The sequence below is a fragment of the Schistocerca serialis genome, chromosome 12 (assembly GCF_023864345.2).
Source record: "Schistocerca serialis cubense isolate TAMUIC-IGC-003099 chromosome 12, iqSchSeri2.2, whole genome shotgun sequence".
Taxonomy (NCBI): domain Eukaryota; kingdom Metazoa; phylum Arthropoda; class Insecta; order Orthoptera; family Acrididae; genus Schistocerca; species Schistocerca serialis.
This window is the reverse complement of record NC_064649.1, coordinates 129,914,380-130,491,095: the sequence shown is the minus strand read 5'-3', so window position 1 is coordinate 130,491,095 and position 576,716 is coordinate 129,914,380. Positions and strand designations below refer to the sequence as shown.

Below are 576,716 nucleotides of genomic sequence, written 5' to 3'. Positions count from 1 at the left end.
ACAATGGCAGGTTATCAAGATAGAAGTGAGTTGGAACGAGGTGGTGTTGTCGGCGCACGAGCGATGGGATACAGCATCTCCGAGGTAGCGATGAAATAGGGATTTTCCCATCCGATCATTTCTCGAGTGTACTGTGAATATCAAGAATGCGGCAATACTTCAAATCTCCGACATTTCTGCGACCGGAAAAAGTTCCTGCAAGAATGGGACCAACGACGACTGAAGAGAATCGTTCAACGTGACAGAAGTGCAACCCTTCCGCGAATTGAAGCGCATTTCAATGCTAGCTCATTAACTAGTGTCAGTGTGCGAACCATTCAACGAAATATCATTTGTATGGGTTTTAGAAGCCAAAGGCCCACTCGTGTACCCTTGATGACTGCACGACACAAAGCTTTACGCCTCCTCTGGGTCCGTCAAGACCGACATTGGACTGTTGATGACTGGAAACTTGTTACCTGGTCGGACTCGTTTCGTTTCAAATTGTATCGAGCGGATGGACGTGTACGGGTATGGAGACAATTCCAGGAATCCATCGACCCTGCATATCAGCAGAGGACTGTTCAAGCTGGTGAAGGCTCTGTAATGGTGTGGAGCGTGTGCAGTTGGTGTGCTATGCGGACCCCTGATACGTCTAAATACGACTCTGACAGGTGACACGTGCGTATGCATCCTGTCTGACCACCTGCATCCATTCACGTCCATTGTGAATTCCGACGGACTTAGGCAATTCCAGCAGGACAATGCGACACTCCATACGTCTAGAATAGCTACATAGTGTCTCCAAGAACACTCTTCTGGGTTTAAACACTTCCACTGACCACCGAACTCCCCAGACATGAACATTGTGGAGCATATCTGGGATGCCTTGCGACGTGCTGTTCACAAGAAATCTCCACCCACTCGTACTGTTACGGATTTATTGACAGTCATGCAAGATTCGTTATGTCAACTCTCTCCAGACCACTTCAGAGATTAGTCGAGTCCATACCACGGTGGCGCTGCGGGACTTCTGTGTGCTCGCTGGGATCCTACACGATATTGGGCAGGTGTACCAGTTTCTTTGGATCTTGTAGCAGCCCTTTTTCTCTTTTCGCTTTTTCATCTAATAGGTGAAAGTTTGATTTTATTTTTTTACACGTCGACTGTCATTGAAGGGTTTCACTTTTATTTAATATTGTCCGGCTAAGTATCAGTTTGATTACTTTTAAAACCCAATGTTAAACGTGGGTCACTACACATACAGTCTTCCTAACTCTGAGAGAAAAAAATATTTAGTAGCTTTACTACCAATGTTTACAGACGACGATACTTTAACCTTTCGTTCAATTGTTTTAGTTACGAATCGCTAGTTTGTTCTTGGCATAGATCACGTAACCTTAACGTTTATTAATCTAAGTTAAATTAATGTTCAAGACTTGTGTTATGTTTCAAATTAACAACGTCAGTTTATTGACAAGAATTATTATTAAATAGGTTCACTCATACGCTCTCATTCAAAGAAGTTCTTTAATTAGATGTCTCAGTAGGATTGCCGCTAGCATCAGAGATGTTAGATAATATCCTGTCACTTTCGGCAAATAAGTTATTTCTATTTAATATCCGCAAACTGTCATTAACTATGATCACTAGTCGCGTGAAGTTAAAGTTTCCCACTATCACAATTCAAAGTCCGAACCCGGTTAAAATTCTCAATTCAGTAAAGCGTTTTAATATTCACACGAATTGACGTTAAAGCCAACGAGATTACTATTCACCTTCCCATTTATCTAATCTGATAAATGTCCAAATTAAAGTCTTGAATTGACAATCCTCAAAAACAATCTCGTCACGATCTATTCTTGATCCCCGTTTAATAAAGCCCCAATTGTTGTTCTCTAAAGCTGTACGTCCTAAATAACTTCTGAACTAGTGCAGAATAGAGACTGGAGTATCGTAATTACAACGTATGGCTATTTATACTTTAATAAACGCTATCTTTGATGTCCCAGACCTATGTTCTATGACTATAATATTGATTTTATTACGTATTGGATTAACTAATATTTTGATATTTTCTACTGTTTTTCCCCCTTCCCATGTTTCTAAAATTTTTAATTAAATTTTCCTTTTCTTTTGCTTTCTATACTAGATATTTCCCTCTATTTATTTTTCGTAATTACTACTTGTGGAGGGACTTGGGTCGTTTTGCGAATTCATATTTTAAGGACATGGGAGCTAATTTGGAAACTATTTGTGTTTTTTCAACACCGAGAGGCGCTGTAGGTGTTACACTCTCCAGCGTATAAGACAAGTCACATTGTTGAAACATCGATACTGTAAAAAACATTACTCTATGTGTAAGTGAGTTAACAAGAATAACATAAATACACTTACCTTTCATCAGAAGACTGAAAACCAGGAAACTTTTTGCTAAAAAATAACACAACAATCTTTCTGTGTCAGAGTCAGTGACAACAATGATGGAGTACATTTAACCTGGTGGGATGACTTCCCGGTAGGCAGCAGCACTTTTGTGGGCAGAAAAATGCGATGGCCACTTCTGCGACTCGCCGGCCGCTGTGGCCGAGCGGTTCTAGGCCCTTCAGTCCGGAACCGCGGTGCTGATGCGGTCGCAGGTTCGAATCCTGCCTCAGGCATGGATGTGTGTGATGTCCTTAGGTTAGTTAGGTTTAAGTAGTTCTAAGTTCTAGGGGACTGATGACCTCAGATGTTAAGTGCCATAGTGCTCAGAGCCATTTGAACCATTTTTTCTGCGCCTCTGGGCTATTCACCCCCGCCTTTCTTTATATTAAATGAAAGCATGCAACAAGTAGCAGCTCCATTATTAACAAATCTCCATAAAGTGGCTTACCCTCGTCATAATCTTCGACGGTTTTTCGGTAAGCGGGAAATTCAAATCTCTGTAGGAATGCTCCGCAACCTGAGGCAAATTACCTTTAAGTAGTGCAATGGAATTTTTTTACAATTAGGAACCAAAAGCGTTCGACTGTGAATGTTATAATGAGTAAATTATTTTTAAAGGATCACATTAATATCACAATTTATAAGACTCTTACTAATGACTGTCTCAGTTATCAAAAATTACTTTTTCCTTAATTATTACCACTAACACGTGACACTGTGTGCTAGAGACTACACATTCTTCACATAGTCCATTCGCTATGCGTAGTTCTATACGTCGTTCTTTGTACCTTACATCGATGACTGTGAAACTGAGGCATACAAGTTACAAATGCTAAATATCTCACGACAATGTGTTCTACAAGTTGCTGATATGTTCTGCAATAGACAAGAAATTGCTTCATTCCTCACTTCAAAACAGACAAACCAACTGACAACACGTCACAACAGTATCTATAGTGCCGCGCACAGTATTGTTATCATTGTTTCACTGCTGGTTGGTATCATGAATGGCAGCTTGCTATTAATGTAGAAACATGTTAGTTATTGCCGATGAGCAAGAAATATAATCGCGTGATGTTCGAATCCAGCATTAGTAGTGTTCCGCTTGACACAGTGGCATCAATTAAATACACTACTGGCTATTAATATTGCTACACCACGAAGATGGCGTGCTCCAGACGCGAAATTTAACCGACAGGAAGAAGATACTGCGATATGCAAATGATTAGCTTTTCAGAGCATTCACACAAGGTTGGCGCCGGTGGCGACACCTACAACGTTCTGACATGACGAAAGTTTCCAACCGATTTCTCATACACAAACAGCAGTTGACCGGCGTTGCCTGGTGAAACGTTGTTGTGATGCCTCGTGTGAACGTCGGATTGTAGCCTATCCCGATTGCGGTTTATCGTATCGTGACATTGCTGCTCGCGTTGGTCGAGATCCAATGGCTGTTAGCAGAATATGGAATCGGTGGGTTCAGGAGGGTAATACGGAACGCCGTGCTGGATCCCAACGGCCTCGTATCACTAGCAGTCGAGATGACAGGAATCTTATCCGCATGGCTATAGCGGATCGTGCAGCCACGTCTCGATCCCTGAGTCAACAGATGGGGACGTTTGCAAGACAACAACCATCTGCAGGAACAGTTCGACGACGTTTGCAGCAGCATGGAATATCAGCTCCGAGACCGTGGCTGCGGTTAGCCTTGACGCTGCATCACAGACAGGAGCGCCGGCGATGGTGTACTCGACGACTAACCTGGGTGCATGAATGGCAAAACGTCATTTGTTCGATTGAATCCAGGTTCTGTTTACAGCATCATGATCGTCGCATCCGTGTTTGGCGGCATCGCGGTGAACGCACATTGGAAGCGTGTTTGTGAACGCACATTGGAAGCGTGTATTCGTCATCGCCATACTGGCGTATCACCCGGCGTGATGGTATGGGCTTCCATTGGTTACACTTCTCGGTCACCTCTTGTTCGCATTGACGGCACTTTGAACAGTGGGCGTTCCATTTCAGATGTGTTACGGCTCGTGACTCTACCCTTCATTCGATCCCTGCGAAACCCTACATTTCAGCAGGATAATGCACGACCACATGCTGCAGGCCCTGTAAGGGCTTTTCTGGATACAGAAAATGTTCGACTGGTGCCCTGGCCAGCACATCCTCCAGATCTCTCACCAATTGAGAACGTCTGGTCAATGGTGGCCGAGCAACTAGCTCGCCACAATACGCCAGTCACTACTCTTGATGAACTGTGGTATCGTGTTGAAGCTGCATGGGCAGCTGTACCTGTGCACGCCATCCAAGCTCTGTTTGACTCAATGCCCAGGCGTATCAAGGCCGTTATTACGACCAGAGGTGGTTGTTCTGGGTACTGATTTCTCAGGATCTATGCATCCAAATTGTGCGAAAATGTAATCACATATCAGTTCTAGTATAATATATTTGTCCAATGAATACTCGTTTATCATCTGCAATTCTTCTTGATGTAGCAATTTTAATGGCCAGTAGTGTAATATTGGTACTATTATAAGGTTTGATCGAAGAGTTTCCGTTCCAAGGCTGTACAGCCGACAGTCGGCACGTCAGGCAGAGAAAATCGCCGTGACGATTGAGACAATCATCCCATAGACGCATCGGATTGAATATACTGGTTTGGTAGAACATCGTATCCTGCTGCATGAAGAAATTCGTAATTGCCTGCTGAATACCTTCGACCGACAGAAATCGTTGACTATTCGAGGCCTTCTTTAAGCGACCGTAGGCGTGATAATCGCATGGGGAAAGATCAACAGGACTATAGGGCGGTTTCAGGTGTCTCCCGCTTCAGTTGTCTTAACTTCTGCTTTACATTTGCGATATGGGAACGTGCGTTATCATGAAGCAGCGGCAACCCTTGTTGTGCACCATTCCACAGCTGGGGCTTTCGACTCCATAAACATCCTTCAGTCTAGCTCGTGGTCTAGTGGCTAGCGTTACTGCCCCTGGATTACTGGGTCTCGGATTCGATTACCGGCCGGGTTGGGGATTTTCTCTGCCTGGGGACAGGGTGTTTGTGTTGTCCTTGTCATTTTATGATCATCATCATCATTCGTGACGTTGGATAGATCGGATTGTGTAAAACAATTGGGACTTTTTATGGGCGCTGATGACCGCTCAGTTGAGCGACCTACAAACCAAAATTCATCGTCATTCTCCAATGGATGTCTACCGGTGTTTGTCTTTTGGCAGCCAGGAAAAGAGTAACAGCACGTTGGTTCTGTTTGGATGCATTTTGTATACGTTCCAACTTATAATTGCAGCTATGACATCCTATTTTTCTTCAGGGTAAAACCGCATACCATTTACATATGGTTCACTTCGAAGAGCCAGTTCACGTCTCCACATTTACCTCACGCGCGTCGGAAATACACGAATGCATCGCTTTCCCCTTGCAGGCATGTCGGTGCTTATATACCTGCAGCGTTGTCGCACTACGTTTCGTATACGCTGCAGCATCACCGTCAGACGGGAACTGTTTCATCGTCCGTTGTATTAGAGTAGTCGAACACAAACGATTGGCAGAGTGAAATCTACAGCTACTCTTATCTGCATGCCTACTCTGCAAATGACAGTTAAGTGCCTGGCAGAGCGTTCATCGAAAAACCTTCACAATAGTTCTGTTATTCCACGGTCGAACAGCGCGTGGAAAAAACGAACACCTATCTCTTTCCGTGCGAGGTCTGATTTCGCTTATTTTATTGCCCCGCGGTCTTAGACGTCTTGCCAAGGTTCGTGCGGCTCTCCCGCCATCGGAAGTTCGAGTCCTCCCTCGGGCATGGGTGTGTATGTTGTCCTTAGCGCATTTCTTGCATTTGTTGACTGGGCACGGATCTTATCCCACGCACTTGAACCGAGTGAGTCTGAGAGACACATCTACACGTACATGCGTAGGTATGGAAATCCCCGAACACACAGTCCTGTTCTGCGGGAAATACAGACAACACAGGTACACTCCAGGAATAAAACACTTACAAACTGAACGACACATATACGATGCAATCAGAACACCAGAATTATGGGACGAACTAAACGTACTGACAGAAAAAATCTCAGATGAATGCCATAAAGAGTACAGGCGCGAGAGACCGTACAGACGACAAATCTAGTTGCAGCACCTACATAGACGCCATAGTGTGGAGGATGAAAACCGAGACAGAAAGAAGACCGACAGAAAGGCATTAGTCTAAACGTAATGTACAGATATCAAAAGTGGTTCAAATGGCTCTGAGCACTATGGGACTTAACATCTATGGTCATCAGTCCCCTAGAACTTAGAACTACTTAAACTTAAGTAACCTAAGGACAGCACACAACACCCAGTCATCACGAGGCAGAGAAAATCCCTGACCCCGCCGGGAATCGAACCCGGGAACCAGGGCGCGGGAAGCGAGAAAATGTACAGATATCACAATAGATTACACATAACTAAAGCTCAACATGAATGGATATAAACAGTGTTGGGGCACCGTCGCAATTGCCACAGGCAAACACGGCAATTTAAACCTGTCTATAGCGTAATTATCTTAGTAACAGCTTTAGTAATCAGCATAGTAATTATAGATTAGCATAGATCAACTTAGTGAAAGGTAAGCATTTAGAGACCGAGGATCAATGGCTTGACGACTAATTCCAAGGCTTTCATCCTAAGTTCCCCAGGGTGGAGGGACTATAACATTCTTCCTTTCCTATCTCCTCTCCTCTTCTCCATTCTAAACTATATTTTCGTATTTATTTTTCAAAATTCAAATTTCGCGTAAATTTTTGTTAAACGGTTTGGGAAAGCTGCCATAAAGAAAAGAAAAGAAATACAAATAGCAAACAAAGGTAACCAAGTAAAAGAAAACAAAATAAAATAGACAAAAACAAAACACGATCAACTATGATTCGCCTCCACGTGGCGGGACACGGGCAACGGTGTGATCGGATGCGGGAACTGGTGTGTGGAGGTTCAGCCATATCAGCGCCCATATACCGATCCGGCCCAGTGGTCAATAAAGACCAATCTTGAGCAATCAGGTGGTGGGTCGTAAAATCAGGGCGGCATGTGGAAAAAAAGTGTCCTTAGCGTAAGTTAGTTTAAGTTCGGTTAAGTAGTGTGTAAGACTAGGGCCCCGATGGCCTTAGCAATTTGGTCCCATAGGAACTTACCACAAATTTCGAATTTTTTTTTCCTTGTTTTATTAAGGTGATGATTGTTTCTCCTTATGTAGGTACGCGTCAACAAAATATTTTCGCATTCGGAGAAGAAAGTTGATGATAAAATTCCGTGAGGAGATCCCGCCACAACGAACGAACGCCTTTCTTTCGATGATACATACTATACTACTCCGTCTTCAGGCCACGAGTGGCCTACCGGGACCATCCGACCGCCATGTCATCCTCAGATGAGGATGCGAATAGGAGGGGCGTGGGGTCAGCACACCGCTCTCCCGGTCGTTATGATGGTTTTCTTTGACCGAAGCCGCTGCTATTCGGTCGAGTAGCTCCTCAATTGGCATCACGAGGCTGAGTGCACCCCGACAAATGGCAACAACGCGTGACGGCCTGGATGGTCACCCATCCAAGTGCCGGACACGCCCGACAGCGCTCAACTTCGGTGATCTCACGGGAACCGGTGTTCTCACTGCGGCAAGGCCGTTGCCTTCTTTCGATGATGCCCACCCCAAAATCCTGTATCAACTCAGCGACGCTCTCTCCCCTATTTCTCGATAATACACAACGTGCTGAAGCATACAGGGTATGTTCCGATGGAATACTACTTCTGCTTTTATGGATGTGATACAAAAGGAGTGTGATGAGCATGATATGAAATACAGGACATAGCAGATGAGCTTGGTAATGATTCACAGCCGAAATTAGCTGACAGCACAATTTTAATGAAGCACAAACAGCCTACAACGGTCAATGTATTCTTTTATCAAGCACTTAGAGGCTGTGGATCCCCACGGAAACAAAATCTTCATTCGATTATGTAACCAAACTCATAGCCAGATACATTTGGCATAAAAGTCGCCTTATACGCTCAACACGTAAAAAGAAAACCGCTCAGCTAATCGAAAACGAACATCATGACTACAAAGTAACACATGGAATTGTATCACCATTTCAGTCTTACACGCTTGTCGAAAACGTAGCAATAAAGGTATTACATACAATATGGAATCGCGATTCCATAACACATCTATGTCCGCAGCTCCTGGTCTAGTGGCTAGCGATGCTGCCTCTGGATCACGGGGACTGGGCGTTTGTGTGGTCCTCATCATTTCATCATCATCATTATTCGTGACAGTGGCTGGATTGGACTGTGTACAAAAATTGGGCTGTGTAAAAACTCGGAGTTTTTACGGGCGCTGATGACTGCGCAGTTGAGCGCACCACAAACCAAACACCATCATCATCATCATCATCATCATAACACATCTATAAAACTCCTGATAACCTTTTTCATTTTTTCTTCTAACCTCTGTCCATCTTCTTAGGTTTTTAATTAATCACCCTAGAATCTCATGCAAGTAGGGATGAATTTAATTACATTACGTGGTTAAGAATGGGCCCGGAAATCATTATTTTTCCACGGACACATTTTTCCCACGTCTTACTCAAACACAGTGAGACTCTGTCAAGTCCGTTTTTCGTTTAGTCCGAGGACTGGTTTGATGCAGGTCTCAGCGCTAATCTATGCTGCGAAAATCTCTTCTGTCCATGAGTGCTCCAACAGATATACGCTGGAATCTGCGCTTACTGTAGCAAAGACTTCGTTTCGTCTCCCTCTACAATCCCACCGTACACACACACACACACACACACACACACTCACTCACTCTTCCCTTCATTACCAAATCGAACGTGTCTATAGAGGGGTCGGGACATTAAGCATTCCTTACGGAGCCTTCACGTCGCGATCAAAGCAGAAGACTCGGTGTAAGGTCGTTAACAGGGAATATACTTACTTTTGGCACTGTGTATCGCTTTGTGGGTACTAACGAACGAGAAATTTCATTGCTATGTTTACAAATTAATTACGGCCATCATACCAAGCCGATTTTGTAATTTAGTTAGAGAAAAATCGCAAACCTCCTCAGTTCACGTAAAAAATTGCTCGACAAAATCCACACCATCAAAATGTGAGTGTCGTGTTTGCTAAATAGTACACCACCGGGATAACTGGTTGTAAGTACGGTTACGGCTGGTCGGGGTTTAATTTCTCGCGTGTCTTCGTCGTCATCACTGTGCAGGCTGCAAATTAAAATTCACCTACCTCAGAACGGCGTCTGCTCAATGTCCCTTCACTCGGCAACGTAGATACTTACAAGATGATGTAAAAGCAGCGTTGATGAAAAACACCACCTAATATCTACAAGTACAGAGGCCGCGCAACTCTAGTTATGGAAGAAAGTTCTGTAGATATACTGTCATCCAGTTTCATCGGGAAGTAATAAAATGGATTGGCTTCTGGAAAATAATGTCCGAAATTTCCACAGAATGTTTATATACTCCTTGATAACCGAAGAAAAGGTACTATTCAGTCCACATTCAAACTATAAGCTATTTCTTTCCAGTTCTCGATTCATACACACATTTCACACGCACAACAGCCAGAAATCTGTCCAAACCCGACTCAAATTATACAACGTTTTCCCTAGGAGTTATTACTTTCGGTCCTTCTTGTGAATTTCTAAAAATGAAACTGCTCGCCGAAAATGCTCAGTAGTTAAATACTGAAACATGCCACGCGGATACTGTGGAGGCCAATATTTCACACGCGAATATCTGTCCAACAGATTTACTCAAAACCTCTGAAATTTCGCCAAGCAGTCCTCACCAACAACTGCTATCGACTTAACTCACCAATAACTCAAACACTAAGTAATTCTTCATCTTACACATTATTTTTACTGCCAATAGTAACATGACCGTCTGCGTTCAAAGCTAGCGAGCGACTCTCTCAATGCTGCTGGTCACAGTGCATATACTACTTGATTGAGCACTGGGAGATGAAGCAGCTTGCACAAGATAGAGTAGCATGGAGAGCTGCATCAAACCAGCCTCAGGACTGAAGGCAACAACAACAACAACAACAGAGCGCGGGAAAGACTTCACTCTGATTGGTTGATCAAATGAACAGCCAATCAGAACAATCTTTCAAGATCATATTCGCGCCTAAACGGTTCTGAGCCACTCACTACATCAGGTTCATTGGTGTCACTTCGACAAGCAAATTATTACTATAATGTTTATTAATTGAAACTAAACGAAAATTAGTCTTGAGATAACTTCAGGAAAACGTTACTCTAAAAATAACTATTCTGTCTGCCTTCTTACAAGAACAAGTACGCTTGGACATACGTCATCAGCAACGTGGGTACAAACATGTTTCCCACGCTATGGTTGCGTAATGCATTACATAAAATTAATCCTGAAATTTAACGCATGTCCCACATACACACTCTCACTCACTCTCATTTACTCCCACAACGACATAAGACACAACTAATAACTTTGTCTGAATTTTATATTACGAATATGAAAATTAACGTTTCAATATGAAAATCTCAGTTAATTAATTCTGCACACTGAGAGTTCTCTTTATGTTTTCAAATAATACCAAAAGATAAACTATTATAGTTCCTAACTGAATTTAATTCCCTAAGTGTCGGTTTTTGGTATTTTAGGTAATTATCTCTAATTTTTACTGGCGTCAGTCAGAAAGCTGAGATTTTGCGACCAGTTTCTTTTTAATAACAAAAGGCTACATATTAAGTTTTATCAAATTTGAATAATATTTAGTTTCGTTTATTTCAAATCTTACAAGGGAACCTCCCCATCTCATCCCCCTCAGATTTAGTTATAAGTTGGCACAGTGGATAGGCCTTGAAAAACTGAACGCAGATCAATCGAGAAAACACGAAGAAGTTGAAACTTCCTGGCAGATTAAAACTGTGTGCCCGACCGAGACTCGAACTCGGGACCTTTGCCTTTCGCGGGCAAGTGCTCTACCAACTGAGCTACCGAAGCACTACTCACGCCCGGTACCCACAGCTTTACTTCTGCCAGTACCTCGTCTCCTACCTTCCAAACTTTACAGAAGCTCTCCTGCGAACCTTGGTTGGTAGAGCACTTGCCCGCGAAAGGCAAAGGTCCCGAGTTCGAGTCTCGGTCGGGCACACAGTTTTAATCTGACAGGAAGTTTCATATCAGCGCACACTCCGCTGCAGAGTGAAAATCTCATTCTGGAAACATCCCCCAGGCTGTGGCTAAGCCATGTCTCCGCTATATCCTTTCTTTCAGGAGTGCTAGTTCTGCAAGGTTCGCAGGAGAGCTTCTGTAAAGTTTGGAAGGTAGGAGACGAGGTACTGGCAGAAGTAAAGCTGTGGGTACCGGGCGTGAGTCGTGCTTCGGTAGCTCAGTTGGTAGAGCACTTGCCCGCGAAAGGCAAAGGTCCCGAGTTCGAGTCTCGGTCGGGCACACAGTTTTAATCTGCCAGGAAGTTTCATATCAGCGCACACTCCGCTGCAGAGTGAAAATCTCATTCTGGAAACGAAGAAGTTGTATGGAACTATGAAAAAAATAAGCAAAATATACAAACTGAGTAGTCCATGCGCAAGATAGGCAACATCAAGGATAATCTAAAGCCAGGATGGTGCGATGGGGAGGTTCCCTTGTTAGGGGCTGAAATACGAGGGCAGTTCAATAAGTAATGCAACACATTTTTTTTCTCGGCCAATTTTGGTTGAAAAAACCGGAAATTTCTTGTGGAATATTTTCAAACATTCCCGCTTCGTCTCGTATAGTTTCATTGACTTCCGACAGGTGGGAGCGCTGTACGGAGCTGTTCAAATGGCGTCTGTAACGGATGTGCGTTGCAAACAACGGGCAGTGATCGAGTTTCTTTTGGCGGAAAACCAGGGCCTCTCAGATATTCATAGGCGCTTGCAGAATGTCTACGGTGATCTGGCAGTGGACAAAAGCACGGTGAGTCGTTGGGCAAAGCGTGTGTCATCATCGCCGCAAGGTCAAGCAAGACTGTCTGATCTCCCGCGTGCGGGCCGGCCGTGCACAGCTGTGACTCCTGCAATGGCGGAGCGTGCGAACACACTCGTTCGAGATGATCGACGGATCACCATCAAACAACTCAGTGCTCAACTTGACATCTCTGTTGGTAGTGCTGTCACAATTGTTCACCAGTTGGGATATTCAAAGGTTTGTTCCCGCTGGGTCCCTCGTTGTCTAACCGAACACCATAAAGAGCAAAGGAGAACCATCTGTGCGGAATTGCTTGCTCGTCATGTGGCTGAGGGTGACAACACCCACTCCCCTACCAAGAAAAAGTTTAAAGCCATACCCTCAGCCAGTAAAGTCATGGATACAGTCTTCTGGGACGCTGAAGGGGTTATTCTGTTCGATGTCTTTCCCCATGGTCAAACGATCAACTCTGAAGTGTATCGTGCTACTCTTCAGAAATTGAAGAAACGACTTCAGCGTTTTCGTAGGCACAAAAATCTGAACGAACTTCTCCTTCTTCATGACAACGCAAGACCTCACACAAGTCTTCGCACCCGAGAGGAGCTCACAAAACTTCAGTGGACTGTTCTTCCTCATGCACCCTACAGCCCCGATCTCGCACCGTCGGATTTCCATATGTTTGGCCCAATGAAGGACGCAATCCGTGGGAGGCACTACGCGGATGATGAAGAAGTTATTGATGCAGTACGACGTTGGCTCCGACATCGACCAGTGGAATGGTACCGTGCAGGCATACAGGCCATCATTTCAAGGTGGCGTAAGGCCGTAGCATTGAATGGAGATTACGTTGAAAAATAGTTTTGTGTAGCTAAAAGATTGGGGAATAACCTGGTGTATTTCAATGCTGAATAAAACAACTCCTGTTTCAGAAAAAAAATGTGTTGCATTACTTATTGAACTGCCCTCGTATTCTGACGCACAAGTAACACTTCCCACGGCCGTTCTAGCGACAGGTGCGAGAGGGTCACGCCGAGGTACAAGAGGCTGTCACCGCCACCGGCTCCAAAGCTACCGGCCCTTACTGCATTAAAACATCATTGTGGATTGACTCGCGACGTTACACGGTCACATCGCTAGTGCAGCTTTTATGATGACAAATTTGTGTTCACGTTTATGAATACGGAATGTTTAAATGCATTAGTCAGAGATATTAATTAAAAATGAACTTCGAGTGTAACTTAAGACTCTTACGACATTTGTACCTTTGTAATCATGAGAGTGAGCAGTGTGTATTTCACAGTCGTATGCGAGCTTCGTCTTATAAAAATCTTGGAAGTCAGTAGGAACGTAACAAATCTTACTGATTCCTTTTCACAAATATGTGCACCTCTAATGGGAAGAGTGGAAACATGCTGGTCACAATAATAGCTCTCTAACACGTTTTATAACTCACACGACTGTGACTGAATGACCGGAAGACGGAGGAGGATAGCGTACAAAATTGAAGCTCAACATAAAGGCTTTTAGGGAAAGCAGAACAAAGAATAGTGCCAATGCAATGACCTAAGGATTTTGTTTTGCGTAAAGGTACCATTCACTGGATATAGTATTAACCAGAAACTGTCAACAGTCTGCTGTTCCCAGTTATTATTAGTACCCTCCATTAATTCCAGATTGTGCTTCAAACTGTTTCACTTTATACTGTGTTTCAAATAATGAGGGATAGGAAATACTAGTGCAAATTTTTATTGAACTGCATTCCATTTTAACAGCTTCCTTCCGTCGGGTCTATTCATCTCGAACTTCGGGTCTTCGAAGTGATGCTTATGCAAATCGTATGCGGTTTTACCCCGGAGAAAAACGCGTCACTGCTGTAATTATGAATTAATAACTTAGCTCGCGGAAGTTGAAGTATATAGTTGGTTTCGCTTGTCTCTTCTACTGTTTTGGAACCAGTTTCCTTTCCGATTGTTTTCTGTGGGAATTCTGAGTAGCCTTATTCCTTTTGCCGATCTGACGGTACATTTCCATGGAGCATATCGTATCATTTCGAAGTTTTTGTCACCATAAATTTACTGTCTTGACGAGAACTATAAGCAAACACTGTCTGCTATAGTCATATAAAGAACCAAATGCTTACCATCGCAAAGCACCATGGGAGCTTGACCTGGGCTCTCCTGTTTAGACAATAACCAAATCGATTATTCCTTGGTGCCCTCGGTTGTGTCCTGTCAACTGATCTCGTCTTTTAGTCGAATTGTGCCATGAAGTTCTTTTCCGCCTAAATCGATGCAGTACCTCTCTATTAATTATCTGATGTACCCATCTGACATTCACTATTCTCCTGTAGCGTCACATTTCAAAAGCTTCTACCATTTTCTTGTCTAAACTGGATAGTGTCCAAATTTCATTTATGTACAAAACTGCACTCCTGACAGATATCCACAAGAGAAAGACTTCATAATACCAGAATTGGTATTCACTTTTAAAACATTTCTATTTTTGAAAACGCTTTCTTTTTTTTTGGCATTGCTAGTCAGCACTTTATCGTGTCCACTTCAAACATAGTCAGTTATTCTGCTGTCAGAATAGCGTAACTCATATATTACTTTTTGTCTCTCGCTTCCTACTCTAATTCCCTCGCCGGCCGGTGTGGCCGAGCGGTTCTAGGCGCTACAGTCTGGAACTACGCGACCGCTACGATCGCAGGTTCGAATCCTGCCTCAGGCATGGATATATGTGATGTCCTTAGGTTAGTTAGGTTTAAGTAGTTCTAAGTTCTAGGGGACTGATGACCTCAGAAGTTAAGTCCTATAGTGCTCAGAGCCATTTGAACAATCTAATTCCCTCAGCAACTCACATTTAATTGCAGTACATTCTAATAACCATGCTTACTAATGCTTTTGAAAAGTTGTTTTATTTCTGTACCCCTCAAATTTACGTCAATCCCTCCGTAGTTACTGGTCTGATGCTTGTGAAAAATTCTTCTTCTCCTTTCACTAACGTCATTCAGTACTTTCATGACCATAATAAGCTTTTGAAAAATTTGCCTGTTTTTCGTGTAACTCATTGCACTCCTCGTTGTTCATTTTTTGAATCAATTTTTCTGTCCCCTTTACTTACGTGGGCTTATTACTTAGTTATCCAGCTTATGATTCTCAAACGTTTTGTTTTCAACTCCTTTGACTAATTTTTCTCATTTCTCCGCTGTCCATCTGTAACTTTTCAGAAATTCACCCACGTTTCTATCCTGTTCATTATATCAGTCTATTAATTACTCGTTAGTCTCATGAGTTTGAAACCCAGTTTTCCACTATTTTGACAAATACTTTCACTATCCTTCTCATACTTCTGAAAAATTCTCCCACTCTTTCCTACCACATTAATTTAACTGATCCAATTTTTTCATTATCCAAATTACGCTTTCGAAAACCTATCTCACACTTTCGCATACTTTATTCACTTCACAGTTCTCAAAAGTTCTGCCACTCTTCCACATCTTTAACGTATCTCAGCCAATTTCTTAGTTATCGATCTCATACTTTTGCAAAGTTCTCCCAATTTTCTACCTCTTTCATTTAACTCATCGCTTTTCTTCATTGCCCTTCTTTGGATTCCAATAAGTTCACTCACTTTCCTACACATTCCAATAATGTCATACCATTCCTTCATTGTCTGTTTTATACTTTTGAAAAGTTTTCCCTTTTTTCTAACCTGTTCTCTTAAATCACCCCATTCCTCAGCTGCCCTTCTCTCGATTCTGAAAAGTTTCCCAAGTTTTCCACTCCTTTCCCTTATGCCACCCAATTTTTTCGTCATCCATCTCATATATTTCAAAAATTTTCCCAATTTTCTACCCATTTTATTTGACTCACTCTTTTCCTTCACAGGCCATGTTTGGTTTTCCGAAATGTTCTCAACCTTTTCTACCTCTTTCCATCTCACTGCTGTACTTTGTGTCCATATTATGCTTGTGGGAAAAAAATTCCCATTTTTCTGATCCTTTCTCGCAGTTACTATAAAACATAAGTGTGGCGCCGCTGAAGGTGACAGTCTCGTGTCGAAACGTCGCGCGGCGTCTGTCGAAACCGGTGAGCCTGCGGGGGCCGCGTGCCGACATCTGGCCGTCGCAGCCCGTTAATCTCGAGGAGGCGCGTAAATACCGCGCGAGGCGCGGCTCGCCGCCCACGCCGACGCGGCCACAAATCTCTCGCTCGGCGCCCAATCTGTTGCCGCGACCGTCTCGCTTCATTCGATCCTATTCATCTCCCGGCCGCGCCTCTATTATTTCCAGGGCGCCGAGTCGCCTCATTCCACCGCGGCTAAGAATAAACGCGGGAACGCCGGACCCGCCGCGCGGAGAACCTGCCGCAGCGCTGCGTCCCGTGTCGCTATTTCCAGAGGCAACTAACAGGAACAACAAAATAGCAGAACAAAAAAAAAAAAAAAATATTGTTTCCATGTTCCATCTCGGCGCGCCCGTGAAGACGGTGCGGCGACGAGCGTTCGCGCCCTCGTGTGTTTGTTTGTATTGTCCGACCGCACGACAAACACGCGGCAGAGACGTACGCCGCCGTGATGGATACCGGCGACAACGCGCCAGCATCCGCGCCCTGACACGGCCGCTACAAATTACTCCGGCAGTTTCGGCAGCGGTGCGTGCCAGAGACAGGATGAGAGTTTCTCCACAGTTTTCGTAGCGGGACGGTATCTGTCTTCATTTCGTTTTTATCCTCGCACTGACTAACGCGAATCGCGTATCAACGCGTTACGGGAACTGATTCACGTTTTCAGGTGATGCGGGAACTTCCGTTAGTATTGTCTGTGTGCGGTGTTCTCTTTCTTTCGCCCTATAGTCGTCATTTTATGGTAATTCTGCAGGTAGGAAAGAGACACAGGCTAGCGAACCTGGCAGTACTGCGCAATTGCTACATATGGACTGGAATTGGATATATGTCCTAATCTGCTTATACTCCTCTCTCTGTGCATCTACTCCTTCCCCCTCTCCCTGTGCATCTACTCCTTCCCGCTTTCCCTGTCTATCTACTCCTTCCCCTCTCCATATCCATCTCCTCCTTCCCCCTTTTCCTGTCCATCTACTGTTCCTCCTCTCTCTGTCAATCTGATCCCTCCCCTCTCTCTGTCCATCTACTCCTCCCTACTCTCCATGTGCATCTTCTCCGTCCCCCTCTCCATGTACATCTTCTCCTTCCCCCTCTCCCTGTGCATCTTCTCCTTCCCCATCTCCCTGTGCATCTACTCCTTCCCCTCTTCCTGTCTATTTACTCCTTCCCCCTCTCCCTATCTATCTACTCCTTCCCCCTCTCCCTGTCTATCTACTCCTTCCCCCTCTCCCTGTCTATCTACTCCTTCCCCCTCTCCCTGTCTATCTACTCCATCCCCCTCTCCCTGTCTATTTACTCCTTCCCCCTCTTCCTGTCTATCTACTCCTTCCCCCTCTCCCTGTCTATCTACTCCTTCCCCCTCTCCCTGTCTATCTACTCCTTCCCCCTCTCCCTGTATATCTACTACTTCCCCCTTTCCCTGTCTATCTAGTCCTTTCCCTGTCTATCTACTCCTTTCCCCTTTCTCGGTCTATCTACTCCTTCCCCCTCTCCCTGTCTATCTACTACTTCCCCCTTTCCCTGTCTATCTACTCCTTTCCCTGTCTATCTACTCCTTTCCCCTTTCTCGGTCTATCTACTCCTTCCCCCTCTCCCTACCTATCTACTCCTTCCACCTCTCCCTATCTATCTACTCTTTCCCCCTCTCCCTGTCTATCTACTCCTTTCCCCTCTCCCTGTCTATCTACTCTTTTCCCCTCTCCCTGTCTATCTACTTCTTTCCCCTCTCCCTGTCTATCTACTCCTTCCCCATTTCCCTGTCTATCTACTCGTTCCCCCTCTCCCTGTGCATCTACTCCTTCCCCCTGCCCTTGTCCATCTACTTGTTCCCCCTCTCTTTGTTCATGTCCTCTTCCCCTTTCTCTGTGCATCTCCTCCCTCCCCCTCTTCCCGCGGATCTCCTCCTCTCCTCTCTTCTCCTCTCTCTGTGCATCTCCTCCCTCCCCCTCTTTCTGCAGATCTCCTCCTCTCCTCTCTCTATCCATCTACTCCTCCCCTCATTGTCCATTTTCTCCAACCCGCTGTCTGTGCTGTTCTTCTTTTCTCTGACCTTGGGCAGTGTTTATTGCTGTTACAAACGAAACCTCATTTGGGAACTGAAGTCACCTAAAATGAATGGATAAACTGGTTGGTATCATTGGTATATGGGGTATGGGGCAGGCCTCTCCAGCTGCTGGATCTGTGAGGGATGTAACCTTCAATGACAGCATTTTGCACTGTCAGGCCCAAATGGAAACGGCACGATAAGATAAATTCGATGTGGAGATCTGACCGGATGTCAGAACGGTGCTACTCTGTTCTGACGCGCCCATTACTTCACAGTGACTGAAGTTCCTCGGTTTATTTGTCATTGCCAAAACTTGAGCGTTGCGATTCAATGCTTCGTTGTTGAACCCCCTCTATAAAACACTTTGACTCCTGAAGCAGTCACTGTGTACGAACTATTCGGACGGTTTCTGACCTGCCTCTGTTCTAAAAATAGAAGGTGACGAATTTTAAAACTGTAATGCTGTCAGACCTTAACAGCGCCATTTAGTGGTCCCCGGTAAAAACATAAAACGTTCAGCCTCGCATACACTATCTGATGAAAAATATTTGGACATTGATTAGTGGACGTTAATAAGGGGCGTGTCCACCCTTCGCTTTTATGACTGCTTAAGTTCTTGCTGGGGACACTGTCAATGAGGTGTCCGAATGGCAGCCCATTCTTCCTTAAGAACCCAAACCAGAGAAGGCACTGATATTGGACGCTGGGGTCTGGAGACGAGTCGACGTTCTAACTCATCCCAAAGATGTTCCATTGGGCTCACGTTGGAACACTGAACAGGCCAGTCCATTTGAAGAATTGTATTCTGCGTAAAGCATTGCTCAGAGATGATGCTTTATGACAGAGTGCATTGCTGTGCCAATTCACACAATCATCTTGTTCGAACTGTTCCTCTACTCTACACAATGTGAGTACATGATACCATAAAATGTGTTCATCTACCTTTTTCTGAAGTTCAATAAGAGGACCATATCGTAAACAAGTAGAATGCTCTCGTACTGTAACACTACTTCTTCAGAATTGGGTGGAGATATCTGTCACCAGTGAAGAGAAAACTGATCTGACATGGCACACTCGTTTTCGATCGCTCTGCGCCAGCCTTGAAGCCAGAGTGAAATATCCACAACATTCCTCATATTTCATAAACGGTTTGTGATATGGAAACGACATTTTGGCACATGATAGCACGAAAGGAGGAGAATGTTTTGCGATATGGTTATGCAAAACGACATCATCCGCCGTCTTATTCCGCTAATTACAAACTTCCTCAATGAAAAAAATGAAATTTTTAGGGACCATCGATAGCTGATGAAACGAGATATGTTTGGGTTTAGGAACAATGTAACTGAAGACATTACATGTTTAATTTGTCCCAAGGATGTGCTTTCTCATAAACTGCTGACCTTACTTTTCCTCTATTCCTCGCTTAATAAACTTAGTAAACGACAGGTTCAGAATTGTCTAGCAATTGCGTCTGGACAACATGTTAGTGAGGTGATATTGTGTAAACTCCATTGTGTTTTGGCAAAAGTAGCAAATTTTAAGATGGCAACAAGAGAAATGCAGGTTTAAGTGAAAATTCACCAATCACGACACTTCTCTGAAAGTTATAAATTGTTAAGGGGGGTTGGACGTCAAACGGGCCGACTTGGAGCAGGAGAGGCACCACAGGACATTTTAATTTCCACTGTCTATACTTTTACAAGTAAATTCAAAAACCTTTGTCAGCATGACCAGAAAGGATTCAGGATTCACACTCGTAGCAGCGGAAGTTCAAAAACATAACAAAATAGTTTTTTTTACATGTGAAATTTCATCATTTTTTCACTTAGTATTGGCTGCATTTGTTGCTGTAGGTACACTTTTCTTCATAAGTTAGAGACACTGTCTGATGAATTTTGCACAGCATACAAACCATACTTACAGGTGTCTGAAACTCTAGAATCTATTTAATTTATGAAAAAATGAATGAGCTGTTACGTTTTAAACTTTATGTTTAGAAAAAAATCAAATTTTGTAGTTAATTATCTAAATTTTTACCACAGTTTTTAATAGATTTGGAAAATTCTAGAGTTTCATACACCTGTAAGTATGGTTTGTATGCTGTGCAAAATTCATCAAAGAATCTCCTACTTGTGAAGAAAAATGTACCTATAGCAACAAATGCAGCCAACAGTAAGTGAAAATATGATGAAATTTCATATGTAAAAAAAAAAAAAAATTATTTTATGAGTGTGAATCCTGAATCCTTCCTGGTAATGCTGACAAAGTTTTATGAATTTATTTGTAAAAGTATAGACAGTAGGAAATAAAATGTCCTGTGATGCCTCTCTTGCTCCAAGTCGGCCCATTTGACGTCCTGCTCCCCTTAAAAAGTGAGGCGACAATAAATCGCTGCTTTTGTTGCATTTTCGGTGTAATTCTTTTTAGATGCCAACCAAGGCAGATGTGATAGTAGATCTTTTTGAATGGTCACCACGCAAGTGTGGGTGGGAAGGGGCTCCACTTAACATTTATAAAGAATGTCAGTGCAGACTTCAGTTTAGGGCGGCTCTTGGCACTTCCCCTCCAGCACTCGGCATTTCCCCTACAGTGCCTACCCACAGCCCCCACCACTGCCGCTTTCCCCACGCAAGCCCTGACAACTCCGCATCTACCGGTTACACTATTCTGCACGGATTCTAACGTCTAGACGTCAATTCCGCAATACGCAAGGTGTCTGGACACTTGGGACCGGACAGTGCTTTTTTTCCACAGCAGGCGGAATTTCGAACCTCAATAAATAAAGTAGGGTAGACCGGGGACAAAAGTATCATTTTACATATTGCATCTTTTTTTTACCTCCCTATAAACGTTTGAAACAAAAGGAACTAATGTGTGTGTTCTCTGAAGCTTTCCTAACACAAATGAATTTAGTTTCCACAAAATTACATATGTTTGGCATTTGTAAAACTAATTTTAAGGCTTCAGTGTACCTGTTACTTTTGTCCCCATTACTGGGGACGAAAGTAATACGGGTAGCTTACGAAAGTAACGCTCGAGCGTTTGGGATCCCTATCAGGTCAGATTGAGGGAGGACGTAGAAGCAATTCAGAGGCGAGCTGCTAGATTTGTTACTGATAAGTTTGATCATCACGCGAGTGTTACAGAAATGCTTCAGGAACTCGGGTGGGAGTCTCCGCAGAAAAGGAGGCGTTCTTTTCGTGAATCGCTACTGAGGAAATTTAGAGAACCAGCATTTGAGGCTGACTGCAGTACAATTTTACTGCCGCCAGCTTATATTTCGCGGAAAGTCCACAAAGATAAGAGAGATTAGGGCTCGTACAGAGGCACATAGGCAGTCATTTTTCCCTCGTTCTGTTTTGGAGTGGAACAGGGAGAGAAGATGCTAGTTGTCGTACGAGGTACCCTCCGCCACGCACCGTATGGTGGATTCCGGAGTATGTTTGTAGATGTAGATGTAGATATGTTAAGGCACATTTTATTACCTAACGGACATATACAGTAACTTAAAGTACATTACCATTTACAAAACATTAATTAAACATCAATAAACTTCAATTCCCATTCGTTTAAAACTATTATACCAATTGAAATAGCAAATAGCACTGAACGAATTCAGGCTTTATGAGTAAATGTTCATTGAGTCAATAAAAAAGAAAAGTAATGCGTGTCGTACTCCTATTCAGATTCACAATTGTGGCACAAGTAAATACCCCCCCCCCCACCCCTCCCCCACTTGTTATAATAACATGAGACCAACCCTTACATTCCCAACAGTGAATCCACTTCTTTTTGGGATGACTAGCGGAAAGGCTCGACACATACAAGGCAGTAGCTATCATTCTCTTCTGATGATGATTCTTCAGGTTTTTTCTGCTTTCGCACTTTTGGCCAGCTGCTTTTTAAATCTAGTTTTTTCCGCTTCTTTCGCCTGGGGACGGGCCTTCAGCTCTTCTTCTATAGCCAGTTTCTCTGGAGTGTCGGTCAAAATTGCAGACTTTCTCCTTTTTCTTCCTTTTCTTGTTTCTTGCCCCGGACTTGCTTTTGCTAACGGACGAACTCCTTCGGGTGAAAAGGCTGCGCGAACTGAAGATGATTGTATACCACTAGGTCCTGCATCACAGGCTGTGACATTCGAAAAGTGTTTTCTCGCATATTCGCTACTGGACCAGGATTAGATGTCCTCCCAATTTCAGATGGGCCACTAGAAATCGCTGATGATTCTGCTAAGGACAAAGTTTGCTTTTCACAATTGGAAGCTTGTGCTGGGCGATCAGTGACAGAAGATGGTGCAAAATCGATTTCACTGAACACATTCCTATTAAATGGTGCTACGCCTGTGCAGTGAAACCCTGCTGCGATATTTTTGCGAGTTACAGCAAGTGGAAGTGCTTCCCTTACAATTGAAGGGATGTCATAAATTGACATGGTCTTTCCCAGATGGTTCAAAAATGGTTCAAATGGCTCTGAGCACTATGGGACTCAACTGCTGAGGTCATTAGTCCCCTAGAACTTAGAACTAGTTAAACCTAACTAGCCTAAGGACATCACGAACATCCATGCCCGAGGCAGGATTCGAACCTGCGACCGTAGCGGTTTTGCGGTTCCAGACTGCAGCGCCTTTAACCGCACGGCCACTTCGGCCTGCCTTTCCCAGATGATTCTTGATCCAGTTGTCAGCAAAAGCATTCACGATCTTTTTAAATGGACCATAAACTGAACGTTCTAGAGGCTGCATCCTGTGTATACAGTGCGTTGGGAATGCCAGCATAACAATCTCCTTGCTTTTGCAAAAATTCAGGCTTCTGATGGATATATGAGATTAGTGATTCTCGAGACGCAGTAAACATTTGTGCTCAGGAGTTGATTTAGCAAATTTTACGAAATGGTGCAAGAATAACAAAAATCCTTCGTCTTGCATCCAGCCACTCGCATTTCCTGCTCCAGTGCAACCAATAGGACCGTCTCTAATAAAATTGTCGTGACACCTCAAGCGAGGGAATACAAAGAGAGGTAGTGTACTGTTTCCCTGAGCGTTGATGGCAATAGCGACAGTGACAAAAGGGCCTCGTTCAGCCGACGTGATGACATGAGTTACATACCATTTAGAGACGTGCCTGAAGCAGGAACTGAAAATGTAAACAGTGGCGTCTGCTGGTGGACAAACATACACTACTGACCATTGAAATTGCTACACCACGAAGGTGACGTGCTACAGACGGGAAATTTAACCGACAGGAAGAAGATGCTGTGACAGGCAAATGATTAGCTTTTCAGAGCATTTACACAAGGTCGGCGCCGGTGGCGACACCTACAACGTGCTGACATGAGGAAAGTTTCCAACCGATTTCTCGTACACAAACGGCAGTTGACCGGCGTTGCCTGCTGAAACGTTGTTGTGATGCCTCGTGTAAGGAGGAGAAAATGGTTCAAATGGCTCTGAGCACTATGGGACTTAACATCTGAGGTCATCAGTCCCCTAGAACTTAGAACTACTTAAACCTAACTAACCTAAGGACAGCACACACATCCATGCCCGAGGCAGGGTTCGAACCTGCGACCGTAGCGGTCGCTCGGTTCCAGTCTGTAGCGCCTAGAACCGCACGGCCACTCCTGCCGGCTAAGGAGGAGAAATGCGTACCAACACGTTTCAGACTTTGATAAAGGTCGGATTGTAGCCTATCGCGATTGCGATTTATCGTATCGCGACATTGCTGCTCGCGTTGGTCGAGGTCCAATGACTGTTAGCAGAATATGGAATCGGTGAGTTCAGGAGGTAATACGGAACGCCATGCAGGATCCCAACGGCCTCGTATTACTAGCAGTCGAAATGACAGGCATCTTATCCGCATTGCGGTAACGGATCGTGCAGCTACGTCTCGATCCCTGAGTCAACAGATGGGGACGTTTGCAAAACAACAACCATCTGCACTAACAGTTCGACGTCGACTATCAGCTCGGAGACCGTGGCTGCGGTTACCCTTGAAGCTGCATCACAGACAGGAGCGCCTGCTACGGTCAACGCCGAACCTGGGTGCACGAATGGCAAAACGTCATTTTTTCGGATGAATCCAGGTTCTGTTTACAGCATCATGATGTTCGCATCCATGTTTGGCGACATCGCGGTGAACGCACATTGGAAACGTGTATTTGTCATCGCCATACTGGCGTATCACCCGGCGTGATGGTATGGGGTGCCATTAGTTACCCGTCTCGGTCACCTCTTGTTCGCATTGACGGCACTTTGAACAGTGGACGTTACATTTCACATGTGTTACGACCCGTGGCTCTACCCTTCGTTCGATCCCTGCGAAACCCTACATTTCAGCAGGATAATGCACGACCGCATGTTGCAGGTCCTGTACGGGCCTTTCTGGATACAGAAAATGTTCGACTGCTGCCCTGGCCAGCATATTCTCCAGGTCTCTCACCAATTGAAAACGTCTGGGCAATGGTGGCCGAGAGACTGGCGCGTCATAATACGCCAGTCACTACTCTTGATGAACTGTGGTATCGTGTTGATGCTGCATGGGCAGCTGCACCTGTACACGCCATCCAAGCTCTGTTTGACTCAATACCCAGGCGTATCAAGGCCGTTATTACGGCCAGAGGTGGTTGTTCTGGGTACTGATTTCTCAGGATCTATGCACCCAAATTGCGTGAAAATGTAATCACATGTCAATTCTAGTGTAATATATTTGTCGAATGAATACCCGTTTATCATCTGTATTTCTTGTTGGTGTAGCAATTTTAATGGCCAGTAGTGTAGTAGGATTTAGTCCTCTTGTAGTCGTCCTAACCCGTGTTCGTGGCATAATTCCCTGTAACGAAATAACTAAGTAAATAACGTGTCTGTCCAGTAATAACGAGTTTGTTCAGCAAGACACTACTGCTCCTAACAGTATTATACCTAATTCATTTTTCGCTAACAACAAAACGGGGGACCTGCAGCTAATAATACTTCTTCAGGAATGAAAGAAACACTGTTACTTTCGTCCCCAGGAGTAGTGTTTCTTTTGTCCCCGGCCATGCTTTTCTGTTTGATATTTTAGACACAATCTATACAAGCCATGAAAAAGTTGATATTGGTGGCATAAAACTGAAAGTTTCACGTGGTTGAATTGTTACAGTAGACTTACATTTACAGCGTTACTAAGAAAACTGAGAAAACTTACGTGAGACAATGAAAAAACGTTTTACTACGCCACACCCAACAGAGACTCTCCAATAGACTTGGCCACGGTTTCTATGTTTCGATACAGTGTATCGATACGTGGAACCGTTTCAGTGTTTCGGAACGGCTGTGGTTCACTGTTTCGAAACAGTGGTGTTTCATTCCGCCACTGTCTCGGATAACCGGACCAGATTCCATCTCGAGCCAGACACGGAAACTGTATGGTTGTTTCAAAATAAGGCTGTTTCAGTCCACCTGTGCTTGGAACGGACTAATTGTATCGAAACAGTGATGTTTCATTACGCTGTTGTGTCGGACGAGATTCGGGCTCGGCACAGGTACTGAAACAAAACGTACCACTTCATGAAACTCTTTCAAGAGTGCCGAAATCTTTTTGACAAGCAATAGCATGAAACTTAAGATATCCGAAAATAAAGCTTCGTTTCTAGCTGACTGTCCTATTACGAAATGGCGTAACATCTGCTTTATAAACACTAACCAAACAATAAAACAACGCATATTATTAACATTCAAAATAATAAATATGTGAAAATCATTACACTTTTTTATAACATACCCTTCTCTGTCCATGTACAGTAATCACATTAAGAAACGCAAGTAAGCCTACAACATTCTGAATAAAAAAAGGCGTAAAGTGACAGTTATTAGACATATACATAAATTTGATGTAGGGATAATTGCAAGCAATCTGACGTATCACTGAAAGACAATGCCCATGGGCAGTGTCCCGCAAGACATCCACTTTCTTATAAAAGACAAAAATTTTTTCTGTTATATTTTGTTATTTATTGGAATTACTTGGCGTTATTTGTGAGTATATAGTCACTGTGCCTGTTATCCACAAAGATTCCCTTTGTGTGCATGGAAATTAGCAGGATGGGTATATTACCCATAGTAACGGAATGTGGGAATCCCAGTAGCATCTCCGTTGTTTCTGCAGTTTGCTCCCACCTCCAGTTCCGTTCGTGGTGGTTCTTCTGTCTTCAGCTGTGGCTGTCCTCAGCCGATTGAAAAGTATGAAAGTCACACGACACGAAAGCAGCGCATTCACTGCAGAAAATACGAAACTGCCAAGACGCCTAAGTGATAGTTTTATGCTTTCTGCGATATGATCAGCGCTCTCGCACCTCTTTTGTGTTTATATGGACATACTTATAGAGTAGACATTCAAGATGATAAAATGTGTAGGTTTATTAGATTACAAAACACGAACTGTTTCACTGTTTCGAAACAGCGTATCGAAACATTACATTGTACTGTTTCATTTGTTTCGAAACAGTTACGTGTTTCAGTTTGCCCATCTCTAATCTAGGATGGTTGGGGGAGCGGGGTGTCCATGCCAGCGGCATCCACTGGGAGAGCGGGGTGTCCATGCCAGCGGCGTGGTCCCAGCGTGGCGTAGCCCATGGGCAGTGTCCCGCAAGACATCCACTTTCTTATAAAACAGCCGCGCGTTGGGGCGCAGTATTTTTTTTTTTTGTGATATGTTACAGTACAGCATCACCGGTCTATTGCGGTCTAACTGTGTTGGTGAGGCAGTAAATTTCGACAGGGCAGTGATTGCGTCACTGCAATTCAGTTTGGAGGTGTGGCGGTGGGACTTGTCGTCCCGTACCACCCTCTGACGGTGACAGTATTACATGAGTCAGGCACAAAAATTTAGCCTAACATGGGCACTTGGGCAGGTATGATTGGAAAGTATTGGACGTAGAATGGGGGCTGGTCCCGCCAAGGGATGCGTCCGTGGTGGGCGTGCCAGGCCTATCGTTAGCCATGGTCGGAATCCGTTTCCTCTAGGATGGTTGGGGGAACCGGATGTCGATGCCAGCGGCGTGGAAGTGTGGTCCCAGCGTGGCGTAACCCATGGACAGTGTCCCGCAAGGCATCCACTTTACACTGACGTGAAAAATCCAAGAGAAGTCTTAACGACAAACTTTGCACCGTTTGCGAATTGAGTGCGGGTGAAGTATGCGGAATAAGGGTGAAACGCCAATGAAACACGATAGCCACAGCTGGCACCACACGTAAGATGCCCATCTCTACTCTGCAATACTGGCCAACAATTGGTAGGCAGTTGGGAAGCATGAAGGGAATACATTGTTTGAATCACGTGAGTTTCGGAACTGCATGCGAAGGTATGGGAGGGACATTACTTTCGTACCCTGTTACTTTTCTCCCCGGCCTCCCCCACCCTCCTTTGCACCCTCTCCGCGTCTCCGTGTATCTCACCTGGCCAGAATGCTGCCGCTCTCGGAGCGCCCTTGGCAGTGAACGGGTCGGCCGCATCGCCTGTGACGTCACACCCCCTCCCAACGCCCTCGGACGCTGGAATGAGCCATTTTCCCGGTCGTCGCCGCCGCAAACCGTGCGGCGCGTGGCGTCGCGACGCCTCCCACGCTTGCGTTCTGTTTCCATCTCTCCTCTCCTCTCCTCTTTGGAGATGCGCCGCGCCTCACTTACCCACAATTTCTTGCGCCGTTAAGCCCGTGTCCTGCACCGTATAATCACAGAATCACGCAGTGACGCTCGACTCCCAGACGAGTTTTCTCTGCTGTGGAAAGGGAAAAAACCCACACTTTGTGTTACGGTATCACTACGACACATGTGTTTGTAGCGCTTAGGTTCAGTGGTGCATCGAACTTGGTTAGCTTTCGTCGCTCCAAAACTGAAATAGGTGCGCCATATCAGATCGCGTCCGAGTTTATTTCGAGTCTGCGGGTTCTTTCTAATTCCACTAAATGTGGTCAAAATTCTTCTATTTCTCATACAATGTAGGCTTTCACGGCCGGTGTTGTCTTCAGTTGAAACTTGCGGGATGAGAGGCCGTAGTCGATATATAAAATTTCCACCTAACGTTTCGTCTCCATCTGCGGGAGACATCCTCTGACGTCGTCCGTCTACTGCCACCGGGCCACCAGGTACTCTCGCATTTATAGAGCGCATAGAGGGCACCACCATTCGTCACGTGGTGCCGACGGTATGTCTATCTTTGGAAGGCGTCATCATTCTCGATTAAGAGCAATCGATTGTCATTCTGCTGGCACAACGTCGACATTCATATTTTGTCTAACTTTAAAACTTCCTCTTTTTTATTAAAATTGTTATGGTGTTTGTGAATCTCTATTGCTTCTTTATACATGCGCGCATGATAATGGGATGCTACGGTCGCAGGTTCGAATCCTGCCTCGGGCATGGATGTGTGTGATGTCCTTAGGTTAGTTAGGTTTAAGTAGTTCTAAGTTCTAGGGGATTGATGACCACAGTAGTTAAGTCCCATAGCGCTCAGAGCCATTTGAACCATTTTTTTTTTTTTTTTTTGATAATGGGATGTTCGTGCTAGAACACTTCTCTCATTAAATTTAATTTCGTGGTTCCCATCTGGAAAAACCTGCTCAGCTACGGCCGATTTTTCGATGTGTCCTAAGCGACAGATTCTTTTATGTTCGGCTAAGCGGGTGTTGTTCCAATATATACGTGTCCACAACTGCATGGAATTTTGTATACCCCAGGTGTTGCTAGGGGGTGTCGGGCGTCTTTTGCAGTTCTTAAGTATTCCTTAATCTTCTTGGTGGGTCTGAAGATTGCTTCGATCCCATACTTGGCCAGAACTTTCCCGATACGGTCCGTGACTTTATTAATGAACGGTAGAAAAACTTTTCCAGTAGGTGACCGTTGTTGCTCTGGACTTCAGGCTTCTTTTCTTCTTTGACGGAGGGCTCGATCAATTTCCTTACTGGTATATCCGTTTTTCACGAAGGCTGACCGTACGTGATTTAGTTCGTGTTGTAAGTAAGCCGTCTTGCAGATTTTGTTGGCTCTGTCCACCAAGGTTTTCATGACACCTCTGTTTTGCCTGGGATGATGGTTAGATTCCTTGTGGTGGTATCGATCCGTGTGAGTCTCTTCCTATATACCTTGTGGCCCAGCGTCTCATCCACCCGTTTAATTACCGACACAGCCAGGAAATTGAGTTGACCGTTACTCTCTTTCTCCATCGTAAACTGTATCTTCGGGTTAATGCTGTTCAGATGCACCAAGAAGACATCCAACTCTTCTTCACCATGACCAAGAGTCCACACTACAAATGTATCATCAACATAGTGGTACCATTTAGCTGGCTTTTTACTAGCAGTTTGCAGCGCTCGCTGTTCGAAGATCTCCATAAATAAATTGGCAACAGCTGGGATGAGAGGGCTTCCCATCGCCACCCCGTCGATCTGTTCGTAAAACTCGATGTTATACTGGAAATAAGTCGTCGTCAGGCGGTGCTTAAATAAAGCCACTATGTTAGTCGTAAAAATATCTGCTTCTATTTCTTATCAACCAAAAATTACAGTTGAAATGCTTCATGTTGTTCGCGAAAATGATTTCCCATACTGAAGGCATCACAAATGATATGATATTACTGCAGATGAGTCCAAGATAATGAGTCCCGAAACTGCCAAAACTTTACTGCAACGTCGCTACTGCAGCTTCACCAACTGCCTGGCATGTACAGACTCACTGCTAAACGATTGTGTTTCTGTGTAAAAGGATTAGGAAAGCAGATTAAAAGTAAAAATGTTGTGCTTCGGAGTTTATTGTGCCGCTACACTCTGATCTAAACTCCTCGCGAACGGGCCATGAAGGCACAACGATACCGACCGGCCGCCGTGTCATCCTCAGCCCGGAGGCGTCACTGGATGCGGATATGGAGGGGCCTGTGGTCAGCACACCGCTCTCCCGGCCGAGTGTCAGTTTACGAGGCCGGAGCCGCTACTTCTCAGTCAAGTCGCTCCTCAGTTTGCCTCACAAGGGCTGAGTGCACCCCGCTTGCCAACAGCGCTCGGCAGACCGGATGGTCACCCATCCAAGTGCTAGCCCAGCCCGACAGTGCTTATCTTCGGTAATCTGTCGGGAACCGATGTTACCACTGCGGAAAGGCCGTTCGCCTATACACTGATCAGCCAGAACATTATGACCACCGATCTACTGTCGATATGGACCGGCCCAGGCGATAGCAGCATCACCTACCCAGGAATGACTGCTACTCAGACACACGCACGGTACATGCAGTATCAGCGACTGTACTGTCCGCAAGTAGATCGGGGAAGGCGTGCGATCTGTCTCTGTTTGACCAGGGGCAGATTGTCATGACCTGGAGGCTCGGCACGAGCATTTTGGAAACTCCTCGACTTCTGAGGTGTTCGAGGAGCTATAATGAGCCTAGTGTTTTTAAAACACCTTCCGAACGTAGAAAGTATCCGTGGATGACTGTCAAATTTTTACTACTGTTATAAATTTTTAAATCTATGGAATAGTCACCCACACTATCAGCTCATTTTTTTAACATTTTATTATTATTTTAAATAAACAGTTGATGGGGTAAATTAGATTGAACAGAAGCAAAGTAAGTTTAAACACTGATATTTATTTTAAAATTCATCAGTGTTCAATAAAACGTATAACACATGCTAAGTTTGTCTCAAAGCTGGTGCCTTATTCACTGTTGCGAATTAATTCAGAAAAGTGTTAATCAGAGTGGTTCAATTGGCAAAAATGTGATTTTCAAAGAATAGGAAATAGAAAGAATAGGATACTGCATGCAAACAAGCACAAAAAGATAGTTCAAGGGTAGACAAGTAAGGAAATGAACCATCACCAATCCATTCTATTTAAGGCAAGGAAATTCCGCTCCTAGCGTAGTCGTGTTCCCAATGGATAACCACAGACTGGTACTGGAAGTTTAGACAAAGATCACGTGGTTCGACATGTCCACAATCTTAGCAAATGCCCTATAAAAATATTTCTAGAAATTCTGAAACAGGAAAACTGCTGGCGATAGCGATTAATTAAGTTTGAATACGCGAAATATTATGCAAAAGAGTAGCTGAGGGCTAGTTTTGTTGCTACAGCACATGTTCCCCGTGAACAACTACATTTACAGAAAATGTGTAATTCCACAACGATTTTAATGACGAAATCAAATCCAAACGTATTAGGCGTTAATAATGGCATGGACTAAGCAGATTCAGAAGGATGTAGGTTGCAGTAGGTATTGGGAGATGAAGAAGCTTGCACAGGATAGAGTAGCATGGAGAGCTGCATCATACCAGTCTCAGGACTGAAGACCACCACAACAACAACAACAACAACAACAATGGCATAGTATTGACCTGATGGCTCAAACAATTTTACGAGCACGTGCGTTGAAATTATTAATTTGAAGAATTTCAGCGAGAGAAAACCTTTTTATCACACGCGCATTCACACTAAAGTGCGATGATCTTAATTAGAAATACACGTCATGACAACTTGCTTCCACTTTCCTTTATTGAAGTGGAAACAAAGCAACTACTGCAATACACTCCTAAACCAACACTGAAATCGCACTGCATCCCGATTTAAAATAATCTATAAAATATTTTCGATGTAGGTCTGTAAGAAAAGTAATTAATATTTCAGTTAGGCTGAAAACTTAAGACTTAATTGTGATTCGGAATCACCAAACGCGCGCTTACCCGGAGATGTTACCATTTGAGAAACGGCTGCGCGGGATTAGCCGAGCGGTCAAGGACGCTGCAGTGATGGACTGTGCGGCTTGTCCCGGCGGAGGTTCGAGTCCTCCGTCGGGCATGGGTCTCGTGGTCGTGCGGTAGCGTTCTCGCTTCCCACGCCCGGGTTCCCGGGTTCGATTCCCGGCGGGGTCAGGGATTTTCTCTGCCTCTTGATGGCTGGGTGTTGTGTGATGTCCTTAGGTTAGTTAGGTTTAAGTAGTTCTAAGTTCTAGGGGACTGATGACCATGGATGTTAAGTCCCATAGTGCTCAGAGCCATCGGGCATGGGTGTGTGTGTGTTTGTCCTTAGAATAATTTAGGTTAAGTAGCGTGTAAGCTTAGGGACTGATGACCTTAGCAGTTAAGTCCCCTAAGATTTCACACACATTTGAACATTGTTTTGAACTTGGGAAACTGCCCTCAGACTGACTAGCGTGGGCCCCGTACAAGGGTGACCCACAGGTACAATAGCAAGTGACCAGAGAGGCAGCTTCCTTTACCAACCTGACAAGGGACGGACAGAACCACACCAAGGAGACAAACCTCTTTGCCTTAGAAATCGTATCTGCCTACTCAGACGTTGGTCCTACAGACAGAACTTTTTCTGCTACCGCGGAGCAAGCAGCTACAAATACTCTCACTCATTCATCCTTTCATACCAGAAGGGAAGGAGATGACAATATCTTAAAATACCATATACACTACGTAAAGGAGGTGGATGTGGGTTTCATAGGAAACTCTGTATCATAAGATTTACATAGAAAAATTTGTTTGAAAGTGTTGTATGACACGTTGTTCTTGTTTATATCTGAATATGACATATTCCACTGCTCAGGCTCCTCCCAGATAATTTAGAAATACCACAGTAAATTTAGAGGTGCAAATGTATGACATAAACAACAATACATCGCCGGCCGGAGTGGCCGTGCGGTTCTAGGCGCTACAGTCTGGAGCCGCGTGACCGCTACGGTCGCAGGTTCGAATCCTGCCTCGGGCATGGATGAGTGTGATGTTCTTAGGTTAGTTAGGTTTAGGTAGTTCTAACAAGAGAACCTCCCCATCGCACCCCCCTCAGATTTAGTTATAAGTTGGCACAGTGGATAGGCCTTGAAAAACTGAACACAGATCAATCGAGAAAACAGGAAGTTGTGTGGAACTATGAAAAAAATAAGCAAAATATACAAACTGAGTAGTTCATGTGCAAGATATGTAACCTCAATGATAATGTGACCTCAGGAGCGCCGTGGTCTCGTGGTTTGCGTGAGCAACTGTGGAACTGGAGGTCCTTGGTTCAAGTCTTCCCTCGAGCGAAAATTTTAATTTTTTATTTTCAGACGATTATTATCTGACAAACTCTTAAGTTTTCATCGCTTTTTGCGAGTGCTTATCACATCCACAAGAAAACCTAAATCGGGCAAGGTAGAAGAATCTTTTTACCCATTCGCCAAGTGTACAAGTTAGGTGGGTCCACAACATATTCCTGTCATGTGACGCACATGCCGTCACCAGTGTCGTATAGAATATATCAGACGTGTTTTCCTGTGAAGGAACCGGTTGACCTATGACCTTGCGATCAAATGTTTTCGGTTCCCATTGGAAAGGCACGTCCTTTCGTCTACAAATCGCACGGTTTTGCGGTGCGGTCGCAAAACAGAGACACTAAACTTATTACAGTGAACAGAGACGTCAATGAACGAACGGACAGATCATAACTTTGCGAAAATAAAGAAAGTAAAATTTTCACCCGAAGGAAGATTAGAACCAAGGACCTCTCAGGCGGCAGCTGCTCACGCTAACCACAGGACCACGGCGCTCCTGAGCTCACTTCATCCTAGATGTTGCCTATCTTGCTTATGGATTACCCAGTCCGTATATTTTACTAATTTTTTTCATAGTTCCACACAACTTCTTCCTGTTTTCTCGATTGATCTGTGTTCAGTTTTTCAATGCCTATCCACTGTGCCAACTTATAACTAAATCTGAGAGGGGTGCGATAGGGAGGTTCCCTTGTAAGTGCTAGGGGACTGATGACCTCAGAGTTTAAGTCCCATAGTGCTCAGAGCCATTTGAACCAACAATACATCGAGGAAAATAGCAAGAAAGGAATCTAACAGAGACCTTTCAGAGTGCTGTGATGAGCGTCTTCAACAAGTGGAGAAACCAAGGAGAAACCATGTCTCGACGTGGTGCAGCTGGGCGGCCACCCGTCGTTACAGATGTAACTGTGGCGGAGCTGGCATCAGACTTTCATGCTTTGCACAGTACAGGTGTGTCTGAACAAACCGCGCACCAAACATTCCTTACGGTGGACTTCCGCTGCCGACAACCCATGTACGTGCCAATGTTAACACCACGGGAACTACGACTGAGATTAGCACGTGACCTTCGGCACTGGACGTTGGCACAGTGGCAGAGCGTTGCACGGTCTGATGGATCTCGATACCTTCTTCACCGTGCCGATGGGAGGGCGTGAATCCATGTTCTTGCAGGTGTAATGCATCCGTGCATTTCCTTCACGTGGTTATGCTAATTATTATACACATTTATGCGATCCGCAATGCTCAGTAGCAGCCAGGCTACATGCCCATCTGACAGTTGTGCGTCAGCAAGGGGCATTAACGAGGACATCATAAGAGGCAATGTTGTGCAATCTTAGTAGGGACAAGATCCGACTATTCGGGAGTAGGATCTTACAATCTGAGACAGTGTTCCGACACAAACTTCCGTCACAGTGTCCGCAAACGTGACTTAGGCAACAGCGATCTAAAAGCCCATTGGCTAAAAGTTTTGATATATATATATATATGCGTTAGGAGACGAGTGAAGTGTCACTGCCGGCAGGTGTGGCCGTGCGGTTCTAGGCGCTTCAGTCTGGAACCGCGTGACCGCTACGGTCCCAGGTTCGAATCCTGCGTCGGGCATGGATGTTTGTGATGTTGCAATGTCTCTTGCAACGGTCTAGCCGCGATATTTTCAGAAATTTTATAAATTATATAACTCAGTACATAACTCGAAATATCTCTTCTTATCTTACCGATTCTGTGGTGTCACCGCCAGACACCACACTTGCTAGGTGGTAGCTTAAATCGGCCGCGGTCCATGTAGTACATGTCGGACCCGCGTGTCGCCACTGTGATCGCAGACCTAGCGCCACCACCAAGGCAGGTCTCGTGATACGAGAGAGCACTCGGCCCCAGTTGTACGAGAACCTAGCTACCGCCCAGTTGTACGAAGCCTTTCTCTCTCATTAGCCGAGAGACAGAATAGCCATTAGCTAAGTTAATGGCTACGAACTAGCAAGGCGCCATTTGTATCAGTGCCTATAGCTTGCGAGTATTCAAGAGAGATGTATTCCAAGGACTAATTAAAAGATAAGTAATAAGCATCTACATACTTTTCTTCTTATTCATTTATAAGTTCTCATGTTCCAGACTTCACGCCCGTCGGCGTTAGCCTTGCGTGCCCTATCGGCTACAGCGTTAGTCTAGCGTTCATTTTCAGCCATATCAACATCACGGTGTCGGCCCAGCTACCGACACAACAGATTCCTAAACTTTAATATACGATGATTATCAATGCAAAGTAGTTTCAAGCCCTATTATTCCTTGGAGCGTCCATTTACTCCATGGAATAGCTTCTCTGCTATCTATGTTTTCTCTTATGAAAAGAGGGATTGAGATCTTGCGGTCTAGCCGTAAAAGAACGAAGATGTATATGTATGTATTGTTGGGCTAGTCGCCATCTTGATGAGATTCTGTATGAGAAGGAATCTAGTACATGAACTAAACTAAAGTAAGTGTGGTAGCGTATTATTTAACTGATTATTATTGACAGTGTCTGCTTACTACGCTGTGTTGCACGGGATCAGTGGGGAACGTCTGATTTACACTGGACGAACCTGCCGTTTTGTATGCTCAAGATGCGTAATCAAATAAATAGGCTAACACGGTCTTACCAGCAGATCTCCGGTCTTCGCCACGTGATCACCGAAAGTTAATAATTATTACAAATGTTTCCAGGAGATAGACTGACCATTTTTCGTCGCACCGAGACTTCGAAATTGCTTCACTGCCTTATGGAATTTAAGTTAAGCCAAATTTAATCAGGATAGAACATTACTGAACTGTGTGAATGTGATAAGCCTGCTTTGTGAATGAAAATTCCCTTAACATACGTATATTTTTACTATCCTGATCAGTGAAGCTAAATCAGGCCGGTGTGAGAGAGGTTTTCAAATTTTTTGAATACCACAAAAAAATATTAAAATGTCCTTAGGTTAGTTAGGTTTAAGTAGTTCTAAGTTCTAGGAGACTGATGACCACAGATGTTAAGTTCCATTGTGCTCAGAACCATTTGAATTTGAAGTGTCCCTATTGGCTAAGGAGGAAAGGTGGGGTCCTCTCTTGTTCTTTGGGAAGACAGGGCGAGTTAGTAGCGAGGCGCCACTCAAAACGCACGGTACAGTAACCGGGCCTGGTCTAAAAGAACGGTCGCGAGTAAATATTTCAGCTGTCCCCCCTGCGGGTCCGGGGTAAGAATAGGCCCGAGGTATTCCTGCCTGTCGTAAGAGGCGACTAAAAGGAGTTTCAACCGTTTCGGCCTTCCATGTGATGGTCCCCCTTGGGGTTTGACCTCCATTTTTCAAAATTCTACAGAAGTACGAGCCTTTTGGGGAAGGACGCCTTACGTGGTGTACCACTGGTCCTCCGTGCACTAAGACCTTGGCACTCAGCATTGTACCGGCGTTGTAACCATACCCACTATTCCTCAAATTGGGCCTAAACGCCTGATGGGTTGTACAAGTTACTCCCATAGTGCGTCCCCATCTGCACCTACGATCATGATGGACTTTCCATGGCACCAGAAATCCAGCACGGTAGCCAGCCCGTTGTGGTGGGGTCGTCATGTACCCTCTACATTGTAGCCCCCTGACAACACAGGGATCGTACTGCCGATACCTGAGCTGCACCCTCCCCACGTCGGCCAAGGAGTAGATGCCCGTCTCCTTGGGGCATCAGGACTCCTGGCAACGGTAATCCTGCCAGGTGGCCCTTGCTGAGGCTGGGTGGCGCCCGCGGGGAGAGCCCCTGGTCGGAGTGGGTGGTATCGGGGCGGACGTTTCGCAGATGAAACGTCAACACGTATCAGGTCGCTCTGCGGCCGAGTCTTTCAAAAGGAAAGGTACTGTCTCTGGTTCTGGTTCTCCTGCCCTTTCCCCCTTGCCCACTTCCTGGGAGGAGGGACAGGCCCGCCGGCTTGGGGCGAAGTACTTCCCCCACTATTTGGTCTGTTCTCGAACCGATGGGGGGACGTTCGCCACCTCCAAGCCCATGTTCTTTGTTCAGCACATTGAGGACATCTTCGGGGAAATGGAGGCTCTCAGTAAGATGCGTTCGGGGTCCGTTCTTATAAAGGCCACCTCCGCCACACAGTCGGCGGCGCTCCAGGCGTGCGACCGCCTAGGGGACATCCCAGTGTCCATTGTCCCGCATCTGGCACTAAATAGGACGCAGGGGGTTATTTTTCATCCGGACCTCCTGCTGCAATCTGATGAGGAGCTCAGGGCCAACCTGGAGCGCCGAGGCGTGCATTTCGTCCGGCGAGTCCAGCGCAGCCCCAAAGACCGTCGCATCGACACCGGGGCCTTTATCCTCGCCTTCGAGGGGGACGTTCTCCCGGTGAAGGTAAAGGTGATGTGCTACCGGTGCGACATGCAACCTTACGTCCCGCCTCCTATCCGCTGTTTTCGGTGTTTGCGCTTTGGGGCAGTGTGAGGCTGAGCCCCTTTGTGGCGATTCTGGACGTCCTCTTCGTGAGGAACACACAAGCACCCCACCACCTCGGTGCATTAATTGTCCTGGCATCCACTCGCCTAGATCCTCAGACTGCCCCGCATATCAGAAGGAGAAGAAGATACAAGAACTCAAAACTTTGGATCGTCTCTCGTATTCTGAGGCCAGGAAGAAGTATGACCGCCTCCATCCCGTGCCGTTGACCACTTCGTTTGCCTCAGTTGTGTCCACTCCTTCTGTGGTATCCTCACCCCCATCCTGTCCCTCCTCCACCTCCTCCCCTCATCCGGGATCTCTGCCTCCGCCTCCCGAATCCTTCCCTTCCAAATCCTCCTCCCCCGTGGCCCCCACCCCCTCTGCCCCAGGGGCCACCCTTCCTCCTCCTCCTTCCCCCCGCCGCCTGAGAAGCGATCCTCTTCTCAGGTGTCCATTGGGGAAACGTTCCGGACCCCAGCTTCCGAGGTCCGGCGTTCCAAAACGGACCCCGCGCGTGAGGACCTTCTTCGGGTCCAGCCCACCATCCCCGTGCCTCCTCGGACTTCCAAGAAGAAGTCTCTATCCCCCTCTCCACCCCGGCGCGTTTCGTCTGACGCTCCATCCGCGAGTCGCTGCTCCCGGCCGTCCTCAGTTTCGCCGGGACGCTGTGCTGCCAGGCGCTCAGCTGGCCTCTCGTCGGCAAATGATGCTGCCCCTCCTACACAACCAGGGACAGCGGCCGCAGCTGACGACGACTCGATGGAACAGGATCCGCCTCCCGCTGGTTGTAGCGTTGTTCCCTCGAAACCTGGCCCTCCGTGGCCGTCGAGGTGACCAGCTCTTCCCTCGTCTCGTTCCCCCTCGTTTTTGACTAGCGATGGCCTTGTTACATTGGAACATAAGAGGTATTCGATCTAATCGGGAGGAATTACAACTGCTCCTCCGCCTGCACTGTCCGCTTGTCCTTGGTTTCCAGGAAACCAAGTTGTGCCCGACTGACCGTATTGCCTTTCCCCAATATACCTCGGAGCGGTATGACCTCACCCCTGTGGACGGTATCCCAGCTCATGGAGGGGTCATGTTGCTCGTTCGGGACGATGTCTATTACCATCCCATCCCTTTGACCACCCCACTCCAAGCAATAGCAGTCCGTATTACTCTTTCTGCTTTTACTTTTTCAGTTTGTACCATCTACACTCCATCGTCATCCGCTGTTAGTCGGGCTGACATGATGCACCTGCTTGTTCAGCTTCCCCCGCTGTTTTTATTGTTTGGCGACTTCAATGCCCATCATCCCCTTTGGGGCTCTCCTGCATCCTGTCAAAGAGGCTCACTCTTGGCGAATGTCTTCAACCATCTCAATCTTGTCTGCCTCAATACTGGCGCCCCGACTTTCCTCTTGGACTCTACTCATACCTACTCCCACTTGGACCTCTCGATCTGTTCTACCACTCTTGCCCATCGGTTCGAGTGGTATGTCCTTTCTGACACCTGCACCACACCCCATCCCCACGTCCTTCGAGCTGGAACATACCGAAAGCTGACTGGGGACTTTACTCCTCCGTGGCGACCTTTCCGGACCACAATTTTCTCAGTTGTGACAGTCAGGTCGAATACCTCACGGCTGTTATCATCAATGCTGCCGAACGTTCCATTCCTCGTACTACCTCTTCTTCATGTCGCGTTTCCGTCCCCTGGTGGAACGAGGCTTGTAGAGACGCTATCCGTGCTCGACGACGTGATTTACGCACCTTTCGCTGCCATCCTACGTTGACGAATTGTATTGGATACAAACGACTCCGAGCGCAATGCCGTAGAGTCATCAAAGACAGCAAAAAAGCTTGTTGGGCCTCTTTCACCAGCTCCTTTAACAGTTTTACTCCCTCTTCTGTCGTATGGGGTGGCCTGCGCCGGCTGTCGGGCATTAAGGCCCACTCCTCGGTACCTGGCCTGACCTCAGGTAATGAGGTCCTCGTTGATCCTGTGGCTGTCTGCAACGCCTTTGGCCGCTTTTTCGCGGAGGTTTCAAGCTCCGCCCATTACCACCCTGCCTTCCTTCCCAGGAAAGAGGCAGAAGAGGCTCGGCGACCTTCCTTCCACTCGCTGAATCTGGAAACTTATAATGCCCCCTTTACTATGCGGGAACTCGAACGTGCGCTTGCACTGTCCCGGTCCTCTGCTCCGGGGCCAGATGCCATTCACGTTCAGATGCTGGCACACCTTTCTCCGGCGGGCAAAAGCTTCCTTCTTCGTACCTACAATCGCGTCTGGACCGAAGGTCAGGTCCCCATGCGTTGGCGTGACGCCGTCGTTGTTCCTATACCCAAACCCGGGAAGAATAGACACCTTCCTTCTAGTTACCGCCCCATTTCCCTTACAAGCTGTGTCTGTAAGGTGATGGAGCGCATGGTTCATGCTCGGTTAGTTTGGATTCTTGAATCTCGACGGCAACTTACCAATGTCCAATGCGGCTTTCGTCGCCGCCACTCCGCTGTTGACCAGCTTGTGACCTTGTCAACATTCATCATGAACAACTTTTTGCGAAGGCGCCAAACGGTAGCCGTGTTCTTCGATTTGGAGAAGGCTTATGATACCTGTTGGAGAGGAGGTATCCTCCGCACTTTGCACAGGTGGGGCCTACGCGGTCACCTCCCCTTTTTATTGATTCCTTTTTAATGGATCGAAAGTTTAGGGTACGTGTGGGTTCGGTATTGTCCGACGTCTTCCTCCAGGAGAACGGAGTGCCTCAGGGCTCCGTCTTGAGCGTAGCCCTTTTTGCCATCGCGATCAATCCAATTATGGATTGCATTCCACCTAATGTCTCAGGCTCTCTCTTTGTCGATGACTTCGCGATCTACTGCAGTGCCCAGAGAACATGCCTCCTGGAGCGCTGCCTTCAGCGCTGTCTAGACAGCCTCTACTCATGGAGCGTGGCAAATGGCTTCCGGTTTGTATCAACTTTTGGCGATATAAAGCGTTCCTTCCGCCATCCTTACATCTCAGTCCCGTTGTTCTCCCATTCGTGGAAACAACTAAGTTTCTAGGGCTCACGGACAGGAAACTGTGTTGGTCTCCGCATGTCTCTTATTTGGCGGCCCGTTGTACACGTTCCCTTAATGTCCTCAGAGTTCTTAGTGGTTCATCTTGGGGAGCGGATCGCACTGTCCTGCTTCGCTTGTATCGGTCCATAGTCCGATCGAAGCAGGATTATGGGAGCTTCGTCTACTCGTCTGCTCGGCTATCCCTCTTACGCCGTCTCAACTCCATCCACCATCGGGGGTAACGTCTTGCGACCGGAGCCTTCTACACTAGTCCTGTTGAGAGTCTTTATGCTGAAGCTGCCGAATTACCATTGACCTACCGGCGCGACGTACTGCTGTGTCGGTATGCCTGCCGGCTGTTGTCTATGCCCGACCACCCCTCTTACCAGTCATTCTTCGCCGATTCTCTCGACCGTCAGTACGGGTTGTATGTGTCTGCCCTGCTGCCCCCCGGAGTCCGCTTCCGTCGCCTGCTTCGACAATTGGATTTTGCCCTCCCTACCACCTTCAGAGAGGGTGAGAGCCCGACACCACCTTGGCTCCAGGCTCCGGTTCATATTTATCTCGACCTCAGCTCATTCCTGAAGGAGGGTACTCCGGCTGCAGTGTATTGCTCACGGTTTGTCGAACTTCGTGCTCGACTTGCCGGTCACACCTTTATTTACACCGATGGCTCCAAAACTGACGATGGTGTCGGCTGTGCCTTTGTCGTCGGGGCCGCCACCTTTAAATACCGACTCCTCGACCGATGTTCCAGCTTTACGGCCGAGCTTTTTGCTCTCCATCAGGCCGTTCAGTATGCCCGCCGCCACCGCCATTCATCGTATGTACTCTGCTCTGACTCACTCAGTGCTCTTCAGAGCCTTCGAGCTCCCTATCCGGTCCATCCCTTGGTTCAACGGATATAGCAGTCCCTCCATTCTTTCGCTGATAATGGTTCTCCTGTCAGCTTTCTGTGGGTTCCCGGACATGTAGGAGTGCCTGGGAATGAGGCTGCGGATGCTGCAGCCAAGGCTGCAGTCCTCCTGCCTCGGCCAGCCTCCCATTGTGTCCCGTCATCTGACGTTCGTGGGGATGTTTGTAAGAGGCTTGTGTCGTTGTGGTGGGATGCTTGGTTCAAATGGCTCTGAGCGCTATGGGACTCAACTGCTGAGGTTATTAGTCCCCTAGAACTTAGAACTAGTTAAACCTAACTAACCTAAGGACATCACAAACATCCATGCCCGAGGCAGGATTCGAACCTGCGACCGTAGCGGTCTTGCGGTTCCAGACTGCAGCGCCTTTAACCGAACGGCCACTTCGGCCGGCTGATAGGTCCACTTTCCTCAAAAGTACAAAATTCTGCCCTACATTTTTAATTCATTTATCACATTATCATAATAATGGACATCGGAATGGAGTATAGCCTCTGGCTTTTCCTCGCAACACACGGTCGTCCCACAAGTGAAGATTTCATTTGACGACGAAAAACGCTTCATGCAGGTTGAAGGACAACCATCTGATCCCATACCATTTCTTTGCCGTTCATGCTACAAATACCAATTTTATAAAAATTATACATCATTTGCTATAAATGGGTTTAAATTTGTACATACATAATAGTCAGAACTGAAAGTAGTTATTGAGACATATTAGCTGTCGTTGGCTGTATGATCGTGGAACCAAAGGCCAATGTATATAACTGTAAATGTTCGTTTGCCAAAATAATATATCACCCAAAGCTCTTTACTGATAGCTTCGAAGTTTTCAAGCAACTTTGCATTTGAATGGCCACATGTTCTTATACTGCCTATTTGTTACGTAGATGTAATATGTGAATAAAAGTGTAACTTGCAGGTGGTAATTGGTATAAGTGCAGATATTTTTATATGTGGTACATTAATATGTACTCACATCAGTGCATCGGTCCTCTCACAAAGACATCACAGACCTTACGACCTAATGTTTCTGCACGACCATAAATGCTGCAAGAAGTGAACTACAGCTGCCACTATAGACTACCCGTTTTGTGTCCACGTATCCAAACTTCAACACCTGATGTGCTGCCCACGAGAAAAAAAAAAAGAGCATTAATAGCTTGCTCTTGCCACATGTACTTGGAGGTACTAACCAACCTAAAAACATAAGACTTATCATGGCTAAAATTATTTGTCTGCAGTTGAAGAAAATACTGATATAATGCTGTTCAGTACACAGTCCTCAATCAGCGATAGAAATATCAGCACTTATGTTAGCGACAACACGTATAAACGTCATTACCTAACAGTAAAGTTGTATTATGGCTTATCGGTTTATGGTTAGACTAATACACTACTGGCCATTAAAATTGCTACACTAAGAAGAAATGCAGATGATAAACGGGTATTCATTGGACAAATTTATTCTAGTAGAACTGACACGTGATTACATTTTCACGAAATTTCGGTGCATAGATCCTGAGAAATCAGTACCCAGAAGAACCACCTCTGGCCGTAATAGCGGCCTTAATACGCCTGGGCATTGAGTCAAACAGAGCTTGGATGGCGTGTACAGGTACAGCTGCCCATGCAGCTTCAACATGATACCACAGTTCATCAAGAGTAGTGACTGGCGTATTGTGACGAGGCACTTGCTCGGCCACCATTGGCAAGACGTTTTCAATTGGTGAGAGATCTGGAGAATGTGCTGGCCAGGGTAGCAGTCGAACATTTTCTGTATCCAGAAAGGCCCGCACAGGACCTGCAACATGCGGTCGTGCATTATCCTGCTGAAATGTAGGGTTTCGCAGGGATCGAATGAAGGGTAGAGCCACGGATCGTAACACATCTGAAATGTAACGTCCACTATTCAAAGTGCCGTCAATGCGAACAAGAGGTGACCGAGGACGTGTAACCAATGGCACCCCATACCATTACACCGGGTGATACGCCAGTATGGCGATGACGAATACACGCTTCCAATGTGCGTTCACCGCGATGTCGCCAAACACGGATGCGGCCATCGTGATGCTGTAAACAGAACCTGGATTCATCCGAGAAAATGACGCTTTGCCATTCGTGCACCCAGGTTCGTCGTCGAGTACACCATCGCAGGCGCTCCTGTCTGTGATGCAGCGTCAAGGGTAACCGCAGCCATAGTCTCCGAGCTGATAGTGCATGCTGCTGCAAACGTCGTCGAACTGTTCGTGCAGATGGTTGTTGTCTTGCAAACGTCCCCATCTGTTGACTCAGGCATCGAGACGTGGCTGCACGATCTGTTACAGCTATGCGGATAAGATGCCTGTCATCTCGACTGCTAGTGATACGAGGCCGTTGGTATCCAGCACGACGTTCCGTATTACCCTCGTGAACCCAACGATTCCATATGCTGATAACAGTCATTGGATCTCGACCAACGCGAGCAGCAATGTCACGATACGATAAACCGCAATCGCGAAAGGCTATAATACGACCTTTATCAATGTCGGAAACGTGATGGTACGCATTTCTCCTCCTTACACGAGACATCACAACAACGTTTCACCAGGCAACGCCGGTCAACTGCTGTTTATGTATGCGAAATCGGTTGGAAACTTCCCTCATGTCAGCACGTTGTAGGTGTCGCCACCAGCGCCAACCTTGTGTGAATGGTCTGAAAAGCTAATCATTTGCATAATACAGGATCTTCTTCCTGTCGGTTAAATTTCGCGTCTGTAGCACGTTATCTTCGTGGTGTAGCAATTTTAGTGGCCAGTAGTGTACCACGGAATATGAATTTACAGTAACAATAAAGTAAGTCAGAGAGATGAAATGGACGGGAGGATTGGAGGAAATGGACATGAAAAATGGAAAGGAGGAAATGGGAGAGGAGGAAGAGAAGATGATCGTAGGAATGATGGAGGATCAAAATGGTTCAAATGGCTCTGAGCAGTATGGGACTTAACGTCTGAGGTCATGAGTCCACTAGAACTTAGAACTACTCAAACCTAACTAACCTAAGGACATCAGACACCTCCATGCCTGAGGCAGGATTCTAACCTGCAACCGTAGCGGTCGCGCGGTTCCAGGCTGTAGCGGCTAGAACCGCTCGGCCACACCGGCCGGCCAGGGTGGAGGAGGTGATGTATAGAGAGAGGGGGGGGGGGGGGGGGCGGGAGAGGGCAGGAAGCGATGGAGAGAGAAGGGAGGAAGAGAAGATGCACAGAGAAAGGGGGCAGGAGGTGATGGACTGGAACATGATGGAGAAGGAGATCAGGACGTTATTGAATTCTCCTACATATTAAAAACATATGTTTTGTCTTTCCTTTCTTTTCCATTTAGCCATACTGAGTCACAGCGACAGGTGGGTGGAAACAGGTGATAAATAAATAAATTTCGGCGCATCAGGGCGGAGTTACTCCAGAGAACTACCGCCTGCTGTCCACATACGATGTGTGAGGGGTGTCGGAAGGGTTGCCTGTCACGCAGGCGCCTAATCAGTGACAATCCGTCAGTGTGCAGTTACGTTTAATGGGGTCAACATAGGTGTGCGGGTGACACCGAGGGTGCTGTCGAAGGGGGGGGGGGGGGTTAGAGGGTATTTTCGCCGTTTTACTCACGTATGCGTCAATGTCGCACTCACCCGTGGTCAAGCAACAGAAAGGAGCGAAACAGGAGCGCCAAAAAAAAAGTATTAGCACCGTTTGCTGCTTACTTCCACGTTAAACTTTCGTCGAAACGTTTTGAACAGTCTCTGTTGGTTCCATCCTGTATACCAGAGCAAAAACTGTTGTCACGTTACACTCCAAAGGGATTCAGTCGTGTTCAGTGCTGTCGCAGGCCCTCGATGTCCTTAGAGAAGGCCTGAATCGTTGGGTTGTCAGCAGTGATTTGGCGGATGGGATGGGCAGCAATCTGCTGATGATGCTGTCGTGAACGGTAAGGCGAGGAAGTAGAGTGACTGTAGGGAGACAGGAGAATGACTTGGACAAAAATTTTTTTGGTGTGATGAATAGCAACTAGCTCTAAATGTGGAAAAATGTAAGTTAATGCGGGTGGGTGGGAAAAACAAACCTGTAATATTCGGGTGCAGCATTACTAGTGTCCCGCTCGACACAGTCATGTCGTTCAAATATCTGGACGTAACGCTGCAAATCGATATGAGGTGGAACAATCATGTGAGGACCGTGGTAGGAAAGGCGAACGGTCGATTTCGGTTTTTTTGGGACAATTTTGGAAAAATGTGGTTCACCTGTGAAGCAGACCGCATATAGGATGCTAGTGCTACCTATTCCTGAGCACCGCTCGAGTGTTTGGGATCTGTACCAGGTCGGACTGAAGGAGGACCTCGAAACAATTCAGAGGCAGTTTGCTAGATGTGTTACTGGCAGGTTCGAACACAACCTAAGGGTTACCGAGATGCTTTGGGAACTCAAATGGGAATCCCTGGAAGGAAGGCGACTTTCGATTCGAGGAACACTACTGAGGAAATTTAGAGTTACGCATTTGAAGCAGACCGCCGAGTGAGTCTACTGCCGCCAGCACACATTTCACGTAAGGACCACGAAGATAAGATGGGAGAAATTAGAACTCACATGGAGGCTTATAGGTAGTCGTTCTTCCCTCGCTCTACTTGCGAGTGCAACAGGAACAAAAATGGATATTAAAAAAATATAAATGTCGTGTGACTAGGGCCTCCCGTCGGGTAGACCGTTCACTGGGTGCAAGTCTTTCGATTTGACGCCACTTGGGCGACTTGCGCGTCGATGGGGATAAAATGATGATGATTAGACAACACAAAACCCAGTCCCTGAGCGGAGAGAATGTCCGACCCAGCCGGGAATCGAACCCGAGCCCTTAGGACTGACATTCTGTCGCGCCGACCACTCAGTCACCGGGGGCGGACAATGGATAGTACTGGTACAGGGTACCCTCCGCCATCGACCGTACGGTGGTCTGCAGAGTATCTATCTAGATGTAGATGTAGTAAGGTTGTCAAAAACCTCAAACTGTTGCTTATCGCACTGGGACTGTTGTTTCTGACTACGGAATACGTGGAACTCAACGCGCCAAGGGAACGGGTCGGTTCACTGACGACCTTTACGCCAGTTCCCGAGGGCTTTCCGTGCCGAGTCTGGGTGGTGATATGTCCTAAACGTTTTCCTCGGCCACCTATAAGAAAATCGCGTGATATCAATGTTGGAAGTCGCGGTTCTGACCTCCATCGCAGACTCCTGCGTATGAAGACCCAACCATCACGTGACACGCCCACGATGTCGTTGGGCACAACAGTGGTGAAATTTTGTGCCACTGTGACGTCATTAATCCACCTCAGACTTCACACGTACGTATCTGCTCTGACCTTTTGTTTTGTAGTGTCGCGGAAGAGTAAAGAGTTGGAAAAGTGGAATATTGTCAAAGTTTCGTTGCCTATGCCGAGAGCCAGAGGCAGTAGATTAACCAAGAGGTAAGAGGGTTGCGCATGTATCGGAATGTGTCGTCACGCAGGGGCAATGGCCTGGTTACACACAACAGGCGAGATAGAATTGCTTAGCACTCGGATTTGTGCTAGACGGAGACTTTCGTAGAGTGTAAGACAGAGGTATAGCGTCAGCTGTACTGCATTTCACAACTTCGCGTAAGTCTGCCATAACAACACGTAATTCTGTCACAAGAACACCTAAGGGGCGAGTACGACAGATGAGTCAGCAGTATAAGTGGAACGAATGCGTTCATTACAAACGAGCATGACGTCAGGACGTCGCTCGTGCTTCCTTTAAATACGCCAGCTTCGACAGCAACAAGACACTCGCAGTCAGACTTGCAGTTAGGTGTGTACTGGGCCGCTGCATAGCGCTCAGCTCGGTGATCGACATGTTAATCTTTATTAAGGAGATGCTGCAGTAAGGGCGGCCCATCCAGCAGCAGACGTGAGGGGACAGAACCAGCTCTGGTCCTCTCTGCTGCGGCTGTCAATCATCAACCCAGGATTAGCAGACATCGCGGCAGACTCTCTCGCCGCCAATGCTGACCACACCGGTGAGCCGTCGTCGAGATCGTGCGGGGCCTAGGCCCTGTGCATCCGGCGTCACAACCGGGTGAGCCGACGACGCTGGGGGACTGCAGCCCGTTCCGGCCGTCCACTTCGGACAAGCCACCAGGAGGAGCAGGGAAGAAGACGGGGTGGGATGGAGTACACTCCGCACTACGAGAACGGCTCTCGTGCCGACAGCGCCGGGACTCCAACCCGGAGCCTCCTACGCGCAGCGGCCTGCTGTCCACAGCCGAGCCAAGCGCCGCCAGCCACGCGCGGCCGAAGTACGAAGTAAGGACATTCCTCCGCTACGTCACGGCACGCGGCGCTGCGCTAGCAAGACTGTGCGGCCCGGAGCTGGTGTCATCGCTACGAGTCAGCGAGGACTGGGGGAAGGTCGTTGATATCACCAAGCTCAGCCAGCCTGTGTCATGCTGGCCACATTCTACTCGGCAGGAATAAAGGTGTCATGAATTAATAATGTTTCTTTGCCGTTTCTGACGCGTCCACAGTCATTTCCTGGCATCCTGACAACTGGAGAGGTCGCCGCTCGGGCTCCAGTCCACTGTAGGCGACTAGGACCACCGGGGCGCCTACAGTTTCGCACGGGTCCACAATTTGCTGTTTGAAATGTCGCTGAGGCCGAAGGTGACGTCACCCTATTGAACTACTACAGAGGGAAGTTGTAGACACCTTCGAGGCAAATTTCGAATTTCTCCATCGCTATGGAAGACAATTATGACGTTTCGCAAAAGCGTCCCTTAAACTGTGTTGCTTAGTGTATTTGTAGCGAAACTAAAGTTAAGAGAGACAGCTAGCTGCGTCCGTGAAAACAGTAATGTAATCCAATGATGTGCCTGAAGATGAGGTCTGAAAGCCCTCGAAACTCATAGCAGAAAACAGCAATTGTGACTAACACAGTGTAACGTATTACTATTTTTACGACGTTTCTCATCGAGCCATATAAGTTATCTTGCATTTCTAGCTGCTTCTCTCACACAAATAATGATTAAAAATTCAGAAATTCAGGGTCGCCCCCAGCCCAAGCCCTATCTAACCATTTAGAAACAAAAATCGGAGCTGTAAAATTATTAGTTTAATTACTTTAATAATCTAATTACAAGTATGCAAATTGCCGGCCGGAGTTGCCGAGCGGTCCTAGGCGCTACAGTCTGGAACCGCGCGACCGCTACGGTCGCAGGTTCGAATCCTGCCTCGGGCATGGATGTGTGTCATGTCCTTAGGTTAGTTAGGTTTAAGTAGTTCTAAGTTCTAGGGACTGATGACCTCAGAAGTTAAGTCCCATAGTGCTCACAGCTATTTGAACCGTTTTTTGAAAGTATGCAAATTTTATTTGAGTAGCCAGATAAATAGCTCTCCATCTCGTCCATGAAGCAACTTGATTAATTCAGGACTGGAAATCGGAGTAGGTGGGTAAGATCAACACCACAGAATTTATCTTTCACGTAGATTATTTATTGTATCTAAGTATTTGGTTGCACATCCTAACTACACATAATTGGCGCCAGACTAAAAATATTTAAGTAAGAATTACGTGAGAATGTAAGAAAGCACAATTTAACTACAGCAAGAAGAAACACAGAAAATGGGGGTGGGAGACAATGAGACTATCATCTCCTTTGCATTAATACCATAAAAAATATCTCAGTGAGATTCGCATTATGATTCTACGCATGCACTATTGTGGACAGAGGTTTAACCAATGCACGAAGCTGTGCGATAATTTTTCAACATGCTTGCAAACGGCCGAACTACAGCACGTGGTGCATTCCGAATCAAACTGTTGTGCTGCTTTGTAAAAAGCGCACGAAAGAACGGATATTCTTGCAGAAACTGTAGCTCATTAAACGAGCAAACTGTTAAAATAAAGCCCATTGCAGTGCCGTGGTGGACCATAACGGTCATTGATTACTAAACATGTGGCACAAAATCGACACACAAAGAGAAAAGCAACTTCCACTAAATATAAGATTAAAAATCATTAAAAATCATACTCACTTCGACACACTATTACACTCACGTATGGTTGAAGTGATCCTAACCAGCTCTTCCTAATCCGATTTACCGTTTGACATTCTACTTCATCTTTGTTCAAAATGAACAAAGTAACTTCCATGCTTTTAACTCGAACACCCAAAAATCGCCTATTTAAAGCAATATAATTATGGCACATTCTGAAAAATAGCTCGCTTCACACGTTTCAGTTAAGCTGAAGTTCTTAAGTATTTCACCAGTTAAACATAACGAAGTCCTAACTCAACCTGCTTCCTATTACCTGAAACCCCCCTTAAGAGCTACGATCCGTACTCACCAAGCGTTCACCGAAGAGTGCCGCTTTCTCTTTCGAGATTACCTAGCTCCCCGTACAGCGGAAGCTACCAGAGGGGTAGCCCTCCGGCACCAACCTCACACACAAAAACAGCCTTCGACTAAGATGGGTAAACCTCTCTGTTCAGGTATTGAAACCTAAGTTGGTCTTCCTGTGCTCATCTTCGAACGAGAAGCAGCATCGTCTGCTTCCAGCAGATAGAGGATGACCAACTCAGCGTTTCCCACAAAACAAAACCGAAACCCCACATTAAAACACACGTATTGTATTAAATAGGCCTTATTTGAGTGCTCAGTCTTTCTGGAAGAGTTCATTGAGGTGTCAGGTCAGAGGGGTGTTCTGAACACAATTTCGACACAAAGCAGCTTAATAGGCTGTGGAGTGGAAGGGATAGGCTAGCAATAGAAGAGTGCATCACTATTGACTAGACACTCATTTATTGAACACACAAGTCAGGTATTACCCAAAAGCAACAATCATTACAAAATTACAAAATAATATTCTTTTCCTTTAAGTCACTGAAACATTTAAACAGGCAAATAGCAATCATTTAACTGAAAGCATTTTAAGAAAGCAAGACTAGAAATATTGAATGATAAGTTAAAATCATATTTAAATAGGCTCTGACCGAGCACATATTTTAAAACGAAATACTTCCTTTAAGAAACCAGCGATCAAAATTAACTGCATAATCCTCAACAACCATATTACATCCAAGACATTTAAGATTAAACAGTAATATATAACATCAGAGAGCTGCAGTCCCAAGTTTTAAGCGGCACGTTTCAGATGGACTGCACTGCAACAGTACAATACGAGTCCCTCAGAGGATCTCCCCACACAGGAAGTTGTTGCCGCAATCGACAAAATATCAACATCATTCCATGTACAAACCAATTCTCTTCTCCAAAAGCAGCCACCACAACTCTCGGGAACCACTGGGACATCCAATGCAAAAATCGTTACTCCTTCACACAAATTACAGGACGCCCGCCGCTTGCTACGGCGCCTTCCGTTCAGAGCCAACTTGTATATCTCCATGCGGTAGGTCCAGCCCCACACTCGCTGCGTCAACCCGACAACCGTCTTCCACCATGTCCCGGAGCACCCTCCCCCCCCCCCCCCCCACAGGACCACCCCTCGTTACTCCTCGCGTAGGCCCCAGAGGGAGCTGCTTACCTCCCTGTCCGTGGCAGGGAAGATAAACCACCAGAGTGGCACCATCGATATGAGCCGCCACGGCTCATTCATGAGTTGAGCTAAAATCAGGTAGTAAAGTGAATAAGTTGTACCGAATTCGACAAGCGTCTCATGAAACAAATTCACAGAGACGTTTCAACAGGTAGCTGTTTTAATTGTTCTCTTAGGCGGTCACATTTTAATAGTCGATACTCTGCGTGGACATACGCAAGTTCCTCTGCACCGTATTAGCTGCGAATCGCCCGCCATAGAGATCTGCGCGCTCTGCTATAATCCTAGTTTCCCCCCCAACCCCCGCACCTCGCACGCAGGACACGAAATCACCCCTCCCTGCACCGCCGCTGGTCTCCCACCGTGTCCAGATACGCCCACCGACGGGACACGCGAACAAGTTCATCCGGTGTGAAGAATCACTAAAAATAAACGTTAGCGCCGCGCCAGGGTACGGAGCAGGTATAAGCCCCGCACTGCTGAGCCGGCCGCGACACGGGACGTCGCAACCGCCCTCCGCCACGCGCCGCGGCGCTCGTCACGGCAAGCGGCGCGTGCAAATCCGCCGATAAAAAGGGCGCACGCCCCCGCGGCGCGGTTAGCGGGGCTCATTACTACCCCCGTCCACCGCTGTCCGGTGTGGGGGTGGTACAGGCTGCGCGACCCACCCGCCGCTGACAACCGCCCCTAAACAACCCTCCGGCCGCAGGTAGCCGCGCTAGATTGCGATTTAGGACACCCACGCCCCCTCCCCCTCCCCCCCACCCCCCACCAGCGAGCAGTTGGGACGGGAGGGTGCGCGCGGGCACCCCACCCAGGGGTGCGATCGATAAATCAGCCGCAAACGCGGCAGTAGCGCCGTAATCCCTTTTCTGCGCCGCTGATCGCCAATAAAGCGACTGCTTTGCCGTCCCCAGCATACGGTAGGACAGGACAGGACAGGGTAGGGTTGGCTAGGATGAGCGGACGCAACGCGTGCGGAAGGCGACAGTGATTAACGACCTGCTGTACGCGGGCCGTATTATTTATTTACTGCTTGCGACTTTCAAAAGAGTTGCGTTCCCCAGTTCGGTCTAAAACGCGAGCAACACGTATTAGAAATACTAGTGAAGCTTTTCCATGACGTGAAAGCAACTGCGTATGCACTGCCTGGGTGTGTATTTATTCCAGTCTTCTAGTACTACATCTCCTCCTTTCCTCCTCTCTATCCATCTCGTCCAACACCACTATTCCATTTCCTCCTCTCCCACTGTCAATGTATTCCTCTCTGTCCATCTGCTCCTCCCCTTCTCTCCGTCAATCTTCTCTGCCCCTCTGTCCATCTCCTTGTTCCCACTCATTCCATCTATCCATTGCCCCTGTAAGTCCATCCATTCCTGCCCTCCCTCTTTGTCCAACTCCTCTTGCCCCTCTTTCTGTCCATTTCCTCTTCCCTTACTTACTCCCTTTCCACCTTCCCCTCTCCCTTCTGTCTCCTCCTATCTCCTCCCACTCTTCATCTCATTCTCCCTCCTCTCTCTCTCTCTCTCTCTCTCTCTCTCTCTCTCTCTCTCACTCTCTCACTCTCTCTCTCTCTCACTCCTCTTCACCCCTCTCTCTCTGTCCATCTTCTCCGCTTTTTCTGTCCATTTCCTCCACCTCCTCTCACTGTCAATCTTCTCTTTCCCCTCAGTCCATCTCATGCTAACCCTCTGTCCATGCACTCCTCCCCTCTCTCTTTGTTCATTATCTATTCCCCCTCTCTCTGTCTCCTCCTCCCACCCCCCTCGCTGTCCATCTTTGCTGCGCCTATCTCCCTATCCATGTAATTCTACGCCTCCTTGCTGTTTATCTCCTCTTTCCTTCTCTCTCTGCCCATCTCTTCATCTCCCAGTCTCTGTCCATTTCTTCTCTTCCCTTTCTGTTCATCTCCTCCACTTCCCTTCGTCTGTCCGTTTCCCCTTTGGTCTGTCTGACCTCTCCCCCTCTCTCTATCAATATCCTCCTTCCCCCTCTTTCTTTGTTCATGTACTCCTCCCCTTCTCTCTCCAAATTATCACCATTGCACCAATAAGACATCGCTGGTTCTTAATTCTGCAGTATTTCCCCTCAGATAGTGAGTAATATGTGTAGTAAATTTGGTTTAAATCGATCCAGGAACTCTGGAGGAGCTTTTTACCTGACCATTTGCCTGGTAAGCCACATTTTCTGCTTAACACATTTGTTGTTGTTGTTGTTGTGGTCTTCAGTCCTGAGACTGGTTCGATGCAGCTCTCCATGCTACTTTACCCCGTGCAAGCTTCTTCATCTCCCAGTACCTACCGCAACCTACATCCTTCTGAATCTGCTTAGTGTATTCATCTCTTGCTCTCCCTCTACGATTTTTACCCTCCACGCTGCCCTCCAGTACTAAATTGATGATTCCTTGATGCAGCAGAACATGTCCTACCAACCGATCCCTTCTTCCAGCCAAGTTGTGCCACAAACTTCTCTTCTCCCCAATCCTATTCAATACTTCCTCATTAGTTATGTCATCTACCCATCTAATCTTTTCAGATCTATTCTGTAGCACCACATTTCAAAAGCTTCTATTCTCTTCTTGTCCAAATTATTTATTGTCCATGTTTCACTTCCATACAAGGCTACACTTCATACAAATACTTTCAGAAACGACTTCCTGACACTTAAATCTATACTCGATGTTAACAAATTTCTCTTCTTCAGAAACGCTTTCCTTCCATTGCCAGTCTACATTTTATATCCTCTCTACTTCGACCATAATCAGTTATTTTGCACCCCAAATAGAAATACTCCTTTACTACTTTAAGTGTCTCATCTCCTAATCTAATTTCCGCAGCATCACCCGACTTAATTCGACTACATTCCATTATCCTTGTTTTGCGTTTGTTGATGTTCATCTTATATCCTCCTTTCAAGACACTATCCATTCCGTTCAACTGCTCTTCGAAGACCCTTGCTGTCTCTGACAGAATTACAATGTCATCAGCGAACCTCAAAGTTTTTATTTCTTCTCCCTGGATTTTAATACCTACTCCGAATTTTTCTTTTGTTTCCTTTACTGCTTGCTCAATATACAGATGGAACAACATCGGGGAGAGGCTACAACCCTATCTTACCCCCTTCCCAACCACTGCTTCCCTTTCATGTCCCTCGACTCTTATAACTGACATCTGGTTTCTGTACAAATTGTAAATAGCCGTTGGCTCCCTGTATTTTACCCCTGCCACCTTCAGAATTTGAAAGAGAGTATTCCAGTCAACATTGTCAAAAGGTTTCTCTAAGTCAACAAATGCCAGAACCGTAGGTTTGCCCTTCCTTAATCTAGCTTCTAAGATAAGTCGTAGGGTCAGTATTGCCTCACGTGTTCCAACATTTCTACGGAATCCAAACTGATCTTCCCCGAGGTAGGCTTCTACTAGTTTTTCCATTCGCCTGTAAAGAATTCGCGTTAGTATTTTCCAGCTGTGACTTATTAAACTGATAGTTCGGTAATTTTCACATCTGTCAACACCTGCTTTCTTTGGGATTGGAATTTCTTCTTGAGGTCTGAGGGAATTTCGCCTGTCTCATACATCTTGTTCACCAGATGGTATAGTTTTGTCAGGACTGGCTCTCCCAAAGCCGTCAGTAGTTCTAATGGAATGTTGTCTACTCCGGGGGCCTTGTTTCGCCTCAGGTCTTTCAGTGCTCTGTCAAAGTCTTCACGCAGTATCGTATCTCCCATTTCATCTTCGTCTACGTCCTCTTCCATTTCCACAATATTGTCCTCAAGTACATCACCCTTGTATAGACCCTCTATATACTCCTTCAACCTTTCTGCTTTCCCTTCTTTGCTTAGAACTGGGTTTCCATCTGAGCTCTTGATGTTCATGCAAGTGGTTCTCTTACCTCCAAAGGTCTCTCTAATTTTTCTGTAGGCAGTATCTATCTTACCCCTAGTGATACTCGCTTCTACATCCTTACATTTGTGCTCTAGCAATCCCTGCTTATAAATTTTGCACTTCCTGTCGATCTCATTTTTGAGACGTTTGTATTCCTTTTTGCCTGCTTCATTTACTGCATTTTTATATTTTCTCCTTTCATCAGTTAAATTCAATATTTCTTCTGTTACCCAAGGATTTCTACTAGCCCTCGTCTTTTTACCTACTTGATCCTCTGCTGCCTTCGCTACCTCATCCCTCAAAGCTACCCATTCTTCTTCTACTGTATTTATTTCCCCCATTCCTGTCAATTGTTCCCTTATGCTCTCCCTGAAACTCTGTACTACCTCTGGTTTAGTCAGTTTATCCAGGTCCCATCTCCTTAAATTCCCACCTTTTTGCAGTTTCTTCAGTTTTAATCTACAGATCATAACCAATAGATTGTGGTCAGAGTCACATCTGCTCCTGGAAATGTCTTACAATTTAAAACCTGGTTCCTAAATCTCTGTCTTACCATTATATAATCTATCTGATACCTTTTAGTATCTCCAGGATTCTTCCATGTATACAACCTCCTTTTATGATTCTTGAACCAAGTGTTAGCTATGAGCCGGCCGGTGTGGCCGTGCGGGTCTAGGCGCTTCAGTCTGGAACCGCGTGACCGCTACGGTCGCAGGTTCGAATCCTGCCTCGGGCATGGATGTGTGTGATGTCCTTAGGTTAGTTAGGTTTAAGTAGTTCTAAGTTCTAGGGGACTGATGACCACAGATGTTAAGTCCCATAGTGCTCAGAGCCATTTGCACCATTTTTTTGTTAGCTATGATTAACTTATGCTCTGTGCAAAATTCTGCCAGGCGGCTTCCTCTTTCATTTCTTAGCCTCAATCCATATTCACCTACAACATTTCCTTCTCTCCCTTTTTCTACTACCGAATTCCAGTCACCCATGACTATTAAATTTTTGTCACCCTTCACTGTCTGAATAAAATTTCATCATACATTTCTTCAATTTCTTCGTCTTTTGCAGAGCTAATTGGCATATAAACTTGTACTACTGTAGTACGCGTGGGCTTCGTCTCTATCTTTGCCACAATAATGCGTTCACTATGCTGTTTGTAGTAGCTTACCCGCATTCCTATTTTCCCATTCATTATTAAACCTACTCCTGCATTACCCCTATTTGATTTTGTGTTTATAGCCCTGTCGTCACCTGACCAGAAGTCTTGTTCCTCCTGCCACCGAACTTCACTAATTCCCACTATATCTAACTTTAACCTATCCATTTCCCTTTATAAATTTTATAATCTACCTGCCCGATTAAGGGATCTGACATTCCACGCTCCGATCCGTAGAACGCCAGTTTTCTTTTTCCTGACAACGACGTCCTCTTGAGTAGTCCCCGCCCGGAGATCCGAATGGGGGGCTATTTTACCTCCGGAATATTTTACCCAAGAGGACGCCATCATCATTTAACCATACAGTAAAGCTGCATGCCCTCGGGAAAAATTAAGGCCGTAGTTTCCCCTTGCTTTCAGCCGTTCGCAGTACCAGCACAGCAAGGCCGTTTTGGTTAGTGTTACAAGGCCAGATCAGTCAATCATCCAGACTGTTGCTCCTGCAACTTCTGAAAAGGCTGCTGCCCCTCTTCAGTAACCACACGTTTATCTGGCCTCTCAACAGATATCGCACCGTTGTGGTTGCACCTACGGTACGGCTATCTGTATCGTTGAGGCACGCAAGCCTCCCCACCAACGGCAAGGTCCATGGTTCATAGGGGGGAGGCTTAACACATTTATCACATATTAATATCTATATTTCACCTGCATCTATATCGAAATTGGTTTTCATGTAGCTTAATATTCATGACGCCATACATCCTGTACTATGAATCGTACAATGATATAATTTTGCAGGTATATTCAGTCGTATATGTGAATGCTGATTGTGATTTGCGTTGCAGATAAAGTTAGTAGCAAAGAAGTAATAAATTTAAACATCAAACATGACGCGCCAGTTGTCCACGCATCCCAGTATTTATAAGATCATACCTCCTAAACTATGTGTGGTATCATAATATTCGAGGGTGAGTCAAATGAAAAACTTAAATTTGTAATAAGAAATCGAAATTTCGCGCCGTTATCCATTCAGTTGGTAAGCATACCACAGACAGCGTGCGGAATGGCCTGTAGGTGGCAGCATAGTGCAGATGCACACATACCGTCGCAGTATCAGTATAAAGATGGCCGCCCCACTTGCGACTTTCACCAGGGAAGAACAGCGTTCTGTTATTCGGTTTTTGCGTAGTGAAGGTGTGAAACCTATTGAAATTCATCGACGAATGAAGATTAAATACGGTGATACATATTTGTCACAGCAGCAAGTCTACGAATGGAGTAGGAAGTTTGCAAATGGTGTGACGTCAGTGGAAGATGCTCCTCGTCCAGGTCAGGCACAACGAGTTGTGACTCCACAGAACTTTGCAGCAGTTGAAGCCATAGTGAAGGAAAACCGCTGAGTGACACTGAATGACATTGCAGCATGTTTACAGATTAGTCATGGACCAGCGCACCACATGGTGTGCTCCAGTTTCACAAAGTGTCTGCAAGATGGATGCCACGGCAGCTGACTCCTGAAATGAGAGAATGCCGCGTTGATGCTTGTGAAGAACTTCCTCGGCACTTTGAACGAGAAGGTGATGGCTTCCTTGCAAGAATCGTTAATGGGGACGAAACCTGGGTTCACTTCCACCAACCGGAAACGAAGAGAGCGAGCAAGGAATGGCGCCATTCCTCATCACGAAAACCAAAGAAGTTTCGAAAAGAACCATCAGCAGGGAAGGTTATGCTGACTCTCTTTTGGGACGAAAAATGCGCCATTTGGGAGCATTAGATGCCTAGAGGGACCACAGTCACCAGTGCATCTCACACAGATCTCCTAAAAATCATCTGCGGCCTGCAATCAAATCAAAGCGACGTGGATTGCTGTCAGCAGGTGTCCTTTTGCAACATGTCAATGCAAGGCTCCTCGCTGCAACAATCACAGACCTGCATTTTGAGTGTCTTCCTCGTCCATTATACTCACCAGAACTTGCCGAAAGTGATTTCCATACATTTGGACCACTCAGAGACGTAATGGGAGGAAAGAAGTTCCGTTCTGATGAAGAGCTACGCCACGGGGTGCATGAGTGGTTGCGCGGACTACCAAAGGAATTCTTTTCTAAAGGAATTTATGCACTTTGTAATTGCTGGAGGACTTGCATCGAGCGTGGGGGGAGATTATGTTGAAAAGTAATACAGCTTTGTACCACTTCTGCAGAATAAATAATAATATTTAAAAAATACACTCCTGGAAATGGAAAAAAGAACACATTGACACCGGTGTGTCAGACCCACCATACTTGCTCCGGACACTGCGAGAGGGCTGTACAAGCAATGATCACACGCACGGCACAGCGGACACACCAGGAACCGCGGTGTTGGCCGTCGAATGGCGCTAGCTGCGCAGCATTTGTGCACCGCCGCCGTCAGTGTCAGTCAGTTTGCCGTGGCATACGGAGCTCCATCGCAGTCTTTAACACCGGTAGCATGCCGCGACAGCGTGGACGTGAACCGTATGTGCAGTTGCCGGACTTTGAGCGAGGGCGTATAGTGGGTATGCGGGAGGCCGGGTGGACGTACCGCCGAATTGCTCAACACGTGGGGCTTGAGGTCTCCACAGTACATCGATGTTGTCGCCAGTGGTCGGCGGAAGGTTCACGTGCCCGTCGACCTGGGACCGGACCGCAGCGACGCACGGATGCACGCCAAGACCGTAGGATCCTACGCAGTGCCGTAGGGGACCGCACCGCCACTTCCCAGCAAATTAGGGACACTGTTGCTCCTGGGGTATCGGCGAGGACCATTCGCAACCGTCTCCATGAAGCTGGGCTATGGTCGCGCACACCGTTAGGCCGTCTTCCGCTCACGCCCCAACATCGTGTAGCCCGCCTCCAGTGGTGTCGCGACAGGCGTGAATGGAGGGACGAATGGAGACGTGTCGTCTTCAGCGATGAGAGTCGCTTCTGCCTTGGTGCCAATGATGGTCGTATGCGTGTTTGGCGCCGTGCAGGTGAGCGCCACAATCAGGACTGCATACGACCGAGGCACACAGGGCCAACACCCGGCATCATGGTGTGGGGAGCGATCTCCTACACTGGCCGTACACCACTGGTGATCGTCGAGGGGACACTGAATAGTGCACGGTACATCCAAACCGTCATCGAACCCATCGTTCTACCATTCCTAGACCGGCAAGGGAACTTGCTGTTCCAACAGGACAATGCACGTCCGCATGTATCCCGTGCCACCTAACGTGCTCTAGAAGGTGTACGTCAACTACCCTGGCCAGCAAGATCTCCGGACCTGTCCCCCATTGAGCATGTTTGGGACTGGATGAAGCGTCGTCTCACGCGGTCTGCACGTCCAGCACGAACGCTGGTCCAACTGAGGCGCCAGGTGGAAATGGCATGGCAAGCCGTTCCACAGGACTACATCCAGCATCTCTACGATCGTCTCCATGGGAGAATAGCAGCCTGCATTGCTGCGAAAGGTGGATATACACTGTACTAGTGCCGACATTGTGCATGCTCTGTTGCCTATGTCTATGTGCCTGTGGTTCTGTCAGTGTGATCATGTGATGTATCTGACCCCAGGAATGTGTCAATAAACTTTCCCCTTCCTGGGACAATGAATTCACGGTGTTCTTATTTCAATTTCCAGGAGTGTATTTAAGGTTTTCATTTGACTCCCCCTCGTACTTTCGTAGGTGCATTTAACGAAATACGTGGATGCTGCCTGAGAAATTTATTGCGAATGTCGATAGTAGGACAGAAGTAATACATTTAAAGGTCGTGCATGATGAGACAGTTTTTCACACATCGCAATGTTTGTGCCATCATATCTCTTGAACTATGATTGATAGACGGTTCTTATCGCAACAGTTATTCTTGCATGACAGTAAGGTATAAACTGATCAGCCGACTTCGCTCGGCAGAACAGGGGATGAACCTGGACTCAGTGGGAACTCCCAGGTACGTCTGACTGAGGAAATGCCCGCAACACAACCTGTCGGTGACTCAGGGGGTTTCTTCAGTGGCGGTACAACAGTGAGCCGTCGAATACACAGGGAGAGGGTACCGTCTTTACCTGATTACGAAAATTTACACTACTGGCCTTTAAATCTCCTCCACCAAGAAGAAATGCAGATGATAAACGGGTTTTCATTGGACAAATATACTAGAACTGACATATGATTACATTTTCACGCAATTTGGGTGCATAGATCCTGAGAAATCAGTACCCAGAACAACTACCTCTGGCCATAATAACAGCCTTGATACGCCTGGGCATTGAGTCAAACACAGCTCGGATGGCGTGTACAGGTACAGCTGCCCATGCAGCTTCAACACGATACCACAGTTCAGCAATAGTAGTGACTGGGGTATTGTGACGAACCAGTTGCTCAGCCACCATTGACCAGACGTTTTCAGTTGGTGAGAGATCTGGAGAATGTGCTGGCTAGGGCAGCAGTCTATTTTCTGTATCCAGAAAGGCCCGTACAGAACCTGCAACATGCGGTCGTGCATTATCCTGCAGAAATGTAGGGCTTCGCAGGGATCGAATGTAGGGTGGAGCCACGGGTCGTAACACATCTGAAATGTAAAGTCCACTGTTCAAAGTGCCGTCAATGGGAACAAGAGGTGACCGAGACGTGTAACCAATGGCACCCCATACCATCACGCTAGGTGATACGCCAGTATGGCGATGACGAATACACGCTTCCAATGTGCGTTCACCGCGATGTCGCCAAAAACGGATGCGACCATCACGATGCTGTAAACAGAACCTGGATTCATCCGAAAAAATTGTTTTGCCATTCGTGCACCCAGGTTCGTCGTCGAGTAGACCATCGCAGGCACTCCTGTCTGTGATGCAGCGTCAAGGGTAACCGCAGCCGTGGTCTCCGAGCTGATAGCCCATGCTGCTGCAAACGTCGTCGAACTGTTGGCACAGATGGTTGTTGTCTTGCAAACGTCCCCATCTGTTGACTCAGGGATCGAGACGTGGCTGCACGATCCGTTACAGCCGTGAGGATAAGATGCCTGTCATCTTGACTGCTAGTGATACGAGGCCGTTGGGATCCAGCACAGCGTTCCGTAGTACCCTCCAGTACCCACTGATTCCATATTCTGCTAACAGTCATTGGATCTCGACCAACGCGAACGGCAATGTCGCGATACGATAAACGGCAATCCGACCTTTATCAAAGACGGAAATGTGATGCTACGCATTTCTGCTCGCTACACGAGGCATCACAACAAGGTTTCACCAGGTAACGCCGGTCAAGTACTGTTTGTGTATGAGAAATCGGTTGGAAACTTACATCATGTCAGCGCGTTGTAGGTGTCGCCACCGGCGCCAACCTTGTGTGAATGCTCTGAAGAGCGAATTATTTGCATATCACAGCATCTTCTTTCTGTCGGTTAAATTTCGCGTCTGTAGCACGTCATCTTCGTGGTGTAGCAATTTTAATGGCCTGTAGTGTATTTCTATTTCACTGCTCTAGATAAAGACATGCACTTTGTTGCGAAGAGTAGCTTTACTCTTAAAGCTTTTTATGTACACACATAAAGCTAAATGCAGCGACGTTTTTATGTGAGAACTCTTTTTAGATAACATAAACGTTATTAACATTCTACCTCTCTATTCTTCATGCCCGCATCTCGTGGTCGTGCGGTAGCGTTCTCGCTTCCCACGCCAGGGTTCCCTGGATCGATTCCCGGCGGGGTCAGGGATTTTCTCTGCCTCGTGATGGCTGGGTGTTGTGTGATGTTCTTAGGTTAGTTAGGTTTAAGTAGTTCTAAGTTCTATTGGAATGATGACCACAGATGTTAAGTGCCATAGTGCTCAGAGCCATTTGAACCATTTTTTTTATTCTTCATGTCTACATGCACTGGTAAGCCAAAGCATTATGACCGCTACCCGCCACGACGCTGGATGCCGCCACGTGGCGCGTTGTGGGCAGGTGACGCGGTTAACAGCAGCATGTAAGCGGAACAGACCGCGGGGGGGGGGGGGGGGGGAGGTGATCACCCTAGCGGAGATATATGCGGTGCAAATGGAGAAAGCCACTGAGATAAGCGACTTGGACAAAGGGCAAATTATTTTTACGCAGAGGCTGTGAACGAGTATCTCGAAAACCGCGAAGCTGGTCGAATGTTCACGTGCTACTGTCGTGAGCGTCTCTGGAAAGAGATAGGACAGTGAAACTACCACGCTAAATAGTTGGACGTCCACGTCTTTTCACAGGAAGTGGGGTTTGGAGGCTTGTCTGCTCTGTAAAATAGGTTAGAAGGTGATGTGTGGCATTTCTGACGAAAGAGCACAATGCTAGTGCACGCACAATTGTTTCGGAGTACGCCGGTCTACATCTACATCTACATTTATACTCCGCAAGCCACCGAACGTTGTGTGGCGGCGGGCACTTTACGTGCCATTGTCATTACCTCCCTTTCCTGTTCCAGTCGCGTATGGTTGGCGGGAAGAACGACTGCCGGAAAGCCTCCGTGCGCGCTCGAATCTCTCTAATTTTACATTCGTGATCTCCTCGGGAGGTATAAGTAGGGGGAAGCAATATATTCGATACCTCATCCAGAAACGCACCCTCTCGAAACCTGGGCAGCAAGCTACACCGCGATGCAGAGAGCCTCTCTTGCAGAGTCTGCCACTTGAGTTTGCTAAACATCTCCGTAACGCTATCACGGTTACCAAATAACCCTGTGACGAAACGGACCGCTCTTCTTTGGATCTTCTCTATCTCCTCTGCCAACCCGATCTGGTACGGATCCCATACTGATGAGCAAATCTCAAGTATAGGGCTAACGAGTATTTTGTAAGCCACCTCCTTTGTTGATGGACTACATTTCTTAAGGATTCTCCCAATGAATCTCAACCTGGTACCCGCCTTACCGACAATTAATTTTATATGATCATTCCACTTCAAATCGTTCCGCACGCATACTCCCAGATATTTTACAGAAGTAACTGCTACCAGTGTTTGTTCTGCTATTATATAATCATACAATAAAGCATCCTTCTTTCTATGTATTCGCAATACATTACATTTCTCTATGTTAAGGGTCAGTTGCCACTCACTGCACCAAGTGCCTATCCGCTGCAGATCTTCCTGTATTTCGCTACAGTTTTCTAATGCTGCAACTTCTCTGTGTACTACAGTATCGTCCGCGAAAAGCCGCATGGAACTTCCGAGACATCGTACATTGTTGAACATGGAGCTCCGCAGCAGACCAGCCGTCCGTGTTCACATGTTGACCCAACGACATCCTCGGTTACGATTGCTGTGGACTCGGGCCCATCGGGATTCGACCGTCGATCAATGGAAACGTGTCGGCTGTTCAGGCGAATCAAGTTTTTGGTGCACCAGGTCGATGCTCGTCTCGACAAACGGCGTCATCGAGGTGAGCCGCGGCTGGAAACGTGCAGCGCCCCACGGACGCTGGCTGGTGGGAGCGATATTACACTATAGGAGACATTCTCCTGCGCTTGAATGGGACCTGTGGTAGTAATCGAAGACACGCTAACAGCTACGAACTACTTGCATCCCTTCATGCTTGATGTCTTCCCCGACGGCGATGTCATTTTTCAGCAGTATAGTAGCCCGTGTCTCGGAGCCAGAGCCGTGCTACAGTGGTTTGAGGAGCATTATAGTGCGAAATCTCACGACCAAATTCGCCTGATGTACATTTCCTATGGGAAAGGGAAGCAGTGGTTTGGAAGGGAGTGAGACGGGGTTGTAGCCTCTCCCCGATGTTATTCAATCTGTATATTGAGCAGGAAAGGAAACAAAATGGAAGTTCGGAGTAGGTATTAAAATCCATGGAGGAGAAATAAAAATTCTGAGGTTCGCCGATGACATTGTAATTCTGTCAGAGACAGCAAAGGACTTGGAAGAGCAGTTGAACGGAATGGACAGTGTCTTGAAACGAGGATATAAGATGAACATCAACAAAACCAAAACGAGGATAATGGAATGTAGTCGAATTGAGTCGCGTGATGCTGAGGGAATTAGATTTGGAAATGCGACACTTAAAGTAGTAAAGGAGTTTTGCTATTCGGGGAGCAAATTAACTGATGATGGTCGAAGTAGAGAGGATATAAAAAGTATACTGGCAATGGCAAGGAAAGCATTTCTGAAGAAGAGAAATTTGTTAACATCGAGTATAGATTTAAGTGTCAGGAAGTCGTTTCTGAAAGGATTTGTATGGAGTGTAGCCATGTATGGAAGTGAAACGTGGACAATAAATAGTTTGGACAAGAAGAGAATAGAAGCTTTCGAAATGTGGTGCTACAGAAGAATGCTGAAGATTAGATGGGTAGACCACATAACTAATGAGGAGGTACTGAACAGAATTGGGGAGAAGATGAGTTGGTGGCACAACTTGACAAGAAGAAGGGACCGGTTGGTAGGACATGTTCTGAGGCATCAGGGGATCACAAATTTAGCATTGGAGGGCAACGTAGAGGGTAAAAATCGTAGAGGGACACCAAGAGATGAATACACTAAGCAGATTCAGAACGATGTAGGTTGCAGTAAGTACTGGGAGATGAAGAATCTTGCACAGGATAGAGTAGCATGGAGTGCTGCATCAAACCAGTCTCAGGACTCAAGACCACAACAACAATAACACATCCTATGGAAATCATCTTGGTCGCTATCGTGTGCCATAAGCGCGTACGCGAACCAGCGAATTAGATGACCTGTGCGTTGACATCTAATGCCACGTGCCTGGAGAAACCTACCAACGAACTCGTGGATCCCTGATAACGCTGAATCAGTGATGTATTTCGTTGCAAAGACGGAGAAACAAGCTGTTAAGCAGATTGTTATAATCCTCGAAGAGTCCACGGGTGTACTGCCGGTCCATAGTGTCCAAAGTGCACAATATTTCGGCGATGAGACATGTCGCCATCGTCAGGTGTGCTGACGAACTGAGCCCCTGAGGGCGGGCGGCCGTTTTAAATCCCCTCCCCACGCGAGGTGTTCTCTCCGCGGTCCGCGCCGGCGCGTCAGCTGTCGGTGAGACGCTGGCGTCGGCGTCTGTGGTGGCGTCGGTGTAACTGCCTCGTCCGCCCTGGTCGCCCGTTCTTTTCCTTTTGCCGAGCGTCTTTTTAGTTAGACTCAGTGCTGGTTCCCGAGCCCTGCTGATGTAGCCGCAGCCTCGGTTGATGAATCCGTCCCTGGTACGAATTTCGATAGCCTCTCTAACGACACTGTCGCAGTATTTAGATGTCTGTGCCAGGACCCTGGTATGTTGGCAGTCCATTTCGTGATTTTTGGACAAACAGTGCTCTGAGACCGCCGACTTGTTGGGGTACCCAAGTGGAGTGTGCCTCTGATGTTCTCTGCACAGGACCTGTATTTGCAAGCGGATAGCTACCATCACCCGGCGCAGAGGAATGGGGTGCTAAAAACACTGGTGCACAGGGCGCGCACCATCTTTGACGCAGAGAGTCTGCCCCAAGAATTGGAACACCCCAAAACTGTAGTCCGGAAAAACGGGTACTCGGAATGGCAGATCAGACGCGCTCGCCGCCCCACGTCTACTGTACAGCGTGTGGACCGAGCGAGGTGGCGCCGTGGCTAGAACACTGGACTCGTATTCGGAAGAACGACGGTTCAATCCCGTGTCCGGCCGTCCTGATTTAGGTTTCCCGTGATTTCCCTAAACCGCTTCAGGCAAATGTGAGTATAGTTTCGTCGAAGGGGCACGGCCGACTTCCTTTCCTAATTCGATGAGACCGATGACCTTGCTGTCTGGTCTCCTTCCCAAAAACAACCCAACCCAACAACGTGTGGTGACGGAAGAAGTCACGGGGAAAGAGATTGCCACTGCCTATATACTGTATACTGGGGCACTATCGGGGAAAATAGGACGAATATTGAGGAAACACCGAGTTGGAACTGTCTTTTGCCCACCAAATGAAACGCAAGCATTATTGGGAAGTGTCAAAGACTATCTCGGTTTGCGGAAGGCCGGCATATACCAGATTCCGCGTCAGTGTGAGAAGACTTATATTGGACAGATAGTCCGCACCATCGAAGATAGTGGCACACTCGACTTGGGTACTCCAACTTGTCGGTGGTCGAAGAGCACTGTTGGTCCGAAAATCACGAAATGGACTACCAATATGGCACAGTCTTGGCACAGACATCTAAATACTGGGACAGCGTCGTTAGAGAGGCTATCGAAATTCGGACTCATCAACCGAGATTCCGGCTACAACCTCAGCAGGGCATGGGAACCAGCATTGCGTCTATGTAAAAAGACGGCCAGCAAAGGAAACGAACGGGCGACCAGAGCGGACGAGGCAATTACACCGATCTCGCACAATAGCCCAAAACACAGCCAAAAGATTCCCTGACCTCATCCCAATCCTGCAACACAACAACAAAATGGTTCAAATGGCTCTGAGCACTATGGGACTCAACTGCTGAGGTTATTAGTCCCCTAGAACTTAGAACTAGTTAAACCTAACTAACCTACGGACATCACAAACATCCATGCCCGAGGCAGGATTCGAACCTGCGACCGTAGCGGTCTTGCGGTTCCAGACTGCAGCGCCTTTAACCGCACGGCCACTTCGGCCGGCACAACAACACCAACTCACCTTGAATAAAGAGTAAATGATTAACCACAAACACACCCACATCTGCCACACACAAACCACCACGAGAAACACAAACAATCTAAACAACACTAAACTCCGCACGCCCTCTCTCAGGATAAATCAACAACCAAAAACGTACCAAAATGGAAACACATAAGGAAGAAACACATCACCACCTATAAATGTATACTGTAATATATATATTTATTTACATATAATTACAAAAAAATGTAAAACCAGCTACGCTCCAACTTCTCACACACCACACTATCAACCAAATACATATACATATATACGTTACATATATTTAACTTAATTACCCAATTAGTTCCTGTAATGTTAACATGTTTTTGTATTCTATATGTCTTTTCTCTTTTATCGTTACGTACATTGTGTATTTCATACCTTTTCTTCTTTTTTGTACTTAAAATCTGTTATGTTATTATATTTGTTTTTGTTTTTTGCAAAAAAAAAAAACCTGCTGTAACGAAATTGTCACCCATATATAACAACGCAGTTGCAGGAAACATAAATTGTGTCAAATAAAAATAAATATGTAAAAACTCTACGGCTGAACAGGGACGCCAGCATGCCCTCAAACAGGCCGCCCTCCTTCAGAGGCGGGAATGAGAAGTGCCAAAAAAAATAAAAACAACAAACCTCAGGAGCTCAGTTCGTCAGCGCACCTGACGATGGCGACATGTCTGATCGCCGAAATATTGCGCCCGTTGGACTCTTTGAACCAGCAGTATAGCCGTGGACCGTTCGAGCAAGAAATACGCCGGGAGAAACTGAAGAATCACAGATTCTAATAATGTTTTGGCTCATCAATGTTTGTGTACCGAGTCTGGTTGAAACCGATCCAGTGGTTAGGAGGAGATGGGGAAAACACACACGCACTCACATACATTTGTTTTTATAATATGTGTGGATTTAAAAGATTCGGTCTATATTTGGAGTGGTCTGTATTAGGTGCCTGACCCCGTATACAGCTTATACAGGGTGAAAAGTATTTAAGGGGCTCTGGAACGCCTTATACTTGCAATGTTAAAATAACGCTTATAAATTACATCTTTCCTCACAAAGTATTTGAGGTAGGAAGTTGAACTTTTTACAGATTATTTATTGCAATATGGGCTACAACTTAACACAGGGATTTTATAAAATTTTAGTTCAGTTATTAAAGATGATTTTTTTTCAATTGTAATGAAAATTCACAACATTTTTTTGCAATTTTTTATTTATATATTCAAAAATATACAGTTTTTTGGAAAAAGGCTGTGTTAAATTATGCAGAAGGTACTGTGTAACATTTACTGAAAGTTTGAAACAAATATGTTTGGAAGATCCTTAGAAAACATGTAATTAGTATGAGAAAATAAAAGTTTTGGGAATCGAGCGACAAAGATTGGATTAACTTTTTAGTGCATTCCAGGTCCATAGGATGGATTATCTTCATCCTCTGCTAACTCCTCCTCCAGCTTCCTCTTGTTCCTCCTCCTATTTACTCTTGCTAGTATTTCTAGACTCTTTACAGCTCTGTCTGCAGCCCGAAGGCGTTCCTTGTCTAAAGCAAGCATCGCTCGTTGTTGTGTTCGTAGATTTTGCTACCATTTTCTTCAGTTGCAGTTACTGCAACACTGTTCCAAAAGGTGGTCATGTATGAACACTTATCACATTTCAGTTGTATTTCACTAGCAAGTCCTACGTGCTTTATTATGGAGAGTTCCAGACCAACTTTACTACAATGAATACATCTTACACAGTTTGAAAAAATTCCGTTGAGAACCGCCATATCAAATATTTCATTCACATCCGATTAGCCCGTAAAACATTCATAGTTTTCACTCATTGAACCAAGCTTCTTCTGTGAAGTATTTTCTTTCCCACTTTGACTGCTACGGGCAGGTGTACTTGAGAGGTTAGGTTGACTCACTTGGTTATCGTCTTTATTGTTTACAGTAATAACACATACCTTTGGCTTTCCAACATTTCTCCTTTTCTTAGAAGCCTTCAGAGGATTTCTAATAACTTTACTTTTACTCATTATTATACTTCAACAAAACAGAGACTCAAGAAACAGAATTAATTACGAATATTTTCGAGATAACGACAGAGTAAATAAACATGAAACAATCGACAATCACACCAGCGATATATATTGAACCATCACAGGTTAGCCACAACACATACTTTATCTCACATCACTAAAATGTACCTGATGAACACGGACGTTAATAATAACACCATTTGACAGCAGTTTAACAGCGCCACAGTGGGTCACGCCCATGTAGAACACATTTCAAAAAAATTTAAAAATAGTTGTAGTCTTCGGAATTGAATAAATTATATATCTATTAAAAGGTAATAGTCTGCAGATTCAGAAAACGCAAAAAAGTAAAAATTTAACTTTTCATGATTTTGAGCGTTTCCGGAGCCCCTTAAACCGACAAACTCTGGGAGGTTGTAGGGGACATCAAAACAAATATTTTTCCCTAATGTCATTTTTCCCTATGAGGAGTATTTAAACCGGTAGAGGAAGATTTCTCTGGCGGCAAATTAATTAAACCAACAAACACTTTTCCTTTTTTTATGACCAAGAGACAACAGCTAGGTAGCAGATACGGCCCAATTAAACAGTCTCCAACAACACCGACCCACACATTAACGAAGAACCGCACTTGATGAGCGCTAGTAACTGTGGGGTGTGGGTTATCCTCACTCCAAACATGCGAATTGTGCATGTTGAAGACTCCATCACCCTGGAACGTTGCTTCATCGGTAAACAACACAGAGGATGGAAAATGCAGGAAGCATTTCACACTATTCCAGATACCACTGCGAAAACTGTGCTCTGGGTGGATAATCAACTGGTTCCAGGTTGTGGACACGCTGTAAGTGAAATGGACGTAACAATTGCTCTCGAAGGACTGTTCTTACATTCGTCAGATTCGTCCCCATGTCACGTGCAATTGCTCGAGCGCTGATTTAATGATCCCGCTCCACATGCTGCAAGAGAGCTTCCTCTAATTGCAGCGTTCTTACCGTGCGACGGCGTCCCTGTCCAGGTAATCTGCTAAATGACCCGGCCTCACGCAGACGTCGGTACACAGCAGCACAGGTCGCATGATGCGGGATACGGCGATTAGGATATTGTTGTTGATAAACCCGCTGTGAAGCTCGTCCGTAGTGGTGCGCTACGTAGTACGCACCAACCATATCAGTGTACTCACTCCAGGTGTATCGATCCATTAGTAAACAGAGACAATGCACTACTACACTGGTGGACAGCAGTTGCCTACAACTGAAAAGCGTAATACGCCCTCTAACTACGGAAGATCGTAATACGGCCTCTATCAACTGAAGAGCGTAATACGGCCTCCAACGGTTTAAATAATCCTCGTAGGAAAAAATGACGTTAGGGAAAAATATTTATTTTGATGTCCCCTACAACCTCCACCGAGCGAGGTGGCGCATTCGGGAGGACGACGGTTCAATCCCGCGTCCGGCCATCCTGATTTAGGTTTTCCGCGATTTCCCTAAATCACTCCAGGCAAATGCCGGGATGGTTCCTCTGAAAGGGCACGGCCGTCTTCCTTCCCCATCCTTCCCTCATCCGATGAGACCGATGACCTCGCTGTCTGGTCTCCTTCCCCAAAACAACCCAACCCTACAACCTCCCAGAGTTTCTCGGTTTAAATACTTTTCACCCTGTATACCAGTGAAGAGTGAAAGTAGTCACAGGGGAGGTAGTGATGAGTGAGGATTTTTTTCTGCGGGTACACGTGGGGACCTTTCGGCACCTGCCGACGCTTCGCGCAGCGCTGGTCCTGCTGGTTCGCCGGTCTGTGTCTGCAGCAGGCAGTGGCAGGGTGCCGCGCCGCCTACAGACACGGCTGCGGCGCCGCTCGGTGAAAAATGGTCGCATTCTGCCGCCTTCCTGCCACCACTTGCCGAAACTCGAAACCGCGCCTCGCTTACCCCTCCAATTTCCCTTTCGCAGCGTCGTCATCTGGAGTAGGAGATTGTAAGAGGTAGGGGGGGGGGGGGGGGCAACCTGTGTGGATATGGAATGAAGAGAGAGAGAGAGTTAGAGGGGCAGAGATAAAAAATAATATTATACAAGTTTTGCGAGGCGTTTGCAAGATTCTCTCCGCTCGCTCGCGGAACTCGCGTGCGATCCTCTTCGGCCGCCAACGGCGGGAAATGAAGGCGGTTATATATGGGGGCAGGAAATGCAGGTAAGTTTTGCGCCGCGGTGTAGCCGTGTATGAAGGTAGATATAGGAGGGGTGGGTTGAGAAACGCGGGACGGGGGATATCGGTAGAGGTAAGGACTGAAGGGCCGGAGGGACGGCCGAGAGGCGTAAATCACACGCCAGGACTCGGCTAAGGTGCGCAGGCTGGTGGGAGCGGCGTGCTCAAGACAATGTGTAGTTATCCATGAGAATTTACACTTGCAGACGGCGATGACGTAACGAGGTGTGACATCTATATCCGTTCTCCGAAAAGCGCATTACAGTCTGTGGCGGATTATACTAGGACTGCTCATAATAATAATAATTTTTGCGGTTCCCCAATTCAGGCAGTAAAAAAAGAACCGTTGTAGTATTACACTTCTGGACATTAAAATTGCTACACCAAGAAATACAGATGATAAAAGGATATTGGACAAATATATTATACTAGAACTGACATGTGATTATATTTTCACGCAATTTGGGTGCATAGATCCTAAGAAACCAGTACCCAGAACAACCACCTCTGGCCGTAATAACAGCCTTGATACGCCTGGGCATTGAGTCAGACACAGCTTGGATGGCGTGTACAGGTACAGCTGCCCATGCAGCAACACGATACCACAGTTCATCAAGAGTAGTGACTGTCGTATTGTCACGAGCCAGTTGCTCGGCCACCATTCACCAGACGGTTCCAATTGGTGAGAGATCTGGAGAATAAGCTGGCCAGGGTAACAGTCGAACATTTTCTGTATCCAGAAAAGCCCGTACAGGAGCTGCAACATGCGGTCGTGCATTATCCAGCTGAAATGTAGGGTTTCGCAGGGATCGAATGAAGGGTAGAGCCACGGGTCGTAAAACATCTGAAATGTAACGTCCACTGTTCAAAGTGCCGTCAATGCGAACAAGAGGTGACCGAGACGTGTAACCAATGGCACCCCATACCATCACGCCGGGTGATACGCCAGTATGGCGATGACGAATACACGCTTCCAATGTGCGTTCACGGCAATGTCGCCAAACACGGATGCGACCATCATGATGCTGTAAACAGGACCTGGATTGATCCGAAAAAATGACGTTTTGCCATTCATGCACCCAGGTTCGTCGCTCCTGTCTGTGATGCAGCGTCAAGGGTAACCGCAGCCATGGTCTCTGAGCTGATAGTCCATGCTGCTGCAAACGTCGTCGAACTGTTCGTGCAGGTGGTTGCCGTATTGCAAACGTCCCCATCTGTTGACTCAGGGATCGAGACGTGGCTGCACGATCCGTTACAGCCGTGCGGATAAGATGCCTGTCATCTCGACTGCTAGTGATACGAGGCCATTGGGATCCAGCACGGCGTTCCGTATTACCCTCCTGCACCCACCGATTCTATATTCTGCTAACAGTCATTGGATCTCGACCAACGCGAGCAGTAATGTTGCAATACGATAAACCGCAATCGCGATAGGCTACAATCTGATCTTTATCAAAGTCAGAAACCTGATGGTACGCATTTCTCCTCCTTACACGAGGCATCACAACAACGTTTCACCAGGCAATGCCGGTCAACTGCTGTTTGCGTATGAGAAATTGGTTGGAAACTTTCCTCATGTCAGCACGCTGTAGGTGTCGCCACCGGCGCCAACCTTGCGTGAACGGTCTGAAAAGCTAATGATTTGCATATCACAGCATCGTCTTCCTGTCGGTTAAATTTCGGGTCTGTAGCACGTCATCTTCGTGGTGTTGTATTTTAATGGCCAGTAGTGTACTTTTTTGTCCGTCTGCCTGTCTATCAGCGTTTCCATAGTTCAGGCCGTAAAAATGGGTCCTTTATATTATCACTTTTTTGCCCGTCTGCCTTCCTATCTGTCTAGCTCCAACTGTTCGAAACCGTTTTCCTCGGGAGCCGGTAGACATATGAAGGTGAAATTTATTTCATGTATTAGGACCTATAGTATCTTGACAGAGTAAAAATTATAGCTTCTAAGTCAATGCAATCAAAAGAAACGGCCATTTATGTCACATATTTTGATATTCGTAAACTCACTTATCAAACTTATGGTATATTGATATTTTTACTTTTGGACCGTCTGACTGAAAGTGAACGCCATACGCGATTCGGCTTTATTCTCTCCAAGGCATCTTCAGTGGCCTGAAATATGTACATATTTTTACTGTTTAGTTTACATTTTGGGCAATGTACCTATAGGTTATAAACAGTTCTGCTGGCTGGTTTTTGCTATTATGTTGTAATATATTAAATTCTACTTCGAGGTTCCGTGGACGATTTTCTACATATTACGTTCCTGTTCCATTTTCGGTGCCGTTCCTCTTCTTATAATTCCCACATGGGTTTTTCCACATTTCACAGCACTAGGAACTGAATAGAGAAATTTTGAAGTATCTGTGAACTATATATATATATATTATATATATATATATATATATATATATATATATATATATATATAATGTGTGTGTGTGTGTGTGTGTGTGTGTGCGTGTGAAACAATATTTATTTTGGTGAGCTTTTTGTGGCTGCTTGTGTGAAACGGACAATTTTTTATCTTATCATTTCTTTAAGTGTAGTAGGGAGCCTGTACTGATATGTGTTTGCTCATTTATCACATGTTTGTTTTCAGCGATGGCTTTCTGAATCTGGAATTTTTCTTGCATTTGTATAAGGTATTTGTCATGGTTGTTTACTCTAATTATTTTCTTTTCCTGTTCCTTGTTTGTAGGGTGGTGGTTATGGTGTTTTAAATATTGTGCACATGTGGAATGGTTTGTACCGTGTTTTAAAATTCCTGCATGTCATGCCTTTGTATACTGCATCACAACTTTGATATTTAAGTTTGTATATTCCTGATCCCTGGAATTTATCCCTCTTGGTAGTTGGTTGACTTAGGCGTGATTGGAGGGTTTGCTCAGTCTTATATGCTATGTGAAAATCCTATCTCTTTAGTATGTTGACAACTCTGTGTGGTAATTTATGTGTATAAGTCATAGTGTACTATCTGGTTCTTTTCTGTGTGATGTTTCCATTGCGTGTGTTGGTTGAGTGTGTTTGTAAGTACGCAGCTTCTGAGTTATCTTGAATTCTGGAATTCTTGTGTTTGTTTTGTATTTGTATTTTTTTGTTTTGATTGAGCCTGTGTATTACATGTGCGTCATACTCGTTGTTGTATGATTGTACTCATTTCTTTTTCATAGCTTCTCTTGTTGAGTGGGATCCTGTTTAATCTATGTAATATACCGCAATATTACACGGAACAGAGGAAGACAGGATTACAAAAGATAAAGATGTTACTCAGCAAAACCTACAGGGTATTTCCTGTTGACCCAGAACCATGAAAGATGGCAAGAAGCATGGTGTAACAGCACAACCAACGGAAAAAATCCGAGAAATGTTAATCAGTAATTATATAACACGAAAAAAAGTCTTTGTAATTTGTTATCAGACTGTATGTCTGTCCGTCCGTCTGTTAAGATCCCCTTTTCTTCGGAACAGGTAAACGGATCAAGCTGAAGTGTATGTTAGATACTAAAGTCTATGGTCTCTGGGTAAATTAACGTTTGCTTCTAAGTCAATGCTATCAAAGGACACGTTCATTTACGCTACATACTGTGATACTCGCAAACTCACTCATCAAAACACCATAGGGTAATTAATGTTAATACAGGATCGCGAAATTTGACAGGAAGTAAGGTTTCACGCTATAAACAAAGGAAAAGATCTGAAACTGTTAATTTGTAATTACACCACAAAACATTATCGTTTGTTTGTTATCAGACTCTCAGTCTGAATTCTCGAACTTGAGTCAGAGGATAACAGCACTCCTTCATCCGCCGCAGGCAACACAAAACCACACTGGTAACAAATCGGCCCCCATGCTATATGTGGGTAGAATTTCACTCGTTCTTGTCAGTAAACTAAAACCCAGGAAATACAGTCCACCTTTTCACACTAGGAATGCTGTTGCCCACTTTCTGTTCATCAGTAAAGATAAGATTCCATCTTCAGAACAGAGCGGAATTTATAGGATTTCCTGCAATTTGTGTGGCAAATTATGTGTAGGTCAATCAGATAGGGCTTGTAATGGTTCTTTATTTACGTGACCATTACGGCACTCCAACTCCAGTTCTCGATACCAGTAATATTTTTCTGCGAAGTAACAGACATATTTTTGTGACAATATCCACATTTGGTTTTATTAATGTATAGGTACTCCGATGTATCGATATATTACAGTGACATGGTTCTTGTGTGTGTTCATTTTTGTGAGACTGTCATAATTTTGACTTACTTGTAACCGTTTTGGCGCGAATGCGCACAGAGCAGTCTTTGTTTCACTTTGCAGAAGTTAAGTTGTTATTTCGCTTTCTAAAAGAACAGTCAAGTCTTGTGTTTGGTTGAAGTGGAAATTAAATATATGAAGATTGATACAAAACTGTTTTTTTGATGATGTGACAATTAAGAAGTATATGTGAATTTACGAGAAGTTTAATAAAAATGTGGATCGTGAACACCAAGTCAAAAATTATTTCTACCATACCATTGTTCTGATCTGCGATTGTTTAATCATTAAGAATTTCCTGAAAAACGCATTTGTTAGGCCTTCAAATATTGCTAAAATACAGATCTGGACCTTCTAGCAGTCAAAGTGGAATCACCCTAGAATCAACAAGATGAGCCATAACAACTTCGACGAAATCTACATGGGAATCTATTCAAGATAAGTGCCAAAATTAAGACTTTCTTACAGTGACTTCGATATTTCCATTCTGACGATACCATCCACAGTCAATAACTTTGTTGTTGTCCGATAAAGCGAACATATGCTCCGTGAGCAACATTATTAATCTGATTTCTAACCTACTTTGCAAGTGGTGGTACTGTTAGAGGCTGTAACTACTAGACTGAGCATCAAAGGAGGTGGAGGCTGAAAACAAAGATTCCATTTTCGCTGACCATACTCTGAATGAATATCATTCATATAATGTGAAATGTGATGTTTCCCATATAGGAACTAAGACAGAAAGCTAAAATTACTCGAATTGCTGGCCATTAATAAACACCAGTCAAACAGTTCTCACCTGGTCCTTAGTGAGCAAATACATTTCCACTACTCACCCTTAAAGTAAGTATGATTAAATGATAATGGCGTCCTCTTGGCTAAAGTATTCCGGAGGTAAAATAGTCCCCCATTCGGATCTCCGGGCGGGGACTACTCAGGAGGACGTCGTTATCAGGAGAAAGAAAACTGGCGTTCTACGAATCGGAGCGTGGAATGTCAGATCCCTTAATCGGGCAGGTAGGTTAGAAAATTTAAAAAGGGAAATGGATAGGTTAAAGTTAGATATAGTGGGAATTAGTGAAGTTCGGTGGCAGGAGGAACAAGACTTTCGGTCAGGTGAATATAGAGTTATAAATACAAAATCAAATAGGGGTAATGCAGGAGTCGGTTTAATAATGAATAAAAAATAGGAGTGCGGATAGGCTAATACAAAAGCATAGTTAACGCATAATTGTGTCGAAGATAGACACGAAGGCCACGCCTACTACAGTAGTACAAGTTTATTTGCCAACTAGCTCTGCAGATGATAGAGAAATTGATGAAATGTATGATGAGATAAAAGAAATTATTCAGGTAGTTAAGGGAGGCGAAAATTTAATAGCCATGGGTGACTGGAATTCGACAGTAGGTAAAGGAAGAGAAGGAAAAGTAGTAGGTGAATATGGATTGGGGCTAAGAAATGAAAGAGGTAGAATTTTTGCACAGAGCATAAATCAATCACACTTGGTTCAAGAATCATGAAAGAAGGTTGTATATATGGACGAACCCTGGAGATACTAAAAGGTTTCAGATAGATTATATAATGGTAAGACAGAGATTTAGGAACCAGGTTTTAAATTGTAAGACATTTCCAAGGGCAGATGTGGACTCTGACCACAATCTATTGGTTATGAACTGTAGATTAAAACTGAAGAAACTGCAAAAAGGTGGGAATTTAAGGAGATGGGACCTGGATGAACTGACTAAACCAGAGGTAGTACAGAGTTTCAGGGAGAGCATAAGGGAACAATTGACAGGAATGGGGGAAAGAAATTCAGTAGAAGAGGAATGGGTAGACTTGAGGAATGAAATAGTGAAGGCAGCAGAGGATCAAGTAGGTAAAAAGACGACGGCTAGTAGAAATCCTTGGGTAACAGAAGAAATACTGAATTTAATTGATGAAAGGAGAAAATACAAAAATGCAGGTAGTGAAGCAGGCAAAAAGGAATACGTCTCAAAAATGAGATCGACAGGAAGAGCAAAATGGCTAAGCAGAGATGGCTAGAGGACAAATGTAAAGATGTAGAGGCTTATCTCATGAGGGGTAAGATAGATACTGCCTACAGGAAAATTAGGGACCTTTGGAGAAAACAGGACCACTTGTATGAATATCAAGAGCTCAGATAGAAACCCAGTTCAAAGCAAGGAAGGGAAAGCAGAAAGGTGGAAGGAGTATATAGAGGGTCTATAAAGGGGCGATATTACGGAAATGGAAGAGGATGCAGATGAAGGTGAAATGGGAGATATGATACTGCGTGAAGAGTTTGACAGAGCACTGAAAGACCTAAGTCGAAACAAGGCCCCGGGAGTAGACAACATTCCATTAGAACTACTGACAGCCTTGGGAGAGCCAGTCCTGACAAAACTCTACCATCTGGTGAGCAAGATGTATGAGACAGGCGAAATACCCTCAGACTTCAAGAAGAATATAATAATTCCAATCCCAAAGAAAGCAGGTGTTGACAGAAGTGAAAATTACCGAACTATCAGTTTAATAAGTCACAGCTGCAAAATACTAACGCAAATTCTTTACAGACGAATGGAAAAAGTGGTAGAAGACGACCTCGGGGAAGATCAGTTTGGATTCCGTAGAAATGTTGGAACACATGAGGCAATACTGAGGCTACGACTTATCTTAGAAGAAAGATTAAGGAAAGGCAAACCTACGTTTCTAGCATTTGTAGACTTAGAGAAAGCTTTTGACAATATTGATTGGAATACTCTCTTTCAAATTCTGAAGGTGGCAGTGGTAAAATACAGGGAGCGAAAGGCTATTTACAATTTGTACAGAAACCAGATGGCAGTTATAAGAGTCGAGGGGCATGAAAGGGAAGCAGTGGTTGGGAAGGGAGTAAGACAGGGTTGTAGCATCTCCCCGATGTTGTTCCATCCGTATATTGAGCAAGCAGTAAAGGAAACAAAAGAAAAGTTTGGAGTAGGTATTAAAATCCATGGAGAAGAATTAAAAATTTTGAGGTTCGCCGATGACATTTTAATTCTGTCAGAGACAGGAAAGGACTTGGAAGAGCAGTTGAACGGAATGGATAGTGTCTTGAAAGGAGGGTATAAGATGAACATCAACAAAAACAAAACGAGGATAATGGAATGTAGTCGGATTAACTCGGGTGATGCTGAGGGAATTAGATTAGGAAATGAGACGCTTAAAGTAGTAAAGGAGTTTTGCTATTGGGGGAGCATAATAACTGATGAAGGTCGAAGTAGAGAGGATATAAAATGTAGACTGACAATGGCAAGGAAAGCGTTTCTGAAGAAGATGTGTTAACATCGAGTGTAAATTTAAATGTCAGGAAGTCGTTTCTGGAAGTATTTGTATGGAGTGTAGCCATGTATGGAAGTGAAACATGGACGATAAATAGTTTGGACAGGAAGAGAATAGAAGCTTTCGAAATGTGGTGCTACAGTAGAATGCTGAAGATAAGGTGGGTAGATCACATAACTAATGAGGAGGTATTGAATAGAATTTGGGAGAAGAGGAGTTTGTGGCACAACTTGACTAGAAGGAGGGATCGGTTCTTAGGACAAGTTCTGAGGCATCAAGGGATCATCAATTTAGTACTGGAGGGCAGCGTGGAGGGTAAAAATCGTAGAGGGAGACCAAGAGATGAATACACTAAGCAGATTCAGAAGGATGTAGGTTGCAGTAGGTACTGGGAGACGAAGAAGCTTGCACAGGATAGAGTAGCATGGAGAGCTGCATCAAACCAGTCTCAGGACTGAAGACCAAAACAACAACAACAACAACAAGCTATAAAATAACGAAGTATGTTTGTCACGTGACTACCACCACAGTGATTATTGCAAAGTGTCAAGAATACGAAATTCATCCTAACTCAAAGCACGCTGACTACAAAAACCGTACTTAGCGGCTGGAATCGTACGAAGAAACAGCTCCAGCATTTAGCTGCATTCGAAAATGCTGCACTGTGGATGACGTGAAGCTTACACGTAAAAAAGAAAGGGTGTGGAAGGAGACGGAAGTGTGAAAAGCCGAGTGTGTTCACTGTATACATAAGAGAAATAATTGTATTTTTTTGCACTCTAGATAACCGTACTTAATCTTCATAATTTCGTCATTAGGTGATTTATATATTGGTTCACGTGTTACTGGAACAATGCATAAAATAGTACATGGGATTCGAACACTATATTGGAAGTTGAAATAGCTTTCGCCTGTTGCTATAAATCTTAATTTAGCCATCAGAGGACCTTTCGCAGAAAAAGAGATCATGACTTAAATAGTTGTGTATTTATGCAAGATGGCTTGAAAGAATTTATTCTCAATTTGAAGTACAAGTATTTTCATAGATATTTTATGTGCTGTTTCGGAAAACGGGACAAAAGAAATCTGTCAGATTGCAGTAAACCATAAAACATAACTATAAGGCAAGGAAGGCGAAAGAACAGACATACAAACACCACAAAAAATGCCGATGTGAATATTTCCTTTTCATGATGAGAAATTCTCGAAAAGTATCATACTAAGCACAAAAATACTCAATTAGTGCAGTGTTTCATTATTTAAGTCATGAATGACACAGCTGTAGACTTTCCAAAAACATCGATTATGAAGAGCGAAATTAAGAACTGGCATATCTTAAATGAGCATCGTGAAAGCAAATATGAGGGTCCACTTTCATGAAGGCGAACTGCAACCTTTGTTCGCCCATTCTCAAATAATTTTTGTTCTTCTTTACGTCCTCGCGCAGTAGTTTTCGCAGCTAATTCTGCTGAACACTTCGAGCTTCTCCCCTCACTATCCACGGTTTCAACCACTATCGTTTCCATTTCTCTTTCTTTTCAAGCAGCGCACTCGCCGCCAACACATGCTGTTGTTAACTGTTCGGCATTCTTTCCCGAACGACTGTGACGAAAAAATTCACGGTCGTGTAATAGCTCCAGCAAAGCTGTTTGGTCAAAGAAGTTTGACGAAATCTTCGAAAAAAATATGCGACTATGCCTGCCGACCGTTAACACTACATCGCTGACGTCACACAGACGTGAACGTAGACGTGTATTTATTGTTTTCACGCCCCAGGTCTACCGTTTCTTGCCTTGTCGTCAATACTGCCAGTCTCTTTGGAGGTTCCACACCATCGTTTTATGTTCTTCACATACGGCAAATTTAGACCATAGGCGCTTCAGGACTGCCAGTTAACTTTTGCAGGCGACCGTGTTTCATGAAAGTACAAAACACATCGCGCTTTCTCCTAAATAGACGCCATTGTGGCAGCAGGACTCCTAAATTACTACAGCTGTAACGAGAGAGAGAGAGAGAGAGAGAGAGAAAGAGAGAGAGAGAGAGAGAAGTAATCCGACGCTGTAGATGTACATACGTACGAGGACATGCTGATAGGTAATGTCTTCGACATTTTATGCGAAAACTGTTAAGGCTTTTTAAATAAAACAAACGTTATCAACATTCTACGTCTTTATTCTTCAAGCGTACATTCTCGTATTTGCGGTCCTTTGTCGGTAGAACACTCCGAATTGTAGCATGTTGTTGTTGTTTGTTGTTGTGATCTTCAGTCCTGAGACTGGTTTGATGCAGCTCTCCATGCTACTCTATACTGTGTAAGCTTCATCTCCCAGTACTTACTGCAACCTACATCCTTCTGAATCTGCTTAGTGTATTCATCTCTTGGTCTCCCTCCACGATTTTTACCCTCCACGGTTCCTTCCAATACTAAACTGGTGATCCCTTGATGCCTCAGAACATGTCCTACCAACCGGTCCCTTCTTCTTGTTAAGCTACATCGAACTGCGACATGAATATACTTACTCTGTTTTAGTATACTCTATTAGCTGCTGATGGGCTTTCATAAGAAGTGGCTGTATTTATTACCAAAGCTGACGTTATTCTTTAATAGCAAAGCTGACGTTATTCTTTAATTAATATGACTGAAGTTACGTAATTGATAGTTAAACTTTCACTTGACAACAACAAAATTTTGCAAAGTTTTACGTTGATGGTTTTTGGGATGGATTATAATTAGAAATGCAATATTGCTGGTAAAAGTTAATTATATTCTGAATGAAATGATTTTACAAACGTTCAAATGGGACTTGCTTTTTACAATAATCTTACAACTAGCATTGCGCAAACATACCTTCAGTAGTCTTGAGTGTCTCAAATAAAATAATTCAATAATATTAGTTCCTCTTATGATAGTAGTTAGCTGATGTCTCTGTACATCCGTTTATAATCTCTTGTAAGTCATAGCTGGTGGCTGGCAGACACACCGCTCCTCTCAACCTCTCGCTTCAGACCTGCCACCGACTCGCTTCACATCTCGCTTACTACTGACTTCCTACAAACGTTAAAGTCCAGTCTCTCCTGCCAACAATGCTTTCTGGTGCAGACAATCCCTGCTACCATTACAAAATGTATCAATGCGCGGTCTTTCCCGCTCTTTTCTTAAAATGTATCCGTACGCTGTCTCTCCTGCCCTTTTTAAAATTATATCAATTTGCGCTCTGTCTTGTCAACAATACTTTGGTGCAGACATTCCCTGCTACCGCAATTATTTCCGACGTGACAAATATTAATTATTACTACTCAATCCTATTAATAAAATATAAACATCTTTCATAAATTGTGATTTGACAATAGACAATAGAAATATACACGTCTTACAATGTAGACGTGAATAATAAAGAGGTAGAATATTAATGACGATTGTTTTGTTAGAAAGGAGATTTCATATAAAGAAATCGGACCATTTCTCTTCACCCCACCACCGTAGAAGTGTATACATAAAAAGCTTTAAGAGTTAAGCTACTATTTGCAACAAACTGATTGGCTGTATGTAGCGTAGATCTATAGAATTAAATTTTCGTGGTCAGGGAAAGACGGCGTCCTCAACCCTTTTATTCGACGGCTCACTGTTGCACCGTCATTGAAGAAACCCGTTGACTCACGGACTGGATATGTTGCCGGAATTTCCTCAATGAGACGTACCTGGGAGGTACCACTGAGTCCAGCTTCATCCCCTGTTCTCCGCTCCGAGAGAATTCGCCCCGGGTGACGCTGCAGAACTTCCAGGCAACAGACGGGTCATCATCCCCGGCCGCCGACCACCCTTCCACTGCGACCCGTCTGTCGTCCCAGTTCGTCACGACCCGGCTGACTCACATGTGTTCGCAGTCCACTGTGTGTCCTTGGCGTATCAAGCTAGTAATGTAAATAAACATGAGCGTGTAATCATTGACAGATTAAGCGAATAAAACGTTATAGGTCGTTTAGATGCCTTTTTTGTTTAACATGGCGTATAGACTTTCCTCGCCAGCGGATCAGAATGTAGAAGGTGTTAAACAAAGTTCGGCGTGCAGTGTAGCACAGGATCTAATAAAAAATGTAATTAGTTATAAAAAATAAGTAGTAAAGTGATGTTATTTAATTATATAAATGAGAGTATACGACTATATTTAAATGAGTTGATCTGGAAATTGTCGTACCTGTGGATACAATCCTACAGTACCATAATTTAGTTCCCAATTGCAGCGTAATTAAATGTGCTTCCTACAGAATTTTTTTAATACAGAACTGTTCTCTATTGTTATAAGTTTTGCTGATCAGGTATGACAGTACCTTGTACCTCTTATTTTGGCTAAGAGGCGATGACGTAAGAATTCTTTTTCCGTCTTTTGGAAATACGAAATAATTTCTGATACGCATTTTTCTCTTCTGTAACTAATTATTTCACTTCATGGAGGTACACACTTTTAACATCAACCTGAGAACAGGACGCACAACTGCAGTTACTCATAATACAAGGCGACAATGCCTCCCGTCTCCATACTGCCCCGCTATCTGACAACTCTCGACTGCCTGGCCTCAACAACAACAACCACTGCAAGAAGAGCTTAGCTCAGAGATATACCCATCTTATTCGAAGACTACTCGTATACCCACTTCTTTCGCTTAAGAAAATTCTAAATGTTGAACGATATGAACACTCTGACACCATTGTGTACTGCGTACAGTAGAGGAATGAGTTTGGAGACGATGACTGCATGAATCATCGTGTCACCACATAGCGTCAGTGAGAAAATTGTTTGTGGGAAATAACATTCCTGAAATGGACTGGCGTGCCTAAAGTCTCGATCTTAGCCTAGCGAAACATCTTTTGCGATCTGTTTGCTCAGCTCAACATCCCATCGTTCAACACGACTGCCTGCCGTCTTTTCGGCTGTTGAGGAACAATGAGCTGCCATTCCCACACAGACATTGAAACACCTCACTGGAAGTGTCACCAGCATGGTTCAAGCCATCTTAGAAGATACATTCGATAATGTAATTTTGTTTTATGGCTTTTAAGTTTTTACCTGATGGTGGCAGTAGTCGGAACGTTGTAATATACACTCCTGGAAATTGAAATAAGAACACCGTGAATTCATTGTCCCAGGAAGGGGAAACTTTATTGACACATTCCTGGGGTCAGATACATCACATGATCACACTGACAGAACCACAGGCACATAGACACAGGCAACAGAACATGAACAATGTCGGCACTAGTACAGTGTATATCCACCTTTCGCAGCAATGCAGGCTGCTATTCTCCCATGGAGACGATCGTAGAGATGCTGGATGTAGTCCTGTGGAACGGCTTGCCATGCCATTTCCACCTGGCGCCTCAGTTGGACCAGCGTTCGTGCTGGACGTGCAGACCGCGTGAGACGACGCTTCATCCAGTCCCAAACATGCTCAATGGGGGACAGATCCGGAGATCTTGCTGGCCAGGGTAGTTGACTTACACCTTCTAGAGCACGTTGGGTGGCACGGGATACATGCGGACGTGCATTGTCCTGTTGGAACAGCAAGTTCCCTTGCCGGTCTAGGAATGGTAGAACGATGGGTTCGATGACGGTTTGGATGTACCGTGCACTATTCAGTGTCCCCTCGACGATCACCAGTGGTGTACGGCCAGTGTAGGAGATCGCTCCCCACACCATGATGCCGGGTGTTGGCCCTGTGTGCCTCGGTCGTATGCAGTCCTGATTGTGGCGCTCACCTGCACGGCACCAAACACGCATACGACCATCATTGGCACCAAGGCAGAAGCGACTCTCATCGCTGAAGACGACACGTCTCCATTCGTCCCTCCATTCACGCCTGTCGCGACACCACTGGAGGCGGGCTGCACGATGTTGGGGCGTGAGCGGAAGACGGCCTAACGGTGTGCGGGACCGTAGCCCAGCTTCATGGAGACGGTTGCGAATGGTCCTCGCCGATACCCCAGGAGCAACAGTGTCCCTAATTTGCTGGGAAGTGGCGGTGCGGTCCCCTACGGCACTGCGTAGGATCCTACGGTCTTGGCGTGCATCCGTGCGTCGCTGCGGTCCGGTCCCAGGTCGACGGGCACGTGCACCTTCCGCCGACCACTGGCGACAACATCGATGTACTGTGGAGACCTCACGCCCCACGTGTTGAGCAATTCGGCGGTACGTCCACCCGGCCTCCCACATGCCCACTATACGCCCTCGCTCAAAGTCCGTCAACTGCACATACGGTTCACGTCCACGCTGTCGCGGCATGCTACCAGTGTTAAAGACTGCGATGGAGCTCCGTATGCCACGGCAAACTGGCTGACACTGACGGCGGCGGTGCACAAATGCTGCGCAGCTAGCGCCATTCGACGGCCAACACCGCGGTTCCTGGTGTGTCCGCTGTGCCGTGCGTGTGATCATTGCTTGTACAGCCCTCTCGCAGTGTCCGGAGCAAGTATGGTGGGTCTGACACACCGGTGTCAATGTGTTCTTTTTTCCATTTCCAGGAGTGTATAATGAAATATATTAAGCTCTCTGGACGTATTTATTCGTAAAGAGATGCGTTACCACCGTGTCAGTTATGCCAGCGGCATGAGTACTTGAGGCAGAATATTTCAACTCCGAACAGTAATGTACACAGTTCACTATATCGTAAATGTGGTTTAATCACTTTGTTCGTTTACATACTTCTGCACTGGTTGTCGACTATAGGGCGACTGAGCCAACTGGATCTACACCTGGCCCAAGTATGGAAATGTGTATACACCGCCGAAGTCAGTTTTCGGTGTGTCGCAGAGGGTACTTGTGGTACTGCTATCATTTTTCCGTTAATTTCCTAAACGCTGCGCTGGAAGGAGGACTCTCAGCTAGTCTCCATATGAGATAGTGTGTCAAATTTTTCTTTTTGTTGTCATTTTGCCAGACGTATGATGGACGAAGTAAAATGTTGCGTGACCCTTGTCGGAATGTACGATGTCGGTATGTGTAACATATCAGCTCATTTGTAAAACAGGCAGAAATTTGAAAAAGTTTTATACAGGGTGGAAAAAATAAAAGTGGTTCAGACGAGTTGATGATGTAACGTCCTTTAAAACAGTTTAACGTTCTTTAATAAAGTTTTGTGTTTTTGTTTGCAAATGAATAGGAAATGCGTAATGGTCGTGTCATGCAAATTTATTGTGTGAAGTTTTGTTGAGCAAATGACTTAATCTGCAAAACCAATGCGCAGATTTCATAATCAGATCAATCCCTCTGAAATTCACCCACTCTCGTGAGCACCGATTTCTATGACCCTGTGCAATAAACTGATAAAATTCCTTTTGCAAATAAACAATGAAATAAATGTTCCTTAACTCTAGGGTCGCAACGGATGTAATCTTGGTATTCTGTTCTCTCCACAGTAGGCATACAAAATATTAAACCTTGGCACAGTGAAGTGCAATTTCGGCCGTAAAATAGCTTCATACAAATAATATCTACATCTACATACATACATAGTCCGCAATCCACCATACGGTGCGTGGCGGAGGGTACCTCGTACCATAACTAGCATCTTCTCTCCCTGTTCCACTCCCAAACAGAACGAGGGAAAAATGACTGCCTATATGCCTCTGTGCGAGCCCCAATCTCTCTTATCTTATCTTTGTGGTCTTTCCGCGAAATATAAGTTGGCGGCAGTAAAATTGTACTGCAGTCAGCCTCCAATGCTGGTTCTCTAAATTTCCTCAGTAGCGATTCACGAAAAGAACGCCTCCTTTCCTCCAGAGACTCCCACCCGAGTTCCTGAAGCATTTCCGCAACACTCGCGTGATGATCAAATCTACCAGTAACAAATCTAGCAGCCCGCCTCTGAATTGATTCTATGTCCTCCCTCAATCCGACCTGATAGGGATCCCAAACGCTCGAGCAGTACTCAATAATAGGTCGTATTAGTGTTTCATAAGCGGTCTCCTTTACAGATGAACCACATCTTCCCAAAATTCTACCAATGAACCGAAGACGACTATCCGCCTTCCCCACAATTGCCATTACATGCTTGTCCCACTTATATCGCTCTGCACTTGACTTGGGTGAATTTCAGAGGGACTGATTTTATTATGAAAATTACACTTGACTGCTTGATAAATGAATAACTTCGCAAATGTTCAGTGAAAATACTGGATATTGGTTCTGCACTGTGCAATGCTGCCCGCGTTGAAGCTGTTACCACATTAATACCTTTCTGATTCTCGCACATTAATATTTTTCTTACTCTGACTGAAAAATGATTTCTTAAAAAATATTCATTGGGTTCAAATAAACACGACGTGGAAGAGGATGAGGTACTCGTAAGGGGATATCGTAAGACCAAATGCTTCAGTTTGAAAATTGTATTCAAAATAAAGTTTCTGCTTCACAAAATCTGATATAAGCATTTAACGTTTACTTCAAAATCAGTGAACTTCTCAACTGTTCTACAGTTCTCACTTACTGCCGTAATTAAAAACACTTGGAATGTTACATGAGAAAAAGTCTGACATCGTTTGACAAAATAGATTCCAAAATTTAACTTCTCTGTATCAGGATTACAAAACACACAAAATATTACAAATCAGGTATACCTAATCGACCTGATGGAAAATACTTGGTTCCTACATTCAAGGATCAGCACTGTCAAATTAGCAAAATCCACATTGCGTTGCTGCATACTGAACTCTAAATGTACAAAATTTCATTACCTTGCCAATTTGTTCCGGTTGCTTTACCTTTCAGTTACAGTATAAATTCATTACTCTTCTGTAAATGCCATGGGCAATGCTCAGTATTTTTTAACCATCAGTATCAATTCAGTTCAGCCGGCCGGTGTGGCCGAGCGGTTCTACGCGCTTCAGTCCGAAACCGCGTTGCTGCTACGGTCGCAGGTTCGAATCCTGCCTCGGGCATGGATGTGTGTGATGTCCTAGAGTTAGTTAGGTTTAAGTAGTTCTAAGTTATAGGGGACCCATCACCTCAGATGTTAAGTCCCATAGTGCTCAGAGCCATTATAACCATTTTTCAACTTCAGTTCCTGACAATCTTACAGCCTCACAAATTAATAAAACATTTTACATTTTTATAGAAATAACTACGACCTAACATTTACTCGGTCCGTGTGAGTACAAATGATATAATTCATCACTTGATTTTATAAAAAGCTGTATTATGCTGCGTCCATAGTCTGATATCTAAATTCTCATAGCTAGTCACTAGCTTTAAGCCTTACATCCTACCTACTGTATAACAGAGTGCAGCGGCGACTGCTACTGCACTCCGCGCGCCCTTACTTACAATCTATTCTGTCACTCGGACAACATTTTTGGTTAAGTGGTGTCAAAGAAATAATCTCCCGTACATATGACAATCGTTTCAGGTAGACATCATGTCATTGTAGACATCATGGGTGTAAGGGTGGAGGACAAAAGGGAAATAAGGAAAAGAGGGGAGGAACTTTGGCAGGAGTCTTGGGAGGTGGAAGAAACTGGGCCGGCCGTGGTGGCCAAGCGGTTAAAGGCGCTACAGTCTGGAACCGCGCGACCGCTACGGTCGCAGGTTCGAATCCTGCCTCGGGCATGGATGTGTGTGATATCCTTAGGTTAGTTAGGTTTAAGTAGTTCTAAGTTCTAGGGGACTAATGACCTGAGAAGTTAAGTCCAATAGTGCTCAGAGCCATTTGAACCATTTTTGAAGAAACTGGACGTAGAACTTTCCAGTTCATACCAGATGTGAGGGAGCGCTTGGACATGAAATATTTTGAGCCAACACGAGGACTGATCCATTTTCTCACTGGCCATGGACCCTACCCGACATACTTACGTCGGTTTGGGAAGAGGGCTACGCCCGCGTGTGACTGTGGCGCGTCAGACGGTACTCCCGACCATGTGGTTTACGAGTGCCCCCTCGTCAATGATGTTGCGACTACACTTCGAGACAGATTTCCGAACCATGACACATACCAATTGCTCGGACGTTAAGACACCTTCTAACTGCTAAACACATTGGCTAACGAGGTATCACGACAAGTTTTAACAGAATACCTGAGGGACACGAACTAAATAACAACTGAGACAACCAACACCGATTGCGTCCGGAGCCCTATTCCCACACCGCCTGTGCGTGGACTGCCCGACTTTCCATCATAGTTGGAATCCGCCACGTGCAGGATTAGGGGTAGTGGGGTTCAATGCTACCGATAAGGACATGCACCGGATATGACGTAGGATAAGTCAGTTTGTAGGACTTAGTTTAGGAAAATTATGCTAGGGAACTGCAGCCAATCATCATCTTGGCCTGCCCATTGCCAGGGGCATGCTCTTCGGGTTTAGCTCCATGAGCAAGGCAGATTAAAAGTAGCTTTATATCTTACTGGCACACAGGTGACGCTGCAGGCGATAGGAACTAGTTATAAGTAATAGATATAAGTCGTAGGTATTTGATATTAAATGCCCATTGTTTGTAATTCCAACTGTAGTTCACTTGAAAATTCTAATTAGCAGCAACTTAATTATATCAGTTGTATAATTATTATCACCCACTAATCAGATAAGGAAGTGGGTGAACATTGTATAATTATTATGGTTTGAAGTAAAGATTTTGTTTAAAAAAATCGTTTCAGGTCATTTTTCATGAATTATATTACAAAATCGGGCTCCACGTGCAAGTGGACCCCTCACAATACTAGTGGGCGTGAATTTGTGGCAGCATTAACGGAGGAGGAAAAGCCCGACAGTTCTTTTTCCAACAGTACGTAACAGTTGTCCATAAAGCTGGCCGAACCTTGGAGCACATTTACACAATCTTCACGCCTTACAGAGCTGGCAGCAGAGGTCAGTTTCGTCGCGTCCCTAGCTGGCCACCCAGCATGTGCAGAGTGAATTAGGCTCTGTGGAATATACAGGGTGATTCAAAAAGAATACCACAACTTTAGGAATTTAAAACTCTGCAACGACAAAAGGCAGAGCTAAGCACTATCTGTCGGCGAATTAAGGGAGCTATAAAGTTTCATTTAGTTGTACATTTGTTCGCTTGAGGCGCTGTTGACTAGGCGTCAGCGTCAGTTGATGCTAAGATGGCGACCGCTCAACAGAAAGCTTTTTGTGTTATTGAGCACGGCAGAAGTGAATCGACGACAGTTGTTCAGCGTACACTTCGAACGACGTATGGTGTTAAACCTCCTGATAGGTGGTGTATTAAACGTTGGTATAAACAGTTTACAGAGAATGGGTGTTTGTGCAAAGGGAAAAGTTCTGGACGGCCGAGAACGAGTGATGAAAATGTAGCACGCATCCAGCAAGCACTTGTTCGCAGCCCAGGAAAATCGACTCGCAGAGCTAGCAGAGAGCTGCAAATTCCACAATCAACTGTATGGAGAGTCCTACGAAAAAGGTTAGTTATGAAACCTTATCGTCTGAAATTGGTTCAAGCACTGTCTGCAGCTGATAAGATTAAAGAATCGATTTCTGTGATTTTATCCTTGCTCAAATGGAAACAGATGAATCTTTCGTTTCAAAGATTGTGTTTAGTGATGAAGCAACTTTCCACACTAACGGGAAAGTCAACCGTCACAATGTCTGTATATGGGGCACTGAGAATCCGCGGGAAACAGCTCAGTATGAACGTGACTCGCCTAAGGTGAACGTTTTCTGTGCCATTTCAGCCAATAAAGTTTTTGGTCCCTTTTTCTTCGAAGGTGCTACTGTAACTGGACTACAGTATCTGGAGATGTTAGAGAATTGGCTGTTTCCTCAGGTCGAACCAGAAGCACAACAATTCATATTTCAGCAGGATGGAGCGCCACCACATTGGCACTTATCTGTCCGTAACTACCTGAACGTCAACTACCCGAGGCGATGGATCGGCCGCCAGGCAGCCCGTGACAGAGCACTTCATCACTGGCCTCCAAGAAGCCCTGATCTTACCCCCTGCGATTTTTTCTTATGGGGGTATGTTAAGGATATGGTGTTTCGGCCACCTCTCCCAGCCACCATTGATGATTTGAAACGAGAAATAACAGCAGCTATCCAAACTGTTACGCCTGATATGCTACAGAGAGTGTGGAACGAGTTGGAGTATCGGGTTGATATTGCTCGTGTGTCTGGAGGGGGCCATATTGAACATCTCTGAACTTGTTTTTGAGTGAAAAAAAACCTTTTTAAATACTCTTTGTAAGGATGTATAACAGAAGGTTATATTATGTTTCTTTCATTAAATACACATTTTTAAAGGTGTGGTATTCTTTTTGAATCACCCTGTACATGTTTCGTGTTTGATGATGGGCAACGTAATATATTTGCGTAGCCAAATGTATTAATATGTGTTGTACGAATAAAGCAAAAGTTTATTTTGTCCCTTAAATAGTTGTTACTTGTCATTTAGCTGCGTTAATCTGCATAAACCACAACACGATTATCCTGTGGGGTGAGCCCATAAGTCTAATATATATCGCAACAACCCTTGTAGTCTTCAAGGACTGCAGCAGAAAATTTCGAATGAAACTGCAGCAGCCCAGCCTCGATCCGCCTTTAGCAAGTTGCTGACCAAGGCCCGAAAGGGCCAACATATGAGTGGTGGTCACTTTCAATAATTGCTATAGTCAGGTTAGTACTGTATTCCCTTTCCTCTGTTTTGTTTCTTTGTACCCTGAAACTCTGTTCTCCGGGTCACTTTCATTTGCGCTATCCTGTGTATGGGAGTTAGTTTCGTTACAGAAGCGGATGCATGTTGTAATAGGGGAGATCTTCCGCCAGACTCCCCTTGGCCTACCGTCTGGTACTGCGTGATAGCGGAGAGAGCCTCTACACAAAGCAGTTGCACGCCTACGTATTTACGCCAGCGCCCGCGTTTGTCAGACTGCTTGATTGTTGTCTCGTCCGTGGAGGCACGTTGCCGGGCAACAGTCTTCGTCTGAATCAGCTCCCTGCGCGACGCGCTTTGCGCAGCGGGGGCCAACCAGCGGCGATTTCAGAGAAAGCAGAAGAGGAGCTTAGGAGACTGCGACAGTGGCGGTTCAGAGGTGAGTTCTCACTACAGCAAACGATACACACTTCTGTAGAGGACAGAGATCAGAGCTCATTGTCCCCGCCGTGTGCGTATCGTGAACCAGGAGACTTGGAAGTGATCCGATCGTAACACTTATTATAGATGCAACTGCAGCTGCGACGAATTTTTTGAATGATTTCGTGACGCCTTCAGCTGTCATTCTCTTTATTTCATTCACGATTGTACAATTTCGGCCTTAGGCCATTTTCACGTATCTAAAACGGAAGTATTATGCACTCGATACAATAGTGGCACTTGTGACTTTGATTTAGGAACAAGTCATATCTGCAGATATACTAGAAGCATTTAACTTACTTTATGGATGATTTTTATTAGGAAATTATGCCATGCATGTCGTTTCTCCTATGAGTCGATGTTATGCTCATATTTTAGGAGCACGTTACTTTCCAGCAGTTTTTGCAAAGCTCTTGTATATAAGGTCCATGTTTCAACGTATTTAACACTAGGAAGATTATAATTATTCACCTTCAGAGGTGGTGGTCCAGACTGCTGTACGCACCGGTACCACTAATACCCAGTAGCACGTCCTCTTGAATAGATGCATGCCTGTATTGGTCGGTCCAGATTGTTCCACTCCTCAACTGCGATTCGGCGTAGATCTATCAGAGTGGTCGTCCACGAACATCTATCTCAGGCATGTTCGATAGGGTTCATGTCTGGAGAACATGCCGGCCACTCTAGTCGAGCGATGTCGTTATCCTGAAGGAAGTCATTCCCAAGATGTCCTCGATGGGGGCGCTATGTTCCCTGAACGAACGCTTGAAGCCTGTAATAGGAACAGTAAAACACCCTATATGAAGCGTGTGTGTGTGTGTGTGTGTGTGTGTGTGTGTGTGTGTGGAGGGGAGGGGGGGGGGGTTCAACAGGGCTCTGGAACAACCAGAGTAATTTAAACCAGTCTATCTACACCTATGACATAGTTCCAATAGAAAATTACATTGTCAGTCAGATCCCCTAGCACTTCCATTCTTTCCACGATTGGGAAAGTAGCGATTTCTAAGCAGTACTCTGAACAGCCTAGAGAAAAATGGTTCAAATGGCTCTGAGCGCTATGGGACTTAACATCTGAGGTCATCAGTCCCCTGGAACGTAGAACTACTTAAACCTAACTAACCTAAGGACATCACACACATCCATGCCCGAGGCAGGATTCGAACCTGCGACCGTAGCAGCAGCGCGGTTCCAGGCTGTAGCGCCTAGAACCGCTCGGCCACGCCGGCCGCGTCCGATTAATTCGCGGAGGTGTGTAACTTAGAGCAGCTAAGGGAACTGCGGAAAACAGATAAAAATTACGATCACAAATAATTGATCACAACGCCAGCCACCACAGTCGCGTGATCGATTTAGAATCGCACGTTCGATATCTATCGTTTGGACAATGCGGCTTCGATGGCAAACATTGTTGGAAATTACCTAAGAAGACTTTTCATGTAACGGTTACACGTGCTGCTTCTGTGTATTTCCCATGATTAATCGCCGGCCGCTGTGGTCTAGCGGTTCTAGGCGCTCAGTCAGGAACCGCGCGACTGCTACGGGCGCAGGTTCGAATCCTGCCTCGGCCATGGATGTGTGTGATGTCCTTAGGTTTCTTAGGTTTAAGTAGTTCCGAGTTCTAGGGGACTGATGACCACAGATGTTAAGTCCGATAGTGCTCAGAGCCATTTGAACCATTTTGAACCATGATTAATCTGATAGTGAACAGAAGTAGAAAATGAGTTCTGACGTGGAAATGAAACCTTTCTGGGGCTCTTTTCCTTCCTCCGTGTGAGGAATGTTTCTCGAAACTTTGGCCAGACCTTTTTGCTACGTACTTTACGTGAGTAAGGGCACGTCATGGTAGGTGTCTAGCAGCAGACAGCTTTCAAGTTGGATCGCTAGGTACTGTATTGGACACTTGTAGGTGCTGTAAGCAGTTTTAGTTGGCTGCTCGGTAGTCGGTGCGTGGTGGGGGGTGCTGTTAGCACGCCGGGCACGGTTAGGCCGCCGCGTCTGATCTCGCCGGAGTTGGGGCGGCGCAGCGCGTTTAACGCGCCATTAACCCCGTTGTGGGGGCGGCTCCGGGGTGGAGGGAGGCGTGGGGTGGGGGCGGCAGAGCGCCTCTCCCCGTAATGACGGGAGGGGGTGAGGTGTGTCCCAGCAGGCGCCGCCGAACGCAAACTGGAGGAGCGGCCGGCCATTAGCACCGGGCACTTACTGCACAGTAGCTGCTTCTGCGCGTAACAACAGCGTCTCAGCCGTACAGCGGGCAGCGTTCGACTCCTCCAGGCAGAATAAATCAGACGTCACCGGTACACACGGGCAACATCGGAAGTGTACAAAATAACTCCTACATTTCCAGAACGTTTCTGTTGTCGTTCCTCACGAGCGACTTCTGGTCAGATTGCGTGACAATGGAGTACCATGTGCAGGGGGACCGATCCGAGACATACCTGTGTGAGGTCAGGATGGCTACTGGGAGCCTGTGAAGCGTCTTTGACGCTATAGTCCGTCTTAAATTACTTGATAACTGACACCTCACGCGTTGGAACTGGTTTCCTCCAATCAGAGCGCTCAACGTCAAGCCCGAAACGTTCGCCGTTGCCAAACTGACACAATTGGGCGGTTCACTTCCAATTCCTTGCCTGGCTTTCTTTCTTGACGTATATGGATTCCGAATCACATCGTATTTCATCATATATCATAACCACATCTAAAACATCGAGCGCCCGCGCGTTCGCACACACACACACACACACACACACACACACACGCACACACACAACAATGCTAATGCTAATGCAATACATACATTTCATACACAGCAGTAACCAAACACTATTGGATATCTCTGCACTCGACGCGATCATTACTATATACAGGGTGCCCCAAAAAATTGACACGATTTTAAATAGAATTATTTATTAGGAAGAAGGGCTTAACACCGACACACCGAGCGAAGTGGCGCAGTGGTTAGACACTGGACTCGAATTCGGGAGGACGACGGTTCAATCCCGCGTCCGGCCATCCTGATTTAGGTTTTCCGTGATTTCCCTAAATCGCTCCAGGCAAATGCCGGGATGGTTCCTTTCAAAGGGCACGGCCGACTTCCTTCCCTAATCCGATGAGACCGATGACCTCGCTGTCTGGTCTCCTTCCCCAAAACCACCACCAGCTTAACACCAACAAATTGCATACTAAATTACTCAGAAAAGACAGAAGTTTATAAAAATCCATCATAAATGTTCAGTATGTCCTCCATTGGCTGCACGGACGGCATATAGCCGATGGCCGAATTCATCCCAAACTGAGCGTAAGGTGTCTTCTGTCACTGAAGCTACAGCAGCTGATATTCTGGGTTTCAGCCCATCAATGTCCCGAGGTAAGGGAGAAACGTAGACACATTGTTTAACGTATCCCCACAAGAAGAAATCACATGGTGTTAAGTCAGGGGACCTAGGAGGCCAAGAGTGTAAAGCCTGGTCTCGCGGTCCTGTACGCCCTATCCAACGTGAGGCACGTTGGCATTGAGGAAATAGCGCACGTTGTTGTGCCAGTGTGGTGGTGCTCCATCTTCCTGGTAGAAGAAATTGTCAGAGTCAAGTTGTGGGAATAACCAGTTCCGTAGCATTGCAAGATACGATTGTCCTGTTACGGTTTCTCCCTCAAAAAAGTAGGGGCCTTAAACCTTGCTTTGCGAAACAGCGCGAAAAAGATTCACTTTTGGTGGATAACGTTAGTGTTCAATTGTTTCACGAGTAGTTTCGATCCCCCTTATACGCACATTATGACGGTGAACCTTACCACTAATATGGGAAGCTCCCTAATAACTGAATATCAACCGTGACACAAAAGTGCCATCTTCCACGTCCTCTCGAATAACATTGCTAAAGTCCACTCGTTTCACTTTGTCAGTATCTCGAAGAGCTTATACCAGTTGTAATCGGTGCGGTTTGAGGACTGAACGACGCCTTAACAGACGCCTTGCTGTCCATGCGCGGTAACGCTTTTTTTTTTTTCTTTATTGTATTTCAATTCCCCATCGGGGCGGGCTGGCAGCAGCATATGCGCTGCTCTTCAGCCGAAAGACATAGAGCAAAACAATAGAAGACACTTAAAAACAGCAAAGGAGAGAAGAAGGCGAACATAGATATAAAAAAAGGGAGAACATCATGGAAGGCAATAGACAAAAAAACGGGGTGACTGTAAAATGGAGATAAAAAACTGTTTAAAAGTAGCACACACAAAAAGCCTCACACTGCGACGATTAAAAGAACACAAGGCACAGTATGACTGGAGCATAAAGGTGTTGACGGATGGCATAGCACACAACGTAACACTGACGGCGAACCTCAAGGCAGTACACAATTAAAATCACACCTCTTGACGCACACGAGAAACAGCACTAAACACAACACTGATGTGGCACGATGATCAATACAAAGGATCTGCCAGGTTCTAGGAGAGGAGGGAGACCTGAAGAAGGGAGGGAGGGGAAGAGATGGGGGAGGGGAATGGGGGGCGCGCGGAAGAGGGCCAGGTAGGGGGGGATGTGGGAAGGAGAGAGGCAAGTATGGGGTGCAGGGTCTCAGGGGAGGGGGGGGATGGAGGAAAATCCGCTCTGGGAGAAGGAGGAAAGAGGAGAAGGGGGCCCTGGGGAGGGGGGGGGGAACAAGGCCAGGTTATAGTTGGAGGGAAGGGTGGATGTCACGGCGAAGTTCGTCATCCGGGAGGGGGAGGCGTTGGAAATTGCCCTGATGAAGGAGATGGAGGGTGTGGAGGTGGAGAGAGGGAGGGATACAGCGATAGAGGCGCGGCAACGGGCGGGGGGTGGAGAGGAAGGAGGAAACCAGAGGGTGGGGGGGATCAACCCTGCGAACAATGTAAAGGATGCGGAGATGTTGGAGGAACAAGAGGAGGTGGGGGAAGGGGATCAGTTCATACAGGAGCTGTGTCGGGGAAGGAAGGCGGATACGGAAGGCAAGGCGGAGCGCATGGCGTTCAAGGATTTGGAGAGCCTTGTAAAAGCGGGTGGGGGCGGAGATCCAGGCGACGCTGGCATAACAGAGGATAGGACGGATGAGGGATTTGTAAGTGTGGAGGATGGTAGAAGGATGCAATCCCCATGTCCGGCTGGACAGGAGTTTCAGCAGGCGGAGGTGGGAACGGGCTTTCTGCTGGATGGTCAGGAGATGAGGGGTCCAGGTGAGGTGTCGGTCAAGGGTGAGGCCAAGGTATTTCAGGGTGGGGGTGACGCGGTAACGCAAGTTCTCGGCTAGCACGACGTGTGCTCCGCTTAAATGCTCGTCGGATTTGTTCTACTGTTTGTTCAGGAACGTGAGGCCGGCCAGGACTTTTGCTTTTACAGAGGCACCCTGTTTCTTCAAACTGTTTATACAACCGTCGAATGTTCTTTGGTGATGGTGGTTTAGCACGAAATGGAATATGAAACGCCCGCTGCACTGCGACTAAATTCAATAACATAATACGCCTTCTGTTGCGCCATATTGCGCGAGACTGGCTGCACGCTCCAGGTCAGCGCTCGTAGCGACACCTAGCGGATTTTTTTATGAAGCCCTAGACCGTGCCGATTACATCTAGCGCTGTTTCAGTTACCTAGTGACATTTGTCTCAATGTTATTACAAGTTAAAATCGGGTCATTCTTTTTGGGACACCCTGTATACAATTATCATAATCACAGAGATCGGCTTACTTTAGATATGCTCCACGTGACATTGTGTGAAGTCAAGTTTTTGTAGACTACAGTTCATCGTTGCGACCGGGTGAATACAGATTAAATATAACATCTGAGAACAGTGTTTTGAAATAGCACAATGGTTAGCGTATAGGTATGACGCGTAATAGAGCGTAGATTCGATTCCCGTCAGACTAAGCGATTTTTTTTAAATTTCTATATGTAATTAAAGGACTTCAATTGTTATTTTTATGCAACTAATTGGTCTAAATGTTATTTTTTGTTGTTTCTGTTACTTCGTCGTGCAATTTTCATCATCGCACTTACTCTTTTATTTGCTCTTATATTTCTTCCTGTCATTCGTTTTTCGGTTGGAACTGCCTGTCTTCCCTATATTCTGCAAACCAGGTGCCATCCAGGACTGATTATCAGTTGGAAACGCGATAGCTCATGTAGGCAGTATGGGGTAATGTCGGGTAGTCAGTGACATCGAGAAATTACAGTTTGTTTTTAGCGCTTAAAGTGAATTTTTCTGTCTTGGGTTTGCTCTTAGAGGTAAACTTTAACCACCGAAGACAAAGCGAACGCCGGCCGCTGTGGCCGAGCAGTTCTAGTCGCCTCCGTCTGGACCGTGCTGCTGCTACGGCCACACCTTCTAATCCTGCTTTGCGCATGGATGTGTGTGATGTCCTTAGGTTAGTTAGGTTTAAGTAGTTCTAAGTTCTAGGGGACTGATGACCACAGACGTTAAGTCCCATAGTGCTCAGAGCCATTTGAACCATTTTTTGAAGGTTGCATTAATCAGATCTTTGAACAAATCGACCTTCATTTTAATTCCGCCGCAGGTAGCTGATCGCCGTTTTCTTGAATACATTGCAAAAAATGGTTCAAATGGCTCTGAGCACTATGGGACTCAACTTCTGAGGTCATTAGTCCCCCAGAACTTAGAACTACTTAAACCTAACTAACCTAAGGACATCACACACATCCAAGCCCGAGGCAGGATTCGAACCTGCGACCGTAGCGGTCGCGTGGTTCCAGACTGTAGCGCCTAGAACCGCTCGGCCACTCCTGCCGGCCTACATCGCCTGTCACGAAGTTGTGGTCACCTTAGAATATGAGTTTTACTTCAGGGCTACAAAATACATCGTCTGCTGCAGTTCACTCATTGGTCACGTAAAATAAGCATCTCGTTAAACCTTGCGGCTTCCAATATTGCTCCGCGTTACACGTTAACGGCATTTGTAAAGTGACCCGTCGCGTTTGTGCGTCATCTATAACCGAGCGCTAGTCGGCAGTCGATGTGGCAACACTGTCGTGGCTAGTGGCAGACGCGGCTATCAGTTAAATACCGGCCGACTATACAGGGTGAAGCGAAATTCACGCACTCGGGCTTCGCAGCGCAACTCCTCACATGTCAGCGGTAAAAAAAATGTCTGTCTCAAAATTTCGTCCGACGAGTATATAAAGCAGAAAAAGGACGTTAAAGAGTGGCAATATGGCAACACTGTAACCACATTTACGGTAACTACCTCTCCTAGCACACTGATCTTGTGCTGTACAGTTGGTGCAGTGGCTACAGGTTAGGGTTACCATGCAACAGGTCGACGGTTCGATTTTGGGTTGAGACCTATGTTTTTTATTTGGTAAATGTGGTCCAGGTGGTATGGTATCTGGCATCTTAATCGTCAACAGCGATTGCAGTGGGGCCGGCCGCGTTGGTCTAGCGGTTCTAGGCGCTCAGTCCGGAACCGCGCGACTGCTACGGTCGCAGGTTCGAATCCTGCCTCGAGCATGGATGTATGTGATGTCCTTAGGTTAGTTAGGTTTAAGTAGTTCTAAGTTCTAGGGGACTGATGACCGCAGATGTTAAGTCCCATAGTGCTCAGAGCCATTTGAACCATTGCAGTGGGTCCTCTAGAAAACTCTTGCACTTACATACTACAATCGTAGAAATGGATTGTGAAATTCCATGACACGAAAAGGGATTCTTTGAAGAATCCCTTTTCGTGTCATGGAATTTCACAATTACCTCATCCACTAGATGCGAAATATGTTTTCTTTGTATCCTCCTCCAATGGTCCCAGAGATTGGTAGCAACTATTATTCTTGCCTCGTTCAGGTCCATACATTTCGTTAGGGCCTTACGTTACCAATAGAACTGCCAATAATTTGCCAATAATGTCCAAACTAGGTTACTATTTGTGTGTGTTATCACCATGCCTTTCATCACTGAGTCTGGCAACCCCACGCTATTTAGTATGTATTTCAATGCATTATTTTTATTATTCTATCGACGGGACTGTGGAAGCATCTGTCAGAGGAGTAGTGCACGTTACATGGAACAGGTGCATCTTTAGCATCTCGAAACTGATATTGTTTTTGTAGTTATTCTGTCCTATGACGGGTCATTTGCTTCAACTGTCTATTTCTTATTTGTCTAACCCCGTATTTGTTACGTTCAGAGTTACAAAATGTTGTAAATTTAGGATACATGTGACTTAAGAAACGACGTATATTATAGTATGAAATGTCAGAATGAAATTAGCAAACAAAAAAAATGCACCCCAACCCAGGATCGAACCCACGACCTCCTGCATGCTAGTCCAAAACTCTATCCTGTGCAGCAATTGTGCAGCACAACTAACATCTGCTGACAAAGCTAGTTACCATACATGTGGTTACAGTGTTGCCAGACTGCCAATCTTTAACGTCCTTTTTCTTCCTGATGCACTCGACAGACGAAATTTTGCGCGAGACATTTTTTTATCGCTGGCATGTGAGGAGTCGCGCTGGGAAGCCCGAGTGCGCGAATTTCGCTTCACCCTGTATAATAGTTCCCAGCTGCTTCAACAAGCCTTTCATTATAGTAATTGGAAGTAGAGAGCTCTGGGAGAACAAATTTCTACACCGTACTGGGGACATAATCTGGCTCACGGACGGTTCAACAACAGACCAAGATGTTGGGGCCAGGGTATACACTGTGCAGCCAAGGCTGGAGAGTGCATTCTCTCTAGGTGAGATGGCCATTGTGTTTCAAGCAGAAATATCTGCTGTCAGGGTGTGTGTGGAGGAGAACTTGCGGAGGTGCTACAGAGGTCATAGCATTTTCGTTTATTCAGCCAGCCAAGCAGCCCAGAAAGCACTGGCAGCCACTGCAACAAGATCAAAGATCGTGGCAGAATGCCACAAAGTCCTTGTGGATCTGGGAGAAAGCAATAGGGTAAACCCATTGTGGGTCCCTGGTCACTCAGCAAGCCGATAGGTTGGCCAGGATGGGGCCGGTGACACCATTTATTGGACCGGGACCTGTCCTGACAATCACGAAGGCGATGATCAAAATGAAACTATGGCACTGGACAAGGAGACAGCATGTAGAATATTGGGCTTCGGTCCAAAAGCAAAAACACGGCAAGGTATCGATGCCGAAACCACGTTCTAAGAGAAGTCTCACAATCCTGGGCGTGAACAGGAGAGAAACAAAACTCATGGTTGGATTATTGAGAGACCATGGGAATTTCAAAAAACGTCTACATACAATGGAGTTAATAGAAGAACACACGAAAGGTTTAATGTGTGGTGTGGGCGAGGAAACCGCATCACATTTGATCTTGGCATGCGCGGCATTGCTGATTAAAAGACACAGAATGTTCGGATGAAGCAGACCTGAAGAAACTGTGTCTAGCAAAGCACTTGTAAAGGATCTCCTTGCACTGTCCAAGGGCATTGGTTGCCTTTGCTAGAGACACAGGGAGCGATACCGCACGATAAGCTCTGTTTCGGTGCCGGCAGCAGCGGGCTTGACCACTGTTGTTCTTGCTTCCTTGATAAAATCAAGTCAGGTAATTTGAGTCGGACTATAGTAAAACATTGCCACGTGAAGACTGGGTGTTGTGTGGTGTCCTTAGGGTAGTTAGGTTTAAGTAGTTCTAAGTTCTACGGGACTGATGACCATAGATGTTAAGTCCCATAGTGCTCAGAGCCATTTGAACCATTTTAAAACATTGCCAACGGCCTTGCGCAGGGGTAACACAGGTTCCCGTCAGATCACCGAAGTTAAGCACTGTCGGTTTTGGCTAGCACTTGGATGGGTGACCGTTCACATCTGCCGAGTGCTGTTGGCAAACTGCGGGCACTCAGCCCTTGTGAGGCAAACTGAGGAGCTCCCTGACTGAGAAGTAGCGGCTCCGGTCTCGTAAACAGACATACGGTCGGGAGAGCGGTTTGCTGACCACATGCCCCTCCATATCCGTATCGAGTGACGCCTATCGGCTGAGGATGACACGGCGGTTGATCGGTACCGTTGGGCTTTTCGAGACCTGCTTGGACGGCGCTTAGTTTAGTTAGTTTTATAGTAAAACATTATTAAATTTCAATTATTTATAGCCTGTGTTCACTATTCGTTACTCTCCCGCACCAGCCTGGGCTGGCGCTTCATTCAGCTGCGTGTTGACGTCTGTTCAGTCAGCTCAGCTTCTGCACGCCCAGGCGACGGTGTTGGAGACCTAGAAGCCGCGGCTGGTTGCCGGTTGGCAGGGGCAGCCACTGCCCAGCGCGGATAATGGTCTCGCTCAGTCCAACTCCGGTTTCTACGCTGACCCTTAATGAACATCGGTGATGTACTTGGTGTCGGTAGCCGTGTGGTTGGTTGATATCTCTGGTTTCAGAACACGGAGGCGAGTGGGTGTCGAACAGGAACGTGGACCCCCAAGAGGCCCGATTGCTGCCTTGATATTGCCTGTGGCAATGCGAATGAGTCTTAACTGAAATTTCCAGTTTACTACTCCTTACTGTTCTGTGTCGTAGGGCACGTCGTCGTTGAGTGACTGTAGGAGGACACAAGATGACTTGGACAGGATTTGTCATTGGTGTAAAGAATGGCAGCTAACTCTAAATATAGATAAATGTAAATTAATGCAGATGAATAGGAAAAAGAATCCCGTAATGTTTGAATACTCCATTAGTAGTGTAGCGCTTGACACAGTCACGTCGATTAAATATTTGGGCGTAACATTCCAGAGCGATATGAAGTGGGACAAGCGTGTAATGGTAGTTGTCGGGAAGGCGGACAGTCGTCTTCGGCTCATTGGTAGAATTTTGGGAAGATGTGTTTCATTTGTAAAGGAGATCACTTATAAAACACTAATACGACCTATTCTTGAGTACTGCTCGAGCGTTTGGGATCCCCATCAGGTGAGATTGAGGGAGGCCATAGAAGCAATTCAGAGGCGGGGTGCTAGATTTGTTACTGGTAGGTCTGGTCATCACACGAGTGTTACGGAAATGCTTCAGGAACTCGGGTGGGAGTCTCTAGAGGAAAGGAGGCGTTCTTTTCGTGAATCGCTACTCAGGAAATTTAGAGAACCAGAATTTGAGGCTGACTGCAGTACAATTTTACTGCCATCAACTTACATTTCGCGGAAAAACCACAAAGATAAGAGAAGAGAGATTAGGGCTCGTACAGAGGCATATAGGCAGTCATTTTTCCCTCGTTCTGTTTGGGAGTAGAACAGGGAGAGAAGATGCTAGTTGTGGTACGAGGTACCCTCCGCCACGCACCGTATGGTGCATTGCGGAGTATGTATGTAGATGTAGATGTAGAGCGACCGGATTCGTGATTTGGTGTCAGAAAGTTCCTAGTAACTGACGGAATAACTGACGGAACGTCATCGAATAAAACAGAAGTGTTATAGGCCCTCTGCTATTCCTAATCTATAAAAACGATTTAGTAGACAATCTGAGAAGCCCTCTTACAGTGTTTGCAGATGAGTTATCATTTAAAGTGTACTAGAATTCTCAGATGATCAAAAACAACTTTCAAGTGATTTAGACAAGAGATCTGCGTGGTTCCAGAAGTGCCAACTGACTTTGGACAATAAAAAGGGTAATGTCATCCACGTGAGTGGTAAAAGAAATCCGTTAAGTTTAGGTTACACAATAAATCACACAAATGTAAAGGCTGTCAATTCAGCTTAACACATAGCGAGGACAGTTACGAATAGCTTAAATTGAGACGATCGCGTAGTTAATTTTGTCGGGTTAGCGTACCAGAAACTGCATTTTACTGGCAGAACACTAGTAGATACAACAAATCGTCTATAAAGACTGCCTACATTCACAAATCAACACGGATTTCGTGGGAAGTTCTGCTTGCCCTAATTTCGCAGAGAACCTGCGAATGATGGATGAAGCGCAACAGACAGGTTCCATATCCCTAGATTTAAGGAAAGCATTTGACACGCTGTCTCAATCAAGACTTTTAACGAAGGTCTGCGGAGACGGATTAGGTTCTCAGATATGTAAAGGGTAGAAGAGTTCTTGAGTAATAGAATACAGCTCGTTGTTCTCGACGGCGAGTGTTCACCAGACGAGGGTACGCTCAAGAGCGTCCCAGGGAAGCGTCATGGGTCCGCTCTTACGTATAAACGATCTGATGGATTTGGTAACAGCAATCTACGACTGTTTGCTGATGACACTGTTGTAAGATATGTATGTAGAACTGTAAACGGATCCTAGCCAAGGCTCGACATACGTCACATACCAGGACTACTGGAGATGTAACCCTTGTGCGTGGTGACGGTCAAGCCACCACACAAGAACAATTATAAATTTAAAAATTACTGGTTCGCCACAAGCCCAAGCCGTTCCTAACATTTAAGAAAAGACCGAACTGGAAATAATCAGTCTAATTAAATTAGCAATTTAATTATAAGAATACAAATTTTTCAAAGAAACTAACAAGATGAACAGCATTGCATGTCGTACATCAATGACCTTGTTTAATTAAATGCGAATTCCTTAATTTTGAGACAGGACACCTCTTCATTTTGATTGTTTTCCCTAGTTTTGTTCATCACAAGCAAGCTGACTAACATTTTAAAAAATCAGGGAATAGAATATTAATTTGAAAAGTGGCACCAATGAGAAAGATAAAGGACACAGAATTTATCTTTTACGTAGCACATTTATTTCATGAATGAATTTGATGCACATCCTATGAGTACACATGACTGGTGCCTGAATAAAAAATTTAACTAAATAAATCGCCAAAAAATGGTAGAATGGCGCAATTAAAAAGGAAAAAACACACAAAAGGTAAGTGGAATACAATAATTCAGTCATTCCATCTACATACCCACGATAGAAATAGTTCAGAGAGATACCTATCACTATTATGCTCATGCACTAGCTATGAAAGAGGTTTATCCGATTCGCAAGGTTTTGTAGAGTAGAGTAGATATACGATGTAGAAACCGTCCCTGCCGCTTACGAACGGCAGCACATGGTAAACGGCAGCACATGGTAAACTTGATTACGAGTTAAATGTTCAGAAATTAGAGATTAAACCAAGCACAAATGTAACAAAGTTTAATGGAGCAATACCAGAATGACTTTGCCACGACGAAATAAAATTAACTCGGCAAGGCAGAGACCCCCGCAACCGTTTCAACTTACATGTGGTCCGTTCAGAAACAAACCGTATGCGCACGAAAAACTCGTATTTTACTGAAATTATAATACACGAAACAATTAAACTGGTAATATGAAAACCTACTGCAGTGTAGTAGTAGACCAGAAGGATCATCGGTCACCAAACACGAGGTACGGGACGAACAAAAGAGACAATAGCATCTTCCACGAAAACATAGAAAAAAGAACAACAGAGATCACACTCGCTCGAAAACACTATTATTCTCACGTTCACCCGAAGTTAGGCTGACTAGCTTTTCCTAAACATACACTCCTGGAAATTGAAATAAGAACACCGTGAATTCATTGTCCCAGGAAGAGGAAACTTTATTGACACATTCCTGGGGTCAGACACATCACATGATCACACTGACAGAACCACAGGCACATAGACACAGGCAACAGAGCATGCACAATGTTGGCACTAGTACAGTGTATATCCACCTTTCGCAGCAATGCAGGCTGCTATTCTCCCATGGAGACGATCGTAGAGATGCTGGATGTAGTCCTGTGGAACGGCTTGCCATGCCATTTCCACCTGGCGCCTCAGTGGGACCAGCGTTCGAGCTGGACGTGCAGACCGCGTGAGACGACGCTTCATCCAGTCCCAAACATGCTCAATGGGGGACAGATCCGGAGATCTTGCTGGCCAGGGTAGTTGACTTACACCTTCTAGAGCACGTTGGGTGGCACGGGATACATGCGGACGAGCATTGTCCTGTTGGAACAGCAAGTTCCCTTGCCGGTCTAGGAATGGTAGAACGATGGGTTCGATGACGGTTTGGATGTACCGTGCACTATTCAGTGTCCCCTCGACGATCACCAATGGTGTACGGCCAGTGTAGGAGATCGCTCCCCACACCATGATGCCGGGTGTTGGCCCTGTGTGCCTCGGTCGTATGCAGTCCTGATTGTGGCGCTCACCTGCACGGCGCCAAACACGCATACGACCATCATTGGCACCAAGGCAGAAGCGACTCTCATCGCTGAAGACGACACGTCTCCATTCGTCCCTCCATTCACGCCTGCCGCGACACCACTGGAGGCGGGCTGCACGATGTTGGGGCGTGAGCGGAAGACGGCCTAACGGTGTGCGGGACCGTAGCCCAGCTTCATGGAGACGGTTGCGAATGGTCCTCGCCGATACCCCAGGAGCAACAGTGTCCCTAATTTGCTGGGAAGTGGCGGTGCGGTCCCCTACGGCACTGCGTAGGATCCTACGGTCTTGGCGTGCATCCGTGCGTCGCTGCGGTCCGGTCCCAGGTCGACGGGCACGTGCACCTTCCGCCGACCACTGGCGACAACATCGGTGTACTGTGGAGACCTCACGCCCCACGTGTTGAGCAATTCGGCGGTACGTCCACCCGGCCTCCCGCATGCCCACTATACGCCCTCGCTCAAAGTCCGTCAACTGCACATACGGTTCACGTCCACGCCGTCGCGGCATGCTACCAGTGTTAAAGACTGCGATGGAGCTCCGTATGCCACGGCAAACTGGCTGACACTGACGGCGGCGGTGCACAAATGCTGCGCAGCTAGCGCCATTCGACGGCCAACACCGCGGTTCCTGATGTGTCCGCTGTGCCGTGCGTGTGATCATTGCTTGTACAGCCCTCTCGCTGTGTCCGGAGCTAGTATGGTGGGTCTGACACACCGGTGTCAATGTGTTCTTTTTTCCATTTCCAGGAGTGTATTCACTGCTAGAAATTCCACACCATGATGTCCGAAAGGAACAAAGCAACTTCCGCACTTTTAATTTCAACCACCGTCTTCCCCGATTTTTTTAACAAAATAATTATGCCACATTCCGAAAGTACATAACTACACACGCTTCAGTTAAGCTGAAGTACTTAAATATTCCATGAGTTTAACATAGCGAAATTCTAATTCGACCTACTTCCTATCAGCAGAAACCGTCTCTAGGAGCTACGAACTGTACTCACCAACCGCTAGCTGCAGTGTCCTTTCTGTACCAGACTTCGCCTAATTATCGGTGCAACCAACCTGACAGACATACCAACCTCAGACTAAAATGGGTAAACCTCTCTGTCCAGGAACTGGGATCCCAAGTCGGTCATCCTGTGCTACCCTCCAATCGAGAAGCAAACATCACCTGCTCCTAGGAGACGACAACCAACTCAGCGTCCCCCACAAAAGAAACCCGAAACCACACGTAAAAACACTCATTCAGTCACATTCACTCACACATAGGATAGGGCGAAGGGAAAGACGTAATAAATACGGATCGTGATTTCCTATGGAACATAAAAAAATCAAACATAATAGCATTTAATACGCTTTAGTTTCATTGCTCAGTCTTAACCGCAATCAGGCGGTGGACAGAATACGATGCACAGAACCCAGTGAGAGAAGCGTCTTTTGAAACGACTCCACAGAGACGTTTCACTGTAGTGTAGTGTAGGGGTTGCGAAACAACTCAAATCGCTTGATACGGGCAAGTCTTCAGGTCCAGATTGCATACCGATTAGGTTCCTTTCAGATTACGCTGATACAATAGCTCCCTAATTAGCACTCATATACAACCGCTCGCTCACCGATAGATCTGTACCTACAGATTGGAAAGTTGCGCAGGTCGCACCAGTGTTTAAGAAGGGTAGTAGGAGTAATCCATCTAACTACAGACCTATTTCATTGACGTCGGTTTGCAGTAGGGTTTTGGAGCATATACTGTATTCAAACATTATGAATCAGCTCGAAGGGAACGATATTGATACGTAATCAGCATGGTTTCAGAAAACATCGTTCTTGTGCAACGCAGCTAGCTCTTTATTCGCACGAAGTAATGGCCGCTTTCGACAGGGGATCTCAAGTTGATTTCGTATTTCTAGATTTCCGGAAAGCTTTTGACACCGTTCCTCACAAGAGACTTCTAATCAAGCTGTGTTGTTGCGACTGGATTCGTGATTTCCTGTCAAGAAGGTGGCAGTTCGTAGTAATAGACGGCAAATCATCGAATAAAGCTGAAGTGATATCAGGTGTTCCCCAGGGAAGCGTCCTGGGACCTCTGCTGTTCCTGATCCATATAAATGACCTGGGTGACAATCTGAGCAGTTCTCTTAGGTTGTTCGCAGATGATGCTGTAATTTACCGTCTAGTAAGGTCATCCGAAGACCAGTATCAGTTGCAAAGCGATTTAGAAAAGATTGCTGTATGGTGTGGCAGGTGGCAGTTGACGCTAAATAACGGAAAGTGTGAGGTGATCCACACGAGTTCCAAACGAAATCCGTTGGAATTCGATTACTCGATAAATAGTACAATTCTCGAGGCTGTCAATTCAACTAAGCACCTGGGTGTTAAAATTACGAACAACTTCAGTTGGAAAGACCACATAGATAATATTGTGGGGAAGGCGAGCCGAAGGTTGCGTTTCATTGGCAGGACACTTGGAAGATGCAACAAGTCCACTAAAGAGACAGCTTACACTACACTAGTTCGTCCTCTGTTAGAATATTGCTGCGCGGTGTGGGATCCTTACCAGGTGGGATTGACGGAGGACATCGAAAGGGTGGAAAAAAGGGCAGCTCGTTTTGTATTATCGCATAATAGGGGAGAGAGTGTGGCAGATATGATACGCGAGTTGTGATGGAAGTCATTAAAGCAAAGAGGTTTTTCGTGGCGGCGAGATCTATTTACGAAATTTCAGTCACCAACTTTCTCTTCCGAATGCGAAAATATTTTGTTGAGCCCAACCTACATAGGTAGGAATGATGATCAAAATAAAATAAGAGAAATCAGAGCTCGAACAGAAAGGTTTAGGTGTTCGTTTTTCCCGCGCGCTGTCGGGAGTGGAATGGTAGAGAGATAGTATGATTGTGGTTCGACGAACCCTCTGCCTAGCACTTAAGTGTGAATTGCAGAGTAGTCATGTAGATGTAGATGTAGATGTAGTGTGCGGAAATGGTGTGGTTGGTTGAATGTAGAATACAGGATGACTTGAACAGAATTTCTACTTGGTGTGATGATTGAAAAAAATGAGTTAATGCAAATGAGTAGGAAAAACAATCCTGTAATGTACAAATGCAATATTACTGGTATGCTGCTTGACACAGCCATGTCGATTAAGTATCCATGCGTAACGACGCAAAGCGATATGAACACCTAAGTTCGGTATCAGTGAGGTCGAATGGTCGCAGCGAGGGCTGATGATCGACTTACTGGGAGAATTCTAAAAAAGTGTAGCTCATCTACTGAGATATGCTGTGGTCGATGGCAGCGATAATTTCCTTACGCGCGAGGTTTGCCTCTCTGATAGGGGACGGGGTGGGGCCGTAGAGAGATTTGCAGAGCGCTCATAGACATTCTCTACGCGGGGTGTGACCGCGCAGCCAAGAGAGCCTGAAGGTGGTTTCTGTGGCAGAGCACTCGTGCATTTCGATACCGGACAACGCCGTGTGGGACGGAATACGTGATTAGCAGTGCGAGTGAAGTTATGTGAAGTTGTTACAGTGTATCTTTTGTAGCGGGAAGCGACCACAGGTGTTGGTTCGGTCCTGACTGGAGTCCCTGCATTTGTGCGGAAGTAAACATGGCGGTCTGCTTAACTGGGGCGACCTGGCCGCTGCGCTGCACAAAACTTGCTATTTCGCAGAGGTTACGGCACTGTGCTGGTTCTACCTTTGCTTCAGGGTGGGTGGCGAGTGCGATTGGTGGAGTCACATCAGTTCCACTCTAAGGTGGCAGATTAAATGACTGTCAATTTCGCACCTTACACGAGAGTTTTTATGCATCGTAATGGGACGGTGAACATGACACCCAACTTACTTCGGAGAAAATGAGCACATTTGCCTATAAGTATGTAATGCAAACGGATGACACTCAACAGACGGTATTAACACACTGATCCTATATACTGCATGTCAATGAGCAAGACGTGAAAGAAGCAGCGGGAGGAAACGTTTTGTTTGGGAGCAGGCACGAACAAGCACGAAGGGCGCACCATGACCAGTACAATGGAAAGCTCTTAGGGGGCGTCCCATGGCGCGAGTCACAGAGAGGGCACTAGGTTACTCGTGCAGGAATGCAAGTAGCGGGCCACTAGAGTAGCATGGAAGGGAGTCTGCGTTTCGGAATTTCCAAATGGATACGAACAAACCGGTGACACAGTTGATCACGTGAACAGCGTGTGGTACCCTCATGCTGGACGGATGTAACTTTTAGGCGTCTGGAGCAGGCACAAAATGTCCGATTGGCGGGAACGAACTAGGAAGGAGTGAAGTGCCGGGATTTCGACCCAATTTAATGGTAGGGCCTTTGTGATTGGCGGAGAGAGAGTTTCCACAAAATAAGAGGAACGCTCCTATTGGTCGGAACAAGCCGTGACGAGGAACACGAAAGGACCCAGGTGAGGGACAGTTTTGCTACGAGAAAGAGAAGACCGAAATTTCAGTGGACACTCTTCTCTGAACTGGCGTCAATGCACAATGGGGTGCATAAAACTCTGGCACAGAAGAGAAATCTGAGTCAACACTACGTTAACTGCGGCAGACACTCAGCTAGATATTAGCGTTGAGCTCCACGAGACGAACCAGCCACTTAGTTAATTGTTCTTGCGAGAGCTGAGAGGACGTTGTACACTACTGGCCATTAAAATTGCGACACCAAGAAGAAATGCAGATGACAAACGCGTATTCATTGGACACATATATTATACTAGAACTGACATGTGCTTACATTTTCACGCAATTTGGGTGCATAGATCCTGAGATATCAGTACCCAGAACAACCACCTCTGGCCGTAATAACGGCCTTGATACGCCTGGGCATTGAGTCAAACAGAGCTTGGATGGCGTGTACAGGTACAGCTGCCCGTGCAGCTTCAACACGATACCACAGTTCATCGAGAGTAGTGACTGGCGTACTGTGACGAGCCAGTTGCTCGGCCACCATTGACCAGACGTTTTCAATTGGTAAGAGATGTGGAGAATGTGCTGGCCAGGGCACCAGTCGAACATTTTCTGTATCCAGAAAGGCCCGTACAGGACCTGCAACATACGGTCGTGCATTATCCTGCTGAAATGTAGGGTTTCGTAGGGATCGAATGAAGGGTAGAGTCACGGGTCATAAAACATCTGCAATGTAAAGTCCACTGTTCAAAGTGCCGTCAATGCGAGCAAGAGGTGACCAAGACGTGTAACCAATGGCACCCCGTACCATCACGCCGGGTAATACGCCAGTATGGCGATGACGAATACACGCTTCCAATGTGCGTTCACCGCGATGTCGCCAAACATGGATGCGACCGTCATGATGCTGTAAACAGAACCTGGCTTCATCCGAAAAAATGACGTTTCGGCATTCGTACACCCAGGTTCGTCGTTGAGTACACCATCGCAGGCGTTCCTGTCTGTGATGCAGCGTCAAGGGTAACCGAAGCCACAGTCTCCGAGCTGATAGTGCACGCTGCTCCAAACGTCGTCAAACTGTTGGTGCAGATGGTTGTTGTCTTGCAAACGTCCCCATCTCTTGACTCAGGGATCGAGACGTGGCTGCACGATCCGTTACAGCCATGCGGATAAGATGCCTGTCATTTCGACTGCTAGTGATACTAGGTCGTTGGGATCCAGCACGGCGTTCCGTATTACCCTCCTGAACCCACTGATTGCATATTCTGCTAACAGTCATTGGATCTCGACCAACGCGAGCAGCAGTGTCGCGATACGATAAACCGCAATCGCGATAGGCTACAATCCGACCTTTATCAAAGTCGGAAACGTGATGGTACGCATTTCTCCTCCTTACACGAGGCATCACAACAACGTTTCACCAGACAACGCGGGTCAACTGCTGTTCGTGTATGAGAAATCGGTTGGAAACTTTCCTCACGTCAGCACGTTGAAGGTGTCGCCACCGGCGCCAACCTTGTGTGAATGCTCTGAAAAGCTAATCATTTGCATATCACAGCATCTACTTGCTGTCTGTTAAATTTCGCGTCTGTAGCACGTCATCTTCATGGTGTAGCAATTTTAATGGCCAGTAGTGTAACATGCTTGCTGCTGCAGCCATGCACGTGCATATCGCCATATTCCAAGATCAAGGATGAGTGCATATTTTCTCACCTGACGAGAAACATAGGAGAGTTTCTGCTGAAAAAAATCAGCAAAGGTTTTGATTAGCTTTTACAGGAATTTAAGGACGAGAGCAGCCATACAAACGACAGTTCATGGCACCTAAGGTAAATACGGCAAGGAGAGGCGTAACTTGTTGGTTCACCAGCTTGTGACCACTGTAAAGCCGAGCAACCTTGGGTAATCTTTCGCTCAGCTTGTCACAAAACTAACCCTCCTCCGTAGGCTTGATTGTCATCCTAAATAGTGCCGAACTTAGAACCGGAATCGGATGATTTATCGTAGTATTGGCCAACTTCATGACGTAGTTGTAAGAATAATGTTGTAAAGCAACTTCTGGTTAAAATTTGCCATTGTTGTGTTAGAGTTATTTCACTTACTCAGTATGAGATGCGTTATCTTGACAACTGTCCTAAATTGTCACGTTGCAAACTGTGTAAATTCGTGTATTTCTGTGAAAAAATTAGCGTTAAAACCTATTTGTTTACATCTTAAAAAATGGTTCAAAAGGCTCTGAGCACTATGGGACTTAACATCTGTGGTCATCAGTCCCCTAGAACTTAGAACTACTTAAACCTAACTAATCTAAGGACATCACAGACATCCATGCCCGAGGCAGGATTCGAACCTGCGATCGTAGCGGTCGCGCGGTTCCACACTGAAGCGCCTAGAACCGCACGGCCACACAGGCCGGCTTACGTCTTAAACACCGTTGTGGTCTGTCATAGAAGAAGGGTCTACTCCTTACCCCAGTCATTTATTCTATACAGTTAACGCACTCAAAGATTGTTTCTGCTGAACTCTGACGAAAGAGAAAAGCAGTGGAGTGTCAGAGTACGTCACAGCACGATTGATGATGGTGAGCACCTGTCACTGCATGCTGATAGAAAGCAAGTATCGGGCTTGTTGGCGCCGAGAACATCTGCGGTCCAGCAGCTATAGAGGAACAAACTGGGCATGAAGCAGACACTTTTTAAGGGACCGATTATTACGACAGTGGTGGTTTATTTCGTAAGCCAACACGAGATCTGCTCCTTGTTTGCTAAACAGACAGCTGAAGGTGAAACCACTGTCAAAAAACGGGGCAAATTCTGTGTTTACGATACGTGTCGCTGCGTAACGCTGTCAGTCTTGCGGCCTGCAACTCTGCCACCAATACCGGAGAGCCGATGGCAAGGGCGAAAATACGGTGGGTGTCAAAGATGCCTCTACAGGCCGGTTGCAGATTAAAACGAGTTAGATTGTATTATCTGCTGTACTGAAAACTATTCAGCGACTAGCCAGATATTATTGATATTGCCTTTGAACAATTTGCATGACAATATGATACTTAGGAATACGATTGGCGCTATGTATACGAGGTGTGACCATAAAGTAATGAGACTGATGTGAAAAAAAATGTTGCTTACCGTTTTAGTCAAGTTTAGTGTTGTCTGCTTCAAAGTAGTTCCCTTCTGATTGCACACACTTTTTCCAGCGCTTCTGCCATTGCTGTAACATTTCTGGAACTCATCTTCTGTAATATACTCCAAGTCCGTCGTCACAGCTTTTTGGACATCTTGTGCTGTTTGACTCTTGGAATTATAAAAAAAGTCGCACGGAGCGATATCTTGTAGATAAGGTAGCTGTGGTAGTACTGAAATTTGTTTTGAGGTTAAAAATTGCTGTACTGACAGAGCAGTATGGGATGGCGCAGAACCAACTATCAGCAATGTTGGCACGGACACGAAGAACCCTTTTACGAAATGTGTCTAAAATTTCTTTGTAGTAATATTTGTTAACTGTTTGTCCAGGCGGTACCCACTCTGTATGAACAATTCCCTTGGAATCAGAGAAGCACACAAGCATGCATTTCACTTTTGACTTTGACACGTGAGTTATTTTTTCTTTTGGTCTGGGTGATCCCTTTGAGCAGCATCGCGGACTTCGGCGTTTTGTCTCTGGATCTTACTGAGAAAACCAACTTTCATCAACAGTGATAACACGGCTCAACAATTCTGGATTTATTTCCATTTTCTCTGACAGATCGGCTGCCACATTTTTCCGTGTTTCTCGCTGTTGTGGTGTGAGATTTTTAGGGACCATTTTTGCACAAATCTGTCTCATAACAAGATCTTCAGTTATTATTACACGAATCGTTTCTCAATTCATGTTCAGTTCTTCTACAATCATTTTCACGGATAATCTTCGATCACATCGTACGAGTTCACGCACCTTCGCCAAGTTGACATCCGTCCATGAGCTTGATGGTCGTCCGCTGCGGTCTACATCTTCAACATTCGTTCTGCCTTTACTAAACATTTTATGCCAACGAAAAACTTGAGCACTTGACATAACCTCCTCTCCAAAAGCCTTCTGAACATTACCGTAAGTTCTCGTCGCGGTTTCACCCAATTTAACGCAAAAAGAAATGGCATACCGTGGCTCAATATTACGCGGTTGCATTTCCGTGACGACAGACACAAACGCGTGTTAACTTATTACAGCACAACTCACGACTGAGCAGCTGCATCGATGTGCCACTTGGACTAGAAGCGACTTATAGACCAAGGTCAAAGATATTGTGCCTACGCAAGCCTGCAGGGTTGCCAGTCTTGCAAAGAAAATCAATCTAATTACTTTATTGTCGCACCTTGTATATTGAGTTGCAGAATGCACATCTGAAGTGACAAAAATCGCCGGCCGGTGTGGCCAAGCGGTTCTAGGCGCTTCAGTCCGGAACTGCGTGAGTGCTACGGTCGCAGGTTCGAATCTTGCCTCGGGCATGGATGTGTGTGATGCCCTTAGGTTGGTTAGGTTTAAGTAGTTCTAAGTTCTAGGGGACTGATGACCTCAGATGTTAAGTCGCATAGTGCTCAGAGCCATTTGAACCATTTTTTTGACCAAAATCATGGGACAGCGATATACACATATTCATATGGCGGTAGTATCGTGTACACGGGGTATAAAAGGTCAGTGCATTGGCACAGCTGACATTTGAACTCAGGTGATTCAAGAGAAAAGGTTTCCGACGCGATTACGGCCCCACTACGGAAATTAACAGACTTAGAAAGTCCAATGGTAGTTGGAGCTAGACGCATGGGACATTCAGTTTCGGAAATCGTTAGGGAATTCAATATTCTGAGATCCGCAGTGACAAGAATGTGCCGCGAACACCAAATATAAGGCGTTACCTGTCGCCAAGGACAAAGGAGTAGCCGACGGCCTTCACTTAACTACCGAGAGTCGTCAGTGCTAACATACAAGTAACACTGCACATACAAGTAACACAACAGTAACAACCGCGGAAATCAATGTGGGACGTAAACCAAATTACCCTTTAGGACAGTGCGGCGAAATCTGGCTTTAATAGGCTATGGCAGCAGACGAGCGAAACAGAGTATCTTTGTTAACTGCACGACGTCGCCTGCAGCGCCTCTTCTGGGCTCTTGACCGCATCGGTTGGACCCTAGACGAGTGGAAAACAGTTGCCTAGCCATATGAGTCCAAGTTTCAGTTTTTAAGGTCTCATGGTGGGGAAATATTGAATTTAATTGATGAAAGGAGAAAATATAAAAATGCAGTAAATGAAGCAGGCAAAAAGGAATACAAACGTCTCAAAAATGAGATCGACAGGAAGTGCAAAATGGCTAAGCAGGGATGGCTAGAGGACAAATGTAAGGATGTAGAGGCTTGTCTCACTAGGGGTAAGATAGATACTGCCTACAGGAAAATTAAAAAGACCTTTGGAGAGAAGAGAACCACTTGTATGAATATCAAGAACTCAGATGGCAACCCAGTTCTGAGCAAAGAAGGGAAGGCAGAAAGGTGGAACGAGTATATAGAGGGTTTATACAAGGGCGATGTACTTGAGGACAATACTATGGAAATGGATGTAGATGAAGATGAAATGGGAGATACGATATTGCGTGAAGAGTTTGACAGAGCACTGAAAGACCTGAGTCGAAACAAGGCCCCGGGAGTAGACAACATTCCATTAGAACTACTGATGGCCTTGGGAGAGCCAGTGCTGACAAAACTCTACCATCTGGTGATCAAGATGTATGAGACAGGCGAAATACCCTCAGACTTAAAGAAGAATACAATAATTCCAATCCCAAAGAAAGCGCGTGTTGACAGATGTGAAAATTACCGAACTATCAGTTTAATAAGTCACAGCTGTAAAATACTAACGCGAATTCTTTACAGACGAATGGAAAAACTGGTAGAAGCGGACCTCGGGGAAGATCAGTTTGGATTCCGTAGAAATGTTGGAACACGTGAGGCAATACTAACCTTACGACTTACCTTAGAAGAAAGATTACGAAAAGGCAAACCTACGTTTCTAGCATTTGTAGACTTAGAGAAAGCTTTTGACAATGTTAACTGGAATACTCTCTTTCAAATTCTGAAGGTGACAGGGGTAAAATACAGGGAGCGAAAGGCTATTCACAATTTGTACAGAAACCAGATGGCAGTTATAAGAGTCGAGGGGCATGAAAGGGAAGCAGTGGTTGGCAAAGGAGTGAGACAGGGTTGTAGCCTATCCCCGATGTTATTCAATCTGTATATTGAGCAAGCAGTAAAGGAAACAAAAGAAAAATTCGGAGTAGGTATTAAAATTCATGGAGAAGAAGTAAAAACTTTGAGGTTCGCCGATGACATTGTAATTCTGTCAGAGACAGCAAAGGACTTGGAAGAGCAGTTGAACGGAATGGACAGTGTCTTGAAAGGAGGATGTAAGATGAACATCAACAAAAGCAAAACGAGGATAATGGAATGTAGTCGGATTAACTCGGGTGATGCTGAAGGAATTAGATTAGGAAATGAGACACTTAAAGTAGTAAAGGAGTTTTGCTATTTAGGGAGTAAAATAATTGATGATGGTCGAAGCAGAGAGGATATAAAATGTAGACTGGCAATGGCAAGGAAATCGTTTCTGAAGAAGAGAAATTTGTTAACATCGAGTATAGATTTAAGTGTCAGGAAGTCGTTTCTGAAAGTATTTGTATGGAGTGTAGCCATGTATGGAAGTGAAACATGGACGATAACCAGTTTGGACAAGAAGAGAATAGAAGCTTTCGAAATGTGGTGCTACACAAGAATGCTGAAGATAAGGTGGGTAGATCACGTAACTAATGAGGAGGTATTGAATAGGATTGGGAAGAAGAGAAGTTTGTGGCACAACTTGACTAGAAGAAGGGATCGGTTGGTAGGACATGTTTTGAGGCATCAAGGGATCACAAATTTAGCATTGGAGAGCAGCGTGGAGGGTAAAAATCGTAGAGGGAGACCAAGAGATGAATACACTTAGCAGATACAGAAGGATGTAGGTTGCAGTAGGTACTGGGAGATGAAGAAGCTTGCACAGTATAGAGTAGCATGGAGAGCTGCATCAAACCAGTCTCAGGACTGAAGACCACAACAACAACAACAATGGTGGGGTTCGAGAGTGGCGCAGATCCCACGAAGCCATGGAACCAAGTTGTCAGCAAGGCACCTTGCAAGCTGGTGCGCTGGTGTGGTGTGTTTAAACGGAATGGACTGGGTCCTCTGGCCCAAATGAAGCGATCAATGACTGGAAATGTTCATGTTCGGCTACATGGAGACCATTTGCAGGCATTCAGGGACTTCAGGTTCTCAAACAAGAATGTCATGTCACAAGGCCACAATTGTCCGCGATTCTGCATAGTTCGAGCGATGGCTGACATCGAAATAAGTGTCCAAGGAATAGAAAAGCAACTGAAATCACTCAACAGAGGAAAGTCCACTGGACCTGACGGGATACCAATTCGATTCTACACAGAGTACGCGAAAGGACTTGCGCCCCCTTCTAACAGCCGTGTACCGTAAGTCTCTAGAGGAACGGAAGGTTCCAAATGATTGGAAAAGAGCACAGGTAGTCCCAGCCTTAAGGAAGGGTTGTCGAGCAGATGCGCAAAACTATAGACCTATATCTCTGACGTCGATCTGTTGTAGAATTTTAGAACATGTTTTTTGCTCGCGTATTATGTCATTTCTGGAAATTCAGAATCTACTCTGTAGGAATCAACATGGATTCCGGAAACAGGGATCGTGTGAGACCCGACTCGCTTTATTTGTTCATGAGACCCAGAAAATATTAGATACAGGCTCGCAGGTAAATGACGTTTTCCTTGACTTCCAGAAGGCATTCGATACAGTTCCGCACTGTCGCCTGATAAACAAAGTAAGAGCCTACGAAATATCAGACCAGCTGTGTGGCTGGATTGAAGAGTTTTTAGCAAACAGAACAAAGCATTTTGTTCTCAATGGAGAGACGTCTACAGACGTTAAAGTAACCTCTGGCATGCCACAGGGGAGTGTTATGGGACCATTGCTTTTCACAATATATATATAAATGACCTAGTAGATAGTGTCGGAAATTTCATGCGGCTTTTCGCGGGTGATACTGTAGTATACAGAGAAGTTGCAGCATTAGAAAATTGCAACGAATTGCAGGAAGATCTGCAGCGGATAGGCACTTGCTGCAGGGAGTGGCAACTGACCCTTAACATAGACAAATGTAATGCATTGCGAATACATAGAAAGAAGGATCCTTTATTGTATGATTATATGATAGCGGAACAAACACTGGTAGCAGTTACTTCTGTAAAATATCTGGAAGTATGCGTGCGGAACGATTTGAAGTGGAATGATCATATAAAATTAATTGTTGGTAAGGCGTGTGCCAGGTTGAGATTCATTGGGAGAGTCCTTAGAAAATGTAGTCCATCAAGAAAGGAGGTGGCTTAGAAAACACTCGTTCGACCTGTACTTGAGTATTGCTCATCAGTGTGGGATCCGTACCAGATCGGGTTGACGGAGGAGATAGAGAAGATCCAAAGAAGAGCGGCGCGTTTCGTTTCAGGGTTATCTGGTAAGCATGATAGCGTTACGGGCATGTTTACGAAACTCAAGTGGCAGACTCTGCAAGAGAAAATTTGCTTCCCCCTGCTTATACGTCCCGAGGAGATCACGAATGTAAAATTAGAGAGATTCGAGCGCGCACGGAGGCTTTCCGGCAGTCGTTCTTCCCGCGAACCATACGCGACAGGATCAGGAAAGGGAGGTAATGACAGTGGCACGTAAAGTGCCCTCCGCCACACACCGTTGGGTGGCTTGCGGGGTATAAATTTAGATGTAGATGTAGATGTAGATTTGGGCACCCGAATCACCTGACGTGAATATAATCTAACATTTATGGGACATAATCGTGAGGTGAGTTCGTGCACGAAACCCTGCACCGGCAACACTTTCGCAATTACGGACAGTTGTAGAGGCAGTGTGGCTCAGAATTTCTGCAGCCGACTTCCAGTGACTTGTGGAGTCCACGCCACGTCGAGTTTCTGCACTACGGCGGGCAAAGGGACGTCCGACACGATATTAGAATACATTCAAGACTTTTTTCAACTCAGTGTGTAGCGTTGTGTTGCAGTTACAATTTGTGTGAGTTGTGATTAGTAGACTCCAGTTAGTGAAGTGACTCTGTTATCATGTAAGTGTTGTGGAAGTTCAAGTTGAGCAGTTCTGTTTTATGTACGATTTGATACCATTACGAAGAAGAGCAGTTCGTTCACTGAATAGCAGGGAGATTACTTTTTAACTTTTCTTAAATTCTGTGTAATGTCAGTTACGACTTTTCTGGCTACTCACTCTGCATTGTTAACGATAATTGGAATCTGCATAATTACCATGACTTTATTTAAACTTCCGTTTTTGTGTGGTTTCGCTCCTGAGTCGGTAACAAAGTCGTGAAGCATTCGGGTTTCCTCAGAACAGTCTGTTGATGAAACACCTGCTCGTGGGGGACATAAAAACCGGAGGATAGGAGATGGTTCAAATGGTTCTGAGCACTATGGGACTCAACTGCTGTGGTCATAAGTCCCCTAGAACTTAGAACTACTTAAACCTAACTAACCTAAGGACATCACACACATCCATGCCCGAGGCAGGATTCGAACCTGTGACCGTAGCGGTCGCGCGGTTCCAGACTGTAGCGCCTTTAACCGCTCGGCCACTCCGGCCGGCGGATAGGAGAAGCATCACAATTTCGCCTGAAGACGGCTAGTAGGTAACTCGTTGAAACGTTGCGACAACACAACGCCACGATTCGGATTATAACCTGAGAAGATTTCATCACTGAAATTCTCCAAGAGAGCCTTCACTTTAGTGTAAGTGTAGGTAGGCATATAAGGTTACCTTCAACAAGGAAAAATCGTACGAACGGTCACCTGGTCGTATCACTGACGAGAAAAAAGAATCAGAGGCCATCTACGCCATTTTCAGCCTGCGGTGTTATATGACCTAAAGCTACATGCAGTTTAGAAAACGGAAGGGTAGTTCACTGCCACGTATTATCGTTTCCCCTATGTCCGGAAATAACAGGCAATAAACCTCTCTGGAAGAACAGTAATATTAGAAATTGAGTCCGCCTTGATGCAAAACACCTTGTTATTCGTTTATTTATTTATTATCCCAAACTAGTTTCGGCGACAAATATCGCCATCATCAGTGGGGTTTTTTAATCTTATTTATTGTATGTCACAGCATTTTTTAAGCAATTATTGGCGCTGTTTGCGACATTTTCTGTTCTCTTTTTTTTTCTCTTGCCGTCTTTTTACTTAGCGAACATCATGTCATCTGCAACCATGTGAGCGGCTTCATTGGATGGTATGTGACTGCTTTTATACACAGAAAAACAAAACTTTTGCACTTTGTTTCTGATGCTGTTCGTTTGTGATTCTGGATCAGAAACAAAGTGCAAAAGTTTTCTATGCAAACACAGACCAAATGGAAGAGTTCCAAGATAATATTAGTGTCTGTCTGGCAGAATATCTCTGCTGCAAGTGGTAGTGAGTGTGTGGAGGAGTGCGAGGGAGCTGGGTATCTGGTTAGAGCCGGAGGCACGGTGAGTCGCCTCCCTCCCTCCCTCCCTCCTTACCCTCCCCCCTCCGCCACCCACCACTACTGTGCGCGGCATTAGCGGGCGACTTTGCGGCCAAAGTAGCGGAGCAAATGTTTGAACTGGGCGCTGCTGCTCGGCGGGCCAGGTTCTTTTCTGTGGCGAAGAGGGCGGCAGCGGCAGTCTGGTAGCCCACATAGCGTGCTGTGCTCAGGGTGGAGGAAAGGTCGAGGAGTCTTGTCTTCAAGGGGGCTTCCGTGGCGACGAGCGCCAAGCTGGAGCAGGGGGCACCTCGCAGTCACCAGTAAAACTCTTCTGTCTGGTTGTGTGACTGCGTCATTATGCTGTTCGAACAACTGAGGTTCCGTCAGCTGTCGCGAATGAGCTTCATCAGCGTGTCCACGTTGAACTGTTGCAAGGAACTGCGACTGTTCATGACAGTAAAAGTTCTGTCATTCACTGTTTTTATTTCTTCTCACGACGCGTTTCGATAGTTTCGACTGTCATCTTCAGGTGGAACATGATATAGTGTTAAATATTTCCTAGCTCGATGCAGCCAGCCGTGTGTTGTTTTCTTCATTTTGCTACAAAAACATGTAACAGGCACTTGTTAGCGTACTACGGCACCAAGACTATAAATTTTAAGCGGTGACAGAGTTACTTTCAAACTGTTCCAGTGCACAGAACCCTGTTGTTGGTCACAAATACTCATTTGTTTACTTAATTTTTCTCTCACAAAACACGAACCAATAACAAAAACTAACAAAAGATCGACACGATCTAAAGATATAGTGCCTTACAACTGCGGCAATTCATTACTCACTTACATTGTCGATCGTAGAAGTAAACAACAATTATAAAATTGTTTCATTCTTTACGAGAAATTTGCAAAAGTATTAATATTGCAAATATACGACAGAAAAGACACACATAAAACTTACTAATAAACAAAATATGTAAAAAGCCTCCAGACTTAACGTCAGTATAATCTACTTCTTATTGTTTCTCCACAGTGCTTTAAGGAATTATCTTTTATTAAGATCACTCAGGAAGTGGAAAGAGGAATAGTTCGTCATTTAGTACATCTGCGAAGCTCTTAAAGGAGCTTATTGTAACTGTCTCAGCTTTTTCATTTGTTATCTTCTGACCGTGTTTTCTATTCTGAATGAAACTTTCCATTTCTTCATCCCCATTTCGTTTCTGGTCATTGCTTCGTTTGTGGAGTATTATTAGATTATCCCTTGTGTTATCGAAGGAATGTCCTGTGTCTTGAATGTCTGTACACGGCCTGACATAAAAAGTGGCCGAGCGAGGTGGCGCAGCGGTTAACACAGTGGACTCGTATTCGGGAGGACGACGGTTCAAACCCGCGTCCGACCATCCCGATTAAGGTTTTCCGTGATTTCCCTAAACCGCTTCAGGCAAATGCCAGGATGGTTCCTTTGAAAGGGCACGGCCGATTTCCTTTCCCAACCTTCCGTAAACCGATGGGACCGATGACCTCGCTGTTTGCTCCCCTTCCCCAAATTAGCCAGTCATAAAAAGTGAAGGACTCAGAAGGGGAAGAAGAAACCAAATGCCACTTTACCGATTGAGAGGCTATTTGATGCTGTTTCAGTGATTGCAAAGTCGAGTCGAATTTACAAAGAAATTGGGAGGATGAGCCCACTTGTCAGTATAACATTGCACACTCTCTGACCTCGTTTGGTTTCGACTGGGAGGGTTGTCACACAGCCGTTGTACCCTCTCCTCAAACAAACTGGTCCACAACTGTTGTTCGTGAGGTCCCAGATACTGGCAATGGGTCGGAACTGACGTCTGAGCTGGGCCCACACATGTTCCATTGGAGACAGACCTGCCGATCTTGCTGACCACGGGAGTGGTGCAACATCACACAGTCAGTTCATACAGAAACGTGCCATGTGCGTACGAGCATTGTCCTGTTGAAAAATGGCACCACGATGCTGTCGCATGAGAGGTAACAGATGAAGCTGCAGGATGTCTGTGACGTACCATCGAGCCGTCAGAGTTCCCTCAGTCACAGCCAGTAGTGGCGTGAAGTCATACCCAATGACTCCCCACACCATGACTCCAACAGTAACACTGCTCTGCCTCTCTGAATCATTGGAACAATGGGACCTGTGGTCCCCAAGTCGCAGCCGTAGTACCCGATAATGGTGACCTACGGTAGTGCCGAACCGCGAATGATTACTGAACTCTTCGTCAGCAGTCCATGCTTCCCATTCACGGCAGCACTCCCAATGCAGCCACCTGTGCTGTGGCGATGGAAACGCCGTGTGGCTAGGGCCTGTTGCAAGCCTTTCGAGCTGACGCGACTTCGGCGACTTGCGTGTCGATGGGGATGAAATAATGATGATAAGGACGACACAACACCCAGTCCGTGAGGGGAGCAAATCTCCGACCCAGCCGGGACTCGAACCCGGGCCGTGAGGTATGACATTCCGTAGCGCTGACCACTCAGCTACCAGGGCGGACTGCTGTGACGATAATGACACCCTACTCATGAGACGGTGATTCCCTGCTCTGACTACTGCTAATCTCGGACAAATGGTGCAGGATGAGACTGAATATTGCCGTGAATGCATTACTTGATCACAGATCGGTGGCGCAGATGTGAAGGGGTCGCGGTCTGCTCGATGGGCGACATGACGCTCCTTCCTCGTGGTGCTCAGACGTGACTGACTGGAACCTTCACGACCAGCATGCCTGCCTCCGCTTTCCCCCCACGTCAGACTTCACCCGATCACTGCTGTCCACACAATGGCGCCGAGCGTAGCACTGCCGTGTCTCTCCCAAACACTGTAGGAATGGCTCAACTCTGCAAGCAGCCGCCATACTCGCCAGAGATGGCCTTCCTGATCGTGGCACGACTCTATGACGTCCCATTCATTTTAACTATGGACTACCGCTTTTAGAGCTCTTCTTTTTATAACTGGACGTGAATAAATGGGCGTGGCTCTAAGGCAGTTACCGTTGTGATATGAGTTTCCAAGATGCTACTCCAGGCGGGAGTAAAAATGAATGTGCGCAATGGAAAATAATAAACGCTAAAATGATGATTTGGGCCTGTCTGAATGCCCCCTGAAGCAGATCTTAGGATCTCTTAATGCTCTTTTTAACATATAAATTACTATCTAAACATAAATGAATGATGAAGGCAACTAATACTACTAAATGAAAAACGTCGTTATTCGATATATATTTATTACAGATTAAAGTCAACCCTTTAGGTACAATCGTCTATATTTGCTAACTAAAATTATCGATCAGTTGGCCAACTCTGCCCCTTATTATAACTGCGCGATCTAATATCAATAACACGAAATGACTGACATCATCTACGTACCAAAAACTAGACGACACTACTTTCAAAGATGATCTACGGTGGCGTGCAACCTCAGTGGAAATTAACTAAGGTGGTCACAGTTGTTTAGCTTTTATAGACCTAATAACCCGAAGCAGTTTGCGATATCACCGTATGTACTGCGTCCGGTGCGTCGAAGTGATGGTTCTCGTACTCGTCTGCGACGATGGAAGAACTCCAGCCACAAATAAACTCTTTCAAACACCAGGATGGCAGAAGGCGGTCCTCTGACTAATATACTCTAATACTGTCTTCTCCTCTCTGTGTTCTACAGACGAGAAACGCCAACTCCCAGCCACAAGGACGGAGTTCAGATAACGTCTCAACATAAGCATAGGCAGAGGAAGTGCTCTCAATTACTGAACGCTGCGTACTCGACGACGACTTTCAACCCGGAGGTGAAGTCCAGAATCGTATAGGTTCGCAACAGTACAGTGCCTAACTGTTCTAAGTATAAACTCTCCTGAGAGCAAAGACAGCAAGTCCGTCTGTACCAACAAAGCTGATATCGAGCGACCGTCACACACGGGCGCTCACAACGGAAGTCCTCGTCTCTCCACCGCTGGCTTCCCAGCAAGGCTCGGCTCCCCACCCTCGAAATTCCCAAAGCGAATCATATTCCTGAAACCACGGAATATTCTCCCTCTCTACAGAGTCTTCCGAAAGCCGACCAACCACATTTTAGTCTTTTGTCGTCCAACGCGGAAAGTTTACGAGGAAAAACCTATATTCGTACAATGGTACACTTCTGAGTAAAATTCCTTGGAAATAACCCAGCTTGCGTGGTTTCCGAGGTGCCGCTTCTTCGTTCCTCTCACCTGCGACCAAGCTTTGCAGAGTTCCAGGTTATCCTTCCAGTCCTGCTACAATAGCAGCTCCAGAGCTCAGGTGCCACGACGTCCGTCTAGCTACTTCCTATTTTTAAGCAGGACCAACATCTGTGCGGGCGTTCCACCCAGAGCTTCAGTTCTGCCTGCCGTTTCATCTCCACTGGAGTTCCAACCTCTACTAGTATAGGCAATCATTGATTAGGCCGTTCTGTTAATAAAGAGAGTCCGTCACCTTTCATGCAATAAGCGTTAACAATTTCCTGGAGGAGGTTCGAGTCCTCCCTCGGGCATGGATGTGTGTGTGTGTCCTTAGGATAATTTAGGTTAAGTAGTGTGTAAGCTTAGGGACTGATGACCTTAGCAGTTAAGTCCCATAAGATTTCACACACATTTGAACTTTTTTTTTCGTTAACAATAATTTACAAGGCGTACATGACAATGTCAGTCTCCTTTAAATATTTATACATACGATGTACAACCTATCAAATGATACCTAATTGTGTTTGTAGTTCACGGCAAAGTACGTGGATGAGTGCTTGTAAGGTGCGAAATTATAGCCACCTTACATGTTCTTAAATAGAAACTCTGTCCCCTGTCTTCACGTGATGCGAAACCGGTCACAATTTGCAACAAACGTTTTTTACGGCCAGAGCGGATCGTTTTATTCAAAATGTGGAAATTTGGCTGCGGGTGCCCGCAGTTTAAAATAACTACACATTTCATTTACCTTGATGCCCTAACCCTTCCTAACTGTCTGCAAACCTCCAAAATTTTTACTTTTTTTCTCTCTAAACACTAGTTATCTTGTCGAACTGGTACCTAATTTCGTATACTCCTTGCTGTAGGTACAGATTGAACAAAGCCTCGCCTGCCCGTTCAGTCTTCTTCGACTATTATAAATGCAGCCTCGTTTCTGTACAAGTTGTAGATAATCTTTCACTCACACTATTTTATCCCTCGTAGATTGAGATATTCAGCGAGTGTCCTCCACTTGAGACGGACACGTATATTTTCAATGAAAAAATTTGCTAATCATTTTTTATTAAATATATTGTTTCTCTTTCTCCAGGGAGACTATGTTGATTCGTTAGAATTAATGCCTTCATTTCTTCTGTTACAGGTAAGGATGCTGCGATGTTGCAACATTTGCTGTAGACATTGGTGAGTGTCGTCTTACTTTCGTAAACTATTCTTTCGTACTGCTTGCTGGTATCGAGGTTCTTAAGCATACTAGAAAGCCCCGTTGAACTAATTTTTGCCACGGTACTAAAAATGTATTTCCCGAGAAAGAGGATCTGTTCAGATTGTAACCTCCCCCTTACTAATCGGCCTATCCTGCTTGCGATATAAAACTGACCGTGGATCGCGTGTATACCTAATGGAATTTTTCTAATTGGATGAGGCTATCTTTCCCGAAGAAGTAATACCGATAAGTAGGGGGAAAGTGTACAACCGATCTTTCTGATAGAACAGTCTACTAAAAGTAAAAATAAAGTAATTAAACCGAACAGGGCTACAATTTGGAAAATTGAAAGTTATTTTGTGCATTCACTCACGAACAACACTGGACGGAAAAGGGGTACCACTGATCAGGAATCCAAAAGTTACACTAATGAACGAAAATGAATTAATTAGTCACTTTTACGTTAATTTTGTCATTAAATTTTGAAAAAGGCAATCGAGTAATGATTTGAAAATATCCACTTCAACTGTATGTTAGTACTGAACTTCGTTACATGAACAGTGACTTTCGAAGACCTCATCATAACGTGAGCAAAGAAATTTAGAGAAAGGCAAGCACTTTTTACTTTGCAGTTACTTAATTTTCAAATTGGATTTCATATTATTGTCTGAACAACACAGCCTTTGTTACTGACAAAATTAAATGCTAGAATACGTACCAAACCAAACAGCCATGTGCTCCAAGCTATATGTAAAATAAATAAAACTTCCGCACTCTTAATTTGTGCATTTTCTTTGGATTTCGATTTTTTCCAGTCATAGATTCTCAAACTTCGGTTAGCATATAAGGGAAAAAGGGAACAAGGACCCTGCTTGGTAACAATGTCTGGGGGCAATGAGGACACAATCGCCCTGAATTTAACTGATTATTATTTAAATAAAGTTCATTAATCAAATCACATTCAATTGTCCTGCTCGGTTAGCCGTTAATACTTTCTGCCAATGAACAGTCTTACTTCATTGCTGTGCATACGGCGAAACTCAGAGACGACGACGAAACTGTGTTGCTGGAACTGCTGCTGTTGTTGAAGACGGTAGCATCTTGTGGAGCCACGGTTAATTACGGGAACGGGCAATCGTAATTAATACAGCCTCTTCCGCCCGTCCACTGTCCTTCCTCCTGCTACTAGACATGTGGCCGGCGCGCGTACATGATGCCGCCGACAATGGTACTCTCTACTGCGAGAGCGTTAACACCACACTTCCGCACACTACAAGCGCCGGAACCCGTCTCCCCCTCTCCGCGTGCTCCGCGCAACAACCCCCTTACCCCCTACCCAAAGATTTTACAACGCACAAGCACTGCTATTATCGTTGCCAGTCGATGCAAATAACAATTCGTTTGGCTTTTCCCCAGAACTTATAAGTTTCACAGTAAGACACAGATAAATACAACGAAATGTCAACAGTCTTCTACCTAAATTTACACATACAGCGAAGAAATGTCCTTACTTATTAAAAGAAAGCATTTAAATTACAAATATTTACATACAATTCAAAACAAATTATAAATCAGTAGCAGGTTCCATGCACCCTGCGTTTTCGGTGTTGGAAGATGACGCACGTTTGTATGAGGGGTAGTAAATGAAAATGATACAGATAGGAAAAAAGTAGGTAAACTTTTCATTATTTCAAAGAGTAGACGCGCAAGCGTTAATATGGGGGCGGGCTGAAAGCAATATCTCCGATCTTTTTTTATTTTTTTATATGGAAAGTCTGAGCATTTAAATGAAACGAACGTTATCATCATTCTACATCTCTATTCCTTACGTCTACATTTTCATTTCTCAATATTGTCAACCTGGCGATGAACACAGTTCTCCAACAAGGGACAAGTTTGTTGATACCGTCACTGTAGGATGTTAGACTTTGTTGACAAGAGTCACAACCTCACGTGTGCTCGCACCGCTTCATCAGTAGCAAACTGAAGTCCTCGGAGGTGTCAGTGCCTTTAATAAAAGATGTTTACGGTTTCCTAAGTAGCCATGATTGAACCGAGGCGTGCACCGGTTCGTCCGAAGCAAACCGACGCCAACAAATGTCTTCCTTTAGGGCTCAAAAAAATTCCGCATAGGATGTGATCCGGACTGTATGGAGGCTGTGGGTAGGCCAACGTGCCACTAATGTTGTTTCCAGTACGCTGCAGAAATTTCGATGGGAAGCCCTTTCACATTCTTTACAGTCCCGATCTATGCCCATGCTATTAACATATTTCTGGAGCCGTGAAGAAGACTTTCGTAGCTGTCGATTTGCTTGGGATGAAGAGGTGCACCCCTGGGTACAACAATGGTTACGTAGGCAACAGTCAACATTTTCCCATGAAGGCGTTGGTCGTCTTGTATCACAATACGATGGCTGTGTTAACAGTCATGGCGATAACTTTTAACAGTTACGGAAGTCACTTTTGAAATAATGAACAGTTCACTTACTATTTTCCGCATGTCTCGTTTTCGTTCGGCTGCCCCTTACATGCGTGCCGAATCGAGTCTGTTTGAAACTTCCTGGCAGTTTAAAACTGTGTACCGGACCGAGACTCGAACTCGGGACCTTTGCCTTTCGCAGGCAAGTGCTCTACCATCTGAGCTGCCCAAGCACGACTCACGCCCCGTCCTCACAGCTTCAGTTCTGCCAGTACTTCGTCTCCTACCTTCCGAGTTCGAGCCGCGGTCCGGCACACAGTTTTAATCTGCCAGGAAGTTTCGTTGAAAATCTCATTCTGGAGTCTGTTTATTATGACAAAGTAGCATGACACAGACAGAAGTTAGAGGTAATACAGCAGTAACCGGCACAACTGCTGGTGCCACTGTTCGTTGACTGCCAGAGGGATGTCTACACAGTTCCTCACTGCCGCCAGGTTCCAATTTGCGGGTATCAGACTTGTTTTATGGTTGTATTGGAGACTTCCTGAAACAAAACCCCCGGACATTTAGTACTACAAAAATATGGATGGTGGGTGATTCTAACCTAAGTTTTTGTATCTTCTATCTATACATACATAAATGAAGACCTTCACAAGTGTTTTTGCCTGTATGTTTGCTGTAGTATCAGGATCTACCGTACAGATTTTGATACATTTTTCACGAATACATAGACAGATGCACGAGAAATTTTGTGTGTATAATTTATAAATGTTTCGTGAAAATTGGCTTAACTGTTATGATTATAACAAAAACGAAGATTTAGAGGTTTCTAAAACAATCGAAACTTACAGTATCAACTTAAGTTTACCGAAATGTGCGATTCCGCCTCGTTTTCGGCAATGTTTATTATGATTTCAATTGTAAACTATGACATTCATGATCTTTAAATAAGTACAGTCTACTCCAAAGTACTTACGAAATTATACTCTTTCTTCCAACTTCGTTTATAATACAATAACACAATTTTCCGAAATGTTATGAGAAAGTGTTATATTACAAAACATGTCTACTGTATAGATCTCATACAAAAAGACATGGTCTAGAGAATTTGTGACTATGAGAACTGTAATTTATTTTCATGTTTTCCAAATCATTTATTACTAATGGCACGTGGACTTCCTTATTTCCCAAATTTAATTTTCGTAATCGCAAGTTAAACTTTGTTGTTCACCAAATTAAGAACCATCACTATGTTTCAGAACCACATTCAGTTTCTTCGAAAACAATTTATTATGCTGCAGACGCTAGATATATACAAACCTTTACATGTGTTATATTTTGATAATGTTGAATTCTATAAAATATATTCTATTAGTATGTATTTCAATCCTCGAATTTTTCTAGGCATAAACGAATAAAGTTTGCCTAAAATTGTTGGCAGTGCACAAATCAGATGTCACTGTTATCTTCAATTCGAACTAATAGCTCGTAGAACATTCTGGAAAAACAATCGTTTCTTATGTTGAACTGAACGCACGCCAAATCACTCAGTCAGTCTCGAATCAGTCTATGGTACCTTGGAGGCGTAAAAATATTAAGTTTGTAAGTCACTTCAATCCAAAGATATGGCCATTTATGTCACATATTTTGACACTCGAAAACTCACTCATCAGAACCCCTAGGTTCCCTTCCGTTGACCTAGAATCATGAAATTTGGCAAGAAGAAAGGTTTCAGAGTACAAGTAAAGTAAAAAATATGAAAATTGTTAATTTATAGTTATATAACACGAAAAAATATTTTTGTCATTTTTACCTGTCTGTCTGTTAAGGCCCTTTTTCTCTGAAACAGACTGACGTTTCAACACGGCCCCTTGGCGGTGTTAAAATTTTAACTTTGTAAGCCAGTGCAGTCAACAGACACACCTCTTTATGTCACTTAGTTTGATAGGATACTTCTCGTTGATCTGGAATCATGAAATTCGCCGACAGGAAGCAAGGTTTCACAGTACAAACGAAGTAAAAAGTCTGAACCTTGTTAAATTGTAGCTATGTCACATGATAAACCACCAGATATTTGTTGTGAAGCAGCTGCCAATGCTCGGAGTCCGTATCAGGATTAATCAGGAAAACCATCCATTATTTGGGCACATTACAGCAGCTGCAAGGTTGAGGTCCAGAAGAAGTTTCGTCAAGACAACTGCACTGTTGAAAATAGCAGCAGCTACAGCAAGGAAAAAACAACTGTGGATTCCTCGGATTGAAACCCTTCCCACCTGGTCACGAACAGAATTCGATCGTGTGGAGGTCGCTCAGCTGTCTTCGATCTGGAGTTGGAAGATCTGGGAATAACTCCAGAGCCGGCCGAAGTGGCCGAGCGGTTCTAGGCGCTACAGTCTGGAACCGCGCGACCGCTACGGTCGCAGGTTCGAATCCTGCCTCGGGCATGGATGTGTGTGTTGTCCTTAGGTTAGTTAGGTTTAAGTAGTTGTAAGTTGTAGGGGACTGATGACCTCAGAAGTTAAGTCCCATAGTGCTCAGAGCCATTTGAACAATTTTTTTGAATAACCTCCAGAAATGGCACTTCCCTGTGGATTTCACCAACTGTGACTGCGCAAAAGAACACATCATGGAACACTACTGGTCTGTGAACTATGCCCTGCATCAAGCATAAAATAAGATATTCTACATGTGACTGAAAACGTGACTGATTTTGCAGCATGTTGTGTAGCTTAAAAGTTCCTTCTCCCTTCTGTTTTTAATCGTAATTACAATGTATTGTATGTATTTGCGCCTGACACGAATAAATAGCTCAACGTGCAGACACACAGTTAGTGCGTTTGGTACGGTAGGGTTGCAGTGCCCATAAAGTCAAACGGATACACAGAAAAAATTCTGCCGGCCGGAGTGGCCGAGCGGTTCTAGGCGCTTCAGTCTGGCACCGCGCGACCGCTACTTTCGCAGGTCGAATCCTGCCTCGGGTATGGATGTGTGTGATGTTCTTAGGTTAGTTAGGTTTAAGAAGTTCTAAGTTCTAGGGGACTAATGACCTCAGAAGTTAAATCCCATAGTGCTTAGAGCCATTTTAATGTAATAAGCATGAGCTCTAAAATGTATACATCATCACCGAAACTGTGAAATAAATGTCTTCTGCTACAATTTCTTTGCTTTCGGTATTTTGGGAGGACGTAGTAAGCACCAAAACAAAACAAAAATGTGTGGTAAACATCGACCATAAAATTAAAATCTTAAGAACTATGAGCACTTAGTCGCGCGGGATTAGCCGAACGGTCTAAGGAGCTGCAGTCATGGACTGTGCAGCTGGTCCCGCGGTGGTTCCTAGTCCTCCCTCGGGCATGGGTGTGTGTGTTTGTCCATAGGATAATTTGGATTAAGCAGTGTGTAAGATTAGGGACTGATACCTTAGCAGTCAAGTCCCATAAGATTTCACACACAACTATGAGCACTTCTTCAGTAGAAGACGTGTGTGTCAAATAAAGGAACATAAACAACCACTTACAGCTCTTCCGGTATGTACTGAAGAGCCCATGTTCAGTGGATATTTTTTTCTTGTTTTGGTCCATACTAGTATCTCTCAGTGTATGGAAAGCAAAGAGCTTGCAATAGAAGGGGTTTGTTTCACAGGATCGAAGATGGAGAACTGCTGATACCTCTTAAGGTACGCACTTCAGATTTCATGTTTGCTAGACTTCTATCCTTCGAACAACAGTTCATGTCCTGTTCCTGAATACTGACCATTCCTCCAGGGGCACCCTGTAGACGATGAGTCCAGAATCGTCTACCTCACTATTACAAATGTAGAGTATTCATCTGAGAAAGCTAATAATCTTCAGGAGGTATATAGCCGCCGGTTAGCAATTCACTTTCCCTTACAATGCCGTCGGCACTAGTTTCAGGAGAAGGTAAGTGCATTACCCCTGTGGCTAGTCGATCGTTTCTCCGACACTCAGTCCAGTTGCCAAGCGCACGTACTTCATCTTCCATCTTAATCACTATTCTGTATTAATGTCCACTGTAATATGTAACTACTGAATATTCATATCAGTTCGTAAATAACTCATTTTGTCGAAGTGAGGGGTAGTAACTGATCTTTGTTCTTCTAGTGTTTTGCAAAATAGGCGCCACTGCAAGCGACAAATGGTTAAGTGCTGTTATTTGAAAGTAAAGATGTGGTTTCCCTCCTTTTTCTCATTATCGTCTTGCACAGTTTCCACTTGCTGGTCGGGTCTGTTGGGAACATGTATCTCTCTCCGTCGTCTTGTGTCTTCACGCAATCTCTGAATCTCCACTTTGTCTTCTCCTGTCTTGTTCACGCAGTCCTTCACTCCTTTCAGCCACCAGTCTCCCTGTATCTTCTTAGTCTTTTTCGCCTCCCTTTCACCTGACGCACCTTTCTGAGTCGGAGAATGTTGGCCCCAGGCACACTATTGTTACTCCTGAAAATGTTACCCCGGTGTCTAAAAGTAATCAGGAAAATCCGAGCAAATACTTCTGAAGAAGTGCAGCAGACTGCTGGTTTGAAGCGTTCCAACACCCAGAAATTACTGAGATAGTACCTCCACATGGTCCCATTCAAACTCGAAAGCTACCGCTACGTGGCTACCTGCAGGAGCTGTGCAGCAGAGGGCTGAGTTTGCGAACCAGATTCTCGCACTTCGAAAGAAGATTATTGTTAATTAAGTAAAAGATCCACGCAGTGGACACCAAATGAAAAAGCTACTCCTTACGTTTCTGATCTAAGCTGCCATAAAATGGCGAAGGAACTGTTAATCAGAACTCAGGGAGAAGTTGTAGTCTAATTCACAATCGATTTATTGATCTTAAACGAGACAAGACAACAAAATTATTAAAGAAACATCATACAAAAAATATTTATTTAACAAAAGACTTACTAAAATGGGATCTATGGTGGACAAAGTGATCTGCTGGGGATCGACACACGACACTATCCAGGACACTAATCGCTCTATCCCACTTCACACACTTGAATCCACGTCATGGCATCAAACCACGCCACTACCAAGCATCTATATTATACCAAACAAAAAAAAGTAAGAATATGGTTTGAAAGAACAGGGTGCTGAGAAATAGATAAGATCGACAGGAAGTGCAAAATGGCTAAGCAGGGATGGCTAGAGGACAAATGTAAGGATGTAGAGGTCTATCTCACTAGGAGTAAGATAGATACTGCCTACAGGAAAATTAAAGAGACCTTTGGAGATGAGAGAACGACTTGTATGAATATCAAGAGCTCAGATGGAAACCCAGTTCTAAGCAAAGAAGAGAAAGCAGAAAGGTCGAAGGAGTATATAGAGGGTCTATACAAGGGCGATGTATTTGAGGACAATATTATGGAAATGGAAGAGGATGTAGATGAAGATGAAATGGGAGATACGATACTGCGTGAAGAGTTTGACAGAGCACTGAAAGACCTGAGTCGAAACAAGGCCCCCGGAGTAGACAACATTCCATTGGAACTACTGACGGCTTTGGGAGAGCCAGTCCTGACAAAACTCTACCATCTGGTGAGCAAGATGTATGAAACAAGCGAAATACCCTCAGACTTCAAGAAGAATATAATAATTCCAATCTCAAGGAAGGCAGGTGTTGACAGATGTGAAAATTACCGAACTATCAGTTTAATAAGTCACAGCTGCAAAATACTAACACGAATTCTTTACAGACGAATGGAAAAACTAGTAGAAGCCAACCTCGGGGAAGATCAGTTTGGATTCCGTAGAAACACTGGAACACGTGAGGCAATACTGACCTTACGACTTATCTTAGAAGAAAGATTAAGGAAAGGCAAGCCTACGTTTCTAGCATTTGTAGACTTAGAGAAAGCTTTTGATAATGTTGACTGGAATACTCTCTTTCAAATTCAAAAGGTGGCAGGGGAAAAATACAGGGAGCGAAAGGCTATTTACAATTTGTACAGAAACCAGATGGCAGTTATAAGAGTCGAGGGACATGAAAGGGAAGCAGTGGTTGGGAAGGGAGTAAGACAGGGTTGTAGCCTCTCCCCGATGTTGTTCAATCTGTATATTGAGCAAGCAGTAAAGGAAACAAAAGAAAAATTCGGAGTAGGTATTAAAATTCATGGAGAAGAAATAAAAGCTTTGAGGTTCGGCGATGACATTGTAATTCTGTCAGAGACAGCAAAGGACTTGGAAGAGGAGTTGAATGGAATGGACAGTGTCTTGAAAGGAGGATATAAGATGAGCATCAACAAAAGCAAAACAAGGATAATGGAATGTAGTGTAATTAAGTCGGGTGATGCTGAGGGAATTAGATTAGGAAATGAGACACTTAAAGTAGTAAAGGAGTTTTGCTATTTGGGGAGCAAAATAACTGATGATGGTCGAAGTAGAGAGGATATAAAATGTAGACTGGCAATGGCAAGGAAAGCGTTTCTCAAGAAGAGAAATTTGTTAACATCCAGTATTGATTTAAGTGTCAGGAAGTCATTTCTGAAAGTATTCGTATGGAGTGTAGCCATGTATGGAAGTGAAACATGGACGATAAATAGTTTGGACAAGAAGAGAATAGAAGCTTTCGAAATGTGGTGCTACAGAAGAATGCTGAAGATTAGATGGGTAGATCACATAACTAATGAGGAAGTATTGAATAGGATTGGGGAGAAGAGAAGTTTGTGGCATAACTTGACCAGATGAAGGGATCGGTTGGTAGGACATGTTCTGAGGCATCAAGGGATCACAAATTTAGCATTGGAGGGCAGCGTGGAGGGTAAAAATCGTAGAGGGAGACCAAGAGATGAATACACTAAGCAGATTCAGAAGGATGTAGGTTGCAGTAGGTAATGGGAGATGAAAAAGCTTGCACAGGATAGAGTAGCATGGAGAGCTGCATCAAACCAGTCTCAAGACTGAAGACCACAACAACAACAACAACAGCCCTACTTTGCAGCAGCGAATACTTTACCATCCTGCTGCTCAAGGCGGCACACTACGATGCATTCGGCGACTGAAGTCATGGACGGCGGCAATCTGCTGTTAAATGCGCGTTCCCGAAAAATCAAGTACGCGGTCTCGCGGTTAATTCCGAACGCAGGTACATCTGTATGAGTCTCTGAAACCCCGACGGATTCCAGTGTGCTGGTGGACCCGTTTGCTGGTCTGCCAAACCAATTTGACTCCGTGCCATGACTGTGCGTGTCGGAATACGTCAAATGTTTAGACGGCCGATTCAAGACACATAAGTACACCCACGACTCACTCATTGTGACCATGATGATGTAAGCAGTACCTCTGACGGTACAGAAGGTGACTACCTCAGGCTCTAAGTCACACCCTAGCAAAGGACACAAGTCTCACCGTTTAGGTAGAGACTTGCAGTTCTTTACTAGTAAAGTGGCAGTACAAGAGACTTGTACTAGAGTGATCTTTCTTCCTTTATCCCCGTTTCCACCTCATCTCGGTCCCAAAAGCACATTTCTCTTTTTTGACTTCCCCCACTTCAACACAAGCCAATCACGAGCTGGAGCCCGGCATTCCAAGCTTGGAGAATGGTCTTTGCACTGCAAACCGATTTGACCAATCAGAGACTTTAAAGTTAATTAGCAGAAAATGGAAAAAAATTCAGCTTTACAGCCTCTTTCCCACACATTTGACGTGTTTTTTGCTGACACAATACAGGGTGGAAGCACAGCCCTCCATAAACAGCTTGTTATCTCCCCTGTTGCGTCCATTTCAAAGTTTGCAAAGAACGGCCATAAACTAGCATTGACAAAATATGTTTTGAAACAGAGTCTGCATGTCTGGGCGCCAGTTTTTCTGTCCCATGGACATCTGCAGAACGTTTATAGTATTTCTTTTGGCAGCTTGCTCAACAAGGCCTACTACAATGCACTGTCGGCGACTTTTCGGTGCTAGACCGTATACCTGGACGTCTGCCCCTGTCCGTGGCGCCAAGCTTAATGTGTTTCTGCACAATATGACCGTGGCACGGGGCCGTCTGGAAATGTCTCTTCATCGTTCTCCAGAAAAAAACGCGCTTTGTCGCCCCACCAACGCCCTCCTTTTACTGCAGTCGTTTAAGTCGGCACCCTGTTCCTTTGATCGCAGGTAAAGCTTATCGTATTTATTACCGTAGAGCATACAAACAAGACCATAAACTGTTGCCCACCATTTCATCACAATGTATGAAGTCAAATCGCGGTAGATCGTATTCTCTACACCAAATCAGAAGTGAGAGTGCCCTGCAGTCTCTCAACTTGTCTTTGTTCAAGTAACTTTTTTAGTGCTCAACAAAGCTGGGTGGATAGCATCGTGGGTGCAATATAACTGGGTAGTCTTAGAGGAAGCATTTTCCATTTTATTCATTGTCGCACCCCTCTGTGATCACGGCGCAGGAATCAGTGAAACAGAAGGGCTGAAAAAAGCATAAGTACCGTTTTCTAATTCGGATCACGTTCAAATTTCTTGTAATGCTTTTGAACGGTTCACAGTGGTTCCACCCTATACACCAGAGAAAAATATGCTGTCGCACTGCTCTCCAAAGAAATTAAATCACGTTGAATGGGGTTGTTGGCCCATGGTGTCCTCACACGAGCGTTGGAGCATCCGGAAGATGTCAGCCATGTCAAAGAATCTCAATAATGCTCCATTAAGTTTCGGGAATGCAGCCGCATGTATTCTCAGAATACATGCGGCTGCATTCCCGAAACTTAATGGGGCAGTCTTTGCGCCGCGAAAACCTGAAGAATCTCAATAATATCGTCCAGTTTCTGATTGCACTGCCAACAGTGGTTTTCGACTGCGAAATCTGTGGGGATCAAAGACCCAAGGGGAGGGGTGTTTCCACGATGCCCTTTATGCCACTCCCCGAGGAGCTGCGGTGTGTTTTCCTCGACTACCCATAAGAAAACAGCATGATTTAAACATTGGGCATCGCCTCCATCGCAGAGGCATCAAAAGAAGGGGTTAAACGTGGGCAAGAGACCTTTCCATCCTCTGATACGTCCATGGCACCATTAGACAGAACTGCATTAAAATTTGGTGCCATGTGACTTCCGTAATCCACGTTATCCCTCACATAACCTTTGGAACGTTAGTTTTTTTCGCATATATTGGCTAGGGCTGTCGATAAAATATCGTTATATCGCTATTTTTTTTTGTAAAAGACATGAGTAGATATCGGCGAATTAATTATCCCGACATATCGATAAATCGAAATTAAAATGGTAATATCGAGTGCCAATATTTTTGAAACTTCCTGGCAGATTAGAACTGTGTGCCGGACCGAGACTCGAACTCGGGACCTTTGCCTTCGCGGGCAAGTGCTCTACCAACTTGTTTTTTTTTTTAACCTTTGCTTTTCGCGGGCAAGTGCTCTACCATCCTTTTTTTTTTTTTTTTTACAGTCTCACCATCTCTAGACGGCATCTGGTCAAGGTTAAAATCTTTGCCTTGATGCGTTGATCTTCTTTTAGACGATCCGGGGATGGAGGTTGATCCATGAGTTCACGTAGAGCGCTATAGTAGAAATCAGTTGTATGGTGATTCCACCTGGCTTTGGCTCTGCCATAGAGTGTCAATGTGCATCGGATGGCCGGTTTGGCGCACAGCAACCACCACTCCAGTGTGGTCTCGTAACGCATAATGCGTTGAACACAGGTGTGCCACGTGTCGGTGACCTGTTGTCGACATTCAGGGTCCCGCAGTAGCGCGACATCGAGTTTCCAAGGTTCTGCACTGCGCCATATAGATTGACGACGTAGGTTCATGGTACAGATGTAGATGTCATGATCCGAAAAGGCAGACGGCCAACGTTCCGCGTCGAGAAGAACTGATTTTAGAGCGTTAGAGATGTATATTCCGTCAAGTCGGCTGGAGGAGTGGCTCGTGATGTGTGTATACCCCGGGCGGTCGCCGTGTACCAATCGCCAAGTGTCGAGGAGACGAAGGCGGCGGACGAGGAAGCGAAGTTCCGGACATGTGGTGAAATGGGGGTATTGGTCTGTGCGCTCGAGAACACAGTTGAAATCTCCACCTACGATGAGATGATCGTATCGGCCGAGGAATAAAGGCGTGATATCTTCTGCGTAGTACTGGGAGCGATCCCTCCGTTTATCAGTGCCCGATGGGGCGTAGAGATTTATGATTTTGAGTCCTTCAACTGTTATGGCCACCCCTCGCGCTGTTGGGAGGTATGCGACATCGGAAACTGCAATCCCTTCTCGGAGGAGGATGGCTGCGCCTGTGTGTTCCATAGCTGCAGGGGCGGCGTACGTCTCATATCCATAACACCCAGTCCAAGTTGCTGTCCTCAGTTCTTGTAACAGGGCGATGTCGATGTCCGCTGCTCTTAGCGTGTCACGGAGCAGTTGGTGTGGGAGCCGATATTATTAGTATTGATAGTAGCTATTCGGTACGCCTGATGGGAGATCCGTGCTGCCGATAGGTTCGTAGCTGGTGAAGATTGTTGTGGTGGATGCTGGAAGTCCATAGAAGTCGCAGGAGTCGCCGTAGAAACTTCCCCCATTTTAGTGTCGGTCTAACGGAGGAACAGATGCCATTTCCGCATCAGATGGAGGTGGGAAATCCGTGTCATCCGCCCATGAAAAATGTCCGACAGGTTTGACATCGGCGAGAGGTGGCAACAGGCGTGCTATGTTCCATGGCTTCTGGGCGCGGGGCTTGCGCACGATCTCTGTTGGACGGTTCACCGTCTTGTGGATGACGCGTCTCCGTGCTAGAGGAGAAAGTGTTATCGTGTTCTTCGTCGGAGTGATGTGGCATCTCTTCGTCCTGCGGAGGGGGCTCAATGGTCGATTCTGATGTCTTGCGGCGTTTTTTTCGTCGTTTGGGCGACTCCTGCTTTCGGCAATGAGTTTCGGTGTCTGAGGAAGGAAGAGATTCACGTCGTTCCGGTACAAAAGCCGCGGGTGCTATGATGCGGTCTTCATTCTCCAGAACACTCTCATTGGTATCCTTGTGATCTTCTAGCGTGGGTGTGTCCGGCTGTTGGACATGTTCACGGGCGGCATCGCCGGTGTCAAGGTGCTGGGACGCCTCCGGGTGTAACGGACCAGAGAGACGCTCGTGAACGGCGCCTTGTGAGGGCTGGACGTGCAGTGTCGCCGCATAGGTGACTGGAAGGCTGGTCGTGGTTCTGTCGGTGTTCGTATCGTCGGGCCTTAGTTGTGTGATGCGGCGTTGCAGGCATTCATTACGGACGTGGCCTTCTTTGCCACAACCGGAACATGTTCGAGGTTGTCCGTCGTAAATGACCACCGCACGGCAGCCGCCGATAGAAATGTACGATGGTACGCGCCGTTTGAGATCGATTCGGAGTTGTCTCACACCATTAAGCACCGGATACGTCGTAAACTGTGCTCATGTCTCGGAAACGTGGCTCTGGACTTTTCCGAACGGGCTTAGCGCCGCGATGACTTCATCTTCATTCACCTCGAAAGGCAGTTCGAATACACGGATCGTCCGAAGGCCAAGTCCTGCATGGTCGACATCCACAGGCCCGACGTTTCCGTCGGAGTGCCGAAATTTTAGTCCATGTCGCGTCCTTTGAATGATCTCGATGCAGGCAGCGTCGGAAGTCATCTTAACATAAACGACGCTGGTAATGATCGATAGGTGTATGCCGATGAGCTCGTCACGCGGGATCTTCACGTCTTCGAGTAGGAAGCGTTCGACGGCCAGTGCTTTGGGTCGTGCGTATTCGTTTGAGAAGGTGAACTTAAGAGTGTTCTTCCTGTAAGAGTTGGCCATTACAGCTTGTGCGACTGAGAAGCGCGGTGACGAGGAAGTAAACAAAACACCCCGTGCGCGCAGCGCCGTGGGCGGCCGAGCGCCGTGCGCACTGCTGCCCTGCCGAACGCAGACTGCCACCAACTGAGCTACCCGAGCACGACTCACGACCCGTCCTCACAGCTTCAATTCTGCCAGTACCTCGTCTCCTACCTTCCAAACTTCACAGAAGCTCTTCTGCAAACCTTTGCAAACTCCTTTCTTCCAGGAGTGCTAGCTCTGCAAGGTTTGCAGTAGAACTTCTGAGAAGTTTGGAAGGTAGGAGACGAGGTACTGGTAGAAGTAAGGCTGTGAGGACGGGCCGTGAGTCGTGCTTGGGTAGCTCAGTTGGTAGAGCACTTGCCCGCAAAAGGCAAAGATCCCGAGTTCGAGTCTCGGTCCGGCACACAGTTTTAATCTGTCAAGAAGTTTCATTTCAGCGCACACTCCGCTGCAGAGCGAAAATTTCATTCTGCCAATATTTTTATTTTATGTTACATTTTTGTCGCAGTTTTCGGTAAATATTTGAAATAGTTCCTTTGTCATTGTAATAGAACATAATGTTTACTTTCACTGTGCGAAAGGAGTCTTACTACTTTTTATTAGATTTCATCACGTCCAGTCTTTCTCCTTGACCGTGTGGAGCAAGTATATGTGGCACGAAGAAGTAGTCAGATTGCAGTGGGGAATGGGGTGTGAATGAATGGAGTAAGAATATGTCTGATATGAAGAAATAGCACACCAGTTACCTTAAAAACAAATTTTCACGCGACTAGTGTGCTATTTCTTCACATCGAAATTCTTCAAAGAACGGTCGCTGAAAACGATTAACAAAAATCTAATTGACAAGACTGGTTTTTGCAGTATACGGAGATGTGTGAAGGGGAACGCTGGCGTAATCGGTGCTACCAACAGAAACTGCAACGGTTAACATCACCACGCGAATTTTGGCGCTGGCGTTTGCAGAAATGAGAAATCAGGGGAAGTCGGTATGAAGCGTTCCAGACAAATCCCATATGTGACGAAACCGAACAATGGACCCATCGGGTGGCTTTTATTGTGCCACCTACATTCAGTTACCATTATTAGTTAAGTGGTTATCGGCATACGTTAACGTGCGCCGTTTTGCTTCCAATTGCTGCTCTAAGGGGGATACGCAGGCTGCCAGCCTATTGATGTACAGAATTAACTTCAAATGCGCACATTTTAGGTTAGGCTTTATCGTGACTGTTACTGACAACAACAAGTTTACTTTTTTTTCTTAAAAGACATCATAGTCGCCGTTGACTGTGTAAAATATTTATTATTACGATTGCAATTAAGGCCTTATGGCCATTTTCAAGTAAGACAGCAAAAGTTACATTCTGTCAGAATATAAAACTATCTGACATGACAGAATGTAACTTTTGCTGTCTTACTTGAAAATGGCCATAAGGCCTTAATTGCAATCGTAACAATAGATATTTTATACAGTCAACGGCGACTGTAATGTCTTTTAAGAAATATTATGAGACTGTGAATCCCAACCATGAGAAGTTAATCAAACAAGTTTACTGTTACCGCTCACTGTTTATTTATCTCCACGACGCGTTTCAAAGGCTTAAACCTCCATCAGGTGGTTTACATCTGTTAGTGTGAAATTTGTGTACGTGTTGTGTTACAATTTTTTGGAGGAACTTGTGGTACTGTGTAGTGGAGAAACAAAACACTATTTCAGAACATGGTTTTGGTTTGGTTCAAATGGCTCTGAACACTATGGGGCTTAACATCTATGGTCATCAGTCCCCTAGAACTTAGAACTACTTAAACCTAACTAACCTAAGGACATCACACAACATCCAGTCATGGTTTTGGGTTTCTTTTGACAAAAAGCTAAGCGTATATCCAACAGTAAAAATAAGATAAATAAAATAGAGTAACTACAGTGGTCGCAGGTTCCTTTCACTTTCTGACGTGCAGAATATCTAATATTAAATCGATACTTCAATATACAACTCTAAAACTGGCAGTATATTTACAGTGTGCAGCCGAATGTTCTTTTTCTTCTTCTTTTGGCTGGTACACTATTTTTTTCCAGCGATGAATCACATTTTTTGCGATATATCGAGGGCGGATAATGATAATTTTTTAAATATCGATATATCGCATTCGCGATATTTTTAAAAATCTCAACAGTCCTACTATGGACCCTTAGCTGTTTGAAGTGTCGCCATGCCTGAGGATGACATCGCGGGGCGCTACGCTTTAGCACCTCGCAGAGGGAGGAAGGTTGTAGAGGAACATGGCCAAATTTTAAATGTGTCACAATGGGACGACTCTTATGGGGCTACGAAAAACTGATGCTTTAACTGTGTTGGCCAATGGAGGAGGTGCGAGAATAAAGTAATGAGACTGATTTGCTTTGCAAGATGTGGCACCCCTGCAGGCTTGCGTAGGCATAATTTCTTTGACCTTGGTCTATAAGCTGCTTCTAGGTCAAGCGGCACATCGATGCAACTGCTCAGTCGTTCAATGTCCTGTAATAAGTTAACACGTGTTTGTGTCTCTCGTCACGGAAATGGAACCGCACAATATTGCGCAACGGAATGCAATTTCTTTTTGCGTTAGAATGGGTGGAAACGCTACGACAACTTACGGTAAGCTTCAGAAGGCTTTTGGAGAGATTATGTCAAGAGGTCAAGTTTTTCTTTGGCATAAAATGTGTATTGAAGGCAGAACGAATGTTGAAAATGAAGACCGCAGTGGACGACTATCAACCTCACGGACGGATGTTCAAATGGTTCAAATGGCTCTGAGCACTATGGGACTCAACTGCTGAGGTCATTAGTCCCCTAGAACTTAGAACTAGTTAAACCTAACTAACCTAAGGACATCACAAACATCCATGCCCGAGGCAGGATTCGAACCTGCGACCGTAGCGGTCTTGCGGTTCCAGACTGCAGCGCCTTTAACCGCACGGCCACTTCGGCCGGCCACGGACGGATGTCAACTTGGCCAGGGTGCGTGAAATCGTACGATCTGATCGAAGTTTATCCGTGAAAATGATTGCAGAAGAACTGAACATCAGTCGATAAACGGTTCGTCTAATAATAATTGAAGATCTTGGTATGAGAGAGATTTGCGCAAAATTCTCACACCACAACAGTGAGAAACACGGAAAAATGTGGCAGCCGATCTGTTAGAGCAAACGGAAATCAATCCAGAATTGTTGAGCTGTGTTATCACTGGTGATGAAAGTTGGTTTTTTCAGTACGATCCAGAGACAAAGCGCCAAAGTTCGCAGTGGTGCTCAAAGGGACCACCCAGACCAAAAAAAGCTCGCATGTCAAAGTCAAAAGTGAAAAGCATGCTTGTGTGCTTCTTTGATTCCAAGGGAATTGTTCATACAGAGTGGGTGCTTCCTGGACAAACAGTTAACCAATATGACCACAAAGAAATTTTAGAAAGACTTCGTAAAAGAGTTCTTCGTGTCCGAGCCAATATTGCTGATAATTGGGTTCTGCATCACGAAAATGCGCCATCCCATACTGCTCTGTCAGTACAGCAATTTTTAACCTCAGAACAAATTTCAGTACTACCATAGCCACCTTATTCACCAGATATCGCTCCGTGCGACTTTTTTCTAATTCCAAGAGTCAAACAACACAAGATGTCCAAAAAGCTGTGACGGGGGTCTTGGAGGATATTACAGAAGATACGTTACCATCAATGGCAGAACCTCTGGAAAAGTGTGTGCAATCAGAAGGGAACTACTTCGAAAGGAGACAACACTAAACTTGACTAAAACGGTAAGCAATATTTTTTTCGCATCAGTCTCATTACTTTATTGTCGCACCTCGTATTTACAGTTATCGATATTGGTATGGTTATTAGTTGTCGCTCGCAAGAGATGCTACCCTTTCCTGCTGGCCATGAGGATATTCCGCTGTTTGTTTTGATGTTGCGTGTTGCACAGTCGACTACCTCACATTTGGCAGCTGCGCGACAGGAGAAGTCAAACAAAAGGCGGAAGCGTTTTTTCTCGAGTTCTATCGCGGTCAGTTTGAGAGCAGCGAGGGAGGTACAGATACAGATCCCCTCCCCCCCCCCCCCCCTCCCGAACGGCGTGCAGACTTCAAACTGCAACTTCAAAGAGTGGCGACCGCTCTCGAGGGCTGCTGCCAACCACTCCATCCAGCTGCAGCAGGTAGCTGTTAGCTGGCAGCTGGTAGGCGGCTTCCGCGATGCCGCGAGGCGGTGGTCGAAGCTCGCGAGCCAGGAGAGTAGAGGAAAACACGAGGCGGTGCGGCAGGGGGTGGAAGTAAGCAGCAGAGGCAGCGAGAGCGCGCGTGCCGCCGCCGCGGCGTGTTTCCGTTTGTTGTGGCAGGGGAGCCGGGATTTTCCTCTTTTCCCGCCCCGTCCCTCCAAACCCATCGGAAAGTTTGGAGGGCGCTCCACGCCGTACAAGTCCTCGAGAGCGCGTGGCGAGGAGCGTGGCTCTCCCACTTGTCGAACTGGTCGCGTTCTCTGCGCAGTTGGGCTGTGCGGAAAAACACATCGCGATCCGCAAACTGCCGCCAACACTCTTGACATAGCTACAGGTTCGAGGGAGGTGAGAAAGGGTTTGGCCGCCTGTCGAACTCGCTTTCGTGATGTACACGTCTTCATCTGAAACTTAATTGCAGATTAAAACTCTGCCGGACCGAGACTCGAACTCGGGGCCTTTGCCTTTCCCGGGCAAGTGCTCTACCAACTGAGCTACCCAAGCACGACTCACGCCCCGTCCTCACAGCCTTACTTCTGCCAGTACCTCGTCTCCTACCTTCCAAACTTCACAGAAGCTCTCCTGCGAACCTTGCAGAACTAGCACTCCTGGAAGAAAGGATATTGCGGAGACATGGCTTAGCCACAGCCTAGGGGATGTTTCCAGAATGAGATTTTCACCCTGCCATATCTCCGCCATAACCTTTCTTCCAGGAGTGCTGGTTCTGCAAGGTTCGCAGGAGTGTTTCTGTAAACTTTGGAAGGTAGGACACGAGGTATTGGCGCAAGTAAAGCTGTGAGGAAGGGGCGTTACTCGTGCTTGGGTGGCTCAGTTGGTAGAGCACTTGCCCGAGAAAGGCAAAGGTCCCGAGTTCGAGTCTCGGTCCGGCACACAGTTTTAATCTGCCAGGAAGTTTCATATCAGCGCACACTCCGCTGCAGAGTGAAAATCTCATTCTCGACGTCTGCATCTGTTCAAACGTCAGAACACCGTACAGTCTATAGAGGAGAGTACCTCGTACATACGGTATCAGATCACACTTATCCGGGAACCTATTAAGGTAAGCTCGGGTGAATCTGGACACTGACTGAACGGGCACCATTTCAGAATACAGGGTGTTTGAAAAAGAACACCCTACATCTACATCTACATCTACATCCATACTCCGCAAGCCACCTGACGGTGTGTGGCGGAGGGCACCTTGAGTACCTCTGTCGGTTCTGCCTTCCATTACAGTCTCGTATTGTACGTGGAAATAAAGATTGTCGGTATGCTTCTGTGTGGGCTCTAATCTCTCTGATTTTATCCTCATGGTCCCTTCGCGAGATATACGTAGGAGGGAACAATATACTGCTTGCCTCCTCGGTGAAGGTATGTTCTCTAAATTTCAACAAAAGCCCGTACCGAGCTACTGAGCGTCTCTCCTGCAGAATCTTCCACTGGAGTTTATCTATCATCTCCGTAACGCTTTCGCTATTCCTAAATGATCCTGTAACGAAGCGCGCTGCTCTCCGTTGGATCTTCTCTATCTCTTCTATCAACCCTATCTGGTATGGATCCCACACTGCTGAGCAGTATTCGAGCAGTGGGCGAACAAGCGTACTGTAACCTACTTCCTTTGTTTTCGGATTGCATTTCCTTAGGATTCTTCCAATGAATCTCAGTCTGACATCTGCTTTACCGACTATTAATTTTATACGGTCACTCCATTTTAAATCCCTCCTAATGACTACTCCCAGGTAATTTATGGAATTAACTGCTTCCAGTTGCTGAACTGCTATATTGTAGCTAAATGATAAGGGATCTTTCTTTCTATGTATTCGCGGCACATTACACTTGTCTACATTGAGATTCAATTGCCATTCCCTGCTCCATGCGTCAATTCGTTGCAGATCCTCCTGCATTTGGGTACAATTTTCCATTGTTACAACCTCTATATACCACAGCATCATCCGCAAAAAACCTCAGTGAACTTCCGATGTCATCCACAAGGTCATTTATATATATTTTGAATAGCAACGGTCCTACGACACTCCCCTGCAGCCCACCTGAAATAGCTTTTACTTCGGAAGACTTCTCTCCATTGAGAACGACATCCTGCATTCTGTTATCTAGCAACTCTTAAATCCAATCTTACAATTGGTCTGATAGTCCATATGCTCTTACTTTCTTCATTAAACGACTGTAGGGAACTGTATCAAATGCTTGTGGAAGTCAAGAAACACGGCATTTACCTGGGAACCCACGTCTATGGCCCTCTGGGTCTTGTGGACGAATAGTGTGAGCTGGGTTTCACACGATCGTCGTTTTCAAAACCCATGCTGATTCCAACAGAGTAGATTTTTAGTCTCCAGAAAAATTATTATACTCGAACATAATACGTGTTTCAAAAGTCTACAACTGATCGACGTTAGAGATATAGGTCTATAGTTCTGCACATCTGTTCGACGTCCCTTCTTGAAAACGGGGATGACCTGTGCCGTTTTCCAATCCTTTGGAACGCTCTTCTAGAGACCTACGGTACACCGCTGCAAGAAGAGGGGCAAGGTCCTTCGCGTACTCTGTGTAAAATCTAACTGGTATCCCATCAGGTCCAGCGGCCTTTCCTCTTTTGAGCGATTTTAATTGTTTTTCTATCTCTCTGCCATCTATTTCGATATCTACCATTCTGTTATCTGTGCGACAATCTAGAGAAGGAACTACAGTGCAGTCTTCCTCTGTGAAACAGCTTTGGAAAAAGACATTCAGTATTTCGGCGTTTAGTCTGTCATCCCTAGCTTTAAGAATAAATAAATCAGTTACTATGAAAAGGTCGTAAGTCCAATTTTTCACAAATTCAGGTTTCAGTACTTCTGCATTCTCCATCTGTAGACGCATGTATCTGTGTTGAGAACGTCATGAGTTTCTGCCTTTAAAGCCAAGAAAATCGTACCCAAAATTTTTAGTTGGTATGAAAATGTCGTGAGTCCAGGACTCAAGAAGTTTTCATACTACAGCTTCACATTAATTTTATGTAATATTTTTTAAATCACCGGAAGTGCCCCACAGTTTATGTCCCTACATTTACAATAATGAAACTTTACCAGTAACGATTTCTTGATCTATTGTTGGCACTACATTGTAAGAAAAATCTTGTGTGGTTGTTGTCTAATCATTCATTAGTAGTGGCAATTTAATAAGAAAAGAGAGCATGGACTGAAATGAATAAGGTAACAGCCATAACCAGACAAAAGGCATGCGACATTATGATAAATACAAACACATCATAATAAATAAGGCTAGATTACGAGGAGAAGCGTACATTAACTACAAAGGACAAAACATTCCTGCAACTGATATGTTTGAAACATTTTTTCAATGCTTTCCTATGCGCCCCCCCCCCCCCCCCTTCCAAGAACCATGGACCTTGCCGTTGGTGGGGAGGCTTGCGTGCCTCAGCGATACAGATGGCCGTACCGTAGGTGCAACCACAACGGAGGGGTATCTGTTGAGAGGCCAGACAAACGTGTGGTTCCTGAAGAGGGGCAGCAGCCTTTTCAGTAGTTGCAGGGGCAACAGTCTGGATGATTGACTGATCTGGCCTTGTAACACTAACCAAAAAGGCCTTTGCTGTGCAGGTACTGCGAACGGCTGAAAGCAAGGGGAAACTACAGCCGTAATTTTTCCCGAGGACATGCAGCTTTACTGTATGGTTGAATGATGATGGCATCATCTTGGGTAAAATATTCCGGAGGTAAAATAGTCCCCCATTCGGATCTCCGGGCGGGGACTACTCAGGAGGACGTCGTTATCAGGAGAAAGAAAACTGGCGTTCTACGGATCGGAGCGTGGAATGTTAGATCCCTTAATCGAGCAGGTAGGTTAGAAAATTTAAAAAGAGAAATGGATAGGTTAAAGTTAGATATAGTGGGAATTAGCGAAGTTCGGTGGCAGAAGGAACAAGACTTCTGGTCAGGTGAATACAGGTTTATAAATACAAAATCAAATAGGCGTAATGCAGGAGTCGGTTTAATAATGAATACGAAAATAGGAATGCAGGTAAACTACTACAAACAGCATAGTGAACGCCTTATTGTGGCCAAGATAGACACGAAGCCCACGCCTACTACAGTAGTACAAGTTTATATGCCAACTAGCTCTGCAGATGATGAAGAAATAGATGAAATGTATGATGAGATAAAAGAAATTACTCAGATAGTGAAGGGAGACGAAAATTTAATAGTCATGGGTGACTGGAATTCGAGTGTAGGAAAAGGGAGAGAAGGAAACATAGTAGGTGAATATGGATTGGGGCTAAGAAATGAAAGAGGAAGCCGTCTGTTAGAATTTTGCACAGAGCATAAGTTAATCGTAGCTAACAGTTGGTTCAAGAATCATAAAAGAAGGTTGTATACATGGAAGAATCCCGGAGATATTAAAAGGTATCAGACAGATTATATAATGGTAAGACAGATATTTAGGAACCAGGTTTAAATTGTAAGACATTTCCAGGGGCAGATGTGGACTCTGACTACAATCTGTTGGTTATGAACTGCAGATTAAAATTGAAGAAACTGCAAAAAGGTGGGAATTTAAGGAGATGGGACCTGGATAAGCTGACAAAACCAGAGGTTGTACAGAGTTTCAGGGAGAGCATAAGGGAACAAATGACAGCAGTGGGGGAAAGAAGTACAGTAGAAGAAGAATGGGTAGCTCTGAGGGATGAAGTAGTGAAGGTAGCAGAGGATCAAGTAGGTAAAAAGACGAGGGCTAGTAGAACTGCTCGGGTAACAGAAGAAATATTGAATTTAATTGATGAAAGGAGAAAATATAAAAATGCAGTAAATGAAGCAGGCAAAAGGGATACAAACGTCTCAAAAATGAGACTGACAGGAAGTGCAAAATGGCTAAGCAGGGATGGCTAGAGGGCGAATGTAAGGGATGTAGAGGCTTCTCTCAGTAGGGGTAAGATAGATACTGCCTACAGGAAAATTAAAGAGACCTTTGTAGAAAAGAGAACCACTTTCATGAATATCAAGAACTCAGATGGGAACCCAGTTCTAAGCAAAGAAGGGAAAGCAGAAAAGTGGAAGGAGTATATAGAGGGTCTATACAAGGGCGATGTACTTGAGGACAATATTATGGAAATGGAATGGATGTAGATGAAGATGAAATGGGAGATACGATACTGCGTGAAGAGTTTGACAAAGCACTGAAGGACCTGAGTCGAATCAAGGCCCCGGGAGTAGACAACATTCTATTAGAACTACTGAAAGCCTCGGGAGAGCCAGTCCTGACAAAACTCTACCATCTGGTGAGCAAGATGTATGGGACAGGCGAAATACCCTCAGACTTCAAGAAGAATATAATAATACCAATCCCAAAGAAAGCAGGTGTTGGCAGATGCGAAAATTACCGAACTATCAGTTTGACAAGTCACGGATGCAAAATACTAACTCGAATTGTTTACAGACGAATGAAAAAACTTGTAGAAATCGACCTCGGAGTAGATCAGTTTGGATTCCGTAGAAATGTTGGAACACGTGAAGCAATACTGACCTTACGACTAATCTTAGAAGAAAGATTAAGAAAAGGCAAACCTAGGTTTCTAGCATTTGTAGACTTAGAGAAAGCTTTTGATAATGTTGACTGTAATACTCTCTTTCAATTCTGAAATTGGCAGGGGTAAAACACAGGGAGCCAAAGGCTATTTACAATTTGTACAGAAACCAGATGGCAGTTATAAGAGTCGAGCGGTATGAAAGGGAAGCAGTCGTTAGGAAGGGAGTGAGACAGGGTTGTAGCCTCTCCCCGATGTTGTTCAATCTGTATACTGAGCAAGCAGTAAAGGAAGCAAAAGAAAAATTCGGAGTAGGTATTAAAATCCATGGAGATGAACTAAAAACTTTGAGGTTCGCCGATGACATTGTAATTCTGTCAGAGACAGCAAAGGACTTGGAAGAGCAGTTGAACGGAATGGATAGTGTCTTGAAAGGAGGATATAAGAGGAACATCAACAAAAGCAAAACGAGGATAATGGAATGTAGTTGAATTAAGTCGGCTGATGCTGAGGGAATTAGATGAGGAAATGAGACACATAAAGTAGTAAAGGAGTTTCGCTATTTGGGGAGCAAAATAACTGATGATGGTCGAAGTAGAGAGGATATAAAATGTAGACTGGCAATGGCAAGGAAAGCGTTTCTGAAGAAGAGAAATTTGTTAACATCGAGTATAGATTTAAGTGTCAGGAAGTCGTTTCTGAAAGTATTTGTGTGGAGTGTAGCCATGTATGAAAGTGAAACGTGGACGATAACTAGTTTGGACAAGAAGAGAATGGAAGCTTTTGAAATTTGGTGCTACAGAAGAATGCTGAAGATTAGATGAGTAGATCACGTAACTAATGAGGAGGTATTGAATAGGATTGGGGAGAAGAGAAGTTTTGTGGCACAACTTGACTATAAGAATGGATCAGTTGGTAGAACATGTTCTGAGGTATCAAGGGATCACCAATTTAGTATTGGAGGGCAGCGTGAAGGGTAAAAATCGTATAGGGAGACCAAGTGATGAATACACGAAACTGATACAGAAGGATGTGGGTTGCAGTACGTACTTGCACAGGATAGAGTAGCTTGGAGAGCTGTAACAAACCAGTCCCAGGACTGAAGACCACAACCAGAACAACAACCTATCTGCGGGCAAACTTTCCTACCTTGTGATAGGGTGTTTTGGGGGTGTAAGAAGAGAGTTACGACAAACTGATAGTTTGCACTGCGACAGAATATATTGAACTTATTCTTCATTCTGCCAATAAAAAGGACTTTGAGGATAACAACATTGTTAAGAACTATAAGGACTGGTGGCCAGATCTTTTTAAATGCAATACCCAGAGTTTAGAAACAAATGGGAGAAGACAGTTCAATGAACGTCAGCGTCAGTGTTTCACAGTACAGTTTATTCGAGTATGAGAGCCACAACCCAAGGGTATTAGTAGCCCAATCATTCATTGATGGACTGACTCACAACTCTTGCAGACTTTTAAAACCCCTAGCAAATATCAGGCTCCCAACAACCTTGGCTTACGGAGTGAAATGTCCTATAAACAAAGTTAAGATAAACGATATAAAAAACTGGAACAACACATGCCAGAGGAGCACAAAATTTTTTATATTGATTTATATTATATGAAAGCGACAGAAAATGTTGCAACAATGCGTATCTGTAATGATGATTAGGTTAAACTACTATTTGTAATTTGGTCTATTAATAAATTCTCAAAATTCTATAGATGTGCTATTATTTATATTAATTTGGTTCAAAAAGGTCATGAGTCCAAGATAAAAAAAATAATTTGAAGAATGCGAAAATAAAAATCGATGATTTGAAGTGTAGATTTAATGGTTTCCTGGTACACCAGAGTATAAAAGTCCAAGCACTTCATGTCTTCTACCATTGAAGCACAAAACAGTTTTCTTTGAATATCTCAAAATCATGTTTTATGGACTTATGACCTTTTCATAATAACCGATTCAAATTTAATGGGGAAATTAACGAAGAATTACGTCATTGAGTACATATCATGAAAGAGGAGTCCTTGAAATTTTCTTTAATGTTACTAGTCGTCAATGTGGGATCCATTTGTTGCCCTGCGCACTTCTCGCCACATATTCGCCAGTATTTCAGGTGTAGCTGTCCCAACCGCCGCGACGATTATTTCTCGTAAATGATTGATATCTCTGATCTTTTCACTGTACACAACATTGTTTTTTGTGGCTCCAAAAGAAAAAGTCCAGTGGGGTTAAGTCTGGGCTTCGTGCTGGCCAAGGTATTGGGCCAGTCCTGCCTATCCACCTAACGTCCTAACTGGAAAGCAAGCGTAAAAACCCGCACGCACGCGGTTACTGTAATGAGTTGGGGCGCCGTCTTGTCGGAAAAACACAAGCCCCTTTTCCACCTTAATATCGTCCATTTGGGGAGAGACGTACTCCGTCAACATGTCACAATAACCGTCACCGCTTATTGCTTTTCCTAGAAAAATGAAAGGACCAATCACACGATCTTCCATCAAACCGCATCCCACATTAACTATGGGTGAGCCACGTTGATGATGAATAACTTCATGTGGGTGCTCTGCCCCCCAAATTCTGCAGTTATGAAGACTAACTTTCCACTGTCGTGAAATGCACCCTCATCAGAAAAGACAATCTCTGCACTGCACTGCACGCATCCCTTGACTGAACTGAGGGAACAGAGGAAAAAAACAGCACTGTTACCGTTTCCAGTTGAAGCAGACCTGCCACCTGCAGGGGAGACAAACTTGGAGAGTTGATGAATAATAACCACAGACTAGAATAGTGTACATATGACGGTAGTATCTGTTCCTGAAAGAACAGTTACTGTGGATGACCATGCAGCTTTGCTAGAAATGAAATGATAATTAAATAGACACCCTAGCTGCAAGCAGGTGTCGATACACTTCATTGGGGACATGCTGAAAATGTGTGCCCCGACCGGGACTCGAACCCGGGATCCCCTGATCCCCTGCTTACATGGCAGATACCATCTTAGTATATATATATATATATATATATATATAGTTCAGGCTCACCGGCCACTTCACCATCTTCTTCTTCTATGCGAATGCACAAACAGTGCCCGAACTCGTACAGGACTCGGTAGATTAATCTGCCACGAGTAATCAGTATGATGGGCAAACATCTATTAGGCGAATGTAGTGTTGTGGACATGTTGGGAATGTGGACCTCACGGGGAGCGTGCAGGGGATAGTCCCCGCAGACGCACTATCCTCTGTGCCCGCGGTGGCTCAGATGGATAGAGCGTCTGCCATGTAAGCAGGAGATCCCGGGTTCGAGTCCCGGTCTCGGCACACGTTTTCAACATGTCCCCAATGAAGTACATCAACGCCTGTTTGCAGCTAGGGTGTCTATTTAATTATCATTTCATAGAATAGTGTATGTCACTTTGTACAGATCCTAGGACGCATTAAAGCTAGGGAGTTCTTTTTCAAACACACTGTATTGATTTCCCAGTAGAAACGAACTGCGCATAAGAAGATGCTGCCATCTTAAGAGTACCGTCTGCGATTGATGCATCAGGCAACAACCTAACAGAGTGCCATTCTAGTGTCGTCTCCTGAATTTCTCACTACACATACCAGTTACTGAAGACAAGAGGAATAGGAAGTATTGATTTCCTATTCACGATCCAGTGACATTAATGTGACGACCGCCCATGTTCGTCGTCAACGTGCAATAACCAATCACAGACGGCACGTGGCAGCACTAGCAGTGGAGGATGTGTAAAGCGTGTCAGAAGCGACGCGGAAAACAGTGGAGTCGTTCTCGTTATGCGGAAACGGAGCGATTTATCTGACGTCCAAATGAGGGCATCAAAACTGGCATCCAGGCCAAAGGTGGACGCATTCCCGAAACGACTAAGCTCGTTAGCTGACCACATTCTGCTGTGGTTAAAGTACACCGTGCATGACAAAAATGACGCTATCCAAAACTGGCGCTGAATCAACTGTGGTGTACCACAGGCCGTAGAGAACAGGAGTAAACCATAGCTGCGGAGATGTGTACACACGGATAGACTTGCATCTGTTGAACTACTGACCTCCCAGGTCAACCAAGAGGCTACCGACTGTGTCCTACCGCATAAGTTACTAAGAGACGAGGCTGATCCACCATGGTACACAAAACACGCCAGAACACTGTTGCAGAAGCAACGAAAAAAGCATGCCAAATTCAGAACAGCGGAAAGTCCCCCAGACTGGCTAAGTTTCAAGGAAGCTCGAAATTTAGTGCGGACTTCAATGCGAAGTGCTTTTAATATTTTTCATAATGAAACATTGTCTTATAATACGGTAGAAAATCCAAAGAGAGTCTGGTCGTGTGTAAAGTACACCAGTGGCAAAAAACTATCAATACGGTTACTGCGCGATAGCGATGGAAATGTTACCGATGATCGTGGCTCTAGAGCGGAGTTACTAAATACTGTTTTCCGTAATTCCTTCACGAAAGAAGACGAAGTAAATATTCCAGAATTCGAAACCAGACCAACTGTTAGCATGAGTGACATAAAAGTAGATACCTTAGGTGTTGCGAAACAACTCAAATCACTTAAGAAAGGCAAGTCTTTCGGTCCAGATGGTATACCAATCAGGTTCCTTTCAGAGTATGCAGACACAATAGCGCCTTTTTTAGCTATCATACACAACTGCTCACTTGACGAAAGGTCTGTTCCTAAAGACTGGAAAGTAGTACAGGTCACACCAATATTCAAGAAAGGAAATAGGAGTAACCCATTGAATTACAGACCCATAACACTGACCTCAATTTACAGTAGGATTTTGGAGCATGTACTGTACTCGAACATTATGAATCACCTTGAAGAAAATGACTTATTGATACATAACCATCACGGATTCAGAAAATATCCTTCTTGTGGAACACAGCTAACTCTTTATTCCCATGAAGTAATGAGTGCTGTCTACAAGGGATCTCAGATCGATTCCATATTCCTAGATTTCCAGAAGGCTTTTGATACCATTCCGCACAAGCGACTATTAATCAAATTGCGTGCATATGGAGTGTCGTCTCAGTTCTGTGGCTGGATTCGTGATTTCCTCTCAGAGAGGTCAAAGTTCGTAGTGATAGACGGTAAATCATCGAATACAACAGAAGTGATACCTGGCGTTCCGCAAGGTAGTGTCATTGGCCCTCTGCTCTTACTGATTTACGTAAATGATCTAGCTGATAATCTGAGCAGGTCCCTTTGATTGTTCGCAGATGACGCTGTAATTTACCGTCTAATAAAATCATCAGACGATCAGTTCGAATTACAAAATGATCTAGAGGGAATTTCTGAATGCCCGCATCTCGTGGTCGTGCGGTCGCGTTCTCGATTCCCACGCCCGGGTTCCCGGGTTCGATTCCCGGCGGGGTCAGGGATTTTCTCTGCCTCGTGATGGTTGGGTGTTGTGTGCTGTCCTTAGGTTAGATAGGTTTAAGTAGTTATAAGTTCTAGGGGACTGATAACCATAGATGTTAAGTCCCATAGTGCTCAGAGCCATTTGATTTTTGAATTTCTGAATGGTGCGAAAAGTGCCAATTGGCACTAAACAAAGAAAAGTGCGAGGTCATCCACATGGGTACTAAAAGTAATCCGATAAATTTTGGGTACCAGTATTCGATAAATCGCACAAATCTAAGGCCTGTCAATTCGACTAAATAGCTAAGAATTACGAGCAACATAATTTGGAAAGACCACATAGATAATATTGTCGGGAAGGCGAAGCAAAGACTGCTCTTTGCTGGAAGTACACTTAGAAGATGCTACAAACCCACTAAAGAGACAGCCTACATTACTCTTGTCCGTCCCCTGCTGGAATATTGCTGTGCGGCGTGGGATCCTTACCAGGTAGGATTGACGGAGGACATCGAAAAAGTGCAAAGAAGGGCAGCTCGTCTCGTGTTACGGTGCAACAGGGGTGGGAGTGTCACTGATTGATACGCGAGTTGGTGTTGCGGTCACTGAAACAAAGGCGGTTTTCTTTGCGGCGATATATATTTACGAAATTTCAATCACAAACTTTCTCTTCCGAATATCAAAATATTTTGTTGATACCCACCTACGTAGGGAGAAATGATCGTCATAGTAAAATAAGAGAAATCAGAGCTCGAACGGAAAGATTTAGGTGTTCTTGTTTCCCACGCGCTATTCGAGAGTGGAATGGTAGAGGAGTAGTATGAAAATGTCTCCTCAACGGCCGTTCAGCGAACGTCGCTGCATGTGGACCCCCACGGCGGACGCCTGGTTCATGCACCCACGCTCACTGCTGTTGATCGACGACGAATTCTGGGATCTGCACGCCAATACCACAAATGGAAGTTCGCTGGCTGGTGACAGATGGCCTTTTCATATGAATGACATTTTGTGCTCCATCACACTGACTCCTATTGGCGTGTACCACGTGAAGTGTCTGACAATTTGGAAATTTGTGATAAGTTCCTATGTGACCAACCTGCTGAGATGATAGGTCCCTAGGCTTAGACACTACTTAATTTAACTTACACACACACACGCACACACACACACACACACACACACACGCACACCCATGCCCGAGGGAGGACTCGAACCTCCGACGAGGAGAGCCGCGCGAACCGCTTCAAGGTCCCCCAGAGCGAAGTGGCCGAGCGGTTCTAGGCGCTACAGTCTGGAACCGCGCGACCGCTACGGTCGCAGGTTCGAATCCTACCTCGGGCATGGATGTGTGTGATGTCCTTAGGTTAGTTAGGTTTAAGTAGTTCTAAGTTCTAGGGGACTGATGACCTGAGCAGTTAAGTCACATAGTGCTCAGAGCCATTTGAACCATTTTTACACCGCGCGACAGTGTCTTTAAACGAACACCCTGCAGCAACGGTTGGAAGCTTCCAGGTCGGAGGAGAGAGCATTATGTCTGGAGAATATTTCGTGGCATTCCTCGGGTGATCTCGTCATTCTTGAAGGGGAAAGTCCATCACACAAGCACGCATCTATCCTTGCGGACCATGTCCACCCCTACATGCAGTTTGCTTTTAGTCATCACGATGGCATCTACCGCCGCGCGGGATTAGCCGAGCGGTCTCAGGCGCTGCAGTCATGGACTGTGTGCGACTGGTCCCGGCGGAGGTTCGAGTCCTCCCTCGGGCATGGGTGTGTGTGTTTGCCCTTAGGGTAACTTAGGTTAAGTAGTGTGTAAGCTTATGGACTGATGACCTTAGCAGTTAAGTCCCATAAGATTTCACAAACACATTTTGATGGCATCTACCAGCAGGACAATGCAACATGTCACACAGTGCGCAGTGTGCGTGCGTGCTTGCAAGAGCACCAAGATGAGTTTGCCGTCCTTCCTTGGCCACCAAACTAACGGAATATAAATCCAACCGAGAATGTGTGGAACAACCTATATGTGGCTGTTCCCGTCAGGGATCCTCAACGGAGAAACCTAGCGCTTGCTGGCCACGGTCCCGGAGTCGGAGTTGTTCCGTAATTTCATCCGAGTTACTGTACGTTATTAGACATCAAATTTCTGGCAACTCTGGCTGTGTGCCGCTATGTCTTGCCTACATACTCAAGAAGGTCCACTGTAGTGGTTGTTGGTATCGTGCTGTTTGTTCATAAGAACTGTTCAGTGCATATTCTTGTTTCTTTTCCACTCCTTGTTAGCAATAGAAGACCGCTCTTCGGCGAGTGATGCTGCGTAATCAAATAATATCTAGTACATCTACATCTACGTGGATACTCTGAAAATCACATTTAAGTGCCTCGCAAAGGGTTCATCGAACCACCTTCACAAGTCTGTTACTCCAATCTCGTAAGGCGCGCGGAAAGAACGAACACATATATCTTTCCGTACGAGCTCTGATTTCCCTTATTTTATCGCGGTGATCGTTCCTCCCAATGTAGGTCGATGTGAACAAAATATTTTCCCATTCAGAGGAGAAAGTTGGTGACTGGAATTTCTTGAGAAGATTCCGTCGCAACGAAAATCTCCTTTCTTTTAATGATGTCCAACCCAAATCCTGTATCATTTCTGTGACACACTCTCCCATATTTCGCGATAATACAAAACGTCCTGCTCTTCTTTGAAATTTTTTGATGTACTCCGTCAGTCCTATCTGGTAACGATCCCACACCGCGCAGCAGTATTCTAAAAGAGGACGGACAAGCGTAGTGTAGGCAGTCTCCTTAGTAGGTCTATTACATTTTCTAAGTGACCTGCCAATAAAACGCAGTCTCTCTTTAGCCTTTCCACATCATTTCCTGTGTGTTCCTTCCAATTTAAGTTGTTCGTAATTGTAATACCTAGGTATTTAGTTGAATTCACGGCTTTTAGATTAGACTGATTTATCGTGTAACCGAAGTTTAACGAGTTCCTTTTGGCACTCATGTGGATGACCTCACACTTTTCGTCATTTGTGGTCAACTGCCACTTTTCGCACCATTCAGATATCATTTCTAAATCGTTTTTCAGTCTGTTTTGAACTTCTGATAACTTCATTAGTCGATAAACGACGGCGTCATCTACAAACAACCAAAGACGGCTGCTCAGATTGTGTCCCAAATCGTTTATTTAGATAAGGAACAGCAAAGGGCCTATAACACTACCTTGGGTAACGCCAGAAATCACTTCCGTTTTACTCGATGACTTTCCGTCAATTACTACGAACTGTGACCTCTCTGACAGGAAATCACAGACCCAGTCACATAACTGAGACGATATTCTATAAGCACCCAATTTCACTACGAGCCGCTTGTGTGGTACACTGTCAAAAGCCTTCCGGAAATCCAGAAATATGGAATCGATCTGAAATTCCTTGTCAATAGCACTCAACACTTCATGTCAATAAAGAGCTAGTTGTGTTTCACAGGAACGATGTTTTCTAAACCTATGTTGATTGTGTGTCAATAGACCATTTTCTTCAAGGTAATTCATAATGATGGAACACAATATATGTTCCAGAATCCGGCTGCATATCGACTTCAACGATATGGGCCTGTAATTTAGTGGATTACTCCTACTACCTTTCTTGAATATTGGTGTGACCTGCGCAACTTTCGAGTATTTGGGTACGGATCTTTCGCCGAGCTAACGGGTGAATACGATTTTTAAGTATGGAGCTAATGCATCAGCATACTCGGAAAGGAACCTAATTGGTATACAGTCTGGACCAGAAGACTTGCTTTTATTGAGTGACGTAAGTTGCTTCACTATTCCGAGGATATTTACTTCTACGTCACTCACGTTGGCAGCTGTTCTGGATTCGAATTCAGGAATATTTACTTCGTCTTCTTTTGTGAAGACATTTCGGTAGGCTGTGTTTAGTAACTCTGCTTTTGCAGCACTGTCTTCGATAGTATCTCCATTGCTAACGTGCAGATAAGGCATTGATTGTTTCTTGCCGCTAACATACTTCACATACGACCAGAATCTCTTTGGATTTTCTGCCAGTTTCCGAGAGAAAGTTTCGTTGTGCAAACTGTTATAAGCATCTCGCACTGAAGTCCGCGCTAAATTTCGAGCTTCTGTAAAAGACCGCCAATAGTGGGGATTATGCGTCTGTTTAAATTTGGCATGTTTGTTAGTGTCTGAGTGGCCTGGTGCAAGTCTTTCTACTGGACCCCTCTTGGCCGTCTCGCCTGTCCCTAACCTGCCCCCGTTACGGAACCGGGAAAAGGTGCAGCCTACAGATAAAGTTAAAATACGTAAGGAGGAGATATAACAATAAAAAGAGGTGATAAAACGGTGACTGTTCAAAACTGGTACATGGTGAAAAAGTTGTGAAGAAAACATAAAAAAATCAAAGGGGTCAATGATGCTTAATAAAACACATAATAAATAGACAGACAAAATTAAAAAACACGGTGACAGTCTGGTTTCTGTTTGCAACACTTTAAAAAGGGGACGCACAACACTGAACACTCACGGAAAACACTGCACCATAGAGTACGAAGGCTAATGGATATGAGGGGGAGGGGGGGAAGCCCAGGTGCATTCACGGTATTTTTGCTGAATCCCGCGCATGCGACAGGTGGTGGCGTTTTTTGGCGCATGCGTCTGGTGATGACATGCGAGGGGCGGCTGAGTTGTGTCTGCTGCCCTTGGTGGTGGAAGTGAGAGATGATCTAATCGCTTAGTAGCTGTGTGGTCAGCGCGACAGAATGTCAATCACAAGGGCCCCGGTTCGATTCCCGGCTGGGGCGTAGATTTTATCCGCTCAGGGACTGGGTGTTGTGTTGTCCTTATTGTGGTGTCACCGCCAGACAGCACACTTGCTAGGTGGTAGCTTAAATCGGCCGCGGTCCATTTAGTACATGTCGGACCCGCGTGTCGCCACTGTGTGATCGCAGACCGAGCGCCACCACAAGGCAGGTCTCGAGATACGGACTAGCACTCGCCCCAGTTGTACGACGACTTTGCTAGCGACTACACTAACGAGGCCTTTCTCTCATTTGCCGAGCAGATAGTTAGAATAGCCCTCTGCTAAGTCCATGGCTACGACCTAGCAAGGCGCCATTAGCCTTACATAGTTTGATAGTTATCATATGAAATGTCTCATCAAGAATGCTGTATTGACATCAAAGAATAAAAGATAAGTATTCGAGGAGCAGCATACTTTTCTTATTAACATTCACTACTTATCCTGTTCCAGAATTCACGCCCGTCTGCATTAGATAGCGTTAGATTTCGGCCTCCTCTATCAACAAGGTGTTGGCACATTTGCCAACACATCACTTATCATCACCATTTCATCCCCATCGACGCGCAAGTCGCCGAAGTGGCGTCAAATCGAAAGATTTGCACCAGGCGAACGGTCTACCCGACGGGAGGCCCTAGTCACACGACATTTATTTACTGAATATCGAATGACCCCGTCGATTCCACTATGACTAGATAATTTCAATTATAGGATTCCAGTTTTTATTCAGTTGTTAAGGCGTTGTCACGATTTATAAGATTATCGGCAAGACGCATTTCCACCGATTCTTTGATGTCTGAATCCCGAAAACTGGAACTAATTTTTTTAAACATAATTTCCAACCTTTATCAAAATTTTTCTCACTGACATTCTCCGCAAAATGATGAAATGAAAAGAAAAAGTTGTCGCTTACTACATTTTTTTCTGTTCTTGCTTAAACTTTCAGCATTTGTCATGATGTTTTAATTTATAATTTATTTACTACTAATTCTATTCGCAACACATTTTACAGGCGGTATCCACATCACCGAAGGTGTATGTTTAATTATATAACATTACGACACCTAGTTCAGGAGATGACATCATGCTGGCCGGAGAGGCCGAGCGGTTCTAGGCGCTACAGTCTGGAATCGCTCGACCGCTACGGTAGCAGGTTCGAATCCTGCCTAGGGAATGGCTGTGTGTGATGTCCTTAGGTTAATTAGGTTTAAGTAGTTCTAAGTTCTAGGGGACTGATGACCTTAGAAGTTAAGTCCCATAGCGCTCAGAGCCATTTGAACCATTTGAATATGACATCATAAGCATTCCAGAGTAATTTATTTTAATTTTAGAAGAACACTTTAACACATAAATAGCGAAAGCCATTATTTGAAAATCGAATACGAAAGTGTATAAAACTCTAACAGGCGAAAGAATGAAAAGCATCTCAGCATACAGCACTCTCTCCTACTGTAGTGCACTACCGCTTGAGGCTGTGGAATGCTCTGAAGATTGCGGGCTGGTATACAGTCGAAATATTTAAAGAAGAAGAAATTGAATTTTAGCTGCTCCACTGCCAAAGTGTAATGGGTTAATGGGTCGATTATAACGCCGCAGAAACGTCGAGATGTGCAACAGTGTTGTTGCTTCTTGTCGTCAGTAGCTTACTGAAGGGGGCGGTAGTTCATAGACGAAAGACGACGGAGTGGGAGAATAGTGAGAAGTGATGCGGGTGAGGCGGGCCGCTGTTGAGTATACCGCGGGCAGCGCAAAGCAAGCGCAGGGCGGCCGCAGAGGGGGAGCGGAGGTTCGGCCATCAGCGCTCATCATCAGGCTCTCGGGGAATCCCCCCTGCCACCGTGCGGCCCCGTGGGACCGCCGCCGCCGCCGCCGCCGCTGCTGCAGCTCAGCTTTACTGCTGGCGCCGGGACGCCTGGCGCCGCACACACACACACACACACACACACACACACACACACATTGCGCGCCGTCCCCTCCCACGTGTGTGCCTACACGCTCACGTGTAGTGCACGCACCGCGTGCCGTACCGTGTCAACCTCACAGCGGCTACAGTATGACAGGGAGTGAGGCAGCTCGCGGCGACTGCGCCTCTCGTTAATTACTTGTAATTTCTTAGTGCTTAGCTTTATTTCACTGTAATTATTAGACAGAAGTCTGCACACTCGAGGAAAGTGTCATTACATTTTCGCCGCGCGGTGAACAGCTGTGTACCTTGGCTACTGTTGATTTTTTACACGTTTCGCATTATCTGCATCTACAGGGGGTGGACAAAAACATGGAACGATGCACTAGCTTGCCTAATTAGGTTGACATTCAGAATGGTTTCCAGTCATCTCGGAATCGTACAACAGAGATTCTGTATGGTTTTCAGGGGAATCTTGTATTATTCTTCCTGCACAATACTGGCAAGTTGGGGTAGCGGCGATCGAGGTGGTTAGCGATTACACACCTTGCTCTAAAAAACAGACCACAAAGACTCAAAAATATTGAGATCTGGCGACTGTGGCGGCCAGGACAGATGCCATAATTCTTCCAGGTGTTCGCAAAACCAGTCCTGATCGATGCCAGCTGTGTGAACAGGGACCCCGTCGTCTTGGAATGCAGCAATGGGCAACGGATACTGTACCATCAAATGGAGCTGATCAGCGAAAATGGTCGCACGACCGATGACAGTAATGTGACCTCGCAGAGACAATGGGAAACCACCATATGATTATCAAAATTCTCACCGAGCCACCGCCACGTTTCACGGTTGGGACGTGAAGAATACCCCAAGATCAGTCATTTGGCACTGGTACTTGACACTTTGTAAGTAGGCTTTTGTGGAATAGTTGTCCATCTTCAAGGGTCTACCAGTTCAAGCTTTCCAACGTTTCCCTGATGCTCTTCTGTTAGTCGGTCAAACCTGTGATCCACCTCTTGAAGTTTTCACAGTGATGATAACATTCCATCATTTGTGGGGAGTGCATCTTAGATGGAATTACTTCTTCTTCCCATGTTTCGGCTGATGACGTTGCAGCTTTCTGCAAGGTTAGTCGCCGTCGAATTTGGATCAGTCGACACAATAACATGGACCAAACGCGCGTGCTTCAGAGACAAAATACACTGGGCAAGTAGAGTGTCAGTCGTAGATAAAAAATCATGCCTGTAAGAGTCGAACTAAGCAAGTGAAGAGTCAGCAAATCAACAGTGCTTGCAAATTATGTGGTTGATTATTAAGATGGGAGCCAGTTCTTGTAATGGTAACCAGTGAAGACTCAGAACGATAATTGCTCTTAGGGTGTAGACGTGACATGAGTAGTCGACACGATTTGTGGACCTGCAAACCCTCGTCGCGTTTCAGCATGTTGTCGGCTAAGCGCCGAAGAAACTGGTATAGGCATGCTTATTCAGAGATAAGTAAATAGGTTGTAAGTAGGCTGTTTAGGTTTTCTTATTGGTAACGCCACGTAGCGCTCTGTACGAAAATCACTGGCTGTGCTGTGTGCAGTCTGTGGCTAGTTTGCATTGTTGTCTGCAATTGTAGTGTTGGGCAGCTGACTGTTAACAGCGCGTAGCGTTGGCAGTTGGAGGTGAGCCGCCAGCAGTGGTGGATGTGGGGAGAGAGATGGCGGAGTTTTGAAATTTGTAAGACTGTTTCTTTTTTCTTTTTCTTTTTTTTTTTTAGAGAACAAACAATGTATTTACCTTAATAGTCATAATATATATAGCAGTTCATGACATCCAGTCTTACAAATTTCAAAACTCCGCCATCTCTCTCCCCACACCCACCAATGCTGGCGGCTCACCTCCAACTGCCAACGCTACGCGCTGTTAACAGCCAGCTGCCCAACACTACAATGGCAGACAACAATGCAAACTAGCCACAGACTGCACAGAGCACAGCCAGTGATTTTCATACAGAGCGCTACGTGGCGTTACCAATAAGAAAACCGAAACAGCCTACTTACAAGGTATCTGGTGCACTTGTTAGATCGGTTATAGCTGCTACAATGGTAGGTTATCAATATTTAAGTGAGTTTGAACGTGGTGTTATAGCCGGCGCACGAGCGATGCGACACAGCATCTCGGACGTAGCGATGAAGTGGAGATTTTCCCGTATAACCATTTCAAGAGTTACTGTGAATATCAGGAATCAGATAAATCATCAAATCTCGGACATCGCTGCGGGCGGAAAAACATCCTGCAAGAACTCTGCCAGCGACGACTCAAGAGAATCGTTCAACGTGACACAAGTGCAATCCTTCCGTAAATTGCTCAAGATTATAATGCTGGGCGACAAAAAGAGTCAGCGTGCGTACAATTCAACGAAACATCACTGCTATGAGTTTTCGGAGCCGAAGGTCCACTCGTGTACCCTTGATTTACACGACGCAAAGCTTTACGCCCCGCCTCGGCACGTCAACATAGATATTGGGCTGTTGATGTCTAGGAACATGTTGCCTGGTCGGATGAGTCTCGTTTCAAATTGTATCGAGTGGATGGACGGGTAGGGGTATGGAAAAAACGACATGAATCTCTGGACCCTGGATGTCAGTAGGGGTGTGATCAGGCTGGTGGACGCTCTTTAATGGTGTGGGGCGTGTGCAGTTGGAGTGATATGGGACCCATGATACGTCTACAAACGACTCTGACAGGTGACACGTACGTAAGCATCATATCTGATCAGCTGCGTCCATACACGTCCATTGTGCATTCCGACGGACTTTGGCAATTCCAGCAGGACAATGCGACACCCCACACCTCTAGAATTCTCACAGAGTGGCTCCAGGAACACTCTTCTTAGTTTAAATACTTCCGATGTGCACCAAACTCCGAAGACATGAACCTTATTGAGCATATCTGGAATGCCTTGCAACGTGTTTTTCAAAACAGATGTCCACGCCCTCGTACTCTTACGGATTTATGGACAGCCCTGCAGGTTTGATGGCGTCAGTTCCCTCCAGCCCTACTTCAGACATCAGTCGAGTCCATGCCACGTCGCGTTACGGCAGTTCTGCATGGTCGCGGGGGCCTTATACGATGTTAGGCAGGTGTAACAGTTCTTTGGCTCTTTAGTGTATTTTCACAGCTTCCTTGGTCATTGTATCCGTAGAGGATGATGACGTAGCCAGTACTTCGACTGTACCGTAATCTATGCAATGGCCAGTGGATATAACAATGTCCAGCCACCACGGATGTGTAGGGATGTAGAAGGCAGGTGCGTCACTGCTGGTAAAATGCACAAACGACTAAGAGTACACACAGTAGAAGTCTGGAACAGCAGCGAAAGAATGCAATGCTGGCGAAAAAACAAGTATTTCAGAGCGCACTCTTCAGAAGACAATCCCCTACATGTTGCGAGATACACTCAACCGCATCCGTCAATTATGGTAGTAGTTGGTGTGGCATCATCTCGACTGGACTATGGATCGATCTAAACGCGTCGCCTGGTCGGATGAAACGCTTTTCTTGTCACTGCAGGTCGATGCTCGGGCCGACGTCCGCAGTCATTCATGCGAACGTATGCTTGAAACGTGCGATGTGTCGTATCAACGTTCGATACCACACTTGTTAGGGGTTGCAGTTATCGACCGCGGTCCGTACCAGTATCGCTGGACTCGCTAGTGGAGACTAGCGCCGCTCCGCGGCTTGCAACAAGTCTCTAGCGAGCTCTCGTCCACTCTTGCTCGGGACGCCAAGTAGTAAAGTAGGATAGGCTTCAGCTGATAGGTAGCAACCTCTAACAAGGCGCTTAGTAACGTATGGCCTAAGTGAGGCGTCAATAGCTATCTATTTATAATAATATGTATGCAGCCAAGAAGAATCCTGTACAACCATCATTGGCCACTAGTCAACACTGCCGACGACTCCTTCGTCGTCGTCATAACACGATGTGTTACATATAAGGCCGGTGGGAGCAGTATTATAGTATGCAGAATATTCACCAGCTGTTCCATAGGAACTGCTGTAGGAATCAAATTCAGCATGACAGACGTGGACTATGTGAACGTTATTGCGAGCCACGTCCAACCTTCTCTGCTTGATATCTCCACCAATGGCGATGTCATTTTCCAGCAGGATAACTGTCTACGACACAAGCCTACAGTCGCGTTTCAAGGGTTTGAGGAGCTCAAGAGTGGTCACAAAATTTACCTGATCTGAACCGGTAGTAATAGATCTGGGACACTCTCGGGCACTACCTCCGCGTCCACAAACCCCCAGCCCGTAATGTACGGGAATTACATTTGGGGCTACATATCTCTGGAAACCTAGCAAGGACTTACCGAAACCATGCCACGCAAAATCGTTGCTGTACTGCGTTTCAAAGATAGGCTAACACGCAGTCAGGCAATTTTTGGTTGATACGTGGACTTTTGACAATGCTGTCAGCCGTGTGATACACGACTGACGGATGCAGTGTTGACAGACGACAAACCCCCCTGTAGCGAAAGCCCTGGTCCGCGCGTCGCCCGGCAGGATTTTCGCAGCGCGGCCCTGCGCTCCGCTTCCGCGCGCGGAAATTGCTGTAGCTGCAACCTGACGACGGCGATGCGAGCCGGGCCGAAACGTAATAAGGAGCGACCGGAACAAGCGCCCGCCTCCCACCCCTCCGCCGCTCTGTTTTTCCCCTGTCTGCTGCGCAACTGTCTACACACACCGCACACAACGGCCAGAAATAACTGTCTGCGAGGAAGTGAGGAGGCAACGGGGGAGGAAAGGTGGAAAATTCGTTAAGCGCCGCCGGCCCAGGTAGAGGGGGAGAGTGGGAGGGGGGGGGGAGGTTTAAGGGAAGTGCCCCACTGGCTACGTGACGGGAATCTGCCGTTGCGAGACCAGAAAACAGACACCGTAGTGGCTCCGTCTGCTGTACAGAGCTAGCGGGTGAAAACAAGCCCAGCGTGGCCAGCTTCACCGTACTGTCTACATCTGCACTAGAATGAAATTTTCACTCTACAGCGGAATGTGCGCTGATATGATACTTCCTGGCAGATTAAAACTGTGTGCCGCACCGAGACTCGAACTTGGGACGTTTGCCTTTCGCGGGCAAGTGCTCTACCAACTGAGCTACCCAAGCACGACCTACGCCTGTAGAGTGAAAATTTCATTCTAGAAACATCCCCCAGGCTGTAGCTAAGCTATGTCTCCACAATATCCTTTCTTTCAGGAGTGCTAGTTCTGCAAGGTTCGCAGGAAAGCTTCTGTAAGGTTTGGAAGGTAGGAGACGAGGTAAAATAAGAGAAATCAGAGCTCGGACAGAAAAGTTTAGGTGTTGGTTTTTCCCGCGCGCTGTTCGGGAGTGGAGTGGTAGAGAGATAGTATGATTGTGGTTCGATGAACCCTCTGCCAAGCACTTAAATGTGAATTGCAGAGTAATCATGTAGATGTAGATGTACTGGCAGAAGTAAAGCTGTGAGGACGGGGCGTGGGTCGTGCTTGGGTAGCTCAGTTGGTAGAGCACTCGCCCGCGAAAGGCAAAGGTCCCGAGTTCGAGTCTCGGTCCGGCACACAGTTTTAATCTGCCAGGAAGTTTTACATCTGCACTGTTTGATCAAATGTGGCCGGACACGTATTAGTGGATATTAATATGGGGTGTGTTCACTCTTCCTCTTTATGATGGGTCTGCAGCTTGTGGTCTACTGGGTAGCGTTTCTGCCTCTGGATTACGGGGTCCTGGGCTCGATTCCGATAGCTGAGTGGTCAGCGCAGTGGTCTGTCACGCCAAGGGGCCAGGGATCGATTCCCGGCTGGGACGGACATTTTCTCCTCTCTGGTGTCGGGTGTTGTGTTGTCCTCATCATTTCATCATCATCAGTGGAAGGCAGAGCTCATGCTTTGAAAGAGTTGGAAGAAACCTGACAACAGCACTTAGAACACTGTCAAGCTACTACAATCGGAACTAACTCAGACCAAACCCTTCGAAGACACAAGCGTGTGCCTTTCATTTAAGGAACAGGGAAGCTAATCGTGAGCTACATATTGCATGGTCAGGCATCCAACTCCAGCATCACCACGCACCTAAATACTTGGGAGTCACTCTCGGTAGAACTCTGTAATTCAAAACTCACTGCAAGAACACCAAAATGAAACTCTCCGCTCGAAAAAACCTAATTCGCAAACTAGCGGGGACACAGTGGGGATCACATCCAGAAACTATTCACTGTTCTGCAATGGCACTGTGCTTTTCTACTGCTGAATATGCTTCTCCAGTCTGGTGCAGGTCATCTCATGCCAGACAAGTAGGCATTGCTCTCAAGGAAATCTGCAAGTTGAGCTTAGGTTGCTTAAGACCTACCCCGAATGATAAGCTCTACTGCCTGGCTGGAATAGCGCCACCATGGGTAAGCAGAACAGTGGCAGCCAACAAGGAGAGACTGAAAGTGGAACAGGACAGTGCCCATCCACAGCAACGGCTGAAATCGCGAAAGAGCTTCCTAAGAACATCCATTTCACCAGAGAAGGCGAGGCTGGAGTTATGGAAGCAGTCGACGCCTCACCTGCAGACGCCAGAAGCTGAAGAACTAACAGCTGGACACAACGAGAGCTGGCTGGTGTGGAAATCTTTAAACAGATTACGATCAGGAGTTGGACGATCCAGAGACAACCTGAAGAGATGGGGCTTCATAGCAGAAGATACGTCCTGTGATTGTGGACAAGAACAAACCATAAGCCACGTGCTCCAGTGCCTTTTGTGCTCTACATCCTGCACGAAGGTTGATCTCCTGCAAACCACTCCAAGCGCCTTGGAGGTTGCAAAGTACTGGGCACATGTAATATAAATACGATTTGTATATATATACGTACATACGTATTGATGTGTATGGCTACTGTAAATTTGTATGTTTCTGACTCGAGAATAATAAAAGTGGAAGGCAACGGGAAACCATCACTGGAAACACTTCCCTAGAGGCTCATTCGGTGGACCTCTCTGGCGAGGCTTCCCCCGTGACAAGACCTGCCGTAAGGCAGAACACAAAGTTTTTAAGGGCTCGATTCCCGGCCGGGTTGGGGATTTTTATCTTCCTGGGGCTGGCTGTTTGCGTTCTCCCCAACATTTCATCATCATCATCATCCGTGACTGTGGCTGGAAATTGGGACTTTTTATGGGCCCTGATGACCGCGCAGTTGAGCGACCCACGTACCAAACATCAGAATTATTATTTTCAGCCATAATGGCTGTGTTTGTAAACCGTGACTGTAAGGGAAAATTATTTATTTCAAGTTTCTGCTACCAGTCACTTTTTATTTTATGCTTATCCTAACGTAATGCAACGCATTTCGAACATGTTTTGTTTATCTTCAAGCGTTTTTACATACATACATACATACATCGAGAAATGTTACTTAAAAATAAACAGTCTTAAACTAGATTAACCTAGAATACTTTTTGTTTTTTACTGTAGCTGCTGGTGTGGCATTTGGGGGGAATGAGGGGAGCAGTGTATATCTAAAAATCGATGTCAGTGATGTCTTCTGCTGGTTTTCTTCTTTGTTGTTCACTATGTATAACATCGGAGCAATTTGTGCAGTGGCAATCAGTGACAAAATATGATGTGCAAGAGTGAAATGTCAATCAACAGCTCCGCCATTACACCAGTGATGCAAGTGAAGCAGCAAGAGGATGTAAGTGCAAGTGATCAACTACCATATAAAAGCCTTTCACACTATTTTCGTAACACACAACTCATGCAAATCTATCTGCATCCGATACAGGCTGTGATATACATAGTCAACAACAAAGGAGAAACCAGCGGAAGACATCACTGACTTCGATTTCTAGATATACACTGCCCCCTCCTTCCCCGGCGGAGGTTCAAGTCCTCCATCGGGCATGGGTGTGTGTGTTTGTCCGTAGGGTAATTTAGGTTAAGTAGTGTGTAAGCTTAGGGACTGATGACCCTAGCTGTTAAGTCAAATAAGATTTGAACATTAGGCCGGAGTGGCCGAGTGGTTCTAGCCGCTACAGTCTGGAACCGCGCGACCGCTACGGTCGCAGGTTCGAATCCTGCCTCGGACATGGATGTGTGTGATGTCCTTAGGTTAGTTAGGTTTAAGTAGTTCTAAGTTCTAGGGGACTGATGACCACAGATGTTAAGTCCCATAGTGCTCAGAGCCATTTGAACCATTTTTTGAGCCTCTTGCCCCCCAAATGCCACACCAGCAGCTACAGTAAAAAAAGAAAGTGTTCTAGATTAATCTCGTTTAAGACTGTTTATTTTTAAGTAACATTTCTCGATGTGTGTATGTATGAACAAACGCTTGAAGATGAACAAAGCATGTTCGAAACGCGTTGCATTATGTTAGATTAAGCATAAAATTAAAAGTGACTGGTAGCAGAAACTTGAAATAAATAATTAAACTTCAGCATCATCTTTATGACGGCTGGAACTCTACTGCAAACACTTTCAGTCCCATGCGTGTATGTGTATCTGCGGAGAAATGGCAGACTATTCTTTCTCAAAAGATGGTACTGATGTTGGACGTTGGTGTTCAGAGCGAAGTCTACGTTCTAAGTGATTCAGGTCGGGACTCTGAGGCAGACCAGTCAATTTCAACAATGCTATTGTCCACAAACCATCGCGTCACAGATGCTGATACACAATACTAATACAGTCACCGTCTCCAAAATGTTCCTCTTCTGCACACAGTGGTGTAGAATGTCTTCATATCATTCCGCATCTAGCGTGCTTTTTTAGTGGAACGAGAAGACGGCGCCATGACCACGAAAAAAACCCCGATACCGTAACATCTCCTCTTCTGTACTCCCTTGTTGGCACTACGTATGAAGCCAGCTAAAGTTCCCCAAGAATTTCCCAAAAAACCAGAATGTTGCCGTCGGATTGCCACGGGGATAGGGTGATTCATCACTACAAATCACTTGTTTCCAGTCATCCACTCGCCAGTGGCGTCGCCCTTTGGACCACCTGGAACGTCCCCTAGCGCTGACTACAGGAATTTGAGGCTTATGAGGATCTGATGGACCACTGTACGCCATTACTTTTAGCTCTCTACGCAGAGTCAATGTGCTAACTGGACTTCTGATAGCGGTCGGACACTTGCGAGTGATTCCTACCGCTTATTTCAAGGGAGTCTTTACAACCAGCCTCCGCAATGCTCTACGGTCCCCGTCCGTCAGTGCATGAGGTCTTCGTTGTCTTCGTTTAGCTGTGCTTCTTCCTTCGTGTTCTCACCTACAGGCAGATCATCAACACTCAAATTGGGCAGCTTTAGAATGGTTGAAATGGCCTGATCTGTTTGTCACTCGGGTGAAAAATGTTCAAATGGCTCTCAGCACTATGGGACTTAACATCTTAGGTCATCAGTCCCCTAGAACTTAGAACTACTTAAACCTAACTAACCTAAGGACATCACACACATCCATGCCCGAGGCAGGATTCGAACCTGCGACCGTAGCAGTCCCGCGGTTCCGGACTGCAGCGCCAGAACCGCATGGCCACCGCGGCCGGCTGTCACTCGGGTGACTCCCAGTGACTAGTCACTACTCAAAGTGAGTCACTGTGCTACTAGAGCTTCTCTTCTGACAATACAGTACTCCCCGCCTCCTTTTATACGGGCAGTTCCATCTCTAATGGCATCTAACCTTAATTTCACGTTAGATATGGGTGTCCAGATAGCTTTCATCAGGCTGTGTACATCTGAATACACATTCTGCAAGCGACTATAGGGCGCAGTGCGGAAGGTACCCTGTAGCAGTCGTAGACGCTTCTCTGCCTATTCCACACGCAAACAGAGCGAGAAAAAAGCGGCTGTCTATTCGCTTCCATACGAGCCTTGATTTACCCTATCTAGACTTCGTCGTCCTTACACGCAATGTATGTTGGTGGCAGGTAGTATCGTTCTGGAGCCAACCGCAGGGACCAGCTCCCCAAGCTTTCTGAATGCTGTTTCGCAAAAGGAACCTCTTCTCCCCTCCAGAGATGCCCATTTAGAGTTCACGCAGCATTTCCGTAACAGTCACTACAGGTCACAAATCTAGCAGGACGCCTCTGCGTCAATATTCCCCCTTTACCTTAATCCTGAAATGACAGAAATTGTATTACTTCAGGCTGTCAATGCTTTGTGTCCAACTACTGTCTGAAGTAACAACAGTAACAGCGCGTAGGTTCTACAGCAGTGCGGTACCTATTGTATGGTTACTGTTGTGTCGAGCAGCCAGTTTGGTTGTTTATTGTTGCGAAGTTAATTATGAAGAAATTTCTGGCCCGTTGCGAGAACCATATACAAATGGCAGAACTCATTTGCATGATAAGTGATACGCACCGTCCGTCCAAAAAGTTTCGAGTGTGATTTTATGCCAGGCGTATGAGCAATGTCAGTCAGTATATGTGGTAACAGCTGAACTGACAATTGTAAACAACAAGTGTGCAGAATGAGATTTTCACTCTGCAGCGGAGTGTGTGCTGATATGAAACTTCGTGGCAGATTAAAACTGTGTGCCGGACCGAGACTCGAACTCGGGACCTTTGCCTTTCGCGGGCAAGTGCTCTAGCATCTGAGCTACCCAAGTACGACTCACGCCCCGTCCTCACAGTTCTGGCGGAAGTAAAGCTGTGAGGACGGGGCGTGGGTCGTGCTTGGGTAGCTCAGATGGTAGAGCACTTGCCCGCGAAAGGCAAAGGTCCCGAGTTCGAGTCTCGGTGCAGCACACTGTTTTAATCTGCCACGAAGTTTCACCAGATGTGCGTTCGACCAGTCATTGTGAGCAGGCAGTGTCTAGTAACGGACGTGCGCCCGTAGTGTGTCAACACTGTCATCACAAATCGCAGTGGATCAACAGGTTTAAATCAAGTTTTCAAAACGTTGTCCACTTAGTTTTGAAGAAGAGAAATGTGTGTGCAAAGTCTGTCCCGCTCACCTTGCCTCCCGAATAATAACAACGAAGTGCGAACGCCTCCCTCGACTTCATTCGAAGGCAAAACGCGCAAAATTCTTTTCTGAAACAAATCATCACGGGTGACGAGACTTGGTTGTTACCGGTCCGGAACTACCACAAAACAATAAAGCGCAGAAATTCAAACGTAACAGACATTCGAGTCAGTGCGAGGCGTGAGTCGAACAGCGTCCCAAAAGGAAGACCTATCTGACAGCTTCGCCCGGTTGTATAAACTTCCCGTGCGTTGTACTCTCAGGTATGAAGGGGCAGACTATGTAGAAGCATTAAAACAACCATGTCAACTTTCCCTATTTTTTCTTAATGCTCTCTCCAAAATTTTTCGATTGATAGATTATATTTCCCATATTTACTGTCGTAGGGGTATGCTAGAAAGTCCATATAATATGTGTAGTTGATCTGCTACGTTCAGGAAAGAAGATCATGTGTTCGTTTCACAGTCTATAACCTCCACAATATTGTCAAATGGCAATGCTAGTATTTGAAAAAAAGGAAAAAATCCTGATTTATGGCATCAGTATTACATTCTTGCAAAATAGTTACAGTAGTGAAGATCTTCACTGTGGTATTCACCAAATGCACTTGGTGTAAAACATAAATAAGTGGCGGGAAGGGAACCCCCGCTCACTGAAAGTAGTGGCTGTTATGAGGTGGCTGGCCTGTACGCAGCGTCTGCACACTCTCATCAACTAACTAAGTTGGCTATCATCTGTGCCAAATATTGGCAACATAGATCAGCAACAGTTTACACTAATCTTAAAAAATATATAACTGTATTTTCAATATGGACTGTGGCACATACACTGAAGCGCCAAAGTAACTGGTATAGGCATGTGATTTTACTTTCAAAGAATATTCTTAGTAATTTATTTTATTTACTAGCGATTCATCAAGAACATTAACACATTTAATTACACTATGTGAGTGTGGAAGTAGTTGCCAGGGGGTAAGTGATGAAATCATAAACAAATGGTAATTTATTCACTTTAATGGTGACTAAATCATTTTTTTTTAAAAAAGAAACAGATTTAAAATTATAATCAGAAAGCACCCTCTAAATATCAAGTTACAATTTATTCAGAGGCAGAAAGAACAAATTTTTGACTGTGTGAGCTTTCGGGCTGAGAACCTTGCCGCTCCCTTCTGACACGGCCGTAGTCACGACCGCTCACAACAACCTCTGAAAGACTACACTGGTGCAAATCTGCAACACACCAGATTACTTTAAACTAAGAGTTTTAACAATTTACACAAGCACACAAACTATGCACCCCCCGTAAGAGGGATGGAAATGGTACAAAACACTAAAACTAAAAAAATTTACTTTGCCACTGAAGGTGCAACTTGATTTTAAATTCTAAGAAAAGTCTTACGGTGGAAGGGTGGCAACTTTATGTACTAAAATGACTATTTAAATAAAAGCCCATGAAATGCAATCTTATATAAAATTATAAAAGGTTGGCCAAACAAGTTAACATGCTCTACAGTATACACAGATACCGCCTCTCAAGATGATAGGCAAGATCAGGAATTAGGCCCTTACACTCCAAGCAATAAATTCGTTAACACACCGAATCCGACAAACACGACAGAAGCAGCTCCGAACGACAGACAGACACTAACTGCCTAACAAATGCGGACGGGAGACAGACGAGAAAGCTGGGGACGAGAGACTGACCAAGAAAACAAGTAGAATTTAACAAGTAAATCAGACAACATATCACGAATCACTTAACTTCTAATAAACTGCGATATCTCGAGAAGACCTGGCGCAGCACCCCCAAATCGCTCTCCCGAACCGTCCGCTGCCAGCCGCTTCAACGGACGCAGGAAGGCGCGCCAATCTCCCGTCTTTCCTGGTCCGCACCAACAGACCGACTGCCCGCTGCTCCGTCCGCGACTGCCGCTCCGTCGCGACTGCACTGCTGGTGCGTCTCCCACTCACTTCCAGACACACGACGGCGGAAATACTGGCTCGGACCCAACCATGCAGAGTAAACACGCCCACTGGCTAAACGACATCCCTGCACCAGGAAAGGACCGACCCAAGTTCCACAGGATGGTAACTGAAGGGCCCCAGAATGACTCCTCGCTATACGCCGCGGCCCACTGGACTCACGTGGCGACCTCGCATGCGCCGACGCTCAAGACGGACAAGTCATCTTGTTGACTCAGTGCGCGACCGACCAACCGATCGATCCAACCGCTAATGACCATTGCCTGAACAAACTCGAGGAGACTGGCGGCCTAACGCGCAGACTCAGATGCAGGAACTAAGCCCCGACCGGGCGACCACTCGCCGACTTCTCTTACTGGTGGAGTGGTAAGACTCTCATACTCCCGGCTTTAAAGGTTGATCCGAACGACAGACATTCTATCACTCCGAACGACAGACAGACAGACAGAAACTAAGTGTCTCACAAATTCGGATGAGGAGAGAGACTAGCAAGCTGGGGACGAGAGACTGACCCAGACTGACCAACTGCCGAGCCCATAGCGCGCCTTAAATGCACGTCAACAGGCAACCTTTCCCATTTCCCGCCAGAGGGAGACACCAAAGCTGCGATTGCCACAGCGGCGCCACCGCCAGAAACGGAGGGCGACTGCTTCACACTACGCGCTGCGGCGCGCTCTTCAAAACAGCAATTTTTGCCACGGCTCAGCATGCGTATTCAAATTCAGAGATACTTAAACAGGTAGAATACGGCGCTGCGGTCGGCAACGCCTATATAAGACAACAAGTGTCTGCCGCAGTTGCTAGATCGGTTACTGCTGCTACAATGGCAGGTTATCAAGATTTAAGTGAGTTTGAACGAGGTGCTATAGTCGGCGCACGAGCGATGGGACACAGCATCACCGAGGTAGCGATGAAGTGGCGATTTTCCCGTACGACCATTTCACGAGCGTACCGTGAATATCAGCAATCCGGTAAAACATCAAATCTCCGACATCACTGCCGCCGGAAAAAGATCCTGCAAGAACCGGACCAACGAGAATCGTTCAACGTAACACAAGTGCAACCCTTCCGCAAATTTCTGCAGATTTCAATGCTGAGCTATCAACAAGTGTCAGCGTGCGAATCATTCAGCGAAACATCATCGATATGGGCTTTCGGAGCCGAAGGCCCACTCGTGTACCCTTGATGACTGCATGAGACAAAGCTTTACGCCTCGCCTGGGTCCGGACATAGGACTGTTGATGACAGGAAACATGTTGCCTGCTCGGACGAGTCTCGTTTCTATTGTATCGAGCGGATGGACGTGCGCGGGTATGGAGACAACCTGATGAATCCATGGAACCTGCATGTCATCAGTGGGCTGTTCAAGCTGGTGGAGGCTCTGTAATGGGTAGGGGCGTGTGCGGTTTATAACACTTCTATCTGCTACTACTATACCATAACCTTAAAGTTGAAGGCAGGTCGTAAAATGGAACTATTCTGTTAAAGTAATTATGGTATAAAGCAACAGAGCAGTGTTACCCTCTGAGAGGAATTCTGTTATATTGACCTTGTTGTACCTAACGGAGGTGGCCTATCGGAAGTGAAAGTTAGAATTACGTAAACATTTAAACAGTAACAAATAATATTTTACCTAGCTACACTGTTTAAAGGGTAAAGAAAACGGTCGCCAGCCTAATTAGGCAAGAGAATGATTAACATTCTTGTTTAAGAAAATAGGTATGAGTAACTTCAACGGGCAAACACAACCTATACCTCGCCACACGCGAGTGGAATGAACTCTGGCACCTGGACACAGTGTGTTCAGGTTAAGGTTGGCGTTAACAGATCAGAACAAACTACTGGCATAAATATAATAGATAACAATACACACTACTACTTTCATGGCTTATTGAAACTGAATGGTCTTTATAACATTACTATTAATATTCACTGTAGAATCATAAATTGGACATAGGTTCAGTATTACTTTTCCCACATTTTCCTAGCAGACATAAAATTGTAAATGTAGTACACTGCAAAATTATGAACTGATCACAAGTTAAGTCTCTCTCAACTAAATATTATTCTATTTAGAATGAAAGTTAATTGGAATTCACTAACAATTTACTTCTCAGTGTCTTTTGAATAAAGAAATTATTGTTTTCATAAATAGTGGTCTTTTTATTAATTGTTATTTATCATGAGCATAAAGGATAAACTGTGGATCCTATTACACTATCAATGCACTTTCAATACCCAAAAGAAACAAGTGCTTAGCAAGCACGAGTATATAACTTTCCACAACTGTAGTTTTCCACTTTTACTACAGTGAGACACAAAATTAACATATTTGTAAAATACCGACTCACCTTCTGCGATTTACAACAGGCAGCAAAGTGATCATTTACTAAGCAAAACTTTATAAGCCTCAGTCTTAAGAACTTTTAATTTTGAAGTTGGAAACATTATATTAATAAGCAGTTTTAATAGGAAAATTATTTTCAGCAGGCATCATTTACTTTAACTCACTTTCTTGCCACATTAACTTTAACTTTCTTTTTACTATGTTCGAGAATCATTAATTAGCAAAACACTGGGCTTTAATGTTCTTTCAGTAAGGACACTCGGTAATCACTTTAGTTCAAACGGAGATGAACCTGAGAGATGTTATGATAAGGAAAAAAAATCAAGGTAGGTACATAAATTCAGTTATAAATTACCTTATATTTGAGCACACTAACACATCCAATAAGCTGATCCTTCACTGTACATTACTGTAGTGTTGCATTACAGTGATTGCGCTATGTTGTGGCGATTGCATGTTGGTAGGTGGATTTGCAGGTAGAACTGCTGGACTCTGTCATTTCTTGGTGGCGATGATAGATACCAATTTAAGAAAAAATTCCAGCTCTTCATCCATCCATCCGAGGCACTGGAAAGCGTCAGGAAAAGACTCTCTCGAAACCAGCACAATATACGACTTTTACATGGGCAGTTCACAGTTTGGTAGCTCGTCCCCGTCTCACTCTCAATTCCACCTTTTCTGCCTAGGCCAACCACAATTTGCGCGCGCTACACAGTTCCGTTCCCGAGAGGAACCACACTACATTTTACATACAACATAACTAAAAATCCTAAGTCAAGGTCAGCAGTTTACATAACAGAGAACAAACATTTTAAATAAAACATTTGCACACATTAACAATTCTGTAAAAAAATTATTTACACAAAATTACAATTATATACAGTAAGTTTTGTCTCCCTCCAACTGGGACAAAGAATTTAAGTGACAGATGCTCTACATTGCATAGAATCAAATCATGACATCAAAGTTTTAACAAAGAAAGGAGTATACAATTTTGTGTTATCGATTTAAACACATTTACAGAAACTCAACGATGTAACATTAAATAAAACAAAAGGCAAAATAAATCCGTAGAGCATTAGAGCTATGGTTTACAAATTGGAGTGATACGGAATCCGTGATACGTCTAGATACGACTATGATAGGTTACACGTTCCTAAGCATCCACTCTGATCACTTGCACCCATTCAGCTCCATTGTGCATTCCGACGGATTTGGGCAATTCCAGCAGGACAGTACGGCTCCCCGCATGTCCAGAATTGCTACAGAGTGGTTCCGGTAACAGTCTTGGGAGTTTAAACACTTCCGCTAGTCACCAAACTCCCCAGAAATGAACATTATTCAGCATACCCAGGGTGCCTTGCAACGTGCTGTTCAGAAGAGATCTCCAACACCTTGTACAGTTACTAATTAATGAACAGCCGTGGAGGATTCATGTTGTCAATTCCCTCCAGCACTGCTTCAGACATTAGTCGAGTCCATGTCACGTCGTGCTCGCGGGGGCCCTACACGATATTAGGCAGGTATACCAGTTTCTTTGGCTCTTCAAAAAAAAATAAAAAAAATAAATAAAAATGTTCAAATGTGTGTGAAATCTTACGGGACTTAACTACTACTATCATCAGTCCCTAAGCTTACACACTACTTAACCTAAATTATCCTAAGGACAAACACAAACACACATACCCATGCTCGAGGGAGGACTCGAACCTCGGCCGGGACCAGCCGCACAGTGCATGACTGCAGCGCCTCAGACCGCTCGGCTAATCCCGCGCGGTTTTGGCTCTTCAGTACATTTGTGTTACGTGAAGCGGATGCATAGTGTAGCACTTACCTATGTGGCGCCTGAGGTATAGGCAACTCGGCACACTTGTTTGTAGGCTGTGTCTTAGAAGACACACGGCTCAGCATCGCAGTTTTCGATGAAACTGCAGTGAGGGGGAGGGGGAGGGAGAGGGAGAGAGACAGAGAGAGAGAGAGAGAGAGAGAGAGAGAGGGAGAGAGAGAGAGTTGGATGCTGGGTGTCTCGGACGCGAGGCAGGCGGCACCTGGGCGTGAGCAGGAGGAGGGAGTGAGGGCAGGGTGCTGACTTGCTGACACAGTGGCAGAGCAGAGCAGACGGAGCCGGCATGTAAGATGCATGAGCGGCCGCGTCCCTGAATTATGTACGCCTGCTGCGTGGACCAGCTGCCGAGGGCGCCGCGCCGCCGGGGGCTGAAGGGCTGTCCCGTCCGGAAGGGCCGAGCAGAAGGGCTGGCTGCCCCTGGCCCTTCCGGGAGCGCCAATCTGCATCCGGGGACCGGCGTCCTATGTGGCAGGACGACACGCCTGTAGTGGTGGAGCTGCTCTCTTCAACTGGCCGACACAGTGTGGGCTCACTTGCCGTGTGCCACTGCTCACTGTCTGCAGATAACTGCAGCATGCTTTTCCTATAGCGCGGGATTGAGATGTTTATATTTTCCCACCTCAGCGTTGCAAATGTTTTGAGTGAAATGCCCAGTCGATGCGCTGTTGTTTTCACGTCAATTCTACCAACATTGAGAGTTGTTTAGTTTTCGGTGTTTTGTAAAATTCCTGGATTCGTGTCTCGTCGCTGTTCAGCCTATGAGAAGGATTGCGGAAGACTCCCAAATAAATTCCAAAGTACAGTGCAGTTTTAATACGAATATATTTCCAGGACTCTGTTGTCCGAGCCTTGTGAACTGTACTGGCTACATCACATGTACCCGAAGTTGGCATCAAACGACACAGAGTTCACATCAATCAACAAACGAGTGATCCTACAATACATTTGCTCGCAACCCTAGCCAGAAACCGAGTGCCCCAAGGCGCCTGCGTGACCTCTACTTATACTTTTGTTAACAATTACAAACAATGAAAATTACAATTTTATGTAAAATCACAATTAAAAGTTAAACCGAATATGAGATACACATTGCTAAAAATTTACAATCTCAGTGCTGAACAAGGTGAACCCATTTTCAACTTAGTTACGAGTTAATATAACATTTTCTGACTAATTATGTTACAGGTAACAATTACATTTCTAAATTTGTGTATAACAAATCGACTAGTGCCTGAATTTTAGTGCTAACATATAACAGAGATTCAATTAACGTGCTTTATTTATATGTTCTACTTAATTTGCTGTATTAATTTTATACTGATAGGTTTACTGGTATATCCTGACCATGTGCTACGTTCCTTTCGATTAGTTACAGTATTAATTTCACATTTATATATTATGTTTCTCACACAAGAACAATGTTAATCAACAAAGCATCGTTTTCGAATTATATGTATACTGAAATAGTGGTTATTTTTGTATGTAATTTGGAAACAGGTCACTTTACAATTGGACAATTAGGACTGGTGTTTATCTTTAATGCTCTCCGAGGGGTTCTGATAGGTAGCAATGAGATACAGTAATATTTCAGGATGTCTGAAAATGTACGGTACAGCTTTGGTATGTTACGGAGGGTGGAGCGCGGTAAACTGCTGATTTGGGGATGAAATAAAAACATAATGAACATTTAGAAACTTAGATTTTTTATTTTTATCATTTGTTATTATGAAGTATTCTGCCTAATGGCAGGTACAGTCGTGGAAAAACGAGCGAGACCCCTCGCCTTTTCGTTGTGCTGATCCCCACAGCTTTAAAGTCTGCTACACAGCATAACAGGCAAGGTGACGAAGTGCTACCAACATACTATGCACAGGCATGAAATTGACAATCTATCCGAATTTTCTCAGACTGTTTTCAATCATGTGTATGGCTATGCTGATTAGTGTGTTAAACACAACATGTAAATATAAGATGTAAATGAAAGAATAAACGCTAATTAGTATGAACTGTACTAATAAATATAAATTTCAGCTTATTGAGATAACATAACTGTTCTGTACATAATTCCGCGTAGCCAGCGCATACACAACTTTTCCACTAGAGCTCGCCCCGCTAAGCACAACAGCGCAGGCGCAGCGCTCGTCCGTCTCCGCACTACGAGATGGCGCTGCCATAGAGACGGACCAAATTCTGCTTCCGCCGATCCGCGTATTAATATGTAACGCAGCCAATGAGATTGCTGCTAACGTAGAACCTTTTCTCCTCGCGGATCACACTCGCGCACTGATACCAGAACGCTCGAGGTATTATAACGAGTGTACAGTCCTCCGATTAGTCAGTCTGCCTTTGTCTACAGCGAAGTTTGAGTCTGCGCCTAATAAGATTATCATATTCCTGTACATAGCCATGAAGATAAATGAATAGACACTTTGTCAAGTATCAGCAATATGTGAGAATAAGATTAACGTACCAAGACCAACGGAACTTCAGATTGTCAATTGTAAATAGCATCCAGAGCCAAGTTAAGTTATTTTTATGCTTGTTATTATTTTAATAAATGTGTGTGAAAATTAATCAAGTTCTGTTTAAAGTTGGTCACCGTCAATCTGCTACTCTAAGCGTGCAAGTGGCATTTCTATCGTCTGACCTAACGGCAGAAGATAAACACGCCACAATAAGACCACGAGACATATTGGTGACACTCGCCTACTTCGCTAGAACGACGAGTCAAATAATCTGATGGTGTGTGTACCGAAGGTCTTACAGTACGCACACCACAATAACTGTTTTAGTAAGACAAAGTACCCCAGATCGTTACGAATTAGCAAAACGGATTTTAAGGGCTGGGTAGACAGATAGACGGTCAAAAAAGTGAGACTAGTACGGTTCCATTTTTACCGATTTAGGTGACGAAATCCTAACAACGAAAATAGCTACGACAGTTACTCAAGACGGGGGCCGCATAAATACCCCCCACCCCTACTCTTCATTGGAAATGTTCTAGCTGCAGTCGATACATCAGCATATTACTCATAGCTATGTTTTCGATCCAAATTACGTTTACAGGAATGCAAATAAAATCCATTTGCCTATACACATGGTAATTCTGATCCCAGTATTAATGCCACCGCGTTTTAGAAGTGCGAGCATTCCCATTGCCAGCTAGATTAAGAAACACTTCGGCTAATGAACGTTTTCTGGCTGTGGCGAGTCTAATGGAGAATTCGAAACATTGTAGAATACGTTTGGCAGCTATGTTGCCGTTTATTTCCTGGGAGGGTGCAGAATTATCCTACTAAATTTACTCGCTGATAACAGTAATTTGTTATTTCGATAAACATCCCGAATGATTGTCACATAAGCGGTGACATAAAGGTAGCATATTCTAGTTTTTGAGTCTAGAAAGCTCTGTGCAACGGAAACTGCAGGTCATTTTGCCATTTTCATTGCGAAATTGCTGGCTTATTCAAGTCTGGGGTAATAATAGAGGACTGTTTGCCTGGGCTGTTTGCTAGCGTAGTTAAAGGTGTTTGCTACTGCAAGGAGATCTGGTTTGTTTTCGGTTCTAATCTCGATGGAGGCAGGTAGACTGGCAGTAAAGCAATTTTAAGAAATTCTCGCGTCCCCAATACGTTTTATTGCTACCTTTATTCTGTACCTGTGTCCTGTGGATGTAAAGATGAAGATCTTGTAGAATTTCATACTCCTATTGATTACTTCTTCCGCTTCTGTCAATAACTGAATTGACTTACTTGTGGCACTGAATGATTTTTAACTGAATTTCCTTATGAATCCTCATGCATTGCTAAATTTGCACATTTTCATGGTAGGTCAGCAACGGTAATCCAGTATGACTGGTCTGAACGTCGACATAGGCCGTTTCGGAGCCGAATACGCATAATATTTTGCTAATTCGTAACGATCTGGGGTACTTCGTCCTACTAAAACAGTTAGGTTGTCTCGATTAACTGAAATTCATTTTTATTAGTACAGTTCATACTAACTATCGTTTCTTCTTTCATTTACATCTTATATTTACGTGTTGTGTTTAACACACTAATCAGCATAGTCATACCCATGATTGAAAACCGTCTGACGAAGTTCGGATAGTCTGTCAATTTCACGCCTGTGCATAATATGTTGGTAGCACTGCCTGTTATGCTGTGTAGCACACTTTAAAGTTGTGGGGATCAGCATAACGAAAAGGCGAGAGGTTTCGCTCGTTTTGTCCACGACTGTACATGTCTTCGTAGGGAGAATTTCTGATTCCACTGTTCCCTGTCTTCAGCTTCTTCCTTCAGTCTGCTGTATCTCCTCCCATCTTTCATGTCGTCCATATGTTGAATTCTTCTTCTTCCTGCGTTTCCTCTGCGTTTCCCTTCGATGACATCATGTATGAGTCCCTCGTGTCTAAGTACATGTCCAATCCAGTTGGCCTTTCTCTGAAGGATTGTACGTAGAATACTTCTCTTCTCTCCTACTCTTCGCAGTAGATCGTCATTTTTTATGCGATCTGTTCACTTGATCTTTTCCATTCTCCTCCAGCACCACATTTCAAAGCTCTCTGAGTATTTTTTCTCCTTCTTTCTCATGGTCCATGTCTCTGCTCCATACAGTGCAATGCTCCAAATGTAGCACTTTATCAGTTTTTTTCCTCAATGCCAAACTCAACTTGCTGGTCAGCAGAGTTCTCTTCCTGTTGAAAGCACCTTTGGCCATGGCGATTCTTGCTCGGATTTCGTTGGTGCAGTGGGCACCCTTTGTAATAAAACTTCCCAGGTACTTGAACTGATGCACATTTTCCTGTTCCCGATTGTCAACAGTTATCTTGAAGTGTTTCTCACGTTTTGATATGCGCATGACTTTTGATTTCCATGCCGTATTTTCTTCCCGTTTCCACCAAATTGTTCATCATGTGTTGCAGCTGTCTCTGATTTTTGGCGAGCACTACCAGGTCGTCTGCATACTTGATGGTGTTGATGAGACGTCCTCCTACTGAAACCTTCCCGTCTCCTCTATACCTCTTTTGTTATTACGAAATAACCGTCTCCTCTATACCTCTTTCGTTATGCAACCTTCCCTTTTACAATAAACTATGTAACCTTCCCTTAGGATTTTTATCTCCTGCTTAATAATAACAAATGAAATCTTCCCTTTGAAATTTATTCTCTTTCTCAATCTTCACATACAAATTTAATTGCTGCTTATTGAAAGTGATTTTCTGATCATTTCGACGAAATATAGAATATGTCGTCGTCGTGGCCCTCAGTCGTTGTCTGCAATAACCCAAAACTGTTCCTTACCTTTTTTACTGTTACTGGATCGCCATCTGACTGCTACATCGAACTGCGACATGAATATACTTACTCTGTTTTACTATACTCTGTTAGCTGCTGGTGGGCTTTCATAATAAGTGACTGTATTTATTACCAAAGCTGACGTTATTCTCTGCCTCGTGATGACTGGGTGTTGTGTGATGTCCTTAGGTTAGTTAGGTTTAAGTAGTTCTAAGTTCTAGGGGACTGATGACCATAGATGTTAAGTCCCACCATAGCGCTCAGAGTCATTTGAACCATTTGACGTTATTCTTTAATAGCAAACCTGACGTTATTCTTTAATTAATTTGACTGAAGTTATGTAATTCATAGTTAAACTTTTTCTTGACAACAATAAAATTTTGCAAAGTTTTACGTTGATGGTTTTTGGGCTGAATTATAATTAGAAATGGAATATTGATGCCAAAAGCTATTTATATTCTGAATGAAATGGTTTTACAAACGTTCAAATGAGACTTACTTTTTAAAATAATCTTACAACTAGCAATGCGCAAACATACCTTCAGTAGTCTTGAGTTCCTCAAAAAAATTAATTTTATAATATTAATTCCTCTTATGATAATAGTTAGCTGATGTCTCTGTACATCCGTTTATAATCTCTTGTAAATCATAGCTGGTGGCTGGCAGGCACACCGCTCCTCTCAGCCTCTCGCTTCAGACCTGATACCGACTCGCTTCACATCTCGCATACTACTGACTTCCTACGAACGCTAACAATGCTTTCTGGTGCAGACAATCCCTGCTACCATTACGAAATGTATCAATGCGCGGTCTTTCCCGCTCTTTTCTTAAAATGTATCCATACGCAGCCCCTCTTGTCAACAATACTTTGGTGCAGACATTCCCTGTTACCACAATTATTTCCAACATGACAAATATTAATTATTCCTGCTTAATCCTATTAATAAAATATAAACATCTTTCATAAATTGTGATTTGACAATAGACTATAGAAATTACACGTCTTACACTACTTCGAAGTTTCCGCATCCTTTCCTCCGTCTTCCAACGTTCAGGAAATATAATAATGTGGTAGTCTTTCCATTTCCTTTCCGCGTCGCAGTATCATGGCCGAAGAACCAGACTATGGTTGGTTTCGCCCATGAGTCTTCGATCTTGATCCATCTTAAGCATCATTTCCTCTGTGCATCAGTTCGATACTGGTGCCAGCTGCTACCCGGTACTAGAGGAAGTATAGGATTGGGAAAAGAAAGACCCCTAGCCCTCGAAACCTAATAGCGTCAAGATCGGTAAAGAACAAGAGCTGACCGAGGGTGGCCAGACAGGAAAGATGAAAGTGAGGAGCCTGGCATAAGTAAGCGGAAGTAATGGCAGGACTCAGCTCGGGGCCCCATGGTTGCCAGCCACGTACTGGACAATAATGTTACTTTCTAATTATATGATTTAAAAAATATATCTGGCAAGCGTCAACCTTCACAGTCCACACGCTGCTGCAGTCGTTTTATAAAATTCTTACGCACTCTTCCAAGCATGTCTTTTGGTATTCTTGCAGGTTCAGCCTCAATATTATTCTGTAGGTCTTCCAGAGTGTTGAGACGCTTGCAATACACCGTTGACTTCAGGTTACCCCGAAGGAAACACATCTTGTGGGGCTAATTCTGGTGATCGTGCGGGCCAGTTGAGATCTCCCATCCGAGAGATAAGCCTTCCAGGAAACGTTTGCCTCAAAAAATTCGTGGTAATGTTCACTCTGTGTGCAGTGGTTTCATTGTCCCGAAAGCCGGCTGGAAAAACTCTTGCAGCATAGTTGAGTAACGATGCGAATTCACAGTTAAAGCACGACGATTTCCCATGATGCCTACTCGCGATATGGCGCAACATACAGTGATGCGCTCTGAGTGCAGGGGCCTCTGGCGAATTTGACTGGGGTTCGTGTCGCTGCAGTAAGTATATTCTGTTTGTTTACACACCTACTGGGATGAAACTGTGCCTCATCAGAAAAGAACACATTTGCGTCACGGGTGTGGTTGCAAGCATGTCTTCACAAGATGTTCTTCGTGAAACATTATTCCGTACTGACAATTGCTGGACCACGCACATTTTATACGGGTGAAAATTCAGTTTGTTATGAAGAATCCGGTGGAGAGAATGTCTTGAAATGCCAAGAGCCAGTTCGTGTCTCCGAGATGAGCGTTTGGGAGATTGCCGTACTGCTGTTGTAACTCGTTCGACATTTAGTGTAGTTGTAACGCTTCTCTCAGGACCTCTTCGTACAGATGACACATCCCCTGCTCTTCTGAATCCATTTACCCAATTTAAAATTGATTGGCGTCCAGGAACACGTCCGCGTTGGGGTACTGCAAATCACACACGAAAAGCAGGCTGCACAGCAATGATCGAGTGGGAATTCAAGAAATACACTTCAACATAAAATGAACGCTCCTCAGGTGTCCACAGCAGCATCGCAACTGAACAACTATCGAATACAAACCTCCCATCGGTCCCTATAAACCACGCCCACTCTCTCCTCTACTCGACCAACAGTACCGCCACAACGTGAATTTCAAAATAAGCAATGTACCGCGCTCCATGCTGTAGCATACAAAATATAGTCCTGTTAAAATTACTTGATAGTTGACGTCTGCCGCTACAGTGTTGCCACACTGGCTGCCGGCTATCGCTCGGTATAGGGGACACAGAAACACGGCGGGTCACTTCACAAATGCTGTTAATGTGTAATGCGGAGCAATGTTGGAGGCAGTCGCCACTAGTTATGTTGGAAATGGTTCAGATGGCTCTGAGCAGTATGGGACTTAACTTCTTTGGTCATCAGTCCCCTAGAACTTAGAACTACTTAAACCTAACTAACCTAAGGACATGACACACATCCACGCCCGAGGCAGGATTCGAACCTGCGACCATAGCGGTCGCGCGGTTCCAGATTGTAGCGCCTAGAACCGCTTGGCCACTCTGGCCGGCTATGTTGGAAATGCGAGATGCTATGTCCACAGCTGATCGTAAGTCATCAATGACCGAAGAGCGGCAGTCGCGTTTTGTGCACCTGAATTTAAACTCGTATAAAAAAATGGTTCAAACGGCTCTGAGGACTATGGGACTTAACGTCTGAGATCATCACTCCCCTAGAACTTAGAACTACTAAAACCTAAGTAGCCTAAGGACACGACGCAGATGCATGCCCGAGGCAGGATTCAAACCTGCGACCGTAGCGGTCGCGCGGTTCCGGACTGAAGCGCCTAGAACCGCACGGCCACACCGGCCGGGAAACTCGTATACTAAACTAACCACTACCTCGTGATGGGCAATTTATCCGAGGAAACGGGGCCAACAGACTGCGGCAGAACAAAAATCACGATCGCTTTGACGCGCCAATTAAGGGGGGAAACCACATTAGAAGGTTCGAAAAATCCGATTTTTTTTATTGCATAAATCGTTAGCTTAACTATCCAAGAATACGCTGTCAAAATTTCAAAACGAAATTCGAATTCTTTTAGATTTTATGAGCAGAGAACCGAGTGTAAATCACGCACGTACTCGAGCGCAGATACGTATGAATTACTGGAGAGATGTCTAGGTGGCCACACACAAAATTCGAATCAAAGTTTTAATTCCACTATTTGGTAATTAGCTCGGGCATGAACAAGGCAAGAATGGTAGTAGGCACGCAAAGCTTCAATTATGCCGAACAAATGAATAACCAGCACGTGAGCCGATGTAATCGACGTAGTTGATTGGAATCAAAGGAAGGTCGGAAAGCTCGGAAAGTACTGCTGGAAGCGCAAAACGAAGCCTGTGAGGAAGAAGAAGGATTACTAAATGGTGCTGGAATCGCAGATTAATCGGTAAGCATCTTACATTATTGTTAATTCCCTTTAATTTCTACTTTACAAGAATTAATTTTTAAAAGCCTTTATCTGAAAATGACTCTTTCTACATTTCCGTGCAGACAGACTCAAAAAGTATGGAACCGATCATTATGAAATTGATAGTATGATTCTTTATAAAAATACGAATTATATGAACCAACTTGTGAGATGATATCATGATTTTAAGGGTATTTTCTTTGCATAATTAGAGAAAATAGTGAAAATCGAAGTAAATTGTTCCAACGCCTGTAAAATTTTTAATTTTCGTTGTTTTCACCTGCATTGAGGTTCACATTCTTAGAAAACAAGTTATTAACGCAAAATCGAAACCTTTTTGATTTCAGATGAAAATCTGAATGGCTACATTGCACGCAATTGGAGAACTATACTCGCAACCTTCAGCGGACAACACAGAGTAACTTTGTTATTATTGGCTGAAATTATTCAAAAAATTCACAGAAACTGTTCTAAATATGAAATAAATGATGTAAAAATTTAATTATAGTCTAATTAATTCCGCACACCCAAAAAAATCTCAAAAAATCATTATCAGTCAGCTTCTTAATGTGGTTGCCCCCCTTTAAAGCTAATCACTACGACAGAAAAAAAAATCAGTTACAGCGCTAAAAGCAATCCGCAATTTCTCGCTATTATTGGTTACCTGAACCTATCCTCACAGTGGATACATGAGCTGCCGCTTTACCAAGTGATGAGTAGTTTCTGATTGGCGCTTGGTTGCAGATTACAGACGTCATAAACACATTCCAGACGAAAAAAGACTGATAGTGAGAAAAAGAACAGCAAATAAAAAAAGTCGGAACGATGAAAATTATGCGGCAAAGCATGAGAAATTATATTTATGTCAATTAACAGAATAAAGATATTAATCTAACTCTTTTGATCAGATTTAGAAAAATTTTCGCACCTTTTCACGAGATTTGAAACTACAACTTCCTGTGCGTCAGAGTTATATGCTGACCATTGTGCTGTGCCACAACACGGGGATAACAGGTTATCTTTATAACTGTGGTGACGCACTCGCAATGGTGAATCGCGGCCGTCAAAAAATTTGCCGTCACGCAATGTCATAAGAAGCTTATCTAATGTAAGCGAATCTCTGTGATTATGATAACTGCATACGTGACGCTGCGTCGCTTCTTATACTGAAGTATCCTATAGTGTCCGCTTAGTGCTGAGTATGAAACGGATCTGTTTCATTAGCGTCGTTGCGTATGCGTGTGTTGTTTTTGGTGTGCACGTCATATTTACTGAAATACTAAAGAAAATTACCGGGCCCATGATTTAGGATACAAACACGTCAACAATCAAAGCCAGACAAGGAACTGGAAATGAACTGGCCAATTGTTGTGGTGAACAGTTCGGGCGTGACGCTGAGCGCTCTGATTGGAAGAATGCGTGTAGTGTCAACCTAAGTAATTTTAATCAGACTATAGTTAAGAGTCACACCATGTTTGGCTTATATCACACACTATCTGACGAAGTTCTTATGCCACTCACTCAGTTTCAACATTTCCGCTCTGTTGCCACACGCAGCATCCAGTCCACATTCAAGCTCTGTCCACACTTTGTGCTACACACCCTCTTCAGCTGTGGCAACGAGTCGTTTCTTTAAATTGCGGGTGTGGATGACAGGCATTTGGTAGACTCTGTCTTTGACATATTCCCATAGAAAGAAGTCCTTCTGTATAATGTCAGGCGACCTAGAAGGCCAGGGAATTTCATCACCCCTGCCAATCCATCGATCTGGAAACACCTGCTCTACAACGTCTCGCAGAGTCTCAGCCTAATGTGACGGTGCAGCATCTTTTTGAAAAACTATCGTATCTTGACCGTCAGCCAGTTGGGATAAGGCAGAAAGCTCCAGCATATCAATGTAACTGTTATTTTTTCCTGAAAAAAATTGTCCCACAAGCGATCAACCATCAAAAAACACCATAAATCCACTTGCCGGCAGTCACGTGTGTGTGTGTGTGTGTGTGTGTGTGTGTGTGTGTGTTGGGGCTTATGGGCGCTCAACATCGAGGTCATCAGCGCCCTGACACACATTAAAAGGAACGAGTGTGGACAGACCTAATAAAACTGAAGCACTCACTCAAAGAAAGCAGGAAAAGAAGGAAAATGCTGCACAAGAAAGGAAAGGGAAAACACAGCAACAAGAATGCCACAGGAAATTGTCATTGGCTGGCCACTTAAATAAAATATGGGCGAGCTTGTCACACAGTGAACAAGTTAAAATCCTCTCCCTAAAATCTTTGTAAAAACATTTGACATGGCACAGAACTTTAAAACTTTAACCACATTGGTCAGAGTGTTGCCTAAAAGAGATGGCAGGTCCGCCGGCAAGTCAGCCGCGGCCCGCTGGTCAGAAAATAAAACGCAATCCAATGAAACGTGGCGCACAGTGACCTGGACGCCGCAAGCACCACACATTGGAGGGTCCTCCCGCCGGAGCAGGAAGCCATGCGTCATAGGACTGTGGCATATCCGAAGCCGCGTGAGGAGAACCTCGTCCCGTCGATGGGGCTGAAAGGAAGTACACCACACACGCGTTGTGGGCTTGACTGTACGGAGCTTATTGTCAGCCACTTCCAGCCACTCACCCTCCCACCGACGCATGACCCGTGAGCTCAACAGCGAGGTGAGTGCGTGCAAGGGGATAGCACACTGAGGTACTAGTGCATCGAGACACGCCTCCTTGGCTGCGAGATCTGCCCTTTCATTCCCAGCAATGCCGACATGCCCCGGAACCCAGCAGAAAGCTACAACCTTCTCCAGTCGCTGTGGTCGGAGGAGGGCATCCTGGATGGTCTGGACTATTTTGTCTGCCGGATACAAACGTTGCAATGAGTGAAGGGCACTGACAAGGGGAGGCCGCCAATTGTGAAATTCAGATTCGATTCATACTGCGCATAATAAAAGCTCATGGCCAGAGGTGTAATGTGGCAAAGCACCAAGATGCACTTCTCAGCCATTGTCGAGAAAATCGACAGTTAAAAGAAACCGTTGCGATGAAATACTCTCTACGATTAATAATTTTCCAGAGCGTCGTGGCGCAGCGGTAAGCGCTCGGGTTCGTAATCCGAAGGTCGCCGGTTCGAATCTCGCGCCATGCAAATTTTTTTTTTAGTATTTGTTTTTTGTAATTCATATATATATATATATATATATATATATATATATATATATATATATATATATATATATATATAATTCTCGGCAATCAGTTGCAACAATTATGCATTGGCGACTTCGAACATCATTATGTTTTCCGCAAACAAAGTTGTATTTCACAAATGTTATTAATTGTCTTCATAATGTTAACCACGTATAGTTAACGGAAGACGTAGAAACGATATTCCGAAACGAATACGTATAGCGTAAGTCAAACGTTCGAATTAGAACAGAAACCCCACGAACACAAATTTGCTGTGGCAGGTATGAAATATAAACTCCGTTACTCGCTCGTTACACTTGAATGACAGATGTTGAATGGGCCGAAACGAGCCGCCGCATAACAGCGTACTTGCCTGCTAACTTCGAAAGAAGGTAGATGCGGTCCCTAGCGCAACTTATAACATCGTCGAAAATCAGTGCGGACGGGAGAGCTTTGGTACACCCTGTTAAACAAACGGAAAAATGGAGGCGGTACAATTGGAGAGCGATCCGCCTTCACCAACATGCATAAGCAATTCATATATATATATATATATATATATATATATATATATATATATATATATTTGAATTACAAAAAACTAATAATAAAAAAAAGTTGCATGGCGCGGGATTCGATCGGGCGACCTTCAGATTACGAACAAGAGCGCTCACCGCTGCGCCGGGACGCTCTGGAAATTTGTTAATCGTAGAGAGTATTTCACCGCAACGGTTTCTTTTAACTGTCGATTTTCTCGACAACGGCTGAGAAGCGCATCTAGGTGCCTTCCCACATTACACCTCTGGCCATGAGCTTTTATTATGCGCAGTATGAATCGAATCTGAATTTCACAATTGGCGGCCTCCCCTTGTGAGTGAATCGGAACAGACAAGAAATTTAGGAGAGGAAGAAAGCCTCATCTGCTCCAGTGCCCGCAAGATCGCAGACAATTCTGCATCAAAGACAGTAAAAGTCTGAGGCAGTCGGACCTTGAGGACACGATCCGGAAAAACAACTGAGCAACCAACGGAATCCCCTTGTTTCGACCCATCCGTAAAAACAGCTACATAGTCGTGGTGCTCAGATGAAATGGCAGAAAATGCTGCATTAAAAACGGTGGCAGGAGTGCAATGTCTTCATCCTCTCTGATCACGCTATAATGAATTCTACTCTGTAAATGATGAAAGTCTATATGAATGCAGCTTGCCGCTAACTTGGTGTAATGTTTTGTCTGTACAGAAGTGTATCTGTCGCCTTTATCGCTCTTTCACCCTCACACATAAATCGGTACAATAAAGTCAGGGCTTCGTGTTTTCTTATTAGGCTGATCCGTGAAAAGACAGACAAACAATTATGCTAATGGAGGATTCTGAGTAATTTCTCGAATTTCATTCGCTCTCTCTCTCTCTCTCTCTCTCTCTCTCTCTCTGTCCTTTATCTGTGTACAGTTTAACTATATTATTTACGTGAAATCAGCCTAGTAGAATCTCTGGTGGAGCCCTTCGTCTTAATGTTCAGCGGCTGGCTTGCTGGAAAAGATCTTTACATTTGTTATTATTATTAAGCGCTGCATTCAGTTGGGAAAATCGATCGTTTGAACAATTCGTTCAGTTTACGACAGATCTAAAATTTCAGATGTGGACGAAGCCTTTTTGGACGATTTATAAAAACTCAGAGATTGCAGGCTCTCTTCGTCACAGCTGAAACTTCCCAATTAATTACAGGGCGCAGACTATCATCAATGGTTCAGACAGAGAACTCATTCGTCATTCACTCTAGAATAAAATGTTCACAAACCTTATTTCTGAGGAAAATTGTATATTGAATCCATTTCCGTACATGTTCCGTTTTCTGTTGGTTCCAAGTCTCATGTAATTTTCTTTTACAGGTTTTTTTTTCTTTTTTATCTAGCGGCACAAACTTTCCTAGCTCGCTTTAGCGCGAAGAAGAGTAAATAAAATCTCCTTTAGCAATCCGACAATCTTCCAACCGATACTTCCGAAGCTGTTCCTTTCCCCCACTATAATAACCATGGAGCATACATATCTGTATCATCTATTGTTCCAAAGAATAAACGTACTAGAAAAATACCTTGGCGTCGACGAGCTGTCGGCGCATATATTACTAGAAAATCTGACCAGATACTTTTCAAACGTAAATAAATGTGGATGATTTGGTTGACCATTATTAATTATTGCGTGGTAGAGGGTAATTTTCCGTGGGGAGATTACAACGCGTCTGCCACCCCGGCCGGAGGAAAAAACGGCAGTCAGGTACCTGTTCCGTCACAGTATGTGTTTGCTCTTGTCCCGGACGCGAACATTGCGCTTGATTGCCGGCCGCTGTGACCGAGCGGTTCTAGGCGCTTCATTCCAGAACCGTGCTGCTGCCACGGTCGCTGCCTCGAGTCCTGCCTCGGGCATGGATGTGTGTGCTGTCCTTAGGTTAGTTAGATTTAAGTAGTTCTAAGTCTAGGGGACTGATGACCTCAGATGTTAAGTCCCATAGTGCTTAGAGCCATTTGGACCAATTTCTGCTTTTTTATCTTACCACACACGTGGAATGTTGCTTCGTCAGAAAATGATAAGCTGTTTACAAAATTTCCATCCTTCCCTAAACGGTGAAAAAAGCCCACGGCGAACTGCATACGGTGTAGCTTGTCGTCCGGTTTCAATGCGTGCAACACTTGCAGTCGGTAAGGATACATCTGTAAGCATTTCCGAAAGACCCCGTGTGGTGTCGACCTCGGGACTTGCAGCTCAGCGGTGAAAGTTGAAAAGCCAACCGCATCGGTTCCGTGTCAGTTTCACTTGTTCCAGGTCGTCCAGTACGATGCTTCGCGTCAACCCTTCGTGTCTGGCATAAAATTCCTGTACCTCCGGCGTTTCGACGACGCCGAGGCTGGGTGCTACCTACACCTTGTTTGGAAGCTCCTTTGAAGCAGATTGTCCGATCTGACCTGAATAAATGATTCCACACACTCAGGCTTTTCTTGAACCGTTGTTGTTATACTTCAAATGGCTCTAAGCACTGTGGGACTTAACATCTGAAGTCATCAGTCCCCTAGACTTAGAACTACTTAAACCTAACTAACCTAAGGACATCAGACACATCCATGCCCGCGGCAGGATTCGAACCTGCGACCGTAGCAGCCGCGTGATTGTCATACTTCCCTTACGACAACGTGGAATACACACAAACAAAACTTGGTGAGTTTGCTACATAATCCGAACACAGTATGAATGTATTAATTAGTTTGTGTGCAACAACACACTGAAATCTAGCGTACCTTTTGAGACACCCCTCTATTATTTCACTGTTAATTAGACTACTGAGGTGTACCTATGTTTACTTTCTGCTATTTAATTTAGTCGCCATAATTGTATATATAGTGGACAGTTTAACGTGGCTCTTCCAAGTGGGAGATGTTTTGTTGTGATGAGACAGCTGAGTGCCTTTCACAAGCGATTGGTCACTCGATTATTGAGAGGTTTCACGTACTGTGTCACAACTGACTGACGCAAGTTTCTGACGATTACGTCAGTTACAACAATATTTTCACCGCTCAGTCACCAGGAAGGAGTGTTTTCACTTTCATACTTGTACAGACTTTACGGATATACACCAAATGTTAATTGTCATGTGACTAGGGCCTCCCGTCGGGTAGACCGTTCTCCGGGTGCAAGTCTTTCGGTCTGACGCCACTTCGGCGACTTGCTCGTCGATGGGGATGAAATGATGATGATTAGAACAATACAACACCGAGTCCCAGAGCGGATAAAATCTCCGACCCAGCTGGGCATCTAACCCCGGCCCTTAGGATTGACATTCTGTCGCGCTGACCACTCAACTACCGCGGACGGACACAAATATACACCGATCCGCCAGAACACTGTAGCCATCGTCCAACTACCGATATAAACCCGCCCTGGTGATACCTGGAGACGAATGACTGCTAGTCAGACACACATACTGTGCATGTAGCATCAGTGAGCGTGCTCTCCGGGTGTAGAATGGGGAAGGCACGCAGTCTATCTGAGTTTGACTAGGGCAGAACTGCGATGGCCTAGAGACTCGACATTTCGAAAACTACGTGACTACTTTTTATTTCGATGAGTGCAGGTCGTGAGTATCTTCAACACGCGGTCGTGCCCAGACATCATGAGATAGACCCCCACCCCTCCCGTCATTATAGATGTCGGACGTCGTAGGTTCGGCAGACTGGTAGAACAGAACAGTCGCCTAACTGTGGGGTAACCAACATCAGACTTTAATGCCGCGCAGAGTACTAGCGTGTCTGAAACACACTGCACCGAACACTCCTAATGTTGGAACTCCACAGCAGACGATCCATGCATATTCCATTGTTAACACCACATCGGCAATTACGACTAATATGGACATGTGATCATCGGCACTGGACGTTGGCGCAGTGGCAGAGTGTTGTACGGCCTGATGAATCCGGATACCTTCTTCATCATGGCGATGGGAGGGCGCGAATCCGTCGTCTTCCAGGGGAACAGCTCGTTGACACCTGTTCTGCGGGACGAAGACATGCTGGCGGCGGCTCCATTATGCTCTGAGGGAACTTTCACATCGACATCCATGGAGCCGGCCGCGGTGCCCGAGCGGCTCTAGGCGCTTCAGTCTGGAACCGCGCATCCGCTACGGTCGCAGGTTCAAATCCTGTCTCGGGCATGGATGTGTGTGATGTCCTTAGGTCAATTAGTTAGGTTTAAGTAGTTCTAAGTTCTAGGGGACTGATGACCTCAGATGTTAAGTCGCATAGTGCTCAGAGCCATTTGAACCATTTGAGCAGATGGTCTTAATGTTTTGGCTGATCACTGTACATGAACCATTACAGGGGTTCCCAGCTTTTTTAGACGTGTAACGTATCCCTATTTCAAGGAGAGGTAAGTAGAAAGTATATTTGCATAAATGAAGTATTTTCAAAATATGGCAAAACTGCTGCAGCATACTCGAATATATATATATATATATATATATATATATATATATATATATATATATATATATGGTGAGTCACCTAACGTTACCGCTGGATATATTTCGTAAACCACATCAAATACTGACGAACCGATTCCACAGACCGAACGTGAGGAGAGGGGCTAGTGTAATTGTTTAATACAAACCATACAAAAATGCACCGAAGTATGTTTTTTAACACAAACCTATGTTTTTTTAAATGGAACCACGTTAGTTTTGTTATCACATCTGAACATATAAACAAATACGTAATCAGTGCCGTTTGTTGCATTGTAAAATGTTAATTACAACCGGAGATATTGTAACCCAAAGTTGGCGCTGGAAACTTCCGACGTTCAGTTGCGTGTTGTAACAAACACGGGCCACGGTCGGCCAGCAGCATCTGCAGGGACATGTTTACGATGACGACCGCGTTTACGAGTGTGGCTGTAGTGCACTGTTGTGGTTTGGTCTAGCTGTCGCAGTGTCCGCATGTAGCGCTTGCTGCTATTGTTATTCTGCATTCGTCTCCGCACGCAGACCAACTGTAGTACACCGTGTTACCAGACGTCTGTGATAGTGTAGTGTTGTAGGAACTGTGACCGTGGTGTATTCGAACTCTGAAAAGGCGGAGATGATACTTATCTATGGCGAGTGTCGACGAAATGCAGCTGAAGCCTGCAGGGTGTATGCGGAACGGTACCCGGACAGAGAGCATCCAACGTGCCGCACACTGCAAAACATCTACCGCCAACTGTATGCAACAGGTATGGTCGTAGCACGCAAACGGGTCCGTAACAGGCCCGTCACAGGAGAAGCGGGTGCAGTTGGTGTGTTAGCTGCTGTTGCCATGAACCCACACATGAGTACACGGGACATTGCGAGAGCCGGTGGACTGAGTCAAAGTAGTGTCATGCGCACACTGCATCGTCACCGCTTTCATCCGTTTCATGTGTCGCTGCATCAGCAATTACATGGTGATGACTTTAACCATTCAATTCTGTCAGTGGGCATTAACAGAGAATGCGTTACAGTTCTACCTGTTTACCGATGAAGCGGGTTTCACTCAGACAGGTAGAGCGACAGCGACCGTGGACTGTAAATGTATGGTGCGGAATCATTGGCGACCACCTCATTGGTCCTCACTTCATTGCAGGGGCCCAAACAGTTGCAATATACATCGCGTTTCTACAGAATGATCTGCCAACGTTGCTCGAAAATGTCCCACTGGAAACGCGTCGACGTATGTGGTATCAGCATGATGGTGCACCTGCACATTCCGCAATTAACACTAGGCTGACCCTTGACAGGATGTTTGACGGGCGTTTCATAGGTCGTGGAGGACGCATAAATTGGTCAGCCCGTTCTCCTGATCTTACACCTCTGGACTTCTTTCTGTGGGGTACGTTAAAGGAGAATGTGTACCGTGATGTGCCTACAACCCCAGAGGATATGAAACAACGTATTGTGGCAGCCTGCGGCGACATTACACCAGATGTACTGCGGCGTGTACGACATTCATTACGCCAGAGATTGCAATTGTGTGCAGCAAATGATGGCCGCCACATTGAACATCTATTGGCCTGACATGTCGGGACACACTCTATTCCACTCCGTAATTGAAAACGGAAACCACGCGTGTACGTGTAACTCACCCCTCATGGTAATGTACATGTACGTCACTGAAAAATTCCAATAAAAAGGTGTTGGCATGTGGACATAATGTGCTGTTCCAATCTCTTTTGTACCTAAGGTCCATCACCGTTCCCTTTGGATCCCTACGTAATTCGGTGCGATCGAACAGCGGAGGAGTGGTACTCAAGCGTCAGCTTTAGGTTACAATATCTCCAGATGTAGTTAACATTTTACAATGCAACAAACGGCACTGATTACGTATTTGTTTATATGTTCAGATGTGCTAACAAAACGGACGGGGTTCCATTTAAAAAAACGTAGGTTTGTGTTAAAAAACATACTTCCGTGCATTTTTTTATGGTTTGTATTAACCAGTTACACTAGCCCCTCTTCTCACGTTCGGTCTGTGGAATCGATTCGTCAGTATTTGATGTGGTTTACGAAATATATCCAGCGGTAATGTTAGGCGACTCACCCTGTATATATGGCTCACCGGCCATTTGACCATCTTCTATCTTCTTCTGTGCGGATACACGAACAGTGCCCGAGCTCTTACGGGAATCGGCAAAAAGCCGTGAGTAATGAGTATAATGGGCAGGGACACTATGAATACAGTCGGGGAAATAAGTTGGGCATGTGGGTCTCACGGGGGGCGTGCCAGAGATAAACCCCTACAGTCGCACTATCCTCTGTGCCTCAGATGGTGCCGGCGCGATAGCTTTAGCGTGTTCGGTCAGAGGGCTGCGTGCTCTCTGTAACAATAATATAAAAAAAAACTGAGTCAAGGAATCAACGATCAACTTGAACGGATGTCTTGTGACGTCCGCCTCGGTAAAAAAGATCGATAGAGCGTCTGACATGTAAGCAGGAGATCCCGGGTTCGACTCCCGGTTGGGGCACACATTTTCAAGTGTCCCTGTTGACTTATATCAACGCCTGTAAGCAGCTAGGGGTATTCATTTCATTCTAAAGACATTCATGCATGTCGATTTGCTTCGGACGAAGCAGCTCACTTTTGTGCACGATCGTGTTTCCGTAGTGAGCCGTAAAAATGTTTCGACGAAGGTATTGGCCGTCTTGTCTCACACTGGAATAAATGTAATAGCAGTTACGGCGATTCCTCTCGAAATAATAAACAGTTTACCTACTTTTTTCCATCTGTCTCGTTTTAATTTGATCGCCGCTCAGAAAGGGTAGACAGCCAGGGACGGTGCCGCGGTTTCCTAAATTCGAAAAAGACAGCGATACAAAAACTGGACGTGGGACGGTGGTAATGATCCGACCTGAGCCAAAGGATGATCGTTAAAACTATATTTGGCGGGCCGCTTGAATATGATCGCGCAACGACCTGAGTGACCAACTTCATTGCTAATTAACTCGGAAATGGTGCAACGTATCCAATCTCTTGCTTAACAATTATTTCTCAGTACAACCTTCTCTGCAACACCCTTCAAGCTTTTCAGACAGTCTCTGACCAACCTGTGTACGCAAATAATGAATATAAAACTTTTTCCCCTCTCGCAACTGGGACCTGGTGATTCCTTTAGCCGTTTAATATGAGAGACCTCGGTAAGTAAAGAGACAAATTGATGTACAAAAAATTGTGTGTTTTTACAAAACGAGATCTTTGCTACTTCTCGCCGTCCCGGGCCGCCGAGCGGTTCTAGACGCTATAGTCTGGAACCGCGCGACCGCTACGGTCGCAGGTTCGAATCCTGCCTCGGGGATGGACATGTGTGTGATATCCTTAGGTTAGTTAGATTTAAGTAGTTCTAAGTCTAGGGGACTGATGACCTCAGATTTTAAGTCCCATAGTGCTCAGAGCCATTTGCTACATCTCAACGTAATTCCCACCGATATTAATAACCCTGTCTCAACCATGAGCTAGTTTCTATATATCTGATGCAAAGAAGTCTTTGTCTTGTTACTTGAGCAATTTTCCCACAGATTCTGTGACGTCCTTGTTGTTGCCGGACTTTGTTCCGCATAATGCCTCTTTGAGTGGACTGAACGAATGAAAATCCGAGGGAGCCAAATCTGGACTGTAAAAGAATTGAGGTAGTGACTCTCAGCTCAATTCTTCTGTGGTTTCTTGTGTCAACTGGGCGGTATGAGGGCGAACGTTGTTGTAAAGCAATATCACGCCTTTTCTTTGAGATTCGCAATTACTAGGCTCAGTTTACTGTACGCTGATCTTCCAAATAATCACAAAAAACGACACCTTGGGCGTCCCGAAAGACAGGATGCTCGCGGTTTGAATTTCCTTCCAACATGTGAGCTGGTGCGCTCCCACTCCATTGTTTCGGACTCTGGTTCAAAACACTGAATCCTAGTTTCATCACACGTTAAAATCTTGTTTAGAAAAGTGTCAGCTTTCCTTTCAAATCTGTACACAGTTTTGGGTCCAGTTTTCTCGAGTTGCTTCGTTAACTACACTCCTGGAAATTGAAATAAGAACACCGTGAATTCATTGTCCCAGGAAGGGGAAACTTTATTGACACATTCCTGGGGTCAGATACATCACATGATCACACTGACAGAACCACAGGCACATAGACACAGGCAACAGAGCATGCACAATGTCGGCACTAGTACAGTGTATATCCACCTTTCGCAGCAATGCAGGCTGCTATTCTCCCATGGAGACGATCGTAGAGATGCTGGATGTAGTCCTGTGGAACGGCTTGCCATGCCATTTCCACCTGGCGCCTCAGTTGGACCAGCGTTCGTGCTGGACGTGCAGACCGCGTGAGACGACGCTTCATCCAGTCCCAAACATGCTCAATGGGGGACAGATCCGGAGATCTTGCTGGCCAGGGTAGTTGACTTACACCTTCTAGAGCACGTTGGGTGGCACGGGATACATGCGGACGTGCATTGTCCTGTTGGAACAGCAAGTTCCCTTGCCGGTCTAGGAATGGTAGAACGATGGGTTCGATGACGGTTTGGATGTACCGTGCACTATTCAGTGTCCCCTCGACGATCACCAGTGGTGTACGGCCAGTGTAGGAGATCGCTCCCCACACCATGATGCCGGGTGTTGGCCCTGTGTGCCTCGGTCGTATGCAGTCCTGATTGTGGCGCTCACCTGCACGGCGCCAAACACGCATACGACCATCATTGGCACCAAGGCAGAAGCGACTCTCATCGCTGAAGACGACACGTCTCCATTCGTCCCTCCATTCACGCCTGTCGCGACACCACTGAAGGCGGGCTGCACGATGTTGGGGCGTGAGCGGAAGACGGCCTAACGGTGTGCGGGACCGTAGCCCAGCTTCATGGAGACGGCTGCGAATGGTCCTCGCCGATACCCCAGGAGCAACAGTGTCCCTAATTTGCTGGGAAGTGGCGGTGCGGTCCCCTACGGCACTGCGTAGGATCCTACGGTCTTGGCGTGCATCCGTGCGTCGCTGCGGTCCGGTCCCAGGTCGACGGGCACGTGCACCTTCCGCCGACCACTGGCGACAACATCGATGTACTGTGGAGACCTCACGCCCCACGTGTTGAGCAATTCGGCGGTACGTCCACCCGGCCTCCCGCATGCCCACTATACGCCCTCGCTCAAAGTCCGTCAACTGCACATACGGTTCACGTCCACGCTGTCGCGGCATGCTACCAGTGTTAAAGACTGCGATGGAGCTCCGTATGCCACGGCAAACTGGCTGACACTGACGGCGGCGGTGCACAAATGCTGCGCAGCTAGCGCCATTCGACGGCCAACACCGCGGTTCCTGGTGTGTCCTCTGTGCTGTGCGTGTGATCATTGCTTGTACAGCCCTCTCGCAGTGTACGGAGCAAGTGTGGTGGGTCTGACACACCGGTGTCAATGTGTTCTTTTTTCCATTTCCTGGAGTGTATTTCAGGGTGCCCCTTGCGTTTGTCTTGCATTTGAGCTTGTTGCTGGTAACGTTGTGAACTGTGTTAACACTTGATCCAACAGTTTTTGTTGTGCGTTCTACTGTAACACGTCAGTATTCACGAGTAATGTCGTCAATGCGCTTTGCAAGCGAAGAGTTGACACTTCAGCTGGCCAGCCAGAACGCTGCTCTTCAGGCACTTTGGTACGGTCGTTTTTGGACTTTGGTACACACTTATGAAAATATCTACGGTTCCTACAACTTTCATCATACCGTAAAATCAGTGATAGAATTTAGCGGAGTTTTCGACTTCAGAAGGAAAAAATCGCTTCTCTGAATGTCGTTCAACTAATATACGAGCTTCAAGCAGACATGCCATCGTTAAATGCAGTATTGAGATTGTAAACAAAACCTTTGAACCGCCACCTGTGTTCAGTTCATCCCAGTGCTGGCAACCCGAAGTCGTGAAAGCAGAATCCGCGCAGGACACGGTGGACAACGCGCAGTGACATGTTTCCGTCCAGAGCGGTGGAGGAGTGCATTTGTTTGTTCAGAAGGGCAGGCCGGGGTGTGGCTGACATCTTCCAGCGACGACAGAATCGAGGCGCTAACTCTGCCATCTTTCTCCAACGATTTCAGAGAAACTATTCGGTAAAAAAAAATTCATTTCTGCTTTACTTGTAGCTTTATATTTCAGATTCACTTCGATGTGCCATCACTTCGTTAAAGGTCATAGTTATTGTGATATTCACGTGGAAGTAACAGTCTGCGCGAAGTTCGAAAAAGTTTGCAATGAAAAATAGCGGTCGCTATGATTACTTAATAAGTTGCTGCGTATAAAATTTAGCTAACATATGGAATTTTTCTTTAGACCTGGTTGGAGGTCTCTATCTGTCGCCAGTCTCGAGAAAATTGATATGATGTAACAAGCTCATTTGTGATTGCGCCGCTCCAGCGATAAAGTCAGGATGAAATATTCACAACATTTCTAATATTTCATAAACGGTTTGAGATATCGAAATGAGAGATTGGAAAATGGTTGCACGCAAAGAGGAGAGTGGTTTGACATACAAAACGTCGTTAGGTACCATGTCATTCAACTAACTGCAGACTTTTCCGATGAAGGACTGTTAGTTTTAGGGCCATCGATAGCTGGTGAAACGAGAAATGCTATGGGTTTTGAAAGAGTACAAGTAAGGACATTACCTGTTTGTTTTGTACTGAGAATATGTTTTTTCATACACTACTGATATTACTTTTTCTCAGTTCATCACTCAATAGACTTAATAAACCACCGTTTCAGGACTCTCCTGCAGATGCGTCTGCACAACATGTTATTGAGGTAAATGGAAATGAGCGTTTGGCGTCATTAGCTGGGAGCCCCTTGCGGGGCAGATCCGGCCTCCTTGGTGCAGGTCTTACTATATTCAGCGCCACATTAGGCGACCTGCGCACTGGATGGGGATGAAATGATGATGAAGACAACACAACACCCAGTCCCTGAGCGGAGAAAATCTCGGACCCAGCCGAGAATCGAACCCAGGCCGGTAGGACGGCAATCTGGCCCGCCAACCACTGAGCTATCGGTGCGGACATGTTAGTGAGGAGAGAGTGTGTAAACTCTGCTATGTTTTGGAAAAGAAGCAAATTTTGACATGCCGTCAACAGAAATGAGCAGGTTTTACTCCAAATTCGCCACTCATGACTCTTCTCTGAAAGTGCAATTCAAGCGAAAATAAACTGCTGCATTTTAAACGAAATTATTTTTGGACACTAACTAAGGCGAAATACCCACAGACTTCTAGAAGAATATAAAAATTCCAATCCCAAAGAAAGCAGGTGTTGACAGATGTGAAAATTACCGAACTATCAGCTTAATAAGTCACAGCTGCAAAATACTAACACGAATTCTTTACAGACGAATGGAAAAACTAGTAGAAGCCAACCTCGGGGAAGATCAGTTTGGATTCCGTAGAAACACTGGAACACGTGAGGCAATACTGACCTTTCGACTTATCTTAGAAGAAAGATTAAGGAAAGGCAAACCTACGTTTCTATCATTTGTAGACATAGAGAAAGCTTTTGACAATGTTGACTGGAATACTCTCTTTCAAATTCTAAAGGTGGCAGGGGAAAATACAGGGAGCGAAAGGCTATTTACAATTTGTACAGAAACCAGATGGCAGTTATAAGAGTCGAGGGACATGAAAGGGAAGCAGTGGTTGGGAAGGGAGTAAGACAGGGTTGTAGCCTCTCCCCGATGTTGTTCAATCTGTATATTGAGCAAGCAGTAAAGGAAACAAAAGAAAAATTCGGAGTAGGTATTAAAATTCATGGAGAAGAAATAAAAACTTTAAGGTTCGCCGATGACATTGTAATTCTGTCAGAGACAGCAAAGGACTTGGAAGAGCAGTTGAACGGAATGGACAGTGTCTTGAAAGGAGGATATAAGATGAACATCAACAAAAGCAAAACAAGGATAATGGAATGTAGTCTAATTAAGTCGGGAGATGCTGACGGAATTAGATTAGGAAATGAGGCACTTAAAGTAGTAAAGGAGTTTTGCTATTTGGGGAGCAAAATAACTGATGATGGTCGAAGTAGAGAGGATATAAAATGTAGGCTGGCAATGGCAAGGAAAGCGTTTCTGAAGAAGAGAAATTTGTTAACATCCAGTATTGATTTAAGTGTCAGGAAGTCATTTCTGAAAGTATTTGTATGGAGTGTAGCCATGTATGTAAGTGAAACATGGACGATAAATAGTTTGGACAAGAAGAGAATAGAAGCTTTCGAAATGTGGTGCTACAGAAGAATGCTGAAGATAAGGTTGGTAGATCACGTAACTAATGAGGAGGTATTGAATAGGATTGGGGAGAAGAGAGGTTTCTGGCACAACTTGACTAGAAGAAGGGATCGGTTGGTAGGACATGTTTTGAGGCATCAAGGGATCACAAATTTAGCATTGTAGGGCAGCGTGGAGGGTAAAAATTGTAGAGGGAGACCAAGAGATGAATACACTAAGCAGATTCAGAAGGATGTAGGTTGCAGTAGGTACTGGGAGATGAAGAAGCTTGCACAGGATAGAGTAGCATGGAGAGCTGCATCAAACCAGTCTCAGGACTGAAGACCACAACAACAACAACAACTAAAGCAGAGGTGACAGATCTTTTTGAATGGTCACCATACAAGTGTGGACATGGAGGGGCGCTACTTAATATTTCCCAAAAACTCCCAGCGTCGGCTTCAGTTTACAACAGCACTTAGCCTCCAACGCTCGGCATTTCCCCTAGAGCGTCTGCCCCCAACCCCCACCGCTGTTGCTCTCCCCAGGCACGCCCTGCTGACTGCACAGCTACTGGCCGTGGTATTCTACCAGAAGCGATTGTTTGGAAGATCTTAAGGAAATGACTGAAGTTGTAACCTTACCGCTTGCAACTGTTACAGGTCTTGCCTCCAGCTGATAAAGTCAGATGCTTTGAATTTTCGGCGCAGTTGCAACAACTCACGGAAGCGGATGGGTTTTGTGAGAAACCCTCTTCAGTGACGAATCAACATTTTTTTTGTGAATGTCAGAGTTAACAGGCGCAATGTTCGAATTTAGGTGACAGAGAATCCCTCACTATCGTGAAGTCCATTCGAGATTCACCAAAGGTTGATGTGTTCTGTGCAGTCTCACAGCTTAAAGGTTACAGTTCTTTTTCTTCCGCAAAAAGACCGTTACAGGAAACGTGTATCTGAACATGCTGGAAAATTGGCTCACGCCACAACTGGAGACCATCAACAAGATGGTGCTCCACCCCACTTCCATCAAAAAGCTTGTGAATTCTCAAACAGACAACTGAGAAACCAATGTCTCGGTCGTCGTAGTATTGATGATCAGCAATTCATGCCATGACCCCCACACTCTCCTGACCTAACCCAATGCGATTTCTTTGTGTGTACGACTCCTCCTCCGACGAACATACCAGAACTGCGACCTCGCATCAACAGTTGTTTTGAAGATATTGATAGGGATAGGCTGCACCGAACGTGGGAAGAACTTGATTGACGACTTGATATCTGCACAATCAGTGGGGATGTGCCTATGGAGCACTTGTAATATAAGAGTATAAAAACAATTTTTTCGAGTTTTCCATGCACATACAAAGCTCTGTGACAGTATGGCACATAATATACAATTTCGGGGAAAAAATCGCAGTACGAAGAAGGAATTGAGCGACATACATGAAAGTTGTTAGGCATCCTTCTACATCTGAAAGATGATGTCTATTGAAATTTCGCGCCAGTCGCTTATGAGGGGTCTTAGTAACGCAACTATTAGAATGAAAATCATGTTTGCTTTAAATACACGTTGCGACGGTCGTGAGCATTAGTTCCCTATGACATTGGAAAAAATGGTTCAAATGGCTCTGAGCGCTATGGGACTTAACATCTATGGTCATCAGTCCCCTAGAACTTAGAACTACTTAAACCTAACTAACCTAAGGACATCACACAACACCCAGTCATTACGAGGCAGAGAAAAGAATTTTAAAAGACAGAAGGCCTAATCTTAAAGCATTTCTCTAAATTAGGCTGAAGGCCGAAACAAACTCACGCCTTAAGAGCAAAACAACTTTAATTTAAAATCAGCTAGAAGCCATACATAAACAAACAACAAGGACAAATAAGAAAAGGCAGCACATCAAACGGCCCTCAGAAGTTTCCAAGGGTCGGCCTGGAATTCAACATTAGTGCTCACTTAGGTGAGACAGGCAGTCGGCCCAAGAAGTCTCAATCCGACGGCAACCCAACCGACAGACAGTCAACGGACCAGGCGACAAGATAGCTTCCACTCCACCCGACCGGCACACAGAAGGGAGTTCAGTGGAACAACGCAGAAGGTATCGGCGCCCACAACGAATTACACTTTCAGCTGTCAAACTACACGCCGTGCTGGACAGACACAACACGACGAGGAAAATACACTGCCTGAATTTACGTCAACGGCCAGCGCAGGTAGATTCCGCTGGTGCACTTTAGTTCAAATCAAATCAAGTGAAGTTAAACTCCACAGGAGGGCGGCTAGAATTTCGCCAACTTGAAAACACACGTTGTTGCTCACGAGAATGTCCCAACAGCCCACAACAAAATTCAAACGACACAATATGAACACTTGGGGCTGACTGGTAGATTAAGTAACGACTAAACTTTCGTGTTAGGGATCGGTGAGCCACGGACCTCGTAGCAATGGGAACAGCACCTCACACTCTGGCCGCGCGTGGATGCTGCCAGCTGCCCCGGCCAGACACGCGCCACGGGGACTTCCTCGCTGCTCCACACCAACCAACCAACTGCCCACACACGGCACAGCCAGAAACTATAAGCACGAGGCCAAAGATAGTACAAGGGTGCGAATATTGATACACGCTGCTGCTGCCGCCACTTGAGGAGAGAGAGGATAACAGCATAATCGCGATAACCGCGGGAGACTAATCACAGAATAGCAACCAAGGTTTAATGCAAAGCATAACAACAGCCAGCCACGGTTCAGGCAGGCTGGAGGTCTGTTGTGTTTTCTGGTGGAAGCTGGTTCTGCCTCGGTGACAGTGACGGCTGTGTGTCGGTAATAAGGAGGCCAGTTGAAGACCTGCAACCAATTGGTCTGCTTGCTAGGCACATTGGATCTATACCTGGAGTTATGGTCTCGGGTGTGAATTCATATCACAGCAAGAGCCCTCTCGAAGTTACCCCGCCCTGCACGCCGACTGCAAATTTGTACATCAGTCTGGTGATACACCCTGTTGTGCTGCCACTCATGAAGAGCATTCCAGAGGATGTTTTCCAACAGGATAACGCTCGCTCACATACTGCTTTTGTAACCCTTCTTGCTCTACAGAGTGTCAACCTGTTGCTCGATCACCAGATCTGTCTCCAATCGAGGACATATGGGACATCATCGGACAACAATTCCAGAGTCATCTTCAAACAGCTTTACCCTCCGCTGTGTTGACTGACCATGTGAAAATGACATGAAACTTAATTCCACAAACTGACATTCCTGCTCCATACAACACCATGCATGCACGTTTGCATACTTGAAATCAATGTTGTCGCTGTTATATCGGTTATTACACTACTGGCCATTAAAATTGCCACAGCAAGAAGAAATGCAGATGACAAACGGGTATTCATTGGACAAATACTAACATCTGATTACATTTTCACGCAGTTTGGGTGCATAGATCCTGAGAAATCAGTACCCAGAACAACCACCTCTGGCCGTAATAATGGCCTTGATACTCCTGGGCATTGAGTCAAACAGAGCTTGGATGGCGTGTACAGCTACAGCTGCCCATGCAGCTTCAACACGATACCACAGTTCATCGAGAGTAGTGACTGGCGTATAGTGGCGAGCCAGTTGCTCGGCCACCACGTTTTCAATAGGTGAGAGATCTGGAGAATGTGCTGGCCAGGGCAGCAGTCGAACAATTTCTGTATCCAGAAAGACCGATACAGGGCCTGGAACAAGCGGTCGTGCATTATCCTGCTGAATTGTAGGGTTTCGCAAGGATCGAATGAACGGTAGAGCTACGGGTCGTAACACATCTGAAATGTAACACCCACTGTTCGAAGTGCCGTCAGTGCGAACAAGAGGTGACAGAGACGTATAACCAATGGCACCCCATACCATCACGCCGGGTGATACGCCAGTATGGCGATGACGAATACACGCTTCTAATGTGTGTCCACCACGATGTCGCCAAACACAAATGCGACCATCACGATGCTGTAAACAGAACCTGGATTCTTCCGAAAAAATGACGTTTTGACATTCGTGCTCCCAGATTCGTCGTTAAGTACACCACAGTAGGCGCTCCTGTATGTGATGCAGCGTCAATGGTAACCGCAGCTCTGGTCGCCGAGCTGATAGTCCCTGCTGCTGCAAACGTCGTCGAACTGTTCGTGCAGATGGTTGTTCTCATCTGTTGACTCAGGGATCGAGACGTGGCTGCACGATCCGTTACAGCCATGCGGTTAAGATGCCTGTCATCTCGACTGCTAGTGATACGAGGCCGTTGGGGTCCAGCACGGCGTTCCGTATTACCCTCCTGAACCCACCGATTCCATATTCTTCTAACAGTCATTGGATCTTGACCAACGCGGGCAGCAATGTCGCGAAACGATAAACCGCAATCGCAATAGGCTACAATCCGACCTTTATCAAAGTCGGAAACGTGATGGTACGCATTTCTCCTCTTTACACGAGGCATCACAACAACGTTTCACCAGGCAACGCAGGTCAACTGGTGTTTGTGTTTGAGAAATCGGTTGGACACTTTCCTCATGTCAGCAAGTTGTAGGTGTCGCCATCGGTGCCAATCTTGTGTGAATGCTCTGACAAGCTAATCATTTGCATATCAGAGCATCTTCTTCCTGTCGGTTAAATTTCGCGTCTGTAGCACTTCATCATCGTGGTGTAGCAATTTTAATGGCCAGTAGTGTAAGATACTAACATTTCACATTTGCTACGGCTTACTCGTGTTTACGTTAACCTGTGGTCTTGCAATGTCAGTCACTTAAATATGTTAGCTAGACAAATGTATTTTCGAAATTTCATTGGTCTACGTTAACTGCTTTTTGGTATTGCTGTTATTTTGCGTCGTGAAATCGCTTCAGTCATTTGGAAGAATTTTGTTGATCAATTTATCTATTTAATTATTGAATCTTCCTCGTGATACAGACTCCACTTCTTCGGTCCACATTCGCATCTACTTTCTTTTCTGTGAAACATTCAGTGTCCATCAGAGCTCGCGAGTCGATGTTCCTGGAGTGTGTGACGTGGCGAGGCCCGCAGTGATGCCGGCGGCCCGGCCCGCGCCGTTTTTGCCGCCCTCCTGGGACGGACAGAGACACATGGCGGGTCTCGAACCCCTGGCCGGCGTCCAGCTAATCCGGCCAGCCAGCGGACCGCGGCCGGGACTTAATTAGCGGCGTCCCCGCGCCGTGCCGCTACAGGTGTAATCAGCGCGGCTACACGGCGCCGCCGCCTCCCCTAGGAGACCGGTCTCATGAGGACGCAACAACCCGGCCCTGCCGAAACGCCACCGCCTCTACACAGCGTCTGTTCTGGACGGGCCACGGGACGGCGTGTTGTACAGGGTGCATAGAGCACAAGTGCCATCTGCCCTTCCTCAAATTCTATTCGCAGCTGCTAACTAGCAAGAACTACTCTCGTTTCTTATAGGGAGATACTGTTGTGTTGTTGTTGTGGTATTCAGTCCTGAGACTGGTTTGATGCATGCTGCTCTCTCCTGTGCAAGCTTCTTCATCTCCCAGTACCTACTGCAACCGACATCCTTCTGAATGTGCTTAGTGTATTCGTCTCCTGGTCTCCCTCTACGATTTTTACCCTCCACGCTGCCTTCCAATGCTAAATTTGTGATCCCTCGATGCCTCAGAATATGTCCTACCAGCCGGTTCTTACTTCTTGTCAAGTTGTGCCACGAACTCCTCTTCTCACCAATTCTATTCAATACCTCCTTATTAGTTATGTGATCTACCTATCTAATCTATAGCATTCTTCTGTAGCACCACGTTTCGAAAGATACTATCTGATTAAAAGTATCCGGACATCTATTAGTGCACGTCAATGTGGCGTGTGTCCACTCTTCGGCTTCATGATGGCTTGAACTCCCGAGAGGAGGCATTCAGTGAGGTGGCTCAATACCTGTGGAGGAATGGCAGCTCATTTTTTATTCAAGAGACGAAACCGAACAAGGTAGTGATGTTGGACACTGGGGTCTGGAGAAATGTCGACTTTCTAATTCTTCCCAAAACTGTTCCATCAGCTTCTGGTCAGGACTGTTATTCTCCACACAGCATAGCCTCACAGATGCTGCTTTACACTGAGGTCGCAGAAGTCTTGAGATTCCTCCTAATACCATGTCGGACCTCCTTTTGCTCGGCGCAGTGTAGAAACTGGACGTGGCATGGACTCAACAAATCGTTGGGAGTCTCCTGCAGAAATACTGAGCCATGCTAACTGTATAGCAGTCCATAATTGCATAACTGTTGCCGGTGCAGGACTTCGTGCACGAAGTGAACTGGCTCAAATGGCTCTGAGCACTACGGGACTTAACTTCTGTGGTCATCAGTCCCCTAGAACTTAGAACTACTTAAACCTAACTAACCTAAGGACAGCACACACATCCATGCCCGAGGCAGGATTCGAACCTGCGACCGCAGCGGTCACGCGTTTCCAGACTGAAGCGCCTAGAACCGCTCGGCCACTCCAGCCGGCTAACTCTCTATTATCTCCCATAAACGTTCGGTGGGATTCTTGGCTGGTGATCTTAGTGCCTAAATCATTCGCTCGAATAGTCCAGAATGTTCTTCAGATCAGGTGCGAATTATTTTGGCCCCGTGACGAAGATGAATTGTCATCCATAAAAATTCTCCTCTCGCCGATGTTATTCAATCTGTATATTGAGCAAGCAGTGAAGGAAACAAAAGAAAAATTCGGAGTAGGTATTAAAATCCATGGAGAAGAAATAAAAACTTTGAGGCTCGCCGATGACATTGTAATTCTGTCAGAGACAGTAAAGGACTTGGAAGAGCAGTTGAACGGAATGGGAAGTGTCTTGAAAGGAGGATATAAGATGAACATCAACAAAAACAAAACGATGGTAATGGAGTGCAGTCGAATTAAATCAGGTCATGCTGAGGGAATTAGATTAGGGAATGAGATACTTAAAGTAATAAAGAAGTTTTGCTATTTGGGGAGCAAAATAACTGATGATGGTCGAAGTAGGGAGGATATAAAATGTAGACTGGCAATGGCAAGGAAAACATTTCTGAAGAAGAGAAAGTTGTTAACATCGAGTATAGATTTAAGTGACAGGAAGTCGTTTCTGAAAGTATTTGAATGGAGTGTAGCCATGTATGGAAGTGAAACATGTACGATAAATAGTTTGAACAAGAAGAGAATAGAAGCTTTAGGAATGTGGTGCTACAGAAGAAAGCTGAAGATTAGATGGGTAGATCACATAACTAATGAGGAGGTATTGAATAGGATTGGGGAGAAAAGTTTGTGGCACAACTTGACAAGAAGAAGGGATCGGTTGGTAGGACATGTTCTGAGGCATCAAGGGATCACTGGAGGGCAGCGTGGAGGGTAAAAATCGTAGAGGGAGACCAAGAGATGAATACATTAAGGAGATTCAGAAGGATGTAGGTTGCAGTAGGTACTGGGAGATGAAGAAGCTTGCACAGGATAGGGTAGCATGGAGAGCTGCATCAAACTAGTCTCTGGACTGAAGACCACAACAACAACAACAAAAATTCCATTCTTGTTTGGTAACATGAAGTCCATACATAGCTGCAGATGGTCTCCAAGTATCCCATAATAACCATTTCCAGTCAATGATCGGTTCAGTTCGACGACAAGATCGAGTCCATTCCATGCGAACAGAGTCCACACCATTATGGAGTCACCACCATTTTGGACAATGCCTTGTTGACAAGTTGGGTCCGTGGCTTCGCGGTGTCTACACCATACTCAAGCTGCACCATCAGCCCATACCTACTGAAACTGGGACTTGTCTCTCGAGAGGAAGATTTTCCAGTAGTCTGGGTTCCAAATGCTGTGGCCACGAGTGCAGGAAATGCGCTGCACGCGATGCCATGCCGTTAAAAAACGCAATCGCGTCGGTCGTTCGCTGGCATAGCCCGTTAACGTCGAACTTCACAACACTGCCCTGAGAGATAGGTTCGTCGTAGAGCCAAAACTGATTTCTGCGGTCGGTTCTTTCACACAGTGTTACTTGTCTGTTAACAGTGACAACTCTAAGTAAACGGCGCTGCACTCGGTCTTCAAGTGAAGGAGGTCAGTCAGTGCGTTGTGAGTGATGAGAGGCAATGCCTGAAATTTGGTATTCTCTGCACTCTCTTGACACTGTGGATTTCGCAATACTGGATTCTCTGACGATTTCCGAAATGAAATATCCCATGCGTCTATCCCCAACTACCTATCCCGCCTACAAAGTCTCATAGTTCCCGATGTGCGGCCACAATCATGTCGGAAACCTTTTTACACGAATCACTCGAGTGCAAATGGCAACTCCGCCAGTGAAGTGCATTTCTATACCTTGTTTCCGCGACTTCATCGCCATCTGTGTATGTGCATATGTCCCATGACGTTTATCACCTCAGTGTGTGACAGGACGCATTGGCATGGCGATACACACACTTGTTGTCCCCATTCTGTTCCTCGCTGATCGGCTGACATGGAACTTGAAGACTTCCCTGATACCTTGCAGACTTCCCCAGAGGTACGTCAGGTGTTCGTAATCAATACTAGGTACAGGTTTGTATTTTCGCTGTAAGCACGTACTAAGCAGTACCCGAAAATAGATAATATTGTGGGTAGAGCAAACCAAAGACTGCGATTCATTAGCTGAACACTTAGAAGGTGCAACAGGTCTACGAAAGAGACTGCTTACACTACTCTTGTCCGCCCTATTCTGGAGTATTGCAGTGCGGTGTGGGATCCGCATCTGGTGGGACTGACGGATGACATCGAAAAAGTTCAAAGAAGGGCAGCTCGTTTTTTACTATCGCGAAATAGGGGAGATAGTGTCAGAGACATGATACGTGAATTGGAGTGGCAATCATTAGAACAAAGGCGTTTTTCGTTGCGACGGGATCTTCTCATGAAATTTCAATCACCAGTTTTCTCCTCCGATTTCGAAAACATTCTGTTGGTACCCACCTACATAGGGAGAAATGATCATCACGATAAAATAAGAGAAATCAGGGCTCGCACAGAAAAATTTAAGTGCTCGTTTTTCCCGCATGCAGTTCGAGAGTGGAACGGTAGAGAGACAGCATGAAGGTGGTTCGCTGAACCCTCTGCCAGGCACGTTATTGTAAATAGCAGAGTAATCACGTAGATGTAGATAATAATTGAAGCTTAAAAATATCAAATTAAATATTGAATGTTACAGTGTAACTGCCAACTTTCAGCGGCATAACATTTTTTGCCGATGAGATATATATCAACGCTCGTCAGCAGCTGAAGGTACTAATATATGATTCTAATTTCATTCAGGATTTTTATCCGTGTTGTAGTTATTCACATCATTCTTCTCAGATTTGTGTAAACCGTCCCTGAAAACCGTTTTCCTGGTACTAACGCCGCAAATCGGGACGTTAACGACGATGGGTTGGTTATAAATTGCTGTCAACCTTTATATCGGAGATGAGAGGGAGAGAATCTCCTTGGTTTGAAGCAAATAAGTTTCCTGAAAATAGGTTACAGAATTGCAATAGGCAGAAAAGATTGGTTAGTTTCTATCAAGTTTTCTCTCACATATAGTTATGTGAGGCGTTGGACCGTAAACCCCTTAGTAAGATTCAGTCTATTTATTCGGACTTGCTACTTCAAAGCTAATTGCCGATACATATAAGAAACAAGTACAAAGCAATCACTTGTTCTTGGCTAGCACTGAAATCTCTCTAAGTAGTTGAGACAAAGACTGACAGCCTCTGTTCAACACTATTCCAATGAAACTCTAAAAATCCTACTTGGCCTGCAGTTCCTGAGTGTCCACCAGAGTCTATCACTGTCTTCTCATAGTCTTTATCAGCTGTATCGGCTGCTATGGGCCTATTCGGCCCCGCTGGCATCTCACTGCGGAATCTCCAAACTGCCACCACTGGCTCTGAGTCTGCATCTGAATCTCTGCCTCTAGCTATTCCGCTGCCTGACCTTTTATTTCGTTTCCCATGTACTTGGGTGCACACGAGTTAATTTGTCTTACACGTCCCTCTCATTTCTAAGTGATCGGATTGCACAAGAATGCCTATGGTTCTACACGACACTTTCGTTTCTAGCTGCACACAACTTAATTTGGTTCCACACGAGTCTTTTGCACACGTGACTGACACTCTCCCTTGCTGTATTATCGTCCTGGCGTTTGCGTCTTCCACTGTGCAAGTTTGATTCATGCTGCTTCCTCTGGCAGGAAGTCAAACACTAAGTTATTTGATCAACAAGCCATTCTTGGCAGCCTCCGCCGCTTATCTTGTCCCTCCGTCGTAGTGGACTATTTCTTAATGTCGGCTGGCTGTTTGCCTATGTAGCCTGGCCTCTTATTATGGTCACAAAAGTAAGAATACAAATTAAAAATTCCTACGGTCACAACAGAAGTAACAGAGGGCAGTTAGTTGTGAGTTATTTCATGTTGAAGTTAAGTCATCAATTTCCCAATGCTTTACCTTTCTGATTGTCTACCAAAGTTAGGTGACAACTGCGCAAAAACATAGTCGATGCCTATTGGTGTTGTGTATTTACTAATACATTTCGTACCCTGTGTAGGTTTTGACTTACTACTTGGTAGAAGAAAAATGGTTCAAATGGCTCTGAGCACTATGGGACTTAACATCTGTGGTCATCAGTCCACTAGAACTTAGAACTACTTATACGTAACTAACCTAAGGACATCACACACATCCATGCCCGAGGCAGGATTCCAACCTGCGACCGTAGCAGTCGCGACTTGGTAGAAGGAAGACAGCATCTTTACCACACGTGAACACTAGGGCCAAACTCCTAGGAATGCACTGTGGCCAGTTTAATCAATTCATCTACCATTGTCTGTGAAATGAAAAAGTTGGATTTGTGGCGTTGAATGGGGACATAAAAATTAATTCTTTATTGATAACTCGTGTATAAAACGCCACTAGGCGATATGTACATCTTGTGTTTGACAGAAAGACTTCAAATACGGTGAGTATGGGGACAAAAAATGTCAGTATTCCCTCTCTGTATTGTATCTACAACACGTTATTCAGAGAGTTTGTTCATACAGATGAATGTCGTGCCTCCACGTTAGTGTCATGCCGTGCAGTAGTTACTCCTACTGACAGGACTTTGTTTTGTGTCGCTGAGTACCACTGGGGTCATAAGGATACTAAGTAATTTACACTGTTTATATCGACAGTACTTTAATGAACTAACATAAAAACATGGATTACAGCTGTTCAAAGTAATAGTCATCAATCATTTTTTTAAATGTGTAATACAGAAGTGGAAATTTCAACACGTAAAGTCGTTAATTATAATTTTGTTATTGATGACGGGTTCCGGCTAACCTAAGTTGCCATTGTTGGATCTTATGTAAACACATCTCAGTGTATTTTCATCATACCTACAATATATCGTGTCATGTCATGACAAATCATTTCAGGAATATTTTTTTTTCTATGTTACATCCAAGAAACAAAAAGGAAATTAGATTGGGGTCAGAACGACCTGAGTGCTCTTCAGTGCAAAAAACACCACGAATAAATTTTAGTGTGCTTTTGTTCCTTGGGAAAAAAGATGGGACAAAAAGATGTAGCCGCGATCGGATATAGCATTGCTGCAACTGATGTTAATATATTCCGTTACAACTTGGAAGAAAATCCTTCGAAACAAGAAACGCAACAAATGAAAAAATCATATGCTACTACAAATACGTAGACGGCAGTTTAATGACTATACGAGGTAATCTTACTGACATAGACGAAATATATAAAGTACTGAATCAGTTCCCCTGCAAAATGAAATTTAACATAGAACACGAAACTAACAAAACAATTAACTTCCTCGACTTAACTATTAAGAACACTAACAACAAACATTGCTTCGAAATTTACAGAAAACCTAGCGCAACAGACTGCAGTATCAATGCACACTCATGTCATGCAAAACCCAAAAACCGGATTCATTTCGCACAATGCTTAACAGATTAATAAGTTTGCCACTAGAAGACGAAGCAATTCGGAAGGAAAAAACCAGAAAGGCCCAGTATGCACAAAGAAATAACACTAAACATAAAAAACGAAAGAGAAGAAAATAACATACGCAACCACAACTTATCTAGCAAACATCTCAAACAAAATTAACAAATTATTCAACAAAACCGACATCACCTTTGCATATCAAAACACAAACAGCCTCAAACACAAAATCCATAAAGGTAGCTAGAAAATTCCCATACACAACAACCCCTGCGTTTACAAAATTTCGTGTAACAATATGCCACACATTTTATATAGGACAAACTGGTAGAAACCTCGACATTAGATATAAAGAGCACACCAGAGAAAGTGAAAACAACCCGCCAACATTTTTTCTACATCTACAAACAGAAAAACACGACGTAAAACCCGAGAACGAAGTACTAGAACTCCTCGATATTACGCTTTCATGAACATTCTTGAGGAAATGGAGGTACATTCGTATGCATACAGCAACCCCACAAATTTACTGGACGAACAAACTGACCTAAAGCACAAAAAAAGTCACAGAAAACTTTATTCGCGTAATAAAGCAAGAAAATGGGTAAAGTAATAAATCAGAGATACTTAATAACACATATCCATAGTAAAAGTGATAACTACATGAAGAGTATGAAACAAAGACATAACACCAAGAAAACATCACTAATCGTAGACAATAATAAAATTATTACGAAAAAATGAGAATATGACATAAATATCTTAAATAAAGCTAATACAAATTCCAGGCAAAACATAATTAGAACCAAACCAATAAAGATAATAAAAAGCAACCGAATTTCCACACACCACTTATTTGTACTGGTAACTATGTAAACGTGTAATATCGCTGATCCACTGTCATCCAAGAACATATAAAAACCGACTAAACTCAGGTATACGTTTCTAGCGTACATCTAAGGAGAAACTGATAATTCTAAAAAACAAAAAAGATAGGAAATGGAAACAACGATATTATATGCAAAGTAAAACACCAAACGGATGCATTTTAAACTTTCGAATCACAGTTACAGACCATTACATTAAGACCGACACTTATGTATGTATTTACAAAGCACCTGAGGTCGGCATTATGCCGAAATGGGCTCAATGTGAGTGGTTTATGAAATAAAATTCGTTTAAACAGCAGTCCAGCTGGCTGATAGTCATAAAAAATTTTAATGTGTTGTAACAATAAAACAGACCGAAATTTCACTGGATACAGTTAACTCAGGAGGAGAAAAGCAAATGTTTGGAAAACAGCAGGTTTAAAAACAAGGGGGATGAATACAGGGTGACGATTACTGAATTATTTGAAATAATATCGTCATAACATCTGAACGGTTTGCGTTAGAACATTCAAACTGCACTGCTGGCCGCGGGGCATCATGGGAATTGGTATGCGCATGCTCACGCACCTTGTTGTCAGCCACTTGATCCTGAAAAAAAAAAAGTGTGTTAATTCTTATGGGACTTAACTGCTAAGGTCATCAGTCCCTAAGCTGACACACTACTTAACCTAAATTATCCTAACGACAAACACCCATGCCCGGGGGAGGACTCGAACCTCCGCCGGAACCAGCCGCACAGTCCATGACTGCAGCGGCTGAAGACCGCTCGGCTAATCACTTGCTCCTGAAAACATCACGGTACAGCGTGCCTGAATGTATAGCGACTGTGAAGGCTGCTATGCGAGCAGTAATAGCGCAACTGCGGCTCAAGGGAAGTTTGCGACGTAGTTACAGCTGGATACAACCGGTCCAAGTATGCTGACAATCAATAATTTGATTCGCAAGTTTGAGAGAACGGGTAATGTTCGTGATCACAGTTTTGGCAACGTCGGTAGTCCAAGAAGACTGAAACCGCCTGAAAACTACGCTGTGTTTCAAACCAGCCCCAGTAAATCGAGCAGACGAGCTGCACAACAGGTGGGTACGCCAGGAGGCGCTGCAACAAATTGTTCCTGAAGACCTGCATCTCTTCCCATACAAAATCCAAACTCGTCAGCCATTAAGCCAGGGAACAACGGTTGTTTCGCCAACACTATTGTCCACAGAACGGACGAAGAGGACTTCGATGTGAATATGGTTTGGTTTAGCGACGAAATCCACTTTCATTTAGAAAGGTTCCTTAATAAGCAAAGTTGGCGCATTTGGGGGAACTTAGAATTCGCGATCGAGAAGTCTTTTCACCTCAACAGGTGACTGTGTGGCGTGCAATCTCCAGTCACGGAATAATCGGTGCGATATTCCTCAATGGGACGGTGACTACCGAACGGTAAGTGAAGATTTTGGAATGTGATTTGATTCTCATTATCTAAAGTGATAAAAGAAATTATTCAGGTAGATAAAAGAAATTATTCAGATAGTGAAGGGGCACATGTGGACTCTCACCACAATCTGTTGGTTATGAACTGTAGATTAAAACTGAAGAAACTGCAAAAAGGTGGGAATAAGGAGATGGGACCTCGATAAACTGACTAAACCAGAGGTAGTACAGAGTTTCAGGGAGAGCAGGGAATAATTGATAGGAATGGGGGGGGGGGGGGGGAGAAATACAGTAGAAGAAGATTGGGTAGCTTTGAGGGGTGAAGCAGTGAAGGCCGCAGAGGATCAAGTAGGTAAAAAGACGAGGGCTAGTAGAAATCCTTGGCTAAAAGAAGAAATATTGAATTTAATTGATGAAAGGAGAAAATATAAAAATGCAGTAAATGAAGCAGGCAAAAAGGAATACAAACGTCTCAAAAATAAGATCGACAGGAAGTGCATAACGGCTAAGCAGGGATGGCTAGAGGACAAATGTAAGGATGTAGAGGCTTGTCTCACTAGGGGTAAGATAGATACTGCCTACAAGAAAATTAAAGAGACCTTTGGAGAGAAGAGAACCGCTTGTATGAATATCAAGAGCTCAGATGGCAACCGAGTTCTAAGCAAAGAGGGGAAAGCAGAAAGGTAGAAGCAGTATATACAGGGTCTATACAAGGGTGATGTACTTGAGGGCAATATAATGGAAATGGAAGAGGATGTAGATGAAGATGAAATGGGAGATACGATACTGCGTGAAAAGTTTGACAGAGCACTGAAAGAAATGAGTCGAAACAAGGCCTCAGGAGTAAACAACATTCCATTAGAAATACTGACGGCCTTGGGAGAACCGGTCCTGACAAAACTCTACCATCTGGTGATCAGGATGTCTGAGACAGGCGAAATACCCTCAAACTTCAAGAAGAATATAATAATTCCAATCCCAAAGAAAGCAGGTGTTGACAGATGTGAAAATTACCGAACTATCAGTTTAATAAGTCACAGCTGCAAAATACTAACACGAATTCTTTACAGACGAATGGAAAAACTAGTAGAAGCCGACCTCGGGGAAGATCAGTTTGGTTTCCGTAGAAATATAGGAACACGTGAGGCAATACTGACCCTACGACTTATCTTAGAAGCTAGATTAAGGAAAGGCAAACCTACGTTTCTAGTATTTGTAGACTTAGAGAAAGCTTTTGAAAATGTTGACTGGAATACTCTGTTTCGAATTCTGAAGGTGGCAGGGGTAAAATACAGGGAGCGAAAGGCTATTTACAATTTGTACAGAAACCAGACGGCAGTTATAAGAGTTGAGGGACATGAAAGTGAAGCCGGGGTTGGGAAGGGAGTGAGACAGGGTTGTAGCCTGTCCCCGATGCTATTCAATCTGTATATTGAGCGATCAGTAAAGGAAACAAAAGAAAAATTGGGAGTAGGTATTAAAATCCATGGAGAAGAAATATAAGTTTGAGGTTCCCGGATGACATTGTAATTCTGTCAGAGACAGCAAAGGACTTGGAAGAGCAGTTAAACGGAATGGACAGTGTCTTGAAAGGAGGATATAACATGAACATCAACAAAAGCAAAACGAGGATAATGGAATGTAGTCGAATTAAGTCGGGTGATGCTGAGGGAATTAGATTAGGAAATGAGACACTTAAAGTAATAGATGAGTTTTGCTATTTGAGGAGCAAAATAACTGATGATGGTCGAAGTAGAGGAGATATAAAATGTAGACTTGGCAAGGAAAGCGTATCTGAAGATAAGAAGTTTGCAACATCGAGTATAGATTTAAGTGTCAGGAAGTCGTTTCTGAAAGTATTTGTATGGAGTGTAGCCATGTATGGAAGTGAAACATGGACGATAACTAGTTTGGACAAGAAGAGAATAGAAGCTTTCGAAATGTGGTGCTACAGAAGAATGCTGAAGATTAGATGGGTAGATCATACAACTAATGAGGAGGTATTGAATAGGATTTGGGAGAAGAGAAGTTTGTGGCACAACTTGACTAGAAGAAGGGATCGGTTGGTAGGAGATGTTCTGAGGCATCAAGGGATCACCAATTTAGTATTGGAGGGCAGCGTGGAGGGTAAAAATTGTAGAGGGAGACCAAGAGATGAATACACTAAGCAGATTCAGAAGGATGTAGGTTGCAGTAGGTACTGGGAGATGGAGAAGCTTGCACAGGATAGAGTAGCATGGAGAGCTGCATAAAACCAGTCTCACGACTGAAGACCACAACAACAACAACATCTAAAGTGACCCAGATTTCGAAAAGATGTGGTTCATGCAAGACTGAGCTCAACCCCATTGAAGCAGGAGAGTGTTTGATGTCGTGGAGGAGCACTTTGGGGACCGCTTTCTGGCTCTGGGGTATCCAGAGGCCACTGGCATGGGCCTCGATTGGCCGCCATACTTTCCGGATCTGAACACATGCGGATCCTTTTTGTGGGGCTGTATTAGAGAGGAGGTGTACAGCAATAACTCCAAAATCACTGCTGAGCTGAAAACAGCCATTCAGGAGGTCATCGACAGCATCAATGTTCTGACACTTCAGAGGGTCATGAAGAATTTCGCTATTCGTCTGCACCAAATCATCGTCAGTGATGGCAGGCATACAGAACTTGCCAGAACCTAAATCCGAATATTAGTAGTGACGTTGAAACCTTCCCGTCTCCTCTATATCTCTTTTGTTACTCAACCTTCCCTTCTACAGTAACCTATGAAACCTTCCCTTAGGATTTGTACTTCTTGCTTAGTAATAAAAAATGAAATCTTCCCTTTGAAATTAATTCTCTTTCTCAGTCTTCGGATACAAATTTAAATGCTGCTTACTAAAAGTGATTTGCTGATTATTTCGACGAAACATAGAATGTGTCGTCGTCATGTGGCCCTCAGTCGTTACCTGCAATAACCCAAAACTGTTCCTTACCTTTTTTACTGTTACTGGATCGCCATCTGACTGCTACATCGAACTGCGACATGAATATACTTACTCTGTTTTACTATACTCTATTAGCTGCTGGTGGGCTTTCATAATAAGTGGCTGTATTTACTACCAAAGCTGACGTTATTCTTTAATAGCAAAGCTGACGTTATTCTTTAATTAATTTGACTGAAGTTACGTAATTCACAGATAAACGTTTTCTTGACAACAATAAAGATTTGCAAAGTTTGATGTTGATGGTTTTTGGGATGGTTTATAATCAGAAATGCAATATTGCTGGCAAACATTAATTATATTCTGAATGAAATGATTTTACAAACGTTCGAATGGGACTTACTTTTTACAATAATCTTACAACTAGCATTGCGCAAACGTACCTTCAGTAGTCTTGAATGTCTCAAATAAAATAATTCAATAATATTAGTTCCTCTTATGATAATAGTTAGCTGATGTCTCTGTACATCCGTTTATAATCTCTTGGAAATCATAGCTGGTGGCTGGTAGGCACACCGCTCCTCTCAACCTCTCGCTTCAGACCTGCTACCGACTCGCTTCACATCTCGCTTACTACTGACTTCCTACGAACGCTAAAGTGCGGTCTCTCCTGCCAACAATGCTTTCTGGTGCAGACAATCCCTGCTACCATTACAAAACGTATCAATGCGCGGTCTTTCCCGCTCTTTTCTTAAAATGTATCCATACGCGGTCTCTCCCGCCCTTTTTAAAATTATATCAATGTGCGGTCTCTCTTGTCAACAATACTTTGGCGCAGACATTGCCTGCTACCACTGTTATTTCCAACGTGACAAATATTCATTATTCCTACTTAATCCTATTGATAAAATATAAACATCTTTCATAAGTTGTGGTTTGACAATAGATAATACAAATAAACACGTCTTAACGTTTACATGTTTAATAATGTGTGGGCACGCTGTAGTTGGTAGCTAATTTACTTTTTTTTCCATATAGTTCAATAATTGTCACCCTGAGTGTCCAGTGTGCTTATGGGGTCATACTGACTCCAGTGGTACTTAGAGGGTTAGGAAAGAGGTGCGTGGCCGGCCGAAGTGGCCGTGCGGTTAAAGGCGCTGCAGTCTGGAACCGCAAGACCCCTACGGTCGCAGGTTCGAATCCTGCCTCGGGCATGGATGTGTGTGATGTCCTTAGGTTAGTTAGGTTTAAGTAGTGCTAAGTTCTAGGGGACTGATGACCTCAGCAGTTGAGTCCCGTAGTGCTCAGAGCCATTTGAACCAAAGAGGTGCGTGCATTCAGCAACAAGTAAGAGCTGTAAGATGCGCTCAAGCCGTGGAATGCGGCGCTAATCGTACTGTCCGAAGTGTTTGCGTAATTGTCAGCTGCGGCTGGTACTAGGGTACGCCTTTCGGCTCTGCTACCGGGATGACATCTATATAGTGTAGGTGTGTGCGTGTTTGTGCGGGGCGTAGCTACTAACAGAACAGTAGGTTTAGCCACCCGGGGCCCTGTAGCGTAATGTGGGGGAGGCGCGGCCAGTGGTTGGGGCCGTGTGGGGTGTGCGGCGGAGAGTTTGTCCGACATCTGGCGCCGGGCAGCGTCCGGCGAGCGCCGACAACGCGCAGACCGCAGCGGAGCAAAGCGTGGGAGGCGGGACCGAATGAAACCACAGCAGTGGCGGAGGCGCCGGCGGACAACTCCCCAACACCGGGAGCACAGGCGAGGCCGGCCAGAGAGAGCTCTCCGTAGGCTACCACACACACACACACACACACACACACACACACACACACACTGTACACAGAGTGGGAGCGGAGAGCGCAATTAGCACAACAACACACGCCGAAATCACTCCAAATTTATTCGCTGACTCCTAATTCCTTGACACCAGATGTATTACGTATAGACCTACTACATACATACAGTGACATGAGAAAACTTGAGCCGCACGAGGACCCGAACCCCGATTTCCCACTTATCGCGACCTCTCTCTTTAACCACTTCACATGTCCGTGTACACTCCCCGAACCGACCCAAAGCTACATACACTATGTGATCAAAAGTGTCCGGACTCCTTGTAACCTCCCCACAAAATATAAAATATATAATATGAATATGATTCTAATTTAGTGTAACCTCAAAACAAAATTCTTTCACAGTGTAACCTCGACACAAAATTCTTTTTACATTTATAACCTCCCTACAAAATTCTTTTCACATTAACCTCCACACAAAATTCTTTCTGATTTAATCTAAGCTCAAAATTCATTCACATTTAGCGTGACCTAATAACAGAAAAATTCCTAGTTCTCTCAACAATAAAAAATTATAATTATGTCGTTCACATTCAGTGTAACGTCCCAATAAAAAAATAAATTCAGTAACCTGGTAATAAAACAATGTAACTAACCTCTAACCGAGTGAGGTGGCGCAGTGGTTAGACACTGGACTCGAATTCGGGAGGACGACGGTTCAATCCCGCGTCCGGCCATCCTGCTTTAGGTTTTCCGTGATTTCCCTAAATCACTCCAGGCAAATGCCGGGATGGTTCCTCTGAAAGGGCACGGCCGACTTCCTTCCCCATCCTTCCCTAATCCGATGAGACCGATGACCACGCTGTCTGGTCTCCTTCCCCAAACCAACCAACCAACCAACCAACTAACCTCTCAATTAAATTGTCAATCACTTATGACTTTTCAATAATTCACTGTGAATTTAACCTAGTAAATTATGGACGACAGCAGTGCTGCGTCATGGCCCTGAAAGATCATTCTGAATAAAAAAAGGAAAAATTCTTGCCTCAATGAAGTCGCCGGATATATCTGCTCTTATAATAAATTTTTCCGGCACAGCTCTGTGCAATGCTGGCCGACCTATCTGTCATTTATAAAAGGAAGCAACTCATTTTTCTATTGCAATAATCGGGATGGTCATGGATGGGAGAAATTAGTAAATTCTTTAAGTTGAAATGAATGGTCGTTAAAAGTTACTTTTTATAAGGAAAATTATTATTACGAGAGTTTTAAAACATTTACATGCGACTTGAGATAACATTACTAGATATGCGCGACGCTGCTTTTTACCTTATACAATAATACTGAGGCTCCGGCATCGCTCCACCGCGACCGGGCCAGCCAACACGATATACCAGACCAGACTCCAGACTAGCAACAACTTACTGCTACAGCTACACAGTTCCTACTGCAGTCAACACTGCTCTCTGGTCAGAGATTCTCTTATACCTTGCATATCGCATGCAGCGCATGAGCAATACATCGAAATTACATCTGCTCGGACCTCTTACAACCTGGCTGAAAATGACTTGCAAGTTCGTGGCGCTCTCATCGGTAATGCTGGACTTGAATATGGGTTCGGCCCACTCTTAGCCTTGATGACAGCTTCCACTGTCGCAGGCATACGTTTAATCAGGTGGTGGAAGGTTTCTTGGGAAATTGCAGACCATTCTTCACGCAGTGCTGCATGAGGAGAGGTATCGATGTCGGTCGATGAGACCTAAAACGAAGTCGCCGTTCCGAAACATCCCAAAGGTGTTATATAGGATTCAGGTCAGGACTCTGTGCAGGCCAGTCCATGTTATTGTCATGTAACCATTCCGCCACAGGCCGTGCATTATGAACAGGTGCTCGATCGTGTTCAAAGATGCAATCGCCATCTCCGAATTGCTCTTCAACAGTGAGAAGCAAGAAGGTGCTTAAAACATCAATGTAGGCCTGTGATGTGATAGTGCCACGCTTAGCAACAACGGATCCAAGACACCTCCATGAGAAACACGACCACAGCAGAACACCATCGGCTCCGTATTTTCTGTTGACATTACACACGATGGCAGATTACGGTCACCGGGCATTCGCCATAAACACACTGCCATCGCATCCCGACATTGTCTACCGTGATTTGTCACTCCACACAACGTTTATTCACTGTTCAATCGTCCAATTTTTACGCTCCTTGCACCAAGCGAGGCGTCGTTTGGCATTTACTGGCATGATGTGTGGCTTATAAGCAGCCACTCGACCATCAAATCCAACTTTTCTCACCTCCTGCCTAACTGTCATAGTAAGTGGATCCTGATGCAGTCTGGAATTCCTGTGTGATGGTCTAGATAGATGTCTGGCTATTACACATTACGACCTCCTTCAACTGTCGGCGGTCTCTGTCAGTCAACATACGAGGTCGGCCAGTATGCTTTTGTGCTGTACGTGTCCCTTCACTTTCCACTTCACTATCACTTCGAAACAGTGGCTCTAGGGACGTTTAGGAGTGTGGAAATCTCAAGTGCAAACGTATGACACATGTGACACCCATTCACCTGACCACGTTCGAAGTCCGTGAGTTCCGCGGAGCGCTCCATTCTGCTCTCTCTAGATGCCTAATGGCTGCTGAGGTCGCTGGTATGGAGTACGTGGCAGTAGGTGGCAGCACAATGCACCTAATATGAAAAACATATGTTTTTTCTGGTGTCCGGATACTTTTGATCACATAGTGTATGTCACACAGAGTCGATGTCAAAGAATTAGGAGCCAGGGAACATACAGTGCTGTCCAAAATTCAAGCAGCCAACCATACTGCACCGTCGCGTGTCTAATTCACGGTATAATAGTAGAAACTGTCAACATATGTCTCTACAACCGTGTTCTGCACGGAAGGTGGCATTTCGGTCAACGGACAACCACGCCAACGATGACGTCAGGGCACCAATCAAACGGGGTAGCGTTTGGCAGGTAGTCCCACATCCACAGTCGATGTATATACAGTCAGAGATGGTGCAGTATGGCACAAAATGGTTCAAATGGCTCTGAGCACTATGGGACTTGAGGTCATCAGTCCCCTAGAACTTAGAACTACTTAAACCTAACTAAACTAAGGACATCACACACATCCATGCCCGACGCAGGATTCGAACCTGCGACCATAGCGGCAGCGCGGTTCCAGACTGTTGCGAGTACGGCACAAAGAAGACGCCTACCAGCCTCTCTGCGGTGAGAAGCATGGGGGCGGGGCACTCGCAAACTGACGTGGCCTGAAGGCTTAACGTGAGTCGTTGTGTTGTTTGTCGAATATAGCGACAGTCTGTATGGACCGCAACTGTATCCCGAAGACCAGGGCAAGGCCGACTACGTGTGATATCAGAAAGAGATGACCGTTATTTGGCTGTAAGGGCACGACGGTACCGCCTTAGTACTACGCAGCAAGTGGCATCTGACGTCGCAGCATCCACTGGACGTGTTGTGGCGAGGCAACCGGTGCACACGAGGCTTCCGCAGATTGGCCTTTATTGTCAGAGACCTTCTGTATGTGTACCTCTGACGCCTCTTCACAATAGGGAACGTGTAGAGTGGAGCCGTCAACATGCTATAACATGGCTATAATTTCGCACCTTACAAGAACTCATCCACATACTTTGACGTGATCTACAAACACAATTCGGCGTCATGTGAGAGGTTGTACATGGTTGTTTTTTTGTCATCAGTCTACTGACTGGTTTGATGCGGCCCGCCACGAATTCCTTTCCTGTGCTAACCTCTTCATCTCAGAGTAGCACTTGCAACCTACGTCCTCAATTATTTGCTTCACGTATTCCAATCTCTGTCTTCCTCTGCAGGTTTTGCCCTCTACAACTCCCTCTAGTACCATGGAAGTCATTCCCTCATGTCTCAGCAGATGTCCTATCATCCTGTCCCTTCTCCTTATCAGTGTTTTCCACATATTCCTTTCCTGTCCGATTCTCCGTAGAACCTCCTCATTCCTTACCTTATCAGTCCACCTAATTTTCAACATTCGTCTACAGCACCACATCTCAAATGCTTCGATTCTCTTCTGTTCCGGTTTTCCCACAGTCCATGTTTCACTACCATACAATGCTGTACTCCAGACGTACATCCTCAGAAATTTCTTCCTCAAATTAAGACCGGTATTTGATATTAGTAGACTTCTCTTGACCAGAAATGCCTTTTTTGCCACAGCGAGTCTGCTTTTGATGTCCTCCTTGCTCCGTCCGTCATTGGTTATTTTACTGCCTAGGTAGCAGAATTCCTTAACTTCATTGACTTCGTGACCATCAATCCTGATGTTAAGTTTCTCGCTGTTCTCATTTCTACTACTTCTCATTACCTTCGTCTTTCTCCGATTTACTCTCAAACCATACTGTGTACTCATTAGACTGTTCATTCCGTTCAGCAGATCATTTAATTCATCTTCACTTTTACTCAGGATAGCAGTGTCATCAGCGAATCGTATCATTGATATCCTTTCACCTTGTATTTTAATTCCACTCCTGAACCTTTCTTTTATTTCCATCATTGCTTCCTCGATGTACAGATTGAAGAGTAGGGCGAAAGGGTGCAGCCTTGTCTTACACCCTTCTTAATACGAGCACTTCGTTCTTGATCGTCCACTCTTATTATTCCCTCTTGGTTGTTGTACATATTGTATATGACCCGTCTCTCCCTATAGCTTACCCCTACTTTTTTCAGAATCTCGAACAGCTTGCACCATTTTATATTGTCGAACGCTTTTTCCAGGTCGACAAAACCTATGAAAGTGTCTTGATTTTTCTTTAGCCTTGCTTCCATTATTAGCCGTAACGTCAGAATTGCCTCTCTCGTCCCTTTACTTTTCCTAAAGCCAAACTGATCTTCACCTAGCGCATTCTCAATTTTCTTTTCCATTCTTCTGTATATTATTCTTGTAAGCAGCTTCGATGCATGAGCTGTTAAGCTGATTGTGCGATAATTCTCGCACTTGTCAGCTCTTGCCGTCTTCGGAATTGTGTGGATGATGCTTTTTCGAAAGTCAGATGGTATATCGCCAAACTCATATATTCTACACACCAACGTGAATAGTCGTTTTGTTGCCACTTCCCCCAATGATTTTAGAAATTCTGATGGAATGTTATCTATCCCTTCTGCCTTATTTAACCGTAAGTCCTCCAAAGCTCTTTTAAATTCCGATTCTAATACTGGATCCCCTATGTCTTCTAAATCGACTCCTGTTTCTTTTTCTATCACATCAGACAAATCTTCACCCTCATAGAGACTTTCAATGTATTCTTTCCACCTATCTGCTCTTTCCTCCGCATTTAACAGTGGAATTCCCGTTGCACTCTTAATGTTACCACGGTTGCTTTTCCTGCACACGTTTTTCCTGCAGCCATTTCGTCTTAGCTTCCCTGCACTTCCTATTTATTTCATTCCTCAGCGACTTGTAGTTCTGTATATCTGATTTTCTCGGACCATGTTTGTACTTCCTCCTTTCACCAATCAACTGAAGTATTTCATCTGTTACCCATGGTTTCTTCGCAGCTACCTTCTTTGTACCTATGTTTTCCTTCCCAACTTCTGTGATGGCCCTTTTTAGAGATGCCCATTCCTCTTCAACTGTACTGCCTACTGCGCTATTCCTTATTGCTGTATCTATAGCGTTAGAGAACTTCAAACGTATCTCGTTATTCCTTAGTACTTCCGTATCCCACTTCTTTGCGTATTGATTCTTCCTGACTAATGTCTTGAACTTCAGCCTACTCTTAATCACTACTATATTGTGATCTGAGTCTATATCTGCTCCTGGGTACGCCTTACAATCCAGTATCTGATTTCGGAATCTCTGTCTGACCATGATGTAATCTAATTGAAATCTTCCCGTATCTCCCGGCCTTTTCCAAGTATACCTCCTCCTCTTGATATTCTTGAACAGGATATTCGCTATTACTAGCTGGAACTTGTTACAGAACTCAATTAGTCTTTCTCCTCTTTCATTCCTTGCCCCAAGCCCATATTCTCCTGTAACCTTTTCTTCTACTCCTTCCCCCACAACTGCATTCCAGTCGCCCATGACTATTAGATTTTCGTCCCCCTTTACATACTGCATTACCCTATATATATAAAGGAGACTGACATTGTCACGTACGTCTTGTAAATAACTGTTAACGCTTATTGCATGAAAGGTGACGGAGTGGCTTTATTATAAAAACGGCGTAATGAATGATTGCCTATACTAGTAGAGGTTGGAACGCCAGTGGAGATGAAACGGCAGGCGGAACTCAAGCTCTGGGTGGAAGGCCCGCACAGATGTTGGTACTGCTTAAACACAGGAAGTAGCTAGACGGACGTCGTGGCGTCTGAGTTCTGGAGTACAACAGGGTGACGGCCGGCCGCTATTGTAGTAGGGGCCGGAAGGATAACCGGGTAATACTTCCGAGGAAGGTGAGAGGAACGAAGAACCGGCATCTCGGAAACCACTCCAGGCTGGGTTATTTCCAAGGATTTTTACTCAGAAGCGTACCACTGTACGAGTATAGGTTTTTCCTCGCAAACTTTCCGCGCTCGACGACAAAAGACAAAGTATGGTTGGTATGGTATGGTATGGTATGGTTGGTCGGCGTACGGAAGAATCTCTAGAGAGGAAGAATATTCTGTGGTTTCGGGAATATGTTTAGTTTTCGGAATTACGGTGGTGGGGAGCCGAGCCTTGCTGGGAAGCCAGCGGTGGAGAGACGAGGTCTTCCGTTGTGAGCGCCCGTGTGTGACGGTCGCTCGGTATCAGCTTTGTTGGTACAGACGGACTTGCTGTCGTTGCTCTCAGGAGAGTTTATAGTCAGAACAGTCAGGCACTGCAGTGTTGCGAAACTATACGATTCTGGACTTCACCTCCGGGTTGGAAGTCGTCGTCGAGTACGCAGCGTTCAGTAATTGAGAGCACTTCCTCTGCCTATGCTTATGTTGAGACGTTATCTGAACTCCGTCCTTGCGGCTGGGAGTTAGAGTTTCTCGTCTGTAGAACACAGAGAGGAGAAGACAGTATTAGAGTGTATTAGTCAGAGGACCGCCTTTTGCTGTCCTAGTGTTTGAAAGAGTTTATTTGTGGCTGGAGTTCTTCCATCGTCGCATACGAGTACGAGAACCATCACTTCGACGCACCGGACGCAGCACATATGGTGACATCGCACATTGCTTCTGCTTATTAGGTCTATAAACGCTTAACAGCTGTGATCACGTTACTTTATTTCCACTGAGGTTCCACGCCACCGTAGATCATCTTTGAAAGTAGTGTCTTCTAGCGTTTGGAACGTAGATGATGTCAGCCATTTCGCGTTATTGATATTAGACCGCACAGTCATAACAAAGGGCAGAGTTGGGCAACTGATCACTAATTTTACTTAGGAAATGTAAACTTTGTAATGTAAAGGTTTTTTTTTAATCGACAATAAATATATAAGCCGGTACAACGTTTATCATTTAGTAGGATTAGTTGCCTTCATCATTCACTTATGTTTAGATCGTAATTTATATGTCAAAGTCCGTTGAGAAATTCTAAGATCTGCTTCAGGGGGTAGTCAGACAGGGCCAAATCTTCATTTAAGCGTTTATTATTTTCCGTTGGGTACATTCATTTTACACCCGACTGGTGTAGCATCCTGGATGCCACCTGGACGGTCGAAAAGTAGGCCGATGTCCTTTTCCCAAATGAGTCCCGATTTGGTCTGGAGAGTGATTATCGACGGATTCGTATCTGAAGGGGACGTGAAACACAATTTCGGCATCCAAACGTTGCGGAAAGAGATCGATATTGAGGAGGATCCCTAATGGTGTGATTAGCTATTATTTTGGCCACTCGAACGCCTATTCATAAAACTGTACGGTTAAATCGGCAAGGTTTAACTGCTGTCAGGTATCGTGAGGGAGATCTTGGGATCTCATGTGCGGTTGTTGCGTGCTGCTGTGGTCCCAGACTTCGTATTGCTGGACGATAATGCTCGACCTCATAGAGCACAGATGGTTGTTGTTTTCTTGACAACGAAAGGTGTGGCACGCAGGGCGTGGCCTGCTCGCTCTCCCGATTTTAAATCTCACAGAGCACGTCTGGGATGCGCTGGGGAGACGCGCTGCATCACGTCAGCATCCACCAGCCGCTCTCCAAAACTTCAGAGCAGCTCAGCAGGAAGAATGGTCGTTATTGCCGAAACATGAGACTGATGGCGCCATTCACAGCATACCCCGTCGTTGTCAGGTCTGTATCGCTGACAGCGGTGGTCACACCCCATACTGAGCGCACTAACTAGTTGCTTGACTGCGTGTGTAAAAAGAAACGAAGAATACACTCCTGGAAATTGAAATAAGAACACCGTGAATTCATTGTCCCAGGAAGGGGAAACTTTATTGACACATTCCTGGGGTCAGATACATCACATGATCACACTGTCAGAACCACAGGCACATAGACACAGGCAACAGAGCATGCACAATGTCGGCACTAGTACAGTGTATATCCACCTTTCGCAGCAATGCAGGCTGCTATTCTCCCATGGAGACGATCGTAGAGATGCTCGATGTAGTCCTGTGGAACGGCTTGCCATGAAATTTCCACCTGGCGCCTCAGTTGGACCAGCGTTCGTGCTGGACGTGCAGACCGCGTGAGACGACGCTTCATCCAGTCCCAAACATGCTCAATGGGGGACAGATCCGGAGATCTTTCTGGCCAGGGTAGTTGACTTACACCTTCTAGAGCACGTTGGGTGGCACGGGATACGTGCGGACGTGCATTGTCCTGTTGGAACAGCAAGTTCCCTTGCCGGTCTAGGAATGGTAGAACGATGGGTTCGATGACGGTTTGGATGTACCGTGCACTATTCAGTGTCCCCTCGACGATCACCAGTGGTGTACGGCCAGTGTAGGAGATCGCTCCCCACACCATGATGCCGGGTGTTGGCCCTGTGTGCCTCGGTCGTATGCAGTCCTGATTGTGGCGCTCACCTGCACGGCGCCAAACACGCATACGACCATCATTGGCACCAAGGCAGAAGCGACTCTCATCGCTGAAGACGACACGTCTCCATTCGTCCCTCCATTCACGCCTGTCGCGACACCACTGGAGGCGGGCTGCACGATGTTGGGGCGTGAGCGGAAGACGGCCTAACGGTGTGCGGGACCGTAGCCCAGCTTCATGGAGACGGTTGCGAATGGTCCTCGCCGATACCCCAGGAGCATCAGTGTCCCTAATTTGCTGGGAAGTGGCGGTGCGGTCCCCTACGGCACTGCGTAGGATCCTACGGTCTTGGCGTGCATCCGTGCGTCGCTGCGGTCCGGTCCCAGGTCGACGGGCACGTGCACCTTCCGCCGACCACTGGCGACAACATCGATGTACTGTGGAGACCTCACGCCCCACGTGTTGAGCAATTCGGCGGTACGTCCACCCGGCCTCCCGCATGCCCACTATACGCCCTCGCTCAAAGTCCGTCAACTGCACATACGGTTCACGTCCACGCTGTCGCGGCATGCTACCAGTGTTAAAGACTGCGATGGAGCTCCGTATGCCACGGCAAACTGGCTGACACTGACGGCGGCGGTGCACAAATGCTGCGCAGCTAGCGCCATTCGACGGCCAACACCGCGGTTCCTGGTGTGTCCGCTGTGCCGTGCGTGTGATCATTGCTTGTACAGCCCTCTCGCAGTGTCCGGAGCAAGTATGGTGGGTCTGACACACCGGTGTCAATGTGTTCTTTTTTCCATTTCCAGGAGTGTATTTTTGTCTACCGTTACGCGTCTTGCAGTTGTTTACGTTCTGTATTCTACTTCACTATCACCTGTTTCTACTGTTTTGTGACAAAATAAACGCAACCTTGTAAAATTTCGGTTTGTTGCTTTAATTTTGGACACCAGTTTATTACGAAAAAATTTAGTACCCCAGTGCAACTGGAATCAGAAGTACTATTGTATTCATCTAAAGTGCCAACTTTGGGCTGCTAATAGAAAGTTTTTCGACTGGCTTCAGCGCAAATCAGCGGAGTGGCCTGACTACTGCGACAAAAGAAGTCACAGTCCGTGGGCGAGAGTGGGTGAGGGAGAGGGGAGATCAAAAACACTGTGCAGACAGCAGCGGCGTGGCGGTAATGAGACAACAGTGGACGGCACGTGGCTGGGTGTTCCTGAAACGATGAGTTGGCGCACCGTATTCTTTCTCGATTACCACCATCTACGCTTTCAGAAACCCATGTGGGAACTTGAATGTACTCGACCATTTTTCAAGTTGATGCTCATTATACTCTGCCTGTCAACAAGCAATGTATTCCAGAATACATGACCGGATGTCAGTGTGACTTCGTACACATATACACCATCAGAGGGTTGTAAATATTTGGAGTTTCAATTGTCTGTGACGAGTAGAAAGGCCACCAAAGTGCAAGAGAGCTGTTTGTGTTTAGCGTTGTTACCTGGGCTGACAGGGTGTATATATGATGCGTCAACAGCGTCAGATGTTGAGCAATCACTGCGAACGATGCGGAGATGCCGCGCACCCGTGTGAGACAGCGTTATAAGCACCTGTCAGAGTTTGGAAGAGGCCTCATTGTGGGTCGCCATTTGGCCGACTGGTAGTCTTGTGACTAGGACCTCCCGTCAGGTAGACCATTCGACGGGTGCAAGTCTTTCGATTTGACGCCACTTCGAAGACTTGCTCGTCGATGGGGATGAAATGAAGATAATGATGATGATGATGATGATGATGATGATGATGATGAGGACAACACAACACCCAATCCCTGAGCGGAGAAAATCTCCGACCCAGCCGGGAACCGAACCCGGGCCCTTAGGATTGACATTCTGTGGCGCTAACCACTCAGCTACCGCGGGCGGAAGGCCGACTGGTCAAACCTCGCAATATCCTGATTTATGGCGCATTCGGATGCGACAGTGGCCCCATGTTGGACTGCACGGGAATGTGAGGGTAAGCATACTTACCTTCAAGCTTCCGATCGACCACATCTAACTATGACAAAGGATGATCATCGTATTGTGCACCAAGCACATCGTAAGCCCTTCATCTCTGTGCTTGCCATTCTAGAACAAGTGATCGACTCCATCCATGCAACATCCTGTGTCATTGGTGGGAAACTAGAAGCAGCTAGTCTAGAGAACTAATTTACCATTCATAGGCTCCGTGAGCAACCCATCACAAATGTCTGTATTTCGAGCGGCGTCGTGACGGGAATCATGGTTTGCTGACGAATGGCCTCGCATTGTGTTCACAGACGAATCGTTGTTGTGGACTACTCTGGATGACCATTGTCAGCGAGTGTGGCAGTAACTCTAGAGGGCTACCATTCATCCAATTTTTGCAGAGACACAACAGTGTCGGGGGGCTGGAGCTATCGGATGTGACTTTGTAACACCTTCGTTTTTATCCCGACCTGATCTGATCGAATAGCAGCCCAATATTTATTATTAACATGACCGTGAACCTAATGGGGCTGATTATCGGAATTGACTGCTACGAAAGTTGTTACTTTCCAGTTCGTTCTGTTCAATACTATAATACTGAATGTATGGTAATAAGGAACACCAACACAGTTTTACTAATTACGAACTTATATTCTTCTCAAAGCACAAAAAGGAGACAGCCACTGCCTTCGTCATACATATCTATTTACGGCTAACCTCAGCACAGGCTATCGTCACACGCTAATCCATCACAGCATCCAACACTGCAATCCAATGTTAGGCCGGCGCGGTAGACGCGAAACCAAATACCGGCACTAGAAATGTCACTGATCACTTTTATAAAGATACTTCATCACTTTCCCGGTATTTATTTATTATTTAGGGGTCTAACCACGGCGATGGTGACACCTTTCTCGGTTAAAAACCCTTCAGTTCAATAATGGCCTCCACACACACCATTCCCGCCAACCACACTGGCGCATCTCGACACTCGCTCTCGTAACACGTCACAATCGATTGTTCTCCCTATCGACCTGTGCCGAGGGCAAAGGTATAGTAAGGGCCTACGTACCGCTTACAACTTCTAGTCATGGATGATAGCGACTGACGGAACTCCGATGGCACAACTGTACATCATAAAGACCTGCGTTGTCACGTGTTGCATTTTGCATGAGGATATTGTGGTGCCATTTTTCAGGAGGACAATGCTCGTCCACTGATGCCACATGCCTCTTTGAACTGTCTGCATGGTGTGCAGGTACTCCTGTGACCAGCAAGAGCCCCATACCTGTTCCCAACACAACGCGTGTAGGACCACTTTGGACGTCATCTCTGTTCCAGTGCTAATACTCAGGTTACAAGGGTCCAGTCACAACAGTTGCAGGCCAGCTTGCCTGGGTAGAGGACAATACAACTTCATGACCCATTCCCAAATGTATCAGTGCATGCCTCCAGCGCGGAAGGGGCGTAACGTCGTACTTCTATATGGCCCTTACTGCAAAGTTCTTCGTAAAGTTGTCTGTTTTCTAATGACTGCAGCAACATTGCGTAGCCTCCCAATTCGTGAAGTTTCAGTTTGTTCTCCGGCCACGGTGGGAGAGCGGTTGGCAGCGCTTCAGTCCGGAACCGCGCGACTGCTACGGTCGCAGGTTCGAATCCTCCCTCGGGCATGGATGTGTGTGATGTCCTTAGGTTTAAGTAGTTCTAAGTTCTAGGGGCCTGATGACCTCGGAAGGTAAGTCCCATAGTGCTCAGAGCCATTTGAACTATTTTTTCCCAGTTTGTTTCTTGCTCTTCCTTTTACTAGTCAGTATATTCCTAATTGTTGGCAGTGTCAAGAAGTCTGAAATCTGGTACCCTGCGAGAGGTCTACGCTCCCTGAGGCGGTCTGTTGTGTGGCGGCAGCGACTGTAGGGCAGAGTGGTGGAGAAGCGAGCAGCAAGCCGCGAGACACTGCGGTGGCCATGCGGGCCGCAGTTTGGCTTCCAGACACAACTTGTGGGGGGCGGAGGGAGGGGAAGAGAGCGGGAGAGGAAGACAGCAGCAGCAGCAACGGGGAGCAAAGAGCGGCCACGGCGGTGTAGCGTCGTAAGAGCGCGCCAGGGCGCCAGGGGGTGGGGGAGCGGCGAGGATTTCAATTAAGAGCGGGCCAGCTAACCGCCCGCGCCCTTACCCTTACCCCGCAGTACTGTGCTCCCGGCTCGCCCTGCTGTGTGATAGGGTGGGGGCGGCGCCGCCCACCGGCGCTATCACGGCCCCGTCTCCCGCAGCAGCCAGCAGGTAGAGCGGAGCAGGGGCCATTCCGGCCTGACAACTTCATATCGGCGCCGCACCAAGTTTCGGCCGCACAGTCGTTTCGCTGCCGCGCGGCGCGGAATCTTCAGCACTGCAGTAGCGGTAAGACACATAGCCACGCAGGGCACGTAGTTGGCGGGCAGGCGCGGCGTCTGAGGCACGCCGCGTGGCCGCTTGCATATTACTGACAAGGGAACCTCCCCATTGCACCCCCCTCAGATTTAGTTATAAGTTGGCACAGTGGATAGGCCTTGAAAAAGCGAGAAAACAGGAAGAAGTTGTGTGGAACTATGAAAAAAATGAGCAAAATATACAAGCTGAGTAGCTCATTTGCAAGATAGGCAAAATCAAGTAGTGTGTGAGCTCACGAGCGCCGTGGTCCCGTGGTTAGCGTGAGGAGCTGCGGAACGTGGGGTCCTTGGTTCAAGTCTTCCCTTGGGTGAAAATTTTACTTTCTTTATTTCCGCAAAGTTATGATCTGTCCGTTCGTTCATTGACGTCTCTGTTCACTGTAAGAAGTTTAGTGTCTGGTTTGCGACCGCACCGCAAATCCGTGCGATTACTAGGCGAAAGGACGTGCCTCTCCAATGGGAACCGAAAACATTTGATCGCAAGGTCATAGGTCAACCGATTCCTCCACAGGAAAACACTTCTGATATATTCTGTACTACACTGGTGACGGCATGTGGGTCACATGACAGGAATATGTTGTCGACCCACCTAACTTGTACACTTGGCGAATGGGTAAAAAGAATCTTCTATCTTGCCTTTCTTGTGGATGTGATAATCACTCCCAAAAAAGTGATGAAAACATAGGACTTTGTCACATAAACTGCAAATAAAAAATTAAACTTTTCACTCGAGGAAAGAAAAGAACCAAGGACCTCTCGCTCCGCAGCTGCTCACGCTAACCGCGAGACCACTGCACTCCTTCGTTCTCACTCTCCTTGATGTTGCCTATGTTACGCATGGACTATTCAGTTTGTATATTTTGCTTATTTTTTTCATAGTTCCACACAACTTCTTCCTGTTTTCTAGATTGATCTGTGTTCAGCTTTTCAAGGCCTATCCATTGTGCCAACTTATAATTAAATCTAAGGGGGGGGGGGGTGCGATGGGGAGATTCCCTTGTGAGGGCTGGCACGCTTGTACTAATGAACTGTACCTGGCGAAAAGATTGACAGCTGCACCTCAACACACAGCCCGACAGAAAAAAATCGCAACACCAAAAAACAGATGCTGTAATGTAATAAAATTTCGGGAATACATTTATCTAGATGATACACCTAAGTGATCATCTATTGCCTCGGTCCGTCCCGATAGCTGAGTGGTCAGCGTGACGAATTTCCGTCCTACGGGCCCGGGTTCGATTGCCGGCTGGGTCGGAGATTTTCTCCGCTCAGGGACTGGGTGTTGTGCTGTCTTCATCATCATTTCATCCCCATCCGGCGCGCAGGTCGCCCAATGTGGCGTCGAATGTAATAAGACCTGCACCAAGGCGGCCGGACCTGCCCCGTAAGGGGCCTCCCGGCCAATGACGCGAAACGCTCATTTCCAATTCCCATTTGCCTAAGTGATCAACGCGAGATAAGTCATTGCAAATGTGAAATGCCGGTGCATTAATAACCAGTGTAACTACCAGACTGTTCACTCTAAGAAACTTCCTGGCAGATTAAATCCTCACAAAAGCTCTCCTGCAGACCTTGCAACACTTTCCAGGAAGTTTCAAACCAGCGCACACTCCGCTGCAGAGTGAAAATTTCATTCTGTAAACATCCCCCAGGCTGTGGCTAAGCCATGTCTCTGCTATATGCTTTCTTTCAGGAGTGCTAGTTCTGAAAGGTCTGCAGGAGAGCTTCTGAGAAGTTTGGAAGGTAGGAGACGAGGTACTGGCGAAATTGAAGCTTTGAGGACCGGGCGTGAGTCGTGCTTGGATAGCTCAGATGGTAGGGCACTTGCCCTCGAAACGCAAAGGTCCCGAGTTCGAATCTCGGTTCTGCACACAGTTTTAAATGGCTCTGAGCACTATGGGAGTTAACTTCTAAGGTCATCAGAACTTACAACTAATTAAACCTAAGGACATCACACACATCCGTGCCCGAGGCAGGATTCGAACCTGCGACCGTAGCGGTCGCTTGGCTCCAGACTGTAGCGCCTAGAACCGCACGGCCATCCCGGCCGGCACACAGTTTTAATCTGATAGGAAGTTTCGTATCAGCGCACACTCCGGTGCAGAGTGAAAATTTCATTCTGTTCAGTGTAAGCTCGCAAACGTGCATGCATTGTGTTGTAAAGGTGCCGGATGGAGTTCCATGCTTGTTGCTCTTGGTCGGTCAATACAGGGAGCGCCGGAGTTGTCCTCCAATGATGTCCCTACATGCTCCATTGGAGGCAGATCCGGTGATCGATCAGGCCGAGACAAGATGTCGGCGCACTGTAGAGTATGTCGATTTACAACAGCGGTACGTGTGCGAGCGTTATCCTGTTGGAAAACACCCCTGGAAATTCTGTTCGTGAATGACAGCACGACAGGTCTAATCACCAGACTAACGTACAACTTTGCAGTAAGGGTGAGTTGGACAACCTGCTGTCATACGAAATCGCACTCAAGACCATACCTCAAGGTATAGGTCCAGTGTGTCTAGGACATAGACAGGTTGTTTGTAAGCCCTCGACTGGCCACTTTGTAACCAACACACGACGATCTCTGCTGCCGAGGCAGAACCAGCTTTCATCAGAAAACACAGCAGACCTCCACCCTGCCCTCCAATGAGCCCCTCTCGCTTGGCACCACTGAAGTCGCAAATGGCGGTGGTTCGGGGTCAGTGGAATGCACACCACAGGGCGTTTGGCTCGGAGCTGGCCTTGAAGTACGAGGGCAGTTCAATAAGTAATGCAACACATTTTTTTTCTCGGACAATTTTGGTTGAAAAAACCGGAAATTTCTTGTGGAATATTTTCAAACATTTCCGCTTCGTCTCGTATAGTTTCATTGACTTCCGACAGGTGGCAGCGCTGTACGGAGCTGTTAAAATGGCGTCTGTAACGGATGTGCGTTGCAAACAACGGGCAGTGATCGAGTTTCTTTTGGCGGAAAACCAGGGCATCTCGGATATTCATAGGCGCTTGCAGAATGTCTACGGTGATCTGGCAGTGGACAAAAGCACGGTGAGTCGTTGGGCAAAGCGTGTGTCATCATCGCCGCAAGGTCAAGCAAGACTGTCTGATCTCCCGCGTGCGGGCCGGCCGTGCACAGCTGTGACTCCTGCAATGGCGGAGCGTGCGAACACACTCGTTCGAGATGATCGACGGATCACCATCAAACAACTCAGTGCTCAACTTGACATCTCTGTTGGTAGTGCTGTCACAATTGTTCACCAGCTGGGATATTCAAAGGTTTGTTCCCGCTGGGTCCCTCGTTGTCTAATCGAACACCATAAAGAGCAAAGGAGAACCATCTGTGCGGAATTGCTTGCTCGTCATGTGGCTGAGGGTGACAATTTCTTGTCAAAGATTGTTACAGGCGATGAAACATGGGTTCATCACTTCGAACCTGAAACAAAACGGCAATCAATGGAGTGGCGCCACACCCACTACCCTACCAAGAAAAAGTTTAAAGCCATACCCTCAGCCGGAAAGTCATGGTTACAGTCTTGTGGGACGCTGAAGGGGTTATTCTGTTCGATGTCCTTCCCCATGGTCAAACGATCAGCTCTGAAGTGTATTGTGCTACTCTTCAGAAATTGAAGAAACGACTTCAGCGTGTTCGTCGGCACAAAAATTTGAACGAACTTCTCCTTCTTCATGGCAACGCAAGACCTCACACAAGTCTTCGCACCCAAGAGGAGCTCACAAAACTTCAGTGGACTGTTCTTCCTCATGCACCCTACAGTCCCGATCTCGCACCGTCGGATTTCCATATGTTTGGCCCAATGAAGGACGCAATCCGTGGGAGGCACTACGCGGATGATGAAGAAGTTATTGATGCAGTACAACGTTGGCTCCGACATCGACCAGTGGAATGGTACCGTGCAGGCATACAGGCCCTCATTTCAAGGTGGCGTAAGGCCGTGGCATTGAATGGAGATTACGTTGAAAAATAGTGTTGTGTAGCTAAAAGACTGGGGAATAACCTGGTGTATTTCAATGCTGAATAAAACAACCCCTGTTTCAGAAAAAAAATGTGTTGCATTACTTATTGAACTGCCCTCGTAACAGACTTGTAACAGTTCGTTGTGTCACCGTGGTGCCACCTGCCGCTCGAATCACTGCTGCATCTGTAGTACGATGCGCTAGAGCCGTACGCCGAACACGATGGCCTTCCCTCTCTGTAGTGCCACGTGGCGGTCCGAAGCGCGGTCTTCTTGCTACCGTACATTCTGGTGAGCACCGCTGCCAGCGGTCATGTACAGTGGCTACATTCCTGCCAAGTCTTTCAGCAATATCCCAGAAGAAACAAAAATGGTTCAAATGGCTCTGAGCACTATGGGACTTAACTTCTGAGGTCGTCAGTCACATAGAACTACTTAAACCTAACTAACCTGAGGACATCACACATGCCCGAGGCAGGATTCGAACCTGCGACCGTAGTGGTCTCTCGGTTCCAGACTGTAGCGCCTAGAACCGCTCGGCCACTCCGGCCGGCCGCAGAAGGAACATCCAGCTTCTCGTAGCCCTGTTATAAGACCTCGTTCAAACTTAGTGAGCTCTTGATAATGGCTTTCTTGACTAACTTAAACTCACCATGTCCAATCTCAAAGGTAACTCACGCTCACAAACGTTACAGCGAATATTTAAAGCAAACCTGTTTTGCATCCTCGTAGTTGCGCTATTGGCACAACTCTTATGCAACTGTTGCAAAATTTGAATGGTAGAAACACATCTATCAACTTCCGTTTATATCTCACAACTCCTTATTGGTGTTGAGGTTTTCTTCCGTCAGTGTAGTTAGTCAGTTAGTTAATTTCATGTCCCAAGCTTACTTGTTGCACGGTTAGTCGTAGTGATGTGGTATGAGTCATTTTACATTCACGTCGCAAATTAATTTGTAAATATGGCTACAGTCTGAACATTTTAATAATATTATTATTATTTTTTTTAAAGATACATATGTGATTTAGTACTTCCTACTCACCACTTTTTAAGCATTACGGTAATAAAACCCCTTCCATGAAACAGAAGGAGCTGCCAAGGAGAAACTTTCTCAGTTTGTTTTCAGATTTTACTTAGCGCTCTATCGGACATTTTATAGCACCTGGCATGTGATGGAAAAATTTTTTGTTGCAGTATTTTGCATCCCTTTTTCTGCTAAAGACAACCTTAATGTGGAGTGTTCAATGTCATTTTTCCCTCTAGTATTGTAATTATGTGCATCATTGTTGCTTTTTAACTGTAGTGGATTATTCCCAACAAACATCATCAGGGAATAGATATACTGTGAAGCAGTGGTCAGAATGCCCAACTCCTTAAACACGTGTCTACAAGATAAACGTAGGTGAGCACCACATATTCTTGCAGCAGGTTTTTGAGCAATGAAGACTTTCTTTCTTAAAGATGAGTTTCCCCAGAACATTATTCGATATGTCCTTACTGAATAAAAATATCCAAAATATGCAAGCTTATTGAATTCTCTCTCCCTAAGATTATCAGTGATTATAAGTGCAAATATGACTGAACTAAACCGTTTCAGGAGTACCAAAACGTGCATTGTACAGTCTCAGTACTCATAAATATGGATGCCTAAGGATATTTGAAGCTTTCACCGTGTTTATTATTTACTCACTATATGCTACAATTAAGATTGGTGTTGTACCTGTAGGTGTTCAGAAGTGAATATGTTGTGTCTTTCTAAAATTGAGGGCAAGACCATTCAAAAACAAAACCAGTCAGTGATACTTTCACGGACATTGTTTTCTGCTGCTGTATGTATGCTGGATTGGCTACAATTCTAGTGCCATCTTCTTAAAAGGACTAATTCTCCTTGTTGTATAGTAGACGGAAGATCGTTAACATATATGCGGCACAAAATCGGACCTAAGACTAAACCTTGAGGAACCACACGCATGATTGCTTCCGAGTAAGAATAATGTCCTCGGAGCACATTGCTAGTACATGTGGCACATGTAATGTAATGCGCGTGAAGAGGCAATAAAAGAAGCTAAATATTCGCTGGATGCTATTACTTCTTTAACTCAACGTACTTAGTTGAAGACACCTTGTATGTAACGAAAATAGGAACGGCCCTATCACTCATCCTTGAGGAACACAATTTGTTACTGACGCTATACTTACACCTCCCAATTAGCGACAAAGTGCTAGGTTATCTTTCCTAGGGACAATTTCTCTCTTTTTTTGTTTTGTTCGGAGGGGGGGAGAGTTGGAGGGATTATGAGTCTTCTGAACGTTTTGACGCACCGTCCCGCGAATTTCTCTCCTGTGCCGATCTTTTCATCTCGGAGTACCGCTTCCACCTTACGTTCAGAATAATTTGCTGGATGTATTTCAGTCTCTGTCTTTCCTTACAGTAGTTGACCTCTATGGCTCCCTCCAGTACCTCAGAAGTTATTCCCTGATATCTTAAGGGAAGGTTTACCGTCTTTTGGTTTTAAAAAATCGATTTTTTTTTAAATTGCATGTTTGGATCCATAAAAGTGTTTAGAATCCATCCTTGAAACGGTTTTTCCGAATACGGAACGGAAATGTTGGTATTCACGACTGAACAAAAAATACACCTGCCTGCAATCGGTCCTTTTCACGCACCATTCTTTTTCTTTCGGAGGACGAGTTATTGTACCGGTGCTTGGCAGGAAACACACAAAATTCAAATGAAGTTAGCCCCATGCATTTGCATTCTGATGCGAAGACTGTGGAGACTGCGACTTTCCTGGCAGTGAGCAGCTTCAACGAAGGGTATTCAGCAATTCTGAAGACCATGACAGCGATGGACGTCACCCTGGGACTCTATTCGACGCAGTTCGCCAAACATTCGGACGACCACCGGATTCAAGCGGCCGAAAACCGCTTGTCACCGGCCGTACGAGCGGCTCTGGAGCAGCGCAGGATGGCCCAGTTCTAGCAGAACGCCCTCTATGAGGGAGAGGAAGGACTAGTTTATGGACTCGGAATAGCAGATTGAACGTACGTTGCATAATATTGCATTTATATGTACTCAAAACTTCAAGCACGTTTCTCTCGAAATGACGTATTTTTTATCGCGCGGTGTGGTAACTTCAAATCTACTGAACCGATTGGCATGATTCTTTGTTTGCGACGAAGCTAACTAAATTGTCTAGGAGTTGTGCCACTTTTATTCCGATCAATCAAATATAAATATTTTTACTTGGCCGACAAAGTCGAAAAATCGATGGAAAAAACCCTGGTTTTTTTTTTTTTTCAAATGGCCGCTATTTTGTTTTCTATGCTCCAAGTAACTTAAGGGAGGTACAACTCGTAAAGAATCTTATATACTTCGCTAACGTCGACTCAATTTTGATTTCAGTCGATCCGGCTGATCTGTGACATACCGCGCGTGGAGGTCTACACCGAAATTTTGTTTCGTTCCGACGGCATTTCAGCCTTTACTCTTCGACATTTCCGGTCGAAACAATTCCAGTTTGTAGAGGAAATACCATTAAAGACTTTGACCAAATTTCACATTGATATTGGAACGTCCCGTTAGAAAAATTTATATTGTACTGTGCTGAAAAACCTGTTACGTTATTTGATTTCCAAACAGCTGAGCAAAACTGAACGTGCACAGACATTTCTCTCTTTACTTACTCTGATCATCACTAAACTGACACACAATATTTTTTTAGCGCAACGCAGTCTGACTTTCAATAATCCCTTCAAAAGAATGGCCCTGACTAACAATAACCTATACCTTTCATGAAGCACTTACCTCACAAAAATCTTCGATACTCGAACTACTGCAATACAGCGACCGCCAAAACTGATAGCTAAGTAAAAGATTCTAACTAGTGAAGTCACTAACTACTGGTAGGTATAGTTAGCAAATGAAAGATTTTGACAGAGAACAAAAAATGTATTTATCTTAATAGTGTTAAAAAGTGACACACACGCACACATGTATATATATAAATCGGTTCATAACATCCAGTCTTACAAAAAAATGGTTCAAATGGCTCTGAGCACTATGGGACTCAACATCTGAGGTCATCAGTCTCCTAGACGTAGAACTACTTAAACCTATCTAACCTAAGGACATCACACACATCCATGCCCGAGGCAGGCGACCGTAGTGGTCACGCGGTTCCAGACTGAAGCGCCTAGAACCGCACGGCCACAACGGCCGGCTCCAGTCTTACAAATTTACTCTTTCTGATGGACACGCGTCCAGATCATCGGCTCTCAAAACTCCGCCATCTCTCTCCCCACATCCACAACTGCCGGCTGCTCACCTCCAACTGCCCAACACTACAATAGCGAATATTCCAACAATGCAAACCAGCCACAAACTGCACACAGCACAGCCAGTGATTTTCATACAGAGCGCTACGTGGCGTTACCATAGTAAAAACCTAAACAGCCTATTTACAATATCTATAACACATCCCGAGAAGAAAATTCTCAAAGAACATGCTTTTTTCGGGCCAAAGACAGTAAACTTCCGCTTAACACGTGTCCTCCCATCCTGTTCTTTATCTTCTCAGTGTTCTACACATGTTTGTTTCTTGGCCGATTATGCGGAGAGCCTCCTGATTCCTTATCTCTTTGTTATACCCTGCAGTGTACTTCACTCTAGTTTGACATTTGTTGCATACCGACTTCATGTTGTTGCAGCTTGAAGCGAGGAACTGTCGGCAGATGTTGAGCTCGAAGCGAAATTCTCCTTTCTACGGTGGAATGAGAACTGCAGGGCAGACAATGTATGAGAAGAAGATCAGAGAGAGAGAGAGAGAGAGAGAGAGAGAGAGAGAGAGAGAGAAAGAAAGAGAGAGAGAGAGCAAACTTGAGAAGAGCTGTCGACGGTCTGTAGCGTCTGGGAGGAGACAATCGCCGGCTGCTGGGCCGTTAAAGTGTCCCTGTACCGTCAAAGTGTTCCGTTCTGTCTCACAGTGTAACACCCGGCATTAGTCGCCTCGCCGCTACGCGCCTGCTTCCTTCCTCTGGTCGCGGGCCATTAGTTAATGGAGTCCTGGCCGCGCCGTTAAGGGGTTGCGCTGATCCCGCCCCGACTGCTGCCCATCAGTCTGTCTGGCAGAAGGAAGGAACGCCCCTCGCTAAACTCCCAGGGAAACTCACCGGCGAACTCTCAGCCCGATGAAAGGCGAGCAGGAGGGAGGTCGATAGGCCAGCCGGAATACGCCGCTCCCGACACTGTGACGTACTGACAAGTGGTGAGCGGTTGTTCTCCACCTTCACAATGTACCCTACAGTGCTCATCTGACCTAGCTGTCATGTGCTCAGACTGATACCCCGTCTTAATCATATCACATCATCCAATCATTAGACAAGACGAGATCACATGGCCGGCCGCATGTTGCAGGTCCTGTACTGGCCTTTCTGGATACAGAAAATGTTCGACTGCTGCCCTGGCCAGGACATTCTCCAGATTTCTCACCAACTGAAAACGTCTGGTCAATGGTGGCCGAGCAACTGGCTCGTCACAATACGCCAGTCACTACTCTTCATGGCCGGCCGGAGTGGCCGAGCGGTTCTAGGCGCTTCAGTCTGGAACCGCGCGTACCGAGGCTTACAGACAGTCGTTCTTCCCGCGAACCATACGCGACTGGAACAGGAAAGGGAGGTAATGACCGTGGCACGTAAAGTGCCCTCCGCAACAGTCCCCCCTCCCCCGCCCCCATGCCAGAGGTCCGGGGCAAGAGACGGGCTCCCAACCTTTTTTCACTCGTCAATCAAAATGGCCGAACAAGAGACGAGTGATTCGAGTGCGACTTCGAGGGCGAGTATGTCTACCGTCCCTACCTCGCAGGAGGAAATGGGACATGACGATGAAAATGTGTACGACAGACACTGTCGTATTAGCCAAATTTTAGATTCAAGTATAAAGAATGGGAAAATAAGCCAGGCTGCGGTCCTGGCAATAAAGAATGAGCTCGCTGCTTGGGCTATTGCAAATGCGAAGCTTGAGAGGCGTCTCAAGGAGCTGCAAATAGAAAATGCCAGACTAAGACAACAGCCAGTCAAGACATGGGCCGGAGTGGGGGCGCAAGCCGCCACGAAGGCTCAAACAACAAAGGAAACAATTGCTAAGATCTCTAAGAAACCAGACGCGGCAGTCTTTTTAAGACCCCTGCCTGGGCAGACTATCAAAATGGTGCAAGAGATCTTCACAACAGCAATCGACCCGGCAAGAGACAAAATCAAAATCAACAAGGTGAAAGCCACAAAAAAAATGTAGTAGTTGTAGATATTGCCACCGAGGAAGACAGGGACAAAATACTCAACAACTCTAAACTAAACAAGGCTATCAAATGTGAACCACCCAAGAAAAGAAATCCTCTGGTGATATTGTATGATGTACCTGTGCCCTTAACAGAAAGTGACATATATGAAACAATGTACAACCAAAACTTTGAAGACATCGAGTGGGAAACGTTTAAAAATGAATTCAAGCTGCGTTTCAAAACGGGACCTCGGGAACGGTATGTTGTCCATCACGTCGCCGAGGTCTCTGGCAAGATGTGGCGTAAACTTACCGCTATGGGGAAAATTTATATAGGATTCCATGCAATCAATGTTAGAGACTACCTAGTAGTCCCCCGATGCCACAACTGTGGCGATCTGGACCATGTCCATAAACAGTGTGATAGGAAGGTGTGGGGCAGAGGACCACACAAGAAAAAATTGCAATAAGAGCGCAACCTGCATTCCATGCACAAAAAGGGGAAGAAAACCCTGTAACACTACTGGTAGGAACTGCCCAACGTACAGGATGCTGGAACAGTGATTAATTTCTCGAATTGACTATGGCTGAGGCCATACCTGAACTCAGGAAGCCAAAAAGGAAATCCCCAAGCAAGAGGCTGAGGGACGCTCTGAGGGCGAATAAATTCAAAGACTTTATTCAAAAAATCACGCAATCACGATCTCCGACGATAAAAATGAAAGACGTTTGCATACAAACTGACCCATGTGAAGAAGACGCTCTCTCTCCTCCCTGCTGGGGACCTAGGTCGAACCAAGAGCATTCTCGACCACGCAGGCATCCTGTACTTGGGAGTTCACAATCTCACTGCAAAGAATTAGTAACCACCGAACATGTCCAATGTAATGAAGTGAGCAGTTCAAATCCATCCTCTGACTCACCATCCCAGAGAGGACTGGGCATTGATCCCCAACGAATATACCACAACCTGGAGTATGCACTGCAACTATCAAGACTAGAGGAGCCGGCAATCCTCACTACCGCACTGAGACATGTGGTACGTGTCGGCCACGAGTATGGCAGAGATGTCACCTTTCCAGTAATGGAGGCTGTGGACAGAATCCAGTTCAAGACAATGAATCTCCCCACCGACTTCGGAGCCCTGTGAGATCTAGTCAAAAAGGTTTTCGAAAGAAGAAATGAAAAATTCGACATAGTTGAATTATACTATCAATCAGTAATAACAAATGGCAGAGTAGCCCACGACTGGTCCAAAAACTGGCCAGAATCACACATTCATACCTACAGGGTGTTTCAAAAATGACCGGTATATTTGAAACGGCAATAAAAACTAAACGAGCAGTGATAGAAATACACTGTTTGTTGCAATATGCTTGGGACAACAGTACATTTTCAGGCAGACAAACTTTTGAAATTACAGTAGTTACAATTTTCAACAACAGATGGCGCTGCAAGTGATGTGAAAGATATAGAAGACAATGCAGTCTGTGGGTGCGCCATTCTGTACGTCGTCTTTCTGCTGTAAGCGTGTGCTGTTCACAGCGTGCAAGTGTGCTGTAGACAACATGGTTTATTCCTTAGAACAGAGGATTTTTCTGGTGTTGGAATTCCACCGCCTAGAACACAGTGTTGTTGCAACAAGACAAAGTTTTCAACGGAGGTTTAATGTAACCAAAGGACCGAAAAGCGATACAATAAAGGATCTGTTTGAAAAATTTCAACGGACTGGGAACGTGACGGATGAACGTGCTGGAAAGGTAGGGCGACCGCATACGGCAACCACAGAGGGCAACGCACAGCTAGTGCAGCAGGTGATCCAACAGCGGCCTCGGGTTTCCGTTCGCCGTGTTGCAGCTGCGGTCCAAATGACGCCAACGTCCACGTATCGTCTCACGCGTCAGAGTTTACACCTCTATCCGTACAAAATTCAAACGCGGCAACCCCTCAGCGCCGCTACCATTGCTGCACGAGAGACATTCGCTAACGATATAGTGCACAGGATTGATGACGGCGATATGCATGTGGGCAGCATTTGGTTTACTGACGAAGCTTATTTTTACCTGGACGGCTTCGTCAATAAACAGAACTGGCACATATGGGGAACCGAAAACCCCCTTGTTGCAGTCCCATCGTCCCTGCATCCTCAAAAAGTACTGGTCTGGGCCGCCATTTCTTCCAAAGGAATCATTGGCCCATTTTTCAGATCCGAAACGATTGCTGCATCACGCTATCTGGACATTCTTCGTGAATTTGTGGCGGTACAAACTGCCTTAGACGACACTGCGAACACCTCGTGGTTTATGCAAGATGGTGCCCGGCCACATCGCACGGCCGACGTCTTTAATTTCCTGAATGAATATTTCGATGATCGTGTGACTGCTTTGGGCTATCCGAAAAATACAGGAGGCGGCGTGGATTGGCCTCCCTATTCGCCAGACATGAACCCCTGTGACTTCTTTCTGTGGGGACACTTGAAAGACCAGGTGTACCGCCAGAATCCAGAAACAATTGAACAGCTGAAGCAGTACATCTCATCTGCATGTGAAGCCATTCCGCCAGACACGTTGTCAAAGGTTTCGGGAAATTTAATTCAGAGACTACGCCATATTATTGCTACGCATGGTGGATATGTGGAAAATATCGTACTATAGAGTTTCCCAGACCGCAGCGCCATCTGTTGTTGACAATTGTAACTACTGTAATTTCGAAAGTTTGTCTGCCTGAAAATGTACTGTTGTCCCAAGCATATTGCAACAAACGGTGTATTTCTATCGCTGCTCGTTTAGTTTGTATTGCCGTTTCAAATATACCGGTCATTTTTGAAACACCCTGTACTTCCCACGTGAGCCAACTAAACGTGGGTCAGATAAACACCCACAATAGTAAACTAGTCTTGCAGGAACTTCGGAAGGTGGTGGAAGAGAAGGGTCTAGATGTACTCCGTTTGCAGGAACCGTACTCCCAAGCGGGGCGGATCCCATTCATGGCTGCCAACTGGCAAGTAATACACTCTGACATAGAGCCAAAAGCTGCAGTGGTAATTATCAACAGATCATTTAGAGGCACAGTCCTTGCGCAGTTTTCTGGCGAACACTGCAATGTCGTGGAACTGCAAACACCTACAGGAGTGTTATACATCTCCAACATATACTTCCAATATGGAAGGGAAATAGACGAGTTCTTGGAGACACTTACACAAGTTGCCACGGTATTGCGGGGACGCACGATGCTAGTGACGGCAGATATAAATGCAAAGTCCCCCCTATGGTTCAGTGGCACACACGACGATCGGGGGCTAATGGCTGAAGAGACAATCATGGCATTGCAACTGGTGGTTGCCAACCAACAAGGAACCCCTCCCCCCCCACCACCTATTCTGGCGGCGGGGGAGAAGGCACAAACATTGATGTTATTCTAGTAACACCAAACCTCATCACAAAAGTCGACAACTGGAAAGTGTGGTACAGAGCAACCACCAGTGATCATAACTTAATCACATTCACTATTGCGGAAAGGGAGTGCCACTGGGACATGGGGTGGGAGCTGCAGCTCAATTACAACAAGACCAACTGGTAGCGTCTCGTGGAAGAGTGCAACATCTCGACATTGCTGGAGGGTGACGAAAACGTGGAAGAGTGCGCCGAAGAACTGGTACAGGCGATCACCAGGGCGGTGCGAGCCGCTGTACCAACCAGGAGGAGAGCCGTTGCGGCCACCTCCACACCATGGTCGGTCGAATTAGGACAGATGCGCCAGGCTGTAAGGAGGGCAAAGAGGTACTACCAGCGGAGTGTCGTCTGGGGAGGAAAACAAAGATGGCTGCAGATCTATAGAGAAAGCAAGGATCAATTTCAGCAGGAGCTTAGGGCAGTAAGGTTCAGAAGCTGGGAAAATTGCGTGGAAAGCCAATTGGCTACAGACCCTTGCGGAGTCCCGTACAAACTGGTACGGGAAAAAATAAGATCACCCATGGTGCTATCCACCGTCAGGGACGGGGACCGGATGACGGGCACATGGCAGGAAACTGCTGAGGCCCTCCTTCGGGTCCTGTTACCTGACGATGTGGAGGAAAATGATAAAGAAGAACAGAAAAGAATAAGGAGAGAAGACCTAAGGGATTATGACAATAATATCAGAACTTACCCCTTCTCTGAGGAGGAGGTTGCTGCCCAGATCAAGGCCCTCAAAAGGGGAAAAGCTCCTGGCCCGGACGGCATTACTGCGGAGGTGGTGCAATTCCTTGCCCCCCAGCTCGTAGCTCCTCTCACTAAGTTATACAACGAGTGCCTGAGACTCCAGAAATTCCCAGCAATATGGAAAAACGCAAATATAATTATCATCAAAAAGGGTCCAGACAAAGATCCTACCGAAATTAAGTCATACAGACCCATCTGCTTGTTAGACATACTGGGCAAACTTTTTGAGAGGCTACTGGCAAACGGACTGACAGCACACCGCATGCTGTGCGGGATGAGTGACAGGCAATTCGGCTTTCGGTCTGGGCGTTCTGCGTCTGACGCAGTCGCCCTGGCCGCCGAGGTCTGTGGCTCCACCCCGCACAAGTATGTCGTCGGCATCATGGTGGACATCAGTGGCGCCTTCGACAACCTGTGGTGGCCCTCACTCTTTTCCTGCTTGCGGGAAAAGAACTGCCCAGGGCTACTATATGGCTGTCTGAGGAGCTATTGTGCAGACAGGGAGGTCTGGTTATCGGCCCCTAGCCGCATAGTCAGGAAGACTGTGACCAAAGGATGTCCTCAAGGCTCTGTCCTAGGACCTCTCTTTTGGGACATCAACATGGAGCCACTACTGGAAGACCTGAAGAACTGTGACGATGTGCTAGAGGTCATAGCATATGCAGACGACCTTCTCTTGCTGGTCGGCGGCCGAAGCCGCGAGGACTTAGAACCCAAAGTGGAGAGAGCCATAACTGTACTTACATCATGGTGTCATAAAACCAAAATGACGATTGCGCCCAGTAAATCAACATGCCTACTTCTCAAAGGCCAACTGGTCAGAAACCCTACTGTAAGAATTAATGGCACGCCAGTTCTTCGGCGCCGCGAGGCCCGATACCTAGGTGTAATCATCGATGAGAGGTGGAACTTTGCATCACACATTGATACCGTAGCTCAAAAATCCTTGGTTTTACTAAACAATCTCATTGGAATTGGTCACAAACGATTTCACCTTCCACCCAACTTGATCAAATTATACCATAATAGTATCTTGACCTCAGTAGTAGGATACGGGTCAGGGGTCTGGACACACAGACTCACGAGGGTCATGCCTGCCATCGCCGTAAGAAGAGTGCAGCGGAACATGCTTCTACTTTCAGCAGGGGCCTACAGGACAACACCTGAGGGAGCGCTTTTAGTGCTAATGGGGATCTGTCCACTGGGCATAAAAATTCGTGAGCAGGCCGCCTGGTACTGGGCGAAGAAGGAGAACAGGGACAAAATTAGGGAGATACATTTTTCACGCCTACGAGTGGAATGCTGCACTTTCTTACTGGACATGGACCATACCCAACATATCTATGTCGGTTTGGGAAGCAGGCTACACCCGTGTGTGACTGTGTGTTGTGCAAGGCACCCCAGAACATGTGGTGTACGAGTGCCACCTCTTCGATGACGTAGCCCGTGACCTAAGACAACAGCTACCAAACAATGACACGTATCACTTACTAAGGCACGACAACACTTTTAACACCTTAAATAGACTCACAGACGAAATATCGAAAAAAGTCCTTAAGAACTTTTTAAGGGACAATCATTAAAGGCAAAAACTTTTCACCGACTTAAACTTCGTGCACCCATCCTGTACCGCCGGGTAGGGACTTGGCCAGCCGCTTCACGGCTGGAATCCGCCTTGCCCTGGACTAGGAGGGAGGGGGGTACATAAACACCGGACTGGAACACGCACCAATTATGACGTATGTAATTTAGATTAGATGTAGAAGATAGGATAACACCTTAGAATAGACTGCAGCGATACCAAGTTGAGGGCCAGCCTAGTGCCTGGGGCATGCCCACTGGGATTAGCTCAGTGGGCCAGGCCAACATCCACCAGGTTTATAGTAGCACTGGCACACCTGTAACGCCGCAGGTAGCATTAAGTTTCCTTGTAGATTAAGTAGCTTAGAACCACATAGCGGTAAGATTAGAGTAATAAGAATAATAATAAAGTCACCTGTAGTGTAGAATAGAAAGCTGCATTTCTTTGTATCACTATTAGGACCCACTAATGTAGTCAGGTAGTGGGTTAATATGTATAAAGCAATGAACTGAATAAAGATTTAAAAAAAAAAGAGTGCCCTCCGCCAGACACCGTTGGGTGGCTTGCGGAGTATAAATGTAGATGTAGATGTAGACCGCTACGGTCGCAGGTTCGAATCCTGCCTCGGGCATGGGTGTTGTGTGCTGTCCTTAGGTTAGTTAGGTTTAAGTAGTTCTACGTTCTAGGAGACTGACGACCACAGATGTTAAGTCCCATAGTGTTCAGAGCCAATTGAACCACTTTTTTTTTTTACCGTCTCAACCAAAGCATGAATAACCAGCTTGTACAGCGCGAAGCGTTGCGAGATGTGCAGGAAGAGGGTCAGTGAGGTTCTGGAAGGTACTGGGAGCGATGTGAAGACATGCTGGCTCCAGCGCCGTGGCCAGCTTCGCTAGGTTTCTCTGTTGAGAATCCATGGCTCGATTCTACATCTACATACATACTCCGCAATCCACCATACGGTGCGTGGCGGAGGGTACGTCGTACCACAACTAGCGTCTTCTCTCCCTGTTCCACTCCCAAACAGAACGAGGGAAAAATGACTGCCTATATGCCTCTGTACGAGCCTTAATCTCTCTCATCTTATTTTTGTGGTCTTTCCGCGAAATTTAAGTTGGCGGCAGTAAAATTGTACTGCAGTCAGCCTTAAATGCTGGTTCTCTAAATTTCCTCAGTAGCGATTCACGAAAAGAACGCCTCCTTTCCTCCAGAGACTCCCACCCGAGTTCCTGAAGCATTTCCGTAACACTCGCGTGATGATCAAACCTACCAGTAACAAATCTAGCAGCCCGCCTCTGAATTGCTGATGACCACAGGACTACGGTAAACTCAGTCCGCCGGCCGGAGTGGCCGTGCGGTTCTAGGCGCTTCAGTCTGGAACCGCGTGACTGCTACGGTCGCAGGTTCGAATCCTGCCTCGGGCATGGAAGTGTGTGATGTCCGTAGGTTAGTTAGGTTTAAGTAGTTCTAAAGTTCAAGGGGACCGATGACCACAGATGTTAAGTCCCATAGTGCTCAGACCAATTTTTTTTTTTTTTTTTTTTTTTTTTAAAACTCAGTCCCCCCGCCCGTCTAGCCAAGCAGTCTAACGCGCTGCTTCCCGAGTGGGAACGCGTGCCGGTCTCCAGCACGAATCCGGCTGGCGGATCAGTGTCAAGGCTCATCATGATCATATTATCATCATCATGATCATCCAATGGGTAGACATGATGAGATCACATCGGACTCATCAATACCGACAGGGCAACAGATACGTGGACAGCACGGTTAGCTGGAGATTTATGACCATCAACTGTGCGAAATGCCGGCTGTAGTCGACAATGGTGCCCAATATGAAACAGGTCACTGTTTTTGCCGCACCCTCCATAAACGAATAGTAAAAGAAATATGAAATACATACGAATTTACATTGTACAGGTCCGCAGCTCGTGGTCTTGCGGCAACGTTCTCGCTTCCCGCCACGGGGTCCCGGGTTCAAACATCTGTCTTGCTCGCAGCCAAAACAGTGTCAAAAGTATGCACAGTAGTACTACCAGTTTTTTTTAATTAACTTTTCTTCCATTATTTGTACTATACTGAATAGGAAACAAGCATTACTTAGTGGAAAGTGCCAACTACTCATTATTATTATTATTATTATTAGATATTTTTTTTAAATGATTTCCTTTACTTTGTGCCTATAAAATTCTATTGATTACTCACACTATCCTTTCTGCTTCTCTTATGTAATATGACAAAATTTTCTCTCTTCTTCAATTTAGGTATATTCTGTAGTATATGTAAAAAAAGTTTCTTCCACTTCTGCTCCACCTATCATGGTGACGGTCCTTCATACTGTCCCACTAAACAGTGTAACTAGAGGAAGAGATCAAACCAGGATACACAATGTGCCTGTGGCATCACAAGTGCATCACATACACAAACATAAACTCAAAATCAATGCATCGATGTCAAATATAAACTGTTATGCCTGTCCTACAATGTCAACCCCCTCAAAAAAAAAAAGACGACAAATGGCCGTGTAAAAGGGTTTAAGGAACAACAATAAGAGAAAAACGAAAAAGGAAAATATAAAAACGAAAACATATAAAATGACAGTAATATTAACCAACACTAGGAATGTAATAGATTAATACACTCCTGGAAATGGAAAAAAGAACACATTGACACCGGTGTGTCAGACCCACCATACTTGCTCCGGACACTGCGAGAGGGCTGTACAAGCAATGATCACACGCACGGCACAGCGGACACACCAGGAACCGCGGTGTTGGCCGTCGAATGGCGCTAGCTGCGCAGCATTTGTGCACCGCCGCCGTCAGTGTCAGCCAGTTTGCCGTGGCATACGGAGCTCCATCGCAGTCTTTAACACTGGTAGCATGCCGCGACAGCGTGGACGTGAACCGTATGTGCAGTTGACGGACTTTGAGCGAGGGCGTATAGTGGGCATGCGGGAGGCCGGGTGGACGTACCGCCGAATTGCTCAACACGTGGGGCGTGAGGTCTCCACAGTACATCGATGTTGTCGCCAGTGGTCGGCGGAAGGTGCACGTGCCCGTCGACCTGGGACCGGACCGCAGCGACGCACGGATGCACGCCAAGACCGTAGGATCCTACGCAGTGCCGTAGGGGACCGCACCGCCACTTCCCAGCAAATTAGGGACACTGTTGCTCCTGGGGTATCGGCGAGGACCATTCGCAACCGTCTCCATGAAGCTGGGCTACGGTCCCGCACACCGTTATGCCGTCTTCCGCTCACGCCCCAACATCGTGCAGCCCGCCTCCAGTGGTGTCGCGACAGGCGTGAATGGAGGGACGAATGGAGACGTGTCGTCTTCAGCGATGAGAGTCGCTTCTGCCTTGGTGCCAATGATGGTCGTATGCGTGTTTGGCGCCGTGCAGGTGAGCGCCACAATCAGGACTGCATACGACCGAGGCACACAGGGCCAACACCCGGCATCATGGTGTGGGGAGCGATCTCCTACACTGGCCGTACACCACTGGTGATCGTCGAGGGGACACTGAATAGTGCGCGGTACATCCAAACCGTCATCGAACCCATCGTTCTACCATTCCTAGACCGGCAAGGGAACGTGCTGTTCCAACAGGACAATGCACGTCCGCATGTATCCCGTGCCACCCAACGTGCTCTAGAAGGTGTAAGTCAACTACCCTGGCCAGCAAGATCTCCGGGTCTGTCCCCCATTGAGCATGTTTGGGACTGGATGTAGCGTCGTCTCACGCGGTCTGCACGTCCAGCACGAACGCTGGTCCAACTGAGGCGCCAGGTGGAAATGGCATGGCAAGCCGTTCCACAGGACTACATCCAGCATCTCTACGATCGTCTCCATGGGAGAATAGCAGCCTGCAGTGCTGCGAAAGGTGGATATACACTGTACTAGTGCCGACAGTGTGCATGCTCTGTTGCCTGTGTCTATGTGCCTGTGGTTCTGTCAGTGTGATCATGTGATGTATCTGACCCCAGGAATGTGTCAATAAAGTTTCCCCTTCCTGGGACAATGAATTCACGGTGTTCTTATTTCAATTTCCAGGAGTGTAGAATAAAATTTCTTTTCTTTTTTAAATGTATCGTTGTTAATATATTTAAATAAATATATATAGTTACAAAAAAAAAAGGTTCGATTGCCGGCGGGGGCAGGAATTTTTCCGGCGTCGAGATGACTGGGTGTTGGGTCGCCATTATCATCATTCATCCCCATTACGGTCGGATGACGGCAATGGCAAACCCTTTCCACTAGGACCTTGACTAGTGCAGTGGCGTGGGTCTCCCACATCGTCCCCTACGCTCTTCGGAGTATGGGACATGATCATCACTGTACAGTCGCATTAATGTGACCGTCTGTCAAAAGCATAAATAACCAGCTTGTGCAGCGCGAACCTTTGCGAGATGTGCAGGAAGAGGGTCAAAAATTTTCAGATGTGTGTGAAATCTTATGGGACTAAATTGCTAAGGTCATCAGTCCCTAAGCTTACACACTACTCGACCTAAATTATCCTAAGGACCAACACACCCACGCATGCCTGAGGGAGGACTCGAACCTCCGCCGGGACCAGCCGCACAGTCCATGACTGCAGCGCCTCAGACCGGTCGGCTAATCCCGAGCGGCAAGAGGGTCAGTGAGCTTCTGCATGGTACTGGGAGCGATGTGAAGACATGCCGGCTCAAGTGCTGTGACCAGCTTCGCTAGGTTTCTCTGTTGAGGATCAATGGCTCCACTGGATTTAAATCTATGGAGTCTGATGAGCACAGGAGTAAGGTAAACTCAGCCCATCCGGCTAGCTGCGCGGTGGAACACGCTGCTTCCCGAGCGGGAAGCGTCCGGTCACCAGCACGAATCCGCCTGGCCGATTGCTGTCGAGGTTCGGTGTGCTGGCCAGCCTGCGGATGGTATTTAAGGCAGTTTTCCATCTGCTTCGCCGAATGCGGGCTGGTTTCCCTTTTTCCGGCCGCGTGAGGTAGCCACGCGGTCTCAGGCCTCTTGTCACGGTATGAAACGTCCCCTTAGAAAAATTATACGTGACTGTGCTTAAACTGACACACTACTTTTTTTTTTTTTTTTTTTTTTTTAGCGCAACGCAATCTGACTTTCAGTAATCCCTACAAGAGAATGGCCCTGACTAAATTAACCTATACGTTTCACAAATCACTTACCTCACAAAAATCTTCGTTACTCGAACTACTGGAATACAGCGAGCGCCACTACTGCCAGCTAAATAAAAGCTTCAAACTACGGAAGGAATTAACTACTGATAGGCATAGTTAGCAAATGAAAGATTTTAATAGAGAACAAACAATGTATTTACCTTAATAGTCATAATATACATAGCAGCTCATGACATCCATTCTTACAAATGTACTGTTTCTGATGGACACACCTCCAGATTATCCATTCTCAAAAATCGGCCAACTCACTTCCCCACATCCACCACTGCTGCCGGCTTACCTCCAACTGTGCATCGCTACGAACTGTTAACAGCCAACTGCCCAACACTACAATGGCGAATATTACAACAATGCTAACCAGCCACAGACTGCACACAGCACAGCCAGTGATTTTCATACAGAGCGCTACATGGCGTTACCAATAAGAAAACCTAAATAGCTCCAATGTCGTCCTGCCAAAATAATATGCTGTAAATGTTCAGGTAATTTGATTAAGCAAATGCGGATGAGTTCTGAGGGGCTGTATGGGTTTGACAGGTACTGATTCTTGTGCAACATGTCTTCAAAATATTTCACAAGACTGGAAAATTCAGATTGTTCGAAATGTTTCATCATTATGATGCTATGTTTTACTCGGTCTTGTGTAGCTTGAGGCCAATATGCTGAGAGGAAGGCATGATAAAATTCTCCTTCACTGTGACAATCGTGAATGACCGATCGCTTTCTTTCAGCTGGTTCCTTCTCTAACTAGCCACACATAAATTCTAATCTGTGCTCTATTGGCCAGTTGGCAGGAAAGCAATAAGAGAATTGATGGAGCCACGCTTGTGGGTGAATGTCGTTGCCAGAATTCTTAAATGTTTTGAATTTACGTGTAGTGAACAGCTTATAGTCAAAATCATCATGTCGGCGAGTAGCATATCTGTCATTGTTACGTCGTGTGGGCGGTTCCATCTCAAAATTCGGTACACCTTGCCAATTTCTTTCATAATTTCCAAAATGCCCTGTGTTATTATTTTGTGACTTTTCCGTATTTCTAAGTCCCTCTTCCCGTGTTGGAGCGCAAGTGTCCTCTGAAATATGTAATTTTTGTATTACTTGTGCCAACTGATCTTGTACTTCCCGGATTTCTCTTTTGTGTTGCGTATTAATTTGATTCTGATTTTGTTTGAATTTCTTAATTTGTTCATACTCTTCTGTGTCAGTGATGATGGCTACAGGTCTTGTGTCATTCAGATCACCATCTACCTTTGTAGATAAGTTAGTGAACTGATCCGAAAGTTCGGCTACTTTCTCCGATAGTGTACTTATTTCCTCAGCGTGTTTTTCTGAACCAAGTTTCAGAGTGTCCATTTGTGTTGAAATCTTATCTACTGTGTCCTTTAAGTTTTTCTGAGTTTTTGCAAGTTGTGTAACCGAATCGGTAAATGCAACTGAGTCAATTTTAGCTTGCAAGGTCTCATGATTTTCATGAACAATAGTTTGCAGTTCTTTTATGGCTGCTTCATGATTCTGTAATGTATTTTCATGCCGCGAAAATATAGGTTGGAAATGCTCACAAATCTGTGTTTTTACGTCATTACAGACTTTTTGACATTTCGATTCGATTTTATGTAACTCAGTAGTTAAATCTTCACGTGTTTGTTCAAGCGTATGTTCCACTGAGTCTAACTTTTGAAGCTTTTGTTCCATTGCGTCTAACTGTTGCTGTGTTTGTCTCTGATTTTGTTTCATTTGTTGCATTAATTGCAATAATAATGTATTAGTGTCTTGAATCTGTTCCTCTATGCTTTTCAGCAGTGCATTTGCACCGGCAACATTCACATTTTGACAAGCAGAAAATGTGCCTTGACTTATTTGAGAAAACAGTGAGGACGCAAAACCCGAATCTACAGTATTTGCAAGATTGTGTCCTGTCATTTCGGATTCCTGAGGCGAGCTGTTGACGACCGGTCGATCGATAATGCTTCCCTGTTCACTAATTGTTTCACTGCCTACACCATTATTTGCAGTCCGCTCCATTTCCCTATGCACAGTTACCAAATTACTACTTTGAACATTTGCTAAGGTCGCAGGTTCGAATCCTGCCTTGGGCATGGATGTGTGTGATGTCCTTAGGTTAGTTAGGTTTAAGTAGTTCTAAGTTCTAGGGGACTGATGGCCACAGATGTTAAGTCCCATAGTGCTCAGAGCCATTTGAACTACTTTGAACATTAGTTAATTCATTACTCGGCGGCGCTAACACACTGCTTTCGTCTTCACTGTCATTTCTCAGTTTACTTTGGAGCCTAGTATTACGTTTTTCACACGCCATTATTGTCACAATATTTCACACAACACAGAAAACCGAAATTTGAAGAGCAAAATAAGAAAACACATTAACACAGCATTGAAAGTAATATCTCGTTAATTGCAAGCACAGCTGCAAAATACTTGGTGCAAATCCACATGCATGCCACAACTGTTTTACTGTACAAGGACGAAAAACTACAACTACAAAGGAAATTCTCTCTACAATTATGTGCTAGCAATAAACAAAGGCTGCACTAATTACACAAACTACAAGAAAAAATCAGAAGATTCCAGTGAGGTATCCTGGCAGGGTCGCCATATGAAACGTCCCCTTACAAAAATTATACATGACTGTGCTTAAACTGACACACAATATTTTTTTAGCGCAACGGAATCTGATTTTCAGTAATCCTTACAAGAGAATAGCCCTGACTAAATTAAGCTACACGCTTCACAAATCAGTTACCTCACAAAAATCTTCGTTACTCGAACTACCGGAATACAGCGAGTGCCACTACTGCCAGCTAAATAAAAGCTTCAAACTACGGAAGGCACTAACTACTGAGGCATAGTTAGCAAATGAAAGATTTTAATAGAGTACAAACAATGTATTTACCCTAATAGTCATAATATATATAGCAGCTCATGACATCCATTCTTACAAATGTACTGTTTCTGATGGACACACCTCCAGATTATCCATTCTCAAAAATCCGCCATCTCACTTGCCCACATCCACCACTGCTGGCGGCTCATCTCCAACTGCGCAACGCTATGCGCTCTTAACAGCCAACTGCCCAACACTACAATGGCAGACAACAATGCACACTAGCCACAGACTGCACACAGCACAGCCAGTGATTTTCATACAGAGCGCTACGTGGCATTACCAATAAGAAAACCTGAATAGCTTACTTACAACGTTAGTTGAAGTTAGATTAAGTAGTGTGCAGGCATAGGGACCGAAGACCTCTCCAGTTTGGTCTCATAAGACCTTATCAGAAACTTTCAAATTTCTCTTATTCCACCTCAGTTACACTATGTCGGCAAGTGCTGCGCAAACACTGTCTCCACGTGCACCATAATTACTCCACCACAGAAACATTTGGGGTTACACTCGTCTGGTATGAGACGTTCCTTGGCAGGAGAGGGAGTGTTCACTGAGGGCCGAACCGCACAATAACCCTGGGTTCGGTGTTGGGCGGCAGTGGGGTGGGTGGACTGCTATGGCCTGTTGTGCAGTTGTCAACCACGGAGTGAGGGATACATCGGAACGAAGCACCTCCATTGTTTCTAGGTCCCCGATTCAGTACACAATGCATGGAAAACTCATCCTGGTCCTCTGAGAACCAGACAGGTACACGATGGGGTGTGTGAAATTTTGCATTGTCCTGTTGGTAGATACCATCGTGCCGAGGAAAAACAAACTGCATGTAGGGGTGGACATGGTCCCCAAGGTTAGATACATACTAATGTCGATCCAGTGTGCCTTCCAGAATGGCCAGATCACCCAAGGAATGCCACAAAATGTTCTCCAGACCATAACACTCCCTCCTGTGGCCTGAACCCGTCCGACGATTGTTGCACGGTGTTTGCCTTCAAACGTTTCACGCCGTACACACCAACGGCCATCTGTCCAGTGGAGCATGACACATGATTGATCTCAAAAGGCCACCTTTCGCCACGCATTGCACGTCCCATTGCGGTACTGGAGTGTAAGTTCCAGCCTTCATCGCCAATGAGCACCAGTCAGCATGGGTGCATGAACCGAGCACCTGCTGCGGAGGTCCATATGCGGTCGCGTTAGCTCAACGAACATTGAGGAGACACTGTTAGCAATCGATCAGTTCGTCTGGGTGGTCAGTTGTTCAATAGCAACAATTCTAATCGCCCGTGCACAACTCCACAGCCGTCGTTCACCCTATCACCTATGGCCTGTGATGCACCATAATTACCTCGGCGCCGGTTTCGAATACCGCCATTTTGCCATTCACGGTATATTTTAACCACGGCGGCACGTGGACATTCTACAGACTTAGACGTTTCGGAAATGCTTCCACCCTTGCTGCGGGAGCCAATGATGGTTGGGTTGATTTGGGGGGAAGAGACCTAACTGCGAGGTCATCGGTCTCATCAGATTAGGGAAGGATGGGGAAGGAAGTCGGCCGTGCCCTTTAGATTTAGGGAAATGACGGGAAACCTAAATCAGGATGGCCGGACGCGGGACTGAACCGTCCTCCTTCCGAATGCGAGTCCAGTGTGCTAAACACTGCGCCACCTCGCTCGGTGGAGCCAATGATCATGCCCTTCTGGAGGTAAGATAAATCGCTCTGTTTTCGCATTACGTCAACGACTGCAGTGTTTCCGCGTCCATCCCCCCCACCCCCCTCTCCTGACACGCTTTATATATCCTCAAATGGTTCAAATGGCTCTGAGCACTATGGGACTTAACATCTATGGTCATCAGTCCCCTAGAACTTAGAACTACTTAATCCTAACTAACCTAAGGATAGCACACAACACCCAGTCATCATGAGGCAGAGAATACACTCCTGGAAATTGAAATAAGAACACCGTGAATTCATTGTCCCAGGAAGGGGAAACTTTATTGACACATTCCTGGGGTCAGATACATCACATGATCACACTGACAGAACCACAGGCACAGAGACACAGGCAACAGAGCATGCATAATGTCGGCACTAGTACAGTGTATATCCACCTTTTGCAGCAATGCAGGCTGCTATTCTCCCATGGAGACGATCGTAGAGACGCTCGATGTAGTCCTGTGGAACGGCTTGCCATGCCATTTCCACCTGGCGCCTCAGTTGGACCAGCGTTCGTGCTGGACGTGCAGACCGCGTGAGACGACGCTTCATCCAGTCCCAAACATGCTCAATGGGGGCAGATCCGGAGATCTTGCTGGCCAGGGTAGTTGACTTACACCTTCTAGAGCACGTTGGGTGGCACGGGATACATGCGGACGTGCATTGTCCTGTTGGAACAGCAAGTTCCCTTGCCGGTCTAGGAATGGTAGAACGATGGGTTCGATGACGGTTTGGATGTACCGTGCACTATTCAGTGTCCCCTCGACGATCACCAGTGGTGTACGGCCAGTGTAGGAGATCGCTCCCAACACCATGATGCCGGGTGTTGGCCCTGTGTGCCACGGTCGTATGCAGTCCTGATTGTGGCGCTCACCTGCGCGGCGCCAAACACGCATACGACCATCATTGGCACCAAGGCAGAAGCGACTCTCATCGCTGAAGACGACACGTCTCCATTCGTCCCTCCATTCACGCCTGTCGCGACACCACTGGAGGCGGGCTGCACGACGTTGGGGCGTGAGCGGAAGACGGCCTAACGGTGTACGGGACCTTAGCCCAGCTTCATGGAGACGGTTGCGAATGGTCCTCGCCGATACCCCAGGAGCAACAGTGTCCCTAATTTGCTGGGAAGTGGCGGTGCGGTCCCCTACGGCACTGCGTAGGATCCTACGGTCTTGGCGTGCATCCGTGCGTCGCTGCGGTCCGGTCCCAGGTCGACGGGCACGTGCACCTTCCGCCGACCACTGGCGACAACATCGATGTACTGTGGAGACCTCACGCCCCACGTGTTGAGCAATTCGGCGGTACGTCCACCCGGCCTCCCGCATGCCCACTATACGCCCTCGCTCAAAGTCCGTCAACTGCACATACGGTTCACGTCCACGCTGTCGCGGCATGCTACCAGTGTTAAAGACTGCGATGGAGCTCCGTATGCCACGGCAAACTGGCTGACACTGACGGCGGCGGTGCACAAATGCTGCGCAGCTAGCGCCATTCGACGGCCAACACCGCGGTTCCTGGTGTGTCCGCTGTGCCGTGCGTGTGATCATTGCTTGTACAGCCCTCTCGCAGTGTCCGGAGCAAGTATGGTGGGTCTGACACACCGGTGTCAATGTGTTCTTTTTTCCATTTCCAGGAGTGTATATATCCTCCACTGCTGGTGCTGCCACCTGGCGTCTGTGAGTGAATGTCGCACTTTGACGGTGAACACAGGCGGTGGTCGCATTACCGTGACTCGACCGTGTAGATTTTGAAGAGTACATAACAGAGCGTTGGTATAACAGGATGTCCGGATACCTTAATCGTTCCTGACAATTTCCTGAGACTGACGTGCATTTTACAAGCGTTCAAATGTGTGCGAAATCCTAAGGGACCAAACTGCTGAGGTCATCGGTCCCTAGTCTTACACACCACTTACACTAACTTACGCTAAGAACAACACACAGACACACACACCCACTCATGCCCGAGGGAGGATTCGAACCTCCGGCGGGAGGGACCACGCAGTCCGTGACAAGGCGTCTCAAACCGCGCGGCCACTCCGCGCGGCTGCACCCTACAGATTACAAGTTATTGTATAAATATGATCTACTATTCGAAGTAGAAGCAGTTTTTTGCAACTGCAGTTTGAAATACTGCTGTTTTTTTAATTCAACAAGCTAAAAATGTGTTATAAAATTTAAAGTAAAAGCAGCTGCAGTCATGACTACATGTGTCTCGTGTAACGAACGGTAGCGTCATACAACATTAATAAAAATTGTAAACAACAAAGGTATGATATTGCATCATTTGTTACAATATTCTCCGCCCCTGGTAGATGAATGGTCAGCGCGACGGAATGTCATATCTAACGGCCCGGGTTCGATTCCCGGCTGGGTCGGAGATTTTCTCCGCTCAGGTACTGGGTGTTGTGTTGTCCTAATCATCATCATTTCATCCCCACCGACACGCAAGTCGCCGAAGTGCCTTCAGCTCGAAAGACTTGCAGCAAGCGAACGGTCTACCCGACGGGAGGCCCTAGCCACACGGCATTCCCATTTTTACCTGTATCAGTTTCTTTGAATGTTTCGTGGAAACTGTAATTACCTTGTACTGTAGGACTTGAAGTGTTCAAGATGTTCGGCAGTAATCTTAGCCGGCCAGGGTGGCCGAGCGGTTTTAGGCGCTACAGTCTGGAACCGCGCGGCCGCTACGGTCGCAGGTTCGAATCCTGCGTCGGGCATGGATGTGTGTGATGTCCTTACGTTAGTTAGGTTTAAGTAGTTCTATGTTCTAGGGGACTGATGACCTCAGAAGTTGAGTCCCATAGTGCTCAGAGCCATTTGAACCAATTTGAGCAGTAATGTTGTAGTCTATATTACCAAAGCGGCTGTTCTGGTTCAGGGTTACAATGGTAGCTGCAGGTTACCTGTGTAAAGACTTGCAGGAGCAAAAAAACACTGATTTTCAGTGTTAAGCATAATTATTGACCGAGTTTAAAAATTCAAAAGGTGTCATGATCTACTCATTAAGAGGCTTGATCTTATATTAAAGATTTTTCGGTGGTTTTCCATCACTCGTTTAAGTGAATGGTGGGCTCGTTAAGTGATGGAACAATATTAAAAAATGATTATAAGTAGCCCTCTAAAGTCAGAAACTGTGCATACGTCTCGAGGCAGCGTTAAGTTGTGGCGCCCAACTTACCCACACTAAAATCATTCAGTATTTGAGAAAGAGAGCACTAGCGATCTACAAGCATCTCTAAACGTAATTTTAACGTTTACGATACGTGCTGACACGTCCTACAAAATGACTGAAGAAAAATAGTTTATCGCTTATTTGCATCTTCACTGTTCATGCATTAAAACTGCCGCGTCATGCATGACGTTGTAATTTAATACCTCTTTACAACTGACCTTATTCACAACAAATTTTGCAGAAACTGCCGCGTCATGCATGACGTTGTAATTTAATACCTCTTTACAACTGACCTTATTCACAACAAATTTTGCACAGTGTCCGCATACACCGCTCAATGCAGCTGCAAAATTATACAAGGTGGCCCATTGATAGTGACCGGACCAAATATCTCACGAAATAAGCATCAAACGAAAAAACTACAAAGAACAAAACTCGTCTAGCTTGAAGCAGGAAATCAAATGGCGCTATGGTTGGCCTACTAGATCGCGCTACCATAGGTCAAACGGATGTAGACTGCGTTTTTTTAAAAATAGGAACCCCCACTTTTTATTACATACTCGTGTGGTGCATAACTAAATATGAATGTTTTACTTGGACCACTTGTTTCGCTTTGTGATAGATGGCGCTCTAATAGTCATACACATTTAAGTACGTGGTATCACGTAACATTCCGCCAGTGCGAACGGTATTTGCTTCGTGATACATTACCCGTGTTGAAATGAACAGTTTACCAATTGCAGAAATGTTCGATATCGTGTTGATGTATGGCTATTGTGATCAAAATGCTCAACGGGCGTGTGCTATGTATGCTGCTCGGTATCCTGGACGACATCATCCAAGTGTCTGGACCGTTCGCCGGATAGTTACGTTATTTAAGGAAACAGGAAGTGTTCAGCCACGTGTGAAACGACAACCACGACCTGCAACAAATGATGATGCCCAAGTAGGTGTTTTAGCTGCTGTCGCGGCTAATCCGCACATCAGTACCAGACAAATTGCGCGAGAATCGGGAATCTTAAAAGCGTCGACGTTGAGAATGCTACCTCAACATCGATTGCACCCGTACCATATTTCTATATGCCAGGAATTGCATGGCGACGATTTTGAACGTCGTGTACAGTTCTGCCACTGGGCACAAGAGAAATTACGGGACGAAGACGGATTTTTTGCAAGCGTTCTATTTAGCGACGAAGCGTCATTCACCAGCAGCGATAACGTAAACCGGCATAATATGCACTATTGGGCAACGGAAAATCCACGATGGCTGCGACAAGTGGAACATCAGCGACCTTGTCGGGTTAATGTATGGTGCGGCATTATGGGAGGAAAGATAATTGCCCCACATTTTATCGATGGCAATCTAAATGGTGCAGTGTATGCTGATTTCCTACGTAATGTTCTACCAATGTTACCACAAGATGTTTCACAGCATGACAGAATGGCGATGTACTTCCAACATGATGGATGTCGGCACATAGCTCGCGTGCGGTTGAAGCTGTATTGAATAGCATATTTCATGACAGGTGGATTGGTCGTCGAAGCACCATACTGTGGCCCGCACGTTTACCGGATCTGACGTCCCCGGCTTTCTTTTTGTGGGGAAAGTTGAAGGATATTTGCTATCGTGATCCACCGACAACGCCTGACAACATGCGTCAGCGCATTGTCAATGCATGTGCGAACATTACGAAAGGCGAACTACTCGCTGTTGAGCGGAATGTCGTTACACGTACTGCCAAATGCATTGAGGATGACGGACATAATTTTGAGCATTTATTGCTTTAATGTGGTATTTACAGGTAATCACGCTGTAACAGCATGAGTTCTCAGAAATGATAAGTTCACGAAGGCACATGTATCACATTGGAACAACCGAAATAAAATGTTCAAACGTACCTGCGTTCTGTATTTTAGTTTAAAAAACCTACGTGTTACCAACTGTTCGGCTAAAATTGTGAGCCATATGTTTGTGACTATTACAGCGCTATATATCAGCAAGCGAAAAAAGTAGGCCAACTAAAACATTCATATTTGTTTACGTACTACACGAATATGTAATAAAAATGGGGGTTCCTATTTTAAAAAAACGTAGTTGATATCCGTTTGACCTATGGCAGCGCCATCTAGCGGGCTAACCATAGCGCCATCTGCTTTCCCCCTTCAAGCTAGAGAAGTTTCGTTCTTCGTAGTTTTTTCGTTTGACGCTTATTGCGTGAGGTATTTGTCCCGGTCACGATCAATGGACCACCCTGTATAGTTGTATGACAGGTATATCAGGAGTTATGGCGTCGTAAACTTTGAGCTGCGTGGAAAACTAGCTTCTGCTTAAATCGAAGGGCAAATTACACAGAGTGTAGTCATCCAGGGTTTCATAATGAGAGCACTTGACGACTTCCAACGAACTTTGAATATCGTTTCAGACCTTTACGAAAATTTTTTTCGCATACTTGCTTAAAGTCAAATATAAGGGGCGATCGAAAAGTTTCCGTTCGAAAGTCGTACAGACCAGAATCGGTATGCCTATCAGACAAAATGGAAGTGAACATTAACGCAATCATCCCACCTTCGCACCAGGTTAGAAATACCAGTATGGTATATCGCTGTGTCCTGGTGCATGAAGTAGTCCATAACTGCCTGTTGCACATGGTCGTCCGACAGAAATCGCCGATCCTTCAAGGCCTTTTTTAAGAGATCGAACGAATGATAACCGCGTGGGGAGAGATCAGCACTATCGGGAAAAGGGGGGGGGGGGGGGAGGGGCTGCCGGCCGCGGTGGTCTCGCGGTTCTAGGCGCGCAGTCCGGAACCGTGCGACTGCTACGGTCGCAGGTTCGAATCCTGCCTCGGGCATGGATGTGTGTGATGTCCTTAGGTTAGTTAGGTTTGAGTAGTTCTAAGTTCTAGGGGACTGATGACCACAGCAGTTGAGTCCCATAGTGCTTAGAGCCATTTGAACCATTTTTTGGGGAGGGGCTGCTCGATTGTATCCCACTTGAGTTGACTTAATTTCTGCCTCCCCCATCGTCCGCCGTCTGTCGATAGCGGCCATTACTTCGCGGGAATAAAGAGCTAGCTGCGTTACCCAAGAACGATTTTTTCTGAAACCATGCTGATTAGGTATCAATAGATCGTTCCCTTCGAGGCGATTCATAATGTTTGAATACAGTATATGCTCCAAAACCCTACTGGAAACCGACGTCAATGATATAGGTCTGTAGTTCGACGGATTACTCCTACTACCTGATGAAGAAAATTGTTCTATTTACAATTATGTATCGATGCCCCCCAATTTTGAGTCGATTGCTCGTCATAACTTTTAGGGGTGATTTACTCAAAAACGCGGGGGTGTTGACCCAAAATGTCTCAGATTCCTTTCGTTTTAGGTTGTACACAAGCGACCTGCCAAATTTGAGCCGAATCGGTTGGCCGTGTCTGAGGCCTTCCCCTTGTCAGAGTCGCGGCAGTGGAGCTGTTACCTGCAGCCCCCAGTGTAGCGGAGCAGCCCAGCCGAGACTGCGCCAACCCTTTTCCTCCAGCGGCTGCCGCGACATCCCCCAGCCACGCCGAGATAAGGGCCCGGAGCTCATTTACCGGGCCTGCACTGGGACCGGGGGGGTTGCGCACCCCTTTCTTTCCGTCACCGCCGCCGACGCTCCTCCTTGTCTTTTTCAATTCTGCTTTATTTAGCGGAAACGAGTTTACAGCGAGGTAAGAGATTAAACCGAATTAGCTCGGCGGACGCGCAGCCGCCTAGACACAGAGAGTACCGTGCTTTCCGCTGCTGTGTGCCGTGGCACGACACGGCGTGCAGGGGTAGGGGTGTGGCTCGGGGGGGGGGGGGGGTAGGAGCGCCTCGCGCCACCCCTGTCCTCTCCCCCTCCTCCTGCTCCTCCTACCTTCCACCCCCGGCAGGTTTCTTGCAGTAATGCGTTACAGGAGGGCTGGCACTGGGTAGGCCGGACTGCCGGCTGAGTTAAGGCGAGCCCCCCGGGATTTGCTGGCTGTTCCCTCGGGGACACTCGCCACCGCCTCACAATGAACCTCCGCGTCCCTCTGTATCCGCCAACTGCACGCCCGTGAAGCTTTGCGGCTCCAGCCTGTGGGATACACCATCGAGCGAAGCCTGTGGCGACTGACCACTTGACGTCACCACGCCACTGGTGCGGGGCCTACATGAGTGAGATCACGTTCCAGTCTTGGCAGTCCTGCAGTCTGACACATACACTACTGGCCATTAACATGGCTGCGCCACGAAGATGACAGGCGCGAAATTTAACCGACAGGAAGAAGATGCTGTGATGTGCAAATGATTAGCTTTTCAGAGCATTCACACAAGGTTGACGCCGGTGGCGACACCTACAACGTGCTGACATGAGGAAAGTTTGCAACCGATTTCTCATACACAAACAGCAGTTGACCGGCGTTGCCTGGTGAAACGTTGTTGTGATGCCTCATGTAAGGAGGAGAAATGCGTACCGTCACGTTTCCGACTTTGATAAAGGTCGGATTGTAGCCTATCGCTACTGCGGTTTATCGTGTCGCGACATTGCTGCTCGCGTTGCTCGAAATCCAATGACTGTTAGCAGAATATGGAATCGGTGGGTTCAGGAGGGTAATACGGAACGCCGTGCTCGATCCCAACGGCCTCGTATCACTAGCAGTCGAGATGACAGGTATCTTAACCGCATGCAGTCACGTCTCTATTCCTGAGTCAACAGATGGGGACGTTTCCAAGACAACAACCATCTGCACGAACAGTTCGACGACGTTTCCAGCAGCACGGACTATCAGCTCGGAGACCGTGGCTGCGGTTACCCTTGACGCTGCATCACAGACAGGAGCGCCTGCGATGGTGTACTCGACGACGAACCTGGGTGCACAAATGGCAAAACGTCATTTTTTCGGATGAATCCAGGTTCTGTTTACAGCATCATGACGGTCGCATACGTGTTCGGCGACATCGCGGTGAACGCACATTGGAAGCGTGTATTCGTCTTCGCCATACTGGCGTATCACTCGGCGTGATGGTATGGAGTGCCATTGGTTACACGTCTCGGTCACCTCTTGTCCGCGTTGACGGCACTTTGAACAGTGGACGTTACATTTCAGATGTGTTACGACTCGTGGCTCTACCTTCATTCGATTCCTGTGAAACATTACATTTCAGCAGTATAATGTACGACCGCATGTTTCAGGTCCTGTACGGGCGTTTCTGGATACAGAAAATGTTCGACTGCTGTCCTGGCCGGTACATTATCCAGATCACCAATTGAAAACGTCTGGTCAATGGTGGCCAAGCAACTGGCTCGTCACAATATGCCAGTCACTAGTCTTCATGAACTGTGGTATCGTGTTGAAGCTGCATGGGCAGCTGCACCTGTACACGCCATCCGAACTCTGTTTGACTCAATGCACAGGCGTATCAAGGCCATTATTACGGCCAGAGGTGGTTGTTCTGGATACTGATTTCTCAGGATCTATGCACCCAAATTGCGTGGAAATGTAATCACATGTCAGTTCTAGTATAATATATTTGTCCAATGAACACCCGTTTATCATCTGCATTTCTTCTTGCTGTAGCAATTTTAATGGCCGGTAGTGTATTTTGAACGTTCTTTTTTCTAAGACAGGGTGTGCCGTCTCCTTTTCTTAAGAAAGGTAGGACGTTAAACGAGCCGACTTGGAGCAGTAGAGACACCACAGGACATTTAATCTCCACAGTCTATACTTTTACAAATAAATTCGTAAAACTTTATCAGCATGACCAGGAAGGATTCAGTATTCACATTCATAGCAGCGTAAGTTCAAAAACATAACAAAATAATTTTTTTACATGTGAAACTTCATCATTTTTTTCACTTACACTATATAATCAAAAGTATCCGGACACCTGGCTGAAAGTGACTTACAAGTTCGTGGCGCCCTCCATCGGTATTGCTGGAATTCAACATGGTGCTGCCCACCCTTAGCCTCGATGACGGCTTCCACTCTCACAGGCATACGTTCAATCAGGTTTCTTGCGGAATGGCAGGCCATTCTTCACGGAGTGCTGCACTAAGGAGAGGTATCGATGTCGGTCGGTGAGGCCTGGCACGAAGTCGGCGTTCCAAAACATCCCAAAGGTGTCCTGCAGGGTTCGGGTCAGGACTCTGTGCAGGCCAGTCCATTATAAGGATGTGACTGTCCTGTAACCACTCCGCCACTGGCCGTCCATTATGAACGGGTGCTCGGTCGTGTTGAAAGATGCAGTCGGCATCCCCTAAATGCTCTTCAACAGTGGCAAGCAGGAAGGTGCTTAAAACATCACTGTAGGCCTGTTGTGTGATAGTGTCACGCAAAACAACAAGCGGTGCAAGGCCCCTCCACGAAAAACACGACCACACTATAACAGCACAGCCTCCGAATTTTACGCACTACACACGCTGGCGGATGACGTTCACCGGGCATCAGCCATACCCTCACTCTGCCTTCGGATCGCCACATTGTGTACCGTCGCTCCACACAACGTTTTTCCACTGTTCAGTCGTCCAATGTTTACACTCCTTACACCAAGCGAGGCGTCGTTTGGAATGTACCGGCGTGTTGAGTGGGTTATGAGCAGCCGCTCTACCATTAAATCAAAGTTTTCTCACTTGCCCCATAACTTTCATAGTACTTGCAGTGGATTCTGATACAGTTCGGAATTCCTGTGTGATGGTCTGGATAGATGTCTGCCTATTACACATTACGACCGTCTTCGCTGTCGGCAGTCTCTGTCAGTCAACAGACGAGGTCGGCCTGTACGCTTTTGTGCTGTGCGTGCCCCATCACGTTTTCACATTACTATCACATCGGAAACAGTGGACTTAAGGATGTTTAGGAGTGTGGAAATCTCGCGTACAGACGTGACACCCAATCACCCGACCTCGTTCAAAGACCGTGAGTTCCGCGGAGCGCCCAATTCTGCTCTCTCACGATCTCTAATGACTACTGAGGTCGCTGATATGGAGTACCTGCCAGTAGGTGGCAGCACAATGCACCTAATATCAAGAACGTATGTTTTTTTGGGCTGTCCGGATACTTTTGATCACATGGTGTACTACTGGCTGGATTTGTTGCTATAGGTACACTTATGTTCATAAGTAACAAAGATTCTTCGAAGAATTTTGCACAGCATACAAACTATAATTGTATGAAACTTCGGAATTTTCCAAATCTACTAAAAACTGTGGTAAAAATTGAGATAATTAGCTATAAAATCTGAGTTTTTTCTAAACATGAAGTTTAAAATGTAACAGCTCATTCATTGTTTCATAAATTAAATAAATTCTACAGTTTCATACAGCTGCAAGTATGTTTTGTATGCTGTGCGACATTCGTCGAAGAATCTCTCTTACTTATGATGAAAAGTGTACCTATATCAACAAATGCAGCCAATAGTAAGTGAAAAAATGAAATTTCATACAAAAAATATTTTGCTATGTTTTTGAACTTCCGCTGCTATGAGTGTGAATGCTGAATCCTCCTTGTCCATGATGACAAAGTTTTATGAATTTACTTGTAAAAGTATAGACAGTGGAAATTAAAATGTCCTGTGGAGCCTCTTCTGCTCCAAGTCGGCCCGTTTGACATCCTACCCCCTCCTTAAGAATGAGACTTAAAGCAAACATGTCACAAAAATGGATCTAAATATTTACATACAGGGTGACTCCGCTGCCCCTACCTGTAGGTTTTATGCAACCCGCAGCACCTTCAAAAACTCACTCAAGAGATTTTTCATTCTCTTGCTCAGTATGTGCAAACTATTAGCCCTACAAAAAAAAAAATGAGCAGCACATTTTTGTAGGAGAGTAATGTACTTAAATTTTGTACAGGAATACGTTTTCACTAGAGGCCACAGCTTTCGAGTTATTCAAGGAAAACACGTTTCAAGATAAAAAAAATTGTTCAAATGGCTCTAAGCACTATGGGACTTAACATCTGAGGTCATCAGTCCCCTAGACTTAGAACTACTTAAACCTAATTAACCTAAGCACAGCAAACACATCCATGCCTGAGACAGGATTCGAACCTGCGACCATAGCAGCCGCATGGTTCCAGACTGAAGCACCTGGCACCGCTTGTCCACTGTGGATGGCCTGCATTTTTCTTTGAGTAATTAGAAAACTACAGGCTCGGGTGAAAACGTATCGCAGTACAAAATTTAACTGCATTACATCTCATACAAAAAGGCCGCGTTCAGTTTTTCTGTAGGGGTAATAGTTTGTACATAGAGAACAATAGAATGTGAAAATCTTGGATGTGATTTCTGATGGCGTTGCAGGTTGGCAAAACTCTCAGGTAAGGACAGTTGAATCACCCTCTACGGGTATCAAGGTATGTTCCACATCTCCTCCTAAACCAATGAACTGATTTCAACCAAAATTGGTACACATGTCCGTTATTGTCTGGAAGTAACCATTGTGGGTATAAGAACCATCTACTTTTCAAAGGGGTTGGGTTGGGGGTGAAAAAGTAAAGTAGCTCACGCCACTGTATACTAATGCAGTGTTTGGGACAAACTTAACAAATAATTTGAAACCTTTCCCAGACCCCTCACAAAATCATGAAAGCTGGAAGTTTATCGCTTACTATATTTTTGCTGTTCATGCAGCAAAACTACAACACCAGAAAAGACTTTTTAATTTATCATTTATTTGCTAATACATCTATTTGCAACACATTCAGCAGACAATATTCACAAACACCACTGGATGTACCGGCAAAATCGAAATTAGCTTACAACTCATAGTTCAGCTTATATGATGTCATGAACATTGAGATGCCTTAGAAACTGTTGCATGATGCCTCAGTAGGTGCTACTAATAGTATTTGCAATACATTATACATACAGTAATCAAATTATCCACTGAATGTACTTAACAAATTATTTCATTGTACGACATATTAATTGAGGAGGTATGACGTCATAAACATTGAACAGCTTCAAAATGAAACTGCAGGGTGAAATTGGCTAGCGATACGGGTATAATGTGTAGAAATGTGTGTGAAATATATTAACTACATGTGTAAAATAAGTGACATGCAAAGCTGTGGGTAAAAAACTACTGCTAAACCCCTGGATGGATTTCAGCCAAAACGGATACGCTTATTATTTACTATATGGAAAGAAATACTGTGAGATTAAGATCCAGCAACCTCCTATTGCGGTGGCGGTGACAGTGCGAAAACAGAAGGGGAGAGGAAGAGGTGGACATACAGAGAGAGGGAGGGAGGAACGGAGGAAGGGAGGGAGGGAGGGAGGGAGGGAGAGAGAGAGAGGGGGGGAATAAGGAGATGGACAGACAGAGAGAGAGCGATGACGAAATGAACAATGAGAGAGTCACAAGGTAACGGAGAGAGACAGGGGGAGGAGATGGAGAGAGTGAAGAGAAGATAGAAGGGGCAGGAGGAGACGGACAGAGAAGGAACGAGCAGAGAGAGGGTAGGGCGAGTTGATGAGCAGAGAGAGTGTGGAGAAAGAGATGGATAGGGAGTGGGACAGAAGGGGATCTACAGATAGTGGGAGATGGAGCAGGTAGATGGAGTTAGGGAAGAGTAGGAGATGGACAAGTAGTAAGGAAGAGGAGATGGACAAAGAGAGAGGGAAAGAGATGGACTATTAGAATTGGAATAAATACATGCCTGGGCAATGCCAGGTACCCAGCTAGTTTAGAGTATCTTAAGTTTTACCTCGTATCTCGTGCGCGAAACTTCGATAAAGGTCTAGTTGTTATTATTTGTCTGGGCGATAACATCGCTGCAATGGGCCTACAATAAAATTCCCTGGAGAAACTAATTTATCGGTATAAAAAATGAAAAACTGGAGCCACAGGCATGTAGATGGTAATATAAATAACATTCACAATCCAGCAGGTTCCTATTTTATTACATTATAATATTTTGCATCATTAAAGATCGTCATTCTCATCATTGCCTACAGACACTGTAAGAAATTTAAAAAAGTATCACATTGCTATAAATATATATCCTTCTCTATTTTTAACTCCTCATAATGAAAAAAATAACCAGTTTTACATTCACCCTTTCATCATCTAAGTGCATATAAATAAAAGAAGGGGAGGGTGTAGTACCTCACAGCACTTTTCAGTCTGTCACCTCAGTGCAGCCCAGTGTTAGCAGTTTAGTATATTTTCTTACTCCATTACGAAATGATAGCAGTCACTTCGTATGTGCTGCAGTCTTTTTCTGAAGTTACAAAAATTACACCGGAAAAATAAGGTTTTTCCAAAAAGGAAAACGTGTTCCAAGTCAGAAAATGGTCATGTACTTCGGAACCAATATTGTATTCAAATTTAAAACTGTTGCAATCTAGAAAAATCTCGTAATTGGTGCATTTACTAGTCCATGTGCTACGTTATTACTCAAGTACACGCCAGTAGTAAGTAAAATCAAATGAAGCAGAAGTATTATAGAAATCAGTAACATGTCAATTATATTTTTAAATAGAAGCTATAGGAAACTAAAACAAATTTCTTTTTCCAAGACAGGTAACACTGTTAAGGCATGAACAAAACTCAGATAATTTTCAATTCTCACATGTGCCATGATAAAACACCTTCTTCAGTTTTAGTGTAGAAGATGATGCACGACCGACCAAGTAGCCTATGGCTCAACTGTGAAACTTCCCCTTTTTAACAATTATACATGACTGTGCTTAAACTGACACACAATATTTTGTTAGCGCAACGCAATCTGACTTTCAAAATTCCCTACAAAAGAATGGCCCTGACTATCATTAAACTATACCTTTCACAAATCACTTACCTCACAAAAATCTTCGCTGCTCAAGCTACTGCAATACAGCGAGCGCCACTACTGCCAGCTAAATAAAAGATTCAAACTATGGAAGGCACTAACTACTGATAGGGACAGTTAGCAAATGAAAGATATTAATAGAGAACAAACAATGTATTTACCTTGATATCATCATATATAAATATAGCAGTTCATGACAAATTTCAAAACTCCGCCATCTCTCTCCCCACATCCACCACTCTATGTAAGTAGGCTGTTTAGGTTTTTTCATTGGTAACGCCACCTCTGTATGAAAATCACTGGCTGTGCTGTGGGCAGTCTGTGTCTGCTTTGCATTGTTGTAATACTCGCCATTGTAGTGTTGGGCAGCGGCAGCTGGCTGTGAACAGCGCGTAGCGTTGCGCAGTTGGAGGTGAGCCGCCAGCAGTGGTGGATGTGGGGAGAGAGATGGTGGAGATTTGTAATTTGTCATGAACTGCTATATTTATACATGATGATATCAAGGTAAATACATTGTTTGTTCTCTATTAATATCTTTCATTTGCTAACTATCCCTATCAGTAGTTAGTGCCTTTAGTAGTTTGAATCTTTTATTTAGCTGGCAGTAGTGGCGCTCGCTGTATTGCAGTAGCTTGAGCAGCGAAGATTTTTGTGAGGTAAGTGATTTCTGAAAGGTATAGTTTAATGTTAGTCAGGGCCATTCTTTTGTAGGGAATTTTGAAAGTCAGATTGCGTTGCGCTAACAAAATATTGTGTGTATATAAATATAGCAGTTCATGACAAATTTCAAAACTCCGCCATCTCTCTCCCCACATCCACCACTCTATGTAAGTAGGCTGTTTAGGTTTTTTTATTGGTAACGCCACCTCTGTATGAAAATCACTGGCTGTGCTGTGGGCAGTCTGTGTCTGCTCTGCATTGTTGTAATACTCGCCATTGTAGTGTTGGGCAGCGGCAGCTGGATGTGAACAGCGCGTAGCGTTGCGCAGTTGGAGGTGAGCCGCCAGCAGTGGTGGATGTGGGGAGAGAGATGGCGGAGTTTTGAAATTTGTCATGAACTGCTATATTTATATATGATGATATCAAGGTAAATACATTGTTTGTTCTCTATTAATATCTTTCATTTGCTAACTATCCCTATCAGTAGTTAGTGCCTTCAGTAGTTTGAATCTTTTATTTAGCTGGCAGTAGTGGCGCTCGCTGTATTGCAATAGCTTGAGCAGCGAAGATTTTTGTGAGGTAAGTGATTTGTGAAAGGTATAGTTTAATGTTAGTCAGGGCCATTCTTTTGTAGGGAATTTTGAAAGTCAGATTGCGTTGCGCTAACAAAATATTGTGTGTCAGTTTAAGCACAGTCATGTATAATTGTTAAAATGGGGAAGTTTCAACTGTCCACACGTTATGCAAATAGTTGTAAAAATACATAACCTTCTACTCACCGTAAAGCATTCTACCTGCAGAATTAATATTATTCTCTAAATGGCTTCAAGCTCCAAACATTTTATATGGAGAACTCGTAATATTTACAAAAGCTGCACAAAACACGACCTCATGTCTCACTTCAACAAAAACGGCAACAAATGCCGGAAACTGCTTATGGTGGTCTATGGTGCATGTTCCTTCATGTGATTAAAAAATCGGTGAGTAGATGGAAACAGCGACCAGGATCCTCCAGCTATGTCACTGCCGATTATATATATATATATATATATATATATATATATATATATATATATATATATATATAAAATGACTTTTCAACAGCGTTAAGATAAAAACATTGTTCTCTATCAAAATCTTTCATTTGCTAACTTTATGCCTATCAGTAGTAGTTAATGCCTTCAGTAGCTAGAATCTTTTATTTGTCGTTGTTGTTGTGGTCTTCAGTCCTGAGACTGGTTTGATGCAGCTCTCCATGCTACTCTATCCTGTGCAAGCTTCTTCATCTCCCAGTACCTACTGCAACCTACGTCCTTCTGAATCTGCTTAGTGTATTCATCTCTTGGTCTCCTTCTACGATTTTTACCGTCCATGCTGCCCTCCAATACTAAACTGGTGATACCTTGATACCTCAGAACATGTCCTACCAACAGATCCCTTCTTCTAGTCAAGTTGTGCGACGAACTCCTCTACTCCCCAATCCTATTCAATACCTCCTCATTAGTTATGTGATCTAACCATCTAATCTTCAGCATTCTTCTGTAGCACCACATTTCGAAAGCTTTTATTCTCTTCTTGTCTAAACTATTTATCGCCCACGTTTCACTTCCATACATAGCTACATTCCATACAAATAATTTCAGAAACGACTTCCTGACACTGAAATCTGTACTCGATGTTAACAAATTCCTCTTCCTCAGAAACGCTTTCCTTGCCATTACCAGTCTACATTTTATATCCTCTCTACGTGGACCATCATCAGTTAATTTGCTCCCCAAATAGCAAAACTCCTTTACTACTTTAAGTGTCGCATTTCCAAATCTAATTCCCTCAGCATCACGCGACTTAATTAGGCTACATTCCATTATCCTCGTTTTGCTTTTGTTGATGTTCACCTTATATCCTCCTCTCAAGACACTGTCCATTCCGTTCAACTGCTTTTCCAAGTCCTTTGCTGTCTCTGACAGAATTACAATGTCATCGGCGAACCTCAAAGTTTTTATTTCTTCTCCATGGATTTTAATACCTACTCCAAATTTTTCTTTTGTTTCCTTTATGCTTGCTCAATATACAGATTGAATAACATCGGGGATAGGCTACAAACCTGTCTCACTCCCTTCCCAACCGCTGCTTCCCTTTCATGTCCCTCGACTCTTATATCTTCCATCTGGTTTCTGTACAAATTATAAATAGCCTTTCGCTCCCTGTATTTTACCCCTGCCACCTTCATAATTTGAAAGAGAATATTCCAGTCAACATTGTCAAAAGCTGTCTTTGAGTCTACAAACGCTAGGAACGTAGGTTTGCCTTTCCTTAATCTTTCTTCTAAGGTGAGTCGTAAGGTCAATATTGCCTCACGTGTTCCAGTGTTTCTACGGAATCCAAACTGATCTTCCCCGAGGTTGGCTTATACTAGTTTTTCCATTCGTCTGTAAAGAATTCGCGTTAGTATTTTGCAGCTGTGACTTATTAAACTGATAGTTCGGTAATTTTCACATCTGTCAACAGCTGCTTTCTTTGGGATTGGAATTATTATATTCTTCTTGAAGTCTGAGGGTATTTCGCCTGTCTCATACATCTTTCTCACCAGATGGTAGAGTTTTGTCATGACTGGCTCTCCCAAGGCTATCAGTAGTTCTAATGGAATGTTGTCTACTCCCGGGGCCTTGTTTCGACTCAGGTCTTTCAGTGTTCTGTCAAACTCTTCACGCAGTATCGTATCTCCCATTTCATCTTCATCTACATCCTCTTCCTTTTCCATAATATTGTTCCCAAGAACATCGCCCTTGTATAAACCCTCTATATACTCCTCACCTTTCTGCTTTCCCTTCTTTGCTTAGAACTGGGTTTCCATCTGAGCTCTTGATATTCATACAAGTGGTTCTCTTTTCTCCAAAGGTGTCTTTAATTTTCCTGTAGGCAGTGTCTATCTTACCCCTAGTGAGATAAGCCTCTACATCCTTACATTTGTCCTCTAGCCATCCCTGCTTAGCTATTTTGCACTTCCTGTCGATCTCATTTTTGAGACGTTTGTATTCGTTTTCGCCTGCTTCATTTATTTCATTTCTTTTATATAGTTGGCAGTATTGGCGCTCGCGGTATTGCAGTAGTTAGAGTAACGAAGATTTTTGTGAGGTAAGTGATTTATAAAAGGTACAGGTTATTGTTAGTCAGGGTTATTCTTTTGTAGGGGTTATTGAAAGTCAGATTGCGTTGCACTAAAGTATCGTGTGTCAGTTTAGAAATGATCAGAAGGGAAAACGGTTTACGGCTCACTGAATGTTCTGTTTTCAGTTTTGGTTTAGACTTCTCTATCAGCTCTTGGCTGAATGATTCGAAACTACCAAAACCAAGATAATTAGGGTTTTGTGGCTTCAACCATAGACGTATTACACGGTTAACATCAAATACAAGGTGCCCAACAAAGGGGTTTAGATCGTTTGAACTTTAATACCGGAGGAAGTATTATCGACAACCCCAACCGATTGTGATTGTATGGAAGTCTCACGAGGGGCGCGTGTAACTATTCATTTCTTTTTCTCTTGTTTAGTTTCAGCTGCCAATAACTACAAGTAAATTACAAAATGGTTCTAAACTTGTCCTTGGAGTAAAGAAAGTAGATTTTAAAGTGTTATCGAATTTGTGAGAACAAGAAAGAAGTGCAGACACGATGGTGAGCAGAGTTCAATATTGCGCCCCCGTCTCGTGCAACAACAACGAAATTACGCTACAAATTTGAGAGGGAAGGAAGGGTGCACGACCTGATGAAGGGTATGGCAGGAGAAAATCAGTGGTGGCTGAAAGAGCGGTGGACGGTGTGGTGCAAGCTTTAAAAAAAAATGGTTCAAATGGCTCTGAGCACTATGGGACTCAACTGCTGAGGTCATTAGTCCCCTAGAACTTAGAACTAGGTAAACCTAACTAACCTAAGGACATCAGAAACATCCATGCCCGAGGCAGGATTCGAACCTGCGGCCGTAGCGGTCTTGCGGTTCCAGACTGCAGCGCCTTTAACCGCACGGCCACTTCGGCCGGGCTGCAAGCTTTCACAAGAACCCTAAAGAAGTACGTACGGCAAGCTGCGAGTGAATCAGATGTAAGCATAACAAATGTTGACAGCATTTTAAAGCAAGAAAAGTGGAAACCTTACATTCCCAGCTTGATTCACGCAGTTCCAAGATGCTACTCCTGTAAAATAACTGTGCGCAACGGAAAATAAGAACACTAAAATGAAGATTTCGCCCTGTCTGACTACCCCCTGAAGCCGATTTTAGGATCTCTTAATGCTTTTTAACATACAAATTCCAACCTAAACAGAAATGAATGATTAAGGGAACTAATTATACTAAATGATAACCGTTGTTGCTGCTTATACATTTATTGCGTATTAAAAACAATCTTTATTACAAATGTAACTAAAATTAGTGATCCATTGAACAACTCTGCCCTTTTATTACGACTGTGCAATCTAATATAAATAACGCGAAGTGACTGACGTCCTCTGTGTACCAAACACAAGAAGACACTACTTTTAAAGATGATCTAAAATGAAGTGCAACATCAGTGGAAATAAATCCTACGTGATCACAGTTATTTAGTCTTAGAGTCCCTAATAAGCCAAAGCAATTAGCAATATCACCGTATGTACTGCGTCTGGTGCGTCGGAGTTATGGTTCTGCGACGATGGAAGAACTCCAGCCACAAAATAAACTCTTTCAAAGAATAGGACGGCTGAATGTGGTCCTCTGACTAATATACTCTAATACTGTCTTCTCCTCTCTGTGTTCTACAGACGAGAAACGCGAACTCCCAGCCACAAGGACGGAGTTCAGATAACGTCTCAACGTAAGTATAGCCAGAAGAAATGCTGTCTATCACTGAACGCTGCATACTCAATGACGACTTTCAACCCGGAGGCGAAGTCCAGAATCGTATAGCTTCGCAACAGTACAGTGCCTAGCCGTTCTAACTATAAAATCTCCTGAGAGCGAAGACAGCAAGTCCGTCTGTACCAACAAAGCTGATACCGAGCGACCGTCACACACGGGCGCTCACAACGGAAGACCTCGTCTCTCCACCGCTGGCCTCCCAGCCAGGCTCGGCTCCCCACCCTCGTAATTCAAAAACGAATCATATTCCCGAAACCAGGGAATATTCTCCCTCTCTACAGATTCTTCCGAACACCGAGCAACCATATTTTAGTCTTTTGTCGCCCAGCGCCGAAAGTTTGCGAGGTACGCTTCTGAGTAAAAATCCTTGGAAATAACCCAGCCTGCGTGGTTTCCGAGGTGTCGCTTCTTCTTTCCTCTCACCTGCGTCCAAGATTTGCAGAGTTTCCGGTTATCCTTCTGGTCCTGCTACAATAGCGGCCGCCCATCACCCTACTGTGCTCCAGAGCTCAGGTGCCACGACGTCCGTCTAGCTACTTCCTGTGTTTAAGCAGGACCAACACACCTGTGCAGGCCTTCCACCCAGAGCTTGAGTTCTGCCTGCCGTTTCATCTTCACTGGCATTCCAACCTCTACTAGTATAGGCAGTCATTCATTACAGCGTTTTTATAATAAAGACACTCATTCACCTTTCATGCAGTAAGCGTTAACAATTCATTACAAAATGTACATGACAATGTCGTCTCGTTTATATATTCATACATCCGATGTACAACCTATCACATGATACCTAATTGTGTTTGTAGATAAAGGCAAAGTATGTGGATGAGTGCTTGTAAGGTGCGAAATTATAGCCACCTTACACAGTGTATGAGGACGGTCTGGATAGGCGCCTCGAATTTTGTGAATGGATTTGCGGTAATGGGCTGTTGACTGCTGTCATTGTTTGGTCTGATGAGGCGAAGTTTAAACTGAATGGAGGAATCACTGGGCATGTGATAATCCCCGTGGTGCGGACAATGAGCCGCTAATCTTCCTGGATTATCAGTGTCTGTTACAGGACTTGCAGGTCCATTTGTTTTGAAGGAAGAGTGGCAGGTGTTAAGTGTCTTACCTTGTTGCAGGAACGAATTGTACTAGCTGTTCACCAACTGTACCCACATGAAGATTTATTTTTTGATCGACAAGATCGTGCACCGTCACATTACCATCCTGATGTGCGGCAATTCCTGGATGGAACATCTGCGGAAGCGTTGAGGATCCACCCAGATCTCCCGATAAAACGCCGTCAGACTTCTCTGTGTGGAGAATCCTGAAGGACACCATCAACGCCGCAAAGTCACCTTCGGTGGGTGACATGGGACGGGCGATTCTGAGTCCCAATCGTAGCACATGTGGGTCGATGTGTTCCGTAACTCTGCAAACGCTGTATTGTTGCTGATGGAGGCCATTTTGAACACCTTCGACAGTGAAACATCATCAGTATTGTCGTGATGATATACGTGACTTAAAAATTCATAGTTTTGTTCCCAGAATGTGATTTTCACTCTGCAATGGAGTGTGCGCTGATATGAAACTTCCTGGCAGATTAATACTGTGTGGCGGACCGAGACTCGAACTAGGGACCTTTGCCTCTCGCAGGCAAGTGCTCTACAATCTAAGCTACCCAAGCACGACTCACGACCCGTCCTCACAGCTTCAATTCTGCCAGTGCCTCGTCTCCTACCTTCCAAACTGCACAGAAGCTCTTCTGCGAAACAGTTTTAATCTGCCAGGAAGTTTCATATCAGCGCACACTCAGCTGTAGAGTGAAAATCTCAATCTGGAAACATCCCTCAGGCTGTGGCTAAGCCATGTCGCCACAATATCCTTTGTTCCGAGAGTGCTAGTTCTGCAAGGTTCGCAGAAGAGCTTCTGTGAAGTTTGGAAGGTAGGAGACAAGGTACTGGCGGAATTAAAGCTGTGAGGACGGGTCATGAGCCCTGCTTGGGTAGCTCAGATGGTAGAGCACTTGCCTGCGAAAGGCAAAGGTCCCGAGTTCAAGTCTCAGTCCACCACACAGCTTTAATCTGCCAGGAAGTTTCATAGTTTTGTTATTTTTGTTCGAATTATAAAAGTGCGAACAGTCTTAAGTCCTTTGTAGGACGCCATGTGTTTAACACATTTATTTATATGTAAAATAATCAGACGTCTGAAGGAATTTTATACTTGGTAGTTGGGTTCATTGAAGAACAGGGAGGGAGGAGGGATTACTGAACTAGTTAAGCATAATCACTTACTGAACAAGCTACAGTTTAATAATAAGACGTTTGGCATATAACAGCGGCCGGAACATAATGTTAGAAAAGTTGTGATAGCGAAGATAAATGTAAATGTCGTGTGACTAGAGCCTCCCGTCGGGTAGACCGTTCGCCTGGTGCAAGTCTTCCGATTTGACGCCACTTCGGCGACTTGCGCGTCGATGGGGAGGATGAAATGATGATGATTTGGACAACACAACACCCAGTTCCTGAGCAGAGAAAATCTCCGACCCAATCGGGAATCGAACCCGGGCCCGTAGGATTGACATTCTGTCGCGCTGACCACTCAGCTACCGGGTGCGGACATAGCGAGCATAAGGAAATAACACGACTGGGGTATCTCTTTCACAACAAAATAAGCAGTTAATAGTGGTTATATGATTCTAGAGCTGTCCTGGCATTTGTCCCCATTCCTCAGTAAGAGCGGCGCGGAAGTCTGCAAGTGTCTTTGAGAGGCTGATAGGATGCAGTTCGCCTTCCTACTGTGTCCCAGGCATGTCCTGTAGGATTCAGACCTGGGGACATCGCTGGTCAGTCCATGCGACGGATGCCACCACCTTCAAGAAATTCGTCCACCAGACCAACGCGATGAGGACGGGCGTTAACGTCCACAAAGAGACTCAAAATGGTTCAAATGGCTCTGAGCACTATGGGACTGAACATCTGAGGTCATCAGTCCCCTAGACGTAGAACTACTTAAACCTAACTAACCTAAGGGCATCACAGATATCCATACCCGAGGCAGGATTCAAACCTGGGACCACAGCAGTCGTGCGGTTACGGACTGAAGCGCCTAGAACCGGTCGGCCACCGCGGCCGACCACAAAGAGGAAGTGTGCACCAACTGCACCTCTGAAAAGGCGAACATTCGGTAGCAGTACCTCATCTGTGTACCTCTGCGCATTTACAGTATACCTCCTACCACCGATGAAGGTGTGTAGCTCCGTACAGCCATTCGACATGATAGCTCACCACTCCATGGTGCCATCAGCATCAGTCCAGTCTCTTTCCACGACGTTACTGGATTTTTATTGGCTACCAGGTTTTCTCCAGAGTAATGTGCGACGAGAATCATTTTACAAACTGAGGTAGGATTCACTTATGAAGGGCACATCCCAACCATCATTCGGGGTTCAAATGTAATGTTGACAACTGCAGAACACACGGGCCCACCTCTGCGTTGGAGTGAGCACACTGCAGGACGCCTAGCAAACAGTCCTGCTATTCTGAGCCTCCGATACACGGTTTGTCAGAAAACAGCAACCAATCACCAAGCAGATGTACTCCGATTTGGTCTGGCAGACATCGGTCCTGCTGATGGGTAATTAGTGGTCGTCCTTCTACTGGTGTACGAAAAACATCTCTTGTGTCTCGAAATCGCCGCCAAAATATGGAAATGTACTCTGTGGTCCCTCCAAGGATACTGAGACTTCATTCTGTGTCTGGCCGACTTCCAGTATTCCACCCTGCAAAAGATTGTCCAAATGACGTCTTTGTGGTACTACGTTACCCACTTACTCAAGATGGCAACGGCCTTGCCGCAGCGGATACACCGGTTCCCGTGCGATCACCGAAGTTAAGCGCTGTCGGGCGTGGTCGGCACTTCGATGGGTGACCATCCAGGCTGCCATGCGCTGTTGCCATTTTTCGGGGTGCACTCAGCCTCATGATGCCAATTGCAGAGCTACTCGACCGAATAATAGCGGCTTCGGTCAAGAATACCATCATAACGACTGGGAGAGTAGTGTGCTGACCCCACGCGCCTCCTATCCTCATCCTCCACTGAGGATGACACGGCGGTCGGATGGTCCCGGTAGGCCACTCGTGGCCTGAAGACGGAGTGCTTCTTTTTTTTTTCTTCATCAAGATGCTGACGATGAATGGCCAACCAAGACTGAGGCACGAGTGGTCTCGTGTAGTGTTCGTGTTTGCCTTCCGGTAATGCCGCTGTTCATAGCATGGAGTGCTCCTTTCGTATACAGAACGAACAAGTACGTTCAAATGGCTCTATGGTACTTAATATATAAGGTCATCAGTCCCGTGGACGTAGAACTACTTAAACCTAAGTAACCTAAGGACATCACACACATCCATACCCGAGGCAGGATTCGAACCTGCGACCGTAGCGGTCGCGCGGTTCCAGACTGAAGCGCCTAGAACCGCTCGGCCACAGCGGCCTGCGAAGAAGTAGGGTTCGTAGATAAATATATACGACGATATTGGATGATTGCTCACATTCTCTCTTTATACTTTCAATCTTCTCTAGATTATGCGTAATTTTTGGACACTAGTGTAGTAATGCCATAAGACCACCGCCATAGCAGACTCTGCTGCCTGCAAGAAATCTCTCGCCCTGGCACGGACCTACCACCAGGCCTGGCAGAGAGAGGATTTCCACCTGGGGAACTGCTGCCCTTGGAACTTACCGGTGGCTACGGAAGGGCAATTTCTCAGGCATTCGCCCAAGAAACGAAGGCAGCGGCAGCAACAGCAACGGCTATAGCTCCGTGAACCGCACCCTCGCCAGCTAAGCTTTTCAAAAGCGGATAGGGTGGTGCGGTAGGTGGGCGGGGCTACCGTATCTCAAACCGCAAGTCAAGGAGCAGCGGCGCTCGCCACATCTTAGACTGAAAAGCGCATTCCGGTCGCTTTGAGGGGCCGCAAAGATATCTGCCGGCAGGGAGAGGTGGGCAGTTAAAGGGCGGCCGAATACTGAACCGTGTTCGGACGGGCGCTCGCTTTAATAGCGTTTCGCCCAACGCCCTCGTCTTTTAGTGTAACTCCAACTTTCTAAGTTTTCGGTACAAACGTTAGTGCCAAGTGTCTGCTTTTATATTTCCGTGCTGTGGGGGTTTAAACATCCGTCTTGGCACTACACAGCAGATACGTAACTCCACAAAACCTCTCAGGGACTTCAATCAGACGCAGTTTCCGGCAAATACTACAAGGTATCGACAAGAAACGTCACTGATTTCCAAACACAAATTAAAAAAAAAAAAAAGAGATTGCGGTTGGCGGCATCATGTAAAGAAATTCAGAACTTTCGAACGTTTTTTTTTTTGTGTTGTTAGGAGGGGCGTTTGAAAAGTCTGTGCAAAAATAGAAACTACTTACGTGTTTGGGGTAAACCTTTTCTATTTTGCGACATAGTCTCCTTTTAGACTTATACACTTCGTCCAACGCCTTTCTAATTTGTTGATCCCTTCCAAATAAAATGAATTGTCCAAGTGTGCAAAATAGCTACTAGTAGTCCGAGGGAGCCAAGTCTGGAGAATGGAGGGGATTTGAAACGAGTTGGAATTATATTTCCATTAATTTCGCTGCCACAACTTCAGAGGTGTGTGGTGGTGCATTGTCGTGATGGAAAAGGACTTTTTTGAGGTCCAATCGCCGGCTTTTTTCTTGCAGCTCGGTTTTCAAACGGTCCAGTAACGATGAATAATATGCACCTGTAATAGTTTTACCTTTTGCCAGATAGTCTATGAGGATTATCCCTTGCAAATCCCAAAAAACGGTCGCCATAACTTTTCGGCCCAAACAATGGTCTTCGCCTTTTTTGGTGCAGATTCTCCCTTGGTAACCCATTGTTTAAATTGTTACTTGGTCTCAAAAAAAAAAAAAGTTCAATGTGTGTGAAATCTTATGGGACTTGACTGCTAAGGTCATCAGTCCCTAAGCTTACACACTACTTAACCTAAATTACCCTAAGGACAAACACACATACCCATGCCCGAAGGAGGACTCGAATCTCCGCCGGGATCAGCCGCACAGTCCATGACTTCAGAGCCTCAAACCGCTCGGCTAATCCCGCTTGTTCACCCTATCAACTATGGCCTGTGGTACACCATAATTACCTCGGGGCCGGTTTCTGATATCGCCATTTTGCCATTCACGGTATATTTTAATCGGGACGGCACGTGGACAGTTTATAGACGTAGACGTTTCGGTAATGTTGTTAATATTGTTCCATCGCTTAACGAGCCCACCAATCACTCACATGAGTGATGGAAAACCACCGAAAAATCTTTAACGTAATATCAAACCTCTTAATGAGTATATCATGACAGCTTTTTGAATGTTTAAATTCAGTTAATAATTATGCTAAACACTGAAATAACAGTGTTTTTTCGCTCCTGCAAGTCTTTACATAGGTGACCTGCAGCTACCATTGTAACCCTGAACCAGAACAGGCGCTTTGGTAATATAGACTACAACATTACTGCTCAAATTGGTTCAAATGCCTCTGAGCACTATGGGAATTAACTTCTGAGGTCATCAGTCCCCTAGAACATAGAACTACTTAAACCTAACTAACCTAAGGACATCACACACATCCATGCCCGACGCAGGATTCGAACCTGCGACCGTAGCGGCCGCGCGGTTCCAGACTGTAGCGTCTAGAACCGCTCGGCCAGGAGTATGGTAATGTATCTATGTTTCATACGCAATGACGACACGACGCTTATAGTCCTGCAGATTTTTCCTGAGTAGCTGCAAACCATCCTTGCAACACTTCACACGATTCCGTTTTTGGCCAAGCGTGAGCAATCGCGGAACCCATCTTGCGGATAGCTTTCTCATGTCCAAATGTTTATGCAAAATATTATGTACCCGTTCATTCGAGATGCCCACAGCACTAGCAATCTCACGTACCTTAACGCTTCTGTCAGCCATCACCATATCATGGATTTTATCAATGATTTCTGGAGTCGCAAGCAGCACAGGGCGACCAGAACGTTTCGCTTCACTTGTGCCCATATGGCCACTCCGAAAATTTTGAAACCACTTACACATTGTTCTAATCGAAGGTGCAGAGTCACCATAGTGTTTATTAAGCTTCTCTTTAATCTCCCTGAGGTGTTTTGCCTTTCATAAAGTAACGTTTAACCACCACACGAAATTCATTTTCGTCCATTTTTTTTAACAACCACTCGACTTACTTGACTCAAATGAATGCCAAACACAAAGAAATAGACTAACATGGCTGAAACTTGGTGTGCATTCTTTCCAAAGAGGCTACTAACTAAACATGACCTCGATACGCGCCGGTGGTGCCATCTCTCGCACTTCGGACGGACTTTTCTAACGCCCCTCGAAAATAATTATCAGAAATGACTACGCATCACCAAGAGATCCCAATGCGTGGTGTGGTATCCGGAGACGATATAACTCATTACTGTCCGAAGAAATTTCCGTAATATTTGATTTGCTTATTGCTCGAAACGGTTCGAGAGCCCTGCCCATTACGGTCCTTACGTTCTCAGTTACTGAGAGGTCCGGCGGTTTTGCTGACCAAGGTGGGATTTGGTAAGACAAGCTGTATGAACTATCGCCGTTTGCGGGCAGGCGTGATCTTGCTGAAATGTAAGCCCCGATCACCAGCAAAAGTGGCTCGGCTCGAAACGGTACTCATCTGTGAAGACATTTCTACTCCAGGCAGAGGAGTATCTGGAGAGGCCCTGGATGGTGGTGGGGTACTAGCCTGTCTGTCGCCCCCCCATATGGCCTGACAACCATTCTTTTCATAGCAGGACCCATTTGAACGTCATCTGCGGCTCTCTTACAGCACAGCAGTACGTCGACGATATTCTAGCCCCGTTTTGTAGGCCTTTATGGCAATCGGCTGAGCTTGGATTTCAGCAAGATAATGCCCTTCCGCACACGGCGAGAGTTCCTACTTCGTGCTTGCCATACACTTTCTTGATCAGCAAAGCCGTCGGATCTGTCCCCAATTTGGGGCATTTTGGACAGAGCCCTCCAACTAGTTTCATATTTTGACCATCTGACTCGTCAACTGGACATAATCTGGCACGATATCCCTCAGGAGGACACCAAAACACTCAATCAATCAATGCCAAGCGGAATAACTGCTTGAATAGGGGCCAGAGGTGGATCAAATGGTTCAAATGGCTCTGAGCACTATGGGACTCAACTGCTGTGGTCATCAGTCCCCTAGAACTTAGAACTACTTAAACCTAACTAACCTAAGGACATCACACACATCCATGCCCCAGGCAGGATTCGAACCTGCGACCGTAGTGGTCGCGCGGTTCCAGACTGTAGCGTCTAGAACCGCTCGGCCACTCCGGCTGGCATTTCATCCCATTCGGTGAATTACTTCGCGCTCCGTCATTCATGTTCATTAGAGTGTATTTCAGTGATACGGTTTATCTGTAGAAACGGACACCGGAAATGTTTATTAACGTTGTGGACGAGACGGGATTTAAATTTTAAAAAAATGCTGAGACATGTTTTTCTTTATTTCTGACTGATACACCAAATATCATTAAGCGTAGTTGTAGCTTCAAAATTGACTTATTATCGACATACACTACTGGCCATTAAAATTGCTACACCACGAAGATGACGTGCTACAGACGCGAAATTTAACCGACAGGAAGTAGATGCTGTGATATGCAAATGACTGGCTTTTCAGAGCAGTCACTCAGGGTTGGCGCCGGTAGCGACACCTACAACGTGCTAACATGAGGAAAGTTTCCAACCGATTTCTCATACACAAACAGCGGTTGACCGGCGTTGCCTGGTGAAACGTTGTTGTGATGCCTCGTGTAAGGAGGACAAATGCGTACCATCACGTTTCCGACTTTGATAAAGGTCGGATTGTAGCCTATCGCGATTGCGGTTTATCGTATCGCGACATTGCTGCTCGCGTTGGTCAAGATCCAGTGACTGTTAGCAGAATATGGAATCGGTGGGTTCAGGAGGGTAATACGGAACGCCGTGCTGGATCCCAACGGCCTCGTATCACTAGCAGTCGAGATGACAGGCATCTTATCCGCATGGCTGTAACGGATCGTGCAGCCACGTCTTGATCCCTGAGTCAACAGATGGGGACGTCTGCAAGACAACAACCATCTGCACGAACAGTTCGACGACGTTTGCAGCAGCACGGACTATCAGCTCGGAGACCGTGGCTGCGGTTACCCTTGACGCTGCATCACAGACAGGAGTGCCTGTGATGGTGTACTCAAGGACGAACCTGGGTGCACGAATGGCAAAACGTAATTTTTTCGGATGAATCCAGGTTCTGTTTACAGCATAATGATGGTCGCGTCCGTGTTTGTCGACATCGCGGTGAACGCACATTGGAAGCGTGTATTCGTCATCGCCATACTGGCGTATCACCCGACGCGACGGTGTGGGGTGCCATTGGTTACACGTCTCGGTCACCTCTTATTCGCATTGACGGCACTTTGAACAGTGGACGTTACATTTCAGATGTGTTACGACCCGTGGCTCTACCCTACATTCGATCCCTGCGAAGCCCTAAATTTCAGCAGGATAATGCACGACCGCATGTTGCAGGTCCTGTACGGGCCTTTCTGGATACAGAAAATGTTCGACTGCTGCCCTGGCCAGCACATTCTCCAGATCTCTCACTAACTGAAAAGGTCTGGTCAATGGTGGCTGAGCAACTGGCTCGTCACAATACGCCAGTCACTACTATTGCTGAACTGTGGTATCGTGTTGAAGCTGCATGGGCAGCTGTACCTGTACACGCCATCGAAGCTCTGTTTGCCTCAATGCCCAGGCGTATCAAGGCCGTTATTACGACCAGAGGTGGTTGTTCTGGGTACTGATTTCTCAGGATCTATGCACCCAAATTGCGTGAAAATGTAAACCCATGTCAGTTCTAGTATAATATATTTGTCCAATGACTACCCGTTTATCATCTGATGTAGCAGTTTTAATGGCCAGTAGTGTATATTCAAAGTAGTGACATATTTTCAAAATTCATTTGTTGCCTACAGTATAAGGTCACCACCTTCTTTAAATCTCAAGTTTGTGTCCGTAACGGTTTGGTCTGGGCGACTGATGGCTCAGCCAGCCAGTGCACGTACTTCCCTCTATATACTGCGCCACGTGGTCTTCTTGTAAGTTAAGCACTGAACTTTAAATTCAATATCGGAACCTAATTTTCTGTGGCTGAATCGGAGCAGCATTCATATGCGCTTCAAATATTTCTCTAATCTACTTTATTTGTTACTTTTAGACAAATAATTTGTACTGACCATTTTTTCTGCAAATTATTTCTGTTTTTAAGATTTTTTTACAGTTAAATATCACTCCAATTCAACTTTTTATGCGCAACATTGCAGGTCCTTGAGGAACTGAATTTTTTGCCACTTTAGTTACTTAGTTAGCATCATCTGTTAGTGAAATATATTAGTTTTCCCACATCATCATCATCATCATCATCAATATCAGTGTCCTGCCCAAAGGCAAGTTTTCGTGTGGTGACTCCCCATCTTCTCCTGTTTTGCGTCATCCTCTTCAGGTCCGCGTAATTTCCGCTTCCCTTGATGTCGTCTACCATCTTGTATCTCTTTCGTCTCTGTTTTCCCGCACAAAGTAGTCACTCCAAAGCAGTACCGTCTCAGCGAGTGTTCCTTTCAGTTCTTCTTCCTTTCTCTTTATAATCTGCATAATCTTCTCCTCTCACCAACCCTTTCTTTCCATCACTCTTTCCGTACTCATTTTTCGCTCTGTAAGTTGCTCTTAAGAACAACGGTTACCTTCAAGCTATTAAACTTTAAACACACCTTCCTTTTTTTTTTTTCAAAACTTAACCTGTCGTCCATTTCTTATACTCCGTTTGGCTGTGAATATTCGGACAAAAATCCATTGCGTGATTTACGGTAGTCCTGTTTTCGCTCCTCTCAAACATCTGACTACTAATAAGTCGTTAGGTAATAAATCTGGCGAATACGGGCGACAACACATTAATCTGGTGCTTTTTTCTCAGTTAAATGATCAATTATTCCCCGTGTTATGTGACAGCTGGTTTGTCGTCAAGAAAAGTGATGCGATGTTCTCGGTTGTTCCTAATGTCATCTATAATTGGTGGCAGACAAATGGCTGCAATTCGACGTCAACTGTTGTCCGCTCTAAAGCGTTGGCCGCGTCATGTTTAATGCGAGCAAAGAAACGGGAGATCATTTTCTTGGAAGTGTTTCGCGAACGAAACATCTTTTTGGTTTCGTTTCATCTGCGAACGGCCAAACATTTAACTGCTTCTAGTTTCTGACTCGTACAAACATATACAAGATTTATCTTACGTTAGAAAGTCGTCTATTTTTTGCGCTTCCTCGGTGAAATTTTGAGCATTCCCAGATCACTCAAAAATGTTTTTTTATTTTTTTTAAATTCAAACAATCTCTATCAAGAATCTTTTATAAGAGATGGATAATTAAGAATTTGTATTTGCTCTAGCTTAGCGCCCGCTGCATCGCTACCAGAATTTTTTGTTTTGTTTTTATTTAATCGTATTTTTATGTTGTTCAAAAATTGCAACACATTCTACACTTTTCACTCCAAATAATGCGATAGAGGCATGCTCTTTTCGGAATTTATTCTGATCAAAATGCGATTCTGGGAGCTGGACTTAAAGATTTTTGTTAATAATAATTACCATAGAAATTTTCATTCCATAACGCATAGTTCTTTACATCTCACCGATAAGGGAAAACCAGTTTTCATAGACTTAGTATTACAAAATTTTTGGTACAACGATATATTTACTTAAAAAATTTTGGAACCCATTTCACCCCCTGAGAGACTGAATGTCCAAAAACAGTGGGAACACATATCCTGTATTTACAACAGGGGTAAAAAATACCAATTTTCATACACGTAGCTTTAAAAATACTTCAGCAATTGTTTAATAATTTACTCTCAAATAAACTTTCACCCACTATCTCATCCCAGTGGGAGTTAAAATTTTCAGAACTGCTGAAACACACATTTCTTTATTTCTGACCGAGAAACCAAATCCCAATTTTCGTAAGTCTAGCTTCAAGATAGCTTTGTTGCCTACATATTTCCAAAAAACCTTCCATCCCCTACTTTCACCTCCTTATGCGTGGAATTCCGAAAAATTCCTTCTTGGTCGACGCCTAGAGTACAGGGTCAACACCCTCTCCAAATTACAAGTTTCTATCCTTAGCAGTTTGGGCTTTTGCATATACTGTCTTTTGCATTTATATGGAAAACTGGATTTCTGAGCTATATGTTATCTGAAATAAGAATACTAGCATTTTACATAAAAATGACATTTATATATGAATTTTATATTTAAATGGCGTAGTTATTTGAACTGAACGGAAAGAATCGAAAAAAAAGTAGTGACGGAAATGAGACTCCAACCAGCGAGTGCCTATTTTTTTTCTTCTTTATGTATTTCATGCTTCACGGGAATAATTTGAGCCTTAAATTTTAAAGCCCCCCATGAACCATGGACCTTGCCGTTGGTGGGGAGGCTTGCGTGCCTCAGCGATACAGATAGCCGTGCCGTAGCTACAACCACGACGGAGGGGTATCTGTTGAGAGGCCAGACAAACATGTGGTTCCTGAAGAGGGGCAGCAGCCTTTTCAGTAGTTGCAAGGGCAACAGTCTGGATGATTGACTGATCTGGCCTTGTAACAATAACCAAAACGGCCTTGCCGTGCTGGTACTGCGAACGGCTGAAAGCAAGGGGAAACTACGGCCGTAATTTTTCCCGAGGGCATGCAGCTTTACTGTATGATTAAATGATGATGGCGTAATCTTGGGTAAAATATTCCGAAGGTAAAATAGTCTCCCATTCGGATCTCCGGGCGGGGACTACTCAAGAGGATGTCGTTATCAGGAGAAAGAAAACTGGCGTTCTACGGATCGGAGCGTGGAATGTCAGGTCCCTTAATCGGGCAGGTAGGTTAGAAAATTTGAAAAGGGAAATGGATAGGTTAAAGTTAGATATAGTGGGAATCAGTGAAGTTCGGTGGCAGGAGGAACAAGACTTCTGGTCAGGTGACTACAGGGTTATAGGGGTAATGCAGGAGTAGGTTTAATAATGAATAGGAAAATAGGAATGCGGGTAAGATACTACAAACAGCATAGTGAACGCATTATTGTGGCCAAGATAGACACAAAGCCCACGCCTACCACAGTAGTACAAGTTTATATGCCAAATAGCTCTGCATATGATGAAGAAATTGAAGAAATGTATGATGAAATAAAAGAAATTATTCAGATAGTGAAGGGAGACGAAAATTTAATAGTTATGAGTGACTGGAATTCGAGTGTAGGAAAAGGGAGAGAAGGAAACGTAGTAGGTGAATATGGATTGGGGCTAAGAAATGAAAGAGGAAGCCGCCTGGTAGAATTTTGCACAGAGCACAACTTAATCATAACTAACACTTGGTTTAAGAATCATGATAGAAGGTTGTATACATGGAAGAACCCTGGAGATACTAAAAGGTATCAGATAGATTATATAATGGTAAGACAGAGATTTAGGAACCAGGTTTTAAATTGTAAGACATTTCCAGGGGCAGATGTGGACTCTGACCACAATCTACTGGTAGATTAAAACTGAAGAAACTGCAAAAAGTGGGAATTTAAGGAGATGGGACCTGGATAAACTGAAAGAACCAGAGGTTGTACAGAGTTTCAGGGAGAGCATAAGGGAACAATTGACAGGAATGGGGGAAAGAAATACAGTAGAAGAAGAATGGATAGCTTTGAGGGATGAAGTAGTGAAGGCAGCAGAGGATCAAGTAGGTAAAAAGACGAGGGCTAGTAGAAATCCTTGGGTAACAGAAGAAATATTCAATTTTATTGATGAAAGGAGAAAATATAAAAATGCAGTAAATGAAGCAGGCAAAAAGGAATACAAACGTCTCAAAAATGAGATCAACAGGAAGTGCAAAATGGCTAAGCAGGGATGGCTTGAGGACAAATGTAAGGATGTAGAGGCTTATCTCACTAGGGGTAAGATAGATACTGCCTACAGGAAAATTAAAGAGACCTTTGGAGATAAGAGAACCACTTGTATGAACATCAAGAGCTCAGATGGAAACCCAGTTCTAAGCAAAGAAGGGAAAGCAGAAAGGTGGAAGGAGTATATAGAGGGTCTATCCAAGGGCGATGTACTTGAGGACAATGTTATGGAAATGGAAGAGGATGTAGATGAAGATGAAATGGGAGATACGATACTGCGTGAAGAGTTTGACAGAGCACTGAAAGACCTGAGTCGAAACAAGGCCCCCGGAGTAGACAACATTCCATTGGAACTACTGACGGCCTTGGGAGAGCGAGTCCTGACAAAACTCTACCATCTGGTGAGCAAGATGTATGAAACAGGCGAAATACCTTCAGACTTCAAGAAGAATATAATAATTCCAATCCCAAAGAAAGCAGGTGTTGACAGATGTGAGAATTACCGAACAATCAGTTTAATAAGCCACAGCTGCAAAATACTAACACGAATTCTTTACAGACGAATGGAAAAACTAGTAGAAGCCGACCTCGGGGAAGATCAGTTTGGATTCCGTAGAAATACTGGAACACGTGAGGCAATACTGACCTTACGACTTATCTTAGAAGAAAGATTAAGGAAAGCAAACCTAGGTTTCTAGCATTTGTAGACTTAGAGAAAGCTTTTGACAATGTTGACTGGAATACTCTCTTTCAAATTCTAAAGGTGTCAGGGGTAAAATACAGGGAGCGAAAGGCTATTTACAATTTGTACAGAAACCAAATGGCAGTTATAATAGTCGAGGGACATGAAAGGGAAGCAGTGGTTGGGAAGGGAGTAACACAAGGTTGTAGCCTCTCCCCGATGTTATTCAATCTGTATATTGAGCAAGCAGTAAAGGAAACAAATGAAAAATTCGGAGTAGGTATTAAAATCCATGGAGAAGAAATAAGAACTTTGAGGTTCGCCGATGACATTGTAATTCTGTCAGAGACAGCAAAGGACTTGGAAGAGCAGTTGAACGGAATGGATGGTGTCTTGAAGGGAGGATATAAGATGAACATCAACAAAAGCAAAACGAGGATAATGGAATGTAGTCGAATTAAGTCGGGTGATGTTGAGGGTATTAGATTAGGAAATGAGACACTTAAAGTAGTAAAGGAGTTTTGCTAATTGGGGAGCAAAATAACTGATGATGGTCGAAGTAGAGAGGATATAAAATGTAGACTGGCAATGGCAAGGAAAGCGTTTCTGAAGAAGAGAAATTTGTTAACATCGAGTATAGATTTCAGTGTCAGGAAGTCATTTCTGAAAGTATTTGTATGGAGTGTAGCCATGTATGGAAGTGAAACATGGACGGTAAATAGTTTGGACAAGAAGAGAATAGAATCTTTCGATATGTGGTGCTACAGAAGAATGCTGAAGATTAGATGGGTAGATCACACAACTAATGAGGCGGTACTGAATAGGATTGGGGAGAAGAGGAGTTTGTGGCACAACTTGACCAGAAGAAGGGATCGGTTGGTAGGACATGTTCTGTGGCATCAAGGGATCACCAATTTAGTATTGGAGGGCAGCGTGGAGGGTAAAAATAGTAGGGGGAGACCAAGAGATGAATACACTAAGCAGATTCAGAAGGATGTAGGCTGCAGTAGGTACTGGGAGATGAAGAAGCTTGCACAGGATAGAGTAGCATGGAGAGCTGTCTCAGGACTGAAGACCACAACAACAACAAATTTTAAAGAGTACTAGAGAACATCTATGTACTGTATCGTGTACACCGTGCCGTATTCTCATGTGTGGCCATGAGATACTATGGCCGTGCGAAGTTAAACATTGAGCTTCAAATTCACGAACGGCATTGCAGTTGCTGTACATACGAGGGCTGTTCAATAAAGAGTGATCATAATTTTTTTATGGTCATAATTTCTCGCGCTAAAATTTAATCTTATGCTGTTCTGTTAGCTTAATGTGGAACAAACACGCCGTAGTAGTTTCATTGTTGGGACTCCTGGTTCCCGCTTGTGAGGGGCAGGCAAGGTCAGACATGTTCAGTATCGCCTACCGCTGCAATAGAGGTAACACGCGAGGAACAATATGCGGCTTTGAAATTCTGCTTTCGTCTCAACAAATCTTCTGCTGAGGCCTATATAGAGTTACAGGAGGCCTATGGAGAGTCTGTACTTCCCTACAGCACAGCTCGAAGGTGGTTTCAAATGTTTAACGAGGGGAGACAATCAGTTTCAAAGGAAAGTGGACCCGGTGCTCCAGTTACTGCTCTTACGGAAGAAAATGCCAACACTGCTGCTGTCATTGTGAGAGAGCATCGAAGAATTGCCTTAAGATCACTTTCTGAAATAGTGAACATTTCATTGGGTGCCACCCACACGTTGGTAATCTATATTATTTCTTACTTTCATACAAATCATTTCAATATTTTGGCTGGTTTTTTTTCTCAAAAAAATTATTGTTCTCTGTTGTCATATAAAAAGAGGTTGCAACATCAAAGTTGTTCTAGAATGGGTTTTAACACACGCGGAATAGTATAAATTTTAAAGGCGAATATTATGAAGAAAAATAAAACGTATTGTAGCAAAAACACTTTTTCTTCAAAAAAATGGTTCAAATGGCACTGAGCACTATGGGATTCAACATCTTAGGTCATAAGTCCCTTAGAACTTAGAACTACTTAAACCTAACTAACCTAAGGACATCACACACACCCAAGCCAGAGGCAGGATTCGAACCTGCGACCGTAGCAGTCCCGCAGTTCCGGACTGCAATGCCAGAACCGCACGGCCACCGCGGCCGGCACTTTTTCTTCCGTTGCTTATGTCAAAACTTCAAAGGCATCTTCTCGCAAAATTATGAACACTCAAGATTTATCGCCATCATCTTTACTTTTTTTTTCGTCAAAAGAAGTGGCGACATACTGCCTGATTAAAATTTACTTTGGTCGTGGTGATTTCTTGTTGCATCAGGCGAGACACTGCTTTCGATTCGCGTTTTCACTCCTGGATGAAACACGCATCGTGAGGCGGGACAGGTGTTTGGTATACAGCCATATCTTTAGATTTAACGCGGTTCTAATTTATCAACGGAGTTTTATGAAGCACCCTCGCGTTACGACACACATCTAGACACGATGGACGCCGCGAGGGAAACTATTGTGACTGTCCGCGAATTTATTCTCGTGGAAATCACAGCTATTGTTTGTCACTCTGCTTTAAAGCTTCGCTGACAATCTTACTGCCGATGGCAATAAATTTGGCACTTTTCTAATTCCAACAGTTGTGACACACATACAGAGGATAGGTAAGATATGAAATACGTTTTCTTTCGTGAGCAGTTAAAGATCTCTAAAATTAATTTCAGCAAATGCTAGTACACAGAGAAATATGTAATGTTCTTGCACGTTTAATCCTTTTAACTCTTGTATTAACAGAGGTACCGTAGAAAGCGTTGGTTGTTTCCGTATAGACTGACTCTTACACAGAAGTTCACAGCAACCAGCCACCAGCCACTTTTTACAATGTTATTCACTTATTTCAGTACCGCCGTTACCGGTTTCGAATCCGCAGGTTCACCTTCAGACGGCTAGTTCACGCTATACATTAGATTTCACCTTTTGTTTCTCCATCTGAGGGAACTTCCTTGGGATGGTGGTGCGCTACAACCAAAACAAGATGTGAGACAACGTCTCTTTAACTGTAAATGTGCCTCACAATGATCTTAAGTGATGTAAACAAATTATTATCATAAAAGGGAAGACATCTAGGTTACTTACGATGAAGAATCCGCGCCATTGTGTTCCACTGCGGGTTGCTCATCGTCTTGCAGTAGCGAAAACTATATAATGCAATTTTTTGGTGCTTATATATAATGCAAAGCACCACTCACACACTAAGAAGTTTCATCACATGGAGGTATGTATACAAGGTGGCGATATTACGACCATAACAATGCCAAAGACTTCCAGTCTCAGAGATATTGCATTATGTACATGTATGTGACAGTAGGAATTTACAAACCGCTAATGTTACGTTACTTACTATTTACATTGACAGAAAACTGAGTAAAATTAAGAGCAACAAAGAAAGAAGTCAGTTATAAAGTTGTATGGCAGTGATATTACGTAATTATTAAGTTATACATTGGAACAAAAGTAAATGACTAGCGCCAAATGTACAAAAATTAATATTAGAACTATGGACAAATAATGGCATACATTGAAAGCACAGTAAATGGGTTAGGATGGATGAATATATATAAATATTACAACAGTGGACTTTTTTTTTTTTTACTTTAAATTGTAAAACAGGGGAATGAAATTTTGATGAAAGGCTGCATTACCTAACTAGGTTTTTCATTGAGGAGATTTTGAAGTGATTTGCTTTTAAAAATCATTGAAGACCATGTACAAGTCTTGCACCACGCTGAGAAAGGTAGCCTTATGAATTTGCTTGAGAAGATTGAAATATATGTAGATACATTGCTGGCCATTAAAATTGCTACACCGAGAAGAAATGCAGCTGATAAACGGGTATTCACTGGACAAATATATTATACTAGAACAGACATGTGTTTACATTTTCACGCAATTTGGGTGCGTAGATCCTGAGAAATCAGTACCCAGAACAACCACCTCTGGCCGTAATAACGCCCTTGATACGCCTGGGCATTGAGTCAAACAGAGTTGGATGGCGTGTACAGGTACAGCTGCCCATGCAGCTTCAACACGATACCACAGTTCATCAAGAGTAGTGACTGGCGTATTGTGACGAGCCAGTTGCTCGGCCACCATTGACCAGACGTTTTCAGTTGGTGAGAGATCTGGAGAATGTGCTGGCCAGGGCAGCAGTCTAACATTTTCTGTATCCAGAAAGGCCCGTACAGGACCTGCAACATGCGGTCGTGCATTATCCTGATGAAATGTAGGGTTTCGCAGGGATCGAATGAAGGGTAGTAACACATCTGAAATGTAACGTCCACTGTTCAAAGTGCCGTCAATGCGAACAAGAGGTGACCGAGACGTGTAACCAATGGCACCCCATACCATCACGCTGGGTGATACGCCAGTACGGCGATGACGAATACACGCTTCAAATGTGCGTTCACCGCGATGTCGCCAAACACGGATGCGACCATCATGACACTGTAAACAGAACCTGGATTCATCCGAAAAAATGACGTTTTGCCATTCGTGCACCCAGGTTCGTGGTCGAGTACACCATCGCAGGCGCTCCTGTCTGTGATGCAGCGTCAAGGGTAACCGCAGCCACGGTCTCCGAGCTGATAGTCCATGCTGGTGAAAACGTCGTCGAACTGTTCGTGCAGATTGTTGTTTTGCAAATGTCCCCATCTGTTGACTCAGGGATCGAAACGTGGCTGCACGATCCGTTACAGCCATGCGGATAAGATGCCTGTCATCTCGACTGCTAGTGATACGAGGCCGTTGGGATCCAGCACGGCGTTCCGTATTACCCTCTTGAACTCACCGATTCCATATTCTGCTAACAGTCATTGGATCTCGACCAACGCGAGCAGAAATGTCGCGATACGATAAACCACAATCGCGATAGCCTACAATCTGACCTTTAATAAAGTCGGAAACGTGATGATACGCATTGCTCCTCCTTACACGAGGCGTCACAACAACGTTTCACCAGGCAACGCCGGCGGTCAACTGCTGTTTGTGTATGAGAAATCGGTTGGAAAATTTCCTTATGTCAGCACGTTGTATGTGTCGCCACCGGCGCCAACCTTGTGTGAATGCCCTGAAAAGCTAATTATTTGCATATCACAGCATCTTCTTCCTGTCTGTTAAATTTCGCGTCTGTAGCACGTAATCTTCGTGGTGTAGCAATTTTAATGGCCAGCAATGTAAAAGCAAATCACCTCACAAGCTTTGGGTGAAATGTTCGCTCTGGGTAGTTGTATACGTGTAGGTAATATCTGTCACTCAGTCAATGTTACCTGTTTGCTAATTCTTGTGAATAATTACAGCCGCCTCTCTAAAAATTCTGGATATCCAGCTGTTTCGTTCCACGAATATGTACGAACCTGATATGGTCGGGCTATTTCTTCCTGTAGGGGGGTGCTGAAATAAAACTCTTCACCACTTAGCAGAGCTGAAATGATCAGTTTACTCCTTCAATGATTTGTCTACACTTGAACAACTAAAGTCAAACGACAGATCCATTTTGCGATAATGATACGAGTAATGACCATTACATAGCTCAATATACATCGAAGGGTTTCAGGCAACGTATACTATCAAAGTAAGTTCAAAGACAGTCTTCATTTGTTCGGGCCCTTGACAATGTCGGCGAGCCTCTCGCTCTCAGGGCTTTACTGCACTTTCCACAGGCATCGCCAAGGCACCACTCACCACTCACCGTCAACAGCCAACAGCCCTTTCCGTGTCTCGTTGCGGGTTTTTGCCAAAGCATTTCCAAACGCTGTCCGCACCATCTGCAGTTACAGATACAAGAGTGGGCACTGTGGATGTTTTTCCAGTCATTTACCTACAACAAGTTAACGTAGAACACTGGCATATTGGCTGCTGTGAGAAACCAAAGTACAACATGATGTTCTAATGAATATCATGTTACACTACAAGCTCTTCAAAAGACGAGTACGTACAGGAATATGACACGTCTTAGTGTTGGCGTCGCCGCTCGGAGTGGCCGCTCGGTTTGAGGCGTCATGTCACGGATTGCGCGGCGCCTCCCGCCGGAGGTTCGAGTCCTCTCTCTGGCATGAGTGTGTGTGTTGTTCTTAGCATAAGATAGTTTAAATCAGTTTAAATCTAGGGATCGATGACCTCAGCAGTTTGGTCCCCTAGGAATTCACACACATTTGAACATTTGACGTGTTGACGTCTAAGTTTTTAATAGGATTGTCCAAAAGAAGGCAATGTGGCCAGTCTTCGTTATTGTAGATTAAACACTGCCAAGTAATGGTCTCGTCCCAGGCGTCGTCGTTATATGCAGTTAATACACTGTCCGAATATAAAAGTGAAGCAAACGGAAGGGAAAGACGAAACCAAATGAAACTCCAGCGGTTGAGTGGATGCGTGGTCATCACAGTGAATGCAATATCGAATACAATTTAGAAAGAACTTCAGAATTTGAGCCCACTGTTCAGTATGACGTTGAATCCACTTGGCCCGGATGCGTGGACTGATTCGGTTGGGAAGAGTGTCGTATGGCCCTTGTGCCCTTTCCTGAGGTAAACTGGACCACAAGTTTCGTAAATGGTTTTTGATGTTCTCGATTCTGGCAATGGGACTGACATGACGTCCAAGTGGGTCCCACCGATGTTCTAATGGGGACAGATCTGGGCACCTTGCTGGCCAGGCGATTAACTCAGCATCATGGAGTTCTTACAGACATCTACCATGTGTGGACCAGCATTGAGCTGTTGATAACTGGCACCACACCGCCACATGAAGGTAGCACACGTGGATGCAATGTATCCGCGACATACTGTTGTGCTGTCAGGGTTCACTAAGTCGTTATCAGCCTTGACCTGAACTCATGCATGATGGCTCCCCACACTGTGTCAACTCAGCATCACGCAGACAGTTCACAGATACATGTACCGTGTATGGACGAGCATTTTCCTGTTAAAAAATGGCACTACAATCTCACACAAAGGTACCACACGTGGATGAGGTGATACTTTGTTTGTGGAACGCTCAACTGCGCAGTCCTCAGCACCTCTACAAAGTTCCAACTTCGACACAGTCCAATTTTTACACAACTGTCACGAATGATGATGATGATGAGGATGAAATGATGAGGACAACACAAACACCTAGTCCCAGGCAGAGAAAATCCCCAGCCCAGCCGGGAATCGAACCCAGGAGCCTGTAATCCAGAGGCATCAACGCTAGACACTAGACCACGAGCAGCGGACAGCACATGTGGATGCAATAGATCCGTGACACACTGTTGTGCTATCAGGGTCCACTCAGTCGTTATCAGCCGTGACCTGAGGTCATGCACGATGGCTCCCCACACCATGTCCACTCAGCATCCTGCAGACACTTCATATAGACACGTACCATGTGTGGATGAACATTGTCCTGTTGAAAAATTGCAGCATAATGCCACATGAAGGTAGCACATGTGGATGGAAGATATCTGTGACATACTGTTGTACTATCAGGGTTCACTCAATCGTTATCAGCCATGCCCTGAAGTCATGCTCGATAGTTCCCCACACCAAGTCACCAGAAGTAAGACTGCTGTGACTCCCCAAAGCACTGGAAGAGTGGGATCTCCTCCCAGGTCGCAATCAGAATCGGCAACAAAAGTCATCCAGGATTGTGTAAAATGAAATGTCGTGTGGCGAGGGCCTCCCGGCAGGTAGACCTGGTCGCCTGGTGCAAGTCTTTTGAGCTGACGCCACTTCGGCGACTTGCGCGTCGATGAGGATGAAATGATGATGATGAAGACGACACAAACACCCAGTCCCTGAGTGGAGAAAATCTCCAACGCAGCCGGGAATCTAACTCGAGCCCCCTGGCATGATAAGCCGGCGCGCTGTCGACTCAGCTATGGTGGCGGACAGGATAGTGTAGAACTGTAATTTATCGCTGAACACAACGTGACGCCATTCATGAGTTTATTCTTCCCGATCGAGGAATCACTCCAAATGCAGCCTTTGTCTTGTTGTCTTGATGGAAGCCTATGCTCTGGATGGTAATTCCATAGTCTGGCTGTTGCTAGTCTCCGACCAGTGGTGTGGCATGCCACAGAAGAACTGCATCATCCACAAGATGATTATGACACAGAATGTTGCGGGGAGTCCATCAGTTGACCTCCCGATACCAGGTGCAGATATAATGTGCTTGGTGCCCAGTAAGGGAGTCCTCCCTTCTGGTGGTCAGACGTGATCGCCTAGAATCTTGAAGTCGAGCATGTCTGCCCCCACGTTCCCATGCAGTCCAACATCAGGCCACTGTCAGATCTGAATGCCCAGCGAATCTGCATGTTTCACGCTTCGACCAGTCGGCCAATTTCACACCCCTTTCGAACGCTGTCAGGTGCTATAACGCTGTCTCACACACGTAGACGGCATGTCCGTGTCCCTCACAGTTGTCACTCAATATCTGACGCTGTTCACGCCGCTTATACGAGGTGTTCCGTAAGAGCGCGCAAAAATTTAATAGGACATAGAGGATGCTCCACTGAACAATATGAGGTAGGGAACCTGGGGATCGTAGAAACCAGCTTAAGGAGATAATAGGAATAATATAGAGGGTCTATACAAGGGCGATGTACTTGAAGACAATATTATGGAAATGGAAGAGGATGTAGGTGAAGATGAAATGGGAGATATGATACTGCGTGAAGAGTTTGACAGAGCACTGGAAGACCTGAGTCGAAACAAGGCCCCGGGAGTAGACAACATTCCATTAGAACTACTGACGGCCATGGGAGAGCCAGTCATGACAAAACTGTACCAGCTGGTGAGCAAGATGTATGAGACAGGCGAAATGCCCTCAGACTTCAAGAAGAATATAATAATTCCAATCCCAAAGAAAGCAGGTGTTGACAGATGTGAAAATTACCGAACTATCAGTTTAATAAGCCACAGCAGCAAAATACTAACACAAATTCCTTACAGACGAATGGAAAAACTAGTAGAAGCCAACCTTGGGAAAGATCAGTTTGGATTCCGTAGAAATACTGGAACACGAGAGGCAATACTGACTCTAAGACTTATTTCAGAAGCTAGATTAAGGAAAGGCAAACCTACGTTCCTAATAGTTGTAGACTTAGAGAAAGCTTTTGACAATGTTGACTGGAATACTCTCTTTCAAATTCTGAAGGTGGCAGGGGTAAAATACAGGGAGCGAAAGGCTATTTACAATTTGTACAGAAACCAGATGGCAGTTACAAGAGTTGAGGGGCATCAAAGGGAAGCAGTGGTTGGGAAGGGAGTGAGACAAGGTCGTAGCCTCTCCCCGATGCTATTCAATCTGTATATTGAGCAAGCAGTAAAGGAAACAAAAGGAAAGTTCGGAGTAGGTATTAAAAATCCATGGAGAAGAAATAAAAACTTTGAGGTTCAACGATGACATTGTAATTCTATCAGATACAGCAAAGGACCTGGAAGAGCAGTTGAATGGAACGAAATGGATAGTGTCTTGAAAGGAAGATATAAGATGATCATCGACAAAAGCAAAATGAGGATAGTGGAATGTAGTTGCATTAAGTCAGGTGATGCTGAGGGAATTAGATTAGGAAATGAGAAACTTAAAGTAGTAAAACAGTTTTGCTACTTGGGGAGCAAAATAACTGATGATGGTCGAAGCAGAGAGGACATAAAATGTAGACTGATAATGGCAAGGAAAGTCTTTCTGAAGAAGAGAAATTTGTTAACATCGAGTATAGATTTAAATGTCAGGAAGTCATTCCTGAAAGTGTTCGCATGGAGTGTAGCCATGTATGGAAGTGAAACGTGGACGATAAATAGTTTGGACAAGAAGAGAATAGAAGCTTTCGATATGTGGTGCTACAGAAGAATGCTGAAGATTAGATGGGTAGATCACATAACTAATGAGGAGGTATTGAATAGAATTGGGGAGAAGACAAGTTTGTGGCACAATTTGACTAGAAGGGGGGATCGGTTGGTGGGACATGTTCTGAGGCATCAAGGGATCACCAATTTAGTATTGGAGGGCAGCGTGGAGGGTAAAAATCGTAGAGGGAGACCAAGAGATAAATACACCAAGCAGATTCAGAAGGATGTAGGTTGCAGTGAGTACTGGGAGATGAAGCAGCTTGCACAGGATAGAGTAGCAAGGAGAGCTGAAGCAAACCAGTCTCAGGACTGAAGACCACAACAACAAGAACAAGGAATAAAAACGGATTACTGTGTACGTTATCTACATTAGTTACAGTCAACTGGAAATACCCTCACTGACACAATGAACGAACCATTTGTACTGTATGTGTTACAATGTGCTGGCCATTAATCTCAATCCAAGCATGACATCGGCGAACAAGATTCTGACACACCTGTTACACATCGCTTGTGTGTTTCGAATCTCATCACAGGCAGCGACAATTCTGGCAACTAATTCCATCTTCGTATCCACTGGAGTCTCACACACAAGTGACTTTAGATATCCCCATCGGAAATTATCAAGGGGACTCAGGTGAGGTGACCTCACAGGCCATGGAATAGGACCACCCCTTCCAATCCAGCATTGATATGGTTGTGACATTCACACTGAAGTGAGGGGGGGCACTGTCATGTTGTGTCCATATCTCCTCAGAGCAGCCAAGGGTACGTTCTCCAATAACTCGGGTATCGCTCTTTGGACGAACCTCAAGTACAGGTGGCCATTCAGTTGGTTAGGTTAGGTTAGTGTTGTTTAACGTCCCGTCGACAACGAGGTCATTAGAGACGGAGCGCAAGCTCGGGTTAGGGAAGGATGAGGAAGGAAATCGGCCGTGCCCTTTCAAAGGAACCATCCCGGCATTTGCCTGAAGCGGTTTAGGGAAATCACGGGAAACCTAAATCAGGATGGCTGGAGACGGGATTGAACCGTCGCCATTCAGTTGGCCAGGTAAAAAATGTGGCCCTATGAGATTGTCGTCTACAATGCTGGCCCAGATATTCACGGCAAAACGTACTTGATGGTGTGATTCTACTACAGCGTGAGTGTTTTCTCATCCCACACCTGGGTATTCCTATTGTTCGAAATACCATCACGATCAAATTAGGCCTCGTGAGGCAGCAACACGATTTGGAGGAAATCTGGTCCATCAATCCATTGTTGGAGCAGCCACTGACGCAATGCGACCTTTGGTGCAAAGGCAGCCACAAGCGCTGCATGGACTCGTTGTGGGTTGTACAGTTGTAATTGTTGTCCGTGCAGTACCCGCCACACGCCAGTGTGTGCAGCGTGCATTTCACGTGCAGTACGGCGAGTCCTAGTAGTGGGGTCCGCTCCAGCACGTTCCAGCACCTCCTCTTCAAAATGGTATGCGCGAGTGGTCCTGATGTTGCCAGGACCTTCCTTTCTTCTTTACAATGAACCGGTCTCCCGTATTCGCCGAGAAAAATAAACACTCGTCGTGACGGATGATGGCTATCAGGAAATCGTTTCCTGTACAGCCTTTCAGCAGCTAGAACACTGCAACGCACATCCCCATACACTGTGTGTGAAATCTTATGGGACTTAACTGCTAAGGTCACCAGTCCCTAAGCTTACACACTACTTAACCTAAATTATCCTAAGGACAAACACACACACACCCATGCCCGAGGGAGGACCAGCCGCACAGTCCATGACTGCAGCGGCTAGACCGCTCGACTAATCCCGCGCGGCTCCCCATACACGAAGTGCAGGTCAGTGAGTTCTGCGAAACTGTACCCGTACTGCCCCATCTTACTGTGCTGTATGTCTCTGAATAGCTCTGACAAGGGAACCTCCCCATCGCTACCCCCTCAGATTTAGTTATAAGTTGGCACAGTGGATAGGCCTTGATAAACTGAACACAGATCAATCGAGAAAACAGGAATAAGTTGTGTGGAACTGTCAAAAAATAAGGAAATATACGAACTGAGTAGTCCATGGGCCACATAGGCAACATCACGGACAATGTGAGCTCGAGAGCGCGGTGGTCTCGTGGTAGCGTGAGCAGCTACAGAACGAGAGGTCCTTGGTTCAAGTGTTCCCTCTAGTGAGAATTTTACTTTCTTTATTTTCGCAAAGTTATGATCTGTCCGTTCGTTTATTGACGTCTCTGTTCACTGTAAAACGTTTAGTGTCTGTGTTTTGCGACCGCATCGCAAAACCGTGCGATTAGTAGACGAAAGGACGTGTCTCTCCAATGGGAACCGAAAACATTTGATCGCAAGGTCATAGGTCAACCGATTCCTCCACAGGAAAACATATCTGATATATTCTATACGACACTGGTGACGGCATGTGCGTCATATGACAGGAATATGTTGTCGACCCACCTAACTTGTACACTTGGCGAATGGGTAAAAAGATTCTTCTACCTTGGCCGATTTAGGTTTTCTTGTGGATGTGATAATCACTCCCAAAAAAGTGATGAAAACACAAAAGTTTCTCACATAAAGTGAAAATAAGAAATTATAACTTTTCACTCGGGGGAAGACTTGAACCAAGGACTTCTAGTTCCGTAGCTGCTCACGTTACCACGAGACCACGGCTCGCCTGCGTTCCCAATAGTCCTTGATGTTGCTTATCTTGCGCATGGACTACTCAGTTTGTATATTTTGCTTATTTTTTCACAGTTCCACACAACTTCTTCCTGTTTTCTCAGTTGATCTGTGTTCAGTTTTTCAAGGCCTATCCACTGTGCCAACTTATAACTAAATGTGAGGGGGGTGCGATGAGGAGGTTCCCTTGTGAGTAATGAATGGGTCTGTCGTTGATTTACAGCACGTTCTGTCACAGGCCAACAGAGCCACCTTACTGACAAGTAAAGTGAACAAAACATGCATCATGACTTCCTAGTAATCGGGCTCCTCCTCTTCGTTTCCTTGCAGGAAATTAAGAAAGTACATGTAGACAAACAGCACAGTACGTGTAAAATTGCACGTATGTGAGTTGTAAATATGCTGGAAAACAGTAATGCTACACAAAGCGGTAGGCAAGTTTACTTCCATATCTGCTTAAGCTGGCTTCTTCGACCCCAGGTTTCCTACTTGATGCTGTTCTGTGTCCTGTTACATTTGTGCACGCTCTTACGGAAACATCCTGTGTACTCTTGATCTAATCTCAGCACAAACGCAGAGTCAGATCATGTGTTATTTTAATATAAACGACAAACGGCAAAAAAAAATTACAAAAAGCGCCGGAAGGTGCCTGTGTTTCTGCGTCGCGTGCATCACACGGCTTAAATAAGACTGACTTTGCATCCTGGAAGGACTGATACTTGCGGATTTCTCCCTTACTTCCTTCATGTGACCTGATCGTTTTCAAATCAAGAAATAGCAAAAACTGCTGATTCTCTAAAGAATGCAACAGCCATGTAGAAAACAACTTCCAGCGTGTGGTTACTTTACATATGAGTGACGTGTTAAATATGCGACGTAAAGCACATGTCAGCGAGCAAAAGTTTGAAAAAGGTTTGAAATTATGAGTGGAGTGTTCCTGGAAGTCGGTAATTGCTCTCGTTCTCAAACAGCGGATGTGTAGTGAGCGTAATTTACACAGCCGTAAGGAATATGTACAGTTTAGGAGGATAATACTTGGCTTATTTTATTAAATATTTAACATAGGAATATTTTTCTTAATAAGTAGATTTTGATAGCATTTTAAATTCTGTCAGTAATTATGTGAGGTACTGAAAAATCAAATTTTCGTTGCTCCTGGAAGCCGTTCTCTGGGCAACCTGCAACTTGAATTCTGGATCATCACGTTGCTTAGTCGGCTGATAATACATATGCTTTATCTCGCTATTCGGGTTAAAGAATTTTAGAAATAAAGGCGACTGAGTAGACATTAGCGGCTCTTACGACATGTGGGAAACAAGAAAATGAACAAAGAATTCAGATTTTCTCGCGATACTCCATTCCATTGTGCTGGGCTGCGTATATGTATAGTTACTACAGGCCGTCAAAAGACACCCCGCAGTTGGCCAACAATCAGAGATGTGTGTCTCAATGAAGACATGGGCAGTAGTTTCGTCGAATGATGCTGAAACCAGGAGCGTATCGAATGGAGTGAGGGGAGGGAAGAGAGGGGGGGAGGGGGGTGGGAGGAATCAAGGAATCCGAAAGAATATCTAACAAATATAAACTGCCAACTTTTCCAGCTGGTATTCGGACAATACGATAACACAAAAACTAAGTCTCGAGAATGGCAAGGATTTCTAGAAATTACAGTCGACGTTTAAACACAGGTTATTTTTCCCTTAGTGGCGTGGAGACCATCCACGTACATGTGTACTCAGTGAAAAGTATGTAACTGTAACTCAGTACTGAAGTATTTTATGAAAGCTACGTAACAGAAGTGAGAAGATTGACTTGAAATGTCCACCAGATAAAATACTCATAAAATAACTGCTTGAGATTACCTACACAACTCACTGTGAATATCTCTGCTTAATAAGCGCGATATCTGAAAATTCTAACTGGGTACTATTTGCTAACAAGAATGCAAAGTAGAGTCTGCCCCGAAATAAAAGCAACTTATCTCAAGCGGTACATGCTCTTTTGAATCTGGTGGACTGTCGTTCTCAAAAGCAAGTAACAATCAGCACATGCAGCAGCTAAAGAGGAAAAAACTATTCACCACAAAATGTGTTTTCTGCTTGTCAGAAGCAATCTGTGGCTTCGAGTAGCGTAAGGTGCAATTCACACGCGAAAAAATATTCAGAAGTTTACTAAGAAACATGGAGGAGTGTTTTATTTTAAAGAAAGTCGTTCTTTAAAAATTAAACTGTGATTACTATCAAAAAAGATTGTACAACATAAGGAGACACTAACAATCACACGTACACGTACTGTGGACAATAATTTTCTTCGTATCGTGCACACGCTGTAACCGCCGTATTTTTAAAATTACATTGTTCCTTTCAAGTTTCTGTAGAGAAACAAATGTCGGTTCCATCCAGAAAAGGTTCTCTCTCGGCGCACAGTTCGGCAACAAACCACGCGTTAAGGCATCATTTCGCCAGATATCGGCAAGGACAGCTGGTCATGTACAGTGTAACGTATTTTGATGCAGTCTCCGCGCTATGTGATTCCTTTTTCTCTCTCGATGACGTAAGAGCAGTTTATGCAGCTTTGATCGAATTCTTTTTCTGACAATGAAAATACATATCGCTGGGCTGCACTAGCTGAGGGGATTTGGGGGTGGGGGGAAGAATCTCTGTAATACCGTACGAAGACAATCATTCGTTATCTTGAAAAATCTCGTCCTATAATTGTTGTTTTGTTTGTCTTCCCCAGGACTCAGTTAACGGAAGAATTTTTTGTGCTGCTCGTAGGGCTTCATCATATCAGTCAAAATGTTTCTGCGTAAGACTGCTGTAAGTTTAGCAGATTTTGATGAAGTATAACGATTACCCGATCGTTTGCGGAGTACCCATCCACCGTTATCTGCATCCTTGATCCAACTGCGATATTATTCAGTTGCGTTGTAGCATAGTGGATTACTTTGTTCATATAGTGTCATTTCACGAGAACTACCTACACCATCGGTAGTCCAGGGTGCGGTTACTTTGGTTGGTACTAGCAACTCAGAAAGAGAGCACACGCATGTGTTTTTTTTTTTATTATTATTATACGTGACATTCAGTTGACGTCGACGAAGGAGAATTCGCCACTTACCTGTTTCACTGGCCACTGCAATTATAGCACTTTCTTGGAAAGTTGTTTGCAGGATCTTCGTAGATAATGTAAACAATATACAGGGCGTTTCAAAAAGAAAGAGCAGATTTCAAACATTTATTTCTCAAAAACTACAAATGATAGAAACACAATTCCAACGGTCCTTCACTCAATATGAGTACCAAATGTTACACAACAAATATCAAAACTGTACCTCAATATGAGCACCATTTGTTACACGACAAATATCAAACCGGTATCTCATTTCTTGCCACACACGACGCAACTGGTCTTTAGTTACCGAATTCACGGCCGCAACAATTCGATGTCGTACCTCTTGAAGAGTAGCGGGCATAGGTGGGACATAAACACAGTCCTTTATGTACCCCCACAAATAAAAATCGCAGGGAGTAAGGTCTGGTGACCTGGGAGGCCACAGACGATGACATTGATCTTGTGCTCCTGCTCTTCCAATCCACCGTCCTGGAATGGTGTTATTTAGGTACCGTCGTACAGGTTCAGAGAAGTGTGGTGGGGCGCCATCTTGCATGAAGATGAAGTGATTTGAATCTTCCTGAAGTTGAGGAAATAGCCAGTTTTCTAACATGTCCAGGTAAATGGTTCCTGTGATAGTTTTCTCCATGAAAAAGAAAGGTCCATAAACTTTGTTTACCGAAATTGCACAAAAGACGTTAACCTTTGGTGAGTCTCTTTCATGTTGAATAACGTCCCTCGGAGTTTCACTCGCCCAAATTCGTACGTTATGCCGATTAACTTTACCAGAAATGTGAAACGTTGATTCATCTGAAAAAATTAATCGTTCGGCAAAATTGTCCTCTTCCATGTCCTGTAGAATTGCAGTTGAAAATTCGAACCTTTTGTTGTGGTCGTCAGGACGCAATGCTTGCAATAACTGCAGTTTGTACGGCTTCATGTGCAGACGCTTACTCAGAACGCGCCATACCGTTGTTTTAGACATGTTTAGTTCGTGACTTGCCCGTGTCGTGGATTTTCTAGGGCTCCTTTCGTAAGCTGCACGGACACGCTCGACATTTTCATCCGATGTGCGTGGACGACCCGTGCTTTTTCGCTTGCAGATGCAACCATCTTCTACGAATCTGTGATGCCACTCATAAATTTGCTTATGACGAGGCGGCTGTTTGTTGAATTGACGGCGGAATGCACGTTGCACACCAACAATGGACTCTAACTTTGCAAATTGCAGCACACAAAATGATCGTTCCTGTGGTGTCGTCGCCATTTTCCTACAAACAAACGCCAGCGCCACTGCGGATTTGCATGGAACTTCTGCGCGGACCATTGAAAAACTTTGAACCTTTCTCTGACAAGAAACGTTTGAATTGTGTTTCTATCATTTGTAGTTTTTGAGAAATAAATGTTTGAAATCTGCTCTTTCTTTTTGAAACGCCCTGTATTTTCTTAGAAATTTATTTGCAATCCCACGTTTATCTCCGAGTTTCCTTTTCATGCCTCCTATGAAAATATTAATACGTACATTACATTGGGCATCATTTCGGTTCGTTTACGAAGTAAGTAAAGTAAAAGCTGAAAATAAACAAAAAACTTCCAGAATAGGGACTTGACCTCACGCTCTTCACATTGTAAGCGTTTTGTTTAATACAGAAAATTGTAATTTTGGTAATATTTTGCATGTCACGCGGAAAAGTAGAGTTTCAATAGCATCTCAGTAATAGTGGGGCAACATCTCTGCCAAAGAGGTTGCGCTACGAGACTCTCTTAGTACAACCTTTGTTTGTGTGTAATGTGTAGTGAGGCAATAATTTCTTTATATTACTTCTAATTTATCCGAAGCCCTTGTACTTCTATACACGGTGGTCCATTGATCCTGACTGGGCCAAATATCTCACGAAATAAGCGTCAAACGAAAAAGCTACAAAGAACGAAACTTGTCTAGCTTGAAGGGGGAAACCAGATGGCGCTATGGTTGGCCCGCTAGATGGCGCTGCCATAGATCAAACGGATATCAACTACGTTTTTAAAAATAGCAACCCCCATTTTTTGTTACATATTCGTGTAGTGCGTAAAGAAATATGAATGTTTTAGTTGAACCACGTTTTTCGCTTTGTGATAGATGGCGCTGTAATAGTCACAAACACATGGCTCACAATTTTAGACGAACAACTGGTAACAGGTAGCTTTTTAAAATTAAAATACAGAACGTAGATACGTTTGAACATATTATTTCGGTTCTTCCAATCTGATACATGTTCCTTTCTGAATTTATCATTTCTGAGAATGCATGCTGTTACAGCGTGATTACCTGTAAATACCACATATAAAGGCACATTTGCATGCCGAGCGTGAGTTTCCTCGGAAACGCGAAATACTAATTAAATAAATGATCAGTGACAAATAAATAAAGCCTATGGCACACAACTGCAGCGCTGTGACGCTGATAAAACAAAAGCACAATTACGTTACTCTTATGTTTGATTAAAAAAGGAGAGCTCGGGTAGAAGTGGTGCGAGAAGCACGTATTTTATTTTATTGTCTGGCACACCGCCATATTTCATGTTATAGAAGAATACTGCGAGTTGCAACCACACTAGGCACTCGATTCTGTAAAGAATTTATATTTATAAAAGTAAGTAGGATTATGAACTGTAGGCTTATTCATTGAATGTATCTGATTTAACTAACTGTGTAACTTTTTTATGTTTAGTAGACAATCACCTCTGTACGACGTATTGGCATGGCTGGCAAATTATTGTAATATTGAGATTTAGATTATGAGTCCGCACCTACCGCAGCAGTCTTTGGAAACGATTTAATTACGAAGTCCGATTATTTCAGTTTTATTTCACGGTCAACTACGAGTAACATTGCCTTTACGAAAAAGCCATTGTCAAGCGTCTGATACCGAATAATTAAACGTCCACGTTCCAGATAAGCAAATACAATTGCAATCACAATCACCATCATACAGATAGAATAATCAATATCTAAATAACAACATATTTTTAATTTATTTATTTCATTTATTTTATACACATTAATGCAATAAATGCTCAAAATGATGTCCGTCAACCTCAACGCATTTGGCAATACATGTAACGACATTCCTATCAACAGCGAGCAGTTCGCCTTCCGTAATGTTCGCACATGCACTGACAATGCGCTGACAGATGTTGTCAGGCGTTGTCGGTGGATCACGATAGCAAATATCCTTCAACTTTCCCCACAGGAAGAAATCCGGGGACGTCAGATCCAGTGAACGTGCGGGCCATGGTATGGTGCTTCGACGACCAATCAACCTGTCATGAAATATGCTATTAAATACCGCTTCAACCGCACGCGAGCTATGTGCCTGACATCCATCATATTGGAAGTACATCGCCATTCTGTCATGCAGTGAAACATCTTGTAATAACATCAGTAGAACATTACGTAGGAAATCAGCATACATATCACCATTTAGATTGCCATCGATAGAATGGGGGCCGATTATCCTTCCTCCCATAATGCCGCACCATACATTAACCCGCGAAGGTCGCTGATGTTCCACTTGTCGCAGCCATCGTGGATTTTCCGCTGACCAGTAGTGCATATTATGCCGGTTTACGTTACCGCTGTTGGTGAATGACGCTGCGTCGTTAAATAGAACGCGTGCAAAAAAATCTGTCATCGTCCCGTAATTTCTCTTGCTCCCAGTCGTCGCCATGCAATTCCTGGTGCATAGAAATATGTTACGGGTGCAATCGATGTTGACGTGTCATTCTTAACACCGACGTTTTTGAGATTCCAGATTCTCGCGCAATTTGTCTGCTACTGATGTGCGGATTAGCCGCGACAGCAGGTAAAACACCTACTTGCGCATTATCATTTGTTGCAGGTCGTGGTTGACGTTTCACATGTGGCTGAACACTTCCTGTTTCCTTAAATAACGTAACTATCCGGCGAACGGTCCGGACACTTGGATGATGTCGTCCAGGATACCGAGCAGCATACATAGCACACGCCCGTTGGGCATTTTGATCACAATAGCCATACATCAACACGACGTCGACCTTTTCCGCAATTGGTAAACGGTCCATTTTAACACGGGTAATGTATCACGAAGCAAATACCGTCCGCACTGACGGAATGTTACGTGATACCACGTACTTATACGTATGTGACTATTACAGTGCCATCTATCACAAAGCGAAAAAAAATGGTCCAAGTAAAACATTCACATTTCGTTATGCACCACACGAATATGTAATAAAAAGTGGGGGCTCCTATTTTAAAAAAACGCAGTCGATTTCCGTTTGACCTATGGCAGCGCCATCTAGCGGGCCAACCATAGTACCACCTGGTTTGCCACTTCAAGCTAGACGAGTTTCGTTCTTTGTAGTTTTTTCGTTTGACGCTTATTTCGTGAGATTTGGCCCGGTCACTGTCAATGGACCACCCAGTATGCAGGCTGATTGAGTTTCCTCCAAGGGCAGCGGTGTTTGCGTAGAGTTGTCAGTGCTAGCAGACAAACAGCACATCGGGGAACTACCGCAGATATCAACGGGGACGTAAGACGAGCGTATTCGCTAGGACAGTGTGACTGTAGAAGTACTTGCCGCGTCCCACATGCTCCAGTGCACACACATCTCCAAACCGACCGATAGTGAAGGCGCTGTACATGGTTCTGAGCACTATGGGACTGAACTTCTGAGGTCATCAGTCCCCTAGAACTTAGAACTACTTAAACCTAACTAACCTAAGAACATCACACACATCCACACCCGAGGCAGGATTCGAACCTGCGAACATAGCAGTCGCGCCGTTCCAGACTGCAGCGAATAGAACCGCTCGGCCACTCAGGCCGGCAGACGCTGTACATAGCAGTGGCGAAGCACGTTGTCATTAAGCTTCCACTCCCCCCCCCCTCTCCTGCGCTTCGATGTCGTTCAAGCCAGTCATTTCCACTACGCGTGCATGTTTTGCTCCGTCCTCATTTCCTTCCACTTGCGCTCATGTGAGAATAAAGAATACTTGGATGTTTTAAGATTACGTTTAACCGCTGAACCGTCATTGCTCATTTTCGTGTAACAAGTGTTGGAAGTGATGTACACGAGGGGAAGTATTTGCCGTCAGCACCGACTCCTGCGCTCGCGACCGTTGTCGCCCACCGCTGGTACCTTAAAGGACTGGCCTGCAAACACCTCCGCTACTCAGCGGCCGTCATTACCATAAATTTCAGTTTTTTCCCCCCTGCGTGTCCACGCCGCCACCAACTGGTGCCTAATTTGCTCGGCCAGGATTTAATGTCGCGCATTAATTCTTCGCAACACGCCAGCTGCTCTGTTGGCGCTTCTTCTTCTTCTTCTTGTGCCGTTTTTCACTGGGCGGACGTTCCTCAAAAACTGGAGGCTGATGCCTTCTGCAGACCCCCATCGCCCAGCAGCAACACACTGTTGCTCCTGGGACAGGTGGGCAAAAATTCTTCAAACAATGCTCTTCGGTGCAGATAACTGCACCATCGTCAAGAAATCTGATACTGCTATCAATATTGTCTACTAAGTCGCTTATATAGCAGAGGAACAGGCAAGATCGAAACACACTTATCTAAGTCACGCCTGTAGTTACTTACACAGAAATCCTCAGTTCAGTCATAAAACTTACACTACTGGCCATTAAAATTGCTACACCACGAAAATGACGTGCTGCACACGCGAAATTTAACCGACAGGAAGAAGATGCTTAGCTTTTCAGAGCATTCACTCAACGTTGGCGCCGGTGGCGACACCTACAACGTGCTGGCTTGAGGAAAGTTTCCAACCGATTTCTCATACACAAATAGCAGTTGACAGGCGTTGCCTGGTGAAACGTTGCTGTGATGCCTCGTGTAAGGAGAAGAAATGCGTACCATCCCGTATCGCGACATTGCTGCTCGCGTTGGTCGACATCCAATGACTGTTAGCAGAATATGGAATCGGTGGGTTGAGGAAGGCAATACGGAACACCGTGCTGGATCCCAACGGCCTCGTAATACTACCAGTCGAGATAACGGGCATAGTATCCGCATGGCTGTATCGGATCGCGCAGCCACGTCTCGATCCCTGAGTCAGCAGATGGGGACGTTTGCAAGACAACAACCGTCGACGACGTTTCAGCAGCATGGACTATCAGCTCGGAGACTACGGCTGCGGTTACCCTTGACGCTGCATCAGATACTGGAGCGCCTGCGATGGTTTACTCGACGACGAACCTGGGTGCACTAATGGCAAAACGTCATTTTTTCGGATGAATCCAGGTTCTGTTTACAGCATCATGATGGTCGCATCCGCGTTTGGCGACATGGGGGTAAACGCACATTGGAAGCGTGTATTCGTCATCGCCATACTGGTGTATCACCAGGCGTGATGGTATGGGGTGTCATTGGTTACACGTCTCGGTCACCTCTTGTTCGCATTGACGGCACTTTGAACAGTGGACGTTACATTTAAGATGTGTTACGACCCGTGGCTCTACCTTTCATTCGATCCCTGTGGAACCCTGCATTTCAGCAGGATAATGCACGACCGCATGTTGCAGGTCCTGTACGGGCCTTTCTGGATACAGAAAATGTTCGACTGCTGCCCTGGCCAGCATATTCTCCAGATCTCTCAGCAATTCGAAACATCTGGTCAATGGTGGCCGAGCAAGTGGCTCGTCACAATACGCCAGTCACTACTGTTGATGAACTGTGGTATCGTGTTGAAGTTGCATGGGCAGCTGTACCTGTACACGCCATCCAAGCTCTGTTTGACTCAATGCCCAAGCGTATAAAGGCCGTTATTGCGGCCACAGGTGGTTGTTCTTGGTACTGATTTCTCATGATCTATGCATCCAAACTGCGTGAAAATGTAATAACATGTCAGTTCCAAAAAATGGTTCAAATGGCTCTGAGCACTATGGGACTTAACATTTGTGGTCATCAGTCCCCTAGAACTTAGAACTACTTAAACCTAACTAACCTAAGGACATCACACACATCCATGCCCGAGGCAGGATTCGAACCTTCGGCCGTAGCAGTCACGCGGCTCCGGACTGAGCGCCTAGAACCGCGAGACCACCGCGGCCGGCTGTCAGTTCCAGTGTAATACATTTGTCCAATGAATACCCGTTTATCACCTGCATTTCTTCTTGGTGTAGCAATTTTAATGGCCAGTAGTGTATTTGGTGCGACATATAATTTGAATCATTAATTTCAATTAAATCAGGTGATGCTGAGGCAATTATATTAGGAAAGAAGACACTCAACATAGTAAATGAGTTTTGCTATTTGGGAAGCAAAATAACTGATGATGGTCGAAGTAGAGAGAACATGAAATGTAGACTGGCAATGGCATGAAAAACTTCCTGAAGAAGAGAAATTTGTTAACATCATTTAAGTGTCAGGACGTCTTTACTGGAATTACGTGCATGGAGCGTAGGCATGTATGGATGGGAAACATGGACGATAAATAGTTAAGACAAGGAGAAAATAGAAGCATTCGAAATGTGGTGCTACAGAAGAATGCTGAAGATTAGCTGGGTAGATCATGTAATAAAATATCCATTAAATAGAATTGGGGAGAACAGAACTTTGTGGCACAACCTGACTAGAAGAATGGATCGGTTGGTAGGACACGTTTGGTAGGACACATTCTGAGGCATCGAGGGATCACCAATTTAATACTGGAGGGAAGCGTGGAGAGTAAAATTCGTAGAGAGAGAGAGAGAGAGAGAGAGAGAGAGGGAGGGAGAGAGAGATGAATACAGTAAGCAGATTTAGAAGGATGTAGGTTGCAGTAGTTACTCAGAGCTGAAGACGCTTGCACAGATAGAGTACTATGGAGACGTGCATCAAACCAGTCTTTGTGCTGAAGACCACAACAACAACAAGAAAAACAACAACAATATAATTTGAGTGGTACTCAGTGGTGACTAGTGCAGTAGCGCCTACTGGAGTTTTCCTTAATGAGGGACGTATGAGAAACTATATGAGGCATCAAAGCTAATGTAACTTTCGCTGTACGAGAGATAGTCGAAACAAATTTTGCACATTTGTTATTAGGTTATGGGTTACTATCTGATGTTTTTTCAATTTTTTTGTCAAATAATTTGATCATAACATTGCTGCATACTTCTAGAAAACATACTAACACATGACCAACATTTTCACAAAGGTTATTTTACTTATCACTTTCAAAATACGGTAGGTTATTGTTAGCAATTAGACACCAAAAATTCTATACCAGTTTCTTAATATCAGTCTTCGATTTCTTGTGACATTCTTTTAAATTTATGTGCATGATACACAGAAATTTTTATTTTACAAAAAAAAATTACGTAGATTTGACAGTCATGTACTCTGAAAAATTTTGTACCACAGGAAATTGTGCTATTGTATATATAAAGTCTGTAGTGGATTTCACCTTCTTATCTGCAATGGTTCAGCAGAAAATGTTCGTTGTATCTGAAAAATGAAAGTTGAGGGAAATTCAGAAAAAAAGATTTTATCAGCATTTATGCCAGAAACAAGTACGTTAATGTTGACCATAGCCATACCATTTGGCCTTCTTGTAGCTGTTTTCTTCTAGTTTGGTGCTTCTGGTGTGCCCTTTGGCGATATTCTTCTGACATTTCGGAACTGGCTATGCATACGTCATCAATCTTTTGCAGTAGACTTTCAGTGAATCTGCTTCGAGTGCTAATCTCATAAGAGTCCTGACTCTTCCAGTGTTGCCATCATTGAACCCCAAACAAGCGTCATATGAGGAAATTTTATCAATAGTGGATGAGCAAAGTGTCTTCTTTCGGCATCTCTTTCAAATGAGGTTATTAAGGCTTGACTGTGGGTTTTGTGTCTCACCATGTCTGTATTTTTTTTAATAAATCGTAATAACCGCATCATAAATTGGCTCGCAGCCGTTGATACTCTACAAATTGTAACACCATAGCTCTAATGCTGTACTGATTTATTTTGCCTTTTGTTTTGTTTAATGTTATAACACTGAGTTTCTGTAAATGTTGTTGGATTCAATCCATACCATGGAAGTTTTTATTCTTTTCTCTGTTATAAACTTGATGTCTTTTGGAATTTGGGAAGTTAGACTTATGTAATACGTACGATATGAGCAAATGATGTGTTTATCTTTCTCACTTAATGTCTTTGGTTATCTTTGAGATTGAATAATTTTGTTTAAACAATTTTTATAGAAATTTTAATGTGTGCAAAGGTTCTGTTTTATTTAAAATGATTGTTTGCTGTTATGTAAACTGCTGACCTTCACTTAGGATTCTTAGTTATGCATATGCAAAAGGTGTAGTGGTTCCCCTCGGGAACGGAACTGTCTAGCGTGCGCAAATTGTGGTTGGCCTAGGTAGAAAAGGTGGAACTAAGAGTCGGTCGGGGACGAGCTACCAAACTGTGCACTGCTCATGTAAAAGTTGTATGTTGCGCTGGTTCCGAGAGAGGCTTTTCCTGACGCTTTCCAGTGCCTCGGATGGATGGATAAAGAGCTGGAACTATTCTGAAATTGGTATCTATCATCGCCACCAAGAAATGACAGAGTCCAGCAATTCTACCTGTAAATCCACCTTCCAACATGCAATCGCCACCACATTGCGCAATCACTGTAATGGAACACTGTAGTAATGTACAATGAAGAATCAGCTTATTGGATGTGTTAGTGCGCTCAAATATAAGGTAATTTATAACTGAATTTATGTACCTACCTCATTTTTTTCCGTATCATAACACCTCTCAGGTTCCTATACGTTTGAACTAAAGTGATTACCGAGTGTCCTTATTGAAAGAACATTAAAGTCTAGTGTTTTAACTAGTTAATGCGTCTTGAACATAGTAAAAAGAAAGTTAAAGTTAAAGTGGCAAGAGAGTGAGTTAAAGTAAATGATGCTTGCTGAAAATAATTTTCCTATTAAAACTGATTATTAATACGTTGTTGCCAACTTCAAAATTAAAAGTTCTTAAAACTGAGGCTTATAAAATTTTGCTTATTAAATGATCACATTGCTGCTTGTTGCAAATTGCAAAAGGCGAGTCAGTTTCTTACAGATATGTCACGTTGTGTTTACTGCAGTATGAAAGTGTGTGTAGTATGCTCTGCTACAGTGGTCAAGATTAAGGGCCCCACTCCACTGAAAGTAGATCAAATGCACAAAGTTACTTAATTACAGCAAATTTCAATAACTCTTGCTGGTTCCTATTGTGTAATAAAAGTGCATATTAATGTTGTAACAGGATCCATAGTTCGCCTATTGTGCTCATACTGCATAACGATTAATAGAAAGACAACTATCTATGAAAACAGTAACTTCTTTATTCAAAAAGACAATGAAAAGTAAGCTGTTACTGGATTCCATTTAACTTTCACTCTAAATAGAAGAGTATTTAGCTGAGAGAGACTTAACCTGTGACCAGTTCATAATTTTCCAGTGAACTACATTTATAATTTTATGTCAACTAGGAAAGTCCAATTTATGATTCTGCAGTGAATATTAATAGTAATGTTATAAAGTTTATTCAGTTTGAATAAGCCCTGAAAGTAATAGTGTGTTCCGTTATCCGTTATATTTTTGCAAATAGTTTGTGCTGCTCTAGCCGTTGGTTACAACCTTAACGTTGACATATGGAGGTGTCAGCGTTCATTGCACTCGCTTGTGGTAAAGTATAGGTTGTGCTTGTCCGTTAAAGTTACTAATAACTATTTTCTTGAACAAGAATGTTAATCATTCTCTTGCCTAACTAGGCTGGCGACCGTTTTCTTTATTCTTTAAACGGTGTAGCTAGGTAAAATATTATTTGTTATTGTTTGAATATTTACATAATTCTTTCACTTCCGGTAAGCCACCTCCAGTAGGTACAACACGGTCAAGATATCAAAATTCCTCTCTGAGGGTAACACTGCTCTGCTTTTTCATACTATAATTACTTGAATAAAAATAATTTCATTATACGAACTGCCTTCAGCTTTAAGGTTATGGTATAGTAGTAACAGGAAATACTAAAATCTCTCAAACAGTGGCAGAGAAGTGTAGTAAAGGTGTCTGGCACTGCACAGTTGTTGATACGAGATGGCTTTTATACCACCTGTATGTCCAATTTTACTCACATCTATATTTAGGTAAGAAGTTACAAAAGAATGAAATGTGTGCTAGTATGAAACTTCCTGGCAGATAAATCTGTGTGGCAGTCCGAGACTCAAACACATGTCTTTTGCCTTTTGTGGACAAGTGCTCTGCCGACTGAACTACCTAAGACGACTCAAGTCCAGCCCACACAACTTTACTTGCACACTGTTTTAATCTACCAGGAAGTTCCATATCAACGCATACTCCGCTGCAAAGCGAAAATTTTATTCTGGAACATCCTCCAGGCTGTGGCTAAGCCATGTTGAAAGGTATGTGCTTAGGTCTGATCTGGGTGGATCCAGAAAATAAAGTCGATAGCTGCCAACCGCAAGGTGGAATGAGTATAATATCTCTGAGTAGGAGGATGTTTGATGGTTAAGAGAGCTGGCCGCGCGCAGTAAATAAAAAACTATGTAGTCGCAGCTAGGTGCCCGGAGGAAGCAGACGTGTGGTGACAGCTTTAAGGTAGGATTCGAGCTACGCATTTTTTTTTTTTTTTGCACACTGAGCAAACTTTAGCACGTTAATGGGAGAAGCTATATGATTCAGAATGGGTTCTGTTAGATAATGTTCAGAGTTAGGATTTGTATGTCGAAGGTTTGACACAGTAAGCGTTTTGTAAAATTTTTTGTGAGAGTGATTCATGCTACAAAAATGTTGGAAATGCTTGTTTTTGTACATGACAAATTTTATATATATATATATATATATATATATATATATATATATATATATAGAGTTAAAAATCTATATATATTGAGATCAACATTGTGTTTAAATCTAACAGCCAGAATCATAATCCACATCCTTTGCTTGTATTGAATATGAAAATGAGTAGTAAAGTAAAGTTACCCACCAATGGAAGAACGTAAAGAGAATGAGGCCTGTATGCAATATATATGTGCAGTTCATGGTTTGAAATCGATTTTGGTATAACTAAAGTTATCAGAGCAAAGTTATTTCAAATAACTAATTTTATGCATTATTCAAGCCAAGATATAATTTCATTAAGTAAACATCAGGGCCGAAAGTTAATTTTTCAGTACCATCTTAATGCCATTGCACAAATGGCATTCCCGGCCGCGGTGGTCTAGCGGTTCTAGGCGCTCAGTCCGGAGCCGCGCGACTGCTACGGCCACAGGTTCGAATCCTGCCTCGGGCATGGATGTATGTGATGTCCTTAGGTTAGTTAGGTTTAAGTAGTTCTAAGTTGTAGGAGACTGATGACCATAGATGTTAAGTCCCATAGTGCTCAGAGCCATTTGAACCATTTGAACAAATGGCATTATTCTCTTAAACTTGATTGCTGAGTCAAATACATTTTTCATTACTGGCAAAATGAGGAGTGCACGAAACAAGTTCGCAGATGCAGGTTTGCTGAATAATTATTTTGGAACAATTTCATCTATGATACTTTCAATGACACCGCAATATTGTTTCTTCCAGGACTGCTAGTGTTCCAACTTCCGCAGGGGAATTTCTGTAAAGTTTGGAAGGTGGAAGACCAAGACAATGGCGAAAGTAAAGCTGTGAGTCGTGCATGGGTAGCTCACACGGTGGAGCACCTTTCTGCGAAAGGGAGAAGTCCTGATTTCGAGTCGCCGTCAGGCGCACAGTTTTAATCTGCGAGGAAGTTTCAGTTACAAGAATCAACTGTCATTTTTAAATATGAAATTACATTTTTAGGGCATTCACTGATCATCAGCTAGTCCTTTCCAACTAATAATAGAGCTAGAATTGCAAGCTCTTTCTGAAAGTGTGAACTATGTACACAGATTTTTTATCTTTGGGCCGTCATTTCTTTACTTCGTCATCTAGAATCCAGGATCTTTGTTGACTTGGAACAAAGGAGCAGGACCATTGGAAGTGAGAGAAAAAATTCTGCATTCTTAAATCTTTGACACGGCTTGCGACAGCGCCGAATTTAGTGGATGAGCAAAACGGTGAATTAACATTCCAAAGAGAAACCTGTTTATCATTCTTTATTGCAGTACATTCAAATGAGCAGCCAACTGCAGGTCTGTCGTATCTCTGAACACTGCAGCACTGCATTGGTAACAATGGTCATCACTTCGAACACCTTCTTTTGTCGCGGTGTTCGTAGCGACAAGCAATTCGCTGTAGAAACGGCTTACGAAGTCACCGCCACACTTTTAATAGCGGGCCGACCGGTCCGCTGGAACAATGAACAGAAAGATGAAAACCCAAACACTCTGATTAAATAAAAGTCGGTACTTATCTTTATTAACGAAGATACAGGAGGAGGAGGATATTAGTGTTTAACGTCCCGTCGACAACAAGGTCATTAGAGACGGAGCGCAAGCCCGGGTGAGGGAAGGATTGCGAAGGAAATCGGCCGTGCCCTTTCAAAGGAACCATCCCGGCATTTGCCTGAAGCGATTTAGGGAAATCACGGAAAACCTAAATCAGGATGGCCGGAGACGGGATTGAACCGTCGTCCTCCCGAATGCGAAAGATACAGAAACACAGTAGTGAAGTGTAGTTCGAGTCGGAGCGGCTAGGTCAGCGTCGGCTGACGACAAACAACAACTCTGCTGCGATGAACACACAACTGACTAGCAAGTACACAATTCGGTGGCGAGTATACAACTGAGCGGCGAATACAGAACTGTCCTAGCGCTCGCGACTCCAGCGCTTAAGAAGCCAGAAGCCAGTGGTGGCGCGCGCAGACTTGCGGCGATTTCCTGTCTCGCTGGCGCTGCTTATGCGGACGGCGTCCGGACTTTGATGCTGCCAATCTTTTGGCAGCGGGCTCGGGTGGCATTACTGGCTAGGATATAACACCTTCTATAAATGGACTATCATGCCACCTTTTTAACCTTCGTTGACCTTCACAGATCTTACTGTTACACATCATTGGATTCGTCTCTATAGCCGCTATCAGAAAATAAGTACCGAACTATAGCATCCCATTTAAAAACACAAAGTTGACCTCATATCTCTGACACGACGCCACCTAGCAACAATAAACCAGCGTCATATTATGGCCCCTGTTGTCCCATGCAACATTTGTTCCACAAACTTTTCAGCTGCTATCATACTTTCAGAGTTATTCTTGGTGGCAATAGTTAGTGACTCACCCTGTATAGTTTGTGCGTCTAAAGATAACAATCTTCGTGACTAACCGAGCAGTCATTATTTTGGTATATAATAATCATCGTGGTCCAATGGTTGTGTATTTAGCAGCTACGCTTAGAGTCCTCGGTTATACTTGCCGGTTATACCCGCGGGCTATACTTGCAATTTCGTGTGCCCACTCCCCTTTCTGAGCTGATGTAGTCCCCTTGTACGTGACAACAGACTGGACTGACGGGATTCCAGTTAAACAGGCAACGGCGGAGGCTAGCGAGTCCAGTCTCTGGGCGTACGGGGACGGCGAGATGGGACAAGACGTCATAAGACCCATTGGCGAGTTGAAAGCGAAGACACGGAGCTCGTTTGTGATTTATAGCGGCTGGGGCGGGGGGTGGGAGGCGGGGTAGAAGGTAGTCATACGTGTCGAGCACCAGTCGTCTATGTACAGACCACACGGAGGACATCAGTCCTTGCCGGCCTCTGTGGCCGAGCGGTTCTAGGCGCTTCAGTCAGGAACCGCGCTGCCGCTACGGTCGCAGGTTCGAATCCTGCCTCGGGCATGGATGTGTGTGACGTCCTTAGGTTAGTTAGGTTTAAGTAGTTCTAAGTTCTAGGGGACTGATGACCTCAGAAGTTAAGTCCCATAGTGCTCAGAGCCATTTTGAACATCAGTTCTTGCCTGCGTGGCCCCTCCCGCCGGAGGTTCGAGTCCTCCCCGGGCATGGGTGTGTGTGTTGTTCTTAGCATAAGTTAGTTTAAGTTAGATTACGTAGTGTGTAAGCCTAGGGACCGATGACCTCAGCAGTGTGGCCCCCTTAGGAATTCTCACACATTTGAACATTTTGAGTCCTTGCCTTAATCGTGACTCATAGTAAGTACGAAATAACGAGTTACGCTGAGGCGCATCAAAAATCGGTAGCGCTACTATAAAAATATTGAGTAACATAACATTTGTCAGCCAGTGTAAGGAATATTCTAAAATTTTAAATGTCGCTGTTAATAGTCCGTGAGACGAGTGATTGGTAGTGACAGTTCCGGCGGGCAGACGGCGCTGTTGCCGAACGTGGCTCACAGCACGCGGCGCCCTGTCTGCTACACGCATTCTCTAGCAGCAGAAATAAAAGCGAGACAAAATACAAGTCGTATTGGTACGCGTGAATTTATTTAAAGTTGATGCTTGAAATATATTAACTCGAAAACTGATAAGAGCTATTTAGTACAAGTATCTAAGATGCTGAAACATAATAAAGTTAGCCGGCCGCGGTGGTCTAGCGGTTCAGGCGCTCAGTCCGGAACCGTGCGACTACTACGGTCGCAGGTTCGAATCCTGCCTCGGGCATGGATGTGTGTGATGTCCTTAGGTTAGTTAGGTTTAAGTAGTTCTAAGTTCTAGGGGACTGATGACCACAGATGTTAAGTCCCATAGTGCTCAGAGCCATTTGAACCATAATAAAGTTATCTGTTAAACTTCACAACTGAAATGAAAACTATTTTCGCGAGTTGTTGAACATTAGCAGTTTTGGTTTCCATTGTTAAGTATCAGCATTATTAATTTGTTCTACTACAAGCTACAGAATAATTGGTCAGTGTATTAAGAGTTATAATCTGAAGAAAGTACTCACAATATGATGATCTGGTTGTAGATCGATAGCAAACTCCCTCCTTACATTCCTGAATACGTTGTAGTTACTGTAATGGAAAAACACCACTCACATCACTGTCAGAATCTGATCTGACATTGTCTTCCTCAGCACTACTCGAACTATCACTGCTCTCTGCCAGATGTATAATTAAATTTTCGATGCATTCTTCCACAACCCCTTCGGTTTTGGCCGCCTGTCTGATGGCACTTGCAGTGCTGTTTACAATTTTAGCCCACGTCTCGCTTATCACTTTATCGATAGCTGCTGGAAGGAGAGTTTCCACTTCAGAGATCGTGAATTTTTTATTGTTTGCAGCAATGTAATTTTTTATCTGCGCCCACACTCCTTCAATTGCATTGAAGTGACAGTGGTATGGAGGAAGCCGAACGATTTCATGCCCGTGCCTTTTAGCAATCTCGTCAATTACATATGTTGGAAATTGGGCTTCTTTTGTGCCATAATTTCGAGCAGTTCCGCCTTCCTTAAATCTTCTCTGAAATCTACTTTTCGCCGTTTCAGCCACTGAAAGATATCGTCTTTTTTTTTGTTGCCAAGGTTGGTGCCTTATCGTGAACAACGGAATGATAAGGCGCATTGTCCATAACAATCACTGATGGACTTGTCAGATCGTCATAAGCGATGTCTCGAACCATTCTTGAAATACTACACTGTTCATTTCTTCATGGTAGTCTCCCGTCTTTTTTGACCGAAACATTTTCAAGCAGTTTGGCACAAAACCTTTCGATGTTCCTGCATGTAAGACAATAATACGCCCTCCTTTGCCAACAGGCACTGCCATTGTCCCCTCGGGCGTTCCATCATTCCAGCCTCTACGTAAAGAATGGCTAGCATTGACCCAAGTTTCATCTAACCACACTATACTTTCGAATTCCACACCCATGATCCTGCGCAGAAGTCTGCACCGCCATGCAACTACATCTGTCCTTTCCATTAATATTTTGCGTCCGTTAAACAGTGAATAGCTGAAGCCTATGTCTTTCAACACTGTACGCAATGAAAATTTGCTCACTTTAAAAAGATCGTCTTTCTGAAGCGACACCTGTAATTTAGATAGAGTGGGATGTTCCCTTCTCTTATAATAGCTGTATATATGACGACGAATAGCGTCTTTCTGAAAATCGTCCAAAGCTGTCACCTGCTTATTTCTCGGTCGCTTCTATCCTGGTGTATGCAGCTTTGTTGTGCCACTCTCGTCACAATCTACACTTTACTGTTCTTTCCCTATCTTTACAACAGTGTTCTTACTTATTTTCAATGCTGCTGCAGTTCTCTTCACAACCTGAACAACAGGAATTACGGGCCCACCTTTGTCCTTTTCTTTCTCAAAGTAATCCCTCACACAGCACACGAATTCACGGGCCTGGGTGTGTAGCACACTTTTCTTCCTCCGTTTCACTTCTTGTGTTGGGCTGGTACTACCCGCCGCACTAGACATTGTTTACAACGAAACATAAACAAAGAAACACTAAAAACATCAAAAACGAAATAAACTGCGAATTCAACTTCAGACAAACTACGAACGACCGCACCGCCTGCACGCGAGACACTGGTAAGTTTCATAAGCGCGCGCGAACGGGTTTCAGAGCGGCATCGTGGCCCTTGCTACCCGCTCAAAGTCAGGCCGTCATTGGCTGCCTGCCTGCGGTCGCTAGGCAACGGAAAGACGCTACCGAGCTGTCAATACCAAAGACTCGTCTCCCAGGCTATAGTTACCGTATTGTTTTCAGTTTATGGTGGATAAGCTATGCTTACCGCTCGCCCATTGAATACACTCCATTGCGCTGTCGTAAAATCCGGAAATGAGACGAAATGAATGCTTGGAGTAGTTCAGTATCTCATCAGAGGCGACCGTCTGGCGGCGCCGAGTGTCTTCGAAACGCCGGCTTGAGCTGATATCCAGTTTTCTCGCCGCGGAGGTCTTATTGGAGGGAGGGAAGTTGGTAATAAGATCAGGAAGGCGTGGCGCAGCAGTACAGGGGCTTATCTGCGAAGCCGGCACTCGAGGACTCGGGTGGGGCTTTGAGCCGTCCCTGGGGGGGCTGGCTGTGAGCCTCTAGTCCGGGAGTGGAAGCGGCCGTTGGTTTTCCGCAGAATGGTCCTGATGATGAAGGCATCGTGACCGAAATCACAGACACTGTCCCTTAGGAGAAGTCAGAATGTCAAATCAAACACCTCTCAGCCGTCAAAATCTCCAAATTGTTATTTTATTGGCCTACCAGCTTCGGCGATGTATTACGCCATCTTCAGGCCCCGTGACCAACGTGTAGGAAGATTCCAACCTCGGTTCTGGTCAAAATAGGGGCCAGCATTCAAAGAGTGGTATCTGTAGGATTTTGATACAGCGAAGATTTCCGTACTGAACAGCCAAGGTCCCGCAACCATCTCTGAAAAGATGGACATACAGACACTAGTAAAATCACGTCTTACAGCATAAAATTACTCTATTATTGTATATGTGGAATCAGACCGTTCACTTACCTTTCCATTTACTTTAAACATCGAATATAATGCTGTTAACAGGGTCATGAAGTTTAGTGACCAAATTGTTCTAATCCTAAACCAATTTTAGTTGCCGTTTTTACGTATCACCTGGACTCTAGTAAAAACTGCAGTCCAAGTTTGTTGTTGTTATTATTGTTACAATTTATACTAAATTATTAAAATGGTTTGTTTCGTTCGCAAATAGTTGACTCTGCATCTTCGAATCCAAACAGCACATTACAGTGATGCACCAAATCATTATGACCTCCTGCTTAGTAGCATGTTACATCTGTATCTCCATACATGCTCTGAAAGCCACCGTACGGTGCATGGCGGCGGGTACTTTGTACCACTACCTACTATTCATTTCCTTTTCTGTTCCAGTCGCAAATAGGCCGAAGGAAAAACGACTGTCAATAAGCTTCTGTACCATCCCTAATTTCTCTCACCTTATCTTCGCGCTCCTTACGCGAAATGTACGTATGTGGCAGCAAAATCGTTTTGCTGTCAGCGTCGAACAAGGGTTCTCTAAATTTCCGCAACAATGCTCCTCGAAAAGGGCGTCCCATTGCCTCCAGAAATCCATTTTTGCATTCACGAATGACCTCCGTAATTATATGACGTGCCGGTAGAACCTGCCGGTAATAAACCTAACAGCACGCCCCTGATTCTCTTCGAGGTCTTCCTCTAACTCGACCGGTGGCGATCCCAGACACTCTAGCTGTACTCACGAATGGCTCGCACTACCCTTCTACACGTCGTCTCCTTCATAGATGAGCTACACTTTCCCAAAATTCTGCCAATGGAACAATGTCGAGCATTCGCCTTCCTGACTACCAGCCTGAAGTGTTCATTCCATTTCACATCTGTCTTTGGTGTGACTTCATAAGCGCCTGACTGCGTGTGAGATCGCTCTCAAAGTTTTTATATATTTTTATGTTTCAGATACATATTTTAACGGTTTTTGTAATAATATTTACTATATTAGTGACTCATTAGTGGTTTCTTCATTCACCTCTGCCTTTCTTGTGTTGTGACCTGATATTGGTGAGTGTTTCGTATCGAGCAACTTAACCTCTTACCTGTGTTTACATTCCGCGCTGACCAGTTGCAGCTGTAGCGGTGCATCGAAAGCTAAGTACTAATTAATTGTTTGTGTATAGTGGTTTATTTAGGAACTTTAGTAGTCTTCAACCGGTGTTCTTGGTATTTTCTGGTGAAATAATTTCAGAAGAAATTTTTGGAAACAGCTTTCAGTTTCGTTACTGTGTCATTAGACGTTTGATTTTCTTTCTGTGTTAATCTTTTGTTATATTCTCATTTGTTGTTGGTTAATACTGGCCGGCTGGAGCGGCCGAGCGCTTCTAGGCGCTACAGTCTGGAACCGCACGACCTCTACGGTCGCAGGTTCGAATCCTGCCTCGTGCATGGATGTGTGTGTTGTCCTTAGGTTAGTTAGGTTTAAGTAGTTCTAGGTTCTAGGGGACTGATGACCACAGAAGTTAAGTCCCATAGTGCTCAGAGGCATTTGAACCATTTTTTAGATGGTGACCTGTAAAAGATAGCCACTCAGACTGGCAACACGAATGTGCATTTCGTGGAACTGTTTCAGCGTTACGATCTGCCTCATCTTAATACGGCCGTCAGGCGTAATAACATGCGACTTGGGGGTGCGCTGATGACAGAGGGCATGAGTCACACTTCAGTGGTGTCGGTGGAGTCTATCAGCAGGACGGGTTTCACTAGACATGGCCTGCACCTCAACAGGCATGGAAAGAGGAGGTTGGCAAAGCTTATAGGTGACAGCATAGGTGGGGGTGGTGGGATCACTCATGGGAAAATTCCTGTAGTAGTGGGTGTTAGAGCTGTACCTTTTTTAGATTGAAGTCAACTGATAGGTATTCCTACTTAAGGGAAGTCTCTCTAACAAAGAAACCACTTTCGACAAAGCTTAGGTATCCGATTAATAAGGGAATTAGTATATTTCATCAAAATATACAAAGTATTAGAGATAAAGTTAGAGAACTGCTTATAGATAGTGACTCTGAAATTATTGGTATACCTGAACACTTCTTAAATAAGGAGATAATTCAGAGGCTTCCTTTACCAGATACAGGTTGGCTGGCAGCTTTTCGAGAAGCTCTTTGCGGTGTGGGGGAGTAGCCATGTATGTGAAAAACGGCATCCCATTTGAGTCAAGTACTGCAGTGAAAAGCTGTTTGAATGTTGTGCAGGTGCGGTTAAATTTAGTGGAGCTAAACTTCTAACTGTTGTTATTTATAGATACCCAGACTCTGATTTCACAACATTTTTGCTAAAGCTAGAGGAGGCTCTTGGTTCACTTTATAGGAAATACAAAAAGTTAGTTATAAGGAAAAGGACGCTGGTAGACCTCCTTAATTCATATAATCTTATGCAAACCGTATTCTTTCCAACGAGAGTGCAAGGGAACATTAGAACAACCATAGACAACATTTTTGTTCATTCCTCATTACTAGAAGGGCATTCTGTTAGCAAAAAGGTGAATGGCCTTTCAGATCATGAAGCACAAATTTTAACTCTAAAAGATTTTTGTGCTGCAACACGTGTTAAATACAGTCATCAACTTTTTAGGAAAGCTGATCCAGTTGCTGTAGAGACCTTTGTAAACCTTATCAAGGAACAAGAGTGGCAAGATGTTTATAGTGCTGATACAGTAGACGATAAATATAATGCTTTCCTCAAGACTTTTCTCGCGCTCAAATGGTTCAAATGGCTCTGAGCACTATGGGACTCAACTGCTGAGGTCATCAGTCCCCTAGAACTTAGAACTAGTTAAATCTAACTAACCTAAGGACATCACAAACATCCATGCCCGAGGCAGGATTCGAACCTGCGACCGTAGCGGTCTTGCGGTTCCAGGCTGCAGCGCTTTTAACCGCACGGCCACTTCGGCCGGCTTTCTCGTGCTCTTTGAATGTTGCTTTCCGTTAGAACGTTCAAAACAGGGTACTAGCACAAACAGGCAGCCTGGGTGGCTGTCTAGAGGGATGAGAATATCCTGTAGAACAAAGTGGCAATTACACTCCTGGAAATTGAAATAAGAACACCGTGAATTCATTGTCCCAGGAAGGGGAAACTTTATTGACACATTCCTGGGGTCAGATACATCACATGATCACACTGACAGAACCACAGGCACATAGACACAGGCAACAGAGCATGCACAATGTCGGCACTAGTACAGTGTATATCCACCTTTCGCAGCAATGCAGGCTGCTATTCTCCCATGGAGACGATCGTAGAGATGCTGGATGTAGTCCTGTGGAACGGCTTGCCATGCCATTTCCACCTGGCGCCTCAGTTGGACCAGCGTTCGTGCTGGACGTGCAGACCGCGTGAGACGACGCTTCATCCAGTCCAAAACATGCTCAATGGGGGACAGATCCGGAGATCTTGCTGGCCAGGGTAGTTGACTTACACCTTCTAGAGCACGTTGGGTGGCACGGGATACATGCGGACGTGCATTGTCCTGTTGGAACAGCAAGTTCCCTTGCCGGTCTAGGAATGGTAGAACGATGGGTTCGATGACGGTTTGGATGTACCGTGCACTATTCAGTGTCCCCTCGACGATCAGCAGTGGTGTACGGCCAGTGTAGGAGATCGCTCCCCACACCATGATGCCGGGTGTTGGCCCTGTGTGCCTCGGTCGTATGCAGTCCTGATTGTGGCGCTCACCTGCACGGCGCCAAACACGCATACGACCATCATTGGCACCAAGGCAGAAGCGACTCTCATCGCTGAAGACGACACGTCTCCATTCGTCCCTCCATTCACGCCTGTCGCGACACCACTGGAGGCGGGCTGCACGATGTTGGGGCGTGAGCGGAGGACGGCCTAACGGTGTGCGGGACCGTAGTCCAGCTTCATGGAGACGGTTGCGAATGGTCCTCGCCGATACCCCAGGAGCAACAGTGTCCCTAATTTGCTGGGAAGTGGCGGTGCGGTCCCCTACGGCACTGCGTAGGATCCTACGGTCTTGGCGTGCATCCGTGCGTCGCTGCGGTCCGGTCCCAGGTCGACGGGCACGTGCACCTTCCGCCGACCACTGGCGACAACATCGATGTACTGTGGAGACCTCACGCCCCACGTGTTGAGCAATTCGGCGGTACGTCCACCCGGCCTCCCGCATGCCCACTATCCGCCCTCGCTCAAAGTCCGTCAACTGCACATACGGTTCACGTCCACGCTGTCGCGGCATGCTACCAATGTTAAAGACTGCGATGGAGCTCCGTATGCCACGGCAAACTGGCTGACACTGACGGCGGCGGTGCACAAATGCTGCGCAGCTAGCGCCATTCGACGGCCAACACCGCGGTTCCTGGTGTGTCCGCTGTGCCGTGCGTGTGATCATTGCTTGTACAGCCCTCTCGCAGTGTCCGGAGCAAGTATGGTGGGTCTGACACACCGGTGTCAATGTGTTCTTTTTTCCATTTCCAGGAGTGTATATCAAAACGTTAGAAATAGTCAAAATCAAAATGCAGCAGCCAATTACAAACAGTATTGTAAGGTGCTTAAAAATGTTATTAGGAAGGCAAAAATTATGTGGTACGCAGATAGAATAGCTAAGTCTCAGGATAAAATTAAAACCATATGGTCAGTCGTAAAGGAAGTGGCTGGTCTGCAGAGACAGGTCGAGGATATAGAATCAGTCCGTAGTGGGAATGTTCGTGTAACTGATAAGTCGCATGTATGTACAGTATTTAATAATCACTTTCTCAATATAGCAGCTCAACTAAATAGAAACCCAGTCCCAACAGGGAATCATATAGCGCTCGTAGAAAAAAGTGTTCAAAAATGGTTCAAATAGCTCTGAGCACTTAGAACTTAGAACTACTTGAACCTAACTAACCTAAGGACATCACACACATCCATGCCCGAAGCAGGATTCGAACATGCGACCGTAGCCGTCACGCGGTTCCAGACAGAAGCGCCTAGAACTGCACGGCCACACCGGCTGGCGTAAAAAGTGTTCCGAGACTGTTACCTGAAATGCTCCTCCATGATACTGGCAAGAGGGAGATTGAGTTAATAATTAAATCACTAAAGACCAAGAACTCTCATGCATATGACGGGGTATCTAGCAGAATACTGAAGTATTGTGCTATGTATGTTAGTCTAGCACTTAACCATATCTGTAACTTTACCTTTAGGAGTGGACGGTTTCCTTACCGATTAAAGTACTCTGTAGTGAAGCCACTTTATAAAAAGGGAGGCAGGGATAATGTTGACAATTATAGACCTATTTCTTTGGCATCGGTGTTTGCTAAAGTTATCGAGAGGGCTGTATATACAAGGTTACTGGTGCATTTAAATTCACATAATTTGCTGTCAAATGTACAGTTTGGTTTTAGAAATGGTTTAACAACTGAAAATACTATATTCTCTTTTCTCTGTGAGGTTTTGGACGGATTAAATAAAAGGTTGCGAAAGCTAGGTGTTTCCTTTGATTTAACGAAGACTTTTGACTGTGTTGACCACAAAATAACACTGCAGAAGTTGGACCATTATGGAGTAAGGAGAGTAGCTTACAATTGGTTCGTCTCTTACTTTAAGAACAGAAAGCAGAAGGTAATTCTCCTCAATATTGAGAGTGGTAGTGATGTTCAGTCCCAATGGGGCACTGTTAAGTGGGGCGTTCCCCAAGGGTCGGTGCTGGGGCCACTGCTCTTTCTTATTTATATAAATGATATGCCTTCTAGTGTTACAGGTGATCCAAAAATATTTCTGTTTGCTAATGACACCAGCTTGGTAGTGAAGGATCTTGTGTTTAATATTGAAACAGTATCAAATAATGTAGTTCATGAAATAATTTCAGGGCTTGTGGAAAATAATTTGATGCTAACTCACAATTCAACAAGAACCGATATTTTGATCAGACAGAATGGGCATATTATAAGCGAGACGGAACAGTTCAAGTTCCTAGGCGTTCAGACAGATAGTAAGCTGTTTTGGAAAGCCCATGTTCCGGATCTTGTTCAGAAACTAAATGCTGCTTTATTCACTATTAGAGCAGTATCTGAAATAAGTGACAGTTCAACACGAAAAGTAGTCTACTTCGCATATTTTCATACGCTTATGTCATATGGCATTATTTATTGGAGTAATTCTTCTGATTCAAAAAGAGTATTTTTGGCTCAAAAACGGGATGTTCGAGCTATATGTGGTGTAAGTTCTAGAACCTCTTGTCGACCCCTATTCAATAGTCTGGTAATTCTGATATTGTCCTCACAGTAAATATTTTCTTTAATGTCGTTTGTTGTTAGCAATATTAGCTTATTCCCAAGAGTTAGCAGTTTTCACTCAGTTAATATTAGGCAGAAATCAAATCTGCATGTGGAATTTACTTCCTTGACTCTTGTGCAGAAAAGAGTGCAGTATTTTGCTGCATCCATTTTAAATAAGCTACCACAAGAACTCAAAAATCTTACCAGTAGCCCAAACACTTTTAAGTCTAATCTGAAGAGTTTCCTCCTTTCATTCTGTCGAGGAGCTCCTGGAAGAGCTGAAAAATTAAGCAAATTCCAGTGTTACCTGGTTCATTTTCTTTATTTAAACTTACGAATTGCCGCCTGAATATGTTACTTATATTTCATTTTATCCGTTTCTACTGTCGTATTATAATTTCATGTATTGACTCGTTCCATGACCATGCAGACTTCTACTTCATTTGGTCCCACGGAACAATAAATAAATAAAAACAACGTTACACCTACACTCATGTTCATAAATTAAGAATAATTGCAGAATGTGGTGTCACACAACGTGGTACTACACAAAACTGACGCTAATAGCATAGGCACATAGGGAACACACACGACACAGGTCTGTACGTCCACGGTATTGGTGACAAGTTGAGAAAACCGTCCCGAATCACATGTGCTACAAAACGCCACTGTACCCCCACATCAGTATGGGATATGATCACCATGCACACGTACACAGGCCGCACAACGGGTTGGCATACTCTGGATCAGGTGGTCGAGCAGCTGCTGGGGTATAGCCTCCCATTCTTGCACCAGTGCCTGTCGGAGCTCCTGGAGTGTCGTAGGGGTTTGAAGACGTGCATCCCAGACGTGCTCGATGAGGTTTAGGTCTGGAGAATAGGCAGACTACTCCATTCGCCTGATCTCTTCTGTTTCAAGGCACTCCTTCACGATGGCAGCTCGGTGGGGCCGCGCTTTATCATCCATCAAGAGGAAGGTGGGACTGCCGGGCGGTGTGGCCGAGCTGTTCCAGGCGCTTCAGTCTGGAACCGCGCGACCGCTACGGTCGCAGGATCCAGTCCTGCCTCAGGCATGCATGTGTGTGATGTCATTAGGTTAGTTAGGTTTAAGTAGTTCTAAGTTCTAGGGAACTGATGACCTCAGATATTAAGTCCCATAGCGCTCAGAGCCATTTCAATCATTTGAAGGTGCGACCCAGTGCACCCCTGAAAAGGCGGACATATTGGTGCAAACTGACGTCCCGATACACATGACCTCTTACAGTTTCTCTGTCAAAGACATGAGGGGTGTACGTGTACCAATCATAATCCCACCCCACACTATCAAAACACTACCTCCATACAGGTCCCTTTCAAGGACATTAAGGGGTTGGTATCCGGTTCCTGGTTCACGCCAGATGAAAACCCGACGAGAATCACTGTTCAGACTATAGCTGGACTCATCCGTGAACATAACCTGGGACCACTGTTCCAATGACCATGTACTGTGTTCTTGACACCAGGCTTTACGGGCTCTCCTGTGACCAGGGATCAGTGGAATGCACCTTGCAGGTCTCCAAGCGAATACACCGCATCTGTTCAGTCGTCTGTAGGCTGTGTGTCTGAAGACAACTGTTCCAGTGGCTGCGGTAAGGTCCCGAGCAAGGCTACCTGCAGTACTCCGTGGCCGTCTGCGGGCACTGATGGTGAGATATCGGTCTCCTTGTGGTGTTGTACACTGTGGACGTCCCGTACTGTAAGGCCTGGACACGTTTCCTGTCTGCTGGAATCGTTGCCATAATGCTGAGATCACACTTTGTGGCACACGGAGGGCCCGTGCTACGCTCTGCTGTGTCTGACCAGCCTCCAGTTGCCCTAGTATTCTACCCCTCATAACGTCATCAGTATGTGTTCTCTGAGTCATTTTCAACACACAGTCACCATTAGCACGTCTGAAAACGTCTGCACAGTTACTCGCTGCACCGTACTCTGACATGCACCAACACACGTCTGCGCATGTGGACTGCTGCCAGCGCCACCGTGCGACGACCCCATGGTCATACCCCGAGGTGATTCAAACCTGCAAACCGCCCACCAGAGCGTTGTTTCACCATGTATCAGCATTATCCTTAACTTATGAGCTTGAGTGTACATATTTAATCGATGTGACTGTGTCACGCAGCACATTACAAGTGCTGTATTGGAACGCTACAAGGCTGTTTTCACGACTCATCCTATTCCTACATTTAGAGTTAAGTGCCATTCATAACGCCAACTACAAATTCTGTTTACGTCATCTTCTATTCCTGTAAAGTCACTCAAGAGCATCGAATTCCCGTACATGACAGAGTTATCAGCAAACAGCCGTAAAGTACCTTTACAGTGGCCGCCAGATCATTTATGTCTACAGAGAATAGCCGGTCGCTGTGACCCAGCAGTTCTAGGTGCTTCAGTCTGGAACCGGGCTGCTGCTGCGGTCGCACGTTCGAGTCCTGCCTTGGGCATGGATGTGTGTGATGTCCTTAGGTTAGTTAGGTTTATGTAGTTCTAAGTCTAGGGGACAGATGACCTCAGATGTTAAGTCCCATAGTGTTTAGAGCCATTTGAACCAACTACAGAGAAATAACTGAGATCTATCTACATCTCCATCATATTCCGTAAGCCTCTTAATGGAGTATGGAAGAGGGTACTTCTGACACCATTAACTATTCCCCCACTTCCCCGTTCCTCTTGGGAATTCGCGTGGGAAGAACGACTGTCGGTAAGCCTCTGTATTGGCTCCATTATCTCGGATTATCTCGTTGTGGTCATTTCGAGAAATGTATGCGGGAGGAAGTAATGTGTTGTCCGACTCTTCCCGGAAAGCACATACTCGATATTTCAGTAGTAAAACTTTCCGTGCAGCATAACCTCTCTCTCGTAGCGCCTGCCAGTAGAGTTTGTTATGCCTCATCGTAAGGCTCTAGCGCCAGCTAAACGATCCCGTAACGAAACTTGCCGCTCTTCTTTGGATCTTCGCTATTTCTTCTATCAGTCCTACCTGGAGAGGATTCCAGGTTTATGACCTGTCGAAGGCGGGAGGCCGCTTCTTTGGAGGATGAGTTACATTTGCTTAAGATTCTTACCATGGATCTCAGTCGGGCATCTGCTTTTTCTACTATTTGTTTTATGTGGTCATTCCACTTAAGGTCGGCGTGTATAGATACTCCTAGATATTTTACGGTACTAATTCCGGCAATTTGTCATCAATAGTGTACTTCTACAGAAGTGGATTTCTTTTCCTATGTACGCGCAATATGTTATATTTATTTACATTCGGGGTCTACCACCAGAGCCTGCACTATTCAACGATCGTCTGTAGCTCAGTCTGCAAATCGATACTTTCTCGTGTTGCTACTTTCTTACAGACATCCGCACCGTCTGCAAACAGTCTTAAACAGCTTTGACGCTTTCTACCAAATCATATTATAATGAAATGAATACCCTTAGCTGCATAAAGTCGTTGATATAAGTCAATGGGGACCGTTGAAAATGTGTGCACCGACCGGGATTCGAACCCGGAATCTGCTGTTTACACGGCAGATGCTCTATCCATCTGAACCACCGAGGACACAGAGAACAGTGCGACTGCAGGGACTTATCTCTGGTACGCCTCCCGTGAGACCCACATTCCCAACTTATTGTTCCGCACTATATTCGTAGTGCCCCTCCCCATCATACTCATTACTCGCGGCTTTACTGCCGATTCCCGTAGGAGTTCGGGCACTGTTGGTGCATCCGCACTGAAAGAGATGGTCAAATGGCCCGTGAGCCTTAACTATACAGGGTGTTACAAAAAGGTACGGCCAAACATTCAGGAAACATTCCTCACACGCAAAGAAAGAAAATATGTTATGTGGACATGTGTCCGGAAACGCTTACTTTCCATGTTAGAGCTCATTTTATTACTTCTCTTCAAATCACATTAATCATGGAATGGAAACACACATCAATAGAACGTACCAGCGTGACTTCAAACATTTTGTTACAGGAAATGTTCAGTATGTCCTCCGTTAGCGAGGACACATGCGTCCACCATCCGTCGCATGGAATCCCCGATGCGCTGATGCAGCCCTGGAGAATGGCGTATTGTATCACAGCCGTCCACAATACGAGCACGAAGAGTCTCTACATTTGGTAGCGGGGTTGCGTAGACAAGAGGTTTCAAATGCCCCAAAAATGAAAGTCAAGAGGGTTGAGGTCAGGAGAGCGTAGAGGCCATGGAACTGGTCCGCCTCCACCAATCCATCGGTCACCGAATCTGTTGTTGAGAAGCGTACGAACACTTCGACTGAAATGTGCAGGAGCTCCATCGTGCATGAACCACATGTTGTGTCGTACTTGTAAAGGCACATGTTCTAGCAGCACAGGTAGAGTATCCCTTATGAAATAGTAATAACGTGCTCCATTGAGCGTAGGTGGAAGAACATGGGGCCCAATCGAGACATCACCAAAAATGCCTGCCCAAACGTTCACAGAAAATCTGTGTTGATGACGTGATTGCACAATTGCGTGCGGATTCTCGTCAGCCCACACATGTTGATTGTGAAAATTTACAATTTGGTCACGTTAGAATGAAGCCTCATCCGTAAAGAGAACATTTGCACTGAAATGAGGATTGACACATTGTCGGATGAACCATTCGCAGAAGTGTACCCGTGGAGGCCAATCAGCTGCTGATGGTGCCTGCACACGCTGTACATGGTACGGAAACAACTGGTTCTCCCGTAGCACTCTTCATACAGTGACATGGTCAACGTTACCTTGTACAGCAGCAACTTCTCTGACGCTGACATTAGGGTTATCGTCAACTGCACGAAGAATTGCCTCGTCCATTGCAGGTGTCCTCGTCGTTCTAGGTCTTCCCCAGTCGCGCGTCGTAGGCTGGAATATTCCGTGCTCCCTAAGACGTCGATCAATTGCTTCGAACGTCTTCCTGTCGGGACACCTTCGTTCTGGAAATCTGTCTCGATACAAACGTACCGCGCCACGGCTATTGCCCCGTGCTAATCCATACATCAAATGGGCATCTGCCAACTCCGCATTTGTAAACATTGCACTGACTGCAAAACCACGTTCGTGATGAACACTAACCTGTCGATGCTACGGACTGATGTGCTTGATGCTAGTACTGTAGAGCAATGAGTCGCATGTCAACACAAGCACCGAAGTCAACATTACCTTCCTTCAATTACGCCAACTGGCGCTGAATCGAGGAAGTACAGTACATACTGACGAAACTAAAATGAGCTCTAACATGGAAAGCAAGCGTTTCCGGACACGTGTCCACATATCTTTTCTTTATTTGTGTGTGAGGAATGTTTCCTGAAAGTTTGGCCGTACCTTTTTGTATCACCCTGCATATGAAGATTCCCGGCGGGGTCAGGGATTTTCTCTGCCTCGTGATGACTGGGTGTTGTGTGATGTCCTTAGGTTAGTTAGGTTTAAGTAGATCTAAGTTCTATGGGACTGATGACCATAGATGTTAAGTCCCATAGTGCTCACAGCCATTTGAACCATTTGTATATGAAGATGGTATCTGTTCCTTCGGACATGTACATTTACATTGTAAACAGTCACACTTCCTTGGGGTACTCCAGAAATTACCTTTTACATCTGTCTATTTTGTACCGTTAAGAGCGACATCGTGAGTTCTATCCTCAAGTAAGTCTTGAATCGAGTCGCAAACCTGGTCCGATACTCGGTAACATCGTATTTTTTTCACTAAACGACAGTATGAGAAGGTATCGAACGCCTTCCTGAAACCAACGAATGCGCCGTTGTCTACAGCACTGGGGATATCTTGGAGAAACAGATCGAGCTGAACTTCTCAGAATCTCTGTCTGTAGAACATGTTGATTTTCATTCCGTTCTCGAAAAACGCCATTATTATTGAGCGTAAAACATGTTCCATAATCCAGCAATAGACTGATGTAAACGATAAAGGCTATAATTATGTCCAACTATCCTATGACCCTTCTTGAAAACGGAATTGACCTGTGCTTTTTTCCAGTCACTGGCTAGCCGTCGTTGCTCCAGCGAACTACGACAGACTATTCCAGAACTGGAAGTTCTTTCGCATAATCTTCGTACAACCTCACAAGTACCTCATCTCGTGCTGACGTCTTCCCACTAATAAGCCTTTGTAGTTGCTTTTTTATCCCGCCATCAGTTAACTCAATGTCCGCCATTTCAATGTTTGTAGGCTGGTGAAAGGAGGGACCGTATATGATCTTTCGCGGTGAAAAAATTTCGGAAGACAGTTTCATTTTTCCTGCCTTGGCTCTGTCCGCTACCGAATGACTGAACATGTCATGTGTAGCTGCTTACTGAATTTACAGATGACCAAACCCTCATAGGGCTATTAGTCAGATCGACTGATAAAACTGTGCATTCAAAGTCAATAAACGCTTCTCTCATTGCTGTCTTTACGCTCATTTTCGCTTCATTCAGCGTTTGTTTGTCAGCTATCTTTTGACTTCTCATGAATCTGAGATGAAACTGTACGCAGCAGTTTTCTATTAGGGCTACTAAACCACGGTGGGTCTTTCCCATTCCTCTGAGATTTGTATCCGATTAAAAGGTATCCTCCTACCCTCCTTAATATTCCTTGTAAACCCGATAGTCATTGTTGCTATCACAGCCTTACCATCGTCATGATCCACGTTAACTGATTCGATAAATCTACATCTACATCTCTGTGTTTACTCTGCTATTCACAATAAAGTGCCTGGCAGAGGGTTCAATGAACAATCTTCAAGCTGTCTCTCTACCGTTCCAGTCTCGAACGGCACGCGAGAAAAACGAGAACTTAAATTTTTCTGTGCGGGCCCTGATTTCTCTTATTATATCGTGATGATCATTTCAGTTCAGGTCTTTTTGTTCCTAGGAGATCTAAGACGTTACTTACAAGGGAACATCCCCATCGCACCCCCCTCAGATTTAGTTATAAGTTGGCACAGTGGATAGGCCTTGAAGAACTGAACGCAGATCAATCGAGAAAACAGGAAGAAGTTGTGTGGAACTATGAAAAAATAAGCAAATTATACAAACTGGGTCGTCCATGCCTAATATAGGCAATATTAAGGGCAATGTGGGCCGAGGAGCGCCGTGGTCCCGTGGTTAGCGTGAACAGCAGCGGAACGAGAGGTCTTTAGTTCGAATCTGCCCTCGACTGAAAATTTTGCTTTCTTTATTTTCGCAAAGTTATGATCTGTCCGTTCGTTCATTGACGTCTCTGTTCACTGTAATAAGTTTAGTGTCTGTGTTTTGCGACAGCACCGCAAAACCGTGCGATTAGGTGACGAAAGGACGTGTCTCTCCAATGGGAACCGAAAACATTTGATCGCAAGGTCATAGGTCAACCGATTCCTCCACAGGAAAACACGTCTGATATATTCTATACGACACTGGTGACGGCATGTGCTCCACATGACAGGAATATGTTGTCGACCCACCTAACTAGTACACTTGGCGAATGGGTAAAAAGATTCTTCTATCTTGCCCGATTTAGGTTTTCTTGTGGATGTAATAATCACTCCAAAAAAAGTGATGAAAACATAAGGGTTTGTCACATTAACTGAAAATAAAAAGTTGAAATTTTCGGTCGAGGGAAGATTTGATCCAAAGACCTCTAGTTCCGCAGCTGTTCACGCTATCCACGGGACCACGGCTCTCTTCGTCTCCCACTACTCTCTTATTGCCTATATTGCACATGGACGACCCAGTTTGTATATTTTGCTTATTTTTTCATAGTTCCACACAACTTCTTCCTGTTTTCTAGATCGATCTGTGTTCAGTTTTTCAAGGCCTATCCACTGTGCCAACTTATAACTAAATCTGAGGGGGGTGCGATGGGGAGGTTCCCTTGTTAGACCCAGTATAATGGCACACGAATCCATGATTCTGGCACGAGTTTTGATTTCAAGACTCTCTAAATCTACACCTGGCAAGTTGAAGTCCTCGCCAATTACAACAGCGTGGCGAGGAAGATTACTGACAATATTCTGCAAGTTCTCTAAATGAAAGCACTCCAACACTACAGCTGCCGACCCAGCCGGTCTGTAAAAGCATGCGATTAACACTTTTTACCGAAATTTTATGCTTAACTTCACCCATATTAATTCATAATCGCAATGCGTGATAACCTGTCAATACATCATCGAATTCTTTACTGCACTACGTACGTCCTCATGACTGGCAACTAACGTATTCTTACGATAAATATTTCAATCTGAGCTTTGGTTTCGTTGCTATTCGTTAACAGTTTCAGCCATCTTTCTGTTCCTGATAACTATCTGGGCATTACAACCTTCAATAATATACTAATTCTGGATCCTTTCCTTGGACGCTCGTGCACTTTGTTACTAACACGCTAACCTTTTCTGTATCGGATCTGCAAGAACGAGCATTCTTTGAGAACCCTGTGGCTGATGTATCTTCGTTTTTGGCAGGACATTCGACTCTGATCACAAGGGGTCGGGAGGTCCCTCTAACGTAAAAACCCATCATGTCAAAGCACATGTATTCTGTAACGTCCCCGCTACAGTTGTTTCTACCTCAAATTTAGCCCAACTTCACCTCCCACTGTATAAACGTCTACGTCTTATCAAAGTCTAAGTCTTACCCACAAACAGTTATCCAACTTAAAGTCGTATACTAACCTTTAACAGAACATAATTTGAACTTAACTGTAACTGGTGTGAATACAACTTTTCTTTGTAGTAAATGCGCAACTGGAGTAAAACAATTATCTGGCCCAAATCATAATTTCCCGAACATTGGACCACAGCTATCATCCACCCACTACACAAAAAGGGAGATAAGAGCAACCCAGACAACTACAGAGGAATCTCTCTCCTAGATTGCGCATATAAAATTCTATCCAAGATCGTATATGAAAGAATCAAGGATCAATTAGAACAGGAGTTAGGGGAATATCAGGGAGGTTTCAGACCATGGAGAATCTGTGCAGAGCAGATAATTAGTTTTAAATTGATCATGGCGTGGCATACTACAAGAAACGGAACAAACCTCTGGCAATAACATTTGTAGATTTTAAGAAGGCATACGACTGTCTCCACAGACCTTCAGTATTAAAAATTTTTAGAAATCTGGGACTCCATCCAAAACTAATTAAAATAATACAACTCACTCTAACCAACACCAAATCAAAAGTGAAGTTTAGAGGAGAAATTTCGGAACCATTCCTCATAAAAACAGGCTTAAGACAAGGTGACTGCCTATCACCATTACTTTTCAACTGTGCACTGGAATACATAATGAGACAATGGTACAAGGACAATCCAAAGAGGATAAGAATTGGAAGTGCAGAAGATGATACTAGCTTAAACTGCTTGGGATTTGCTGATGATCTTGCTCTCCTAGCCAACACCGTTCAAGAAGCCAGGCAACAAGTGAAATCACTACAAGAAATAGCAGAGAAAGTAGGCCTTAGAATATCATTTGAAAAAACGGAGATTATGCTAACTGATCCACCACTTGCAAACAAAATTACAATAGGAGAACAGGAAATCAAAATTGTTGATAAATTTAAATATTTAGGCGAAATAATAACATACAATCTAAATGAGAAGCCATCATGGCAAAATAGAATGAAAAAACTGAACTATGCAAATTACATTACCAAAACTACATACAACAAAAAAAAGCCTATCTATAGATGCAAAGTTAAAACACTATAAAACAGTTACACAACCAGAAATAACGTATGCAGCTGAAACTATCTTCAAAACAACTAATACAGCAGAAATTGACAGAATACTAAAAATAGAAAGAAGAATAATTAGGACATGTATAAATAAACAGTATAAAATAAATGGACATTGGAGAATAGCATCAAATGAAACAGTATATAAGAAAATAGAACCAGTCATGAGCACAATCAGGAAGATCATGAGCACAATCAGGAAGAAACGCAACTCATTCTTTGGACATCTGACGAGAACTCCAGAAAACAGAATTAGTAAAAAAATAATACAAAAATTGTGGAATAGCAAGAGTGACATTAAATGGATCACAGAAATTAAGGAAGATATAAAAGAACTTCAAATTATAGTAGATGACCTAAAAAACAAGACAGAGAAAACCAGAATACTGCAAGACCCGCAAACCAGACTACAAATGAAAATCAATAAAAGGAGTACAGGAAGAGTTGTCTCAGATGAAGAAAGAAAGAAAATATCTGAAAGAATGAAGAAATATTGGGCAGACAGAAGAGCAAAACACCTTTCATATAACAATAGCCTCTAATAATTATATTACCTAAATATATTAAGTTATTGTCGAACCAAATTGTATCCATGTGTAACAACTTGTTTAGAACTTTGTATTTTTGACTACAGTGGTCCAATGAAGGCCATAGAATAAATAATAATAATAATAAAATAATAATAATTCTACTTACCTCGCGTCTTGACAACATTGTTGCAGATTTCTCCAAAGCACAACAGCAAACAGCAAGCTATGTTTCTATTCCTAAATAAATATTCAAACTATTGTACCACATGGTGCAATGTGGTAATGCGTAAAGATAAACCTTCTTTAAACACTGAAATGATATTATGAGTACAAGACAATGATTTTGGAATGAAGCATAGATTCAAAAAGACAGTGTAAAACCTCGCGTGATTTTCACACATAACATAGGTCTGAACAATATTATGATTAACAAAGTGAACAATGATTTAAAGAGGGTACAATGTTAACAGAGAATTTTTTGTAAAAATCAGAGAGCTTAATCAATTAATATGCTAATGCATCACTTGCTCAGCTCTGAGCAAGTGAATCAAGTTAACTAGCCTCCAGTAATCATTTCTACAGATTAGGTACGCAGTTTTGCCATCTTACTTGAAACTACTTCTCTTCAAAAACGAAAAAAATTGTTAAAAATTTATATTCCTTTCGCTTTTCAATATATACATCGTATTCATCCTTTCTCTCGTTTACAATAAATCTTTCTTCATCTGACAGATACAACCACAAGTCAACCCAGCACAACTGAATTCGTCTATCACTTACCACACTTCAGCTGAGAATGTATGACTGCTCAGACAGAAACTCTTTGCCACAAGACTGAAGATTGTTTAACAGTAACGTTACTTGCTCTCTCTCTCTCTGACGTGCGCATCGAATCGATTAATATACAAAAATCAAAATGAAATGACCATCTTACAACTCCGTTACCGTTACCTAACAAGCGCTTCCGGTGTGTAGTGCACACCTGTTTTTTTTTTTTTTTTTTTTTTTTTTTTTAAATCTTATGGGACATAACTGCTAAGGGCATCTGACCCTTAACATAGACAAATGTAATGTATTGCGAATACATAGAAAGAAGGATCCTTTATTGTACGATTACAACAACACTGGCAGCAGTTACTTCTGTAAAATATCTGGGAGTATGCGCGCGGAACGATTTGAAGTGCAATGATCATATAAAATTAATTGTTGGTAAGGCGGGTACCAGGTTGAGATTCATTGGGAGAGTCCTTAGAAAATGTAGTCCATCGACAAAGGAGGTGGCTTACAAAACACTCGTTTGACCTATACTTGAGTATTGCTCATCAGTGTTGGATCCGTACCAGATCGGGTTGACGGAGGAGGTAGAGAAGATCCAAAGAAGAGCGGCGCGTTTCGTCACAGGGTTATTTGGTAACCGTGATAGCGTTACGGAGATGTTTGGCAAACTCAAGTGGCAGACTCTGCAAGAGAGGCGCTCTGCATCGCGGTGTAGCTTGCTCGCCAGATTTCGAGAGGGTGCGTTTCTGGATGAGGTATCGAATATATTGCTTCCCCCTACGTATACCTCCCGAGGAGATCACGAATGTAAAATTAGAGAGATTAGAGCGCACACGGAGGCTTTCAGACAGTCGTTCTTCCCGCGAACCATACGCTACTGGAACAGGAAAGGGAGGTAATGACAGTGGCACATAAAGTTCCCTCCGCCACACACCGTTGGGTGGCTTGCGGAGTATAATTGTAGATGTAGATGTAGTCCCCCCACCCATGACCGAGGTTGGACTCGAACCTCCGCCAGGACCAGCCGCACAGTCCATGACTGCAGCGCCTGAGACCGCTCGGCTAATCCCGCGCAGCCCTGATGGGGAATCCTACACCTCTCCACCCGATGGCGGAGGTCGAGAATTACAAGGTGTAACATACTCAGACTACGAACCTCTAATTCTATGTAATAGTGGTCTTTCTGTTTGCTATAGATATTATTTTACGTTTATCCACATTCAGATGGAGCAGCCATTTATTATAACAACTGCAAATCTTGTACAAGTCCTTCTGCAGTCCCTTATGATTTTGCAACAACGACATTTAGCCATGCAGGATAGAATCGTCAGCCAACACTCTGATAGCGCTGATGATGCTCTATGATAAGTCTTTTGTACACAGGGTGTCTGACTATTCATAGGTACAAATGAGAGGGCCGATGAGAGGATAGCGGAACAAGCAAATAATGCTAAGCAAACCAACAGTTTCAGCTCAGAAACCAATGGCTTCTGCAATGCGATGTACGAGGTGCGACATTAAAGTAATTAGACTGATTTTCTTTGCAGGATGTGGCAACCCTGCAGGCTTGCGTAGGCACAATATCTTTGACCTTGGTCTATAAACTGCTTCTAGTCCAAGCGGCACATCGATGCAACTTCTCAGTCGTGAGTTATGCTGTAATAAGTTAACACGTGTTTGTGTCTTTCGTCTAGTGGTCTTAGGCGCGCAGTCCGGAACCGCGGGACCGCTACGGTCGCAGGTTCGAATCCTGCCTCGGGCATGGATGTGTGTGACGTCCTTAGGTTACTTAGGTTTAAGTAGTTCTAAGTTCTAGGGGCTGATGACCACAGATGTTAAGTCCCATAGTGCTCAGAGCCATTTTTTTTGTCTCTCGTCACTGAAATGGAACCGCATAATATTGGGCAACGGTACGCCATTTGTTTTTGCGTTACATTGTGTGAAAACGCGACGACAACCTGCAGTAAGCTTCAGAAGGCTTTTGGAGAGGAGGTTATGTCAAGAACTCAAATTTTTCGTTGGAATCAAATGCTTAGTGAAGGCAGAACGAATACTGAAGATGAAGACCGCAGTGGACGACCATCAACCTCACGGACGGATGTCAACTTGGCCAGGGTGCGTGAACTCGTACGATCTAATCGAAGATTACCCGTGAAAACGATTGCAGAAGAACTGAACATCAATCGAGAAACAGTTCGTCTAATAATAACTGAAGATCTTGGTATGAGAAAGATTTATCAAAAATGGTCCCCAAAGATCTCACACGACAACAGCGAGAAACACGGAAAAATATGGCAGCTGATCTGTTACAGCAAACGGAAATCAATCCAGAATTGCTGAGCCGTGTTATCACTGGTGATAAGGTTGGTTTTTTTTAGTACGATCGAGAGACAGAACACCAAAGTTCGCAATGGTGCTCAAAGGGATCACCCAGACCAAAAAAAGCTCGCACGTCAAAGTCAAAAGCGAAGTGAATGCTTGTGTGCTTCTTTGATTCCAAGAGAATTGTTTATAAAGAATGGGTGCCTCCTGAACAGACAGTTAGCCAATATTATTACAAAAAAATTTTAGAAAGATTTCGTAAGAGTTCTTTGTGTCCGTGCAAACATTGCTGATAACTGGATTCTGCATCACGATAATGCGCCGTCCCATACTGCTCTGTCAGTACAGCGATTTTTAACCTCAAGACAAATTTCAGTACTACCACAGCCACCTTATTCACCGGATGTCACCGAGCGAGGTGGCGCAGTGGTAACACACTGGACTCGCATTCGGGAGGACGACGGTTCAATCCCGCGTCCGGCCTTCCTGATTTAGGTTTTCCGTGATTTCCCTAAATCACTCAAGGCAAATGCTGGGATGGTTCCTTTGAAAGGGCACGGCCGACATCCTCCCCCATCCTTCCCTAATCCGATGAGACCGATGACCTCGCTGTTTGGTCTCTTCCCCCCAAACAACCAACCAACCAACCATCACCAGATATCGCTCCGCGCGACTTTTTTCTATTTCCAAGAGTCGAAACGGCGGTCGAGGGACACCATTTTCGAACAACACAAGATGTCCAAAAAGCTGTGACGAGGGTCTTGGAGGATATTACAGAAGATGAGTTCCATAAATGTTACATCAATGGCAGAAGCGCTGGAAAAAGTGTGTGCAATCAGAAGGGAACTACTTTGAAGGAGACAACACTAAACTTGACTAAAACGGTAAGCAACATTTTTTGTTGCACATCAGTCTCATTACTTCATTGTCGCACCTCGTATTACGATTGACAAGGGAATCGTGCCTACTCGTCACCAGCGACTTCGTTCAGATTTGTGGTACATGCAGGACTGGCCCAGAAACGAAAAGGACAGAACAGGGAGCTGCAGATGGCCAAGCATTTAGTGATAAATAACAGGTGTGATGGGTATAAGGCGACGACGCCTGACGTATCTGTGTGCAGTGATTGGCGCAACGGGAAGTGGACGCAACGATAGTTCGAGGATTCTGGGTTCAAACCTCTGTGTGGAAACTTTTGTATCTCCAATTTTCACGCTAGTTAGACTGCTAATTGTCTGCAATAATATCAGTATCTTCTTCTTCTTCTTCTTCTTCGCGGATGGATCACTCAGGACCACGCGTAATCAACATTTGTTGGCCTGGCTTTTCGCACAGTATTCCTTCATACGCAACGAATGGGCTACCTTTCATTGCGCAGACCGGGTATGTCGGTTATTTTTTCTCTCTTCTTCCTCAAAGCCCCGTGTGTTTCTGATTTTTCTGATTTCATTTATCTCATGTAAGGTCTCAGGTCTTTTCCGTCTGTTTGTACCAGTTCGGTTTTGTAGTTTTGTTCTTTGAAAATGTATGGATTTTGTGCGTTATAATAAGTATACTGTATTTATTAATATTTTCATAAAAGAAAGGCAAAAGATAATGTAGGTTTGCAAATAAATTTCCAGGAGGATATTCTAAGTACTACACGAGTACTTCCTGTTTGTGATAAGAATGGTTCAAATGGCTCTGAGCGCTATGCGACTTAACATCGGAGGTCATCAGTCTACATCTACATCTACATTTATACTCCGCAAGCCACCCAACGGTGTGTGGCGGAGGGAACTTTACGTGCCACTGTCATTATCTCCGTTTCCTGTTCCAGTCGCGTATGGTCTGCGGGAAGAACGACTGCCGGAAAGCCTCCGTGCGCGCTCTAATCTCTCTAATTTTACATTCGTGATCTCCTCGGGAGGTATAAGTAGGGTGAAGCAATATATTCGATACCTCATCCAGAAACGCACCCTCTCGAAACCTGGACAGCAAGCTACACCGCGATGCAGAGCGCCTCTCTTGCAGAGTCTGCCACTTGAGTTTGTTAAACATCTCCGTAACGCTGTCACGGTTACCAAATAACCCTGTGACGAAACGCGCCGCTCTTCTTTGGATCTTCTCTATCTCCTCCGTCAACCCGATCTGGTACGGATCCCACACTGATGAGCAATACTCAAGTATAGGTCGAACGAGTGTTTTGTAAGCCACCTCCTTTGTTGATGGACTACATTTTCTAAGGACTCTGCCAATGAATCTCAACCTGGTACCCGCCTTACCAACAATTAATTTTATATGATCATTCCACTTCAAATCGTTCCGCACGCATACTCCCAGATATTTTACAGAAGTAACTGCTACCAGTGTTTGTTCCGCTATCATATAATCATACAATAAAGGATCCTTCTTTCTATGTATTCGCAATACATTACATTTGTCTATGTTAAGGGTCAGTTGCCACTCCCTGCACCAAGTGCCTATCCGCTGCAGATCTTCCTGCATTATGCTACAATTTTCTAAGGCTGCAACTTCTCTGTATACTACAGCATCATCCGCGAAAAGCCGCATGGTACTTCCGACAGTATCTACTAGGTCATTTATATATATTGTGAAAACCAATGGTCCCATAACACTTCCCTGTGGCACGCCAGAGGTTACTTTAACGTCTGTAGACGTCTCTCCATTGATAACAACATGCTGTGTTCTGTTTGCTAAAAACTCTTCAATCCAGCCACACAGCAGTCCCCCAGAACTTAGAACTAGTTAAACCTAACTAACCTAAGGACATCACAGACATCCATGCCCGAGGCAGGATTCGAACCTGCGACCGTAGCAGCCGTGTGGGTGCGGACTGAAGCGCCTAGAACCGCTCGGCTACCGCGGCCAGCTTGTGATAAGACACTTTTTCACTGATGGAAAAATCTGCGACATCAAGAAGGGGGTTGTGCGACGTAAACGAAAGTTGGTAGGCGGGTTTCTACATCTGAAAGATGACGTCTGTTCAAATTTCGCGCCAGTCCCATAAGAGTGGCGCTAGAAGCGCCGCTGGGAGGATGCAAATAAAGTGTGCTTTAAGTAGTCGCTGAAACGGTAGTGAGCGTTAGTTTTATTTGAGATTGGTGAGTTGATGTTAGTCAGGAATGCCTGTAAGGCAACAAAGACGCCATTATCAACAGCTCACTGAGTTTGAACGAGATCGTGTAGTAGGGCTAAGAGGAGCTGGATGTTTCTTTTGCGATACTGCAGAAAGACTTGGCAGGAATGTAGCCACAGTGCATGCCTATTGGAAAGGTTGGTCACGGGAATGTACAATCGCGAGAAGACCGAGTTCCGGACAGCCACGTAGCACTACCGACAGGGAACATTATCGTGTTCGTCGTTTGGCTCTGTCACATCGTACTGCATCTGCAGCAGCAATTTGAGCAGCAGGTGGCACCACAGTGAGACAACGAACTGTTACAAATCGGTTACGAGGGTAATCCCAAAAGTAAGGTCTCCTATTTTTTTATGAGTACATACACCTGTTTATTTCTACAATGGTTGACATCAGTTTACAGCTTGAACATTTAACCCATTTTCGACATAATCACCATTTCTGTCGATCCATTTTTGTAGACGCTGTGCCAGTTTTGGTATGCCCATGTCATACCAGCTCGCTGCCATGCTGTTCAGGAAGTTATGAATCTCTTCTTCCACCTCATCGTCGGAGCTGAGTCACTTTGCGGCCCAATGCCTACGGAAAAAGTTAATAGTGACTGGGCGCCAAGTCAGGACTATAGGTTGGGTGGGTGATTACGTTCCACTGAAAACTGTTGCAGGAGAGCAACGGTTTGCCGAGCGATGTGTGGGCGAGCGTTGTCTTGGAGAAAGTGTACGCCCTCGCTCAATATTCCTCTTCTCCGGTTCTGAATTGCCCGTTTGAGTTTTTTCAGTCCCACAGTGCCTGCCAGCGTTAATTGTGGTCCCAATGGGACCAACGATACCCCTTTTCGATCCCAGAAAACGGTTCTCACGACTTAACCGGCAGTCTGTGTTTGTTTGAATTTCCGCGGCTTTGGTGAAGAAGGATGCCGCCACTGGCGTGATTGTTGCTTGGTCTCATGTGTAAAGTGGTATGCCCAGGTTTCGTCACCCGTGACAACTGAGTATAGAAAGTTGTCCTGTTCGGCTGCAAGGCGGTGAAGAAATGCGCGGGAAGGATCAACTCGTTGCCGCATGTGGTCCTTAGTCAGCATGCGTGGCACCCATCTTGCGCACACCTTCCGGTAGTTCAGTGTTTCCGTTAAAATTCTGTGAGCGCTGCTTCGGGAAACCTCAGGAACCAACTTACAGAGGTCATCCAATGTGATCCGCCGATCTTCACGCATGCTTTGCTCCACCTTCAACACTGTCTCCTCAGAAACTGACTCCTTTGTTTGTCGTGAATTTCGGTCCTACCAGCTGCAAACTCTCTTCACCACTTACGAACATGTTTCACATCCACGCGTGACTCACCATGCACTTCCGTCAATTGGCGATAGATTTCAATCGGCGCAGTGCCCTTTCCGTTCAAAAACCGAATAACTGCGCGCAATTCGCACTTGGCGGTAACATCCAACGGGAGCTCCATTCTCAACGGCTGCCAAGCCAAGACTGAGCGCCTCAGCGCGGCGTGCGCATGTTTACACACAGCGCATGAAGCACTCTTCATAACAGTGTGACCAACTGCCGCACAAACAGAGTTCTGTACTTATAAAAAAAATAGGAGACCTTACTTTTGGGACTAGCCTCGCAGTTCAAGGACAGCTCCGAACCAGCCATCCTGTAGCGTGCATTTCACTGACCCCAAACCACCGCCATTTGCGACTTGAGCGGTGTAAAGCGAGAGATCATACGACAGGTGACTGTAGGTCTGTCATATTTTCTGATCACAGTTGCAGAAGCCTTGGTGTCAATGATGACGGTATGTTGGTTTGGAACAGCCAAGCGGAAGGCCTGCAAACAACCTGTCTGCATGCTAGACACACTGGACCTACACCCGGAGTTATGGTCTGGCATGCTGTTTCATATGACAGCAGGAGCACTGTTGTGTTCATCCCACGCTCCCTGACTGCAAAATTGTTCGTCGGTCTGGTGATTGAACCTGTTGTACTGTCATTCACGAACAGCATTCCATGGGGTGAATTCCAACGGGATAACGCTCGCCCACATAGCAAAGTTGTAACTCAACATGCTCCACAGAGTGGCGACATGGACATGCTGCCTTGGCCCACTCTGTCACCACATCTGTCTCCAATCGAGGACATACGGAACATCATTGGACGGCAACTTCTCAACCAACATTAATCGTCCCTTTACTGACCTACCAAGTGCAACAGGCATGGAAGTCCAGCCCACATACTGACATCCGGCAGGTTACACAGGTTATTAATGTACCAGCATTTCACATTTGCAATGGCTTATCTCGTGCTTACAGTAACCTCTGATCTTGCAATTTTAATCATTTAAATATGTTACCTAGACAAATGTATTCCCGAAATTTCATTACTCTACATTAATTATTTTTTGGTGCTGTGATTTGTTTCCACCAGTGTATTACATTACAGTTGATTTATACATGCTGCGGTAATATTCATTATAAAGACAGGGGAAGAAGCCGGCCGGAGTGGCCGTGCAGTTCTGGGCGCTACGGTCTGGAACCGAGCGACCGCTTCGGTCGCAGGTTCGAATCCTGCCTCGGGCATGGATGTGTGTGATGTGCTTAGGTTAGTTAGGTTTAATTAGTTCTAAGTTCTAGGCGACTGATGACCTCAGAAGTTAAGTCGCATAGTGCTCAGAGCCATTTGAACCATTTTTGAACAGGGGAAGCAGTAATTTTGTCATACTTTTGAACACTTTGTAAACGCCTCATTTTGACAATTACATGTTTTTTTTAGAGTTTGCAGACAAAAACGAAATTGGTTTACATTCATAAAAGGTTCTCTCCGATCGGACACTTCGCCAGCAAACCACGCTTAACGACTCATTGTGCCGAATATTGGCGAAGACAGCTGGCGATATACTGTGATGCAGTCCTCTCAGGAGGTGATTTCTTTTTCTCTCTCTGCGAAATAAGAGCAGTTCTGAAAAAGCTTTTTGCTCGAATTCTTTAGCTGACGATAAGCTCGAGGCGTCGATGCATCACGGAGAGATTTACTATGTAAATGTCTCAGAAACATTTCCCGGGAAGAGTTGGACAACATATTAGGTCCCCCCGCATACGTCTAGCGTAATGAACATGAGGAGAAACTTCCAGAAATTGGAACCAATACAGAGGCTTACCGAGAATCACTATGTGGTTTGCGGAGTATGACGTATATGTAGGAAGGGTTGCTGAGTGACTTTTAGAGAGCGGGCGATCACTTAAATGCTGCACGACGGTAATGCAACTCCGCGTTTGGTCTCATTGGCCGGGAGGCCCCTTACGGGGCAGGTCCGGCCGCCATATCGCAGGTCTTATTACACTCGACGCCACATTGGGCGACCTGCGTGCCGGATGGGGATGAAATGATGATGAAGACAACACAACACGCTGTCCCTGAACGGAGAAAATCCCCGACCCAGCCGGGAATCGAACCCGGTACCGAAGGACGGGAATCCGTCACGCAGACCACTCAGCTATCGGGGCGGACTGCGTGATGGTAATCCTCCTCCATCTTGAAAAATCTTATTAATTTGATTGTCCTTTGCACGAAAAAATTAACGGAAGAAATTTTGTTCTAATGCACATAGAATTTCATGAAATCAAGTACAATATATCGACCATTATTTTGCAGTGTGAATAACATGTTGTTTTTGTGGTTTTCAGTCCAAAGACTGGTTTGACGCAGCTCTCCGTGCTACTCTATCCTGTGCAACCCTCGTCATTATATCCTTCTGAATCTGCTTAGTGTGTCCCTCTACTATTTTTACCCTCCACTATCCCCTCTATTACTGGTGATCCCTCGATGTCTCACAACATGTCCTACCAACCGATCCCTTCTTCTAGTCAAGTTGTGCCACAAGTTCCTCTTATCCCCAATTTTATTCAATACCTCCTCATTAGTTATGTGATCTACCCATCTAATATTCAGCATTCTTCTGTAGCACCACATTTCGAAAGCTTCTATTCTCTTCTTGTCTACACTGTATATCTGTGATGTTTCACTTCCATACAAGGCTACACCCCATACAAATAATTTCAGAGAAGATTTCCTGACACTTAAATCTGTACTCGATGTTAACAAATTTCTGTTCTTCAGAAACGCTTTCCTTGCCATTGCCAGTGAACATTTTATACCCTATCTACTTCGACCATCATCAGTTATTTTGCTCCCCAAATAACAAAACACATTTACTACTTTAATTGTCTCATTCCCTAATCTAATTCCGTCAGCATCACCTGATTTAATTCGACTACATTGCATTAACCTCGTTTTGCTTTTGTCGATGTTCATCTTGTATCCTCGTTTCAAGACGCTGTCCATTCCGTTCAGCTGCTCTTCCAGGTCCTTTGCTGTCTCTGACAGAATAACAATGTCATCGGCAAACCTCAATATACAGATTGAATAACATCGGGGATAGGCTGCAAAACTGTATCACTACCTTCTTAACCACAGGTTCTCTTTCATGTCCCTCGACTCTTATAACTGCCTTTAAAATAAAAGGAAGTTTCCACATAGAAACATGAACCCACGACCGTCGGATTACCATTCTGTCTGCGCCAACCGCTCCCTAGAAACTTCGCTAACGTAAATGGCTCATACCTCGACCGACAGGCGTCAGAAACGCAATTTTTTATCCAATCGCTTGGCCCTCTGGAGCTCCCTCTGCCGTCACTTGGATTTCTGGCCAGGCCCTGCAAGTATCATAAACCTCGACAAAATCGGCTATCAGAAATAGTGCGTTGTGGGTACATAAACACCTCATAACAAGAGTCCCGGAGGACCCAAAGAGCGGTTATGTTTTTGAGAGAAAACACATTCAATAAGTCTGAGACGCGGCTACCGTTCATGTGAAGGGGGCCTTCAGCACATCTCCACATCGATGCCCGCACACGTTCAAAAATCCCGGAAGTGTTCCGAATGCACTGAGAGCCATCCAAAATGCGTCCTTGAACCTCGTCGACACTATCAAAAGCCCTGGAACATACGAAAGCTTTTAAATATCCCAACAAGAATGTTGTGACGTCGCCTCTCCCCTTTTGTTGTCGCTGTTGATGTTGAGCCGCTACTGCTACAGCTCGGCCGGTGTAATGGAGGCGCGACGCGCAGTGATGGCTGTTCCCCGTCGGATGACGTGGAACAGCACCTGAAAATCTCTAAAGAAAATTGTTCCACGCGTAATGTAGGAAAGTCAGTTTGCGAGTCCGCACAGTCTTCTCAGCGATGCGAACTGCTGATTTTAATTGTCTGTTATGGTTTTATGATGATTTGCTATGCTCGGTTAGTTGGTTATTGCAATATTGAGTGAATCATTCACACCACTGAAGCGAGGATAAATTCATTTGCGGTTCAGTATCAGTAGCTGTTGTTACGTTGCTAGGCGGAATTGTTCACTACGGCACGACGCAAATCCATAGATAATCTATAGTGCTATCTTGCTTTCGTGCGTCATGATATTATTTCGGCAAAACACTGCTTTCAATGCTCGATGTTCATAAAGTCACTCTTTTAATTAACATGTTCACAGTTAATTAATTTTGATCATCAACTATCATACAGTCAATTAATGATGGAGCTAACACGTGAGATTTCCATTACTGACGAACAATTTTTATTGTTCCTTCATAGCAGTTAGTTTAAAATCACTACACCACACGCACACCGACGGATCGGATGAATTACGATTCTTTTCAGTTCGGTAATCTTGACAATTACGACAACTTTTACAATCGGCGTATTTGTATTATCTTCGTGTGGTCGTATTAATGTTTCCTACTCCAGGCTAATCAGGTATTGCCGTCTTCGATACTATGTCCATTGTTCGTTGTAACTGTTCACTTTGATGAAGCTTGAGTCCAACAATAATATCTCCAATAATTAAAGTTCATTAACTCGTCGTACACTGTCAGAATATCACTTCAGTTCAAGTTCTCAAGTCACAATAACTGAGAACAAAGTCCGCGCATCTCTATCACGCAATAGTACTTTTTCTTGAATAGAAACAATCTCGTAGCGTTCCGTTAACAAACGGTTCTCTCTCACGACTTGATAGCAAGTGAGCTAGGAAGCGACTAACATTTCCATGATCGAGCATTGTAGACGCATTGAATTTCCTTTTCGCCACGTTTACAACTCTCTTTCATAATAAATGTTATCTCTAACCTACGTATTACTTTGGACTTAACTTTCGTCGTACTGATTTGCAGTTATTACTAAGATGTTTGATAGCTAATTAAAAATAACCTTTCTTTCTTTCTAGCTTTATATCATGAAATACTCAGTAATTATTGAAATTGGTGTTCATCAAAACTTTAAGGTGTTATATTATTGTCCAAGTTGTCGTACCTGTCAGTATAACACTGTTCCCTACTTTAAATTATCATGACATTCTTATTTGGGTTTTCGGGTTTCTTGGGGTGTTACACTACACAAAATATATTCGATGTCTCGAAGATTCGTGCTACGTGGTGCCGACACGAAATTGTCCCAGTGTATCATCATGCATGTATCATATACGCACCCTTTCACCATAGCGAACACCAGCTAAAGACATAGCGTTGGAAAATAACTGTGATGTCACATTTTCATGGATGCACCTCGTTTGTCCAGAAGTGCGTTTATTAGCATTATTTGCTTGTTTCAAACGTCCCTGTATAGTCACGACATCAGATATCCTCTTACACTTCCCTGAGGCACAGCTGATCTTATTTTTGTTTGTGCCGAATGGTCCCCGTTTGGTACAACGTACACGGTTATCTTAGTCACCCATTTATTGGCCAGTCACACTTCTGTGCGATTGAGGGTGTGGTCCAGAGTCAAACGCCTTTCAGAAATCGAGGAAGACGGAATCTACATCTTCATATATATTTTTCGAAAAATATCATGCATGAATAAACCATGTTCTGTGTCACGCGGCTGGTTAGCCTGAATCCGTGTGCGGCGTAGCGGTGTTAAAAAGAGTTCGCTAGCCCTGTGTGAAGCAAGCTGCAAATTAATGTACACCTACCTCAGTAGAGCGTTCGTTAACCGTCCGTTGCTCTGCTTTCGTAGGTACTGTGCAGACGATGTTTAAAGCAGCGTTCAAGAAAACCATCGTCCATACTTACAATTGCAGAGTCCGCGTAACTCAGGTAACAAAATAAACCTGTAAATCTCTGGTAATAACGGGCAAAAGTGGATGCTTCCTTCCTTTATTGAAAATATCCGCTTCCCGATATAAATGTTTTTTATTGTCTTTTAGTTATGGTGTCAACAAGCCCACATTTACATCGATAGCACATCTACTATTAGTTCATGCAGCTTATATCACACGCAAGACAGCCAGAAATGTAACAAGTCCAACTCGAAACATTACGAGATTAATACAGTCAATACTCTGCTACGAAATGAGTTTCACACTCGGTCCTTTTCAGTGGATTATTCAAAGGAAGATGCTCGCCCAAAAATGTTTACGGTCGCAGGTTCGAATCCTGCCTCGGGCTTGGATGTGTGTGATGTCCTTAGGTTTGTTAGGTTTAAGTAGTTCTAAGTTCTAGGGGACTGATGACCTCCAATGTTAAGTCCCATAGTGCTCAGAGCAAATTGAACCATTTGAACCAAAAATCTTCTGTAAATTTTTCACAAAGGCCGATAGTTTCACATGGGGTTTTCTCCACAACAAACACTCCTAAATCTCCCAAAGTTCACAGAACTATCTGTAAATGCATCTGCTTGCACGGCGATATAAACCGAACACAAATTCTTAGTGCACCAGGCACATTTAATAAAAGCTACTGCCTCGCAGGCACACGGATTTTTCAGAAACGGTACCCGAAGACGCAGTAAGTTTGGCTTGAGAAAGATGTTTCTTTCATTGATTAACGTCGATGGAAACCACACGTACATGATCATTCCTGTGAGAGCAGGTACAGTAAACTGATGCAGAATTAAAGAATGTATTTGTATGGAACCTTCCCTCGAAGCAATTTCTCTGTTAGTCTGGAGCAAGTCGAGAGCATTGTGATGTGTTTGCGTGAAAATTTTAACCTACCTGTAGTAATGAACATAGAGGAAAGTGGAAGTTCATTTTGGGTGGGAAAATTTTTGTAGTGCAAGAGAATGATTTTCTATCATTTGCAAAGATATGAAGTGTCTGATCAGTCTGCCCTCCCCACGAAGAAATTTTTCTTGTCCCACGTACAGAAGAACGTCAAAAAACTTTTCTTATACCACTTTCATGAACTTCCGTGACTTCGAGCAGGTCGGGTTTACATTTTTTCAACTTACGAGTCAACTCATCAACTCTTTTTGAACAGTCTGACCAAACTTCTTTGATGATTCTTGCATACGTAAGAAAACATAAGGGAATATCTGTAATGATTGATATATTACTGATATTGATCCAGCGAAAATGACTTCTTTTTCATGACATACGCTATTTAATGATATTGTGTAGGATGAAACTGGAAAGAAAAAGGAAGTATACAGACAGGTTTCGAAGCCATTCCGCCAGCGTCAAGCCGAATATTATCCATTGCGCTACGCCCCCTTGGTGGGAAATATCACTAACGTTTCGGTCATTGGCTGTGGCATAAAACTTCTACATCAATATTTTTTGGAAATTACGGACCGTTTCATGAAAAGTCTCTAGCCGGGTACTCAGAACAAATGCCTCGGCAACATACCTGACATTCATCAAAACCCCTGTTTAAAAGGTCTGATGGTCCCCTTCGTAGAAGGGAGCACCATTACACAGACAAAGAGAAGTGGGTACTGCCCTGCCATACGAAATATTCTCCACCCTTGTTGGACAACACCGCCAACAACTAGGTTGTACTTTGGCAGCTTCTAGAAATAGCCTCCCCAATCAGCAATATTTTCGAGCCATCCCGCAGTATTGCCGTGTGTTGCAGCTATTTTGCACCAATGTTGACGTCACCGCTATTGCCGGTACACATTCCCGTAAATGTGCCGCGTCTAATCGCATCTTAAGAGACGTGTAACAGCAGCAGCCTGTATAGATGGGGTTGACACCGTTGTATTGCTGGGACGGAATGGCGAGTCCCGACCGGCCCGCACCGCTGTTAAGTATTCGGTCGACGTGCGTCTAGGCGGGCGTATAAGGTCGCTTTTCCCCTTTAAGGGGAGTAAAAAGGGAGAGAAAAAGACGCCGGCTCGCGAGATGGCGGGGTAGGGGTGTGCACCCCCGTAATAAAATTAAGGCGGTCTGCGCGACTGGGGAGGCGACCCGAGTGCCCGCCCCCACCAGCCGCCCCCGGCGCGCTGTCCTCGCCGCCGCCCCCCCAAGACGAGCCGCGGGCAGCTGCCGGAACTGGTGGAGGGGCGGCTGCCGCCCCCAGGCGGCGCGAGATGAGCAGCGGCGCGCGTGCCATCCCCTATTGATCAGCGGCCGGCCGGCGTGTGCGGTTTGCATATCGGCCGAGGCGGCGACCGCCTTAAAGCGACGTCTGACGACTGGCCGGCCCGGGAGAAAGCGCACACGGATCTCTATCTCTCTGCCGGGGCCGTCTTTTTCGTCCAACACAATGCTGCGGTCGTTCCTCTCCGTACATAATTTGTGTTGCTCTCAATAACTGCCAAAAAATCTTCCCTGGTTATGGGCCGAGTTCTGGTGCCGTGTTGTCGCAAGGTTTCGACAACTTCGCTGTTCGCCATCTTCAGAGGTAGTCTCGGCATCATGTCCAGTTCGTGCCTTTACAGCCTCGGGACCACAGACTCCCTGCCCAGGGCCAGCGACTGCCGTAAGCGTTGGGCCCTCGGATTAGGAGTCTGCGGCCCAGTACCTACAATAAACGAACTGCACATGAATCCGACCGTTCCTCTGAAGATGAGGAGTAGCGAAGTTGACGAAACGTTGCCACAGCACCGCGGCGGGACTCGGTCAGTGGAATTCACCGAGGAAGCCTGCATTCTTATTTGAGGTAAAAACAAAAGTCACACCACCTATACAGGATGGTCCCTTGATCGTGACCGGGCCAAATTTCTCACGAAATAAGCGTCAAACGAAAAAACTACAAAGATCGAAACGTGTCTAGCTTCAAGGGGGAAACCAGATGGCGCTATGGTTGGCCCGCTAGATAGCGCTGCCATTGGTCAAACGGATATCAACTGCGTTTTTTTTTTTTTTTTTAAATAGGAACCCTCGAATTTTATTACATATTCGTGTAGTACGTAAAGAAATATGAATGTTTTAGTTGGACCACTTTTTTCGCTTTGTGATAGATGGCACTGTAATAGTCACAAACATATGGCTCACAATTTCAGACGAACAGTTGGTAATAGACAGGTTTTTTAAATTAAAATACAGAATGTAGGTACGTTTGCACATTTTATTTCGATTGTTCCAATGTGATACATGTACCTTTTCGAACTTAACATTTCTGAGAACGCATGCTGTAACAGCGTGATTACCTGTAAATACCACATTAATGCAATAAATGCTCAAAATGATGTCCGTCAACCTCAATGCATTTGGCAATACGTGTAACAGCGAGTAGTTCGCCTTCCGTAATGTTCGCACATGCATTGACAATGCGCTGACGCATCTTGTCAGGCGTTGTCGGTGGATCACGATAGCAAATATCCCTCAACTTTCCACACAGAAAGAAATCTGGGGACGTCAGATCCGGTGAACGTGCGGGCCACGGTATGGTGCTTCGACGACCAGTCCAACTGTCATGAAGTATGCTATTCAATACCGCTTCAACCGCATGCGAACTATGTGCCGGACATCCATCATGTTGGAAGTACATCGCCATTCTGTCATGCAGTAAAACATCTTGTAGTAACATTGACAAACTGCCTATTGGCTTCTGTCTCGGGTTATTCGGCCGACGTTCATCTAATGATTTTTCTGACGTTTCGCCAGCACGAGTGGCTGGCATTGTCAAAGCTTCACCCTCCATTGCCGGTGGAGGGTGAAGCTTTGACAATGCCAGCCACTCGTGCTGGCGAAACGTCAGAAAAATCATTAGATGAACGTCGGCCGAATAACCCGAGACAGAAGCCAATAGGCAGTTTGTCAACAAGTGGCCACGAAAGCCTTAATAATTTTGTAGTAACATTGTTAGAACATTACGTAGGAAATCAGCATACGTTGCACAATTTAGATTGCCATCGATAAAATGGGGGCCAATTATCCTTCCTCCCATAATGCCGCACCATACATTAACCCGCCAAGGTCGCTGATGTTCCACTTGTCGCAGCCATCGTGGATTTTCCGTTGCCCAATAGTGCATATTATGTCGGTTTCCGTTACCGCTGTTGGTGGATGATGCTTCGTCGCTAAATAGAACGCGTACAAAAAATCCGTCATCGTCCCGGAATTTCTCTTGAGCCCAGTGGCAGAACTGTACACGACGATAAAAGTCGCCGCCATACAATTCCCGGTGCATAGAAATATGGTACGGGTGCAATCGATGATGATGTAGCATTCTCAACACCGACGTTTTTGAGATTCGCGATTCTCGCGCAATGTGTTTGCTACTGATGTGCGGATTAGCAGCTAAAACATCTACTTGGGCATCATCATTTGTTGCAGGTCGTGGCTGACGTTTCACGTGTGGCTGAACACTTGCTGTTTCCTTAAATAACGTAACTGTCCGGCGAACGGTCCGGACACTTGGATGATGTCGTCCAGAATACAGAGCAGCATACATAGCACACGCTCGTTGGGCATTTTGATCATAAGAGCCATACACGATATCGACCTTTTCCGCAATTGGTAAACGGTCCATTTTAGCATGGGTAATGCATCACGAAGCAAATACCGTCTGCACTGCCGGAATGTTACGTGATACCACGTACTTATACGTTTGTGACTATTACAGCGCCATTTGTCACAAAGCGAAAGAAGTGGTCCAACTAAACCATTCATATTTGAAACATCCTGGCATATTAAAACTGTGTGGCCGACCGAGACTCGAACTCGGGACCTTTGCCTTTCGCGGGCAAGTGCTCTACCATCCGAGCTACCGAAGCACGACTCACGCCCCGTACTCACAGCTTTACTTCTGCCAGTATCTCGCCTCCTACCTTCCAAACTTTACAGAAGCTCTCCTGCAAACCTTGCAGAACTAGCACTCCTGAAAGAAAGGATATTGCGGAGACATGGGTTAGCCACAGCCTGGGGGATGTTTTCCAGAATGAGATTTTCACTCTGCAGCGGAGTGTGCGCTGATATGAAACTTCCTGGCATATTAAAAGAGTTTTAATATGCCCGGAAGTCTCATATCAGCGCACACTCCGCTGCAGAGTGAAAATCTCATTCTGGAAACATTCATATTTGTTTACGTGTTACACTAATATGTAATAAAAAATGGGGGTTCCTATTTAAAAAATAAAAAAACGCAGTTGATATCCGTTTGACTTACGGCAGCGCCATGTAGCGGGCCAACCATAGTGCCATCTGGTTTCCCCCTTCAAGGTAGACAAGTTTCGTCCTTTGTAGTTTTTTCGTTTGACGCTTATTTCGTGAGATATTTGGCCCGGTCACGATCAATGTCTGTGGACATGTATCACCTTGGATTCAAAGGGAATAAGACATACGAAACTAGAAACATTGTTCTCTAGTTGATGGGCGCAGTATTTGAAAATTAGTAATGGCCTGTCAGATTTTTGAGGGGTAATACTGCCCATATTGGTATCCACAGGCATCCGCAGAGGACGGGGGAGGGGTAGGGGGAGGGGGAGGGGGAGAGGGTAGCGCTTCCCACCCGCCTCCGCCTGGGATCTGGACTACAGAATTGTCATGCACTTCTAGAAGTGATTTGTGTGATTTCGCAAAACCTCTCGTTTATCCAATTGTAGTCCGGCCGTTGTGACCGAGCGCTTCTACGCTCTTCAGTCTGGAACTGCGTGATCGCTACGGTCGCAGGTCCGAATCCTGCTTCGGACATGGGTATGTGTGATGTCCTTAGGTTAGTTAGGTTTAAGTAGTTCCAAGCTCTAGGGGACTGAAGACCTCAGATGTTAAGTCCCATAGTGCTCAGATCTATCTGAACTCCAGACAAATACCTTCGGAAATAGCTTCCTAGATTTTGAAATTTTTTTCTTTTTCGGAAATGCTTTGTTGGCTGTTAGTCTGCAGCTCGTATCATTGGTTATTTTACTGCCGAAATTGCAATAATTATCTAGTACTTTCAGTATTTTATTTTCAAATCCAACGCCTTCAGCGTCATAGGTTTTAATTCGGCTACAACTCATTAGCATCGTATAATCTTATTTGACCTCAATCTCGAATCTCAAGATGTTCAAATGTGTGCGAATCCCTATGGGACCAAACCGCTGAGGTCATCGGTCCCTAGACTTATACTCTACTTAAACTATGTAATGCTGAGAACAACACACACACCCATGCCCGAGGGAGGACTCGAACCTCCGGCGGGAGGGACCGCGCAATGGAAAATGGAAATGGGCGTTTCGTATCATTGGCCGGGAGGCCCCTTGCAGGGCAGGTTCAAAAATGGTTCAAATGGCTCTGAGCACTATGGGACTTAACATCTCAGGTCATTAGTCCCCTGGAACTTACAACTACTTAAACCTAACTAACCTAAGGACATCACACACATCCATGCCCGAGGCAGGATTCGAGCCTGCGACCGTAGCGGTCGCGCGGTTCCAGCCTGTAGCGCCTAGAACCGCTCGGCCACCACGGCCGGCGCAGGGCAGGTCCGGCCGCCTTGGTGCGGGTCTTATTACACTCGACGCCACATTGGGTGACCTGCGCGCCGGATGGGGATGAAATGATGACGAAGACAGCACAACACACAGTCCCTGAGCGGAGAAAATCTCCGACCCAGCTGGGAATCGAACCCGATCCCGCAGGGCGGCAATCCGTCACGCTGACCACAGAGCTATCGGGCGGACAGGGACCGCGCATTCAGTGACGTGGTGCATCTAACCGCGCGGCTAATCCGCGCGCCCTCTCGAATCTCTTTTGAACACACTAACCGGTTCAGCTCTTGTTCCAAGGTCTTTGCTCTCCCTAGCAAAATTACAGTCATCAAAAAATCGCCTTATAATCACGATATAGCTTCTGTACAAGTTGTGATTAATCTTTCGCTCTCTGTTGTTCTGACTTCCTACCTTCAGAAATTCGAAGAGTGTCTCCATGATCCATCCATACCCGTCCGCGGCGTCGCTCACGTTTGTCTGATCATCTGATTGTTGTTGCGTCCGTGGCTGTACGTTGCTTGGCAACAGTCATCGCTTCCGAAAGCCCGCAGGCCAGACGGATTCTACAGACAGGAGACGACCGGGTACCGACGACAGAGAAAGGAGAGCGATGTATGTAAGAACTGTCTCGTAGACTACTTAGCAGTCCTTGGGGCTTTTCTGCGACCCAGCGTCTGTATCGTTCACGGCGTCGATTCTCAGGTGAGTTCTTTTTTAACACAACACTCGAGATACGGATACAATCACAGTGCAATGCTGCGAGTAAGCTAAGAAGCTGTGGGTAGCTTCATGCTTGTTGCTTTTCCTGCTTATGCGTGTGTTCTGTGTTGGGTAATTCTAAAGTAACTGTATACTGCTCGTGGGCGTAACGTATGAATCAGGGTAAGAGTAAAGTGTTAAACAAAGTTTTGTCTGAAACTACTTTATTTCCAATTTATGAAGCATAACGTCATTTGTGCTAGTCATTAAATCACGAGTCATTAGTACAGGCTTTTCGTGTGTCGTGTTTGCCTGCATATAGGCTGATGTTCCTTTGTCGACGGAGCGCCCACACGTTTCAGTCGGGGGGGCAAGAGAATGTCTCAGTGTATCACTGGACAGGTCGTGCGGGACGAGCTGCTGGGACCGCCGGGTTTCCAGATCCCTGGTCTTCTACCTTTGGGAGCATCTCAAGCAACTCGCGTATGGTGTTGCAACTAAGGCTGCAGAACAACTATAGCAGGGAACTGAAAATAGCTGTGCAACTGTATAGAATGATATCAACGGAGCTTGCTACACTCCTGGAAATGGAAAAAAGAACACATTGACACCGGTGTGTCAGACCCACCATACTTGCTCCGGACACTGCGAGAGGGCTGTACAAGCAATGATCACACGCACGGCACAGCGGACACACCAGGAACCACGGTGTTGGCCGTCGAATGGCGCTAGCTGCGCAGCATTTGTGCACCGCCGCCGTCAGTGTCAGCCAGTTTGCCGTGGCATACGGAGCTCCATCGCAGTCTTTAACACTGGTAGCATGCCGCGACAGCGTGGACGTGAACCGTATGTGCAGTTGACGGACTTTGAGCGAGGGCGTATAGTGGGCATGCGGGAGGCCGGGTGGACGTACCGCCGAATTGCTCAACACGTGGGGCGTGAGGTCTCCACAGTACATCGATGTTGTCGCCAGTGGTCGGCGGAAGGTGCACGTCCCGTCGACCTGGGACCGGACCGCAGCGACGCACGGATGCACGCCAAGACCGTAGGATCCTACGCAGTGCCGTAGGGGACCACACCGCCACTTCCCAGCAAATTAGGGACACTGTTGCTCCTGGGGTATCGGCGAGGACCATTCGCAACCGTCTCCATGAAGCTGGGCTACGGTCCCGCACACCGTTAGGCCGTCTTCCGCTCACGCCCCAACATCGTGCAGCCCGCCTCCAGTGTTGTCGCGACAGGGGTGAATGGAGGGACGAATGGAGACGTGTCGTCTTCAGCGATGAGAGTCGCTTCTGCCTTGGTGCCAATGATGGTCGTATGCGTGTTTGGCGCCGTGCAGGTGAGCGCCACAATCAGGACTGCATACGACCGAGGCACACAGGGCCAACACCCGGCATCATGGTGTGGGGAGCGATCTCCTACACTGGCCGTACACCACTGGTGATCGTCGAGGGGACACTGAATAGTGCACGGTACACCCAAACCGTCATCGAACCCATCGTTCTACCATTCCTAGACCGGCAAGGGAACTTGCTGTTCCAACAGGACAATGCACGTCCGCATGTATCCTGTGCCACCCAACGTGCTCTAGAAGGTGTAAGTCAACTACCCTGGCCAGCAAGATCTCCGGATCTGTCCCCCATTGAGCATGTTTGGGACTGGATGAAGCGTCGTCTCACGCGGTCAGCACGTCCAGCACGAACGCTGGTCTAACTGAGGCGCCAGGTGGAAATGGCATGGCAAGCCGTTCCACAGGACTACATCGAGCATCTCTACGATCGTCTCCATGGGAGAATAGCAGCCTGCATTGCTGCGAAAGGTGGATATACACTGTACTAGTGCCGACATTGTGCATGCTCTGTTGCCTGTGTCTATGTGCCTGTGGTTCTGTCAGTGTGATCATGTGATGTATCTGACCCCAGGAATGTGTCAATAAAGTTTCCCCTTCCTGGGACAGTGAATTCACGGTGTTCTTATTTCAATTTCCAGGAGTGTATATTCGCAGAGAGGAAAGAGGCCGAACACGTCACTGTCTTCGTCTACATGGACAGCATTTTGAACATGTAAAGTCCGCAGCTCGTGGTCGTGCGGTAGCGTTATCGCTTCCCGGTGGGGTCAGGGATTTTCTCTGCCTCGTGATGACTGGATGTTGTGTGATGTCCTTAGGTTAGTTACGTTTAAGTAGTTGTAAGTTCTAGGGGACTGATGACCATAGATGTTAAGTTCCATAGTGCTCAGAGCCATTTTTGAACATGTAAAAGTACAGTACGTAGTTGAGGTGCACTTTTGGTCCCTTTTTTTGTGCCCTTCTGCCCACCGCAATTTGTACTTACAACACCCATCAGCGTCGTCTCATAATATACTTGCAGAACCACTTTTGATGTTTTTTTTTTTTTCGTAGCTTTCTGAGAAGAATTAAATTTGTATTGTTTCTGTTGCGTCGTGATCCCTACTCTGCAGGCGTAGCTCTGAAATAAAGCAATTCGAGACAAAATATTATTTAACATTTTACACTCATTTTGATGCTTGCATCACATCCACGAAGCCTGTATAATTATTTTTCAGCAACCCTGTATACTGCACACGTACATCTGATGTCAGCCCCAAGAGTCGTCAGGCGGATTTTTTTCTGGTGTTTCGGCAGATATTTGCCAAACGAATATCGAACTAGAGTAATTTGGGAGTGCTGCATTGCGTGTGCACGTAAAATTCCGATTTAAAGATAATTTTGTTTGTTACGGAAAACAAACACTGGGTGTAGCATGAAAGACGTGATGAGCTGTCTTTGTTTGCGCTGATTCTAGCTACACGTTGCAAAAACGCACTTGCAAATATCCGCCGAAGCACCAGAAAAAATTGTGCCTGACGACTCTTAGGGAAGACACCCCGTATATCTGAATGTTTACTGTTTTACACCCCATATGATTCCAGAGAGCACTTTCAATTTATCACTTGCTTTCATCCGTATAGTATTACCGCTGGCCCCGAAACACGTTGCTGGATGAGACATGGCTGGCTCTGAGCAATATGGGACTTAACAGCTGTGGTCATCAGTCCCCTAGAACTTAGAACTACTTAAACCTAACTAACCTAAGGACATCACACACATCCATGCCCGAGGCAGGATTCGAACCTGCGACCGAGACCACCGCGGCCGGCGGATGAGACATGTGTATACCAAATTTTGTACGAATTGTTTCACCAAAATGATAAGGAAAAATTTTAATATGTCGCCTATTCCAGCTTCCCCTCCTGATTTCTTTTTCTCCTTTATCACTTACTTCTTCACAACCAGTAATTCACCCATGTGCCACCTCATAACCCCCCCCCCCCCCCGCCCCTCTTCCACTGCCTCTTCACAACTTGTCAGTCTTCGGCCTCCCTCGACACACCTTCTGTATCTATTTTTATTCCACCTGCCTCCTACTCTCTAATTCCTCTTCCCCTCTCTCTGTGTTCATTTCCTTCTTCCCCTGTCTCTGCCCATCTCCTCTTCCTCCCTTTCTACGAGGTGTATTCAAGTTCTAAGGCCTCCGTTTTTTTTTCTCCGGACTGGAAGGAGGTAGAAACATGCGCATTGTTTTAAAATGAGGCCGCGTTCATTGTCAATACGTCCCAGAGATGACAGCACCGTACGGCAGATGGGATTTTACTGCCAGCGGCGAGAATGAGAACTGTTTTAAATACTTAAAATGGCGACGTTGTCCTTACTTGAACAGCGAGCAATCATTCCTTTTTCTGAATTTGCGTGCTGTGAAACCAATTCAAATTCATCGACGGTTGAAGGAGACATGTGTTGATGGAGTTATGGATGTGCCGAAAGTGCGTTTGTGGGTGTGACAGTTTAATGAAGGCAGAACATCGTGTGACAACAAACCGAAACAACCTCGGGCTCGCACAAGCCGGTCTGACGACATGATCGAGAAAGTGGAGAGAATTGTTTTGGGGAATCGCCGAATGACTGTTGAACAGATCGCCTCCAGAGTTGGCATTTCTGTGGGTTCTGTGCACACAATCCCGCATGACGACCTGAAAATGCGAAAAGTGTCATCCAGGTGGGTGCCACGAATGCTGACGGACGACCACATGGCTGCCCGTGTGACATGTTGCCAAGCAATGTTGACGCGGAACCACAGCATGAATGGGACTTTCTTTTCGTCGGTTGTGACAATGGATGAGACGTGGATGCCATTTTTCAATCCAGACCAAAGCGCCAGTCAGCTCAATGGAAGCACACACATTCACCACCACCAAAAAAATTTCGGGTAACTGCGAGTGCTGAAAAAATGATGGTGTCCATGTTCTGGGACAGCGAGGGCGTAATCCTTACCCATTGCGTTCCAAAGGGCATTACGGTAACAGGTGCACCCTACGAAAATGTTTTGAAGAACAAATTCTTTCCTGCACTGCAACAAAAACGTCCGGGAAGGGCTGCGCGTGCGCTGTTTCACCGAGACAACGCACCCGCACATCGAGCTAACGTTACGCAACAGTTTCTTCGTGATAACAACTTTGAAGTGATTCCTCATGCTCCCTACTTACCTGACCTGGCTCCTAGTGACTTTTGGCTTTTTCTAACAATGAAAGACACTCTCCGTGGCCGCACATTCACCAACCATGCAGCGATTTTCCAGTGGTCAAAACAGACTCCTAAAGAAGCCTTCGCCGCTGCCATGGAATCATGGCGTCAGCGTTGTGAAAAAAATGTATGTCTGCAGGGCGATTACGTCGAGAAGTAACGCCAGTTTCATCGATTTCGGGTGAGTAGTTAATTAGAAAAAAAATCGGAGGGCTTAGAACTTGAATGCACCTCGTCTGTCCATCATCTCCTCCCCACTGTCTTTATCCACTAATCGTCCTCCTCCTCTCTGCCCCCTCCTCTGTCACTCCGTTTTCACGCACACCTCAGCGCAATGGCACATAGGTGGTTTTCACCTCCACAGAACTTATTGCCAGACTATAAGTGGCATGTGTGCCAAGTTCTGTTTTAAGTTTGATTATTATAGATGCAAACCAAACGGGAGAATAGACGACAATGAAACAAGCAAGCAATTCTAATAAACATAATTTCTTACAGCGCAATACGACTGAGTCCATAAACACCTTATAGTACAGTCCTCAGGGGTCCAATCTGCTGATGTGCACTTGAGCACAAGCACATTACAGCAGGTGTTCCTCATGGTCACCGTTCATGCGAAGGCAGTATTCAGGACGTTTCCCCTTCAATGTCCGTACTCATTAAAAAATCCCAGATTTATTCCTAATGCATGGGAAACCAGCCATAATGTGTTCCCGAAGTCCATCGGATAAATCAACAAGGGTGGAAGACACGAAATCTTTTAAATATCTTAACAAAAAAAACGCAACAGTTCAAAGCGAAGGATATGGGTTCCCGTGATATTGGCTAGAAACGACCGATGTATCCGCAATGATGGTCAAATCAAAGGAGGACAGTTTATCACTTTGTAACTTACGCCTTCACTTGCGGTGTTTCGTAATAAATGTACCTCAAGACATTAGGAAGATGTAATTTTGGCATGATTCCACTTTTGCATGCTTAGTATCGGGGAAACCATTGGTTTCTGGATCTATGTTTTACAGATTGCTCTAATCAACCGTTTCATTTATACCCATTATGGTCAAACACCATATATCTACATTTCTCTCGTAAGAGACGCCGGGCACATTTTCTCTCGTGTTTCGGCAGATATTCGCAATTCCGTTTTCCCACTGTGTACATGAAGCAAATACTGCCTCATCGTATGATTTATGCGACGCTCATTATCAATGCAAAACACCCATTTGTTTCCCGTTAAAAAACAAAATGGTATTTAAAGCGGAATTTTACGTCCCGGTTCGATAGAGTGGTCCAATATCAGCCTAGCGCGATATTCGTTTTGGCGACACGTGTTAACAGAGACAGCAAAACACGAGGAATAGCCAGAATACTCCAGAAGCGACTGAGCAGCACTGCTGCATGGCATCGAACCGGGACGTAAAATTCCGCTTTAAATACCATTTTCTTCGTAGTAGGAAAGAAACCAACGCCTTGGGTCGGCACTGGGAGTCGCATAAAGATATGAAGAGCAGTATTTCTTTGAGCTGACTCCAGCTACACTTTGCTAAACCGAAATTGTGAATATCTGTCGAAACATTAGAGAAAATTCGTCTGACATCTCTTAGGAGGGACACCGTGTATACACACAGGGTGGCTATAAAAAACGGTGTTCCGAATGCTGCAGCAGGGGTCCAACATCGCACCACGCTGAAACATCGTAGGTACAGCCAGATCGTCAAGAATGTGTTCGGCGTTATCTCTATGAAATAAAACACACTATTATACATACATGTTTACATGAAAATACGTGTTATTACTCATTTGCACAGTTATATTCAATGAACTGTGGATGAAACACGACCAACAAGCATTACATGCATTGATCAAAAACGATAGTGCATTGAGAGTGGCTAGTTTCTAGCTGAAATCTAGATCTACCAATAAAATTTCAAAAGGACGACTGATAGCTGAAATCTATTATTTACAAGTCAATATAACAGTCGCTGCGTCAACAACCTTCGAAATGGAAGGTAACCTGATGAATTACGTCATAGTTAATCCAATCTCCACCATTACCGATTGCAACTTGGCATCTTTCTGGCATGCTTTTCACCAGATTTTCTGCATATTGTCTCGGTAACGATCTCCATATCGTCCTGATTTTATATGACAGCTGCTTCAAAGTATATGTTGGCTTTCCTTTAAGCTCCATTTTAATACACGAGAAAACTTATCGATCGGGTTTGCATCTGGAGACACTGTAGGCCACTCCACCGCGGACACCTCACTGTCTTGTTTCCACGCTGTACGGAGACGGCTGCCATGTTCCTGATCATTAGCCTCTTGAAGCACCCAGTTTGCCTCGTTCGAGCCAAGTAGGCAAAAAAATGGTTCAAATGGCTCTGAGCACTATGGGACTCAACTGCTGAGGTCATTAGTCCCCTAGAACTTAGAACTAGTTAAACCTAACTAACCTAAGGACATCACAAACATCCATGCCCGAGGCAGGATTCGAACCTGCGACCGTAGCGGTACTGCGGTTCCAGACTGCAGCGCCTTTAACCGCACGGCCACTTCGGCCAGCTCCAAGTAGGCACTTTTGATAAATATCGAAATATAAATATAAATTAGTGACGCTTCAGATATTTTGCATTCATTTTAAACTGCAACCGACAAAACAAAACATTCAACTCTCACACTCTTTATCTATGCACTGTGCAAAAGCGTACTGATTACATATTCGAGACTACTACCAGAGTTGTCGCTGCAGACGTTACATCTAAACTTATGGCGTACACTTTCTTGCGGAACTGATTGTACGTTATATTATATTATTTTATTATTACTGTTCACTGTGGACGCCATTACGTCATAATTTTAAACAGATAGTTCATTTCATTAGTTAATTGAGAAAGAAGGAGAGGGAACTTTATTTCAATATGTTACTACTGCGGAGGTATAGAGTAACCTCTGTTGTGTATTGTATTATGTACCATGATCGGTGGTCACCAGAAAATGAGAAGTTTGCTGCTGTTTACCAACTGCTGGACGTCGGCAGTTACTCGCGGGTAGTGCTCGTGCCTCGCGTTGACAGTGCGGTCTGCTGGGCTCTGATTGCTGGCAGCCAAGATGGGGCAAGCCTGAATCCATCCTCCCTGTTCATGTTCTTAGGGTGTTTAAGTATTTCGACGGCCTCTCTGATTTTGCGTTTCGTCATAACCGGATGCTTGGCCAACACACAGGCACCGCTGGTTTTTATTTTTTTTCCGCAGTCTTGCTGATGTTCTGCCACTGCGGATTTGTTGTGTTGCCCCAGACGAATATAGCGCTCGTGCTCCCGAATGCGCGTTGCTGATGGCCTGCCAGCCTCGCCGATGTATGCCTCCCCACATTCGCATTCGACCTTGTAGATGCCTGCAGTGTGTAATGCATCCACCTTGTCGTTAGTGGAGCCTAGCACGTCCTGGATCCTGCGACCACTATTGAAGACAGTGAAACGTCCCCTTTGAAGAATTATACACGACTGTCCTTAACCTGACACACAATATTTTTAGCGCAACGCAATCTGACTTTCAAAATCCCTACAAAAGAATGGCCCTGACTAACATTAAACTATACCTTTCAGAAATCACTTACCTCACAAAAATCTTCATTACTCGAACTACTGCAAGTACAGCGAGCGCCACTACTGCCAGCTAAATAAAAGATTCAAACTACGGAAGGCACTAACTACTGATAGCCATAGTTAGCAAATGTATGATATTAATAGAGAACAAACAATGTATTTACCTTAATAGTCATAATATATATAGCAGTTCATGACAAATTACAAACTCCGCCATCTCTCTCCCCACATCCACCACTGCTGGCGGCTCACCTCCAACTGCGCAACGCTACGCGCTGTTCACATCCAGCTGCCGCTGCCCAACACTACAATGGCAGACAACAATGCAAACTAGCCACAGGCTGCACACACCGCAGCCAGAGCGCTACGTAACGTTGCCAATAAGAAAACATAAACAGCCTACTTACAACAGGCTGCACCCCAACCCTGTGAAGCTGTTTGCCTATTCGGTCAGCAACATTTTTCACATAAGGTAAGCGCACTGCTGGCTGCAGTTTGTCTGTTTCTTGAGTATCTTGCTTACTTGTATTGGTCGACAAGGCTGTGTGGATCGACTTATGCCTGTAGCCATTGGCTAGAAACGTTGTGCATAGCCTTTTAATGGCATGTGCACTGAACAGTAATAACAACATATAAAGGAAACTGCATAGCTAGCACGTAGCAGTAGACCGAGAAGAAGGCCGGTGCAACAGTGGCCGAAACGTTGGTTTTCTCCAGCAGCAGTTTTATTCAAGATGACGCAAAAATGGTTCAAATGGCTCTGAGCACTATGGGACTTAACTACTGTGGTCATCAGTCCCCTAGAACTTAGAACTACTTAAGCCTAACTAACCTAAGGACATTACACACATCCATGCCCGAGGCAGGATTCGAACCTGCGACCGTAGCAGTCGCGCGGTTCCGGACTGCAGCGCCTAGAACCGCTAGACCACCGCGGCCGGCAAGATGACGCAGAACCATACCTAGAAAACTTTTATGTCGACTGACTCTGGCCGCGGAAGCCTATGCAATTATATAAAGTTCCACTTTTCACCACCAGGTGAAAATATGGCTGTGTAAGAAGTCAGAATGTAGTGTGGGTGCAGGAAAAGGGGAGGAACAATCAAACAGATGATAATGGTACACCTGTGACATTTATTAGGATATGGTCATAAGTTACGGCATGCGTTACAAATGGTCTCCCGGCTTAGCAGCGTGCTGCATCCGTAGCACGGCATGGTTGACAGTTCTTCACAGAATATTCCGTGTAATGAGACCGATGCGCCATCGTATGCTATCCTTCAGATCAGGAAGACTCCTCGTTCATCCCTGATAGAAACGCTCTTTCAGATATACTCACAACCAAGTCACATAAATTTACGTCATGGGATGTGGAAGGCCACACGTCCTGAAACTGCCTAGAGATGAAGCAGTCGTTACCGAACGTATCTCGAAACAAATCTTTCACCTGGCAAAAGACATGTGGTGTCGCCCCAGCTAGCAGGAGAATAGTGGCGTGCAGACAGTTGCATTCTCTCAAAGGTGGAATCACATCTGGCACAAAGAGGTGCTTACAATGTGCATATGTCACTGTACACCTTACAGTCCCACGAGGTCTCGTGACCTCGAAGAATAATGGATGGAGATTGGAGCAGCTTGTGTAAGCACACTACACGGTTGGGTTGGGTTGTTTGGGAAAGGATACCAGACAGATAGGTCATCGGTCTCATCGGATTAGGGAAGGACGGGGAAGGAAGTCGGCCGTGCCCTTTCAAAGGAACCACCCCGGCATTTGCCTGGAGCGATTTAGGGAAATCACGGAACACGTTAATCAGGATGGCCGGACGCGGGATTGAACCGTCGTCCTCCCGAATGCGAGTCCAGTGTGCTAGCCACTGCGCCACCTCGCTCGGTACCACTACACGGTCACATAAACCATGTGTAGTGGATGTTCCTGAAGTTCCCGGACAACATGTGGCGGAGTGGAACCCCATACGCGGGAGTTCAGTGCATTCACGGCCCCGTGCAGAGTGAAATGTGTCTCGCCCGTCCGAGGAATATTCACCGACTACATGTCATCCATTTCCATGCGTGCCGAAATCCGAAGATCGAAGTCATGGCGTTGTAGCGTATGATGGGGCCTCATTTGGTGCGCATCCTGAATTGTGGGACACCAGTGTAAAGTGCGCCGCAGAATCTTTTGAACTATTGTCCAAGGCAGAGGCAATTTCCGTGACACAACTCGAACGCTAGCTGCACAGTTTGAGATAGGTACTGCAGGGGTGTCGGCTATAGCTACAGCGACTTCAACAGCAACTGCCATGGGAATAGGCCGCGTCTCTCTCCCTGCTGCACCGCCTAATTCACTTATTTCTTCAGATTTCTTCATCATATTCTCTAGCCCATTTATTGACACGGGGTCCCTTCTCAGCTGCTTGTGTTGGCGGTATTCCCACAGTGCACTATTGCTATTGCTGCCTTTCTGCTAAACAACTTTACTAGCAATGCACGGTCGTTTTTCTCAATAGCCATTACGTTTCGTACTGAAAGCTTCAACCTAACCATTTACACAAACAGTCATTTCACAAAACACATTAACACGCGTCGCCAAGCGACAAAGAGCTCAGGGTTTCCTCAGTGCAGACTAAGCATAATTGCAGTTACGACAGTATTAGAACACTGTTAATTCCTGAGGCTACGATTATTTCGAAACGCCACAAAAGAGGCGTAAATTACAATGTGATAAACTGTCCTCGTTCGATATCATCATCATTCCGAAGCAAATAGCGTTCCCTCATCAAGTTTGTTGGTCCTGGCTTGCGAATACAATGGCCTCCCAGGTCCCCCAATGGATGTTTTGTGTGAGGATATTTAAAAGTTTGGCTGTATTCTAGCTCTGGTACTACATTTTGGATGGTTGACTGTGCATGTCTGCAGTATGGGCTCTCGGGGACTATGTTGTAAGACGTTCATGTACTCTGTTGTAATACGTGCTATCGGGGATACCATGCGTTTCCGGACCTACCTTTATTACGATTACTAACGAACCAGGCAATTGCTAAATATGTGGGAATTGGATATAATCCATGTGCTAATGTTCTTCGCCACCTCTCTCTATCCGTCTCCCCCTCTCTTTGTCTATCTCTGCTTCCCCCTCTTTCTCTATCTACTTCTGGTCTTCTCTCTGTTCATCTCCTCCTATCCACTATGACGCTAGGAAATGGAACGCAAAGTGGAGAAATCGGAACATTTCCGATATGTTCTTCTGTTTCAGTTCAGTAGAGGGTTGACAGCAGCGGAGGCAGCCGGAAGCGTTTGCGCCGTGTATGGGGATAATACCAGTAGACAGACCATGGCAGTAAAATGGTTTTCAATTTTTAGGAGTATCATTTCGACATTAGTGACTCCACGTTCAAGGGTTAGACGAAGATCGCTTACACGCATAAATCCATAATAATACACGACAGTGTACTCGACAACTGGCAAACATGATGAAATGTGATCATCCACGATTGTGCGACACTTGCATGCAATGGGGGAGGTTCAAAAATCGGGTGTATGGGTACCGCATGCTCTAAGCCAAAATAACAAAAATCAGAGCGGGTGGCTATATGTGCATCTCTACTTGCTCGTTATCAAGTGGCTCGTGAACAACGCCGACCGTTCCTATCCTGTATCGATATTGCTTATGAGAAATGATATCTTTACTCTCTGTATGTATGTATATATGTATGTGTATCTACACTCCTGGAAATTGAAATAAGAACACCGTGAATTCATTGTCCCAGGAAGGGGAAACTTTATTGACACATTCCTGGGGTCAGATACATCACATGATCACACTGACAGAACCACAGGCACATAGACACAGGCAACAGAGCATGCACAATGTCGGCACTAGTACAGTGTATATCCACCTTTCGCAGCAATGCAGGCTGCTATTCTCCCATGGAGACGATCGTAGAGATGCTGGATGTAGTCCTGTGGAACGGCTTGCCATGCCATTTCCACCTGGCGCCTCAGTTGGATCAGCGTTCGTGCTGGACGTGCAGACCGCGTGAGACGCCGCTTCATCCAGTCCCAAACATGCTCAATGGGGGACAGATCCGGAGATCTTGCTGGCCAGGGTAGTTGACTTACACCTTCTAGAGCACATTGGGTGGCACGGGATACATGCGGACGTGCATTGTCCTGTTGGAACAGCAAGTTGCCTTGCCGGTCTAGGAATGGTAGAACGATGGGTTCGATGACGGTTTGGATGTACCGTGCACTATTCAGTGTCCCCTCGACGATCAGCAGTGGTGTACGGCCAGTGTAGGAGATCGCTCCCCACACCATGATGCCGGGTGTTGGCCCTGTGTGCCTCGGTCGTATGCAGTCCTGATTGTGGCGCTCACCTGCACGGCGCCAAACACGCATACGACCATCATTGGCACCAAGGCAGAAGCGACTCTCATCGCTGAAGACGACACGTCTCCATTCGTCCCTCCATTCACGCCTGTCGCGACACCACTGGAGGCGGGCTGCACGATGTTGGGGCGTGAGCGGAAGACGGCCTAACGGTGTGCGGGACCGTAGCCCAGCTTCATGGAGACGGTTGCGAATGGTCCTCGCCGATACCCCAGGAGCAACAGTGTCCCTAATTTGCTGGGAAGTGGCGGTGCGGTCCCCTACGGCACTGCGTAGGATCCTACGGTCTTGGCGTGCATCCGTGCGTCGCTGCGATCCGGTCCCAGGTCGACGGGCACGTGCACCTTCCGCCGACCACTGGCGACAACATCGATGTACTGTGGAGACCTCACGCCCCACGTGTTGAGCAATTCGGCGGTACGTCCACCCGGCCTCCCGCATGCCGACTATACGCCCTCGCTCAAAGTCTGTCAACTGCACATACGGTTCACGTCCACGCTGTCGCGGCATGCTACCAGTGTTAAAGACTGCGATGGAGCTCCGTATGCCACGGCAAACTGGCTGACACTGACGGCGGCGGTGCACAAATGCTGCGCAGCTAGCGCCATTCGACGGCCAACACCGTGGTTCCTGGTGTGTCCGCTGTGCCGTGCGTGTGATCATTGCTTGTACAGCCCTCTCGCAGTGTCCGGAGCAAGTATGGTGGGTCTGACACACCGGTGTCAATGTGTTCTTTTTTCCATTTCCAGGAGTGTATAATTGATGACTAAAGTCTCTATTATGTGTATCTGTTTTCTTTATTAAACATGCGGGAAACCGCTACGAATTTATGCAGCATCTCAATAAATTGGTTGTAAACATATTACTACCATTACTACGTTCTCGCATCATTACCATGATATGTCATACAAATGCTAATTCAGTACGGAACACGTAACTTTTAGTGTCTCTAAGTCCATCTTTGTTCAGACGGTTGTGGTATCTCCGCTGTTCGGTATAAAATGTCGAATCAAAAACCATTCAGCCGTCTAAATTTCAGTTATTATTTTGTTGAGCACCCTGCTTCGGCGCTACATTACGCCATCTTCAGTGCGCTTGACCGACAATTAGGAAGAATACCACCTATGGTCCAATCAAAATAGTGGCCAGCATTTACTGGCTCGTATTCGTAGATTTTTGACTCTTCGGTCTTCACTTCCCAACTGTGTTTGTCAGAGAATAAGATGGCGCTCCAGTAGGTACAAATAAACTGCTCGTATTCGAATGCAACGTTGTGTCAGAATTTCAAAGCAGTCGGTGAAGAACATTCGTAGATTTATGATTCTGAATAAAGGAATATTTGCATTTTTACTCATACTTGTATCGACTGAGGTCGAAATTCGACGAATTGTGTCGATATCAATGAAATATAACTGCGTGTAACATTGTATAGTTATTGACCCTGAAGTCGTCGAGTATCTTGAAGTGATACACTTAACGCAGAGCTGTGCCTGCAATGTTAGCCTCAGGAATGAGAAAAGGACATGCTGCATTGCGGCTACGCGTGTACTGAAATAGTCCTTTGATTTCTCTGTAGTAATTCTATCGTTTGAAGTGAGTCCTTTATGCAGTGCGTTGAAAATGGAATTTTGTGTTAATGGCGGCAAATTAATATTTCCGTTCTGACAACACAATGTGAATGGTGTTGTATCACGTGCAGTAACTTCAGGTGCGAAATGCTTTGCATTACAAAATCTACATCTGAAATTCATCAAACTATATCTAATTACTATGTCTAAACTATATCTAATTACGTGAGTGCGCATTTAAATCTGTCTTTCAAAACAAAAGGAGCATTGTCGTTATAACTGTCAACATTACTCCTCTTCCGGTGTCTGCGCAGAAACTGTACTTGCGGTAACGGCGGCAAATGACCACAAAGTTAGTTCCGTTTACTCTTAAAGAAAAGTAAGCCAAAAACGACGCCAATAAACAACGTTAAGTGCAGTCTGTTTTGCCTGTGACGGCTTCGTTGCTACGATGTTTCGTTGTCCACTGCTGACTACATCAGCGACCTAGCAATTGTGTCATTGTAGATGCCCGGTTTGCGTGTCTTACTGCGAATTAATCATCTGCAGGAGTGAAACATTAACGTCCCTGAATGCGCTTTCACGAAACGTTGTTACTTTCATGTGTCATTTCTACAGTAGCGCCAGGTCAGTATGTGGGGTAGAAATTGGTATCAGTGTCTCCTCCGTTCTACCTCTCATAACACTTCTCTACACGCGTCGCCCGATCAGGCACTGGTACACTCCTCGTATCTGTGACACACACATTTACCTCAACGACAAAAACTAATGTTTCCAATTTCCCCAGTCGAAAAGTACACATGCAACATCAAACTAAGAATGTTATTTATTAAATAAACTATGCATAAATTAGTTCATTGAAATTCAGTCAAAAGAGTTAAACCTGACTAGTACTACTGTTGTTGTTGTTGTTGTTGTTGTTGAGGTCTTCAGTCCGGAGACTGGTTTGATGCAGTTCTCCTTGCTACTCTATTCCGTGCAAGCTTCTTCATCTCCGAGTAAGTACTGCAACCTACATCCTTCTGAATCTGATTACGATATTCATCTCTTGGTCTCCCTCCACGATTTTTACCCCCCATGCTTCCCTCCAGTACTAAACTGATGACCCCTTGATGCTTCAGAATGTGTCCTACCAACCGATTCCTTCGTATAGTCACAAACTCCTCTTCTCCCCAATTCTATTCAATAACTCCTCATTAGTTATGTGATCTACCCATCTAATCTTCAGCATTCTTCTGTAGCACTACATTTCAAAAGCTTCTATTCCCTTGTTGTCTACACTGTTTATCGTCCATTTTCACTTCCACACATGGCTATACTTATACAAATACTTTCAGAAAAGACTGCCTGACACTTAAATCTATACTTGATGTTAGCAAATTTCTCTTCTTCAGAAACTCTGTTCTTGCCATTCCCAGTCTAGATTCTATATCCTCTCCACTTCGGGTACCATCAGTTATTTTGCTCCCCAAATAGCAAAACTCTTTTACTAATTTAAGTTTCTCATTTCCTAATCTAATTCCCTCAGCGCCACCTGATTTAATTCGACTACATTCCTTTATCCTTATTTTGTTTTTGTTGATGTTCATCTTACATCCTACTCTCAAGACACCATCCGTTCAACTGCTCTTCCAAGTCCTTTGCTGTGACTGATAGAATTACAATGCCATCGGCAAAACTCAGTTGTTCTATTTCTTTTTCCTGGACTTTGTTTCCTATTCTAAGGAGGTGAAATAACAAATCTCAGGTTTGCCGATGACATTGTCTCTGTCACGTGAGTAATTGTTTGATTGGTACCTGTCATCTTTTACTACTATAAGGAATAGGCAAGATCAGCTTTGCAAAATATCTTTTTCCTGTTTTCCCAAATCCCAAGAGTGAGCGTGCAAGTAGAGCCTACGATCACTTGCCTCGAACAAGAACTAAATACAAAATTTATGATTACTGGGCCAAATCTATTTACATACTTCCTTAGCGCCCGCTGTTTCGCTCGCGTAGACTGTATGGCGTGCAGGGATATTTTTGTTCTTGTTTAACCGAATTTTTATATTTTTTTCACATATTGCAACACCTCAGGTTTTCACGCTAAGTAAGGTCATATAAGCATCGTCTTTTCGGAATGTACTTTTGACCAAACAGCGATTATGCGTCCTTTTGCGTTCTTGTGGAGGTATTTCAAAAAATGGTTCAAATGGCTCTGAGCACTATGGGACTTAACATCACAGGTCATCAGTCCCCTAGAACTTAGAACTACTTAAACCTAACTAAGCTAAGGACATCACACACATCCATGCCCGAAGCACGACTCGAACCTGCAACCGCAGCGGTCGCGTGGTATTAGACTGAAGCGCCTAGAACCGCTCGGCCACAGCGGCCGGCTGGAGGTATTTCCATAGCAACTTTCGTCCCCTAACAAATACTTCTTCATATCTAACCCAGAACTGAAATTACAACTTTCATAAATTTGGCTTTATAGTTTCTTTAATGTAACGAAATATCTTCTTAATTTTCATCCTCTATCGGACTCCCTTAAGGGTTGAATCTCCAGAAGCACTGAAACACGTATTTTCTTATGTCTAATAGAAAAATCAAACACTAGCTGTCACAGACGTAGCCTTAAAACTCCTTTAGCAGTTCTTTAGTAAATATTTATTTTCAAACAAACTTTCGCCCACTCTTTTTACCTCTTAGTGGTCGAATTTCCAAAAATACTGAAACAGCTATTTTTTGTTTTCTGACTGAGAAACCATATACCAGTTTTTCTGGTTCTAGCTTCAAAACTCCATTAATAACGACGTACTTTCCAAAAGCCTTTCATCCCATCTTCCACACCCTTAGCAATGGAATTTCGGACAATCTCTTCTTAAACGATGCCTACAGTGTAAGATCTACACACTCTCCTAACGTCAAGTTTGTGTTCTTAGCTGTTTGGGCTGAGAGGTTGAATTTCAAAAAATAGTGAAACACGTATTTTTTCATCTGCAACCGAGAAGCCAAACACCAGATTCCGAAGATTAAGCTTTAAAATCGCTTTAGGAAAGAAGTATTTTCATAAAACGTTTCACCCCGTATTTCACCTCCTTAGGGGTGAATTTTCAAAAATAATGACATGTGTTTGTTTTATTTCTAACGGAGAAGCCAAATACAAATTTTCCTAGACAGTTTAAAAAATGTTTTCACAATGAAAAATTCCCCACCCGTTTCACCACCACAGGGGTTAAATTTCCAAAACAAGTGGAACACTTTTTTTTTCTTTCTGAGAAACGAAATTTTAATTTTCATAAAGGTTCTCACCTCCTATTTCACCCTCTTGAAGGTCCAGTTGCCAAAAACACCGAAACACTTCCTTTTTTATTTGTAACCGAGGAGACAGATACTAGTGTTAAAAGATTTAGCTTGACAATTACTTTAGCAGTTCTTCAGCAATGATGTATTTTCAAAAACTGCTGTCACGCAGTCTTTCACTCCCACAGCGTTAAATTCGTAAATTCTGAAATGCGTATTTCACTATTTCTGACGGAGAAAGCAAATGCCAACTTTTGTAGCTCTAGCTTTAAAATTGCCTTGATGGTGACATTTTAAAAAAATCCTTCATTTCCTATTTCATCCCATTAGGGTTGGAATATCGAAAAATCTCTTCTTAAACGACACCTACAGTACAAGATCACGGCTTCTCCAAATTTAAATTCTCTATCCTTAACGGTTTGAGTCAATCAGTCTAGATATTGCCTTTCATATACAGATTAATTAATGAAACTGATTAAAAGGCGCCACCGCACGGATCATTTTATAATAATACCAATCTATATATTGGTTATACAATTGTTGTTGTTGTTGTTGTTGTGGTCTTCAGTCCTCAGACTGGTTTGATGCAGCTCTCCATGCTACTCTATCCTGTGCAAGCTTCTTCATCTCCCAGTACCTACTGCAACCTACATCCTTCTGAATCTGTTTAGTGTATTCATCTCTTGGTCTCTCTCTACGATTTTTACCCTCCACGCTGCCCTCCAACACTAAATTGGTGATACCTTGATGCCACAGAAGATGTCCTATCAACTGATCCCTTGTTCTAGTCAAATTGTGCCACAAACTCCTCTTTTCCCCAATTCTGTTCAATACCTCCTCATTAGTTATGTGATCTACCCATCTAATCTTCAGCATTCTTCTGTAGCACCACATTTCGAAAGCTTCTATTCTCTTCTTGTCCAAACTATTTATCGTCCATGTTTCACTTCCATACATGGCTACACTCCATACAAATACTTCCAGAAACGACTTGCTGACACTTAAATCTATACTCGATGTTAACAAATTTCTGTTGTTCAGAAACGCTTTCCTTGCCATTGCCAGTCTACATTTTATATCCTCTCTACTTCGACCATCATCAGTTATTTTGCTCCCCAAATAGCAAAACTCCTGTACTACTTTAAGTGTCTCATTTCCTAATCTAATTCCCCCAACATCACCCGACTTAATTCGACTACATTCCATTATCCTCGTTTTGCTTTTGTTGATGTTCATTTTAAATCCTCCTTTCAAGACGCTGTCCATTCCGTTCAACTGCTCCTCCACGTCCTTTGCTGTCTCTGACAGAATTACAATGTCATCGGCGAACCTCAAAGTTTTTATTTCTTCTCCTCTCCCCGATGTCATTCAACATGTATATTGAGCAAGCACTAAAGGAAACAAAAGAAAAATTCGGAGTAGGTCATACAATAATCATTATACAGGGTGATTCAAAAAGAATACCACAACTTTAAAAATGTGTATTTAATGAAAGAAACATAATATAACCTTCTGTTATACATCATTACAAAAAGTATTTAAAAAGGTTTTTTTTCACTCAAAAACAAGTTCAGAGATGTTCAATATGGCCCCCTCCAGACACTCGAGCAGTATCAACCCGATACTCCAACTCGTTCCACACTCTCTGTAGCATATCAGGCGTAACAGTTTGGATAGCTGCTGTTATTTCTCGTTTCAAATCATCAATGGTGGCTGGGAGAGGTGGCCGAAACACCATATCCTTAACATACCCCCATAAGAAAAAATCGCAGGGGGTAAGATCAGGGCTTCTTGGAGGCCAGTGATGAAGTGCTCTGTCACGGGCTGCTTGGCCGTCCAGAACTTTTCCCTTTGCACAAACACCCATTCTCTGTAAACTGTTTATACCAACGTTTAATACACCACCTATCAGGAGGTTTAACACCATACTTCGTTCGAAATGCACGCTGAACAACTGTCGTCGATTCACTTCTGCCGCACTCAATAACACAAAAAGCTTTCTGTTGAGCGGTCGCCATCTTAGCATCAACTGACGCTGACGCCTAGTCAACAGCGCCTCAAGCGAACAAATGTAAAACTAAATGAAACTTTATAGCTCCCTTAATTCGCCGACAGATAGTGCTTAGCTCTGCCTTTTGTCGTTGCAGAGTTTTAAATTCCTAAAGTTGGGGTATTCTTTTTGAATCACCCTGTAAATTTCATTCAAACAATATTAATGGAAGTGCAAATTGACTTGATTCTACAAGGATCCTGACTAGGAAGCGGAATGGTGCTGTAAGACGTAATATCAACGAATTTAGCGATAATTAAGACTCATTTCGTCATTAAAAGTAGCACACGCGTAGGTGTTAAGACATAGTTACTAGCAATGCTGGCGCGTGAATCTCGACACACGGTACATAATACAGCGCAATTATTCGACCGACACGTGTAGGTACACGTCTGCTAAATTACTGGCTACGATTTATCTGGATCACGCACACCACCTTCACACTGATCACTCACACGACGAAAGACAGAATTTAGAAGAAGGCTTCCCTTCACCACATGTAAGCTCACTGGGTCAGAGCGCGACGGGCTTTAACTGTTAATTCCGTACAAGTCTGTAATTTTGTAAATAAATTTGTCAAACGTGAGCACATCTGCTCCGCGATAAAACTGAGGCCTGACTTCCAACACGAGAGGTGTTTACATCGAACTCCAGCCTCATAGTTTACAAAGAAACGCACGTGCTGCTGCAGAGTACGAGCTACTAAGGCCGCGGGATTGAAACACAAATTGGTCGGTAAGTTAAATAAAATGTAACAAAAGCATTCCACAAAGCACGACACATTCATACATAACACACGAAACTATTTAAAACTGTACATCATGTGGCCATACCGCTCGTCCACGTCGAGTTTCAGTTACACAAAAGATCCCATCGAATAAACTGAATACTAATGAATGACTGCACTAGTTGGTGCGGCGTGATTATCAATGCCACACTCCAGAGTGACTACCGGAAAAACAAACAAACCTAACTCTTATACACTTCAGCTTAGCAATTACGTCTACATCTACATCTACATCCACATGTATACTCCGCAAGCCACCCGACGGTATGTGGCGGAGAGCACTTTACGTGCCACTGTCATTATCTCCCTTTCCTGTTCCAGTCGCGTATGGTTCGCGGGAAGAACGACTGCCGGAAAGCCTCCGTGCACGCTCTAATCTCTCTAATTTTACATTCGTGATCTCCTCGGGAAGTATAAGTAGGGAGAAGCAATATATTCGATACCTCATCCAGAAACGCACCCTCTCGAAATCTGGACAGCAAGCTACACCGCGATGCAGAGCGCCTCTCTTGCAGAGTCTGCCACTCGAGTTTGCTAAACATCTCCGTAACGCTATCACGCTTACCAAATAACCCAGTGACGAAACTCGCAGCTCTTCTTTGGATCTTCTCTATCTCCTCTGTCAACCCGACCTGGTACGGATCCCACACTGATGAGCAATACTCAAGTATAGGTCGAACGAGTGTTTTGTAAACCACCTCCTTTGTTGATGGGCTACATTTTCTAAGGACTCTCCCAATGAATCTCAACCTGGTACCCGCCTTACCAACAATTAATTTTATATGATCATTCCACTTCAAATCGTTCCGCACGCATACTCCCAGATATTTTACAGAAGTAACTGCTACCAGTGTTTGTTCCGCTATCATATAATCATACAATAAAGGATCCTTCTTTCTATGTATTCGCAATACATTACATTTGTCTATGTTAAGAGTCAGTTGCCACTCCCTGCACCATGTGCCTATGCGCTGCAGATCTTCCTGCATTTCGCTGCAATTTTCCAATGCTGAAACTTCTCTGTATACTACAGAATCATCCGCGAAAAGCCACATGGAACTTCCGACACTATCTACTAGGACATTTATATACAGGGTGTTACAACAGGTACGGCCAAACTTTCATGAAACATTCCTCACACACAAATAAAGAAAAGATGTTATGTGGACATGTGTCCGGAAACGCTTAATTTCCATGTTAGAGCTCATTTTAGTTTGTTCTTCCACCTACGCTCAATGGAGCACGTTATCATAATTTCATACAGGATACTCTACCTGTGCTGCTAGAACATGTGCCTTTACAAGTACGACACAACATGTGGTTCATGCACGATGGAGCTCCTGCACATTTCAGTCGATGTGTTCGTACGCTTCTCAACGACAGATTCGGTGACCGATGGATTGGTAGAGGCGGACCAATTCCATGGCCTCCACGCTCTCCTGACCTCAACACTCTTGACTTTCATTTATGGGGGCATTTGAAAGCTCTTGTGTACGCAACCCCGGTACCAAATGTAGAGACTCTTCGTGCTCGTATTGTGGACGGCTGTGATACAATATACCATTCTCCAGGGCTGCATCTGCGCATCAGGGATTCCATGCGACGGAGGTGGACGCATGTATCCTCGCTAACGGAGGACATTTTGAACATTTCCTGTAACAAAGTGAAGTCACGCTCTAACGTGGAAAGTAAGCGTTTCCGGACACATGTCCACATAAGATATTATCTTTCTTTGTGTGTGAGGAATGTTTCCTGAAAGTTTGGCCGTACCTTTTTGTAATACCCTGTATATTGTGAAAAGCAATGGTCCCATAGCATTCCCCTGTGGAACGCCAGAGATTACTTTAACGTCTGTAGACGTCTCTCCATTGAGAACAACATGCTGTGTTCTGTTTGGTAAAAACTCTTCAATCCAGCCAAACAGCTGGTCTGATATTCCGTAGGCTCTTACTTTGTTTATCAGGCGACAGTGCGGAACTGTATCGAACGCCTTCCGGAGGTCAAGGAAACTGGCATCTACCTGGGAGCCTGTATCTAATATTTGCTGGGTCTCGTGAACAAATAAAGCGAGTTGGGTTTCACACGATCGCTGTTTCCGGAATCCATGTTGATTCCTACATAGTAGATTCTGGGTTTCCAAAAACGACATGATACTCGAGCAAAAAACATGTTCTAAAATTCTACAACAGATCGACGTCAGAGATATAGGTCTATAGTTTTGCGCATCTGCTCGACGACCCTTCTTGAAGACTGGGACTACCTGTGCTCTTTTCCAATCATTTGGAACCTTCCGTTCCTCTAGAGAATTGCGGTACACGGCTGTTAGAAGGGGGGCAAGTTCTTTCGCGTACTTTGTGTAGAATCGAACTGGTATCCCGCCAGGTCCAGTGGACTTTCCTCTGTTGAGTGATTTCAGTTGCTTTTCTATTCCTTGGACACTTATTTCGATGTCAGCCATTTTTTAGTTTGTGCGAGGGTTAAGAGAAGGAACTGCAGTGCGGTCTTCCTCCGTGAAACAGTTTTGGAAAAAGATGTTTAGTATTTCAGCTTTACGTGTGTCACCCTCTGTTCCAATGCCATTCTTTTCGAGTCGTTAGAGACACTACTCAGACCATTCTCACTTGCCGACGTCCTAGGGAAGAGTAAAACTAACCTGCCCCATCGCTGGATGTCTACACAGCCACCCGCAAGGGGTGAGAGAGCGTAGGCGGTTTCTGCCCGTACCAACCTCACAGTGGGTGCTACCCAACGTAGCCGTAATCAGAGCTCTACACAAAGGTTGGCTGAACTGCTTTAACATTAAATGAAACCTCCTGGCAACTAAACCCAAAGTGCCAGCTACAGGTAGCCACACATTCATACTAGCAGTCGACAAGGGACACTGGAAAGATATGACATGAATACATGATAATGGATTAGACAGATACATTCAGAACATATTTAGGAATTTTAAATTGAAAAAGAAATTCTCTCTTGGCGCTGAAATTTCGCTCAGAAGTCCTGCTGTAATATCACGCACCCTCTCGTCCATCTTTCTCTCCAGGCATAGTCGTACAGAACTTTTGAGTCTTTAAGAATTGTAGCAAAATCGCAGGTTGCTCTCCAATGCCAATGGAACGGCTCACACGGAGTCGTTTCAGCTGGATGCTATCAGTATACTGGTGAGTAAGCATTGCAACCGTTTCTAACGTGCGGTCATCAAATAAACATAGCCAGCTTTTTAGAGTGGTCTGCGACTATTTTGCCTTTCCGACTGGGCCTGGGATCTGTCTTATGAGGTTGTGTTTGCCCCTCCTCTTACAGGGATAAGGTGTTCTTCTTCATGAACCTGAGTGCAATATTTTTCTTCCTTGGTTTCTGAGACAAACATAAGAGATCTCGTCGTCTTCACAATCACGTGGTGTGACGTAATCAGTTTCCTCAGTGCCAGAGTTCTCTTGAACCTCTTATCCTGCATCAGCGTCTATTTCCTCATCTGGAACCTCTGGAATGAAGTTTGATGTTCCTTCAGGAGCTGATGAAGCTGATGGAGGTAGACTTTCTTCGTCATAACTCTGGTCAGACCTATCAAATAGAAGTTGATGAATTTTTCGGATGTTGGCGGGGCTATCGAGATCATACTGTACTGTTTTTGTCGCCGTTTTGAACGTGACAAGGAAAAATACCGGGTTTTGGAAAAACCAATCATGTACAAGTAGCTCGGACGAATTAAAGTTTCTCAGAATATTTGGAATAGTCAAAGTAGCATAAATACAGGAGTTGTATCGGAGAGATACATAATTACTAATCAGGTACAGAAGTTCATTTTCACGAATTATAATGACAACGCATTACAACGTTAACTAAAAAGAAAATTGAAGTGTAAAATGAAAAACGAAACATTTAAAAATACTTACTTCAAAATATGCGACGTATCTGGTTGGTTCAAATCGCTCTGAGCACTATGGGACTTAACTGCTGAGGTCATCAGTCCACTAGAACTTAGAACTACTTAAACCTAACTAACCTAAGGACATCACACACGTCCATGCTCGAGGCAGGATTCGAACCTGCGACCGTAGCGGGCGCGAGGTTCCAGACTGTAGCGCCTAGAACCTCTCGGTCACTCATGCCGGCTGCGACGTATCTATCAGATACAAAAGTAAATTAATTGCCTCTTGTGCGTGGGATGCGCGACAACGCTCGGAAAACGCCTTGAGGAACGCGTGCTTGACGAATAGGAGATGGGAAGAAGATGTGGTCCTCGTGCGGCTACACCTTCCATCAGACACGCCCTGCCGTACATGGGTCAAGTACACAGCGTGTAGTGGAGTGTAAACGGTCACGTACACATATCATTTTTTGTTGTTGCACATCTATGGCAAAGTACTTTTCGAAATGTAGAAGCCTGATTGCCCGTTTGTGAAACTGATATTAAAAACCGCTACTTCAGTTTTGGATGTTCACGTATTCATATTATGATAGGTCTGCTTGTTTCACTGCCGTCTACTCTCCCCCTTTCGTTCGCACGTGTAACAGACAGACAAGTTGTACGGGAACAGAAACGGCGTTATAACGCTCGCTTCCTATGCTCCCTTAGTTAATTTAGCATTTGACGATGTAAAAAAAAAAAAGGAAAAAAGATTGGGTTATTTTTTGAGCAGATACGACGTACTTGTTGCTGCAGCAAAGTCCTTCTAATGAAGTTACCAACAAGCCTCCCTGGAAACCACACTGATAACCTTCTTTCCCTCCCCACCCCCCAGCCCCAACAGACACTAGCTATTCATTCGCTCTCTCTCTCTCTCTCTCTCTCTCTCTCTCTCTCTCCCTCCCTCCCCTCTGTCGCTCCCTCTCTCTCCGTCTCTCTCTCTCTCCCTCCCACCCTCTCTGTCTCTCCCTCTCTCTCTCTCTCTCTCTCTCTCTCCCTCCCTCCCCTCTGTCGCTCCCTCTCTCTCCGTCTCTCTCTCTCTCCCTCCCACCTTCTCTGTCTCTCCCTCTCTCTCTCTCTCTCTCTCTCTCTCTCTCTCTCCCTCTCCCTCTCTCCCTCGCTCTCTCTCCTGCTTACACACACCTTCAGCCCCTACTCATAAACATGTAGCAAAACGTTCGTGAGATTAAAAATAAAAAAAGTGCACCTCAACTTCGGAACATCAGCGCTTTTCAACTTGCACACCGCCCTCGTGTTGCGCGGTCACCGCGCACTAATTTCGTATTTTCTTGCGAAAATTGTAAGGTAGGGCGCCGGCTGAATTCGCTGCAGATTGCAGGGGGTGGAAGGAGCGACTGCCCGCTACCTGCCGCGTGCCGCTTCTTCCTCTCATTTCTGTTCTTTCTCTCTTTTTCCGGCCTGTTAATGAGGCCGCAACTGCCCGATAGCAGGCGCACCACCGTGTTATTAAAAGCAGTTTGCGAGTGTCTTCCGCGCTATTCTAGAGGCAGAGGGGCGGCCACGTAAACACACACACAGCAGTAGCCAATTACTGGGCCACTTGTCGACACTGCTCGCTTCCTTGCGCTAATTCCCCGCCGCGTGCGATACGTGTAATCACAATCAGGGCCTCTTTGTGGCCGACGTGACACGTGGCCCTACTGGAGGGTGTGTGTGTGTGTGTGTGTGTGTGTGCGGGGGATTAGGCGCTGAGGGGCGCCGACCAGCTCTGCTGGAAGGTCGGCGCGCAGGAATATGGCTTATGGAAATGGAAGAGGATGTAGATGAAGATGAAATGGGAGATACGATACTGCGTGAAGAGTTTGACAGAGCACTGAAAGACCTGAGTCGAAACAAGGACCCAGGGAGTAGACAACATTCCATTAGAACTACTGACAGCCTTGGGAGAGCCAGTCCTGACAAAACTCTACCATCTGGTGAGCAAGATGTATGAGACAGGCGAAATAGCCTCAGACTCCAAGAAGAATATAATAATTGCAATCCCAAAGAAAGCAGGTGTTGACAGATACTAACCCGAATTCTTTGCAGACGAATGGGAAAACTGGTAGAAGCTGACCTCGGGGAAGATCAGTTTGGATTCCGTAGAAATGTTGGAACACGTGAGGCAATACTAACCTTACGACTTATCTTAGAAGAAAGATTAAGAAAAGGCAAACCTACGTTCCTAGCATTTGTAGACTCACAGAAAGCTTTTGACAATTTTGACTGGAATACTCTCTTTCAAATTCTGCAGGTGGCAGGGGTAAAATACAGGGAGCAAAAGGCTATTTACAATTTGAACAGAAACCAGATGGCAGTTACAAGAGTCGAGGGGCATGAGAGGGAAGCAGTGCTTGGGAATGGAGTGAGACGGGGTTGTAGCCTATCCACGGTGTTATTCAATCTCTATATTGAGCAAGCAGTGAAGAAAACAAACGAAAAATTTGGAGTAGGAATGAAAATCCATGGAGAAGAAATAAAAACTTTGAGGTTCGCCGATGACATTGTAATTCTGTCAGAGATAGCAAAGGACCTGGAAGAGCAGCTGAACGGAATGGACAGTGTCTTGAAAGGAGGAAGATGAACACCAACAAAAGCAAAACGAGAATAATGGAATGTAGTTGAATTATGTCGGGTGATGCTGAGGCAATTAGATTAGGAAATGAGACACTTAAAATAGTAAAGGAGTTTTGCTATTTGGGGAGCAAAATAACTGATGATGGTCGAAGTAGAGAGGATGTAAAATGTAGACTGGCAATGGCAAGGAAAACGTTTCTGAACAACAGAAATTTCTTAACATCTAGTATAGATTTAAGTGTTGGGAAGTCGTTTATGAAAGTATTTGTATGGAGTGTAGCCATGTATGGAAGTGAAACGTGGACGATAAATAGTTTGGACAAAAAGATAATAGAAGCTTTTGACATGTGGTGCTACAGAAGAATGCTGAAGATTAGACGGGTAGATCACATAACTCATGAGGAGGTATTGAATAGGATTCGGGAGAAGAGAAGTTTGTGGCACAACTTGACTAGGAGAAGGGATCAGTTGGTAGGACATATTCTGAGGCATCAAGGGATCACCAATTTACTTTTGGAGGGCAGCGTGGAAGGTAAAACTCGTAGAGGGAGACCAAGAGATGAATACACTAAGCAGATTCAGAAGAATGTAGGCTGCAGTAGGTACTGGGAGATGAAGAAGCTTGCACAGGATAGAGAAGCATGGAGAGCTGCATCAAACCAGTCTCAGGACTGAAGACCACAACAACAACAGGAGCAGCTCATACACCGTTATACGCGGGAAGTGAAAGAGGAGCCGAAGCCGTTTGGAGCCGGCCGCTGCGGTCGAGCGTTTCTAGGCGCTTCAGTCCGTAACCACGCGGCTGCTACGGTCGCAGGTTCGAATCCTGCCTCGGGCGTGGCTGTGTGTAATGTCCTTAGGTTAGTTAGGTTTAAGTAGTTCTAAGTTCTAGGGGACTGATGACCTCAGATGTTAAGTCGCATGGTGCTTAGAGCCATCTACAAGTTTGGAATGACACAGATATTTATTGAGGTAACTCACAGAATCGGTAGATGTGTCATTTTGTAGCAAACAATCTTACGTTTCCCAAAAAAGTGAAGTGTCCCTTTGGTAACTGCCATTTGTGATGCGGGAAACATCCCAACGGTAAACAATTTCTACCCACACTCATTGTGGGCATAACTTGTGCCACGGCAGTGTTGATTCAGTTTTTCAGGTCCACTAAATTGTTTGATAGAGGAGGAACATACGCACCGTTTCATTACATTCCAGAGAAAGAGACTGTGGTGTCCAGTCTGGGGAGCGTTGTGGTCATGCGATTGGTCCTTCGTGGGCAATCCACCGACCTGGGAAACGATTAGCGAGGAAACCTCGAATTTCCGTCAGGAAATGGAAGTGGGGCGGTGCACCGTCTTTCTGCTATAATATCACCCCATCTCGGTCATCTTCATCGATATGTGGAATTAAACGGGTATCCAAGCACATCGAGCTACACAATACCAGTGACAGTTTTGGCCGTACATTCAGTTTGCTAAGGGTGCAAAAAACGTTAACTTTGGAGCTGTCACGAACGTATTCCGCAGGGTTGCATGTGGATCTTTGCTGGCTCATATTCTACAGTTCGGGTGTTCACCACGGCTGTGACATTAAATGCCGACTTATCGCCGAAGATTATTGTGTTCGTGAATGTCTCGTCGTCCTCTAACCGATGCAACATTTCCTCACAGAATTCACAACGAGCAACCTTATCAGCATTTCTGAAATGAAATGTCGTGTGACTAGGGCCCCCCTTCGGGTAGACCGTTCGCCTGGTGCAGGTCTTTCGATTTGACGCCACTTTGCCGACTTGCGCGTCGATGTAGACGAAATGATGTTGATTAGGACAACACAACACCCAGTTCCTGAGTGAAGAAAACCTCCGACCCAGCCGGGAATCGAACCCGGGACCTTTGGATTGACAGTCTGTCGCGCTGACCACTCAGCTACCGGGGGCGGACATCAGCATTACTAATGTGCTGTGTCATTGCGAATCTGTGTGGTTTCAGGTGTGATCGTCTACGCAGTATTCGCCCAACAAGTTTTTTTCTGGAACACCAGTCTCGTGAGCCGCGTGTCGCGTTGATTTTTGTGGAATGCGCCTAAAGCTGTCTCTAAACTGTTCGACATAATCATTAACGTGCGGACGACCTGGTAATTTATCATGTCGCAACTTGTGCCAAGAGTAAATTGTAGGCCTGCTTAGAGGTTCCTTAGCGTATTGGGTGCGAAATTTACGCCGAACGGTTCTTACAGACTACGTGTCATGAAACAAAAGACGCAGCGAGCACGCTCCGCACACGTGAAGTAGCCATTTTAATTGTGCACTAAGTTGGCACTCCTAGTGGCGAAATGAGGTACTGATGCACTATGTCAAACAAACTCGAGATTGTTTGCTACAAAATGACACATCTACCGATTCTGCACTTTATCTCAGTACATCTTTATATCATTCCAAAGTTGAAAACTACTTCCTGATACAACCTGTATAATAAAGGAACACCTTCGCCAACAGCGAACATAAATTTGCTGTTTTCTTATGACGACAGTACATCTACGCTACTGGCCATTAAAATTGCTACACCAAGAAGAAATGGAGAAGATAAACGGGTATTCATTGGACAAATATATTATACTAGAAGTGACATATGATTATATTTTCACGCAATTTGGGTATATAGATCCTGAGAAATCAGTACCCAGAACAACCACCTCTGGCCTTAATAACGGCCTTGATACGCTTGAGCATTCAGTCAAACAGAGCCTGGATGGCGTGTACGCAGTTTCAACACGATACCACAGTTCATCAAGAGTAGTGACTGGCGTATTGTGACGAGCCAGTTGCTCGGCCGCCATTGACCAGACGTTTTCAGTTGGTGAGAGATCTGGAGAATGTGTTGGCCAGGGCAGCAGTCGAACATTTTTTGTATCCAGAAAGGCCCGTACAGGACCTGCAACATGTGGTCGTGCATTATCCTGCTGAAATGTAGGGTTTCGCAGGGATCGAATAAAGGGTAGAGCCACAGGTCGTAACACATCTGAAATGTAACGTCCACTGTTCAAAGTGCCGTCAATGCGAACAAGAGGTGACCGAGACGTGTAATCAATGGAACCCCATACCATCACGCCGGGTGATATAAGCCAGTATGGCGATGACGAATACACGCTTCCAATGTGCGTTCACCGCGATGTCGCCAAACACGGATGCGCCCATCACGATGCTATAAACAGAATCTGGATTCATCCGAAAAAATGACGTTTTGCCATTCGTGCACCCCGGCGCAGGCGCTCCTGTCTGTGATACAGCGTCAAGGGTAACCGCAGCCACAGTCTCCGAGCTGATAGTCCGTGCTGCTGCAAACGTCGTCGAACTGTTCTTGCAGATGGTTGTTGTCTTGCAAACGTCCCCATGTGGTCGTAACGATCCGTTACAGCCATGCGGATAAGATGCCTGTCATCTCGACTGCTAGTGATACGAGGCCGTTGGGATCCAGCACGGCGTTCCGTATTACCCTCCTGATCCATCGATTCCATATTCTGCTAACAGTCATTGGATCTCTACCAACGCGAGCAGCAATGTCGCGATACGATAAACAGCAATCGCGATAGGCTACAATCCGACCTTTATCAAAGTCGGAACGTGTTGGTACGCATTTCTCCTCCTTACACGAGGCATCACAACAACGTTTCACCAGGCAACGCCGGTCTACTGCTGTTTGTGTGTGAGAAATCGGTTGGAAACTTTCCTCATGTCTGCACGTTGTAGGTGTCGCCACCGGCGCCAACCTTGTGTGAATGCTCTGAAAAGCTAATCATTTGCATATCACAGCATCTTCTTCCTGTCGGTTAAATTTCACGTCTGTAGCACGTCATCTTCGTGCTGTAGCAATTTTAATGGTCAGTAGTGTACCTCTACATATGCAGAGTGAGGCGACAAAGAGAGGCCACCCCAAATACATCAAGAAGCAATAAATACATCGAGGTTCGGGTTTTGGAAATTTACAGCGGACAACACAGAAAGTTTGCTGAGGTTCGCAAGTAATTTTTATCGTTCATAGTCGTTGAATTCCGCAGTGACACTTCTTTTCTTTCTAATGGAACTATATACTTTTTCTGTGGCATTTGAAAGAATCTTCTAAGAGGATTTCAACGATGGATAACTATGACTTACTAGACTTCCTATAAACATAACGTCATTTTGACATCGCACGGGCCGGCCGAAGTGGCCGTGCGGTTAAAGGCGCTGCAGTCTGGAACCGCAAGACCGCTACGGTCGCAGGTTCGAATCCTGCTTCGGGCATGGATGTTTGTGATGTCCTTAGGTTAGATAGGTTTAACTAGTTCTAAGTTCTAGGGGACTAATGACCTCAGCAGTTGAGTCCCATAGTGCTCAGAGCCATTTGAACCATTTGACATCGCACGTTATATCTAACTATCGATGCGGCAGGAGCCATATTTATTTTGGCATATTCATTTGTATTATAACAAGCAGTATGCCGTTTCAAGGCAGTCGTTCTCTGAAAATTTATCGCAAATACGTCACCATTACAAATAAAAGTCAGTTAATATCGCATCAGTGGTATAAGCCTTGAAGAGGTACTATCATAACAAAGACAGGAGACAAAAATTGCATTTCCAAGCTGTACCGTAGTGGATAATGTCTTGGTTTACGGAGCCAAACAATGTAGGTTTGCAGGGTCCCGCTACACGCTAGTATTTCTTTCAAAAAAATGGTTCAAATGGCTCTGAGCACTATGGGACTTAACATCTGTGGTCATCAGTCGCCTAGAACTTAGAACTACTTAAACTTAACCAACGTAAGGACATCACACACATCCATGCCCGAGAGAGGATTCGAACCTGCGACCGTAGCGGTCGCGCGGTTCCAGACTATTTATTCCATCTTAGTGTTGTTAACACATTCTCGGACTTTCTTACGAATGCAATACAACTGTGCTCTCCAATATTTTGTGTTATTTACGTTTCTGTCTGCTCAAATGGCTCTGAGCACTATGGGACTTAACATCTGTGGTCATCAGTCGCCTAGAACTTAGAACTACTTAAACCTAACTAACCTAAGGACATCACACACATCCATGCCCGAGGCAGGATTCGAACCTGCGACCGTAGTAGTCGCGCGGTTCCGGACTGAGCGCCTGAACCGCTAGATCACCGCGGCCGGCTCTGTCTGCTCAGAGGGAGAAGGATGCAGTAAATATTTAGCCGTCTATTTCCGAATATGTGGCGACTTCTGAGTATGTGGTTAGGCAGAAATCTAAGAGGACAGCTTCAGTTGCTGCGACTGAAACTATGGGCAACAAAATTCGTATTATTCCTCCTCACAAATATTTGACTCTTTATTTTTAAATAGGCAGGAACCTGAGATGACAGCTTAAATTTCTGTGAGTGGAGCAGTGAGAAAGAACATTAACATTCTTTCTTCTCACGTATATTCCACTGGTCACACACATGTCCTTAACATTTACTGCAAACCAGTGTAACTTCCAATTGATATATTTCTGCCGCTAAATGTAAATGTCGTGTGGCTAGAGCCTCCCGTCTGGTAGACCGTTCGCCTCGTACAAGTCTTTCGATTTGACGCCACTTCGGCGACTTGCGCGTCGATGGGATTGAAATGATGATGATTAGGACAACACAGTACCTAGTCCCTGAGCTGAGAAAATCTCCGGGAATCGAACCCGGGCCCTTAGGATTGAAATTCTGTCGCGCTGACCACTCAGCTACCGGGGTCGGACATTTCTGCCGCTAACAATGTGTGTGAGCTGTTACCTTTGAGAGACACAGCAGCTCATGGACTTGTCAATATTACGTGTGACTTCGGAATGATATCAGGTTTTTAGGAGGTCTTGTGAAATGAGTGTTACCCATCAACGACATGACATGTGTGGGACTTGTTCAAATTATATCCCGCCGTCAAGAGAAGAGGTTCCACAAAGGTCTGCCCTATTAAATGAGCACCACATGTAAGTAAACACGTAACTGAGGCACGATTCGTGTGTTTATTATCGCGCCTGTTACACCAAGTGATAAAAATGTTGATCTTGAGCATTGCTACACATTCTGAAGTGATTCTGGAGAAACAGTGCTGCACGTTAAATTTCATCTGGAGTGAACGGTAACACAGGCCTGTATTATAAGGCAATTTGGTTTTTCCTAATAGATTACTTGTTTCAATTTTCGTCACGGATGGAAGTATAGGAACGTTAAGGTTGGTGAGTATAGACACTATTTTGCATTTAATGAATGACCGTTCCAAAGCTCTCCAGAAGTTCTCTTAAGAGGGTCTTCCATTATACATGTGGAATGTGAGGGACATCCGTCATGTTAGTACCGCACTGACTGCTTCATGTCCAGTAGAATGTCTTCCAATAACCACGGCAGCAGCATACCTTAGGAACTTGAAACACTTGAAGGTATTTATACACCCATCAATAAAAGGATGCCAATAAAGCGGGTTTTGAAAAAAAAGCGCCAAAACTTAATAGACCAGGAACGCTGTTTTTATCCACTTCTTCCAGTCAACGTGGATTTTCAACTTACGGTTATTACGTATTGCCGAGATTGACTTGCCCATAGTTTGTAAACGATGCCTCTTCCTGAAAGAAAATTCTGTGAAGACATGGCGCATCAGTTTGCACTTCTCGTAGATAGCATCCGGCGAATTGTAACCAATTTTGCCGGCCGGAGTGGCCGTGCGGTTCTAGGCGTTACAGTCTGGAACCGCGAGACCGCTACGGTCGCAGGTTCGAATCCTGCCTCGGGCATGGGTGTGTGTGATGTCCTTAGGTTAGTTAGGTTTAGGTAGTTCTAAGTTCTAGGGGACTAATGACCTCAGGAGTTGAGTCCCATAGTGCTCAGAGCCTGTAACCAATTTTGAAAGTCGTAGTCATGAAGCTGTAGATGCAGCGAAATGTGAAGAGGATGAAATGCGATGGAGTGTACTGTTAGCAGAACATTCGTGCTTCCACGGTGCCTCTTAGTGACATCTGCTGCTAAAATGTTACTTCCATTTCTTTAATCAATTGCGATTCTTTTTCCTTAGCGCATTTTATTCTCCACACTGCCAGTTTGTAGAACGTTTTTATGATATTTTCAAAGAGTGATCGTGAACGCTTGGTACGAACTGAATATTCTTCAGCATATAACCGCACCACTGCTCTAATACACTACTGGCCATTAAAATTGCTACACCGCAAAGATGACGTGCTACAGACGCGAAATTTAACCTACAGGAAGTAGATGCTGTGATATGCAAATGATTAGCTTTTCAGAGCATTCACACAAGGTTGGCGCCGGTGGCGACACCTTCAACGTGCTGACATGAGGAAAGTTTCCAACCGATTTCTCATACACAAACAGCGGTTGACCGGCGTTGCCTGGTCAAACGTTGTTGTGATGCCTCGTGTAAGGAGGAGAAATTCGTACCATCACGTTTCCGACTTTGATAAAGGTTCATCGTATCGTGACATTGCTGCTCGCGTTGGTCGAAATCCAATGACTGTTAGCAGAATATGGAATCGGTGGGTTCAGGAGGGTAATACGGAACGCCGTGCTGGATCCCAACGGCCTCGTATCACTAGCAGTCGAGACGACAGGCATCTTATGCGCATGGCTGTAACGGATCGTGCAGCCACGTCTCGATCCCTGAGTCAACAGATGGGGACGTTTGCAAGACAACAACCATCTGCACCAACAGTTCGACGACGTTTGCAGCAGCATGGACTATCAGCTCGGAGACCATGGCTGCGGTTACCCTTGACGCTGCATCACAGACAGGAGCGCCTGCGTTGGTGTACTCGACGACGAACCTGGGTGCATGAATGGCAAAACGTCATTTGTTGGAATGAATCCAGGTTCTGTTTACAGCATCATGATGGTCGCATCGGTGTTTGGTGACATCGCGGTGAACGCACACTGGAAGCGTGTATTCGTCAACGCCATACTGGCGTATCACCCGGTGTGATGATTTGGGGTGCCATTGGTTACACGTCTCTGTCACCTCTTGTTCGCATTGACGGCACTTTGAACAGTGGGCGTTGCATTTCAGATGTGCTACGACCCGTGGCTCTACCCTTCATTAGATCCATGTGAAATTCTACATTTCAGCAGGATAATGGACGACCGCATGTTGCAGGTCCTGTACGGGCCTTTCTGGATGAAGAAAATGCTCGACTGCTGCCCTGGCCAGCACATTCTCCCGATTTCTCAAAATTGAAAACGTCTGGTCAATGGTGGCCGAGCAACTGGCTCGTCACAATACGCTAGTCACTACTCTTGATGAACTGTGGTATCGTGTTGAAGCTGCATGGGTAGCTGTACCTGTACACGCCAGCCAAGCTCTGTTTGACTCAATGCCCACGGATAACGAGGCCGTTATTACGGCCAGAGGTGGTTGTTCTCTGTACTGATTTCTCAGGATCTATGCACCCAAACTGGGTGAAAATGTAATCACATGTCAGTTCTAGTATAATATATTTGTCCAATAAATACCCGTATGTCATCTGCGTTTCTGCTTGGTGTAGCAATTTTAATGGCCAGTAGTGTAGTTTGGCGACATTCTCTGTAGATAATACTCAATTTTTCGGCTGTCATATAGACTGTGGATTTCTCAGTAGCCTTACAAACAAATTATCGGATTTGTTCATAGTAACAGGTGGTTCACATGAACGAAGTAAGTTTCAGGAAAACTGAAAATTCAAGGTTAATTTCACACAAGAAAGCACCTTAAAGACAGACCATTCCATGTAATGAAAGATTACGGTTGGAAACAAGAAAGATGGAGATGAAGGTCCAGTGAACGAAATACTAGCATGTGAGACCGGCTGGGGAAAGTACACAGAAAGAGGATACAAAGAATTGTCTACTAAATATTTAACTATAGCGAGAAAAGAAATACATGAAAACAAAGACGCAATTAGACACGCATTCACATTGGAGGAGGAAAAATTTTAACTTAACTGAGCATGTCGAAGTGGATCATACTTCCATACCTCAAAGTTCCAGTGGAACAAACCAAGTCCCTGAATAAATCAAAAAATCATGAGAATCCTCCCGTTACCTACTCTAAATTAATCATAAAATATGTTTCCGAAAATAAATCCGCAAAATGAGATAATTAAATACCCACGTTATGCCGAGGACTTATACAATCTCCTAACGATTCTAGGTCACCAAGCTCACGTTTATTCTACGATGTGCACTCACCAAACCCAAGTAGCAGAGTTACTGAACACGCTTGCTGACCAGGGAACTTCCCAGGTAAACGGAAGTGACCGAAGCCGTCCTTTCCACCACCAGCGAGTTTTGTGACGTCACTTCTTACTATTTCAAGTTAACGAGCCATTTCGTCATTTGAAACACAAAATAAGTTCTGCGATATTCAGTTGGTCGTCATATAGCTACTGACATGGTCTGTTATGGTAAGTTACCGGTTTTACTGATGTGACAAGCCCTGTATTCTAGGGGCCTTAACTCTTACATATGGACAAACAAACCATTGACGATACCTCATGTGGAGACAGCTTTACTGAATGAATTGCTAATGTGAAGTTTGTTTATCGTTCTGAAGAAGACGGTTTTAAATCCGCCGAAACCATGGTAAAGGTTATCTGAAAACCAATATTGATTGCAACTGGTTGGCTGCCTATTATATATACCTACTGTTCTTCGATATTTTGACGACGCGTCACGTAGAGTAAAGCCAACAGGAAGCAAGAGCGATCCCTACGTCACAAGCAGAAAGATTGAGGCCCGTCGAAAGCAAGAACCATATTATACTTGTTCTTCTAAGCACCAGCACAGTGAATGTCAAGATAACGAAGCGTTATTGGTACGATTTGTTGTAATAAAACGACGGAAACCGTCATATTGGCGGTTCAAGAATTCTCGTATTGAGTTGTTATCGCGTTATAACTCACATGTTATGAGAATAAGCCGTTTGAAGGCAACGGCACACTGAAGATTCGTGAAAAACGTGTCGGCTTGTTAGGGTTTCTTATAAATAAATGTAAATTAATAACATTTCGGAAATTAAAGGCTACAGAAGACCATAACATAAAATACCGTATTGTTGAGCATAAAACTATGGGCTAGCTTAGTTCACACACAACGTTACGAAACAAAGGTCAGGTTGGTATAGGGTTCGAGTACAGTTGTAGAACCAGTAGGAAGCAAGAACGGTCCCTAAGCCACAAGCTAGATATACGAGACAGCTTATTGTTCTTGTCTTGTTCAGTAGAAGCACATATTCGGTGGGTTCTCTGTTACACCTTACATCCCATGAATATGTGTGTTTCTAAGCACCAGCACGCTGAATGTCTCGAGAACGAATCGTTATTCGCGTTATCTAAATGATTGTGAGACTTATCTACGAAATTAACAGAAATAATTTCTTTAATATTTGATATCATGTAAATATATGTCTCAGGTTGTTTGCAGATGATGCTGTGGTTCAAAAAATGGTTCAAATGGCTCTGAGCACTATGGGACTTAACATCTGAGGTCATCAGTCCCCTAGAACTTAGAACTACTTAAACCTAACTAACCTAAGGACATCACACACATCCATGCCCGAGGCAGGATTCGAACCTGCGACCGTAGCGGTCGCGCGGTTCCAGACTGAAGCGCCTAGACCCGCTCGGCCACACCGGCCGGCGATGATGCTGTGGTTTATCGTCTAGTAAAGTGATCAGAAGACCTAAAAAAATTGCAAAACGATTTAGAAAATACATCTGTGTGGTGCAAAAATTGGCAATGAACCCTAAATAGTGAAAAGTGTGAGGTCATCCACATGAGTGCTAAAAGGAATATGTAAAATTTCGAGTACACGTTAAATCAGTCAAATCTAAAGGCCATAAATTCAACTAAATACCTAGGAATTACAATTACAAACAACTTAAGTTGTGAAGAGCGCATGGAAAATGTTCTGGCTAATGCAAACCATAGATTGCGTGTTACTGGCAGAGCAGAAAATGCAAGAGATCTGCTAAACAGACTGCCAGCACTACACTTGTCCGTCTTCTTTTGGAGTGCTGCTGAGTGGCGTGGGATCCTTACTAGACAGTATTAACAGAGTAATCGGGAAAGTGCAAAGAAAAGCAGCACGTTTAGTATTATCGCGAAATATGAGAGAGAATGTCACTGACATGCTATGAGAGTTGGGGTGGATATCATTAAAACAAAGGAGTTTTACGTCGCGGCCCAATCTTCTCACGAAATTTCAATAACCAACTTTCTCCTGCGAATGCGAAAATATTTTGTTGACGCCTACCTGCATAAGGAGAAACGATCTTCGTAATAAAGTAAGGGAAATCACAGCTCGCACGGTTTCCGTTTCTTCCACGCGCTGCTCAAAACTGGAATAATAGAGTATTATTGTGAAGGTGGTTTGATGAACCCTATGCCAGGCAGTTAAGTGTGAGTATCGATGTAGATGTAGATCTTCGGAAAGTAAGGTCCGATCTGCCACGAATGAAAACCACAGACAAAATTTAAAAAAAAATTTATTCGCAACAGTTAGTCACGCCTTCCAGCTATCTCTGTAAATAGTCGCCGCTCCGACTTAGACATTTGTTGTGGCGTTGTACAAACTTTCCCGTTCCCTCGTAACAGAAAGCGGCCGCCTGTGCTTTCCGCCAATACTATATGCTGGTCTTCCTTTCGTTGTTTGTGCCAACAAGTTGCCTTCGAAGTCAGCGGTTCATGTGAGCAGAGATGAGGGAGCCAATTAAGGGCTGTATTGTGGGTGATCAAACACTTCCCACCGAATACGCTGCAGGAACATCTCCAGTGCCCCTGCAGAATGCAGCCGAAAATTGTCATGAAGAAAGGAACGCATGACATTCATGTTATGTGGGCTGCGTAGTTTCAGGCGAAATCTCCCACCAGATCCACGTACTTGGCAGAAGACACTGTTGTTTCAGGCATTTCTACGTGATCACTTTGCGCTCTGAACTGAAAAGAGCGACGTGAAGCTATCGACAGGCACACCAAAGACACTGTCCAACACATCTGTGCAAAGTTCCATCCGATTTTCACAGTGGTTTCCGAATACGCCTCGTAGATGCAGAAATATAAGTGCGTACTCTGTCAGGAGTGAGTTTGTTCGATGCACTGTACTTTTATTAGTTGATGTCTTTACTGAGTGGAAATGTCTACTTTTTGTCTTACTACATGTTCACAGATACTGACTGTTTTATTTGTTTATACTACAGACAGAACAGCCTGACTAGGATTTGGACAAGGGAGGAAAGGTGCATCTAAAAAGAGCTAATGTAGGGATTTTACACACGTACATTTTCGTGAACAAACTGGCTTGCGAGCAGAATAAAACCGACAGCTGCCACTGGAGAGCGATGACAACGGAAAATGATGCAGACCAGTTCGTGCCGTGTACCGACGCCGCTGTGGCTCACGACGTCGGATATCCTGTCTGTGTTGCATGTCAGTGTTAGCTGCCCTGCCTCGTCCTGTGTCCCGACGGCATAACAACAGTTTAATGATTTCACAGAAAGGACAAAACTCTTCCCCTTGGTGAAGCGTTGGTCACTCTGTTATTAGACCAGACGGACAACACAAGACTGCTCGCCACATTGCAAGTACGAAGCAGACACACACATTCACTCACTCTTTCATGCAAGAGAAAGAACGTAGTAATATAAGACACAGACAATAAAAAATAAAGATGTAGGGTACGCGGGGAATAACTGATATGCATACATAAACATGTTTTAAACTGACGCAGAACAAATGCCGTTTACGTCATAACATTAAGTGTGATTGAAATATGTATTCCAATGATGAATCTCCTCCCACATCAACTTAAGAAGCGCACCGAAAATCAGAGGTACCATTATGAGATACAGTAACAAAGTAAACCAAGAAAACTACAATGAAACGGTTCTTACAGAGAAGTTTCAACACCACCTGCTTTTATACTGATGCATACGCCTATTGTATTATCTAGCGGTAAGGTCTGCATTACATAGGGATGCCTTGGATACTTTTGATCACGTAATGTAATCTAGGGGCCAGAAGTCAGGAGACAGCGGTGGCGTGCGCCGAATCGTGTCCTCTCGTCCTGTCGACCTGTCCGGAAGCTCTTCATCCGTAAATTGGCGGACATATAGCTGCCAGTTTCGTGGTGCCCCGATCTGTTGGAGTATGACGTGAAGTTTCAGGTGCTCCAGTTGTGGCACTTAAAACTCTTAACATCACGAGATAAACATCGCTGTAGACGGTAGACACGCTGAAAAAGAACGGACCAAGTACTCAATGGTGCGTAAAATCGCACCACACATTAAACTTGGGAGTGTCAGTTTCCAGTCTGTCTGCGTACGTGAGTGGTATCGTGTTTGTCTACCAGGCAACGGACCTGGGTTCGATTCCCGGCTGTGTTGGACATTTACTCCGCCAGAGGACTGCGTGTTCTGACGCCCTCATCATCAACGACGCGCAACTGGCCCAATGTAGCGTCACATAAATTCCCAGCTTCCCCATTTGGGTCACCCCGGCCAACAATGCCACACAATCATTTCATTTTTTTTAAATTTTATTTTATTTTTTTGTCATTTACCAGTCTCGTGCAACATAAGGACTGCATAATATCGATGTATGAACATTCTTGCGGTTCAGCTTGATGGATACTCAAACGTTGCCTCAATGGAGAATTTTTTTCCCGAAACGTCATTGTTTACACCAGTCTTGGCTAGCATATCCACTGCAGACTGCTCACACTGACATTTGTCCGTCGGCTTTAGCGCTTTAATGTGTGGAAGACTTCATGTCCAGAGGATCGTGACGTTTCCACTCCTTTGGCCGCTGTCTCTCGCACTCCTTACAAATGCCTACCTTTACCTTGTCCACGTTCTAAACAGGTTAGCAGTGTTCCCCTTGTTCTTGGAGGACAGTACCTCTTTCCATGAATTGTGTGTTCAAGCCTGAGCAGATAGTGGGTACCGAGACACGCTTTCATACTCTTCCCCAAACTTTCGTTGCACTTCGGTATTGGATTTCGTCCGTACGGAACAGGCCACACATAGCTAATTCCTGTGAATTTCGATTCTTCGGCACCTGAAAAAGACAATCAGCCATCTTACCAAACAGTGTACCTTTTAAAGTCCTCGAAGTCTAAAGCTGCGAAGAAATTTATGAACGTTCTGTATACGATACAAGTAGAGTGAAGCAGTCGTGCTTTGGAAGTGATTGTGACGGTACACAGGTTCCACAAGCAGTCCCAGATTACTTGTTTTTCGCGTTTATTACCGAGCGACACTAGTCGGCAATTGATGCCTGAATCGAAGGATCAAGGAGGTACACTGAACATTTCATCACGGCTGGTACTAACACAAATGTCATTAGCAAAATTATTATGAGTGCTATGTCGTTGAAGTTGTTGCGAATGTCTTGTTTGGAATGTCAGTTAGCTTGCCTACTGGACTGCTATGTGCAGCAAATCACAGATGTTCAGTTGAACTTATCATAGTATCTACTGACGCATACGTTAGAGAAATAAACAAAAGATTATAGATGTTATTTCATAGTGCACTTTATCTCCCATCAATCACATTATTTCTTAGAGGAATTATAGATTCATAATGTCAAATGGCCCCCCATGAACCATGGACCTTGCCGTTGGTGGGAAGGCTTGCGTGCCTCAGCGATATAGACGGCCGTACCGTAGGTGCAACCACAACGGAGGGGTATCTGTTGAGAGGCCAGACAAACGTGTGGTTCCTGAAGAGGGGCAGCAGCCTTTTCAGTAGTTGCAGGGGCAACAGTCTGGATGATTGACTGATCTGCTGGCCTTGTAACATTAACCAAAACGGCCTTGCTGTGCTGGTACTGCGAAAGGTTGAAAGTAAGGGGAAACTACAGCCGTAATTTTTCCCGAGGGCATGCAGCTTTACTGTATGGTTAAATGATGATGGAGTCCTCTTGGGTAAAATATTCCGGAGGTAAAATAGTCCCCCATTCGGATCTCCGGGCGGGGACTACTCAAGAGGACGTCGTTATCAGGAGATAGAAAACTGGCATTCTACGGATCGGAGCGTGGAATGTCAGATCCCTTAATCGGGCAGGTAGGTAAGAAAATTTAAAGAGGAAATGGATAGGTTAACGTTAGATATAGTGGGAATTAGTGAAGTTCGGTGGCAGGAGGAACAAGACGTCTGGTCAGGTGAATACAGGGTTATAAATACAAAATCAAATAGGGGTAACGCAGGAGTAGGTTTAATAATGAATAAAAAAACAGGAATGCGGGTAAGCTGCTGCAAACAGCATAGTGAACGCATTACTATGGCCAAGATAGACACGAAGCCCACGGCTACCACAGTACAACAAGTTTATATGCCAAGTAGCTCCGCAGATGACGAAGGGGTTGATGAAATGAGTGATGAGATAAAAGAAATTATTCAGATAGTGAAAAGAGACGAAAATTTAATAGTCATGGGTGACTGGAATTCGACAGTAGGAAAAGGAAGAGAAGGAAACGTAGTAGGTGAATATGGATTGGGGCTAAGAAATGAAAGATGAAGCCGCCTGGTAGAATTTTGCACAGAGCATAACTTAATCATAGATAACACTTGGTTCAAGAATCATGAATGAAGGTTGTATACATGGAAGAACCCTGGAGATACTAAAAGGTTTCAGATAGATTATGTAATGTTAAGACAGAGATTTAGGAACCAGATTTTAAATTATAAGACATTTCCAGGGGCAAATGTGGACTCTGACCACAATCTATTGGTTATGAACTGTAGATTAAAACTGAAGAAACTGCAAAAAGGTGGGAATTTAAGGAGATGGAACCTGGATAAACTGACTAAACAAGAGGTTGTACAAAGTTTCAGGGAGAGCATAAGGGCAATATTATGGAAATGGAAGAGGATGTAGATGAAGAGTTTGACAGAGCACTGAAAGACCTGAGTCGAAACAAGGCCCCGGGAGTAGACAACATTCCATTAGAACTACTGACAGCCTTGGGAGAGCCAGGCCTAACAAAACTCTACCATCTGGTGAGCAAGATGTATGAGACAGATGAAATTCCCTCAGACCTCAAGAAGAAATTCCAATCCCAAAGAAAGCATGTGTTGACAGATGTGAAAATTATCGAACTATCAGTTTAATAAGTCACAGCTGCAAAATACTTACGCGAATTCTTTACAGACGAATGGGAAAACTGGTAGAAGCTGACCCCGGGGAAGATCAGTTTGGATTCCGTTGAAAGTTGGAACACATGAGGAAATACTGACCCTACGACTTATCTTAGAAGAAAGATTAAGGAAAGGCAAACCTACATTTCTAGCATTTGTAGACTTAGAGAAAGCTTTTGACCTTGTTGATTGGAATACTCTCTTTCAAATTCTGAAGGTGGCAGGGGTAAAATACAGGGAGCAAAAGGCAATTAACAATTTGTACAGAAAGCAGATGGCAGTTACAAGGTTCGAGGGGTATGAAAGGGAAAAGGTGGTTGGGAAGGGAGTGAGACAGGGTTGTAGCCTATCCCCGATGTTATTCAATCTGTATATTGAGCAAGCAGTAAAGGAAACAAAAGAAAAATTCGGAGTAGGTATTGAAATCCATGGAGAAGAAATAAAAACTTTGAGGTTTGCCGATGACATTGTAATTCTGTCAGAGATAGCAAAGGACCTGGAAGAGCAGCTGAACGGAATGGACAGTGTCTTGAAAGGAGGAAGATGAACATCAACAAAAGCAAAACGAGAATATGGAATGTAGTTGAATTATGTGGGGTGATGCTGCGGGAATTAGATTAGGAAATGAGACACTTAAAGTAGTAAAGGAGTTTATCTATTTGGGGAGCAAAAGAACTGATGATGGTCGAAGTAGGGAGGATGTAAAATGTAGACTGGCAATGGCAAGGAAAGCGTTTCTGAAGAAGAGAAATTTCTTGACATCTAGTACACATTTAAGTGTTGGAAAGTCGTTTATGAAAGTATTTGTATGGAGTGTAGCCATGTATGGAAGTGAAACGTGGACGATAAATAGTTTGGACAGGAAGAGAATAGAAGCTTTCGAAATGTGGTGCTACAGAAGAATGCCGAAGATTAGATGGGTAGATCACATAACTAATGAGGAGGTATTGAATAGAATTGGGGAGAAGAGGAGCTTGTGGCACAACTTGACTAGAAGAAGGGATCGGTTGATAGGACATGTTCTGAGGCATCGAGGGATCACCAATTTGGTACTGGAGGGCAGCGTGGAGGGTAAAAGTCGTAGAGGGAGACCAAGAGATGAATACACTAAGCAGATTCAGAAGGATGTAGGCTGCAGTAGGTACTGGGAGATGATGAAACTTGCACAGGATGGAGTAGCATGGAGAGTGGCATCAAACCAGTCTCGGGACTGAAGACCACAACAGCAGCAATGTCAAATGTGCCCACCCGGCTAGATGTACGGTCCAACGCGCTGCTTCCTGAGTGGTTCAAATGGCTCTGAGCACTATGGGACTTAATTTCTGAGGTCATCAGTCCCCTAGAACTTAGAACTACTTAAACCTAACTAACCTAAGGACATCACACACATCCATGCCCGAGGCAGGATCCGAACCTGCGACCGTAGCGGTCGCGCGGTTCCTGAATGTAGCGCCTAGAACCACTCGGCCACTCCCGCCGACTTCTCGGCACGTATCCGCCCCTGAGGCTTAGTGTCGAGGTTCAGTGTGCCGGCAAACCTTTGGATGGTTGTTAAGGCGGTTTTCCATCTGCCTCGGCGAATGCCGGCTGGTTTCACTTATTCCGCCTTAGTTACACTGTGTCGGCGATTTCTGCGCAAACACCACGTACGTGTACACCATAATTACTCTACCATGCAAACATCTGGGGTTACACTCGCCTGGTATGAGTCGTTCCCCGTGGAGGGGGGGGGGGGGGGGTACTGGGGGGCTGAATTGCACAGTATGTGGGGTTGTGAATCACTGAGGGCTACAGCGGTATGAAAGCCTTTCTGTCGTTTCTTGGTCCCTGGTTCAATATAGAATGTCACATTGGTAAGTAGGCAGACCTGAATGTAGCCAACTTCTATGGAAATTTAGGTTTTGAAGATATTGTCTTATTTTTTGTGCCAGACTACCTTTATTATCTACTGTGTTTAGGAAGTGATTATTAAAAGAGAATTGGCATTTATGATCTCTCATTTAGATTAATGTTGATAATACCATTCCTTGTTTTGTGGTCAAAGTCCTGTGTCATGTTTAATTGTGTAGTATTTCCAACTGATGAATTCTGAACATTCGTATATGACTGTATAAATCTTGATTAAAATTAAAAAGTAGAAATTTTGCAAACACTGCACTGCTAACAGGTATTTCTCTATGCCATAATCTTTGAACAATACACCTATTACCTGCCGATGCTGGTAGTTGTGTCTCAGTTGCTTTTTCTTTAATCTCATACCGCCTTCTGTCTTGTTTCAGGTGAGTACGTCGCGGCGCCGTGATAAAGATCCTGAGAACTTTCGTAAGTACCTCAGATGTGTAATAGTCGTGTACCAACATTCATGTGAGGCATGGTATCAAATCACGCTCAATATTACTCATGCACTTATGTAAACATTTTCTGAATAAAATAAGGTCTACATCACATATTTCAGTGAAGTGACCAATGTAAGCCTAAAGTTGACGATTGGTGGTACAGCTATGTCAATGACACACCGCACCCGCAGAAATTTTCCCGGGGGCAGAGGGGCGGGGTGGAAGAGAAAGACTATAATACTGTCGTTTATTATTATATCCCAGAGAATTGATGGTTATCCACCCAACATTGGTAATAGGTGCATTACCTTGATACTTAATGTAAGCATGGTATCATGACCACGTTCAAAGTAATAATGTTCATATTATTTAAATTATTATGGTTATCACACATGTTTGGAGTTAATATTCTTAAATTAAATATTTACGATTAAATTTGGCATATTTATATTCAACAAAATGAGCAATACCTTAGGAAATAAAGCAGTAAAGTATTTAGAAAATATATTTTTATTCATAAACCAAATGTTAAATTGAATGTGAAAATTTCGAAGCAGGAAAAAAATCATAAATGAAAATACTGTTAACCATATAGAAACATAACCAGTCATGAAGAGCCTTTTACCTTATCTTTCTCAAAAGGGAAAATGTAGAGAACAAATTTTAAAAATACTTATGGTACGCACTGTTACCTATGACTGTGCTTACAAATATTACAACTGTTCTGATTGACAAAAAAATGCAGTTTCAATTATATCAAATGAAAACTTAGTTTCCATTCAGAATAATAAAATAATTATTTCCCTCACACAGGCACACAAAGAAAAGAATAATCATGAAGAACACATGTAACATGAAACTATACAAAATGAATTATTACACCTGGTACTGTCTGAATGTGAATAACCATCGGCGACACCGTTGCCAAAATTTTTCAATGAATAAGATAGTAAAATCAAGTTTTTCAGTTACTTTTGTTCTTTAAACACAGTTTGTACAACTCACACAACCTATTTTCAGTTATTGTAGAACACGGGCACAATTTTGCTCTTTGTAGAGTACTGAAGGATTGTTCAGTTATGCAAACAGTTGCAGGCAAAGCAAGAACACTTAACAGGGCCTTTTTCATAGCAGGAAGTTGGCCAAAACTCATACCACAGTGTTTCCTTACAAAATAAATTATCTGTATTATAATATTTTTGACAACTTTGACTCAGGAAACACTGAGCTTCCCCTAGATATAAATTATCAAATCATTTGCCATAACGTACTAAATTTCTAGTGAGTACTTGCGATAAGAGATATACTGGTAGCCATTCAGTACACATCCAGATGTGAGATACTCAGACCCGGATGTAAGACGGAGGGAGGAGGGAGGGAGGGAGGGAGGGGATGGCGGGGGCAAGCACCTGGGTATCTGCTCCGGGCGGCAATTTCAGGGGGCACCAAATTCATATTCTTGAAGGGAAAAAAAAGGTGTTTCACAAAGTGCCTAGCATTCAGCGCACGTTGGTCTATCAATTATTCATATTATTTTGAAACGTATCTTTGTTGGTTTTTGAAAAATTTTAAATACATTCTAACAAGGGAACCTCCCCATCGCACCCTCCTCAGATTTAGTTATAAGTTGGCACAGTGGACAGGCCTTGAAAAACTGAACACAGATCAATCGAGAAAACAGGAAGAAGTTGTGTGGAACTATGAAAAAATAAGCAAAATATACAAACTGAGTAGTCCATGCGCCAGATAGGCAATAACAAGGAAATATCAAGCTCAGGAGTGCCGTGGTCCCGTGGTTGGCGTGAGCAGCTGCGGAACGAGAGGTCCTTGGTTCAAGCCTTCCGTCGGGTGAAAAGTTTAACTTTTTATTTTCAGTTTATGTGACAAACGCTTATGTTTACATCACTTTTTGGGGGTGATTATCACATCCACAAGAAAACCTAAATCGGGCAAGGTAGAAGAATCTTTTTACCCATTCGCCAAGTGTACAAGTTAGATGGGTCGACAACATATTCCTGTGATGTGACGCACATGCCGTCACCAGTGTCGTATAGAATATATCAGACGTGTTTTCCTGTGGAGGAATCGGTTGACCTATGACCTTGCGATCAAATGTTTTCGGTTCCCATTGGAGATGCACGTCCTTTCGTCTACTAATCGCACGGTTTTGCGGTGCGGTCGCAAAACACAGACACTAAACTTATTACAGTGAACAGAGACGTCAATGAACGAACGGACAGATCATAACTTTGCGAAAATAAACTTTTCACTCGAGGGAAGACTTGAACCAAGGACCTCTCACTCCGCAGCTGCTCACGCTAACCACGAGACCACAGCGCTCCTGAGCTGACACTATCCTTGCTGTTGCCTATCTTGCACAAAGACTACTCAGTTTGTATATTTTGCTTATTTTTTCATAGTTCCACACAACTTCTTCCTCTTTTCTCGATTGATCTGTGTTTAGTTTTTCAAGGCCTATCCACTGTGCCAACTTATAAGTAGATCTGAGGGGGGTGCGATGGGGAGGTTCCCTTGTAAGTTAATTTCTGAACGAATAATAATATGATTTTTGTATGCGTGCATAGTGTTTGGACGTCCCTGCCAGGGGAATCCCCCAATCCCCGTCGCATCTAGAAATAAAAACCTTTCCCGCAGACAAAAGGGGACGGGCTGTACGAGAAGAGCCGAATAAACCCAAACGGCTGAATGCCAATCGTTGTTGGTTTATGTGGTTGATTGGGTGTGCGAATGATCCAGCGTTGTTATAATATTAGCGAAACCCCTAGATTCAGACTACCAGAGTGGAAATAAACGACTAACAGGAAGAACAGGTAAGAAAAATTACATGTTATCTTCTCGGCGTATTCAAGAAAAATAAATATTGACACAAAATATTTACCAGATCGCTACACTAGTAAAGATGAGTTTAAATGGCTCTGAGCACTATGGGACTTAACTGCTGAGGTCATCAGTCCCCTAGAACTCAGAACTATATATATCAAACTCTTCGCAAAGATGTACGCTTCAAAATCAACATATTTTTGAAAAATTGATTTTTTTGAATGTTTGACGTCATATCTCAAACGCTCGAGGGGAGGGGGGGTGGGGTGGAGGACGCCACTATCAAGTTTTTGTCACCGGTTCGGAATTATCCCCTAGATGAGGGGCTGCAGCAGATGGGGCTGCAGAATGAACCTTATCAGTACTGTGATTTGAGAAAACCAGTAAAACACTATTTACAATAAAGCCTCAGTCACCCAAAACCAAATCGAAAATATTAGAAGATGCGTGTCAGAAGTTGGTGTTTTTGTAATAGACAAAGTAATGCTGGAGATCTCGCCAGAAAGTCCGTTCAGTTCAATCTGTTGCCATGGATTTTAGACCTCGTATCTGGAAACACTGAACAGGTCGTACACATTCAGTAATCACGCCGACATACGATATTTTATATTATGTATACAGTAATAAGTCATGTTAACAGCCACTGTTGGTAATATTAATGTAGGAATGAAACACAATATTGAAAATAAAAATTTAATAAAATTATGATGAAAAGGAATTAAGTCGACTTACAAGTGAATAACTTCCACCTGATATTACTAGATATTTTACTGGCAATCTCGGAATAACTCGAGGTTTGCCAACTAACTACTTCAACACCTACTTTTACCTCAATATTCTACATCGCCAAAAGGGTATCTGCTTGCCTCGGCAATCCTCAAGTCTACAATACCCATGTCGGCGGTCATAGCATTCTTCCTTTGTTTCTTTGTTTCTTTAATATTTCTTCACATATATGTGTATAAATAATTCAAAAGTCAAGATCGCTAAAATACTGTTTACTGGATAACCGGTTTCAACACACTAAAGGTACCATCATCGGATCTGAATGTAGCGTAACATTTGTAAACCATTTGTATATAACGATACACGAGACAGACCACCTGATATAAAACCATTGTCGTTTATATCAGCTGGTCTGCCTCGTGTATCGTTGTATCCAAATGGTTTATAAATGTTACGCTACATTCAGATCCGATGATGGCACCTTTACTAATGCGAGATGGTCACCTGATGTTACTCAAGTTCTGCCTTGCTGCGAGAATCCTGTAGAGACAGCGGAAAATCTGCTGGCCCAAGTTCTGGACAGTGCACCAGAAACTGAAGAGACACCAGGTGAGATGAAAGGGTGTCTCGAAATATGTTCCGGAGATACAGTGTCTGCAATAACGTTGGAGGTCGCCACACCAAGCCACTGTTCTAATGCATCGCTACTGTTCTGTTCGTACAGCATGCCGTGTTCTTTTTTGTTTTGCAATAATGTAAACACCTAATGTTTAACTGCTAATACAAACACGTGTACTTAAGTGACAATGAATGTTTCGTTATGTTCTCTTTCGAATTCTTACTTTGTAACTGTCCTGCGTCACATATACTTTAGTCTAACATCTGAACTGAAACCGTCACAGAACTGAAACGGGCTCCTATTCAAAATTAATATCACTCACTATCTTCTACAAGTGCTAGAAATTCGTAATGCGAATGTCTGAGTATCCTCCATATGTAACTATGTATTTGTATGTATATATGCATACTGTGTACACAACACGCACGCACGCGTGCGCGCGCGCACACACACACACACACACACACACACACACACACACACACACACACACACACACAATATATATATATATATATATATATATATATATATATATATATATATATATTGTGTGTGTGTGTGTGTGTGTGTCTGTGCGCGCGCGTGCGTGCGTGTTGTGTACACAGTATGCATACATACATACAAATACATAGTTACATATGGAGGATATTCAGACATTCGCATTACGGATTTCTAGCACTTGTAGAGGATAGTGAGTACATAATATTTTGTATACGAGCCCGTTTCAGTTCTGTGACGGTTTCAGTTCAGATGTTAGACTAAAGCATATTATATATATATATATATATATATATATATATATATATATATATATACAGGGTGGTCCATTGATAGTGAACGGGCCAAATATCTCACAAAATTAGCGTCAAACGAAAAAACTACAAAGACCGAAACTTGTCTAGCTTGAAGGGGGGGAACTGATGGCGCTATAGTTGGCCCGCTAGATGGCGCTGCCATAGGTCAAACGGATGTCAACTCCTTTTTTTAAATAGGAACCCCCATTTTTATTACATATTCGTGTAGTACGTAAAGAAATATGAATGTTTTAGTTGGACCACTTTTCTCTTTGTGATAGATGGCACTGTAATAGTCACAAACGTATAAGTAAGTGGTGCCATGTAACATTCCGCCAGTGCGGACAGTATTTGCTTCGTGATACATTACTCGTGTTAAAATGGACCGTTTACCAATTGCGGAAAAGATCGATATCGTGTTGATGAATGGCTATTGTGATGAAAATGCCCAACGGTCGTGTGCTATGTATGCTGCTCGGTATCCTGGACGACATCATTCAAGTGTCTGGACCGTTCGCCGGATAGTTACGTTATTTAAGGAAACAGGAAGTGTTCAGCCACATGTGAAACGTTAACCATGACCTGCAACAAATGATGATGCCCAAGTGGGTGTTTTAGCTGCTGTCGCGGCTAATCCGCACATCAGCAGCAGACAAATTGCGCGAGAATCGGGAATCTCAAAAACGTAGTGGTTGACAATGCTACATAAACATCGATTGCACCCGTAACATATTTCTATGCACCACGAATTGCATGGCGACGACTTTGAACGTCGTGTACAGTTCTGCCACTGGGCACAAGAGAAGTTACGGGACGATGACAGATTTTTTGTAAGCGTTCTATTTAGCGACGAAGCGTCATTCACCAACAACGGTAACGTAAACCGGCATAATATATGCTTATTGGGCAACGGAAAATCCACGATGGCTGCGACAAGTGGAACATCAGCGACCTTGGCGGGTTAATGTATGGTGCGGCAATATGGGAGGCACGATAATTGGCCCCCATTTTATCGATGGCAATCTAAATAGTGCAATGTATGCTGATTTCCCACGTAATGTTCTACCGATGTTACTACAAGATGTTTCACTGCGTGACAGAAAGGCGATGTACTTCCAACATAATGGATGACCGTCACATAGGTCGCGTGGGGTTGAAGCGGTATTGAATAGCATATTTCATGACAGGTGGATAGGTCCTCGAAGCACTGTACCCTGGCCCGCACGTTCACCGGATGTGACGTCCCCGGATTTCTTTCTGTGGGGAAAGTTGAAGGATATTTGCTATCGTGATCCACCGACAACGCCTGACAACATGCGTCAGCGCATTGTCAGTGCGTGTGTGAACATTACGGAAGGCGAACTACTCGCTGTTGAGAGGAATGTCGTTACACGTACTGCCAAATGCATTGAGGTTGACGGACATCATTTTGAGCATTTATTGCATTAATGTGGTATTTACAGGTAATCACGCTGTAACAGCATGCGTTCTCAGAAATGATAAGTTCAGAAAGGTGCATGTATCACATTTGAACAACCGAAATAAATTGTTCAAACGTACCTGCGTTCTGTGTTTTAATTTAAAAAACCTACCTGTTACCAACTGTTCGTCTAATATTGTGTGCCAATGTTTGTGATTATTACAGCGCCATCTATCGCAAAGCAAAAAACGTGGTCCAGCTAAAAGATTCATATTTCTTTACGTACTACACTAATTTGTAATAAAAAATGGGGGTTCCTATTTTAAAAACGCAGTTGATATCCGTTTGACTTATGGCAGCGCCATCTAGCCGGCCAATATATATATATATATATATATATATATATATATATATATATTGTGTGTGTGTTTTCGCGCGCCCGTATATATATAGAACATACGTATATATGATATAATATGTACGTATGGTATGAATATTTGTACATGTATGTACAGTGAAGCGCCAAAGAAACTGGTACACCTGCCTAATATTGTCCAGGGCCCCCGCTAGTACACGGAAGCGCGGCAACACGACGTGGCATAGACTCGATTAATGTCTGAAGTAGTGCTGGAGGGAACTGATCCCACGAATCCGGCAGGGCTGTCCATATCCGTAACAGTACGAGGAGGTAAAGATCTCTTCTGAACAGCACGTTGCAAGGCATCCCAGATACGCTCAATAATGTTCATGTCTGGGGAGTTTGGTGGCCAGCGGAAATGTTTAAACTCAGAAGAGTGTTCCTGGAGCTGCTGTGTAGCAATTATGGACTCGTGAGGTGTCGCATTGTCCTGCTGGAATTTCCCAAGTCCGTCGGAATGCGCAATCGACACGACTATATGCAGGTGATCAGACAGGATGCTTACGTACGTGTCACCTGTCATCAGAGTCGTATCTAGACTTACCAGGGGTCCCACATCACTCTGACTGCACACGCCCCACATCGTTACAGAGCGTCCACCAGCTTGAACAGCCCTCTGCAGACACGCAGGGTATACGGATTCATGAGGTTTTCTTCATACCGTACACGTCCATCCGCTCGATACAATTTGAAACGAGATTCGTCCGACCAGGCAACATGTTTCCAGTCATCAACAGTCCAATGTCGGTGTTGACGGACCCAGGCGAGGCGTAAAGCTTTGTGTCGTGCAGTCATTAAGGGTACACGAGTATGCCTTCGGCTCCGAAAGCCCATATCGATGATGTTTTATTGAATATTTACCACGCTAACACTTGTTGATGGCCCAGAATTGAAATCTGTAGCAGTTTATCCAGAGGTTGCACTTCCGTCACGTTGAACGAATCTCTTCAGTCGTCGTTGGTCCCGTTCTTGTAGGATCTTATTCTGGCCGCAGCGATATCGGAGATTTGATGTTTTACCGGATTCCTGACTTTGACGGTATTGACTTTCGCTGTATTGCAGTAGTTCGAGTAACAAAGATTTTTGTGAGGTAAGTGATTCATGAAGGGTATAGGTTATTGTCAGTCAGGGCTATTCTTTTGTAGCGATTCTTAGAAGTCAGATGGCGTTGCGCTAAAATATTGTGTGTCAGTTTAGAAATGATTGAAATAACTAAAGAGAAAACGGTTGGTTGGTTGTTTTGGGGAAGGAGACCAGACAGCGAGCTCATCGGTCTCATCGGATTAAGGAATGACGGGGAAGGAAGTCGGCCGCGCTCTTTCACAAGAACCATCCCGGCATTTGCCTGGAGTGATTTAGGGAAATCACGGAAAACCTAAATCAGGATGGCCGGACGCGGGATTGAACCGTCGTCCTCCTGAATGCGAGTCCAGTGTGCTAACCACTGCGCCACCTCGCTCGGTGAGAAAACAGTCTCAGTACATTCAGTTTCATTCTGGAGTTTGAAAATAAAGTAACGTATAAGTTTTACCAGCACAGTCATTCTTTACACCCAAAGGGGACGTTTCAATGTGTGTGCATGTTTGTATGTGTATATGTGTATCAAAAAAATTCGAGGACTAGTGTAAATGTACGAGTCAGTGTTGGACAAGATTGTGTTTTTCATCTGAAATGTGGACGGTACCATATATTTCTGGAAGTCACTCTTTATCTTATGGAGCAAATTCTCAATCGTATACACCGGATTACTTAATTCTCGTCTTGTTCCCTCCAGTCTCAGGAAACACAGCTTTGTTAGAGGCCATCTGATCTCGGGAGTCGGACATTTTCTCCCCATCGTTGCTGTACAACAACAACAACAACAACATCGTGGAGCCAACTTCCGTGCCATGTGACGGCTATAAATTCCATTCGACTAGTAGGACGGCAGCGCCACGGCTGTCAGACTCGTCAGTCTTGTGGGTAGGAAGGAGGGCAGCCAGTACACTTCTTACCTAACAGCGGCGCCTTGATTTGTGAAGTGCGCAACCCGCAACACTTGACTCGCACTCGCTCCGTTTCTGATCTCTGGTGTATATTGTTATCTGTCGTCTAAGGGCCGAACCGGTGACGTCATTCTACGGCAAGCGGTGAGGAAGAGTTCATCCCTGCAGCCGGTGTGCTGTGTACGCAGCCACACTTCTTACCTAACAGTGGCGCCTTGATTTGTGAAGTGCGCAACCCGCAACACTTGACTCGCACTCGCTCCGTTTCTGATCTCTGGTGTATATTGTTTATCTGTCGTCTAAGGGTCGAACAGGTGACGTCATTCTACGGCAAGCGGTGAGGAAGAGCTCATCCGTGCAGCCGGTGTGCTGTGTACGCAGCCACACTTCTTACCGACACAGTGGCGCCTTGATTTGTGAAGTGCGCAACCCGCAACACAAGAATCGCACTCGCTCTGTTTCTGATCTCTGGTGTATGTTATGTATCTGTCGTCTAAGGACCGAACAAGTAACGTCATTCTCTGGCAAGTGGTGAGGAAGAGCCCGTTCGTGCAGCCAGTGTGCTGTGTACGCAGCCGGAGTAATGGGGCGCTCGCCGGTTTATCAGATAACGCACCCCACCATTCCCGCCCCCGCACAGTAGTTGCGATGCGGGGCGCGCGGCCGGCGCTTAGCCGTCTAACAAGGCGCCGGGATGCCGCTGCACCCAGCCCGTACCGGCGGTGGCGCCGGCGTCGCGAGCTCCCGCCAATTGTTTTAGCGTCGCCTGCCGCGCATCCTGATGAGCCGGCCGCCCACCTCTTCTCTCTCTGCTCCACCCCCACCCCCACCCCCACCCCCACCCCACTACTATACTTCCTTCCCGTTATCTCGTTAACGCCCTACGACGCAGGTCCCGTTACACAGCCTCTTAACTCCCTTTTCTCGCGACTGCTGCTGAGGAAGTGAGGCAATTCTCCGGGACGCCGGACCTTGTTTCAGTGGCGGAACAGGTCCCAGGACGACACACTCCCGGTTATTCAAAGTGCGACACCGCAATTTTACTTATTGTGTGTATTCAGAATCTATGAGGGCGTGCTGGAAATGTGTGCCTCCCGGTATTTATGTGAAAATTGGTGAAACGTTATGGTGGAAGCATCTGCCACTGGATTTATCCCAGCATTGCCCAGGGTACGCCTGTTCACTGATGATGACATGTCGTATCGTATTTATCCCTTTGTTGAAATCTTTGAGGAGGCCCCTTCCAACCAAGAAGTGGATTCTATATATGATGAACACCTGTGTCTCAAAATTGCAAAGAAAAACCAAAGTTGTGGCCCTACTGATACTGGGGAAACAGCCAACAGATGCCAAAAATTTCCGACCCATATCACTGTAAGATGTCGTGGTCTCTTGACCTTCATTGCTTACATATTCCGCCCTCACAACCATATTCCGCACATCAAAACGCTTCATTCGAACCCAAACTCGATAAGATAAAGTCAATGTTGTATGAATTCATGTAAATGATATGCAAATAACTAATAAATCGCAAGTGCACACCGTGGTTGAAATACACATTCAACACACGACGGTCACAGGAGCTTTTAGTTTGGGAGAGGCAGACTGCACGCCGGGAGGCCAATCCCGTCAGAGGATGAATCAACCTCGGACACCCGTGCAGCGGACAGCGTTTGCCTGAGTGAAAGGGAGAACAACCTCGTGTTTGGCTTAAAAGCAAATTCCGCTACATTGTGTGGGAGCGCCCAGCCTACACATTCTTTACAAAAATAGCACGCAGTTTCAGAGATATTCACAGGGAGACAGCAAACGCCAAACGCCGATGCTACAGATTTCCGCATTGGTCGCCTTAAACGAAACATCATTCTCCCATTTTAGAAGAGCAATGCTGATTGGCAGACGATATTTCTGACACTTTGAGCTGGAGGAGTAATAGAAGAGACCGAAAGATATACCCCTTCATGTCTGGTGTGGAGAGGGGCCGTTCCGTTGTCGCTCTTGGAGTGAGAACACATAACGAGAGTGTGCGCGCTCGTATGTGTACTCAAAGAGTGAGGAACAAGTCTCTCCTCAGTACTTCACTGGGAGAGCACCTCTGTCGAGAGCGAATCAAAGGGCGACTCTACATTGAGTCCTTGCGATCAAGCGTTGTTCACTGTGCTGGCCGCCAAACTTATTGTGCGGTGTGAACGGACAGAGTTATAGTTAAACGCCTGCGAGCGAATTTTTGAGTGTCTTCACGGTGGACTGGTTATCTGACCGGTGTACCACGCCAATAGTTAGACTAGGGGCGAATAGGAGTCCTTGACTTCATCAGGGTATAGGGAGAGTTTGATTGGCAAAGGTCAATCCAGATACAACGAGAGTTATCTTATTTGTCAGCAGCGAGCGGCGCAGACAGCAGTCATTACAGCTTACGGTATTGTGCACCGCAGCTCTTGCGAGCCCCATATTTCCTCCACAACAGTACACTTCACTGCATTGCACACATGACAGCCTCGACCGTACCTAGCAACATTCTAACGGATAATTATTCAAGTTGAGTAGGTGCGGCTCAGAGCCATTCTGCCAAGTCAATAACAATCTTGAACTTTGTATAGAAATTTCATTAGTGAATCCTATCCTTCAGAGGTAACTTCACATTCCAAAAAGAACCCGGAAATAACGTGTTCAGTTCATAACTAAAAGTGCCATTGTGATTTCTCAGAATTTTTGCAAAATAAATAATAATTTTCGTTACTTTCGCGTTTTTCTTACACTAACTGACACTACCCCAGTACCCAAGTATCCCACTAGTTATGTAAGAAGTTTTGCAAATTTTTGTGTCATTTCCTTACAGTGGACGACTCCAGAAGATATTTATTGCTGAAAGTTTTTCAGGCATTTCTCTTTAGAACGTTAGGAGCGTCTATCTGACTTCTGTAGTAGTGTGGTGGTGGAAATTGCATCTTGCAGGAGCCACAGGGTAAAGGGTACATCTCAGATTAATCCGTTGCGCAGAATGACAGAATAGCAACCCCACATGCTCACATCACTCTTATGTCATCTATACAAGGTTTTACACAGAGGTCTAGCGGTTCTAGGCGCTTCAGCCTGGAACCATGCGGCTGCTATGGTCGCAGATTCGAATCCTGCCTAGGGCATGGATGTTTGTGATGTCCTTAGGTTAGTTAGGTTTAAGTAGTTCTAAGTTCTAGGGGACTGATGACCACAGATGTTAAGTCCCATAGTGCTCAGAGCCATTTGAACCATTTTTTTTTTTTTTTACAGAGAATGATCCTCAATCGAATCTCGGACTAAGTCGATCAAACACTGATCAGAGAACAATCTGGGTTCCACCCCGGGGGGTCGTGTTGTGGACAGATCTTCAATCTGACACAACACATAGAGGATGGATATGAACGTGAGCAGATCACCGGTGTCGCCTTTGTGGATCTTACTGCTGCATATGACACCATTAATCACAGGAAAATGTTAATAAACATCTATGCCATCACCAAAGACTTCCACCTAACACAGTTTATAAGATGCCTGCTACAAAACAGACGTTTCTTTGTAACTCTACAAAACAAGAGGAGCCGATGGAGGGCACAGAGAAATGGTATCTCCCAAGGAAGTTTAATGTTTTAATATTTACACAAATGACCAGCCAGTTAATCCTGTGACAAGGTCTTTCATTTATGCAGATGTCACAGCACTTGCCGCGCAAGGTAGAACTTTCGAGCCGGCCGGAGTGGCCGTGCGGTTCTAGGCGCTACAATCCGGAACCGCGCGAACGTACTGTCGCAGGTTCGAATCCTGCCTCGGGCATGGAGATGTGTGATGTCCTTAGGTTAGTTAGGTTTAATTAGTTCTAAGTTCTAGGCGACTGATGACCTCAGAAGTTAAGTCGCATAGTGCTCAGAGCCATTTGCAGCCAGAACTTTCGAGGAGGTGGAAGAAAAACTCACAATAAGTCTTGAGGCATTATCTAACTACTACGATAGCAACTACTTGAAGTCAAACCCCTCGAAAACACAAGAGTGTGCATTCGACTTACGGAACAGAGAGGCACGGAGGAAACGGACAATAACCTAGAGAGGTCAACAGCTGACCCACTGTGACACTCGGAGTGAAGTTGGCCCGGTCCCCCACCTTCAAGGACCACTGTACAGATACACAAATGAAAGTCAGTGCAAGGAACAACATTATTAGGAAACTGACCGGCAACAACTGGGGAGCACACTCAAAGGTCCTCCGCACATCTGCCCTCACTTTGTGCTTCACCGCTGCTGAACATGCAGCACCTATATGGCAGAACTCCAGCCATGCCAAACAGGTAAATATTTCCCTAAATGAAACAGGGCCAATTGTAAGCGGCTGCTTGCGGGCAGCCCCTGTTGACAAAATCTACCACCTCATGGGCGTAGCACTTCCAAACATCCGAAGGAGAACAGCAACTGAAGTGGCAAGAAAGAAGCAGGAGCAGAGACACCCCCTGTTTGGATGCGAACATCAAACACCAAGACTCAAGTCGAGAAAAAGTTTTCTCCGGACAACGCTACCTATCCAGACGTCACCTGCAGACCAAAGGATACAAATCCGGCATAGCTCATCACCAGAGAAATATTGGGACAACCGCAAGGAAGAACTTGCCACAGGTCATAATCTCCCATACACGACATGGAAGGTACTCAAGAGACTGAGGACTGGAGTAAGTCGGTGCAAGGAGAACATGAAGAAATGGGGATACATCTCAGGGGATGAACTGTGTGAGTGTGGTGAACCTCAAGACCATCAGCGCCTACTCAACTGCAGGAAACTGTCGGAACCTGTGTCCATGGACGATCTGATTATTGCCCATGATAAGGCAGTCTGCGCAGCCGAATTCCGGACAGCACATGGAATATAAATATACACATATTCTCTGTAGTACTTGTAATATATATGTATGATATGCTATGTATGATATGCTATGTATCATATGCTATGTATCATATGCTATGTATCATATGCTATGTATCATATGCTATGTATGATATGCTATGTATGATAAATTATATTTAATATGATATGTTCTGGACACGTATAAATAAATAAATGTGAAAACACAACTTTTTAAGTAAAACAAACGTTACTAACAATAAACGTCTTTATTCTTCATGTCTTCATATCTGCAGCCTCTCCTTCTAGAGGGCTCCGAACTGTTGCATGTAATATGACGGAGTGTAACTTTACTATGTAGGTGCATGAGAAACGGCGTGCTGTAAGCGAGTTTCACGAATTCTAAGAGTTCGTCCACACATGGAACATCCTCTCCGTACACTCCCGACTTCGCCTTATCCGATTTTCATGTGTATCCGAAACTTAAGGGGAGGTTTACCATCTTTTGGTTCCAAAAATCGAGTTTTTAAAACTGAATTTTTGGATCCATAAAAGTGTTCAGAATCCACCCCTGAAACGGTTTTTCCGAATACGGAACGAAAATTCGCGGTTGAACAAAAAAAAAAAATGCAGCTGCCTGAAATCGGCCTTTTTCACGCATCAGTTTTTTTTCTTTCGGAGGACGACTTATTGTACCGGTGCTTGGGAGAAAACATGCACAATTCAAAAGAAAGTTTGAACGCGTGTGTTTGGAAGTTAGCCCCCAAGCATTTGCATTCTGGTGCGAAGACAGTGGAGATTGTGACATTCCTGGCAGTGAGCAGCTTCAACGAAGGGTATTCGGCAATTCTGAAGACCATGACAACGATGGACGTCACCATGGGACTCTATTCGACGCAGTTCGCCAAGGATTCGGACGACCACCGGATTCGAGCGGCCGAAAACCGCTTGTCACCGGCCGTACGAGCGGCTCTGGAGCAGCGCAGGATGGCCCAGATGGAGCAGAACGCCCTCTGTGAGGAAAAGGAAGGACTAGTGTATGGACCCGGAATAGCAGATTGAACGTAACTTGCATAATATTGCGTTTACACGTAGTCAAAACTTCAAACGCGTTTTTCTCGAAATGACTTTTTCTTTATCCCGCGGTATGGTAACTTCAAATCTATTGAACCGATAGGCATGATTCTTCGTTTCCGACAAAGCTAACTAAACTGTCTAGGGGTTGTGCAACTTTTATTCTGATCCATCAACTATAAAAATTTTTACTTGGCCGACGAAGTCGAAAAATCGATGAAAAAACACTATTTTTTTTCAAATGGCCGCCATTTCGTTTCCTATGGTCCAAATAACTTAAGCGAGGTACAACTCGTAAAGAATCTTATATACTTCGCTAACGTAGACTCAGTTTTGATTTCAGACGAGCCGGCTGACCTGTGACATAGCGCGCGTGGAGGTCTACATCGAAATTTTGTTTCGTTCCGACGGCACTTCCCCATTTGCTTTCCGACATTTCCGGTCGACAAAATTCCAGTTTGTAGAGTAAATATCAACAAACATTTTGACAAAATTTGACATTGATATCTATAACACATCCCGAGAAAAAAATTCTCAAAGAACATGCTGTTTTCGGGTCAAAGATAGTAAACCCCCCCTTAAAGAACACCGTCGCGGACTCCACTTTGATAGTGATGAGGAGGTGCAAGCAGAGGTGAGCTAATGTCTCGATCGGCAAAGCCAAACATTCTGCAGTGACGATATCAACAAACTTGTGTCTCGGGAAAAATGTGTTCGTCGCCGGGGTGACTATGTTGAGAAATAAATATGTAGACATGAAGCATAAAGACGTGGAATGTTAATATCGTTTGTTTCACTAAAATAGCTTTAACAGTTTCACAAAAAAAATCGGAGGCATTAGTTTTCAGCACACCGTAGTAATTTGCACCTAGCAATTCCCAAACGGCTAAAGCGGTGCACAGTACGACTTGTCTGTTTAGCAGCTTCCACAGGCGACAGAATTTTGATTTTCAGCATCTGATATAACTACTGACCAAATTTACGAATTTAAAATGCTGTCAAAATATATTCGTTAAGATACGTAATCTTATGTTGAAGTTTTTGCACAGTGAGACAAAGAAGACGAAGTGAATGTTCCACAATTCAAATCAAGAAGACTGCTTTAGAAGTAGATATCCTCACTGAAACGAAGATGCTTAAATCTCTTAATAGAGCCAAGTCTTTCGGTTCAGATTCCATATCAGTCACGTTCCTTTAAGAGTGTGTTGATATTAAAAGCCTCATACTTAGCAAACATATACAAACGTTCGCTCGACGTAACGTCCATACGTAAAGACTGGAAAGTTGCATAGGCCATATGACACACTAGAAATGAAACAGGAGTAATGCGCTATATTACAGGTCAATACTGAGCGCTGATTTGCAGACATATACTGTAATGACATTTTCAGTCTGCAGCGGAGTGTGCGCTCATATGAAACTTCCTGACAGATTAAAACTGTGTGCAGCACCGAGACTCGAACTCGGAAACTTTGCCTTTGGCGGGCAAGTGTTCTACCAACTGAGCTACCCAAGCACGACTCACGACCCGTCCCCACAGCTTCAATTCTGCCAGTACCTCGTCTACTACCTCATTATGGAAACATCCCCTAGGCTGTGGCTAAGTCATGTCTCCGAAATTTCCTTTCTTCCAGGAGTGCTAGTTCTGCAAGGTTCGCAGAAGAGCTTCTGTGAAGTTTGGTAGGTAGGAGACGAGGTACTGGCGGAATTGAAGCTGTGAGAACGGGTCGTGAGTCGTGCCTGGATAGCTCATCTGGTAGAGCACTTGCCCGCGAAAGGCAGTTTTAATCTGTCAGGAAGTTTTAACATATACTGTGTTCGAACATTATGGTTTATCTCAAAGAAAACGATTTATTGACTCATAGGACAGATAATAAAATAACGCTTTTGTGAAACAAAACTAGTCGCTTTCAGACGAAGTAATCAGTGATATCGACAGTAGATCTCAAATTCATTCCATATTTGTGGATACCCAGAAGGCTTTTTCAAATGACTTCTCATCAAATTGCGTGCCTATGGAGTGTCGTATTACTTGTTCCCCAAAGAAGTCCTATAGGCCATCTGATCCTCTCACTCTATAGAAAATATTTAGAAGACAATGAGCAACCCTCTTGGATTCTTTGCAGATGGAGCTGTCATTTGCCGTATTATAAAGTCATCAAATGATCAAAACCAACTGCAAAATGAATTAGCGAAGATATCTTCTATCATTCTGCGTGGTGTCTGTTTGTTCCAAGTCGTGTCTCCCTACCACTTTCCCGCAACGACGCTCGGAGCGTGTTTTTTTAGGGAATTGACTAGTTTGAACCTGGGACCTGCTGCTGGTATGGAGACGCCAGACCACACATGACATGTAGAGTTCAGAAGAGTTCAGTGAGACTAGCGATGATATAACCAAATACTTAATGATTTCAGCGTCAGCTCCACTGCTCTCCCTGTAAAAGAATCTTAATACTAACTAAATTTAGTGGAAGGGGTTCAAGCCTTTCCTATTTTTAGTTAGCTGATAAAATAACGTCGAAAAATCAGTGAAGTTAACCATTGGAATTTTTATTCTAGTCACAAAACATTGTTTATAAATTGTAATATTGATAAAAGGAAATATTTTAATACAGGATGATAAAAACCAACTGCGTTCAACAAACATGTGAACGAATATTCCCTGAATGGGTTTCCAAGTTCCATAATGGATGGAAGGATGACTTATTCCATATCACATCTATAATCTAGGTTTAAATTAAGTTTCATAAAAGAGAAAACTATCAAAAATGGTATACAGTGACCCTCAATTATCTTTAATTACTTATTCAACTTGTCGTAAATTACAGTGGCTGATGTGGCTTCTCAATAATTATATAACAGAAAAATCATCGCATTTCAGATTTTAACTTCAAGTAGCAAATGGGAATACCACGAAGTTTAATTGACGATCGACACTAGTATTACGTAAAAAGGGGATGTAACAGATGAGACTTCTGCAGTTCTGAGTGAAGCCTTATGCGCTCTTATGCAGCATCGCGTGCGTTCATTACCTTGTTGGTGTTTGGGCAGCGTCAGGGGGCGGCGGGCGGCGCAGCTCCACACAGCTCGCCGTCTCGGTAGAAACTCTCTGGAACGTCTCCTTAGTACTGTTTACCGAAGTTGGTTTAAGAAAAAAGTATCTGGCTGAGTTTTCAACTGACCAATCACCGTCTCAATGTTAACCCTAAGCTCTGCCTACAAAAATTCTGTCTATCCAATGAGAAAAGTTATGCTCTTCGTGATGGGGCAATATTTTTAATGTTTGCTATGTAACAGACGCGTATAGTCTCACGGTAAATTTGCAGCTGGTGTGGCCCTTTTAGTGTTATCGTAAGATCTATACTGTTCTTCTGGAGGGCTCTATCTTTTAACATGGGCTGGGGGGTGGACCTCTTGGCGGTCGGCCGGCGATGTGGGTGTCCCATTGTCCCGCTCTTATTGTAGGGCCTTCTAGCCTACACGGCTCTGCTCTCGGCTTCTGTTCTCGTCTCTCCCCTTGGAACTGCGTCTGTTTCATGGTGGGTAGGTATGACATGCATTTAGACGTTCTTTTGTTAGTCTTTGGTATTCCATTTGCTCACTCGTTGATCGGATTACTTTGGTTAATTTAATGTCACGATTTATTCGGAGCCATGTGACATACTACTGGATTTGCTTATCATGTCAGGGTTTTCATGGAAGTTATTGGATTTGCCTGACACCTTACAATCTGTATGGTGCAAAAAGGGTCAACTTACTCTGAATAAGGAAGACTTTGAGTTCATCGACGTGAGTACTGAAAGCAATGCGTTAAATTTCGGTTTCACGATAAACCATTCAAGTGTACAATTATGAACAACTTAAATAGGCCTGGTCACACAGGTAATGTTATGAGGAAGGCAAACTAAAGACTACGTTTTGTCGGCAGATGATGCAACAGGTCTTCTATTGAGACTCCCTACATGCGCTTGTGCATTCTCTTCTGGAGTACTGCGACGCGGCATCATTGCCAGATAGGATTGACGGAGGATGTCGAAAACTTCGGAGTAAGGGGACGTCCTTTTATACGAGGGTCGTCGACAAAGTAAGTTCCGTTTTTATTTCTATCCGCGGCAACGCTACGATCGCAGTTTCGAGAATGCGCGGCAGTCACAGGGAGAAGACATGTACGCCATTTTCAGATCGCTGCTGCCGACGTGTGCTTTTTAGTGCTTCTTTATAATGACAGCCGTATTGGAAAATGCCATCGCGTGTGAAATCAGATCTGTGATTCGTTTTCTAAATGCAAAGAAAGTTAAACCAAAGGAAATTCATCGGCAAATTTGCGAGGTTTACGGACGAAATGTTATGAGTGATTCAATGCTTCAGACTCTTCAATGAAGGACGTTATCAAGTGCACCTCGAAGAACGAAGTGGACGCCCGTCTGTAGTTACTGATGAACTGGCGCACACAACTGAAGAGAAGATTAAGCACAACAGCAAGTTTACACTTAGTGCCCTTGCTATGGAAGTTCCGTAAATATCACGATGACTAATTAATGAAATAGTTACTGAAAAACTAAAATTTCGAAAACTTTGCTCACATTGGATACCCAAAATTCTTACTGAACAGCACAAAAAACAACGGATGGGCAGTGCACTTCAGTTTTTGACACGCTACAATGAAGAAGGCGATGGTTTTCTTTCTCGGATAGTCAATGGGGGATGAAACTTGGGTATCGTACGACACCCCTGAAACAAAACGGCAATCAGTGGAATGGAGGCACACTTCATACCCAACGAAGATTAGGCCTAAGCAAATCTTGACACCTCGAAAAGTCACGTGCACCGTTTTTTGGGACAGAAAAGCCATTTTTCTGATTGATTTCTTACCACGAGGCCAAACAATCAATGCACATGGTTAGTGCGAGACCATTAAGAAACTGCGCCGCGCAATAGAGAACAAGCGCCGAGGATTATTGTCAAAAGGTGTTGTTTTTTTCCACGATAATGCCCGACCCCACACGGCGAATGTGACCGAATAACTCTTTACGGGAATTCCACTGGGACGCGTTTGATCATCCTGCGTACAGCCCGGACCTCGCTCCTAGCGACTTTCATCTCTTCTTACACCTAAAATCTGTCCTTGGTGGTCAACACTTCAACGATGATGACGAGCTGGAAGGACACGTAACCACATGATTGAATACTCAGGCGGCAACCTTCTATGAAGAAAGCACACAAGAACTTGTGCCACACTATGGCAAGTGCCTACAAAATTTCGGAAGCTGTGTAGAAAAGTAGGTTTAACAGTTGTAGATTTTTGTACAATAAATATGTATCTGTACACGTTTGTTTTATAGAACCAAACGGAACTTACTTTGTGGACAGACCTCGTATTAACGTGAAAGACGGGGCGAATGTCATGGACATGATAGGCGAGTAGGGATCGCAGTCATTAAAACAAAGGCGTTTTCCGTTGGAGCGAGTTTTCTCACGAAATTTCAACCACGAATTCTCTCCTCTAAATGCGAAGACGTTTCAGAGGCGCGAACGTAATTAGCCAGAAGTGATCATTGTATTAAAATGAGAGAAAGCAGATCACGGAGGGAAAGATATGAGTTACTACTTTTCCCACACGTTGTTCGAGAGTGGAAAGGTAGAGAAATGGTGGGAAAGTGGTTGAATGAAACCTCTGCCAGGCACTTCAGTGTGACTTGCAGAGCAGTCGTACAGATGTAGGTGTATTACAGTTAAAAACTGTGTATGAGTCTTGACGCACATGACTCGCAGAGCGCAAATTGCCCACATTTTATTCGTATAGTGTTTGAGAATGAGTGCACTGGGGGACGTGCAAGAAGCACATAATTTCAAACCATTTCGAAATTTTTTACCACACACACACCTCATAAAATAGTAAAAGGGAAAACGTTTCTCGCTTAGTACATTTTTGTTGTTCACGCAGAAATACTTTAGTATCGGGCATGACGCTTTATTTTTATGTTTCCTTAGTACTAACACTTGACTGGAATACCCTCTTTCAAATTCTGAAGGTGGCAGGGGTAAAAAACAGGGAGCGAAAGGCTATTTACAATTTGTACAGAAACCAGATGGCAGTTATAGGAGTCGAGGGACGTGAAGGGGAAGCAGTGGTTGGGAAGGGAGTGAGACAGGGTTGTAGCCTATCCCCGATGTTATTCAATCTGTGTATCGAGCAAGTAGTAAAGGAAACAAAAGAAAAATTCGAAGTAGGTATTTAAATCCAAGGAGAAGAAATAAAAACTTTGAGGTTCGCCGATGACATTGTAATTCTGTCAGAGGCAGCAAAGGACCTGGAAGAACTGTTAAACGGAATGGACAGTGTCTTGGAAGGAGGATATAATATGAACATCAACAAAAGCAAAACGAGGATAATGGAATGTAGTCGAATTAAGTCGGATGATGCTGGGTGAATTAGATTAGGAAATGAGACACTTAAAGCAGTAAAGGAGTTTTGCTATTTGGGGAGCAAAATAACTGATGATGGTCGAAGTTGAGAGGATATAAAATGTTGACTGGGAATGGCAAGGAAAGCGTTTCTGAAGAAGAGAAATTTGTTAACATCGAGTATAGATTTAAGTGTCAGGAAGTCGTTTCTGAAAGTATTTGTATGGAGTGTAGCCATGTAAGGAAGTGAAACATGGACAATAAGTAATTTGGACAAGAAGAGAACAGAAAATTTCGAAATGTGGTGCTACAAAAGAACGCTGAAGATTAGATGGGTAGATCACATAACTGATGATGAAGTATTGAATAGAATTGGGGAGAAGAGGAGTTTGTGGCACAACTTGACTAGAAGAAGGGACCGGTTGGTAGGACATGTTCTGAGGCATCAAGGGATCACCAATTTAGTACTGGAGGGCAGCGTGGAGGGTAAAAATTGTAGAGGGAGACCAAGAGATGAATACACTAAACAGATTCAGAAGGATGTAGGTTGCAGTAGGTACTGGGAGATGAAGAAACTTGCATAGGATAGAGTAGCATGGGGAGCTGTATCAAACCAGTCTCAGGACTGAATACCACAACAACAGTACTAACACTGGCGGTACCCATTTTCTTGAAACTATGCACATGTAACTCGAAGATAACTGCAAAATTATAGTGTTGTGCGACACATAAGTTAGGAGAAAAACCAAATTTTCAGAAAATTTAAACAGTTCTCAACATCGGGTCTATGAATGTTAATAGAATTAAAGAGGCTTGTGTTGGAAGGTCATTCATGTTCAGAAAAAAGGAACACCTTGAACGACTAGAGACACGACGTTCACATTCACAGGACATGTACATTAGTATGTTCTCCAGACACGATTAGCATTTGAACCATGTCGACCAGCGGATTGAAGGTCAACACCGACATCGCAGCGCAACACCAGCGACCGGTGAAATATGTCTGCGGCTCTCGTTGTCGCTATAAACCGAAGGTGATGGATTAGTGTGACTTTTTTGGAAATTTGTGGCAAGGTCTTGTGGGGCCAAACAGCTGAGGTCATCGGTCATTAAGTCTAGACACTGCTAACTCTAATTTAAACTAACTTACGCTATGGACAACACACACAGTCATGGCCGAGGGAGGACTCGAACCTCCGCCAGGGCGAGCCGCGCGAACCGTGACAAGGCAGCCCAGTGTGACTTGAGCAGACGTGCAGGATCCCTCGCCGACGTATGGGCGAACCGTACCGTCAAATCAGTGAGCTTGAAACAGGGCGCATTATTGGCATGGCAGAATGTGATGCATCCGCCCGGAAAACTGCTGCTCATGTTGGACGAAGGTTTCAGCAGTGCAAGGGGTGTGTGCAGCATGGTTCGCGGAAGGCCTAGAACACGAGGAGACGGGTCAGGTAGCTCCACGAGATCCCCCCCCCCCCCCCCCCCTCCCGGGAAGGTCGACGCCTCATCCAAGTGGCATTGCAGGACAGATCTGCGTCCTCCTCGGCTCTGGAGCAGTGGAACGCATCGTACAGTGTCAGGGGTGACAGCCCGTCGCCGTTTATTATGGCATGGGTTACGCACGCGTCGTCCACTTCCGCGCCTGCCTTTGACAAATGTGGAGAAACATGCTAGACGGCTACGGTGCATGGAACGACGTCCTGGTGACAGGAATCGCATCAGATAGTGTGTTAGGTCGAAACCAGGTTCTGTTTGTTTGGAAATTATGGCCACATTTTGGATCATCACAGATAGGGGGAGCGGCATCACAGTGATCGCATTCGCACGAGATATACAGGGTGATTCAAAAAGAATACCACAACTTTAAAAATGTGTATTTAATGAAAGAAACATAATATAACCTGTTATACATCATTACAAAGAGTATTTAAAAAGGTTTTTTTCACTCAAAAACAAGTTCAGAGATGTTCAATATGGCCCCCTCCAGACACACGAGCAGTATCAACCCGATACTCCAACTCGTTCCACACTCTCTGTAGCATATCAGGCGTAACAGTTTGGATAGCTGCTGTTATTTCTCGTTTCAAATCATCAATGGTGGCTGGGAGAGGTGGCCGAAACACCATATCCTTAACATATCCCCATAAGAAAAAATCGCAGGGGGTAAGATCAGGGCTTCTTGGAGGCCAGTGATGAAGTGCTCTGTCACGGGCTGCCTGGCGGCCGATCCATCGCCTCGGGTAGTTGACGTTCAGGTAGTTACGGACAGATAAGTGCCAATGTGGTGGCGCTCCATCCTGCTGAAATATGAATTGTTGTGCTTCTTGTTCGAGCTGAGGGAACAGCCAATTCTCTAACATCTCCAGATACTGTAGTCCAGTTACAGTAGCACCTTCGAAGAAAAATGGACCAAAAACTTTATTGGCTGAAATGGCCAACAAATGTACAACTAAATGAAACTTTATAGCTCCCTTAATTCGCCGACACATAGTGATTAGCTCTGCCTTTTGTCGTTGCAGAGTTTTAAATTCCTAAAGTTGTGGTATTGTTTTTGAATCACCCTGTATAGCGTCAACTGGAGGCCTTATAGTGTAGAGTGGTATTGGTGCGTGTCCAGCCACTGTGACCAGTGTGACATACGTGAATTACATCCTCCGATCTGTAGCCATACCCTTTATCCATAGCACTCCATTCGCCATTTTTCCATTTCCTTTCAAAGTATGCAGATACAATAGTGCCTTTCTTAGCAATCATATACAATCGCTCATTTGATGAAAGGTCTCTTCCTAAAGACTCGAAAGTAGCACAGTTCACACCAACATCCAAGAAAGGAAGTAGGAGTAACCCGTTGAATTGCAGACCCATATCACCGACCTCAATTTGCAGTAGGAACTTGGAGCATATACTGTACTCGAATATTATGAATCACCTTGAAGAAAATGACTTATTGATACATAACCAACACGGATTCAGAAGATATCGTTCTTGTGCAACACAGCTAGCTCTTTATTCGCATGAAGTAATGAGTGCTGTCGACAAGGGATCTCAGATCGATTCCATATTCCTGGGTTTCCAGAAGGCTTTTCATACTGTTCCTCACAAGCGACTATTAATCAAATTGCGTGCATATGGAGTATCATCTTAGTTGTGTGACTGGATTCGTGATTTCCTCTCAGAGAGGTCACAGTTTGTAGTGATAGAAGGTAAATCATTGAGTAGAACAGAAGTGATATCTGGCGTTCCGCAAGGTAGTGTCATAGGCCCTCTGCTGTTCCTGATTTACATAAATGATCTAGGTGATAATCTGAGCAGCCCCCTTAGATTGTTTGCAGATGATGCTGTAATTTACCGTCTAGTAAAATCATCAGACGATCAATTCCAATTACAAATTGATGTAGGGAGAATTTCTGTATGGTGCGAAAACTGGCAATGAGCACTAAACAAAGAAAAGTGCGAGGCCACCCACATGGGTACAAAAAGAAATCCGACAAATTTAGGGTATACGATGAATCGCACAAATCTAAGGGCTGTCAATTCGACTAAATACCTAGGAATTACAACTCCCAGCAACTTAAATTGGAAAGACCACGTAGATAATATTGTGGGGAAGGCGCTTTGTTTGCAGAACACATAGGAGATGCGAAAAACCCACTAAAGAGACAGCCTACATTACAATTGTCCGTCCTCTGCTGGAATATTGCTGCCCTGTGTGGGATCCTTACCAGGTAGGATTGACGGAGGACGTCGAAAAAGTGCATAGAAGGGCAGCTCGTTTCGTGTTATCGCGCAGTAGGGGTGAGAGTATCACTGATATGATACGCGAGTTGGGGATGACAGTCACTGAAACAAAGGCGGTTTTCTTTACGGCGAGATCTATTTACGAAATTTCAATCACCAACTTTCTCTTCAGAATGCGAAAATATTTTGTTGACACCCACCTACGTAGGGAGAAATGATCATCATAATAAAATAAGAGAAATCAGAGCTGGAACGGAACGATTTAGGTTTTCCTTTTTCCCACGCGCCATTCGAGAGTGGAATGGTAGAGAAGTAGTATGAAAGTGGTTCGATGAACCCTCTGCCAGGCACTTACCCGTGAAGTGCAGAGTAACCATGTAGATGTAGATGTAAAAGACAATGCATGATGACATGCTGCTGCACGAACACGTGCCCTCTTGGTGTCACAGGCTGTTGTGAGCCTTTTGCCCTTGCGCGCCACATCACCAGACTTGTCGCCAGTCGAAAATGTGTGGCACATGCTGAATCGACGCGTGTAGTGCTGTGACCTAGTGCCAACCACCACAGATGAACAGTGGAACCAGGGTAATGCAGCATGCATGGCTATACCACAGGACTCCGTTCGCACGTTATATGCTTCGATGCCATCGCGCACGGAACAAGTTGATAAGACCCCATGGCAGACGCAGTGCCTACTAGGCACCGAGGTGAGTGATATGCTAGTCATTTCTGCAGGACATACTAATGTACATGTTCTGTGAATGTGAACGTCCTGTCTCTAGTCGTTCAAGCTGTTCTGGACATTGTAAAGTGCAATATTTTTGGTTTACTTATTCTAGGATCGAAGACAACTGGTTAAGTTGAAATGACATGTTTAACGTCGCAATATTAGCACAAAAATACACGCTTTTACACAGTTTTCAATGTGACAACAAAGAAACTGTTGTCAGAATAACGCATCTCGTCAACGTCAAAAGGTACAATAATCCTAAACACAACAATATTAAATATTAACTCTCAGAAGGCGAAATTACCCTACACACGACAATATTACAGTTTAACTAGAAGTTTCTTTACAAAACTGTTCCTACACTTACGTTATAATTTTGGTCAGAACTACGAAAATCGTCCGATTCCGGTTCAGAGTTCGGTAGTAGTTCTAGGATGACAATCGTCTACGATGGATGGTTAGTTATGTGACGAATTGAGCAAAAGATTACCCAAGGTCGCTTGAGTTTACAGTGGACGCATGCTGGTGAACCAACAAAGTTTACGCCTCTGCACGCGGTACTTACCTTAAGCTGCAATGAGCTGCCGTGTGCTAGGTCGCTCTCTTCCGCTGAAATTTCTATAAAACTAATTACACCTTTGCTGAATTTTCCAGCAGAAACTTTCCCTATGTTTCTCGTTATGCGAGAGAACATGTACTCATCCCTAGTCTTATTATGTGGCGATATACACGCGCATGGTTGGAGCAGCGTGCATATTATAATGCCCTCTCAGTTCTCACAAGAACAGTTAACTAATTTGGCTGGTTCGTTTCTCCACAGTTGGAGCTCAACAATCAAACATCTAATTTCTAGCTGGATATCAGCCACGCAGTGTTCACACAAATTACTCCTCTGCATCATACAGACTGTTATGCGCTCCATTCTGCACTTGGCAACAGTTCAGAGAAGAGACCTCGAAAATTTCCGTCTCTTCTTACTCATAGCCAAACTGTCTCCCCTCCTGGGTTCTTTCGTTCTTCACATCACGGCGTTTTTCGACCAATAGGAGCGTTCCTCTTATTTTGAAGAAACTCTGTCTACCAATCTCAAGGTCTCTACCACTAAACTGCGTCGAAACTTTGACTCTTTTCTCCTTCCTAGCGCGTTTCCGCCAATCAGACGTTTTGTGCCCATTCCAGACGCCTAAATGTATACATTGACTCTCTCATGTGTGTAACACTTGCTGGACATGTGATCGAAAATGCGTCACTGGTCTTGTTTCATATCTGAAATGCAGTTTTCTAAAAGCTTTCTTTCCTGTTCTCCCTCAGATGGGTCGTTATACTCGCTGTCTCCATGTGAGTCACCTGGTCGGGTATTGACTTTCTGCGTAGGACACCCCTTTAAGTGGTTTCTGTGGTACCCCCTGTAACGCGGGCTTGCCTCTGCATCGTCCCTCTAGATTCCAAACTAAAACACCTCTCGCTGCTTGTTTCACCCTACGCTCAAACATGCATTACAGCAACGGTGTGTCAATTACCGTTGATTGAAAGTCATCCCTTTTTGCATTACATATTGACAGGCAAATTTGCTCATTACCGCCAAATTAAGTTAGGTGCCATATTCACCTTCCTGTTGTGATTTATAAAGCTCTCATGTAAGGTGCGAATCTTACCTTCATTAATTCAGCCACCTTACAACGTGAGCGTGGTCCTGATATGACTTCACGCTATATGGTTTTCAATTTACATGCATAACGTGAAATATTTTATACCTTGGCTCATTTCTCAAGTAACCAGACGTTTGAAACTGGTTATATATGGGAGTTCGATCCTTTAAAAAGTCAGAGGTGGAGGGCGTTACTGGCTGCAAAAAAACTGTTAAAACTGCTCGCCGTAAGCAGTAGTTTACATGTGAGGCGACGGGTTTGAGCTTCTTAACGTGATCTGTTTCTTACGTACCGTTTCACGAGGTTGTAGATTACTTTGATGAATGTTCAGAAAATATCCTTGTCCACACTGAAGCTCGCCTGGCCAGAAAAAGAATCTCATAGATATTTTATAAGTCAAATCAATTTTTAATATGCTACTCAACGCTAGATACAGTTTAGAGACTAAATTTGCTCTACATCCCGGCAGACATGAAGTACTGTTCCGAAAATAATGCTCTAAGACACTGTTTGTCTCTCGTTTAAAAAAGGTCGATTTCAATACTCCATTCGCCAGGCGTATTTACGGCGGGACAGGCAACACGAAAACTGTACTGGATTGAAACGAAAGAGGCTTTTCGAATACCGCAATTCACATGAAAATTTACTTCCACGAGTTCTAGAAACGAGCTACCTTGAAAGTTTTTTGACCTCGCTCGCAGCGTCCACACATAGCCATCCGGTGATTCGCTTTCCCGGTTGCATATTACATCACAGTGCGTTTCATAGCGGAACTGGGCACTGATAGCCACAAACGACGTTCGCGAAAGACTTTGAGGAAACGAAACACGAGGCAGCTTAGGGATTCCTTGTACAGCCTCAGTGTCGCTCGGAGCGGCTCGCTGAAACCAAAACTCGATTCTAAGCATTAGAACACCGAGCGAGGTGGCGCAGTGGCTAGCACACTGGACTCGCATTCGGGAGGACGACGGTTCAATCCCGCGTCCGGCCATCCTGATTTAGGTTTTCCGTGATTTCCCTAAATCGCTCCAGGCAAATGCCGGGATGGTTCCTTTGAAAGGGCACGGCCGACTTCCTTCACTAATCCGATGAGACCGATGACCTCGCTGTCTGGTCTCCTTCCCCAAAATAAACCAACCCTCTAAGCATTACAACATCATCCTCAGAGCATTTTTTTTATTTGTATTACAGATCTATACTGGAAGAAAATCTCCTTTTATTTTTACTATCATATCTGATTAATATTGACTGTTACGATTTTTTTTCGGGGATTCCAGAGTGGACTCTTAGCCTCTCGGCTGCGTCACGGTAGATGTGGCCCAGCAATAAGAAATATTGTCCAGCCTTGTTGTACAATACTGGCAACACCTCAGCAGTACGTCGGCAACTACTTGCAACTCCATCATCAATGTAGCCGGGCGATATCGCTGCGTTATCGTGTATGCAGAAATGTTGACGGAAATTCTATTGCCGTCGAATGTGGCTCATCTAAACGCACCTGTTATACGAGGGTCATTCATTAAATAATGCCCCACATTTTTTTAAAAACGCATTAATATACATAGACAAACGTCCTTGTTGGTGCTTCACATTTGATGTTTTTGATGTTTGTTCTTTCAAAATGGCTCTGAGCACTATGGAACTTAACTTCTGAGGTCATCAGTCCCCTAGAACTTAGAAATACTTAAACCTTACTAACCTAAGGACATCAGACACATCCATGCCCGAGGCAGGATTCGAACCTGCGACCATAGCGGTCGCGCGGTTCCTGACTGTAGCGCCTAGAACCGCTCGGCCACTCCGGCCGGCCGATGTTTGTTCTTTATGACGGTGAAGTTTCGAACCGTTGTGGCAGATGGCAGAGCCGTACTACAGCATCAAAGTGGCGTCTACATACGACTCACGTTACAAGCAGAGTGTTTTTATTGAATTCCTGTGTGCAGAAAAAGAAGCCGTGGTGAACATCCAGAAACGTCTGTGTGCAGTGTATGGCGGTAGTTGATAGGAGAACAGTAGGCAGATGGGTAAAGAAAATTACAGCCTCAGGAGATGCAGAAACAGAGCTGCACGACCAGCCACGCTCGGGACGCCCTGCCACAGCCACTACTCCAGACGTGCTGAGTCGTGCGGTACCGTTATTCGTGCCGCCCGGCGCATCACTACTCGACAATTGGCTCCACAGTTGACGGTCAGCATTGGAAGTGCGTCTGCAATGATTGAGACTCTCGGATATTCAAAGAGGAGCTCACGATATGTTCCACGGATGCGCACAGTAGACTATAAGATTCACCATAAGATTCAAAGAAAGGCCATTTCATCTGAATTGTTGGAGCGTTTTGGGACCTACGGAGGGGCGTTTCTGTCACGGATCTTTACGGGGGACGAAAGCTGGGTGCAATACTTTGCTCCGGAAGCAAAAAGACAGTCCATGGAGTGGCATCATCCTCATCCACCACAAAAGAAGAGATTCGAGACAACCCTCTCTGCCGAAAAAGGCATGGTGACAGTCTTCTTGGATTCTTATGGCGTCGTTCTCGTGGATGTGAAGTCCCATCAATTCAGAGGCATACTTGAAGACTCTGAATACGCTCAAGAACCATTTCGGACGCGTTCGATAGGACAAGAATCTTGCTCCAACACGATAATGCATGCCCACTCACAAGTAGGAGAACCCGGGAACACGTCGCCAAATTGTGCTTGACATCACTGCCTCGTCCACCCTACACTCCAGACCTGGCACCCTCGGACTTCCATCTCTTTGGGTCGCTTAAAGATTCTCTGCTAGGAACACACTTTGAAGATAACGAGAGAGTCAGTCATACAGTGAAAACATGGCTACGCCTACAGGACAAGAGCTTTTACCAACAGTGATTACACGCTCTTTCTTAAATTAATTAGTGACGGCACCGGGGGTCAATGAAAGGACAGTTGATCCTAGTGCGCATTGTTTTGGTATGATAACAGTCAGTCATTACTATATTCCTTCGTGTACCTATCACCAAAGATATGCTTTCCCATGCAGCTGTCCTTTGCCAATAATGTCCGATAAATTATTAATATGTCTCTGGGCCTTACAGTGTCTAAGCTTCTCAATTCTCACGACACGATATTAATTATGGGTTCGAATCCTTTCAATGTCTGTTCAGCAAAAGTTGAATCTTTTAACGGGCACTATTTTTCACTTCTCGTTTATTAGCGGTATCATCTTGACAACGTGCGGCCAACATACTAGTGTAATAAAGTCCAAAATATTTTCAGTCCCAATACTCTTTAATAATTCCCATACAGCGAATAGAGTCCTAATTCAACATAAAAGTTTCCATATTGTCAATAAATGTCTTCACAATCGTAGTATACGATCGTAGCGTTTCCTTTAACATGTACAACCACATTTATCCCAAAATAATCTATTCTCCACCACTCCAATGTCTAATCCAGTTCTAAGAATTCAATTTAATAAGGCTTCTAATCACAAAATTGCGACTACGACGGAAGAACTGCGAACATACTCGCCACCGCTGAAATCAAAAACTCAAGAGACCTAACAATGGTGCGCATTGGTTTATATATTACATTAAAAAAAACGCAGCTTTCTTATGTCTTCCTTGGATTCCCTTTATAGTACTTTGCGTTTGTAAAATTTTAATTAACTGTTACTTCGTAATGCTACTACCGTTTTTTGGGTCTTAGGTCATTTCGTATTACAGAATTAATCAAATACTCATTTCCGTATAACCACCGTTCCCCAATGGCCATAGAACGCGATAGAGACCACGAAGAGAAATAGGACATGGGCAAGACATGTTGATGTACATTGTCACCAAATTCTGACTCTTAACAATAATCACGTTATGAGAAAAAAATGTGGGACGTGGCACACCACTGGCCATTGAGATTGCTACACCACGAAGATGACGTGCTATACGCGAAATTTAACCGACAGGAAGAAGATGCTGGCCGGCCGGTGTGGCCGTGCGGTTCTAGGCGCTACAGTCTGGAACCGCGTAACCGCTACGGTCGCAGGTTCGAATCCTGCCTCGGGCATGGATGTGTGTGATGTCCTTAGGTTAGTTAGGTTTAAGTATTTCTAAGTTCTAGGGGACTGATGACCACAGATGTTAAGTCCCATAGTGCTCAGAGCCATTTGAACTATTTGAAGAAGATGCTGTGATACGCAAATGATTAGCTTTTCAGAGCATTCACACAAGGTTGGCGCCGGTGGCGACACCTACAACGTGCTGACATGAGGAAAGTTTCCAACCGATTTCTCATACAGAAACAGCAGTTCACCGGCGTTGCCTGGTGAAACTTTGTTGTGATGCCTCGTGTAAGGAGGAGAAATGCGTACCATCTCGTTTCCGAATTTGATAGAGATCGTAGCCTATCGCGATTGCGATTTATCGTATCGCGACGTTGCTGCTCGCGTTGGTCGAGATCCAGTGACTGTTAGCAGAATATGGAATAGGTGGGTTCAGGAGGGTAATACGGAACGCCGTGCTGGATCCCAACGGCTTCGTATCACTAGCAGTCGAGATGACATGCATCTTATCCGCATAGCTGTAACGGATCGTGCAGCCACGTCTCGATCCCTGAGGCAAGAGATGGGAACGTTTGCAAGAGAACAACCATCTACACGAACAGTTCGACGACGTTTGCAGCAGCATTGGACTATCAGCTCGGAGACCACGGCTGCGGTTACCCTTGACGCTGCATCACAGACAGGAGCGCATGCGATGGTGTACTCAACGACGAATCTGGGTGCACGGATGCCAAACCTCATTTTTTTTCAGATGAATTCAGGTTCTGTTTACAGCATCATGATGGTCGCATCCGTGCTTGGCGACATCGCGGTGAACGCACATTGGAAGCGTGTATTCGTCATCGACATACTGGCGTATCACCCAGCATGATGGTATGGGTTGCCATTGGTTACACGTCTCGGTCACCTCTTGTTCGGATTGCGGGCACTTTGAACAGTGGACGTTACATTTCAGATGTTTTACGACCGGGCTGTACCCATCATTCGATCCCTGCGGAACCCTACATTTCAGCAGGATAATGCACGATCGCATGTTGTAGGTCCTGTACGGGCCTTTCTGGATAGAGAAAATGTTCGACTGCTGCCCTGGCGAGCACATTCACCAGATCTCTCACCAAATGAAAACGTCTGGTTAATGGTGGCCGAGCAACTGGCTCGTCACAATACGCCAGTCACTACTCTTGATGAGCTGTGGTATCGTGTTGAAGCTGCATGGCCAGCTGTACCTGTACACGCCATCCAAGGTGTTTGACTCAATGCCCAGGCGTATCAGGGCCGTTATTACGGCCAGAGGTGGTTGTTCTGGGTACTGATTTCTCAGGATCTATGCCCCCAAATTGCGTTAATCAGATGTCAGTTCTAGTATAATATATTTGTCCAGTCAATACCCGTTTATCATCCGCATTTCGTCTTGGTGTAGCAATTTTAATGGCCAGTTGTGTAATATTGCGGTGGTAGGTTCCCTCCGCCACGCACTTGGGTGAGGTCAGCTGTAGACGCACTCCCTCCGCCCGCCGCCGGTGTGCCGTCGGTGGGCGGCTTGCCGCTGTGTTAGCTCGCGGAACGCGGCCGACGTTTCGCAACGTCTTTTGTCGCCGTCTTCAGGCCGCGGCCGGGCGGAATGCGGCCCAGTAACTCAGAGCGGGGCTGCGATTTACGGCGTGGCACACATACCTGTGGCCGCGAGTCAGCGGCGCAGAGCGCTCTCCGGCTGAGATACGCGCGCCTTTACTAACAGGTGAGAGATGCTGGCGTGATGGGCGCCCCGATGACCGCACCGCCGCTTAGCCAACAACAATAAAACAGCTGACAAATGTACCCTCCACCACTCTCCTCCTCCTCCTCCTCCTCCCCCTGCCCACTATTCCGCCAAGACGGCACCGACACAAGTTGTTCTTCTTCTTCTTCTCCAGCATCACTTCATCTATTACGCAAATTGCATGTTACGGTACTCCATCAGTTGCATGGCCCTACTACATTACCTTTTCCAGTGCATTTATAGCTGACAAGGGAACATCCCCATCGCACCCCCCTCAGATTTAGTTATAAGTTGGCACAGTGGATAGGCCTTGAAAAACTGAACACAGATCAATCGAGAAAACAGGAAGAAGTTGTGTGGAACTATGACAAAAATAAACAAAATATGCAAACTGGGTCGTCCATGCCTAAGATAGGCAATATTAAGGGCAACGTGAGCCGAGGTGCGCCGTGGTCCCGTGGTTAGCGTGAACAGCTGCGGAACGAGAGGTCTTTAGTTCGAATCTGCCCTCGACTGAAAATTTTGCTTTCTTTATTTTCGCAAAGTTATGATCTGTCCGTTCGTTCATTGACGTCTCTGTTCACTGTAATAAGTTTAGTGTCTGTGTTTTGCGACAGCACCGCAAAACCGTGCGATTAGTTGACGAAAGGACGTGTCTCTCCAATGGGAACCGAAAACATTTGATCGCAAGGTCATAGGTCAGCCGATTCCTCCACAGGAAAACACGTCTGATAAATTCTATACGACACTGGTGACGGCATGTGCGTCACATGACAGGAATATGTTGTCGACCCACCTAACTAGTACACTTGGCGAATGGGTAAAAAGATTCTTCTATCTTGCCCGATGTAGGTTTTCTTGTGGATGTAATAATCACTCCAAAAAAGTGATGAAAACATAAGGGTTTGTCACATAAACTGAAAATAAAAAGTTAAAATCTTCGGTCGAGGGAAGATATCAACCAAAGACCTCTAGTTCCGCAGCTGTTCACGGTAACCACGGGACCACGGCTCTCCTCGTCTCACACTGCCCTGAATATTGCCTATATTGCACATGGACGACCCAGTTTGTATATTTTTCTTATTTTTTCTTAGTTCCACACAACTTTTTCCTGTTTTCTCGATCGATCTGTGTTCAGTTTTTCGAGGCCTATCCACTGTGCCAACTTATAACCAAATCTGAGGGGGGTGCGATGGGGAGGTTCCCTTGTGAGAGTCATTTTCTACCCATACCTTCTAAATGTCACTTCCATTTAATCCAATTTTCTTTTATCTATAGGGTTCCGTATCTCACTCGATAAAACCGGAATCCTTACAGGATCACTTTCTTGTCCACCTGTATGTCTTTGTCTGTCGCACTGTTTAGATCCCGCTTCCTCAGGAACGGATTGACGTATCAACTTGAAATCTGTATCACGTACTAACGTCTGTATTCACTTTGCGGAGTAAAATATTTAAGCTTCTAAGTCAACACAGTCAAAAGATACCGTCATTTACGTCACATTTTTCGATGCTCGCAAACTCACTCATCAAAATCTCCAGGTCAATCATCTTCATTTTCGATACTCGCAAACTCACTCATCAAAATCTGCAGGGCAATTATCTTCATATACATATATACACGGTGGTCCACTGATAGTGACTGGGCCAAATATCTCACGAAATAAGCGTCAAACGAAAAAGTTGCAAAGAACGAAACTCGTCTAGCTTGAAGGGGGAAACCAGATGCCGCTATGTCTGGCCCGCTAGATGCCGCTGCCATAGGTCAAACGGATATCAACTGCGTTTTTTAAAATAGGGACCCCCATTTTTATTACATATTCGTGTAGTACGTAAAGAAATATGAATGTTTTAGTTGGACCACTTTTTTCGCTTTGTGATAGATGGCGCTGTAATAGTCACAAACGTATAAATACGTGGTATCACGTAACATTTTCGCCAGTGCGGACAGTATTTCCTTCGTGATACATTACCCGTGTTAAAATGGACCGTTCACCAATTGCGTGAACCACCGACGACGCCTGACAACATGCGTCAACGCATTGTCAATCCATGTGCGAACATTACGGAAGGCGAACTACTCACTGTTGAGAGGAATATCATTACACGTATTGCCAAATGCATTGAAGTTGACGGACCTCATTCTGAGCATTTTTTGCATTAATGTGGTATTTACAGGTAATCACGCTGTAACAGCATCCGTTCTCAGAAATGATAGGTTCACAATGGGACATGTATCACATTGTAACAACCGAAATGGTTCAAATGGTTCAAATGGCTCTGAGCACTATGGGACTTAACATCTGTGGTCATCAGTCCCCTAGAACATAGAACTACTTAAACCTAACTAACCTAAGGACGTCACACACATCTATGCCCGAGGCAGGATTCGAACCTGCGACCGTAGCAGTCGCGCGGTTCCGGACTGAGCGCCTAGAACCGCTAGACCACCGCGGCCGGCAACAACCGAAATAAAATGTTCAAACGTACCTGCGTTCTGTATTTTAATTTTAAAAAACCCACCTCTTACCAACTGTTCGTCTAAAATTGTGAGCCATATGTTTTCGACTATTACAGCGCCATCTATCACAAAGTGAAAAAAGTGGTCCAACTAAAACATTAATATTTCTTTGCGTACTACAGGAATATGTAATAAAAAATGGGGGTTCCTGTTTCAAGAACGCAGTTGATATCCGTTTGACCTATGGCAGCGCCATCTCGTTTTCCCCTTCAAGCTAGACAAGTTTCGTTCCTTGTAGTTTTTTCGTTTGACGCATATTTCGTGAGATATTTGGCCCGGTCACGATCAGTGGACCACCCTGTATATATAGTTAAGGTTCACCGGCCATTTGACCATCTTCTGTGTGGATGCACAAACAGTGCCAGAACTCTTACGGTAAACGGCAAAAAGCCGCGAGTAATGAGAATAATGGTTCAAAAATGGTTCAAATGTCTCTGTGCACTATCGGACTTAAAATATAAGGTCATCAGTCCCCTAGACTTAGAACTACTTACACCAAACTAACGTAAGGACGTCACACACATCCATTCCCGAGGCAGGATTCGAACCTGCGACCGTAGCGGTCGCGTGGTTCCAGACTGAAGCACCTAGAGCCACTAGGCCACACCGGCCGGCTGAGTACAATGGGCTCAGGGGTACTATGAATATAGTGCAAGACACTAAGTGCGGAATGTGGGTCTCGTGGGTGGCGTGCCAGAGATAAGTCCCTGCACTCGCACTATCCTGTGTGTCCTCGGTGGCTCAGATCGACGCCGGCACGGTTGCTCAGTGTGTTCGGCCAGAGAGCTGATTGGCCTCTGTAATAAAAAACTGTTCGAAAGGATCAATAATGAACTTCAACGGATGTCATGTGACGTCCGCAACGACCAAATACAACGATCAGCCACGGAAAAAAAAAGAAGTGGATCGAGCGTCTGCCATGTAAGCAGCAGATCTCGGGTTCGAGTCCCGGCCATGGCACACATTTTCAACTGTCCCCGTTGACTTATATCAACGCCTGTATGCAGATAGGGATATTCATTTCATTGTAATTATCTTTAACCTTGACATTTGGCAAGCAGCAATGTTTCACAGTACATGTAAAGGAAAAAATCCGAAAATTGTTAATTTGTAATTATATCACACGAAAAAAATTGTCATTCAGTCTGTCTGTCCGTCTCTTAACTCCCATTTTTCTCAAGAACAGGTAAATGCATCAAGTTGATATTTATGTAACTTGCTGTGTAAAACATTTAAGCTTCTAAGTCACTGCAGGGAAAGATGCGGCCATCTATGTCACATTGGCATACCCACTGTTTCACTCATCAAAACCCATAGAGCACTTACCTTCAACCTGCAATGAAAATGAAATGATCGTGTCGCATTAATGACCCGTAGGTCCCGTCCGGGGAAGTTTGGCCGCTGGGTCGCAGGTCTTATGTCAAGTGACGCCACCCTGGGCGGCTTGCACGCGCAGCAGTCTGTTGGCTGGGAATTCCTGGTTTCCTGCTAGAATCGAAGTATTAGCCTGTTGGCTTCGCCTTCAAGCTTGGCTTGTACTGGAAACATTTGTGTTACATATCAGGTAAGGTTGTCATGTCTATTAACTGCTGTAATGGTGGTTTTATTTTTATTCTTTTTTTTTAGGTATAGTAGAAGGCTAGTTAGATGATGATGATGATGATGATGATGATGATGATGATGATGATGATGATGATGATGATGATGAGCCTGAGTGTGAGATGATATTTGATGGGTTGTGGAGATGCAGGAGATGATTATGTAGATAGAGAAAGAGACAGATACAGATATGCTCCGGGTTATTGGTGGCACAGTTTCATAAGTATTTCTTATAGTTGCTAGTTCCCCCAAAAGTGCTAAGACTCTTCTTAGGTGTTACATTTATTTGGTATATCTAATAATTATGTTTTTAAGGCAGTTTTTATCGACACCTCTCTTTTGTTTGTGCATTTTTTAAATTTTATTTTATATTTTTTAAATTATTTTTTTCGCTACTTAACCTAGTTGCCTTTGTCAGCTCTGTGTGTCTGGGCGGCTTGCGCGTCGATGATAATGATGATGACAACCCAACACCCAGTCCACTGGCGGAGAAAATCTCCAACGCGGCCTGGAATCGAACCCGGGCGCACTGCACGTTACCACTAAGCTAAGCAGGCGGGCTAACCTACAGTCCTGACATTTGGCAAGAAGCTATGTTCCGCAGTACAACAAAAGATAAATATCCGAAAACTGTAAGTTTGTAGTTATATCATACCATTTTTTTTAAAGTTCTTATGACTCTGTCTGTTCGTCCTTCTATTAAGACCTTTCTTTCTCAGAAACGAACCGGCGTATCAAGTTTGTCAAATACGATCCCTTGGCGGTGGAATAAACGTTAGATTCTAAGTCAATGCAGTCAAAAGATGCGGCTGTTTATGTCACACTTTTTACACTCGCGAACTCACTCGTCGAAACCTGTATGGTACCTTCCCTTGTACTAGAATCAAGGAATTTGGCAAGAAGCAAGGTTTCACCGTACAATTAAGAAAAAAATCAGGAATTACTAATCTGTAATTGAGCCACACAAAAAAATTACTATCTCATATTATACTACTGTCTCTCTGTCCGTCTGTTGAGACCATTTTTCTCAGGAACAGGTAGAAGTATCAGGTTCAGATTTATGTCACGTAGGATCTATGGTCCCTTGGTGGTCTAAACATTTAAGTTTCTAAGTTAATGCAGTCAAAAGACCGGCCATTTATATCACGTATTTTGGTACTCAGAAATTCATTCATAACAATCTACAGGGTAATTCCCATTGGCCTAGAATCGTGAAGTATGGCAAGAAGCAAGGTTTCACAGTTCAAGTAAGGGAAAACAAGCCGAAAGTAGTCTTGGAAATGAACGCGAAAGTCTAGCAATTTCCGTGACCGGTATCTTGCCAGTATCGATATCGATGAGAGGCAAAAACCTTCAAGATGCTCGATTCTCGGGAAGGAGGAACTGTCTACGAGTATATACAATAGTTATGGAACCCATGGTGCATGAGTCCACCTCACACGTACTCGAATTTCTTCGTTTAGGTTACGTATTGCTAAACCTGTGGGGCGGCTGTTTGATAGTAATAATAATATAATCATCAGTCAACGCAGGAAATTGGAATTGTTGTAAATATTGTTCGCCGTCTTTTACGAGAGCCTGGCAACTGTTTCTGTGGTCAGCCAGAAAGCGATGTAGAACACACTGACCGTAGTTCCCAGTCTGCAAGTCCACCTTCCTGCCCAGCCCACTGAAAGAAATGTTTCTGTTCTCTATTTGCTCACCAGGATCAGGACTATGATTACAAACGAAGATTTCGAGTTCTAATTGGTACATATATTTCGTAAAGTTTCACACGCACAACATTGTAATATTCATTATGTTAATACTGGCACTAATACTCTCTATCCTAAACAACACTATGATCAGTTTCAGAGGTGACCTGTACGGCAAGTTCCTACTAAATTGTCTTTCGACCTGACAACTGATAGTCAAAATAAGTGCTCGCCAAAAAAGCGGAAAATAGTTGTCACCACTTGTCAACCTCACGGGCGGCGCACTAACAGTAACTTTTGCGAAATCTAAGCCATCCAAGACGGTGTACAGTGCTCGCGAGTTGACTTTCTATTATTACTGTAAATAATCATTTTGTAACAGCCTGTCTCTGACGTCATCCGAGGCAGCGTGCACTCCGGCGTTTGACCGACGCGGATCTTAGGCTGTCTGGTTGCGAAGTGAAGCCTCGTCTTGCCTCTCGGGCTGTATTTATATGTGTGGCGCAGCGGACGGCCAAGGGAACACCTGCTGTCATCCGCCCTATGCACACGGTAGCAGTCTCTTAAACGGCCGCTTTCTCGGACACAGAATATTTAATAACAATGTTGTGAATCAATTTAGAATCTTCGTAATCTTTGCAAGCATGTAGGTAAGTTGGTTAAAACAACAGAAAAAGTTTTAGCTCGCCTACATTTAAACTCTGCCTTCTATAATTTTTGGAACGGAACTGGCAGTAGAACATGACCTCTGACCTTGTATTTGTTATTATTTAAATCCATGCCTTGAAACCTGTTACAGCTCTATTATTCAATAGGTTTTATCGTGTACTGTAATCAAAACTTTCTAGCATTAATGTAACAAATACTTAATATACTACAAATAAGGATGTTTTTGTTCCAAACTTAGTTTTCAGTAAATAACTCGAAAACTATTAAAGGTAGCTTAATCAGGTCACGTAGTTATTAGTTTCATGTTGAACTGAAGCGTCATACAAATTTTCACAGTTCTAAGTGTAACATTTACAGTCTTAAATTTGTCTTAAAACCGTGGATACAGACCAAAATATTGCTTTAGTCATGTTGAGACTTGTACCAGTTCATTTTGACATACATCTGCACATTGTGATCGATTTATGGCTTCCTAGCTTTGTTATTTAGCGCCACTTACGTTTTCCTTAAAACGATGTATTTAGGCAAAATATTGACGTAATCAGTCTGATACTTGACAGTTTAACCATTATTACACTAAAGAATATGTTGACAAAGTTTGAAAAAGCAACTTTAACTTTTAATTTCATTCTTAATTGTGGTGAAATACTTGGGTGCTACGGTCAGACGGCTATAATGAATACAGGAAAATGGAGGAACAGGCAGTGTGGGAAGCAATGAAAAACTGAGAGATTTATGTGAAGTTTACAAGAGAGGAAGTATTGAGCTATGTCTGGTCAATTTAAGATTAGATGTTGACTGTGAGGTACATGTTTGTTAATTTCCAGGGCTTCCAGCATATTGAGTTTCTGGCCTTTGTCTGCTAATTAAAGAACATGGGACTGTGACTGGTAACTGTGGTCCTCCAATATTAATACTTTTTCTTCAAAATAGTTGTGTATGTGTCAAATAAAAGGTTAAAAAAGGCCTCGAAGGGTCGAATATACCTATCGGACTGGGATTTGCAGAGGCAGCTATGGATTTTTCTCCACACAGCAGGACACGGGGTTTTACTAATCGGGTCCTTCAACCAGGTGTGCCGGAGGAATGATTGCCTCAATGCCCATAGTTAAACACAACAGAAAATGTCAAATATTTCTTACGGCGCTCTTAGTGGTTGTTCTTTCATGTGATTTAGAACTAGGCCAGGACGTTGAAACACCGATTATGATACATCACATGTTCCTAGGTATACTATTCTCCAGGTACCACACTCTTTCCTTCTATTTGAAGCGACAGGGTAAAGTGGCAGTCATCAACATTGGAATTTGGTAGCTCTGCGTGATGACTTCATCAGTGAGCAGCTTCAGTGGAAGTGGTGTAGATGAAGAGGCTTTTGAACTCTCTCTCTCGCCCTGATCAAGGCTGGAACCGGTGTTGTGGGGTACTAGCGTGATGTCTCCTGATTCGGACATTTTCGATCCACTGTGTGCTCATCTTTCTGGACCGATCGCTGTGGCTCTGCGAGACTTTGGGCACGTACTGTGTCACCGAGGGCCTGGTCTCCAGTTTTCCAGGCCTCTCTGGCAAACGCCCTCCCTGGCTTGAGAGACGCGAGGACAGATTTGAATAAATTACCGAAACATTCGGCCGTCCCACGCCGCCAGCAGATCATCCGATTGAATTCATTAGCTCCCGGGTCCTGGAATTACATCCCCGTTCTGTCTTCTCCCCTCCCCTCCAGACCCCTGCTCATTTCTTCCAGCAGACACAAAACTCACTCCGCCAGACGCCATAGTCTTCAGCACAGTACCTTCTTTCCTCCCCTTCTGTGTCATACCCCCCTCCCCCTCCATCTACCCTCCCATCAGACTCCGAACCGTGTTATTCTCCACTCACAGTTTGGACTTTTTCCCGATTTGAATATATCGACTCGGCGACGGTCACTGTGAGTGCGTTCTCCATTTGGCGCCTGGAGTTTGTTAGTCTGCTCTGCCCCTGGAGTCGACCGTTGCGTTTTGATTCCTTAACTCCCCCCTCCCCCCTCGCCACTCCCTTTAATAAAGGAAGAGTCCGCGTTTCTTTCCGTTCTTCACCGCTGCCGTAATGAATTACTTATCCCTCGCTGCATGGGGTAATGTTTTTTATTCCTCCATTTCTCTGGCGGATCCGAGAGACGAATATTTCAGAAGAGATGTGAACCTCTCTGGTGACAAATGATGCAGTGGTGATTAGATTCGAAAAGTTTTCCCTCACTGCGTCTTTGGCGTTGCTTCCGGACAGCAATATTACGGTCATTTCTGGTATGTGAACTGTACAGGGCGTAAGTCGTAACAGAATGTTCGCAGGCGTTTGGGTTCAGGCGGTTGCGGCTAAAGAAAAAGTGTTTACTTCTAGGGTGTGTGGCAGAGGGTACCACTGTCGCAACAGTCACCCCAGCCCTTTACTCTTTTCGTGTTCCAGTCCAAAAGCATCACGCATCCAACGACTGTTAATAACACGTTGGTCCACCTCTGACCCTTATGCAAGCAGTTATTTGGCTTTGCATTAGTGGACATAGTTGTTGGATGTTCAACTGAGGGATATAGTGCCAAAGTTTGTCCCAGTGGGGCGTTGTTGTTGTTGTTGTTGTTGCTGTTGTGGTCTTCAGTCCAGAGACTGGTTTAATGCAGCTCTCCATGCTACTCTATCCTGTGCAAGCTTCTTCACCTCCGAGTAACTACTGCACCCTACATCCTTCTGAATCTGCTTAGTGTATTCATGCCATGGTCCCTCTCTCCATGATTTTTACCCTCCGCGCTTCCCTCCAGTACTAAACTGGTGACCCCTTGATGCCTTAGAACATGTCCTACCAACCGATCCCTTCGTCTTGTCAGGTTGTGCCACAAATTCCTCTTCTCCTCTTCTCCCCAATTCTATTCAGTACCTCCTCATTACTTATGTTATCTACCCATCTAATGTTCAGCATTCTTCTGTAGCACCACATTTCGAAAGCTTTTATTCTCCTCTTGTCTAAACTATTTATCGTCCATGTTTCACTTGCGTACATGCCTACACTCCGTACAAATACATTCAGAAAAAATTCCTGACACTTAAATCTATACTCGACGTTAGCAAATTTCTCTTCTTCAGATGTGCTTTTCTTGCCATAGCCAGTTTACATTTTATATCCTCTCTACTTCAACCATCAGTTATTTTGTTCCCCAAATAGCAAAACTCACCTACTGGTTTAAGTGTTTCATTTCCTAATCTAATTCCCTCAGCATCTCCCGACTTAATTCGACTACATTCCATTATCCTCGTTTTCCTTTTATTGTTGTTCATCTTATTTCCTCCTTTCAAGACACTGTCCATTCCGTTCAACTGCTCTTCCAAGTCATTTGCTGTCTCTGACAGAATTACAATGTCATCGGCGAACCTCAAAGTTTTTATTTCTTCTACATGGATTTTAATACCTACTCCGAACTTTTCATTTGTTTCCTTTACTGCTTGCTCAATATAGATATTGAATAGCATCGGGGAGAGGCTACAATCCTGTCCCACTCCCTTCCCAACTACTGCTTCCCTTTCATGTCGCTCGACTCTTATAAGTGCCATCTGGTTTCTGTACAAATTGTAAATAGCCTTTCGCTCCGTGTATTTTACCCCTGCCACCTGCAGAATTTGAAAGAGAGTATTCCAATCAACATTGTCTAAAGCTTTCTCTAAGTCTACAAATGCTAGAAACGTAGTCTTTTCCTTCCTTAATCTATGCTCTAAGATAAGTCCTAGGGTCAGTATTGCCTCACGTGTTCCAACATTTCTACGGAATCCAAACTGATCTTCCCCGAGGTCGGCTTCGACCAGTTTTTCCATTCGTCTGTAAAGACGTAGCATGTGTTACAATATCTTGCCGTACAGTTTTTACCCTCTACAGCTCCCTCTAGTACCATGGAAGTTATTACTTGATGTCTTAACACATGTCCTATCATTGCACTCCGTCGTCAAGCCATAACTGGCCCATCGGGACCATCCGACCGCCGTGTCATCCTCAGCTGAGCATGCGGATAGGAGGGACGTGTGGTCAGTACACTGCTCTCCCGGTCGTTACGATGGTTGTCTTTGACTGGAGCCGCTACTATTCGGTCGAGTAGCTCCTCATGTGGCATCACGAGACTGAGTGTACCCCGAAAAATGGCAACAGCGCATGGCGGCCTCGATGGTCACCCATCCAACTACCGACCACAAATGTAAACTCCAAGGAATTTCTCCCTGAGATTAGGGTGTATGTTCGATATCAACAGAGTCTTCTTGGCCGGCATTGCTCTCTTTGCCTGTGCTAAATTGCTTTTCATGCCCTCCTTGCTTCATCTGTCAGCCCTTGCTATCTTCAGGATTATGTAGATCATACTTTTACGAAATTTCGATGGTATGTCTCCAGAGTCCTAGATTCTACATACCAATTTGATAGTCGCTTGGTTGCCACTTCCCCAGTTGAGTTTAGAAATTCCGAAGTAATGTTATCTGTCTCATCATCGTCTCCTTCCATTGATTAGATATTGTAGTCACCTCTTCAGGTCTGTTTCCCCCATCCACTCATCTCTTACGAGCTCTACCTATTTCCCACTTTCCAGTCGGCCGATAATTCATTATCTTTTTTAGCAATCTGTTTTCTGTTAGGTTATCAACATGATCCTTCCATTTATTCTATTCTCTTCTATCTCGTCATTAGCTGACAAAATTTTTGAATCTAATCTTATTTTTTCATTCCTTATTTTATGTATTTTATTACAGCCTCTTACATATCTTCTGATCTTCAACTCTGATGCCTGTTTACGTAATTTCATTTCTTTTTTTTGTTACGCTCGATGATTCGGAACTACGAGGCCTGTTCAGAAAGTAAGCTCCGATTGATTGCCAAATTGAAACCACAGTGAACTTCAGAAATGTTTTACTTGTAACAATTAGCTACACCTTTCAGCTACTTCTCTACGTAGTCGCCGTTCTGACTTAGACTTTTGTCATAGCGTTGTACCAACTTTTCAATAGCCTCATCATAGAAGGCAGCCGCCAGTGCTTTCCGCCAATTCTCCACGCTGGCCTACACCTCGTTGTCTGTGTCAAAATGTTGTCTTCAAAGACAGCGGTTCATGTGACCAGAGATGAATCTCAGGGGGAGACAATTGCGGACTGTATTGTGGGTAATCTCACATTTCCATTTGAAAACGATGCAGGAGCATCTTCATTGCCCCTGCAGAATGCGGCTGAGAATTGTCTTGAAGAAGAAACAGCACGACAGTTATATAATGTTAGCTGCATAGCTTCAGGCGAAATTTCCCACCAGGCCCTCGTACTTGGCGGCAGACACTATTTTCTAGACATCTTTACGCACTCACTGCGAGCTCAGAAATGAGAAGAGCGACGTGATGCTAACTGGGGTTATACTAGAGACACTACCCAACACATCTGTGCAAAGCTTTATCGGATTTTCATAGTCGTTTGCATTTCGCGACCGATCGGAGCTTATTTTCTGAACGCCCCTCGTACATACGAGAGTAGATACAGCCACAACTTGATAGAATTTTGTTTTTGTTCCTTACTTGTTTTTGTTCCCAATATCTTTCCAACTGTCGTGCAGATAGCTTGATGTTTATTAACTTTATTGTTAATGTCTTCGTCATAGTTAAAAGTAATATCACACCCTAGATAATTAAGTGGAATATTTGTCCCAAAACTTTTCTTATTTGTTATTATTTTTGATCTGACTGGATTCCTTCCTTTGAGTGCGGCTATCTTTGTCTTAATAGCAGTCATAGTTAAGTTCTAATATATCACGTTTTGTCTTAATCTATATACTGCCCTTTATAAATTACATTTTGTTTCCTGTATAATTATCTGGTCATCAGCATATAACAGAGCATTTTATGGTACACTAGATCCTATTTTAATTCCTAACTGTATTTCATCTTCCCACTTCACAACTAGGTCGTCAATATACAATCAAATAAACTAAGTGATACAGTAAAACCTTACAGAACCTCTTGATTTATTAAAATTTCATCTGGCATTTTCGAATCTGAACTTGTAACTATTTTTGTATTTACATATAGACGCTTTGTGGTACTAATGAAACGTTTAGGAAAACTTTCATTTTCAATATTTTCCACAACAGGGTCTTTTTATCTTATCAAAGAGCTTCTCATAATCAATAAATGCTCGGTCTGTTTCTGAGCTAAATTCCCAAAATTTTTGAATAAATTGTCTTATTTATAAATACTGTATATTAATATTAAAAGAACATCAGTTTCTGAAGCCTGATTGTTCTTCTGAGATCGTGGCATCAGCGATCGTTGGTAATCTTTCATTAAAAAAAAAATGGTTCAAATGGCTCTGAGCACTATGGGACTTAACTTCTGAAGTCATCAGTCGCCTAGAACTTAGAAATACTTAAACCTAACTAACCTAAGGACAGCACACACATCCATGCCCGAGGCAGGATGCGAACCTGCGACCGTAGCGGTCGCGCGGTTCCAGACTGTAGCGCATAGAACCGCTCGGCCAAACCGACGGCTTTCACTAAAAACTTTCCTATAAATTTTATATCTGGCATTTATCTGTCTCTTCTGCCTTTTTTTCTCGCAAAGAAATACTAAATGACAGATTAAAAAAAACGTAGGACTGACCGCTGATCATACCCCAGAGCCTTGCATCAGTCCTTTCTATACGCTTCATTTTCTAGACAAGTGAGTCTACTGCAGTGCCTCTGGCGGTTCATTCTTGTACTAAGTTTCTGCTGCCGCTACTGGTGATTTTAGTTTACGCGTCAGCGCCAAATCTGGATGTGTTCAGGCTCTGAGCACTATGGGCCTTAACAGCTGAGGTCATCAGTCCCCCAGGACTTACAACTACTTAAACCTACCTAACTAACCTAAGGACATCACATACATCCATGTCCGAGGCAGGATTCGAACCTGCGACGTAGCGGTCGTGTGGTTCCGGACTGAAGCGCCTAGAACCGTTCGGCCATTCCGGCCGGCTGGGTGTGTTATGACAGATGTCCGTTGTGAACGGTGAAAGTGAGGTTATGAAAATCAAAATGTGGTAACAAAAAGTATGAACAAGCAATAATCAATGACTTTATTAATGGCCAAAGTGAAATGCATAATGGAAGTTCTTATCAGAGGTCGTGTGATAAATTCTCTATAGAACTAAAAGTATAGCAAAACCTCTAAAAACATTTGCATTTAACTGATCCAGAAAATAGATGCTTGAAAATACGTAAAACAACCTCTAGAACTCAGAAAATAGTGCTGTTTTTACTTTATCTTTTGAATCTTCTTTGGCCGGCCGAAGTGGCCGAGCGGTTCTAGGCGCTACAGTCTGGAACCGCGCGATCGCTACGGTCGCAGGTTCGAATCCTGCTTCGGGCATGGATGTGTGTGATGTCCTTAGGTTAGTTAGGTTTAAGTAGTTCCAAGTTCTAGGGGACTGATGACCTCAGATGTTAAGTCCCATAGTGCTCAGAGCCTTTTGAACCATTTTTGAATCTCCTTTACTTGCTAAGTGGCAAACAACATCGAAAATAGCTTTTCTTGTCACGTAATTCTGACTTTTTACTGTCGAAATAATTTTCATTAAAACGCCTATTTCTTTACGTTCTTATTTGTCCATAGTGTAGTTAAAACGTAAGTATCTTTCTGCTTTCAGTTATTTAATCTCTCTTGTAGAAGGACACTGCTAGGAAAATTACGAGGACCTCGTTCGAACTTCCCAATGTGTCACGAAACAAGCAAATACGAAGGACGTGTTGAAAAGGAATGCCTCCGAATTTTTTATTCTGTTGTCAATTACGGTTGAGATATTCCATCATGTCATGCATATTACCCGGTTGACTTCCCTGCTGCGCAAGCCCAAGTTGCAACCGTCTGCCTTCCGTATGGGGACTTGGTGTGGTTCGTATCGTCACCATTGGTATTACGCTCTAGAGGTGGCTGTGTGGACGCGTCCCGAAAAAAATAGGAACAGGGCCCCGAATTGTGGTGCAGCGCTTATAACATGGTGGTGTATGACGTAACTATGCTGGTGCGTGAGAAAAAGCGTGCAGTAATCGAGTCTCGAATTGGAAGAGTTCATCCACTAATGGAGCACCGTATCCTTCAGTATGTCAACGCCAGAACATACTCGGGGGTTGCAGCATCGACATTAATCCGACGCCTTGGGTTCACTGCCATCGATCATCCTTCGTACAGTCCCGACTTGGCCCTGGCCGATCTTCGTCTGATTCGATAACCTAAAGAACACCTTCTTTAACTTCACTTTGATAGTGATGAAACCGTGGGAGCAGAGGTGAGGTCGTAGCTCCGACAACAGAGTCAAACGTTCTACAGTGACGGTATCAACAAACTGGTCTCTCGCTGGGAGAAACGTGTTCGTAGGCCAGGATGACTATCTACATCTACATGGTTACTCTGCAATTCACACTCAAGTGCCTGGCAGAGAGTTCATCGAACCATTTTCATACTACTTCTCTACCATTCCACTCTCGAATGGCGCGTGGGGAAAAGGAACACCTAAATCTTTCCGTTAGAGCTCTGATTTCTCTTATTTTACTGCGATGATCATATCTCCCTACGTAGGTGGGTGTCAACAAAATATTTTCGCACTCGAAAGAGAAAGTTGGTGATCGAGATTTCGTAAATAGATCTCGCCGCAAAGAAAACCGCCTTTGTTTCAGTGACTGCCACCCCAACTCGCGTATCATATTAGTGACACTCTCACCCGTATTGCGCCATAACACGAAAAGACTGCCCTTCGTTGCACGTTTTCGATGTCCTCCGTCAATCCTACCTGATACGGATCCCACACCGCGCAGCAATATTCCAGCGGAGGACGGACAAGTGTAATGTAGGGTTATCTCTTTAGTGGGTTTGTCGCATCTTCTAAGTGTTCTGCTAAGAAAGCGCAGTCTTTGTTTCTCCTTCCCCACAATATTATCTATGTGGTCTTTCCACTTTAAGTTGCTCGTAATTCTAATTCCTATGTATTTAATCGAATTGACAGTCCTCAGATTTGTGCGATTTATCGTATACAGACAGTTTATCGGATATCTTTTAGTACCCATGTGGATCGCACTTTTCTTTGTTAAGTGCCATTTCCACTTTTCGCCCCATACAGAAATTCTCTCTAGATCATTTTGTAATTGGAATTGATCGTCTGATGATTTTACTAGACGGTAAATTACAGCGTCATCTGCAAACAATCTATTGTGGCTGCCCAGATTATCACCTAGATCATTTATATAAATCAGGTACAGCAGAGGGCGTATGACACTACCTTGCGGAACGCAAGATATCACTTCTGTTCTACTCGATGATTTACCGTCTATCGCTGCGAACTGTGACCTCTGTGAGAGGAAATCACGAATCCAGTCACACAACTCAGACGATACTCCGTATGCACGCAATATGATTAATAGTTGATTGTGAGGAACGGTATCAAAAGCCTTCTGGAAATCTAGGAATATGGAATCGATCTGAGATCCCTTGTCGACAGCACTCATTACTTCATGGGAAAAAAGAGCTAGCTGTGTTGCACAAGAACGATATTTTCTGAATCCGTGTTTGTTATGTATCAATAAGTCATTTTCTTCAAGGTGATTCATTATGTCCGAGTACAGTACATGCTCCAAAATCCTACTGTAAATTGAGGTCAGCGTTATGGGTCTGTAATTCAATGGGTTACTCCTGTTCCCTTTCTTGAATATTGGTGTGACCTGCGCTACTTTCCAGTCTTTAGGAACAGACCTTTCGTCAAGTGAGCGGTTGTATATGATTGCTAAGAAAGGCGGTACTGTGTCTGCATACTCTGAAAGGAACCTGATTGGTATACCATCTGGAGTGATGTTGAGAAATAAAGACGTAGACATGAAGAATAAAGATGTAGAAAGTTTGTAATGATTACTTGAAAAGCTTTTAACAGATGTCACATACAAGGTCGGAGGCATTACTTTTCAGAATGCCGTCTTACATCCAAAGCGGCTAAATAAATAAACAAATAAACAAAGCGAAGCAGACAACACAATAAGATTAAGAAGACACAAAAGCACAAAACCCATTTCTATAGGAAGAGTGACCTTCCGATGCTAGCAGACGCATGCGCAGTGTGCATCAAACTCGGAAATTTGGAACTCCATACTCGACACAATAAACAGCCACATGGTGGCCGCTGTCAAGTTTGACCAGAGAGTCGCCCAGTGTAAGGCTGTGGTCACAGTGGATTCCGCCGACGACCGACATCGGCCGAAGACGGCCAGTCTTTTCCAAACCGGTGCACCAGTCCGTGGGCGGTCACAATGTCGCCGGTGTCATCGTCTTAAAGTACAGATTTCGGACGCCAAATGTTGTGAAATTCAGATCGGTTTATTTTCTTCGCACATATCGGTTATGTATTACCTCGAAGGAAACGGTCAATTGACACACAGTCAACATGGTATTAGAAAAAATCGTTCTTGTGAAACAAACTACCTCTTTATTCGCACGAAGTGTTGAGTGCTATTGACAAGGGACTTCAGATCGATTCCATATTTCTGGATTTCCGGAAGGCTTTTGACACTGTACCACACAAGCGGCTCCTAGTGAAATTGCCTGCATATGGAATATCATCTCAGTTACGTGACTGTATTTGTGATTTCCTGTCAGACAGAGAGGTCACAGTTCGTAGTAACTGACGGAACGTCATCGAGTAAAACGGAAGGCATTTCTGGCGTTCCCCAAGTTAGTGTTACAGGCCCTTCGCTGTTCCTCACCTATATAAACGATTTGGAAGACAATCTGAGCAGTCGCCTTCGCTTGTTTGCAGATGACGCTGTTGTTTATCGACTAACAAAGTCATTAGAAGAACAAACCAAACTGCAAAACGATTTAGAAAAGTGCGAAAAGTGGCAGTTGACCCTAAATAACGAAAAGTATGAGATCATCCACATAAGTGTTGAAAGGAACTCGTTAAGTTTCGGTTACACGATAAATCAATTTAAACTAAAAGCCATAAATTGAACTAAATGCCTAAGTATTACAATTACGGACAACTTGAATTGGAAGGAACACATAGACAATGTTGTGGGGAAGGCTAACCAAAGACTGCGTTTTATTGTCAGGACACTTAGAAAATGTAACAGACCTACTAAGGAGACTGCCTAAACTACGCTTGTCCGTCCTCTTTTAGAATACTACTGCGCGGTGTGGGATCCTTACTGCATAGGACTGACGGAGTACATCGAAAAAGTTCAAAGAAGGGCAGCACGTTTTGTATTATCGCGAAATATGGGGGAGAGTGTGACAGAAATGATACAGGACTTGGGCTGGACATCATTAAAAGAAAGGCGTTTTTCGTTGCGACGGAATCTTCTCACGAAATTCCAATCACCAACTTTCTCCTCCGAATGCAAAATATTGTACTGACACCGACCTACATAGGGAGGAACGATCACCACGATAAAATAAGGGAAATCAGAGCTCGTGCGGAAAGATATAGGTGTTCATTCTTTGCGCGCGCTTTACGAGATTGGAATAATAGAGAATTGTGAAGGTGGTTCGATGAACCCTCTGCCAGGCACTTAAATGTGATTTGCAGAGTATCCATGTAGATGTAGATGTAGAAACAACACGAAATATGGACTGTGAGAAACAGAGAAGTTTATTGAAACAAGATGTTTGTGATATGCTGAGGATGAGAAATTGGGACACATTTCAGAATCAGTGAACTGAAATTACTGGACTAGTGGAAGCCACAAGTAGGCAAAAATTTATCGGAAATTTTAGGTTTAGAAAGTAACCTCAAAAAACGATTTTGTCAAGTGAGAGCGTTTCCGTATGTTATGCTTAAAGTTACTGTAGTGCTAGGCGGACATTAACTGTCTAAAAGTTATTACTGGCACTTTCATGTCAGTAGGGCGGTGATTCTATTGTACATGAAATGGTTTGCAAATGTGCTGGATGTGTTTCCACGAGTCAGTACTGTAGCTGCTCAGAGTATCTTGTTTTAAACTTTGTGTTTGTCTTGTATGCTGAATGTCAGTCATTGACGGTTAATTGACATGTGTCTGCGAAAATTCAAATAAATACAACAACACAGACTGTTTGTAATCTTCCTTTTCAAGGTCGCCACGAAACATCTAGAGTATGTAAATCCTAAGACCCGTACGTGAAACTTTCGGATAACGAATGCTAATTTCGATGTACTTTAAAAAATTCGATACGTTAAAAATGTAGTTCTGGCCCAAGTAAAACTGGAAAGGACCCTTTATGTATGACATCTGCCGATTACACCTTTCCATATTTAGGGCCAAACCGTGTTCTGAAAATTATAATTTCAATGTTCTACTGTGCACTAAAGACTAATTTAAAAGCTAATATTTTCACTCTTGCGCCTTAAATACTACAAAATACGGTATTAAATTTATTCTATACTGAATTTCAGAGTGATGCTTACAAGGGAACCTCCCCATCGCACCCCCCTCAGATTTAGTTATAAGTTGGCACAGGGATAGGCCTTGAAAAACTGAACACAGATCAATCGAGAAAACAGGAAGAAGTTGTGTGGAACTGTGAAAAAAATAAGCAAAATATACAAACTGAGTAGTCCATGTGCAAGATAGGCAACATCAAGGAGCGTGTTACCTTACGAGCGCAGTGGTCCCGTGGTTAGCGTGAGCAGCTGCGGAACGATAGGTCCGAAGTTCAAAGCTTCTCCCGAGTGAAAAGTTTAATTTTTTATTTTCAGATAATTATCAAAGTTCAGGCACTCACACATAATCAACTTCGCTCTCCAAAATTCCAGGACATGTTCAGATTTGCTTGGACATGTACAGGATTTGACGGTCTACGCACGGAAACATTTGAAAACGTAAAAAAACATATGTTTTGATAGAGCACAGGGAAAACTGTGCGACTGTGAAACTGTTGCATTCATTTGATGCAGTTTATGTGACAAACTCATCACTTTTTTGGGAGTGATTATCACATCCACAAGAAAACCTAAATCGGGTAAGGTAGAAGAATCTTTTTACCCATTCGCCAAGTGTGCACGTTAGGTGGGTCGACAACCTATTCCTGTCATGTGACGCACATGCCGTCACCAGTGTCGTACAGAATACATCAGACGTGTTTTCCTGTGGAGGAATCGGTTGACCTATGACCTTGCGATCAAATGGTTTCGGTTCCTATTGGAGAGGCACGTCCTTTCGTCTACTAATCGCACGGTTTTGCGGTGCGGTCGCAAAACAGACACTAAACTACTTACAGTGAACAGAGACGTCAATGAATGAACGGACAGGTCGTAACTTTGCAAAAATAAAGAAAGTAAAATTTTCACTTGAGGCAGGACTCGAACCAAGGACCTCTCGGTCCGCAGCTGCTCACTCTAACCACGACACCACGGCGCTCACCAGCTAGCACCATCCTTTATGTTGCCTATCTTCCACATGGACTACTCAGTTTGTATATTTTGCTTATTTTTTCATAGTTCCACACAACTTCTTCCTGTTTTCTCGATTGGTCTGTGTTCAGTTTTTCAAGGCCTATCCACTGTGTCAATTTATAACTAAATCTGAGGGGGGTGCGATGGGGAGGTTCCCTTGTTAGTACAAGTGCTCTCAAATACAATGTAATATAGTTATTTGATAACCGCAACTCTCAGTGTGAAATAACACAGAAATCTTGTTACCTCCTATCTCAAAATCAGTGGGCAAGTGTTTAAAGAGAATTGAAGATTCCAGTACTAGAATGTGATAATGTTGAGATACTGCCAGTATTGCATTAATTTTCACCATTTTTAGAATCAGGTGATCTGTTCTCAAACCACAAACCTACTTTCCATTAATTTAATAATAGCCAACAGCCTTGCCGCAGTGGTAACACCGGTTCCCGCCAGATCACCAAAGTTAAGCGCTGTGTGGGATGGGCTAGAGCACTTGGATGGGCGACCATCCGGTCTGCCGAGCGCTGTTGGCAAGCGGGGTCCACTCAGCCCTTGTGAGGCAAACTGAGGAGCTGCTTGGTTAAGAAGTAGCGGCTCCGATCTCGTAAACCGAGATACGGCCGGGAGAGCGGTGTGCTGACCACATGACCCTCCATATCCGCATCCAGTGGCGCCTGTGGGCTGAGGTTGACACGGCGGCCGGTCGGTACCGTTGGGCCTTCAAGGGCTGTTCGGACAGTGTTTGTTTGTTTTTTATTAAATAATACTTGCTTACTCTCACACAAATTTCATTAATGCATCATACTACAGAAACATCCAGTTTTACCTCGTTTTACTATGTGCTCAAAATTTCATTGGCAAAACATACACGGAAGTAGCACATCCTACCTCTGTAACATAATAAATCGCACTCGCGATAACGTTTTATGGAGAGATCCTTAATACGGTGTATCATTGAAACTACATACCTTTGTAATACACACGTACAAAATGGGGTGTTCAAAAAGTCTCTCCTGAGTGTCGTATGATTGTTTGCCGCGCGTGCAGTATGCCGCAGTGAATACACTTAAATGAACCTTGGCGAAATACAAGTTTTTAATTGATTGAGTATTCATTTTTACTTACAGATTTTCAGATTAAATGTTGAAAGTGTGCCTCCTGTTGTTGAATACACAGTTCAATTCGTCTAATCATGTTTCCAAACACAAGCTGTAACATCTCTTCTGCAACAGAAGCAGTGAAAGTGGATATCGCAGTTTTCAGTTCATCGATGGATTCTGGACGTTTTCTATAGACAGTTGCTTTCGCTGCACCGTAGAAGAAAAAGTCAGGTGGTGTTAGGTCAGGCGATCGTGGAGCCCAGAGTCGCTGTGAAATTTTGCGATCACCAAAAACATCAGCAAGCAGTGGCACTGAAACGCGAGCTGTATGCGCGGTTGCACCATCTTATTGAAAAAAAAACCGTTCAGTATTTCACTTAACACAAGTTCTCGTATGAATGGGTACAGAATATCTCTGCAGTGTCGTTTTGCGCTTATTGTTTCGTTGAAAAATATGGGACCCACAAGCAGGCGTCTAGAAATGGCAGTCCAAACTCCTATGTTCAGAGAATGAAGTGGGTCCTCATCAATACACAATGGATTTGCAGTACTCCACATACGAGAATTTTGCGAGTTCATGTACCCGGATAAATGAAACCACGCCTCATCAGTGAAAAACGTTTCAGTAAAACTACCCCTTTCATTTTGTTGAAAGAAATTTTTGAACCATTGACAATAATGCAGTCTCTTGCCATGGTCAGTATTTTTCAGTTGTTACACGACTGTCACTTTGTATGGGAAAAAATGTTATTTTTTTCTTGCAGCTGTGTGGGCCGTTCCGACACTAACATCGATTTCGTGGGCGACTTTTCTTACTGACTAGTTCGGACTCTTGGACATTTTATCGGAAATATCGAGTAGTTTATCCTCAGGCAAAACGCTAGGACGACCACTTCACGGTGCATCTGTCGCTGAACCCGTACTTCGAAATTTGTTACTCAAATCTCGTACACTATCGCGATATGGGAGTGTCGACTCCGGGAAAACTGAATTAAATGTTTGACGAACTGAAACTGTGTATTTACCGCCAGCTCTGAACACTTGTTTGACTAAAATCACACTTTCTTCAATGGTTATCATTTTAACAGTGACAAAAACGAAACAAACTAACTAAACTGAAATGTTCATGTCAACACGTAACAACACACACCACAGATACTACTGGAAATGGAAATGAGCGTTTGGCGTCATTGGCCGGGAGGCCCTTACGGGGCAGGTCGGGTCGCCTTGGTGTATGTCTTATTGCATTGGACGCCATATTGGGCGACCTGCGCGCTGGATGGGGACGAAATTATGATGAAGACAACACAACACCCAGTCCCTGAGCGGAGAAAATCCCCGATCCAGCTGGGAATCGAACCCCGGCCCGTAGGACAGCAATCCGTCACGCTGACCACTCAGCTATCGGGGTAGACAACGATAGAACTGACGCTGGCTGGGATAAACGAAACAGTGGAATGTTGGGAGAGTCCACTTGAAGGGAAGTAACCCAGGCAGGCGAACAATCATACGGCACGAGCGGCTAACAATCACACCGCACTGCGGAGAGACTTTTTGAACACCCCGTATGAAAAGCGTCAGATACTGCTTGTTGGTTTCAAAGGTTGCAGTCCCTTCTGAGCTAGTTGGTGGTGGAGAAGTGGCGGCACAAAGCTGTAACGTTTTTAACTTTTCTGGCTTGATGACTTTCCCTCCATCTGATATATTCGTGAAATTTGTCTGGTAATTGCAGTAACTGAGGACAGAGTGTACAGTGCTCGCCACGTTCTTTTTCGAGACAGACACAGCTCATTCACATGTATTCGGCATCTTTTTAATAGCAGACATCGTACTGCAGCACTGTTCTCCAAGCACAGAGGCGTCTTCTTATCGATGTACCCTTGCAGGGTAGAATATAGTGCGCTTAATACATAGAACAGATTCTCACCTAAGCTAACCTCCTTGTCCCCGCCAAGAACTGACGAAAGAGTTCAAATGCACCATGACCAAGCTGTTGGCCGAAGTAGGCGACCTCTGGCGACGGGTTCTGAGCATTGTTGTCGGTGTCACAGTGAACGCAACCTATGTTGTTGTTGTTGTCTTCAGTCCTGAGACTGGTTTGATGCAACTCACTATATCCTGTGCAAGCCTCTTCATCTCCCAGTACCTACTGCAAACTACATCCTTCTGAATCTGTTTAGTGTATTCACCTCTTGGTCTCCCTCTACGATTTTTACCCTCCACGCTGCCCTTCAGTACTGAATTGGTGCTCCCTTGATGCCTCAGAACATGTCCTACCAACCGATCCCTTCTTCTGTCAAGTTGTGCCACAAACTCCTCTTCTCCCCAATCCTATTCAATACCTCATCATTAGTTATGTGATCTACCCATTTAATCTTCAGCATTCTTCTGTAGCACCACATTTCAAAAGCTTCTATTCTCTTCTTGTCCTAATAATTTATCGTCCATGTTTCACGTATTTGGGAGAGATCCTTAATGTTTGTTTTTTATTAAATAATACTTGCTTACTCACACACAAATTTCATTACTGCATCATATAACAGAAACATCCAGTTTTACCTCGTAAATTGACCAGTATGTGCTCATAATCACATTGGCAGTCCGGCCCTGGTCAGCGCAACGGGATGTCATACCTAACGGCCCGGTTTTCGATTCCCTAAACGGGCTTAAAACTAGGTGATTAGGTATAACTTGGGTGGACGTTTCACTGCGGTGGCTAACCGTTCAGTCTTCGTTTTGCGACGTCGTAGATCACAAGCCGCCATTACACACAGTGGAAAAGATTTAGTCAAGGTAAATGGAAGGAAGTTGCGGGTGGGGACAGACGGCGCCGATGAACGCGATGCGTTACAGGCGCTGGCGGGAAAACGGCGTGCGGCGACGAGCAACAAGGAGGTAGAGCGGCGCGCCGCAGTCAAGGTGAGCGGAGCGGGGACAGAGCTCCCAGTCAGACGGCGGCAGCGCAGGTCCCAGCCGCGAGGAAAAACAAGGCGCCGGAGAGAGGCCCACCTTGTGTCCGGCGGCCAATGGGGGCGCACCGGACGTGACGTCACGCGCGGTGACCACCTGCCCCGCGCCGGCCGCTGAATGGCGGCCACTGTGGGCCGCGGTTCGGCGCTGGGGCTCGGGTTTCCGTCTGGGGCGAGACCGTGTAAGGGAAACAAAAAAGAGGAGAGGCTGGGAGATGGAGGCGGAGATGGATGCGGCGGGAAATGCCGCCGCCGCCTCTGGCGGGGCTGGTCAGTGCGCGGCGGCGTCTGTGCTCAACATTGTGGTACCGTACCACAGGGGGGCCCACTGTGTGGTCGACTGCGCCAAGGTAAACACGAGGTCAACCTCGGACGTGTTATTCGGAACCAGATCAAGTCTATGATTTCATTACGGCTGTGCATACGCTGCACGCGAGGCACTGTACAGACCATGGTCGAGGACGCGTCGTACCAACAATAGCTCTGGCCGCCAACAGCACTTTGTACACAGCAGGACGAATGAGGCGTAGTACTGACATATACAGCGAAGAGCCAAAGAAACTGGTACACCTGCCTAATATCGTGTAGGGCCAACCGCGAGCACGCAGGAGTGCCGCAACACGACTTGGCATGGAGTCGACCAATGTCTTAAATAGTGCTGGAGGGAAGTGGCACCATGAATCCTCCAGCGCTGTCTGTAAATCCGTAAGAGTACACGGGTGTAGAGATCTCTTCTCAACAGCACGTTGCGAGGCATCCCAGATATGCTCAATAACGTTCATCTCTGTCCGCCCCAATAGCTGAGTGGTCAGTGAGACGGATTGCCGCCCTATGGGCTCGGCTTCGATTCCCGGCTGGGTCGGAGATTTTCTCCGTTCAGGGACTGGGTGTTGTGTTGTCTTCATCATCATTTCATCCCCATCCGGCGCCCAGATCCCCCAATGTGGCGTCGAATGTAGTAAGACCTGCACCAAGACGGCCGGACCTGCCCTGTAAGGGGCCTCCCGGCTAATGACGCCAAACGCTCATTTCCATTTCATGTTCCTGTCTGCGGAATAGTGTTCCTGGAGCCACGCTGCAAAAATTCTGGATCTGTGGGGCGTCGCATTGTCCTGCTGAAATTGCGTAAGCCCGTCCGAATGCACAGTGGACGTGAATCAATGCAGGTGATCAGACAGGATGCTTACGTACGTGTCGCCTGTCGGAGTCGTAACTAGACGTATCAGGGGTCCCATACCAGTCCAACTGCACACGCCCCACACCATTACAGAGCCTCCACCAGCTTGAACAGTCCCCTGCTGACATGGATTCATGAGGTTGTCATATTACCCTTACACGTCCATCTGCTCAATACAATTTTAAACGAGATTCGTCCGCCGGCCGCTGTGGCCGAGCGGTTCTAGGCGCTTCAATCTCGAACTCTGCTGCTGCTACGGTCGCAGGTTCGAATCCTGCCTCGGGCATGGATGTGTGTGACTCCCTTAGGTTAGTTAGGTTTAATTAGTTCTAAGTCTAGGGGACTGGTGACCTCAGATGTTAAGTTCCATAGCGCTTAGGGCCAATTGAACTTTTTTTTAATTTTTTTTTTTGAGACTCGTCCGACCATGCAACATGTTTCCAGCCATCAACAGTTCAGTGTCAGTGTTGACGCCCCCAGGTGAGACATAAAGCTTTGTGTCGTGCAATCATCAAGAGTAAGCGAGTGGGCCTTCGGCTCCGAAACCCCATATCGATCATGTTTCGTTGAATGGTTCACACGCTGACACCTGTTGATGGCCCAACACTGAAATCTGAAGCAATTTGCGGAAGGGTTGCACTTCCGTCACGGTGAAAGATTCTCTTCATTCGCCTTTGGTCCCGTTGTTGCAGGATCTTATTCTGGATGCAGCGATGTCGGAGATTTGATGTTTTACCAGATTTCTGATATTCACGGCACACTCGTGAAATAGTCGTACGGGAAAATCCCCACTTCGTTGCATCCTCGGAGATGCCGTGTCCCATCGTTCATGCGCCGACTGCAACACCACGTTCAAACTCACTTAAATCTTGATAACCTGCCACTGTAGCAGCAGTAAGTGATCTAGTAACTTCGCCAGGCGCTTGTTATCTTATATAGGCGTTGCCGACCGCAGCGCCGTATTTCACGTGCTCACATGTCTCTGTACGTATTTGAATACGCATGACTATACCAGTTTCTTTGGCGCTTCTGTGTACATAGTGTAACGGATACAATTGCTGTTATTTCCGTTGGTGGCTGAGCGCAGTGTACTGAACAACATTGCGTGAGTATTTACGTCATTTGCAGGCTAATAATAGTAACTATTAGAAACTCTATGTTTTTAGATTCCGTAGTACCTCGAAGTACAGGTGGCGAGAGAAAGTCATTACTGTTTATTTTTCCCTGAGCAGCGGGTCAGGTACTGCAGTGTAAATGCATAGACGTAAAACAGTTAGTGTATACTGACAGGCGTAATCCCTGTAGTGGTGCAGTTACGACCGCGCAGAAAACATCAGGTCATAATGTTTGTGACAAGTTTGTGGGAAGACTGCTCGACACACAGAAAAAGCAACCAGCACGCTGATGTGTGTACGCATTACGCTATCACAATAATATCTACACTTAACCCGGTACACGCTGTATACATCTAAAAGAAGCCGATACCATATATATATCTAAATCGTTACTTTGATTCACCAAACAGAACTCGTTTTATGCACAAAATTTCGACAAAAACATGTAAGTACCAAAAACTCAACATATTAACATGGCAAATACTGTGTAGGAAAGCTGTTGGCTTTCAAAAGCGCTTCAGGTACAGGTCTTGTGTAGCTTTCAAGGCAATCTTACACCATTTTACCGGAAAAGTAGCAGCAAGCTCAAGTCAAGATCGTGGAGGTGTATAGCCTTGTGTCCGCAGCTCGTGGTCAAGTGGCCAGCGTTGCTGCCTCTGGATCATGCGGTCTGGGGTTCGATTCCCAGCCAGGTTGTGGATTTCGTCAGCCTGGGGACTGGGTGTTTGTGTTGTACTCATCATTTTATCACCGTCATTCGTGATAGTGGCTAGAGTAGATTGTGTAAAACTCGGACTGCGTAAAAATTGGGACTTTTGAAACGTCTCTGCTGGGTGGTTTCATAGACGCTTGTCTCACTGGATTCTGTGCATCCTATTCTGTCCACTACCTGATTGCGGTTTAGTTTATTAATTCTTCCAGAAAGACTGAGCAATCAAACTAAGGCATATTAAATGCTACTATGTTTGATTTTTATGTGTTCCATAGGAAATCTTGTCCTGTATTTATTACGTGTTTCCCTTCACCCTATCCTATGTGTGCGTGAATGTGACTGAATGACTGTTTTTACGAGTGGTTTCGTGTTTCTTTCGTGGGGTACGCTGAGTTGGTTGTAGTCTGCTAGGAGCAGGTGATGTTTGCTTCTCGTTTGGAGGGTAGCACCGGATGGCAACTTAGGATCCCAGTACCTGGACAGAGAGGTTTACACCTTTTAGTCTGAGGTTGGTTTGTCTGTCAGGTTGGTGGCGGAAGCCTACCATCTGGTAGCTTCCGTTGCACCGGTAGTTAGGCGAAGCTCGGTGGAGAAAGGACACTGTGCAGCTAGCGGTTGGTGAGTACAGTTCGTACCTCCTAGAGAGGGTTTTCTGCCTTGCCGAGTTAATTTTATTTCGCGGCGGCAAAATCATTCTGCTATTGCACCACTAAAATTTCTTACATTTCTGGCTGGTTTAATGTCTAATTTGTGAACAGTTAACTCGTAATCAAGGTTTACCAAGTGCTGAAGTTCGGCCGTTCGTAAGAGGCAGGCGCGGATTCCATGTCGTATATCTACTATACAAACCTTGTGAACCGGATAGCCCCCTTTCCAAGCCAGTGCATCAGCATAATGGTAATATGTACCTCTCTGAACTATTTCTGTCGTGGTAATGTAGATGGAATGACTGAATTATTGTGTTCCACATTCCTTTTGTGTGTTTTTCCTTTTTTAATTGCGCTATTCTGCCATGTTTTGGCGAATTATTTAGTTAAATTTTTCATTCATGCACCACTCATGTGTATTCATAGGATGTGCATCAAATTCAGTAATGAAATAAATGTGCTACCTAAAAGATAAACTCTGCGTCCTTTATCTTTCTCATTGATGCCAGTTTTAAAATCAATTTTTTGTTCCCTCTTTTTTTTTAAGTTAATGTGCTTGCTTGTCATAACAGAAAAGGGAGGAAAAATCAATTTAATTGAAAAAGCTCATTGATATACGACATACAATGCTGTTCGTCTTATTACTGTCTTTAAAAAAATTGCATTCTTATAACTAAATTCTTAATTCAATTGAACTGATAATTTCCAGTTCGGTCTTTTCTTAAATTGTTTGGAAGGGCTTGGGCTGGTGGCGACCCTGTAATTTTTAAATTTATAATTGTCCTTGTGAGGTGGCTTAACCAGAAATTGCGCACAAGAGTTACATCTCCATTATCCTTGGTATGTAAATTATTCGAGCCTTGGCTAGGATCCGTTTACAGTTATACATACAGGGTGTTTCAAAAATGACCGGTATATTTGAAACGGCAATAAAAACTAAACGAGCAGCGATAGAAATACACCGTTTGTTGCAATATGCTTGGGACAACAGTACATTTTCAGGCAGACAAACTTTCGAAATTACAGTAGTTACAATTTTCAACAACAGATGGCGCTGCGGTCTGGGAAACTCTATAGTACGATATTTTCCACATATCCACCATGCGTAGCAATAATATGGCATAGTCTCTCAATGAAATTACCCGAAACCTTTGACAACGTGTCTGGCGGAATGGCTTCACATGCAGATGCGATGTACTGCTTCACCTGTTCAATTGTTTCTGGATTCTGGCGGTACACCTGGTCTTTCAAGTGTCCCCACAGAAAGAAGTCACAGGGGTTCATGTCTGGCGAATAGGGAGGCCAATCCACGCCGCCTCCTGTATGTTTCGGATAGCCCAAAGCAATCACACGATCATCGAAATATTCATTCACGAAATTAAAGACGTCGGCCGTGCGATGTGGCCGGGCACCATCTTGCATAAACCACGAGGTGTTCGCAGTGTCGTCTAAGGCAGTTTGTACCGCCACAAATTCACGAAGAATGTCCAGATAGCGTGATGCAGTAATCGTTTCGGATCTGAAAAATGGGCCAATGATTCCTTTGGAAGAAATGGCGTCCCAGACCAGTACTTTTTGAGGATGCAAGGACGATGGGACTACAACATGGGGCTTTTCGGTTCCCCATATGCGCCAGTTCTGTTTATTGACAAAGCCGTCCAGGTAAAAATAAGCTTCGTCAGTAAACCAAATGCTGCCCACATGCATATCGCCGTCATCAATCCTGTGCACTATATCGTTAGCGAATGTCTCTCGTGCAGCAATGGTAGCGGCGATGAGGGGTTGCCGCGTTTGAATTTTGTACGGATAGAGGTGTAAACTCTGGCGCACGAGATGATACGTGGACGTTGGCGTCATTTGGACCGCAGCTGCAACACGGCAAACGGAAACCCGAGGCCGCTGTTGGATCACCTGCTGCACTAGCTGCGCGTTGTCCTCTGTGGTTGCCGTACGCGGTTGCCCTACCTTTCCAGCACGTTCATCCGTCACGTTCCCAGTCCGTTGAAATTTTTCAAACAGATCCTTTATTGTATCGCTTTTCGGTCCTTTGGTTACATTAAACCTCCGTTGAAAACTTCGTCTTGTTGCAACAACACTGTGTTCTAGGCGGTGGAATTCCAACACCAGAAAAATCCTCTGTTCTAAGGAATAAACCATGTTGTCTACAGCACACTTGCACGTTGTGAACAGCACACGCTTACAGCAGAAAGACGACGTACAGAATGGCGCACCCACAGACTGCGTTGTCTTCTATATCTTTCACATCACTTGCAGCGCCATCTGTTGTTGAAAATTGTAACTACTGTAATTTCGAAAGTTTGTCCGCCTGAAAATGTACTGTTGTCCCAAGCATATTGCAACAAACGGTGTATTTCTATCGCTGCTCGTTTAGTTTTTATTGCCGTTTCAAATATACCGGTCATTTTTGAAACACCCTGTACATACTTTACACTTTGTACGGGCGCTGATGACTGCGCAATTGAGCGCCCGCAAACCAAACATCATCACGTTGCCTTGTGTGCAAAGTATTCAACAGATATTCTACAATACTGAGAACTGTTGACTGTGGTGATAAGGGGACAGGCGACAATTCATCCTCATGCTCACAAGACCACTCCTGGATGGTGAGATCTGTGTGAGCAGAATCTGTGCTGTCTAGGGCACAGTCTGACCATTGGTGAACATACGCTATAGCATGGGATGGACTTGTCCGTCAAAATGGTCACATAATCCTTGGCAAGTAATGCGACGTTGGAGAGTACCCATACGTCCCATGGAATACCTCTATTATATCTGTCCTAATGTCCGCCCCAGTAGCTGAGTGGTCAGCGTGACGGATTGCCGTCCTCTGGGCCCGGGTTCGATTCCCGGCTGGGTTGGAGATTTTCTCCGCTCAGGGACTGGGTGTTGTGTTGTGTTCATCATCATTTCATCCCCATCCGGCGTGCAGGTCGCCCAATGTGGCGCCGAATGTAATAAGACCTGCGATATGGCGGCCGGACCTGCCCCGCGAGGGGCCTCCCGGCCAATGACGCCAAACGCTCATTTCCATTTTCATTTCCATCTGTCCTAATCATCACAGAACGCACGCCGTGTTTCACTCTTGCGATGTAAACTCGGCCAGAGGTTGAAAGCAGTGTGAAACGGGACTGATCCCACCACATCGCTTTTTGAAATTGCTCCGTAATGTTGGTTTTATAGCTTTGCACCAGGCTTCCCTGTAACGGAATTTGCATCAATGGTCAGAGAGAGGGGGCCCGCCAGAGACACTGTCGCGAAACCCTAATGTGTTTTTCGTTTGTTTTCCTAAAACCGAACAAGGGAGCGTTACAAAATTCTGACATGGGACGGTAGTAAAGATTAAACACGAGCCAAAGACTGGGCAGTCTCGTGCGCTCTCATCTACTGTATGAGAACAACTGACACAAATTGTGTCTGGTGGCCCGCGACGGTCTGGTGGGCTAACGTCAGTGATGATATACGAGGGCTATCCACAAAGTACATTACGTTTTGGAATTAAAAATAAATAAAGTATTGGAAATTTCTTTTATTATATACAGAAGAAAGCTACACTTAAATACTACTTTTCTACATACACTCCTGGAAATGGAAAAAAGAACACATTGACACCGGTGTGTCAGACCCACCATACTTGCTCCGGACACTGCGAGAGGGCTGTACAAGCAATGATCACACGCACGGCACAGCGGACACACCAGGAACCGCGGTGTTGGCCGTCGAATGGCGCTAGCTGCGCAGCATTTGTGCACCGCCGCCGTCAGTGTCAGCCAGTTTGCCGTGGCATACGGAGCTCCATCGCAGTCTTTAACACTGGTAGCATGCCGCGACAGCGTGGACGTGAACCGTATGTGCAGTTGACGGACTTTGAGCGAGGGCGTATAGTGGGCATGCGGGAGGCCGGGTGGATGTACCGCCGAATTGCTCAACACGTAGGGTGTGAGGTCTCCACAGTACACCGATGTTGTCGCCAGTGGTCGGCGGAAGGTGCACGTGCCCGTCGACCTGGGACCGGACCGCAGCGACGCACGGATGCACGCCAAGACCGTAGGATCCTACGCAGTGCCGTAGGGGACCGCACCGCCACTTCCCAGCAAGTTAGGGACACTGTTGCTCCTGGGGTATCGGCGAGGACCATTCGCAACCGTCTCCATGAAGCTGGGCTACGGTCCCGCACACCGTTAGGCCGTCTTCCGCTCACGCCCCAACATCGTGCAGCCCGCCTCCAGTGGTGTCGCGACAGGCGTGAATGGAGGGACGAATGGAGACGTGTCGTCTTCAGCGATGAGAGTCGCTTCTGCCTTGGTGCCAATGATGGTCGTATGCGTGTTTGGCGCCGTGCAGGTGAGCGCCACAACCAGGACTGCATACGACCGAGGCACACAGGGCCAACACCCGGCATCATGGTGTGGGGAGCGATCTCCTACACTGGCCGTACACCACTGGTGATCGTCGAGGGGACACTGAATAGTGCACGGTACATCCAAACCGTCATCGAACCCATCGTTCTACCATTCCTAGACCGGCAAGGGAACTTGCGGTTCCAACAGGACAATGCACGTCCGCATGTATCCCGTGCCACCCAACGTGCTCTAGAAGGTGTAAGTCAACTACCCTGGCCAGCAAGATCTCCGGATCTGTCCCCCATTGAGCATGTTTGGGACTGGATGAAGCGTCGTCTCACGCGGTCTGCACGTCCAGCACGAACGCTGGTCCAACTGAGGTGCCAGGTGGAAATGGCATGGCAAGCCGTTCCACAGGACTACATCCAGCATCTCTACGATCGTCTCCATGGGAGAATAGCAGCCTGCATTGCTGCGAAAGGTGGATATACACTGTACTAGTGCCGACATTGTGCATGCTCTGTTGCCTGTGTCTATGTGCCTGTGGTTCTGTCAGTGTGATCATGTGATGTATCTGACCCCAGGAATGTGTCAATAAAGTTTCCCCTTCCTGGGACAATGAATTCACGGTGTTCTTATTTCAATTTACAGGAGTGTATTTACAGCTCGTACAGAATACATACGTGTTTCAGAGTTTTACTGACCTTCAAAGTAGTCACCAACATTGTATATAACCCGTTGCCAGCGATGAGGAAGTCGTAGGATACTCTTAGCAGTGCCAGTTGTGTTGACAGTTCGAGCGGCGCGGTCTATTGCCCGACGAATTTGTAGCAGTTCTGAAGCGAATGCTGTGAAGTGTTCCCTTCAGTTTAGAAATCGAGTTGAACTCACGAGGGCTTAAGTCAGGGGAGTCCAATAGGTGCTATAGCACATAGCAGCCCCATGGGTCAAACAAATCAGTAACAGCTTGCACTGCACGTGCTTGAGCATTGTCCGGCAAAATGATGGTCAGGTCCTGCAGAAGGTGCCATCACTTCTGTCTCTAAGATGGTCGTAGGTTGTGTTCGAAAAATGAACAGCATAGAGACACTGTAGTCTCATGACGAGGACTAACTTCGAAACAGGTTGCTAATTAAAAAAGTTAAGTAGACAACAAATTGCGTGGCTGGTTGGGGTATTTGTAAAACTTTTTCATAATAGTGGGAAACGTTCTCCGTGACGTAACGCGTAATGCTTTGTGGAGTGTCTATGCAGACGTACGTGTGTGTGTGTGTGTGTGTGTGTGTGTGTGTGTGTGTCCGCGAGGTTACAGGTCAAGCGTCGTTGTTGAGCAGAGGCCGGGAAAATCGGCCGACACGTGGCTGGAGGTTTGCGCCCTTTATTGCATCCTCAGGCACTACACCTGCCCTCCAGAGTCGTGTTCTGTCCTCCCAGACCGCAGTTTAATTCGTTCCGCAGTGCCGCGTAATTTCCATAGTAATGCGCTGCCCTGCCGATGCTCGGCTGTTGGTCCGTTTTGTTTACCTCTCGGGAGGGTGGCGGAACGGAGGGCTGTCGCCCTTCCTCAGGGACGCCCTACAGAGGTAGGCTGCGACACGACTGAGCGACAGGGGTTGGACTGGAAGCTCGGGACATACATTCCTGCTGTATGGTAGCGGGTGACCGCCTGCCGAGTTACAGGCCCGTGCCTCGCCACAGTAAGTAGGGGTGGCGGTTATCGTTGAAACAACCGGTTTTCGGATATATCGCTTTTTTCACACCAGTTTAACCCGACTGTTAAAACTGCTCAAAATGACCGCTTTCTGAAACAACAAATTTTCGATATTATTTTCCCAATACTTCCTGTTATATACGTAGAAACGCAACAAAGATTGAAAAACTTTGACTCACTCAGTTTCGAGATAGACATAATCTAAATACTGTATTAAATTTAATAGAATAATAGAAGAAAAATTAGACCGTCCATCACTAGCTGCTTTTCCCGAAAAGTGATCAGTGGCTGAATACTACAAAAAAATCTCCAGTATTCTCATATTGATTCCAATGCTCTTAAAATCTCTGCTCAGAAATCATGTTGAAATCGGGGATCATATACTGAAGAGCCAAAGAAACTGGTACACCTGCCTAATGTAGTGTAGAGCCCCCGCGGGCACGCAGAAGTGCCGCAGCACGACGTGGCATGGTCTCGACTATTGTCTGAAGTAGTGCTGGAGGGAAGTGACACCGTGAATCCTGCAGGGCTGTCCATAAATCCATATGAGTACGAGGTGGTGGAGATCTCTTCTGAACAGCACGTTGCAAGACATCCCAGACATGCTGAATAATGCTCATGTCTGGGGAGTTTGGCAGCCAGCTGAAGTGTTTAAACTCGGAAGACTGTTTTTGGAGCCAATCTGTAGCAATTCGGGACGTGTTGGGTGTCGCATTGTCCTGCTGGATTTTCCCAAGTCCAACGGAATGCACAATGGACATGAATGGATGCCGGTGATCAGACAGGATGCTTATGTACGTGTCACCTATCAGAGTGGTATCTAGACGTATCAGGGATCCCATATCACACCAACTGCACACGCCCCACACCATTGCAGAGCCTCCACCCGCTTGAACAGTCTCCTGCTGACATGCAGGGACCATGGATTCAGGAGGTTGTTTCCATACCTGTACACGTCCATCCGCCCTATACAATTTGAAACGAGACTCGTCCGACCAGGCAACATGTTTCCAGTCATCAACAGTCCAACGTCGGATTTGAGGGACGCAGGCGAGACTAAAGCTTTGTGTCGCGCAGTCGTCAAGGGTACACGAGCGGGCCTTCGGCTCCGAAAGCACATATCAATGTTTTTTGTTGAACGGTTCGAACGCTGACACTTTTTATTGGCCCTGCATTGAAATCTGCAGCAATTTGCGGAAGGGTTGGACTTCTGTCACGTTGAACGATTCTCTTCAGTCGCTGTTGGTCCGTTTCTTGAAGGATCTTATTCCGGCCACGGCGACGTCGGAGATTTGACGTTTTACCGGATTCCTGATATTCACGGTATACTCGAGAAATGGTCGTACGGGAAAATCCGCACTTCATCGTTACCTGGGAGATGCTGTGTCCCATCGCTCGTGCGTCGACTATAACACCACGTTCAAATTCACTTTAATTCTGATAACCTTCCAGTGTAGCAGCAGTGACCGATCTAACAACTGCGCCAGACACTTGTTGTGTCTGCGTTGCGTTGCGTTGCCGACCGCAGCGTTGTATTCTGCCTGTTTACATATCTCTGTATTTGAATACCCACGCTTATACCAATTTCTTTGGCACTTCAGTATTGGGGCATTTGGAATCGTCAGTGCTAAATGATGAAAACGGAGGATGAGGAACTCGTTTTTCCGTGTTAATTAGTCATTTTTTAAGGGCTACAAGTTGCAGTTGCAGCTCATCTCTATGCGCTGTAACTGTTCGTTTGCACATTTTTTGCATGTTTTTTCCATTATCGGAGATATCATTTTTGACTATGTTACGATGATTCTAAAACGGGTCTCGGCCCGAAACTAGTCATCGAGTGAATAAAACAAGTGAAATCTGAAACTGTGAGTGGCGTTTCGTAGTGCTGATTAACAGAAGTTGCTGACCCACAACTGTTCCAGCATGCTGGAAGATCGTAAATACAATCACTGCCCGATAGCGTTGATAATGTTAATGCCGACAGCGCCACTAGAGCAGAGGTAACTAAACACGGTTCTCAGAAATGCTTTCTTCAAAGAAGATGCAGTAAATGTTTCAGCATTAGAATCGCGAACAGCTGCTGACAGGAGTCATTGAGATGTACGAGTAGATACTCTTGGTGTAGCAAAGCAGCATGAGTCAGTTAATAATGTAAAGGGTCCCCCTCCACATGATATTGCGATTAGGTTCCTCACGGAGTACAATGAGAAAACAGGTTCATTTTTAACAGTCATATCAGCCTATCACTCGACGAAAGATCCGTTCCTAAACAATGGAAAGTTTCTGTGGCCGCGCCAATAGATAAGAAAGGAAACAGAAGTAATGCGCTTAATTATATGGCTCTGAGCACTATGGGACTCAACTGCTGAGGTCATCAGTCCCCTATAACTTAGAACTACTTAAACCTAACCAACCTAAGGACATCACACACATCCATGCCCGAGGCAGGATTCGAACCTGCGACCGTAGCGGTCGTGCGGTTCGAGATTTAAGCACCTAGAACCGCTTGGCCACACCGGCCGGCTATCCGTTAACAAATATTTCTTTATATCTAACCGAGAAAAAGTAATATACGAATTTTCATAAATTTAGCGAAAAAAAAATTTTTTTTTTTTTAAATTTGTGACCGAGAAGTCAAATACGAATTGTCATAGATGAGGCCTTAAAAATCCTTTAGTAGTTCTTCAGCAATTTTTTTAAAAATATCACTCACTATTTTGAGAGGTGGCATGAGCCCCCTCTCATATTTCTATCTTACGATTTTCGTCTCTAATTGCATGCGGTGAAAAGTTGCTATTCCTTCACACGCGGACTTCCCACGCAGCGTCTTTCGTCACCCGGATGGTCCGGTGACAGGCGGGCTCTACTGTTCTGGAGAGGGTTAAGCCGACGGGTGTGAGGAAGTCGAGTGAATGCTTTGCAGACGCCGACATTGTCAAAAGACACGCCTGGAGGGGTCTGAAGTAGCGGCTGGGCTAGAGGTTCCGTTACTTCGCAGAATCTTAGCGAAAACACTTTCTGGCGGGCTACCAGCGAGGCGTGGGAATGACTTGTGTACCCAGGCAGTTGTGGCGGGAAAATTCCCGCGCTTTCTGCAAAAGAGTAACTGTGATTGGCTGGCTCAGGGCATAGCTCCGTGACGTAGCAAAATCAGCGCAGAAATTGGCGCCAAGAATATCCATTGGTGGAATGGTAGTGCTCCAGCAATGGAGTGGAATTTTCCGCCGGTTTTCGAGTTGCTGATTGGAACGTTTAACCACGGCCACTGTCGTGGGGGCGGGAATGTTGTGTGTTCGGCATGTACGGGTGCTCTAGGTAGTCGGCTCTCGCCTTTCGGTCGAGGACGTCGAAGCAACCAGCCATCGCCTCCGGTACGCCAGATCGTGTTCTGGCAGTTAAGAAGACAGTTTGGTAATGTATGTCCGCAGCACCGGCAGATAGGGATTTTCCTAGGTGATAATCAGACCTCAGCAGAGCGCGCCTGTTCGTCTTTTTCTAACTTTGTTCCGTCTTGAGTAGCAGCAATTAATGTTGGGTTAGCTGTGTGTCTCTCTTAAGATTTGAGTGGCAAGGAACTGGCTCCACATACCACTTCGTCATAAACCTCACAATCTAGTTTAGGGACAACTTCACATTCACAGCGTTTGTTTGTGTATCCAATTTGAGCCAATTTGATGTATTATAAATGTTTCATGTGTTTTTGTTTATTATTTTGTGTTTAGTCTTAATAAATCATATTGTTATTTTGGACAGAACTTTCATTCTGTTAATCGGTAGAGCAACCCATCATTTCTCACTACGTTAATGAAACCTTCCTTTATTTAACTTATTTATCAAATTAAATTATTGCAGGTGCCAAACTCTTTTCTACTCCACTTGCAGGGTTGATTACAGTCAGTTCGCGTATATTTTTTAATCCTTGTGCAACAGCAAAAGTCGGAGTTAGAATAGGGGGGGCTTAGAGCATCATTTACACGTGTAGATTCTAGAATTTAGTGTTAAATACACTGCTAGCCCTGGCACCTCGCAATTTTACCACCTTAGTGGTTGAGTTTCCACAAATGCTGAAACACCAGTTTTCGTTTACTGACTGAGGAAACAGATACCTGTTTTCGTAGTTCTAGCTTCAAAATTACCTTAATAGCGACATTCTTTCAAAAAGCCTTTCATCCCTTATTTCACCTCCTTAGAAGCGGAATTTCGGGCAATCCCTTCTTAAACCATGCCTGCAGTATGAGATCCACATCCTGTCCAGACTTCAACTTTCCATCCTTAGCGGTTTTGGCTTGGCGACGGTGAGGCAGTCAGTAAGTCAGGACGTTGTCTTTTATACTCACACTATGTGCTCAAAAGTATCCCATACCTGGCTGAAAATGACTTACAAGTTCGTGGCGCCTTCCATTGGTAATGATGGAATTCAATATGGTGTTGGCCCACCCTTAGCCTTGATGACAGCTTCCACTCTCGCAAGCATGCGTTCAATCAGGTGCTGGAAGGTTTCTTGGGGAATGGCAGCCCATTCTTCACGGAGTGCTGCACTGAGGAGAGGTATCGATGTCGGTCGGTGAGGCCTGGCACGAAGTCGGCGTTCCAGAATATCCCAAAGGTGTTCTATAGGATTCAGGTCAGGACTCTGTGCAGGCCAGTCCATTACAGGGATGTTATTGTCGTGTAACCACTCAGCCACAGGCCGTGCGTTATGAACAGGTGCTCGATCGTGTTGAAAGATGCAATCGCCATCCCCGAATTGCTATACAACAATGGGAAGCAAGAAGGTGCTTAAAACATCAATGTAGGCCTGTGCGGTGATGGTGCCATTCAAAATAACAAGGGGTGCAAGTCCCCTCCATGAAAAACACGACCACACCATAAAATCACCGCCTCCGAATTTTACTGTTGGTACTACACACGCAGGCAGATGACGTTCACCGGGCATTCGGCATACCCACACCTTGCCATCGGATCGCCATATTGTGTACCGTGATTCGTCACTACACACAATGTTTTTCCACTGTGCAGTCGTCCAATGTTTACACTACTTACACCAAGCGAGTAGTCGTTTGGCATTTACCGGCGTGATGTGTGACTTATGAGCAGCCGCTCGACCATGAAATCCTAGTTTTCTCACCTCCCGCCTAACTTTCATAGTACTTGCAGTGGATCCCGATGCAGTTTGGAATTCCTGTGTGTTGGTCTGGATGGATGTCTGCCTATTATTCATTACGACCCTCTTCAAATATCGGGGTCTCTTATCAGTCAGCAGCAGAATAGCGTGGAAAGGAACGTATGGAAAACACTGACAGTAAGGTGGGACGTGATGGTTGGTTGGTTGTTTGGGGGAGGTGACCAGACAGCGAGGTCATCGGTCTCATCGGATTAGGGAAGGATGGGGAAGAAAGTCGGCCGTGCCCTTTCAGAGGAACCATCCCGGCATTTGTCTGGAGTGATTTAGGGAAATCACGGAAAACCTAAATCAGGATGGCCGGACGCGGGATTGAACCGTCGTCCTCCCGAATGCGAGTCCAGTGTCTAACCACTGCGCCACCTCGCTCGGTTCTTATCAGTCAACAGACGAGGTCGGCCTGTACGCTTTTGTGCTGTACGTGTCCCTCCATGTTTCCACTTCACTATCACATCGGAAGCATTGGACCTAGGGATGTTTAGTAGTGTGGAAACCTCGCGTACAGACGTATGACACAAGTGACACCCAATCACCTGACCACGTTCGAAGTCCGTGAATTCGGCGGAGCGCCCGATTCTGCTCTCTCACGATATCTAATGACTACTGAAGTCGCTGATATGGAGTACCTGGCAATAGGTGGCAGCACAGTGCACCTAATATGAAAAACGTATGTTTTGGGGGTGTCATGATACTTTTGATCACATAGTGTATATAGAGATTTTACTACTAAGGCATCTTTAAAGCTAAATCTATGAAAATCTAAATTTGAGTTCTCAGTTAGAAATAAAGAAATACGTGGTTCTTCGTTTTTGGAAATTCAACCCCTGTGGTAATCAAACGGAGGATGAAAGTTTTTATTGAAATAATTTCATTGTATAAGCATTTTTGAAGCTACTCCTATGAAAATTTGTATCTGGCTTCTCTGTTAGAAATAAAACATACGCATGTCACTCTCTTTGTAAATTCAACCCTTAAGTGGGCGAACTAGAGGCTGAAACGTTTTATGAAAATATTCATTCCGAAAGAAATTTTAAAGCTAAATATTTTGCAATTGGTGTTTGTCTTCTTTGTTAGAGATTAAGAAATACGCGTTTCATTACATTCAAAAAATATCGTTTTTATGAAATGGAACTGGCTCTTTATACACACGATGTTGGCTTAATTTGTGCTATAGATAGAGGACCTCAAGTTGATACCGTATTTCTATATTTCTAAAAGTCCTTTAACACCATTCCTCACAAGAGACTTCCAAGCAAATTTCTTGCCTATGCTTCAGTAGTGGGACTAGATTCGTGATTTCCTATCAGGTAGGTCTTAGTTCGCAGTAACTGACGGAAAATCGTCGAGTGAAGCAGAATTGATAGCTAAAGGATCTACAAGGAAGTCTTATAGACCCTCTGCTGTTCCTAATCTATATAAACGATTTTAGAGACAATCTGAGCAGCCCTCTTAGATTGTCTGCACATTATGCTGTCGTTTAATCTCTCGTAAAGCCATCAGAAAATGAAAGCGAAGTGCAAAATGATTTAGACAAAGTATCTGCATGGCACGGAAAATGGTAGTTCGCTTTAAACAATGTTGAATATGAGGTCCTCCATATGAGTACTAAAACGAATCAGTTACATTTCGGTTACATGATAAATCGCATCAAATCTAAGGCTGTCAATTCAATTAAATACCTAGGTATTAGTAATTAGGAACAATTTAAATCTGAACCATCCAACAGAACACGTGAAAGATTTATACATTAAATGAAATGATAGTAAATCACTGTTAGTGATTTACTGTATCATTGAATGCAAATCTAATGAACATTATCTGTTTATCCGGCACACTGCCATTTTAAATATCTTCGAATGCTGAGCACATGACCGATACGCAGTCTGTGGTTGCCAGATTTTGCATTATTGGAAAAAGGGCGGGCGGGCTAACAGGTAACAGACGAGTCGAATCGCAACCTTCAGCAATGGGCCGAGTCGTTGTGGAGTCTTGGGGCAGTGTGACGGATCGTGTCGGACTGAGCCGTTTCCATAGAGAAAGTGCAGCACACAGATCATTATTTCAGGTGTTTCGTGACGTGTAGCCTGCGGATAAAGGATGATTTTTCAGAAAAGTGTAAGTTATTTTGAGTTTGTTACCTGCAAGTACGGAGTTCAGGAATTATTGCTGTGCAAAGATTTCGTTGTGACCAGTAATATCTACATGCTGGTAAGGAGGGAGAACTATCAATCACATATTCAGTATTCTAATTAGCCCTTACCCATTTAGATTAGTTAAAGGAAGGCAAGTATGAAGAACACAAATTTATGTAATAGAAATATTTTGTAGAAGCAGGCAATGTCGAGTATGACAACGCGGAGAAAGAGAGTGGTAATCACTGCCATTACTTGGAATTTCCATTTTTGCCATTAGAGTGATTAAATTTCAAAGCGCTTCCTTTTGTCATTTATCGATATTTCACAAAGCATATCCCAATTGTCCAAAGCAACATCTTCGGTAAAACTTGTATTGCCGCGCCTTGCACTTTTGCATGAAAAATAATTAAAAATTTTGAAAAGAGAATCAAAAACTAATTCACTAGGACATCAAGTTAAAACAAGAAAAGGATAAGAAGGCAAACTGCTGCATAGTGATTTATTTCAGATCATCTTTTGCAGTGCAGCCAGAACAGAGTCAATTTATCCCTTGCAAGATTAGTATTTGTTGCAGGGCCTCAATGAACATTTTTAACTGAATATTAGAACTAGTTTTCAATCAGTGAAATTTCAAGTAAATTCAACAGATACGTTTTCTTTGTATAATGATACCTCTAAATTGCGTAATAGTTGACCATTCAGACATTCTTGTGAATTGTTGTTTTATGCAGTTTCATTTACAAATAGTGAGAATGTATTTCAGATTAATTAATATATATTATAAAAGTAACAACCTCGTTTAAAAAACCAGAGTTCACCTGGCCCGGGTGATAGTACTCTGTCAGGGCCCCTTTGCTAGGGTTACAGCGAAGACCTCAACGGTAGTGAAGGCGGAGAGAACGAATCTCGGCACGGTGGAACTAGCGGAAGAGGCACATAATACAATAAATCCACCTTGCGTCTGACTTGTAACAAGCGGCACTGTGGTCGGCGTCTGTTCACCAGAGGTGCGGCCGTAATACAAATTCTGGAACTAACCACTCCAGTCTTAACCACTGAGCTTTTCTGAGCTCAACCCTTTGATTCTAAGTACTATTATGGAGCGTTTTAGTAATTACAAAATTACCCCAGGTGGTAACAAATCCTCCGCCATCAGTGGCGCAACTAGTCTATCGGATTCTGGGGAGACTAGGCTGAAACGCTATATCCCAAACCAGAGGAAATCGAAGTCTTTTGACCGACTCATGCCCAAGGTCGAAACATTTTTTGGAACTATCAATATTAACTCTCTCTTGACACCAGGAAAACTCTATAAATTAGGAGACACACTAAAAGAACAAAATATCAAAATTTTAGCCCTGCAAGAAACAAGGTTGCCTGATGAGAATACCATGGATTTTGGAAACTACCGATTGTTTAAAAGTAAAACAGACAAAAGAATTCTTAAAAACACTCCGCATCTGGGTGTTGCATTCGCAATTTTGCAAGACATTCTTGGCTCCGTAATCGAAGTAAATCCAGTAAACAACAGACTAATGACAATTTCCATGAAATGTGCAAATAAAATGTACTGTTTAATTAACGCACACATGCCTATCAACCAGGAGAATAAAACAAATCCAGAAAAAGTAAATAAGTCATGGGAAGTGTTAGAGAATACAGTCTCCAAAATTCCTCAAAATTATGTAAAGATTTTAATGGGTGATTTTAATGCACAGTTAGGGAAAGAGAGAAAATTTAGAAAAACGGTCGGTGAATTCCCTGCACATAAATGGACCAATCAAAATGGAAAGAGGCTGGTAGAATTTTGCAGAAATTTCAATCTCAAAATTATGTCAAGTCATTTTAAGAAAAAACCTTCAAAACAAAAGACATGGCGATCACCTAACAAGGACATAGGTGAATTCCAAATTGACCATATTGCAATCTCGTATCCATCTCACAAAGAAATTTTAAATGTTCAAGTTCGTAAAGGCGCCAATATTGACTCAGACCATTACTTAACCCGTGTGAAACTAAACCTAAAACCCCAAAATTTCAACAAAAGGACACCATTAATCCCTAAATTTGACACCAGTAAAATCCAACCATCATTATTAGCAGACGAATTTGACAAAACAAGTGCACAAAATTGGGAACAACTCAAACACAAGATTATCAAAACAGCTCAAGATCAAATTCCTTTACGAAAACACAAGAAACATGCTTGGTGGAATGAAAACTGTGATCATGCAATCAAAGCCAGACAAGAGACATTTAAAGCATGGAATAGCAACAAGACAGAAGACACATATGATACATTCCTGACAACTAGAAAAGACACTTCAAAACTAATTAGACAAACAAAAAGACAATATGAGAATAGTCAACTCTTAGAAATTGAAGAAGATTTTCAGAAATACAATACCAGAAATTTTTATAAAACTTTTAAAACCAAAATAAAGGGGTACCAACCCCAGAATCTTTGCATCAAGAAGGAAAATGGACAGTTGGCTCTTAACAACCAAGAAAATTGCAAAGAACTTTCTAAATATTTTAAGAATCTTCTAAATTGCCCCGAGCCCACAGAAAGATTTCGACCAAAAATTCCCCAACAATGCAATCCAGTTTCACTTGCACCAAATGAAGAGGAAATCATTAAAGAAATTCATAGGTTGAAAAACAACAAAGCATCTGGTGAAGGTGGAATTGTTGCAGAACTTTTAAAGGCAGCTGGTCCAAAAACCGTTAAAGAAATTACTTCAATCATGCAAAACATTTGGCAAACTGAAAAAATCCCTGATGAATGGAAAACCGCCTTGATTCACCCACTTCATAAGAAGGGAGACAAAACTGATGTTAATAATTACAGAGGAATTTCTCTTCTTCCAGTCACATACAAAATCCTCTCTCAATGTCTTCTGAACCGAGCACAACAACAACTTGAATGGAAAATTGGCGAATATCAAGCAGGTTTCAGGCCAAATAGATCTTGCCCAGAACAGATTTTAGTCCTCAAACTAATTCTCAGACATCAAAAAATTTACAATAAAAAACTAGTTTGTACCTTTGTAGATTTTAGAAAGGCTTATGACTCAGTGGATCGTGAATCTCTTTTCCAAATTGTGAAAGAACAAGGCCTGGATCCTAAAACCACGGCAATTATCAGAGACACGCTAACTGGTACAAAATCAAAAGTAAAGTTCAGAGGAGAAATTTCAGAATCCTTTGAAATAAAAACAGGCGTGGGGCAAGGTGATGGACTCTCTCCGTTGCTATTTAACTGCGTTCTAGAAAAAGTAATACAAGAGTGGCGCGAACGAAAATTGGAGTTCAAAATTGACCAACCAGTGAAATTAGGACGAACAAATATTCGAATAGACTGTTTGGCCTTTGCAGACGACTTGGTTATTCTAACGCAGGACATCCAAATTGCTCAGAAACAAATAGAAATTCTTAAAGAAACAGCAGAAAGAGTAGGTCTCCAAATCTCATTTGAAAAAACACAGTATATGACTAGCAACAAACTGGCACCCAAACTTTTGGAAACTAAGTATGGAAAAATCAAAAGAGTTTCGCAATTCAAATATTTAGGTGAAACAATCTCAGAGACTGGTCTAGAAAAAATTGGAAATGAAATTCGTTGTCAAAAGATGGAGACAGCTTTTAGACTTACAAAAGACATCTACAACAAAAAATGTCTCTCGAGGTACTCTAAATTGAGACATTACAACACGGTCATAAAACCAGAGTGCCTTTATGGGGCTGAAACGCTAATTTTAAACAGAAAAAAGGACATTCAAGAAATCCAAAAAAGAGAAAGAAAAGTAATCAGAAAAATTCTAGGTCCAAAATATACTGAAGTAGGAACATACAGGCTAAGAGCAAATAGTGAAATTCAACAATACACTAGCATATATTCGGATATGAAAAAACGCAGATTAAAATTTTATGGGCATATTAAAAGAATGGATGCTACCAGACTAACTAAACAAGTAGTGGAATTCTACGAAAATCGAAGTAAAGCTAAATTTGAGACAATAAAATGGATTGCTGCTATAAAAGAGGACATGAAAGAGGCAGATATAAAACAAGATGAAATTCAAGACAGAAAATTATTTGGGCAAAAAATTCATGACTGGGTAGTTGGTCAATCTGAAAAACCAAAGAAAACTGGAACCACATGGTCTGATGAAAGGAAAAGAGCTCATTCCGAGAGAATGAAAACAATTTGGGCAGAGAGAAAGTCTAAAAGAAAATAACTGAATGCCCCGTGATTGTACTTCGCGTGGTCCAGTAGGGCCCAAACGTGAATAATAATAATAAAAGTTAATTTGCATAAACAAGTTCATGTTCAAAAGTAGGGCAACTACACCGATTCTAGACCTGAATCTTATATCGGAATTCATGTCATATAGTTTTTTAGATTGTTAGCCAGAAATTCAGTTAAACACAGTCTCAGCGTTCAACTGAACAGGTAATTTTCGCATGTTGCGTGGAAGGCGAACCTAAGACTGTCTTACCGGCAGAACACTTGACTGTCATTTTCTGAGGTACTGCTTGACACAATGGGATACTTACCTTATACAACTGACAGAGAACGTCGCGAAGTTGAGACGAAATGGGGCAGTGTCATGGACATGATAAACGAGCTGAGATGGCAGTCATTAAAATAAAGCCGTTATCGTTGGAGCCAGATGTATTTACAAAGTTTCAACAAAACATTCTCCTCCGAATACCAAAATATTTTGTCGACTCGCATGTATATAGGTAAAAATGACCATCGCGATAAAATAAGGGAATCAGAGCTCGCACGGAAAGATTTAGCTGTTCTGATAATTAAATCTAAACCCCTAGCTGCCGACAGGTGTTGTTGATATACATCAATGGGGACAGGTGAAAATGTGTGTCCCGACCGGGACTCGAACACGGGATCTCCTGCTTACATGGCAGGGGCTCTTCGTCTTCCTATAGTTAAAGGCTAGACCATTGACCTTCTTCTGTGCAAATGCATACACTTTGCCCGAACTCTTACGGTACTCGTCAGCCTAGTCTCGTGCGAGTAATGAGTGATGGGCAAATATCTATTAGGAGTACTACGAATGTAGGTTGTGGACATTTGGGACTGTGGGTCTCGCGGGAGGCGTGCAAGGGATAAAGCCCTGCTGGCGCACTATCCTCTGTGTCCTCCGTGGCTCAGATGGATAGAGCGTATGCCATGTAAGCAGGAGGTCCCGTGTTGGAGTCCCGGTCGCAGCACACATTTTCATCTGTCTCCATTGATGTATATCAACAACACCTGTCGGCAGCTAAGGGTTTCGATTTAAGTATCATTTCATTCTAGAGAAGCTGCGCGGTCATCAACGGTATCTGTTCTTTTGGGAACAGATACCATCTTCATTTAGGTGTTCGTTTCTCCGAAGTGGTATTTGATAGTGAAACGATAGGGAAATAGTGTGTGTATGATGCCTCTGCCCAAGACATAAGTTTGAATTGCTGAGCAACAATGTACACTACTGGCCATTAAAATTGCTACACCAAGAAGAATTGCAGATGATAAACGGGTTTTCATTGGACAAATATATTATACTAGAACTGACATGTGATTACATTTTCACGCAATTTGGGTGCATAGATCCTGAGAAATCAGTCTGCCCATGGAGCTTCAACACGATACCACAGTTCATATTGTGCCGAGCCAGTTGTTCGGCCACCATTGACCAGACGTTTTCAGATCGTGAGAGACCTGGAGAATGTGATGGCCAGGGTAGCAGTCGAACATTTTCTGTATCCAGAAAGGCCCGTGGAGGACCTCCAACATGCGGTCGTGCATTATCCTGCTAGAATGTCGGGTTTCGCAGGGATCGAATGATGGGTAGAGCCACGGGTCGTAACACATCTGAAATGTAACGTCCACTGTTCAAAGTGCCGTCAATGCGAACAACAGGTGACCGAGAAGTTTAACCAATGGCACCCCATACCATCACGCCGGGTGATACGCCAGCATGGCGATGACGAATACTCGCTTCCAATGTGCGTTCACCGCGATGTCGCCAAACACGGATGCGACCATCACGATGCTGTAAACAGAACCTGGATTCATCCGGAAAAATAATATTTTGCCATTCGTGCACCCAGGTTCGTCGTTGAGTACACCATCGCAGGCGATCCTGTCTGTGATGCAGTGTCAATGGTAACCGCAGCCACGGTTTCCGAGCTGACAGTCCGTGCTGCTGCAAACGTCGTCGAACTGTTCGTGCAGATGGTTGTTGTCTTCCAAACGTCCTCATCCGTTGACTCAGGGATCGAGACGTGGCTGCACGATCCGTTACAGCCATGTGAATAAGATGCCTGTCATCTAGACTGCTAGTGATACGAGGCCGTTGGGATCCAGCACGGCGTTCCGTATTACCCTCCTGAACCCACCGATTGCATATTCTACCAACAGTCATTGGATCTCGACCAACGCGAGCAGCAATGTCGCGATACGATAAACCGCAATCTCGATAGGCTACTATCCGACCTTTAGCAAAGTCGGAAACGTGATGGTACGCATTTCTCCTCCTTACACGAGACATCACAACAACGTTTCACCAGGCAAGGCCGGTTAACTTTTCACTTGATCCCTTATCATATTGTTGTACTTCCCTGGGTTACCTGTGCGGGGCGTGCATCAGAGGACGCGGCACACTGCGTTTCCGGATGGGGGCTGCACTTCCCTGAATTCTGTGTGGTTCAAACAATAGGCTTAAGTGCCTGGACGACGGTCGAGTTTCGCCTGTTGTATGCAGGGTGAAACGACCTGCGAGACGCCTTGAGTGTCGCCGCTGTTTATGTGTTTACCGTTCCGGCGCGTCCGGAATGAAGATTCCTGGCACCGACTGACTGCATTGTCCTCATGATTCTGAGAATACTTGTGGACCGTACCCTGCTGGGTGCGACTGTCTGAAGCCGGATGGCCGGTGGTCTAGGCAGGTTGTTTTCATAGCCGGTCAAATGGCAAGTTAGGTGCCCTCAGCTGAATAGCAGAGGCATGATTGGTAAACTTGTGAGCGTGTGGGTGCTATTCTGTCATTCTGCGCAACGGATTAATCTGAGATGTACCCTTTACCCTGTGGCTCCTGCGAGATGCAATTTCCACCCCCACACTACTACAGAAGTCAGACAGACGCTCCTAACGTTCTAAAGAGAAATGCCTGAAAAACTTTCAGCAATAAATATCTTCTGGAGTCGTCCGCTGTAAGGAAATCACACAAAAATTCACAAAATTTCTTACATAACTAGTGGGATACTTGGGTACTGGAGTAGTGCTAGTTAGTGTAAGAAAAACATGAAACTAACGAAAATTATTATTTTTTTGCAAAAATTCCGAGAAATCACAATGGCACTTTTAGTTATGATCTGAACAAGTTATTTCTGGGTTCTTTTTGGACTGTGAAGTTACCTCTTAAGGGTAGGATTCGCTAATGAAATTTCTATACAAAGTTTAGGATTGTTGTTGACTTAGCAGAATGGCTGCGAGCTTCGCCCACTCAACTTGAATAATCATCCTTTAGAATGTTGCTAGGTACGGTCGAGGCTGTCACGTGTGAAGTGCAGTGAAGTGTACTGTTGTGGAGGAAACATGGGGCTCGCAAGAGCTGTAGCGCACAATACTGTAAGCTGCGACGACTGCTGTCTGTGCCGCTCGCTGCTGACAAATACGATAACTCTCGTTCTGTCTGGATTGACCTTCGCCAATCAAACTCTCCGTACGCCTTGATGAAGTCAAGGACTCCTATTCGCCCCTAGTCTAACTATTGGCGTTGTACCCCGGTCAGATAACCAGTCCACCTTGAAGCCACTCAAAAATTCGCTCGCAGGCGTTTAACTATAACTCTGTCCATTCACACCGCACAATAAGTTTGGCGACCAGCACAGTGAACAACGCTTAGTTGCAAGGTCTCAATATAGAGTCACACTCCGATTCGTTCTCGACAGAGGTGCTCTCCCAGTGAAGTACTGAGGAGAGACTTGTTCCTCGCTCTTTGATTACACGTACGAGCGAACACGCTCTCGTTACGTGTTCTCACTCCAAGAGCGACAACGGAATGGCCCCTCTCGATGCCACACGTGAAGGGGTATATCTTTTGGTCTCTTCCATTACTCCTTCAGCTCAAGGCGTCAGGAATATCGTCTGCCAATCAGCACTGCTCTTCTAAAACGGGAGAATGACGTTTCGTTTAAGGTGACCAATCCGGAAATCTGTAGCATCGGCGTTTGGAGTTTGCTGTCTCCCTGTGACAACCTCTGAAACTGCATGCTATGTTTGTAAGGAATGCATAGGCTGGGCGCTCCCACACAATGTAGCGGAATTTGCTTTTAAGCTGAACACGGGGTCGTTCTCCCTTTCACTCGGTCAAATGCTGTCTGCTCTATGGTGCCTCTCCCGAACTAATAGTTTTTGTGACCGTCGTGTCTGGAATGTGTGTGTGTGTACGCCAGCCTCGAGTATTTCAACCACGGTGCGCACTTGCGATTTATTAGTTATTTGCATATCGTTTACATGAATTCATACAACATTGACTTTATCCTATCGAGTTTGGGTTCGAATGAAGTGTCTTGATGTGCGGAATATAATTGTGAGGGCAGAATATGTGAGCAATGAAGGTCAAGCGACCACGACGTCTTACAAACTTAAACTGAGGCTAGTTGACGTCACAAAGCCGTGCTCGAAATTGGAGGGAACGGTCGCTATTGGCGCGAATGATGTTCTGAGACAGTGTTGGGGAATTTTGGAATCAGAAATGAATGCTGATTAGCGGTTTTCGAGGAGAGTAGAGAGTAGAGCAATGTTGGCTTCGCTCTTGCATCGCATCGCAGAGGGGGATTCGGGATCTGATCTTCGTCGTAGTCGGACGGTCTTGCGACTTGGTCGCTCGTTTTCGGAAGAACTTAGAATTCTCGGACAGCCTTCGCGGCCAGGGGTTGACGCAGAGTTGTTGCACGGCAGAAATCGGCGCCTACATCATCAGGACGCTGCCTACCGACGACGTGGTGTAGATTTCAGTACTGGTACAGTATTTTGCGGCTCCGGCATTGTAGGACCTTATCAGCTTTATACTGAATCCCTCAGCAGCACGAGCGTTCGCTTGGCTACAAGTTCACCTTGCTTGTTTCTCCATGTGATCCCATTTGAGCTCTCAGTACTAATTGCGATACTGCTATATAGTCAGGACACTTATATTTGATGCATTAGGGCCTCCAGTCATTATCGTCAATCGTCTGCATCACACAGAGTAGGAGCCCCTTGAAACTTCCTGGCAAATTAAAACTATGTGCCAGACCGAGACTCGAACTCAGGGCCTTTGCCTTTCGCGGGCAAGTGCTCTACCAGGTTTTGGAAGTTTGGAAGGTAGGAGACGAGGTACTGGCGGAATTAAAGCTGTGAGGACGGGGCGTGAGTCGTGCTTGGGTAGCTCAGTTGGTAGAGCACTTGCCCGCGAAAGGCAAAGGTCCCGAGTTCGAATCTCGGTCCGGAACACTGTTTTAATCTGCCAGGAAGTTTCATATCAGCGCACACTCCACCGTAGAGTGAAAATTTCACTCTAGGAGCCCCTTGTTCTCGAGCCAACTCTTATTCTCATAATATTTCAGTATACCCTGTCCTTTAACCCGCTGTTTGTGTCGATAATCATATACATTTATGTTGTGATGTACAATAAATCTCATTGTAGTATTTAATAAGCATATCATTTCGTAGATACCTGCAGAATCCCATTTAATGTTGTTTCTTATGATAAAGTTCTCTCTTTTTTCTGAGTAGATCACGATTTTCATTATATTATTGTGAGTGTGCACTCCTTATTTTACCGACTAGCAGGGGCCTCCATCATTTTCTTCCGTTACCGTTGCGCACATAATCAATTATGTGGTACGTAAGGAGGGGGTCGAGAGCATGTCCAGCTCTCATGCAAAATTCGTCTGAAAAAGAGGTACAACCTCTTCCCCACCCCGGCACCTTGCATCTTACATTAACTTCTGTTTGAGGGCGCTCCTCTACATCTACATCTACATCCATACTCCGCAAGCCACCTGACGGTGTGTGGCGGAGGGTACCCTGGGTACCTCTATCGGTTCTCCATTCTATTCCAGTCTCGTATCGTTCGCGGAAAGAAAGATTGTCGATATGCTTCTGTGTGGGCTCTAATCTCTCTGATTTTATCCTCATGGGCTCTTCGAGAGATATACGTAGGAGGGAGCAATATACTGCTTGACTCCTCGTTGAAGGTATGTTCTCGAAACTTCAACAAAAGCCCGTACCGAGCTACTGAGCGTCTCTCCTGCAGAGTCTTCCACTGGAGTTTATCTATCATCTCCGTAACGCTTTCTCGGTTACTAAATGATCCTGTAACGATGCGCGCTGCTCTCCGTTGGATCTTCTCTATCTCTTCTATCAACCCTATCTGGTACGGATCCCACACTGCTGAGCAGTATTCAAGCAGTGGGCGAACAAGCCTACTGTAACCTACTTCCTTTGTTTTCGGATTGCATTTCCTTAGGATTCTTCCAATGAATCTCAGTCTGGCATCTGCTTTACTGACGATCAACTTTATATGATCATTCTATTTTAAATCACTCCTAATGCCTACACCCAGGTAATTTATGGAATTAACTGCTTCCAGTTGCTGCTATTTTGTAGCTAAATGATAAGGGATCTATCTTTCTATGTATTCGCAGCACATTACCCTTGTCTACATTGAGATTCAATTGCTATTCCCTGCACCATGCGTCAATTCGCTGCAGATCCTCCTGCATTTCAGTACAATTTTCCATTGTTACAACCTCTCGGTAGACCACAGTGTCATCATGCAAAAAGCCTCAGTGAACTTCCGATGTCATCCACAAGGTCATTTATGTATATTGTGAATAGCAACGGTCCTATGAGACTCCCCTGCGGCACACCTGAAATCACTGTCTCGGTGCGGTCCTTTTCCGCGCCCATTGGCTGACATCATTTCATAAAAATGGTTCAAATGGCTCTGAGCACTATGGGACTTAACAACTGTGGTCATCAGTCCGCTAGAACTTAGAACTACTTAAACCTAACTAACCTAAGGACATCACACATATCCATGCCCGAGGCAGGATTCGATCCTGCGACCGTAGCAGTCGCGCGGTTCCAGACTGAAGCGCCTAGAACCGCTCGGCCATAGCGGCCTGCGACGTCATTTCACCGCCTTCTCTGATCTTCCGTTCTTCGTTCTGGCGCTTGTGGTTACGCTAGAGCAGTAGATACAAATGATCTTCAGATAACACCCGAGTATTTCTTTGACGTGAAAACGCCTTAAAATTGATGCTGGGTATACGAAGGCAAATGAGCGACAACCGTCTTCGACAAATTGTCAGCCAAATAAAAGAGTGAGTATTGTTTTTACCTCCTGTGTCAATTCTGAAGCGCCTACAAACTTTGTTAGCGTCCCGTACAGGCGGATCGTACGCCGCCGCAATATTAATGAACACTCCACGCGGCGCATTTGCCGAGTTGTAAAAGCAGCCCGCAGCAAGCCATTCCGCCTCCAGACGGCGCTACAAAAAGCCAGCAACGCAAAGCGCCCGCTACAGCGGCAATTAGAAGTGCGGGGGATGCCGGAGATAAGAGGCGGAAACTGGGCGAAGAATAGGTTAGAAGGGGGGCGTGGCGGGGCGCGGAAGGGGTGAGCGAGTAAGCCAGGTAGGGGCTGCTACACCGCCGAGGCAGCCACTGAAAACAAATGGCTTCATTCCGCGAAATATGAACTCTCCAACTCCCCTCGCAGTCGCTTCGTTCCTCTTCTCATCTCTGCCACTTGCTCCTCCTACTCACTTCTTTACACCTGTTGTTGTCTCGCGTCAGGACAGGATGGCTGTTGGTGCAAAGATAACTGCCACTTCGTCCTCTTCATTCAGTTCTTTCATAGTCCAATACTACAGTTCTTCAACTTATTCATCAGCTTATTCGTCAGCATCATGTTTGGTAACAAAGTACAAGAGTGGCGGAATCTGTTTGCCTCTACATCCATACTCGCAAACCACCTTACGGTGTTTGCCGAAGGTTACTTTGTGTACCATTGTCTCTTCGCCTTTCTGATGTTCCAAGCGTGAGTGGTTCGCGGGGAGAACAATTGCTCTTAACCCTCCATCTAGGTTCGAATCTCCCTCATTTTCGCGAGACATCCCTAAAGCCCGTCTCACACGGAGCAAGATTCGCCGCCAGTTTGCGAGATGGCGTGCGTGCCTGCCGGATTGCAGGGAAAGGACCCGGCTATCTTCCATGCCGAAGCCCTCCCACGGTGCAAGATCGGCAGCTAGTTGCGCTGTGATCGGCTGCATGTTGTATCGAACGAAGATGGCTGCTTCAGGTACAGATGTTCAGAGCAAACTGGCGTTATTATCTGTTTCGGTGCTAAACGATGCAGAAATGCATGCTAATGAGAGAAGAAGAAAGAAAGAATGGACGAAAAACTGGACTAAGAGGAGAAACGCTGGAAAAGGTGTGCTCTCCATGCTTCATAAAGAGTTGAGGTTAGTTCGCATAACACCTACTTTTGTTTGAAAACTATCACCATTTCATTACTATTTGTCTGTATAAATATATCAATAATGACTGTTATATACGACTTTATTTTATAGGATAGAAGATCGTACATCCTTTGCAAATTTTATACCAATGGTTGTATTGGTATTTGAAGAACTGCTTTGTATGGTTTCGCCTCTGATTCAGAAGAAAGACACCGTGATGTGTCAGGCAATTCATCCAGCGCCACTGCTTTTCGATGATTTCACTTTGGCATCGTAAATTGAGTACGTAAATTGTGCATTTCGCTATAGCACTCCTTGCTCGTCGCATATGGTCGAACAAGACACACGGCACTTGCAACTCTTTCGAGTGCTTCTGCACGCAAGTGTTTATTACAATAGTTTGCACTTTTCATGACGTACAGGCACTGTTCTTCCCTATAACTACATATCAATGCTTCAATCGCTTCCTTGGACCACTGCGGTGCCATTATTTAATAATTATAAGAACTTCCTACCGCACCTCACAACAGCATAAAAGCGACTATCAACAAAGGCTTACCGCCCAAGCTTTCCGCGTATGACATCGCAAACTAAACGTCTCATGATTGGCCAAGGAAGGTAGCACGCAAGGAACCTTACAAGAAAAATAGCACTGGACCTATCCTGGAAATCTTACAAGGTTCGCAGCAAGGTAGCCCGCTAGCAGACGACGGAGCCCGCAAGGTAGCCGTCGCGCGAGCCAGCAAGGAAACTTACAGCGAATCTTGCTCCGTGTGAGACGGGCTTTAGAGAAAGGAGTTTTGTTGGTTGGCTCTTCAGGAAACGTACGCTCTCGGAACTTTAACAGCAAACCACATCGTGATGCAGAACGTCTCTCCTGCATCGTCTGCCACTAGAGTTACCTGAGCATCTGCGTGACGCTTCCGCTCTTACTAAATGAACCTGTAACGAAACGCGCTGCTCTCCTTTGGATCTTTCCGATTTCTTCTATCAATCCTATCTGTAAAGACCTCAGACTGACGAGCAATATTGAAGTACTGGTCGTACGAGAGTTTTTGTAAGCTACTTTCCTTGTGGGCGGACCACACTTTCTGAGGATTCTTCCAGTGAATCTCAGTCTCGCATCTGCCTTGCGTGCGATTAGTCTTATGTGGTCATCACACTTTAAATTGCTCTGCACGCATACTCCTGCATATTTAATGGAAGTGAATGCTTCCAGTGATTACTTTGCACTCGTGCAGTCATAATAGTACACCGGCATTCAAAGTTTTCTTTAATTCATTATTAGTCCATTCCTATGTTATCCCTACTTGTTTTTGAGTAAATATCCCTGTACACGGCAGATCATAAACTCTGTTCTTCCTAGCACCACGTAATGTTACATTGTCAAACGTACGTAACCGATTTCAGGATCTAACATTCCACGCTCCTACCTGTAGAACGGCAGATTTACTTTTCACTGAAGGACACAGCCTCGAGGATAGGTGAAAATGATTCTCTCATAGAAAGGAAGGACAAGGGAAAGCTTTCGATAGCACGAGTAATGATCTTAATAATAATTTTTTTTATTTATGAATTTGGCCAGTTATGGACCGCATGCAACTGATGACTTATGGTGTTTCTTCCTCTTCCGTTCTTCCCAGTACTTCTTCATTTTCTCTCCAGCTGCTCGTCTCTGCTCATCTGTCCACACTCTCTTGGGCCGAGGTTTTGGCTCATCTTCTTCATAGTTTGCGTTTTCTATCAGTAGCCTGAAGTGATTTCTGTCACGTATTATTTCTTCTGTAACACCTATTTTGTTCGCGTCTTTCTTTACTGCTTCTATCCATCCCACAGTTTTTTTCAGCTTACTAACGTAATTAAAAATTTCTTGGTACTCCGTGTTTCTTCATTTTTTTAAAAAAAAGGCCAAAAAATTTTAGCCGTCTCTTCCTCACTGCATTTGTGATATTTTCTGTATTTTCGTATAAGTCTTCATTTCTCCTTTTAATCCACGTATTTTCCTTGTTTTTCTCAGGACCTAGAATTTTTGTTAGTATTTTTCTCTCTCTTTTTTCTAGTTCTCTTAATTCGCCTTTCTTATTCAATGTTAGACTCTCTGATCCATATGTTTCTTGTTCCCTAATAACTGAATTATCATGTCTAATCTTCGCTTGTATGGATATTGATTTCTTACTGTAGCAGTTTTGTGTTAATTTATATGCAAATTCTAACTTCTTTATTCTTTCTTTATTTGTCGTGTTATCCAGTCCATTGGCTTGGATCCACTCCCCCAGGTATTTGAATCTATCAACTCTTGTAATTTTTCCATACTTCGTTTGCATAAACTTTTCTGTATTATGTTTGTGTTCTGTATACTCTGTTTTTTCATAGGATATTTTTAGCCCAGTCTTTTCAGCAATCTCGGGTAACAGATCAAACATAATAATAATAATAATAATAATAATGGAGGCCCGGGAAAAGAATAGGCCTCCGGTATGTTCTGCCAGTCGTAAAAGGCGACGAAAAGAACAAACCACTAATAGGGCTAACTACCCTTTTAGTGTGATTAGTTGGTTCAGGACAGAACTAATGAAGCCTCGGACAAGCGCCGTCATGGTCGGGGACGACGCTTGAACCCTATGCCCGCCCACAATGGTAATGACACTGCTAGCCACACGGAAAATGATTTAAGTCCAAATAGAGGTGTTTTGCAGGATATGCTTCCTGCAACCACCCTAGAAGGAAAACAAAGACAGAGGATGAGATGGTCAGATCAAGTTAATCGACACCTCATGTTCTGTTATTACCAAGCAAAAAACTAGTAACCAACACAACTGGATACAGATCACAAGTATACACAACATTTATTATCAGATACCCAGAATTAAAGTTTTTAACAGAACAACGACTAGCTGATCAGATCCGTGTAATAATCAAAAATAACAGGATACCCCAGTCAGAATTAGAAAACATCAAACAACAAGTACAACAAATACTGGAACAAAATAATGTGCAATCAGAAGAAGAAGAAAATACAGTAATGGACTCAAACATCCCAGAGCAAACAAACAAATAACAACATGCATCAATTAAACAATCAGAGGAAAACGAAATCTTAAGGCAGCCACCAGAACAAGCACAAATAGAACACGAAGTGACACACATGTTCGATATAGAAGAAAAATTTCTGCTGACATATATAGAATACAAAGACACAAATACAGACACTAGACCATTCTTGCATAGACCGCCAAATAACCCACAAGTCGAAACAACAATAAAAACTATCAACACAATCATACACAACAAAATAAATGAAAACACAACTATGGAAGAGTTACAACTACTGGTTTATATAGGAGCAACCACTACACTAAATATACACACTAGCCAGAGATCAGAACCAACCAACACACAGAAGAAGCCCACAAAACCAGCATGGCAACACAGGCTACAGATCAGAATAGAAAAACTGAGAAAAGACATCGGACGGCTAACACAATTTATAGGAAATGAAATGTCAGAAAAAAAACGAAAAAGGTTAGGTAAAATCTCACAACAAGAAGCGATAGAGCAATTAGATGAAAAGAAGCAGAAATTACAAGCATTGGCCAAACGACTTAGAAGATACAAAAAAAGTGAAAATAGAAGGAAACAAAACCAAACATTCAACACAAACCAAAAGAAATTTTACCAGACAATAGATAACACACACATTAAAATAGACAATCCACCAAACATAACAGACATGGAACACTTCTGGAGCAACATATGGTCAAACCCGGTACAACATAACAGGCATGCACGGTGGATACAAGCAGAAACAGATACATACAAGATGATACCACAAATGCCTGAAGTGATAATTTTGCAACATGAAGTCACTCAAGCAATTTATTCTACTCACAATTGGAAAGCCCCTGGAAAAGATAAAATAGCACATTTCTGGCTAAAGAAGTTCACCTCAACACATTCACATCTAACTAAATTGTTTAACAGTTACATTGCAGACCCATACACATTCCCTGATACACTTACACATGGAATAATTTATCTGAAACCTAAAGATCAAGCAGACACAGCAAACCCAGCTAAATATCGCCCCATAACATGCCTACCAATAATATACAAAATATCAACTTCAGTCATTACACAGAAATTAATGACACATACAACGCAGAACAAAATTATAAATGAAGAACAAAAAGGCTGTTGCAAAGGAGCACGAGGATGTAAAGAGCAACTGATAATAGATGCAGAGGTGACATACCAAGCTAAAACTAAACAAAGGTCGCTACACTACGCATACATTGATTACCAAAAAGCTTTTGATAGTGTACCCCACTCATGGTTACTACAAATATTGGAAATATACAAAGTAGATCCTAAATTGATACAGTTCCTAAATATAGTAATGAAAAATTGGAAAACCACACTTAATATCCAAATAAATTCAAATAATATCACATCACAGCCAATACAGATTAAGCGTGGAATATACCAAGGAGACTGATTAAGTCCTTTCTGGTTCTGCCACTATCCAACATGCTAAATAATACAAATTATGGATACAATATTACTGGAACATACCCACACAAAATCACACATTTGCTATACATGGATGATCTAAAAAGCCGGCCGGACTGGCCGAGCGGTTCTAGGCGCTACAGTCTGGAACCGCGCGACCGCTGCGGTCGCAGGTTCGAATCCTGCCTCGGGCATGGATGTGTGTGATGTCCTTAGGTTTAAGTAGTTCTAAGTTCCAGGGGACTGATGACCTCAGATGTTAAGTCCCATAGTTCTCAGAGCCATTTGAACCATTTTTTTGATGATCTAAAACTACTGGCAGCAATAAATCAAAAACTCAACCAATTACTGAAGATAACAGAAGTATTCAGCAATGATATAAATACGGCTTTTGGAACAGACAAATGTAAGAAAAATAGCATAGTCAAGGGAAAACACACTAAACAGGAAGACTGCATATTGGATAACCACAGCGACTGCATAGAAGCGATGGAAAAAGCACATGCCTATAAATAGGATACAGACAAAAAATAGGAATAGATAATACAAATATTAAAGAAGAACTAAAAGAAAAATATAGACAAAGACTAACAAAAATACTGAAAACAGAATTGACAGCAAGAAACTGGACAAAAGCTATAAATACTTATGTTATACCAACATTGACCTACTCATTTGGAGTAGTGAAATGGAGTAACACAGACCTAGAAGCACTCAATACACTTACACGATCATAATGCCACAAATATAGAATACATCACATACATTCAGCAACAGAAAGATTCACATTAAGCAGAAAGGAAGGAGGAAGGGGATTTATCGACATAAAAAACCTACATTATGGACAGGTAGACAATTTAAGAAAATTCTTTCTAGAACGAGCAGAAACTAGCAAAATACACAAAGCAATCACTCATATAAATACATCGGCTACGCCACTGCAATTTCATAACCACTTCTACAACCCTTTAGATCACATAACATCAACCGATACGAAGAAAGTAAATTGGAAAAAGAAAACACTACATGGCAAGCACCCGTATCATCTAACACAACCACACATCGATCAAAAAAATGGTTCAAATCACTCTGAGCACTATGGGACTTAACATCTGTGGTCATCAGTCCCCTAGAACTTAGAACTACTTAAACCTATCTAACCTAAGGACATCACACACATCCATGCCCGAGGCAGGATTCGAACCTGTGACCGTAGCAGTCGCGCAGTTCCTGACTGAGCGCCTAGAACCGATAGACCACAGCGGCCGGCACACATCGATCAAGACGCATCCAACACATGGCTAAGAAAATGCAATATGTACAGTGAGACGGAAGGATTCATGATTGCAATACAGGATCAAACAATAAACACCAGATATTACAGTAAGCATATTATTAAAGATCCCAATACCACAACACATAAATGCAGACTTTGCAAACAACAAATAGAAACAGCAGATCACATCACAACCGGGTGTACAATACTAGCAAATACAGAATACCCCAGAAGACATGACAATGTAGCAAAAACAATACATCAACAGCTTGCCTTACAACATAAACTTTTAAAACAACACATTCCCACATACAAGTATGCACCACAAAATGTACTGGAGAATGATGAATACAAATTATACTGGAACAGAACCATTATAACAGATAAAACAACACCACATAAAAAACCTGACATCATACTCACCAATAAAAAGAAGTAATGAACACAACTAATCGAAATATCCATACCCAATACAACAAATATACAAAAGAAAACAGGAGAAAAAATTGAAAAATACATCCAACTGGCTGAGGAAGTCAAGGACATGTGGCATCAGGATAAAGTTGACATTATACCAATTATACTATCAACTACAGGAGTCATACCACACAATATTCACCAGTACATCAATGCAATACAGCTACATCCAAACTTATATATACAACTACTGAAATCCGTAATTATTGATACATGTTCAATTACCCGAAAGTTCCTAAATGCAATATAACATATACCGTACAGTTAAAAGGAAGTCACGCTTGCTCAAGGTCTGCGTCACTTTCCATTTTTGACCAGACATAATGTCTGAGAAAAGAAAGAAGTAATAATAATAATAATCCCAAAACGACAATACAAGAAGTCGAGTACAAATGAAACCGACAAGAAAGTTGGAGGAAGGTAGGTGACGACAGCGGTAAAGGGGGAAAAAATGCTGATGAGAATGCTGCAATACTTTCTTACTTTAGAAAATGGTTCAAATGGCTTTGAGCACTATGCGACTTAACTTCTGAGGTCATCAGTCGCCTAGAACTTAGAACTAATTAAACCTAACTAACCTAAGGACATCACACACATCCAAGCCCGAGGCAGGATTCGAACCCCCGACCGTAGCGGTCGCTCACTTGCAGACTGCAGCGCCTAGAACCATACGGCCACTCCAGCCGGCTTTAGAAAATGGTCTAAGGTTGAATCTGTTCAGTAGTAGGAAAATAAAATAAAAGTGGACGGTTCGTGTACATCTACATCTATGAGGGCGGTTCAGAAAGTAACCTCCGATTGGTCACAGTGCCGGTTGTGGGGGGAGTAGCGACGCCATCTGTGCGTTCACGCACTCAACAGGTCAGTCGGCATCAAGCCGTGGTCGAGTGAACGTCGTACTTGCGCTAGTTTAGTTTTTGTGGCAGTTTGAAATGTGTGCTGCAATAGAAAACCCCGCCAAATGTGAAGTGCGTGCTGTCATAAGGTTTTTTACAACCAAAGGATATTCTGCAGCAGCTATTCATCGTGAGCTTTGTGCCGTGTACGGACCAAGAGTTATGAGTGAAGGAGTTGTCCGTGAATGGGTACGTTTATTTAAAAGTGGACGAGAAAACGTTCATGATGAAGAGAGGAGTGCTAGACCATCATTGGTGACTGACGAACTCGTTCAGACAGTTGATGCAAAAGTTCGTGAAAATCGACGTTTCTCAATGTCGGAGTTGTCTACTGGTTTTCCACAGATTTCTAAGACTCTCTTGTACGAGATAGTGACAGCAAGATTGGGTTACCGTAAGTTCTGTGCACGATGGGTGCCCAAAATTCTTACCGACCACCACAAAACTCAAAGAATGGCCTCTGCATTAGACTTTCTGTCACGTTATGAGGACGACGGAGAACCATTGTTAAACAGAATCGTGACCGGTGACGAAACCTGGATTAAGTACGTGAACCCTGAGACAAAAGAACAATCAAAGATGTGGGCACATTCAAATTCGCCTACCAAACCAAGAAAAGCCTCGCAAGATTTTTCTGCCAGAAAACTGATGGCAACGGTGTTTTGGGATGCCAAAGGGGTGTTGTTGGTTGAATTTATGGAACGTGGTACGACCATTAATCAAGACGTGTACTGTGAAACAATAAAAAAGTTACGACGGGCTATACAGAACAAACGCCGTGGTATGCTGACTTCCGGTATCGTTTTTTTGCACGATAACGCCCGTCCTCACTCTGCTCGCAGAACAACGGCCCTTCTTGAGTCCTTCAAGTGGGACGTTATCAACCATCCACCTTACAGCCCAGACCTGGCGCCAAGTGATTATCACCTCTTCATGCATTTGAAGAAATGGCTCGGGGCACAGCGGTTTGACGACGACGAAGAGCTCAAAGATGCGGTCACAGGCTGGCTCCAGGCACAAGCGGGTGATTTTTATGCAGAAGGAATTTCAAAGCTTGTGAAGAGATACGATAAGTGCCTCAATCGCTATGGAGACTATGTAGAAAAATAGTGCAAAGATGTAGTTGTAAGATGTATATATTAAAATATTTTTATTTAACTTGGTGTATTTTTTTAAATCAACCGGAGGTTACTTTCTGAACGGCCCTCGTATATATACATTTCACAAGCCACAGTATGCTGGCTGGTGGAGGGCACCACGTACCACTATTATTCACCTCTTTCCCCCTTCATGTTCCGCTTCTAAATGTAGCGAGGGACAAACGACTGTCTATATGCCTCCATATGAGCCACAGTATCTTTCATTTTATCTTTGTGGTCCTTACGCGAAATGTACGTCGGAGGCAATGGAATCGTTCTGCAGTCAGCTTCAAATGACGGTTCTCTAAATTTTCTCAACACTGTGTCGTGGAAAGAGCGTCGCCTTCCCTCCAGGCATTCCAATCTGAGCTCACGAAGCGTGTCCGTAACACTTGCGTGTTGATCGAACCTCAGCAGCCCGCCTCTGAAATGCTTCGATCTCTTACTCGTAACCTGATGTGTTCGGTATCCCAGATACTCGAACAGTTCTCAAGAATGTATCACACTAGCGTTCTATTTGCGGTCTCCTTTACAGCCGAACCACACTTCCCTGAAATTCTCCAAATAAACCGAAGTAGATGATACGCCTTCCGTGCTAACGTCTCGTTACAGATGTTATGGGATCAGCCAAAACATTTTTACCAACTGTGATCACAGATTAAAAAGATATAGAATCAGTGCCCAGTCAGGCACGAAGGAAGCTTTGCTAAGAATTCTAATCATTCTGAGTGATGATGAAGTCCCATACTCCTTTACAGAGGGTAGCGGACGATGCAGGAGACCCGCAACGCCGTTCTAGGCAAGGTCCTAGCGGAGGTGGTTTGGCATTGCCTTCCTCCGACCGTAATGGGGATGAATGATGATGATGAAGACGACACAACAACACCCATTCATCTCGAGGCAGGGAAAATCCCTGACCCCGCTGGGAATCGAACCCGGGACCCCGTGCACGGGAAGCGAGAACGCTGCCGCAAGACCACGAGCTGCGGAGTAACAGTTATAAATGTCTTCCGTGGTGGCTGTGTTGCTTATCAGAGGCAACAAACGCTAATCAAACAAGTGTCAAGAGTCACAAATCGTCGTGTTATTACACAGTCCACTCACATTAATGCGACCGTCCCCTATCGTCGACATCAGTAATCATAGTCAGCAGGTGGCAGCACTAGCAGTGGAGGATATATAAAGACTGTCGGGGACGCTGTAAACAGTGTAGTGTTTGTCGTGATGCGCAAACGCAGCGATTTATCAGACTTCCAAATGGGCACGATCATTGGTTTGCGGACTATGGGTAGGAGTATTTCCGAAACGGCGATGTTCGTAAACTGTTCTCGTGCCGCTGACTATGCATACCACAACGGCGCTATCCAAAACTGGCTCCGAGATCATAGATGGAAATGGAAATGAGCGTCTGGCGTCATTAGCCGGAAGGCCCCTTGCGGGGCAGGTCCAGCCGCCTTGGTGCAGGTCTTACTACATTCGACACCACATTGGGCGACCTGAGTGCCGTATGGGGATGAAATGATGAGGAACACAACACAACACCCAGTCTTTGAGCGGAGAAAATTTCCGCCCCAGCCGGAAATCGAACCCGGGCCCATAGGACGGCAATCCGTCACGCTGACCACTCAGCTATCGGGGCGGACCGAGGAAATCGATGACAGGGGTGAACTATGACTGCGGAGATGTGTACGAGTCAGTAGATGTGCAACGTTCAGCAAGTGGCCGTCCAGGAGCCGGCCGGTGTGGCCGAGCGGTTCTAGGCGCTTCAGTCTGGAACTGCGTGACCGCTACGGTTGCAGGTTCGAATCCTGCCTCGGGCATGGATGTGTGTCATGTCCTTAGGTTGGTTAGGTTTAAGTAGTTCAAAGTTCTGGAGGACTGATGACCTCAGATGTTAAGTCCCATAGTGCTCAGAGCCATTTTTTTTATCACTACGACCATTTTACCGCACTCCCATGGTTACCAAACTCCCAGACTGAAACCCAGTAGAGAATCTGTGGGAGCACCTGCATCGGGCTGTTCGCGCAATGGACCCCCAACCGAGAAAGCTAGCGCAGTTGGGTACGGCTATGCAGCCGGCATGCCGGTACCTTCCAGAACGCCACTGACACGTCTTGTACGTCACGCAGAGGCCGGCGCTGCGAAAGGTGGGTATTCAGGTTTTTGATGGGTGGTCACATTAATGTTTCTGAACAGTGTATTTAGGATATTTTATTGAAGGGACGCCATTCGAGCAATGGGCTTCATTATCAGAATCTGCTTGTCGTGTAGGAATCTACAGAAATACTGAAACGTCCTGTTAGGTTAAAACTGTGTGCTGTGCAGAGACTCGAACTCGGGACATTTGCGCATAGGTCCCGAGTTGGAGTCTCAGTCCGGTAGACAGTTTCAATCAGGGAGAAGTTTCACATCAGCACACACTCCGCCACAGATTGAAAATTTCGTTCTGGTAACAGAAATATTCACTGACATAATTTTTCTGTCCGGATGCTGCGCTCGTGGCGGTCGCCGGAATACGACGCGCTGAGTGGGGCAGCGTAGCCTGTGGCACGCTGATGATGACGCGGCCTCGGGCTCCGAAACGCCGGCTGACAGCTTGCTTCTGCCGCCGCCGCCGCCGCTGCTGTTGTTGTATTACATCGCAGCGGCAATCAATAGGCATTAGGCCGGCACGGCGCTCTAATAAAGAGTAATGAAGACGGATGGCCGCTTATGAACCCTAAACCCTACCTCCCCACTCCTCTCCCCTCTCCTCTCGTCTGCTCTCCCCTTCTGCCTCCCCCCTCCTCTCCGCAAACCTACTCCCTTCCCCCCCCCCCCCCCCACCCTCCTCTGCTACAGTAACCAGAAGTCGTGACGGGCGAGTGTTCTCCACGCTGTACCTAACTGTGGCCACGTCGAAACTGTGTTGGTACAAAAAACTGTCCTACGACAAAACTGCTACGGCGATCTTCACTGTACACTTTGTCGTCACATCGTACACTGAGTTGACAAGTCATGGGATACGTCCCAGTACTGTATCGGACGTTCTTTTGCCCGACGTAGCGCATAAACTTGACGTGGCACGGACTCAGCATCCTCTTGGAAGTTTCCCGCAGAAATATTGAGCGATGCTGCCCCTACAGCTGCCCATAATTGCTAAAGTGTCAGCCGTGCAGGATTTTTGCACGAACTGACCTCTCGATTATTTCCCATAAATGTCAATGGGATCTATGACAGGCCGTCTGGGTGGCCAAATCATTCCCTCAAATTGTCTAAAATGTTCTTCAAACCAGTCGCGAACAGTTGTGGCTCGGTTTTTTTTAAAGGATGGGGCCCCTCCACGCCCGCACCAGCGTGGTGACCAAACCAAAAGTTCTACTGTCACCTCCGTAAACATGTTAGGCGTCACAGGATGCAGGCTGTGATGTTATCCATGCGTCTGGGTAAGACTACTCATTAACATGGTCCATAAGGAGATAGAAGTGGTCGAAAACGATTGAAGGGTAGCGGTTGTAAGGGCAGAGGAAAAAAAGTGCCGAGGCCAGCGCCAAGGGAAAAAAACCTCTGCGACAGTAGGACGCGTAGCAAGGGCAGTAGCGGCTTGCTAGCTGCGACAGAGCACGCAAGGTGAGGGAGGGTTTGCGTGAGGTATCGTGCATCGTTACCTATGTGCTGCGTGGTGGTTAGCTGGGTCAGTCCGGGAGCTGCGGCTGGGCTCGCTTGTAGTCTCCTGGGCCGGCCGCAGTGGCTTCGTCCTTGTAACATAAGAGTCCGGCGCGGCAACGCATGCGCTGCTGTTAGGCCCTCTGCTGCGCCTTGTCGTCGGTGACTTGGTGCAGCTTCATCAGGCTGGTGCAGAGCGGCGGCGATCGCCTCCCGTTCAGCGTCCTCCTCTACTGCACGGCGCAGGACTTCTGCAGTGCAGCCTCGAGCAGCTCCGCTTGTTCGGAGAGCTGCGCCGCTTCAGCGTCGGAGAAATGTATGCCGTTCGCTCTCGCTGTCGCGATGATGGTCGCTCCCGCAGCGTTCGGTGTCGCCACCGGTTCCGCCGGGGCGGCGGTTGTCTTCTTTGCGCCTCTCACCTGCGGTGCTGCTGGGACAACCGCTGGGAATAGGCGCGCGAACGTCCTTCTGCGAGGTCGCAGGAGGAGTGTTCGCGGGTACGACTGCGCTGAGGCCTCGGGCGAAGACTGCTCGCAGATGCCTCGAGGCCTCTTCCTTCTCTGCAGCCACGGCGGCTGCGAAAGCAGCCCTCTCCGCCGCCATGACGGCTTTGAGGGCTGCTGTGGCCTCCTCCACGGCGGTGACGAGTTCGAGGACACATCTCTTCACGGGAGGGCGAGCTGCGTCCTGGCTGCCCGTTTCCGAGCGGCCGTCCCCGCCCCTGGCAGGTGGATCTGCTGCTGCGCCGTCCCTCAGCTGCACCGGGCTGTTCTCCGCCCTACGCCGTTTCCGACGTCGTCGTCTCTTCTGCTGCTGCGTCGGTGCGGCCGCGGCCACTTCGCCGCCCCCGGCACGGTTGCGGCTCGAGAAAGCCGCACAACCGCGCCAACTGGCGACGTGCGGGCCGCCACACCGGACACAAGTCGGCAGAGCGTTGCTGCCGCGGTCGCAGGCGCGGCTGTCGTGCTCACCTGAGCACTCGACGCACCGCGCCGCGTTGCGGCAGTACTTCGCAACATGGCCCTCGCCCTGGCACCTGAAGCACTGGGGCTGAGGGTCCGTGGCGGTCGGGAGAGCCTCCGTCGTAACCGGGAAGCCCAGCAACTTCCGCAAGTCGAAGATGTCGCTCCCGCCGTCGACCGCTTGCACGGTCACGGCATGGAGCGGCGCCCTCTTCCTGTTGGTCCGGTTGTGCAACCTTGCGGCTGCATTACCAAACCCGGCTCGCAGCAGCCCTTCCCGGACCGCTGCCTCCTCACAGCACCGAGGCAACCCCCTGAGGAGTGCCTTAGCCGTCTTCATCCTTCCTACGGAAGGTGCCTTCTCACGCGCCGGCGGCGCGTCGACGATGTGGTCGGCCACTGCGACCTTGATCGCCCTGTGGTGACATGGCGCACTGTCATCCACAAAAATTGCATCATTGTTTGGGAACATGAAGTTCATGAATGGCTGCAAATGCTCTCCAAGTAGCCGGACGTCCAGAGGACTCAGTCAGTTCCACGTATACGTAGGCCACGCCATTATCAGCTCACCACTTGCTGGCACAGTGCCTTTTCGACGACTTGGATCCGTGGCTTCGTGGGGTCCTCTTTTTACTCGAACCCCACCACCAGCTCTTAGCAACTGAAATCGGGACTCTTGTGACCAGGCCACGGTCCTCCATTACTCTAGGGTCCACAACCGATATGGTCACGAGCCCAGGAGAGGCGCTGCAGGTGATGTCGTGCTATCAACTGCCACAGCCCATTAACGCCAGATTTTGCCGCACTGTCTTGATGGATACGTTCGTCGTACGTCGCACATTGATTTCTGACATTATTTGACGCAAAACTGCTCACCTGTTAGCACTGACGACGCTACGCAAAGGCCGCTGTTCTCGATCGTTAAGTGAAGGCAGTCGGCCACTGCACTGTTCGTGATGAGAGGCAGTGGTATTGTGGGCACTCTCTTGACGCAATGGATCTCGGAACTCAGCAATCCCTAACGATTTCCAAAATGCAATATCCCATCCATCTAGTTCCAATTACCATGTTGTTGTTGTTGTTGTGGTCTTGAGTCCAGAGACTGCTTTGATGCAGCTCTCCATGCTACTCTATCCTGTGCAAGCTTCTTCATCTCCCAGTACCTGCTGCAACCTACATCCTTCTGAATCTGCTTGGTGTATTCATCTCTTGGTCTCCCTCTACGATTTTTACCCTCCACGCTGCGCTCCAATACTAAATTGGTGATCCCTTGATGCCTCAGAACATGTCCTACCAACCGGTCCCTTCTTCTTGTCAAGTTGTGCCAGAAACTTCTCTTCTCCCCAACTCTATTCAGTACCTCCTCGTTAGTTATGTGATCTATCCATCTGATCTTCAGCATTCTTCTGTAGCACCACATTTCGAAAGCTTCTATTCTCTTCTTGTCCAAACTATTTATCGTCCACGTTTCACTTCCATACATGGCTACACTCCATACAAATACTTTCAGAAACGACTTACTGACACTTAAATCTACACTCGATGTTAACAAATTTCTCTTCTTCAGAAACGCTTTCCTTCCCATTGCCAGTCTACATTTTATATCCTTTCTACTTCGACCATCATCAGTTATTTTACTCCCTAAATAGCAAAACTCCTTTACTACTTTAAGTGTCTCATTTCCTAATCTAATTCCCTCAGCATCACCCGACTTAATTCGACTACATTCCATTATCCTCGTTTTGCTTTTGCTGATGTTCATCTTATATCCTCCTTACAAGACACTGTCCATTCCGTTCAACTGCTCTTCCAAGTCCTTTGCTGTCTCTGACAGAATTACAATGTCATCGGCGAACCTGAAAGTTTTTATTTCTTCTTCATGGATTTTAATACCTACTCCGAACTTTTCTTTTCTTTCCTTTATTGCTTGCTTAATATACAGATTGAACAACATCGGGGAGAGGCTACAACCCTGTCTCACTCCCTTCCCAACCACTGCTTCCCTTTCATGCCCCTCGACTCTTATAACTGCCATCTGGTTTCTGTACGTTCAGAGTCTGTCAATTGCCGTCGTGCGGCCATAATCACATGGGAAACTACTTCACATGAGTGACCTGAATGCAAATGGCAGCTCCGTCAATGCACTGCCCTTACACCGTGAGTACCCAATACTACCGCCGTCTGTATATGAGTATACAGGGTGGTCCATTGATCGTGACCGGGCCAAATATCTCACGAAATAAGCATCAAACGAAAAAGCTACAAAGAACGAAACTTGTCTAGCTTGAAGGGGGAAACCAGATGGCGCTATGGTTGGCCCGCTAGATGGTGCTGCCATAGATCAAACGGATATCAACTACGTTTTTAAAAATAGCAACCCCCATTTTTTGTTACATATTCGTGTAGTGCGTAAAGAAATATGAATGTTTTAGTTGAACCACGTTTTTCGCTTTGTGATAGATGCCACTGCAATAGTCACAAACGTACGACTCACAATTTCAGACGAACAGTTGGTAACAGGTAGGTTTTTTAAATGAAAATACAGAACGTAGGTACGTTTGGACATTTTATTTCGGTTGTTCCAATGTCATACTTGTACCTTTGTGAACTTATCATTTCTGAGAACGCATGCTGTTACAGCGTGATTACCTGTAAATACCACATTAATGCAATAAATGTTCAAAATGATGTCCGTCAACTTCAATGCATTTGCCAATACGTGTAACGACATTCCTCTCAACAGCGAGGAGTTCGCCTTCCGTAATGTTCACACATGCATTGACAATGCGCTGACGCATGTTGTCAGGCGTTGTCGGTGTATCACGATAGTAAATACCCTTCAACTTTGCCAGCCGGTGTGACAGTGCGGTTCTAGGCGCTTCAGTCTGGAACTGCGTGACCGCTACGGTCGCAGGTTCGAATCCTGCCTCGGGCATGGATGTATGTGATGTCCTTAGGTTAGTTAGGTTTAAGTAGTTCTAAGTTCTAGGGGGACTGATGACCTCAGATGTTAAGTCCCACAGTGCTCAGAGCCATTTGAACCATTCCATCGGGGGTAGCGTCGCGAACCGTTACAAGACGCCCAAGACCACGCAGCTTGCCCGCGCGGACGCACCATTTCACTACGACTGAATACCGGCATACTGGCAGAATTTCACAGTGAATCCGTATGCAATTTAGACGTTTTTCGAGTAGTAATCGCACTACCGAGCGTACTTCAACTTTGTAGTACTTATCCAGTTGCTGCACGATTTCACTCCACCAGGATGATGCACCTGTCATCCATACTGCAGCAGAACTGCGAGAAACCAGGAAGGTGTACTGTCTTCAGACAATGCGCCACTCTTGTTCCTCAATGATGTTAGGTTTGGACACCTTGTTACTTACACTACTGGCCATTAAAATTGCTACACCAAGAAGAAATGCACATGATAAACGGGTATTCATTGGACAATTATATTATACCTGAACTGACATGTGATTATATTTACACGCAATTTGGGTGCATACATCCTGAGAAATCAGTTCCCAGAACAACCACCTCTGGCCGTAATAACGGCCTTGATACGCCTGGGCATTGAGTCAAACAGAGCGTGGATGGCGTGTACTTTTACAGCTGCCATGCAACTTCAAGACGATACCACAGTTCATCAAGAGTAGTGACTGGTGTATTGTGGCGAGCCAGTTGCTTCGCCACCATTGACCACACGTTTTCAGTTGGTGAGAGATGTGGAGAATGTGCTGGCCAGGGCAGCAGTCGAACACTTTCTGTATCCAGAAAGGCCCGTACACGACCTGCAACATGCGGTCGTGCATTATCCTGCTGAAATGTAGGGTTTCACAGGGATCGAATGAAGGGTAGAGCCACGGGTCGTAACACATCGGAAATGTAACGTCCACTGTTCAAAGTGCCGTCAATACGAACAAGAGGTGACCGAGACGTGTAACCAATGGCAACCCACACAATCACGCCGGGTGATACGCCAGTATGGCGATGACGAATACACGCTTCTAATGTGCGTTCACCGCGATGTTGCCAAACACGGATGCGACCATCATGATGCTGTAAACATAACCTGGATTCATCCGAAAAAATGGCGTTTCGCCATTCGTGAACCCAGGTTCGTCGATGAGTACACCAGTCTTCGAGCTGATAGTCCGTGCTGCTGCAAACGTCGTCGAACTGTTCGTGCAGATGGCTGTTGTCTTGCAAACGTCCCCATCTGTTGACTCAGGGATCGAGACGTGGCTGCACGATCCGTTACAGCCATGCGGATAAGATGCCTGTCGTCTCGACTGCTAGTGATACGAGGCCGTTGGGATCCAGCACGGCGTTCCGTATCACATCCCTGAACCCACCGATTCCGTATTCTGCTAACAGTCATTGGATCTCGATCAACGCGAGCTGCAATGTTGCGATACGATAAACCGCAATCGCGATAGGCTACAATCCGACCTTTATCGAAGTCGGAAACGTGATGGTACGCATTTCTCCTCCTTACACGAGGAATCACAACAACGTTTCACCAGGCAACGCCGGTCAACTGCTGTTTGTGTATGAGAAATCGGTTGGAAACTTTTCTCATGTCAGCACGTTGTAGGTGTCGCCAGTCTTGTGTGAATACTCTGGAAGGCTAACCATTTGCATATCACATCATCTACTTCCTGTCGGCTAAATTTCGCGTCTGTAGCACGTCATCTTCGTGGTGTAGCAATTTTAATGGCCAGTAGTGTAGTTTCTGAACTCCCTGTGAACAACTGTTACAAAAATATTGGCCCTATTTTGAAAGATATATATATGTAGTGTGTGTGTGTGTTTGTGTGTGTGTGTGTGTGTGTGTGTGTGTGTGTGTGTGTGTGTGTGTGTGTGTGTGCGTGTGTGTTTGCGTGTCTATGTGAAATAAAGGGAATTCAACTCACGATTAAAAAAGAGCAGAGAGTCAATGTGAAGTGTCTGGCTTTCGCCATTCTAACCATTAATAGAGAAGAAGCCAAATGTGCATCCACCGGAGAAGTTCACGAAATATGGCCAACAAATCTCCCTCGAGAAGACTCAGGGCTTGGAAAGCAAGCCTGCAGATAGCCTCCTCATAAGGACTCAGTACGGGAAGGCGACACGAGTTGCGCACTTCAAATATCTAGGAGAGTTAATCTAACCATCAGGACTGCACTCCATAGCCAATCAAGAAAGAATCTGCAAATTAGAAACAAGCATATAAGCTCGCTTGGAATTACTACAATAAAAAAACCTATTACTGTCAATACAAAACTAAAGCATTACAAGGCAGTCGTTCTACCAGAAGAACTCTACGCTGCAGAGACAACAGTTACTCGTGGTCATACCAAAATCAGAGTAACTGAAAACCAAGAAAGAAAAATTCTGTGGAACATATATGGACTAGTGTTTCGTGACATTTAAAGGTATTACTTCCATTCTACTCGCCCGCAGCTCGTGTTCTACTGGTTAGCGTTGCTGCATCTGGATCAGGGGGTCCCGTATTCGATTCCTTGGCGGGTAGGAGATTTTCTCCGCCCAGGGACTAGGTGTATGTGTTGTGCTCACCGTTTCATCGGCATTCACGAAAGTATCGAGACTGGAAAGTGAATAGATTCGGCATTTTTGCGGACGCGGATAACTACGCTGTTGAGCACCCTATAAACCAAACTCACCATTTCCGTGCTACTACCAGTATTCGCAATAAAGTTTGCAGGAGGTACCCACATTTCCTGCTAAATGCATCTGCGAAAGTATGTCATGGTAACACACGTAGTCACGTAGTTCACAAGATATGGCGTCATGAACAGCGGGAAGCATCAAAAACTGCCGCATCGCGCATGGTGTTTCAGTCAATTACTTCTTTTCTACGAACTCAATTCGCGACACATGTCGCAGACAATACCCACATATGCCACTGAATGTACCTACAAAATTATAGCATTATATGGCATACAAATCAGGAGATGTGACCTCATATACACTAAGATACGTCAAATATGTAGCATCATGCATGAAGTGCTACACATTTATTCATTATTACTAAAATACTCGTACAATCGTGTCAACTTAAGAAAATCCCTAACACTTGGCAGCGCTTTTATCACCTTTCAACTGCGAAGTGCAAAACGGCTGCAGGCGAAAACGATAGTTCTATACAGCGATAGAGATGTTTACAAAATCATCTCGTCGGCACGCAAAACAAATGCGGCCAGTGTACAGAAACCCGTTGGGATTACACTATGCGATCAAAAGTATCCGGACACCCCCAAAAATATACGTTTTTCAAATGGTTCAAATGGCTCTAAGCACTATGGGACTTAACATCTGAGGTCATCAGTCCCCTAGACTTAGAACTACTTAAACCTATCTAACCTACGGACATCACACACATCCATGCGCGGGGCAGGATTCGAACCTGCGACGGTAGCAGCAGCGCGGTTCCGGACTGAAGCGCCTAGATCATCTCGGCCACAGCGGCTGGAATACGATTTTCATGATAGGTGCACTGTCCTGCCACCTGCTGCCAGGTACTCCATATCAGCGGCCTCAGTAGTCATGAGACATCGTGAGAGAGCAGAATGTGGCGCTACGCGGAACTCACGGACTTCGAACGTGGTCAGGCGATTGGGTGTTACTTGTGTCATACCTCTGTACGCGAGATATCCACCCTCCCAAACATCCCTAGGTCCACTGTTTCCGATGTCATAGTGAAGTAAAAACGTGAAGGTACACGTACAGCACAAAAACGTACAGACCGACCTCGTCTGTTGACTGGCAGAGACCGCCGATAATTGAAGATTGTCGTAATACATAATAGGCAGACATCTATCCAGACCATCACACAGGAATTCCAAACTGTATCAGGAACCAATAATGCAAGTACTATGACAGTTAGGCGAGGGGTGAGAAACTTGGATTTTATGGTCGAGCAGCTACTCATAAATCACACATCACGTCGGTAAATGCAAAACGACACATTGCTTGGTGAAAGGAGCGTAAACATTGGACGATTGAACAGTGGAAAAACGTTGTGTGGAGTGACGAATCACGGTACACAATGCGGCGATCCGATGACAGGGTGTGGGTATGGCGAATGCTCTGTGAACGTCATCTGCCAGCGTGTGTGGGAGCAACAGTAAATTCTGAGGCGGTGGTGTTATGGTGTGGTCGTGTTTTCCATGGAGGAGGCTTGCACCCCTTGTTTTTTTGCGTGCCACTATCACAGCATAGTCCTAAAATGATGTTTGAAGCACCTATTGCTTCTCTCTGTTTAAGAGCAATTAGGGGACGTCGGCTGCATCTTTCAACACGATCGAGCACCTGTTCATAATGCACGGCCTGTGGCGGGGTGGTTACACGACAATAACATCCCTGTAATGGACTGGCCTGCACAGAGTCCTGGCCTGAATCCTGCAGAACACCTTTGGGATGTTTTGGAAAGCCGAATTCGTGCCAGGCCTCACCGACGCACATCGATACCTCTCCTCAGTGCAGCAATCGGTGAGGAATGGGCTGCCATTCCCCGAGAAACCTTACAGCACCTGATTGAACGTATGCCTGCGAGAGTGGAAGCTGTCATTAAGGCTAAGGGTGGACCAACACCATACTGAATTCCAGCACTACCGATGGAGGGCGCCACGAAATTGTAAGTCATTTTCAGCCAGGTGTCCGAATATTTTTGATCACGTAGTGTTGAAAAGTGTTCTTATATACATCTGTACGTTGTGCATATATGTTTATACGACTGTCTCACATTTTCAAAGGTGATTTCACGAATATATGGAAATGAAAGTTTTTCGATATTTCACTAAAAACACAGTTAACTTTTCTTTTTGTCTTCGATTCTAATAGAAAACTGGCAAAATAAATACCCAGACAATACGGGTGGACAACCTGTGGCCGGCAGAAGAAATTCGTGGCAAGGACAGAGCGCAAGGCAATAGCGTGGTACTCCGCACGGGACACATTTTCGGATATTTCCGCTGACGTTCGGCCCGCCTCGGGTTTGTAGGTCATGACCAGTGAAAGTTTCCTTTTTTCCAGTTTGGCTTCTGTGTAATACACGCAACGTCAGCAAAGTTCAAGCGATTTGGATTTCTAAACTTTTTAAAATGAACAAACAATTGATGGCCTAATTCAATTTGTGGGAACAACCCATACCTATGTGCTCGATCTCCAAAAGTATTTTTTTAGAAATATTTAAAAAACATTTACTAACAGTGTTTGAGGATATTAACATACTAAATTTCAAACACTCAAATGACCAGCGTGAGGCGAAAAATTGCAAAGTCACTCCTAACTGTTTGTCGAAGTGGTATGCCTGTATCATTGCCGTATTTTGTTTTTCTGTTCTTAATCATATTTCATTGGTAAATAATTCTTGTCAGTCTTTGCGATAACAGAACGCCGTAAGTGCTCAAACTGAAGGCAATATGTAATGAATTAGTTGCAACCAGGTGTTTTTATAGTTTTTTTTCAATGAAGACATTTTAAATTGCCTGATATCCCAGCTTCAGAAGTTAACATTTATTACGTGTTGTTTCTGTACTAACGGCATTCCAGAATTTTGTAGCAGAAGATTTTAAGACAGCTATTGTAAAACGTGATAAGTAAAATTTACGCACCGAGTAGAATCTTTTCTACTCTCCCTTTCCGTTACTAAGTCCCCAAAGCCCAGCACTGATTCAGCGTAAGGATGTGTCAACACAAGCCAAGCACAAGGCGTGAACACCTCGATACGATTACCTGGAGTACGGTACCGACACTTTCTGTGAGTGCGAGCAAGCTCAGTGGAAACGTGTAAGACAGGCATACACTGAACTGCCTCCGTTGCCTCAAACATATTAATTAAGGTGCACTGTATAGGACCACTGCCGCCTGTCTGCGACTTGAAGGAACAATTACGATACTGAAACCAACCCGTCCAGACTGTATAACCAATTAGGTTCCTTTGAGAGTACGCTGATGCATTAGCTCCATACTTAACAATCACATACAACCGTTCGCACAACGAAAGATCCGTACCCAAAGACAGCAAAGTTGCACAGGTCACACCAATATTCAAGAAAGGTAGTAGGAGTAATCCACTAAATTACAGGCTCATATCATTAACGTCGAAATCCAGCAGGATTCTGGAACATATATTGTGTTCGAACATTATGAATTACCTCGAAGAAAACTGTCTATTGACACACAGTCAACGAGGCTTTAGAAAACATGGTTCTTGTGAAACAAACCAGCTCTTATTTCGCATGAAGTGTTGAGTGCTATTGACAAGGGATTTCACATCGATTTCGTATTTATGGATTTCCTGAAGGCTTTTGACACTGTACCACACAAGCGGCTTGTAGTGAAGTTGCCTGTTTACGGAATATCGTCTCACAAGGGAACGTCCCCATCGCACCCCCCTCAGATTTAGTTATAAGTTGACACAGTGGATAGGCCTTGAAAAACTGAACACAGATCAGTCGAGAAAACAGGAAGAAATTGTGTGGAACTATGAAAAAAATAAGCAAAATATACAAACTTAGTAGTCCATGAGCAAGATAGGCAACATCAAGGATAATATCGGCTCAGGAGCGCCGTGGTCCCGTGGTTAGCGTGAGCAGCTGCGGAACGGGATGTCCTTGGTTCAAGTCTTCCCTCGAGTGAAAAGTTTACTTTCTTTAATTTCTCAAAGTTACGATCTGTCCGTTCGTTCATTGACGTCTCTGTTCACTGTAATAAGTTTAGTGTCTGTGTTTTGCGACTGCACCGCAAAACCGTGCGATTAGTAGACGAAAGGACGTACCTTTCCAATGGGAACCGAAAACATTTGATCGCAAGGTCAGCCGATTCCTCCACAGGAAAATATGTCTGATATATTCTATACGGCACTCGTAACGGCATGTGCGTCACGTGACAGGAATATGTTGTCGACCCACCTAACTTGTACACTTGGCGAATGGGTAAAAAGATTATTCTACCTTGCCCGATTTAGGTTTTCTTGTGGATGTGATAATCACTCCCAAAAAAGTGATGAAAACATAAGAGTTTGTCACATAAACTGCAACAAAAGAATGCAACAGTTTCACAGTCGCACAGTTTTCCCTGTGCTCTGTCAAAACATACTTTTTTTAACGTTTTCCAGTTTTTCCGTGTGTAGACCGTCAAATCCTACATATGTCCAAGCAAACTTGAACATGTCCTGGATTTTGGAGAGCGAAGTTGATTATGTGTAAGTGCCTGAACTTTGACAATTGTCTGAAAATAAAAAATTAAACTTTTCACTCGATGGAAGACTTGAACTAAGGACCTTCCGTTACACAGCTGCTCACGCTAACCACGGGACCACGGCGCTCCTGAGCTCACACTATCCTTGATGTTGCCTGTCATGCGCATGGACTACTCAGTTTGTATATTTTGCTTATTTTTTTCATAGTTCCACACAATTTCTTCCCGTTTTCTCGATTGATCTGTGTTCAGTTGCCGGCCGAAGTGGCCGTGCGATTAAAGGCGCTGCAGTCTGGAACCGCAAGACCGCTACGGTCGCAGGTTCGAATCCTGCCTCGGGTATGGATGTTTGTGATGTCCTTAGGTTAGTTAGGTTTAACTAGTTCTAAGTTCTAGGGGACTAATGACCTCAGAAGTTGAGTCCCATAGCGCTCAGAGCCATTTGAACCATTTTTGTGTTCAGTTTTTCAAGGCCTATCCACTGTGCCAACTTATAACTAAATCTGAGGGGGGTGCGATGGGAAGGTTCCCTTGTCAGTTATGTAGCTGGATTTGTGATTTCCTGTCAGAGAGGTGACAGCTCGTGGTAATTGACGGAAAGTCATCGAGAGAAACAGAAGTGATTCATGGCGTTCCCCAAGGTAGTGTTATAGGCCCTTTGCTGTTCCGTATCTGTGTAAACGATTTCGGGGACAATATGTAGCAGCAGTCTTAGGTTGTTTGCAGATGACGCTGTAGTTTATCGACCAATAAAGTCATGAGAAGGTCAAAAGAAATTGCAAAACGATTTAGAAAAGATTTCTGAATGGTGCGAAAATTGGTAGCTGACCCTAAATAACCAAAATTGTGGCGTCATCCACATGAGTGCTAAAAGGAATTCGTTAAATTTCGGTTACACGATAAATCAGTCAAATATAAAGACCGTAAATTTAAGTAAATACCTAGGTATTAGAATAACGAACAACTTAAATTGGAAGGAACACATAGAAAATGTTGTGGGGAAGGCTAACCAAAGACTGCATTTTATTGACAGGACCCTTGGAAGATGTAACAGACCTACTAAGGAGACATCGAAAACGTTCAAAGAAAGGCAGAACGTTTTGTATTATCGCGAAATATGGGAGAGATTGTCACATAAATGATACAGGATTTGGGCTGCACATCATTAAAAGAAAGGCGTTTTTCGTTGCGACGGAATCTTCTCACGAAATTCCAATCACAAACTTTCTCCTCCGAATGCGAAAATATTTTGTTGACACCGATCTACATAGGGAGAAACGATCACCACGATAAAATAAGGGAAATCAGAGCTCGCACGGAAAGGTATATGTGTTCATTCTTTCCGCGCGTTATACGAGATTGAAATAATAGAGAATTGTGAAGGTGATTCGATGAACCTTCTGCCAGCCACTTAAATGTGATTTGCAAACTATCCGTGTAGATGTAGATGAAAATGTGGGTCAGAGACCTCTGGCACCTCGTAATAATCGGAACCAATTCAGTGATTACGAATGATGTCTCAGTGGAAGGCATCTCGACTGTGTGTACTTTCCAGGCGTATTAACAGTTCAAATTCTTGCGCCAGGGGGCAGCAGCAACGATTAAACGTTTGCGCATTATACCTTAGCGCAAACGCTCTCATTTCTTCTTTCTATATAAATGTTATGTCGTTCAAGGTTTGAATCAGTTACGGGCGAGAGTGGTTTAACTTTTTTCACTTGATGGTGGTGGCCAGGTGGACCGCGGAAATATTGTGCGCAGCTGGCAGTTTGATGCGGCTGAAGACCCGACAAGAATTTGATCAGCAAAACTTATCCTCTGTCCAGTAGACATAACCCGACCAGCTAGCTTAGAGTCAGTCAAGCAGTAGGATTAATGGTGTCCACACTGGGTTCTCTGCTTATTGTATTATAACATGTTGTGTAAGATTGCTCCAGAATTGCCACACTGTGCCAGTCATACTCTCGCTGTCTACCGCAATGACAGCATTTCTGTAACCATGGATAAAAGACGCCGAAGTCCAGAACCAAAGACGCCTCTGATGGGTCGCCCATGGAACCACCATCATTTCAGGGGATGAGCAGCTCTGATACTTCAGCTTCGTACGAACCAGACAGCCTATATAGACCGAGCGAGGTGGCCGAGAGGTTAGCACACTGGACTCGCTTTCGGAAGGACGACGGTTCAAACCCGTGTCCACCCTTTCCTAACCCGATGGGACCGATGACGTCGCTGTTAGGTCCCCTCGCCAAACCAACCAACAGCCTACCTAACCAGCGCACCAGGATCAGTGTACAACCTGACCTCAGACTTCACATCAGACACCACGGTCCGTCTGATGGGACAATGCGTGCAGAGTGAGGCATTGAGAATTCAAGGGCGGCGTGTGTGTCAATTTCACACGCACCGCGGTCGTGTCTCCTTCGTAGCAATCCGCTGCCCGGGAAGCGCCTACGGATCGGCGTGCAGGCAACCCGCCAGACCAGGAGTCGCCGACCCATGCTTCTGCTGACGCAGCTAAGCAGTCTTGAGTCTGCCGGCGATAACGACACATTCCGCTGCGGCCTACACAGCAACTGGTTGTCGCTGAGGCTAAAACTGCGAGATGTATACTGAACAATAAACTGAGAGTAACCGATATTGTGTTACTAACGCCAACAGGTCCTCACGCAATACATCATGACGAAGCAGTAGTAGCTTTTAGCCCGGGATTGAGCGACCCCTACAAATGTAACAAGGGTCATGATGCATAAATACACGCTAACATCTGAAATTGAGCTGAACATAAAATGAATGTACTTACAAAATGGGTGTTCTGAGACATAATTTGTTGGCTTGGCGTGTCAAGAAAGGAGTGTTCTTCACAGCAGTATGTTATCCCATAAATATTAATGTCGTAAACGCCATAGTTTTGACTTTACAAGCTAGAAGCACTGCTGTCACACCACATAACCAGGGGCCCACGAGTTTAAGTAGCTATGTGAATTAGGACTGCGCGTCACCAAAGATGGCCGCGCGAGATTAGCCGAGCGGTCTAAGGCGCTGCAGTCATGGAGTGTGCGGCTGGTCCCTGCGGAGGTTCGAGTCCTCCCTCGGGCATGGGCATGGGTGTGTGTGTGTGTGTGTGTGTGTGTGTGTGTGTGTGTGTGTGTGTACAATTTTTCACCTAAGATTGGTCATGCCTGGTGGAGAAGATGGTCAGACTCTTCGCATGGTTTTCCGAGTGTGTCTGGAATTAGTGTATTCACTGCTCTTGCTATGTGGCATCACAGCTCAACTAACGTTGTTAGAAGGGGATAGGGGGAGGGTGGAGCAGACAGACTAGCACCAAGAAAATGTCTCATACCTCGCGCAGAGGCAACCTTGGAAGCCAATGATGCAATGCTAGCCACATCCTTACGTTTCTAGGGCCGGTCCATTAGGCATCTCAGTATTAAGAAATGCTCTTAAGCCGCCCATAGACGTTCAAACAAATTGTCAAATTTCACGTGCTTGTCAAATTACACTGAACCACCAAAGACTCTCCTATAGGCACGCATATTCAAATAAAGAGATACGTAAACAGACAGTATACGACCCTGGGTCGGCAATACGCCTATACAGTATAAAACAACAAGTATCTGCTGCAGCTGTTAGATCGGTTACCAGCCGGCCGGAGTGGCCGAGCGGTTCTAGGCGCTACAGTCTCTAACCGAGCGACCGCTACGGTCGCAGGTTCGAATCCTGCCTCGGCCATGGAAGTGTGTGATGTCCTTAGGTTAGTTAGGTTTCAGTAGTTCTAAGTTCTAGGGGACTGATGACCTCAGACGTTAAGTCCCATAGTGCTCAGAGCCATTTCAAGATCGGTTACCGTTGCCACAATGCCAGTTTGTCAGGAACTGAGTGAGTCTGAACGTGGGGCTATGGTCGGCGCACGAGCGATGGGACACAGAATCTTCGAGGTAGCAATCGAGTGGGGATTTTGCCGTACGACCATTTCGCGAGTGTACCGTTCGTATCAGCAATCCGGTAAAACATCAAATCTCCGACATCGCTGCGGCCGGAAAAAGATCCTGCAAGGACGGGACCGACGATGACTAAAGAGAATCTTTCAACGTGACAGATGTGCAGCCCTTATGCAAATTGCTACAGATTTCAATGCTTGGCCATCAACAAGTGTCAGCGTGCGAACCATTCAACAAAACATAATCGATATGGGCTTTCGGAACCGAAGGCCCACTCGTGTACCCTTGACTGCACGACACAAAGCGTTACGCCTCGCCAGGGCCCGTCAACACCGACAGTGGACTGTTGACGACTGGAAACATGTTGCCTGGTCGGAAGAGCCTCGTGCGGATGGGCATGTACGGGTATCGAGACAATCTCATGGATCCATGGTGGGCCGGCCGGAGTGGCCGAGCGGTCTGGGACCGCGCGACCGCTACGGTCGCAGGTTCGAATCCTGCCTCGGGCATGGACGTGTGTGATGTCCTTAGGTTAGTTAGGTTCAAGTAGTTCTAAGTTCTAGGGGACTGATGACCTCAGATGTTCAGTCCCATAGTGCTCAGAGCCATTTGAGCCATTTTGAGGACCCATGGTCCTTGCATGTCAGCAGGGGACTGTTGAAGCTGGTGCAGGCTCTGTAATGGTGTGGAGAGTATGCAATTGGATTGATATGGGACCCCTGATACGTGTAGATACGACTCTGACAGGTGACACGTACGTAAACATCCTGTCTGATCACCTGCATCCACTGATGTTCATTGTGCATTCCGATGGACTTGGGAAATTTAAGCAGGACAATGCGACACCCAACACGTCCAGAATTGCTACAGAGTTGCTCCACGAGCGCTCTTCTGAGTTTAAACACTTCCGCTGCTCACCAGTCTCTCCAGATGCCTTGCAACGTGCTGTTCATAAGAGACCTCCACACGCTTGCACTCTAAAGGATTTGTGGACGGCCCTGCAGGATTCTTGGTGTCAGTTCCCTCCAAGACTACTTCAGACGTTAGTCGAGTCCTTGTCACATCATGTTACATCACTTCTGCGTGCTCGCTGGGGGCCCTGCACGATATTAGGCATGTATACCACGTTCTCTGGCTCTTCTGTGTATTTCGCTGTGTGTTCGTTAGATGATAACTTTTGTAAAATAAAAATAAAAGTTTTGACGTGTTTGTCGAAAATCTTGATTTGCCAAACAAATATGACAATTCAGACTTTCCTTGTTTCAAATAAACACTAGATTCTTGTCGGAGTTTTCAACATGGCATACCTTAAACATGGCATATTTCGCCGCATATTTTGAGTGAAAAGGAACATGTCATTGCTTTCTGAATTACTACAGTGGTGAAGATCAAAATAATGGACGAGAAAAAAGATTACAGGTCGTTAGGTGATGATAGTGCTGTTTCGTCTTCATGTTAATATAAAGAGCAAATATTTATTTATCCTCCGATACCAGGCAGCGTCTTTCAATTAAAATGTCATCCCCTGTGCAGGAATGTACATAACGTGTACAATACAGGAACGATGGCGTATGTAAGTTCGGGTCTGGCCATGAGTCGTGGTCGGATAGCCCAACGGTAAGACGACCGTTCGTGTAAAGTGAGAAATCGGGCTCGATCCTGCTCCGGGATAAATTTTCACTGTCGTTATTCATAGCTGATGGTTGCATTCGCAACTGTAAAACATTTCATGTATTTAACAACGGCTGTAGTCGCTGCAGTGCCTGTTCTTCAGACATGCATGCTTGTCGGAACGAACATCACATCGTTCCTTCTAACAACAGAGACACTCCAATATTGTAAATTTTTCTTTTTCATAAACGCTTTTCTTGCCGTTGTCGGTCTACATGTTATATTCTCTCTACTTCTTCCATCATCAATTATATTGCTACCCAAATAACAAAACTCATGTAATGTTTCAAGTGTCTCGTTTCCTAATTTAATCCCCTCAGTATTATCTCATTTACGTTATTTATGTTATAGATACCGGGCTATAATTTTGCAGGTCTATTCTTTTGCCCTCCTTATATAAACCGAGGTGACGAAAGCCATGAAATACCGACATGCGCATATTCAGATGGCGGTGGCATCACGTACACAAGGTATAAAAGTGCAGTGCATTGGGGGAGCTGTCATTTGCACTCAGATTATTCACGTGAAAAGGTTTCCAACCTGATTATGGCCGCACGACGACAATTAACGGACTCTGAAGGCGGGTTGGTAGCTGGAATTGGACGCAAGGGGCATTCCATTTTGGAAATCGTTAGGGAATTCGATATTTCCAGATCCACAGTGTCAAGAGAGTGCCGAGAATAGTACAGTTCAGGCATTGCCTCTCACCACGGACAACGCAGTGGCCGATGGCCTTCACTTAACGACCGAGAGCAGCGGCGTTTGCGTAGCGTTGTCAGTGCTAACAGACAAGCAACACTGCGTGGAATAGCCTCAGAAATCAATCTGGGACGTATGGCGACCGCATCCGCTAGGGCAGTGAGGAGAAATCTGGCGTTTGTGTGCTGTGGCAGCGGACGACCGACGCCAGTGCCTTCGCTAATAACACGACATAGCTTGCGGTGCCTCTCCTGGGCTTCTGACCATATCGGTTGGACCCTAGACAACTGGAAAACCGAGGCTTGGTCAAATTAATCCCGATTACAGTCAGTAAGAGCTGATGGTAGGGCTCGTCTGTGACGCAAACACCACGAAACCATGTACTCAGGTTGTCAACAACGCAACGTACAAGCTGTTGGTGGCTCCATTGTGGTGTGGTTCTCTTTGCGTGGATCATACTGACTCCTCTGTTATGTTCGGCTGCTTGCAGACCATTTGCAACCATTTATGGACTTCACGTTCCGAAACAACTATGATATTTTTATGGATGACAATGCGTCGTATGAATGCAGAGTCTCGTGGCGATAACATTGAATAGAACGTTCTCGAGTTTCCAACCGCGTCAATTGTCAAGTGGTCATACCACTTGATAATGGCCAAGGAGTGCTTGGCCGAAAGCTCGTGTAGTTTTAAGCAGTTGACAATGCGTCGTGTCACTAGTCCACAGTTGTTCGTGATTGGTTTGAAGAAGATTCTGGACAGTTCTAGCGAATGATTTGCCCACCCAGATCGCCCAACATGAATCCCATCTAACATTTATGGGACATAATCGAGAGGTCAGTTCATGTATAATATTCTGTACCGCCTAACACTTCCGCAATAATGGAGGGCCATAGAGGCAGTATGCCTCAGTATTTCTCCAGGGGACTTCCAACAACCTGTTGAATCCATGTCAAATCGAGTTTCTCCACTATGCCGTGAAAAAGGAGGTCCGTCACGTTATTACCAGGTGTCCGATGGCATTTGTTACCTCACTGTACGTATGAAAGTCACTTTCGTGTCGCTTGGGCCAGGCGAATCCCGAGCAGTACTGACTGTAAAATCCAATTGCGATTTCATCTGGACCTGGCGACGTTATATCTTTTCTGCCCCTTCACTTGCTTCTCAACAACTGGGGTGCCTGTTTCTCCGTTCTCCGCATGGAGACTTTGTGAGATCATAAAACGATAGTGTGTCAATACGATCTTCCTATGGTGAATCATGTTTTAGAAGCGAAATAAAAGCTTCAGCTTTCCTTTTGCAGCCTTCTATTGACACACTGCACTCTTCAGAGAGTGGCTCGAAGAGGAACCTTCGACTTACTTAGCGATTTTATGTAGGACCATGTTTTTCTAGCATTCTCGCCAAGACATTTCTCTGACGTATGCTTCGGGCATCGATGTTTTTATGTTGTTGTTGTTGTTTTTTGGGGAAGGAGACCAGACTGCGAGGTCATCGGTCTCATCGGATTAGGGAAGGATTGGGAAGGAAGGCGGCCGTGCCCTTTGAAAGGAACCATCCCGGCATTTGCCTGGAGCGATTTAGGGAAATCACGGAAAACCTAAATCTGGATGGCCGGACGCGGGATTGGACCGTCGTCCTCCCGAATGCGAGTCCAGGATATTTTTATGTTGTTGTTTTTGTCGTGGTCTTCAGTCCAGAGAGTGGTTTGATGCAGCTCTCCATGCCACTCTATCCCGCGCAAGCTTCTTCACCTCCCAGTACCTACTGCAACCTACATCCTTCTGAATCTGCTTAGTGTATTCATCTCTTGGTCTCCCTCTACGACTTTTACCCTCCACGCTGCCCTCCAATACTAAATTGGTGATCCCTCGATGTCTCAGAACAGTCCTTCCAACCGATCCCTTCTTCTAGTCAAGTTGTGCCACAAACTCCTCTTCTCCCCAATTCTATTCAATACCTCCCCATTAGTTATGTGACCTACCCATCTAATCTTCAGCATTCTTCTGTAGCACCACATTTCGAAAGCCTCTATTCTCTTTTTGTCCAAACTATTTATCGTCCATGTTCCACTTCCATACGTGGCTACACTCCATACAAACACTTTCAGAAACGACTCCCTGACCCTTAAATCTATACTCGATGTTAACAAATTTCTCTTCTTCAGAAACGCTTTCCTTGCCATTGCCAGTCTACATTTTATACCTCTCTACTTCAACCATCATCAGTTATTTTGCTCCCCAAATAGCAAAACTCATTTACTACTTTAAGTGTCTCATTTCCTAATCTAATTCCCGCAGCATCACCCGACTTAATTCGACCACATTCCATTGTCCTCGTTTTGCTTTTGTTGATGTTCATCTTATATCCTCCTTTCAAGACACTGTCCATTCCGTTCAACTGCTCTTCCAAGTCCTTTGCTGTCTCTGACAGAATTACAATGTCATCGGCAAACCTCAAAGTTTTTACTTCTTCTCCATGAATTTTAATACCTACTCCGAATTTTTCTTTTGTTTCCTTTACTGCTTGCTCAATATACAGATTGAATAACATCGGGGAGAGGCTACAACCCTGTCTCACTCCCTTCCCAACCACTGCTTCCCTTTCATGTCCCTCGACTGTTATAACTGCCATCTGGTTTCTGTACAAATTGTAAATAGCCTTTCGCTCCCCGTATTTTACCCCTGCCACCTTCAGAATTTGAAAGAGAGTATTCCAGTCAACATTGTCAAAAGCTTTCTCTAAGTCTGCAAATGCTAGAAACGTAGGTTTGCCTTTTCTTAATCTGTCTTCCAAGGTAAGTCGTAGGGTCAGTATTGCCTCAGGTGTTCTAGCACTTCTACGTAATCCAAACTGATCTTCCCCAAGGTCAGCTCCTACCAGCTTTTCCATTCGTCTGTAAAGAATTCGCGTTAGTATTTTGCAGCCGTGACTTATTAAACTGATAGTTCGATAATTTTCACACCTGCTTTCTTTGGGATTGGAATTACAATATTCTTCTTGAAGTCTGGGGGTATTTCGCCTGTCTCATACATCTTGCTCACCAGATGGTAGAGTTTTGTGAGTGCTGGCTCTCCCGAGGCTGTCAGTAGTTCTAATGGAATGTTGTCTACTGCTGGGCCTTGTTCTGACTCAGGTCTTTCAGTGCTCTGTCAAACTCTTCACGCAGTATCTTATCTCCCATTTCATCTTCATCTACATCCTCTTCCATTTCCATAATATTGTCCTCAAGTACATCACCCTTGTATAGACCTTCTATATACTCCTTCCACCTTTCTGCTTTCCCTTCTTTGCTTAGAACTGGGTTTCCATCTGAGCTCTTGATATTCATACAAGGGGTTCTCTTTTCTCCAAAGCTCTCTTTAATTTTCCTGTAGCAGTATCTATATTACCCCTAGTGAGCTAAGCCTCTACATCCTTACATTTGTCCCCAACCCAGACACACGAATTTCTGATTACTTTAGCGTGTCGATATTTCTCGTTTCTGTGCCTTGTACTTCAGAATAGCTGTTATTCGCCCATTTCTACTGAACACCACTTTTGTTTTCAATCAAACTCATTCAGTTAACTGTTCAGTAGTGATCTATAGAGAAAATTGAGAAAACGTTTAGAGATGTGAAGAGTTGGTGGTAAGCAGTTCAGACAAGGAGAGTATAGGAGCTTTAAAATATCGTGCCACAAATGATGATGAACCTTAGATGGGTAAAGCGGATAAGTAATGGATTGAATAAGGGGGGGAAAAATAGGGACAGGGACTGTGTGATGACTCACGATCACATGTGCTACACCTAGTGTAGAGAAGCAGTAATAGTGATTGTCACAAGCGTATGATCTTTCTCGCTCAACGTGCAAACGTAAATTCACTTGAGGCGGAACAGAATTTTACTTCCTTTCCCTTTCTATGAATATGGTCCATGAAATCGTAGGCCGAAGATTTTGCATCACCATAGACACAGATAAAATCCAAATCAAATAGTTATATTGTGTTTGCCTCGCACTGGTCTTTTCTTAGGAGTAATGTGCCGATAATACATCAAAATAAGTACTAAATTTAGTTTCACTCGACGTGAAGCATACAAAATGTATTAACCAATTACTATTCCTATTCAAAGGTTTTCATTGACATTACCGCTCCTCCGCTGTAGGGCTGTGTATCTCAATCGGTAAAAACGGAATCGTTATAGGAGAACTTTATTGTCTATCTGTTGAGACCTCTTTTTTCCCAGGAACGGGTAGAACTGTCATGTTGAAATTTATGTCACATACTAAACTCTACAATGTCACGTACTAAAGTCTACGGTCCCACTGCGGTGTAAAACATGTAAGCGTCTAAGTAAATGCAGTCAAAAGATATAACCATGTATGTCATATATTTATATACTCGGAACATCACTCATCAAAAACTTCGATTAACTATATATATACACAGTTAAGTTAGTCCGGAGCCCTCAGAGCGAGAGTCCTGTCCGCACTTGTCCAGTTCTTACACACACTTTTGTCCTGCAACATACACTTAGTACAACTGTCGGGTCAAGGCAAAGGACATGTTTTGTTTTACTGGAATGCACAATATTGAGGAACTAATTTACATCACTTTCATAGTTCCACTTATAGTCAGGTTCTTATGAATCGTGATTTATTTGTGCTGTGAATATTCCGAATTGTCCATGTATTCACCGCATAGATCTACACTCGTTGGATTTGGGTAGTATTAATTCGACTTCGGAAAGGGACTGTTTGCTGTAGTCACCATTTGTGAAAATTTCTTGGGCGCAGATCTGAACAGAAAATGTTATAAAATGAAGTAAATAAATAGGAAAAAGAATTCACCATTCATTTCTGAAAATTTGTTTTTATATTCAGTCTCAGAAAGTTTGGTAGAATTTGGGCCATGAAGTCAGAGTGACTTAACTTTCGGTAAACTGAGAAAATGTAATCTCCTGATAAATTATATATGACGATTATTGCAAAATTGAGCAGAAGAACCTACCTCATACACTGAAACTTTTCTCTAAAGAATTGTTCCATCTGAAAATCTGTCACCGTTACTTATTATTGTTTTTACTGTTAGTCATATCGGAAAGTTGCCAAACTAGTAAAATACCGGCTATTTGTGACAACTGCCATATCATGACAAAAATCTTCACAAAATAGAAAAATCACTTGAACATGACAAATTATAAGCGCGTATATAATAATATTTGCACTTTAGAGATAATTAAAATCCTAAGTATTCATTCACGGTATTTCATAGCAGACATGAAATGTGCCGAAGTTTGTACGCATAAAATTGTTGAAATCACAGCATTTTCCATGTGCCACATTTACATTTAAAGACAATTGCGATGCATCGCACGAAATACCTGCTCAAAATTTTCTACCCTCTAGAATTGTTGCTTATTTCTCAATAATTCTGTCTAAGGTCGCTCGCTCCAATATCTCTCAAGATGGATATGAGTGTGACACGTAAACTTTCCAGATGCAAATCAGGAAAGAAGATGTAACCAAGTGACGCGAAACTAAACCTCCTCCTTTACATTTAAAATAGTCCTCTCTGTTAGTTACCATGGCAACTTTCGCTTTACAAAAGAATGTATGTTGAATACAGTGCATGACTTCCTTTTTTGTTTCGTTATTTTTTCGCAGTGATAAACCTACTGACACATTTAAGACACGCACTTACACGTATTACAAACTGATTACATGATTTGGCACCTCTTGGAAAAGATAATTCAACCAGGCGGCCGTTAGGCGTCCCTCACGTCGCGTACAAAGTTACAAGCGCAGAAAGGCGTCTTTCAAGAAATGGTTCAAATGGCTCTGAGCACTATGGGACTTAACTTCTGAGGTCATCAGTCCCCTAGACTTAGAACTACTTAAAGCTAAGTAACCTATGGACATCACACACACCCATGCCCGAGGCAGGATTCGAACCTGCGACCGTAGCAGCAGCGCGGTTCCGAACTGAAGGGCCTAGAACCGCTCAGCCACAGCGGCCGGCAAAAGGCGTCTTTGTCGTAATGGATACGAATCCCAGTACAATTAAAAACAGAAAGCAAAGTATTAACATTTCTTCTCGTCAGCTGAGGCACACATCGTAACGTTGTGATATTGCCTAAATAAAGTAATAATAGTACTATTAGCTGTCGATTCAGATGTATTCTCAAAAGTACGACAAAGTAATGACCCACAATAAATACATTTGAGTGTGAAGGCAAAGGAAAACGTTAAAAATAATCCAAAACTACGTTTTGGCGAGGGGGGAGGTGTAAAAATCGTAGAGGAAGACCAAAAGATGAATACAGTGAGCAGATTCAGAAGGTTGTATGCGGAGATGAAGAGGCTTGTACAGGATAGATTAGCATGCATAGTTGCTTCAAATTAGTCTTCGGACTGAAGACCACGACAGCAACGACAACAGTTTTTGTTAAACCTTTCGGTTTAATTTAATGGTCACATTATTTGCAAATAAATGATGTAGACTGACGAATTAGTTTTATGTCTGTGAAACATTATGTATCACGGAAGAAAATATTTGTTATTATCTAAGGAATTATTTTTTTATTTCTTTCGTAGAATGTTGTAGTAGTCTAAAACAATTGGATAAAACAAAAACCAACACCGTTCGAACAGGCCTTGAAGACCCAACGCTACCGACCGGCCGCCGTGTCATCCTGACCTCTCGGGCGTCACCTGCTGCTGATACGGAGGGACCTGTGGTCAGCACATCACTGTCCCGGCCGTTTACAGTTTTGGTGACCGGAGCCGCTACTTCTCAATCAAGTAGCTCCTCAGTTTGCCTCACAAGGTCTGAGTGCGACCCCACTTGTCATCAGCCGTCGGCAGACCCGGATGGTGACCCATCCAAGTGCTAGCCAAGCCGTACAGCGCTTAACTTCGATGATCTGGCGCGAAGCGATGTTACAACAGCGTCAAGGCCGCTGGATAAAACATATTTAGTTGAAAATGAAAATCTTCACACTGACTTGAATATACATGCCGTTAATGAGAGAATAACTGAATACAGAGGTAGGTTCATCTAATAGAACAATACAGAAATAGGCCACCCCCCTTAGCTGAGTGGTCAGTGCGTCTAGCTCTATGCAGGGACTGGGGCTCGATTCGCGACCGGGTCAGAGGTTTTCTCTGCTCGGGGACCGCGTGTTGTGTTGTCATCATCATTATTTCACAATCGTCGACACGCAAGTGGGCCAACGCGGCGACTGAAACGACTTGAAACCTGGCGGCCGATCTTCCCCAGGTGGTGGCTCCTGACAATCAATGCCTTATGATCATTTCATTTTCATTTCACAATTAACAGACTACCCAGCCGGCCAGAGCGGCCGAGAGCTTCTAGGCGCTACAGTCTGGAACCGCGCGACCGCTACGGTCGCAGGTTCGAATCCTGCCTCGGGCATGGATGTGTGTGATGTCCTTAGGTTAGTTAGCTTTAAGTAGTTCTAAGTTCTAGCGGACCGATGACCTCAGAAGTTACGTCCCATAGTGCTCAGATCCATTTGAACCATTTTTGAACAGAGTATCCAAGAAATCATGAGCTACAACCCGAGAGGATGGAGAGACACAGGTCATGCAAGGAAAAGGTGGGCGTTAACTTCGTGAACACAGGACAAGCAGATTCCTAAAAATGCCAGTATGTCAGGATAGGTACAAAGATAAAATGCAGTTGCAAAGCGTGAGCAACAGCGTTTCTAGGGTGTAGAATAAGATCCGCTACCATTCATAATTGAATGTGATTTATTTAAGACATGACTGCGTTCGAGCTTGTGCCCATATTCAGGTAATTACCCTTTCACTTCTATGTTTCCACATTCATTGTTTCGGCTCAAATAGCTGGTGTATCCAAACAGTAATTGTACATTTGCCACATTTTTTTTACAAACAAGTTCCGATTTTCACACGTACACCGCACAACTGTTCACCATAGGAATTATCAAACTGCCATATCACGCCTTTAACACAGTAATGGCGCTTTGGATGTTAATACACTGTCCAGTCACATTAATGCGACCATCAGTCAAAAGTCTGAATAGCCACCTTTTGTGGCAGGGACAGCTGCGAGACGTGAAGGAAGAGAGTCAATGATTTCACAAGCTGCGACATTGTCGCGAAAAAAAGCAGTGACCCGTATACATAATAAGTTCCCTTTAATTTACGTGTATGGTCACAAACTTTTTGTTAACAGATTACCGGTTTCGGTCTTCAATGACCATCATCAGATCTGTTTCGTAAAAACAAAGTCCTAATGTACTGCAGCCACTATGGTAATCTGTTAACAAAAAGTTTGCGACCATAGACGTAAATTAAAGGAAACTTATTGAGAGTCAATGAGTTTTTGGAAGGTAACGACAGGGATATGGAGTCTTGCCGACTGCAGTGTCGCAGCCAGCTGCTCTATAATTCTCAGTTAAGTATTCATGGCGCGAAGAGACCGCTCAAGGTGGTTCCACGGATTCTCGACTGAGCCGATATGCGGGGGATCTGGAGGCCACGGAAGTATGGTAAACACACCCCGGTGCTCTTAGAACCACATAAGTACTCTGAGAGCCGTGTGACACGTTCCATTGTCCTGTTGGTAGACGCCATAGTGGGGAGGAAGAACAAACTGCATGTAGCTGTAGACATGGTCCCCGAGGATAGATTCGTGCTTGTGTCGATCCATTGTGCCCTCCGGAATGACGACATCGCCGGGGAATACATCGAAAACATTCCCCAAACCACAACACTTCCTCCTTTGGCCTTGACCCTTTCGCATCCTGTAGCAAGGTGTTTGCTTTCAGGCGTTTCGCGCCCTATACTGCAACAGCCACCTGTCCGATGGAGCATAAAACGTGATTCATCTGAAAAGGTCGCCTGTTGCCACTCACTGAACGTCCAGTTTCGTTACTGGAAGTGAAAATTCCAATCTTCGTCGCCGATGGACTGCTGTCAGCAGGGGTACGTGAACCAAGCGTCTGCTGCAGAGGCATATATAAGAATCGTTTGCTTAACGTTTGTTGACAAGTGACTGTTGACAGTCGATTCGTTCATCTGCGTGGTCATTTGGTTAACAGCTGCACGTCCATACGCCCACACACATCTCCGCAGCTGTTGTCCATACCTACCGTCTGCAGCGTGTTTTGCACCGCACTTGCCTCAGCGCCAGTTTTGGATTGCTATACACCAACTTGCTATACACACTGCACTTTAATCATGGCGGCACGTGAACTGTTTTCAAACCTAGCCGTTTGCGAAATGCTTCCACACTGCGGCCGAAAGCCGATGATCATGCTCATCTGGATATCATATAAGTAGCTCACTTTTGGTAGTACTGCAACAACTGCACTGCTTTCCGCGTCCCCCCCCCCTCCCCCCACCGGCACACTTCACATACCCTCCACTGCTAGTGCTGCCACCTGCCTCTGCGAGTGATTACTGCACGTCGCCGTTGATCATAGTAGATGGTGGCATTAATATTACTGGACGTGTAACTACACACACGCTCATAAGTTAAGGATAATGCTGATACATGGTGAAACAACACTCTGGTGGGTGGTTTGCGTGTTTAAATCACCTCGGGGTATGACCATGCGGTGCATTTGACCTGCGGTCGTCGCACGGTGGCGCTGGCAGCAGTCCACATACGCAGAGGTGTGCTGGTGCATGTCAGAGTACGGTGCAGCGAGTAAGTGAGCAGACGTTTTCCGACACGCTAATGGTGACTGTGTGCTGAAAATGGCTCAAAGAACACATAATGATGACATTATGAGGGGTAGAATATTAGGGCGACTGGAGGTTGGTCAAACACAGCAAATGGTTCAAATGCCTCTGAGCACTATGGGACTTAAATTCTGAGGTCATCAGTCCCCTAGAGCTTAGGACTACTTAAACCTAACTAACCTAAGGGCACCACACACACCCATGCCCGAGGCAGGATTCGAACCTGCGACCGTAGCGGTCGCGCGGTTCCAGACTGTAGCGCTAGAGCCGGCCAGTGTGGCCGTGCGGTTCTAGGCGCTTCAGTCTGGAACCGCGTGACCGCTACGGTAGCAGGTTCGAATCCTGCCTCCGGCATGGATGTTTGTGATGTACTTACGTTAGTTAGGTTTAAGTAGTTCTAAGTTCTAGGGAACTGATGACCATACATGTTAAGTCCCATAGTGCTCAGAGCCATTTGAACCATTTTTTTGAACCATTTTTTGAACCTTTTTTTTTTGTAGCGCCTAGAACCGCTCGGTCACCTGGCCGGCCAAACACAGCAGATCGTAGCACGGGCCCTCCGTGTTCCACATGGTGTGATGTCAAGATTATGGCAGCGATTCCGGCAGACAGGAAACGTGTCCAGGCGCTACAGTACGGGACGTCCACAGCGTGCAACACTACAAGAAGACCGATATCTCACCATCAGAGCCCGCAGACGACCGCGGGGTACTGCAGGTAGCCTTGCTCAGGACCTTACCGCAGCCACTGGAACAGTTGTCTCCAAACACAGAATCTATAGGCGACTGAACAGACACGGTTTATTCGCCCGCAGACCTGCAAGGTGCATCCCACTGACCCCTGGTCACAGGAGAGCCCGTAAAGCCTGGTGTCAAGAACACAGTACATGGTCATTGGAACAGTGGTCCCAGGGTATGTTCACAGTGAGTCTCGCCGCGTTTTCATCTGACGTGAACCAGGAACCAGATACCAACCCCTTAATGTTCTTTAAAGTGAGCTGTATGGAGGTCGTGGTTTGATAGTGTGGGGTGTGATTATGATTGGTACATGTACACCCCGGCATGTCGTTGACAGAGGAACTGTAACAGGTCAGGTGTATCGGGACGTCATTTTCCACCAGTATGTCCGCCTTTTCAGGGGTGCAGTGGGTCCCACCTTCCTCCTGGTGGATGATAACGCACGGCCCCACCGAGCTGCCATCGTGGACGAGTACCATGAAACAGAAGATATCAGGCGAATGGAGTGGCCTGCCTGTTCTGCAGACCCAAACTCCATCGAGCACGTCTGGGATGCTCTCGGTCGACGTATCGCTGCACGTCTTCAACTGCTACGACACTTCAGGAGCTCCGACAGGCACCGGTGCAAGAATGGGAGGCTACACCCCAGCCGCTGCACGACCACCTGAACCAGAGAATGCCAACCCGTTGTGCGATCTGTGTACGTGAGAATGGTGATCATATACCATGTTGATGTCGCAGTACATGCGCAGGAAACAGTGGCGTTTTGTAGCACATGTGTTTCGGGACGGTTTTCTCAACTTATCACCAATACCGTGGACTTTCAGATCTGTGTCGTGTGTATTCCCTATGTGCCTATGCTATTAGCGCCAGTTTTGTGTAGTGCCACGTTGTGTGGCACCACATTCTGCAATTATCCTTAATTTATGAGCATGAATTTACAATGATATGAACTCGCAACATCCAACATATTTTCACTGTAATACGGACCTGGTCAAAGAACTTGGACGTCAGACACGCAAACTTAGAAGATATTACGAAGTACGAAAATGAACATATTATATGATTGTGCAAACACTCATTAACTGCACAGATTTTCTGCGACAGCTTTTCTGACCTACAAGATAAACCGCGTCGAAATAGCAACTGAGGAAGAATAACGACAAACATTTAACAATGAAAGAGGAAATGAAGTAAGTATGCGATGGTCATTTCTTACAGCGGAAAACAGGCGGAAAAAGGAGTGGTGCTGCTAAGCTGTAGAAGAGTAAGAGATAGAGTTTCCATTGGCAAAAATGATACAGCAGAATCCAGGTCAGTTGAGAAACAAGTCATAGCAGTACGAGTAATACAGGAGTCGTTGGCGCAGTGTCTGATTCATTCACTGCGCCAGCGCATCCTTTCCGAGGACCAGGTTGCTAGTTCTTGCTGCTCTCCATCTTGGTCCGCCGTGATGTGTAGCCTGGCCTGAACGCTGGTCAGCGCTGGAAGCGTAATTCAGCGACAACAATTATGCGCTGGCTGGTCTAAAACCGGACCCCGGCGCCGTATCGGAAGTCCGGGGTCACCGCCGAGCTATAAATTCCGTCCCTGATATGCGTTCCCACCCCGCTCTAATAACGCACTTACCGTAGGAACGGGCAGAGCCGCTTCTGTTTAGCCGTGTTTTGCCACCATTTTGCTGCCTAGTGGGCACGCCGACGAAGGAAGGGGGAAAAAAAAGTGAGGGACGTGGATGCGTTAATAATACGGCGTCCGCCGCAAGATGGCCACTGTGGCGCCACTGTCGGCGACTGTGGCGCCGCTATAAACAACAGAGCGTGTGTTTCCTGACCCTTCCCAGCGTTTCAGCAAGTATCAACATATTTGGGACGTATGAAAGACCCAGAAGGCGGTTCGTGCAATTGAAATTTTTGGCATGTAATAAAAAAGTTTCCAAATGATTTAATTTTTTGTTAACTAAACACTAAAGAGAGTACTGGAGATGGACAGAGAGAGGACAGACGAGGGCGTGGACAGAGAGAGGGGATAGGAGAAGATGGACAGACAGAGGGGAGAGGAAGAGATGGACAAAGATAGAGAAGAGGAGTAAATGGATAGAGAGAGGTTTAAGGTTTAGATAGACAGAGGGGAAAGAGGAGATGTACAGAGAGAGGAGTAAGAGGAGATGGAGAGAGATAAGGGATAGAAGGAAATCTACAGAAAGAAAGAGGGAGGAGGGGGAGGTGTAGAAGGTATGTGGAAGATGGCAAGGGGTAGTAAGTAGGTGAAAGAGGAAGGTGGTGTGTGTGAGGCAGGCTGAAGAGGGACTGAATGCAATGAGGAATTTAGGGGGGCATGAGATGATGGGCTGAGAAGGGTAAGGGAGGGGGGCGGGGTAGGTATTGGATGCAGATGTAAGATGGCGAGAGGTAATTAGCAAGAGTAGAAACAAGAGAGGTGTACATGAGTGGTGCTGTAAAAGCTGGCTTATTTATAAATATTGCGTGCATGCATATGCATTGCACATCTCCTTCGAAACCAATGGATATGTTTCATTCACACCTGGTATATGCATCACATACTGTCTGGAAAGGAGAACATACATCTGATAGGGGTGGGGCTAAAGGTAAAACGAGGGGGGGGGGGGGGGGACACATGGAAGCATAATTCAGAAACGCCTGAATAATTGCAACCAAGTTCATCTACATCTACATTTAACTCCGCAAACCACCCCACGGTGTGTGGCGGAGGGATCTTTACGTGCCACTGTCATTATCTCTCTTTCCTGTTCCAGTCGCGTATGGTTCGCGGGGAGAACGACTGCCAGAAAACACAGTATCTTGTTCTCAATGGAGACACGTCTACAGACGTTAAAGAAACCTCTGGCGTGCCACAGGGGAGTGTTATGGGACCATTGCTTCTCACAATATTTATAAATGACCTAGTAGATAGTGTCGGAAGTTCCACGCGGCTTTTCGCGGATGATGCTGTAGTATACAGAGAAGTTGCATCATTAGAAAATTATAGCGAAATCCAGGAAGATCTGCAGCGGATAGGCACTTGGTGCAAGGAGTGGCAACTGACTCTTAACATAGACAAATGTAATGTATTGCGAATACATAGAAAGAAGGATCCTTTATTGTATGATTATATGATAGCGGAACAAACACTGGTAGCAGTTACTTCTGTAAAATATCTGGGAGTATGCGTGCGGAACGATTTGAAGTGGAATGATCATATAAAGTTAATTGTTGGTAAGGCGGGTGCCAGGTTGAGATTCATTGGGAGAGTCCTTAGAAAATGTAGTCCATCAACAAAAGAGGTGGCTTACAAAACACTCGTTCGACCTATACTTGAGTATTGCTCATCAGTGTGGGATCCCTACCAGGTCGGGTTGACAGAGGAGATAGAGAAGATCCAAAGAAGAGCGGCGCGTTTCGTCACGGGGTTATTTGGTAAGCGTGATAGCGTTACGTAGATGTTTAGCATACTCAAGCGGCAGACTCTGCAAGAGAGGCGCTCTGCATCGCGGTGTAGCTTGCTGTCCAGGTTTCGAGAGGGTGCGTTTCTGGATGAGGTATCGAATACATTGCTTCCCCCTACTTATACCTCGCGAGGAGATCACGAATGTAAAATTAGAGAGATTCTCATGTGATTTGTGGAGTTTAAAATTTTAGAAGGCATTCTGTAATTGGAGAAAAGCAGCGATGGCTATGAAATACTAGAAATCAAACAAAACAGTCTCGATCGCATTTTCAGATTTTTATTCGTTAACAACCGGTTTCGACCCTTCCCTCTGACTATCTTAAGGCTTTTCCCCGCCATTATGGTTGCTGGTGGCGGCAGACCGAGCGAGATTCGAAGAAGTGATATCCTTACTTCTACGGATCTCGCTCCATCTGTTGCCCTCAGCAGCCATATTGGCGGGGAAAAGCCTGAAGATTGTTTGAGGAAAGGAACGAAACCGGTTCCTAACGAGTAAAAATCTGAAATCGCGGTCGAGACTGTTTTTATTTGATTTTTAGGCATATCGAGCGTTTCCTCGAGTGACTGCCCGTCAAAGTTTTTCAGGGTTTGTGTCACACTCCCGTTTCTTTTTTAAAAAAGAAAAGAAAACAGGCATGAATGGGTTAAAGATACGACGGTTCTCCGCAAGATGGCCACAGCGGCGCCACCATCTGACGATTGTGGCGCCATAAACATCTGAGAGCGCGCGTTTGCCAAACTTCCGCAGCGATGCGGAAACCGGATGACATTTTCCGGGATAATGCAAAGCACTCCTCTTAGGCGCTAGCGTCCACACAATTCATTCTCGTGGGGCGAAATTCCTCATGGTCCTTACGGTACACTGTCTGGAGCTGGAGGGCACTTAGACCGCGGAAAAGCTCAAGTTGCCAGTGTATTTCGCTAAACGTGACTTCCAAAAAAAAAAAGAAGCGGAATGTACGTGTGTGTGTTTGTAACACTGTTTTGCCCCCTCGGCCGCGTTTTTCAGCAGTGTAGTGCCTTCCAGAAATGACAAACAGCGCTGCCTCTTCAGCGGGTGTTGTAAATCTGCCTGGAAAACCACTCCAGCACTCTTTCGCGGGACCTCCGCCTTGTGTTTGTATATATGTGCTCGCCGGCTAGGGAAGGCTTCAGCTGTTAACTGCGCAGCGCTAAAAGCTAAGTGTTTCGACCTGTCGTGGCGCTACAGAGACCGCCTGTGTGTGTGAGTGTATGAGAGGGCTGTTGCGGCCGTGCTAGCGTTGAGTTCAGCCGCTGTCTGCACTGCGTTCGGGAATTTACGGCTGGCGGGGGAGTCGCGGAGGACAAAGAAATATTTCTGCAAAACGCGCTCCCAACGACACGTACGCCACCTTTGTCATCTCCTTGCTCCACCCTCCCCTCCCCATCCACATCAGCCTCGTTTCGTTTGGGCCTCCTCGCCTTGTCTCGATGTTAAAACGGCCGCACGGTGGGAGGCGGAGTAAAAAGGGACAAATTACCGCAAAAAGATTTCGGATGTTTTTCTTTTCCCCCGCGATGCATTAGTGGAGGTTGTCGACTTGCTCTTGTGTGTGTGTGTGTGTGTGTGTGTGTGTGTGTGTGTACGTGTGTGTGTGTGCCGCATCTTACTTTTCCCATTTTCTCGGCAAGTAGGAGAAATGCAGAGCGCTCTTTTGTACCAGGAAAGTGGGACATTTTTCACGCTCCACCCTCTCTGTGCGCAAAAATATTCGTCAAGCGTTGCGGGCCCAAGGAAACATGAGCGAAGTAAAAAAAGCGGGTTGGTTGAGCTCGGTATCTAATTCTGTAATTGGCATCTGCCTGATTGAGGGATTTCATTCGCTGCATTTAGCCTGGGGGGGGGGGGGGGGGGGGGGACTGGTCGCTAAACTATCAAGTTGAAAACAGATTTCCTTTCCCTTTCGAAATCATTTCTGTTCCTCGTCCTGTCAAGAAAATAGACGGAAGACAGGAAAAACCCACTTTTACAATATCTGAGTGTTTTGTTGGCAGAAGAGCCAACACCGTATTACTACAGGAGGCCGTAATACACGCGTTTTAGCTCACGCAGGCTGGCGTGAGGAGAGAAGAACTATACTGACGTGAGGCCTGGAACATGACAAGGAATTGGAATTCAGAAAGCGGACGTAATTACTTTGATACTTAACTTTAATCCATTAAAGATGAACGTCGCTCTTGAAGGTACATGATTCACAATATCAATATCAATAGTAACTGAATATGGCGCCTTGCTAGGTCGTAGCAAATGACGTAGCTGAAGGCTATGCTAAACTGTCGTCTCTGCAAATGAGAGCGTATGTAGCCGGTGAACCATCGCTAGCAAAGTCGGCTGTACAACTGGGTCGAGTGCTAGGGAGTCTCTCTAGACTAGACCTGCCGTGTGGCGGCGCTCGGTCTGCAATCACTGATAGTGGCGACACGCGGGTCCGACGTACACTAACGGACCGCGGCCGATTTGAAGGCTACCACCTAGCAAGTGTGGTGTCTGGCGGTGACACCACACTGTGTGTTTAGAGAAACCTGTATACAGTGGCTACTGGAATGCAGCGATAAAATACAGGGTGGCGCACGAAATGTGTTACCAATTGTTTCTTTCACAATTTACGACGCACATTAGATATCCCGCTGGGATCTCTACAGCAGTACCAGCAGAGCTTGGAAAAACGAATGAGTTACGAAATGACGCGTAATTCTCGATACTGCCGCTAGGAGACTAGTAAGCAGCAATGGCTGACAATGGAAGACTGACGACACAGCAACGATCGGCAATTGTGTTACTTTTTCGTGAAACGAAGAGCCTTGTTGTGACTCAGAGGCGTTTTCGACAACAGTTTAACACACGATGGTTCCCTTGCAAGAAGACCATCCACAGGTTGTACGATAAATTTGTACAGGAAGGAACAGTATTGGAAGCGAAGCGACCTCGGCCTAAGCCTGTTTGTACGCCGGAGAATATTGAAGCGGTACGAGTTGCTGTACAGAGAAGTCCCGGGAAATCGTGTATAAAGGCAGCAGTGCAACTGCGAATACCCAGACGCTCCGTTCAACGCATGCTTAAAAGTGACCTCCATATGTACCCATGCAAGATGACCTGTGCACAGAAGCTCACTGAAGAACACAAGCAGCAAAGACTACTGTTTGCTCCGTGGGCGGAGGATAGGGAAGAAACTCTCAAGAACGTTTGGTTTCCACACGAGGCGGATTTTCATTTAGACGGTGTGGTTAACAAACAAAATGTACACTTTTGGGCCACTGAAAACCCACAAGTGCTTCACGAACGACAACACTATGCTCCGAGGATTACAGAGTGGGCAGCAATTTCCAGTTACGGACTTAATTGACCCTTTTTCTTTGAAGAAACAGTGAACAGCGAGCATTATTTGAGCATGCTTCGCAAAAAGCTTCATTCCACAGCTTCTTGCTACTGCCTTGCTCTTCAACATGCAGTGGTTCATGCAAGATGGAGCAAGGCCACATACTGCAAACACTGTGTTGGAGGTTTTACACGAGCATTTCGACATGCGGATCATTTCACTCAGGTTTCCAGGTCGCTTCAATGACGGACAAAATGGGCCCCCCCAATAGTCCGCTCAATCCGTATGACTTTTTTCTTTGGGGTACCTAAAGGAAAATTTTTTCCCGAAACGTCCACGTGATTTAATGGAGCTCAGAAGACTTGTTCTTCAATCTTGCAGTGAAATTACGGAAGACATGTGCCGTAGGGTAATCACTAACTTCAGTGCTCGTTTGAAGGAAGTTAGGAAACGAAATGGTGGACATATTGAGCATGTGCTGAGTTAGAACTAATCTCCTTGGACGGCTCTTCATTGTACGAGGGTCGGTCAAAAAGTAATGCCTCCCATTTTTTTCTACTTAAAGAAATTAAGTTAAGTGAAAAATTTGAATTTGGCGCCATTCCTCAAACCTTCTTCTGCAATCCACTGCAGTAGTAACTTTCTGTGTCAACAGGTGGCAGCACAGCAGAAGTTTGTAAGATGGCCGACATCGATGTTCGTTTGAGACAGCGTTGTGTGATTGAATTCTTGAATACAGAAGGTGAAACGCCCATACGCATTCATGAAAGACTGAAGAAGGTGTATGGTGTTGTGACAGTGGATGTCAGCACTGTTAGACGATGGGTTCGTCGTTGCAAGGAAGCTGAAGGGCAAACACCGTTGACTGACGAAAAGCGGAGCGGCAGGCCGGTGAGTGCAGTGACTCCACACAACATTCAGCAAGTTGATGACATCATTCGTGGTGACCGTCGGGTGACTGCAGATGAAGTGTGTCGCATTATTTCTCTTAGTAAAGGCAGTGTGATCACGATTATTAAACAATTGGGGTACTCAAAAGTTTGTGCACGGTGGGTTCCAAGAATGTTAACCGATCAGAATAAAGAGGCAAGGAAAACAATAGCCTCCCAACACTTGCAGCGCTTCCGTTTGGAGGGAGATGAGTTTCTGAAAAAAATTGTGACCGGGGACGAAACATGGGTGCATTTTTTTGAACCCGAATCAAAGAGGCAGTCAATGGAGTGGCGTCACACAAGCTCGCCGAGGAAGAAAAAATTCAAAACTGTGCGATCGGCAGGGAAAGTTATGGCAACAGTTTTCTGGGATACAGAGGGTGTGATTCTGGTTGATTTTTTGGAGCAGGGATGCACCATGAATTCTGTTCAATACGTCACAACCCTCAACAAACTAAAAGCACGTCTTCAGCGAGTTCGCCCAACAAAATCAATGGCAGATGTTCTTCTTCTGCATGACAATGCAAGACCACACACCAGTCGTCACACCTCTGACGAGATTGTCAAAATTGGATGGGAAGTTTTGCCTCATCCCCCATACAGCCCTGACCTGGCACCATCAGACTTCCATCTGTTCGGGCCACTAAAAGAAGCTCATCGTGGGATTCATTTTGAAGATGAGGAGGCCGTCAAAACATCCGTGCGTCAATGGCTTAGGAAGCAGAGCTGTGATTTTTACCGTGCTGGGATACATGCCCTTGTTCAAAGATGGACCAAAACTGTAGAGATGGGCGGAGATTACATTGAAAAATGACAAAATGATCCTCAATGTTGTGGTTTTCAACCTATGTAATTGCATTTAAATTTCCTGACAATAAACGTAGAAAAAAAAATAGGAGGCATTACTTTTTGACTGACCCTCGTAGTATATGTTCCTTTCAGATTGTATTGACAATAAAGGTTATATTCAAAAACAAAATGGTAACACATTATCAACACTGCTTGCCAACTGCTAAGGAACAGTCTCTCTCTCTCTCTCTCTCTCTCTCTCTCTCTCTCTCTCTCTCTCTCTGTGTGTGTGTGTGTGTGTGTGTGTGTGTGTGTGTGTGTGTGTGTGTGTGAGAGAGAGAGAGAGAGAGTCGTCTATTTTTGACGAAGGCCATACTGGCCGAAAGCTTTATTTGTTACAGTATTATTGTTGTGCCTGTCTGCGATTCAGCATCTCCGTTATATGGTGAGTAGAACCTGCCTTTTCGTAATATTGTTGCATTCCATCCTGGATTTTCCATTGTTTGAACAGAGACACTGATGGACAGCAATAATCACAGGCAGCGATGGACGACATGAAACACAGTGGATACGGAACAAAGGTGGGGTGGTATATTTGTAACGGAAAATGGTACAGATTTCACTACATGGGAAAGCAGGATAAGTCATAAATAACGTTCATATTTGACACTCGCCAGGCTCCCAACACACAAAAGTCTCAGTATGGAATATGACCTCCTCGGGTACTAACGCACGTTTTTGAACTTGTTATTCATGCTGTCCACCAAACTGGCGACGAGTCCTTTGGGGACATTGTCCCCCTCTTCTCTCGAGGCGGTTTTCAGTTCTTGCACGGTTCGAGAAGTGGGTGTTCGTCGAAAAACAAGACAATAGTTTCGTCTTCAGTTGAAACTACCGGGCTGAGAGGCCGTGGTCGATGTGTAAAATTTCCACCAGACACTTCGTCTCCATCTGAGGAAGACATCTTCTGAGGTCGTCCGGCTACTGCCACTGAGGCTCCAGGTACTCTCGCATTTATAGAGCGCATAGAGGGCACCACCATTCGTCACGTGATGCCGACGGTATGCCTATCTTCGGAAGGCGTCATCATTCTCGATTACGAGTAATCGATTGTCATTCTGGTGGCACAACGTCGACATACATATTTTGTCAAACTTTAAAAATTCCTCTTTTCTATTAAAATTATTATGGTGTTTGTGAATCTCTATTGCTTCTCTATACATGCGCGCATGATCATGGGATGTTCGTGCAAGAAAGCTTGTCTCATTAAATTTAATTTCGTGGTTCCCATCCCGAAAAACATGTTCAGCTACGGCCGATATTTCGATGTGTCCTAAGCGACAGTTCGGCTACGCGGGTGTTTACACTTCTTTTCGTTGTTCCAATATAAACTTGTCCACAACTGAATGGAATTTTGTATACCCCAGGTGTTGCTAGGGGGTGTCGGGCGTCTTTTGCAGCTCTTAAATATTCCTCAATCTTTTCGATGGGTCTGAAGATTGTTTCGATCCCATACTTGGCCATAACTTTCCCGATACGGTCCGTGGCTTTATTAACGAACGGTAGAAAAACTTTTCCAATAGGTGACCGTTGTTGCTCTGGACTTCTGGCTTCTTTTCTTCTTTGACGGAGGGCTCGATCAATTTCCTTACTGGTATATCCGTTTTTCACGAAGGCTGACCGTACGTGATTTAGTTCGTGTTGTAAGTAAGCCGTCTCGCAGATTTTGTTGGCTCTGTCCACCAAGGTTTTCATGGCACCTCTGTTTTGCGTAGGATGATGGTTTGATTCCTTGCGGAGGTATCGATCCGTGTCAGTTGTTCTTTCTAAATATCTTGTGGCCCAGTGTCCCATCCACCCGTTTAATTACCAACACATCCAGGAAAAATTAAGTTGGCCGTTCCTCTTTCTGCATCGTAAAGTTTGTCTTCAGGTTAATAATTTTCAGATGCACCAAGAAGACATCCAGCTCTTCTTCACCATGAGTCCACACCACAAATGTGTCATCAACATAGCGGTATCAATTAGCTGGCATTTTCTGGCAGTCTGCAGCGCTCGCTGTTCTAAGATCTACATAAATAAATTGGCAACAGCTGGGCTGAGTGGGCTTCCCATCGCCACCCCGTAGATCTGTTAGTGAAACTCGTTGCTGTACTGGATAGTAGATTCGTCTTCAGGAACGGACTGCCTTCAGTTACCCGCGGCGTGGTAGAGGCTGAATTCTCTTTGCCATGATTAGTAACAGCTACAGAAGGGTTCCGAATGTTGTTGTTGTTGTGGTCTTCAGTCCTGAGACTGGTGTCTGAATCTGCTTAGTGTATTCATCTCTTGGTCTCCCTCTACGATTTTTACCCTCCACGCTGCCCTCCAGTACTAAATCAGTGATCCCTTGATGCCTCAGAACGTGTCCTACCAACCGATCCCTTCTTCTAGTCAAGTTGTGCACACAAACTCCCCTTCTCCATAATTCTATTCAATACCTCCTCATTAGTTATGTAATCTACCCATCTAATCTTCAGCATTGTTCCGTACCACCACATTTCGAAAGCTTCTATTCTCTTCTCGTCCAAACTGTTTATCGTCCATGTTTCACTTCCATACATGGCTACACTCCATACAAATACTTTCAGAAATGACTTCCTGACACTTAAATCTATACTCAATGTTAACAAATTTCTCTTCTTCAGGAACGCTTTCCTTGCCATTGCCAGTCTACATTTTATATCGTCTCTACTTCGACCATCATCAGTTACTTTGCTCCCCAAATAGCAAAACTCATTTACTACTTTAAGTGCCTCATTTCCTAATCTAATTCCCTCAGCATCACCCGACTTAATTCGCCTACATTCCATTATCCTCCTTTTGCTTTTGTTGATGTTCATCTTATATCCTCCTTTCAAGACACTGTCCATTCCGTTCAGCTGCTCTTCCAAGTCCTTTGCTGTCTCTGACAGAAATACAATGTCATCGGCGAACCTCAAAGTTTTTATTTCTTCTCCATGGATTTTAATACCTACTCCGAATTTTTCTTTTGTTTCCTTTACTGCTTGCTCAATATACAGATTGAATAACATCGGGGAGAGGCTACAACCCTGTCTCACTCCCTTCCCAACCACTGCTTCCCTTTCATGTCCCTCGACTCTTATAACTGCCATTTGGTTTCTGTACAAATTGTAAATAGTCTTTCGCTCCCTGTATTTTACCCCTGCCACCTTCAGAATTTGAAAGAGATTATTCCAGTCAACATTGTCGAAAGCTTTCTCCAAGTCTACAAATGCTAGAAACGTAGGTTTGCCTTTCCTTAATCTATTTTCTAAGATAAGTCGTAGGGTCAGTATTGCCTCACGTGTTCCAGTATTTCTACGGAATCCAAACTGGTCTTCCCCGAGGTCAGCTTCTACCAGTTTTTCCATTCGTTTGTAAGGAATTCGCGTTAGTATTTTGCAGCTGTGACTTATTAAACTGATAGTTTGGTAATTTTGACATCTGTCAACGCCTGCTTTCTTTGGAATTGGAATTATTATATTCTTCCGAGTGAAGAATGAAGAAATCTTGCCTCGATGCTTTCACCTGCCGACCGCTCGCAGACGGCGGAGTGGGTTTTGCGGTGTAGGTGACCTCATGTGTTGTCATAGAGCGATTCCGTGTAGAGCGGGGGAAGGGGACACGCGCGGGGCTTAAGTGACCTCCTAATGGACAGTCTCGCTCACACACATGGGGCGGTCTGAGTGGGCGGCGAGGGGAGGGGGTTAGGGATGGGGGCCGGATTGAAGGTGGTGTGGGCCTCGGCGACACGCGATACGCCGACAGCGCTTTGGGCTTCAGCACAGACGTGACTCACCGGGGAAAGTCCAGCCTCCAGAGGACCGCCGTTTGCTGCAGCACAGCGGCGGTACTGACCGCAGGGTTCATCCCGCGTGGGGGCCGTTACTACAGGACAAGGAAGGCTCTGAGCACTATGGGACTCAACTGCTGAGGTCATTAGTCCCCTAGAACTTAGAACTAGTTAAACCTAACTAACCTAAGGACATCACAAACATCCATGCCCGAGGCAGGATTCGAACCTGCGACCGTAGCGGTCTTGCGGTTCCAGACTGCAGCGCCTTTAACCGCACGGCCACTTCGGCCGGCAGGACAAGGAAGACTAGGGCTCGTACAGAGGCATACAGGCAAACATTCCTCCTCCACTTCATTAGCGAGGAGATTAGGAAAGGAAATGAGAGGCATCCGTACAAACACAACACATCTACAGTGTCAGACAAAAAAAAAAAGGGTGAAGCACTCAGAAGACACAGTCGAACGTCATTGTAACTAGGTACACATGCATACAGTCGGCTGATATGTAAATGATTCAAGTTGAAAAATCTCTGTTCAAAATGGTTCAAATGGCTCTGAGAACTATAGGACTTAACATCTGAGGTCATCAATCCCCTAGAACTTAGAACTAGTTAAACCTAACTAACCTAAGGGCATCACACACATCCACGCCCGAGGCAGGATTCGAACCCGCGTCCATAGCAGTCAGTTGGTTCTGGACAAAATTTCTGTGCCAGGTAGATCAGGTACCATAGTGCATAAGTGTTGTTGGTGTTTAGTGCTCATATTTAGTGTTGTTCTTGTTTAGTGTTGTTCATGTTTAGTGTTGTTCGTTTGTAGCGTTGTTCGTTTTTAGTGTTGTTCGTTATTAGTGTTGTTTGTGTTTAGTGTTGTTTGTGTTTAGTGTTGTTTGTGATTAGTGTTGTTTGCGTTTAGTGTTGTTCGTGTTTAGTGTTGTTACTGGGCCTCATAAAGTATATAAGGGGCGTGAACAGCATCAGATGTTGAATGATCACTGTGAAGGACACGGAGTTGCTATGTACTCGTGTGAGACAGCGTTATCAGCATATGGCAGATCTTCAGAGGGGCCTCATTGACATACTGGGCTACTGGTCCAATCACATGTAACAGTGGCTCAGTATGGAAACGTGAGAGCAGGGCATAAGTTCGGGTCGGCTACGTCTGGCCACCACAAAGGATTTTCACCTTATTGTCCAAATTATCAGCTCGTAACCTCTTGATAGCTGAGCCCGCATTCCGAGAAGTGGTGGTCTCCCAGCAATATTTTTTATCATCCCGCACCATTTTTTCGGTGAGTAGCAGCAGGTGGATTATCGATTTCCGTCCCATGTGCAGGCTTCTTTTAACACAACACAAGCGGTGGTGTCGTGACATGACCGGGAAATACTTGGTGATGAGCCAAAACATTACGACCACTGCCCATCACGAGTGAGAATGCCTGCTGGTGGTGTTGCGGGCACGTGACGCAGTAAGGAAAGAATGTGAGTGGAAGAGACAGGAATGGGCAGTCAATATAGCAAAGAAATGGGATGCAGATGCGTAAATCCACTAATATAAGCGGCTTTGACGAAGGGTACATTGCTGTGGCGCTGTGGCTGGAAACGGGAATCTCTGAACCAGCGAAACTGGTCGCCTGCGGGTTTACATCTGTCATCAGCACCTACAGAGAGTAGTTGACGGATGGTGAACTAAGTGCCGTATGGCACTGGGCGATCAGGTCTCACGTACAGGTTGGAGGATCCCCCACCGTGTAATCCGGGACAGGCAGCGATCTGTAGCAGATCTGACAACAGAGTACAACGCTGGTGCAGGAACAAATGTTTTGGAGCACAGTGTTCAAAGTCCGTTGTTGAACATGGAGCACCACATCACACGACCCTTACGGGTTCCTGTGTTGACGCCAGTCGTGCTTAAGTCTGGAACCGCGCTGCTCCTGCGATGGCAGGTTCGAATCCTGCCTCGGGCATGGATGTGTGTGACGTCCTTAGGTTAGTTAGGTGTAAGTAGTTCTAAGTTCTAGGGGACTGATAACCTCAGCAGTTAAGTCCCATAGTGCTCAGAGCCATTTGAACCTGTGTTGACCCAGCAACATCGTGCAGTGGTCACAGTCTCACTGAGTTTCCACCGTGGATCGATAGATACGTGTCGCCTGTTCCAATGAATCACATTTCTTGTTGCACCACGTCGATGGTTGGGTCCTGACACGCCGCCATCGAGGAGAATGGCTGCTTCAAACACGCACTGCGCCACAGATGCAGGCCGGTGAGGGCAGGCTTATGTTATTGGATACAGTGAGTTGGGCTTCCATGGTGGCTGTGGTGGTCATCGACGACGTCATGACAGCGGTGAATGCTATGTGAACATTACTGCGGACCACTTCCATCGCTTCATGCTCGAAGTGCCCAGTGCAGCGATGACTACATCTAGCAGGATAACTGCCCATGTTGCAACGTCAGGATGGTGCTACAGTGATTTTGGAAACATTATAATGAACTGACATTGATGCGTTGGCCAGCAAATGTGCCTGATCTGTACCCACTGGAAAACATACCGGGCGCCAGCTTTGTGCTCGTAAAGCACCATCCTGTAATTTGCAGGAATTACATGACCTGTGTAGCTAACCACGTTACTACGGGTTATTCCTTATTATTGGGAATGGAAATACTTATTGCTTATGAAATCAACGTGAGAAGAATAGGGTCGCCACCGACTCAAACCATACAACTAATCAAAGATTTGGTCGAGTCGGAAAATAAATTAATTTGATCACAGACCAAAAACTCACAAAAATGCATACATTGTGAGGTCGCTCACAGCGGATACGATGTAATTAATAGTATTGCCTGTGCACTGTTCACGACAATCAAACATTTAAAATAAAATAGAAAATGCATGAACACTGCATAAGATCAGCTCCCAGCAACACACCTGAAAATATGACTTAATCTAAAGCATTTGTTATAAAATACAAGAGGAGACTAATCACTGGACCTGTGCATAAGGAAACGCATTGGATGTGCTAAGGGGAAAGCGACGAGGTGAGGGGCTTTGGCGCAGAAACGTAATCTCGGAACACAAGAGAAAATTGTAGATAAAATCAATTACTCCCAAGATAAGGATGTGAGCCATGTACACGATTCCTGATAACACATGGTTTGTGGAGACACAATTTCTAGGTACAGTGCCAAATTCCAACAATATCACATCACACAATCATGTTAACATTATCTAAAACAAACATGCGATCGGACAGTTAGTGATGCCGGTAGCCCAACAACTATAATGTTCTACCATGTAGTTGGCTCCCCACGGACGAAAGACACGGAAAATAAGGAAAATTTACGAGAAGGCAAGGCTCTAAATATTTAGAAAGGTGAAAGCTTATACAGGCACAGCTGAAGGCAAACAGACATTCATACAGAAGCGAGTGCTCACTTCTTATCGACACCTTTGTGTGGCGCTCTTCCGGCGGATCCAAGTCTGCTACAGAAATTTGCTAAAAGAAAAATCAGCCAAAGTTTTGCATTCCTTGCTGCGACAAGGCAAAGCAATCTTCCAGATTTGAAAAGCGAGACCAAAGGCTAACAGCTCTCCCCTCGCCAAGTAACAACGCGCCACGCGGTCAGTCTAACTAACCCTTCTTCGACTGGAGCACAGCTGTGGACGCTTCCCGTACCGGCGGCAGACTGCCTCCCGCTTCTCCAGCCTCTTCCACGCTCCGCGAGGACCGGAAAACCCCAAGATGCCATTTCCGCCACCAACCTAACGCAGGTGGATTTCTCACAAGTAGCGGAAACCTCTTTGCCTACTTCATCACTGCGAGAGTTGGCTATTCTGTACAACTGCTGCTGAATCTGTACGACTATCGCAGACTTTCTGCAGCAGACTACGCCACCGTCTAGCAACGTGACACACAACCACATTCACTCAATCACACTACTATGAGAGTAAAGAGAATAGAGAAACGAGGAAAAGAAAGAGAAATGGTAATGAAAATGGGCTACTGGACTAATGAAAGGTGGCTACAGGACCCTTTCACCTGTCTGCAGACATCTGGTGCCGCACACTTCTGGTGTCGTTTCAAGGATTTATAGAATCCATGCCAAGCAGAATCTCTGCTGTACTGTATTTGAAAAGTGGAACATCTCGCTACTAAACAGGTGGTCATAATCTCTTGGCTCATGGGTGTATAATGTTGATGAATGGAGTCTCGTTGTGTTCTGCGACAAACCTGGCTTCTGCGATAGTGACATGACTATCGTCGGTGAATACGGCGGCGACCTGGGGAGAGGCGCCATTCTTCCGATGTTTCGGAAAGGCGCGGCGGTGTTACTGCTGAGGTGCCATCGGGGGTTGCCTCAGGTCACGGCTACTACTGCCCGCCCCCATTAGCTGGGTGGTCAACGCGGCGGAATGCCACGACAAGGGGCCTGGGTTCGATTCCGGGCTGGGGCAAAAGATTTTCACCGCTCAGGGACTGGGTGTTGTGTTGTCCTCATCATCATTTCACCTCCATCCCCGACGCTCAAGTCGCCCAATGTGGCGTTGAATGCAGTAAGTACAGGGTGTTTCAAAAATGACCGGTATATTTGAAACGGCAATAAAAACTAAACGAACAGCGATAGAAATACACCGTTTGTTGCAATATGCTTGGGACAACAGTACATTTTCAGGCAGACAAACTTTCGAATTTACAGTAGTTACAATTTTCAACAACAGATGGCGCTGCAAGTGATGTGAACGATATAGAAGACAACGCAGTCTGTGGGTGCGCCATTCTGTACGTCGTCTTTCTGCTGTAAGCGTGTGCTGTTCACAACGTGCAAGTGTGCTGTAGACAACATGGTTTATTCCTTAGAACAGAGGATTTTTCTGGTGTTGGAATTCCACCGCCTAGAACACAGTGTTGTTGCAACACGACGAAGTTTTCGACGGAGGTTTAATGTAACCAAAGGACCGAAAAGCGATACAATAAAGGATCTGTTTGAAAAATTTCAACGGACTGGGAACGTGATGGATGAACGTGCTGGAAAGGTAGGGCGACCGCGTACGGCAACCACAGAGGGCAACGTGCAGCTAGTGCAGCAGGTGATCCAACAGCGGCCTCGGGTTTCCGTTCGCCGTGTTGCAGCTGCGGTCCAAATGACGCCAACGTCCACGTATCGTCTCATGCGGCAGAGTTTACACCTCTGTCCATACAAAATTGAAACGCGGCAACCCTCAGCACCGCTACCATTGCTGCACGAGAGACATTCGCTAACGATATAGTGCACAGGATTGATGACGGCGATATGCATGTGGGCAGCATTTGGTTTACTGACAAAGCTTATTTTTACCTGGACGGCTTCGTCAATAAACAGAACTGGCGCATATGGGGAACCGAAAAGCCCCATGTTGCAGTCCCATCGTCCCTGCATCCTCAAAAAGTACTGGTCAGGGCCGCCATTTCTTCCAAAGGAATGATTGGCCCATTTTTCAGATCCGAAACGATTACTGCATCACGCTATCTGGACATTCTTCGTGAATTTGTGGCGGTACAAACTGCCTTAGACGACACTGCGAACACCTCGTGGTTTATGCAAGATGGTGCCCGGCCACATCGCACGGCCGACGTCTTTAATTTCCTGAATGAATATTTCGATGATCGTGTGATTGCTTTGGGCTATCCGAAACATACAGGAGGCGGCGTGGATTGGCCTCCCTATTCGCCAGACATGAACCCCTGTGACTTCTTTCTGTGGGGACACTTGAAAGACCAGGTGTACCGCCAGAATCCAGAAACAATTGAACAGCTGAAGCAGTACATCTCATCTGCATGTGAAGCCATTCCGCCAGACACGTTGTCAAAGGTTTCGGGTAATTTCATTCAGAGACTACGCCATATTATTGCTACGCATGGTGGATATGTGGAAAATATTGTACTATAGAGTTTCCCAGACCGCAGCGCCATCTGTTGTTGAAAATTGTAACTACTGTAATTTCGAACGTTTGTCTGCCTGAAAATGTACTGTTGTCCCAAGCATATTGCAACAAACGGTGTATTTCTATCGCTGCTCGTTTAGTTTTTATTGCCGTTTCAAATATACCGGTCATTTTTGAAACACCCTGTACTTGTCCTCGGCAGCCGAACTTCCCCGAGTGGGGGACTCCAGGCCCACAATGCCGTATGCTCATTTTCATTTCGCGGCTGCTACTTATTTTGGAAACTGCGACAACACAGTCGTACTTCTGGGACACCCCGTGTCCTCACGTGTCGCCCCTCATGTAACACTACCGTGGTGCCAGTTCTCAACAGAACAATGCCCGTCTCCCGTATTACAATTACAATTTGCAAAAAGCCGCGAAATTTTTAACGATTGCTCAGCTGAATGTGTACTCCTTATACGAATTTCAAGTAATTAAAAGAAGTCTGGACATGGCACAGTCTTTTTATGGCAAATGAAGGTGCGATTGAAAAATGAGCAAAATCACGGAAGGATTTTCCACGAACGAAATCACTAACATTTTCACGTTTTCTCTTCGTCTTTAGTATCCGTAGTTTCAACTAGTTTGTGGAAAGGTTTTTTCCACAACTGGCATTAAAATGGACTGATGTACGACATAAATGGATCCCGTACTTGATAAAAAGTGAATTACAGGCCACTTTCAACTAAGATAATAAGTGCAATGATTTTTCAAGTAAGTAAAATCAAACAAAAGCATGCTAATACTTATACATTCTTCACTAAAGTATAATAAAGGCCAATAAGTCACAAAAAATAATTCTGTGTTTCGTTTGTCCTGGTTGAAAAAATGAAATACAGATTTTTTGACCAAATAAAAATTAGTCCGTCACAGGGTAAAAAAAAAAAAAATCTGGCGACAGTAATGCTCACATCTCACTGGCGACATGCACATCCCTTGTTTACAGTTGTTAGTTCGAATTTCCACCGTAGTTACAGCGCTGACGTCGCTTTCACGCCAAAAGTGAAATCAATCTACCTACATTACGGGCTGTCGATGTGTTTATCTGCCCAACGTTTCCTCTTCCAGTGTGAGGTAGTAATGATTCAGAAAGCAGTTACAGACTCAAACAAGCTCAGCAAGCCGCACTGTTTGTACGTATGCATCCACACAAAGGTCAGTTGGTGACGTCATCGCGCCATCTTAAGACCGCGGAGTCGCGCCGAGGTTACGTTACGGAGCATCTACAGGGAAAGAGTAGTCGTGGTTTGTTTCATTCAGCACTAAGGCCTTCAGCTAGCCTGATTTCGATCCTTCATCTTTTCTGTTGAAGGTGTTTTTGTGTTTTGGAAGTTTGTGGCCCCTCTCAACATCCTAACACAGTAATGGTTCGATCTTGATAAAACTACACTCTCTCTATAGGTTAATTAACCATTAGCTACTTCGGCCATTTTAGAAGGAAAATTATTTACCGCATGATGGGTATGAAGCATTACAGGAATGATGTTTAGGCTGTGCGCTGCAAGATCTGCATTGCTGTCTAAGGGCACTGCAGTGGTGGACTGTGCGGCTGGCCCCGGAGGAGGTTCGAGTCCTCCCTCGGGCATGGGTGTGTGTGTTTGTCCTTAGGATAATTTAGGTTAAGTAGTGTGTAAGCTTAGGGACTGATGACCTTAGCAGTTAAGTCCCATAAGATTTCACACACATCTGAACATTTTTTGAGACTTGCCACTAGGTGCCAGCACTGGTGCGGCGACGTTGGGTTGAAACACAAGCTTCAATGCGCTTTACAGTTAAAGACAGGCAACATGGGTCTGGACAAGGTGAGCAGGGCTTCACTCGTAAAGCTGTTTTATAAAAACAACAACACGGCTGCTGCTCTTTGCAGGTATCGACGTATCGAGGGAATACAGAGATATCCTCTTTCCACAGCAGGGTTGAAGAACATGACTCGGAAGATCGAATTAACTGGCAGTTTGGGAATTGTTCCTGGGATGGGGCGACAGGCAACCGCGCCTCAAGTTGTTGAAGAAGTTACTTTTTTGCCATGGCTGAGAATGCTGAACGCAGCGTGTGATCTTCAGGCAGTGCATGAGCTGTGACACGAAAGCTTAACACTCCATGGTCCACCGTTCGAAAAGTGCTGTGAACAGTACTGTGAAATGGTATTTGCAGTATGTTTCCCGGCTGTCGTGGATGCACATGGTCGTCATATTGATCAATTTTTGTAAACTGGAGCGTAAATTTCGTCTTCTTCTTTCACTAGTGCCTTGTCCGACAGTTTTCGCAGGGTCGGCATGGTTACAATGGATTTGGCATGGTTAATTGAAAGGGGTGACTGGATGCCCTCCTGCCGCCACCCTGTACCCCCCACCAGAATGGAATCAGTGTACCCCAGCTGTCTGCGTCAAGTGTACGTCATGAAAGAGTGCTAACGTGTTCCGAATGGCTGCGGGTCGTGTAATTGAGGCAGGACGTGGTGACCAGGCCAGTATTCACCTTGTGGGATGTGGAAAACCGCCTAAAAACTATACATCTAGGCTGGCCGGCACACTGGCCCTCGTCGTTATCCCGCTGGGCCGATTCGTTCCGGGGCTGGCGCGCCTACCCGAGTCCAGGAAGCAGCGCTCTCAGCTAACCTGACGGGTCAAAACAGGAGCATAAACATGGTACGCAGTTAACACATGGTACTTTCTCATGCGGAAATTAAAATGTGTTTCCTTGAATTGTTTATTCGTTATTCCTCTTCCTCATGTCCTCACAAAGTTTCATTGTCGTTAGATGATTCGTTTTTCAAGGGGGCCCTCACAGGTAGCAAAGGTTTAATTATAAATAAACTGTATGTAGTACAGGAAAAACGAATCTGTGGATCCCTAGTGCGAGTACCGATTTAACCGTCCTTCCCAGACGATAGTTGCTCTAGTGTTCGCTAAGTCAGTTGTGGATGCTTCTTTTTGAAATTCCTACGCTCACTTGACGTCACGTGAGAGAGATTATATACATTCCTGCTGTGGTAAGCGGCGGCTGTAGGTTGTCTGCAGTGTTCAAATCCTCTCGCATCTTTCTGCACTGATTAATCACAGAGTCCACACCGTGGCTTCTCAGGACTGTGCTGATGCAGTCTGTGAGTGTGTTTATGAATGAGAGGAAAACTTTCCCCTCAGCTGATTCTTTCTCAATACAAACCCGATATATTTTAGGATGTAGTGGGCTATTTATTTCTTTGTCAGAGCATCCATTTCTGGTAAAAGCACTCACTGAATGATCGATGTCTTCCTCTAGATGTTGTAGTGAACAGATCATGTTAGCCCCGTCTACCAGTGTTTGTTTTCGCTAGGTTGATGATATTTTTGTTGTAAGGCCTCCTTCAAAAAAAGAGAACACTCAGAATTTCTAAACTTTTTGCTTGATATTAATTATGAAGTAAAGCTAACTGTGAAGATGAGGAAGTAGGCCCAATTCTGAGTTTTCGATGTACAGGTATAAGATATTTAGAAAACCAGACAGAACTTTACGGTACAAAATGTACAGTAAGCCTTCTTATATGGATAAATACCATGACATAAATTCCAATAGCTATGTGAAGCAGAAAAGAGCAGTCCTTCCCATATAAAATACCTGTCACACAGGGCAGCCTATACGCCAGGGGTAGTAAAAGCATTTTTAGCAGGGGGCTACAAACACCACAGTGCTGATACTCGTTGAGCCTGGCTCTTCTTTGTCAAACTTGGTTGACTTCGATCCAAGGGTTTGGGACGAGTTCAAGAACATACTTATATTATACAGGGTGCTCCATAGATAGTGACCGGGCCAAATATCTCGCGAAATAAGCGTCAAACGAAAAAACTACAAAGAACGAAACTCGTCTAGCTTGAAGGCGGAAACCAGATGGCGCTGTGGTTGGCCCGCTAGATGGCGCTGCCATAGGTCAAACGCATATCAACTGTTTTTTTTTTTTTTAAATAAGAAGCCCCGTATTCATTACATATTCGTGTAGTACGTAAAGAAATATGAATGTTTTAGTTGGACCATTTTTTTCGCCTTGTGACAGATGGCGCTGTAATAGTCACAAACGTATAAGTACGTGGTATCACGTAACATTCCGCCAGTGCGGTCGGTATTTGCTTCGTGATACATTACCCGTGTTCAAATGGACCGTTTACCAATTGCGGAAAAGGTCGATATCGTGTTGATGTATGGCTGTTGTGATCAAAATGCCCAACGGTCGTGTGCTATGTATGCTGCTCGGTATCCTGGATGACATCATCCAAGTGTCCGGACCGTTCGCCGGATAGTTACGTTATTTAAGGAAACAGGAAGTTTTCAGCCACATGTGAAACGTCAAACACGACCTGCAACAAATGATGATGCCCAAGTAGGTGATTTAGCTGCTGTCGCGGCTAATCCGCACATCAGTAGCAGACAAATTGGGCGAGACTCGGGAATCTCAACAACGTCGGTATTGACAATGCTACATCAACATCGATTGCACCCGTACCATATTTCTATGCACCAGGAATTGCATGGCGACGGCTTTGAATGTCGTGTACAGTTCTGCCACTGGGCACAAGAGAAATTACGGGACGATGACAGATTTTTTGCACGCGTTCTATTTAGCGACGAAGCGTCATTCGCCAACAGCGGTAACGTAAACCGGCATAATATGCACTATAGGGCAACGGAAAATCCACGGTGGCTGCGAAAAGTGGAATATCAGCGACCTTCGCGGGTTAATGTGTGGTGCGGGATTATGGGAGGAAGGATAATTGGCCCCCATTTTATCGTTGGCAATCTAAATGGTGCAAGGTATGCTGATTTCCTACGTAATGTTCTACCGATGTTACTACAAGATGTTTCACTGCATGACAGAATGACGATGTACTTCCAACATGATGGATGATAAGTTCAAAAAGGTAAATGTATCACATTGGAACAACCGAAATAAAATGTTCAAACGTACCTACGTTCTGTACTTCAATTTAAAAAAGCTACCTGTTACCAACTGTTGGTGTAAAATTGTGAGCCATATGTCTGTGACTATTACAGCGCCATCTATGACAAAGTGAAAAAAAGTGGTCCAACTAAAACATTCATATTTCTCTACGTACTACACGAATATGTAATAAAAAATGGGGTTTCCTATTTTAAAAAAACGCAGATGATATCCGTTTGACCTATGGCAGCGCCATCTAGCGGGCCAACCATAGCACCATCTGGTTTCACTCTTCAAGCTAGACAAGTTTCGTTCTTTGTAGTTTTTTCGTTTGGCCTGGTCACGATGAATGGACCACCCTGTATACATATACTCTGCTTCATATATGTAGCAGACAGATTAATTTCTACTGAAGTCTTCCTCTGTCTTCGGCGTCGTGCAGTCGCCCATGCGCGGTTTCATGGCATGAAGCTTTCTTGGGACGCTTCACAAGACATGGTGTTACATAATGACACAGGTGAATATTGAAACGACAATAACTGTTAAAAAAAAGAGAAGACTCTTACAGTAGTGGAGGGGAAGTTGAAGGTGAGGGACATGGGAGGGTGGGGTGGAGGTTAGTGATAATCATGGTGAGCTGCACGCAAGTATGTAGAACAATTACCAATCATGATATCGGGGGGAACATTAACTGGCTTCTCAGTTTGGAAATAAGTGTAATTTCTCTGAGATTTTGAGCAAGATCCGTCCTGAGTCAGGTTCCTGATACACAAGATGATTCTGAGAAAAGATTACATTATGCAGTGGTACAGTGAGGGTTTTGCTTTTTCGAGAAGAAGTACTTCTGCTACTCAATTTGGAGAGAATTTTTCGAGCAGAAGATAAATAAGACGATCCCAAAAGCGCCATGCGACTAGCACGTAAGAACAGGCATGGCACATACCTTCGGTCAGCCAATGGTGTCTTTTGCATCTAGTTAAGGTACTAAAACCGTCGCTGTGACGACGTCCAGAACAGCAGAAACTGCCAGTATGTCTGGCGCCGTTTGCGCTCTCCTTGGTGCGAAGGCAGCAAAGAGGAACGTCCACTGTGGTCTGGTCAGTGACAGCACAGGACGGAGAAGTGGCTGCAGGGCGTATTTTCAGATGAATCCCAGTTGTGCATTCAGCTCACGAAGGAGGTACGAGCGTTTGGAGGATCCAAGGAGAACACCGGTGGCAGACTGCATTCGTCATCGTCAAACTGGCCCAGTAACCGTGTGGTGGTATGGTGGAGCAATTGATAACACAACTGGATCACCTCTGGTAAGCACATTCTTGAACAGTACGGGTTACATTTCTGCTGTGTTAAGGCCGGTCGACATCTCTGGTATAATGGCATTCAACATGACAGTGGAAGAACACATGTTGCCTTTGTCCTGACCTACCTTGATACAGAGGATGTTGACTGTTGCCCAATCAGCACGTTCTAGAAATCTCTTACTGTTTGATATCATGTAGCCATGGGTCCTCCAGAGAGTGAAATATCAGCACTCGCCAGTCATTACGACTGATACAACCTGAGAGGTGGCATGAGCCCCCTCTCATATTTCTATCTTACGATTTTCCTCTCTAATTGCATGCAGTGAAAAGTCGCTATTCCTTCACACGCGGACTTCCCACGCAGCGTCTCTCGTCACCCGGGTGGTCCGGTGACAGGCGGGCTCTGTTGATCTGGAAAGGGTTAAGCCGACGGGTGTGAGGAAGTCGAGTGAGTGCTTTGCAGACGCCGACATTGTCAGAAGACACGCCCGGAGGGGTCTGAAGTAGCGGCTGGGCTAGAGGTTCCGTTACTTCGCAGAAACTTAGCGAAAACACTTTCTGGCGGGCTACCAGTGAGGCGTGGGAATGACTTGTGTACCCAGGCAGTTGTGGCGGGAAAATTCCCGCGCTTTCTGCAAAATAGTAACTGTGATTGGCTTGCTCAGGGCATAGCTCCGTGACGTAGCAAAATCAGCGCAGAAATTGGCGCCAAGAATCTCCATTGGTGGAATGGTAGTGTTCCGGCAATGGAGTGGAATTTTCCGCCGGTTTTCGAGTTGCTGATTGGAACGTTTAACCACGGCCACTGTCGTGGGGGCGGGAATGTTGTGTGTTCGGCCTGTACGGGTGCTCTAGGTAGTCGGCTCTCGCCTTTCGGTCGAGGACGTCGAAGCAACCAGCCATCGCCTCCGGTACGCCAGATCGTGTTCTGGCAGTTAAGAAGACAGTTTGGTAATGTATGACCGCAGCACCGGCAGATAGGGATTTTCCTAGGTGATAATCAGAGCTCAGCAGAGCGCGCCTGTTCGTCTTTTTCTAACTTTGTTCTGTCTTGGGTAGCAGCAATTAATGTTGGGTTGGCTATGTGTTTTCTCTTAAGATTTGAGTTGCAAGGAATTGGCTCCACATACCACTTCGTCATAATCCTCACAATCTAGTTTAGGGACAACTTCACATTCACAGCGTTTGTTTGAGTATCCAATTTGAGCCAATTTGATGTATTGTAAATGTTTCATGTGTTTTTGTTTATTATTTTGTGTTTAGTCTTAATAAATCATATTGTTATTTTGGACAGAACTTTCATTCTAACATCGGTAGAGCAACCCTATCATTCCTCACTATGTTAATGAAACCTTCGTTTATTTAACTTATTTATCAAATTAAATTATTGCAGGTGCCAAACTCTCTTCTACTCCACTGGCAGGGTTGATTAGAGTCAGTTCGCGTATTTTTTTTAATCCTTGTGCAACAGCAAAAGTCGGAGTTAGAATAGGGGGGGCTTAGAGCATCATTTACATATGTAGATTCTAGAAGAATTTAGTGTTAAATACACTGCTAGCCCCGGCACCTCGCAAACCTACTGTATACATTGTCTCTCACAAAAGAAGGTGAACCACCCAAAAGACGTGGGTGGATGTCACTACATACACACACACTCACACACATACACACACACACACACACACACACACACACACACACACACACCAAATGTTATATAAATGAACAGAGTTGCAATTCTGTCTGACAGGTAGAAAGGCTACCAGAGGGTGTTACTGTTGTCGATTTTCACTACTGTTAGCAGGCCTGTGAGGGTATATAATGGAGGTGAACAGCATCAGATATTGACTGATGAGTGCGAAGGACACAGCGAGACAGAGTTACCAGCAGTTGATTGTGTGTGATAGAGGGTTATGTTTGAGTCTCCATTTGACCAGCTGGTCGAATCATGCAGTATCAAGAATTGTGGGGCAATCTGATGTCGCAGTGACCTGATGCTGGACTGCATGGAAATCTGACTCCATACTCATCGTCAATGTACTGATAGACCCCATCCGACCACCACAAGGGGTGATCTTCAAATCAGTGCCTCCAATCTGAGAACAAGAGGTGGGTTCCCTGCAAGATGGTGTGTCATTGTGTACCATTGGTCAGGGACCAGCACAAGCCTGGGTGGGGAATTCCCGACCCATGTGCAGGTTAACGCCACAACCGAAATGGCTGCATTTTGATTGCTGCTGTGACCAGAAAGCATGGACTGCTGATGAATGGCGTTGCATTCTGTTCAGCAGCACTACATCATATGATCCTCATCGCCAAACATGCTAGCAATGTGGGAAAAGGTCCCATTTTTCCAGTGGTTTGAAGAGGTGTCACTTCTGGCATCATGGTGTGAGTAACCATTAGGTCATGGTTGGTAGTGATGAGAGAGCTCTTGACTGCACAGACATCTTGCGCCGCGCGGGATTAGCCGAGCGGTCTGCGGCGCTGTAGTCATGGACTGTGTGGCTGGTCCTGGCGGAGGTTCGAGTCCTCCCTCGGGCATGGGTGTGTGTGTTTGTCCTTAGGATAATTTAGGTTAAGTAGTGTGTAAGCTTAGGGACTGATGACCTTAGGAGTTAAGTCCCATAAGATTTCACACACATTTGAACAGACATCATGCGCCAGCCGCTGTGACCGTGCGGTTCTAGGCGCTTCAGTCCGGAACCACGCTGCTGCTACGGTCGCAGGTACGACACCTGCCTCGGGCATGGATGTGTGTGATGTCGTTAGGTTAGTTAGGTCTAAGTAGTTCTAAGTCTAGGGGACTCATGACCTCATATATTGTGTCCCATACTGCTTATAGCCATTTGAACCATCCTGAACAGACATCTTGCATCCTCATGTGTTACCTATCATGTGACAAGACAACACTCGTCCACTTGTGGCATATGTTTATACAGGCTGCCTTTGTGATATCGTGTATCGACATCACCCTACTGTCTTATCACGATGGCTATGGAATAGCAAGTTTCAGGCCAACGCTGATAGTGATTGTGCGAGAGCCGGCGGACCCGATGGAGCACACCCACTGACCCACAGCTCCAGCAGCTCTGTACTTCGAGCACCCTCTGCCACTGCAGTATAGGATGGCCCGTGACAGCGACTTAGCTCGGAGACATTTGGCCATGGGACAGTACACAGAAGTTGCCTAGTCACTGCTCCAACTACATCATTGCTGCTGATGTAACAGCTGAACTCTGTTACTTGTTCCCTCATTTGTACTGAGTCCTCATATCTTTGGAGAAACATAAGCTAAGTAAATCTTCTCCTTGTCGTGTTGAATTAAAAACTAAACTCCTCCCGAACAGGTCATGAAGGCCCGACGGTACCGACCGGCCGCCGTGTCATTCTCAGCCGATAGGCGTCACTGGATGCCGATAGGGAGGGACATATGGTCAGCACACCGCTCTCCCGGCCGTATGTTAGTTTCCAAGACCGGAGCCGCTACTTCTCAGTCAAGCAGCTCCTCAGTTTGCCTCAAAGGGCTGAGCGCACCCCGCTTGCCAACAGCGCTCGGCAGACCGGATGGTCCCCCATCCAAGTGCTAGCCCAGCCCTACAGCGCTCAACTTCGGTGATCTGACGGGAACCGGTGTTACTGCTGTGGCAAGGCCGTTGGCCCTTGTTGTGTTAACTTGTTCACTAATCATTTCGGCTCCTTCCAGCTTTCCTTCGGCGACAGTTGTGTAGCCCACCTCTCCTGACCATTGTGCACAAGGTCATACACAGCCGTCCTCATTATGTTGAGGTACCTGGTGTGCCCAGCAAAATGAGCAGTTCAGTGCCCAATGGGACGTGTGGAACCAGCGCAGATATCAACTATGTCCCAGAGCTAGTATACAGGATATAAAGTACCAGTTGCCTCATGAAAGGATACAACGCTTTATGAAACTCTCTTCAACCAAATCAATGCATACCTGCAGGCCAATGGATGCATTTTGATATTGATGAGAGGTTTTATATTGCCAAGCTCTTTGAAGTCTGACTTGACTTTGTGATCGCTGAAATAACATCAACCCGTGAAGTCTCATTTCGTTTCTCTGTCCCCTTCCGTTTGCTTCATTTTTTGTATCAGTTGGTGTATTTACTTGTTATTGGCCTCTGGGTAAACTAATACAGGCAATACAAAATTGAAGGCTTTCTTTCCCACTTTATGGTAAATAATTCACCATAAATTTTGTTGAAATTAAAGATAGCGCTGTAATCCATAAAGTGAGCGCAATATCTCTGCATTTTTGGTGGACAACTAGTTTCTGTATAGGCTAAACAAAGACAAATACACAGAATCTCTTCGATTCTATTTTAATGCCAACTTTTAAGAAGTATTTTGTAAACAGTTTATAAGTGTTTATATTCAGTGACGCCAAGGATATCATCACATTCGAATGAAGCAATTGTTTCATTTTAACCAGCTCCTTAAGCAGCCTGTCTGACACATTTGTGTTTTTAGGGCAGCCACTGTAACCCCAACATGTGATTGACATCCTGGATCTACACTGAGTTGCAGTGTGTTGAACCTACGGCGTGAATTTTGTTGAAATGTTTTTGATAGCTACCTGTGGTTGAATTTGAGTTTGGCGATAGCCTGCTGTTGATTTTGACAGACGAATTACGTTACATACCATACTTTTCATGGTATCATTGTGTCTCCGGTACATGTAGGTTGATCTATCTGTACTAGTTGCGTCTGGCACATCTTCAAGGTTACAAACATTGCAACAGCGCCTACAGAAAAAACACTATCTGATCAAAAGCATCACCCAATATGAGGTATGACCAACACATCCTCCTATAACAGGCTGAGCTCTGCTGAGACCTCTGAATGTCAGTGGAGGAATGGCAGTCCACGAACATCAGTATGGGATATGACCAACTTATGCTTCTATGATGAGCTGAACTCTGCTGAGGCGTCTGAATGTCTGTGGAGGAATGGCAGTCCACGGACATCAAAAATAATTCAAATGGCTCTGAGCACTATGGGACTCAGCTTCTGGGGTCATCAGTCCCCTAGAACTTAGAACCACGTCCATGCCCGAGGCAGGATTGGAACCTGCGACCGTAGCAGTCGCGCGGTTCCAGACTGAAGCGCCTAGAACCGCTCGGCCACACCGGCCGGCCTCAGCTTAGCTGTGGTCATTGTAACGTACTCCTTGTTTGCACAGAAGAGCGCATTTTACTTTATTTCCAGTTTTGCTATTTTACATACGCGAAGTGAATGTATCAGCGCTGCAGTACGTACAGAGTAGGAGCGAGCGGTAGGTTCCCACACTGGCTAGCAGAAGCAGCCAGCACATTCTCCAGATCTCTCACCAACTGAAAACGTCTGGTCAATGGTGGCCCAGCAACTGGATCGTCACAATATGCCAGTCACTACTCTTGATGAACTGTGGTATCGTGTTGAAGCTGCATGATCAGCTGTACGTGTACACGCCATCCAAGCTCTGTTTGACTCAATGCCCAGGAGTATCAAGGCCGTTATTATGGCCAGAGGTGGTTGTTCTGGGTACTGATTTCTCAGGATCTATGCATCCAAATTGCGTGAAAACGTAATCACATGTCAGTTCTAGTATAATATATTTGTCCAATGAATACCCGTTTATCATCTGCATTTCTTCTTGGTGTACCAATTTTATTGGCCAGTAGTGTATTACTGTACAGGGGAGACATTTTAATTGAAAGTCGCTTGCCTGGTGTCGGCGGGTAAGTACGATACCGCAGTGCATGTGTTGTTCAAATGTACGACAGAAAGTTTGTTCGGACATGTATTTTTCGTTATGGTCTTTCCATTATACGGTTGATGGCTGTCCACATTCGAAACTGCGAATACATTTATCGTATGCCCTTTTATACTGAATCGTGACAAGTAGCGGTGAATTCGAGGTTACATAGGGGTGCCTGGACACTTTTCGTCACATTGTCCTGATTAAGAGACTGGCTGCTTCATGTACAGAGTCTGTTTTGCTGGCATGAGCTGCAGCTGAGAAATCACGTGTCCCATTGCGTCAGTTTGGCCGGTGGTGTGCGGTGGTACTTTGGAGGGCGGTTTTTCCGTCGTCGTCGTCGTCACAATTCCTCCAGTGTCTGGAGACAAGGAGTCCGGGTGGCAGGGCAGCGCGACAAAGGGACCTGTCTGAGGGGGAGGGGGTGAAGGGGGGTGGGGAGGGTGAAGGAGGGAAGTGAGACAGGAAGGAAGGGCGACTTATCGATCTGCGTTTTACGACTGCGGGGGCGGCACACGGGCTGGGGTGGAGTGGCGGTCAGTCTGGGGGTGGAGGGTGGAGAGGCCGCGTGGCGGGGGCAGAGGCAAGATTCAGAGGCAGGTGGCTAGCTGTGGCTGAGGCTGCAGCCGACATACGCGGCTGCTCTGAGTGAACACCTGCTCTCGCCGCAGTCCCACCCAGCGGCAGTACTTTGCGGGTGTACTCCAAGTAGCTGACATACTGGTGCGGCCTGTCAAGTTATTGTTCTAGCTAGCATAAACAAGTCGACATTTGGGCACCAGGTACACAGAGCACATTGAAGCGAAAGGAAAGATTTAGGGAATGAGGGTAAACACTAAGGAAAGAGAAGTAATTGCACTGGGAGGAAACTAAAAGGTGAAGATAATGCTGAATCCAAAAGTATTAGAACGCGCGAATAGCTTTAAGTACAGGACAAAAGCGGACTGTGAAGAGAGTCACAAAAAAATACAACCAGAATAGTAACGGTGAAAGGAGCATTTTATAAGGAAAGGAGAATATTCTGCAAAATGGTTCAAATGGCTCTGAGCACTATGGGACTCAACTGCTGTGGTCATAAGTCCCCTAGAACTTAGAACTACTTAAACCTAACTAACCTAAGGACAGCACACAACACCCAGCCATCACGAGGCAGAGAAAATCCCTGACCCCGCCGGGAATCGAACCCGGGAACCCGGGCGTGGGAAGCGAGAACGCTACCGCACGACCACGAGATGCGGGCAATATTCTGCAGCAGTATGGAGAAAGTTTTAAGGAAAAGTCTAAAAAAAAAAAAGGTTTTGTATGGAGTGTCCTCCGGTGCGATACTGAATCGTCGAGACTGGGGAAGAGAGATAGAACAAGCCTGGAGGCTTCTGAAGTGTGGACATGAAGGAGAGTGGAAATAGAATAGAGTAAAAAATAATGAGGTACTGAGAAGAGTGGGAGGAAAAAAAAGAAGGAAAAGAAACTCGATTGGACACATTTTAAGAAGAAGGTGGGGTTCATAAAAACGGTATTAGAGTGTTAGGAAGGGTATGTGGAAGGAAAAAAAAACATGGTTCAAATGGCTCTATGGGACTTAACTTCTGAGGTCATCAGTCACCTAGAACTTAGAACTACTTAAACCTAACTAACCTAAGGACATCACACACATCCATGCCCGAGGCAGGATTCGAACTTGCGACCGTAGCGGTCGCGCGGTTCCAGACTGTAGCGCCTAGAACCGCTCGGCAACCCCGGTTGGCTATCTGGAAGGAAACAGGAGGCGAGGGAGGAAGAGATTTCAGGTCCTGGATGATGTGGTGGACGGCAGTAAGAAGGAAAGAATGGGTCACATGGAATGGAAAGTCAAAGGACCTGCTGATATAGCAGAAAACTGGTAATTATGACACAGACCACATTGGAGCCAACGCACACATAGCCGCTGTACCAGCATTCGAATCTATCAGGAAAGTGTGGCGGCGAGGCGCACAGTACTACTATAAACCTCCCTTCCAAAAGTTTATAACTTGCTGTCAACCCCACTTTCAAAGCGCCACCGTTGCCTACGACAATGATAACGCGGTAGGGAGTGAGTACTTGCGCCCAAGTACGTACCGTGTTCCTTGACTTCCGAAAGGCATTCGACACAGTTGTGTACCGTCTCTTTACGGGGTAGGGGAGGCCGTTGTATAATTTTCAGAGTTTCACCTCTAGCAAGCCAGCCTGCAATTTTCTGATTATGTCGTTCATTTTTTATGTATCGCAGCCTTTCTCTGAAATTACGAGAAGTGTTCTGGATAATAAAGGTTTCCCGAAATGCGCGAAGATGTTCCAAACTACAACATGGTCATCCTAAAAGCGAATATTCTTTTCAAATTTAAAGCTGTTGCAATCGAGGAAATCTTGTCGGTATTGTAGTTAATTGTGTATGTGTTACATTATTACTATATGTTAAGGTAGTAAGTGTTCCCGACAGAACAGATACCGTACCTTTGATGACCGTGCACCCTCTCTAGAATGAAATGATAATTAAATCGTCACCCTAGCTGCAAACAGGCGTTGACATACATCATTGGGGACATGTTGAAAATGTGTGCGCCGACCGAAACTCGAACCTGGGACCTCCTGCTTACATGGCAGACGCTCTTTCCATCTGAGCCACCGAGGGCAGAGAGGATTGCACGACTGCAAGGACTTATCCCGTGCCCGCTCCCCGTGAGACCCACATTCCCAACATGTCCGCACCACTACATTCGTAGTGCGCCAAACAGATGTTTGCCTATCACACTCATTACTCGTGGCAGATAAATCTACCAAGTCCCGTACGAGTTGGGGCATAGTGTGTGCGTTCGCACAAGAACGTCAATGACCGGGTAGCCATATTTAACTATATATGAAGGTAGTATCTGTTCCCGAAAGAAGGAGGAGATCCCGGGCTCGAGTCCCGGTCGGGGCACACATTCTCAACATGTCCCCAATGATGTATATCAACGCCTGTTTGCAGCTGGGGTGTCAGGTTAATTATCATTACATTATTACCCTACTACACAGTAATAATCAAGAAGTGAAATGAAATTAAGCACAACCATTAACAAAAAACAGTTACAAAGTAAATACGTTCTGAAATAGGAGCTATGGGAAACTAAAACAAAATTACATTTTAAAGACAGCCAAACCATATATCAGAGAAAATTAGTTCCTTTGCAAATACCACGTCTTCCACGGCAAAGAGAAATTCAGGTTGCTGCGACTCCGACTTAACTGCCCACATATTATATAAATAAGTTCTAAAAATATAACGGGCGATAAAAAATCTCTCATGGCGTTACTGCAGCGTATAAGCAACGTATCGCGGCTCCTATCCGAATGTATAAGCACCGATACGTAGGCGAGGAATTAGTGTGGTATGCGTGTGCTTCTGACATGCGAAAACGTGAGTCATGGCGGCGTTATTGCCAAATGCGTCCAAACAGGACCAACGTGCTGTTACTCTTTTCTTGGCTGCCGTAGGACAGACACCGGTAGACATCCATCGGAGAATGAAGAACGTGTATGGGACAGCATGTCTGTCGAGAACCGTCGATGTGGAATGATGCGCTGAAGGGTGTTGCTGCTGCGTGCTAACGCACGTACCCATATCAGCCGGCCGGAGTGGCCGAGCGGTTCTAGGCGCTTCAGACTGGAACCGCGCGACCGCTACGGTCGCAGGTTCGAATCCTGCCTCGGGCATGGATGTGTGTGATGTCCTTAGGTTAGTTAGGTTTAAGTAGCTCTAAGTTCTAGGAGACTGATGACCATAGATGTTAAGTCCCATAGTGCTCAGAGCCATTTGAACCACATTTTGGTTTGTCGTTGAAACTAGCCTTTTCCCCATGGCTTCGCTCACATGCATTGAACACACATGGAAGCGTCAATTTGTCCATTTCCTCCACCCCCTCTCTTTAGTAGTAGTAATAAGGTATTCGGCAGGTCTTGTCATGGGTTGAGCCTTTTCCACTTATGTCTGTCCATAGCCAGCTTTTCCATTTCTAAATATCTGCCTCCTTTGATAATGTCCAGCATTTGATATCTTCTTTTTCCTCTTCAACTTTTTCCCTCCACCATTCCTTCTATTTCTTCCTTCAAACAATAGTCCCTCCTCAAACAGTGTACAATTCAGTTCGGTATTCTCTTTCTTCTCCAACTCTTTTTAATACTTCTTCTTTCCTTACTCGGTCTACCCATTTCACTTTTACCATTCTTCTCCATACCCACATCTCTGGTGCCTCCAGTCTTCTCCCATCTTCCTTCCTCCATGTCCAGGTTTCCGCACCATACAGTACAACGCTCCAGATGTAACATATGGCCAGTCTTTTCCTCAGATCTTTGTTTAGTGGTCCGCTAAGTAATTTCTGTTTCCTCTTGAATCCTTCTTTTGCCATTGCAGTTGTTATCCTAATTTCTGTTGAGCAATACGTATCATCCATTATTACACTTCCCAAGTAATTCAAGTTACTCACTTGTACTATTTCCTCTCCCCCTATTTTCATACGGCATTTTCTCCCCTTTCCGTCAATTACCATGCTTTTAGTTTTCTTCTTGTTAATCTTCATTCCATATTCTTCTACTTTTGTGTTTAGACCATCCAACATTTGTTCTCTCTCTCTTGCACACTCTGCCAACACAATCATGTCGTTTGCAAATCTTACACACTCCACTCTCCGACCCCCTATAAAAACTCCTCTCCTCTCCTTTCATCAAAACTTTCGCTAATAATTTCCTCCAGATTACAGGGTGATTCAAAAAGAATACCATAACTTTGAAAATGTGTATTTAATGAAAGAAACATAATACAACCTTCTGTTATACATCATTACAAAGAGTATTTAAAAAGGTTTTTTTTTTCACTCAAAAACAAGTTCAGAGATGTTCAATATGGCCCCCTCCAGACACTCGAGCAATATCAACCCGATACTCCAACTCGTTCCACACTCTCTGTAGCATATCAGGCGTAACAGTTTGGATAGCTGCTGTTATTTCTCGTTTCAAATCATCAATGGTGGCTGGGAGAGGTGGCCGAAACACCATATCCTTAACATACCCCCATAAGAAAAAATCGCAGGGGGTAAGATCAGGGCTTCTTGGAGGCCAGTGATGAAGTGCTCTGTCACGGGCTGCCTGGCGGCCGATCCATCGCCTCGGGTAGTTGACTTTCAGGTAGTTACGGACAGATAAGTGCCAATGTGGTGGCGCTCCATCCTGTTGAAATATGAATTGTTGTGCTTCTTGTTCGAGCCGAGGGAACAGCCAATTCTCTAACATCTCCAGATACTGTAGTCCATTTAGAGTAGGACCTTCGAAGAAAAAGGGACCAAAAACTTTATTGGCTGAAATGGCACAGAAAACGTTCACCTTAGGCGAGTCAGGTTCATACTGAGTTGTTTCCCGCGGAT

General features: G+C 45.0%; 3 non-coding genes and 2 pseudogenes across 3 annotated transcripts; 3 read left to right on the top strand and 2 right to left on the bottom strand.

The window, feature by feature from the left end:
• Window positions 1–145,615: 145,615 nt before the first annotated feature.
• Trnas-gga (transfer RNA serine (anticodon GGA)) lies at window positions 145,616–145,690 on the bottom strand. The gene has a single exon. It is a non-coding gene; the product is annotated as a tRNA-Ser (tRNA).
• A 311-nt stretch (window positions 145,691–146,001) lies between these two features.
• On the top strand, window positions 146,002–146,076 carry Trnas-aga (transfer RNA serine (anticodon AGA)). The gene has a single exon. It is a non-coding gene; the product is annotated as a tRNA-Ser (tRNA).
• Window positions 146,077–287,168: 141,092 nt separating this feature from the next.
• LOC126428636 (5S ribosomal RNA) lies at window positions 287,169–287,286 on the top strand (annotated as a pseudogene).
• Window positions 287,287–498,026: 210,740 nt separating this feature from the next.
• Window positions 498,027–498,101, top strand: Trnas-cga (transfer RNA serine (anticodon CGA)). Its single transcript has one exon. It is a non-coding gene; the product is annotated as a tRNA-Ser (tRNA).
• A 70,983-nt stretch (window positions 498,102–569,084) lies between these two features.
• LOC126428692 (5S ribosomal RNA) lies at window positions 569,085–569,202 on the bottom strand (annotated as a pseudogene).
• Between the last annotated feature and the right edge of the window lie 7,514 nt (window positions 569,203–576,716).